The 487,587-nt window shown below is 45.5% G+C and overlaps 1 protein-coding gene across 2 annotated transcripts; it reads right to left on the minus strand.

Moving 5' to 3' along the window:
• Positions 1 to 202,264: 202,264 nt before the first annotated feature.
• Positions 202,265 to 482,414, minus strand: LOC115472397 (ectonucleoside triphosphate diphosphohydrolase 8-like). Of its 2 annotated transcripts, XM_030206669.1 has the most exons (11): positions 482,359 to 482,414; positions 481,867 to 481,941; positions 403,919 to 404,057; positions 378,602 to 378,719; positions 375,070 to 375,220; positions 351,197 to 351,356; positions 330,286 to 330,516; positions 282,264 to 282,530; positions 236,838 to 236,948; positions 225,119 to 225,256; positions 202,265 to 202,616 (listed from the first exon to the last, which is right to left on the minus strand). In XM_030206669.1, the coding sequence occupies exons 1-11, from the start codon at positions 482,397 to 482,399 to the stop codon at positions 202,404 to 202,406; spliced, it is 1,644 nt and encodes a 547-aa protein (XP_030062529.1). In that variant the 5' UTR covers positions 482,400 to 482,414; the 3' UTR covers positions 202,265 to 202,403. The 2 variants fall into 2 exon arrangements, with proteins under 2 accessions (XP_030062529.1, XP_030062530.1); XM_030206670.1 differs by lacking the exon at positions 482,359 to 482,414 and having other exon boundaries at positions 481,875 to 481,930.
• Between the last annotated feature and the right edge of the window lie 5,173 nt (positions 482,415 to 487,587).

Raw genomic sequence — 487,587 nt, forward strand, 5'->3', positions numbered from 1 at the left:
CTGATTGGGCTGGAGATCATTCAGATTACAAATCCACAAGTGGGTATGTGTTTATGTATGGAAAAACATCTATTTCATGGGCAAGTCATAAACAAACCATTGTAAGTTTATCATCTACAGAAGCAGAATATGTTGTTGTGTCTGAAGCATGTCGTGAACTAATGTGGATAGAAAAACTGTGTACAGATTTTGGTATAGAACAGCAGAGACCGATACAGATTTTTGAAGACAATCAAAGCTGTATAAGGTTGTCAATAAATGACAGGGTACAGTCTAGAACAAAACATATTGCAACAAAATTCCATAATGTCAGAGAATTGTCAAGGCAAGGAGTAATAAGTTTGCAATATAAACAAACTGACCAAATGATTGCTGATATCTTGACGAAACCACTAGCAGTAAGAAATTTTGAAAATCTACGAGAAAAGCTAGGACTGTATGTATATAAATAAATATATAAGAATTGAATTGTTGGACAATAATGCATGTGAAGGGGTATGTAGGAATATGTGAAAGACAAGTGCTGCATGCATTAACTGTCAACAATTCTATGAGCTATGATGTCATTGGATATAGTGTAATGTCTTGTGGGTGTGTCCGAGTCACTCTAGTTGCTCTGAGAGTGAGTCAGTCTGTGTCAGCATAAGATGGTGTTAGCAATCTCTCTTCAAGCTGTATGATAACCAACTGACAGAATTTTGTATTCAGTAGTTTACTGTCCTGCTTATAATCGAACGAGAAAAACGCCCAAGTTCCGACCTAAATCGGGAGATGGGCGTTTATCTCACAAAACCGAATAAAGCGGTATAATCGAAAGCCGATTTTTGGACGTTTTCAACTGCACTCTGTCGCGGATGCGGACAAAGTTGATGGGGGCGTGTCAGAGGTGTGGCGAAGGCGGAACTGGGGCGTGGTTATCTGCCGAACAGAGATGGGCGCATTTCACAGATAATGGGACAAAAGTATGCGTTTTTAGCTAGAATTTAGGGCACTTTTCCTGGACCCTGTTTTTTCACGAATAAGGCCCCAAAAAGTGGCCTAAATGACCAGATGACCACTGGAGGGAATCGGGGATGACCTCCCCTGACTCCCCCAGTGGTCATAAACCCCCTCCCACCACAAAAAATGATGTTTCACAACTTTTTATTTTGACCCTCAAATGTCATACCCACCTCCCTGGCAGCAGTATGCAGGTCCCTGGAGCAGTTGTTAGGGGGTGCAGTGGACTTCAGGCAGGTGGACCCAGGCCCATCCCCCCCTACCTGTTACAATTGTGCTGCTTAATGCTTAGTCATCCAACCCCCCCAAACCCACTGTACCCACATGTAGGTGCCCCCCTTCACCCCTTAGGGCTATAGTAATGATGTAGACTTGTGGGCAGTGGGTTTTGAGGGGGATTTGGGGGGCTCAACACAAAAGGGAAGGGTGCTATGCACCTGGGAGCTCTTTTACCTTTTGTTCTGTTTTTGTAAAAGTGCCCCCTAGGGTGCCTGGTTGGTGTCCTGGCATGTTAGGGGGACCAGTGCACTACGAATCCTGGCCCCTCCCACGAACAAATGCCTTGGATTTATTCGTTTTTGAGCTGGGCGATTTCATTGTCCATTATCGCTGAAAAGCAAAAACGCCCAGCTCACAACTTGGCGAATAAAACATGGACGTCTAATTTTTTCGAAAATACGCTTGGGTCCGCCCCTTCACGGACCCGTTCTCGGAGATAAACACCCATGGAGATAGGCGTTTCTGTTCGATTATGCCCCTCCATGTCTACTGCAAGTATGATGTAAATAGTTATCTGAAGAAACTGTAAGTAAACATCATTTTGTTTGGAAGTTAAAGAAGAGAGAGTAATTGAATCTTTTATTCAAGAGTCTGTGTGAAAGAGAGAGAGAGAACAAAAAAAAAATGGGAGTTAACACTTCTAAAGCTCTGCTGCGTGTGGGCTAAATCTGCTGAAGTAAATGTCTATTTTTTCATTTCTCCCCATTACATTACACTGCTGATGAAATACCTATTGAAATTGTACAATATAGACTTCCGAACACTTATACTGCCCAGACTGCTAAATTAGCTGCTGTATTATATGTATTACAGTCTAAGGCAATACAAGAGGATGTATCCATAGTCACAGATTCTAGCTATGTATTCTCCTCATTTCATTCGCATATCCAAAAATGGAATCAGAGAGGTATGATTTCCTCTACTGGTCACCCTTTTTGAGTCATATTACCTTGTGGAATAAAGTTTTTGAAGCATTACAAGCACGCCATAAGAAAAAGTTACGCACAACCATTAAATCTATCCAGTGCATTTGATTTGGTAAATCATAATATTCTAATCAAACTACTGGATAAACTTGGGATCGGTGGAAACACCATTAATTGGATAAAAGGCTTCATCACCTCAAGATCTTACCAAGTTAAATCAACCACAACTATCTCATCTCCCTGGTCACCAAACTGCGGCGTACCTCAAGGATCCCCTTTATCTCCGATCCTCTTCAATCTTATGATGATCCCCCTGGCCAAAGCTCTATTCAGACATGGTCTTAACCCTTTCATCTACGCTGATGACGTCTCCATCTTCATTCCCTTTAAATCTAATCTATCAGAAATTTTTGACAAAATATCCTTGGGCATGAACATCTTAACCTCTTGGGCTAACGCCTTCAGGATGAAAATGAATAAAGAGAAAACACAATGCCTAATCCTCTCATCCCAACAGAAGGCGATTCCACAATATCAATGTCTCTGGTAACATCCAATATCATATACACAAACCAGGACTATTGGCCACCAACTAATTAAAAGTGCTTATAACAGTTCACACCAGTATAATATAATTTTTTGTATGTAGAGTACCCTCAGATATTTCCCACTATTTCTGCAGTCAATAGTGCTGCTGTAAAGTGGTATAGCACTTCTTTCATCGGGCAACTCTAACAGATTTTTTGGGGGAGCTTCACTTGCTCATTTTCATATGCTTCCCAATCACCTCAGTGCTATAAAATCACTTATTACTTAAAAATATGTATACTTGGTGAAAACTGTGCACTTATCTTGCCTCGCTGAAATATTCATCCCACGCCTTCCCCTGAAACAGCCCGACTCCGCGGGTTTCAATCACTTTCCTCAGGGACAAGGGTTAAGGCAACATGATTCTTTTCTTCCTTAGGCAATCAAAAGGACAAAGCGAGACCTAATGCCTATCCCATGTGGCTTATAAAGGCACCCACATCCACATAAGGCCGGAAATGACGTCATAATGACAACTAACTTTATACAAAAGCAATGCTTGAACACGATCAGGAGTTTAAACTACATACATCTCTGCAGACCACGATGGATCAAATTATGGTGTTCCATTCCACATTTTCATTAAGTCCTTGAGGAGTCACTGTCTGTAAAGTAAAAATCCACCACTGCTCACATCGAGCCAATATAGTAGCCCGATCCATTCTTTTTGTAGAAATAGGGACTTGGTCAATAATGAACCAACGTAAATCTGCAAATGTATGCTTAAATTGCTCACAATGGGCAACCATAGGGGCTGTCATAGTTTTTGTGGTTAATCTGCTTTTATGTTCTGTTAACCTCACCTTCATATGTCTAATGGTACACCCTACATAATACAAATGGCAAGGACATTCAATGATATAGAGGCATATTTTCAAATCACTTAGCCTTCCAAAGTTGCATAGGTTTCTATGGAACTTTGGAAGGCTAAGTGCTTTGAAAATATGCCTCATAGTCAACAAAAGATGTTATACATGTAGTCTTATCTCTCAATTTAAATGGCCGTGAGGTTTTTTGATAAGTCCACTGTGTCATGTTGAAAGTTTGACTGCAAAATTGGCAAGTGCCACAAGGTTGATGTAAACCATCTTCTCTACTCTGATTGTCATATACCATGGAAGTGTGTACCAACCGGTCCCTAAGGTTCTGCTCCCATGTGTACGCAATACAAGGCTGCTCAGAAAAAATAGTATAGAAAGTCAAAACCTGCCAGTGTCTGTTTATAATCTGAGCAATTTGAGGAGCCATGGTAGAAAAACCTAGCACACATACCATCCTGTTTAAAGGTTCTTTTGGCTTATCTGTCAGCAATAACGACCTCTGCGCGAACCATGCTCGTATGTACGCTTGTCGAATACATTTCTCTGGGTACCCCCTTACCCGTAATTTATCCATCAATAAAAAAGCTTGTTGTTTGAAAGATATGTCAGTGGTACATATTCTCCGCAATCTTAAGAATTGTCCCACTGGCAATGACCATTTCAGCCTATGGGGGTGATGACTACTAAACTGCAATAAAGTATTTCTGTCAGTTGACTTGTGATGGACTGTAGTATACAGACTGCCATCGCTCTTATAAACTTTCGTATCCAGAAATACAGCATGTTGACTATTCTTCTTCATAGTAAATTTCAGATGTACATCTCTACTATTCAGCCAGTCAAAAAACTGGCACAAATGGTTTTCTGTAGACAGCCATATGAAAAAAAATGCCATCTATAAATCTACCCCAATATTTAATATGGGTGAACCACTGAGAATTATATAGATTCGTCTCCTCAAAATTGCTGACATACAGGTTGGCAATGCTAGGAGCTGCTGCTGTACCCATGGCCACTCCAGTAATTTGCAAGAAAAAGCTGACTCAAATTCAAAATAGTTATGTTTCAAAACAAGCTTAGCAAGTGTTAGCAAAAAAATAGATGGTATACGTTCAGTGACTGAACACTTAGACACAGTACTTTCCACAATGCTTAGAGCGAGGTCCTGAGGGATATTCGAATACAAAGATTCAATATCCATAGTGACTAAAAATGCCTCTTCTGGGACCTCCTCTATCTCAGCCAACTGGCGCAAAAAATGAGCAGTATCTCGTATATAAGATCTAGCCGTGATGACATAAGGCTGTAAAAAATAATCCAAAAATTTGGACAATGGTTCTAAAATAGTGCCACACAAGGACACTATAGGGCGTCCAGGGGGTTTAGAAAGATCTTTATGAACCTAGGGACCGTGTAAAACACTGGATTCCTAGGATTACTAACTTTCAAAAAACGTGGCTCAGCTTTGGTAAGGTAACCACTTTCCATAGCCCGATCTATTATGTCAACAATCACTGTATGTAATGTAGGATCTGGATCTTCCAATAGTCGTTGATAATACCTGGTGTCAAAAATTTGGCAATGGACTTCCTTAACATATGCATCCTTGTTCTGAATTACTACCGACCCGCCCTTATTCGCGGGTCGTATAATAATGGTAGAATCCTTAGATAATGCATTTAACTCATTACGTTCCGCTCTTGTCAAATTGTCATACCATCTTCTATGGCATCCATATGTAGTCTCTACTGCGTCTAATCTTTCCACATCTCGTAGAACTAAAGCTTTAAACATCGCTATATGGGTGTCGATAGGGCCAGGAGGAGTCCAACGCAATTTTGGGCGAAATAGGGACCTATCCACTTGCTGTGAGATTTGTTGAGAAAAAAATAATTTGACCTGTAAATTCCTGAAAATGTTGGCCAAATCAATTTTTGTTGAAAATGCATTATATGATATAGTAGGAACAAATGAAAGTCCTCTTTCTAACACCTGCATCTGTGTAGGAGTGAGAGCCCTCTGTGATATATTAATTACGTTTGATTCCTGGAGTGACTGGATCGCGTCACCGGTCCTTGCGTGCCTAAAAAAGCAGAGGTAGATGACATCATCGATGTTGTCGAATTAGGTTGCATCATTTGAAAACAGCCTTGATGAGTGTTCACATTGGTTTGAGCTGTAATATCTTGATATTGATGGTAATGTCCCATATTAGGTGCCGTAACATATGGCAGAGAAGATGTGGTAACGGGACCCTGAAAGTGTGATTGAAACATAGGTTGTTGTACATAATATTGCTGCTGATCTTGATACCCAATACAGCGGTTCCCTCGTTGAAGTGAACGTTTTCCTCTACCACCTCTTCCTCATCTACGATCATGGGATTGCCTCCCACCATCAGAGCTGTCATCAGAGCTTGAAAAGGCTTCTGGAACCATACCTGATTCCTGACCTTGATTTATATTATTCTTTACTCCAAGCCAATTATAAACAGGACCAGCTGCATAGTCCGATTGATCACGTTGGAGCTTTTTGATTTTATTCTGCTTCAAAGAACCATAGTATTGATCCAATGCCGACAGCTCAACACTAAGCTGTTCTTCCGGTTTGAATAAAAATTCCGGTGTCAGAGATAACATTTGTAATTGGGTAATTATTCCTTCTGTGCTAACTTGAAGTTCCTTAATTGTCTCTTGTGCCGTTTCAATCACTAATAACATAAGGTCCCTGGAACAACAATTTAAAATAGCTGCCCACCGCTCTAAAAAAGGAATTTTATCCCAAAATATTTTCGGTTCCTTCTGAATTCGCAATCCTCTTGGTATCGTGTGTTGTTTAACATATTCAATCAACTGTTGTTCGTGCAACTCCAATCTGATCATATTCCGTCTATTCTGTATATAAGCATCCCAACATACCACGCTCCTCCCTACTAATCTTATCACCTCCGACATTAGAATCTCCATATCTGATAATCTGAAAATCCTTGGAGTGACATTAGACAACCATCTCTCGTTTGAAAGTCACGCAAAATTCACTACAAAGAAAAGGTTCAACATGATGTGGATACTGAAATGTGAAAAACCTTATCTCCCCCTGAATACTTTCCGGAACTTAGTACAATCCACGGTACTCACCCACGTTGACTACTGTAATAGTATTTTTTTAGGCTGCAAGACCCACATCCTGAAAAAAATTCAAACTGCCCAAAATACAGCAGCAAGACTTATTTTTGGCAAATCTCGATTTGAATGCGCAACACCTCTTCATAAAAAACTTCACTGGCTCCCTATCAGAGAATGTATCAACTTCAAGGTCCATACATTAATCTATAAGATTATCCACGGTGAATCTTCAAACTATATGTGTAATCTGATTGACCTTCCCACCAGAAACATGTCTGAAACTTCACGCACTTACCTCAATCTACATTACCCCAATTGCAAAGGACTCAGATATAAAATCTATTATGGATCCAATTTCTCTTTCTTAGTTACCCAACTCTGGAATGCCCTCCCAAGACCTATCAGATCAATCAGTGACTATCTTCCCTTCCAGAAATCACTAAAAACCCGTCTGTTCAAGCAAGCCTATCCTAATGACCAAAACTAATTCTATGAATCCTACTACCCATCACATATCCAGGAGATAACGACAATGACCTTGACTATCTTTCCCACAAAAATTCCATATGCTTATCCTGTAACCCATCCCCCTCCTGCCTCTTCTACCCTTGCTCACACCTCTCCTACTCCTTCACCCCTGTCCTTCTCTACCTACCTATCACTTTTGTTATTCTGTTATACTTTATTTTTATTTCTTTATCAATATCCTGTAATCCCTATTACTATGTAAGCCGCATTGAGCCTGCTTTGAGTGGGAAAGCGCGGGGTACAAATATAATAATAATAATAAATGGATTAAAGCTCATCAAGAGACTGTGCTCTCTTATGAAATTAATGGTAACCGTATGGCAGATGATTTAGCTAAAGAAGCCACAGAAACTCCTTCTAGTTCCTTTTCCTTTGTTGATAGCATTGACGACGTAATAATGTTTGTTGATACTTCCAAACCCCAAATTATGGAAAACACAGAATTGTATGAGACTTTACAAGCTTCTGCAACTCAGGCTGAATTGAGATCTTGGCAGCAAGCAGGATGCACATGGAACTTACAAAGCTTGTGGTGCACCCTGCCGGACAGATTTGTGTAACGCAACATTTGTTTTTATTATTACATTCCTTACATTACCCCTTGCACTTGAATGCTAATACCTTGTATGATCACTTATCTTCCAAAATTTGGGCACCACAAATACTTTCTGTATGTCATGCTGTAGTGAGAGGGTGTTACAAATGTTTTCTGAACACCCCCAAACCAGGGGCATAGCTACTATGGGGCCACGGGGGCCTGGGCCCCCATAGATTTGGCCCTGGACCCCCTGCTGTGACCCTCTCGACTCCCTCTTCCCACCGCCAACCCTCCCCCGCCGCCGTCATGTACCTTTGCTGGTGGGGGACCCCAACCCCCACCAGCCGAAGCTCTGTCCTCGGCCATGCGGCGTTGCTTGCTGAATGATCTGATCAAGTTTCTGTGCATGCGTCTGACATCCTGCACGTTGTACATGCAGGACGTCATACGCATGCACAGAAATTTGATCAGATCATTCAGCAAGCAACGCCGCGTGGCCGATTAGAGGACTTCGGCTGGCGGGAGTTGGGGTCCCCCACCAGCAAAGGTACGCGGTGGGAGAGCATTGGCGATGGGAAGGGGGGGTCGAGAGGGTTGCGGCAGCGGTGGCGGGGGGTCAGCAACGCCGCGTGGCCGAGAAGAGGACTTCGACTGGTGGGGGTTGGGGTCCCCCGTCAGCAAAGGTACGCAGCGGGAGAGGGTTGGTGGCGGGAAGGGGGGTTGAGAGGGTTGCTGTGGCGGCAGGGTGAAAGTTGGCAGCGGCGGGCGGGGGTCATCTGCGTCGGGGGGGCTAAAATGTGCCCCCTCACCTTGGGCTCTGGACCCCCTACCATCGAAGTCTGGCTACGCCCCTGCCCCAAACATGAAAATGCGGTGCCACCTGGTCATTTGCCCACAGTTCAAGGTCCAGGATTGCAGTGGTACTGTGATTTTACTGATATGATTATATCTGCTACAGGGAAGAGATTTTTACTTGTATGTGTTGATGCTTTTTCTAAATGGGTTGAAGGAATTCCCTGTACCTGAGAAACTGGTCAGGTGATGGCACAGGTACTCTGTAATGATATTATCCCCAGATTTGGCATTCCTTGTAAAATTACCACTGATAATGGTTCCCATTTTGTAAATGAGCTAATTCAAATATTGACGTCCAAATTGCAAATTTCTCACCACATGGTGAGCATTTACAAGCCCATGAGCAATGGCTTGGTTGAAAGATATAATGGCTTGTTGAAAACTAAATTGCGACAACTTATTTCCAATGGCATCAAATCTTGGCTGGATGCCTTACCTCTGGCACTTCTCATCCTGCGCTCCTCACCATCTGCCTCATTAAAGTTGAGCCCATTTCAACTGTGTACTGGACATAAAATGCGTCTTATCCCTGGTAATCCTGAACATCACCTGCCAGATACTTACTCAGTGTACTGGGATCAACTACAATCTATAATAACATCTCTGTCTTACCTTTCCCAGGAAGTGCCAGACAGAAGTGGGGGATAGTTCAGAAAACTCCAAGGCATTGGAGATAGGAGACTTAGTCCACAGAAAATAGTACACCCATAAGACTTGGAAGGATCCTGTTTACATTGGCCCATTTAAAGTTGAAGCTGTAACTGCTAATGCAGTCAAGCTACAAGATCATACTTCTTGGGTTCATTTAATTCATGCCTACAATCTCCCTAAGCTTAACATGCATCTAAAAAGGAACTTATTGCTCCCCTCTGGAATGGATGGGACTACAGCAAAGGTTCAAAATAAGTGAAGCCCTTACTCTAGAAGGTCTTCAAGGGGGGAGATGTAGAATATGGGCACGGCCATGAGCCTTGGGTCAAGGCCTAAAGGGCAAAGGCTAACTAGTCTGTGTGACTCAGAAACTCATGATCTGATAAGACATCCTTGCGTGCAAGCAGGCATGAGAAAGGAGGAAGCATGAAAAGAAACAGGAAAATGCAGTTTAGGAACATAGGGGAAACAGATGGTGAGAAAAGAGAACAGGATGATCTCTGAGGAAGATAACTTATTAAAGCCATGTTAAGCATTGTTTTGAAAAAAGATATATAAGTAGCTGTATCAGAGCATTATTTTGGAGAGACAGCTTCAGATGGTACTTATGTATAGCAGAGCTGTTCTCCCATGAGAAACTATTAATTGTATCTATATTTGGTAAGTAATAAAAATTGCTTTTCTCATACATGGCCTTGGTCTTTTATCACTCCAAATTGCAACAGCTGCATCTGTTTCGTCCCTCTCCACATCCCTAACAAAGCTTGCCCACTTGTAGCAATTCACAATGGTTGCCTGTGTAACATGATTCCAGGCTTTTTTCTGTATATGTAGGGAATCCAACAGTGATAGATTACGAGCCAATTCAATAGCACTTTTATCCTTGCCAGTCTGGTCATCCATAACGCTCATCAGAAAACGTAGCACAAGAGCCCGATAATGTTGTTTGAAATTGGCTATTATGCCCTGATCCATAGGTTAGATCAGAGAGGTAGTGTTTGGTGGCAGGAAGACTACCTTGATGTTAGACAGCCTGACATCATCACTGTGTGCAGCACAATTATCACAAAGCAACAAAATCTGACGCCTTTGTGCCCGTATTCTAGTGTCTTACTTCTTTAGCCACTGCTTCCAAATTTCGCCAGTCATCCATGAATTTCTGTTAGCCTCGTATGACACAGGAAGTCACTTAACAACGGGGCTGTTTGCTCTTTCCAATGACGAGTGGTTCCATCTTCTCACTCCCATCCATATTGCAGCAAAGGAAGATTGTCAGTCGGTCCTTCGACGTTTTACTTCCTGTAGTTTCGGCTTGTTTGAATGCAAGTGTTCCGTCAGGAATCGCTCGCCAGTAGAGACCATTTTCATCAGCATTGAAAATGTCACGAGGTGCAAACTCGTTCAAGATGGTAGGAAGAACTGAAACAACCCAATTTTCAGCACCAAAGTCATCAGCGTCTTGTTTTTCACCATGCTGTTTCTTGAATTTTATGTTGTTCCTCTCCTTCCATCTTTCCAACCATTCAACAGTGGCTTTGAATTCAGTTAGTCCAAGACTTTCAGCTAGCTACTTAGCTTTCTCCATAAGCAGTGGACCACTGACAGGAAACTATCTGCTCCTGACATGAGAAAACCACCGAAGAAGAGCATCTTCTACATCCTCAGCTTTTCCCGCCCGCTAACGTTTCTGGTATGGATTTGTATTGCTTTGCAGGTCTTCCAGAAGCTGGTCTTTCTGCATCAAGATACGTTAAATTTGACTGGGATTGACACCATATTCTTTAGCAATAGATCCTTGACTTTGTTTGTTTTCTAATTTTTTAAGAACTTCTATTCGTTCTGCTGGTGTTAAAGTCTTACAGTTGCGCGACGACGATGACGACGACTCCAGTGTACACGCTAACAACATTCTTTCGCTTCTTCTGCCTGTGGCAGTTAACCAACGAGATTTCAAATTTACCGCCCCTCTGTCACGCGCCAATCGGCTTCCATATTCCGTGCGTGCGCTTATTCAGAGTCTTTCCTGCAGAGGAGCGATCTTAAACCTTGTATATAAGTGAATCTTGCACTTATCAGTGGTGCACTAAACTGAAGTTTATCCCTATAGAAATTGATGGCACCAAAAACGGGACCGAAGTACGATATGCAGTTAAACAGAGCTTAAATGGAGTGCACTGTATATGCAACTACGTAAGAAGCTAAAAACTTTCTTGTTTTATAAATTTTAACTTTTTTATTGTTGTGCCCATGTAATTCCTCACTTTTTGTGTGAGTCTCTTATGATGTAAACCGCCTTGAACCCCAAGTTTGAATTAGTGTGGTGTATAAATCTGAGATTAGATTAGATTAGATACATAGGAGAATAAGTACATAAGTACATAAGTAATGCCACACTGGGAAAAGACCAAGGGTCAATCAAGCCCAGCATCCTGTCCACGACAGCGGCCAATCCAGGCCAAGGGCACCTGGCGAGCTTCCCAAACATACAAACATTCTATACATGTTATTCCTGGAATTATGGATTTTTCCCAACTCCATTTAGTAGTGGTTTATGGATTTGTTCTTTAGGAAACCATCTAACCCCTTTTTAAACTCTGCTAAGCTAACCGCCTTCACCACGTTCTCCGGCAACGAATTCCAGAGTTTAATTACGCGTTGGGTGAAGAAATGTTTCTACGATTTGTTTTAAATTTACTACACTGTAGTTTCATCGCATGCCCCCTAGTCCTAGTATTTTTGGAAAGCGTGAACAGATGCTTCACATCCACCTGTTCCACTCCACTCATTATTTTATATACCTCTATCATGTCTCCCCTCAGCCATCTCTTTTCCAAGCCGAAAAGCCCTAGCCTCCTTAGTCTTTCTTCATAGGGAAGTCGTCCCATCCCTGCTATCATTTTAGTCGCCCTTCGCTGCACCTTTTCCAATTCTACTATATCTTTCTTGAGATGCGGCGACCAGAACTGTACACAATACTCAAGGTGCGGTCGCACCATGGAGTGATACAATGGCATTATAACATCCTCACACCTGTTTTCCATACCATCCTAATAATACCCAACATTCTATTCGCTTTCTGAGCCACAGCAGCACACTGAGCAGAAGGTTTCAGTGTATTATCGACGACGACACCCAGATCCATTTCTTGGTCCGTAACTCCTAACGTGGAACCTTGCATGATGTAGCTATACTTCAGGTTCTTTTTTCCCACATGCATCACCTTGCACTTGCTCACATTAAACATAATCTGCCATTTAGCCGCCCAGTGTCCCAGTCTCGTAAGGTCCTTCTGTAATTTTTCACAATCCTGTCGCGAGTTAACGACTTTGAATAACTTTGTGTCATCAGCAAATTTAATTACCTCACTAGTTACGCCCATCTCTAAATCATTTATAAATATATTAAAAAGCAGCGGTCCTAGCACAGACACCTGAGGAACCCAACTAACTACCATTCTCCATTGTGGGGCAGTATGTGGAAAAACAACAGGCTGTACTGTAATGATGGATTACAACTTTCTGTGACAGGAAAAAGAATCATTGGGGAGAAATTCAGACAGTATGGGGCTGATAATCAAAGTGATTTAAGTGACTTAAAACATTTCCCAACATCTAAGTGGGGATATTCAGTGGCACTTAACCACAGAGTGCCGCTGAATATACCCACAGACCACCCAAACAAAAAATGGGCATGTCAGGGGCAGTGCTGGGGATGGCACTGGGGAGAAGCCTGAGGTTATGCGAGGCCGCTTAGATGTGCAGGTGCCAACACCAGATATTGCCAGCACCCGTAGAACATAAAAAAACCCCGGAGCCTCCTCCTGCCCCCCCCCCCACCAATGTCCCTCCTTCCCTCCCTCTCCCCAGTCCTCGGCAATAAGAACCCCCCCCCCCCAACCATCTAGGTAGGTCCTCCTGGGCCTACATGTAACCTTGGTTGTCCAGCATTGCTCATTTGGGCCAGGAGAACAGCTCCCTCACTTCTGCCCCTTGCATCAGCTATCCAAAATGGCTGCTGTGACCTCTCACAGCAGCTCGCGATACTTCGTGTAGTACTGTAAGCTTTCACGAGAGATCACAGCAGCTCGCGGTACTACACGAAGTTCTGTGAGCTGCTGTGAGAGGTTGCAGCAGCCATTTTGGATAGCTGCCACAAGGGGCAGGAAGGGGTTGCGTTTCTGCTCCAACAACCACCGCTGGACCACCAGGGTTACAGGTAGGCCTGGGAGAGGGCCTACTTTGACAGTGGGGGTCAGGGGGCATTCCAGTGCTGGGGTTCTTATTGCCAAGGGCTGGGGGAGGGAAGGAGGGGCATTGTTGGGGGGTAGGAGGAGGCTCTGGGCACTGTAAAACAATGTAAATAAATGATGCGGGTCCCGGTCTAACATTCAGCCGGGCCACATAAGAACATAAGAATAGCCATACTGGGTCAGACCAATAGTCCATCTAGCCCAGTATCCTACTTTCAACAGTGGCCAATCCAGGTCACAAGTACCTGGCAGAAACCCAATTAGTGGTATCATTCCATGCTACCAATCCCAGGGCAAGCACTGGCTTCCCCATGTTCATCTCAATAACAGACTATGGATTATTCCTCCAGGTATTTGTCCAAACCTTTTTTAAACCCAGATACATTTACCGCTGTTACCCACATCCTCCGTCAAAGAGTTCCAAAACTTAACTATTCTTTGAGTGAAAAAATATTTTCTTTTATTCGTTTTTAAAGTATTTCCATGCAATTTCATTGAGTGTCCCCTGGCTTTTGTACTTTTTGAAAGAGTGAAAAATTGATTCGTTTTAACCTGTTCTACACCGCTCAGGATTTTGTAGACCTCAATCATATATCCCCTCAGCCGTCTTTTTTCCATGCTGAAGAACCCTAACCTCTTCCTCATATGGGAGGAGTTCCATCCCCTTTATCATTTTGGTCACTCTAATACCACTATATCTTTTTTTAGATATGGTGACCAGAATTGCAAGCAATACTCAAGGTGAGGTTGCACTATGTAGCAATACAGAGGAATTATAATATTTGTGGTCTTATGTAGGCCCTGGCTTAATATTGGCTGGGACCACATAAGTTCTGGTACCCAGCCCACCCAAAATTATCCCCTGATATTCAGTGCTAGTGCCTGGACATGGCTCAGTACTGAATATTGGGGAATAATGTAGCCAACGATGATCAGTGTTTAAAAAAATGCTGACCGCTGCCAGCTGAATATCGGGGATTATGTTACTAGACATATGAATTAGAGGGTGGGGGTTACAAAAGGAAGCAAGGGAATTCAGAATGTCACCCCCAGGAAAAACATGATGGCAGTGGGAAAGGCAATGTTAATACAGAAAGCCATCTAAACTCACTGAATAACACATGGAAAGCAATGAGCATAAATGCTCGTAGTCTAAGTAAAAAGGTTCAAGGTTTACAAGCCCTGATGTTTGAGGAAGACTCGGATATGGTTCAATAATTCCCATGAATGGGATGCAATCATGCCAGGCTATAATATTTTGGGAAGGATAGGGAGGGCTAAAGTAGTGGAGGAGTAGCCCTGAATTTGAAAAATAATATCAGAGCCACTGAAATGCAAGGAACCTGGAGAAAGGAAGAAACTATATGGATCATTCTGGAAAGAGAAGATGGAACCTGTATCCACACGGGTGTTATCAGCAGATCACGGGTGTTATCCCTCCAGCACAAATGGAGAAACTAGAGAGTTGCATGGAACAGAAATCTAACCTGTCCCTGCCGAAATCTAACCCATCCCTGTCCATCCTCGTGGGAATCTAACCTGTCCCCACCACAAGTAATCTTCTCCATCCCCACCCCTGCTTCACCGCATCACACGTACCCCACGAGGCCTCATGGGAGGTGTCTGGAAAGTCAAGCTGCTGCAAATAACAAAGAAGGATGGCAAGAAATAGAAAAGCTTCACTGCACTGAGGCATTTCTCAGAACCTGATGAAAGAAAATTTGAATAAGTAGACAACTTTAAAAAAGGAGACTATGATAAAATGAGAAGAACAATGGAAAAAAAATTTAGGGGGGCAACTGAGAGGGTAAAAACTGTACAACAGGCATGGACACTGTTCAAAAATACCATCCTGGAGGCCCAGGCCAAACATATAGCGAATGCTACATACCTGTAGAAGGTATTCTCCGAGGACAGCAGGCTGATTGTTCTCACTGATGGGGTTGACGTCCTCGGCAGCCCCCTCCATCGGAAAGTTTACTAGCAAAGGCCTTTGCTAGTCCTCGCGCGCCCATGCGCACCGCGCATGCGCGGCCGTCTTCCCGCCCGAAACCGGCTCAAGCCGGCCAGTCCAGTATGTAGCAAGACAATACACTTCAAGGGAAGACTCAACTCCAAAGGGGAGGCGGGCGGGTTTGTGAGAACAATCAGCCTGCTGTCCTCGGAGAATACCTTCTACAGGTATGTAGCATTCGCTTTCTCCGAGGACAAGCAGGCTGCTTGTTCTCACTGATGGGGTATCCCTAGCCCCCAGGCTCACTCAAAACAACAACCATGGTCAATTGGGCCTCGCAACGGCGAGGACATTAATGAGATTGACCTAAAAAATTTACCAACTAACTGAGAGTGCAGCCTGGAACAGAACAAACAGGGCCCTCGGGGGGTGGAGTTGGATCCTAAAGCCCAAACAGGTTCTGAAGAACTGACTGCCCGAACCAACTGTCGCGTCGGGTGTCCTGCTGCAGGCAGTAATGAGATGTGAATGTGTGGACAGATGACCACGTCGCAGCTTTGCAAATTTCTTCAATGGAGGCTGACTTCAAGTGGGCTACCGACGCAGCCATGGCTCTAACATTATGAGCCGTGACATGACCCTCAAGAGCCAGCCCCGCCTGGGCGTAAGTGAAGGAAATGCAATCTGCTAGCCAATTGGATATGGTGCGTTTCCCTACAGCCACTCCCCTCCTATTGGGGTCAAAAGAAACAAACAATTGGGCGGACTGTCTGGTGGGCTGTGTCCGCTCCAGGTAGAAGGCCAATGCTCTCTTGCAGTCCAATGTGTGCAGCTGACGTTCAGCAGGGCAGGAATGAGGACGGGGAAAAAATGTTGGCAAGACAATTGACTGGTTCAGATGGAACTCCGACACAACCTTTGGCAGGAACTTAGGGTGAGTGCGGAGGACTACTCTGTTATGATGAAATTTGGTGTACGGGGCCTGGGCTACCAGGGCCTGAAGCTCACTGACTCTACGAGCTGAAGTAACTGCCACCAAGAAAATGACCTTCCAGGTCAAGTACTTCAGATGGCAGGAATTCAGTGGCTCAAAAGGAGGTTTCATCAGCTGGGTGAGAACGACATTGAGATCCCATGACACTGTAGGAGGCTTGACAGGGGGCTTTGACAAAAGCAAACCTCTCATGAAGCGAACAACTAAAGGCTGTCCTGAGATCGGCTTACCTTCCACACGGTAATGGTATGCACTGATTGCACTAAGGTGAACCCTTACAGAGTTGGTCTTGAGACTAGACTCAGACAAGTGCAGAAGGTATTCAAGCAGGGTCTGTGTAGGACAAGAGTGAGGATCTAGGGCCTTGCTGTCACACCAGACGGCAAACCTCCTCCACAGAAAGAAATAACTCCTCTTAGTGGAATCTTTCCTGGAAGCAAGCAAGATACGGGAGACACCCTCTGACAGACCCAAAGAGGCAAAATCTACGCTCTCAACATCCAGGCCGTGAGAGCCAGGGACCGGAGGCTGGGATGCAGAAGCGCCCCTTCGTCCTGTGTGATGAGGGTCGGAAAACACTCCAATCTCCACGGTTCTTCGGAGGACAACTCCAGAAGAAGAGGGAACCAGATCTGACGCGGCCAAAAAGGAGCAATCAGAATCATGGTGCCTCGGTCTTGCTTGAGTTTCAACAAAGTCTTCCCCACCAGAGGTATGGGAGGATAAGCATACAGCAGACCCTCCCCCCAGTCCAGGAGGAAGGCATCCGATGCCAGTCTGCCGTGGGCCTGAAGCCTGGAACAGAACTGAGGGACTTTGTGGTTCACTCGAGATGCGAAGAGATCCACCAAGGGGGTGCCCCACGCTTGGAAGATCTGGCGCACCACTCTGGAGTTGAGCGACCACTCGTGAGGTTGCATAATCCGGCTCAGTCTGTCGGCCAGACTGTTGTTTATGCCTGCCAGATATGTGGCTTGGAGCACCATGCCGAGACGGCGGGCCCAGAGCCACATGCTGACGGCTTCCTGACACAGGGGGCGAGATCCGGTGCCCCCCTGCTTGTTGACATAGTACATGGCAACCTGGTTGTCTGTCTGAATTTGGATAATTTGGTGGGACAGCCGATCTCTGAAAGCCTTCAGAGCGTTCCAGATCGCTCGCAACTCCAGAAGATTGATCTGTAGATCGCGTTCTTGGAGGGACCAACTTCCTTGGGTGTGAAGCCCATCGACATGAGCTCCCCATCCCAGGAGAGACGCATCCGTGGTCAGCACTTTTTGTGGCTGAGGAATTTGGAAGGGACGTCCCAGAGTCAAATTGGAGCAAATCGTCCACCAATACAGGGATTTGAGAAAACTCGTGGACAGGTGGATCACGTCCTCTAGACCCCCAGCGGCCTGATACCACTGGGAGGCTAGGGTCCATTGAGCAGATCTCATGTGAAGGCGGGCCATGGGAGTCACATGAACTGTGGAGGCCATGTGGCCCAGCAATCTCAACATCTGCCGAGCTGTGATCTGCTGGGATGCACGCACCCGCGAGACGAGGGACAACAAGTTGTTGGCTCTCGCCTCTGGAAGATAGGCGCGAGCTGTCCGAGAATCCAGCAGGGCTCCTATGAATTCGAGTTTCTGCACTGGGAGAAGATGGGACTTTGGGTAATTTATCACAAACCCCAGTAGCTCCAGGAGGCGAATAGTCATCTGCATGGACTGCAGGGCTCCTGCCTCGGATGTGTTCTTCACCAGCCAATCGTCGAGATATGGGAACACGTGCACCCCCAGCCTGCGAAGTGCCGCTGCTACCACAGCTAGGCACTTTGTGAACACCCTGGGCGCAGAGGCGAGCCCAAAGGGTAGCACACAGTACTGGAAGTGGCGTGTGCCCAACTGAAATCGCAGATACTGTCTGTGAGCTGGCAGTATCGGGATGTGTGTGTAGGCATCCTTCAAGTCCAGAGAGCATAGCCAATCGTTTTGCTGAATCATGGGGAGAAGGGTGCCCAGGGAAAGCATCCTGAACTTTTCTTTTACGAGATATTTGTTCAGGGCCCTTAGGTCTAGGATGGGACGCATCCCCCCTGTTTTCTTTTCCACAAGGAAGTACCTGGAATAGAATCCCAGCCCTTCTTGCCCGGATGGCACGGGCTCGACCGCATTGGCGCTGAGAAGGGCGGAGAGTTCCTCTGCAAGTACCTGCTTGTGCTGGAAGCTGTAAGACTGAGCTCCCGGTGGACAATTTGGAGGTTTTGAGGCCAAATTGAGGGTGTATCCCTGCCGGACTATTTGGAGAACCCACTGATCGGAGGTTATGAGAGGCCACCTTTGGTGAAAAGCTTTCAACCTCCCCCCGACCGGCAGGTCGCCCGGCACTGACACTTGGATGTCGGCTATGCTCTGCTGGAGCCAGTCAAAAGCTCGCCCCTTGCTTTTGCTGGGGAGCCGCGGGGCCTTGCTGAGGCGCATGCTGCTGACGAGAGCGAGCGCGCTGGGGCTTAGCCTGGGCCGCAGGCTGTCAGGAAGGAGGATTGTACCTACGCTTACCAGAAGCATAGGGACCAGTCTTCCTTCCCCCGAAAAATCGTCTACCTGTAGAGGTAGAGGCTGAAGGCTGCCGGCGGGAGAACTTGTCGAATGCGGTGTCCCGCTGGTGGAGAGACTCTACCACCTGCTCGACTTTTTCTCCAAAAATGTTGTCCGCACGGCAAGGCGAGTCCGCAATCTGCTGCTGGAGTCTATTCTCCAGGTCGGCGGCACGCAGCCATGAGAGCCTGCGCATCACCACACCTTGAGCAGCGGCCCTGGACGCAACATCAAAAGTGTCATAAACTCCTCTGGCCAGGAATTTTCTGCACGCCTTCAGCTGCCTGACCACCTCCTGAAAAGGCTTGGCTTGCTCAGGGGGAAGAGCATCAACCAAGCCCGCCAACTGCCGCACATTGTTCCGCATGTGTATGCTCGTGTAGAGCTGGTAAGACTGGATCTTGGCCACGAGCATAGAAGAATGGTAGGCCTTCCTCCCAAAGGAGTCTAAGGTTCTAGGGTCTTTGCCCGGGGGCGCCGAAGCATGCTCCCTAGAACTCTTAGCCTTCTTTAGGGCCAGATCCACAACTCCAGAGTCATGAGGCAACTGAGTGCGCATCAGCTCTGGGTCCCCATGGATCCGGTACTGGGACTCAATCTTCTTGGGAATGTGGGGATTACTTAGTGGCTTGGTCCAGTTCGCAAGCAATGTCTTTTTCAGGACATGGTGCAAGGGAACAGTGGATGCTTCCTTAGGTGGAGAAGGATAGTCCAGGAGCTCAAACATTTCAGCCCTGGGCTCGTCCTCCACAACCACCGGGAAAGGGATGGCCGTAGACATCTCCCGGACAAAGGAAGCAAAAGACAGGCTCTCGGGAGGAGAAAGCTGTCTCTCAGGAGAGGGAGTGGGATCAGAAGGAAGACCCTCAGATTCCTCGTCAGAGAAATATCTGGGGTCCTCCTCTTCCTCCCACGAGGCCTCACCCTCGGTGTCAGACACAAGTTCACGAACCTGCGTCTGCAACCTCGCCCTGCTCGACTCGGTGGAACCCCGTCCACGGTGGGGGCGTCGAGAGGTAGACTCCCTCGCCCGCATCGGCGAAGCTCCCTCCGCCGACGTAGTCGGGGAGCCTTCCTGGGAGGTGGCCGCTGTCGGCACCGCACGCGGTACCGACGTCGGGGACCTCAACCTGGGCGATGGGCCAGCCGGCGCCACGCTCGACGGTACCGGAGGCGCAAGCACCGCCGGTACCGGAGGGGTAGGGCGCAACAGCTCTCCCAGAATCTCTGGGAGAACGGCCCGGAGGCTCTCGTTTAGAGCGGCTGCAGAGAAAGGCTGAGAGGTCGATGCAGACGTCGACGTCAGAACCTGTTCCGGGCGAGGAGGCTGTTCCGGGCTGTCCAGAGTGGAGTGCATCGACACCTCCTGAACAGAGGGTGAGCGGTCCTCTCGGTGCCGATGCCTGCTGGGTGCCGAATCCCTCGGCGACCCAGAGCTCTCGGTGCCGACATGGGGAGGAGACCGGTGTCAATGCTTCTTCGACTTCTTCCGAAGCATGTCACCGGAGCTCCCCGGCACCGACGAGGAGGACGTAGAATCCATCCGTCGCTTCCTCGGGGCCGAGACCGAAGAGGGTCGATCCCGGGGGGGCTGTACCGCAGGAGCCCTCAGGGTAGGAGGAGACCCACCCGAAGGCTCACCGCCACCAGCAGGGGAATGGACAGCCCTCACCTGCACTCCTGACGATGCACCTCCGTCCGACGACATCAGCAGACGAAGTCTCGGTACCACCGACGTCGATGCAGTCGCCCGATGCCTCGGCGCCGATGCAGAGGTCCGATGCCTCGATGCAGTCGATGGAGCGGCAGCCAAGGAAGATGGTCCGGACGCTGACGACGTCGATGCACTCGATGCCTCCGGTGCCGATGCCGACGAAGAGCCCGAGAACAAAACGTTCCACTGGGCTAATCTCGCTACCTGAGTCCGCCTTTGTAACAGGGAACACAGACTGCAGTTCTGAGGGCGGTGCTGGGCCCCTAGACACTGAAGACACGCAGAGTGCCTATCAGTGAGCGAGATTACCCGGGCGCACTGGGTGCACTTCTTGAAGCCGCTGGAAGGCTTCGATGTCATGGGCGGAAAAATCACGCCGGCGAAATCAAAAGCCGAAATGGCGAAAATTGAAGCACCAAAATTTAGAGGGAGAAAAATCTCGACCGAGGCCAAAAGAGGCCTACCCCGACAACGAAAGAAAACTTACGGGGCAAAAACTGAGAAATACGGGAAGGGCAGAAAACCCGAAAGGGTCTTCCGGAACACTACCGGAGCGCTTCCCGAACTTTTTCAAGGAAAAAACAGCAAAAAAACACGTCGAAAAGGACGCGCGAGGTCGACTCTCTGGGGCACGAACGGCGTAACACGACCGTACCGAGCGCGGACGAAAGAAGACTGGCCGGCTCGAGCCGGTTTCGGGCGGGAAGACGGCCGCGCATGCGCGGTGCGCATGGGCGCGCGAGGACTAGCAAAGGCCTTTGCTAGTAAACTTTCCGATGGAGGGGGCTGCCGAGGACGTCAACCCCATCAGTGAGAACAAGCAGCCTGCTTGTCCTCGGAGAATCCACTAATTAGAAAAGAAAGACGGAACTCCAAAAGACAGCCGGCCTGGTTGAAAAGTGAGGTGAAGGAAGCTATTAGGGCTAAAAGAAATGCCTTCAGAAAATGGAAGAAGGAACCGTCTGAAAATAACAAGAAGCAGCATAAGGAGTGTCAAAGCAAATGCAAGGCACAGATAAAGAAGGCCAAGAGAAATTACGAAAAAAAGATAGCATTAGAGGCAAAAAAACATAGTAAAAATTTTTTCGGTATATTAAAAGCAGGAAGCCAGCAAAAGAATCGGTCGGGCCGCTGGATGACCAAGGGGTAAAAGGGGCGATGAAGGAAGACAAGGACATAGCGGAGAGATTGAATGAATTCTTTAATTCGGTCATCACCGAGGAAGATTTGGGTGGGATACCGGTGTCGAAAATGATATTTCAGGCAGACGAGTCGGAGAAACGTACTGACTTTACGGTAAACCTGGAGGACGTAATGGGGTAGTTCAGCAAACTGAAGAGTAGCAAATCTCCTGGACCGGATGGTATTCATCCTAAAGTACTGATAGAACTGAAAAATGAGCTTGTGAAGCTACTGCCAGTGATATGCGATTTATCCTTAAAATTGAGCGTGGTACCGGAAGATTGGAGGGTGGCCAATGTAATGCTCATTTTTAAAAAACGTTCCAGGGGAGATCTGGGAAATTATAGACCGGTGAGTCTGACGTCGGTGCCGGGGAAAATGGTAGAGGCTATTATCAAAAACAAAATTACAGAGCACATCCAAGGACATGGATTACTGAGACCGAGTCAGCACGGCTTTTGTGGGGGGAAATCTTGCCTGACCAATTTACTTCAATTCTTTGAAGGAGTAAACAAACATGTACATAAGCACATAATAAGTACATAAGTGGACAAAGGGGAGCCGGTTGATATTGTATATCTGGATTTTCAAAAGGCGTTTGACAAGGTACCTCATGAAAGGCTACAGAGGAAATTGGAGGGTCATGGTATAGGAGGAAAAGTCCTATTGTGGATTAAAAACTGGTTGAAGGATAGGAAACAGAGAGTGGGGTTAAGTGGGAAGTATTCACAATGGAGAAGGGTAGTTAGTGGGGTTCCTCATGGGTCTGTGCTAGGACCGCTGCTTTTTAATATATTTATAAATGATTTAGAGATGGGAGTAACTAGCGAGGTAATTAAATTTGCTGATGACACAAAGTTATTCAAAGTCATTAACTCGCAACAGGATTGTGAAAAATTACAGAAGGACCTTACGAGGCTGGGAGACTGGGCGGCTAGATGGCAGATGACATTTAATGTGAGCAAGTGCAAGGTGATGCATGTGGGAAAAAAGAACCCGAATTATAGCTACGTCATGCAAGGTTCCACATTAGGAGTTACGGACCAAGAAAGGGATCTGGGTGTCGTCGTCGATAATACACTGAAACCTTCTGCTCAGTGTGCTGCTGCGGCTCGGAAAGCGAATAGAATGTTGGGTATTATTAGGAAAGGTATGGAAAACAGGTGTGAGGATGTTATAATGCCATTATATCTCTCCATGGTGCGACCGCACCTTGAGTATTGTGTTCAATTCTGGTTGCCGCATCTCAAGAAAGATATAATGGAATTGGAAAAGGTGCAGTGAAGGGCGACTAAAATTATAGCGGGGATGGGACGACTTTCCTATGAAGAAAGACTAAGGAGGCTAGGGCTTTTCAGCATGGAGAAGAGACGGCTGAGGGGAGACATGATAGAGGTATATAAAATAATGAGTGGAGTGGAACAGGTGGATGTGAAGTGTCTGTTCACGCTTTCCAAAAATACTAGGACTAGGGGGCATGCGATAAAACTACAGTGTAGTAAATTTAAAACAAATCAGAGAAAATGTTTCTTCACCCAACGCGTAATTAAACTCTGGAATTCATTGCCGGAGAACGTGGTGAAGGCGGTTAGCTTGGCAGAGTTTAAAAAGGGGTTAGACGGTTTCCTAAAGGACAAGTCCATAAACCGCTACTAAATGGACTTGGGAAAAATCCACAATTCCAGGAATAACATGTATAGAATGTTTGTACATTTGGGAAGCTTGCCAGATGCCCTTGGCCTGGATTGGCTGCTGTCGTGGACAGGATGCTGGGCTCGATGGACCCTTGGTCTTTTCCCAGTGTGGCATTACTTAAGTCCAGAACATGTGTCCAAGAGTTGCAGGAATATGGTTGCATTTAGGAGAGGCACCAACTGCATTATAGGCTGCTTTGTGTGCCTGAGCTGATGAGATGTGGAAGTGAAGAGCAAAGCGATATTGCATCTCCCAAAGTTGTCACTGAGTGGATTGAATACAGTCCTGAAGCTGGGCTCCAGTGCTTTTGATCAATAAATCTTCTGACCAACGCTTGGCCACATGAGCATAATCAAGATCTTCTGTGTAGTATTGGAGATATTTATGATGGAAAGCCAAGGAGACTCGATTCTGAGAGGCCAGAGTCAATGCCTCTGAGAGAGTCTCTTGCATGTCCTTGTTTAAGTCCTGCCAGGGCAAACTGTGGACATAATGAAAAAGCTGGAAATACCAAATTGATCAATATTAGGCAGAGAATAGGTTAACTGCAGGTCCTCAAATGGTTTAACCTTCCCTTCTTCTGTTAAAATATGGTATAAATATCTGACCCCAGCAGTGTCCCATCAAGCAAAGGCAGCAGAGTAATTCCCAGGCAGGAAACAGTGATCATAACATGATCAAGTTTGAGCTATTAGCTGGGATGAACCCGCAAAGGAAATCTACTATAACTGAATTTAATTTTTGAAAGGGTGACTATAATAAAATGAGGAAAATAGTTAAAAAGAAACTACAAGGATCGGCTGCTAAGGTTAGGACACTAAATCAGGTGTGGACGATATTCAAAAATAACAAAAAAAGTGAAGAAGTGTCCCGCTAACAACAAATCACACAATGTATAAAAAGGAGTGAAGTAGGGGGCAGAACAAATGTACACTCAAACAGCAGGTTTATTCTCATGTACAAAAACAATCAAAAGACTCGACACAGTCCTGCGTTTTGACGCTAACTGCACCTGCCTCAATAATACAGCATTCAGTGAAGGTATAAGAAGGTATCATCAGAGCAACAAGCACTGGCAAGTCAGATGCAAAGCATTAATAAAGAAGGCTAAAAGAGAATATGACGAGAAACTTGCTGCAGAGGCTAAAACTCACAGTAACAACTTTTTCAGGTACATCAGAAGCAGAAAGCCTGCAAGGGAATCCGAGATCATGAAGGAGCAAAAGGGACACTCAGGGAGGACAAGGCCAAAGTGGAGAAACTGAATGAATTTTTTGCTTCTGTCATTATGGTAGAAGATGTAAGAGATCTGCCTGTACTGGAAATGGTTTTCAAGGATGATGATGCGGAGGAACTGAAAGAAATCTCGGTGAACCTGGAAGATGTACTGAACCAAATTGACAAATTAAAGACTAGTAAATCACCTGGACCGGATGGCATACATCCAAAAGTTACTCAAAGAACTCAAGCATGAAATTGCTGATCTGCTGTTAGTAATATGTAACCTGTCATTACAATCATCCATAGTACCTAAAGATTGGAGGGTGCCCAATGTGACGCTGATTTTTTAAAAGGGTTCTGGGGTGATCCAGGAAATTATAGACGGGTAAGCCTGATGACGGTGCCAGGCAAAATAGTGGAAACTATTATAAAGAATAAAATTACAGAACACATAGACAAACATGGTTTAATGGGACAGAATCAGGATAGGATCAGCTAGGGGAATTCTTGCCTCAACAATTTGCTTCATTTTTTTGAAGGTGTGAATAAACATGTGGATAAAGGTGAGCCGGTTAATGTAGTGTATCTAGATTTTCAGAAAGCTTTTGATAAAGTTCCTCATGAGAGACTCCTGAGAAAATTAAAGAGTCATGGGATAGGAGGCAATGTTCTGGTGTGGATTAGGAGTTGGTTATTGGACAGAAAACAGAGGGTAGAGTTAAATGGCCATTTTGCTGAATGGAGAAGGGTAAATAATGGCATGGCACAGGGATCTGTATTGGGACTGGTGCTGTTTAACATATTTATAAATGATATGGGAGGTCACATGATGTGCTGAGGGGAGCGGGCGTGTGCTCATTCCTCTCTGGGGTTCCCATACCCCGATCATCCTTTTTAGCAGCTGTTCCAGAAGCCTTCAGCGAGAATTTCATGCTGAAACCTGAAAGCAGTGGATGGACAGATTCCTGGTGACGCCGGTGAGCAAATGCCTGCAAAAAACCAAAAGCCTGAATGTGAAAAGCTCCGCGCCTGTGAGGACAAGATGGCACCGGCTGAGCACTCCAAGGCCCTGGCTTTCTCAACAATGCAGCTGCAACAAATCACAGAAGCCGTAAGTCATGCTCTGGAACCGCGATTGAATAAGCTTTCTGACCAGCTCATTAAAATGGAATCGATGTTGGTGGACACGAATAAAAGAACCACAGAGCTGGAGGAGAGAGTTTCGGCGACAGAAGACGCGGGGACAGAGACAACAAAAAAAAATAGAGCAATTGGAGAAACAAGTAAAAACCTTAGAAGCTCAAATAGATGATTTAGAGAATCGGTCACAGAGAAGTAACTTACACTTGATTGGCCTACCTGAATCCCTACCGGACCAGAACCTTCTAGAACTGTTGGAGCAGTGGCTCCGCACAGAATTTGCGTTGTCATATAGTATGGGCCCTCTCGGCCTGGAAAGAGTGCACCGGGTGGGCCGTATGCGTGAAGGAGGGAACAGGCCTCGGGTAGTGTTGGTGAAAGTGCACAATTACAGTGGGGGAAATAAGTATTTGATCCCTTGCTGATTTTGTAAGTTTGCCCACTGACAAAGACATGAGCAGCCCATAATTGAAGGGTAGGTTATTGGTAACAGTGAGAGATAGCACATCACAAATTAAATCCGGAAAATCACATTGAGGAAAGTATATGAATTTATTTGCATTCTGCAGAGGGAAATAAGTATTTGATCCCCCACCAACCAGTAAGAGATCTGGCCCCTACAGACCAGGTAGATGCTCCAAATCAACTCGTTACCTGCATGACAGACAGCTGTCGGCAATGGTCACCTGTATGAAAGACACCTGTCCACAGACTCAGTGAATCAGTCAGACTCTAACCTCTACAAAATGGCCAAGAGCAAGGAGCTGTCTAAGGATGTCAGGGACAAGATCATACACCTGCACAAGGCTGGAATGGGCTACAAAACCATCAGTAAGACGCTGGGCGAGAAGGAGACAACTGTTGGTGCCATAGTAAGAAAATGGAAGAAGTACAAAATGACTGTCAATCGACAAAGATCTGGGGCTCCACGCAAAATCTCACCTCGTGGGGTATCCTTGATCATGAGGAAGGTTAGAAATCAGCCTACAACTACAAGGGGGGAACTTGTCAATGATCTCAAGGCAGCTGGGACCACTGTCACCACGAAAACCATTGGTAACACATTACGACATAACGGATTGCAATCCTGCAGTGCCCGCAAGGTCCCCCTGCTCCGGAAGGCACATGTGACGGCCCGTCTGAAGTTTGCCAGTGAACACCTGGATGATGCCGAGAGTGATTGGGAGAAGGTGCTGTGGTCAGATGAGACAAAAATTGAGCTCTTTGGCATGAACTCAACTCGCCGTGTTTGGAGGAAGAGAAATGCTGCCTATGACCCAAAGAACACCGTCCCCACTGTCAAGCATGGAGGTGGAAATGTTATGTTTTGGGGGTGTTTCTCTGCTAAGGGCACAGGACTACTTCACCGCATCAATGGGAGAATGGATGGGGCCATGTACCATACAATTCTGAGTGACAACCTCCTTCCCTCCGCCAGGGCCTTAAAAATGGGTCGTGGCTGGGTCTTCCAGCACGACAATGACCCAAAACATACAGCCAAGGCAACAAAGGAGTGGCTCAGGAAGAAGCACATTAGGGTCATGGAGTGGCCTAGCCAGTCACCAGACCTTAATCCCATTGAAAACTTATGGAGGGAGCTGAAGCTGCGAGTTGCCAAGCGACAGCCCAGAACTCTTAATGATTTAGAGATGATCTGCAAAGAGGAGTGGACCAAAATTCCTCCTGACATGTGTGCAAACCTCATCATCAACTACAGAAGACGTCTGACCGCTGTGCTTGCCAACAAGGGTTTTGCCACCAAGTATTAGGTCTTGTTTGCCAGAGGGATCAAATACTTATTTCCCTCTGCAGAATGCAAATAAATTCATATACTTTCCACAATGTGATTTTCCGGATTTAATTTGTGATGTGCTATCTCTCACTGTTACCAATAACCTACCCTTCAATTATGGGCTGCTCATGTCTTTGTCAGTGGGCAAACTTACAAAATCAGCAAGGGATCAAATACTTATTTCCCCCACTGTATATACACAAGCAGGAGATTCTACGAGGCTTTCGTCAAAAATGAGACACCCTCAAATATGATGGAGCTTCAGTATAGATTTATAAAGATTACTCGGTGGTGTTGCAGAAGAAAATATGCCATTTCTCCCCCTTTTGCACGGAACAACAGGGGCTCAAAGCCCGCTTTATGTTTCTTTATCCAGCATTGTTAAAGATATTGTTATCCAGCATTGTTAAAGGGATAGTGGAAGGCGTTTGATTCGCCTAAAGCAGCACAGCAATGTTTAAATGACTTTCGGGAGACAGCGACCCTTGCTACCTGATTATTTGGGCAGGATCTGGGACTGATAAGTATAATCATAGGCGCCCGGTATAAGAGGCTTGGAGAGGCTAAGCCTTCCCCCTGCTGCAGCAGAATGGATCAGCTGTGGCATCCAGCTGCTCTGAGGAGATTAAATTGTTGATTTACCTCCATCCTCACAGCAGGAGCTGCAGTGAAAGCCCTCTAGCAGTTGTAGAAATTGGTTTATGGTTTGTTTACCTTACTGCTGGGAAAGTGGGGGGGGGGGGGGTTGGCTGGAGGTGTCCTGGGTTGCCTGGGAGATATTTAAGGAAGATGACTTCCTGACCTGCACTGAGGACAGATAGCAGCAGAACGGATACTGGGCCAGCATGATCAGAAAAAGTCACCAGACAACAAAGGTAGAAAAGATCATTTTATTTTCATTATAGTGTTTGGAATATGTCCACTTTGAGAATCAGGTGCTCAACATTAAAAGTTTATATTTATTTATTTACTTATTTATGGCATTTTATCCCACATTAAACATGAATTAGGGTGTTTTGTGGCTCTACATGAGAATTGTGATGATATGATCCCTCCTATTTTCATCACTGGTGTGTGGTGGGAATTGTATTTGGAATAGATGAGGATGGGAGGGAGGGGGTGGTGGGGCAGGGAAAGGAGTTTGGGAGTTATGGGAGACTGGGGTGCTGCATGTGAGCGGAGGGGACTATGGCTAGATTTTGTAGAAATGGAATGTGGATATGTATATGGTGTATGTATTGGGGACGCGAGGGCACCACTAGGTGAGGGTGGGCACCTGTTGATGGGTGTTGAATGGGGACTTTGCAAATTGTCGAGACATATAACCCCTAGATAATGGCCATCCAGAAAACGAGACACGTTAGATATATATATCTTGGAATGTGGGGGGCATTACTTCTGATAAAGAGAGCCAAAATCTTAGGGGCCCTAAAGCACCATAAAGTGGACATAGTGTGTCTACAGGCGACCAGGCTGTCGAGGGCAGAGCATTCTAAACTGAAATGCCAGTAGTTGGGGCAGGTTTTCTGCTCCCCCTCTGTGGGGCGGCGAGGAGGTGTAGCCATATAACTACATAAATCCCTACAGTGCACAGCTAATCAACTTTTTCACAACGACAAGGGCCGATACATCGGGATAATGTTGACTTTACATGGCAGGGAACTGGTGCTGGTTGGGGTATACGGCCCGGTCTCTAGGGAACCATCTTTCTGCAGTCTCCTCCTAAAAGAATGCCTTAAATACACGACCTACCCTCTGATAGTTGCGGGGGATATGAACATGGTATTAGGCCCAGAGATGGATCGTTCTAGGGCACCACATACTTGAATGGGGTAGGGAGAAAGTGAATTACAAGGGCTATGTAGGGCTTTAGGCCTGTTGGATCCGTGAAGGCTTCTACACCCCGAGGAGCGCGATTACACGCACACCTCTCGGGTATACCAGTCCCTTTCTCGTCTGCATTACTTATTTGTGAGTAGCGGCCTGTTTCCCCAGGTAGTATCAGTGGTGATTGGTCCAGAGGAGATCTCTGACCATGCCCTGATATGGGTGGATGAGGAGGCAGCCCCGTCTGCGCAACCAAATTCCGGGTGGCATTTCCCCTCGTATTTGTATCACTCCAGAGACTTTCTAGCATACATACAACGACAATGGGGCGAATATGTACAGCACAATCAAGAACATAAGACTGATTGTTTTGGCCTACGGGTAAAGCTGTACTAAGGGGAAATATCACATATGTTAGTGCCTGCAAAAAACGATTAGCGCATGATATAGTAATGCTGGAGCAGAAACTAAGGGCTGCGAAACGGTCCTATGTGGCCCGCCTCTCTGACACCACTTTTGACACTCTACAGGCCACTAGGGTAGCCTTGAACTCTTACATTCACGAACACACTTCACAGTTGCAATTACGAACAAAGCGGAATTTCTTTAGATTTGGGAGCAAAATGGGTGCACCACTCGCTAGGGTGGTCAGGGAGTGGGAGGGCCCCTGGCACATACCAGCTATAAAGACCTCTTCAGGGCAGGTCACATCTAATTTGAAAGAGATGGCGGAGACTTTTGTGACTCATTTTCAGGAATTGTACGCTAGCCCTGAGACGGCAGGGGTGGCACCGTCCAACATCCAAGCATACTTAGAGAGGTCAGGGTTGGCTAGATTTGCAGGAGACTTTGTGAATGCTCTCAATGCACCACTCACTGCTAAGGAAGTGCAAAGAGTGATTAAAGGCTTAAAATTGAACTCGGCTCCAGGCCCAGATGGCTTCACAGGAGAGTTTTATAAGAGGATGCAGACTCAAATACTGGGCCCCCTTGTAGACTATCTTGAAGAGGTGATTGAAACACAGGGATTTCTGAGACATGAAAACACGGCATTAATCTGCCTCCTGCCTAAGCTGGACCATCCCAGGGATTTGCCCAGCAGCTACCACCCAATCTCACTCATAAACATAGACGTCAAAATATTATCTAAGATATTGGCTAATACGTTGGCTGAGGGGCTGTCAGAATACATTTACCCAGACCAAGTTGGCTTTGTTAAAGGGCGCCAGTCTGTACGTAATATTCGCAAGTTATTGCTAGCCCTCTCCCTCTGTCAATGGAAAGAAATCCCTCTGGTGGTGACCAGCTTGGATGCAGAGCGTGCATTTGATAGGGTACACTGGCAATTCTTATTTGATACCTTCACTTATTTAGGGGTCTCGGGCTGGTACTTTAGGGCAGTGTCAGCATTGTATGTGGATCCAAGAGCAGCCTTGCTAGTTAATGGGCACCATACTGACTCGTTCCCCAACCTTCGTGGTACGAGACAGGGGTGTCCTCTTTTTCCCCTATTCCTTCTCACGCTTGAACCGTTTCTCGGAACCCTAAGTAACACCGTGGCACTGGAGGGGGTCACAATATAACATAAAGAGATCAAAGTTATGGCCTTTGCAGATGACTTATTGTTAACTCTCACTAACCCCCAAGCCTCTATCCCTTACTTAATCCGATTGATCTCTGAGTATGGTGCTCTTTTGGGGTTCAAACTGAATTTTAGTAAGTCTGTGGCCCTTCCTTCCTCTCCAACAACACAAAATTCATGGCACAGGAACTTCCCATTTACCTGGGCGGACAGCTGGATCAAATATCTGGGTGTTATTATTCCAGACAATCTGTCCACGTTATATGCCTCCCTTCAGAAGACCCTTAGCTTGTGGTGAGCCTACCCAGTTTCATTACTGGTGTGCATAGCACTCTTCAATATGATCTGGGCTCCGAGGTGGCTGTACGTTTTTCAGATGTTACCCTTGTTTTTGCGGGTTAGGGATGAAAAAGCACTGAATAAAATGTTGCAGGTATATCTGTGGCAGGGGAAGAGGGCTTGACTACCCATTTCAATTTTGCAGAAGCCCAAAACACACGGGGGACTAGCCTGCTTATAATCGAAAGAGAAAAACGCCTATAGTGCGACCCAAATCGGGAGATAGACGTTTATCTCCCAAAAACGAATAAATCAGTATAATGGAAACTAAACTTTCAGTGCGTCCGTTTCGCTTGTATGCTCAGATACAAACGCCCAAGTAAGGGGCGTGTCGGGGGCGTGTTAGGGGCGGTGTTACGAGGTGGTCATCTACAACGAATAACGGATAGCGAAATGATTTTGGGTGGGCGGGAACATGGGCGTCATTGCTTAGACACAAAATAAAGGCGACCAGAGCAAGGGGGAAATTGTCTTTAGACCCATTAGCGATTGTGTGGAGTTGGAGAGTGGCGAGATCGGTGTTGGGAGAGCTGAATTGTTGGTTGCAGAGAAAGCTGAATGTCTGGAGTACCTGTTACGTTCGTCTGTCTGCCCTAGTCGGAACGTTGTCACCCTCACCTGCCTCTTTTGTGTCTTACCTTTTGACCTTTCCCTACTCCTCCTCCTTGCTTTATCGGTCCCTTCCCCTTCCCCTCCCCCTCTCCATTCACTGTTCCCACCTGTATATTGTATTCCCTGACCTCCGTTTGTCTCTGTGTTCCCTGTACTGTTTGGGGAGTGACTGGCCAGAGGGCGTGGTGGCTGGCAGTGAGAGATCTGTGTGCTGTTCTTGTTTTACTACTAGTACTAATACTTGCACTGGTGGGGATATGGATGCAGTTAATGCACTGGTGGCTGGCATAGTAGAGGAAGAGGCCACACACCGCAGGAGGTATTCACGGCCCCGAGTGTTCAGGCCCCACACCACCTTCCTACACCTGACTGACCAGCAGTGTCTGACAAGGTTCAGGTTTGATAGGGCGACCATCGTGCAGCTTTGTGAGCAGCTGAAACCCCTCCTTCAGCACCAGACCCGTAGGAATAACCCCATCCCTGTCCACCTCAAAATCACTGCCTCTCTCTCTGTCCTGGCCACTGGGAGTTTTCAATCTGTATTAGCTGCTAACACAGGGCTCACCCAGGCTTCTATTTCACACTGTCTCATCCAGTTCCTGGATGCCTTTCTAACTCACACCTCTCACTACATCACTTTCCCCACCACCCCCCAGGCCCTGCACAACAACATGGCTGCCTTCTATGCTGTTGCTAGATTCCCCTCGGTCATAGGTGTGATTGACTTCACACACGTCGCACTCAGACCCCCCCGGCCACACAAAGCCACCTACAGAAACAGGAAGGCATTTCATTCTATGAACATGCAAGTTGTGTGTGATGCCCAGGGGGAGATATTAGACATGTGTGCCAGGTACCCTGGTTCCACCCACGATGCCTACATCCTACAGCACTCGGGCATCTTCCGCAGGTTTGAACGAGGGGAGTTCACTGGTGGATGGCTACTAGGTAAGTGCAACATGGATGTACCCATACTATACCTCCTCCACTGGGCAACTCTCCGCCCTGCCTTCCTCCACCTCACTCCACAACCCACTATCCTAATCCCCCCCCCCCCCCCCCCCCCGTACCTGCTCCAAGCAATACACATTCATCTATCTCATTCTGTTTTTCTCCAAAGGTGACCGAGGCTACCCGCAGAGGACGTAGCTCATGACCCCCGTGGTGCACCCACAACCAGAGACAGAAGAAACCTACAACAGGAGGCATCGGAGCACCCGGGGGATCATCGAGCGGACCTTTGGCTTGTTGAAAAACCGGTTCCGATGTCTGGACCGGTCTGGAGGAGAGCTGCTCTACAGTCCAGAAAAGGTGGCCAAGATCTTTGTGGCGTGCTACATGCTGCACAATTTGGCCCAGCACAGAGGACAGGCCCTCCCAGAGGAGCCACAGCCACCAGAGGAGGCCCCAGATGAGCAGGAAGAGGAGCCCCCTCCACCCCCAGCCCACAGAGCAGAGCTCACTGCTTACCAGCTTGGCGTCAGAGCCAGACAAAGACTCAAAGAAACAAGTTTTGTGTGAAAGTAAGTGCACATTTATTTGTATTATTCACATAAGTGTTACCATCACACCCCCCACCACCACCCACCAACCCTCATCCTCCAGCATGTGCCATCACTTTCCCCGTCCCCTCCCCTGTCCCCTCTTACCCCTCCCACAGACTTCCTTTGCAGCTGGTGCTGCAGGGGAAGTCTGTTCAGACTCCTCTGATGGGCTGCTCTCACTGTCCTCCTCCGTATCCACACAGCAGCCTGCGGCTGTGGAAATCTGGCCACCTTGTTGGCTGTACCCTGGCCACAGGATCCAGAAGGGGAGCTGGTTTGGTGGGTGCTGAACTAGTGGCTGCGGAGGCGGACGATCTCAACGCCCACCTCTTAGCTGGTGGTTGCTGCCCACTGGAGGAGGTGGATGGCAGGTCTTGCTGCAGCAGCACCGGTGGAGTACGTGCTGTGACCTGAGGGCGCAGGCCTTCAATGGTGTGCTGCAGCTGTTGGAGTTGCTGGAGCACCTCCTGGTGGGCTTGGTGCTGCGCCTGGAGCACCTCCTGGTGGGCTTGGCGCTGCGCCTGGAGCACCTCCTGGTGGGCTTGGCGCTGCGCCTGGAGCAGTTCCTGGTGGGCTTGGTGCTGCGCCTGCAGCAGTGGCGTAGCTATGTGGGGCCTGAGGGGGCCGGGGCCCCCGCAGATTCACCCCAGGACTCCCCTCCCGGCGAACCCGCCGCCGCCTACCTTTACTTTTGCTGGCGGGGGATCCCACTCCCCGCCAGCCGACGTCTTCTCAGTCCTTCCTGCTCTTCAATTTGTTTGCTGACGTCCTGCACGTAATTGTACGTGCAGGACGTCAGACTCAGAGAACAGGCGCAGCACCAAGAGCAGGAAGCGACTGAGAAGAAAACGTCGGCTGGCGGGGAGTGGGATCCCCCGCCAGCAAAAGTAAAGGTAGGCTGCAGCGGCGGCGGGTTCGCGGCGGGAGGGGGGGCGGCAATGTCGGCGGTGGGGGGGGGGGGGGCGGCGCCGGGGGGGAGGGCTAAAATGTGCCCCCTCCCCCCGGGCTCTGGACCCCTCCCCCACGGAAGGCTGGCTACGCCCCTGGCCTGCAGTGCCTCCCGCTGCAGCTCTAATTTTTGCTGCCGGTACTCCTCCAAGCGCACATTGTGCCGCAGCAAATCAGTGGCCAGCCGCAGTAGTTGCCTCCTTTGGCTGGATGGCCTCTGGCGAGGAGCTGGCCCCCTATATGCATCCTTCTCATCAACAAAGTCAACAGGTGGTAGAGGTCCAGCCTCTGCTGGTGGTGCTGGTGGAGGTTGAGCCTCTACTGCTGGTTCTGCTGCTGCAGGTGCTGGAGGTACAGCCTCTACTGCTGCTGCTGCTGCTGCAGCAGGTGGTGGAGGCAGAGGCTGTACTGCTGGTGCTGCAGGCGGTGGAGGTAGAGGCTGTACTGCTGCTGCAGGCGGTGGAGGTTGAGGCTGTACTGCTGCTGCAGGCAGTGGAGGTTGAGGCTGTCCTGCTGCTGTAGGTGGTGGAGGTTGAGGCTGCCCTGCTGGTGTAGGCCTTTGTTGGGATTGGAGGCCACTAGGGCCAGCCTCATCAGAGTCATCACCTGTATAGCACAAGGGTGAGGAAGTGTGTTGGTGAAAATAACCCACTTTTGTCTTTCAGCATTCATAAACATTGCCCCACGCTTCATGACCCAGCAAAGAGAGATGGTGAGGAGGAATGGAATTGACACCCATGTGAAAGAGAGCACCACAGGCAGCTGGGTACAGGTGGTGGACGGACAGCCAAGAGAGGGCCACTGCTCACAACTTTGTGGACAAGCTGTTTGTTGTATATTTGTTAAAATGAAGGACATTTGAGCATGTCTTGTGTTACTACTGACTTGGTAGACTGCCTAGAACTGCTTTATGACCCCGATTACAGGCTCCTTAAGTTGCATGCATGTGGCCCACACTGACTAGAGCACAGAGGTGACAGAAGGAAATAGGCACAGTTTGGTGATGGGAAAATAGGAGGGAGTAGGAAGGGCCCCAAAGTTGTGCCACAGTAGTAACCTACACACACCCATAGGAGCCAAGTGTAAAGTATTATTGGGGGTGCTAAGCCCAGTGCAAAGAACCCCTCCCTGGACACCTACATGATATTTCCTCAATATTGGGGGTGCTCAAACACCCACAGCACCCACAGAGTCTACTCAAATAGATATTACAATTTAATTAAGATGCACACATAGGACAAGTAAGAGGGAAGCCAATGAATACAGTAGGGATAGGGAGTAAGGGTACAGAGCAAGTGAGTAGGGGTTAGGAGGTCAGGACACCATCATAAAGGTGGGCGTTTATTCCACATATGAAGACAGCCTGAGACACACCCTGGTGAAACTCCTCCCCCACCTCCCTCCTCCTGCCCCCCCCCCCACTCCTCACCTCCCTCCCCCTGGCCCCAACTTGTATAACACAGTGTAGTGCAGCACAACAGATACCCCAACCTCAAAATGGACAACCTACCTGAGCCCTCAGGCTGGGCCGAGGTGTCAAGGAACCCGATCCCATGGATGCCCTCCTGGGGTAGGAGAGCGTGAACCATCAGCTCCATGGGGGTGAGGTTGGCTGTGTCATGTGCAGCGGGATTGGCCCCAGCCTTCCTCCTCACATCCCTCCTCAGCTTGCGCCACTTCCGCTTACAGTCCTCGACGTCTTTCCCATAATGGTAGACTGCATTCAGCCTGTCACGTACTGCCTCCCATTCCCGCTGCTTTGTGGTCGCAGCCAGCCTCTGCCCTGTGGGAGCAAATAGATTGGCGTGCCTTTGCTGTACCTCCTGCACCAGGAGCTCCACCTCTGCATCTGAGAAATTAGCCTTCCGGGTTGGGGGCTGGCGTGGCGGCATTGTACCAATGGGGTTTCGAAAATACGAAGTGGGCATTTATATCGTCGCCAGGAACGCCCATATTGGACGGGGGATAGGCGTGTCTGATATGGACGCTTTAATTTTGATTATTCACACAATTCCTAAACGTGCCCAGCTGAGGTAGCGATTTGAAGCGCGTGAATTCAATTATGGGTAGATAACTATGGGCGTCCCCACCTGCCTTCCCCTTCTTGATTGCCATTTAACCCGCGATTTTATGCGCTGAGACTTTGGCAGTTCTGATTCACATTAGTTCACACGTTTTACCCTCACTTACATTAAGGTTGTGTTTGGCCAGGTATGCTTCGGTACACCTGTGTATTTTGGGGGGTTGTTATTTGTGGTTGCCCTCAGCCCACAACGCTTCCGTTTCCATCCTTTGGGCCTCTTCCTGTCTCCCATTCTCTCTGCCTGGTTGTAGCAGGCAGTCTGTGGGAGCTAAGAAATTGCTACAATCGCATCAAATCAAGCACCCCTCAGCAAGGGTCCTTTCACTGAGGCAGACTTCCAGCTAATATTCCAGAAGATAGAAGGCGCACTACACATTCTTGAAACAGACGTTCATGGTAAGCTCTTATTTCTCTGCCACCTCTTCTCTTTCTACTCATCATCAAGGAGTGTCCATTCACTGTATGTAGTCTGAAGTCATCTCTTAGCTCTCTTTTCACCAGGTTCCTGTGCACTGGTTGGAGGCCATCAGCCCCGTACTGTGTGATTCTGCCAGGTCCTCAATGCTGTGGGCCAGCTGTTGCAGCTGCTGTATTGGTTCCCGGTAGGTTCAATCCTTTGTTTGTGTGCTGAACCCCAGTCCCCATTTATGAAATGGCCACCCATTCTCACTTTTGATAGGAGGGGGAGGGGGAACAATATAGGTAATTCATGTTTGTACCACAGTATTGAACACAGTCCTACAATCCTCCATAGTTCTGGAACAACAACATTTCTAACATGTAGGCTGCAAACTAGTTTCAAGGTGGCCACAGGTACTGCCTACTGAGCCCTTAAGACATGGTGAGGGAGAGAGTTTGTGGTTGCAGGTCCAAACCCAAATTACCTGCAGGTAGCTACAACCTGGTGGCTGCCGTGGCCTAGTGGTTAGATCACCAGCCTTTTAATTACAAGGTTGCCGGTTTAATTCCCACTGCTGCGCCTTGTGATCTGGAGCAAGCCACTTAACTCTTCATTGCCTCAGGTACAAACTTACAGTCCTCCTGGGACAGGGAAAGACCTGGAATGTAGGTCACCTTGACCTACTACTGAAAAAGGTGTGAGCAAACACCAAATAATGAACACCATATTTATTTGTGCCCTTCTGTAACTCTTGTATTATATTGCAACTGTGATGCAGTAAGCCTCCATCTAATGGTTTTCCCATTGTTTTCCCTTTTCTCCTCAGCACTATATACCATTGCAGATGCATTGAATGTGAAAAGATGAGGCAGCTGTTTGTAGCTCCTTGGTGCCCCCCCCCCCCCCCCCACCAATTTGGTATGGTTGTGGGTAAGGGTGTCTGGTAATCACACTGAGAAAACATCATGTATGTGCTACCTAGGGTTATGTGCAAGAGTGTACTTGGCAGATCACAAGACAACAAATCTATTATTTATGCCACTGTGCTGTGGGGCTGTATGGTAAAGGGGAGGGAGAGAGGCTGGATGGCCATTTGTGTCCCTCAACAGTAAATAGCCATCCAGCCTCCGCGGCCCACCCCCCTGCACATAGGGCCATGAGGGTTGGAATGAACTGGTGGGCTTCTGTATGGGCACCATTATCACAGACATGCATCAACTTTCTCATTCACACTTCACATTTCATGCAATGCTGCTTCCTCTCACATCAACAGCACCATTTGGTTATATGTAATGCACAACGCACACACTGTTAGATTAAATGTGAAAAAATATTTTTTATGTCCAAACCCCAACATATTCCCCCCCCCACCCCCACTCCTACAAATCCCCCCACACAAAAATTCCCCAACACCCCTACATATCCCCCCAACCCGCCCTCCAACATTTCCCACCCCCCCACAAATTCCAAACAATTCACCCAAAAACCCCCCCTCACAAAATGCAAACAATAACCCACCCTTCCCCCCCCAAGTCTATGAAGGGCGGCCATGGCCTCTTATCAAGGCCCTCTGTAGCAGGGTAATGAGCAGCAGCACCACCACCCTCAGTGGGCCGTGGAGCTGCTCATTATCCTGCCTAATGGTTCTGAGCTCCTGCAGCACCTGGTTCTGCCCATCTACCGGGTGCTGCAGGAGGCGCAGAACTGCAGCTGGGCCAAGGGCTGGAGGTGGCCCAGGGGATGGAGATGATGGCCCAGGGGATGGAGGTGGCCCAGGGAATGGAGAGGCCTCAGATGGAGGCAGTGGCGTACCTAGGGTAGTTGACACCCGGGGCCGGTCATTTTTTAACACCCCCCCCCCCCAAAAAAAAAATCCAGTACTAGGCATGCCGAGAATACAAAACACTCAGGACCTATAGAGCAATTCTACCATACCATAAGCAGTCATTTCTACGAGTCACACAAGGAAAAGGAAAGCATCTTAAACACTACAGTGAGCACTAGAACGTCAATTCACCTATTGTAAAACGAAACCAGACAGAATAGTACAGATCGTAGATCCTGCACAGTCAATGCCAACTGAAAGCCATGTCTTTTTTACAAACACAGATACATCCTAATCCACTATAGAATAAGTAATCATAAACTTTCTATTTAGAAAAAAATTAAACTGAACCCCCAAGATGCCAGACTCTGCATACAATGCAACACCACAGAAACAGAAACTGTCCCCTAGTACTGTGCAAAATACACAGATGTAAATTTGAAAAAAACTAACAAGTACCAATCACCACTTTACAAATTAACAAATAGAAATAAAACAAATATAGAAAGTAAAATAATACCATTTTATTGGACTAATACATTTAGCTTTCAGAGGCCAAAACCTCCGTCCTCGGGTCAGTACAGTATAGTGCTGTTACAGTATCCTATCCTGACCTGAGGAAGGGGGTTTTGTTCTCCGAAGTTAGTCAAAATGTATTAAAATTAGTCCAATAAAAAGATTACCTTGTTTACATGTTCTATTATAAACATTAACACAGCTACAATACTACTTTATCCTAAAGCAAAAAACAAAAATATATATTTTATTTACATTTTGTTGTCTCTGGTTTCTGCTTTCCTCATCTTCTTTTCACCATCTTCCTTCCATCCAGCATCTGTCTTCGTTCTCTGCCATCCAGTATCAGCCCTCTCTGCTGTGCCCTCCATCCAATGTCTGCCCTCTATCCCTGTCCCTTCCATCCACATCTGCCCTCTATCTCTGCCCCTTCCATTCACTGTCTGCCCTTTCCCTTCCATCCACTCCACTGCCCTTTCTCTCTGCCCCTTCAATCCACCATTTGCCCTCCCTCTCCCATCCATCCAGGGTCTGCCCTCCCTCTCGCTCCCCCTTCCATCTAGGATCTGTCCCCTCTCTCTCGGCCCCTTTTTTCAGTCCCCAGTTCCAGCCCCCTTCTCCCCTCTGAACACCCCCACCCCAGTCCCCTTCTCCCCTCCCCTTCTCCTGTCTGTGACCCCCACCCCAGTCGCCTTCTCCCTTCCCCTTCTCCTGTCTGAGACCCCCACCCCAGTCCCCTTCTCCCCTCCCCCTCCCCTGTCTGAGATCCCCACCCCAGTCCCCTTGTCCCCTCCCCTTTTCCCCTCTGAACACCCCCACCCGAGTCCCTTTTGCCCCTCTCCTTCCCCACCTCAGTCCCGTTCTCACTACTGTCTGAATCGTGGAAGCAGCATCGCAGGCAGCGCCTCGTCTGCCCTGCTGCTTGTAAAAAAATCAAATCTCCTTCTCCTCGTCTTAACGTCTGGACGTCGACTCGGGCCTTCCAATCAATCACTATGTCCCGCCCTCCTCTAAGGTAACTTCCGCGAGGGCGGGCGCCAGGTGGGACATAGTGATTGATTGGAAGGCCCGAGTCGACGTCAAGACGTCAAGACGAGGAGAAGGAGATTTGATTTTTTTACAAGCAGCAGGGCAGACGAGGCGCTGCCTGCAATACTGCTTCGCCGATTTTTGTTTAAAGGAGGCGGCGGGAGCGGAGCACCCCCCACCCACTGGCACCCGGGGCGGACCGCCCCCACCGCCCCCCCCCCTTGGTACGCCACTGGATGGAGCTGGCCCAGGGGCTGGAGATGGCCCAGGGGAGGGAGATGTCTCAGATGGAGCTGCACGTGGGGAGGGGTCCTCTATAATGTCCTCATCAATGATGAGGACCCCCTCCTCCGAGCCTGACTCCTCATGGGCCTCCTCGGCCGGCTCCTCCTCCTCCTCCTCCTGCTGGTGGCCCTCCTAGGCTGACTCCTCCTCCTCCTCCAGGTGCCCCTCCTGGCCTGGCTCCTCCTCCTCCAGGTGGCCCTCCTCATCTGCCTGCTCCTCCTGCTGGTGCTGGAGCCCAGTGTATGTAAAAGGAGTATGGATGAGATCAGCACATGCAACATGGCTTGCATAATGCAGTAGCTGGGTGGCCTGAGCCGGGGGATGGGGGAAGGTGTGAGGAGGCGTGGCCTATACCCATGGGGGACTGAGATGCAAAAGATTACATGACAGGGAACCCTGGAAGCTGCTCTGACACCACAGAACACACAGGACATGTTGGCAGACCACACTCATTGGTGACCAGTATGTTTGCATTGTGAGATGTGATGAGGGTTTGGTGACCTGTTTTTGTTGTTTTTAATGGGGGGGGGGGGGGGGCGGTGGGAAGGGTGTTTAGCACATAACTTTTATGTGAGGGAGGCCATGACATCCAGTAAAAGTAGGGCCTCAGGCAGGTCTACCAGGACACACTATCCACCCACCCCAGAAAGGGGGAGAGTAAAGTGAGGCATGTCATCTCATTCATCTCGGGGGGGGGGGGGGGGGATGGTCATTGGAAGTTGCAGCCACAGTCATGGGAGGGCACCTGCAACCTGCGTCCTTGATCTGGGACAGATATGTTATTACTTAGTAGTTGGCTATTAGCCACATGGAAAGTGATATTATACAGGACATTTGCATTATTCAATAAATATATTTACAAATCAGTACAGGTGTCCTGTTTTTGAATACTTACGGCGAGCCCTGAGGTGCCGTCGCACTGCCCGGATGAGCTCTGGCTTCTCCCGCCTCACACGGCGGAACCTCCTCCTCAGGGACTCCAGGTGCCTGTGAATCCCGAAGGGTCTGTAAGATATAAGTTTGTAGAGCAGGAGTCAGGGGATGGTCCTTCTTGCCCTCTGCACACACATTTGTCAATCAAATAGCAGAGAGGGTCAACACTGTTGGGGGGGGGGACCACCTCCATTGGTACAGATTCATAGGAGCCACCTTTTTAAAATTTTGGGGGGTGCTACCCCCAGTGGAGATCACCCCTCCCTGGACACATACAAGGAATTTATTCTATATTGGGGTGCTCAAGCACCCACAGCAGCCACCGAGTTGGCTCCTATGCAGATGATGCCATAGAGGTGGCCATGAGGCCAGAAAGTACCGTTTGTATGCATTATAATTTATGCTTGTAAAACTACTTTATATTTGTTATCATTACCATGTTATGAAGATCCTTCTGTATGCTATACATTTATTTTGTTAAATGTTTCCACTATTCATGATGTATTGTAAGCCACATTGACCCTGGAAAGAGGTGGGAAAATGTGGGATACAAATGCAAGAAATAATGAAATAACGAAATACATTATTGTAGGGATATGGGAATGGTCGTCCTTTCAAGTACATACATTTTATTAGTGATTGTGCATGTACCCATATTACTCATTATCCTTGCATGCACACTCCAGTTACTGGCTACATTGATGAGGGAGCTGTTATATGTGTAAGTACAGGGGAGGGGGGGCAAACACTTACCTCTCAAGCCTCTCCCTGATGCAAGACCAGGCTCTCATGGCCTGGAGCCTGGGGGGCAGATGGTGGTGGGTGATGAAGAGCCTGTGCCGGTGCCTAAGGCATAGCCGCACCAGCAGCAGGCTCTCCTCCTCACTGAAATTTGGCTCCCTCCGTAAGTGCGCCATCTTTTTCAGTGAGAATAGGTGTGGGAAAACAAGTGCCTTATATGGACGTCCTTGCATGACAGACGTCGTTTCGTGCACAGCTCCATATATGGATTACCATCCCATATATGGCCCTATCAGCATGTGAACACCGTCGTAAGCATAGACGTCTTTGACGTGCATGGGCCCTTCATGTGTGCGGAACTTGCCTTATATAGATTAGTATGAAGCACCCGACCCTTTTCACATATACACAATATGCATATAGCTGCATATTCAGTAGGTGTACAGTGTGTGCAGTTCCGGACATCCAGATAGGGCACATATGAGGAATATTCGGTGGAGCAGCATGATCTTTCTGTAGTTGACGCGTATAAACGTCCCTCATATTTTCCCTACATGGATGTCCAGAACAGCATGTACTGTACTTGCGGTACACCTATGTACATTCTTTTACACACTTTCTGATTTGGTCGTTTTCACCTGCGATAATCGAACATGTTAGGGCGCCCTATTTATTAACACTTATGCGCTCCTCATTTGGTCGTTTTGCAACAGGGATAATCGATTGTCGAAAAACGCTCATACTATTTTTCGATTATACGTACATGCCTGATTTTGGACGTTTTCGTAAGCACGTCCTAGTGCGTACTTGGACGACCTTTCGATTATGCCCCTCTAGGTCTCTTAAACTTGAGACACTTAACAGTAGCTAGCACAATGAGACATATTAATGACTGGTACAGGAATGCTAATGACTTTTCTTTATCTGGACTGGAGCCTAACCTTTTTTGTAGATCCCATTTCAGCTGGCAGATTGTGAGGAATGGGTTGATAAGCAGAAGCGGCAGGGGAGAAAAGGGGCCCTTCTTCCATGTAGGGAGGAAAAGGGGAAAGAGGGGGACTACAGAAACTACCGATCCCAGAAGGCTGAGCAGGGCCGAGGGAGGGGGGAGAGGGGGAACTACAAGTCCCAGGAGCTTGAGTTGAGGAGGAAACAGGAGGGGGAGGACTTTCCTTCGCAGAGAAGCCAGGGGGAGGAGGCTGATTGGGAAATGAGGTCTGAGGAAGGGCATGAGGAACACCTGCTGGGGGAGGGAGGGACCGAGCATATGGACTGGCAAGTGGGAGAAGAGGAGGGGGGGCAAGAGGAGATGGATACCTCAGCTTTTGCTCGTGGCCAAAGGGGACTGAAGGAACGTAAGTCCTGGAAAAACACACTGTATGAGTTCTAGACCTGAGCGGGAGGTTGTCAGGAGTGAGTGCTGACAAATGAGGGAGGTGGGTCTCTAGGTTTAGCTGAGAATAAATTGCTAAACCTAGGGGAATTCATACAGCAGTGATAAAGTTGGGAACTGGAGAGCATTTGAACTTGAAAGCTGAACTTTGTTTTAGAGCTCTGTAGTGGGTAGAGAAATAAACTGAAGGGGCCTGTGCCAGGAACAGGATCAGTATGGAGGCATTTTGTGCTTGATAGCCTGGCTGGAGAGAAGCCAAGGAGCAGATAGGCTCGGTTGCTGGCCTAAAACTGTGAATCCTTGGTCTGCTCAAAAGTAGATGACGGCCTCAACCTGAGGAAGAGAACTCCAGACCTGCAGAACCCGGGCGGGTCACCAGGAAGGGGGGGAAGTCCTGGAGGACGGAACTGTTTCTTGGGGATACACAAAGAGCCGTATTCTTTTGGAGTGGCCAGCCGGTCCTGAACTTAATGGGCTCACGGCTGGCTAGAGTGAACCTAGCAGAGGAAGCATGATCTGTGTTTGAGTAACAACTAGGAGGAATACTTGCGGTGCGGAGGTGGTTCCCGGAGCGGAGCAAGGAGGGGGCAACCCGTCGAGGTGTCGACTGGTATCGAAGTGACAAGATACACACAATACCGAAGCGCTCCCCAACACAGCTACATTTTAACCTGTTTATCCGCGCAGCACGAGCAGCTTGGAGATGGCTGTGCAGACGCTACCACTTCTCAGCAGCGGTAACCCCCTTTTTGGCAATCAGGCACAACCCAGACTTCCCTGCACGAACAGATTCATCGGTGTTTGCTCGCTGGAAGACTCTGGGGATCCAATACCTGTCCCAGTTGCTCACGAAGGATGGTAAACTGCAACCCTTTGAGGTGCTGTGCACTCGTTATCAATTGCCCCCCACAGACTCTTTTGCCCATTTTCAACTACAGTATTATGTGAACAGTCTGCCTTGGGAAGACGTATGCAAAGATGTTCAGGAAACACTGAGTGAAGCACTCACACTGAACTCTCAGAACTTGGTGCCTTTAGCCTTTCATCATAAGTACCTGCAGAGTTGGATTATGCATGGCTGGCTAAGAATTTGAACTTAGACTTGCTGACACAATTGTCCAGCCAGCACATCCAAACCTGCCTGCACCAGATATATCAAACCACCTGCAATGCCCAACTGTGGGAATTACAGTACAAATTTCTTTTGAGGCTTTACATCTCGCCGCGTCGAACACAGAAGACAGGATTTGCGAGCTCGGAAGAGTGCCCGAGATGCCTGGGTACCCCGGCCTCGCTGGGTCATATGTTCTGGATGTGTCCCAGAATACAGGGCTTTTGGGCCAAGGTGTTGCGTAACTCAGAGGCAATGTGGGGATGCACCCTCCATAAGGGCTCCCAGATTCTGTTTGAAGATTATCAATTACCTACACCCAAGCCCCAAGGCCTCTTAGACTTCTTCCGGAGACTGGTGCTGATGGCAAAAAAGACTATTCTGCAACAGTGGAGGGAGACCGCGACCCCTGGTTTCTTGTCCTGGCGGACGCAAATGACTTTTCTGCTGGCTATGGAGGCTCAGATTTTTTCAGATGCCTCCTTGTCCTCAGGCAGACGTTTTCGCCACTGTTGGGAGCGCTTTCGTTCTACTTTACAGCCTGCCGCTAGAAATCGGATATTCCATTGAAGGACAGTTCAGCTTCCATTCAGCACAGGGGTGGGGGGGAGGGAGGAAAGGGGTGGGTTTAAGGGAGAAAATGTTTGTAGTCATTTTTGAAATCTCTCATTATGGACAGCGGGGGTTAGAAGGTACTTATGACCTGTAATCTGTGCAATTGTTCTCTTGCTGTCATGATTCAATAAAAACTATTTCATATAAATGAAATGGAAATCGGAACAAGTGAGGTGATTACATTTGCAGATGATACAAAACTATTCAAGGTTGTTAAAACACATGTAACTGAGAAATATTGCAGGAAGACCTTAGGAAATTGGAATACTGGGCATCCAAATGGCAGATGAAATTTAATGTAGACAAATGCAAGGTGATGCACATTGGAAAGAATAATCCAAATCACAGTTACCTGATGCTAGGGTCCACCTTGAGGGTCAGCATTCAAGAAAAAGATCTAGGTGTTGTTGTAGATAATATGCTGAAATCTTCTGCTCAGTGTGCGGCGGTGGCCAAAAAAGCAAACAGGATGGTAGGAATTATTAGGAAAGGGATGGTGAATAAGAACGAAAATACTATAATGCCTTTGCACTGCTTCATGGTGCGACCCCACCTTAAGTATTGCATTCAGTTCTGGTCGCCGTATCTCAAAAAAGATATAGTGGAATTAGAAAAGGTTAAAAGAACAGCGACCAAAATGATAAAGGGGATGGAACTCCTCTCATATGAGGAAAGGCTAAACAAGTTAGGGCTCTTCAGCTTGGAAAAGAGATGGCTGTGGGGAGATAAGATTGAGGTCTACAAAATCCTGAGTGGCGTAGTAGAAGTTAATCAATTTTTTATTCATTTCAAAAGTTCAAAGACTAGGGGACACTCAAGGAAGTGAAGTACATAAGTATTGTCAAACTGGGACAGACTAAAGGTCCATCAAGCCCAGCATCCTGTTTCCAACAGTGGCCATTCCAGGTTACAAGTACCTGGCAAGATCCCAAGATCCCAGCATTTTATGCTGCTTATCCTAGAAATACTCAAAAATTAACGAAAGTAGAAAACAATATACTGGTCACTCAATGTGAATGTTTCAGGGGAAGTCTCATATAATCACTCTGAATGGCAAATTCTGCTGCCAATTATATGCGATTGTTCTAATCATAGACAACCCCCTACCAACCACATAAAAACTTTAGTTTTTTCTTTTTTCTTATTTTCCTTTTCAATGTGTTCCACAATTAATCACCAACACTTGTGCAATTAAGTGACCACCATAAAAACAGTGGAAGTTTGACTCTCTCGCTTTGCGTTGATGTCAAAACTTGCTTTACATAAATGTCAAAAGACACTTTAAACACTTATCTGTGTGTGTCTGTCTTGAGCGATCCCAGGAGCCCTTATTGTCCCGACAGGTCCTGTTTTGCTATAGAGCTTTGTCAAGGGACATTCCTGTGAAAACCAAAACAGATATATGAAGATCACAAACCATTACTATGGATCTCAAACCTCTCATCTGTTGTAAAAGTTCTTGGCTTACGGTCTCATCTCCTCGGAATGTTCATCGCTCACTGCCTACTCCAAAACATGGCGGCGGCGTTTTTATGCACTGCCGGAAGTGCAACTTACTTCCGTCAATCAGCTGATACTGAATCATATGTAGCAACCCCAGTGGATATAAGTATTTAAACCGTCAGGTTCCGTTGTCGCTAGATGGAAAATCCAGTAGGTCTCATGCTGTGATAGCCTGCGATCATGGTCTCCATCCCTTGGATGTGAAGGAACGTGATCAATAACTTGACAGCGCAACGAATCAATTGCGTGTCCTTTGTTAATACAATGCTGTGTTAATGGGGCTCCCAAACTGCATGCTGCTGTTCTTGATCTATGCTCAATCATACGGGCATTCAGTGATCTGCTGGTCTTTCCAATATAGATTTTTCCGCATGGGCATTTGATAAAATATATAAAGTAAGTTGTTTGGCACGTAGTGTAATGACGTAACTTATAAGTCTTGCCTTTGTGGACAAAATTGTCAGATTCTGTCGTTATATCACATGTCTTGCAACTAGTTTTGTTGCATTTAAAGTGCCCATGCTGGGCGGATCCTGCATTCTGGAATGCTGGTGGTAACATTGCTGGACTTGGAATTTCTTTACGATTTCTGGCCCTTGAAAAAGCGGTTCTTACTCGTAACTCACTAAATAAGGGGTGCACCTGCATAATACTCCAGTGTTGTCCTTCTGTGACTGTTCTCTTGTGCTTGACTGCTTAAATATTTTAAATTTATATGCTTTACTTTTTGTCTATTAGATTGTAAGCTCTTTGAGCAGGGACTGTCTTTCTTCTGTGTTTGTACAGCACTGCGTACACTTTGTAGCGCTCTAGAAATGTTAAATAGTAGTAAATAGTAGTAGTAGTGTTGTCTAATAATTCTGGCTATGCTTTCACCCCCTGGTACGAACCGCATTATGCATGTCATGGTTTCCTATCTTGATCCTCCCGTTCTCTGTTCTGCAAAAGTAGGGCTCTATTGTTATATTTCGCTCGTCGGAATGCGCGTTTTAAAACATGCTTCAGGTAGCCCCACTGTAGCAGGTCTTTGCCAAATCTGCCTGCTTGTAACCTAAAATCGGCGTCGGTTGTACAAATTCTTCTAAATCGAAGGAACTGCGAAAAAGGCAGGCTGTTCCTAAGATGTCTAGGATGACAACTCTGGTACTGAAGTATAGTGTTCTTGTCTGTGGGTTTGGTGTAAACTTTGGAAACAAATCCTCCTGCCATTCTTATCACTTCTACATTTAAAAAATGTATAGTCGGTGTAGAATGTGTGATGGTAAACTGAATTTTAGGGTGGCGGCCATTCAACCAATCAAAAAAGTCGGTAAGTTGCATACTGTTCCCTTCCCAGAGCAAGAACACATCATCTATGTACCTGCGCCATAGACGGACCTTAGGCCAAAAAGGAGAAGTTGATAACCACTTATCTTCGAAAGCTGCCATGAATAAATTGGCTAATGTGGGGGCAAAAGTCGCCCCCATCGCAACTCCAGAAATCTGAACAAAAAATCGGTCTTGAAATTTGAAAAAATTCTTAGTCAAGGCAAGCTTAGTCAGGAGCAGAAGAAATTCCGATGGGACATCATGTGGTCTTGGTCTACTATCCAAAGTATTAGCCACAACCTCAAGCAATTCTTCCTGAGGAATTACAGTATAAAGTGATCTAATATCTAAAGTTGCCATGATGATGTTGTCAGTCTCGGATAATGCAATTTCTTCCAAAATCGACAAAAAGTGTGTCGTGTCTTTTATATAAGAACTGGTGCACTGGACAAAGTCCTTCAAAAAAGTGTCAACGTAAACTGACAGCAGCTCCAGTAACGAACCCCGGGAAGACATAATTGGTCTGCCCGGGGGATTGGTGGAATTCTTATGGGCCTTGGACAGGGCGTACATCACAGGAACCATCGGGGTTTTTGTGTTTAAATACTGATATTCCTTAGTCATTAAAAAACCCTGTTGTAACCCATCTTGGGTAATCTCTTTAATTAAGGTTTGTAATTGTTCTGTACAGTCATGTTGTAAAACATCTGCTAGTTGTGATTCTATTTCCGCCACATAGTTCACCCTGTCCATAACCACCACTGCACCCCCCTTGTCCACTTTTTTTTATCACCAAGTTGGAGTTGTTTCTTAACTCATAGAGTACTTGTCTTTCCAACTTGGTCATGTTGTCATATACGCGACTGTGCCGCGAGCTGTATAATGCATGAACGTCCTTAGGGACCATTTGTTTAAATACACTTACAATCGGGTCTATTGAAATTGGAGGTATCCATTGTGATTTATTGAATACCCTGGTATGTGATACACCCATACTTTGTCCTTTGAAGAAAACTCTAAGCTGTAGGCTGCTGATAACCTTTTCAAGGTCTAACTGAAATTGAAAAACGTTAAATCTTTGTGTAGGTACAAACGATAGTCCTTTCGATAGCACTGATGTTTGAGCTGGAGTTAACACAGTGATCAATAAATTTATTACATTCAATCCCGTCTGAACTGGGACCGCGTTCTTGGTCTCGTTCTTGGCTGGCCCCGATTGCCTGCCTGACGTCCTCCTCGGCCTCTCATGTTCCGTCCTTGGCGATTGTCTAAAAAATCCTCTGGATCACTACCACTGGAAGAGCTGTCAGAAAACTGAAAGGCTTGAAACGTAACTTTTTTAGAACTGTTGTCTGGCTCAATTTGCACTGTGGTCGATGGAATATCTTCTGTTTTTTTCTTTATCCAAGGATAAACATTCTGTTGTTGATAATCCATTCTATCTCTTGTTAGCTTTTTCAACTTGGATTTTCTCAGATGTTCTTTAAATTGTTCTAAAGATTCCTTGAGCTGTGCATGTTTTTGCATAAATACTTGCTCTGAGACTCCCTCTTTCAATTGACTCAGTTCTTTATCTAAAAGTTATTTTTCTTGTTGAAGAATTGGTCGGGAATGTTCTATAATAAGTAACATCAAATCCAGGGAACATTTGTTTAAAATCATGTTCCACTTGGATATGATCCCCTCTTGGTCTTTAAAAATCTGTGGGGCTTTGTGAATACGTAACCCCCGGGGGATTTGTTCTGCTTTACAATATTCAATTAAAGCAAAACTATTCATTTCCAACCATAAAGAAGCTTTAAAATTCGAAAGTAGGGAGTCCCACTCTGCCTCCAAGGAATCATTCCCAGATGATGCAGCAGAAAATTCCGTCACAGTGTTTAAAAGGTCAGATGCTGTTTCTGCTGAGAAACTGAAACCTGTACGCCATGAACTGCTTGCCATCTTATTCAGGAATACTGTAAGACTTCAATATGGCACTCTACTTGCTCTGTGTAAGACACTCAAAAATTAACGAAAGTAGAAAACAATACACTGGTCACTCAATTTGAATGTTTCAGGGGAAGTCTCAAATAATCGCTCTGAATGGCAAATTCTGCTGCCAATTATATGCGATTGTTCTAATCATAGACAACCCCCTACCAACCACATAAAAACTTTTGTTTTTTTCTTTTTTCTTATTTTCCTTTTCAATGTGTTCCACAATTAATCACCAACACTTGTGCAATTAAGTGACCACCATAAAAACAGTGGAAGTTTGACTCTCTCGCTTTGTGTTGATGTCAAAACTTGCTTTACATAAATGTCAATAGACACTTTAAACACTTATCTGTGTGTGTCTGTCTTGAGCGATCCCAGGAGCCCTTATTGTCCCGACAGGTCCTGTTTCGCTATAGAGCTTTGTCAAGGGACATTCCTGTGAAAACCAAAACAGATATATGAAGATCACAAACCATTACTATGGATCTCAAACCTCTCATCTGTTGTAAAAGTTCTTGGCTTACGGTCTCATCTCCTGGGAATGTTCATTGCTCACTGCCTACTCCAAAACATGGTGGTGGTGTTTTTATGCACTGCCGGAAGTGCAACTTACTTCCATCAATCAGCTGATACTGAATCATATGTAGCAACCCCAGTGGATATAAGTATTTAAATCGTCAGGTTCCATTGTCGCTAGATGGAAAATCCAGTAGGTCTCACGCTGTGATAGCCTGCGATCATGGTCTCCACCCCTTGGATGTGAAGGAACGTGATCAATAACTTGACAGTGCAACGAATCAATCACGTGTCCTTTGTTAATACAATGCTGTGTTAATGGGGCTCCCAAACTGCATGCTGCTATTCTTGATCTATGCTCAATCATACGGGCATTCAGTGATCTGCTGGTCTTTCCAATATAGATTTTTCCGCATGGGCATTTGATAAAATATATAACGTAAGTTGTTTGGCATGTAGTGTAATGACGTAACTTATAAGTCTTGCCTTTGTGGACAAAATTGTCAGATTCTGTCGTTATATCACATGTCTTGCAACTAGTTTTGTTGCACTTAAAGTGCCCATGCTGGACGGATCCTGCATTCTGGAATGCTGGTGGTAACATTGCTGGACTTAGAATTTCTTTAAGATTCCTGCTTTTTAACACTCAATGCACTTCAATTTTTTATTAGTTCTGTTCCTGGAGTTGTTTAATTCCAATCTGTAGAGTCGCTATTGATGCTATCCCACAGGTACTTATTATGTCTTTCAAGAGGCTTTCTCTTCTTATCACATTGAGTGACCAGTGTATTGTTTTCTACTTTCGTTAATTTTTGAGTGTCTTACACAGAGCAAGTAGAGTGCCATATTGAAGTCTTACAGTATCCTAGAAATAAGCAGTAGATTTTCCCCAAGTCCATATTAATAATTGCTTATGGACTTTTCTTTTAGAAAGCTATCCAAACCTTTTTTAAACCCCGCTAACTGCTTTTACTAAATTATCTGGCAATGAATTCCAGAGTTTAGTTACACATGGAGTGAAGAAATATTGTCTCCAATTCGTTTTAAATGTACTACTTTGTAGTTCATTGTGTGCCCCTTAGTCCTAGTATTTCTGGAAAGAGTAAAGAAGTGATTCATGCTACCCGTTCCATTCCACTCATTATTTTATAGACCTCTATCATATCTCCCCTCAGCCGTCTTTTCTCTAAGCTGAAGAGCCCTAGCCACTTTAGCCTTTCCTCATAGGGAAGTCGTCCCATCCTCTTTATCATTTTCGTTGCCCTTCTCTGTACCTTTTCTAATTCCACTATATCTTTTTTGAGATGCGGTGACCAGAACTGCACACAATATTTGAGGTAGGGTCGCACCATGGAGCGATACAAAGGCATTATAATGTCCTCATTTTTGTTTTCCATTCCTTTCTTAATAATACCTAACATTCTATTTGCTTTCTTAGCCGCTGCCGCACACTGAGCGGAGGGTTTAAATGTATCATCAACGATGATGCGTAGATCCCTTTCCTGGTCAGTGACTCCTAATAAGGAACCTTGCATTACATAACTATAGTTCAATTTCCTCTTTCCTACATGCAACAATTTGCACTTGCTCATATTAAACGTCATCTCCCATTTGGATGCCCAGTCTCCCAATCTCATAAGGTCCTCTTGTAATTTTTTACAATCTTCTCTTGCGATTTAACAACTTTGAATAACTTGTGTCGTCAGCAAATTTAATTACCTCACTAGTTACTCCCATTTCTAGATCATTTATAAATATGTTAAAAAGTAGCAGTCCAAGCATAGATCCCTGGGGAACCTACTATCTTCCGTTCTCCATTGAGAATACTGACCATTTAACCCTACTCTCTGTTTTCTATCTTTTTAATCCATAACAGAACACTACCTCTAATCCTATGACTCTCCAAATTTCTTTGGAGTCTTTTATGAGATGCTTTGTCAAATGCCTTTTGAAAGTCAAGATATACAATATCAACTGGTTCACCTTTATCCATATGTTTGTTCACCCCTTCAAAGAAATGTAATAGATTGGTGAGGCAAGATTTCCCTTCACTAAACCCACGTTGGCTTTGTCTCATTAATCCGTGCTTTTAAATATGCTCTGTAATTTTGTTCTTTATAATAGTCTCTACCATTTTGCAGGCCACTTTCTTCCTCTTCTTCCTTCATGCTGGAAACTGTTCTCCCAATATTCAAAGGAGCTGGCAGACAGAGGACTTGTTTCACTCAAAGAATAGTTAAGCTATGGAACTTGCTGCTGGAGGATGTGGTAATAGCCAATGTATCTGGGTTTAAATAAAGTTTAGACAAGTTCCTGGAGGAAAAGTCCATAGTCTGTTATTGAGAGAGACATGGGGAAGCCATTGCTTACCCTGGGATTAGTAACATGGAATGTTGCTACTATTTGGGTTTCTACCAGGTATTTGTGACCTGAATTGGTCACTATTGGAAACAGGATACTGGACTAGATAGACCTTTGGTCTAATCCAGTACGGCTATTCTTATGTTCTTATATATTCTAAAGGCTGTTTTATATTAGTCTAATATCCTTAGTAAGACAACAAATTTTAAATTATTAAGCAACTCAATAATACTAAGATGCAGACAGTGAGAGGGGTGCTATCCAGTCTTTTGCATTGAGTGTTACATGTATGATATCTCCCAGATGGCGAGAGGTTATATTTGTGTGCCCAGTGCAAAGAGCTCCTAGCTCTGAAAGAATGAATCTGTTCTCTTGAGACTAGAGTAGCAGACTTGGAGGAGCTAAGGAAGACAGTGAGGTACATAGAGAAGACTTACAGGGACATTGTAGAGAAGTTCCACCTCCATTCTGGCAGCCTCTGTGCTGCCTTGGAGGAGGGAGGTCTCCTAAAAGGAGAGCATCACTCTGGAGAAGTAGGAAGTGCTTCTGTAGCCAGGACCTGCCCACCAGGGGATGTACTATCCTCTCTGTCCGAGGATATGTCTCCAAGCACTTCTGCCCAGGCGGAAATGGTTAAGACAGCTGTTGTAGTTGGTGATGCAATCATTAGGCAAGTAAATACCTGGGTGACTGGTGGACGTGATGATTGCCTGGTCACTTGACTGCCTGGTGTGAAAGTGGTAGACGTCATGTGTCACCTAGATAAGATTTTAGATAGTGCTGGGGTGGAGCCGGCTGTCTTGATATATGTGGGTACCAATGACATAGGAAAATGTGACAGAGATGTTCTGGAAGCCAAATGTAGGCTCTTAGAAAGCTGTAGTCCAGATCCTCTAGGGTAGCATTTTTGGAAATGCTTTCTGTTCCACACCCAGGACCCAAGAGGCAGGCAGAGCTCCGGTCTCAATAAGTGGTTGAGACGATGGTGCGGGGATGAGGAATTTTGATTTGTTATAAACTGGGCAACATTCTGAGAAAGGGGGAGCCTGTTTCAAAATGATGGGCTCCACCTTAACCAGGATGGAGCCAGGCTGCTGGCACTGACTTTTAAAAAGGAGATAGAGCAACTTTTAAACTAAAATGGGGGGAAATCTGACAGTTGCCCAGGAGTGCATAGTTTGGTGTGGATTCAATAGTGGTAAAGAGAGAAGACAACTCAAATGCCTTATTTGATTATTATGTTACAGTCACTACCCCTGACGATGCAAAATCGCGAAACACAATTGTGTAGGGTGTGACAGAGGGAGGCGAATGTTGGGATGTAACAGGCACCTCAAGAGGCTTGAATTTTTCAGGAAGAGAGATTGCAAGAAATGCATGAAATAACTATAGAAATTTGGAAGTATAAAAGATTGTGTTTCAACACAAGCTTTGGATATGGTGGTACAGTGAAAAACAAGATCAAGGGGATAAGAAGAGAGAGCCTCTTGAAAGACATAAGTACCTGTGGGATAGCATCAATAGTGACTCTACAGATTGGAATTAAACAACTCCAGGAACAGAACTAATAAAAAATTGAAGTGCATTGAGTGTTAAAAAGCAGGAATTGAACTTTTAAAATTGAAATGCACTGAGAGTTAAAAAGAGGGTTAAGATACAGTACGGTCTATACATCTAGCTTGTGAGTGAGTGTGGGTATGCTTGAAAGTAAGGTTGAAGATGTAATAATAATCTATATAAATAAAAATGTAAATGTTCGTTTGTTCAAAATCTTAAATCTCCAAAGGTTCTTCACTGATTGCTTTCAAATTTGGACACAACGTTGCATTCAAATACGCACATGTTTTTATATACCTACTATTATATAGATGTCACGGCTGTCATACTCGCAGAGCGTAAGCAGTGCGACGAGTAATTGCAAATCAAACTGAGGAAGAACGGCCATCAGCGAACGAGCGAAACACACAAAGAATGGCTCAAATACGTGCCGAGGAAGCAGCAGAGCGACGTACAGCCAGACTTGACGATGCATGGTTGCGAGCATGACGATCGCATTCTGCAGCTTCACATCTGCTTCATTCTCAACAGAATCAACGCGACAGACTGAGAGTGCCTTAAATCTCCAAAAGTTCTTCACCGATTGCTTTGAAATTACGCGCATGTTTTTATATACCTACTATTATATAGATGTCACAGCTGTCGTACTCGCGGAGCGTAAGCAGTGCGACGAGTAATTGCAAATCAAACTGAGGAAGAACGGCCATCAGCGAACGAGCGAAACACACAAAGAATGGCTCAAATACGTGCCGAGGAAGCAGCAGAGCGACGTGCAGCTAGACTTGACGATGCATGGTTGCGAGCATGACGATCGCGTTCTGCAGCTTCACATCTGCTTCGTTCTCAACAGAATCAATGCGACAGGCTGAGAGTGGCTTAAATCTCCAAAAGTTCTTCACCGATTGCTTTGAAATTTCGACACAACGTTGCATTCGAATACGCACGTGTTTTTATATACCTACAATTGCAAATCAAACTGAGGAAGAACTGGCATCAGCGAACGAGCGAAACAGACAAAGAATGGCTCAAATACGTGCCGAGGAAACAGCACAGCGAAAAACATCGCTCGAGGCTCTTGATCGATCATTGCAAGATTTGCGTGGAAACATCAGACCATTTGGGAACACATTAATATTGCTTGCAGGAGATTTCAGGCAAACATTACCTGTAGTTCCTCGATCGACACCAGCAGATGAAATAAATGCTTGCCTAAAATACTCTACTTTGTGGCAACACGTAAAGACGTTAAACTTAACTACAAATATGCGTGTCCAGCTGCAAAACTATCAATCAGCTCAGATATTCTCACATCAATTGCTGAAAATTGGGAACGGAAAGGTACCAGTTGATCTGACCTCAGGACGAATTTCATTGCCTCATAACTTCTGCAATTTAGTGACCTCAAAAGAACAATTGGTTGAAAAAGTATTTCCCAATATTCAAACCAATTATAAGGATCACGATTCGCTGAGTGAATGAGCTATTCTTGCAGCCAAGAACAAAGACATCTACGAACTGAACAATATTATTCAGTCTAACATTCCAAGCGAGCCACTCACATACAAGTCTGTCAACACTGTTCTGGAAGCAGATGAAGCGCTTAATTATCCAACAACCTTTTTCAATTCACTTGATCTGCCAGGGATGCCACCGCATGTACTGCAATTGAAAATCGGCGTGCCAATTATCATGTTGCGAAATATCAACCAGCCAAAGCTTTGCAACCGCACACGGCTTGCAGTAAAAAAATTAAAGAGCAATGTCGTACAAGCAACAATCTTGACAGGACCTTTCAAAGGTGAACATGTCCTCATTCCTCGCATTCCTATGATTCCAACAGATATGCCATTTCAATTTAACAGATTGCAATTCCCAATTCGATTGGCGTTTGCAATCACCATCAACAAAGCTCAGGGCCAATCTTTAGAATTCACCCGTTTACATCTACACACGGATTGCTTCTCACATGGACAATTATATGTTGCATGTTCTACAGTCGGCAAACCAGATAATCTCTATCTATGCACATACAATGGAACAACAAAAAATATTGTATACCCATAAGCATTGTGAAATTAAACATATTAGAAACGTGCGCTTCCTCTATTCTTTCTTTTCCATTTAACCAGACTGAGCCACAGCAACGCGTGGCCGGTAGAGCTAGTAAAGAATATAAAGTTGAATATTAGAGATATTAATAAAAATTTGGTACAATATTACAGTGATCACAACACAACAAAGATTTTGATACTGAGAGAAAAACATGTGATTTATACTAAATTGAACCCGCTGATTCCAAATATGAACTCCAAATTTGCCTGACACGCTTAGATTTTAAGTTATACATGCAAAGCCTATTCACTTATAATATTAATGCATTATATATTGGAAATATTCCAATATATAATGGCAGCTGACACCTGGGGCGGGTCGCCGCTGCGCACCCCCCCCCCCCCCCGGGTGCAGCGTGGTGCACCCTCCCCCCTCCGGAGCGCAACCCCCCCGAGAACATACCTGGAAGGCGGTGAGGGGTGGGCGGGAGAGCCAATCTGCCGAGTGCACGCCGCTGGGGGGTGTCAGCGCCTCGCTGGTTCCCTGCTCTCTCTGCCCCGGAACAGGAAGTAACCTGTTCTGGGGCAGAGAGAGCAAGGAACCAGCGAGGCGCCGACACCCCCCAGCGGCGTGCACCTGGGGCGGACTGCCCCACCGCCCCCCCTTCCTACGCCACTGTTCCAACGGACATGCCCGGACCTGTCTGGACGCGCTCAGACAGGTCTATTGGCTGATGTCAGCAGTAAGTATATAAGGCAAGATGGATAGACACAAATGTGTTAACGATCCGGACAATTTCTGCTACATATGTGGCAAATACACTGATTAGCGCAAGAATCTGACAAAGCGAGTGGGCCTTGCTTACAAGTATTACTTTGACTGTCAAATTGGAGATCAAGATAACAGCTGGGCACCTCATGTTTGTTGCACTGTGTGTTACTCTGGGCTAACGCAGTGGTTGAATGGTAAAAGGAAAGGAATGGCTTTTGCAGTGCCGATGGTTTGGCGTGAGCAGAAAAATCACCATTCAGACTTATTTTTGCATGACTAAAATCGCTGGATATTCAAAGAGAAACAAGTCACAAATTGTGTATCCTGTGAGTCTGCTCTTAAACCAGTACCACACAATGTAGAGAATCCAGTGCCTGCCCTCCCACAGCAGGAATGGCAATTGAAACTGATACTTCTGATCATGATGAAGAAGAAGATGTTGATTGGCATGACGTATTTCCTGACCCAGAGCAACTGGAGGGTCAGCCGCACTTGCTGAGCCAATCAGATTTAGATGATCTGGTAAAAGATCTGTCATTATCTAAAGAAAAGTCAGAACTGCTAGCTTCTAGACCAGGGGCGTAGCCACGGGTGGGCCTGGGTGGGCCTAGGCCCACCTAGTTGGGGTTCAGGCCCACCCAGCAGCGGAGAGCTTCAATTTCGGCAGCGGAGGGAGCAGGCTGAGGTCCGATCCTGCTTCTGCCTTCCTCTCTCCCACAGCGCTTCTCAAACGCTGCCTACCTACCACCGCCACGATCTAGCATCTTCCTCCCGTCTCAGCACTGCAGCAGCGGAGCAGCGGTAGCAATTCATGCTGCCTCCTGCTTCATTCTAACCCGGAAGCCTCTCCTCTGCCGCGTCCCGCCCCCATTATTACAACTTCCTGTTTCTGCTGGGGCAGGACGCAGGCGCGCGGCAGAGGAGACGCTTCCCTTCTTGTTAGAACGAAGCAGGAGGCAGCATGAATTGCTACCGCTGCTCCGCTGCTGCAGTGCTGAGACGGGAGGAAGATACTAGATCGTGGCGGCGGTTGGTAGGCAGCATTTGAGAAGCGCTGTGGGAGAGAGGGAGGCAGAAGCAGGATCGGACCTCAGCCTGCTAAGGGTGGTGCTGTGCCCCATTGAAGAGATGGAGAGTTGGGGGAAGGTCTTCTTAAGATAGATGCTGGAAGGGGGGGGCATGAGGTGGAGAGGGGCAAGAGAGAGAGAGAGAGAATTGTGGGACATAGGGTAGAGAGGGGTAAGAAAGGAAAAAATCTTGCATTGGGAGGGGAAAGGGATAAGAGAGGGAGAAATGTTGGACATAGGGGGGTAGTGGGGAAGGAGAAATGGTAAATGTTGGACTTGGACAGGGGGTGGTGAGGAGGATAAGATAGATGGTGAAAAATTGGACATGATGGTGGAGGGCAGGAAGACATGTTGGATGGGGCACAAGGGAGGGGGAGAGGCAGAAATGTTGGGCATGGCAGTGGAAGGGAGAAAGAGAGAAAATGCTGCATGGGGGGAGGGGAAGAGAAGTGTTGGACCCATGGCACAAGAGAGGGAGAAATGGTAGAAAGTGGGAGAGAGGGAGATATATTGGACCTGGCGGTGAATGAGAGGGAGAGAGAAACACAGGAGCTGGAGAGGGGAGAAAGGAGGAGATGTTGGATTCAGGAGCAGAAGGGTGATAGAGAGGTGCCGGACAGTGGGAGTGAGGGAAGAGAGAGGGAGAAATGTTGGAACATGAGGGAGAGGGCAGGAGGGAAGAGAGAAGGGGCAGAGAGATGTAAGGCTGCAAGAGTGGGGTGGGGAGAAATAGGGAGCAGATGCTGGGCTAGAAGGGTGGAGGAAAGGAAGATGACGGAACCATGTGGGAGAGGCCAGGAGCGAGAGGAAGAGGGTGGCAAGGAAATAAATAAAAAGATAGTGATTACAGAGGATAGAAATATGGTAATGAAAGGGAATGGAGGGCTGAGGAAGGAGTGAAATGGGGAAATGGAGAAGCTAGTGGGTGAGGGAAAAAGATGAAAATCTGATAGGTAGCTGTAAACTAAAAAGGAGGAGAACAGTGAGAGGGTGAAATTTGAGTTGACAGCAAGGCAGAAAGAAGAAAAAAGAGAGGAAAGAGCTAAAAATAAGAAGTCAATATGTCAGAAGCAGGTGTAGTGAAGGTAAAAGAAGACAAATGGACAGCAGCCGCTCGAGAGAGAATTAGAAGACGACAGACAGGAAAGCAGAAAAGAAACTGCAACCAACATGATGGAAAAATACAATGTCCAGACCACAAAGGTAGAAAAAAGCAATGTATTTTGAATGTTTTAAATGGAATATGTTGGCTTTGGGAAATCTACTTAGCAAATGTGTTTGTATCGTGTTCAGGAGAAAGGAAATGCATTTCTGTTTTTATTTCTCCAGTGTTGAAGTACATGCTATGTTTAACTTTTTGGGTTCCGAGTTCAATTTTTGTCTAAATATTTTTATTTCTGATACGTGATCCCTTGTTCTGTATTTGGTGAGGGTCTGTTGGTGTGACAGTAATGGCAGGTTGGGAAATCGGAGGGCAGGCAGGGAGGAGAGGGGATCAGGAAGGGGGCCCTAGCATGTCTAACACCAGTTCTGACCCTTGCTGTATAGCTGGTAGGGATCCCAAGCCTCCCCAGCTGAGGACTTCCTCCAAAGACGGCCAGAACTTCCTTCTACCAAGCTCTGCAGTCGGTGACAGCATGCTTGAGTCACCGACAGCTAAGCACGCATAGGGTGCTGGCATCAGTGGCTTACTGATGTTGCTGCTGCCTGCCAAGTTTGGTAAAAGGGAGTTCTGGCCACCTTCAGAGAAAGTCTTCAGCTGACAGAGCTTGTGGATCCTTATTAGCTAATGTATTTATATTTTGCGGTAGGGCAGGGCAGAGAAAATATTGTGCCCACCCACTTTGGGCTCAGGCCCATCCAAAATTGGCTGTCTGGCTACGCCACTGTTCTAGACTTCGGGAATGAAATTTGCTACAAAGAAATACCACAACTTCACACTTTCATCATCGACACACCAAGTTAGCTGCATACTATGCAATGGAAAGCGATGTCTGTTTCTGTACTGATGTAAATGGTCTTATGATGGAGTTAGATGGTACACATGTTCCCGATGAATGGAGGCTATTCATAGACTCTAGCAAAACGAGTTTGAAAGCTGTCTTGTTGCACAATGGTAACAAAAAACCATCTGTTCCATTGGCTCATGGGGTTGGAATGAAAGAGACCCATGCTTCTATGGAGTTAATTTTGAAAATGATCAAATACTCTGAACATAAATGGAATATTTGTGCTGACCTGAAAGTGGTAGCACTGCTGCTTGGCCTACAGTTAGGGTACATGAAGCATATATGTTTCTTGTGCCTAAGGAACAGTTGTGATGACAAAAATCATTACAAAATGAGACAGTGGCTTCTCTCGAGCACACAGTTGGTCAGTACAATGTACAACACAAATCACTGGTCGATCCACTTCAAGTTTATCTTCCACCACTTCACATTAAACTTGGTTTAATAAAATATTTTGTAATTGCACTTGATCTTGATGGAAATGGTTTCCAGTATTTGAAGGAGATATTTAGCACACTGAAAACTGAGGCTAAAATAAAGGCCGGAAATTTTATTGGCCCCGAAATCAACAAACTAATGCATGATGACACATTCAGAACAAAACTCAACCCTCTGGAATTTGCAGCTTGGGATGCATTTGTGCTAGTAGTGCAGAACTTCCTTGGGAACAGACGAGCTGAAAACTATGCTGAACTAGTAGACAACATGCTTAAAGCATATGAACAACTTGGCTGCCAAATGTCATTGAAAATGCATTTCTTACATTCCCATCTTGACTTTTTCCCATCCAATTTGGGACACGTAAGTGACGAACATGGAAAGAGGTTCCATAAAGCAACAAGGCAAACGATCTGCAAAATCCAACGTGGAAAACAAACCAGCAGATCAGTATAATATCCAAAAAGACTTTATTGAGGATACCGTGTATGAAACAAATGCCCGACACAGGCCGTGTTTCGCCCAACAATAGGGCTGCGTCAGGGGCTATAATAAATAACAAACATATAAAATTAGAAATATGTGAAATTATAAAACATAAAATTACATAAAATATATATAAAATATAAAACATGAATTATACTGAACGTGTAAAATATAGACATGAATTATAAACACTATAAGTGATTTTTTAATTCAAAATTTTATAAAATAACATTGGACATTAATTAATATATCAGAGAAAATTATGATAATATAAAAATACATATACATATGCATACAATATATACAGTGAACATCTAAAATAACATTAGACATCAAATTAATATTTGAACATATAATATAAAAATATATAAGAATATGCATTAAACATATAAATCTGTCAAAAACCAACAGGATAAGAACATATGTACTACATATATATTCCAAAATACCAGTAAAAGAAGGGCACGAACATAAAAATTGAATAAACCATTAAAAAACAACAAAACCATTAGGAAAAAACCAAAAAATTGAGGACACCTACCTAGTCTGTATCTTTTTTAAATAAGATCAGCTGAAAAAGGAACAAATATATAGAGCACCCATAATTATCTCAAATATTTAGGAATAGTAAAACAACAGCTGAGAAAATCAGAATAATTAAAAAAATTAAAAATAAAAATAATAATAAAAAAATGCCAAACAAATAAATGTAAAATACTTACTATCAAATTATATGTCAAAACAAGGATATAAGGAACCTTCTTCATAAAAAACCAGCATGAGCAGCATAAAATAGAATATCCCTGGATGAGTAAAAATGATAAAGAATTATAAATAATAAAAAATACAAAATACAAAATAAAAATAAATTAATTAATAATAAATAAATAAAGAATGAAATTCTTTTTGAAAAATGATAAAATAGTAATAATAAAAAAGTAATAAAACAATAATGAAAAAATAATAATAATAAAATAATAATGAAGTGAAAGTAAATGTATGAGAAAAACTGATATATTATGGACTAATGTGCAATATAATATATAAGTGATGTGAATGATGGTCTTTAAAAATGATTGAATCATCATTATAATACCAATAACAAATGTGTAAACTATATATAATATACGATGATGCTCTAACAAGTTCACAGAACAGTCAATTGTGAATCATCTTTGATACATGCAAATCAAACATCACGTTCAAAATAACCTAGCATGTGCTTGCTAAAGCATCTGTATATGAGTCTACATCCAGAGATTTAACCATAATGTGTCTAAAAAAAAATCATGTGCTGCAAAAAATATAGAGAGGTGCTGATCTTAGTCCCTGTAGTAGGAGCAAACAACATCAGAGAGTGATGTGTATACAATTCATTGCTAACAACAAGGGGCTCCTGCTGAGAAACAGCTAACTATGGTAAATCACATTGCCCTTTGAAATGTACACAATCCATTGTAAAGGACAGAGGGCTCCTGCTGAGAAACAGCTGACTATTACAAAACAAATTGCCCCTTGAAATCTCCTGACCTGTGCTAGCTCAAACTCTATTAGAAATGTGAAGATGTAAATCGACATCCATGAGCAGCATTAAATAAGCATTCCGATACATGCAGACAGCGTTTAGCTCATTGTATTGACAACTTAGGTAGAAAAATGACCAGAAATGAGTTACAGAATGGGTGGTCAGGCTGAATGTGGCCAGTGTGTCCATGTACATAGGTTGGATTGTTTCACTTATGGTAAGGGAAATGTGATTGCAAAAAGGACAGGTTTATTCTGACCCCTAAATCCCATACTTCTTCTCAAATTGACTGGCATTAGGTGAGAAACCTACCTGATATTGTCTTAAATTTTTAAGGCTTGTTGCTTAATCAATTTAATTAGCACTGGGAAACCTCTCTTTCTGTCTTTCTTTCTTTCTTTCTGTTCCTGCCAAACTCTGATAGAGGGGAGGGGCATTTTTACATAGCTGACACTGCTATAATTATTGGCAATATCTAGATTTATTTAAAAGGAAAGTTATTAATATCTAGGGCAGTTTTAAAAAGTATAATAAATTGTAAAGTCCTGGATCAGACACTACCATTTTGGTCCATTCAACTAGAGAATTCCCTTGATAGCAGCACTTAGCTGACCCATTGGTACTTATAATCCCACCCACCCCAGGGTTGTCCACTCATTTATAGACAAACCAAACCTCATTAACTTTACTCCACAGTCATACACAGGCAGTCTTGCAGGCTGATACTCCAACATAGTACACCTGTTCATACCCATTTCAACCTGTAATCCGTTGGGTTGGTCGTGAGCCCTTGGGCCCTGGCCGAGGCCAGCAGGGCGCCGACCCAGGCCAAGGGGAGACCGACCCACCACCGCACACCCCAGCTACACAATACCCCCTAAGCTACCCCTCCCCACAGTCCCTCAGGAAGAAGAGAAATAGGCATACAGGCGGGCCTCGCGGCCGAACCGGAACCCACGCAGACAGAGCCACTCGCGCGAGCCTCACGGCTGAACTGGAACCCAATCACACACAGGGAGGGGTGAAAGAACCCAGAGGGCCCCAAGATGCCAGACACGCGCTGAACACCAGCAATAGGGCAGAGGGGGAAACAAAGGACCAGAGCGGGCCACGCCCACGCAGGGGACTAGCGCAGGACAGGGGAACTAACACAGCAACCCCCCCCCCCCCACCAGGGTAGGAGCCCCAGGCAGAAGCCAGAGGAACCAAACACAAAAGGAAGGCAGAAAGCCTTTGCCTCAAACCCACTGTAGACAGAGGCACACAGAACACAAAGGGTTAAGCTTGTAGAGCCAGCAGAGAGAGAGTGCCATAAATCAACAAACAATCAGAGAGAACGCTTCCCCTCCCGAGAGGGAGTGGGGCCCATCCAACAAACACACTGGCAGAGGCAGGAAGACAATACACACAGTACACAAAGGGTTAAACTCACTGAGCCAGCAGGCCGGGACACTGGGAAGAGAAATCCTTAAAACAAACAAACAACGGAGAACGCTCTCACTCAGCCCAGAGCCCCGGAGGCTGAGCAATGCCTAGCCCCCACTAAACAAACGAGCAGCTGACCCTGATTACAGAGCTACGCGCACACACACACACACAGCAGCAGCTACCCAGAGGGAAGGAAAAGAATACTATAAATCAACACAGATCCCTGTCAGAACCTAGAGCAAGTTCTGAGAGAAACCTATCAGGCTTTCCTGTTACCACCAAATAAGTAACGCAAAAGCAGAGAAACTCTTCAGCTGCAGGCTAAAGTACTATCCCCTGACGTCAGCACAACCCCTGGCAGCCAATCAGAAGAGACGTCCCCCCTCCCCCTCAGCCAAACCAGCAGAATCATAACATCACCCCCCCTTTAAGGGCCCCCCCTACCCTGTCCACAAGGTTTAGGTTTGTGAGGGAAAAGGTGATGGAACCGTCTGACTAGGACTGGTGCGTGGACCTGAGTAGCGTCCTCCCAGGAGTTGTCTGCCAGTCCATATCCCTTCCACGCAATGAGATACTGGAGATGTCCCTGGAAGCGCCTTGCATCCAAGACATCCCGGACCTCGTATTCCCCCTGGGAGGCTGAGATGGCTGGACTAGCAGGCAACGCGGGCAAAGCCCCTTTTCTCAGCATCACAGGCTTCAGCAAGGACACATGAATGGTGTTATGTACCCGTAATGTAGGTGGTAACTTTAGCTGATAACAGACCCGATTCACTTGCCTCACAATGGGATACGGGCCCACAAATCGAGGTGCAAAGCGGGAGGAGGGAATCTTCAGACGAAGATTACGCGTGGACAACCACACCAAGTTGCCAGGCTGGAAGCGCGGTTCCACTCTGCGAGACCGATCCGCTTGGCGTTTCATACGAGCGGAGGTCACTCGCAGTGCTTTCTGAACTGATGACCAAATTGCTTGGAGCGAGGTCACCGCATCGGCCACTGCCGGGACATCCGAGTTGGTTTTCAAGGGGGCTGGTATCCGGGGATGTCGTCCATATACGATGTAAAAGGGCGAAGCGCCCGTGGCCGAGCTCACTCGGTTGTTATGAGCGAATTCTTCCCAAGGCAGCAGCTGACTCCAGTCGTTGTGGTGCTCATTGACATACATCCGTAGGAACTGCTTCAAGCATTGGTTCACTCGTTCTGTTTGGCCATTGGATTGTGGGTGATATCCCGACGAAAAGTTCAGCTTTATTTCAAGGGCCCGATTCAGGGCTCTCCAGAACTTTGAGACAAACTGTACTCCTCGATCAGAGGTAATAGATTCTGGCAGACCATGGAGACGAAAAATAGCGCTGATGAAATACTGTGCCAGCTTCACTGCCGAAGGAAGGGTAGGCATGGGTATGAAGTGGGCCATTTTAGAAAACCGGTCCACCACTACCAAGACAACTGTGTGCCCTTCAGAGTTAGGCAGATCCGTAACAAAGTCCATGGCAATGTGGGTCCACGGTCTCTCAGGTACCGGTAAAGGCATCAGCAACCCCTGGGGTCTCCGACGGTCAGCTTTATGCTGGGCGCACTCAGGACACGCAGCCACAAACTCCTGCGCATCCCGATCAAGTGAAGGCCACCAATACTGCTGGGAGATGAACCGCTTGGTTCCCAGGATCCCGGGATGTCCTGCCATTCGAGAGGCATGCCCCCATTGGAGTGTATTTTCTCTCAGCCGGGGTGGCACAAAGGTCATACCTGCAGGTACTGCTAGCGTCATCGCGGGCACAATGACCTCGGGTTTAATTACATACTGCAGGGGTTCTTCCTCCAGGTCAGCCTCCATGGCCCTGGAGAGGGCATCTGCCTTGATGTTCTTCTCCGCTGGACAATAGGTCAGAATGAAATCAAAGCGGGAGAAGAATAGTGCCCATCAGGCCTGGCGAGGATTCAGCCTTCTCGCTTCTCGTAAATAAGTCAGGTTTTTATGGTCCGTGAACACCGTGAAGGGCTCCTGCGCCCCTTCCAGCAGATGACGCCATTCTTCCAGGGCCAATTTAATGGCTAATAGCTCCTGATCCCCGATGGCATAATTCTTCTCGGCAGGGGTATACTTTTTAGAGAAGAATGCACATGGGAGAAGTTTCCCATTGGGGTGGGCCTGGGACAGCACTGCTCCTACGCCAACCGATGATGCATCCACTTCCACGAAAAATTTATTTGTCGGGTTGGGATGGCGCAACACTGGAGCTCCAACAAATGCCTGTTTCAGATTCTCAAAGGCCTGACACGCCTCAGGCGACCAGTTGCGAGCGTCAGCGTTCTTCTTAGTCAAGGCAGTAAGGGGGGCAGTCAGGGACGAGAAATTCCAAATAAACTGCCTATAGTAGTTTGCAAAACCTAAGAAGCGCTGTAGAGCCTTACGCCCTGTAGGTTGCTGCCAGTGCAGGATGGCTGTCAGCTTACTGGGGTCCATACGCAGCCCGTGGTTAGAAATGATGTACCCCAGGAAGAGCAGTTCGGAGCGATGGAATTCACATTTTCCCAATTTCACATAGAGGTGGTTCTCCCTCAACCGCTGCAATACGGTCTTCAGGTGCTCCTGGTGCTCTTCCTCAGCCCTTGAAAAAATCAAAATGTCGTCCAAGTAGACCATCACAAACTTATACAGGAGATCCCTGAAGATGTCATTCATGAAGGCTTGGAAGACGGCTGGAGCATTAGCAAGTCCAAACGGCATTACCAGATATTCGTAATGCCCGTCGCGGGTGTTAAACGCCGTCTTCCACTCATCCCCCTCCTTGATCCGCACAAGGTTGTAGGCCCCCCTGAGATCGAGCTTGGAGAAGATCTGGGCCCCCTGGAGGCGGTCAAACATCTCAGAAATCAAGGGAAGGGGGTATTTGTCCTTCCACGTGATGGCATTGAGTCCCCTGTAGTCAATACAGGGGCGCAACCCCCCATCCTTCTTCTCCACGAAGAAGAATCCAGCCCCCGCGGGCGATTTAGAGGGCCGGATGAAGCCTCAAGCTAGGTTCTCTCGAATATACTGGGACATGGATTCCGTCTCTGGCCGGGATAGGGGGTATACGCGGCCACGGGGAGGTTCAGTGCCAGGTAGTAGCTCTATGGCACAGTCATAGGAGCGATGAGGAGGCAGAATCTCTGCTTGCTGTTTGGAAAAAACATCTCCAAAGGATCTGTAGGGCCCCGGTAACATAACATTGGCTCGATCCAAAGGAAGCGTCACTGGGGCTGGCGAGACCTTATCCAAACAGACCTTCTGGCAGCCCGGGCCCCACGCCGTCAATTCACCCCGGGCCCAATCAATGCAAGGGTTATGCAGGCGAAGCCAGGTAATCCCAGGATTATGGCCTCAGTGGCCGACGGAAGGACGTAGAAGGAGATAACTTCTTTGTGTAAGACTCCTACCCGTATGGTCATAGGCACGGTCCTGGAGCGGAGAACTCCCCGAACCAGTCCCCAAGCCGCTGAGACAGTGATGGACTGAGGTAACTCCATCGTAGGAATTTGATGAACCCGCACCAGGTCCTCGCTGATAAAGTTGCCTCCCGCCCCCGAGTCAACTAGCGCCTCAAAACAAGGGGTATCCTTAATCGCCAGTAGAACTGGCACCAAAACCTGCATCCAAGGGGAGAAGGACTTTGGCCCTGACCCGGTCTCCCTAGCCGGTATCAGGGCTGCTGGTTTCCCGACTTCTTTCTCTTCGGGCACTCACGGACAAAGTGCCCCTTCACTCCACAATGCAGGCACAGCCCCTTAGAGCGTCTCCGCTGTCTCTCCTGGGCTGCCCGGTCAACCTGCATAGGTTCAGACCCATCGGGCACACCCAGCGACGGGGAAGCAGGGCTCTTGTGCGAGCTCTTCGAGTTAGCCCCTGCAACCTGCTGACCAGCGCGACGTTCACAGTCCCGCTCCTTGAACCGGATGTCCACCTGGGTGCAGAGACGGATGAGGTCGTTCAGATCTGAGGGCAGCTCCCGGCCTGTGAGTTCGTCCTTAATGTTGGCCGAGACCCCATGCCAGAATACCGCAGTCAGGCTTGGGTTATCCCAACCTAGCTCCGCGGCCAAGGTCCGAAACTGGATGGCGTACTCACCCAGAGTCTCCCCTGATGTAGGTTCAACAGCTGAGTCGCCGCCGAAGAGGACTTCCCGGGTTCCTCAAAGATGAGCCGAAATTGTTTCAAGAACTCTGCCAAATTATCCAGGAGGGGATCCTTCTTCTCCCATAAGGGCGAGGCCCAGGCCAGAGCGGAGCCTGCCAATAGAGAGATAATATAAGCCACCTTCGCCCGATCCGAAGGAAAATCCCGGGCCTGCAACTCGAAGACAATTTGGCATTGATTGAGGAACCCCCGGCAGGTCTTACTGTCGCCCTCGTAGCTCAGGGGCGTAGCCACCCGAATCCCTCGGCCGCATGCGTGGGAACCCGGTGGAGTAGAAGTTGGCGGGCCCTCCACAGCCCCCGTGACAGTCAGCGTGTCTACCCGTTGAGACAGTGCGTTCACGACTCCCGATACCTGTAGTAGCTGAGCATGCAATTGCTGAAGCAGCTGCATGGGGGTTGGATCGGTCGAGCTCATGGCTTTTGCGTTCTGTAATCTGTTGGGTTGGTCGTGAGCCCTTGGGCCCTGGCCGAGGCCAGCAGGGCGCCGACCCAGGCCAAGGGGAGACCGACCCACCACCGCACACCCCAGCTACACAATACCCCCTAAGCTACCCCTCCCCACAGTCCCTCAGGAAGAAGGGAAATAGGCATACAGGCGGGCCTCGCGGCCGAACCGGAACCCACGCAGACAGAGCCACTCGCGCGAGCCTCACGGCTGAACTGGAACCCAATCACACACAGGGAGGGGTGAAAGAACCCAGAGGGCCCCAAGATGCCAGACACGCGCTGAACACCAGCAATAGGGCAGAGGGGGAAACAAAAGACCAGAGCGGGCCACGCCCACGCAGGGGACTAGCGCAGGACAGGGGAACTAACACAGCAAACCCCCCCCCCCCCCACCAGGGTAGGAGCCCCAGGCAGAAGCCAGAGGAACCAAACACAAAAGGAAGGCAGAAAGCCTTTGCCTCAAACCCACTGTAGACAGAGGCACACAGAACACAAAGGGTTAAGCTTGTAGAGCCAGCAGAGAGAGAGTGCCATAAATCAACAAACAATCAGAGAGAGAGAGGGAGTGGGGCCCATCCAACAAACACACTGGCAGAGGCAGGAAGACAATACACACAGTACACAAAGGGTTAAACTCACTGAGCCAGCAGGCCGGGACACTGGGAAGAGAAATCCTTAAAACAAACAAACAAACAACGGAGAACGCTCTCACTCAGCCCAGAGCCCCGGAGGCTGAGCAATGCCCAGCCCCCACTAAACAAACGAGCAGCTGACCCTGATTACAGAGCTACGGGCACACACACACACAGCAGCAGCTAACCCAGAGGGAAGGAAAAGAATACTATAAATCAACACAGATCCCTGTCAGAACCTAGAGCACGTTCTGAGAGAAACCTATCAGGCTTTCCTGTTACCACCAAATAAGTAACGCAAAAGCAGAGAAACTCTTCAGCTGCAGGCTAAAGTACTATCCCCTGACGTCAGCACAGCCCCTGGCAGCCAATCAGAAGAGACGTCCCCCCTCCCCCTCAGCCAAACCGGCAGAATCATAACACAACCAATCAGGATGACTTTTATTCTCTGCAATAATTGTGCTGCTTTAGTTTCAAGGCCAATCATCTGGAAACTTAAAGCTTGTCCTATCTGTCTTCAGCTATCTACTTTAAAACAAGAGCTATATAAAGTAATGCAAGAATTAGATGCAATTAAAGCAACTTATAGGACTGTACAGAATCATAACTTCTCACCACTGCCTCAGAGAATAAAACCACAAAGGAACAGATGGTTCACAGTAGGCTCAGGCAGAATTCGTCATGTGACACAGAAGCATCCCCCCACACAAGTGTTGCCACTACAAAATTCTTTTGCTCCACTACAGCACTGTGATGTTCCTGAAACTAAAATTGAAGCAGAAGAAAAAGAAAAAGCAAGGAAGAGGGAACAAAAAGAGGAGAAGGTACCCAAAGAGAAAAGACACTCACAAATCACTAAACCCAAAACACATACTAGGAAATGTAGTTGGAAAGCAATGACCACAAATGCTCACAGTCTAAGCAATAAAATTCATGACCTTCAAGCCCTGATGTTGGAGATTGACTTGGACATAGTTGCAGTCACAGAGACATGGCTCAATGGTTCCCATGAATGGGATATAAACATACCAGGCTATAATCTTTTTAGGAAGGATAGAGAGGGACGTAAAGGTGGAGGAGTAGCTCTGTATGTGAGAAATGATATCGCAGCAACTGAAATGACAGGGAAGTGGGCAAAGGAAGAAGCGATATGGATCACCTTAACAAGAGAGGATAGAACCTTGGTGCACGTGGGTGTTGTCTACAGACCCCCGACACAATTGGAGGAACTGGATAAAGATCTGATCGCTGATATTCAAAAGTTGAGGAAGAAAAAAGAGGTGCTGTTGTTGGGAGATTTTAATCTGCCGGATGTAGATTGGAAGGTTCCTTCTGTGAAATCGGAAAGAAGTAGAGAGATTGTGGATGCTTTCCAAAGTGCTCTGCTCAGACAAATGGTGACGGAACCCACAAGGGAGGGAGCGACGTTGGATCTGGTGCTCACGAATGGAGATAGTGTGTCAAATGTCCGAGTGGCTGTGCACCTGGGAAGCAGTGACCATCAAACGGTTTGTTTTGATATAACGGCTCATGTGGTTAGCGGCCACTCTAAACTCAAAGTCCTGGACTTCAAGCGAACTGACTTTAACAAAATGGGGGAATACCTGAGGAAGGAGCTGATGGGCTGCGAGAACGCACAACAGGTGGAAGGACAGTGGTCCAAGCTGAAAGAAGTAATAAACAGGGCCACAGACCTTTATGTAAGGAGAGTAAATAAAAGCAAGAGAAAAAGGAAACCGATATGGTTTTCAAAGCAAGTGGCTGAGAAAATAAAGGCTAAAGAGTTAGCGTTCCAGAAATACAAAAAATCTCAAGTAGAGGAACACGGGGAGGAATACCGGATGAAACTGAAAGAAGCCAAGAGAAAGGTACGTCTGGCGAAGGCGCAAGCAGAAGAACAAATGGCTAGAAATGTACGGAGGGGAGACAAAAACTTCTTCAGGTATATTAGTGAAAGGAGAAAGACTAAAAAGGGGATTGTGAGACTAAAAGATACAGCAAAACGCTATGTAGAAAATGATGAAGAAAAAGCCAATTTGCTAACTAGTGTGAAGAGCAAAGAAACTACAAGCCCCAGAAGGCAGTGCAGCACCAGAGAGATTCAGAACCAAGGATCTACAAAGCCCAGAAGGCAGGGCAACGTCAGAGAAGCCAGGAGCTAAGAAACTACAAGCCCCAGAAGGCAGTGCAGCACCAGCAGACAGATCAGGTGAAGGGAGAAGAATCTATGCAAGGGAGGGAGGAGCCTGGGTGTGATTGGGAGATGGAATCAGATGGGGGAAGGGAGGAGCCCCTAGACCGGGAGGAAGGGGAGGAGAGAATGGAACTGGAGGAGGAGAAAGGAGGGGAGAATGAGGAGGAAATGGAAGTGCTGGGGGAGAGCTCTTAAAGTGAGTTATGAACTGAACTGGGGAGAGTGAATGAAGCCTTGGTGAATTGACCCAGTGGGTGGATGTCAGGTGGTTTTGTGCTGACAAATGAGGGAGGTGGGTCATTAGGTCTAAGAGTGAGAAAGTGACTTAGACTGTAGGAGTGGAACGCTGGATACTACTGGACCAACAGAACAACCTCAAGCTCTGTGCATACTGATGGACTTTACCTCTTGCATACTACCTCTGCTTTTGCCTTTTTGGCATATTCCACACTTGAATGTATTGGACATTTAAGTTCTCTTGTACTGTGCCTTAACCACAACTTGTCAGTTTCTGCTGCCTGGCTGCCTAGTAGTGTAAGACAGAATGCAGGTACATTAGCTATACAGCTTGTAACAGTAGCAGCAAGGCTTGCACATAAGGATTAGCTTGCATGTAGGCATCACATGAATAGATGGCCTTGGAGGGTGTAGACACCCCCACCCTGCATCTCTGAGCCTAACGAACCTTATCTCCTGTGCTAGAAAGGAGCATTGTGTGTGTGTAGAAGAAGATGCTAAGTTTTGTTTCCCTTGCCAGTATCATTTCAGTATTATGACGTGTGTATGTACTGTGAACTACAAATGTGTACTGTAAGAACTATAAATGTTTACTGCGCATGTCCACTGTGATGTATAAGGGGCCTAATGCGCAGGCCCAGCAGGGAAGTATAAATGTAACTGTCAGATGATTTGTGACACACAGTATCCTGAGAGAACTCAGTGCTGTTCATTGCTAGCAATAAAGTTGCATTGCTTTGGAACCAATTTGGCCTTTTGTCTCCTGATTCACTTAGCCTGTTTCATTGGCGAGCCAGCCAGGAGTGACTACAAAAGGGAAAATCGGATTATATTCTTTCCCCTCCCCCATTGCAGTCGGGCCGGGTCATCGATCCCCTCCCGAGAAGGTGGTGAGTGGCCACCGCTGATTTCAGCGTCCATCTCCCGGAGGAGGGCAGATCAATTCTGGCTGACTGGAAAGGGGGCTGCGTGGTTCCGGCAAGGCACCTTTCCGACTCCAGAGAGAAGCGCACCGACGGCGCGGCCTGCGACCACGGCGGACAGGCGAGTATACTCAACGTAGTGACCGAAGAAGAGGCATGATCACCCTCTTTTAGCCAGTGACTAATACGGACTAGGTCCCGAAACTCACTAGGCTTTGGCGAAGAAACCGAACGGGAGGGTTTCTTGTGGCGTATGAAAGTGTGTGAGTGGGCTTGCATTTCCGGACCGGGCGACCGCGTTCTGGTCAGGCCGAGTGTTGACCCTTCCGTGTCTGGTGGAACGAGACCCCTTACTCCTCCACCATCCTTTTCCCCCTTTGTCCGTCTTCTTTCCTTTGGCACTCAGGTTAGGATGGGCGGGGGTGGATCCACACCTCTAGACTTAATGACGGAACACTTTAGCGAAGTGTTCGACCAAGATAAATGTAGTAGGGCCGGGATGATACAGCGATGTCAATTTATGTGGCCTGGGTTGGGGATTGCCGAATGGCCGTCGGAAGGGTCATTTGAGTATGAGAAGGTGGCGGCAGTGATGGATATCGTTATAGTTGAGGGAAACCCAGGCTGTCCCGAGGACATACCGTATATAGAAGCGTGGTTGAATGTAGTCCGGAACCCGCCGGACTGGGCCCAACATAAGGTAGAAAAAGCCGCCCTCATGGTGGTAAACCAGAGGAAGGGGCGGAAAACTAAACTTAAAGCCCTGAAAGCCCTGCAGACCCATGCCTTCACTCTCCAAGCCCCGGCAACCGCTGCCGTTCCGAAGGCCGCAGGGACCGCCCCCACAAGGCCGACTGCCCCTAGCATCGAAGCCGCAGAGACCACGCCCCGTGCTACCACTGCTAAGACAGAGACCACGCCCCGTGCTACCAACACACTTTCCAGAATGAGACCCTTGAAGGAAACCCGAGGGAAAGTTCAGGAATTGCCCGAAAAGGTGCCTCCGAAGGCCCTGATACTTGCTACGACGGAGGCTTACGAAGATGATATTGCGCCCCCTCCCTATGCCCCCATATACCCCGACCTCGCGGACATGGCGGGGGGCCAGAATAACGCCGAGGCCTCCGAGTCAGAGTCGGACGCTGAAGACGCTTCCCGACCAGGCTCGCCCGAGTTAACAGGCCCTGCGACCTCTAGGAAGAGCCAAAGGGTCGTGAAGAAAATCACTCGGTTTCCCCAATCAAGTCCGCGCAACACCCTCCCTTCCAGCCGAAGGGCGGGAATTACTGATCTATACCCGGTCCGGCAATCTACCACCTATACCCCTAACCCGGCAGCAGAAGGGGGCCAGCCCATAGAGTCGACCGTCTACAGTCATGTTCCCTTCTCCAGTGCCAACTTGTATAACTGGAAATTACATGGGCCTTCGTACGACCAGAAACCTGAACAGCTGATAGAATTGGTGGAAGGCATCATATACAGTTATAATCCGACATGGGGGGACCTTAGACAATTGAGTGCCCACATTCTGACCACTGAAGAACGCCGCCTCTTACAACAGAATATGGAGCAAGCCGTCCGGGACGCGAACCCAGGCCATGCCAACTTACAGAACCTCCTAGAGGCGGAAGCACCCACTGCTGCCCCTGCGTGGGACTATCGAACCGCTGAAGGTCAAACCGTCATCCGCCGGTACCAGCAGGCGTACCTGGCGGCCCTTAAGAAGGGAAAACAGAAGGTTACCAATATGGGAAAAATCCACAATGTAGTCCAACAGAAGGACGAAAGTCCAGGGGATTTCCTTGAACGACTTATGGAAGCCTTTAGAAGACATAGTCCAATAAATCCCGAAGATCCCAAGAACCTCCCTACAGTGGTCATGAGTTTTGTCAGTCAGTCAGCACCGGATATACGAAGAAAGCTCCAGAGAACTGAGGGGTTTGAAGGGATAAGCATCAGCCAACTGAAAGCTATAGCTGATCGCGTATTTGGATACCGCGATCAAGAAGAGAAGACTGAAGCCCGGAAGGAGTTGACCAGACGGATGTGTGAGAAGGCAGACGTGTTAGCTACGGTACTGGAAGAACGCCTGGGGTCCAGACCGCGGGGCAGAGGCCGGGGCCGGAGAGGACGAGGAACACGGTCCCCCATAGGACGCAACCAGTGCGCTAACTGCCGAGAAGAAGGGCACTGGTGGGCTGACTGCCCGGAGAAGCCACGAGACCAGAAGAGAGAGGAGGAAAACAACGACCGCCCAAGAGGCCCCAGACGGGGACGGGGCCGCGGCCGGGGACGTGGCGAGCAACAGGAATGGCAGATGGCCCTTGACGCCACCCGGGACCATACTGCATGAAGGGACCGGGAGGGCAGAGTCCCCACTGACCCTCTGGTGGAGATCCGGGTGGGGACGCAATTAATGAAGGCCCTACTAGACACTGGGGCCCAGCAATCTGTTATCACCACTGCCATAGCCCCGGCAACGAAAGAAACCATACCGATTGTGGGGGCCTCCGGGAAGTCCCTCACTGCTCCCCTCCTCAAGGAACGCCAAGTCCAGATCGGAGGGACGATGGTGTCTCACCAGTTCATACATGTCCCCGAATGCCCAGTCCCCTTGATTGGCCGAGACCTACTGTGCAAACTCCAAGCCACCTTGAAGTTTAAGACCACGGGTGAAGTAGAAGCTCATTTTGAAGACCGACCGGTGACGCTCATCTGCCCTGTGCGGGAAGAATGGAGACTACATGCCCCCTTAATTGCAGGCCCTGACGACTGCCGTTACTGCCAGGACACCCCTTTCGCACGGCAGAGGAGAGCCCTAATGGCTGGGGTGCCCAACGTATGGGCAGAGGTGAACCCCGGCGGACTGGCCGTCAACGCCATCCCCATCTGGATTGAACTTAAGCCAAATGCTCAAGTCATCAACCAAGGGCAATACCACATCCCCTATGCAGCCCGGCATAGTATGCAAACTCATCTACAGAAACTCCTTCAACAAGGGGTCCTCAAACCGATCAGATCTGCGTGGAACACCCCACTGCTGCCCGTTAAGAAGCCGGGAACATCAGAGTACAGACCCGTCCAGGACCTGAGGAAAGTCAACAACCAGGTAGCCGACATAGTTGCCCTCGTACCAAACCCCTACTCTATCCTAGCCCAAGTGCCAGCCCAGACCAAGTGGTATAGCGTCATTGATCTGAAAGACGCCTTCTTTTCCATCCCTCTTGCTGTCGACAGCCAGAAGTTGTTTGCCTTCACGTGGGAAGACTTACAGACTGGAAGTAAGCAGCAATTCACATGGACCCGGCTTCCACAGGGATTCAAGAACTCACCTACCCTCTTTGGTGACCAACTTGCACAGGACTTGAGGACGTATCAGGACGAGTATGGGCCGGTCGTTCAATACGTGGACGACCTGTTGGTGGCCCGTGAAACGTACACGGACTGTGCAGAAGCCACCCTTTACCTCTTGAAAACCCTTTCAAGCCAGGGGTACCGAGCCAGCCGGAAAAAGGCCCAGATATGTGAGATCGAAGTCGAGTACCTGGGTTTTCGCCTCCGAGAAGGAACCCGAAGGCTCGGTACCCCCCGAACCCAAGCCATCCGCAACCAACCCACTCCTGCAAATAAGAAGGAATTGCGGGCATTACTAGGAGCAGCTGGGTACTGCCGGATCTGGATCATTAACTTCGCTGTTCTGACCCAAGACTTGTACGCCAAACTGAAAGGACCTGAACTCGAGGGCCAAAACCTCCAGTGGGAAAAACACGAACTGAAAGCCCTTCAGGACCTCAAGGAGGCCCTTGTGGCCCCACCAGCGCTCGGACTGCCAGATGTGACCAAGCCGTTCCACTTGTTCATCAACGAAAAAAAGGGACTGGCACTTGGAGTTCTTACCCAACTGGTCAGTACCTGGCAACGCCCTATAGCATATCTCTCCAAGGGCATGGACAACGTGGCACGAGGATGGCCGGGGTGTCTCCGAAGCATTGCGGCGGCTTGTCTGCTGATACACGAGGCCAATAAACTCACCTTTGGCCAAACCCTCTTTGTGACTACACCCCACACCATCCGCGGCTTACTCGAAAGCCACGGACCCAGATGGATGACCGATTGGTTAAATATCAAGCCCTCCTGTGCGAAAATCCGGAGGTGCGGATCCTGGACACAACCAACCTTAATCCCGCTACCCTCCTTCCGGCCCCTGAACCACCACTCCACGACTGTGAAGAGGTAATGGCCACTGTACATTCTAGCAGACCTGACCTCAAGGACCAACCCTGGCAAGGGGGCATCACCCTATTCACCGATGGAAGCAGCCAAGTAATAGAGATAATTCGAAGAGCTGGCTATGCTGTCGTGTCTGAGGACCATGTGATCAAGGCTATGGCTCTGCAGCCCGGAACGTCAGCCCAGAAAGCGGAACTGATCGCCCTCACCAGAGCCCTCCTGTGGGCTGAAGGAAAAGTTGTTAACATCTACACCGACTCCAAATATGCCTTCCTCACCCTCCAGGTGCACGGGGCCTTGTACAAAGAGAGAGGTTATCTAACCGCTGAAGGGAAGGGACTCGCAAACGCCACTGAGATCTGCCAACTACTCGAGTCAGTATGGAAGCCAAAGAAAGTAGCTGTGATGCATTGCAGGGCCCACACCGGCCGGACGGACCCTATCGCCCGGGGAAATCAACGAGCGGATGATGCTGCAAAAAGGGCAAGTCATCTCCCTTACCTTTCTCATTCCTCTGACCCTGATCGTTCACCTCCCCACAGAGACCCCCACCTATGCCCCACAAGAGACTGAGTGGGCCCGGCAAGAGGGCCTAGAGTCACGCAATGGTTGGTGGGTACTACAGGATGGGCGCATATGGATACCTGAAGCCTTGGCCTGGACGGTGGCCAGGGAGGCCCACAACCGCACCCACCTGGGCAAGGACACTCTGGGGCGCCTGCTCGAGAAGACCTACTACATCAATAAATTGTCACTGTGGACCAAAAATGCCTCCAGCCAATGCGCAACTTGTGCCCGGAATAACCCGAGGACGGGGCCCGGCCCCACGCCAGGACATGTTCTCCGAGGCACTAGTCCGTTCCATGTCTGCCAGATTGACTTTACGCATATGCCCCCAGCCAGGGGCTACAAAGCCATCCTCGTCGCCGTGTGTACCTACACCGGATGGATTGAGGCCCAGCCCACCAGAACGGAAATGGCGAAGGAAGTCACGTCCTTATTGATCCATCACCTCCTGCCGAGATATGGCCTTCCCAGACAGATAAACTCTGACAACGGTCCTGCATTTGCCAGCGAAGTGACACAACAACTCAGTACGAGGCTGGGCCTCGATTGGAAGTTACATTGTGCGTGGAGACCCCAGAGCAGTGGAATAGTGGAGAGAGCTAACCGATCCCTGAAGAACCAGCTAGCTAAGCTATGCCAAGAAGCCAAAGCCAAATGGCCCGACCTGCTCCCACTGGCCTTGCTGCATCTCAGATGCACCCCCAAGGCTACAGGCCTCACTCCCTACGAGATGATGTACGCTAGGCCACCACCCCTACCCTCCTTTCCCGACTCCTTGCAGATACAGGGCGAGAGCTCCTTAGTAAAACAGATGAAGGCCCTACGCGAGGTAGTGCAGGACATCCAACAGTACACCGAGAGTGTAGGTCCCCTGGTCCTCACTAGTCCTACACACCAGTTTAGGGTGGGGGATGAAGTCTGGGTAAAGGAGTGGGATGAATCTGACTGTCTAAAGCCCAAGTGGAAAGGGCCCTCCCTTGTTCTCCTAACCACCCCAACCGCTGTTAAAATTGCAGGAAGTCCCGTGTGGATACATTGGACCAGGTTGAAACCCACTGCACCTACCGGCGGCACACCTAAAGGTTGGACTGCCCGTCAACATCCTGACGCTCCACTACGGCTGACCCTAACGAGGAAGTGAACCAGGTCCATGCCTACCCAGCAACAGAAGCTCAGCTATTGGACCCACTGCGTCTTTGGCTCCCTGTTTATTGGAGCCGTCATTCTAAGTCTCATAATCTTCCTACTGCAGAGGTTGGGAAACCTCCCCCCATACATATGATGTTGAAGATACTCTTCATAATCCTCCTCTGCCCATCCTCGAACCAGCCTACCACCCTGAGCCAGAACTGTACTGAGTGCTTGCGCTCAGTACGCCATCGCATAGAGGGGGGATATCACCTGGTCACCACCCTCATCCATCAGTCACAGCCTCCGGAAGGCAATTGCCGACCCCTTCCGGTTTGTGCCATTACGACCCCGACTGGACTCCAACAGTTTCACAGGTGCCTCCAGAGCAACTTCACTATCTGCCACAGCCCAGTCAAGCCAAGATACTATAATGTCACCCTCAGTGTGGGGCTCCCCCAGTACGTCGGGTCTATGAAAGCCCAGGGAGATGGCGTCCTGTATTACGTAAATTCCACCCGCATTATTGCCGGTGGTACTCAAACTGTAGCCACCCTTACCTTCGACGTTTGTGTTGCTATAGACAGACACCCCTGGTCCCACAAGTGCAGAAATCTAGCTTGGCGCAAGGCCTACGCAAATGATCACAAGTATGTTTGCCCCCTGACCTTAGACGGAAGATATGGATCTCCTTGGTCTTGGCTACCTTGTGCAGCAGACACCCGGACCTCGGGATGGGAACGAGTGTGTGCCTACACCGGAGGCGGATACCCCGGATGTCCCGGTCTAGGTGAAATTCGCAGAGGCTCTGACAACACCGTGCTCCTTGAATGGCCGCTAAGGGGACCTGGAACCCCCTGGAGACAAACTTGGGGTTTTGGCATCGACGGGGCCGGAGCGGACCCTATGACCTTCATCACTATCAGCCAGAGCCTTGAGGAGAAGGCACCCACCCACTATCAGACCACGGTAGTCGGGTACCAGGACGTATTCGACGAGATTGCTCGCGCTGAGGAGGCAGCGACTAAGTTCCCCATTTCTCCCGAAGCTCGGAACATGTTCCTCAACCTGGCCGAAAACATTGCCCTCTCCTTAGGAATTGCCAACTGTTTCGTCTGTGGAGGCACCGACATGGGTGAGCAATGTCCCTGGGAAGCAAAGGAGATTCACCAGCACATGTGGGACGCCCTTAACGCCACCAACATTACCTTTCCCCGGTGTCCGAGGCCTTATGAATGGGCCCTGAGGACCAACATCATAGGTACCCTCTGCGCTAGCCGGGCTCCCTCGAAGCACTATTCCGTCCCAGTGGGAGATTCCGCTTGCACGGGGGTCCTTCAGTTTAATGGAAGCCGAACCACCTGGTGGCAAACGGACAACCTGCCCGCCCCGGTGCCCATTTGGACTGAACCCACACTGAATACGACCTGGACATACGGGGGAAACGCCTCCCTTAAATGGATAGCTCCGGAGGGCTACTACTACATTTGTGGTCGCAGGGCCTATGAACAGCTCCCAGCCCGCTGGTACGGTACCTGTCTTTTGGGCACTGTCCGTCCTAGTTTCTTCCTCCTGCCCCTGCGCGTAGGCGAGACGTTAGGTATACCTCTGTATATGGAGAAGGGGCCTGGAAACATGGGCAGACGAAAACGGTCCCCTCGAGACACCAAACCCAAGGTCCAGATAGGAGACTGGAAGGATAACGAGTGGCCACCAGAACGTATCATTCATTACTATGGACCGGCCACATGGGCTGAAGATGGCACATATGGGTATCGTACTCCTATCTACATGCTGAATCGCATTATCCGTCTGCAGGCAGTGCTCGAAATACTCACTAACGACTCGGCCCTTGCCCTTAACATCCTGGCACGCCAAAACACCAAATTGATTACCGCGGTTTACCAGAATCGCCTGGCTCTTGACTACCTCTTGGCCCAGGAGGGAGGGGTGTGCGGCAAATTCAATCTCAGCAACTGCTGCCTACAAATTGATGACCAGAGTCACGTCATCAGAGAGATTACTGACCGGATGGTGAAATTGGCTCACGTCCCCGTCCAAACTTGGAACAGTGCCTGGGATTGGACATCCTCTTTAACCAACTGGCTACCGACCTCTGGGAGTCTCAAGAGCCTCCTTGTTATGGGTGGCCTGTTCTTGTTGTCCTGCCTATTAATACCTTTGTCTCTCCCCTTTGTTTTTAGGTGTCTCCGTTCCACCATGGAAAGCATCGCTGACCGCCGAGCAGCCACCCAACTCATGGCTCTCCAGATGTATTCTCCCATCCCCCAATCCGATGTGGACGAAGCAGAATTTTGTGGATGAAGCAGAATTTTGTTCTTTCGAGGCACTTCACGGGCCAATGCCCTTGTGACAGCACAAGCCCGGCTACAAAGGGGGGGGGGGATTCCACTAGGGACCCTCCGTCTCAACCCCGGCGAAGCAACCAGCGGCTGCGCAAGGGTCTAGGGCTCCCTTTTTGCCTCCCTGCTAACGCTTCTTGTCTCTCTTCCCTTTCAGGCTTCTGGAGATGATACTCTCCACCAGAATGGATGTTCAAGTATCAAGAGGGGGGAATTGTAGGAGTGGAACGCTGGATACTACTGGACCAACAGAACAACCTCAAGCTCTGTGCATACTGATGGACTTTACCTCTTGCATACTACCTCTGCTTTTGCCTTTTTGGCATATTCCACACTTGAATGTATTGGACATTTAAGTTCTCTTGTACTGTGCCTTAACCACAACTTGTCAGTTTCTGCTGCCTGGCTGCCTAGTAGTGTAAGACAGAATGCAGGTACATTAGCTATACAGCTTGTAACAGTAGCAGCAAGGCTTGCACATAAGGATTAGCTTGTACGTAGGCATCACATGAATAGATGGCCTTGGAGGGTGTAGACACCCCCACCCTGCATCTCTGAGCCTAACGAACCTTATCTCCTGTGCTAGAAAGGAGCATTGTGTGTGTGTAGAAGAAGATGCTAAGTTTCGTTTCCCTTGCCAGTATCATTTAAGTATTATGACGTGTGTATGTACTGTGAACTACAAATGTGTACTGTAAGAACTACAAATGTTTACTGCGCATGTCCACTGTGATGTATAAGGGGCCTAATGCGCAGGCCCAGCAGGGAAGTATAAATGTAACTGTCAGATGATTTGTGACACACAGTATCCTGAGAGAACTCAGTGCTGTTCATTGCTAGCAATAAAGTTGCATTGCTTTGGAACCAATTTGGCCTTTTGTCTCCTGATTCACTTAGCCTGTTTCAAGACCATATTGCCATTGAATGGAACTGTTTAATTTCATTTCTAAGATGAACTGTGTTTGAAGGCAATGCTAAACTAAACTGTGTTTGAAAGCAGTGCTAAAACTGAATTGAGGAGGAAAACATTGCTAACTGAACTGAATTGTGAGCAGTGCTCATTAACTATGGGAAAGAGCAGTGCTACTAAGTACTGGATTAGAAGCAGTGCTGGAGAAAACCCTATTGAAAGCAGGGCCAAAGTGAACTGTGTGGAAATCAGGCCCAAGCTGAACTATATTGCAAGCAGGGTTCAAATGAACTGTGTTTAAAAGTGGAGCTACACTGAGGAGAGGGAAAGGCCTGTGAAGCCTTAAAGCAGAGTAAATGTACTCTGGAGATAATAAAGCACTTCTGGTGATTTGCCTGTTGTCCGGAGACCCTGATTGCAGATTGTCGACTCGTGAGTGAAGGGCGTGCTCGGTAAAGAAAGGAAGAGACTGAGAAAGAGTGGTGCGGATCTGGCGGCTGAGCATGACATATTATGGTGGCAGTGGTGGGATCACAGTGAACCTCCACGGGAAGGAGTAGTGTCCTGGAAGGAGTGGAGTGAGTTCCGGACCAGACCAGTCAAGCAGTCGGAGCGAGGTGAAGGAGTCCTGGAGGTTTCGGAAGCCCGTCGTGTGGGCCAACGCTGACAAAGGCGTATTACTCGCCTACCCAGGTAAAGGGTACCTAGGGAGGAGGCGAGGGAGGATACAGTAATTGGGGAAGCACAGTTTCTGTGCAGTGGAAAAGAGTTTGTGAGATACCGCACTTGGGTGGTTGTTTTTCTGTCTTTTTGCAGGTGCGGGGAATCCGGTGAAGGATATGGATCCCAAAGAGCTGTTTGCGTTTATGACGCATCAATTTCAGAAACAGCAAGAGATGGCCCATCAGCTGTTGGAGGAGTCGTTGGCGGCTTCCCGGGCGCAGCAGCAACCTCTCTTGGACTTATTTCAGGAGTTGCTTCGAGGTGGAGGACGGTTGTCTGACAGGGGGCTGGATGGAAGAGTGGACCGAGCGGAAGGAGCGGTGGGAGTAGGAGGACTTCCCGGAGTGAACTGGCTGCCGTGGGGTAAGCTGACTGAGTCGGACAATATTGAAGATTACTTAGGGGCATTTGAAAGGGTGGCGGTGGCTGCAGGGTGGCCCCGGGAACAATGGACAATTCGATTAGCCCCTGCGCTGTCTGGTGAGGCCTTGGCCGCCTTTAGGGCTTTGCCTACACTGGAGGTGGCGGACTATACCAAATTGAAAGAAGCTATTCTGGACAGGTATGGAGTGAGCCGCCACACATATAGAAGGCGATTCAGAGAATTACGCTGGGTGGAGAGTGAAACACCCCGGGCGTTGGCTCAAAAGCTTTTGGATTTAGCAGGAAAGTGGTTAGAGCCTGAAAAGAGAACTATGCATCAGGTAATGCAAGAGCTTGTGCTGGAACAATTTTTGGAGGCACTACCTGAAAAGTTTCGGGTGAATTTGATAAAGAAGGGGTGTATGTCGCTTGAGGAGGCCATTAAAAGCATGGAATGCTTCCTGGAGGCCCAGCGGTGTGAAGGGGGAGGGGGACGAATGGGGGAGAAAGTGGCAAGAGTAACAGGGGCCAGACCTTCAGTGAATGAGGAGAGAATGTGTTACCGGTGTGGAAGGAAAGGATATCTGAGGAGGGACTGTTTTGCTAAACTAGGGTTCACCTCGTACTCCCAAGGGCCAGTGGTGAAGCAATTGAGGCAAGCAGTGGAGATATGTGGGGTCTGGGTCAATGCTCTGCTAGATTCAGGGGTGGATCAGACCATGCTGTCTCGGGCCCTGTGGGAAAGAATAAAGGGAAAGAGGGGAGTATGTAATGATAATAGGGGCCGGGAGGTTAGCATTCAGTGTGTTCACGGGGCTACCACTACATATCCCCTTAAGCGGGTTAGTATAAAAGGTCCTTCAGGGTCACACTGGGTATGGGTGGCAATATTACCCCGGCTACCTCAGGAACTAATTTTGGGGAGGGATTGGCCCCCATTTGTGCACTGTTTAAGAGAAAAGGAAGGGTTGGTCGTTACTCGGGGGCAGAGGAAAGAGCAAGAAGGAGTAGAGCAAAACTTGTCACATATTTTTCCCTTTCATTTGGAGGTACTAGGGGCACCTGGGAAGACGCGGGAGTCAGGGCAAGTAAAAAAATTAACGCAGAGGCACAGGACTCAGACAATGAAAGGGATTGAGCAGGGAGGGGAGTTTCCGGAGGATCCTGAGGAGTTGTTGAGCAGGTTCCCTTATTTTAGCAGGGAACAGGAGTCAGATCTCACATTGAAATATGCCTGGGAACGGGCGAGGGAGCCGGTGGGGGGCACACAGGGACCCAAGTTTGTGATAGAGAAGGGTTTACTGTTTAGGGTGATGCCAGCTGAGGGCAGTGAGGAGGAGATTAAACAACTTATTGTACCTAGGGGATTCCGGAAGTTGGTGTTACAGTTAGCGCATGACCATCCTCTGGGAGGACATAAAGGGATCCAGAATACAGTGAAACAGTTACTAGGGCGGTTTTACTGGCCTGGGGTATATAAAGAGGCAGAGGAATACTGTAAATCCTGTGTGGTATGCCAGAAGCTGACAGAGAAAGGGCCTAGGCCTGCTCCATTGCACCCTCTTCCCCGAATTGAGAATCCGTGTGGGAGGTTGGCAATGAATATTATCGGTCCCCTACTTAAATCCAGGAGAGGGTTTTCTTATATTCTGGTGATTGTTGATATGGCTACCCGTTTCCCCTGGGCCATACCCTTGCGAAATATCTCGGCAAAGGTGATTGCTGCGGAGCTGATTCGACTCTTTTGTGAGGTTGGTTTTCCTAGGGAGGTGTTAACTGATAGAGGCACCAATTTTCTTTCTCGCACCCTGGTCCAGGTTTGGGAGGCTTTTGGCATTAAACACATTTGTACTTCAGCCTATCACCCTCAAACCAACGGCCTAGTGGAGAGGTTCAACAAAACTTTGAAGATGTTGTTAAGGAAGGGGTTAGGATCACACTATGAGAACTGGGATCAACTTTTGCCTTTTGCATTGTATGTATCTAGGGAATGTGTGCAGGCTTCCCTAGGAGTATCCCCCTTTGAATTATTATATGGGAGGGCCCCAAGGGGAGTGTTGGATATTCTCCGGGAACAGTGGGTACCGCCGGAACGGGAGGATAAGACGGTAGTAGAATATCTTCATGATTTGAAAGGGCGGTTATGGAGGTTAGGCACTTATTCCCGGGGTAATCTAGAGAAAACCCAAAGTTATCAGAAGACGCATTATGATCAGGGAGCGCAGGTCAGAGTATTTCAGGAAGGGGATAAGGTGGTGGTTAGGGTCCCGGATAATCCACATAAATTTTTAAGTAAATGGAAGGGACCCTGTACGGTGAGGAGACGGTTGGGCCCGGTCACTTATGAGGTATTGAATGAGCGAGGGAAGCCTCAGACCTATCATGCGAACTTACTCCAGACTTGGCAGGAAAGGAAAGCCTATTGGGCAAAAGGGGAGGAGGAATTGGAGGAGGACTTAGGACCGCAGATATCGGAGATCTTTATTCCTAGGGAAGTGACAGTGGGAGACAGCTTAGAGGGTCCCCAGAAGGAACAGATGCAAGCTCTGTTGCTGGAGTTTCAGGATGTTCTCACAGCGTGTCCTGGGGAGACACACTTAATCGTACATGAAATTGAGACGGAAAAAGGGAGGGTGGTTCGTCAGCGGCCTTATAGGTTATCCCCAGGTAAAAAGCAGGAGGTAGTTAAACAAGTGGAGGAAATGCTGGACTTTGGGGTGATCGAGGAATCCTTTAGTCCGTGGGCGAGTCCGGTGGTGCTAGTGCCTAAGAGGGATGGATCCTGGCGTTTTTGTATTGATTTTCGGCGAGTTAATGCGCTGTCTGTGCCAGACGCTTATCCTATGCCTCGTATTGAGGATTTGATAGATAGGCTGGGTTCGGCACAGTTCTTGTCTACTCTTGACTTAACTAAGGGGTACTGGCAAATTCCCTTATCGAGGAAGGCTCGGCCTAAGACCGCTTTTTGCACCCCGCTTGGGTTGTTTCAATTCAAGCGAATGCCATTTGGCTTAAATTCGGCTGCGGCTTCTTGCCAACGCCTGCTGGACAGAGTATTGAGATCACACCAGGAATATGCTGCTGCATATTTGGATGATGTAATCATTCATAGTCCAGATTGGGAGACTCATGTAGTCCAGGTTAGGGGGGTATTGCAATCTTTTCGGGAAGCAGGTCTCACCCTTAACCCTCAAAAATGCCATTTTGCCCAGCGAGAGGTAAAATACTTGGGCTATCGGGTAGGAAATGGACAGGTTAAGCCATTGTGTGATAAGGTGAAAAGTATTCAGGAGTTTCCCCTTCCTACAAATAAGAAAGCGCTAAGAAGTTTTTTGGGATTGATAGGTTATTACAGAAGATTTATACCTCACTTTGCCTCTCGAGCCGCCCCCTTGACAGATATGTTGAAGGGTAATAGACCGAATCAGCTCCGGTGGCAGGAGGACTCGGAAAGGGTATTTGCGGGGATGCGGTCAGCATTATGCCAGGAGCCTCTACTTAAAGCAGTGGACTTTGAGAAACCTTTTGTATTGCATACTGATGCATCTGGGGTAGGATTAGGTGCGGTGTTATCACAAGTGCATGAGGGAGAGGAGCACCCGATTATGTACTTGAGCAGGAAGCTTCTCCCTCATGAAACTAGATATGCCACGATTGAAAGGGAATGCCTGGCAGTTAAGTGGGCGATACAAGCCTGTGAGTTCTATCTTGAGGGGCGTCCCTTTAAGCTGGTCACGGATCATGCCCCCTTAAAGTGGCTGGGTCAGATGAAGAACCATAATGCTAGATTGATGAGGTGGTATTTGGCGTTGCAACCATTTCAGTTTCAGGTGGAACATCAAGCAGGGAAATTAATGCAGCATGTTAATGTTCTGTCTAGGATTGCTAGTCCTGTAGTAAAGGAAGGAAAAAACAAACGGACTAGCAATCGTTTGACTGGGGGGGTATGTGAAGAGCAAAGAAACTACAAGCCCCAGAAGGCAGTGCAGCACCAGAGAGATTCAGAACCAAGGATCTACAAAGCCCAGAAGGCAGGGCAACGTCAGAGAAGCCAGGAGCTAAGAAACTACAAGCCCCAGAAGGCAGTGCAGCACCAGCAGACAGATCAGGTGAAGGGAGAAGAATCTATGCAAGGGAGGGAGGAGCCGGGGTGTGATTGGGAGATGGAATCAGATGGGGGAAGGGAGGAGCCCCTAGACCGGGAGGAAGGGGAGGAGAGAATGGAACTGGAGGAGGAGAAAGGAGGGGAGAATGAGGAGGAAATGGAAGTGCTGGGGGAGAGCTCTTAAAGTGAGTTATGAACTGAACTGGGGAGAGTGAATGAAGCCTTGGTGAATTGACCCAGTGGGTGGATGTCAGGTGGTTTTGTGCTGACAAATGAGGGAGGTGGGTCATTAGGTCTAAGAGTGAGAAAGTGACTTAGACCATATTGCCATTGAATGGAACTGTTTAATTTCATTTCTAAGATGAACTGTGTTTGAAGGCAATGCTAAACTAAACTGTGTTTGAAAGCAGTGCTAAAACTGAATTGAGGAGGAAAACATTGCTAACTGAACTGAATTGTGAGCAGTGCTCATTAACTGTGGGAAAGAGCAGTGCTACTAAGTACTGGATTAGAAGCAGTGCTGGAGAAAACCCTATTGAAAGCAGGGCCAAAGTGAACTGTGTGGAAAGCAGGCCCAAGCTGAACTATATTGCAAGCAGGGTTCAAATGAACTGTGTTTAAAAGTGGAGCTACACTGAGGAGAGGGAAAGGCCTGTGAAGCCTTAAAGCAGAGTAAATGTACTCTGGAGATAATAAAGCACTTCTGGTGATTTGCCTGTTGTCCGGAGACCCTGATTGCAGATTGTCGACTCGTGAGTGAAGGGCGTGCTCGGTAAAGAAAGGAAGAGACTGAGAAAGAGTGGTGCGGATCTGGCGGCTGAGCATGACAATAGATACTTTTGTTCTGTTTTCACTGAAGAAAATCCTGGGGAAGGACCGAGAGGGACTGGCAAAAGTACACCTGAGAATGAAGTGGATAGAGCACCGTTCACGGAAGAGAGTGTGTATGAACAACTTGGAAAGCTAAAGGTGGACAAAGCCATGGGGCCGGACGGGATCCACCCCAGAATACTGAGGGAGCTCAGAGAGGTTCTGGCGGGTCCTCTTAAAGATTTGTTTAATAAATCCTTGGAGACGGGACAGGTTCCGAGGGATTGGAGAATGGCGGAGGTGGTCCCTCTTCACAAAAGTGGTGATAGGGAAGAAGCTGGAAACTACAGGCCGGTAAGCCTCACTTCAGTTATTGGAAAAGTAATGGAAGCTATGCTGAAGGAAAGGATAGTGAATTTCCTGGAAGCCAATAAGTTGCAAGATCCGAGACAACATGGTTTCACCAAAGGGAAATCGTGCCAAACGAATCTCATTGAATTCTTTGACTGGGTGACAGGAGAATTAAATCAAGGACGTGCTATGGATGTCATCTACTTAGATTTCAGCAAGGCTTTTGACACGGTTCCCCACAGGAGGCTCTTGAATAAACTAGAAGGGCTGAAGATAGGACCCGAAGTGGTGAACTGGATTAGGAACTGGTTGACAGGCAGACGCCAGAGGGTGGTGGTAAATGGAGTTCGCTCGGAGGAGGGAAAGGTGAGTAGTGGAGTGCCTCAGGGATCGGTGCTGGGGCCCATTCTGTTCAATATATTTGTGAGTGACATTGCCGAAGGGTTAGAAGGTAAAGTTTGTCTTTTTGTGGATGACACCAAGATTTGCAACAGAGTGGACACCCCGGAGGGAGTGGAAAACATGGAAAAAGATCTGAAGAAGTTGGAAGAATGGTCTAACGTTTGGCAATTAAAATTCAATGCGAAGAAATGCAAAGTGATGCACTTAGGGAGTAGAAATCCAAGGGAGGCGTATGTGTTAGGTGGGGAGAGCCTGATAGACATGGACGGGGAGAGGGATCTTGGGGTGATAGTATCTGAGGACCTGAAGGCGATGAAACAGTGCGACAAGGCGGTGGCCGTAGCGAGAAGGTTGCTAGGCTGTATAGAGAGAGGTGTGACCAGCAGAAGAAAGGAGGTTTTAATGCCCCTGTATAAGACATTGGTGAGGCCCCACCTGGAGTATTGTGTTCAGTTTTGGAGGCCGTACCTTGCGAAGGATGTTAAAAAAATGGAAGCGGTGCAAAGAAAAGCTACGAGGATGGTATGGGAGTTGCGTTCCAAGACGTATGAAGAGAGACTTGCTGACCTGAACATGTATACTCTGGAGGAAAGGAGGAACAGGGGTGATATGATACAGACGTTCAAATATTTGAAAGGTATTAATCCGCAAATGAATCTTTTCTGGAGATGGAAAGGCGGTAGAACGAGAGGACATGAAATGAGATTGAAGGGGGGCAGACTCAGGAAAGATGTCAGGAAGTATTTCTTCACGGAGAGGGTGGTGAATGCTTGGAATGCCCTCCCGTGGGAGGTGGTGGACATGAAAATGGTAACGGAATTCAAACATGCGTGGGATAGGCATAAAGGAATCCTGTGCAGAAGGAATGGATCCACAGAAGCTTAGCTGAAATTGGGTGGCGGGGGGAAGAGGGGTTGGTGGTTGAGAGGCTAGGATAGGGGAGGGCAGACCTATACGGGGTCTGTGCCAGAGCCGGTGATGGGAGGCGGGACTGGTGGTTGGGAGGCGGGAAATACTGCTGGACAGACTTATACGATCTGTGCCCTGAAAAAGACAGGTACAAATCAAGGTAAGGTATACACATATGAGTTTATCGTGGGCAGACTAGATGGACCTTGCAGGTCTTTTTCTGCCGTCATCTACTATGTTACTATGTTACTATGATTGGGTCCTCAGCTAGTTTGGGTCCCAGGTGTAAGGCAACTCTGAACTTGCATCACATTATGAATAGTGTCTGCCGATTCCAATTGATTCTCAGTGGAAGTGGTCAATTAGTATTGATGTGATACGGAGCACCTTACCTGTCACCTGATAATAACAATATGTATCATTCATGTTTTAGGTGACGCAGGATATAGCTATTGTGCCTGACTTCTCATGCCAGTGTGTCATCCCACAACGCCTGGAGAACAGCGGTATAATGAGGCACACGTAGAAGGGCATAATTGAAAGGGACGCCCAAGTTTTGTTGAGGTCATCCTCGCAAAATGTCCCGATGGAGGGACGGGGAAACCTGTATTATCGAAACAAGATGGATGTCCATCTTTCATTTCGATAATACGGTCAGGGACGCCCAAATCTTGACATTTTGGTCGTCCTTAGAGATGGCCATCCCTAGACTTGGTCGTTTCTGATTTTTGGCGATAATGGAAACCAAGGACGCCCATCTCAGAAACGTCCAAATGCAAGCTCTTTGGTCGTGGGAGAAGCCAGCATTTGTAGTGCACTGTTCCCCCTGACATGCCAGGTGTCACGTTTTCAAGGCAGGAACTGGGTTCGTGAGCCCTTGGGCCACTGCCAAGGAGTGGCAGTGGCAGGCAAAACCACCCCACCCAGGGATAAGGCAGAACTCTGACAGGGCCAGCTAGACTTCACCTGCACTTGACCACCGTTCCTCAGGAGTTGAGCCCCTGGGTGCAGGTGGCCGGCAGGACTTACCGGACAGGGCAGGAACTGGAAACCAGCAGGATACACACAGGGTCTAGATTACACAGGGAGAATAGGCAGAATACTAAACTAGGACTCTTAGACAGACAAGAGACAGAACTGAAACCTTTCAGGTGCTGTGGAGGACTTGCAGCTCATCTGCATATCCTTACAGCCTTCTCCGGGGTGACACCCAAGTCCACTCCGATCCACTCAGGGCCTCCCCTCGAGGTGCCGCGCGGGGCATTTTTCTCTTTACATCTAATCTTGCTAAAGTACCTCAGTCATTTATGGCCCCTATTCATATTCTCTTCCTAGCCCTGTCCCTTCCTAATCTTTTCCCTCACCCCCTACCTCTCTCCGCTACAGGAACTCACTGCCCATCCATCGACTTCATCACCTCACCTTCTCTCCTACCCTCTTCCTCCCTCTTGGCTTTTAATCTCCGCCTCTTTCTTCCGTCCATTTTGCCTTCCCCATTCCACCTAAATTCCTCTCGCCTTCGACGCCTTCGTGGCCACATCTCTCCTACTCTCCTCCGCTCTCTTTTACTCCTTCTCTTACTCTCAGCCGGTGACATCAATCCCAATCCTGGCCCCCCTCACCAACTATTATCCCAACTCTACAGATCTCACCGCGACCTCTCTAACCTCATCTCTATTTCTCTACTCCCCTCCTTTTCTCTGCCCTTCTCTTGCGCCCTATGGAATGCCCGCTCTATCTGTAACAAACTCGCCTATATCCATGACCTCTTTATCTCGCGTCACCTCCATCTGCTCGCCATAACAGAAACCTGGCTCTGCCCTGATGACTCTGCTTCAGTCGCAGCCCTGTGCCATGGCGGTTATCTATTTTCACATACTCCTCGCCCTGCTGGGCGTGGGGGCGGTGTTGGACTACTTCTCTCTCCCTCCTCCAGATTTCAACCCCTTCTTCCACCTCAATCTCACTGTTTTTCCTCCTTTGAAGTCCACTCTATCCGCCTTTTCTCTCCTCTGCCTCTTCGAATAGCGGTCATTTATCGTCCCCCTGATAAGTCCCTTTCATCCTTTCTCAGTGACTTTGATGCCTGGCTTGCCTTCTTCCATGATCCTTCCTCCCCCTCTCTCATCCTTGGTGACTTTAATATTCCTGCTAATGATCCTTCCAACTCTTATATTTCCAAGTTACTCACTTTAACGTCCTCCTTTAATCTCCAACTATGCTCCACCTCCCCCACTCATCAAAATGGTCACTGTCTTGATCTCATCTTCTCCTCCAACTGTTCACCCAATAGTTTTCTTGCCTCTGATCTTCCCTCCTCTGATCACCATCTTATAACTTTCACACTTAAATCTCCTCCCTCCCAGTCCCGTCCTATCTTATCTAATTTATCTAGTAATCTTCACGATATTGACCCTTCATCTCTATCCTCCCATGTTTCAAACCTCCTCTCTACTGTGGCACCATCCACATTTGTCAACGAGGCTGTTTCTTCTTACAACAATACTCTATCCTCTGCCTTAGACACTCTTGCACCTTTGATGACCCGCCCTGTAAGGCGTACAAAACCCCAACCTTGGCAGACTTCTAATATCCGCTACCTACGTTCCTGTACCCGCTCCGCCGAACGCCTCTGGCGGAAATCTCGGGCCCTTGCTGATTTCTTACACTTTAAGTTCATGCTGACCTCATTCCAATCTGCTCTTTTACGTGCCAAACAGGATTATTATATCCAACTGACCAACTCTCTTGGCTCTAATCCTCGACTTCTCTTCACCACATTGAACTCTCTCCTCAAGGTGCCCCCTCCCCCAACTCCCCCTTCATTATCTCCTCAGACCCTTGCTGAATTCTTTCACAACAAGGTTCAAAAGATAAACCTTGCTTTCTCTACCTTACCACCTCTCCCTCCACTAGTCCGTTCCCCTCTCTCTCCTTCCCCTCATTCCCTTTCCTCCTTTCCTGAAGTTACTATTGAGGAAACTACACTTCTCCTTTCTTCCTCAAAATGTACCACCTGTTCCTCTGATCCCATTCCCACCCACCTTCGTAATGCCATCTCTCCTGCTCTTATTCCTTTTATCTGTCACATTCTCAACCTCTCACTTTCCACTGCGACTGTCCCTGCTGCCTTTAAACATGCTGTGGTCACACCTCTCCTTAAGAAACCTTCACTCGACCCTACTTGTCCCTCTAATTACCGACCCATCTCCCTCCTTCCTTTTCTCTCCAAATTACTTGAGCGTGCTGTTCACCGCCGCTGCCTTGATTTTCTCTCCTCACATGCTATTCTTGACCCACTACAATCTGGTTTTCGCCCTCTCCACTCAACCGAAACTACGCTTACTAAAGTCTCCAATGACCTATTACTGGCTAAATCCAGAGGTCAATATTCCATCCTCATTCTTCTTGATCTTTCCGCTGCTTTTGACACTGTTGATCACAGCATACTTCTCAATACCCTGTCCTCACTTGGATTCCAGGGCTCTGTCCTTTCCTGGTTCTCTTCCTACCTCTCCCTCCGCACCTTTAGTGTTCACTCTGGTGGATACTCTTCGACTTCTATCCCTCTGCCTGTTGGCGTACCTCAGGGTTCTATTCTTGGTCCCCTCCTCTTTTCTATCTACACTTCTTCCCTTGGTTCATTAATCTCATCCCATGGCTTTTCCTACCATCTCTATGCTGATGACTCCCAAATCTACCTTTCTACCCCTGATATCTCACCTTGCATCCAAACCAAAGTTTCAGCGTGCTTGTCTGACATTGCTGTCTGGATGTCTCAACGCCACCTGAAATTAAATATGACCAAAACCGAGCTTCTCATTTCCCCCCCCAAACCCACCTCCCCGCTCCCCCCATTTTCTATTTCTGTTGATGGCTCTCTCATTCTCCCTGTCTCCTCAGCTCGAAAACTTGGGGTCATCTTTGACTCTTCTCTCTCCTTCTCTGCTCATATCCAGCAGATTGCCAAGACATGTCGTTTCTTTCTTTACAACATCCGTAAAATCCGCCCCTTTCTTTCCGAGCACTCTACCAAAACCCTCATCCACACCCTTGTCACCTCTCGTTTAGACTACTGCAATCTGCTTTTTGCTGGCCTCCCACTTAGTCACCTCTCCCCTCTCCAGTCGGTTCAAAACTCTGCTGCCCGTCTCATCTTCCGCCAGGGTCGCTTTACTCATACTACCCCTCTCCTCAAGACCCTTCACTGGCTCCCTATCCATTTTCACATCCTGTTCAAACTTCTTCTACTAACCTATAAATGTACTCACTCTGCTGCTCCCCAGTATCTCTCCACACTCGTCCTTCCCTACACCCCTTCCCGTGCACTCCGCTCCATGGATAAATCCTTCTTATCTGTTCCCTTCTCCACTACTGCTAACTCCAGACTTCGCGCCTTCTGTCTCGCTGCACCCTACGCCTGGAATAAACTTCCTGAGCCCCTACGTCTTGCCCCATCCTTGGCCACCTTTAAATCTAGACTGAAAGCCCACCTCTTTAACGTTGCTTTTGACTCGTAACCACTTGTAACCACTCGCCTCCACCTACCCTCCTCTCTTCCTTCCCGTTCACATTAATTGATTTGATTTGCTTACTTTATTTATTTTTTGTCTATTAGATTGTAAGCTCTTTGAGCAGGGACTGTCTTTCTTCTATGTTTGTGCAGCGCTGCGTATGCCTTGTAGCGCTATAGAAATGCTAAATAGTAGTAGTAGTAACTGAAAGCTGCAAGCAGCCACTGAAACAGGGAACAAACACTGATAGACAAGAGACAGAACTGAAAGCTGCCAGGCAGCCACTGAACAAGAAACACAGACAAGCTAAGAACTACACACCAAAATACAAACAAGAAACAAGACTGGGAAACAAGCAATACAGTACAAGAAGTTACACAAAGACTAAACTAGAATCAGGCAAGAATTACAGACTATAAACTGGACTAGGCAGAAGCACAACAAGCACCAACAAACCAGGGCCTTAGGTGATTCAAAGGCAAAGGCAGAAAGCTTCCAAATGGCTAATAAGCCCAGCAGCAGCTGAGATTCAGCTGCAGCAATCACAAGGCAGCTACGGGTGCTGTGCATGCTCAAACAAGACAAGCAAGGCTGGCAGGCCGGAAGATCCGGACTGGACTGGGCTGAAGTCTGGAACGGGAAACAGCACACAGGCAATCCAATGCAGCCACCAGGTCTGGCCACCAGAGGGCAAGAGGAACACAAACCAAGACACAGGCAGAAAGCATACTGCAGCACAGAGAGGCTTAACACACACAGGTGCAGTATAGTGGAGTAATCAGAGCCATGCTGGAAGCAGTCAGCACACAGAGACAGAGACAGAGCTAACTTAGAAAGACCAGACAGAAGCCAGCTTAGAAGCTGACCGCCAGCAATAAGGTAAGCCTGAGAGGGGTCACGACCACAGACATGACACCAGGACACCAACCGGGCACCCTAGGGGGCACTGCAGTGGACTTCTTAAAATGCTCCCAGGAACATAGCTCCCTTACCTCGTCCACTGAGCCCACCAAACCCCCCCTAAAACCCACTACCCACAACTGTACACCACTACCATAGCCCTTAGGGGTGAAGGGGGGCACCCAGATGTGGGTACAGTGGGTTTCTGGTGGGTTTTGGAGGGCTCGCTGTTTCCGCCACAAACGTAACAGGTAGGGAGGGGGATGGGCCTGGGTACGCCTGTCTGAAGTGCACTGCACCCACTAAAACTGCTCCAGGTACCTGCATACTGCTGTGATGAACCTGAGTATGACATCTGAGGCTGGCAAAAAATATTTTGAAAGATGTTTTTTGAGGTGAGGGACAAGATGGCCGAATAGAGCGGACGTGTGCAATTGAGCTCCCGACCTACTAGATTGCGACACGAGAAGTTGGATCGTACCCTGTGCTGGACATGGGGAAACGAAAGGGTAAACCCAAGGAGGTGGCCTCCTCAGTACCTGGGTGTATCCCCCCTCCTCGCCAAGCAAATCTGGAACAGTTTGGGATTCAACCGTCAGTAATGCGGGTGCCCTCTTCAGAGCTTTCCGCGATGATATCGCAGGGAAACTGTGCGGAGGCAATCTCGTTGAGTCCGCTGGGGAATACCACCCTCCACAACTCGGACGCAGTACAGTCCCGATGCAGAAGACGGTAGGAACACCCGAAGTGGAGAAGATTCCACCGTCTTCAGGAGGCCTTGTTGGAACCCTTTCCCCAATTGGTAATCAACAATAGGGGGTTTTGACCACCTCTACCCTCCTGCCAATGGGAGCTGCACCGATGTTTATGGAGGTGAAGAAACCACAAGTGGTAAAGTTAGATTCTATATGGGACGTTATCCAGGGCATGAATGCTCTACTCTCTCAGGTAACTACTTCTTTCACTCAAGAATTTGCTAATGTGAAACAAGTTCAGAATCAATTAGCTGAGAAAATGCAAGTCCAGGAAGTACAAATGGAAACTTTAAAGACTGAACTCTCAGCACTTCAGAATTTTGCCGGCTCTGTGGTTAGAAAACTAGAATCTCTTGAAAATCAAGGGAGGAAGAACAATTTGCAGTTCATTAATTTTCCCAAATCGCCAATAATACCAGCTATGGATATGCTGCGTAAATATTATACAGAAATACTTGGATTTTCACCAGAGGGGTTTCCCCCTCTAGTTCGGCTTCAGTACATAACTGGAAGAAAACCCGACCCCCTGAATTCTTCACCACAGTAACCTGAGATGAACTTAGAGTTTTTAGAAAACTCTTTAGAACTGATAACAGAGAGAACTACTCTTATAGTTTCCTATGCACTTGAAATGGATAAGATGAATACCTTTAAAGTTTATTTCCGTCATTTGAACGACAAATTTTGGGGGGAAGCAGTTCGCATTTTTCCTGATTTAACCAGAGAGACTCAGGTTTGTCGCCAAGAGTTTTTGAAGTTAAAAGCTAGAACCCTTGCTTTAGGGGGCACTTTTAAATTAATTTTTCCATGTCGTTGTATAATCTCTCTGGACTCTGTTAATTATATATTTATGCAGCCCAAGGACTTCCGGTGGTGCCATGAGCTAAGCAGCAGCAGCTAGCACGAGCTCCGGAGCCCCCGCCCCACCATTAACGAAAACACCAGAAATTCACATTGTTTCTCTTCGTCTAAGGGGAATATAATAACTTATGGACAGATATCTGAGGACTAACTCGGCCGGAATGGCGCAACGCTCCGTCAAAAAAGAAAAAATAAATCGAATGGAGAAGAACCCAAGATGGCCGACGACATGGCGGCGGCAGCAAAAGAATTTACCGAGGTACAATTAGAACAATTAACTGCAGCCATCGCAAAGGCCTGGGAGCCCAAATGGGCGGCGTTAGACCGCAAACTTGAAGGCATTAACTCACAGCTTGACGGGCTAAAAACTCGGGTGGCGGATGCAGAGGTCCGGGTATCTGCACTGGAAGATGATTCGCAGGGCTACGCTCCAGATATCATTACATTAAAACGGCAAATCTCTGAACAAGAAAATAAGATCGAGGATCTCGAGAATCGCGCCCGTAGAAATAACATTCGTATTGTGGGATTGGAGGAATCCCTCCCTGAGCGCAACCTAGAAGTATGGCTAGAAAATTGGCTTTCTAAAGAACTTGCCTTAACAGACACAATGGGCGCGTTGGTAATTGAAAGGGCCCACCGTGTAGGCCGGAAACAGGAGACTCAAAACAGGCCACGTGTTGTGGTGGCAAAGATTCTAAACTACAGGCACAAAATTGAAATCTTGCAAGGATTCAGACTTAAAAGAGACTCACTTAAACACAATGGGAGAAACATCCTCATTTTCCAAGATTTTTCGGCAGATGTACAGGAGCGGAGGAGGCAATATCATCCGTTGTGTACAACCCTGGTGGCGAAGAAGATACGTTTTGCAGTACAATATCCAGCGAGACTCAGGATCATGATAAAGGACACATGGCGGACATTTAACACAGAATCTGAAGCTAAAAAGTTTTTGGTAGATCAAAATATCATGGATCCTTTGTAATGTGGTTCTGGGTCCAAAGAGTAAGTGTATTTTTGGAAGGTTTGATGTGATTTACATGTATAATTTCTGTTTGTGAAGGTTGCCGTTATAGCACACAGGTGGGGTGGGGCCCCAGGCACAAGACGGGATTGTCTAATTCTTTCCCTTAAAAGTAAGGGAGGGGAAAGGGTTACTTGGAGAGGGAGGAAAAGTTGGGGGGGGGGGGGGAAAAGAGGAATTCCCTGTAGTTCTGAAAATTTAGGTATGCGATGGAAGATTAAGCGGCAAATGAAAATGGATGGTTTAAAAGGAAGGAACGGGGTATGGAGGGTCCGAGGGGAAAACAATAAGTTAAAGAAACCCATTTTGAAACAGACCGCGCTAGCCCCTTTGAGTGAACGTGAGAGGATTATAGCATGCCAGCCCGAATAATATCATGGAATGTGGGGGGCATTGGCAACCCCATAAAAAGAGCAAAAATATTGCAAGCCTTAAACAGGCATAGGGCAGATGTGGCATGCTTGCAGGAAACGCGCTTGAATGACATAGAACACTCAAAATTGTGTAGAAGCTGGGTAGGAGAGTGCCTTTCAGTCGCAGCACAAGGAAGGGGGGGGGGGGGGCCTAGCTATCCTAATTAGGAAAAGAATATCATGCACTGTAGAGGTATTAGAAAAGGGTAGACAGGGCAGATATCTCGCTGTGAAAATCTGGCTCCAAGGGATGGAATTCGTATTAGTAAACCTATACGGTCCAAACGAATATATCCCTGGATTTCTCAGTGGATTGGCTAACAGATGTTTACAGTATAAAACAACAAAAATAATGGTGGTGGGAGACTTCAATCTAGTTTCAGACCCACATCAGGATACTACAAGCTTATCATCATCTTATTATTCAGGGCAGAGGAATAAAGAGTTTTCCGCCTTTCAAAGAACATTGGACCTAGTAGATGCATGGAGGATATTGCACCCAGATGAGAGAGAGTACACCCATAGATCTAGAGCACACGGCACGATGGCACGGTTAGACCACACAATGGTAGAAAGATCACTCTTCCCTATGATAATAGCAGCAGAGGTGGGTCCGGAGGAGATATCGGACCACTCTTTAATTTGGATAGACTTAGAAGTGCCCACAGACAAGCAGGGAGGAGGGGGCTGGAGATTCCCAACGTTCTTATATAATGATCCACACTTTAAGGCATTTCTAGGAAAAAAATGGGAAGATTATGAAAAGAATAATAATGAATACACACAAAATAAAATCAGTCTATTCTGGGCCGCCTCAAAAGCAGTCATAAGAGGGGAAGTTATAGCTTATTGCAGCAGGAAAAAAAAAAACAAGATTGGCGGGTATCTTGCACTTAGAACAAAAACTACAGAAGGCAAAAGGAGATACACAAACAACCCTAATCAGGCAACACTAGATGAACTAAAAATTATACAAACAACATTGAACTCCTTGCTACATGAACGAGCAAAAAGGTCATCTCTTTATTATAAATACAGGTTACATAGATTTGGAAACAAATCAGGAACCCTCTTGGCGCGGCTCATTAGGAATTGGGGGGGGTCCAGGGCGATACCAGTATTGCGGGACACACAGGGCACAATCACTAGCTCTAGAGAACGTATCGGGCAAATGTTCACTGAATACTTCTCGAACCTATATGAAGCTAATACACAGTCACCACCTCAACAAACACAAAGATTCCTAGAGGGTCTGAAATTACCCAAGTTAGCAGACCTAGAACTCGAAAAACTAAATGCCCCACTGACTATGTCTGAATTACAACAGGCCATCAACTCTCATAAACTCCGTTCGGCACCCGGTCCGGACGGGTTTACAGGGGAATATTACAAACTACTCCCCCCCAGGGCACTATTGGCTTTGCTAGAATATTATGAAGAAGTGATCAACCGGGGTTTTTTCCCTAAGTACGCTAACGAGGCCCTGATCACGTTGATCCCTAAACCTGGGAAGGAAATGGATAGAGTGGAATCATACAGACCAATATCATTGTTAAATGTAGATATAAAATTACTTGCCAAAATGTTAGCTAACAGATTGGCAGACATTTTACCTAACCTAATAGGCCCAGAGCAAGTAGGATTCGTGCGGCAAAGACAAGCAACCCAAAACGTACGTAGACTATTACTGGCTATGGCAACATGCTCGGAAGAGAAGTGGCCAGCATTGGTGGTGGCCTTAGACGCAGAAAAAGCATTTGACCAGGTCAGTTGGGACTACTTATTCAATGTATTGGGTCAAATGGGATTTTCAGGATGGTATTTACAAGCACTCAAATCCCTATACTCCCATCCAACAGCAAGAGTGATAGTCAATGGGCTCCAAGAAAAAGAGTTCAAAATAGAGAAAGGCACCAGGCAAGGCTGCCCCCTTTCGCCACTACTTTTTGTATTATCTTTAGAGCCCCTAATGTGTGCATTTAGAGAGGAAGATAAAATCAGAGGTGTTTTCATAGGTACCCGGTGTATCAAAGTACTGGCATACGCAGATGACCTGCTGCTGACCTTGACAGATCCAGGGCGGTCCGTAAAAGAGTTATTGGATAAAATTACACAGTATGGGAAACTCTCTGGATTTAAATTAAATGTGTCTAAGTCAATAGCGATGGGAATTGGAGCAGATGAAGGGAAAGACTGGGGAGATAGGTTACCTTTTCAACAAACGAGGGATCATATAAAGTACCTGGGAGTGGTAGTCCCAGCGGATATTAATAACATGTATGATCTAAATATCAGTAGGCTTCTGAGGGAGACAGACACCAGTCTGAAGGCATGGGCTGGGCTCCCTCTTTCGCTATTAGGCCGCATTGCTTTATTCAATATGATTGTAGCTCCCAGGTGGCTATATGTATTGCAAATGTTGCCATTGTATATCAATAACAAACATGAACGAAAGTTGAGGACTATGATACAGAAATTCCTCTGGCGGGGGAAAAAAGCCCGTCTTGCCTTTAACATGCTTTGTGTACCAGTGGAATATGGTGGCCTGGGCCTGACAAATATAAGGCACCTGAACATTGCTAGTGGCATGAGGACAATTAATGACTGGTTCCGGGGCACAACAGATTTTACTGATACTCCACTGGAGCTCGAACTCACAAAGGGGACTCATTTCAGCAACTATTTACACTCTACTGGGACGCCGATACCTCGAGTTTTGAAACGGACAAGGATTATGCCCTGTGCAGTGGCAGTATGGAAGTGGATTTGTAAACTTCATCATTTCTCCTCGAAAGTGACTCCATACTTACCAGTATGTGATAATGCAGCTTTTCCCCCGGGACAAATGTATGCGGTGTTCCATAGGTGGAAGAGACGAGGGATAAGCTACTTAATGCAAGTAATCACAAGAGAAGGTCGTATGCAGCCATTTACGGAATTACAATCAAAATATGGAATACCACAAAATGAACAATTCTTTTATGAGCAATTGAAACACTATGTGGCTTCACTGCCTTGGGAGTCTTTGGCAGAGGACACACAGGAGGAACTGTCCTCGGCGTTCTCACTTGGAGCACAGCAGAAAGTGCCTTTATCTTACCATCACCGCCACATAAAAGATACAGCGGAAGAGCCGGATTACTTGCGTCTGGCTCAACTGTGGACAAAAGACCTCCACACTGAAATTAATGCAGCGCAGATAAGGTCACACGTGCTGTCAATAAGGCGAACCACTTACCAATCAACACATTGGGAACTCCAATATAAGTTTGTGCTGCGGGCACATGTGCCCCCCAGACGAGCCTTTCATATGGGACTCTCCCCCTGGGGGGAATGCCCAAAGTGTAGAACAGAAGGCGCAAATTTGGGGCACATGTTTTGGCAATGCAGCGTAATAGAGAGATTTTGGAAAGAAATCATCAAATACACAAATTCGCTTTGGAGGCAGCGTTGGATTTATAAGCCTACCTTTCTGTTTGGTCAACTAACAATGGGCCCCCACCTAGAAAAAGGTTTTACGTCATTTGTTCAGCGAGCAATTATTGTGGGCAAACAAGTTATATTAACAGAATGGTTATCGATGAGAGGCCCGACTCTCCAGCAGTGGAGGACACGTATGTTGTGGATGGTGCGAATGGAAAGACTGAGTGTGTCGGATGTCAACTCACCAATAGGAATACAATTTCAGCAGCGGTGGGCACCATTTTGGAGCACTCTAACCCCGTCAGCAAGAAGTTACCTTTTGAACTTGTAATAGCATATAATAGACTTTTAAGATTGACTGGTAAAGTGAAGGGAATGTTTCGTACTCTTTTGGGGGGAAAAAGGGGGGGAGGGGGGAAAAGGGGTACAAAAAAAGAAAAACAGGAGGTTAACAGTTGGATGACAGTTAGTCAATAATTGTGTTAAGAGATTCTATGTTTCTGTTCACCAATAAAAAAGATATAAACATATTTATGCAGCCCAAAACATTGGTAGAATTAATAGTTGCTAAAGAAAGTAGTGATAATTCAGCCCAGGTTGTCCAATAGAATATTAAGTGCTGAGATCTCTGGCTGAGGGCACTCCCTATTCCCCTGCTCTTTGTTCTTGTTACCAAAGAATTTAATTCAGAATTTTTTCCTTGTATCTTGTCTTTAAGTTGTGGTCTAAAAGTTATAAATTTTTTCTTTACATAGAATGTTGCCTTTCTTTACATATCTCTTTTTTTCTGATTAACATTGTATGTTATTTTTGAATCTTAAATGCAAATAAAAAAAAAAAGAAAAAAGAAAGATGTCTTTTGAGGGTGGGAGGGGGTTAGTGACTACTGGGGGAGTAAGGAGAGGTCATCCCCGATTCTCTCCGGTGGTCGTCTGGTCATTTCGGCCACCTTTTTGTGCCTTGGTCGTAAGAAAAACAGGACCAGGTAAAGTCGTCCAAGTGCTCGTCAGGGATGCCCTTTTTCTTCCATTATGGGTCGAGGAGGTCCATGTGTTAGGCACGCCCAAGTCCGCCTTCACTACGCCTCTGATACGCCCCCTTGAACTTTGGCTGTCCCTGCGACGGAAAGCAGTTGGGGACGTCCAAAATCTGCTTTCAATTATACCGATTTGGACGACCCTGGGAGAAGGATGCCCATCTTCCGATTTGTGTCGAAAGATGGGCATCTTCCTCTTTTGAAAATGAGCCTGATAGCCACTCGCTCCATCATCAAGCACACCTTTGGCATTTTAAAAAGTCATTTTAGGTGTCTGGATACAACCGCTGGTGCCTTACAATATGCGAAAATAGTCAAAAACAGCGAAGATGACGCAAAAAACGGAAAAAAGGAAAAGAGAAAAAAAAACAAAGGTAAACCAAAGAACAGTAGAAAAAAGAAAATTATAAAAAGTGAAAAATACAAAATGCACAAAAGGAAGAAAAAACTATAAAAAACAAAATTATGAATAAAATTTAAAAATAAAAAAAAAATGAGACGACACAAGCAAAATGAAAAAAACTAAATAGATTTATTGAGGTGATATGACTCGACACAGCTGTGTTTCGGCCCAACTGGCCTGCGTCAGGAGTCTGTTACACCATGTATGTATTATCTGGTAATATCAGTCCTTGAAGAGTATTCAATTAAACGCACCTTTATTCAACAACACTCTACCTTTAAAAAGGCTGTGTGCACGGTCTGACAAAAATCGTTATAGAAGACTCTGGTGCAGGATATATATATATATCTCACTAGAATAGCTGCAAAACAGCTTGGCGTTCGCTGGCAATCACCTGGCGTGACGTATACATCTTCCTTTATAGAAATGTTTAATCTAATGAAAACAGATTAAACATTTCTATAAAGGAAGATGTATACGTCACGCCAGGTGATTGCCAGCGAACGCCAAGCTGTTTTGCAGCTATTCTAGTGAGATATATATATATTTCCTGCACCAGAGTCTTCTATAACGATTTTTGTCAGACCGTGCACACAGCCTTTTTAAAGGTAGAGTGTTGTTGAATAAAGGTGCGTTTAATTGAATACTCTTCAAGGACTGATATTACCAGATAATACATACATGGTGTAACAGACTCCTGACGCAGGCCAGTTGGGCTGAAACACAGCTGTGTCGAGTCATATCACCTCAATAAATCTATTTAGTTTTTTTCATTTTGCTTGTGTCGTCTCATTTTTTTTTATTTTTATATTTTATTCATAATTTTGTTTTTTATAGTTTTTTCTTCCTTTTGTGCATTTTGTATTTTTCACTTTTTATAATTTTCTTTTTTCTACTGTTCTTTGGTTTACCTTTGGTTTTTTTTCTCTTTTCCTTTTTTCCGTTTTTTGCGTCATCTTCGCTGTTTTTGACTATTGTTGTTTTTTGCGAAGACAGGTTTCTTCTATATTTTTGATAGCCTTACAATATGCCCCAGAGACTGTCACCATGGGTATAGTTTGGTCATTTAATTGGGGGGGGGGGGGGGGAAGAGTGTGGCTTGACTTATTAGCCTATTCATTTGCATACATACATATCCATGATGGTTTTTCAAAAAACACACACCCCACACTAAAACACTGAATATGAAGCCAGTATATCAAAGCAATAATATTTTTTTTTAATGAAATGAGCCAGCACCAAGGGAAATTTCTCTCATTATGCCCCTCACATTCATGCAAATTAGCAAGGGGAGAGTGCAGTTTCCCTAGGCCCAACACAGCACCATCTCTGTTCGCTTTCTCTAAATCCCAGCTTTCTCCTTCCTTATCAGCTACTCTCCGTATCATGCCACATAGAAAAAATACCCCCCCCCCCCCCCAACACCAATATACCCGCTACTGGGAAACTGGAACAATTTGGACTGTTATACATTCCTATACAGACACTACATGCTAGCAGAATCCTTCACCTAAGCTGCATATGCAGAACATGGACAGACCCCTCACATGATACATACAAAATAGGAAAAAGAGGGAGAGGAAGGATCTTCCAACATAGGACATTATCATGCAGGTAATTGCCAATAAAGCCTCTTGAACAATTACCTGTGTGTTAGCATCCTATGTTGGAAGACTCTTCTACCACTCTCCCTCTTTTTCCTTCGAGACTATTCATAGTGGTCATCTGTTCCACCACCTCATTGGATTTTATCACTATATAAAACAGGGAACCAAAGAAAAACTGAATTAGAGATCTCCCTCAAGAAAGCCAGACTCTGTAAGCAGTGTAAACACTGGTAAAAGACAGAAATGTATTTTCTCCTGCACTCTGCAAAATACAAAAATAGAAAAGATGTACGTTTCACAAACCAGGAACATCTCAGTCCTTAAAGAGTATTAAACAAAAATATTTTTCTACCTTTGTTGTCCGAGCACTTTATTTTTCTAATTGGGCTTTTCCATGTTGGCGTTTCCATTTCTTCTGTCTCCTCTTGGCTTCTTCCTTTCCTTCTCTACATCTGTCTGGCAGTGACCTTTCATTTCATGCCTCCCTCCTTATTTGTGTTCTCCCTTTCTCTCACCTTAGTCTCTGTTTCACTTCTCATCTACCTAGTAGCTTTTACCACTATCTCACACTTATCCAGTCTCCTAAACCCTTATCTTTCCCAATCTTTTACCCACTTCCTTAGCCCCCATTCCCATCCTCTTAGCCCTCATCTACCCTCCACTGAATCTCATTATCCTATCAGTCCCCAGCTCCATCCCTGTCCCTCTTTCATTCCATTGCTTCCAAGGCCATTCTTATAACTCTTACCCTATACCCAATGTCCTTCCTTCCTCTCCCCACCTTGCAAGGTCCAGTGTTGCTCCCCCCTCCCTCCCTCCAAGGTATGGGCTTGCTCGCTCCCCCTCCCTTCCTCCAGGGTGCAGGCTCCCTCTTCCTCCCTCCCTCTAGGGTGCGGGCTCCCTCCCTTCCTTGGTCTGGTGTCACTTTCCCTCCCTCTCTCTCCCCCGCCACTAAGTCTTGTGTCACTTTCCCTCCCTCCCTCTCCCAAGTTCAGTGTCGCTTTCCCAATCTTCCTCCCTTTCCCCCACAGGGTCGGTGTCACTCTCCTTTGTATGCCATACAAGCGGATAACATCAGCATACCCAGATCTCAAAAAGTGTTTAAACTCAGACAATACATGGACTGCACAAGTTCTAATGTAATATACTGCATCACATGCCCATACAACCTTTACTATATTGGTCAAACTAAGCACCCATAAAATACGTATAGGTGAACACTTAAGTAATTTAAGACACCACAAGGAAGAAATCCCATTAACTTTACATTGGTCTGTGAATAATCATAGATTACAAGATTTGAAATTCATAGTGTTATTACAGATAAACATGTCAAATGGGGGGAATGCTTCAGACATATTATTCACTAAGGAACAACGGTTAATATATAGAGGTGGAATACAGTTGACCCGATGGGTCTAAATCGAGAAGTTGAATGGTTGGGTTGATTTTGAAATGAGGTATGTATAATTGTTTTTAGGTACCGGGGTTTATGGTCCACCCACGTCCACTTCCGGTTCCTATTTAATCGAGCTCTAACTTCATGGCCCGATTGCATGTGGTTGGTAAGTGACCACTCTCAAAATAAAAATTTAAATATATATTTTAGTATGATATTGTTCAGAATTATAGGATGGTTTCGATTTGACAATTTATGTGTTGTTAGGAAGTAGATAGAAGTGCCAATGGATGAAAGTAGATAATTAAGTTAGTATTTCTACTGTGTACGCACTTTTTCAGCGTCTTCCTCCTGAAGAAGATAAAATGAAACTCAGCTGTTTTGTGCAATTAACTGGCTAACAAATAACATGCACCAGCAAGACTGAGTCGAGGATTTAAAGCAAGGACTGTTTGAATCATATTGAACATGACACTGTTTTTTCATTTGGTTGATTTGGTGATACTGCACGATGAATTACACTCTGGACTGAGGCAATAGAGATGATCAACACTTCGGCGGGACAAGAATATTTACAGATAAGTTTTCTATCTTTGTGATACATGGACACATGTTTATGAGATTAGTTGCGGCATCGATATAAGCAAGTGTGTATAGAACACTTCTTAAAACATTGAAGAAACAAATTATTGCTAGCTAAATGACCTTAATGCTTTGTGATTTGGTGATATACTTATTTTGAATCGATCATTCCATTAATAGGTTTAATATCTGCTCGTAATTTGTTGTAATCTTAGCGATTGTCCGCATGAGTATTCACCAAAATATACGTGGGCTAATTTTCTGATATAGATTATTAAGAAACTAGTCATTCTGTAAATGAGAACGCTGAAGTGCGATGATGGTTCTCTACTCAGCCACTCACTTTTAATATGACTGATGGGCGAACTGAACACTTTTCAAAAATTAAAAAATTCCCATAAAACATTTTATTTGTTAAAAATACTTTATAAACGGAAAAGAAAAATTGTGGATATATAAAATCAAAGAAATTGGTATATAAAAATAATGTTTAGAGATATCTTGAATTTGTGGTGAATCAGTAGGAGATATATTTACAATTTGAATATTCCCTATTTCTTTATATATATCATGCTATAGATCGACCGGAAATTGAAACAAATTAGGGAATAACTAATTGTTACTATTCTACAAAATATATATATAACCTTACTAAGAATAGAATATTATGAATAAAGTAACAAATTCTATTTATTACCATAACAGTTATACACTATAATATTTTGACATTCTAACATATATCATTCTCCACGTAAAATGTTTTGAGCTTTTCTGGGATCTTGCCAGGTATTTGTGACTGGATTGGCCACTGTTGGGAACAGGATACTGGGCTTGATGTACATAGATGGTCAAATTGTGTTGAAAAGTGCTGACCTGTGAATGTAGGGGGTTGCACCATATTCAATGATAAGTGCCATGGCAGTCTCAGCTCAGGGTGGCCTATAGGCATGTCTAAGTATGTAAGTTTTGCCACACTGGGACAGACCAAAGGTCCATCAAGCCTAGCATCCTGTTTCCAGCAGTGACCAATCCAGTTCACAAATTCCTGGCAAGATCCCCAAAAAGTTCAATACATTTTATTCTGCTTATCCCAGAAAAAGCAGTGGATTTTCCCCAAGTCAATTTAATAATGGTCTATTGACTTTTCCTTTAGGAAGCTGGCCAGACCTTTTTTAAACCCCGCTAAGCTAGCCGCATTTACCACATTCTCTGGCAACAAATTCCAGAGTTTAATTACACGTTGAGGGAAGAAACATTTTCTCTGATTTGTATTAAATTTACTACTTTGAATTTTTGGAAAGAGTGAACAAACGATTCACGTCTACCCATTCCACTCCACTCATTATTTTATAGAATTCTATCATATCTCCCCTCAGCCGTCTTTTCTACAAGCTGAAGAGCCCTAGACACTTCAGCCTTTTCTCATAGGAAATTCGCCCCATCCTCTTTATCATTTTTGTCGCCCTACTCTGTACCTTTTCTAATTACACTATATCTTTTTTTGAGATGCGGCGACCAGAATTGAACACAATATTCGAGGTGCGGTTGCTCCATGGACTAATACAAAGGCATTATAACATCCTCACTTTTGTTAACCATTCCTTTCCTAATAATACCTAACATTCTATTTGCTTTCTTAGCCGCAGCAGCACACTAAGCAAAGGGTTTCAACATATTATCAACAACAGGGCTGTGCCGACACGGTAAGCGAGGTAAGCATGGCAGGAGGGCGCCATCCTCTGGGGGGCGCCCCGCCGCACCATGCTTACCTCGCCCTCTTCTACCCAGATCCTTGTCCTTTTTTTTTGTTTAAATTTACCTCTCCGGCGCGTGGCAGCGTAGCGTTAGTGAGGAGGTGGCGCTCCCCCGCCCCGACGTGTCAGTCTCTTCCCTTCGCTCGGTTCCACCTTCTTCTGACGTCAGAAATGACGTCAGAAGAAGGCGGGACACTGAGCGAAGGGAAGAAGACACGTCGGGGCGGGGGAGCGCCGCCTCCTTCTCACTAACGCTACGCTGCCGCGTGCCGGAGAGGTAAATTTAAACAATAAGGAAAAGGATCTGGGGAGAAGAGGGCGGGTAGTGTAGCGATCGTTTTCGGGGGGGGGGGGGGGCGCGCCGGCGGGGCCAACTGCAGGGGGGCGCCGGAGACCCTAGGCATGGCCCTGATCAACAATGAGGCATAGATCCCTTTCTTGATCGGTGACTCCTAATGTGGAATCTTGTATTATGTAGCTATAGTTCAGGTTCCTTTTTCCCCTCATGCATCACTTTGCACTTGTTCACATTAAACGTCCATCTGCCATTTAGACACTCAGTCTCCCAGTCTCATAAGGTCCTCTTGTAATTTTTTACAATCCTCTTGCGATTTAACAACTTTGAATAACTGTGTCGTCAGCAAATTTAATTACCTCACTAGTTACTCCCATTTCTAGATCATTTATAAATATGTTAAAAAGCAGTGGTCCCAGCACAACCCCCTGGGGAACCCCACTATCTACCCTTCTCCATTGAGAATACTGACCATTTAACCCTACGTTCTGTTTTCTATCCTTCAACCAGTTTTTAATCCACAAAAGGACACTACCTCCTATCACATGACTCTCCAATTTCTTCTGGAATCTTTTATGATGTACTTTGTCAAACACCTTTTGAAAATCCAGATACACAATATCAACCGGCTCCCCTTTATCCACATGTTTGTTCACACCTTCAAAGAAATGATAGATTGGTGAGGCAAGATTTCCCTTCACTAAATCCATGTTGAGCCTGCCATGAGTGGGAAAGCGCGGGGTACAAATGTAACAAAAAATTTAAAAAAAAATCATTAATTCATGCTTTTGAATATGCTCTGTAATTTTGTTCTTTATAACAGTTTCTACCATTTTGCCCGGCATCGATGTCAGGCTTACCGGTTTATAATTTCCCGGATTCCCTTTGGAACCTTTTTTAAATATCGGCGTTACATGGGCTACCCTCCAATCTTCCGGTACCACACTCGATTTTAAAGATAAATTACATATTATTAACAATAGTTCCGCCAGTTCATTTTTCAATTCTATCAGTACTCTGGGATGAATACCATCTGGTCCAGATTTGCCCTCCTTATCAGTGCTTTGCATTTGACTTGACATTCCTTATGCTGCTTCTTATTATTTTCAGTCGGTTCCTTCTTCCATTTTCTGAAGGATTTTCTTTTAGCTCTAATAGCTTCCTTCACCTTACTTTTTAACCATGACGGCTGTCATTTGGTCTCCCTCCCTCCTTTTTTAATACACGGAATATATTTGGCCTGGGCTTCCAGATTGGTATTTTTAAACATCATCCATGCCTGATATAAATTTTTGACCCTCGCAGCTGCTCCTCTAAGATTATTTTTCACCATTCTTCTCATTTTATCATAGTCTCCTTTTTGAAAGTTAAACGCTAATGTATTGGATTTCCTGTTTATACTTACTCCAAAGCTAATATCAAATCTGACCATATTATGATCACTGTTATCAAGCGGCCCCATCACCATTACACCCACACCAGATCGTGCACTCCACTAAGGACTAGGTCTAGAATTTTTCCTTCTCTTGTCAGCTCCTGTACCAACTGCTCCATAAAGCAGTCCTTGATTTTGTCAAGGAAATTTACCTCCCTAGCATGCCCTAATGTTACATTTACCCAGTTAATAACGGGGTAATTGAAATCACCCATTTTTATCGTGTTGCCCAGTTTGTTAGCCTCCCTAATTTCCGATAACATTTCTACATCTGTCTGCTCATCCTGGCCAGGTGATCGATAGTTCACTCTGTGTTTTCCCTATCCCTTAGCCCCCACAGGGAGGGGAAACACTACAGCCTCATAGGCTGTGAAAAATAAGAGAGAAAACTTAGACTCAGTGGTTGGCGCAACCAGTACAATCTTTAGTGGTATCTCACAGAGCCAATATACAAAATAATTGTTTTCTCTCTGGAGCAGGTTGTCAGACAGCAAACACTATATAACAAAAACTGCTCAGCTAACACTGTCCCAGCAATTACATATATAGCCTTAGTAAGTTGCGTTTCTCATAAATCATGTGATTTCTCCCAAACTAGAAACCAGAAACTAGCCTGTGCCATATATGGATATTCCTGTATTATATCACTCTCTCCTGATGTGGGTTCATGTGGAGAGTCAATGGTCATTGGCTAATTAGCTATCAGTTCTGCGTGCACAGCGTGTAGTTAGTTACAGGGCATAGAACAATAACCTTGTGTCCTCTCTCTGTCTCTCTCCCCATAAACACTCACAGAGGATGGGCCATTTCTAATTGGATCCAGACTATAGAAATAATGAAATGTTTTACAGCCTGCATTACATATGTGCCGTTCTCAATCTGAAAGCTTTTAATCCCTTGTCAGTTGGCACTATAGCAGTTCCTAAGCTATGCAGAAGGTCTCTCCCTAATACTTTACATGGGCAAGCTTTAGATACAATTACTTGGCACATACTGCGTTTACCACTTTCAGGCTGAAATCTTCTATTAATTTAGACAATGGTTCCGGTATTATGCCACCAATTTTGCATACAGCCCCAGTATTACACAGGAAAGTTCACAACTTGCATAAACTGTAAAGATATTTTTTCTCTTTTTTTTTTAAAGGCAGATGTCTGTAAAATCCACGGGAGACGTATGTGTTAGGTGGGGAGAGTCTGATAGGTACTGACGGGAAGAGGGATCTTGGGGTGATAGTATCTGAGGATCTGAAAGCGACGAAACAGTGTGACAAGGCGGTGGCCGTAAGTAGAAGGTTGCTAGGCTGTATAGAGAGGGGAGTGACCAGCAGAAGAAGAGGTTTTAATGCCCCTGTATAAGTCGTTGGTGAGGCCTCACCTGGAGTATTGTGTTCAGTTCTGGAGGCCGTATCTTGCTAAGAATGTAAAAAGAATTGAAGCAGTGCAAAGAAAAGCTACGAGAATGGTACAGGATTTGCGTTACAAGACGTATGAGGAGAGACTTGCTGACCTGAACATGTATACCCTGGAGGAAAGGAGAAACAGGGTTGATACGATACAGACGTTCAAATATCTGACAGGTATTAATCCGCAAAGGAACCTTTTCCGGAGATGGGAAGGCGGTAGAACTAGAGGGCACGATAAGAGATTGAAGGGGGGCAGACTAAAGAAAAATGTCAGAAAGTATTTTTTCCATGGAGAGAGTGGTGGATGCTTGGAATGCTCTCCCGCGGGAGGTGGTGGAGAGGAAAACAGTAACAGAATTCAAACATGCGTGGGATAAACATAAAGGAATCCTGTTCCGAGGGAATGGATCCTCAGAAGCTTAGCGGAGATTAGGTGGCAGAGCCAGTGGTGGGAGACGGGGCTGGTGGTTGGAAGGCGAGAATATTGGTGGGCAGACTTATACGGTCTGTGCCAGAGTCGGTGGTTGGGAGGCAGGGATAGTGCTGGGCAGACTTATACGGTCTGTGCCCTGAAAATGACAGATAACAAATCAAGGTAAGGTATACACAAAAAGTAGCAAATATGAGTTTATCTTTATTTATTTATTTATTTATTTATTTATTTATTAAATTTCAATTTTTCAAGTATACAAACTTGTTCAGAAAAATTGGATATAATGAGGTTACAATATAAAAGGAAATATATCATTCATGAAACTTCCCTCAAACCAATTCAAGTCCTCAAATTGGGAGTTCAAAATACAAACATCATTGAAGGTATATTACTAAGAAATTAAACTTAATTTCAAAAGAGTGGCAGAGGCGTACAAAGGACACTATATTCCAATTTCAAACAACATCACTAGTTGGAACTTCTGTTCCAGCTGTCTTCCTAGATGTAATAAATGTCTCGAGTTGGGATGGATCATAAAACACAACTTTTCAGAGTGGTAGGTGACCAAACACTTGCATGGAAATTTTAAAAAGAAAGTCGCTCCCAGTTGAATCGTTTCCTGCTTTTTCTGAAGAAATCTTTTCCGGCGCACTTGTGTGTCCTTTGATACATCAGGATATACACTAATTTTTAACCCTTTGAAAAGTTTTTCACGATTTTTATAGAACAATTTTAATATCCAAAGTTTGTCGGGAGACAAAACAACTGTAGCCAATAACGTGGCTGGTATTACTTGTTCAGAGTCTGAAGTTTCTAACAAAGCTGTAACATCCAGGGGTTGATTTTGTAATGTTTGTTGCTGTCTAGATGGGAGGTAGAAAACTTGCGCTAGAGGAGGTATATTTTCTTCACTTATCTGTAAAATATCTTTAAAATATATTTTCAACATCTCTCTAGGAGCCACATTTTCCAACTGAGGAAAGTTTATAAATCGCAAGTTATTACTTTTTGAAAAGTTTTCCATTATCTCTGCCTTTCTTCTTAGATTAATTAAATCTTTCACCATATTGTTTTGAACTTCTTGCAGTCGTTGTACTTCCTTATCTTGTTTCTCAACTTTAAAATTCAATTGCTTTACCTTCTCCTCTACACAGACAACTTCCTGTTTCACTTTTTGAATCTGAGGAATTAGTGCTTTGCCCAAATCTGCAATGAGTGTCCACAAACAGTCTAACGTAACTTCGGGAGGTTTAACTTGAAAAACTGCAAGTGAAAAAGCACCTACCCCCGTTTGTTGTTGTAAAGAAATTCCTTCCATAGTCGAGGCATTTTGCTCCTCCTTTGATGTTTCAGCCTGTGCGATCAATCCAGCTCCCTGGTGATCTTCATATGCCTCCCGTCGTCCTTCGTCTATCTCCCTTTCCGGGTTAGACTCGGAGATGCCATACCTTGAACTCCAATCTTGCAAGGCACTGGAGGAGGAGGAGGTGTTCGAGCGTCGGGGCTTAGAGAAACTTCCATCTCTAAGGTCTCCTGCGCTCCTTCAACCAGCACAGGAGACGGCAGTGAGCCGCTCACCGGCGTTCTGGCGTCCAAAACTCGCTGCAAAAAAGAATCAATTGGACCGCTTCGAGTTGGGGTACTAAGCCGCTGGGAGGCTGCAGCAGCAGCTTTCCCCCTTCTCTTAGGCATTTTTAAGGTATGGCTAACACAAAAAGCCCTTTAAAAAAAGGAAAATTGCAGGAGCTTCTGTAACACGTCTGTTCTACTCGGCAGCCATTTTGAACTCCCATATGAGTTTATCTTGTTGGGCAGACTGGTTGGACCGTGCAGGTCTTTTTCTGCCGTCATCTACTATGTATGTTACTATCCAGCTCATAATCGAAAGTGATCGCCAGCCATTTCCCGACACAAATCGGGAGATGGCCGGCGATCTGGGAAAAGCGGCGAAATCAATATAATTGAAAGCTGCTTTTTTTGACAGCATCGCCGCTTTCCCGTCGCCTCGCCGGCAAAAGTTTAAAGAGGCGAAGTGAAGGCGGGACATGGGCGGGTATGGGTGTGGCTACCAGATAGCCAGCTTTCACCGATAATGGAAAAAAAAATACGGCGTTAAGCAGTATTTCGCCGGGTTTACTTGGTCCTTTTATTTTCATGACCAAGCCTCATAAAGGTGCCCAACCTGACCACATGACCACCAGAAGGAAGTGGAGATGACCTCCCCGTACTCCCCCAGTGGTCACTAACCCCCTCCCACCAAAAACCCCCCACTTTAAACACTTTTGTTCCCAGCCTGTATGCCAGCCTCAAATGCCGTACCCACCTCCATGACAGCAGAATGTGTTCTGTCCTCCGACAGCCTTTTCCTGCTTGTGATGTGGCTCTGGGGTGAGTGTGACACGTTTTCTGTTATTTGCACTGCAGAGTCACATCAGCAATGCATTGTGGTGGGTGTAGGTATTGGTAGTTGGTAGGATCTACTCCCCTGGTGTTTTCCCCCTGCTTACTGGGTCAGAGTGTGCCCTGTTTTGTTTCCTGTTGTAGTCCATGCGGTAGTGGCCATTTTTGTAAGCCAGTTTTAGTTCCCTTTCCTGTGTTACCTACGTTAGAGAACTTATTACCTTGAATGGTGCTGAAAGAGGGCATTGTACACCATTGTGCCAGCTCTGACCTACTGCTATTCTTAGTACCAGGGGACTCTTTGCCAGTGGGGCACAACCTCTGATCTGCAGTTAACTGTGAGTAAACATGCTTCTTTCAAGAAAGGACTTTTTCAGAGAGATTAGTCTTCAGGTGTGAACTGGTATGCCAAAGTTATACAGCAGCAATAAGTCCTAGAGGCTATATGCAGGTCCCTGGAGCAGTTTTAGTGGGTGCAGTACATTTGTGGGTAGTGGGTTTTGGGGGGGGGGGGTTGGGGGGGGCTCAGCTCCCAAAGTAAGGGAGCTATGCACTTGGGAACTGTTCTGAAGTCCACCGCAGTGACCCCTAGGGAGCCCGGTTGGTGTCCTGCCATGTCAGGGAGGCCAGTGCACTAAAAATGCTGGCTCCTCCCACGGCCAAATGCCTTGGATTTGGCCGGGGTTTGAGATGGCTGACATAACTTTCCATTATCGCTAAAAAACGAAGCCGGCCATCTGAAACCCCGGCCAAATCCAAGGCATTTGGCTGGCCGGAACCGTATTATTGAAACAAAAGATGGCCGGCCATCTTTTTCGAAAATACGGGTCTGGCCAGCTGTTTGTGGCACCGCCAAAATACATCACCGGCCATGTATTTCGCCGGCGCCGTTCAATTATTCACCTCTATGTCGCCTTGAAAACTAAGAAAAATAAGTCTGTCAGGAATTTATCTAGCGAGAATTCAAAAGAATTAATGGTTAGCTTTCAGTTAGTGCTCTTAAACATAATAAAGTTTCTGTCATGTAATATAAAACAAGGCAATTATCAGAATAACATGGCTAAATATGCTCCCTAAAAGAAAGCATAAACTGGACTGCACTAACGCACACACATACTTATTACGGTATTTTACATTAAATGTATTACAGAGAATGCAGAACAAGTAATGGCAAGCTGTGAACCCAATGTAATAAAATTTAGCTGTAAAAAAGTTCAAATCGTAATGAAGTAAACAAAGCTGCATCCCTGGCTGACCTTTACAATATATAGATCAGGCAAGAAAGAGCCTATAATTTGGAAATTAAAAAATTGTATTGCATTTCAAATATTCCTCTGCCTTGTGAATCAGGGCCCTTGAAACACAAAGCAGTTGGACTATTTAAACATAAAATGTGATTAAAGCAGCCCTAATATGGACAGCCATAAGACTTGAAGAAAATAAACAGGACATAATTAATGGGCATACAAATCTGCACAGCTAAAATAAAGTAGCAAAAGGTAGGCAACAGTTTATTTAAAAGAAAAGGGCTTCGTACAGTACAGTTCAGCAATCAATCTGTAAATATACAGGCAGCTGAATTCTCCCTGAAATAAAAACAAGCTAGCCAGTCTGCACACATGCCCACACATAGCATAACATGATAAAGAATAGCAACAGAAAGGGGGGAAAATAGAGACAGAGCTGCTTTAAATCCAGTCAACCTCTGCCAGGAATCAAGAAGGAAAAAAAAATAAAATAGAGCTGTCTTTTTTTTTTTTTTTACACAAAACAGTGCTCGGTGATCAAGTAACACGGACTGGTTGCAAGTAAAAAAAAAAATCCCTCTTGTCCCCTACTAAATGACGTCACAAGAAAACACGGATAAAAAAATCTCTCTGTCTGCACAAGCAATCCACACTATTTTCTCACTTCATTCCAAAGCAAACAGTAATAAATAATGTGACAAGCCGTTAACCCTTTCACAAATAGCCAAGGCTCTGAACAAAACTAAACAGAAACAGGGCAGAGAAAAAATTCCTCCTTAGACTTTAGCAAGTTGAAGAACAGTACATACTTAAACTGAAGATACTGACTCTTATCATGCTCCCACATCCACAAATCTGTCACAAAAGCTTTCTGTAATAAATAATTACTGGTGCACACAAATTAAAATACACTATTTCCTACTCTCAATGAAAGTAGTTGAGAACTAAAAATTAACTTCCCCCATCAAAATCAACATAAAAAAATACTTACAGACATTTTCAAAATTCCAGCCATGCACAACTTGTGCAGTCGATGCGTCCACCCTGGTCACTACACTTATGCACTCTCACCGTGCCTTTTGTAGTGAACTTCAACCCTGCAGGGACTTTCCACACTATCTGCTCCGGAGAAATATCTTCTTATCTTTTTGTGCTATCAAAATCTCAACAGTCCTGCTGCCGGAATAGCTCAGACTTCTTTGATTAGTTTAGAGGGCTATTAAGGGCAATCACGTCCCTGTTTGGAGAGCGCAAAATGTGTGTTCCCTATCTCTTAGCCCCCACAGGGAGGGGAAACACTACAGCCTCATAGGCTGTGAAAAATAAGAGAGAAAACTTAGACTCAGTGGTTGGCGCAACCAGTACAATCTTTATTGGTATCTCACAGAGCCAATATACAAAATAATTGTTTTCTCTCTGGAGCAGGTTGTCAGACAGCAAACACTATATAACAAAAACTGCTCAGCTAACACTGTCCCAGCAATTACATATATAGCCTTAGTAAGTTGCGTTTCTCATAAATCATGTGATTTCTCTCAAACTAGAAACCAGAAACTAGCCTGTGCCATATATGGATATTCCTGTATTATATCACTCTCTCCTGATGTGGGTTCACATCGACAGTCAGTGGTCATTGGCTAATTAGCTATCAGTTCTGCGTGCACAGCGTGTAGTTAGTCACAGGGCATAGAACAGTAACCTTGTGTCCTCTCTCTGTCTCTCTCCCCACAAATGAAACATTTCTGGACATCTTAGGCTCACTGTATCATCAGTCTGTCTCTTAGCACGTCCCAAGGTTACATCCACCTTATATGAAAAACATACTCAGCTGCAGCCAAATGTGCATCTGTGAAGTGTCTGTTCTCAGCTCCTGAGAAAGCACTGATTGTTACAAAAGATGCTAACTTGTTAGGCCAACTTGTGAGAACCAAACTGAGCACAGTACAGGCCTTAGTAGAAGGCCTAGCCCTTAGTAACAGGCCTAGCATAGGAAGGAAAGGAATGTACAACTCCTATCACTATCCTTTGCCCCTTACACATGGAATTTCAATCCATAGGGATTCCAAGATGTGTTTTGTTTCCTGCAGAATTTTCAATCTATTTAAGGCCCTCCTTAACATAAAATGTTAACTGTATTTATCAATATCCTACAATTCGTTTTGTAAACCCTAATCTTTAAGTTACCAAGCTCAGAATAAAATAGTGTCACTTACCCACAGAGATGTCCTGTTCTCTCAGAACTTCTCAGAAAAAAAAAGGTGGCATCATTTCATGTTTTGGTATAATATTGGAGGGATGCAGAGTATAGGTGACTGTTGGAAACTCACCTAAATCTGACATATGTTGGCTGTCTATTTAGATACACCTCCATTTCTCTGTATAGGTGAGAACTACATATTTAGATCAAGAGAGTGGTAGAGCAGACTACAAGACTTTCCGCGCATCCTCTTCCCCCCAATAATCTGGTGGTTAGGTCACCGAGTATTTGGATTTGTGCAAATAACTTGAATTTCGTTTGCCGTGTGGTGAGTTGGCCTTTCTCCACACTTTTGTGGTTGTTTGAGTCACTACCTGCCTCATTATTTCAAACACACCTCCCAGTCAGGGGTATTGTTTGGTTATCACAAATTTGCAACATTTGTTACATTCCACATATCATATTCCCATTCTGGATTGTAACATGCCCTCAATGCAGATCTGTGAGGTACAGTTTACCTGTCACTGGTTAGCTCTGTCTTCAAAGGGGACTGCCTCCTTTGCCCCTGTCCCTTCTCATCTCTCTCACTACAGTGGTGTACCGGTCTCAGACTGAGTTCTCCACATCCCCAGATATCTGCCTATCAGGCAGGCTTGGATATGGTGAACCCTCCATGTTTACAATCTTCCTTTGTGTATCTGGTAGGGTAATAGCTGGTGTAATCTGCTGCCACTATTTCAACCTGCACTGTACATCTGTGCCTTCACAGTGCTCTTGCAGGTTTGGATACACCACTCTGGAGAGGTGCAATGCATAGTAGCTGGAGCTGCATTGGCCCACTTAGCAACCTACACATTTGCAGACAGGAGATCTGCTCAACCCTTTTTTTGTTTTGGTACATAAGTACATAAGTACATAAGTAGTGCCATACTGGGAAAGACCAAAGGTCCATCTAGCCCAGCATCCTGTCACCGACAGTGGCCAATCCAGGTCAAGGGCACCTGGCACGCTCCCCAAACGTAACAACATTCCAGACAAGTTATACCTAAAAATGCGGAATTTTTCCAAGTCCATTTAATAGCGGTCTATGGACTTGTCCTTTAGGAATCTATCTAACCCCTTTTTAAACTCCGTCAAGCTAACCGCCCGTACCACGTTCTCCGGCAACGAATTCCAGAGTCTAATTACACGTTGGGTGAAGAAAAATTTTCTCCGATTCGTTTTAAATTTACCACACTGTAGCTTCAACTCATGCCCTCTAGTCCTAGTATTTTTGGATAGCGTGAACAGTCGCTTCACATCCACCCGATCCATTCCACTCATTATTTTATACACTTCTATCATATCTCCCCTCAGCCGTCTCTTCTCCAAGCTGAAAAGCCCTAGCCTTCTCAGCCTCTCTTCATAGGAAAGTCGTCCCATCCCCACTATCATTTTCGTCGCCCTTCGCTGTACCTTTTCCAATTCTACTATATCTTTTTTGAGATACGGAGACCAGTACTGAACACAATACTCCAGGTGCGGTCGCACCATGGAGCGATACAACGGCATTATAACATCCGCACACCTGGACTCCATACCCTTCCTAATAACACCCAACATTCTATTCGCTTTCCTAGCCGCAGCAGCACACTGAGCAGAAGGTTTCAGCGTATCATCGACGACGACACCCAGATCCCTTTCTTGATCCGTAACTCCTAACGCGGAACCTTGCAAGACGTAGCTATAATTCGGGTTCCTCTTACCCACATGCATCACTTTGCACTTGTCAACATTGAACTTCATCTGCCACTTGCACGCCCATTCTCCCAGTCTCGCAAGGTCCTCCTGTAATCGTTCACATTCCTCCTGCGACTTGACGACCCTGAATAATTTTGTGTCATCGGCGAATTTAATTACCTCACTAGTTATTCCCATCTCTAGGTCATTTATAAATACATTAAAAAGCAACGGGCCCAGCACAGACCCCTGCGGGACCCCACTAACTACCCTCCTCCACTGAGAATACTGGCCACGCAATCCTACTCTCTGCTTCCTATCTTTCAACCAGTTCTTAATCCATAATAATACCCTACCTCCGATTCCATGACTCTGCAATTTCTTCAGGAGTCTTTCGTGCGGCACTTTGTCAAACGCCTTCTGAAATCCAGATATACAATATCAACCGGCTCCCCATTGTCCACATGTTTGCTTACCCCCTCAAAAAAATGCATTAGATTGGTGAGGCAAGACTTCCCTTCACTAAATCCGTGCTGACTTTGTCTCATCAGTCCATGTTTTTGTATATGCTCTGCAATTTTATTCTTAATAATAGCCTCCACCATCTTGCCCGGCACCGACGTCAGACTCACCGGTCTATAATTTCCCGGATCTCCTCTGGAACCCTTCTTAAAAATCGGAGTAACATTGGCTACCCTCCAGTCTTCCGGTACTACACTCGATTTTAGGGACAGATTGCATATTTCTAACAGTAGCTCCGCAAGTTCATTTTTAGTTCTATTAATACTCTGGGATGAATACCATCAGGTCCCGGTGATTTACTACTCTTCAGCTTGCTGAACTGACCCATTACATCCTCCAAGGTTACAGAGAATTTGTTTAGTTTCTCCGACTCCCCCGCTTCAAATATTCTTTCCGGCACCGGTGTCCCCCCCAAATCCTCCTCGGTGAAGACCGAAGCAAAGAATTCATTTAATTTCTCCGCTACGGCTTTGTCCTCCTTGATCGCCCCTTTAACACCATTTTCGTCCAGCGGCCCAACCGACTCTTTGGCCGGTTTCCTGCTTTTAATGTATCTAAAAAAATTTTTACTATGTATTTTTGCTTCCAAAGCTAATTTCTTCTCAAAGTCCTTTTTTGCCCTCCTTATCTCCGCTTTGCATTTGGCTTGGCATTCCTTATGATCTATCCTGTTACTTTCAGTTGGTTCTCTTCTCCACTTTCTGAAGGATTGTTTTTTGGCTCTAATGATTTCCTTTATCTTACTGTTTAGCCACGCCGGCTGACGTTTAGTCTTTTTTCCCTTTTTTCTAATACGTGGAATATATTTGTCCTGAACCTCCAGGATGGTGTTTTTAAACAGCATCCACGCCTGATGCAAGTTTTTTACTCTGCGAGCTGCTCCTTTCAGTCTTTTTTTCACCATTTTTCTCATTTTGTCGTAATCACCTTTTCTATAGTTAAACGTTAGCGTACTTGATTTCCTAGTTTCACTTCCTTCAATGCCAATATCAAAACCGATCATATTATGATCACTGTTATCAAGCGGCCCTCGTATCGTTACCCCCTGCACTAGATCATGAGCACCACTAAGGACTAAGTCTAGTATTTTTCCTTCTCTTGTCGGCTCCTGAACTAGCTGTTCCATGAAGCTGTCCTTGATTTCATCAAGAAATCTTATGTCCCTTGCGTGTACAGATGTTACATTAACCCAGTCTATATGCGGGTAATTGAAATCCCCCATTATTATTGTGTTGCCCAGTTTGTTTGCGTCCCTGATTTCCTTTAACATTTCCGCATCCGTCTGTTCGTCCTGGCCAGGCGGACGGTAGTACACTCCTATCACTATCCTTTTCCCCTTTGCACATGGAATTTCAATCCATAGTGATTCCAAGGAGTGTTTTGTTTCCTGCAGAATTTTCAATCTATTTGATTCAAGGCTCTCGTTAATATACAATGCTACCCCTCCACCAATCCGATTCACCCTATCACTACGATATAATTTGTACCCCGGTATGACAGTGTCCCACTGGTTATTCCAAAGCTGTGTGCTGTTTACAGGGTTTGATCTCAACCACTGCATTCAGTGCTGGTTGTCCCATTGTCCCAGATTGTCCCCCAACCTCCAGCTGAGAACTGGATATGTCAGTCTCTTTTTTATTTTATTTATAACAACTTAATTTTACAAGCACTAAAATAACTTCCCAGAAATACAGAGAAAATAACACAAAAGAATTATTTCAATCAGGTAATTCTATACTCTTCCTTAGACCACAAAATAGGTAGAGTGAAACAAGACAAGGAGATCAATTAAACAACAGTAAACAAAGAAAAGGTGGTATTAACCTGATTATCCCCAGTTATTATTTATCTGAATCATTATTCCACATTGATCGTCTGGTTGGCTTCTTCAAACCCTAAACGGTGTATAGTCAATTTATTTAGTTGCAAACATACTTATTGTCCAATATTAGTGGAAATAATGCACCTGATTTCATTTTTTTCTCTTTTAAAACCAGAAATTATTTAACAATACAAACACTTGAGTCTCTAATCCAATTCCCACTGATTAAGGTAATCCCAGTTTCACTCCTTTTGAATTAATATACTAAGAGGAATCATTTCAGAGGAAAAAACTTTAGGAGTCATACCCAGAACTCTGGGAAAACAACAATCTCGATATTAATCATCTGTAATAATAGTCATTTTGTTCAAATTTTTCTGGTCTATTATCCTTTTCAAAATCTTGACCGTTTCCTACTCCTGTAGAACTTCATTTGCTGTATCAATTTTTCATTCTCAAAGGATTCGATTAGATTATCCATGTGGCTCACTAGTAAGATTATATCTGAAGCAAAATTATTTACTACCACCGTTAGGTCCTGGAGCGCTTTCCAGATGATATTCAATGTAACCTCCACAGGAGCCAAAACCTCCAAGCTGATAGCTCTTACGGGTTTAGGAGTGGCACCGCCGACACGGGTTCAACTGTAAATGACTTCCATTTCAGCATACACTAACTCACTCCTCCACTCCTTTGTATATGGTGGTTAAATGATTCGGGAGCAATGAAGTTGTTTCCAGGTCCAAGAGCATCGACGCTCCTTCGCCGGCGCTAATCAAAGGACTCACCAACCCAGTCATCTGTGGGCAGCTCGTCGCGCAGCGGTCCCACACGTGCTGCACAGGGGACAAAACGCTGGCCATCGGCGGCTGACTCCCCATTGTCCCTTTCCTCTCAGTTAAGGTAACTGCAAATGCAGAGAGGAAATTTCAAATCAACAAAGACAGAACTTTAGAGGACAGCTGGGCCGTTGAGAGTACGAGCTTCAGGTTGCCATCTTTCCACTCTCCCTAGTTTGGGACACTCTTTCTCTAATCTCTAGGTATGTAGGCTACAGTATATAGGCAGGCTGACTATTCAAGTGCTGGAGCTACTAGGGTTTGTCATCAATTACCCAAAGTCCCATCTCAACCCAGTTCAAAAATTGGAATTCATTGGGGCTCTGTTGTGCACGAAGACAACTTGTGCCTATCTTCCCGAGCCAAGAGCGGACAACCTTCTGTCTCTAGTCTCCAAATTTATGCATGCAATCAATTCTCCCTCTCCTACTCTTTAGTCTGACTGGTTTATTAACCACATTTTGTTGATACAGAGTGTTGTTTGTGGTCTGATGTCAAGATGACACCATCTATGTTGTTTGAGTTAAACACATAGCTGGTTGCCTACCTCAAAAACATCTACATTCCATTCCCTGGAAATCATTGGAGCTGACACCTTTCTTTGAGTTCAGGAGGCAAGGGATATCCGCAATTTTCTGCTGAGTTCGTTCCTCCAGGTTAGAGGCACACAGCCATGAGAGTCTGTGCATCACTATACCCATAGCAGAAAATCTGGATGTCATATTGCAAGTATCGTAAATGCCCCTGGACAGGAACTTGTGACACGCCTTCTGCTGCCTGACCACTTGGCGAAAGGGCTCGGCCTGCTCCGGTGGGAGTGCATCAACCAAGCTCTCAAGCTGCTGCACTGAGTTCCGCAAATGAATGCTCGTGAAGAGCTGGTACGACTGAATTTTGGAAGTGAGCATGCCAGCCTGATACGCCTTCCTCCCAAAAGAATCTAAGGTTCTATGCTCTCGCCCCGGGGGCGCAGAGGCAAAGTTCCTAGAACTCTTAGCTCTTCTGCGAGCAGAATCCACCACCGCAGAGTCATGAGGCAACTGAGGCCGGACAAAACTGGGTTCCCCGTGGATCCGATACTGGGATTCAGCCTTTTTGGGAATAGTTGGACAAGAAAGAGGCTTCTCCCAGTTCCTCATCAGCACTTCCCTGAGTGTATCATGAAAAGGAGCTGTGGTAGAAGACTTAGGTGGAGATGGATAATCCAGGACCTCGAGCATCTTGGCCCTGGGCTCATCCACAGTCTCCACAGGGAAGGGAATGGCCTCAGACATTTCCCGCACAAAAGATGAAAAAGACAGGCTCTCCGGAGGGGAGAGCTGACTCTGAGGTGAGGGGGTGGAATCAGATGGAAGACCTAGAGAATCCTCGGCAGAGAAAACTCCATGACCCCCATGTTCATCAGATGAGCCATCATCGGATGGGGCTAACAACTCAGAAAGAGCAGCTCGGATCCGAGCCCGTCTCGATATAGAGGTGCGGTGACCTCGATGACGGTGTCGAGAAGTCGACTCCCCAGGAGACTTCGGTGAAGCTTCCTCCACCGAAGGCAGCGGAGAGTCGACCCGGGAGGCAACTGACCCCGATACCGGAAGCGGTACCGGAGAAGGAGACCTCACCACCAGCAAAAGGCATGGTGCTGCAGGAGCCTCTAGCACTATCGGTACCGATACCTCCGGTGCCGAGCGCAAATGGTTCAGCACCGCTTCCATGAAATCTGGAAAAATAGCCTTGATGCGTTCATCTACAGAAGCTGTCAGGGAAGGCTGCGGTGCCGGTGTGGGCGTCAGAGGCAGAATCTGCAGAGGCTGAGGAGCCGGTACTGGGCTGCCAGATGACCTGCGTGTCGATACCTCCATAACAGAGGGCGAGCAATCCTCTCGGCACCGACACTTCTCGGGTACCGAATGCCTCGATGACCCGGAGCTTGCGGTACCGTGTCGAGAAGGAGAACGATGACGGTGCTTCTTGGCCTTCACCCGACGCCCGTCATCGAGACTCCTCGGTACCGGAGAGGAAGACGTGGAATCCACACGCTTCCTCGGGGCCGGGTCCGATAGAGGTCAGTCCCGGGGGGCCTGCAAAGCAGGAGGCGACGAGGCAGGTGGAGACCCGCTTGATGCATCACTGTTCCCAGCGTGCATCGGTCACTTGGCAGCCTGTACCTGGTCTCCCGATGCCAACGCTGCCCTCGACGTCGACAGTAATGATGTCCTCCCGCAGGAGGTGGTGGAGATGAAAACGGTAACGGAATTCAAACATGCGTGGGATAAACATAAAGGAATCCTGTTCAGAAGGAATGGATCCTCAGGAGCTTAACCGAGATTGGATAGCAGAGCCGGTAGTGGGATGTGGGGCTGGAGGTTGGGAGGCGGTGTTAGTGCTGGGCAGACTTATACGGTCTGTGTCAGAGCCAGTGGTGGGAGGCGGGACTGGAGGTTGGGAGGCAGGTATAGTGCTGGGCAGACTTATACGGTCTGTGCCAGAGCCGGTGGTGGGAGGCGGGGATAGTGCTGGGCAGACTTGTACGGTCTGTGCCAGAGCCGGTGGTTGGGAGGTGGGGCTGGTGGTTGGGAGGCGGAGATAGTGCTGGGCAGACTTATACGGTCTGTGCCCTGAAGAGCATAGGTACCAATCAAAGTAGGGTATACACAAAAAGTAGCACACATGAGTTGTCTTGTTGGGCAGACTGGATGGACCGTGCAGGTCTTTTTCTGCCGTCATCTACTATGTTACTATGTCGACGCCGATGTCGAGGTACCGGACCCAAAAAGCTTTTCTCTTTGGGCCTCTTGAGAAAGTTGAGTGCGCTTTTTCATATTTAGGCACAACTTACAACTTTCCTGAAGATGGTCGGGCCCAAGGCACTGAAGGCACCAGGAGTGCGGATCAGTGCCAGAGATGGTCCGGTTGCAGCGGGCGCATGGCTTGAAGCCGCTGGGCATCTTTGATGACATCGCGGGCAAAATTGCCTCCGCAAAATCAAAAGACACGATTGTGACAGAGAAACAGACACAAAAAAAGGGGAAAAATACCCAATCGAGCGAACTAAGAACGGTCGCACGAAAAAAGAAAGGAAACTTAGAAAATGAAAAAACTACGAAGACTAAAGGGTTTTTTTTTTTAAACGAACACCCGAAAAGGGTAAAATGAACTCATTTGAAGAGAACTTCCACTCCAAAGGCCTGGAAAACGCGAAGCGCTGAAGACAGAACTCCGTGTCTCCTCAGACGCGGAAAAGAACTGAGAAGTGTGTCCGCGCAGCGAGCGGGAAATCGTGTGCGCGCATGCGGGATGGGATCGTCTCGCGCAACGGAACACTCTGGATGAGACTTTTGCGATTTTGCTAGAAAATCCTCCGGGCCGACGTGACGTCACCCACATGTGAGAATATTAGCCTGCTTGTCCTCGGAGAATGTATTTTTCGTGGCCCATTATACATTCCAATACAGAATACCTGCAGTTTCTACAATCGGATCATGTCCTTTAGGATATCCCTCCTATCACATCTTATATTTGTCCATGTGGGCATGCCTTCTATGTTTCATTAATAGGATCTACTCTGTACAAACCAAACCTATTTGCATTGATTACACTGTCTCCCATCACAACTATATGGGCTCATTTGTATTGATGATCAGGCTAACCAGAAGATATGGTCATATGGATCTTCATCTCTTCCTCATTTTAGTTGGACCTCTGCAACATAACAAGGACACAAATAAGAAACAATGTTTGCATGCATTTTTCAAACTGTTGGCAAATAGGCAGCTGTACTCATGCATGCATAGGCCCCCGTATTCACTAACCTGTCTACAATGACCTCTCCACATGAGGGTCTGAATCATGTCCAATAAGCCAATTGGTATGTGTGTATCACCTATTTGGGGTGAAAGGGAAATGGAACATTATGTTAACATTTATTGGTTATGTGACATGGTACCTAGGGGGGGGGGGGGGGGCGGCGGCGCCTCGGGGGCAGCCTTGCCCCAGGCCCAGCCCAGTCTCTCGGCTGGCCTGGTCAGGAGTCAGCCATGAATGTATACATTGGTGGGGACTTATACCAGGTTGGTTGGCTGATCATTTTGGGTGTACATTGTAATGCACAAGCCTCATATAGGGTAGGTAGGATTCTTGGATTCGTGCAGCAAATACAGAGGGACTCTGTATCCAGTGTGTGCTGCAGGTTGAAAACATCTATATGGTTTGGCTTTCTGTATCCTGGCCCCTCTGGGAAAGAGAAGGCATTATTGTGAGGTGAGCACACATCGGTCAACTGTGTGTAGGAGCAAACACTTAGGGCATATAATGGGTTCATTGTACTCACACATTCAAGGGCATGATGTCATTGTTAAAGGTCCTGTATCACAACATGATCTGCAGTGCCTACAGAAGACAACAAACAGCTGCAGACATCTTGGGACTGTACCTTATGAGGTCCACATATACATCTAACAACTTTGCCACTGCAGGAAGTGGAAGCTGCAAGTGCCCAAATATTGTAAAGGTTATCAGCTCCTACAATGAGGCTGACTGTCTACAGACTAGTTGACCAAACAATAATGTATGATTCCCAATAATACCACTGGTATATTAAAAATCCAGTAATAACCACAAACCAGGGTGTCAAGAAGAACAAGAGGATAAATTCTCAGAGTAATGACTCACCCTAGCAGAATGCCCCTCTACAAGTCATGGTGAGGTCCCACTTGGAGTATTGTGTTCAGTTTTGGAGGCCATATCTTGCTAAAGATGTAAAAAGACTGGAAGCGGTGCAAAGAAAAGCTACAAAAATACCGTACGAGCGGAGACTTGCTGTATACCTTGGAGGAAAGGAGAAACAGGGGTGACGTGATACAGACATTCAAATATTTGAAAGGTATTAATCCGCAAATGAACATTTTTCGGAGATGGGAAGGTGGTAGAACTAGAGGACATGTATTGAGGTTGAAGGGGAGCAGACTCAGGACTAATGTCAGGAAGTATTTTTTCACAGAGAGGGTGGTGGATATGCGGAATGCCCTCCCGCTGGAGGTGGTGGAGATGAAAATGGTAACAAAATTCAAACAAGCGTGGGATAAATACAAAGGAATCCTGTTTAGAAGGAATGGTTCAGCTGAATCTTAGTGGAGATTGGGTGGCGACGCCGGTAATTGGGAAACAAAACGGGAGCTGGGCAGACTTCTACGGTCTATGCCCTGATCGTGACTGAATAGATAGGGGTGGGTTGGTGTAAATTTTAAGGGGCTTCGACGTTAGGTTCAGAACTTAGTACAAGAACAGTGCTGGGCAGACTTCTACGGTCTGTGCCCTGAGAAAGGAAAGGACAAATCAAACACAGGCATACATATAAAGTATCACTTACCGGAGGTCACGTGATTCTAGGCTAGCAGAAGGAAGCCGCAACAAAGAGCTCTGCAGCCCCCGTTTTAAAACCTGACTTCAAGCGCCTTGCAGATTGTTTTAAACAGCCGTTTCTGCAGACAAGACAACAAGAGAAGCATTGCTGAGGAGGAAAGTGCTTTAATACGTGCCTAACAGGGATTTTATGGCGACAAAGACCCACCGAAAGGAAGGAGAATGGGGCCGCACTGGAGAAGCCAAGATGGCGAAAGGCGGCTCCATGGAAGCACCAACAGTAAGCTCAGCGTGGGCGACAGAGATCGCGGCAGAAGTGTCAGCGCTGTTAGAATCTTTGGTTGACCAGAAGCTGCAGCGTATCGCAGATAAGTTGGAAAAAATAGATGGCACGTTGGGGGGTTTGAGGACAGACCTTTCAGAATATCAACAACGGCTTTCAGAGGTGGAAGTTAAAAGCCTACAACATGAAGCCACATATCAAGCGTTACAAAAAACTTGGAGCGTCTTGAATCTAAAGCAGAGGACCTGGAAAATCACGCTAGACACAACAATTTAAGGTTAGTGGGGCTCCAAGAATCAATCAAGGAAACAGACAAGAAGTCTTTTGGAGTTGTGGTTGCCTAAGGCGTTGTGCTTACAATCAGCGGAGGGCCCCGCTAAAATTGAGAGAGCCCATTGGTTGGGGCCACAGCGCTCGGAGGAAGCCAGGCCAAGAATTGTAATTTTCAAACTATTACACTATGCACAAAAGATGGAGATCCTGTGAGCAATCAGGTTGGTGGGCACGCTAACTCATGAAAACGAGCGCATTTTATGCTTCCAAGATTTTTCCACAGCAGTGGTGGCACAACGGAGGGCGTTTTCAAAAATCTGTCAGTCGTTATACTCAAAGAAAATTTTTTTTGCCTTGCTGTATCCGGTGCGGCTCCGTGTTACACACAGTGATAAGACTCAGCTGTTTACCTCTCCGGAGCTGGCTGCGAAGTTTGTAGCTCAAATAGTTCCGGAGAATGCTAGCAACGTGAACTCTGGTGGGGTTTGAGCTGTATTAATGCAGATAAGGGAGTATTCAAACATTATCTCAAATCAAGGAAGAAGGATATAAGCATCTTACAAAAGTGGTTAAGTTTAAGGCCTAACTATAGACAACATGGGCTATTATACAGATGGTAGTAAACTGTGGTTTTTGTTTTTCTCTTTTTCTTGATCTCCTCCTACGGAGGCTTCTGCAGTCAAGAAGATGATGGGAATTTGCTGCCTCCAGAGCAGATAATGACACAAAAAATACAGAGTATGGCAGTTTGGAGACATTGTGAGAACCAGAGTCAGAACCACTTTGGATCCTCCCATAAAGATAGAGCTGCAAGTGATAATGAAGCGTCCGGGTGCACTGGGATTAAAATAACGCTATATGGAACTTATGTCGACAGTGTTTGTGCTTTTCGTGCCGCCTCCAGAGTCTCTAATCACGGCTGGGCACTACTCACACAAATGCAATCCCCTAGACCGATACCTTAAAAGAACCAGACAACTGGTAGCACTATTTAGACTGCAACAAAGACAAAAAGAGACCAAGGAAGCACTTCCTGGGGTTAACACAGGTTTATTTAATTATCCAGAGATTAGGATAAAAAAATAACAAAATATTCAAGTATAGTCTAGTATAGAAAAGAGGAGAAAAAAACATGAAAGGACAATGGAAATGATCAGGTCAGGCTCTCCATCCCCTGGCATGGGGCAGAGTGCACTAGACACTGACCAACTTCTTATCTGGCAAAGACATAATATATAGAACTTCCTTTCCTTTACAGTACAAAAGAGCAAGAGAGAGGGGAGGGCTTCCCTCACCTCCTCAATTAGTATCCCACAGTCAGTCAGGATCTCCCGTCAATAAAGAAATACATAGCATCTGTTTTGAGGAAAACATTTGGTCTGCTGTCCAAGTGTCTTGGACATACATTTCTCAAACCTTTAATTAGTATTTCTCCTATTCTGAAAGAGGAGACAAAAGTTAGTTACTGCTTCCTTATAGAGTTGTTATAGAGGTGTTATGTTTCTCTTGTCAGGGAGATAGTTTTGAATTGTTCTAGGCAGAGAAGGAAATAAGGTGTTACCTGATTCGTGGTTGTAAAAGGGTAATTCTGTCCTGAATAGTAGCCTTACTTCCAAGGGCATGGGAAAGAATTCTGTCTCTTGGCCATATTCAAAAGGAGAGATTCTCCCCCTTCTGCAATAATATTTTCTTATCCAGTCCTTACTACAGGATTTCTATCTCTCTCTCCTCTGTCAACCCTACCCCCTACACGTGGAACTTCCTTTGATCTGCATCCTAAAAGTCTCTCAAAGGCTAATACACACATTCATGTGAACAGCAAATGGACAACAAATGGCAGGAGCTCATTGTCTTTCACTTGCTTGGTCAGAGGAAGGTGGGGGAAAGAGGTGGGGAGTACTTGCTCCACCTGGCCTGCTTAATATCATTGTACATTAATTCTTAGATATTAGATACTTAGCTGCACTGAAACTGCTTGGTTCAGGCCTTCATAAGTACAATGTACACCTCCACCAACAACAGGCACCACATAGGTGACTCAACATATATTCTGATTAATGGGATAAAATAAAAATGTGTATGCTAAAACAATCACAGTAGTGACTGGGACATTACAAACTAAGGAAATTGGACTGCAAGGTGAGATATGGGACTCAGGAATTCTAGAATCCATTACGAAGTCAACTAGGAAGGTGACAGTGGAGTGCCACAGAACAGCTGGATATATAAGTGATGCATGGAAGTCTACCTGCAGATCCCATAGAGGAGGATTAGCAAACACTCCCCGGAGTGAGATATACTGCAAATCCAAATGATACGCTGATTGCAGACGAAGAAGTTGGGTTTTTTTTGTCTGTTCTCTTCTCTCAGTGCATTGTGAATGGACTCTTGCATGCAAAGCTGCAAATGTTAGTCTGAATATAGAAATAGTAGTAGTAGTATTGTGTAATGGAGAGTCCATTGCTTCGGGTGTAATTCAGGTGGCTAATTTGAAGAGTGGGTAATTTGTATGGGTATGTCTTGGGGGGAATAGGAACCTTCACACTATAGTAGAGATATATTAATTACAAAAGTCTTTTAGAAGACATGGCAGGGGGCTCTCTATGATAGGACTTTAGTTATACAACATGCAGGGGTAAGCATAAATAATGGATGTCCCTTTTTTTTAGCATATAGATGTATGCATCTGTGTAACTATCAGGCTTATTTTCGAAAGAGAAGGGTGCCCATCTTTCGACACAAATCAGGAGATGGGCGTCCTTCTCTCAGGGTCGTCCTAATTGGCATAATCGAAAGCCGATTTGGGCATCCCCAACTGCTTCCTGTTGCGGGGATGATCAAAGTTCACAGGGGCGTTTTGGAGGCGTAGCGAAGGTAGGCCTGGGGCGTGCCTAACAGATGGGCGTCGTCGAGCGATAAAGGAAAAAAAAAGGGCGTCCCTGACGAGCACTTGGCCGTTCCTTTCCAAATCGCTAAGGGATCGGTAAGGGAAGGGCTTTTTTCGTTCAGTTAGTGCATTAGTTAGTCCACTGCAGTGCCCCCTAGGGTGCCCGGTTGGTGTCCTGGCATGTCAGGGGGACCAATGCACTACGAATGCTGGCTCCTCCCATGACCAAATAAGTTGGATTTGGTCATTTTTGAGATGGGCATCCTCGGTTTCCATTATCGCCGAAAACCGGGGACGACTATCTCTAAAGTCGACCATCTCAACATTTAGGTCGACCATCTCTAAGGTCAACCTAAATGTTGAGATTTGGGCGTGTCCGACCGTATTATCGAAATGAAAGATGGACGCCCATCCTGTCATATCCCTTGGAGAACATGAATACATTTAAATTTATATCCTGGAATTTGGGGGGGGGGGTATCCTCACCGATTAAACATACTAAGGTGTTGCAAGCTTTGAAATGTCATAAAGCTGATGTGGCGTTTGTGCAGGAGACACACCTCACAACTGCGGAGCATGCTAAATTCAAACAGAGATGGGTTGGACAAATAATAGAGGCTCCGGCGGTGTGGAAAACAGCAGGTGTAATGATCCTTTTTCGTCATGGCCTAGATGTACAAATTAAGTCGATAAAACGAGATTGTAACATTTCACATTACACAAGTAAGTTACATAACAGCAGTTGGCATATAAACTACTCCCCCTCCCCTCCCCGTTCCTACTCCCCTTCCCTCCCCAAAGCCCCCCCCCTTTTTTCCCCTCTATGTCCAATAACAAGCAGAGGTTACAGGAGCAGCAGCAGCGGGGATTATAAGTTCAATATCTGGCTCCGGACCATTGGGGTCAAGGTATCCCAAAAGGGCGCCCAGCTGCATTCGAATTGTTGTTGTCTTATCCGTGGCTGGTTCGGCATTTCCAGATGCTCTGCGCGTAAAAGTATAAGCATTTGAGTTTGCCAATATTGCAGTGATGCTGGTCTGTTCCCCAGCCACTCCTGCAGGATTGCTTTTTTTGCAACTACTGTAGCTCTTTTTACAAAGTCTGTGAATCCCTTCGGCGTTGGCTTGCTTAGCCTTGGGTGTCCAAAAAGCAACTTTGGATCATATGTCCATCTTCGAGACCAGAGTTCTGTTACTTGTTGCAGTATACTTTTCCAAAACCAAACAACTTTTGGGCAGGTCCAAAACATGTGAGCCAATGTAGCCCCTTCTTGATGGCACTTCCCACATGCTCCATCCGGTGATGCTCCCATATGAAACACTCTTCTAGGCGCCACATATATCCTTAGTGCGAATTTATATTGTATTTCCCAGTACTCCGCCAGTTTTGTGGTCTGCCAAAGCGACCGCACATAGTCCTTAAACATAGTCTCGGTTATCTGGCTTCCCAGATCTTGGCTCCATTTTGCTGCGTAGCCCACGTAATCCAATTCTGACATTGTATCTCGGATGTGGCGATGATGGTAGGCCATGGGCACTTTCAATTGCGCCCCCAGCGACATAGCAGCAGCCAGTTCTTCCCTCACGTCCTCGGTGAGGTCTGTCCAAGTCAGACTGGACACATAGTGCCTTAACTGGTAATAATAGAAGTAGTCCGCTGAATTTATTTTGAACTGAGCTCTCAGTTCTGAAAACGTTCTGATATACTCTTTGTCTGTGAGCACATGATACAGGTATTCTAACCCCTTTTCCTTCCATCTGTTGAATACAGCATAGCTTGTCCCAGGCTCGAACCCCGGGTTGCCACAAATCGACAGGTAGGAGGTAGTTTTAGGCGAAAAGCCATGCATGCGGCAGATCCATTTCCACACCGCTTTCATTGTAGGCAAAATGTGTGACTTCTGTAGGACTGCTGGGGGATGTTGCCTGCTACCATGCAAAAATCCTGTAAAGTTGTCTGAGCCAAACAAGCCTAATTCCATGTGGTAGCTGAGTATTCACTTGTCTTTCGAAACCAGTCATTTAGGTGCCTGATTCCACAGGCTACCGTTAAGTATCGCAAACTCAGGAGGCCCAGGCCCCCGTATTCTCTTGGGATCTGCAGAATCCGCAGAGCAATTTTTGCTTTCTTTCCAAAGGAATTTCTGCAGTATTTTGTTTATTTGCCGTTCCACTTTCCTTGGAAGAAAAAGTGGGAGCGGTTGAAACACATATAACCATCTGGGTACAATCATCATGTTGTAAAGCGCTATTCTGCCAAGTAAAGAGAGCGGGAGGGATTGCCACAGCTTCAACTTGTCTGCCATGTCCTCCAATAACCTGTTCACATTTTGGGCACACATTTGAGCCAGGTTCTGGGGAATTTGGACTCCTAAATACTTGATTGCCTCATCAGCTTCTTCCACTCCCAGTTCCTCTAACCCTGTGCCTCCCACCCCAGGAGAGATGGTGAGCAAATGTGATTTGTGTGCATTTATTTTAAACCCCAAAAGAGCACTGTATTGTTCTATCTGTGCCCAGAGCTGCCTTAACGAATTCTGGGGGTCCCTCATCACCACCAACAGATCATCCGCAAATGCCAGAGTCTACACTACCCCTCCACCCACCTCTAGGCCCTTTATCTGCTCATCCATCTTCAGCGTGCAGAGTAGTGGCTTGATAGACAGCAAGAACAATAGGAGTGAGAGGGGGCACCCCTGACGAGTACCTCGCTCTATGGCTATTGGGTCTGTTCGTACTCCATTAATTAATACAGACGCCGTCGGCTTAGTGTATAATGTCTGTACGGCCTGAAGGTACCAGCCATGCATGCCCATATAATTTAACACCCCAAACAGAAATTCCCATCCTATTTTGTCAAATGCCTTTTTGGCATCAAGACTGAGGAGGACTGCAGGTACATGATTTACTTGGCTGTAGCTCATTGCCATCAGCAATTTACGCACATTAGTAGAAGAATGTCTGCCCTTCACGAAGCCCACTTGTTCAGGCCCAATTATATCTGGTAAGTATTGAGCCAGCCTGGTGGCCAAGTTTTTTGCTAGTATTTTTATATCTACATTCAATAATGAAATTGGTCGGTATGCCTCCGGTTTGTCCCTTTCTTTACCTGGTTTGGGTAATAATGATATCGATGCCATGTTATTGTGAATGGGGAACCTTCCTGTCTCCACTGCTTCCTCTAAATAGTCATGCAGTGCCAATAACGCTTTCTGGGGTATCATATTGTAAAACTCTCCCGTGAATCCATCGGGGCCTGGGGCAGAGTGATGTGGCAATGACTTTATGATGGCTTGGAGCTCTTTACCAGTGATTGGGCCATTCAATGTCTGCAATGCTAGTGGAGAGAGTTTTGGCAACTTGGAGGCTTCTAAATAACTCATGAGGGATTCTTTTTTTTTTTTTTTTTTTTATATTTATTTTTATTAACACAGTACAGCAGTGTTCGCACAGACATATCCAAAACTTCCAGTTGTGTATGTACAGTAACACATAAAGATTCCATTTTGAAGTTTACAAAGCATCTAACCATAAATCATCGGCCTGGTTTGCACTACATACTGCATTTTCTGTTTTATTCCCCTTCCCCAATCATACTCACACTCACCACGTTATCCCACACCAGAACTCAACATCTATCCCAAACGCTCCCCTCATACCCTCCCCTTCCCTTCCACCCCCCCTCCCTCATTGTCCTGTAAAGATAACACTTTTAAACAGGCTGTCCACAGACCATGATATTGCCTGATGGTAAGCTTTGTTGAGGTGGCATAGATACGGCACTCTTTCTCAACCACCATTCTCATTTTATTATACCACACTTCTACCGGGGGATGTTCTGGTTGTATCCAAAATTGTAAAATGGTCTTTTTGATCAATAAGAGGGACGTATATATAAATCTCCTATGTGACTTAGGAAGGCCCTGGGCAATCAGAAGGTCTTGGTCTCCCAACAGTAAGGTTGCATAATCCCACTCTATGTGCCTATTTGTGACTTCTTTAATCACCTGAAATGCTTGATTCCACAGTGAAAGAGACGGGCATTCTAAAAAAGAGTGAATAAAAGTCCCCCTCCCTGTCTGGCATTTGGTGCACTGACCCTCACCCCAGAGGCCCATGACTACCCCCTTAGCCTTTGTAATGTATGCTCGGTGCAATATCCTGTATTGGGTTTCTTGCAGGTCTGCTACTTTAACCATGTCATAGATATTGGAGAAAAGCTTACTAAATTCTTTTATCGTGTAATTTCTATTCAACTCTCTGTTCCACTGGTCCATCAATCTTTCCATCCCTCCCAAAGGCCTGTGCATCTGCAATATTTTATACCATGTGGATAGGCTGTTCGCCTTATACGGTATGCTCAATAAGATCTTGTCCATTGGCCCCCACATCCATCGATCTCCGTATATCCGTTGTAAAGAAGTATAATAATGCCGTGCTTGAAGATATTGTAATAAATGCTTATTGGGGAAATCCCACCTCTCCTTCAGCTGATCAAATGATTCTAACTGTTCCTGCCCTTGTGCCATGAGATGGACCAGCATCACACATCCCTTCTCCTTCCACTTATCAAATATAGAATATCCTAGGCCTGCCGGGAAATCTGCATTGCCCACCAACCCCAGGAAGGGGGATGCCTCTGGTGCTCGATTCTGATGCCCTCTCCACCAGGCCCACGCCCTCCGCAGAGGCTGCAGAAAGGTCAGTCGCCCTACTGTGTTATATATATTACTAGGCCTCATATGTATTAGATTTATGAATGACCATGGGGCACTCCAATCCTCCAGTCCTCCGCTCGGCAAAAACCGGTAAGTACCCGTCATTCCCTCAAAAATAAATCGCATAAGTGCCGCCACGTTATATAGGCGTAGTTCAGGCAGTGCCAGGCCTCCCACGTTCTTACTCAGAGAGAGCTTCTGATGCCCTATCCGTGCTCCCCTCCCCTGCCAAATGAAAGAACGTATGATAGATCGGTATAAACGTTCATCTCTCCATAACAGCCATATGGGGGCCGCTTGTAATGGGTATAAGATCTTTGGCAGCAAAACCATTTTAACTAAGGCTATTCTGCCCATCAGGGAGAGCGGCAAGTGCTTCCATCTGTCACACAGCTTCCTGATATTTTCTAATATGTCAACCACATTCTTTTTGTAGAATATCAATGTATTAACACTAAGAAAGATTCCCAGATATCTCATAGCTCCTCGTGCTAGGGGTATTGGCAATCCCGACCAGCCCGGGTCTGTAGTGCTTCCTGATAACGGGAGCACTTCTGATTTTAAACAGTTGACCCGCAGCCCCGAGATATCCCCGAAATCCCCCAGTATTGCCAGCACCCGGGGGAGGTCTCTAGGTCCATTAGCCAGGTATACTAAGATGTCATCTGCAAATAGATTTACTCTAAAGTCCCTTCTGCCCACCCTGATCCCCCGTATGGCCCTAGTTCCCCTAATTGTTATAGCTAACGGCTCTATAGCTAGCAAGAAAAGGAGCGGTGACAAGGGGCATCCCTGCCGGGTTCCCCGTTGTAAGGGGAAGCTCTCTGTAAGTGTGCCATTAAGCAGCAATCTGGCCACAGGGAGGGTATAAAGTGTTTTAATCCAAGATATGTATGCCCCTGATATGCCATAACGGTTCAGGACCCAGAACAAATACTGCCACGAAATGCTATCGAACGCTTTTTCCATATCCAACCCCACAATCCCTTCCAGGCCCCCTCTGCCCCTACATTCCTGTATAGCCAGGAGGGCTCTCATGATATTCATCGAGGCATGCCTTCCCGGGACAAATCCCACCTGGTCCTCATGAACCAAGGAAGAGATCACCCTGTTCATTCGCCTAGCCATTATTCGGTAATACTCTGGGCCATAGCCATCTGGACCTGGCGCCTTGGTCAGCTTTAAAGACTTGATGGCTTGTCTGATCTCTTGTTCCACTATAGGACCATTAAGAGTTTGTAGTTGATCATGTGTAAGTGTAGGTATATCAATATCTTGAAAGAAACCCTCGCACGCTACGGAGTCAAACCCTCTTGCCCTGTATAAGGAGCTGTAATAGGTGACGAATTGTTGTGTGATATGTTGATCTGTGGTGTGTTCTCTCCCTGCCGCATCCCTGATAGCTGTAATGGTTTGCCTTTTACGATATGGCCTGACCAGTGTTGCCAGTAGTTTCCCAGCTTTATTCCCCCATTTGAATAGTTTAAAGCGTTGGAAGTATATATCCCGTTGCGCCCTCTGATTCAAGATGTCATCTATCTGGTGTCTAACCTCTAATAAGCGTGAGCGATCTCTTGCGTTCATAGTACCTATATGTGTTCTTCTCAATTGATGGTATTCACTAGACAGTCTCAGCAGGTCTGCCTCTCTTTCCTTCTTTTTCCCCGCAGTGTAGGCTATTATGTGACCCCTCATCACCGCTTTCGATGCTTCCCAATACGTGCCCACATCTACATCCGTTGTTTGATTGTACGTTTTACAATCTATCCACTTAGTTTGTATGTATTCCCTGAATTCTTTGTCATGGTACAGTGAAGGATGAAACTTCCACACCCTCTCTTCCCTTCCCCCTGCAAAGGATATTGTCATAGTAACTGCTGAATGATCACTAAGGGCACAATCCACTATGTGAACATGAGAGGACCTAGAAAGCAGAGATGGTGTAGTAAGCAGATAATCAATCCGGGAGTAGGTGTTATGCGGGTGGGAATAGAAGGTAAATTCACTATCGTGTGGGTGCAAAAGTCTCCATATATCCACCAGCCCTAGCTGGGATGATAAAAAATTGACCCCTCTGCTCCCCCAATTCCCCCCCCTTAACTTCCTGGGTTTACAATCCACCGTCTGGTCCGCTACACAGTTAAAGTCTCCCCCCATCACTATGTGACAGTCCGGGAAGGGCACCACTTTAGCCACTAATTCTGAGAAAAATCTATGGGAGTAAATGTTGGGTCCATAAATGTTACACAATAAAATACTCTGTCCCCAGAGGTCTCCCAGTACAAGCACATATCGACCCTCCTTATCCGCGATCACTTTCTGTGTTTTAAAGGGCAGCTGCTTATGTATCAAAATGGCCACCCCCCTTTGCCTAGAGTTGTATGAAGCATATTCTACCTCTCCTACCCAACTCCTCTGGAGTTTTTGGTGTTCTGTTATGTTCAAGTGTGTCTCCTGGAGGAAAGCTATGTCGGTTCTCTCCCTCTTCAGCCAGGAGAGCACTTTAGTTCTCTTAACCGGGGAATGAAGCCCATCTACATTAAGAGTGACCACTTTCAGATTAACCATTGGCACCATGGTTGGGGTTACTTGTTCTCGTTATGTTAGTATTCCATTCACTGGCCTCCCAGCTAAGCCAGTGAATTCCCTCTCGCTGTCCCTTCAGAGACCTTCCAATTCTCTCCCACACTCCTCTCTGTCCCCCTCCTCCTTGGATCAGAGCCTGAATCTTAATTCCATTTTGTGTTCCCTTTACTCCCCCCCTACCCACCCCTCTTCCACTTACTTCCACGCACCAATCACACACACACTCATTCCTCTCCCCACCCTCATCCCTCCCTCGCTCCCCCCTACCCCCCCCCTCTCCTGTCTACCCCCTCTCCCTCCCAGAATGCTTCCCCACATCCTTCGCCTACCCACAACAGCTTAAAGAGAGAACATCCAACCCCTCCCCCCACCCCAACTAGTTTAATTCAAAACAATACCAAACCATGCTTTTCGTTTCCCCCTTTTTTAAAACTGTGATTATCTCATAACTGCTCAACAAACCCCAAAAGGGAAAAAACAGAAACATATTCACATAGATGATCAGATAGACATTTTCTCTCAGGTACTGCACTTGTCCCCACTCCGTTTCTCCCAGAGTCTTGGATGTAGGTTGTGCTCTGGCTTCCTGCTATATCAGTAGACATTATTCACTTCTTAGCCTCTCGAAGCCAGGCAAAATGTCCGCAGTCCCCTCATCAACATGGCGATAACACTCTCTGCATCAGGCCTCACCGTCCCTGTCTACAGCTCTCTGCTATTCCAGTTCTGGGTGACCTGCAGCCTTCTCCTGATTGCATTTCTCCAAAAAAACCGCTCCAGCCACATCATTTATCAGCTGAGTCTTCCCATCCACCCAGACCCTCAGCTTGGCCGGATAGAGCAGCGCGAATCTGACCCCCTTTTTGTAAAGAGCAGTACATATAAGCGCCATCGCCTTCCTCATTAGGGCCACGCGCATGGAGTAATCATAAGTACATAAGTACATAAGTAGTGCCATACTGGGAAAGACCAAAGGTCCATCTAGCCCAGCATCCTGTCACCGACAGTGGCCAATCCAGGTCAAGGGCACCTGGCACGCTCCCCAAACGTAAAAACATTCCAGACAAGTTATACCTAAAAATGCGGAATTTTTCCAAGTCCATTTAATAGCGGTCTATGGACTTGTCCTTTAGGAATCTATCTAACCCCTTTTTAAACTCCGTCAAGCTAACCGCCCGTACCACGTTCTCCGGCAACGAATTCCAGAGTCTAATTACACGTTGGGTGAAGAAAAATTTTCTCCGATTCGTTTTAAATTTACCACACTGTAGCTTCAACTCATGCCCTCTAGTCCTAGTATTTTTGGATAGCGTGAACAGTCGCTTCACATCCACCCGATCCATTCCACTCATTATTTTTTTTATTTATTTATTTATTTATTTATAAATTTTTACAAACAATTATTCAAGATATAACTTGACGGATAGCATTATATCATAGGAAAAAAAACAATAAGAAAAAAAAAAAAAAAAAAACATTATGTTAAAGAAAATATTTTCTGATACAATACTCAAGTCCTAACAATAAGGAGATCCAAGATCCTAATATATGAGGAGATTAGGAAATACAAAATACAAAAAAAGGAAATCAAGTACTTGTGAAGAGAGTGCTAACTTTCTCTAAGGCTACTAGATGTTCTTTTGGACGCTATAAAGGCCGAGAGCTGAGAAGGATCTAAAAAGACATATTTAACAGAGTCAATCCTAACAACACATTTGCATGGGTATCTCAGAAAGAAAACACCTCCCAACTGTTGAATTGCTGGTCTCATAATAAGGAACTGTTTTCGCTTACGTTGAGTCTCTCTAGAGAGATCAGGAAACAAGGAAATTTTTAAACCCAAAAACAGGGTTTCCCTATGCTTAAAAAACATTGAGAACAACCACTGTTTATCATGTGGTAAAGCCACAGTTGCCACCAAAGTGGCCGCTGTGGCTATTTCAGTATCTGATGTCTCTAGAAATTGTGATAAATTTTCAAGTCTCTGTTCCTGTTGATTTTGCTGAATATCTTGTTTATTGGGTAGGTAGTAAACTTTAGTGAAAGGTGGAATATTGTCCTGAGGAATTCCCAAGTTTTCCCGCAAATATCTTTTCAACATATCGTATGGTTGAATCATTTGAACTCTTGGGAAATTTACAAATCGCAAGTTAAGGTTTCTCATATGATTTTCATATGTTTCAGCTTTCAATCTTAGGTTAGAAATATCTTTAACCATGATCATCTGAAGATTTTCTGTCTTTTTTGATTCTTGTTCTAATTTATCCATGCGAGTTACCAAAGCTTGCTGAGAATTGTCAATTTTTACCACTTTTTGCTCTAGAGCTTTAAGTTTCTGAGCCCCTTTAGTTGTTTGGGAAATAAATACTTTCCCCAACTGGGACATTAACTCCCAGAGGGAATCTAAAGTTACCTCTGTTGGTTTGTTGGTTAGCTCTGCTGGAAATATGTCCTCCTGCTCCTCCTCCTGCTCTCTTCCAGCGTCTTCTTCCCCCGTTACTTCAGTCGATCCTGTTCGCCTACTCCCATCAAGTTGAAATCGATTCCCCAGAGCAAACGGGGTCTCAGCGCTTTCTTGCGTCGGCCCCTGCTCTCCCTGGAGCGGCGAACTCGTGAACGGCGGTTGCGGGGGCGGAGCTCTATGATCGGGGCTCAGAGTTGTATCCAACCCGAGGGACGCCATCGACTCCTCTAAATTAGCAGCGCCCATCAAGGGTCTACTCCCGACCTGTACCGCAGTCCCCTGCAGGCTCAAGAACCGATCCATCGGTCCCGAAATCGAGGGAGGTAAAGGGGTAGTTCGGGCTCCACTCATTATTTTATACACTTCTATCATATCTCCCCTCAGCCGTCTCTTCTCCAAGCTGAAAAGCCCTAGCCTTCTCAGCCTCTCTTCATAGGAAAGTCGTCCCATCCCCACTATCATTTTCGTCGTCCTTCGCTGTACCTTTTCCAATTCTACTATATCTTTTTTGAGATACGGAGACCAGTACTGAACACAATACTCCAGGTGCGGTCGCACCATGGAGCGATACAACGGCATTATAACATCCGCACACCTGGACTCCATACCCTTCCTAATAACACCCAACATTCTATTCGCTTTCCTAGCCGCAGCAGCACACTGAGCAGAAGGTTTCAGCGTATCATCGACGACGACACCCAGATCCCTTTCTTGATCCGTAACTCCTAACGCGGAACCTTGCAAGACGTAGCTATAATTCGGGTTCCTCTTACCCACATGCATCACTTTGCACTTGTCAACATTGAACTTCATCTGCCACTTGCACGCCCATTCTCCCAGTCTCGCAAGGTCCTCCTGTAATCGTTCACATTCCTCCTGCGACTTGACGACCCTGAATAATTTTGTGTCATAGGCGAATTTAATTACCTCACTAGTTATTCCCATCTCTAGGTCATTTATAAATACATTAAAAAGCAACGGACCCAGCACAGACCCCTGCGGGACCCCACTAACTACCCTCCTCCACTGAGAATACTGGCCACGCAATCCTACTCTCTGCTTCCTATCTTTCAACCAGTTCTTAATCCATAATAATACCCTACCTCCGATTCCATGGCTCTGCAATTTCTTCAGGAGTCTTTCGTGCGGCACTTTGTCAAACGCCTTCTGAAAATCCAGATATACAATATCAACCGGCTCCCCATTGTCCACATGTTTGCTTACCCCCTCAAAAAAATGCATTAGATTGGTGAGGCAAGACTTCCCTTCACTAAATCCGTGCTGACTTTGTCTCATCAGTCCATGTTTTTGTATATGCTCTGCAATTTTATTCTTAAATAGCATCAAGCGATGGCCCTCGTAGAGGAGCGCCTCCTTCATTCTTGCCGCTTTTAGAATCCTCTCCTTCGCCTGCCAGTTTATGAAGTGGGCTATTGCTGTCCGGGGTCTTGTGTTCCCCTCGCCTCGTGCTCCAATACGGTGTGCTCTGTCACAGCAGAAATAGCCCTCCTGTTCCGCCAGGCCTAAGTGATTTGGTAGCCATTTTACAAAGAAGTCATACAGGCCTTTGTCGGACACGGTTTCAGGCAGCCAAATCACCCGCAAATTATTTCGTCGGGCCCGATTTTCATGCTCTTCTACCTTCTCCTGCAACTCCGTGATATTCTTTTGGAGAGTGGCGACTTGCGCTGCAACGGCCTGCGCCTCCTCTTCTCTGGCGGAGATCCGGTGTTCTACCTCCGCGATGCGAGTTGTATGCGAGTCAAACTTCTCATTTATCTCGTCTACAGCAGACTGCAACTTGTTTAATTTGTCCTCCAGTGCTGCCGATACAGAACGGGAGATCTCCTGCGCCCAGTCTGTTGTTGGAATCGCCAGTGTTGTCTGTTTAGATGATTCCCCTGCCATTTTGTCCATGCGGCTGCTCGTTGATTTAGATGATTTTTTTGGGGCTCTGGTGGGCATACCTCGCAAGGGACTCCCTCAATCGACTGCCAAGGTGAGTCCTCTTCCCTAATCACGGCTCTCCCCCGGACCTCAGCCTGTTAGTCTGGTACTGTTAGCTGATATAGATAGGTGGATTGCGGAGCCTCTCTTCTTTGCTGCCTTCTAGGTAGCAGGCATCACGTGACCCCCGGGATTCTTTATCTATATCTTTATATTTTTGATATATTTGGCTGAAATGTGCTCGAAATATATTTGCTTTTTTTCGCTTTTCGTGTGTATTTGACCTTTCTTGTCCTTTATGGCTGATAGCACTCTATTTCCTCCCCATGTTTTCACTACTCGGGCAAGCAGGGCCCCAGTTTTATTGCCAAACCTGTGCAGCCTGTATTTGTAATATATGGCCCCCTTAAGTGCCCTTTCTTGCAGCAGGGAATTAAGTGCCACTTGTGCTGCTTGCAGTTGCTCCCTATGCTCTTTATTTGGAGTTTGGGTATACTTGTGTTTGGCCCTCCTCGCCTTTGCCCCTAACCTCACTATAGCTGCGGTTAGTTTTCTTTTCCGCGCACAGGCAAATGCTATTGTATCTCCTCTCAGCACCGCTTTTGCAGTCGGCCAGTACAACGCTGGATTTTGATCATGTTGCTTATTATGACTGGCAAACTCCTCTCACTTTTTGTTCACATATGCTTTAAAATTTGTATCAGTCGCCAAATAAGTTGGGAATCTCCACCCCGCTTGCCCCTGGTAGAAGTTTCCCGCCTCCAAATCGAGCCACACCATGGCATGATCTGTTATTTCTTCAGGCCCTATTTCAGCTGCATAAACCTTTTGAAATAGTTTTTGCCCGACTAGAATATAGTCTATTCGCGATTGGGTGCCATGGGCTCTCGAGACATGTGTAAAGTCTTTTTCACCGGAATGCAGGACACGCCAAACATCCACTGTATTTGTTGCTATCATGAGGCGGGATAGCATTCTAGCTTTAGGGCCTCCCGTATGGGCTTTCCGTGGGTCTGAGCAGTCTAACTGGAGGTCTGCTACCATATTCAAATCTCCCAGTATCAACCATTGGGGGCCTGAATATTGATTACAATGCTAGATTAATTCATGGTAAAATGTTTGATTGTATGTGTTGGGGCCGTACACTGCCGCAACTAACAAATGCAGGCCCTGGAGCCACATGCACACCAACATGTAACGGCCCTGAGGATCTTGTACCAGCAGTTTCGTTTTGGCTGCCAGGCCTTTGCGCACTAAAATAGCTACTCCCCCATGTCTCTCTTCTGAAGAAGCTGCATACACCTCTCCCACCCAGTCTCTGGCTAACTTTTGGTGCTCTTCCACTGTTAGTCGTGTCTCTTGCAGACAAGCTACGTCCGCCTTATGTCTTTTAAGTGCGTTTAAACATTTTTTCCTTTTAATTGGTGATGAGAAACCCCCCAATGCTCCATGCTATGAATCTCGTTGTGTTAGGTTGGGTCATAATGTTGTAAGGTTACTCTTCTTCCACGTTTAAACTTAACAGTATGGGGTCTAGGTGCCCAGCTCCACCCAGTCCCCCCACTCTTCATTCTGCCTCCGCTCTTTCTCCTCCACTCATGTACTCTCTGCAGTGTTGTGTCCTTCTCCCATCCCCCCTCTCACTTCCCCTCCCATTAGGGTTACCATATGGCTCCAGAAAAAGGAGGACGGATTGAGCCAACCGGGTTTTACTTCCATTGCTTTCCATTGAAAGCAATGGAAGTAAAACCCGGCTGGTTCAATTACTTCCATTGAAAGCAATGGAAGTAAAACCTGGCTGGCTCAATCCGTCCTCCTTTTTCTGGAGCCATATGGTAACCCTACCTCCCATCCCTCCCATCCCTCCCCACTCTTCCCCATCCCCCACATAAACCCTTGCATTTATCCATCTCCAAACAAGATAGATACTGAGATCACATACAATTTGCCAGGGACCCCAGCACCCTACAAATAACATTCTAAATTCAACATACCTTCATACCTAACATGTCTACAAAACAATCTTTACATATAACAACTTTGTCATTTCAGCGACACCCACAGGTTACCTTCCGCCCTCACTGTGCATGTCCTGATTCAGCCTTTTGCCTGAGCATCCGGCAAACTTTGCAGAATTTTAGCCACTCCATCCTTTGCAGCCTCTGCACAGTCATAAAGTTGCCAGTGTCCATTTTGCATTATTTTTAGTGTGGCCGGGTATAACAACATGCACCTGATGTTTTTCTCATACAGCTGACGGCATAGTGGTGTAAACTGCCTCCGTTTCTCCTGCACAGCAAACGAGTAATCTTGAAAAATGCGAACTTGATGTTCTTCATATTGTAAGGTGTCCTTCTTTACTCTGTAGCCATGTAATATTTCCACTTTTGTGGACATAGTTATGTAGTTTAATAAGCACTGCTCTCGGCGCTCGGCAGCCATCTTGCTTCTTGCCCACGCGGTGTGCCCTTTCCAGACACAGTGGCCCCGCACTGTCTGATAGTGCGAACTCTTTCTTCAGCCAAGTTTCCAACAGAGTGGAAAGCACCGCGTCCCCGATCGATTCCGGTATTCCAATAAGCCTTAAATTCGATCTCCGGGAGCGATTTTCAAGATTGTCCACCTTTTCTGATAACATCCTCACTGTGTTGGCCAGCTTGCTTCTTTCTTCCGCAGCCGATGGCCCCGCATCTTCCAGAGAAGAGACCCGCTGCTCTAGTTCTCCTGTCTGCTTTCCCAATGCAGTCAAAAGTGTCTCAAATGAAGCAAGCTGCTCTGTTAATTTTCCCAGCTAAGGCTCCAAAGCCGTCGTCATTGCTAATGTTAGCTGCTGCAGCTGCTCTGGTGAGAAAAACTGCCCTTCTTGTTGTTTTTTCTCCGCCATGTTTCTGGTTTGCTGCACTTTCTCTTTCTCTCGTTTAATTCCTTTTCCTACCATACTGCTCGGTGAGGCTGCCAAGTATCTGTCCATTGAGCTGCAAATTTACAGCAATAAAATGCTTATTAGGTGTTAAAGGCAATTACTTTAATGATGTTCAGGCGCCTGAGGGTCCCGGAGAGCAAGGGAAACACGTCCTGCTCCCTCAAGGCATCACGTGATCTCCCTCCCCTTAGATTTATATTGGGACAACAAGTTTCATTCCTTCCTTCGGGAGAAATGGGAAGATTATGTAGGCAATAACGAGGTGCATTTACATCAGCACACTCTCTTTTGGGAAACGGCCAAAGTGGTATTGAGGGAAAATAATTAGTTATTGCGTTCATGCCCGTAAACAGAGAGATAGAGAAATCTTGAGATTGGAGAAGGTAATACGACAACAACGAATTATGCACGGGGCAACCCGAACTACAACTGCTAGAGAGGCACTTGTGACTTCCCAGAGAGAGTTGAATGAGCTATTACATCAGAGAGGGAGAAAATCACAATTATACTATCAATATCAACTTTTTTCGGCATGGTAATAAGACAGGGAGCATGCTAGCCAGACTAATTAAAGGGAGGAGAGGGACAACTCGTATAATGCTGCTCCAAGACTCCAGAGGTCATTGGATTCAAAAAGACACAGAAATTGCAGCTCATTTTCGAGACTATTACAAACTACTGTATCAGGAACCCACAGATGGGATGTCGGATAGAGATTTATATTTAGATAATCTGACATTACCGATGATTACAGCGGCACAAAGAGAATTTTTCAATGCCCCTATCACAGAGGGAGACCTCTTACTTGCAATGCAACAAAGTAAGCTTCAGAAGAAGCCGAGACCAGACTGTTATGGGGTGGAATTCTACAAATTGCTATATGAACACATAAAATCTCCCCTGTTGAATCTCTTCAATTCAGTAGTAACATCAGGGACCCTCCCAGAGTCTTTTAAAGTGGCACAAATGATTGTTTTGTTAAAACTCGGGAGGAACCCGGAAGATCCAGGGTCATACCGCCCCATCTCTTTGCTAAACTGTGATGTTAAATTGTATGCAAAAATGTTGGCAAATAGGTTATCACACCTCCTCCCAGATTTGATATATTACCCCCAGGTGGGTTTTGTTAAAGAAAGATCAGTGGCTAAGAACATCCGAGCAATTTTGGCGTCATTGGAGGCGGTGGAACAGTCAAGACACAGTCTCTTTTGATTAGTTTTGATGCAGAGAAGGCCTTTGATAGGGTTACCTGGCAATTTATGTTTGCCGTGCTGAAGAGGGTAGGCATAGAGGGATTTTTTAGTGAGGCTGTAAAAGTGCTATACACTGACCCAAGAGCATTCGTCTGGGTGAATGGAGAAAGATCCGCTGTGTTTCCAATTCGGCAAGGCACAAGACAGGGGTGCCCGCTGTCACCACTGCTTTTTGTACTTTCATTGGATCCCCTTATCAGAGAAATTAACTCTCACCCGCATATTTTGGGAGTGGCTGTTGGAAGTTCCTCTTTTAAAATCTCAGCATTTGCAGATGACTTGCTGATCCATATTACTAACTCTCGCAAATCTTTGGCGGCAGTTCTGGATCTTTTTCAAGACTATGGAGATTTTGTGGGATTTAAATTAAATCTTTCCAAGTCGCTAGCCCTGACCTCTACGATGCAGATAAAGCAGGAATGGAAAATGGAGTTTCTACTTAAATGGGCACACGAGTCTTTTCAATACTTAGGCATCCGGCTTACAATGAAAGCCTCGTCCCAATATCATTTGAACATCTCATGTGTGTTAGAAAATACTGTAGAGCGCCTCACCAGCTGGAGACCTTTATCACTATCCCAGCATGGATGGATACTTCTATTTCAGATGACTGAATTCCCAAGATGGCTATCATGTACTTCAAATGTTACCATTTCGCATCTTTAGAAAAGATTTCGCAAATTTATCTGGAGTGAAGGCAAATCTAGAATGCTGTTTGGGTCATGGAGGGAGGGAGGCCTAGGAGTTCCTAATTTACAACGTTATAATCAAGCATGTCTGCTTCGGCATCTAGGAGATTGGATTTTAGACAGACAGGACTATACCCCAAGGGAACTAGAAAGGGCTGACTTTCATCCAGTTCATTTATATTACTTGTTGCAAGCCCCCAGGAAGGAGATCCCATCTAATATGTGCATAAGCCTGTTGTTACGGCCTTTGAGGGAAATATGGAAAGATTTGACTAAGTACTGGGGAGTTTCTAAGGTGGCCTCTGACTTATTGCCCATATGGGGCAACCCAAGCTTTTCTCCGGGCTCAGACAATCCGGTATTTTGAAGATGGGAGGCTATGGGTATTACGAGATTGGAACATGTCTTGGACTCAAAAGGCTTGTTGTTATCCCTGGGAGCTTTAGGTGTTGGGATCAATTCAAGCAATACGTATGCCTATATTCAATTGGCCCATTATGTTCGTACGATTGGTAAAGAGCTATTGGGGGCGGCGCATAGTAGACGTCGGAGAGCCTTTTTTCATTCTATCCCGGGAGAGCGTTTGTCGGTCTCTGGATTACATAAAGCACTAACACTTTTAGCTCCTCCCAAGAATAAGGACTCAATTAGAGATTGGTGGGCTTTGGATTTGGGATGCATAAATCTGATATTGGATTTCGATCAGCTATCAGCTGCCATCCCATCTCTCACAGTTAATGTGGACTTACATACATGTCAATATTGTATTTTGCACAGAGCATATCTCACAAAAGCACAAGTTTTCAACATGGGGGGAGTAAAGGAGCCTTTGAGGGGCATTTTCGAAAGGTCGTCCAAGTATGAAGTAGGACGCCCTCGTGAAGTTGGCCAAAATCAGGTAGATATAACCAAAAAATAGTATGGATGTTCTTAGACATTCCGTTATCGCAGTGCGAAACGCCCAAATCAGGGACACCCAAAGTAAAGTAAAAAAGGATGCCCATCTTCCAGAACTGCCAAAGGACGCCCCCAACACACTCTTGCCAACATTTGTTATATGGTCCTTCGGAGGTTTTATGAGAAAGACATCCCTATTACTATGGACTACTCTGATGTATCTGGTTGTTCCGCAAGTACAGTACATGTAACATAGTAGATGACGGCAGAAAAAGACCTGCACGGTCCATCCAGTCTGCCCAACAAGATAAACTCATATGTGCTACTTTTTATGTATACCGTACCTTGATTTGTAACTGCCATTGTCAGGGTGCAGACTGTATAAGTCTGCCTAGCACTAGCCCCGCCTCCCAACCACCAGCCCTGCCTCCCCCCGCCAGCTCTACCACTACTACTACTACTACACAACATTTCCAAAGTGCTACCAGACTCACGCAGCGCTATACTGCCACCCCATCTTGGCTAAGCTTCTGAGGATCCCTTCCTTCTGAACAGGATTCCTTTATGTTTATTCCACGCATATATAAATATAAAGTATGCACCAGGAAGTCCACACAGCAAATCGAAATGAAATCTCCACATATTTTCACACCCCAGGCCACATCCGACACTCTTTTCCTGTGAGCAAGAGCACTGCCGCTCTGAAACAGCGCATAGATAAAGCATTGGCGGAGGAGTAGCCTAGTGGTTAGTGCAGTGGACTTTGATCCTGGGGAACCGAATTTGAGTCCCATTGAAGCTCCTTGTGATTCTGGGCAAGTCACTTAACCCTCCATTGCCCCTGGTACAAAATAAGTACCTGAATATATGTAAACCACTTTGAATGTAGTTGCAAAAACCTCAGAAAGGCGGTATATCAAGTCCCATTTCCCCTCTTTTTTTTTTAAACAAAGCCATTGCAAACTTACAACGCAGCTCAAAGATAAGCAAACTTTCAGAAAAGATGTAAACTGAGCAGATAATCAGAGGGAAGAGTCACACTAGGAATTTTTAATCACCTTGTATTTGTCTTGTGCTTATGAAAAGAAAACCTTCAGAAGGTATCAGTATTGTAGACAGATATTTGAATATGTGGCATTATCTATGTCCAACCAGATATAATTTTGATTTATTGTTACGCAACTATAGGTAATCCCTTGTTGGGAGTTTGGAATATATTCGTATGGATAATAATGTTGCTATAAGGGTAGGTTGAGAGGGTTACTAGTGGAGAGGGGGGGGGGAGTTAATTTTGTAAAACAGTTTTGTTACTGACCAGTTATGTGCTGTTCATCTGTAAGGTGTTTTGTTAGTAACATATATAAAGCAGACTGTGTTGTTATTGTATACTCTGTTAAAATTTAATAAAAACGTTTAAACATAAAATCAACTGGCCATGGGTTAGTACAAAAACATAGGACTGTGATTTATGTGCTAAACCTGGCTAGTTACGATCTGAATATTGGAACTTAACCGGCCAAGTGCTGACTCCATCCCCAGAACACCCCCAAGATAGCTGGCTTTTACATTTTCAGCAAAGATAACTGGTTAAGTCCTGCTGAAAATAACTGGACAACACCAAAAAAGTGATTTAACCAGTCAGCGACTGTTTCTGGCCTGTTAAATTACTTACAAAAAAAGCAACACTGGGCCCCCAAGACTGAGACAACAGGAGTCTTCCACCAACAAGTGACCTGACACGGGCCGTGCCTCGGCGCCAAAGGGGTCAGGGTCTAGCTGCGAAGCGCGCAAGATGCATAGATCCAATGCCTCAAGAAAATCTTCAAAATCAAGCTTTTCAAGCCGTGATGTTGCAGACATCCAGGTACGGGAAATAAAAAGAATATTAATATACAAAATACAATAACAAAGACATGTTTGTTGCAGCACTGAGGAACAGAAATATCCATCCAGCTTCTCCCCCACTTACCATAAGAGTTGTGTAAATAATAGGTATGTTGTCTAGCACTAGTAATCTGCCAAGTAGAAACTTGCAGATAACCATAGGTAGCGCATAGATGATGTTTGCTCTCTGATCACCAGACACCCGTACCCACAACCAAACCACATTGGTGAGGGCCAGGAAGGAGCTACAAACAGCTGGGTCATCTTTTCACATTGAATGTATCAGCAATGGTATATAGTGTTGAGGAGAAAAGGCAAAACAACGGTAAAATAATTAGATGGATGTTTACTTCATCACAATTGCAATATAATACATCAGGTACAGAAGGGCACAGGCTAGGGGAATTATATAGGCACCGGGCTGTAGCCACCTGCAGGTAATTTAGAATAGGAACTGTAACCAGAACCACTCTCCCTCACCATGACTTAAGGGCTCAAGGCCGTGGTAGGCACGCACTTGTGGCCACCTTGAAAATAGTTTGCAGGATAGAATTTAGAAATGCTGTTGTTCCATAACTATGGAGGATTGTAGGACTGTGTTGAATAATGTTTAAAAGACATTCAGTGTATATATGCTTTCCCCCCCTCCCCACCCCCAGCAACCTTGAAAATGGGTGGGCACTTCATAAAAGGGGACTGGGGTTCACCACATAAAGAAGGATGGAACCTACTGGGGAGACATATGAGTTGCAAAGCAGGAGAAAAACTACCAGCTGTGGATACCTGTGAACCTGGTGAAAATAGAGGTAAGATTTGAATGCAGAGAACATACAAAGAATGGGGAGCCCTTGACCATGAGGGATGCACAAATCCATTCTCAGGGTCTCTTCCCCTCCCCCACCCCACAGGCAGCCACAACTGAGTGTGTCCAATAGAGAACAAGACATCTGTACAATGAATTGGGTAGAAACAATCATGGCTCTCAGAGTGCAGTGCATTACAGTCCACTGCTGTCTCTTGCAATCCTCTTGACCAGCTGTCCTGCAAGATGCAAGAAGCGTTTGTTTAGCACCTACATCGCAGAAAGGGAAGAGGTGGCTGAGAGGTATGAGCTTACCTTGAACTTGTGGTACAAGAATCTGTTGGCTCCAAGGGATCAGAGGCTGCCTGCTTCAACAAAGAAGAGAGAGAATGGGGGGCAGTGAGGGATCATATCACACACAGCAAGCAGCTCCTGAAGGGTAGAGAATGGAGAGTATATGCTAAGCTACCAGCTAACACTAAGGGCAAGATGCACAAAAGTCCTCGTTAGAGCCGTTCCGTACCAAATTCCATAACGAATCGGTACGGAACGCCTATGCACGAAGGAAAGGGAATGCAAATGAGCTGCTCGTTGCAGCTCACTTGCATTCATTAACCCTTAGTTAAAACCGTCGGTAATCAGCCTGAGGCAGCTTGGGCAGAGAAATCATATTAATTTTAACTTTGGTTCAGTCCTGGAAAGTGGAAGAATGCCATCTGGGTTTAATTACTCAATTGTCTAGCTTTTGCTAGACTAGAGGTTAGAAAGGTCAGAGAGAAATGAAACTTTCTTTGTCCCTTTTTGAGTGATGGATTGGTCATAGGTATTATTTACCACATCTGGATGCCATTATGAGCAAGGCATACTGGACAGTTTCGCAGGCAGTTTAAAGGATTAGACTGAACGCTGTTTAGAAGGAGATAGTGTAGGTTTAAATAATTCTAGATGATTTAGATTTTGTCTTATAAGGAATTCTGATTTCTGCTTATTTTAGAATATGTTTTATTCTGTTTAATTAATAAGTTCTATTTCTATGTAAAATATCTTTTCAATTCAGTGTTACATCAGTGTCTGACTTTCAAGTGAGATTTGTCTGTAAGAGGTCATCATCTGGTTTGAATTATCCACAGTCCTAGCTAGGTGAAAGAGGTCAGGACAAGTCAACTCTCTTCTCCTTGATGGATTATAACTAAGTGTAGGACTGGTCTTCTGAAAGTAATAATAAACCATGTCTGTGTGCCATTAAGCAAGACTGGCCCCTTAGCCCCTCAATGAACCCAGTTTAAGCTATGATTGGGAATCTGATTATGTGAATAATAATAAAATGCAGGAGATAGGTGCCACATTGTCTAGTTTGAGAGGCCCCAGGTCATAGGTCAGTTTAGGAAATATCTCAAACCTATGTAACTGATATTTTTAAGTAATGTGTAAGTAATAATTAGTTCAAGACAGGGTAATCAATCTATTTTTTTACCATCTGGTGAGAAAGGGGGGCTAGAAGGGTATAGGACCCTATATAACTGAGAGCAGAAGCAGCTTACGTTAGAGAAGAAGGAGCTGAGACGAGAGAGACAACAGACAGGAGAAGACAGGAGACACAGAGAGAGCTCAGAAGAAGAGACACAGAAGGACAGGACACAGAGAGACCTAGTGCTGATGTCCTACTTTGTTTGCTGGCAAATAAAGAAGATTTCTCTCTCATTCTGGTGTGTGGTGTTTGACTCCTGAAGTACCACAGATTCTGCTAACAATAGTGGTAATTCCTGCAACAAGCCCGTAAAGCATGCGCATGCCACAAACGTAAAAAAACAAACAAACCCCCCCCCCCCAAAGACAAACACGTTCTTTATGGATGGCCTTGCCCCCCCCCCCCGCCCCGCCCGAGGTTGCCGCTGCTCCCCACTCCCCCTGCATTAAAAAAATCAAAACTTTAGGCAGCCCCGGCCTCTCTCCCTTCCTCTCTTTCTCCTCAGCTCCGCCTCCCGCCATCCTCTGCCCCATGCCCCGCCCCGCTGCCCCCACTGAGGTCGTTGCCGCCGCTCCCCCCTCCACCGGGCCCCCCTCCCTCTTACCGGGCCCTCACAGCACCTCTCACCTCTGTGTGAAGGCGCTGCACAGCATGGGGAAGAACAGCTGATCGCATCGCATCTTCGGACGTCCCTCTGTTCCTCCTGGGCCCGCCCTCATCTGACGTAAGTAACCTACGTCAGACGAGGGCGGGCCCAGGAGGATGTAAGTAACCTACATTAGATGAGGGCGGGCCCAGGAGGAACGTCCGAAGATGCGATGGGATCAGCTGTTCTTCCCCGTGCTGTGCAGCGCCTTCACACAGAGGTGAGAGGCGCTGTGAGGGCCCGGTAAGACGGAGGGGGGGGAGTGGTAGCGACGACCTCAGGGGGGGCGGCGGGGGTGGAGGATGGTGGGAGGTGGAGCTGAGAAAGAGAGGAAGGGAGGGGGGCCAGGGCTGCCTAAAGTTTTGATTTTTTAATGCAGCGGGGAGCAGTGGCGACCTCGGGCGGGGGGGGGGGGGGGGCAAGGCCATCCATAAAGGACGCTCCCGATGAGTGTTTTTGCCCCCTCCTGATCCTTTTGGATGTGAAATGCTTCTCAGTAATTGTTCCAGATTAAAAGTTGGCTGTTTCTACACATGAATGATTGTAGTTTTCACCTTGATTAATTTCCAAGAATGCATGTAATGAGAAACAGTATGGAAAATGGATAAAGAGGAAGTGGAATGTGTACAGTGCAGCAAGTCTATTTAAAGTAACGCAACACACTGGAAAATGCTTTTGGCAGTCAGAAACAGAGACCCTGTATGCGTACACATTATTCTTCAGAGGTTTTGTTTTAGGAAGAAGTTTTTCCTCCTGCTTTAGCATTGTTTTATTAAAGTGCCGGGCAGCCCTAACGAGAGGTACAGACCTCTCGTTAGCTTTCCCGGAGTTTTCCAGTGTTAGGGCAAGCGGTAAACTTTGATGCATCTCATTTCAATAGGGTTTCTACACAATTTGCGCATCTGCATTCCGTTTTTCGTTTGCTGCTATTGTCGTCGGAAATTGGGTTTTAGTGCATGCCAGGGTGATCTATTCGTTAAAGGGTCGTTAAATTCTCGTTTAGTGCATCTGGCCCCCAGTCTGAAACTTTTGGAAAGGAAAGGTACAAAGCCCACACACCAGTTATCTTTCAAGAATTGGCAAAAAGTCCCCCCTCCCAAAAAAAACAGGTGTACAAAAGCATACAGTGGCAAAAACAAGGTTTACTATAACTGAAGGTAAAACGCTTTGAAATACCACCCCATAATCTAAAGAAAAACCTCTAAAGTGCAAGCACAGAGAAAGTCGTTTTAAAGAGGCGCCAATAAAGGGAATGCAATCTTCCAAATGAGAATAGCAGCTGGGGACGTTTATCATTATCAGCCATAGTCGAAATTAGGACGCCCAAAATACAAAAGCAGCTGGGGACACCCATAGTTCCCTAGCCATAATCGAAATGAGGACGCCCAAATCGCCAGAGCAGCTGGGGACATTTAGGGATTTTGTCAATAATTGAAATTAGGATGCCCATCTCAGGGACGCCCATCGCATTCTTACATGGGCATCCCTGGGAGAGTATTTAAGTGCCCTTCTCTGTATTTTTGATTCTTTGCATCGCATTGTTACAATGGCACCAAAGTAACCACCCACCCGCAAGGGTAATTTCAGCGACCCTGAAATTGAGCTGCTGGTTCAGGAAATACAGAGGAGGCACACGCATCTCTTTGCTCCCACGGGCCAGAGGCTGGCTGCTACAACGAAGCAGAGAGAATGAGAGGCAGTAAGGGATCAGCTCAACGCGGTCTTCCACTGTGGCAGGGATGTGGAAGACTGCAAACGGAAGTGACGCTGACTGAGGCGTGATGTCAGGAGGAAGGCTGGTGCCAACCCCCCAGCAGATGACACCGCTAACTTGACCACCATCGAGCGCATCGTTCATGGGCTCTTGCCCCAGGAGGGGATCCATGGCATTGGGTCCCTTGACACATCAGCACAGCCTGACTGCTCAGGTAGGTTCACCATTAGGAAGCTGGAGTATCTGTTGAGCCGCACTACACTCTGTTTTACACAAGTGGGGGACAGTGTGGTGCTCCTCAGTAGGGGAAGGGGTGAGAACCCACATGCAACACAAATCACTATTCATTACAGACCATGACACAGGGAGTAGCGGTGGGGGGGGGGGGAAGTGTTTCCAACAATGTGTGTGTAGGTTACCACTGTTTCACAGCTTTGGGGGCCTTCCCACACCTGCGCTCCTAGTCTCCAGCTCTGTACCATGTATAATGACATCTGTGGCTTGCCTGCCAATTCCATTCCTCACCATCTCTTTGCTGGGTCTTTGCATGTGGGGCTATGTATATGAATGCTGAAAAACAAAAGTGGGTTATTTTGACCAACACGCTTCCTCTCCTTTTGCTATGCAGGTGATGACAGCCAGTCAGAGGAAGAAGCTGGTCCTAGTGGCCACCAGCCCCAGCACACAGAGCAGCAAACCAGTGGGCCTGCACAAGAAACCACACAGGGCCATGGGGTGGAACCACAGGACCCAGCAGCAGCAGCGCCGGCTTTCCCTCCACCACCTGCAGCAGAGGCTCTCCCTCCACCACCCGCAACCTTTGCCGATGGTGGCACTGAAGACGAAGAAGATGCAGAAGGGGGAGCACCTCCTCAGCAGAGGCCATCTAGCCAGAGAAGGCAGCTACTGCACCTCGCCACACAATTGCTGGGCCAGAATGTGCACATGCAAGACTACCGGTGCCAGAAATTGGAGCTGCAACGGGAAGCGCTCCAGGTGCAACGGGAAGCAGTAAAGGCCCAATGTGAAATGGTACAGCAGCTCCAATGGCTGTAACACAGCATCGAGGGCCTACGTCGTGACCTGAAAGCACCTAGTACAGCCCTGATGCAGCAACAACTGGCGTTTACTTCCACCACTGCACAGCAACCACCCGCTAAGAAGAGGAGCTTGAGATCCTCAGCCTCAGGTGAGGGTGAAAACGTTCCGATTACAGCACACAGACAAAGGTAACAGGAACTCAACAAACTCTCAGCTTTCTCTACCAACAATGCTCTCGCCACTCTCCAACTGCACAAAGTTGTTAATGGGTCTAAAGACGACTTCCCCCTTACCTTGGTCGCTTTTATTTCAGGTCTAACTAAGGATGCCTATGTTCCCACCCATGCGAAACCATTTCGCTAGCTGTTATACGCTGGGGGCGCCCAGCTCGTAATGCCGCCCATATCACACCCCTAGTACGCTCCTTGTCTGGATGACCATAGATGGGCGTCCTCGTGCTGTGGACGCCCTTACGGCCCTGTTTCGATTATTGGATTTGGGCGACCTTCTTTCATGGGGACGCCCATGTGCCTTTTGTGTCGCTTTTTGGATGCCCTTTTCTTTCAAAAATGAGCCTGTGTTCCAAATGTAGAAGACAAGTGGGGACCTTTTTTTCACTCTCTCTGGGAATGCCCGAGGATCCAAAAATTTTGGCTTGCTATATTTCATTTTTTGGGGAAACTATTGAGGGTGCCAATCCCTTGTTTCTCACTTGGAGTGCTACTAGATAAATATAGACTTTTTGCACTGCAAGGTAGAGGTGCTCAACTCTTAGAAAGGATTGTCTCCTGGGCAAGCGACTCATTTTGAGCTCGTGGACTAGTGCTCAACCACCAGATTTTTGGCATTGGCGCAACCAGCTGCATGAGCTTTTGTTGTTAGAGCGCAGGTTGGTGAGAATGTCCCCCCAAAAGAAGAAATTGTTTTTGGCAATCTGGGACCTGTATATTCAATATGTATCTCCAAGGGCCCCGTAGTTTTATCATGAATTCTCTTCCGGCATGATCCGGGGGAGGGGGGGGAAGGGGTGGAGGAGGACCCTTTTTTTTTTAGTTGTGAGGGGGGGAGGGAGTTAGAATGATCTTTCATCCAGTTAAGTTGGGGTGTTTTAGTGTGTGGGACATCTAAACGATATTAGACGTACGGAACGGTAACAGATCCCGGTTGGAGTTCTAAAGAATGGTTACGCTGAAAGAGTGGAGGAAGGGAGCCACAAAAGTCAATTTTGGATTGGGGAATGTATCAATGCATGATCTCCAGAGGGCTCATGACAGTAGGGAGTACATTGAATGTACCTCTTTAGCTCCTAGACCTTGCATCCTATTGAGCAACCGAGTGTAAAGGTTGCACGAAATGACAGGGTAATAACTAAACCCCGGTGATTAGCAGTGAAGGGAGGGGTGGGATAGGGGAGGGATCAGGGTGGGAAAGGAAATGTGTAAATGTGGATGATATAAGTATTAGTTTGCACATATTTGAACAAATTTGATTTGCAATTTGAAATCTGTAGAGGTTGCTGAAATATTGTTCTATTTTTGTGTGTTTTAATATATCACCAATAAAAACGTTGAAACATAAAGTATCACATACCATGTAAAATGAGTTTATCTTGTTTGGCAGACTGCATGTTGCTTTCGGCACCTAGCCTTTATACCTATTCAGGAAATCTAGACTGCCCAATTTGACTGCCCCTATTTGTCTGTCTGTACATTTGTCCTTTAGATTGTAAGCTCCTTGAGCAGGGACCGTCCTTCTATGTTAAACTGTACAGCGCTGCGTAACCCTAGTAGCGCTTTAGAAATGTTAAGTAGTAGTAGTACAGGTCTTTATCTGCCATCATTTACTATGTTACTATGTTTGGTCGGTGAATTCTAACGTGGAACCTTGCATTACGTACCTATAAATCGGGTTCCTCTTTCCCACATGCATCACTTTGCACTTGCTCATATTAAACGTCATCTGCCATTTGGACACCCAGTCTCTCAGTCTCGTAAGGTCCTCTTGTAATTTTTCACAATCCTCTTGTGATTTAACGACTTTAAATAACTTTGTGTCGTCGGCAAATTTAATTACCTCACTAGTTACTCCCATCTCTAGATCATTTATAAATGTTAAAAAGCAGAGGTCCCAGCACAGACCCCCGGGGAACCCCACTATCTATCCTTCTCCATTGACAATAATGACTATTTAAACCTACTCTGTTTTCTATCCTTTAACTAGTATTTAATCCACAATAGGACACTACCTCCTATCCCATGACTCTCCAATTTCTTCTGGAGTCTTTCATGAGGCACTTGTCAATCGCATTTTGAAAATTCAGATACACAATATCAACTGGCTCGTCTTTATCCACATGTTTGTTCACCCCTTCAAAGAATTGTAATAGATTGGTGAGGCAAGATTTCCCTTCACTAAATCCATGTTGGCTTTGTCTTATTAATCCATACTGCCCCTATATATAAGGCTCACTTAATACTAATTAGTGGGTTATATATGCAATGATTAGTCACAAAACATTAATTCCCCATATCACTTGACTAACATTTGTTCATATCTAATAAGACATATATGCATTACATAGTATGCAATATAACATTTATTTATTTTATTTGTTGCATTTGTACCCCACATTTTCCCACCTATTTGTAGGCTCAATGTGGCTTACATAGTACCATCAAAGGCTTTTGCCCAGTCGGTGGATAACAAATACAAAGTTGTATAGTGATCGTATGAGGTATAATTGAAGGGTCGGAATGGATGAACATTGCGTGATGTCCTGTTCGATCATAGTAATGCTATGTTGGTAGGTGAAGAGGGTTACGTGGGGTCGTTGGGGTAGGCCTTTTTGAAGAGGTTGGTTTTTAGTGATTTCCTGAAGTTCAAGTGGTCGTGGATTGTTTTCACAGCTTTTGGAAGCCCATTCCACAGTTGTGCGCTTATGTAGGAGAAGCCGGCTGCGTAAGTTGTTTTGTGTTTCAGTCCTTTGCAATTTGGATAGTGTAGGTTTAGGTAGGATCTTGACAATCTGACTTTGTTTCTTATTGGTAAGTCTATAAGGTCTGTCATGTATCCTGGGACTATGCCGTACATGATTTTGTGGACTAAGATACAGATTTTGAAGATGATCCATTCTTTGATTGGGAGTCAATGCAACTTTTCTCGGAGGGGTTTGGCACTTTCGAAGAGTGTTTTGCTGAATATCAGCCTGGCTGCTGTATTTTGGGCGGTCTGGAGTTTTTTTATGAGTTATTCTTTGCAGCCCGTGTAGATTCCGTTGCAATAATCTGCATGGCTTAGGACCATTGATTGTATTAGGTATCGAAAAGTTGCTCTTGGGAAGAAAGATTTTAATCGCTTGAGCTTCCACATTGAATAGAACATTTTCTTTGTTACAGAGTTTACTTGGCTCTCGAGGGTAAGGTTGCGATCGAGTGTGACACCGAGTATTTTCAAACTATCCGAGGTAGGGAGGGTACGTCCTGGAGTATTTATGGTTGTGGGTTTGTATTTGTTATATGGAGAAGAGAGGATGAGGCAATGCATTTTTTCAGTGTTCTGTTTCAGTTGGAATGAGTTTGCCCAGGAGTCCATGATGTTCAGACTATCGTTGATTTTGTTGGTTATTTCTGTCAGATCATGTCTGAAGGGGATGTATATTGTAACATTATCTGCGTAAATGAATGGGTTAAGGCCTCGGTTCTATAAGGACCGTGCCAGTGGAATCATCATCATGTTGAAGAGTATTGGTGATAATGGTGATCGTTGAGGTACTCCGCAGAGTGCTTTCCACGGAGGTGATATGTTTAACTTTGATTTTACTTGATAAGTTCTGGTGCTTAGAAAGCCTTTGATCCAGTTAAGTATGTTTCTTTCAATCCCGAAGTAGCCTAGTATTCTTAGTAGCATGTTGTGGTTTACCATGTCGAATGCGCTCGACATGTCAAACTGGAGGAGGAGGAGTATGCTTTTGCCTGTGGCAATCTCCTGCTTGAATTTGGCCAGGAGGGTGACTAGGACAGTTTCGGTGCTATGGTGGGATCGGAATCCTGATTGTGAATTATGTAGTATTGAGAACTTGTCCAGGTATTCTGTAAGCTGTTTGGTCACGAACCTCTCCATCATTTTTACTACTAATGGGATAGACGCACTGGGCGGTAATTGGTGATATCGTTTGTGCTTTTCTTGGCGTCTTTTGCCATGTTCCTCAGGGAAGAGACCTTGTTGTAACATGAAGTTTAGATGGGACGTAAGGTCTGCTATGAAGAGGTCTGGGGCAGACTTGAGTAGATGACTGGGACATGTATCCAGTTTGCAGTGGGTCTTGGCGAACCTGTGAGTCGCTTGTGTAACTGATTCGGTGCTGAGGAGATTAAATGTTGTCCAAATGCGGTCAGCTGGGTATCCTTCGGAGGATGGGTCCAGATCGTTGAAGTAGATTTCGATGTCGGTATTGTGATGAGGAAGTGTGCTGCGTAGTTTTATTATTTTTTCGTTAAAGTAGTTAGCAAGTTTGTCTGCGGGTGGGATGTCTGTGTTGGTTGTGGTGATAGGGGTGGTGTCTAGTAACTTATTTACGAGTTGGAATAGTTTCTTCATATCTTTGTAGTCCAGTCCTAATTTGGTTTTGTAGTAGGACCTTTTGGTTTGTTTTATTGCGTATTTGTATTTTCTATGTATTTGTTTCCATGCGTTGAGTGTGTGTGTTCATTTTTTGTCTTTCTCCATACTCATTCAAGTTTTCTAGATTGTGTTTTGAGTTTTTTTAGTTCGTCATTGAACCAAGGTATAGTGTTTTGTCTTTTTGATATTTTGATATTTAGTACGCTGTTGCATCTGCCATCCCAGTGGTTGAGAAAAAGTATGGAATCAGTGTGTGTTGTCCATTCGTTGTCGTATATTTGTTGCCAGAATATTTGTGGATCGATTTGCCCTCTTGTAGTGTAAGTAGTACGTTCTGTAATGGTCAGTCCAAGGTATTGCTGTCCATTTGATGTCTGTTATTAATAGGTTATTGTCTGTAGGTAGTTTATGTGATAGGAGGTCCAATGTATGTCCTTTGATGTGGGTAGTTTGCATGTGGGGCCATTTAAAATCAAAGGACTGTAGGAAGTCTTTACATTCAAGTGCGTTTGTGGAGTTGGGGTCTTCTAGGTGAAGGCTAATGTTGCCAAGTAGCAGTATGTTTACAACCATCATGACTCTTTCACCTGTGGAGGTGGGGCCTGGCTGGTGCTGGGTGATGGAGACCAGCTGGTGGTGGGCCATGGAAATGGAGCCCGGATGGTGCTGGGGCTTGGATGGTGTTGGGGCCAGGAGCTGGAGGCCAGCTGGTGGTGAGCCGTGGAGGTTGTGCCCAGCTAGTGCTTGCGCCGGGAGCTGGAGGCCGGCTAGTGGTGGCCTATGGAGATGGGGCCAGCTGGTGCTGGGGCCAGGAGCTGGGGCCTGGCTGGTGGTGGGCAGTGGAGGTTGGGGCAGTGGTGTGTTGGAGCCGGCTTGCTCTGGCTCGCAAGAGTCGCTTGTTAAATTTTGACAGCTCTTGCGAGCCGGTTCTTCGGGGCGAGCCGGCTCCATTACATGTGGTAAGCATTGCAGGAGGGCGCCATCACAGGCCATGCTTACCTCCCCTCCCGCTCCCAAACATGTCTAGCGATTGTCCTTCGCCCCCACACTCCCCTCCCGCTCCCATCCATCTTTTTTTATTACCTCCGTTGAAGCACCGCGTTATTTAAAGCCCTGCTGCCCGTCTCTAGCCTTCCTTCGTTTGCTTCTGATGAGTTCGTGCCCTTAGTCCCGCCTTCTGACGTATGATACTGGGCCAGCATGATCAGAGAAACAAAGTCACCAGACAACAAAGGTAGAAAAAAATAACTTTATTTTCATTATAGTGTTTGGAATATGTCCACTTTAAGAATCAGGTGCTGAATGTTAAAAGTTTATATTTATTTACTTATTTATGGCATTTTATCCCATATTAAACATGAATTAGATTGGAACCCCCCCCCCCCCCCGGCTATAGCCAGCTCTGCAATTTTGGGGGGGGGGGCGCCGAGGTGGATGGGGGGGGGGCGCAGTGGTGGATGGGGGGGGGGGGGGGGCGCCGAGGTGGACCGGGGAGAGAGCCTGTTGTTAAAAATTTACCAGCACACCACTGGGTTGAGGGCAGCTGGTGGTGCCTCCTTCTCCTTCCTCTTCCTGCTGTGCAGTAGGTTATAAAGCAAACACTACATGACAACTTTTAGGGCACCGATTGGTGAGGCTGACACAGAAGGATGAGCTAATGGAAGGGGCTGGGTGAGGGGTGAGTGGCAGCTTGGTGGGGCTGGGACTACTCAGACACACTCACGCCTGCACCAAAGTGGCTGACACATAGCTACAGGTAGTGATGGTGTCACGGTCGTCGACGTCCGTACCTTGCTCGCCAGTGCCCTATTCCATCTAGACCTATTAGTTTTACCTGCAGTTCTAGCCAGTGACCTGTGGGTTCACTGTAGTGTGGTGAAAGCAGTGGTGTGCTGGTAAATTTTTAACAACAGGCTCTCTCCCCGGTCCACCTCGGCGCCCCCCCCGTCCACCTCGGCGCACCCCCCCCCCATCCACCTCTGCGCCCCCCCGTCCACCCCTGCGCCCCACGTCCACCTCTGTGCCCCCCCAAAAAAACAATTCCAGAGCTGGCTATACCCGGGGGGGGGGGGGGGGGGGGGCAGCGGCCAACATATTACTCTCTCCAGGAAAAAAAATTAAATGATCCCAGGTTCCAATCTAATTCATGTTTAATATGGGATAAAATGCCATAAATAAGTAAATAAACATAAACTTTTAACGTTCAGCACCTGATTCTCAAAGTGGACATATTCCAAACACTATAATGAAAATAAAATTATTTTTTTTCTACCTTTGTTGTCTGGTGACTTTGTTTCTCTGATCATGCTGGTCCAGTATCTGATTCTGCTGCTCTCTATCTGTTCCCTTGACTCCGTTTCCAGGGCTTCCTTTCCATTTATTTCTTTTCTTTCCTCCTTTCTTCTTCATTTCTGGTCCTCCGCATACTTGACTGTACAGTGGATCCAGCTTCTGCCTATTTTCTCCATCCATGTGCAGTTTCTCTCCTCACTTCCTTTTCCCTCATCTAATCTCCTTCCTCTATCTTCCCTCCATGTCCAGCATTTCTTCTCTTTCCCTTCCCTCCCCTCCATCCATGTCCAGAATTTCTCTTGCTCTCCCTGCCATCCATGTCCTGAAACTCTCCTCTCTCCCCTGCCCCTCTCTATCCATCCATACCCAGCAATTCTCTTCTCTCCCCTGCCCCCTCTGCCCAGCAATTCTCTCCTCTGCCCATTCATGCCCAGCAATTCTCTCCCCTGCTTCCCTCTGCCCATCCATGGCCAGCAAATCTCTCCCCTGCCTCCCTCTGCCCATCCATGGCCAGCAATTCTTTCCCCTGCCCCCCTCTGCCCATCCATGCCCAGCAAGTCTCTTCCCTGCCCCCCTCTACCCACCCATGCCCAGCAAATCTCTCCCCTGCCCCCCTCTGCCCATCCATGGCCAGCAAATCTCTCCTCTGCCCCCCTCTGCCCATCCATGGCCAGCAAATCTCTCCCCTGCCTCCCTCTGCCCATCCATGGCCAGCAATTCTTTCCCCTGCCCCCCTCTGCCCATCCATGCCCAGCAAGTCTCTTCCCTGCCCCCCTCTGCCCATCCATGCCCAGCAATTCTCTCCCCTGCCCATCCATGGCCAGCAAATCTCTCCCCTGCCTCCCTCTGCCCATCCATGGCCAGCAATTCTCTCCCCTGCCTCCCTCTGCCCATCCATGCCCAGCAGTTCTCTCCCCTGCCCCCCTCTGCCCATCCATGCCCAGCAATTCTCTCCCCTGCCCATCCATGGCCAGCAATTCTCTCCCCTGCCTCCCTCTGCCCATCCATGGCCAGCAATTCTCTCCCATGCCCCCCTCTGCCCATCCATGCCCAGCAATTCTCTCCCCTGCCTCCCTATGCCCATCCATGGCCAGCTGTTCTCTCCCCTGCCTCCCTATGCCCATCCATGGCCAGCTGTTCTCCTCCCTTGCCTCCCTCTGCCCATCCATGCCCAGCAGTTCTCTCCCCTGCCCCCCCTCTGCCCATCCATGGCCAGCAAATCTCTCCCCTGCCCCCCTCTGCCCATCCATGGCCAGCAATTCTTTCCCCTGCCCCCCTCTGCCCATCCATGCCCAGCAAGTCTCTTCCCTGCCCCCCTCTACCCACCCATGCCCAGCAGGTCTCTCCCCTGCCCCCCTCTACCCATCCAGCGATTATCCTCCCTCCCCTGCCGCTCCTTCGCTCCCACCCTCCCCTCCGTCTTTTTTGAATTACCTCCGTCGAAGCGCCGCCATTTAAAGCCCTGCTGCGTGCTGGCTGGCCGTCTCCAGGCTTCCCCTGCTTGATTCGGATGATGTTCGTGCCTTAGTCCCGCCTTCGCAAAAAAGGAAATGACGTCAGAATGAAGGCGGGACTAAGGCACGAACATCATCCGAATCAAGCAGGGGAAGCCTGGAGACGGCCAGCCAGCACGCAGCAGGGCTTTAAATGGCGGCGCTTCGACGGAGGTAATTCAAAAAAGACGGAGGGGGGCGAAGGACATGGTTGTGCATGCTTCGGAGCGGCAGGGGAGGTAAGCATGGCCAGTGATGGCGCCCTCCTGCCATGCTTACCTCCCGCAATGGAGCCGGCTCGCCCCCAACAACAACCGGCTCGCAAGAGCTGTCAAAATTTAACAAGCAGCTCTTGCGAGCCGGTGCGAGCCGGCTCCAGCACACCACTGGGTGAAAGCCAAGTTGGTGATGTCATCAGTGCTGAGCCCTTCTTAAGCACTCATTGTTCTGGCAATAATCCTTGATTGAGCTCAGGCCTACCTGAGGCTCTGCTGGTTCCATATGCTGTTTCCTTGTCAGGCCATGGCCTGAAGCATTGCTGCAGCTTTCTCCTTCTTGCTCTGTTCCAGTGAAGCCTGCTTCGAAGCCTTGAAGTCCTGAGAGCTCTGTTCCAGTGAAGCCTGCTTCCAAGCCTTGGAGTTCTGAGAGCGTCAGCTGAGTCCCCAGTCATCCACAGTGAGTCGTTGGTTACTGGCTGTAGTGAGTAGGCCCTGTGCTGTGTTTTGGACTGTGTGTGCTGGGATGAGAAGTATCCCTGGGTGAGGTGGCTGTGCTTGGAGCATGGAGGGATCCGCGTGGACTGTTCCTGGTTCCTGTTTGCTAAGCTGTGCCTGTGCGTTGTTTGCCCTGGGAGCATTGGCTCAGGCATTGTTTGCTAAACCTTGTTTGCCCTGGGAGCTTTGGCTTGGGCATTGCTTTGCTTAAATCTGGTTGCCCTGGGAGCATTCAGCTCAGGTGCCTCTGTGACTGTTTGTTTTCTTCTACAAGAAACTATTTTGAGCTCCTAAGCTACCTTAGTTCCCCTCCACTTGCAATCCAGTCCAGTTCTTTGGGATACTCTTGGGGACTCTGTCTACCCAGAGGTGGTTGAGTGATCCTCACACAGCTGCCTCTGGGCCAAGGGCTCACAAACGTTACAGATGGCCAGAAATCTCAGTGTCATCAGGTTGTACAATTTTAGCAAACCTAGCTCCATCCAATGCTGTTGTCACTGACAGCTATGGAATACAGTCACACTATATTAGGAGGATCTGTGAGCTGGACTTTTACACACCCTTGTGTGATGGCACCACATGAGCTGGGTGATGGCTCTCTCCCATACCCCCATCCATTCCTACCATTCTGGTACTGATTCAGATGGCCCTACCTTCCTCCTTAATTGTTGAATTTGGCACATGCATATCATTTCCCTCCCTTTGCAAAGCCTGTTGTTGATTAGCCATTTATTCTATCATGATATAAGGGAGGGTGTGGGCTTATTTTGGAAACAGGGATACTGTGTTTATGTGGACATACATGCTACACATGAGAGCATCCATATCTTCACCTTCCATGGCTCTCAGTTCTTGGAGGGCATTGCCCATCAGCTGGGGTTGTGTTACCACAGCTCCCTGGCCTTTCTTTGATGTCTTCCAGCTGCCAAAGAAAGAGCACACACTGTATCACACCTCATGCCTCAAATGTGTAGTATGTGAACATGACATGATTATCTCACCCATGACTGCTTCCTCTGTTCACCCTCCACATTTGTCATCACTGCAGAGTCTGAACAGTGACCTCCATAGGCCACAGCCACCAGCAACCTTACATGTAGCAGTGCTGTGTAAGGTGGATGCAGACAGCTGTCTTCAAAGCTTGCTTACTCCAAGCCACAACCTAGTGTTTTCTGATCAGTGAACTTGGGTCCCTGCCAAATGAGTTGGTACCTATGCATGGCTGTGATGGCCAAGTGGCAGCCACAGCAGCAATATAGTGAGCAATGGCTTGGTCCATACCATATAAAACCATGAGCATGTGACAACATAGTAATCCACATTCATACGGATGTGCACATGTATGACATATGGTTGTCTGTGATGGGACACCAAATAAAAGGCAAACCACATTGTTGAAATATTGATAATGTGTCTCATCTGGTTTTTCACACAGGTGAGAGACAGCCAACCCGACCATAGCAGTCCTACCCAGTATTTGATACTCAAGGTTCTTTTTTACTAAGACAAAGTGGCCTGAGCATGAGGCAACAGTGTGGTAAACAGGCATCATGCACCAAGGTATCCCATGGTAGTTTGGCCCAGCAGCACAGGCCACACCCAAATTTGAGAATTACGTCCAAGGGGTGGCTGGAGAGCACCAGTAAGCAAAGCAGTGCTGATCAGTTGGCATCTCCACAATACCACACAATATTTAATAAGCACAGGCCTGTAGTGGCTTATCGCCTCCTGCTTATGGGATAATTGGCTCTTTCACTAGTTAAGGGCATGCAGTCATGTGGACATATGCACTTGGTCAATCAGATAAAGCAAAAAGAGGCTACGAGCAACAAAGGAGCACAAGTAATAGGAAAACACACGTGGAGGGGCATAATCGAATGGGGCACCCAAGTTTTCCTGAGGACGTCCTCGCAGGACGTCCTTGCAAAGGGGCGGGGAAACCCGTATTATCAAAACAAGATGGGCGTCCATCTTTCGTTTCGATAATACGGTCGGGGATGCCCAAATCTCAACATTTAGGTCGACCATAGAGACGGTCGTCCTTAGAAATGGTCATCCCCGATAATGGAAACTGAGGACACCCATCTCAGAAACGACCAAATCCAAGTCATTTGGTCATGGGAGGAGCCAGCATTTGTAGTGCACTGGTCCCCCTGACATGCCAGGACATCAACCGGGCACCCTAGGGGGCACTGTAGTGGACTTCAGAAATTGCTCCCAGGTGCATAGCTCCCTTACCTTGTGTGCTGAGCCCCCTAACCCCCCCCCAAAAAAAAAAAAACCCACTCCCCACAACTGTACACCACTACCATAGCCCTTAGGGATGAAGGGGGGCACCTACATGTGGGTACAGTGGGTTTGTGGTGGGTTTTGGAGGGCTCACATTTACCACCACAAGTGTAACAGGTGGGGGGGGGGGGGGGATGGGCCTGGGTCCGCCTGCTTGAAGTGCACTGCAGTACCCACTAAAACTGCTCCAGGGACCTGCATACTGCTGTCATGGAGCTGGGTATGATATTTGAGGCTGGCATAGAGGCTGGAAAAATTATTTAAACATTTTTTTAGTGTGGGAGGGGGTTAGTGACCACTGGGGGAGTAAGGGGAGGTCATCCCCGATTCCCTCCGGTGGTCATCTGGTCATTTAGGGCACATTTTTGTGGCTTGGTTGTTAAAAAAAGGACCAAGTAAAGTTGGCCAAGTGCTCATCAGGGACGCCCTTCTTTTTTCCATTATCGGTCGAGGACGCCCATGTGTTAGGCACGCCCCAGTTCCGTCTTTGCTATGATTCCAACATGCCCCCGTGAACTTTGGTCATCCCCGCGACGGAAAGCAGTTGAGGATGCCCAAAATCGGCTTTCGATTATGCCGATTTGGGCGACCCTGGGAGAAGGACGCCCAACTCCCGATTTGTGTCAAAAGATGGGTGCCCTTCTCTTTCAAAAATAAGCCTGATAGTGATAAAAGACCCAGTTACTTACCAGCACACTTTATTATAAGACACATCAATAAGTGCATAGGTGTACAGGTGCTGGCATGTGGTGGCCACTATAATATGCAACTATGATGATATCCCCCGTGGTACAGTTCTGTACATTGTACAGGAATCCTCACATTGAGTCACTTTTACTCAGGGCACTGTTCCTCAAGGTTTTACACAACACTTGCTGCATCCAGATGGTAATACTTGGATGTGACTGATGAGCCTGGCCAGCATAGCCAGGTCAACATCGCAAGAACGTGGCTTTCTGCTTTTAGGAGCAATGACTCTCAAAAGTTAAAAGTGAAAGCATGACATTGCTGGCTTAGTATATGTGCATTTGTGTGCATTCATGGATAAAGGCAATCCTGTAGGTGCACACACACACACACAGTCACTGACAATCACCCACATCTAGCATACCTCAGGGCATGGTATACACACATATGGCATGCATGCTGGTGAATGGCGCATGTGTGAAATATAAACACCTACATGATATGAAATTTGTACCACAGACATCTCTATTTCAGGTGTGCCACTGCTGGCTCTTTTCTTTGCCAGAACAGCATATGTAATATATGGTAACATATATTAAATGTTTTTTTCCTGGGGCTCTGGGGGGGGGCTGTTCCAGGGTTTAGGTGGATGCTGCTGGCTGGAAAAGGTTTAAAGTTTAGTTTGGGAATTGTTAATAGAGTTAGCTGAAGATGTTTCTTAAATATGGTTTTATTTTTCAAGAAATAAACCATGATTAAGTGGGGATTGTACTATAAAAGTTTTCTTGCTGTTTTGGGTACACGTCAGGTTAAAATTAACTTTGAAATTCTCTATGTAGTAAGTTTTGCAGTAACTTCTATGGGGGAGGGAGATTCTAAACAGATCAGAGAAAAAAAACCTGTCTTTCTCTGACAAGCTGATTGGTTGAGTGATGTCAGATCCTCTAGGGGGGGTGAGTTGCCAGGGAGACTGGGTGAGCTGAAGAGAAGGGCTGTGAACATGGAGTGAGAAAGAAAAAACGTATGTTGTGAGTCTGTATAATGTAAGAGGAATAAAAGTATATTTTATGAGTTTAAAGTGAAATGTGATATTGAAAAAGGGTACTTTAATATTGAAAGTGAGTGAAGGTGAGCTTTGGTGCTGAGAATGAGATGATTTGAGCTTAAAAGTGAGTACTTAAATAAACAGACTACCTTTCTTATGGTTGTATTGCTGAATACATGTGGGGAAACCTGATGTGTTCTGGGTGAGAGAGAGTTGTACTTATAGAAAGCTGTGAGAAATTTTAAACCAAATTTAGTTTGGTTTGGAGTGAAACAGAGATATGTCCCTGCATGCAGTGAATAGAATGGTTAAGTTCTAAGGGAATTTAAGGTCAAGGAAGGTGGAATGAGAGTCTGTATGCTCAGGTATTAAGTGGACACATGGCTGCCTACTCTTTTTAGAATAGGGGAAACAGTTGAGACTGAGGTTCTGAGAGACTGTGATTTCTGCTGGTAGTTATACTAAGTGAAAGAAACTATAAGGGTGTCAGGAAAAAGTGTGTAAGGATTTTAACTCTGACACAGGGGAAGGACTGAGAGGTGAATCTGTGATTTGAAGAAAGAAGCCATTAAGCTGTGTCTGTGGGAAAGGTGTGTTGTTGGTGAGAGTTCTGAGTTCAGTACAGGGTTTGGAATCAGACTGCAGATTAAAGAAAATCCAGCACTGTTTTTGTATGAGTATGCTATATTCTCCAGATTGATCTGATAGCTGTGCAGGGAAATGTTATGTTTATATGTGAAGTCTGTGAGATGGAATTTGAATATGGGATGTGTTACTGTGTAAGATCCCTGAATGGAGTGTAAAAGCTTCCAGCCGCCTTATAGAATTGGGAATTTACAGTGAGAAATAGGCTGTGAAGTGAGTCCTCCTTTAACTTATTTTATTTCAATTAGTGTGACCACAGTATTGAGAACTGATTAATTGTCACCAGAGAGGAGTCAGTGCCTGAAAAAGCCATGGAGTTGTAAGGTTTTTCTTCCCTGATTATTTTCTTTATAAGTGAGGTTTAGGGAGAAGAGATTGGTGAAATATTCCTCTTCAGAATGTCCGGCTGAGCTCCAACGTAAGAAAGACCTCACCTAAATAAATTCAACCACAGCTAAGTGACATTTGCAAAGGGTGTTGAAGGAGATATAAGTTTTTTTTTTTTGGTTTACAACATTTTAAGGGAAAACTAAAGAACAGAACAACATCAAATATAAAAAAATCCATGTTTTCCTGACATGCTTAAGTGTTCTGGGTTCAAGTGAGATCCTTGCACAAACATCCATAATACCCATAAAGACTTAAATTCTGACATCAATAGCAAGGAAAGAAAATAGAAACAAATATCTGATTTTGATAAAAGACAATTTAAATATTTATCTGAAAAAGATCTTTTCTGCCTTTTTAGGTGATTTTGTTGAAAGAAACAGAAAATGTTAAGGGTATATATGTAAAACTACATTTGAATGTTGAATATGTTATTGCAATTCTATTAAGCCACACATTAATTGTGAATTTGAGTTTATTTGAATGAACATTTTTTTGCATTTGTATTCAATAAAGACAAAGATAATTTGCAAATCTGAAGGTGCGGTTCTTCCAGTTCAGGAACAAATCCTAAATTTAGCTTCTTTTCCTCCTTTATTCTTTGAGAGTAAAGGACGAGGTTAGTTTATTTGTTCCACTTCCTCGGCTGTGAATGTGTGTTCCCTGGATATTCGCCACGACTACAACCATCAGGTATCTGGGAGCACATCACTACAGTCCAGCCGAGAGGGGTGGTAACACATAACATGAGGGTAGTGTGGAACGTTGCTGCTGTTGTATTGAGCCAAGTGCAAAGTTGAAGGTAAGCATCCAGGGAAAATCTTCTGTCTAAAGTTGTTGAAAGAGCCTAATGCTGTGATAGTACTATATTAAACCTCTGAGACATAATGTGGAGTTTTACAATGTTAGCCTCCAATGTATGTGGTGGTAGGGGATAGTGACATTGTACCTTTGGGGGGGGGGGGGGGGGGGGGGAATCCTTCATTGCGTGACTCTACAGAAGACCTTCACTCTGTACCTGTCAGTTTAGGGAACTGAAACGTTGTCTGTCTTTTTATGTTACGGGTGTGCCAATGCTGTTTGTACAAAAAGTGCTATGATCGTATCCACATTCAGGTTACATGGTCAAGAAACAAATCTACAAAGATACAGGTGAGTTTGGCTGAGCTGTGTGACAGACATGAAGGGCTGATGGTGAGGTCTCTGCAAATAAGGGTCAAATCTTTGTAGCCTGGATGTAGATGTAGTTTCTATGCTAATGAAGAGATGTGATCTATGCAACTGATGGTTGAATGAGTTAAGGTCAGTTAGGGATGCCAATTGTGTTTGTGCACAAGTCTTCTCTAATGAGCACAGGTTTGGAAAGGTTTCAGAAAGTATTGACCTTCTACAGTTTCTACCTACACGAGTTTGTGTGTTTAATTGTTCACATATGTGGCACATTTTTATGTCAAAGTGGCCCATACTTTGGGAACGGAGGGCCTAACAACAAGTTAGATGTACTAAGTCAATTGAGGTGTGGCACAATAGACTGGTGGTAGTAAAAAAAATATCCTACTCTTTTCGTACCTTTGTGTCTGTCTGAATGCAGGTATCTGCTAGGGCTGCTGAGGATCTTGGTGCATGACATGCCTTACTGTTTTATGTGGTCTACAGCTCCTACATGTAAGTATTAATGTTCAGGGCATGTTCTGTTTATTGTTAGAGTTGTCCACTGGCCCACATTTGAGGTAGTAATTTAGGGGGATCACTAAATAATGTGCTTCATCCCTGCACTTCCTCTGTAAGAATATGGGCATTATGCTAATGTAGGGCACTAGGAGGGCCTGCACTGTTAGCTGCTTTTTCAGGCTTGTAGTAATTAATGTTCCAACTCTGTGGGAGTAATGGAAACTATTACCACATTCAGGGTAGAGATAGCAAGCCACTTATGTTTGCGTTCTAGGTTGAAGGTAGCAAGAGAACAGGAAGCCTAACCTTCCAGCTACCTTAAATGTTAGCCTGAATGGGTGATTTGAGAACAGATCAATCCAGATATCCCTGAAGATAACTGTTGGAGGATAGTTTGCAGGTGTGGCCAGGTGAAGTATAACCTAATGTTCTGGGACAGCAGTTACCATTGGCCTCATATTTCCTCACCATAATGTGTTTTGATATTGTGCTCTGTGGCTGTGTTTCTGTCTTGGCTAATGAGCAACAGCCCCTACAAATTAGGTGGAATGGCCCCCATCTGTAAGCTTCTTTCTAGCACCTGGGGGCAAATAGTAAATAGGTTCTCTCTGGAGAGGACCAATTAAAGACAGTGTCCTTAGCAGGTTAGGGGGCACCTCAGTACTTACATGCACACCAGACTCAGAGTTTCAGACTACTAAGTGAAGGGGGCTAGCTACACTCAGTCACAGTATCTGACTACATGTTGTGCTTGGTTGCTTCCTTAGCTTTAGCAAACAAAAGTGTGAGTGCTTGCTTGGTGCAGTTGTACAGTATGGGAATTATAGGCTGCCATCCCTTCTGTTCTTGTCACCTTGTTTACTGCCTCTGTGTTCTACTGCATTGAGAGAGTATCTCAGGCCCATCAGATCCCAAGTCCAGACAGTCATCTATCAATCTTGCACGACCTCCAGTTAGTCTGCATCCTGAATAGGAAAGATTAACACTGATATGCAATGGATCCATAGCATACAAATGTCACTCATGAGTGGTCACGTTAGATATCATGACAACCCAACTGACAGAGTATCTCCAAGGACAGGTTCAGTACGTAGTGTCTGGTTTGAAGTTTGCATTTGAGTAAGGCTTCCATTATTTTAACAGAGGAAAGATAGAGATCATTGCTTGATGAGACACACCACAGCAAGGAACCATTGCAAAAAAATTGTGAAGAGGTTGTCAGAACTTCCTGCAGCATTTGTTAGCAACGTACTGGACCAACAGAATGATAGATGTGCATAAAGATGTCATGTTTAAAGTGTGGCTCATATCTCTGCCTATTAGAATGTAATTATAGATGACAGGTGTAATAAATCTTATGTAAATGTGAGCATATAGTACCCTGAGAATTTGTTTGTGCATTATGATCCTATTTTGCATATATAGTAAGTGTGCTTTCCACTTTACAAAGGATGACTTGGTGATGGGGAAAACAATGGCACTATTGTGGACCTCCCATGTCCACAGTGGGAGGTGATATAGATATTTATCTGACTGATAGAGTGGAGGTGTTATGGCTTCTTGGTGTGACCGCTAGTAGATGGGCCACCACACAGAGGTTTGGTACAATCTTCTGAGACCTTCTACAGGTATTACTTTACTATGATTATCCACACAGAATTTAAGGTTTAGGTGGAATATTTTTTCTGGAGATGACCTGTCTTGTTTAATACCACTTTCTGTTCTCTTGACCAAAACCTCAACCACTGTCTATTTAAAGAAACAGCAGCAATGATTCACATTCTATTAATTCTGGGTTACAGTGAGTGTTTGGCCCTGGCCTCCTCACACACCTAGGCAGCCATTTTTCAGGATCCACCCATAGAATACTGATCATCTGTATTTGGTGACCATGTAGGCAGGCCATGTGATTCTCTCAGCCATATTTATTTATAGCTTTTGTATCCCACATTTTCCTACCTATTTGCAGTATCAATGTGGCTTATATTGTTCCGTCATGGCGATCACCATACCGGAGTGAGAGATACAAGTGATATTACATTAAAGATCATGATTGACATAGTAGATTAAGCAGTCAAGTATAAAGAGTTCATGTTAGGAATAAGAGATAGTGTGGTATTTCGTTGAAAGTTCGTTCATGGTAGAGTAGGCTTTGGTAGTTGAGTATAGAGAGTTAGGTCTTATTCAGTTCAGGCTTGAGTTTCATTGTCCGGAATTAGGATGGATCGTTGTGGTATGCCTTGTTGAACAGGTAGGTTTTCAATGATCTCAGAAAGTTAGTTAGGTTGCGTATTTTTTTCATGGTGAGCGGTAATCTCTTGATACCCATCAACACAACAGATTATGTAAACCTCCTTGTTTGGACCCAACACCTAGGGAACATCCAGCAGACCAATCATGGATCAACTTTGACACACTATCGATCGATAGCATCTCCCAATTGCTAAAAAGATACGTCAAATCGCAATGCAAATTGGACATCTGCCCTAGCATTCTTATACGGTCTGCCCCTCAACAATTCAAAACAGACCTCACGAGATACATGAACTACATGCTACCAAATGGTCTCTTCCCAAAAGATAACGGAAACATTCTGCTTACTCCTTTACCTAAAGACGCAAAGAAAAATACAAATGACCTAACCAACTATCGCCCAGTAGCATCGATCCCGCTGACAGCCAAGCTCATTGGAGGTGCAGTGATGAAACAGCTCACTAACCACCTAAATAAATACTCAAGTCTACATGAATCTCAATCAGGATTTCGATCGAACTACAGTACCGAAACAGTATTAGTAACTTTAATGAATAAATTTAAACAAACAATTGCAACTGGCAACAACATACTTCTTTTACAATTTGACATGTCAAGTGCCTTCGACATGGTCGACCATGGAATACTACTACATATCCTGGATTACTTTGGAGTTGGAGGTAACATTTTTAACTGGTTTAGAGGATTCCTGACATCAAGATCATACCAAGTAATAACTAATGAGGTGATATCAGACCCATGGACACCTGAATGTGGAGTTCCCCAAGGATCTCCCCTCTCACCAACCCTCTTTAACCTAATGATGATACCCCTAGCCAAACTACTAGAAAATCAAAACCTCAATCCATACATATATGCAGATGATGTCACGATCTACATCCCGTTCAAACGCGAACTAAAGGAAATCACCAACAATATCAACCAAAGCTTCCAAATCCTGCACTCCTGGGCGAATGCATTTTAGCTAAAACTCAACGCAGAAAAAACACAATGCCTTATACTCACCTCACAACATAACACAAGTAAATTCTCCACCATAACCACCCCAAACGTTTCCCTTGCCGTCTCAAACACTTTGAAAATTCTGGGAGTTACCATTGATCGAAATCTAACACTCGAAAACCACGTGAAGAATACAACTAAGAAAATGTTCCACTCCATGTGGAAACTTAAAAGAGTAAAACCGTTCTTCTCAAGGGCCATTTTTTGAAACCTGGTACAATTAATGGTACTAAGCCACCTGGACTACTGCAATGCACTTTACGCGGGCTGCAAAGAACAAATTATCAAGAAACTTCAAACTGCCCAGAACACCGCAGCCAGACTTATATTTGGCAAAACAAGATACGAAAGTGCAAAACCACTAAGAGAGAAACTACACTGGCTCCCACTCAAAGAACGTATCACGTTCAAGATCTGCACGACTGTTGATAAAATCATCTACGGAGACGCCCTGTCATACATGATAGACCTCGTGGACCTCCCACCCAGAAATGCAAAATGATCAGCCTGCATTTTTCTTAATCTTCACTTTCCCAACTGCAAAGGATTAAAATATAGACTAATACATGCATCCAGCTTTTCCTACATGGGTACGAAGTTGTGGAATGCACTACCAAAACAACTGAAAACAATCAACGAGATAACTAACTTTCGCAAATCTTTGAAAACATATCTCTTCAACAAAGCCTGCCACGAAAATCCATAACTAACTACAACTTATCAACACTCCACCCTTATTCTGTCTTTCTATATAACTGCTGATTATATCGACTTGTAATCCTTAATATCTTTGTAACACCAATTGTATCTTTTGTACCTTGAAATGGCGATGCCATAACAGGTCTTTGTAAGCCACATTGAGCCTGCAAACAGGTGGGAAAATGTGGGATCCAAGTGCAACAAATAAATAAATAATGCATTCCATGGCTGCGTGCTTATGTAGGAGAAGCTGGATGCATATGTTAGTTTGTATTTTAATCCTTTGCAGCTGGGGCAATGGAGGTTCAGGAATGTGCGTGCTGATCTTTTAGTGTTCCTGGATGGTAAGTCTATGAGGTCTGACATGTAGACGGGGGCCTCTCCGTAAATGATTTTATGAACCAGAGTGCAGATTTTGAATGTAATACGTACTTTAAGTGGGAGCCACTGTAGTTATTCTCTTAGGGGTTTGGCACTTTCGTATTTTGTTTTACCAAATATGAGTCTGGCTGCAGTGTTTTGGGCTGTTTGGAATTTCTTGATGATTTGTTCTTTACATCCGGCATAGATTGCATTGTAGTAATCTAGGTGACTTAGCACCATTGATTGTATCAGGCTGCGAAATATTTCCTTTGGGAAGAAAGGTTTTATTTTTTTGAGTTTCCACATTGATTGGAACATTTTCTTTGTTGTATCTTTCACAAGGCTTTCTAGTGTGAGATTTCGGTCAATTGTAACTCCAAGTATTTTCAGGCTATCTGTAGGGTGTAGTTTGGGGTGTTTATAGTGGTGGGTTTGCTCGTGTTCTGTTGTGATGAGAGGATGAGACATTGTGTTTTTTCTGCATTAAGTTTTAGTTGAAATGAATCCGCCCATGAGTTCATGATTTGGAGGCTGTGATTGATTTCACAGTGGCCCTAAAACAAGAAATACATGATGTGTCCTTATGCCTGACTGTAGAGAATCATCTTTAGGGGTTTAGTGTCTCATCTGTTAGCAGTACTGGGCTCAGTGTTTTCCCTGTAGTGCTTGGGAAATCACTCTTACTACTTGATGTGTTCACCAGTGCTGTACAATGTCCTTGTGGATGTATTAAGGTTGGTCATATTATTCCCTGTCTGACAGATTCAGACCTAGAGATGTGTTCTGGGTCTTAAGTTATGCCTCTAGGCTGTCTTAGTGTAGGTCATTGTGAGTGTTTAGGCAAATAGTCATGACTGTGTCTAAAATACATCGTTTTCTTGTTATCTTTGTGAGCAGCTATAAGGGTCGATGTAGCCTGTAGTGGTTTGGCAGAGGTGTTATACAACACTCCATCACTTATGTATGGTACAGAATCATACTGAAGGGGATAGGATCTTAGTTTATATCTACCTACCTTCCTGTGTGAGATGAATGTTAGAAGGTGCTCATGTCTATGACTTCAAGCATGGCAGCATGAATGGTGATGCTCAGTATAATGTTGCAGAAACACAGTGGTGGTGGCAGTGGGATTGTGAGAAACATCCTGGTCCAGGCTTGTGGAGCAGGCATTACCAAATTCATGTGAGAACTGATGGAATGTCCTAAAAACAGAGTACAAATGTGGTGACTGTGGTTGGGGTAGCAATGAATACTGACCCCAGTGAGACCTGGATGGAAAATATACAAAGCAGATCGTTGATGGATAAAAATGATTTTAATAATAAATTAGAATATGCATACAATAGCCCCACACAGGCCGTGTTTCGCCCTACTGGGCTGCTTCAGGGGCTACAAAACAAAATAATATATAATAAATAATCAAATATAAAGTTAAAATTGAAATTAGAATTAAAAAATTCAATCTAAATCCCACAGAATTTACATGTATATAAAAGAACAGATAAATCAAAACATACATATATATATAGTAAAATATCACATAAATCAAAATATACATATATATATACAGTAAAATATCACATTAAAAAATCAATGTTCTAAATAGTATCATGATTATGTTATGCTTATAAATACAAACAAAAACTGAATGAAATGCATAAGACACCCACCTCTTCAATGTTTCTCCACTACCAAAGGAGGAGTAAAATGATAAAAGCAACTGTGATATACTAAAAAATGAAAAACAATTATGTTAAAAATAGAATGATCATAAGCTCATGGAATAAAAAATTGATTATGGGGTATCAAAATAATTAAATGAATAATGAAGGATGGAAAAGAAAAGAAGAAAAATAATAATGAAAGATGGAAAAAAGAAGAAGAGAGATAAAAGAAAAAGGACTCACATATACAGTTGATATCTTGAAAAAACGGCTCTCTCAGAGATGTTGAAACCAATGATCAATAGCCTGCATGAAATAGTATCACTCATAAGTATATAGTCATGCAGGAATAGCAAAATAGATAGCAAAATTGGCTAAAGATCTGCATTCACTCAATCAAATCGCCACTTATCTAACACGCTGGGACCAAAATCAGAATATCATAATTATAAATGTGTGTAAGTGAAAAAAGAAATTCACAAAACTCCTGAATGGCATCACTAATCGATTTTGTCACTCATAAGTTCAGTATGAATAAAAACGCTGTGCCGATAGAACTACAAATGCCACGTGAAAAAGATATATGTCCCACTATGTCTACTCCCTAGCAGAGACCATTAGTAACAACAAATCAAATGTTGAAAGTGTGTATAGAACAGATTTTAGCTGAAAACTTACATACAATCAATCAGACAGTCACTTATCTCCCACAATGCCGAAAAAACGCTGTGGGCAAAACCGGAAGTGATTAAAAAAGGAAGAAGGGGGGGGTCAAAGTGCTTCAGTACTACAGAAATTATCAAAAAAGTGATATGTAAATATGTGGTGGGGTTGAAAAAGGCTACAAGAAGGATATATATGTATATTTTTTTTAAAAAGAGTTCAAATGAACTGTGCAGGCTTATTGTGTTCCAGTGTGACGTCACTAAGTTTTTAGAAAACCTCGATGTGGAATAAAAAAGCTTTAGCTAGTAAAAGGGGTCACTGGTAAAGACCTTTGGGTGAAAATGAAAACAAAACTAATTGCCATATGAATGCATCAGAGTATGAAGCAATTAAAAATAAAAATAGAAAGGTCAAAGGTCAAAAGATCGCCAGAATATCGCCGAGAGGAACTGCACTTCAGGCAAACCTATGAGTATAAAAAGATCTACTAGCTAATAAAAGGGATCACTGGTGAAGATCTTGAAAACAAAACTATTTGTCATGTGAATGCATCAAAATGTAAGGCAATTAATAATAGAAAGGTCAAAGGTCAAAAGATCGTCGCCGAGAGGAACAGCACTCAGGCAGACCTATGAGTGTCATAAGATCTATTGCTAGCTAACAGAGGGAGCCAGAAAATAAGAAAAAAGAGAAAAGGAAAAAAAGGGGGGGAAAAGGAAGTTGGATTTGCTGCTATAACAGCTAAAAATATGTTTTTATATTTGCATAAAAAACAATAATATAAAATTATTATATATTCAACAAATATATACAGCCATTAAGAAGCGGGTGGTAACTAGACTCACCATACTAATCCAAAAATGGGGGGTATTAAAAACAGATATAGGATGGATGTCTTGTGCATATTAGTAATCATAAAAATACAGAAAGATCTGTTTCGGCATTTAAACCATATGGGTGAAGGGTGTTGAATTCGAAAATAAATTCCTGCTCTTTTCGTAATAAATGAATATCAATTGGTCCACCTCTCCATTTATTTTTATATACATAGATTGCACAAAACCTATAATCCTCAAATTTGTGGCCCAATGCTATCGAGTGTTGTACCAATGGTTTTTCTATTAATTTACGATTCATTGCACTTCTGTGTTCAATGATTCTAACATTCAGTTTCCTTTTGGTTTTACCTACATATACCAGTTTACAAGGACACATGGCAATATATACAACATTACTTGTTTTACAGTTAGAAAAATGTTGTAATTGAATATCTTTATTTGCTGATGGTATATGGAGACTTCTAGTTTTAATATTGATATTGCACACTGAACATCCACTACAGGGAAAGTGGCCAGGTGGTAGCTTACTTAATGCAGTGTCTGCGCCAGGTAATGTGGATGGAACTAAAAAATCTTTTAAATTGCGTTCTCGCTTATATGCAACTATCACTTTTTTTTGTTGAAATACTTCTAAATTTTCCAATAGATGCCAATGTCTTTTGATAATATTAACTATAGAACTAGACATACTGGTAAACGGTAATGTGCAAACTATTTTATTCTCATTTTTCTCTGAATTGGATTTAACAATACATTCCTCGAACTATTGGATGCCTTGTGAAAGCCATCTTTAATGCATTTCAAGGGATATCCCTTTTCTTTAAACCGACTAGACATATCTCTAGATCTAATTGCGTATGTTCTTGGCTCTGAGCAAAGGCGTCTCAGACGTAGGAATTGACTATAAGGTAAGTTGGCTTTCAAACTCCTACTATGACAACTTTTGTAATGTAGAAATTTATTGACATCCGTAGGTTTGCGGTAAATGTCAGTAATGAATCTATTTTGCATTATACTTATATTTATGTCTAGAAAGGGAATTCTTCTTTTATCGAAATGTATTTGGAATTTTAAATTTAAATCTCGGGTATTTAACCAGTTGTGAAAGTCCTTTAACTCCATTTCTGTTCCTTTCCAGACCATGAAAATATCGTCAATATATCTCTTCCAAATATATATATGGTCTATATATCTATTCTTTATAATAAATTTTTCTTCAAAATGAGCTACATAAAGATTGGCTATGGATGGTGCGAATGTTGCACCCATCGCTGTGCCTTTTATTTGTTGGTAAAACATACCATCAAACGCAAAAAAGTTTTTAGTGAGTGCTATTGTTGCAAGTTCAACAATAAACTGTGTTGGTATCCTAGGTCGTATGTTTTGATTTAATAACTTTTCTTCAATGATTTTTAATGATTCTTTCTGTGGGATATTGGTATACAGACTCTCTACGTCAAAAGTGACCAAAAGCATGTCTTTACTTGGGGTGATTGTATTAAGCATATTGATGATGTCAGATGAATCCCGGGTGTAAGAAGGAATTTTATGAACCAAAGGGCGCAGGAACTTGTCTGTGAAAATTGATAAAGGTTCTAATAAGGAGCCACACGCAGATACAATTGGTCTGCCTGGAGGTTTTGTCAAAGACTTGTGTATTTTGGGAAGAATATATATAGTTGGTATGATTGGTTCTTTTACCACTAAAAAACTAGCCTCTTTTTCAGTTAGGTACTGTGCTTTCCTACCTATTTCAACTAATGAGGAAATTTCACTTTGAATTTTTGTTGTTGGATCCTTACTTAGTATTTTGTAAAAAGTTGGATCATTAAGCTGTCTATGTACCTCATCAATATAATCTGTCCTATTCATAACTACGACGGCTCCACCTTTATCGGCTGGTTTAATTACAATGCTGTGATCTTTCTGTAATGTTTTAATTGCAGCATTTTCTTCTTTGGTTAGATTATAAAAAATCCTCTTGTGGTCTTGTTTCTCCAGTGCTGCTATATCTTTAAGCACAACCGTTTCATATGTTTGTATTATGTGATGGGTATTGCCAGGTGGGAGCCATTTGCTATTGTTTTTTACTATTGATTGATCATTATAGTCAGATGTTTTTTTTTGAAAAAAATTCCATAATTTTTAATTTCCTTACAAATTAAAAAAAATTCTACTCTGGTCTTAAAAGCATTATATTTTGGCGTAGGTACAAACAGACCTTTACTAAGAACATTCTTCTCTGTATCTGTTAGTTTTCTATCTAAGATATTGTAGACTGTATTTAATACCTGTTGGTGTTTTCCTGTCCGTATTTAGGTTGAAAAAATCCACTTCTTCCTCTACCTCTGCCACGACCTCTACCTCTATATGATGAGTATCCTCTCGGATACTCTGAGGTAGAGTTACCTGCAGTAGATCTCTTTTTCCATAGCTGGCCCAAATGATGTACCTGTTTATTCACATTCATTCTCGGAGGTGTTGTATAGAGAGAAGCTGATGGATCAAATACATCATCCTGATCACTTCTGGGCCGTTTTCTTTCTCTTATGGTTTGTGGGCTTGTGACAATATTTTCACCTATCACTTTGTTATTACGGTTGTTATCATTTATTATCCTGCGAGGGTTATCTAACCGTTTATTTGGGTATCTATGGGTACTTCTGTTTCTGTAATTTTTCTGTCTATGCCTTGGGTATACATTGTGATATTTATAATCGTCTCTTCTGAATTTCTCAAATTTGATGAGTCTTAAATCGCGCTCAAATTGATCAGTGCTTTTCTTAAAATCTTCATGAAGTATATCAAAGCACGTGTCATTCTCTTTCAAAAAAATAAGTTCCTTATCTAGCTCTTCTTTAACTCTCTGTTCTTTTTCTTTGCAAGTTTTAACAAGCAAAATCATAAGGTCTAATGAGCACTTATTAAGAATAGCTTCCCATTGCAGCATAAACGTATTATCGTCAGTAAACATTGTAGATGCCTTATTAATACGCAAACCCCTTGGGATTCTTTTGTATCTACAATATTCTAATAGCGATGACCCATGAAGTTCTGTTCTCTTCCATCTTTTACTTAACTTCACCGCTTCTTCCCAATGTTTGAGATAGTCTTCAGTATGGTGAGTCTAGTTACCACACGCTTCTTAATGGCTATATATTTTATTTATTTTTTATACATATTTTTAGCTATTATAGCAGTATGGGGAGTCTAGTCACCACCCGCTTCTTAATGGCTGTATATATTTGTTGAATATATAATAATTTTATATTATTGTTTTTTATGCAAATATAAAAACATATTTTTAGCTATTATAGCAGCAAATCCAACTTCCTTTTCCCCCCCTTTTTTTCCTTTTCTCTTTTTTCTTATTTTCTGGCTCCCTCTGTTAGCTAGCAATAGATCTTATGGCACTCATAGGTCTGCCTGAGTGCTGTTCCTCTCGGCGACGATCTTTTGACCTTTGACCTTTCTATTTTTAATTGCCTTACATTTTGATGCATTCACATGACAAATAGTTTTGTTTTCAAGATCTTCACCAGTGACCCCTTTTATTAGCTAGTAGATCTTTTTATACTCATAGGTTTGCCTGAAGTGCAGTTCCTCTTGGCGATATTCTGGCGATCTTTTGACCTTTGACCTTTCTATTTTTATTTTTAATTGCTTCATACTCTGATGCATTCACATGGCAATTAGTTTTGTTTTCATTTTCACCCAAAGGTCTTTACCAGTGACCCCTTTTACTAGCTAAAGCTTTTTTATTCCACATCGAGGTTTTCTAAAAACTTAGTGACGTCACACTGGAACACAATAAGCCTGCACAGTTCATTTGAACTCTTTTTAAAAAAAATATACATATATATCCTTCTTGCAGCCTTTTTCAACCCCACCACATATTTACATATCACTTTTTTGATAATTTCTGTAGTACTGAAGCACTTTGACCCCCCCTTCTTCCTTTTTTAATCACTTCCGGTTTTGCCCACAGCGTTTTTTCGGCATTGTGGGAGATAAGTGACTGTCTGATTGATTGTATGTAAGTTTTCAGCTAAAATCTGTTCTATACACACTTTCAACATTTGATTTGTTGTTACTAATGGTCTCTGCTAGGGAGTAGACATAGTGGGACATATATCTTTTTCACGTGGCATTTGTAGTTCTATCGGCACAGCTTTTTTATTCATACTGAACTTATGAGTGACAAAATCGATTAGTGATGCCATTCAGGAGTTTTGTGAATTTCTTTTTTCACTTACACACATTTATAATTATGATATTCTGATTTTGGTCCCAGCGTGTTAGATAAGTGGCGATTTGATTGAGTGAATGCAGATCTTTAGCCAATTTTGCTATCTATTTCGCTATTCCTGCATGACTATATACTTATGAGTGATATTATTTCATGCAGGCTATTGATCATTGGTTTCAACATCTCTGAGAGAGCCGTTTTTTCAAGATATCAACTGTATATGTGAGTCCTTTTTCTTTTATCTTTCTTCTTCTTTTTTCCATCTTTCATTATTATTTTTCTTCTTTTCTTTTCCATCCTTCATTATTCATTTAATTATTTTGATACCCCATAATCAATTTTTTATTCCATGAGCTTATGATCATTCTATTTTTAACATAATTGATTTTCATTTTTTAGTATATCACAGTTGCTTTTATCATTTTACTCCTCCTTTGGTAGTGGAGAAACATTGAAGAGGTGGGTGTCTTATGCATTTCATTCAGTTTTTGTTTGTATTTATAAGCATAACATAATCATGATAATACTATTTAGAACATTGATTTTTTAATGTGATATTTTACTGTATATGTATATTTTGATTTATGTGACATATTATCATATATATTTATATATGTATGTTTTGATCTATCTGCTCTTTTTTATATACAGTGGTGGAAATAAGTATTTGATCCCTTGCTGATTTTGTAAGTTTGCCCACTGACAAAGACATGAGCAGCCCATAATTGAAGGGTAGGTTATTGGTAACAGTGAGAGATAGCACATCACAAATTAAATCCGGAAAATCACATTGTGGAAAGTATATGAATTTATTTGCATTCTGCAGAGGGAAATAAATATTTAATCCCTCTGGCAAACAAGACCTAATACTTGGTGGCAAAACCCTTGTTGGCAAGCACAGCGGTCAGACGTCTTCTGTAGTTGATGATGAGGTTTGCACACATGTCAGGAGGAATTTTGGTCCACTCCTCTTTGCAGATCATCTCTAAATCATTAAGAGTTCTGGGCTGTCGCTTGGCAACTCGCAGCTTCAGCTCCCTCCATAAGTTTTCAATGGGATTAAGGTCTGGTGACTGGCTAGGCCACTCCATGACCCTAATGTGCTTCTTCCTGAGCCACTCCTTTGTTGCCTTGGCTGTATGTTTTGGGTCATTGTCGTGCTGGAAGACCCAGCCACGACCCATTTTTAAGGCCCTGGCGGAGGGAAGGAGGTTGTCACTCAGAATTGTACGGTACATGGCCCCATCCATTCTCCCATTGATGCGGTGAAGTAGTCCTGTGCCCTTAGCAGAGAAACACCCCCAAAACATAACATTTCCACCTCCATGCTTGACAGTGGGGACGGTATTCTTTGGGTCATAGGCAGCATTTCTCTTCCTCCAAACACGGCGAGTTGAGTTCATGCCAAAGAGCTCAATTTTTGTCTCATCTGACCACAGCACCTTCTCCCAATCACTCTCGGCATCATCCAGGTGTTCACTGGCAAACTTCAGACGGGCCGTCACATGTGCCTTCCGGAGCAGGGGGACCTTGCGGGCACTGCAGGATTGCAATCCGTTATGTCGTAATGTGTTACCAATGGTTTTCGTGGTGACAGTGGTCCCAGCTGCCTTGAGATCATTGACAAGTTCCCCCCTTGTAGTTGTAGGCTGATTTCTAACCTTCCTCATGATCAAGGATACCCCACGAGGTGAGATTTTGCGTGGAGCCCCAGATCTTTGTCGATTGACAGTCATTTTGTACTTCTTCCATTTTCTTACTATGGCACCAACAGTTGTCTCCTTCTCGCCCAGCGTCTTACTGATGGTTTTGTAGCCCATTCCAGCCTTGTGCAGGTGTATGATCTTGTCCCTGACATCCTTAGACAGCTCCTTGCTCTTGGCCATTTTGTAGAGGTTAGAGTCTGACTGATTCACTGAGTCTGTGGACAGGTGTCTTTCATACAGGTGACCATTGCCGACAGCTGTCTGTCATGCAGGTAACGAGTTGATTTGGAGCATCTACCTGGTCTGTAGGGGCCAGATCTCTTACTGGTTGGTGGGGGATCAAATACTTATTTCCCTCTGCAGAATGCAAATAAATTCATATACTTTCCACAATGTGATTTTCCGGATTTAATTTGTGATGTGCTATCTCTCACTGTTACCAATAACCTACCCTTCAATTATGGGCTGCTCATGTCTTTGCCAGTGGGCAAACTTACAAAATCAGCAAGGGATCAAATACTTATTTCCACCACTGTATATGATATTTATGATATATATATGTATATTTTGATTTATGTGATATTTTACTATATATATATGTATGTTTTGATTTATCTGTTCTTTTATATACATGTAAATTCTGTGGGATTTAGATTGAATTTTTTAATTCTAATTTCAATTTTAACTTTATATTTGATTATTTATTATATATTATTTTGTTTTGTAGCCCCTGCAGCAGCCCAGTAGGGCGAAACACGGCCTGTGTCGGGCTATTGTATGCATATTCTAATTTATTATTAAAATCATTTTTATCCATCAACGATCTGCTTTGTATATTTTCCATCTTGGAGCTTGCAGATCGTCTGCCCCTTTGTTTCCTTGGACCCAGTGAGACCTGGCCTTCAGGCACTCCTGGCTGATTTGCATGTCCTGTGAGCAGTGGCGGTGATGTGGACCACGTCTTTGCATCAATTCACACTCAGACCATCCTCACCCCACCCCCGTTTCTTGCCTTTGACGTTTTGAGCACCAAGAATTTACTTCCTCTTACACCCCCAAACACAGTCCCCAATATCTCTTCTTCAGGATATTAGCCACTCCCCATCATGCACCATTTCCACTGCTATAGGCCCCCTAGGTACACCATTTCAGCGTCAGTCCTTTCCTCACATCTCAGGACTCCCTCTTCCCTACTCCCCTATCCTCCTGTTGGTGACCTTTCCCCCATACTGCTATTTGCTGGGAAATAGTCTGGTTTTCTGCTGTGGGCCTGGCGTGTGCTGCTGACCAGAACCATCTCCCTGCTAGGAGCTGACTTGGGAACCTAGGAGTTAGGGGAGAAAAGAGGCCAGTATGGCAGAGAGAGAATGGTGATCCTGAACCCTTGAAGGAAACATGGCATGTTGTGAGGACACATGCAAAGGGGTGACCACAGACAGTTGAGCATGGAAGGTGGTAAGAGAGTGGCAGGTGCATGCCCAGAGCTGTGATGCATCTGAGCCAGTGGGTTTTTTTGTGCCAGTATGCATGGGTACGGTGTACCGGCACCTTTTTTTCCCCTAGTGCCAGCTCACCTGCGTGCCCTTAGCTCCAGCCCTGCTTTCTGTTCCTGCCGCCCGCGTTGCGTTTAAATCTTTTATTTTTTTTAATCTGGAGTCGCAGCGCTGGCATTAGTGAAAGGACCAGGCTCGCCTCCTCCAGCCTTCCTTTTGTTCCCTCTCAGTGTCCCGCCTTCCTCTGACATAGTTTCCTGTTTCTGCGAGGGCTCTATCCCCTCACTATTACATCCTGCTGCTTTAAATATCCTCATCCACTCGCTTGTCACTAGTCAAGGGAATTATAATGAAGGACTGCAAATGCTTACAAGTCATTCAGAATACAGTCATTAAAATGAATTACTGGCCATCCAAAATATGATCACGTAACCCCCTTCCTCAAACCAGCCCACTGGCTGCCAATCTCCCATTGCATCACCTATAAAATCCTACCTCTAGTCTTCAAGATACATAACTCAAGAGAACCATCTTATCTTTCTAGGTTTTTAATTCCCTACTGTCCCTCAAGAGCACTTCGATCTTCTCATCAAAACAGACTCATTGTCTCTTCCTTTACAGAAATAGTACTAGACACTACACAGAGTTCAATATTTTCTGTACAAGGGCCTGCACTCTGTAATATGCTTCTACAACATCTTAGACTTCAAACATCCATACAAAAATTTTAAACTGACCTTAAAACATTTTTAGTGTTTGGACACTTACACCTGACTTTTTTTTTCTCCTAGAGCAAGTCGATTGTGTGACATGAACATGGTGCTTATCCCGATGGTATTCTCCCCCCCCCCCCCAATCAGATATTGTAGTTCCACTCCCTTTCCTCACTGATGTTGTTGTCTCTATACTTCTCCACCCCTTCTTCTTAGTATGTAAGCCACTCAGACATACCCATTGATGGACAGGATAGGAAATCCTCTAATAAACTTGGAAACTTGTGTTAAAATAAATAATAATCAGAGATGACCCAGTTACAATACTTTTTATTAAGAAGTACTTTATTTTTATTATTTTGTACCAAAATCCATGCTTTACTATTTGAAATTAGTTTCATAAGGTGCACAGTAATAAAAGTCCAGTGTCTTTTTCTTGAGTCTCAAAATTTGAAGTCTTTATTATTGCAGCTCTATAGTCAGAAACTTAACATATTCCTGGAAAAGTTAACCCAGTTAGTGAGGCCACTGGAGAATAACTGTGCTGGGTCTGGGAGTAGGAGGGAGGAGTCATCTCTTCACTCTTGTTCCTCTAGCTATGAAAATTATTAGGAGGATTTATTTGATCAAGACTATCCCCCAGTGACAGCCAGCAAGGGTAACTGTAGTGGTGCCCATCATATTCATTGCTTCCCTTCTCAATAAAGCATGTCTAAAATATATAATCAGGGAGTAAGTCCAGAGGGTGACTACTAAAATGATCAGTGGTCTTCATTATAAAGTGTATGGGGACAGAGTTAAAGATCTTAATATGTATACTTTGGAAGAAAGGCAGGAGAGGGGAGATATGATAAGAGACATTTAGATACCTATGCGGCATAAATGCATAGGAGGTGAGTCTCTTTCAATTGAAAGGAAGCTCTGGAATGAGGGGGCATAAGTTGAAGGTGAAAGTGGATAGACTCAGAAGTTACCTGAAGAAATACTTCTTCACAGAAAGGGTGGTGAATTCATGGAAAGATCTCCCAGTGGAAGTAGTGGAGACAAAAACAGTATCTGAATTCAAGAGCGCTTGGGATAAGTACATAGGATCGCTAAGGGAGTGATAGGGTGAGTAGATGGCATGGATGGGCAGACTGGATAGGCCATATGGTCTTTATCTGTCTACATTTTTCTCTGTTTCTATTTCACCTCCAAAGTGTTTCACAATGCCACAGTCTACACCACAAGACCAGCCCATGACATGTGCTCTTCTTAAATTTTCTTTCTCATAGCCCTTGTTTTAATGATAGCTGAACGTGTGCATTTGAAATCCTCCCTATAAAGGTGGCATGTGTCTTTTTCAATTAATTTCCATGCTTCAAGATCTGACAGAGGATCCAACCTGCCAGCAGTATCCACTTTCAAATGCTGTCATTAACTCAGCAGTACATCTGTTTCCATAGCTTTTGGATCTACTATGCAACCAGTGAAACCAGAGATAGCAGGAACCAGAAACAGAATTCAGCTGGCTCTTGAATTTGCAAAACACACCACAAAAATGCAACCTATTTACCCATAAAACACCAGGGTCAACTTGTTCCATACTGATCAGAGAAAAAAAGGGCAAAAATGATGAGTCCACTGGCCACGGTCTGGAAAGAAAGGTGGAGGTATTGCACTTATTTATCGCTCCAACATCATTATAGAACCCATTGCAGAGTCCATTACACCGCATCCTGAAATCGCTTCTGTGAGAATCCTTAACAATACTTTATTAGGTCACCTGATCTGTATCTTGTTATACCGACCGCCTAGCAACTGGAACGAAGCACAGCCTATTTATGCGGATTTTATTTCTAATACGTGTTTGTCAAGTCTCAATGTACTCGTCCTGGGAGACGTCAATTTGCATCTTGAAAACTATTCCTCTACCAACACTCATGACTGCTTAGACTTACTTCGTTCCTGGGATTTCTCCTGCTGGAATTCTCAAGCTTCCCACTCAAAAGGTCACACTCTTGCCCTCCTCTCCCTCAAATCGGCCGTTCAGCATAATTTGCAAATAACCAAAGTACATTGGTCAGCTATCCCTTGGTCAGATCATTGAAAGCTAAACTGTTCCATTTTATGGCAGGTTAAAGGTCCTCAGCGCACCCAAGCCCAAACGTCATACAATACAAGAGGACATATTGACCCAAAGGTATTCTGGCAGTCCATCTACGAGACAGATTGGACTGACCAGGTGGATTCGGATAGCTTCTTCTTCATCTGGGACAATCGATGCAGAAGAATTTTGGATACCTTAGCGCCCCTCAGAACACGGTCAACAAAAAGGAAAATGGTTGTCCCATGGTTTAATGATGACCTCAGAAAACTCAAAACCAATTGCAGAAGACTCGAAAGGGCCTGGAGAAAGCACCAGGACACTCAGCATCTTAATGCATGGAAGCAATCTCAGAGAACGTACAAATATGCAATTAGACAGTCTAAAAAACGCTACTTTAGAACCAAGATAGGCCCAGATTATAACGATACGAAAAAGTTCTACTTCTTTGTTAACAAATTAACGGATACTACTGCGCTTACATCTACAAGCAATGAAATCCCAGCTGCTGCAGATCTGGCCAAGTTTTTCCAAGAAAAACTCATAAAATTACAGAGTTTCCTTCCTCAGAACAATTCCAGCCCTAGTGATTTTATTAGTGGCCTAGACCCGGGATCAGGTGAGCATCCGGCTGACCATTCGTTTTCAAGCTTCTTAACTCTTTCTGTAGATTCTGTTAAGTGGGAGTTCCACAGATTTTCCAGGAAATTTTGCAAGCTGGATGTTTGCCCAAACTACTTACTCCAATGTGCCCCTTCCTGCTTTCTAACTGACCTGACACTACATTTAAACTTCATGCTTGGTAATGGTAAGTTCCCTGTCAGCCATGGAAACATCTTACTTACCCCAGTACCCAAGGATGCCAAGAAAAAAAGCAATGACCTGTCCAACTATCGGCCGATTGCATCTATTCCACTTTTTGTGAAACTAATGGAGAGCATGGTGAATAAACAACTCAATGAGTATTTGGACAAGTTCAATATTTTGCATGACTCACAGTCTGGTTTCCGTCCGCTCCATAGTACTGAGTCCGTGCTCGTCACTCTCATGACCAACTTTAAGAGGGAAATAGCTGTTGGAAAGAGTAGTTTGCTTTTACAGTTCGACCTGTCTAGTGCCTTTGATATGGTGAACCATAACATCTTGCTGCGGCTCATCGATGACTTTGGAGCCAGTGGAAATGTATTAGCCTGGTTGAAAGGCTTTTTAACTTCAAGAACCTACCAAGTTAACATCAGCTCTAGCTTATCACCTCTTTGGAAAGCAGACTGTAGTGTGCCGCAGGGTTCCCCACTTTCGCCAACTCTCTTCAACATAATGTTGATTCCTTTGGCCACAGCCCTTTCCAAACTTGGACTCAACCCGTTTATTTATGCAGATGACATCACGATCTTTATCCCTTTTAAAAAAGACCTAAGCAAAATTACCAATGAAATATGGCTAGGATTACAAACCATGCTTGATTGGGCCAACTCATTTAAATTCAAACTCAATATTGAGAAAACTCATTGTCTAATTCTCTCCTCTCCCTATAACAATTTCACGCCCCCAACATTAATCACTCCTGAGCTTGTCTTGCCAATCTCGGAGTCCCTAAAAATATTAGGTGTCATTGTTGATAGAAACTTAACCCGGGAGCAACAAGTGAACTCTACAACCCAGCAAATATTCTTCTCTCTTTGGAAACTAAAACGTATACAACCTTATTTCCCTAGAGCAGTATTCCGCAACTTGGTTCAGTCACTAGTCATAAGCTGCCTTGATTACTGCAATGGAATTTATGCAGGGTGCATACATATGCTCCTAAAAATACTGCAAACTGCCCAGAATACAGTGGCTAGGCTAATTTTTGGTAAATCGAAATTCGACAGTTCAAGACCACAGCGTGAGAAGCTGCAGTGGCTCCCTGTGAAGGACTGAATCACTTTTAAAATTTGCACTCTGGTGCACAAAATCATCTATGGTGACGCCCCTGCTTATATGGACACCCTAATCAACCTGCCGCCTAGAAACTCCCACAAATCAGCTCAGTCGTACTTAAATCTCCATTATCCAGTATTTTGTGGCCTCGAGTATAAGACCATCTACGCATCCACCTTCTCCTATATTAGTGCTCAATTGTGGAATGGGCTGCGTCACTTGGTCAAACTTACTCCTGATCATCCAACCTTCAAGAAGCGCCTCAAGACCTTTCTTTTTGGGAAAGCTTATGCTCCAAACCCGCCTGGCATCTCTTACTTCTGAATTACAACTGTCGTTGTGACATACTGCTCATCGCTACTCTTTCCCCTTTTCCCTCCTTAGCTATTACCCTCTCTCTCTTATGCTCTTATGACATTGTATGTTTGTTTGCTGAATTGTTGTATGCTTTTGTAGACTGTTGTACTCCACATTGGGCCTGCCCATGGGTGGGAATATTGTGGGATATAAATGCTATAAATAAACGAGTTACAAAAAAAAAAAAAGAATTTCAGCCCATGAAAACTATTTAATTTTCTATTAAAATGTATTAGACCACAACATTTTAATTTTGAAGCTGTTGTTACATGTAATTGAGTCATGATGACTCTATGGATAGTTATCTTGCGCTGTGTTTGGTCTTTAATCAGGCAGCTAATCGTTGATAGAGTGGCCTCCATAGCTGTAGTAATTGTGTCTATCCATTGCATTGCTGGTCTTCCTTTTTTGATTTGACCTTCAACTTTGCCAAGCATGATGTCTTTCTCTAATGAGCTTTATCTTCACATGATATGTCTGAAGTATACACACCAAAGTCTTGTCATTTGATCTTCCAAAGAAATGTTATGTTTGATCTCCTCCAATATTGATTGATTTGTTCTTTGGGCAATCCACAGTATACACACATTCTTTGCCAGCACCATAATTCAAAGGCATCAATTTTCATCCTGTCTTGCTTCTTCAATGTTAAAATTTCACATCTATATGACATTCTTGAAAATGCTATGGTCTGGACAAGTCAAATCTCTGTACATAGAGGTACATCTCTGTACTTCAAGTACAAGCCAAAAATTTGTCTTTTATATTACCCTAAGATGAGCAGTGTGTGGCTCTACAAGTTTATGTAGTATTTTTTACCAGCCACTTTTAGAGCATTTGGATCCATCAGTTCAAAGTTGCCAACTGGGTCCAGTTTCTGAGAGGAGGCTGTTCCAGGTCTGGTTTTCTTAGGAAAAATCCAGGACTTGACAGACCTGTCTAAAGAAAATGAAGCCAGCGAACCGTCTCAACAGACATTCAAAGCTCCATCAGTTATGCTTGTTGCTAAATACTGTGGGCATGTTATAGTAGCTGCATTAATTTCTGGTAAAAAGACTGGAAGCAGTGCAAAGAAAAGCTATAAAAATGGTATGGGATTTGCGTTGTAAACCGTAAGAGGAGAGACTTGCTGACCTGAACATGTATACTTTGGAGGAAAGGAGAAACAGGGGAGATATGATACAGACGTTCAAATATTTGAAAGGTATTAATCTGCAAATGAACCTTTTCCAGAGACGGGAAGGCAGTAAAACTAGAGGACATGAATTGAGGTTGAAGGGGGGCAGACTCAGGACTAATGTCAGGAAGTATCTTTTCACGGAGAGGGTGGTGGATATGTGGAATGCCCTCCCGCGGGGGGTGGTGATGAAAACTGTAATGGAATTCAAATATGCGTGGGATAAACACAAAGGAATCCTATTTAGAAGGAATGGTTCCGTGCAATCTTAGCAGAGATTGGGTGGCGACGCGGTAATTGTGAAACAAAATGGGAGCTGGGCAGACTTCTACGGTCTACGCCCTGATCGTGACTGAATAGATAGGGATGGGCTGGAGTGTAAATTTTAAGGCGCTTCGATGTTAGCTTCAGAACTTAGTACAAGAACAGTACTGGGCAGACTTCTATGGTCTATGCCCTGAGAAAGGCAAGGAAAATCAAACTCGGGTATACATATAAAGTATCACATACCATGTAAAATGAGTTTATCTTGTTGGGCAGACTGGATGGACCGTACAGGTCTTTATCTGCCGTCATTTACTATGTTACTATGTTTGCTTTGATTCCCAATTTCAAAAATGATTTCCATAATCTTGCATAATTTCAGCTCTGGGCTGCTGCAAGCAATATGCTTTCTCTGTACTACAAATATCTCTAACTTGTGATATTCCTAACTTTCTAAGGTGCTAAAGAATGCTTTTTAAAACTTGCTTTTCCCTTTCTAAAAATGTCTCAAACATGGCATTTTAGAATAAAAACATTTTTCTAGCTATGTTTTCAGAATTGGTCATGATATTTCGCACAATGTTGCTCCAATAAATTCTTATCCTTCTTGATTAACACTGTCTCTGGGAAGGAGCTGAATCTGGGCGACTGCCACTTGCATTTCCCAGGGGAGGCGGGGCCCGAGAGTGGTGCATATTCTAGCAAGAGAACCTGTAGTGCCATTGGCTAGAAGAGTAGAGCTGGCAGGGCTTCCCAGGCCAGCAGAAAAAACTTCAGTGTAGTTGCCCACCAGTTCTGCTATCATTACAGCATCACAGGCTCATTGCAGTCTCTCTTGTATCACTGAACATCTGATCAGGAAAAGTATTACCTCCTTCAGTCGAAGTGCCATCAGCTCCCTTGAAAACTCACCATGATGGTCTGGTGGTTGGGAGGCGGGGATAGTGCTGGGCAGACTTATACAGTCTGTGCCAGAGCTGGTGGTGGGAGGCGGGACTGGTGGTTGGGAGGCTGGGATAGTGCTGGGCAGACTTGTACGGTCTGTGCCCTGAAAAAGCGAATGCTACATACCTGTAGAAGGTATTCTCCGAGGACAGCAGGCTGATTGTTCTCACTGATGGGTGACGTCCACGGCAGCCCCTCCAATCGGAAACTTCACTAGCAAAGGCCTTTGCTAGTCCTCGCGCGCCCATGCGTACCGCGCATGCGCGGCCGTCTTCCCGCCCGAACCGGCTCATGTTCGTCAGTCCCATATGTAGCAAGACAAAGACAAGGGAAGACACAACTCCAAAGGGGAAGCGGGCGGGTTTGTGAGAACAATCAGCCTGCTGTCCTCGGAGAATACCTTCTACAGGTATGTAGCATTCGCTTTCTCCGAGGACAAGCAGGCTGCTTGTTCTCACTGATGGGGTATCCCTAGCCCCCAGGCTCACTCAAAACAACAAACATGGTCAATTGGGCCTCGCAACGGCGAGGACATAGCTGAGATTGACCTAACAACTTATCCAACTAACTGAGAGTGTAGCCTGGAACAGAATAAACATGGGCCTAGGGGGGTGGAATTGGATTCTAAACCCCGAACAGATTCTGAAGCACTGACTGCCCGAACCGACTGTTGCGTCGGGTATCCTGCTGCAGGCAGTAATGAGATGTGAATGTGTGGACAGATGACCACGTCGCAGCTTTGCAGATCTCTTCAATAGTGGCTGACTTCAAGTGGGCCACTGACGAAGCCATGGCTCTAACATTGTGAGCCGTGACATGACCCTCAAGAGCCAGCCCAGCCTGGGCGTAAGTGAAGGAAATGCAATCTGCTAGCCAATTGGATATGGTGCGTTTCCCCACAGCCACTCCCCTCCTGTTGGGATCAAAAGAAACAAACAATTGGGCGGACTGTCTGTTGGGCTGTGTCCGCTCCAGATAGAAGGCCAATGCTCTTTTGCAGTCCAATGTGTGCAGCTGACGTTCAGCAGGGCAGGAATGAGGACGGGGAAAGAATGTTGGCAAGACAATTGACTGGTTCAGATGGAACTCCGACACAACCTTTGGCAAGAACTTAGGGTGATTGCGGAAGACTACTCTGTTATGATGAAATTTGGTGTAAGGGGCCTGGGCTACCAGGGCCTGAAGCTCACTGACTCTACGAGCTGAAGTAACTGCCACCAAGAAAATGACCTTCCAAGTCAAGTACTTCAGATGGCAGGAGTTCAGTGGCTCAAAAGGAGGTTTCATCAGCTGGGTGAGAACGACATTGAGATCCCATGACACTGTAGGAGGTTTGACGGGGGGCTTTGACAAAAGCAAACCTCTCTTGAAGCGAACAACTAAAGGCTGTCCTGAGATCAGCTTACCTTCCACACGGTAATGGTATGCACTGATTGCACTAAGGTGAACCCTTACAGAGTTGGTCTTGAGACCAGACTCAGACAAGTGCAGAAGGTATTCAAGCAGGGTCTGTGTAGGACAAGAGCGAGGATCTAGGGCCTTGCTGTCACACCAGACGGCAAACCTCCTCCATAAAAAGAAGTAACTCCTCTTAGTGGAATCTTTCCTGGAAGCAAGCAAGATACGGGAGACACCCTCTGACAGACCCAAAGAGGCAAAGTCTACGCTCTCAACATCCAGGCCGTGAGAGCCAGAGACCGGAGGTTGGGATGCAGAAGCGCCCCTTCGTCCTGTGTGACGAGGGTCGGAAAACACTCCAATCTCCACGGTTCCTCGGAGGACAACTCCAGAAGAAGAGAGAACCAGATCTGACGCGGCCAAAACGGAGCAATCAGAATCATGGTGCCTCGGTCTTGCTTGAGTTTCAACAAAGTCTTCCCCACCAGAGGTATGGGAGGATAAGCATACAGCAGACCTTCCCCCCAGTCCAGGAGGAAGGCATCCGATGCCAGTCTGCCGTGGGCCTGAAGTCTGGAACAGAACTGAGGGACTTTGTGGTTGGCTCGAGATGCAAAGAGATCTACCAAGGGGGTGCCCCACACCTGGAAGATCTGGCGCACTACTCTGGAGTTGAGCGACCACTCGTGAGGTTGCATGATCCTGCTCAACCTGTCGGCCAGACTGTTGTTTACGCCTGCCAGATATGTGGCTTGGAGCAACATGCCGTGACGATGAGCCCAGAGCCACATGCTGACGGCTTCCTGACACAGGGGGCGAGATCCGGTGCCCCCCTGCTTGTTGATGTAATACATGGCAACCTGGTTGTCTGTCTGAATTTGGATAATTTGGTGGGACAGCCGATCTCTGAAAGCCTTCAGAGCGTTCCAGACCACTCGTAACTCCAGGAGATTGATCTGCAGATCGCGTTCCTGGAGGGACCAGCTTCCTTGGGTGTGAAGCCCATCGACATGAGCTCCCCACCCCAGGAGAGACGCATCCGTAGTCAGCACTTTTTGTGGCTGAGGAATTTGGAAAGGACGTCCCAGAGTCAAATTGGACCAAATCGTCCACCAATACAGGGATTTGAGAAAACTCGTGGACAGGTGGATCACGCCTTCTAGATTCCCAGCAGCCTGAAACCACTGGGAAGCTAGGGTCCATTGAGCAGATCGCATGTGAAGGCGGGCCATGGGAGTCACATGAACTGTGGAGGCCATGTGGCCCAACAATCTCAACATCTGCCGAGCTGTGATCTGCTGGGACGCTCGCACCCGAGAGACGAGAGACAACAAGTTGTTGGCTCTCGTCTCTGGAAGATAGGCACGAGCCGTCCGAGAATCCAGCAGAGCTCCTATGAATTCGAGTCTCTGTACTGGGAGAAGATGGGACTTTGGATAATTTATCACAAATCCCAGTAGCTCCAGGAGGCGAATAGTCATCTGCATGGACTGTAGAGCTCCTGCCTCGGATGTGTTCTTCACCAGCCAATCGTCGAGATAGGGGAACACGTGTACTCCCAGCCTGCGAAGCGCCGCTGCTACTACAGCAGCCAGGCACTTCGTGAACACTCTGGGCGCAGAGGCGAGCCCAAAGGGTAGCACACAGTACTGGAAGTGACGTGTGCCCAGCTGAAATCGCAGATACTGCCTGTGAGCTGGCAGTATCGGGATGTGCGTGTAGGCGTCCTTCAAGTCCAGAGAGCATAGCCAGTCGTTTTCCTGAATCATGGGAAGAAGGGTGCCCAGGGAAAGCATCCTGAACTTTTCCTTGACCAGATATTTGTTCAGGGCCCTTAAGTCTAGGATGGGACGCATCCCCCCTGTTTTCTTTTCCACAAGGAAGTACCTGGAATAGAATCCCAGCCCTTCTTGCCCGGATGGCACGGGCTCGACCGCATTGGCGCTGAGAAGGGCGGAGAGTTCCTCTGCAAGTACCTGCTTGTGCTGGAAGCTGTAGGATTGAGCTCCCGGTGGGCAATTTGGAGGTTTCGAGGCTAAATTGAGGGTGTATCCTTGCCGGACTATTTGAAGAACCCAACGGTCGGAGGTTATGAGAGGCCACCTTTGGTGAAAAACTTTCAACCTCCCCCCCGACCGGCAGATCGCCCGGCACTGATACGTTGATGTCGGCTATGCTCTGCTGGAGCCAGTCAAAAGCTCGCCCCCTGCTTTTGCTGGGGAGCCGTGGGGCCTTGCTGAGGCGTACGCTGCTGACGAGAGCAAGCGCGCTGGGGCTTAGCCTGGGCCGCAGGCTGACGAGGAGGATTGTACCTACGCTTACCAGAAGAGTAGGGAACAGTCTTCCTTCCCCCATAAAAACGTCTACCTGAGGAGGTAGATGCTGAAGGCTGCCGGCGGGAGAACTTGTCGAAAGCGGTGTCCCGCTGGTGGAGCTGCTCTACCACCTGTTCAACTTTCTCTCCAAAAATGTTGTCCACTCGGCAAGGGGAGTCCGCAATCCACTGCTGGATCCTATTCTCCAGGTCGGAGGCACGCAGCCATGAGAGTCTGCGCATCACCACACCTTGAGCAGTGGCCCTGGACACAACATCAAAGGTATCATATACCCCTCTGGCCAGAAATTTTCTGCACGCCTTCAGCTGCCTGACCACCTCCTGAAATGGCTTGGCTTACTCAGGGGGGAGCTTGTCCACCAAGCCCGCCAACTGCCGCACATTGTTCCGCATATGGATGCTCGTGTAGAGCTGGTAAGACTGAATTTTGGCCACGAGCATAGAAGAATGGTAGGCCTTCCTCCCAACGGAGTCTAAGGTTCTAGAGTCCTTGCCCGGGGGCGCCGAAGCATGCTTCCTAGAACTCTTAGCCTTCTTTAGGGCCAGATCCACCACACCAGAGTCGTGAGGCAACTGAGTGCGTATCAGCTCTGGGTCCCTATGGATCCGGTACTGGGACTCGATCTTCTTGGGAATGTGGGGATTAGTTAAAGGCTTGGTCCAGTTCGCCAGCAATGTCTTTTTTAGGACATGATGCATGGGTACTGTGGACGCTTCCTTAGGTGGAGAAGGATAGTCCAAGAGCTCAAACATTTCAGCCCTGGGCTCATCCTCCACAACCACCGGGAAGGGGATGGCCGTAGACATCTCCCGGACAAAGGCCGCAAAAGACAGACTCTCGGGAGGAGAAAGCTGCCTTTCAGGGGAGGGAGTGGGATCAGAAGGAAGGCCATCAGACTCCTCGTCAGAGAAATATCTGATGTCCTCCTCCTCCCACGAGGCCTCACCATCGGTATCAGACACAAGTTCATGAACCTGTGTCTGAAGCCGTGCCCGACTCAACTCCGTGGAAACACGGCCACGGTGGGAGTGTGGAGAGGTAGACTCATTCGCCAGCACCGGCAAAGCTCCCTCCGCCGACGTCGTCGGGGAGCCTTCCTGGGAGGCGGCCGCAGTCGGTACCGCAAGCGGCACCGATGTCGGAGACCTCACCCCGGGCAAAGGGCCAGCTGGCGCCTCACTCGACGGTACCGGAGGCGCAAGCACCCCCGGTACCGGAGGGGAAGGGCGCAACAGCTCTCCCAGGATCTCCGGGAGAACGGCCCGGAGACTCTCATGCAGAGCGGCTGTGGAGAAAGACATGGAAGCCGATGCAGGCGTCGAGGTCAGAGTCTGTTCCGGGCGTGGAGGCTGTTCCGGGCAGTCCAAGGTGGAGCGCATCGACACCTCCTGAACAGAGGGTGAGCGGTCCTCCCGGTGCCGATGCCTACTGGGTGCCGACTCCCTCGGCGACCCAGAGCTCTCGGTACTGATGCGGGAAGGAGACCAGTGTCGATGCTTGTTTGATTTTTTCAAACGAAGCATGTCACCGGAGCTTCCCGGTACCGACGAGGAGGACGTAGAATCTAGCCGTCTCTTCCTCGGGGCCGAGGGCGAAGAAGGTCGGTCTCGGGGGGGCTGTACCGTAGGAGCCCTCAGGGTAGGGGGAGACCCACCCGAAGGCTCTCCACCACCAGCAGGGGAATGGACAGCCCTCACCTGCACTCCAGTCGAAGCACCACCGTCCGACGACATCAGCAACAGTGGAGGTCCCGGTACCACCGACGCCGACGCAGCCTTTCGATGTCTCGGTATCGACGATGCAGAGGGTCGATACCTCGATGCAGTCGATGCCGAGGTCGAAGGTCTTAATGCTGCCGACGTCGATGCACTCGATGACTCCGGTGCTGTTGTCGACGAAGAGCCCGAGAACAACACGTTCCACTGGGCCAATCTCGCAACCTGAGTCCTCTTCTGTAAAAGAGCGCAAAGACTACAGGCCTGCGGGCGGTGCCCAGCCCCCAGACACTGAAGACACGACGCGTGCCTATCAGTGAGCGAGATTACCCGGGCGCACTGGGTGCACTTCTTGAAGCCGCTGGGAGACTTCGATGACATGGGCAGAAAAATCACGCCGGTGAAATCAAAATTATGGCGATTAAGGGCACCAAAAATAGGGAGAGAGAAAAAACCCGTACCGAGGCCCCAAAAAAGGCCTACCCCGAAAGCAAAAGGAAACGTACGTCAGGGAAACAAACTGGACACACGAGAAGGGACAAGACCGAGGTCTTCTCTTTTTTTTTTTTTTTTTTAGCGAAATCGCGAAGACGCGCGAGGGTCAACTTTGAGGGGCACGAAACGGATCAAAACACGACCATCCCGAGCGCGGACAAAAGAAGACTGACGAACATGAGCCGGTTCGGGCGGGAAGACGGCCGCGCATGCGCGGTATGCATGGGCGCGCGAGGACTAGCAAAGGCCTTTGCTAGTGAAGTTTCCGATTGGAGGGGCTGCCGTGGACGTCACCCATCAGTGAGAACAAGCAGCCTGCTTGTCCTCGGAGAATGACAGTTACAAATCAAGGTAAGATGTACACAAAAAGTAGCACATATGAGTTTGTCTTGTTGGGCAGACTGGATGGACCGTGCAGGTCTTTTTCTGCCGTCATCTACTATGTTACTATGATTCCAACAGCTTCTTAAAGTACAGAACCTCACTGTCATCATTGTAATTAGTAAAAGAAACATCAGTGGTTTAGAGCCCTGCTCACTATAAAAAGAGGCAGAGCTGCCAGCTGAAATGGGGGCTTTAAAGGATAAAGAAAGGGAGGATGTCTGGGGAGGGAGTTAAGAAGGAAGGGGGTAAATGAAAGCAGGAGGGTGAGGGGAGGAGTGAGGGTGAAGGGAATGTGAAAGGAGAGCATTAGGCCATGGATAGGAAAGGTGCAAGGGGATGAGAGGGTGCAAGATACAGCCCCCAACAGAGCCCCATACTCAAACATCTTTTTGCCTTCTCCCCACAAACATACTCACCCTGAGGAGGCTGGAGGAACAGCTTTCAAACTGGGGACACAGGAATTAGGTATGTGAGGGTGTAGGGAGGGTTGTCTGCAGAAGCGGAGCCAGGTTGACGGCGCGGGGGGAGCGAGAGCGGCGTGAGAGTGGACTTCCGCCGGCACTGGCGCACATTTTCAATGCAACACATTGAAAAACAAATAGGCGCCAGAGCTGGCAGAACTCTGTTTGGGGGAGCGGCCGCTCCCCTGGCACCCCCCTGGCTACGCCACTGGTTGTCTGGGATATGGCCAAGAGATAACATGGGGAGTGGGGCAGAGCTATCCTTGGTGGGGAAGACACCTCTTCTCAGTCTCTTGGGGAGGGGGGGGGGGGGGTTATCTCCTCTCCAACAATTCTTCATTTTGGATCCAGCTCAACAGGATTCACCTTGCTATTGCCTATAAAAGAATCCTGGGATTGCTTGACTTGGGCTGTGGGTTCAGGGCTTTTTGTTCTGTGGTTACAGCATAGCTTCATAAGCTGAGCCACGCCTCTGAAAGCAGAGGATAAGGATAGTCAGTAACATCAGCACAATGATAATGAAGAGTATGGCGATGGCAAATGCCCAGACACTTGACTCGTAGCCTTTAACTGTTACCATCGCCTCTGAGGGAATCATGTTAGTAAGGTTCAACATGTAGCCCAGGGCCCATCCAATGTCCGTGTTACTAACCTGGAGAAAAATATAAACAAGAACAATGGTTCCACTACATCATAAAACTGCCAAATTTTATTTTAATTTACTCTAAAGACCCTTGTTTGGATAGTAGTAGTTCTACTAATTATTGTATTGTGACCTACTTATGCCACTCAGTCTTTCTGGAAGTTGGAGGGCTCACAGTGGTGCTGTATGGTAGCCCTGTCAAAGCAGTACCTAGTAAGGCATTCCTGGTCAGTGAGGTCCAGGAAGCAGGTCTGAAGCCTGAAGACTCTCTGATAGGGATATCTACTCCAGGGCCTCCCCTCCAAACTCTCATCCACCTCCAGCAAGGTGTGAGCCACCAAAGCATTTAGCACATCTATGATTGACATGCAGGTATCCTATCACCACAGATGCAACCCACTGACCCCAGAAACCCCACTGTGCACACCTCCACTTACTGCAGCTCATGAGACCCATTATCAGCACTCGCACCAGCACACAGTCGTGAGATACACACTAGATGCCCAAAACACTCACTCTCCCACCACCAACAGACAGTCCTAACACACAGCTGCAGCACAAAGCACTCATTACTCCACAACCAGCAAACAGTTATCACACAGAGCTGCAGCACACAGCAAAGTGACAAACTGGGAGTGGACAAACAGAAGAACAATGAGAGAGGATAAGCAGGTAGGGAGGTATAATGGGAAATGTGGGGATCTGGGGACAGTGGGGTTTTGGTAAGGGAAGGGAAGGGGGCCAGATAGAGGAAGGGATGGGTGTGGCTGGGGGGGGGGGGGGTGGCTAGCAGGTGTGGGCAAGGAGTTGAGGTGAGACACAGAGGAGTCAAGGCAGGAAATGTGAGGGCACAGGCATCGCTACAGGGTGGCAAGTGCCACCCCCCAAAAATGTCTTGCCACCCGTTTCAGAATATGTACTCTGTCTTAAGTTGGCCCAAAGTCACAGGAGCAAATGTGTGGGATCCGCCCCAACATGCCATGCATTGGCAGCCCCGCTCTCACATCACTTGCTGCCACTACTGCTAACTCAGATGTGGTACAGGAGAGAGAAGCTGCCACAGAGCCTTCCGTCTTGCATATGTGACTAAAGGCTCTGCTGGTTCTGCTTCCTCCCTGAAAAATAGGAAGTGACTTCAGTGGGGGGTGGGAGCAGGACCAGCAGAGCCTTTAGTTACATGCGCAAGATGGAAGGCCTGTGGCAGCTTTTCTCTCCTGTACCGCATCTGAGTTAGCAGTAACAGCTGCGGGTGATGTGAGCAAGAACCAGGCACACCCGTTAAAGGGGGGCCGACCACAACCGGGCTGAAGGCCAGCGAAGACAGAAGTGTGGGGGAGGGTACAGGGAGGGCCAGCTAGAGAGCAGAGGTAGTAGTGGGAGGGAAACAAGGGGTAGCAAGGGGAGGGGGCAGGAAAGAAGGGGAGGAGCAAGGGAGGAGGAGAGAGGAATTCGAACTGCACAGGAAGTAAAATCTGGAAAAGGCGGCCAGTTTTATGGCGCTAAAATTCACTAGAACGGACATTCCACATACAAATGTAACCGCAGTGGCTACCTTGAATACCGCACACATGTGTCTTTGACACACTGCATAGGCCGGAACAATTGATATCATATCGTTGGTGCCAGCATAGCGGGCCATAGTACTTAGGGGCGTCGGACAAACATATCGGTTACAGTATGCTACTCCCAGCTGCCGTTAGGACCAGGTCCGTGGGGGGAAGGGTTGGTACAATGGTGTTAGTCCTAGAGGGTCATGTGCACTTAGCGGCTATTTTGACTAGAGCGGCCACGTGAACTAAAGCAGCTAATTTGAAAACAGTGGGCCATTTTGATATAAGGACCACTGGTATTACTGATTTATCTGCCGGGTTTACAGGAGCCCGGCCATTTTAATTTTAGCGGCCCATTTTGCATACGGCGGCCGTTTTGACTACCAGGCCAAATTTGAATGTAACGGCCATCGCCCGTGGGGCTTTGGGCCGGCCATTTAGGGAAGGGCACACTGCGCAGACAGCAAGCAGCCGGATATGTAGCTGTGAGCAAGGAGGGTACAGTTTACACAGGCGCCATAGGATGCACACAGCGATTGGGGAAGCCGGCGTCACCACAATCAGTTATTATGAGGTCATTTTGCTTTAAATTGTCTATTCTTTTAGTCTCTCCATTGCAGTAATGCCATTGTAACGTGCGAAGGAGACATATGCACCAGCAAGGCCAGCCAAGCGGCCCACCAAAACTCCGCCAGTTAAGACGCGGAGTACTGCGGCCCCAGACCTTAGAAGTCACAGTAGACCTACACCACAAGCACAGACGGTGCGGGGGCCTGCAAGGGAGGTAGCAGCACCGCAGACTCCACCTCCATAGTTGCGGGGCTACCGCCAGTACCGGCAAGGGGTAAGTCTAATGACAGCACCACACTCCTTCCAGCGCAGACGCATGACATAACTAGATATGCAGTACGGGATGATGAGAACGGGTAACGGAGCCCAATATGGCAGGTTGTGGCACCATTCGGTGCACAGGGGACCAGTCAGGATGTGGGAGTACTTAATCACAGGAGCGATGCATTAGGTACCGTTCTCACAATACAGGTGGATCGATATCTTCTTCCTTCCTTGTGTGGGAGTTGCATGAGGAGGGTACCGTAGGCAGGGATACAGTAACAGATAAGAAGCCCAAGATATTTGGGTCCTTCACGGACTGGTCGTAGGCTGTTCACATACTCAGGACACTCACTATAGTGAAGGAAACGGAAAGGGGCCCGGACTTGGTGTGGGATATGGAATATAATTTTAAAAGCGCATATTTAGGGGATGGGCATGGCTTAACTATGATATTAAATTTACAAGAAAACAGTGCAGACAATCCATTCATATCGGGTCAGCACCAGTGGTAGTCCTTTCAGGCAATGCCGTCTGGACAAAGGCAGGACGGAGGCAGCGGACATTGCACCTAGCCCCCGACACGCCCACGCGGGCAGACATGCTGCAGGGCAAGGCAGGCTTCCCAGAGACAGGGAACAGCAATCTAGTAACACGGGACAGGGTACTGAGGGAGCTAGCGCTCCCCCCATCAACCTTAAGAGACAGGAGACAGCAACCTATTAACTCAGGACAGGGTCCGGAAGCCATCAAGCTTCAAGGTTAGTTCGTTACCCTGACAGAACGGGTGCATCACCACAGGTTTCCAATCAGGTTGCATGATTCCATATTAGAAGTCCAACACCACAGTGACAACACTACCCCAACAATGCATCCTCGATTCACATGCATACCCCAACAATGCATCCTCGATTCACAGGCATCGACAGATTGCTGCAGGCAAGATGACCAAAGAACTATTGCTAGGCTGCATAGCAGGGCTGTTTGTGGAGCCGCCATTCAATGCAACGACAGTGTCTCCGCTAGGCATAATACCAAGGAAGGAGCTGGGGAAAGGTAGGCCCAGTCGTAACTTGTCCCACCACATAGGAGAGTGGCAGAGTGGCCTAGTGGTTAGGGTGGTGGACTTTGGTCCTGGGGAACTGAGTTCGATTCCCACTTCAGGCACAGGCAGCTCCTTGTGACTCTGGGCAAGTCACTTAACCCTCCATTGCCCCAGGTACAAATAAGGACCTGTATACAATATGTAAGCCGCATTGAGCCTGCCATGAGTGGGAAAGCGCGGGGTACAAATGTAACAAAAAAAAAAAACATCAGTAAATGACTACATTGACCACAACAGCTGTACAGTATAATATACATCGGTAGACAACACCATTCAAATAATTCGGCGGCAAGGCAACTAGGCACAATGGGCTGTGGACGGAGATTCGGCTTTTCGCCCCTTGCCTTTACACCCACAGCCCTTTCCCTTGTTAGGTGTCAGGTCCCAGGAGAGGTTTTATTGCGATAAATGTGTCCCCATGTGTGGCCATATCTAGTCACATACTTCAAACAGCTTAGCATGTTTGTGCACAGGGTAGTGGAGCAACTAGCCCCCGCTAGGTCACTGGTCCTCTATCTAGAGGACTTCCTGTTCAAAGGCCGGGAATCACAAGAGTGGACAGACGTGTTACAGGTCTTTATCCGCTTGGCACAGAAATTGGACATCCCATTAGCCGTTGAAAAAACAGTAGGCCCACGGTGAATCCTTACGTTGTAGGTATTGAATTGGAACTAGATGCTCCAGACTGCCGGCTGACAAAATTGATAAGCTTGCCAGAGCGGTGAATACGAGGTGGCACTGTAAAAAAGCAAAGGCGGAAGCAGGTACAGGAACTCCTGGGTCCAGTAGGCTTCGCAATAAGGGTGATTCCCAATAGCTTTAGCAACATTGGGAACGAACAAAGTGCATTTTCATCTCAGACGTACACAGGACATCAAGCTAGATTTAGCAGGTTCTTGGCCCATGGGATTTCATTCTGGTACGATTCACCCACCCTCACGGAAGCCCTGCATTTTCTGTACAGATGCGGCAGATTTACTTCCAGGGAGCGTGGTGCGCAGCAAGCTCGGGTTCCAGCAGGGACCACGTAAGATATCATGTTTCCTGGGGGGACCTGGCATATCTAACAAGTCGACTGTAATTCCCTCAGACAATATGGCAGTAGTTGTCCGCCATGCACTTCCCACAAGTTATGTGCGCAGACAGATAGTTCCGCAGTGATTACAGCTAAACATATACCAGGCAGGGAGAATGGTTATAGCAGATGCTCTTTCTTGTTTTTAGAGCGCAGACCCGGAACGGGACCCGATGCTGCGATAGTTAATAGACACCTCGCGGACAAGATACACAACTGCACATATAGTCAACACTTAGAAGCGCAGGGTGGTACTGATATATTCCCGGCCCCCGGCATGTATGAAGTGAATTAGCAGAAACCAGGTCTCAATCATGTTCGCAGCCATCAGTTTTCTCGCCAAAGCGGTGGCTGTCCAAAATCCATCTAGGTCATTTGTTATCACGAGACTAATGAGAGGATGGGGCAGGCCGGGAGTACCCTACCCAGGTAAAAGAAAACCCAGTACCGGCAGGGAAATGGGCTGTCTCTTCGCATCATTAGAGGAGATAAGTGACACTGAGTTTGAGGGCCGTCGAGTCAAATGCGCGTTCTCATTAGCTTTGCATGGTGCTCTGCGAGTCAGTGAGTTGGTGGCTACGTACAAGCATGCCCACCAGGGCATGTCCCTCTTAATACGTGACGCGGTCATTACAGCCGCGGCAATTGACCTACTTATTCGCAAATCAAAAATGGATCGGAATGGACATGCTCTGTCCTGAACCTTCAAGCCGACTTAAAACAAAGACCAAAGACCAGCCTGCTGATTCATACACTATGTACAGTACCCACTCATTTAGGATTGGGGCAGCTACGGCAGTGGCAGCGCTAGGAGTATCCATAGAGGCCATCAAAAGACTGGGCCGATGGCGACCTAATGTATACAAGTGCTACATCAGACCCGTCTAATGTATACAAGCGGTACATTGGACCCATTAAGGCATCCACAGCAAAGTGATAATGGTTGCTTGCACTGTGCTAACATGTCGCTTCCCATTATATTCTATTACAGGTATCCATATCCAGAATGAGCTGCAGCGGATTTGGATATGTGGTCACTCGTCACTTGTATGTACATTGGGCACAGGGAAAGGCGGTGGGCGCATAGAAGGGCAGCAGTGAGACCAAACAGTGAGAGCTTGGGCTGTCAGGGCGATAGAGGAGCCAGGGCGATAAGAGTAGCCATAACAGGGTATAGGTAAGGGAGGGATGCTTCAGGCATTCATGTGTACATTAAAAGCCATACGATCCCACATGACTTGCAAATAGATACAAGCCATAGCGTTAGGGCATGGCCGCAGCCAGGAGGAGTGGGGGACCACGGCAAACGAGGTGTCGTTGCTGTGGCCTGTGGCGTTCGACTACAATGTTTACGCACAGCCAGCAATGGGTACACAGCAGCTTGACACATAACAGTTACAAGTTTGGGGTAACTACTGCTGCAGAAAGAGTTGTGTGGAAAGTTATCAAGTTGATGCAAATGGTAGGCTTGCATGTGAGCAGCCTTGTTATAAGGAAACAACGTGTATACAGCTTGTCTCCTGGCTTCGACGGCCGGGAGGCCTAGAATGTCATTTTGTAAATGTGGTAGGTGCCTCCTTCAACAGGAGACACCAAGTGACGTCGGGTGCTTGGAAAACGGCACAGGGGGCCACAGGGGCTTGGTACGGCTTGGCCTGTGGCCCAGAATATGCAACTACGTGTAGAAGCTGTGTATCCGGGTAGAAATGCATGCTGGCATAATGATTATTAGAAGATGTAATGTAATTTGTTTAAGTTGTAACAATTTTGATGTTCCTGGCTGCGGCCAAAATAAATCCAATTCTATCGAAGATACGGCTTGTAGTGTGGTATTGAAGGGGGCGGGGGTTGATACATCTGAGTGTGTGCCGAATGCCCGAGTTGTGGGGCTGAGAGTGTTATGCTGGATCTGGGCCGGCCAGCCAGCCAGAAGAGGAAAGTAGAGTGCTGGATTGGGGGAGGAAGGAAGAAAGGTGATATGCTTGTTTGGGGTGGCAGAGTGGGATGGGAACATAATGTGACAGTGGTGTAGCTACAGGGGCCTTGGGGGCCCAGGCCCCCCATTCCAGCCTCTGGCCCCCCAACCCTGGTGGTGCTGTGTTTTAGACACTACTGGTTGCCCTTCAGCTTCCTGCATCACTGTCCTTTAATTTTTTCGGGCCGCCAATAGCGTCACTGAGGTAAGCACATTGCCTTTGGTGGCCCGGCAGCTTTTCCTCTGCTACAATTTCCTGTCCCACATAGGCAGGGCACTGCAACAGAGGGAGAGCTTCTGGGGCTGTCAAAGGCAGTGTGCTTACTTCAATGACACTGCCGATGGCCCAGAAAATTGAAGAAGGGCAGCAGTGATGGGAGCAGGAAGGGAACGAGTAGTATTCAATCCCGCAGGGGGAGAGGCTACAAGAAGCGCTGCAATTAGTGTGGGGGGGGGGGGGGGGGAAGAAAAATAGCTGCCACATCGCCAGACTGTGAAGGAAGAAGGGGAAGGGAAGGAGATACATGCCAGACAGTGCGGGGGTGGGGGGGGGGGGGGGGAAGGAGAGATCTGACCAAGGAGGTTAGACTGAGAACAGGAGACATAAAAAAAAAGCTGAAACCAATTATGAAAGTCTCCCTTTTGCTAGGTAGCATTTTTATTTGATCTCATGTATATTTTCAAACATATCAGCTTGCACAGCATATGGATGTACACAGAGAAAGAATTGGTTTCATCAGTTAGAATAGTAATTAGTTCTAAATTATAAATTATTGTGTCATTTGGAGGGGCTGGTTATAAGGACACCCTGTATTCATGCAGAGATGTTTTCACCTAGTAAAGGGCCACCAAAACAGACATCATGTTATGAGAATCAGGTGCTTAACAATCAGACTTACTATTTATAAGTAGAATTTTAAAAAAATTGTAATTAGATTGAGACCTGGGATCATTTAACATCTTTCTTTTTTTTCCTGTGCCTACATCAAAAGAAAAAAATGGCATGTGGGAACTTGTTCCTTTTGTTTTGTGGAATAAGGTTTATTAAAACAAATTTGAAACCCTGCCAAATTTCCAAAAAATGGGTCTAAGCAGTTTACAAGTCTAAAAGCAATCCAAGAAAACAGAAAAAAACACCATAATCATGATGTGTTAGGCATTCACAAAACACATAAGTACATAAGTAGTGCCATACTGGGAAAGACCAAAGGTCCATCTAGCCCAGCATCCTGTCACCGACAGTGGCCAATCCAGGTCAAGGGCACCTGGCACGCTCCCCAAACGTAAAAACATTCCAGACAAGTTATACCTAAAAATGCGGAATTTTTCCAAGTCCATTTAATAGCGGTCTATGGACTTGTCCTTTAGGAATCTATCTAACCCCTTTTTAAACTCCGTCAAGCTAACCGCCCGTACCACGTTCTGCGGCAACGAATTCCAGAGTCTAATTACACGTTGGGTGAAGAAAAATTTTCTCCGATTCGTTTTAAATTTACCACACTGTAGCTTCAACTCATGCCCTCTAGTCCTAGTATTTTTGGATAGCGTGAACAGTCGCTTCACATCCACCCGATCCATTCCACTCATTATTTTATACACTTCTATCATATCTCCCCTCAGCCGTCTCTTCTCCAAGCTAAAAAGCCCTAGCCTTCTCAGCCTCTCTTCATAGGAAAGTCGTCCCATCCCCACTATCATTTTCGTCGCCCTTCGCTGTACCTTTTCCAATTCTACTATATCTTTTTTGAGATACGGAGACCAGTACTGAACACAATACTCCAGGTGCGGTCGCACCATGGAGCGATACAACGGCATTATAACATCCGCACACCTGGACTCCATACCCTTCCTAATAACACCCAACATTCTATTCGCTTTCCTAGCCGCAGCAGCACACTGAGCAGAAGGTTTCAGCGTATCATCGACGACGACACCCAGATTCCTTTCTTGATCCGTAACTCCTAACGCGGAACCTTGCAAGACGTAGCTATAATTCGGGTTCCTCTTACCCACATGCATCACTTTGCACTTGTCAACATTGAACTTCATCTGCCACTTGCACGCCCAATCTCCCAGTCTCGCAAGGTCCTCCTGTAATCGTTCACATTCCTCCTGCGACTTGACGACCTTGAATAATTTTGTGTCATCGGCGAATTTAATTACCTCACTAGTTATTCCCATCTCTAGGTCATTTATAAATACATTAAAAAGCAACGGACCCAGCACAGACCCCTGCGGGACCCCACTAACTACCCTCCTCCACTGAGAATACTGGCCATGCAATCCTACTCTCTGCTTCCTATCTTTCAACCAGTTCTTAATCCATAATAATACCCTACCTCCGATTCCATGACTCTGCAATTTCTTCAGGAGTCTTTCGTGCGGCACTTTGTCAAACGCCTTCTGAAAATCCAGATATACAATATCAACCGGCTCCCCATTGTCCACATGTTTGCTTACCCCCTCAAAAAAATGCATTAGATTGGTGAGGCAAGACTTCCCTTCACTAAATCCGTGCTGACTTTGTCTCATCAGTCCATGTTTTTGTATATGCTCTGCAATTTTATTCTTAATAATAGCCTCCACCATCTTGCCCGGCACCGACGTCAGACTCACCGGTCTATAATTTCCCGGATCTCCTCTGGAACCCTTCTTAAAAATCGGAGTAACATTGGCTACCCTCCAGTCTTCCGGTACTACACTCGATTTTAGGGACAGATTGCATATTTCTAACAGTAGCTCCGCAAGTTCATTTTTTAGTTCTATTAATACTCTGGGATGAATACCATCAGGTCCCGGTGATTTACTACTCTTCAGCTTGCTGAACTGACCCATTACATCCTCCAAGGTTACAGAGAATTCGTTTAGTTTCTCCGACTCCCCCGCTTCAAATATTCTTTCCGGCACCGGTGTCCCCCCCAAATCCTCCTCGGTGAAGACCGAAGCAAAGAATTCATTTAATTTCTCCGCTACGGCTTTGTCCTCCCTGATCGCCCCTTTAACACCATTTTCGTCCAGCGGCCCAACCGACTCTTTGGCCGGTTTCCTGCTTTTAATGTATCTAAAAAAAATTTTACTATGTATTTTTGCTTCCAACGCTAATTTCTTCTCAAAGTCCTTTTTTGCCCTCCTTATCTCCGCTTTGCATTTGGCTTGGCATTCCTTATGATCTATCCTGTTACTTTCAGTTGGTTCTCTTCTCCACTTTCTGAAGGATTGTTTTTTGGCTCTAATGACTTCCTTTATCTTACTGTTTAGCCACGCCGGCTGACGTTTAGTCTTTTTTCCCTTTTTTCTAATACGTGGAATATATTTGTCCTGAACCTCCAGGATGGTGTTTTTAAACAGCATCCACGCCTGACGCAAGTTTTTTACTCTGCGAGCTGCTCCTTTCAGTCTTTTTTTCACCATTTTTCTCATTTTGTCGTAATCACCTTTTCTATAGTTAAACGCTAGCGTACTTGATTTCCTAGTTTCACTTCCTTCAATGCCAATATCAAAACCGATCATATTATGATCACTGTTATCAAGCGGCCCTCGTACCGTTACCCCCTGCACTAGATCATGAGCACCACTAAGGACTAAGTCTAGTATTTTTCCTTCTCTTGTCGGCTCCTGAACTAGCTGTTCCATGAAGCTGTCCTTGATTTCATCAAGAAATCTTATGTCCCTTGCGTGTACAGATGTTACATTAACCCAGTCTATATGCGGGTAATTGAAATCCCCCATTATTATTGTGTTGCCCAGTTTGTTTGCGTCCCTGATTTCCTTTAACATTTCCGCATCCGTCTGTTCGTCCTGGCCAGGCGGACGGTAGTACACTCCTATCACTATCCTTTTCCAAAACAAAAAAATGCAGTGGTATATTATAAAAATGCACTTACCTTTTTTTTATTACTACTATTTCACAGGGGGGTATTGAATAATGAGGGAAGGGCTTTCTTCATGCAGAAGTTCTGTCTAGAGTCAGTCTAAATGTGCCAACATTGTCCAATTCAGCACGCTATTAGCCGTGAAGTTCATACAAAGTTAATTATGTTCAGTGGAAAATAAATCTGTTGGCTCAGGCTGTTTGCTATGTGAATATTCCATCACTGTTTCATTATTGCTACCAAGTATTGCATATTAAAGGGCACTTGCTTTAAACTTTATGGTCCTTTTACAAAGGCGCACTGAAAAATGGCTTGCGGTAGTGTAGGCACGGGTTTTCAGTGCGCCGATCCATTTTTTAGCGCACCTGTAAAAAAGGCCTTTTTTACATTTTTGCCAAAAATTGACGTGTGGCAAGATGAAAATTGCCACGTGTCCATTTTGGGTCTGAGACCTTAACGCCAGCCATTGACTTAGCGGTAAAGACTCATGCAGTAACCGGGCAGTAATGACCTACGCATGCTAAATGCCACTTGGCGCACATCCATTGTGTGCGCCCGAAAATAAAAAACTATTTTTCAGATGCACTTATCGGACGCGCATCAAAAATGAAATTACCACAAGAGCTACATGATAGTCGGGTGGTAACTCCATCTTGGCACGCGATGGGCATGCGTAGACGCTTACACGGCTTAGTAAAAGGACCCCTTTGTTTTAATTCGTTTATCCAGTCCTTACATGCACATGGTTTTGCTTTATATACCCAGAGGTGAATCCTAAGGGTGGTTGAACAATTAGGTATAAACTGTGTTGTTTCTGACTTTACTTGTTTTGGACTGCTTTGGGTCCTAATGGTCTGTACATCTGCTGTCTAGAATTTTGGATGATGGAAATGAGAAAATCAAAATTAAGTTTTGGTTGTACTCTGTAGAAGTTGTTGTTTACTTTTTCAATGTGTATGGATGCCTATTCTGGTGTGTGCACGTCTATACATATGGCTATGATTTCTGAGCATGCGGCATCATTAAAGGATAGACTTTTAAATGCCCAGTTGGCTATATATGCTAATCTCAACTTTGTTAAATGTTTCAGATATATCCTTCTTTTTGCTCCCATAATATAACTAAATTCTATTATTCTGTCTCGCTGTATTTTCAAATGTAAGCTGCATTGAACCCAAGTTTGCCTGGGATAATGTGGGATATAAATGTAAAAAAATAAAAAATAAAAAAAATCCTTTATTCTCTACCTTTAAGATACTGCCTATCCAGCCGGATGGTGATGGCACAAGGAAAGCAAGTTTGGTCAAGTGAAGACTAACTCAAAATTACCTTTTCCATAGCTGGGTTTTAGTATTACTATATTGAAAATGCGACCATACCATGCCTCTGTGGTTATGTTGAACTAATAAGTTGGCTGGAGATACAGGGGCTCATTTTCAGAGCATTTAAACCACTTAAAGTTCCACAGGTTACTGTGTAACTTTGTAAGCCTAAGTGCTTTGAAAATACAGCTCACTGTTGTCCCACAAGTTTCAACTTTTCATGGGTATCCAGATGATTAATGTGTGGATTTTATTTGGGGGTAAAAAGTGATCTTGCATTTTTCTTCCTACAGTAGATAATCCCTTTGTGTGAATCCCTAGGGATCTGACTATTCTGGCTTTTCCAATATGAAGCATGAGCAGTGCCTAGTGCCCTCCGTGTTAACAAAGGCCCCATCCAAAATGTCAGGTCTAGCTATGCCTTTGGTGTGACAGAAGGGATATGATGGATCAGGATGGGGGAGGAAGTGACTGGAACAGGGTTGGGTGGAGTAGGTGAAGGAGGGGAAGATGGTTAGGGTGGGAGGGAAGAGTATGGATATAGAGGGCATGAAAGGACACAAATTGGGATACTGGATCCTACAGGGTTTAGGATTTCAGAGGAAATGTTGGACACAAGAGGGGAGAGTAGGAAAACGAAGGGGAGATGCTGGACCTGGGGTGGGGACTAGAAAGACAACGGGGAGATGCTAAGCATGGGGAGGGAAATTAGGGAGATACAGGGGATATGCTAGACATGGGGAGGAGAAGAGGGAGATTAGGAGACAAAGGGAACATAGTAACATAGTAGATGATGGCAGATAAAGACCTGCATGGTCCATCCAGTCTGCCCATGACAAACTCATATGTGTATACCTTACCTTGAATTTGTACCTGTCCTTTTCAGGGCACAGACCATATAAGTCTGCCCAGCAGTATTTCCCGCCTCCCAACCACCAGTCCCGCCTCCCATCACCGGCTCTGGTACAGACCGTATAAGTCTGCCCTCCCCTATCCTCGCCTCCCAACCACCACCCCCTCTTTCCCCCACCTGCTCCGCCACCCAATTTTAGCTAAGCTTCTGAGGATCCATTCCTTCTGCACAGGATTCCTCTATGCATATCCCACGCATGTTTGAACTCCGTTACCGTTTTCATCTCCACCACCTCCCGCGGGAGGGCATTCCAAGCGTCCACCACCCTCTCTGTGAAGAAATACTTCCTGACATCTTTCCTGAGTCTGCCCCCCTTCAATCTCATTTCATGTCCTCTCGTTCTACCGCCTTCCCATCTCCGGAAAAGATTCGTTTGCGGATTAATACCTTTCAAATATTTGAACGTCTGTATCATATCACCCCTGTTCCTCCTTTCCTCCAGCGTGTACATGTTCAGGTCAGCAAGCCTCTCTTCATACGTCTTGGAACGTAAATCCCATACCATCCTCGTAGCTTTTCTTTGCAACGCTTCCATTTTTTTAACATCCTTTGCAAGATACGGCCTCCAAAACTGAACACAATACTCCAGGTGGGGCCTCACCAACGTCTTATACAGGGGCATTAAAACCTCCTTTCTTCTGCTGGTCACTCCTCTCTCTATACAGCCTAGCAATCTTCTAGCTACTGCCACCGCCTTGTCGCACTGTTTCGTCGCCTTCAGGTCCTCAGATACTATCACCCCAAGATCCCTCTCCCCGTCCGTGCCTATCAGACTCTCCCTGCCTAACCCATACGTCTCCCTTGGATTTCTACTCCCTAAGTGCATCACTTTGCATTTCGGAGAGGGGAAAGAGCAGAGGTGCTGGACAAAAGAAGGGAGGTGCACACAGAGAGAGAGAGAGAGAGAGAGAATAGAAAGGGAATATGCTTGCTTGGGGGGAGAAGGGGAGATAGCGTACATGCAGGATTAGGGTGACAGAAGGGAGGTACTGAATTTGGATGGGGAATAGAGGGAAAGTACTGGAATAGGATGGGGAAAGATGCTGGCTTGGAGGAGGGGGGAGAGAGGAAATGGAAAGATGCTGGCTTAGAGGAGGGGGAAAGAAGAGATGCAAGATCAGGTAGGGAGGAAAAAGGGATACGGGAGGATGCTAGATATGGATTGTAAGGTAAAGGAAAATACTGGACATGAGCAGGGCCACAGAGAGACAAAGCTGGGCCCAGGGCAAACCATCTTAAGCCCCCCCCCCCCCCCCCCCCCCCCGGTGCACCACACATAAGTCAAAAGTCAAAATTTTGATAATATTTATATAATTTAATATAGTGCAGTAATTATATAGAATACTTAAACAGACTGTGGTTGTATTCTAGTGGAGGAATGCTTTACAAGCTTTTTTGTTGGCAAATGTTTCTATGACAGTGTCAAAGTTGATGCTTCTTCCTAATTCAGCCTCAATGGCAAGCAATCCTAAACTACTGAGTCTCTGTTGCCCCATTGTTGATCGAAACACACTTTTTACTCTTTTCAAGGTGCTGAATGATTGTTCAGCTTGAGCCACAGATACTGGTAGAGTATAAAATATGCCTAAAGCAATACAGACATTAGGAAACAGTGAGAACAGATTTAAACACTTTAATTTGTTCAATAGTTCAAGTGGCTCCTGTACTAGGTCTTGTACCCATTGCTTTTCTCTCTGCTACTTTTACCCCTGTTGGAAGCTTCTTTTACCCCCTGTGAACAGGGCATTGTCACTGCTGCGCCTGCTCTTCAGAAATTATACTTTTTTGCCCCTCACTGTTGACCACTCTGTTGCTTCACTTTTGAAAAATCCTTCTCTTACATTTTCTCCTCCACGTTTAGGTTCTTATGTTGGTCTCTGCTGTGCTGTAACCTTAACCTGTCTTACGTCTGAGGTTCTTTCTTTCTTTTCTGCCCTTCAATCTCAATTCCTCTCTTCACCACCCTTGTCCCATGTTTGTGAGGTCACTCCATTGCCCCTGCCCGATGCTCTCACACTCTCCTTTACTCCCCTTTCTACTGGCTCCTAATTGGATCATTTCCAATATTGGCTGCGTGAATTGCTTTTAAAGTGTTTTATTTCTTCAGACAATGCTGAAAAAGAAACATCAATGCTGTATTTGGTGCAAAAGGATCTAACCTTTGCTTCTATTTCTTCATCAAATAAAAGGAGATACATCCAAAGGAAGCTCAACGTTTCATGAAGTTTCATACATGCTTCACAACGTTTCATGAAGTTTCACACACGCTTCATATCGCACCATTACATTTGCAATAACACAATCAATCAAAACATAAAACACATTTTTTGAACCATTCTTCACGATCACTTTCATTTACCTCTGATATATTTGATTGATGTGGTTCATCGGCCATTCTTTTTCTTTTCCTAATTCTAATTTGTGGAAATTCCGTGTTGAAACCTACATTTCCAGTAACCAGTTTGCTTTCTTTCAAAAATGGCACTCCAATTTTCTCTAATAACTTTCAAGTTTGATACCAAGTTCCGAATGTTTTTTATTTCAATTTCTAATGAACATTTCTTTGCTTGCAACACTTTGTTGTGGTAATCTATTTCCGTCAAAATCTTAAGCCAGTGAGAGCACATAAGAACACATTGAAATGATTTCAGATATGTCTGCAGTCTGTCAATTTCAAATACGGTCTCAGGTTTAGATTTTCCATTTCTTCAAGTGCATTCAAAATACCTGGCAGATGTGCAGCTTTCAACCCTTGCAGACCAATGGGTGTCTGACATTCTGTGCAATGAACCAGTGATATTTTTCATAAGTATTTCCCATCTTTGAGGACTTGAGGCAAATAAGGAATATAACTTTTCAACAACTCCAAAAAATGTTACAGCCTGAATACTACTTTCTGCTGCATAGACTCCACACAAATTTAGACTGTGGCAAGCACAAGGTGAAAACTCAGCCAACTGATTTATTCTTAATATGTGAGCTTTAGCACCATTGTAAGCTCCACTCATGTTGCTACCGTTGTCGTACCCCTGACCCTGACACTTGGAAAATGGAACCTTGTGTTTGCTGAGAACTTCAATGATTAGATTGGCAATGTCCTTACCTGTCTTTTTATCGCAGTTTACAAACTCAAGAAATCTCTCTTCAATCTCATATAATCCAGTTTCCTCCTTCAAAAAAACATATCTTAAGATGAAACTAGTTTGTTCTATGTGAGCAGAATCGGGAGTGGCATCAACAATGATCTCCATTAAAATTGTTTTTCTAACTTGATCAGCACAGCACTCGATAAACTCATTCTGTATGTCAGCTGATAGATAGTGAACTTGCAACCGAGAATGAGCTTCTTGTTGTGATTCTCTCACTTTCTTGAGATGATGCTCCAAAAGAGAATCATAGCGTCTTAACAACTCCAGAATGCCAAGAAAATTTCCATTATTTGGATCTCCAATTACATTACTGTCTCCTGTAAATGCTAGACCTCTTTCTGCTAAGAAAAATGTAACATCAAGAAGTCTCCGGAGTACCTGTTTCCACAAATACACTTTACTTTCTATACCTTTCTGAAAATGATGCTCAATGTTTCGACTAGTTTTCAGACCAAATTCAAGCGTGCGCCACATGACATAGCATTTTTTGTGTTCTGAACTTTCCTGATGTTCTGGAACTTTCTTATATAGCTTTTTCCATTTGAGGTTTCTTTGGAAGCCAGAAACTGATGACAATATGGGACGAACATTTTGACTGAGAGTTGAGAAAAGGCGACAAGGAAAACAGTAATTGCTGTACTCCACACTAACCAGTCCCTCGGTACAATTTCCCCATTTTGTAGCTTAATTTCGAGGATTGATGTTGGGAATTGCCGATTTTCCAAATCTCGAGGGAATTCACAAATATGGGGGTGAGGCTGAGGACCTCTCTCTACTATTTCTTCTATTTCCTGTTTTGTGAGACTTTCTTTTGTAAGAGTTCCTACATCAAACGTATTGGTATCAATGCTTATATTCAGTGAAGTAGCAGATTCAGCTTGTCCTTCATCAGCCGGACTTTGTAACTCACTTTCAAATGACACTTGAGCCTCTGTTTCTTCTCTTACCGGTGCTGTTGTTGATGCACTTGGCATGTGAGAATCGTCATGAATCTTCTATATTGAAAATGAAAATCCTAAGATCTGAAGCGACTGCTGGCCCTTTTTAGCTTCTTCATCACATTTTTTCTTCTGTTGATGTTTTTCAGATCCTGATTTATGATGATAACTCATGTTGATGATATTCCCTTTTGGCAAAACTGGGAGAGAAATAGAAGGCAGTAGATTGAAAGCTGTGCATAGTTTTACTTTTTTTTCCCATTCAATAATACCCTAGCATAATGTGTTCCGTGTACACAGACGAACTAGATCCAGCAAGCTTTTCTATTTTTATTCATATCACCACCAAATCATAGCAACTTAACAATTCCAGAATGCCAAGAAAATTTCCATTATTTGGATCTCCATTACTATCTCCTCTAAATGCTAGACCTCTCTGTCTGCTAAGAAAAATGTAACTTCAAGAAGTCTCCGGAGTATCTGTTTCCACAAATAAGCTTTACCATCTATATACCATCATCAAATACTCATGTATTTCCAGCATGCAAACAGCAGGAGCAGTCAGTCATTTCAGAAAAAGCAATAATGACAATTCCATAAGCCATGCCTAAAATACGGAGCCAATCATTCGCCCATAAATACAGAATAGCAATAGCATTATAGCTGCACTGTGCACTTACTTACACATGTAACTGATGCCATTAATTGGCTGTTACCTGCATAATCAATGTGTATCCTTACTAAGTGGTATATAATGTTGTGGGGGGGGGGGGGGCAAGGGAGGGAGTGTAAGAACAAACTGTAACACCAGCTTTCTAGTAAATGAAAATAAATGGCACTGGAAAATTAATTACCTTACAAAAAAAACAATTCTGGTTTGTCTGCTCGCTGTGTCCTCTCTCCTCTGTCCTACTGTGACCTGTGTTGTTGTTGTGTGTCCTGGCTGGCTCCTGGACCTGCTGCTCCACCTGTCCTGGATGGACGGACTACTCCTGGGCTGGCCTAGCAGGGACTCGACAGGAGGAGACTTGGTGGGTTGGTGCAAGTGGGACTACCTGGGAGAGGAAGACCACCATCTACAGCAGCAGGATTATAATTTTATTTTTTCCAGGCCGGCCTACCCAGCAGCCCACCGCTCGCTCTGGCAGCTACTTTTGAGTCATGTACTGACTTCTCAAGTTTCAACAGCCCCCGCGGGGCCAGCAGAGTCTGAGAGCTGCCAGTGACCAGTCAGACCGCCAAGCACTGTCAGCGACAACCCCCACCCCCACGACACGACCTGGAGGAGAAGCAGCAGCAGGCACTAGCCCCGCCCTGCCTGCCCCGCAGCCGCCACATGTCATCGTTAGATGTTAGGGTATCGCCCAGGCTGGCCACACCGCCCACGCGGCACGCACCAACGCAAACACAAGAGGAGCTCAGTGACTCGCGTTGTGAGTGGAAGAAAGCACAGGAAACCATTTGCGCTGCTGCTGCAGCCTTGCCTTAGAGTTCTCTTCTGCCTGCTCCACATGGCGCTGAACACCTGACGGCAGCACGAATTGAGCGCAGTGCCACGCTGCCAGGCTCGGAGAATTTTGTCCTCCCTGCCCCCCCCCCCCCCTCGGCGGCCCTGGACATGAGGTGAGTAGGGAGATTGAGGAGAGATGCTTGACTTGGGCGCAGTAAGAAAACAAAGGGGGTGCTGGACATTGGATGAGGATAGGGACAGAAAGGGGGGGGATGCTGGACATGAGAAGAATAGGGACATAGGGGAGGTGCTGATATGGAAGGAGCAGAGGGACACAGAGGGATGTAGGAATATAAGGTGGAGTAAGGTGATGAGGAGATATGTTGGATGAACGGGGAGAGAGAAGCTATGCAGGACAGAGGAGGTGAAAGAGAAACAGTGGAGATATTGGTCAGAGGAATGAACAGTGAGAGGGTTTGCTGTACAAATGGGAGGAAAGAAGAAAAAGAGAGAAAGTGCTGTAAGGGGGAAGAGAGGGAGAGTTAGCAAAAAAAAAAAGTAATAATAGGTTGAAGAGGAATGGGAGGGCTGGGAAGAGGGAGATAAAAAGCTGTAGATGGATGTAGTAAAAAAAAAAAGAAAAAAAGAAAACACAGTAAGATTGAATGATGTCTGAGTAGATAGAGACAGAAAAATAAATAGAGGGAAGTGAAAGGAAAAGATCAAAGTCAGAGATGGATGTAGGAAAGGAAGAGATTGAAGTGATGGACTAGAGACACTGGAATTAAAATTAAGAAAAGAGAGAGGAAAGAAGAAACAGGAGAGACTGGGACAAACAAATAGAAAAAAAAACCCTAAATAACCAGACAACAAAGGTAAAAGAATAATTTTAATTTAGTGAATGGGAAATGTCAATACTACAGTAAAGAAAACTGTAGGAGAGAATTTAGGAGCAGACTGACACAAGGAAATTAGAGAAAATCACTAGAATCAATCTGATTGTAAAAATAAAATGGTCAGAGAACACAGGTAGAAAGAAAAAAAATTACTTGAAATTTTTAGGGGCTGTAATATGTCAGCATTGGGAAATGTGCATCCTTCCTGTTATATGTTTCTAGCATTACATTGCTTATAGATTCTGGCTTTCTTGATATTTCCATTTGTTTTAGTCCACACTTTTTCCATGACTAATGTGGGATTCCTTACCCTAGGGCCCTTTTACAAAAGGGCAGTAGGGCTACTGCACGGGTAGCACACAGAAAAACAGCACTACTGCTGGGCATGTCCAGGCACGCGGTAGTGCTGTTTTTGCCGCATGACATTTCCTGCCAGATTACCATGGGAGTAGCATGTGAGCCCTTATCACCTCCTAAATAGGTGGTGATAAGGGCTCATGGCGGTAATGGCCATGCGCTAATTTTGATATTAGCACACAGCCATTACTGACGCCAAATTTTAAAAAGCCCTTTTATGGCCGCAGTAAAGAGTGGCCTCAGTGGGGCCAATCCCACATGCCACACTACTGCAGGCCACTTTTAACTGCAGCTTGGTGAAAGGGCCTCTCTGTGTTTTACATGTGTGAGGGAGGAGTTATGCTAATATGTAGTTTCTATCTAGGAATCAATAGCAAAGCAGCTTATTCTAGTTTCTCAGTAGCAGGTGTATTGGTAATCAAGGGTCTGGTGCAGTACTTACAATTCATTTTTTTGCCATGGGTAGGGGGTTGTTGCATTTTGAGTCCTGGGAATTAGGGCTGCTGTGGTTTGATAAGTTTGCTGTATAGATTCAAGCTCTTTTTGCAAGGTTTTGTTATTGGAAGGAGACTGTGCAGCTGTTCCAGAGATGATACCATAATTTGAACAAAAAAGTTTTTATGGTTAAGGTGTATGGGGACGGGTCCTAGTTCCACTGCTGGGGACTGTGGAGTATGTTACAAAACTGAAGACTCAGGGTATATACTGAAATTCGCAGAACTGCCAAGTTTTCCACTTCCAACTGGGAGCTTTAAGGCTAGTTCTGGCATTCTGACAGACCTATCATGATGTATTATGGGATACATAATACAAAGAACAAATCATTAAACTCCAAACTGCCCAAAATACTGCAGCCAGACTTGTATTTGGAAAAGCGAAATACGAAAGTGCCAAACCCCTAAGAGAAAAACTACATTGGCTCCCACTGAAAGAACGAATTGCGTTCAAAATCTGTATCTTGGTTCATAAAATCATTCATGGTGAAGCTCCGACATGTATGTCGGACCTCATAGACTTACCAACCAGGAACACAAAAAGATCAGCACGCATATTCTTGAAACTCCACTACCCCAGTTGCAAAGGACTTAAATAAAAATCAATATATGCATCTAACTTCTCCTACATCAGCTCGCAACTGTGGAATGCACTACCAAAGGCCTTAAAAACAATGCACAACTTAACAGCCTTCCGGAAGTTACTAAAGACCAACTTGTTCAAGAAGACATATCACATTGAGCCATCATAAATGACCTAACATCAAAACTCTATTAGAACCAGATGAAACCGTATTCTCTACAGCTGATTGCAATCAATTTGTCACCAATGAATCATTAACGCATTACCCCCTTATTTCGTATGCCTGTAATGAACTGTTTATTCAATCTACTTTATAATTTACTTTAACATTTATGAACTTTAATGTAACACTACTTTGTATTTCTCATTCCGGAATTGGCGATCGCAATCACGATATATATTGTAAGCCACATTGAGCCTGCAAAAAGGTGGGATAATGTAGGATACAAAGGCAATAAATAAATAAATAAATAAATATGCAGTATGGATTTTATTGGGTAGAATCAGGGACTATTCCCACACTGCTTTGGGGTGTAATTTTAAAACCAGGATTGGCCAAAAAGTCTTGTCTCCCTCCTGGAGCAGAGTAACTTGGCGTCTCTGGATTTCATTCCCATATAGAAGATTTTGTGAAATAATGTTATCAGTTATTATGGTAGTTTTCCTGAGTGGCTGAAACTAGCTGGCATTGTTTCTTATAGTTTATTTAACAGTGGGGGAGAGATGGTTATGATGTACAGAAATGTCACTTTTGCTTGCCTCCCCCCATGTCTAGTTTGCCTCCCTGTTGCCACCCCAAATATTTCTGTTTAGAGATGACACTGTGAGGGTCAAACTGTTCAGAATGGGGCAAACACACAAATGTAACAAAGCACTCAGCAACTCTCCACTATTTCTCACAAACAACCACTTCCATCTCTAAACTCTTCAACTCAACAAAATCACACATGGGTACAAAGACAGGTTTAGCCTTACCCTAGACACTTTTAAAGTAGGTCTAATTCTGGACATTTTTCCTTCCACCCTCAGAAAATAATCTTGCTATCTGTTATTGGCAAAAAACGTCCTTCACGTAACACTGCCCATGTCACACCCATGAAACGCCTCGTCTGGGAATGTCATATATTTCAGGTAGCAGGACTGGTTATGTGCAATACACTTCCATCAGGAATGTGCCAAATTGTTTCATTACTGAAGTTTAAGAAACAGTTAAAGACTTTCTTGTTTTGAGGCATTTTGCTGATTATGGGGTCCTTTTACAAAGCAGCGGCAAGACCAACGCAAGCTTACTGCTCGTTAAAAAGGAAGTACCGCTGGGCTACCGCAGCAGCCCGGTAGTAGTTCCTACTCCAAGCGTGCCATCATATGCAGTGGTACAAAAATATTTTCATTTTTGTAGCGCCGGTGTGTACCCAGCGGTAATCGGGCAGTGCCATGCGGGAGCCCTTACTGTCACCTCAATGGGTGGCGGTAAGGGCTTCTTCCAAAATGGCTACTTGCTGCATGGCCATTTCCTGATGAACAGCGCAGGCCTTCTTTTGCCACAGCTTAGTAAAAGGGGCCCTATGTAAGTAATTTTATACTGTATTTTGTTGTCAATATTAGGATGTTGTAGGTTTTCTGCTGTCTGTTTTATTGTTTTGTATGTTTTAGTTTTGTTTTAGGCTTTATTTTTATGAGCGTGCACGTTGTAACCCGCTTAGATGTATTAGATAGGTGGGATATAAATTAAATAAATAAATAAACCTGCAAGAGCCAGACCAGCAGAAAGGTGAGCAGACCAAAACAAACTGTAGTCCAAAAATAATTTATTACCAACACTGGAGAGGTTAAAAAAACTTTGCCCCATTTTGAATTGTTTCAGTGTGTTCACATTTTTGCCACTCTAACATACATATGCAAGTAGTCAATGATCAGTCCGGGTTGAATATTTTCACTTACAGAGCTGCAAGACAGAATTCATAAGTAAACCTTCTCATATATGCAATATGCAATTGTTACCTTATCGATAAAATGGATGTTGCCCCATGTTTCATTGTCAAATTTGTAACCATCTACCAGGATTGTTATGATGTAGTTGCTGGCTGCACAGGCATTTCTCAGGATTGTCTCATGAGCCATAGGAAACTCAGCTTGTAGCTGGAATCAAGAATGGAGAACAGTGAGATGTGTTTTTAGTATGAAGGTATCTAGACAGGTTCAAAGAAAAGGAAAATCAAGGAGCACCAATATTCTCAAAATCTCATGAAGAAACTTATCCTGATGCACTTTTGAGTGAGATTACAGTCAGAAAGGAAAGAAACATTTTGGCAGGTAATTCTATGAGAAATTGCCTAGACTCAGATGGCATGTACAGGCTTAAATTCAAGTATTCTTGTTATTTACATGTGTATGCAAAAACATATGCACATAAATAACAATAATCCAGCTATGCGCTATTCTGTAAGTATATAACTTTCTTTGATGGCGTGTACCTTGTAGATGAGTATTCACATGGGTGGATTCTGGACTCACACTTATGTGTGCAACTGTACTATTGCACGTGTCTCTCCAGTCTCGGCATTGGATAATTACACCAGTTCTATGGCTGGCATTTTGTGCTCACATCTAAACACATAACACATATATACTAGTATTCTACAATGTACTCTATGGGATAACAAACTACAAAATATGCAAATAGCTTAACAGACTAGTGTGCAAAATATACCTCATTCACTCTTCCTATAAACTTTTCATTAAATAATTTGCATCTCAAATCTCCCAGAGGAGAACACTCTAGGCTTGTACCACACAGCACTCCATGGAAAAATGGAACCAACTATGGGAATACACTTTAGGCTGAACCATTCAGCACACAGGGAAAGGGGAAGCCACTCAAGGAATACTCTAAGTGTGCCACGAGGCACCCAGGGAACAAGGGAAACCACTCACAGGAATACACTATGCTGTGCTACACAGCAGTCAAGGGAACTAGGCTGCACCTATAGCATACAAAAATACAGGAAGCCCCACAAGGGAACACACTAGGCTGACTATACAGCACACAATGGGAAAGGGAGAACTACCTATAAGAATACACAAAGCTGGCCTCAAAACAGCCAAGGGAAAAAGAGAACTGCTAAAGGAATAAACAGGGCAGAACCACTCAGCAGACAAGGTAAAGGGGTGTAAACAAACAGAGGAAGCTGCCTTGACACACACAGACCAGAAAAGGAACACTGCTCCCAGGAAACAGGAGACAGAGTCAGCAAACAAAGAGCACTAAAACAAACAAATAGGAGCAAAATACAGGGACAAGGGGAACTGCCAAATGGAGGCAGAACCACAGGGAGCAAAGCCAAAGCTCAGCACAATAAAGGGAACACAGAGAGAGAGAGAGAGAGAGAGAGAAAGCAAAACAAACAAAGGAACGATACAAGGCAAAAGCTTACCACAGACAACACAACGTTAGAGAAGCAGAAAGCAGACCAGGTGTGGAGAAGTGGGGCAATCAAGGTCCTGCTGGGGAAGCCCAGCACACACACACACACACACACACACACACACACACAATAAACAAGCACTGAGGAGAAAGGCTAAACTCCAACGGAAATAGAAGTGCCCAAGCACAGGCTGGCATCAGCTGAGCAAACAAAGCAATCAATGCTAAAGCAATGATTGCAGGGAGAGGCAGGTTTAAATGGATCAGGCTTCTGATGTCTGCTGGCTCAGCCCCTGACAAGCCAATCAGGAGTGAGTCCCAAACATTCCCCTGCCTAGCCAGCAGAATCATAACATGCCAAGGGGCACGTCCCTTTGTATGTCTCTTCGAACTTTATTGAGATGCGATCCCTCAGAAGAAGGTGGTCCCACATTCTAGTACCTAATAAAGGTCTCCTATCCTCTCTGAACTTGAATACAACTACTGAAATGTTGAAATCCACCCTATGCCCTCTAAACATCATTAGTATCTGCAGTTCAGAGCCCCAGTAATCCACCTAGACCAGTGATGGCGAACCTTTCAGAGACCGAGTGCCCAAACAGCAACCCAAAATCTAATTATTTATCGCAGGTGCCGGTACTCATTATGGGCGGGGGTCACCACATATGACTCCACCCCTATGATAGCCACACCCCTTACACCAGCCATGGCGCATATAAACAGAGATCATTGAAACTATTATACTAGTATAGGCGAAAAACATAACATGATTTTTTTTCACTATAAATCATTTCTGCAAGCTGTTACAGCTCCAGTATACCCAGTGCAAAATAAGACAGCAGATGTAAATTCTCACATTGGACATATTCCAAACACTAAAATGAAAATAAAATGATTTTTTTCTACCTTTGTTGTCTGGTGATTTTGTTTTTCTATCCATATTGGTCCTAGTCTCTGATTCTGCTGCTGTCTATCTGTTCTCTTAACTCCATTTCCAGGGCTTCCTTTCCATTTATTTCTTCACTTTCCTCCTTTCTTCTTCATTTCTTTCCCTCCTCTCCCCACTGCCCTCCCCTCCATCCACCCATGTCCAGCAACCCTCCTCTCCCCTCCAGCCACCCAAGTCCAGCCACCCTCCTCTCCTTCTGCCTTCCCTCCCGCCCTCCCACCCAGCACCAGGCATCCATCCCTCCCTCCCACCCAGCATCAGGCGTCCTTCCCAGCATCAGGCATGCGTCCCTACCTCCCACCCAGCATCAGGCATTAGGAATTCCTCCCTCCTAGCATCAGCCATCACTCCCTCCCTCCCATCTAGCACCAGGCCGCCCGAGCACCAGGTTGCCCGCCCGCCCACCCTCCCTCCCTCCGAGCACCAGGGCCCCCCCTCCGAATAAAAGTCATACCTGGTTGGAGTTAAGGCGGCGTCGGCAGTGAAAAGCGCTGGCTTGGCGCGCCTTCAGCCTTCCCTTCTGTCTCTCAAGCTCTGGTCCCGCCCTTGCAGAAACAGGAAATGAGGGTGGGACCAGAGCTTGAGAGACAGAAGGGAAGGCTGAAGGCGCGCTGAGCCAGTACTTTTCACTGCCGCTGCCGACGCCGCCTTAACTCCGACCAGGTATGACTTTTATTCGGAGGGAGGCTGGAACTGGCTGAGGCGACGGCGCGCATGCCCTCTCTGGCACGTGTGCCATAGGTTCGCCATCAGTGACCTAGACTATACTGGATCTTCCTTTACCACTGCACTTTAACAAACCAATCAGAAGGTGCGCCGAACAGTTGATATATTTTTTTAATTTGTTGCATTTGTATACCACATTTTCCCACCTATTTGCAGGCTCAATGTGGCTTACATAGTACCGTACTGGCGATCGCCAATCCGGTATGAGGAAATAACAGAGTGATGTTGTAGTAGAGTACAGTTCATGTGTTACAGACACATTAGGGAATCGTAAGGGGAAGAGTTAAGTTATGTCCAGTACGAGCTTTAGTTTCGTTGTGCTGCATTTAAGTTGGATTGTTAGGGTATGCCTTTTTGAATAGGTTGGTTTTTAGTAGTTTCTGGAATGTTAGGTGGTTGTTTGTTGTTTTCACGGTGCTTGGTAATACGTTCCATAGTTGTGTGCTTATATAGGAAAAGCTGGATGAATAGGTTGATTTGTATTTGAGTCCTTTGCAGCTTGGGTGATGGAGATTTAGGTATGTTCGTGTTGATCTTAATGTGTTTCTGGTTGGTAGGTCTATAAGGTTTGTCATGTATCCCGGGGCATTACCGTAGATGATTTTATGAACCACTAGTAAAAGAGGCCCGTTTCCAACAGAAAGGAAACGGGCGCTAGCAAGGTTCCATGGCCCCCTCCCTACCTCCCTCCGTCCTCCAAGTTCCAGGCCCCCTCCCCTCCGAGTTCCATGCCCCCTACCTGCCTCCCTCCCTCTCCTCCGAGTTCCAGGCACCCCTCCCCTTCGAGTTCCAGGACCCGAGGCGGAACCCTCTCCCTTCCCTTTGAACCCCAACTCCCACTTTCATTCATACACAAAGACTCCGTTCCATTTTCCCTGTCCCTTCCCCTAAAATTACAGCTCCCACTTTCTCTCTCTCAGTGGCACACACACCTCTTTGCCTCTAACCCTTGCTCTCACTCACACATCCCCTCATCCTTCAACCCCAACTTCCACTCTCGCACACAGGGTGTTTCTGTCTGTATGTGTGCGTCTATGAGTGGGAACCGGAGGCCTCTTCTCGCGAGCTTTACCCCGCTTGCTATCACTCTGCACAGGTATGGCCGCCCTGCATGTTTTATTGCGGCCCCGGCGCTCACTATCCCGTTCCCGATACTCAGGGGCTCTGTTAGTGGGGCTGCTCTCCTCCTCCGCTGGATCCGCTGCCTGATGGGCAGAGATAGGGGTGGCCGCGGCTGGAGCCGCCGCAGCCTCCTACCTGACCTATCATTTCTACAATCGGTGGGAGGATGAGCATAGAGTCATCCACCGCCCACATCGCGGTAACCCTGCTGATAAGGACGACAGCGTGCGGTCAAGTTGGTCCGGCTGGCTGCCTGCTATTCCGCCGGCGGCTGCTAAGGGAACAGTAAGAAAGGGAGTGAGAGGGAGGGAGGGGGAATGGGAGAAGTGTTGCTCGCCAGTCGGCAGGGAGGCCGTTAAGACAATGGTGATGGGATGGAGATGGTGGTGCAAACTCGTAGCGCCCATGCTTCAGACGCGTCGCGGTTTCCCAGGCAACACGGTGACGTTACCGGAAGGCTTCAGACATTACGAACTGGGCTTCAACTTCCTGGCAGTCAGCTTCAGAACGTTGGGGTTGTTTGTCACCTCCCACTCCACTTTCAATATGCCCACAACTGCTGAAGCTTGCGCCTCTTCGTGCACAACTTCGGCAGCATCCTCAGAAGGACTCTGAACCAGGTTTGTTAGTCGATACCCTTCATAAGCAACTTCAAGAGTAACTTGATGGATTTGTTTTTGATAGCGGAATACCAAAGATCTCTGTGAGTTTAATATTTGTTAACGCATTTATGTATAATTAGTTTATCTCATACCCTTCTTTGACACTGTTGATCATAATATCCTTCTAAACATCTTTGACCATTACAGAATCTGTGGAGCTGTTAAAATAGTCATCAGGCTTTCTATGGTCTAGATCATACCAAGTGAAACAATCAGGTACAATGTCTTCAGCTTGGTCCCCTGTTTGTGGAGTGCCCCAGGGCTCTCCATAGTCCCCCATCCTATTTAACATCATGTTGATTCCATTAAGCAACTTACTAGAGAAAAATGGTTTCCCAAAATTAATTTATGCAGATGATGTTACCATCTATATTCTATTCAATAAAGAAATAAATGAAATTACTCATATCATCAGATTAGGTATCTCTCTAATGGAATCTTGGGCATCCAATTTCAAATCAAAACTCAACACCAATAAAACTAAATTCTTAATAGTTACTAATCCTCATCACGCTATAAATCTTAAATCATTTACCACTGAGAACATCACATATCCCCTTGACTCAACTATGAAAATCTTAGGAGTCACAATTGACCAATTTCTCACTCTAGATAACCAAATTTCCAAAGTGTCTTCAATTCATTATGGAAATCGAGGAGACTAAGACCATTCTTCGCAAAATCAGTTTTCCGTACCCTAGTTAAATCCCTAGTTCTAACAAAATTTGATCACCACAACTCTATTTACACAGGACTTAAAGAGGATCTCCTCATAAAACTACAAACTGCTGAAAACACTGCCGCACATCTCATATACAGAATACCACGCTTCACTAAAGCAACACCCTTCTGTATGATTTGCACTGGATGCCAAAAAAAGATAGAATATCATTCAAGCTCTATACCTTAATTCACAAAATTTTTTATGGCTCGGCCCCAATATACATGAACAACCTCAATGAAATACCCTTACGTAATACCTCAATCGTCTAGAGAATATCTTATCCTACATTTCCCGAATTGTAAGAAAGTAACCTATAAAACAATCCAAACTGCTAACTTTTCAAGGCATTCAAATTTGGAATTCTTTACCTAAAACCATCAAATGCACAGATGATTATTTGTTATTCTGAAGTCTATTGAAAACCCACTTCTTCAGTCTAGCCTTTAATGAAATAAGCACTTTTCTCAAAAGCTCATGGCATTAATCTTTAACTCATCCCACCTCCCACTACTCCTGTCTATCCCAGTTAATCCTAATCCTTTACCTTTTAACTCCATACTTCAATTATCTAACTTAAATAACTCAGGGGGACTTTTACAAAGGCTTGCTAGCGTTTTTAGTGAGTGCTAAGTTTTAGTGTGCGCTAAAAGCTAGCGACACCCATATATTCCTATATTTAATTACATATGTTCTTAACTCAAGTTTTACTGGTCTAACTATATGATGTATTTTACTTTCTATTAATATATTTTGAACATATCCATGCTTTCCTAATTGTTACGTAAGCCACACTGAACCTGAGTTCTACTCGGGCTAATGTGGGATATATATGTCATAAATAAATAAATACATAAATAATGTCTCTCAACTCCTTCAGCACATCTTCATCATATTTCTAAAGCAAGTCACTCAACCCATCAGTACTCTTACGGATGGACTCCAGAATTCTGAGATGATGGAGTGGCCTTCTTTCTCAGTACTGGGATGGCCACTCTCTTTCCCGCATGGCCCTTCGGGTTTGACTGTCACACTTGGCTAATTAATTACTCACTTGGACTACAGAACTCCAACTTGTGCTACTCCTGAATCAATAAAAACTCTTGGCTAGCAATCTGTAAAGCCTCTTTCAGGCCCTTCACAATTCCCAATTCTTCTTCCAGTTGCTTTCCTTCCTCTTTCTTCTGGCATCTCTCTCAGCTGGTCCTTCAATGTATGCTTATAGGTCACCAACCTAACTGTTGCTTGAGACTCCTTCTTGAGCTCCCCATCCTGTTCTACTCTAGGGCTCTTAAATTCCTGCTATGCCTGAGCCCTACCTCCTGACTCAGCAGGCTAACTAAGCTATTCCCTGCCTTAAGGTAGCTCAGTTCCAACCTCAGTGAGGGAGTGTCCTTAAGGAAACCCTGCCTTGTACCATCCACTCCCTCACATGCATACATGAGCATACTTTTGCTCTGGGCATTGCTGGGGGTGAGATCAGGATGGAGCACAGACAGTGCTTTTTTTGTAGAAAAAAAGGTGCCGGTACTCATTGTGGGCGGGGTCACCACACATGGCACCGCCCCTATTATAGCCACACCCACCTTAGCCACACCCCTTATACCAGCCATGGTGCATATAAACAGACATCATTGAAAATATTATACTAGTATAGGAGAAAAAAATAATGTGATTTTTTTTCATTATAAATAATTTCTGTAAGCTGTTACAGCTCCAGTATACCCAATGCAAAATAAGACAAATTCCAAACACTAAAATGAAAATAAAATGATTTTTTTCTACCTTTGTTGTCTGGTGACTTTGTTTTACTATCCATATTGGTCCCAGTCTCTGATTCTGCTGCTCTCTATCTGTTCTCTTAACTCCGTTTCCAGGGCTTCCTTTCCATTTATTTCTTTACTTTCCTTCCTTCTTTCTTCTTCTTTTGTTGCCCTGCATCCATAAGTAAAAGCTGGGTCCTCCTCCATGGAATTGACTGGTGGAGGTATAACATGGATCCAGCTTTTGCCTATTTTCTCCATCCATGTGCAGTTTTTCTCCTCTTCCCTTTCCCTCATCTCCATCCATGCGCATCTTCTTTTTTCTTTCCTCCCCTCCATTCATGTCCAGCATGTCTCATCTCTCTTCCCTCCTCTGTACCCATATAAAGCAATAATTCTCTCTCCCCTCTCCTCCATCCAAGTCAGCATTTCTCCTCTCTCTTAGCCAACTCCTCCATCTATCCATGTCCAGCAATTCTCCTCTATCTCCTGCTCTCCTCTCCATCCATATCTAGCATTTCTCCTCTCTCCCCTCTCATCCATGTCCAGCAATTCTCTCTTCCCTGTCCTCCCCTCCCTGTCCAGCGATTCTCCTCTCTCCCCTCCATGTCCAGCAATTCTATCTTCCCTGCCGTCCCCTCCATTTCCAGCAATTATCTCAACCCTGCCCTCCCATCCCATGTCCAGCAATTCTCTCTCCCCTGCCCTTCCCTCCCATCCCATGTCCAGCAATTCTCTCTCCCTTGCCCTTCCCTCCCATCCCATCCTATGTCCAGCAATTCTCTCTCCCCTGCCCTTCCCTCCCATGTCCAGCAATTCTCTCTCTTGCCCTTCCCTTCCCATGTCCAGCAATTCTCTCTCCCCTGCCCTTCCCTCCCATCCCATGTCCAGCAATTCTCTCCCCTGCCCTTCCCATGTCCAGCAATTCTCTCTCCCTTGCCCTTCCCTCTCATCCCATGTCCAGCAATTCTCTCTCCCCTGCCCTTCCCATGTCCAGCAATTCTCTCTCCCCTGCCCTTCCCTCCCATCCCATTGATTTCCAGCAATTCTCTCTCCCCTGCCCTTCCCTCCCATCCCATTGATTTCCAGCAATTCTCTCTCCCCTGCCCTTCCCTCCCTTCCCATGTCCAGCAATTTTCTCTCCCCTGCCCTTCCTTCCCATCCCATTGATTTCCAGCAATTCTCTCTCCCCTACCCTTCCCTCCCATCCCATTGATTTCCAGCAGTTCTCTCTCCCCTGCCCTTCCCATGTCCAGCAATTCTCTCTCTCCTGCCCTTCCCTCCCATCCCATGTCCAGCAATTTTCTCTCCCCTGCCCTTCCCTCCCATCCCATTGATTTCCAGCAATTCTCTCTCCCCTGCCCTTCCCTCACAACCCATGTCCAGCAATTCTCTCTCCCCTGCCCTTCCCTCCCATCCCATTGATTTCCAGCAATTCTCTCTCCCCTGCCCTTCCCATGTCCAGCAATTCTCTCTCTCCTGCCCTTCCCTCCCATCCCATGTCCAGCAATTTTCTCTCCCCTGCCCTTCCCTCCCATCCCATTGATTTCCAGCAATTCTCTCTCCCCTGCCCTTCCCTCCCATGTCCAGCAATTCTCTCTCCCCTGCCCTTCCCTCCCATCCCATTGATTTCCAGCAATTCTCTCTCCCCTGCCCTTCCCTCCCATCCCATGTCCAGCAATTTTCTCTCCCCTGCCCTTCCCTCCCATCCCATTGATTTCCAGCAATTCTCTCTCCCCTGCCCTTCCCTCCCATCCCATGTCCAGCAATTCTCTCTCCCCTGCCCTTCCTTCCCATCCCATTGATTTCCAGCAATTCTCTCTCCCCTGCCCTCCCCTCCCATTATTTCCAGCGATTCTCCGCCTCTCCCCTGCCCTCCCATCGACGTGCAGCGATTTTTCCATCTCTCCCCTGCCCTCACTTCTCCCATATCCAGCTATTCTTGGTCCCCCAGCGTCCTCCTTCACTGCCTGCCAGCCAGTCGGACTCAGAAGCGAACGGTGCAGGCAGCGATTGGCTGGCAGCGTCGTAGCTTCCCTCTGCAAGTCCCGCCTACAACTTCCTGTTTACGCATAGGCGGGACTTGCAGAGGGAAGCTACGACACTGCCAGCCAATCGCTGCCTGCACCGTTCGCTTCTGAGTCCGACTGGCTGGCAGGCAGTGAAGGAGGACGCTGGGGGACGAAGAATCGCTGGATATGAGAGAGGTGAGGGCAGGGGAGGGACGGAAAAATCGCTGCACGTCGATGGGAGGGCAGGAGAGAGGCGAGAATCGCTGGAAGTAATGGGAGGGGAGGGGAGGGGAGGAGGAGAAAAAGGTGCCGGTACGCCGTACCGTTGCGTACCGGCACAAAAAAAGCACTGAGCACAGATAAAGTAGCAAAGTATGCACATTAATTATAAAATACCTTAATTTATGTGTATAATGTCTGCCTCTGCAGTGTTGGTATGGCCTCTCCAGGACTGTGCTAGTATTTTAAAAGGATAAATAGATGTCCATTTGTCTCAATAAAATAGGTGCACAATAGGTGCTTTCCACCCCTAGGCACTCTGTTTTAAAGGAGAGTTCAGGATTAGATTTCAACTTCATGAGCATTTTGAAACTACTAAGCAGTCCAAATCTGGCAAAAACTGACACTCAGCAACTCATAAAGATTTAGGAGCCCAGAAGAAATGGTGGTCAAAGACAGCCATACCACTAAAACTACCATTGTCATTCAGTGATCTCCAACTTCACTTAATTTACAGATTAAGGATTTAAAGAACAGAGAAGGTAGACTATTCCATGTCCAAACTAAGGTTAAGGAGCAACAAACAGGAGAAACCTCCACGATGATCCAAACAAACCAACAGGAGTAGAGGCTAACCACAGACAGATTCAACAATTTGGTGACCTACGTCATGATCCTTGAGTTTCCTGGCTGGGAGAAGGCTTTGCATTGAGGTTCATCCTGCATAAAGAATATGATTTGTGACCCCTGAGGCAGGCGTTTTGTTATTCCAAAACACGGACCGTGTCGGGTCCTTTGTGCAAGCAACTAATAAAGCATTTTCCAAGCATCATCTCCTGAGTTGGTTTTGTCTGTGGTCAAACTAAGGTTAAGGCATTCTTGCAGGACAGTGTGGCAATGGGTTGTAATGTAGTGTGAGAAAAGTTTGCAAGGTACCTGTTCTTTGAATAAATGGCAATTTCAGCTTAGCTCCATCCATGAATGCTAAAAATAACAGTGATATCGGAAGTTTGCTGTGAGGATGTGCTCTGGTTTTAATTTTTGAAATGACCTAGAAGAGAATCCTGAAACATATGGTACCCTTGCAAGCAGTCTCTGAGACAGTCAAATGAGAAGTGGTGGTTTCACTTGCATATATAGGTTCTAACATTTCAAAATGACTGGGGGTGCCAAACACTATACTGGATACAGTGAGAGAGCTTTCTCAACATTGAGGATGCTCAGCATCCAGAGAGTTGCCTCCTATGATAGGTAGACTAATAGCTGATGGGCCATAGAAAGAAATTTGTGCTGATAATTCAAAGAGTTGATAATCAATCTTCTAAATCACAAATCCAGCGGGGGTCAAACATATAAAGTGCACCAATATCCCAGTGCAAACATTTTTTTTTAGTAATTCTATCTAACTTTGCTTAACATACACAGTTATAATGCTTAAGGATAAACTTAATTCACATGCTCAATGAGTAATACTGTCTTCATAAACCTCAGTGGTGGCTCACTTCACATCTGGGATCAGCAGCCCCATGATTCAGCTTAGTCTTCATAGGTTTCACTTAGCATTTAATTTTTATTATGAAAAATATTTTAGTTTTTTTTTACTTAATCAAAAGGACCAATGCACTGAATTACTTTCAAAAATAATTTTGCGCTGAGATATTGATGCATTATAATTCATAGAGCTGCAACCTTCACCGAGGATCATTATGACAACGTGCTTAGATACACTGAGGAAGAACAACATAGTCCCACTGCACTGTGGCAGACCATTTCAACTCCATCTCTCCATTTACTGAAGGCCTCTGGAAGAGGACCAACCACTTATGATTACTGGTCCTTGATACCTAACTTGAAGCCAGGGACAGAACTACTTTCTGCTCCACTCATAAGGCACACTGATGCTAGCTCTGTGGCTGCTATGGGTGCTTGAGTACCCCAGTATTAAGCAAACTCCTTCACCGTATCCAGGGAGGGAAAATGTGTATTAACACCCATAATCAGTTTGTAAAGTTAGTTCCTATGATGGGTCATGGAGACTTTACCCTTTGTTGAAAGTTTTTTATTTTTAAAGTTTAGAGCTGTGATATTTTTTTTCTGGGCCTGCTGTTCTGTGGCTTTTTACCTTTTTCCAATCCATAGTGCAAATCTTCTGTACAGTGTCACTGGCAACACTCAGAGACTGTCCTCCGGTCAGGTTTAGAAAATGGAAAACGAAGTAAAATGCAGAAAATGCCTAGAAAAAAAGACCAAAATTTTAAGTGCCTACTACTCTCTTATTCATTTACTGATGGCACAACCTATAGACATTAAGCGGGTCATTTCATAACTGAACACACACACACATACAAAATGCATATACTTTCTGTGTGCATACTTCCCCTTTGAAACATTACCCCAAGGAATTTAGGGCCCAATATTCAAACTGATTTAACTAAACAGGAGAGGCTCCTGCCTGGTTAAATGGTGCTGAGCAGTTCAGGAGGGGATATTCAACAGTACTTAACTAGGCAGTGCCACTAAATATCTCCTCTGGCTACCACAGCATTGATCAGGCAGTGCCAGGGAAGTCTGAGGATGGAGTCTGGGCAGAGCCAAGAGTTACATGGACAGCACTTGATATTTAGTGCCAGTGCCCACATAATCAACTGGGTAATTAGGACCACTTAAATAGCAATCCTGTTTTTGCCCGGTTACTTATACGGGTATGGCACTGAATATTGGCTGCACCTGCATAACTTCCAGGTACCACCACTGCTCTGGATATTCAGTGCCAGGGCCCAGATATGGCCCAGCACTGAATCTTTGGGTCTGAATTAGCTAGTAGCAGTCAGTCTATTAGATTGTAAGCTCTTTGAGCAGGGACTGTCTTTCTTCTGTGTTTGTACAGCGCTGCGTACACTTTGTAGCGCTCTAGAAATGTTAAATAGTAGTAGTAGTAGTGTTCATAAAAACACTGAGCATGATATTTTAAATGACTTAAATGGTTAGGAGAGGCTCCTGGAATCTTAGTGCGCACCTGTGCGCAGCGATAAATGGTAGTGATCTGATCTGCACTAAGCACTCCGGATCACTGGACCTCGAACCCTCCTGGAAGCATGTTCACTCACTGCATACCCTGCCCTAACATGGTAGAAGTCCAAAAGTGGATGCTCTTGATGGCTGAGCTTAAGGGCCAACTTCAGTAAGACGTCTAGCTCCCTAACACAAACCCTCAAGGGCACAAATTGGGTTAATACTGAAACCATAGACACGTCAAAACACCTAATTCACTCTCTACCTGCAACAGCATATGGGCTGACTTAAGTACCTTAGCCCGCCACTAGACAGGATTTCCCTCAACACCAAGGTTGCGATCCTTTCGATCCACAGCTTCCTATTCATCCTTACCCCATCTCTGTGTCCTTTAAACATGCGGTGGCCTTTCCTGATATGCCTGACTCATGTCCACTGTCAGCAGCAATGCACATGACCACAGCATACCCGGCAAGATTCCTCCAGGAAGCTGAGCTGAAGAAAACAGCTGAGCGTGAGGTCTATTTGACTGGGCCAAAATATGGACCCCACCTACCATGACACAACCCCGCCCACTGGACGAGAGCATGCCTCTAAACCTACTCATGTTTATTCCTCTCTAGGTCACACTCAGCAACAAAGAACCCGATGTCCCTTAGATTTGCCCAAACATAACCCAAAACCCCCTCAAGACTCTCAACTAACCCCAGCGCCTACCATATATGTCAATGCAAGATCAGTGGGTAACAAGACCCTATTGATTAGAGATCTCCTAGGCTCCTCAGATGTAAGATTCTTATTTATAAGTGAAACATGGCTTGCCAAGGCTGACAGCCCACTTATACCACACCTAACACCACCTGGCTATAACATCTTACACTCCCCAAGACAAAGCAAGAGAGGAGGTGGCCTTGCTCTCATACACAAAAGTTTCCTTCACACCTCACATGTCAATTCATATCTCTCCCCTGAATTTCAATGCATGACGTGCAAATTCGATGACGATTCAAAAATCGCAAGTCAGATTGGCCTATTCCTCATATATCGACCCCTGGTCAAAGGCAGAACACAAGTTAATTGAAATTAATTCGGCCACATTGTCACAATTCTCGAATAGTCATTCTAGGCGATCTCAATCTACAGCTAGATGTGTCTCTGCATCACTTGCTGTATGATGAAGAGCACAATGGACAAGCCCCTCAGGTATATGTAGATGGATGTACCTTTCAGAGAGACAGTGATAAAAAAGAAGTGGCCAGAGTTGGCATGGTTTGGGATATTGTGGTCCATCAAGAACAACTGAAACTTCAACTGGTACATAAAACCAACCAGTATGCCGAAACTGCCACCGCGCTTGTGGCCATGCAGTCCGCTATTAGGAAAAAAGTCAAAACTCATCATCTGCACTGATTCCGATTATGTCCGCCATATGTTTGTGTCTCACCTGACCATCTGGAAGACCAATGGCATGCTCAACTCAAAAGGGAAACCTGTTGTGAATGGGGACCTCATCTTGGCCTTGGACCAATTGGTTCAGGATAATGACGTGGTTGTCTATTAGAAAAGGTAACAGGGCATGCCAGAGTAAACCACTCAGAGTAGGGAATGACCTAGCTGATCAGATAGCAAAAGAAGGTGCTTCATCAGGGGAACCTTGGATATGTGACCAGCTTGTATCCACCCCTGTTGCAGTTATCACATGACAGCAGACCAAATTTCTAGCAGACAATCCGGTGCTGCAGTGGTTTGCTGATGAACCCTCATTTGATCTAATACCATGCAACAGGAGGATCCAGTCATTGGGAAGTTCTGCGGATCCCAAGAAGAATCCTATCACTTAAGTGGACATTGAGGCTGATGAGGAGTTAAGAGTATAATATGCCACACAAGGAATGTTTCAAATGGACAAAGGACTGCTTGTGTGGTTAAGCCATGGAGGAATCCATCAGTGGGTAGTCACTCTATATTATCGACAGCTAATGCTACAACATACACATGATGAGCCTTGTGCTGGGCATCGGGGAGGTCGGGTTACCTATGAAACATTAAGACAGGTGGCCTACTGGCCCCATATGTATCAAAACATGAAAGTTTACACCCAAGGCTGTTTGATCTCTGCACCTTTCCATTGGGCTACCCTCAGAAGCAAGGGCATAACTATGCCCTGGTCTGACATACAGATCGACTGGATAGGACTGGTGGTTTGGTGGAAATCAATACATACTTACTGTCTATGCATTCACCAAGTGGATTGAGTGTTAGCCTGTACCTAATTGCACTGCAGAAACAGCTGTTCTTCTCATCAACCATGTATTTAGTTGGTGGAATTTACCTATACGCACCAACTCTGACCAGGGACCCCATTTCACTGGTAAGGTGATTCAACATCTGTGGAAATTTCTAGGCATCGAAAATAGATATAATATTGCTTACCATCTTCAGTCCTCAGGTCAGGTGGAAAGAGTAAACAAAACTGTGGTTGATGTACTTAAGTATGTCTCCACCTCTGGTAAAGATTGGGATATGAAATTACCATTGGTGTTAAAGGCTATCAGATGCACACCTCACCATTCCACAGGCCTGTCACCATTTGAAATGATATGATGATAAGTAGGGAAATGACTCTGCCCATCCACCTACTATATTGAACACAGGTTAACCTCACTAGCGCCACCACTGCCTATGGGTTCATCACCCAATTACACCAACACCTGTAGGCAGCCTATTCCTTTGCACAAAGGAATCTTGAGAGGGCAGCCCGAGGATGAAAATCCTATTACGATCTAAAATATATTGCAAAAGAATATCAAGTTGGTGATAATTACAAGAAAGAGGGAGGTAAATCTTGTAAATTTTTACCTAGCTGGAATGGCCCATACCAAATTGTTGATAAGACCTGTAGCCTATCTACTCTGCATTAGAAAGGCTAGTGATGAGGAAAGTATACTGAAGTGGGTCCATATTAATCAGCTTAGGCCATATCATTCTAGAAAGCTCACTGCCATCCTGGGCAAGGAAGAAAATGAGGAAAATATTGTGCTTGATGAATAACCATTATATTTGTTTTCCAAGGAAGTCGAACCACAGAGACCATAGATCATTGGAAGAAGGAAATTAATGGTAGTCCATAATATCAGGTCCATGTACATCACTAATCCTATTCTATTCTGTCTTGTTCTAGATCACAAACAGAAAACTAGTACCATCATTTCATGATTTAGGCTTACGGCTCCTGTGGAGGGGGTATGTGTGTGGCAAGTTTACATTAATTTACTAATTCTCTGGCCGGTCCCTAGTGTTGTACCGTTAAGGACAGCATTATTGTTGCTTCCCTTGTGGTTTTAGTTTCCTTCAGTTTTGTCCATGTGTGTGATAATTGGTTTTATTTTATGCTATAGTAAATAAACCATGGTTCACTATTTTTGGTTTTGACAATGGCCATTGCATCTTTGGTCTTATGCATTATTTTTGGTTTTATGATTTTGCAACAAATAAATCAAGTCTTGGCTCACTTTTATTTATTTTAGTTACATTTGTACCCCGCGCTTTCCCACTCATGGCAGGCTCAATGCGGCTTACATATACAGGTACTTATTTGTACCTGGGGCAATGGAGGGTTAAGTGACTTGCCCAGAGTCACAAGGAGCTGTGCCTGAAGTGGGAATCAAACTCAGTTCCTCAGGACCAGAGCCCACCACCCTAACCACTAGGCCACTCCTCCACTTTTATACCTTAAGATCTAAAAACATATATGCTTATGTTAAAAACTGTCGTGCACCTTTTGGAAATTCCAATTCAAGTTCAAAATATGCATGCATTTCAAATTTGTTATTATATCCACAACTCGTGGAAACAGATTTGTTCTCCTAACCAAGTATGTACACAAATATCTCCTAAAAAAAGGAGGGCATAAGGTACCAGTTTCCTCTCTACATCACTCATATACAGGATTAGTTAGGTACATAAACACTTTCATACCTGTTTTTCTTAGGAATTATACTGACCTTTTCATTATACATATCTGCTCTTACTTATGATATCTACTACTACTACACAGCGCTGTACACTTGAACATGAAGAGACAGTCCCTGCTCGACAGAGCTTACAATCTAATTAGGACAAACAGGACAAATAAGAGACAAGGGAATTACTAAGGTGGGGTTGATAAAATAAGGGTACTGAACAAGTGAGTAAGGGCTAGGAGTTAAAAGCAGCATCAAAAGGGTGGGCTTTTAGCCTAGATTTGAAGATGGCCAGAGATGGAGCTTGATGTACCGGCTCAGGAAGTCTATTCCAGGCATATGGTGCAGCAAGATAAAAGGAATGGAGTCTGGAGTTAGCAGTGGAGGAGAAGGGCGCAGATAAGAGAGATTTACCCAGTGAACGGAGTTCCCGGAGAGGAATGTAGGGAGAGATGAGAGTGGATTGGTACTGAAGAGCTGTACAGTGAATGCACTTATAAGTCAATAAGAGTAGTTTGAACTGTATGCGGAAATGGATAGGGAGCCAGTGAAGTGACTTGAGGAGAGGGCTAATATGAGCATAGCAACACTGGTGGAATATAAGTTGTGCAGTAGAATTTTGAACAGATTGAAGAGGAGAGAGATGGCTATGTGGGAGACCTGTGAGAAGCAAGTTGCAATAGTCTAAGCGAGAGGTGATAACAGTGTGGATAAGGGTTCTGGTAGTGTGCTCAGAAAGGAAAGGGTAAATTTTGGTGATATTATAGAGAAAGAAATGGCAGGTTTGAGCAGTCTGCTGAATATGTGCAGAGAAGAAGAGAGGAGTCAAAGATGACCCCAAGGTTATGAGCTGATGAGACAGGGAGGATGAGAGTGTTATCCACAGAAATAGAGAATGGGGGAAGAGGAGAGGTTGGTTTAGGGGGAAAGATAAGAAGCTCAGTCTTGGTCATGTTTCGTTTCAGATGGCGGTGAGACATCCAGACAGCAATGTCAGACAGGCAGGCTGATACTTTGACCTGGATTCCTGCTGAGGTTTCTGGTGTGGAGACGTAGATCTGGGAGTCATCAGTGTAAAGATGATACTGAAAACCATGGGATGAGATCAGAGTACCAAGGGAAGAAGTATAGATGGAGAAAAGAAAAGGTCCCAGGACAGATCCCTGAGGTACACCAACTGACAGTGGGATAGAAGTGGAGGAGGATCTACCAGAGTATACACTAAAAGTGCGATGGGAGAGCTAAGAAGAAAACCAGGAAAGAACAGAGCCCTGAAATCCAAGTGAGGACAGCGTATCAAGCAGTAGGCTGTGATCAACAGGGTCAAAAGCAGCAGATACATCGAGAAGGATGAGGATAGAATAGAGACCTATGGATCTGGCCAGGAACAGGTCATTGGAGACTTTAGCAAGCGCTGTTTCAGTTGAATGAAGAGGGCAAAAGCCAGATTGAAGTGGATCAAGAATAGCTTGAGATGAAAAAGTCAAGACAACGGTGGTTAATAGCACGTTCAAGTATCTTGGATAGGAAAGGGAGATGGGGCAATAGTTGGAAGGACAGGTAGGGTCCAATGAAGGTTTTTTTTAGGAGTGGTGTGACTACAGCATGTTTGAAGGCATCAGGAACAGTCGCAGTGGAAAGTGAAAGATTGAGGATATGACAGATAAAATGGATGACAGTAGGAGAGATAGTGTTAACTAGATGGGTAGGAATAGGATCAGAGGAACAGGTAGTTAGTTTTGAGGAGGAAAGAAGATGTGCAGTTTCCTCTTCAGTGATTTCAGAAAAGGAAGAAAATGAGGCAGGGGTTGCAGGGTTGAGAAAATGGACTAAGGGAAGGAGAGGTGGAGGTGACTGGTTGAGAATTCAAGTTTAATCTTGTGAACCATATCATGAAAATACTCAGCCAGAGTCTGGGGAGAAAGTGAAGGGGGAGTTGGAGGTGAAGGCACTTTGAGGAGAGAGTTCAGTGTGGCAAAGTGACGTCGAGGGTTTGAGCCAGGAGAATTTGTCAACTGGATGTAATAGTCCTGTTTGGCAAGCAAAAGAGCAGACTGGAAAGTCAGCAAGAATTTAAAATGTATGAAGTCAGCATGGGCATGAGATTTTAGCCAAAGGCGTTCAGCAGAGCGGGCACAGGAACGTAAGTAGTGGATTCTAGAGATCAGCCAAAGCTGGTGTTTGGAACACCTTACAGAACAGAGAATGGGAGGAGCAAGAGTATCCAGAGCAGAGGAGAGAATAGTATTATAAGAAGAGACAGCCTTATTGACAGACTTGGATAACATAGTGGTAGAGAAGAGATTTGAAACATTGGAGGACAGAGTAGAAGGGTCAATGTATTGGTTAAGATTGGACGGGACTGGGGAGGAGGGTGTTTAAGTGTAAAAGTTATCAGATGATGGTCCGAGAGGGGAAAAGCTGAGGCACAGAAACTGAAGACTGAGCAGTTTAAGAAGAGGATATGATCAAGACAGTGGCCATTCTGGTGAGTAGGGGTAGTGGAGCATAGTTGAAGACTGAAAGAGGATGTTAAACTGAGAAGCATAAGAGTCAGAGGGATCATTAGCATGAATGTTGAAATCCCCAAGAATGAGCGAAGGAGATGAAGGTTCAAGAAAGAAGGAAAGCCAGGCATCAAAGTCAGTGAGAAAGGAAGAAAGGGACTTACCAGGGGGTCGATAAATGACTGCTACTCTGAGAGGCAGAGGAGTGAATAGACGGATGGAGTGGACTTCGAAGGAAGAAAAGCAGTGAGACTGAGGTGGAAGAAGAGGTTGAAATCTACAAGAGGGTGAAACTAGTAGCCTGACACCACCTCTGTGGCCAACTGGGTGAGGAGTATGGAAGAAAAGATAACCTCCATAGCATAGGGCTGCGATTGAAGCAGAGTCTTCAGAGTAAAGCCAAGTTTCAGTTAGGGCAAGCAGATGGAGAGTTTGGGAGATAAAGAAGTCATGGATGTAGGAAAGTTTGTTGCAGACAAGCGGGCATTCCACAGAGCGCAAGAGAAAGGCAGGGAAGGAGGGGGGAGGAGAGGAACAGAAATTAGATTGGAGATATCACGGTGTGACCTGCACAAATAGGATGAGAGCTGATGTGGAGGACCAGGATTGGGATTAATGTCCCCAGCGGAGAGCAGAAGAAGGAGTAAGAGAGTACGGAGAAGAGTAGGAGAGGTACGACGACAGCAACGAAGGCGAGATGTACTCCCATAGAAAGGAGATGGATGAATAGAAGGAAGGAAATGTTTAAGGTTGAGAGCTGAGAAAAAGGAAGAGGAAAAAAGAGATGGTGAGATGATCAATACAGATGGTGGACAATGTGTTCCTGCAGTGTACAGTGGTTTAAGATAGAGAAACAAATTAGGAAGGGACAGTGCCAAGAAGAAAAAGTGTACTGGAGCCATAAGTAGTAACTGGGAGAAAAATAGATGTAAAGAGAAAAATGCCCTGCGCCGTTAGGCGCGCGGCACCTAGAGCGGAGGCCCTGAGTGGATCAGTGGACCTGGGAGTCACCCCGGAGAAGGCTGTAAAGGATATGCAGATGAGCTGCAAGTCCTCCACAGCACCTGAAAGCCAGCCGGTGGTAGTGCTGGGCACCTCTCAGCTGAGGAAAGGCTTACCTCCTTTCTTCTGCTGGTTATATTCCCCTCTATGCAGCCTAGCATCCTTCTGGCCACAGCCATCATTTCTTCACCTTCAGATCCTCGGACACTATCACCCCAAGGTTCCTCTCCTGAGTCGAGATTACCAATCTCCCCCCTCCTCTCTGATATCTCTGTTTTTTTTTCTGAGAAGTTCTGAGAGAAAAGAACATTTCTCTGGTAAGAGAACATTATTTTGCTCTGTGCTTTGGGAACTTAAAGATTGGGGTTTAAAGGAGGAATTGTAGGTTATTGATAGGAAGAAAAAAAAGGAAAAAAGCAAACTTTATCAACTAGTCTCTATACGCTTTCTCCCTAGTTATAATACTTGAACTTTGCACCACAGCATTAACAATAGCCTCTAAAAGGCACAGCAGGACTTAGTTCAGTATTCATTCCCACCCTTAGCACAACTCTTCAATTACAGTCATTATTCTAATTAGGATAACAAGAGGAGTGTTTTCATTAGTTTTAATTACATCTTTATTGCTTTTAATTATATTTAGCTAGTTTCTGGGAAGCAAACACTAAATAAATTACACATTATACCATATAATCTTAAGCTTCTTTATATTCATCTAATATCCCTAGTACCTGAAGTAGTTTTAAGATGCAGACAACCGTTCAGCAGCAAGAGGGGTGCTATCCAGTCTTTTGCATTGAGTGTCACATGTATGATTATCTCCCAGTTGGTGAGAGGTTACATGTGTGTGCTAGTTGCAAAGAGCTCCTAGCTCACAGAGAACGAGTCCATTCTCCTGAGGCTAGAGAAGCAGACTTGAAGGAGCTGAGGGATACACAGAGATACATAGAGGAGGCCTACAGCGACGTTGCAGAGAAGTCCCACCTCCAGTCTGGCAGCCCCTGTGCTGCCTTGGAGGAGAGAGGCCTTCTAAATGGAGAGCATCACCCTGGTGAAGCTGGAAATAATCCTTTAGTCAGGACCAGCCCACCAAGGGATGCAATATCCTCTCATAATGAGGATGTGTCTCCAGGAGTTTCTGCCCAGGAGGAAAGGGTTAGTACAGCTGCTGTTGTTGGTGGTGATTTGATTACTAGGCATGTAGATAGCTGGGTGGCTGGTGGACATGAGGATCGCCTGGTGACTGCCTGATGCAAAGGTGGTGGACTTCACATGTTACCTAGATAGGATTTTAGATAGTGCTGGGGAGGAGCCGGCTGTCTCGGTACATGTAGGTATCAATGACAAAGGAAATGTGGGAGGGAGGTTCTGGAAGCCAAATTGAGGATCCTAAGTAGAAAGCTCAAATCCAGATCCTCCAGGGTAGCATTTTCCGAAATGCTCCCCATTCCACATGCAAGGCCCAAGAGACAGGCAGAGCTCCAGAGTATCAATGCATGGATGAGACAATGGTGCAGGGAGGAGGGTTTTAGATTTGTTAGGAACTGGGCAACATCCTGGGGAAGGGGGAGCCTATTCCGAAAGGATGGGCTCCACCTTAATCATGGTGGGACCAGGCTGCTGGAATTGGCATTTAAAAAGGAGATAGAGCAGCTTTTAAACTAGAAACTGGGGGAAGGCCAACAGTTGCTCAAAAGCGCATGGTTCGGAACAAGGTATCTTTCAAATATATCACTAAAACAGGGAAGACAGGGTTTCTTGATAGTGAGGTTGCAAAAGAAACCATAGTAGATCAGGTATCCTGAAATAAAAATCTGACAAAAGATTACAAATTAACACTGTCAACTACTGAGCAAGATGTAAAAGGAACAGTAAACAGTTTGAAATGTCTATATGTGAATGCCAGAAGCCTAAGAAATAAGATGGGAGAGGTAGAACATATTGCACTAACTGAAAAATTAGATATAATAGGCATCTCTGAGACTTGGTAGAAGGAGGATAACCAGTGGGAAACTGTCATACCAGGGTACAAATTATATTGTAGTGATAGGGTAGATCGAATTAGTGGAGAAATAGCATTGTATGTTAAGAAGAACATTGAATCAAATAGACTAAAAATTCTATAGGACATGAAACACATCTTGGAATCCCTATAGATTGAAATTCCATATGTAAAGGGGAACAGGACAGCGATAGGAGTGCACTACCGTCCACTTGGCCAGGATGAAGAGTCAGATGTAGAAATGTTATCAGAAATTAGGGAGGCTAACAAAATGGGGAACAAGATGATAATGGTTAATTTCAATTACCCCGATATTGACTAGACAAATGTAACACCAGTGAAAGCTAGAGAGGTGAAATTCCTTGATGGAATCAAGGACTGCTTTATGGAGCAGCTTCTTCAGGAGCCAACAAGAGGAGGAACAATTCTAGACCTAGTCCTTAGTGGAGTGAATGATCTGGTGGAGGAGGTAATGGTGCTTGGGACTCTTGATAACAGTTCTGGAGTAAGTAAAATAAACACAGGAAATCCAATAAGTTAACATTTAACTTTCAAAAAGGAGACTATGATAAAAAGAGAAAAACAGTGAAAAAAAAAACTTAGAGAAGCAGCTGTGAAGGTCAAAAATTTACATCTGGCGTGGTTGCTGTTCAAAAGTACCATCCTGGAAGCCCAGACCAAATATATTCAGTCTATTAAAAAAGGAAGAAGGAAGCCCAAACGACAGCCAGCATGGATAAAAAGTAAGGTGAATGAAGGTATTAGAGCTAAAAGAAAATCATTCAGAACATGGAAGAAGGATCTGACTGAAAATAATAGGAAACAACATAAAGAATGGCAAATCAAATGCAAAGGATAATGAAGGCAAAGAGAGACTTTTAAAAGAAGTGTACATTGGAAGCAAAAACGCATAGTAAAAACTTTTTTAGGTATATTAAAAGCAAGAAGCTGGCAAAAGAATAGGTTGGACCGCCAGATGACCAAGGGGCACTCAGGGAAGACAAGGCCACAGCGGACAGATTAAATGAATTCTTTGCTTTGGTTTTCACCAAGTAAGATTTGGGACAGATATCGGTACCAGAAATGGTATTCAATGATGGCGAGTCAGAGAAACTGAATCAAATCTCTGTAAACCTGCAAGATGTAATGGGGCAATTTGACAAATTGATGAGTAGCAAATTGCCAGGACCAGATGGTATATATCCCAGAGTACTGATAGAATTGAAAATTGAACTCAAGTGCAGACCTATTGTTAGTAATATTGTGACAAGGCTAGCACCCAGGGCCCCACAGAGAAGCAGCCAATCCCCGAACTACGATCCCCAGAAGCCCTTACAAGAAGGGGAGAGGAGGGTAGCCCCAAAAAGGTGGAGCGGATTTCCAACCCCAGCAGGGGGAGCCCTGGCTCAGAGCAAGGTGAGCCAGTTACTCCCATTCCCACTAGAGGGAGGAGAGATGAAGCTCAGTTCCCTTGGCTGCATCACCAGTATAAAATTCCCCCCAGCTGTGAGAGGGGGAGGGCAGATTTCCTGGAGGCTCCCAGCCACCGGGAGAGGAGACTGATCGAGAGAGAATCCATGGAGTACGAGGAGGGAAAGAGCCTGCCACTGGAGCTTCCCTGGGGGGAAGAGCAAGCTACCGTGGAGTGGGAGAATACAAATGCTGCCCTGTCCAGCGCATGAAGGCAGTGGGGGAGGCCACAGAGATTGCGGTGCTGTGAGTGGGAGGAAAATTGCCAGCCCTGCTCACTACAGGGTCCCCTCTGTGCTGTGAGGAGGACAGGTGAATTGAGTATTGTTTTCATATGACTGTTTGTGAAAGTGTTTGAACTATTGTGATGTACAGACAAGCAGGATGAACTTTTACTGAGCCCTTCTGAGGGAGAGGGGAAGGTAGTGCCAAGGAAGTGGGCCTGAACTGTTAAGGAACTAAATGTTTGCTGGAGGTTTGAACCAGGCCTGAACCATTTTTATAAACTGCATTTTGATGTTGGAAGTGGAACTGAATTGAGAATAAAACACTTTGACAAAGTACCTCATAAAAGACTCCAGAGGAAATTGGAAAGTCATGGGATAAGAGGTAGCGTTCTACTGTGGATTAAAAACTGATTAAAGGATAGAAAACAGAGAGCAGGGTTAAATGATCAGTATTCTCGATGGAGAAGGGTAGTTAGTGGGTTCCTGTCAGGTTCTCAAGGCAGAACCAGAATTTGTGAGCCCTTGGACCACTGCCGAGGAGCGGCAGAGCCAGGCAAGACCACCCTGGAAACGGATACAAGGAAGAGCAGAACTGGAACTCCGGACTGGAGTAGTAACTGAGGCGGGCAAACTATTTCAGGCAGAACAGGAACTGCTTCACCTGTGCTTGACCACCGTTCCTCAGGAGTTGAGCCCCTGAGTGCAGGTGGCCGGCAGGACAGGGCAGGAACTGAAGGCCCAGAGGACCCCCCTCTGGGTCTAGGATACACGAGGGAGGCTTGGCTAGGCACTAGACTAGGACTGAAGGCTGCCACGCTGCCACTAGGCAAGAACACAAGACAGACTAAGCGGACAGGGTAAACACAAAGGCTAGGCTGAAGCAGGGGCTCGGATATACATACAAGCTTGGCAGAAGCAGAGGTTAGGAGGTACATACAAGCTTGACAGACGCAGGGGTCCGGACATACATACAAGCTTGGCTGAAGCGGATTCAGAATATGCAGACAAGCTTGGCAGAAACGGGGTTCAGAATAAGCATGCAAGCTTGGCAGAAATGGGGTTCAGGATATACATGCAAGCTTGGCAGAAACAGGGTTCAGGATATACAGGCAAGCTTGGCAGAAACAGGGTTCAGGATTAACACACAAGCTGGGCAGAAACAGGAAACAGGATATACACATAAGCTGGGCAGAAGCAGGAATCAGGATATACACACAAGCTGGGCAAAGCAGGGCTCAGGCTATACATACAAGCAGAAGCAGGGTTCAGGATGTACATACAATCTAGGTAGAAGCAGGACTCAGGACAAAGACATAAGCTAGTCAGAAGCAGGATTCAGGAGTTGCATACAAGCTAGGCAGAAGCAGGACTCAGGATATACAACCAAGCTGGGCAGAAGCACACAGAGAGTATCTGGGTTCAGACAATAGTTAGAGACAGGCAGCAGGCAGAGAATAAACCAGGAACTAGCAGAGGTCAGGGCAATGGCTGAAGCTCCAGTAGTTAAAACACAGACTGAGAGCACAGCAATGGCTGAAGCTCAATAGCTCCAAACACAGACAGGGATCAAACAAAGGCTGAAGCTTCAGTAGCTCCCAACACAGACAGGGAACACACAAAGGCTGAAGCTTAAGTGGCTCCAAACACAGAGTGGAGCACCAGAAGGACTAGCAGTCCACAGACACAACAAGCAGAAGGGCAAGAGCCCAAAGCAAGGCTATATAGCAGTGCAACAATACACTGACTAACCTGACGACCTTTTGGCAATGCAAAGGCCCTGAATGCCAGTACAGCACTTCCTTATAAATAGGGTTACCATATGGCTCCAGAAAAAGGAGGACGGATTGAGCCAGCCGGGTTTTACTTCCATTGCTTTCAATGGAAAGCAATTGCTTTCAATGGAAGTAATTGCTTTCAATCGAAGTAATTGCCCATTGCTTGCAATGGAAAGCAATGGAAGTAAAACCCGGCTGGCTCAATCCGTCCTCCTTTTTCTGGAGCCATATGGTAACCCTACTTATAAAGGCTCTCACTGATGATGTCACCTACAGCAGGACAGAAGCAGGGAACACACTGACACCAAAGAAAGGCTTGACACACATAGGAAGTGAGCACACAGGAAGGACAGACAGGAGCCATCTTGGAAGCTGGAACAGAACAGGCGGAAGCCATCTTAGATGCTGGCCAGGCAGGAGCCATCTTGGAAGCTGGAACAGAACAAGCGGAAGCCATCTTAGATGCTGGCCAGGCAGGAGCCATCTTGGAAACTGGAACAGTACAGGCGGAAGCCATCTTGGAAGCTGGCCAGGTAGGAGCCATCCCAGAAGCTGCACTTCGAGGGATCAGGTGAGCAAAACAGGAGTCACGACCATGGACGTGACAGTTCCTTAGGTGTCTGTGTTGGGACTGCAGCTTTTTAATATATTTATAAATGGTCTAGATATGGGAATAACTAGTGAGGTAATTAAATTTGCTGATGACACAAAGTAATTCAAAGTTGTTAAACTGCAAGAGGATTGTGAAAAATTGCAAGATGACCTTACGAGACTGCGCATTCAAAGATTTGGATAGCTTCTTAAAATGGACTTTTTTTTTGTTACATTTGTACCCCGCGCTTTCCCACTCATGGCAGGCTCAATGCGGCTTACATGGGGCAATGGAGGGTTAAGTGACTTGCCCAGAGACTTGGGAAGATCCACTGCTTATTTCTAGGATAATTGTCAAAACAAAAACTGTGCCAACACTCTGTCGAGCGTGTAATATATATCAAAATATTTAAACACACATAAATGCAAGTATGTTTTTAACTTCTTTTGGTTTTATCTTACTCTTTAGTATGTAGAGTGGAGTAGTCTCATATATGTCACACGAAAAAAGGTGGTTTTTTCACCCAATGACTGGGTGTATCACCCGTGTGTATGATCTAATCATTGACTTAACCTCCACCACCCTATTCACTTGCTTTTGTATTAATTCATCTTTCTTTAACAAGACGTGGTAAGCAAAATTTATGCAACACTTAACTTGAGCAGGTTGGTGTGCTCGAAACCCCGACAGGTCCCCGTTTCGTGCTAACTTTGTCAAGGGGGAGTCACCAATTCTAAAGTACAAGGAAGAGATGCACCTAGTGATTACTTCCAACAAAACTATACAAAACGTATTAGTAATATTCTTACTTGCATTTATTTAATTAAAATCGCTGGTGGTTTACCCGGTAACTGCCTCAAGTGAATATAGAGTGTTGCTTTATCTGACTCAAGATGGCGTCGGCGTCTTTTTATTGATGAGCAGCCGCGCCCTCTGGTTGAAAAACGTCATAAGACAACACTTCAAGATAAAAGTCTTCAACAACAACTTCTATCTATGCTGATAGCTAATGACAGATTTATGAGTGTCATGAGCATATTGGGTGTAACTCTCTTTGTATCCATAATAAATACAAAGAGCAAAACAGTGGAAAAATTGTAGAAAAAAATTAGAAAAACAAATTAGAAGAAAAAATTTAAAAGAAAAAATTAAACTGTTGAAACAAGTTATTTCTTTAGAAACAAGTTGTTCCATTGGGAAGAGGTTATTTCCTTCGTAAAAAGTTATTGCCTTAGAAAAAAGTTATTGCCTTAGAAAAAACAACTCCACTGAATGTAAGTATTTAAGCCCCTTGGTTCTATGGTGTCCAATGTAAAAATCCAAAATGTTTCACGTTGTAAGATCTTCCTATTTAAATCACCACCTCTGATAGAAGGGATCACTTGTTCAATTACCATACATTTCAGGTCTTCAATAGTATGTTTTTCGGACATCCAATGTTGAACCATGGGTGCTCCCAAATTTTGGGCTAGAATCCGTGACCGATGTTCAATGAGTCTCTCATGTAAGGACCTGGTCGATTTACCAATATAGTATTTGTCACAGGGGCATTTAATGTAATAAATGATGCCCACAGAACGGCATGTGGTTCTGTGCTTCAATGTGTATGTCCTGTCGTTGTAGACAAAATCTGTACCCTCAATGGTCGTGGGGCATGTTTTGCAACGGGGTTTCATGCACTTAAAATGACCTGGATTTACAGTGTTGTCAGTTGGAACAGTAGGTAAAACCGCAGGACTTAAAATTTCCTTTTGTTACAAGATATACTCCCGGTGGGGAGGCCACTGCAGCCATCATCCGACGCCATTGGGACATCATCAGAGCACATCCAGTGTTTTCAAACTTTAACATCAGGACCGCGTTTTCACGCTCTAAAAATCTCAAAGAAATTTTAAGTCCTGCGGTTTTACCTACTGTTCCAACTGACAACACTGTAAATCCAGGTCATTTTAAGTGCATGAAACCCCGTTGCAAAACATGCCCCACGACCATTGAGGGTACAGATTTTGTCTACAACGACAGGACATACACATTGAAGCACAGAACCACATGCCGTTCTGTGGGCATCATTTATTACATTAAATGCCCCTGTGACAAATACTATATTGGTAAATCGACCAGGTCCTTACATGAGAGACTCATTGAACATCGGTCACGGATTCTAGCCCAAAATTTGGGAGCACCCATGGTTCAACATTGGATGTCCGAAAAACATACTATTGAAGACCTGAAATGTATGGTAATTGAACAAGTGATCCCTTCTATCAGAGGTGGTGATTTAAATAGGAAGATCTTACAACGTGAAACATTTTGGATTTTTACATTGGACACCATAGAACCAAGGGGCTTAAATACTTACATTCAGTGGAGTTGTTTTTTCTAAGGCAATAACTTTTTTCTAAGGCAATAACTTTTTACGAAGGAAATAACCTCTTCCCAATGGAACAACTTGTTTCTAAAGAAATAACTTGTTTCAACAGTTTAATTTTTTCTTTTAAATTTTTTCTTCTAATTTGTTTTTCTAATTTTTTCTACAATTTTTCCACTGTTTTGCTCTTTGTATTTATTATGGATACAAAGAGAGTTACACCCAATATGCTCATGACACTCATAAATCTGTCATTAGCTATCAGCATAGATAGAAGTTGTTGTTGAAGACTTTTATCTTGAAGTGTTGTCTTATGACGTTTTTCAACCAGAGGGCGCGGCTGCTCATCAATAAAAAGACGCCGACGCCATCTTGAGTCAGATAAAGCAACACTCTATATGCACTTGAGGCAGTTACCGGGTAAGCCACCAGCGATTTTAATTAAATAAATGCAAGTAAGAATATTACTAATACGTTTTGTATAGTTTTGTTGGAAGTAATCACTAGGTGTATCTCTTCCTTGTACTTTAGAATTGGTGACTCCCCCTTGACAAAGTTAGCACGAAACGGGGACTTGTCGGGGTTTCGAGCACACCAACCTGCTCAAGTTAAGTGTTGCATAAATTTTGCTTACCACGTCTTGTTAAAGAAAGATGAATTAATACAAAAGCAAGTGAATAGGGTGGTGGAGGTTAAGTCAATGATTAGATCATACACACGGGTGATACACCCAGTCATTGGGTGAAAAAAAACACCTTTTTTCGTGTGACATATATGAGACTACTCCACTCTACATACTAAAGAGTAAGATAAAACCAAAAGAAGTTAAAAACATACTTGCATTTATGTGTGTTTAAATATTTCTAGGATAAACAGCATAAAATGTATTGTACTGTTTTGGGATCTTGCCAGGTACTTGTGACCTGGATTGGCCACAAGGGCTTGATGGACCTTCAGTCTGTCCCAATATGTACTTATATGCACCCCAAGTGCAACACTCTGCATTTCTTGGCATTAAATTTTAACTCAAAATACAAAATATACGAAACATATAACCTAACAATTATCCTTACAAATTTTACACAGTACAGGGAGACTGATTGAAACCTTACAAGAGGATAAGGATATTAAACAAAAAGAAAACATTTTTTAGAGACAAGAGAAGCGTCGGGTTTGTTACAGCTTAAGTAAATTAAAATCCGTCGTGGAGACCTATGGAGGCTTAGGTACCCTTGCATTTAAAAAAGAACGAAGTTGTAAAGAATCGAAGAAATGATATGTCTTATTTTCAAAGTAAACTACACACGGCTACCACACCTCCACATTTACAGGGAAATCTAAGCTGAAATTCAGCCCCCAATTGTATCGTCTCTTGTCTCATCATCAAGAATTTTTTCCTCCGCTCCTGTGTAGATCTAGATACATCCGGGAATATTTGAATTCTTTCTCCCATAAATATCACAGAGGAAATTTGTCTTACATATTGTCTCAAGATAGCTTCTTTATCCATGAGGAAGAAAAAGATATTAGCAAAGTAGATCTAAATTCAACCTCTTCTTGTGATTGCTCAAGCAAAGCCGATACATTCAATGTTTCCACTGCACTTTCCACGGGTATATTATCTTTCTCCTTGGTGTTACAAACAGGCAACAAATAAAGTTTTTGTATTGGGGGAAAGTTAGCCTCAGAATAATGAAATACTTCCTTCAGAAATTTATGAAACAAATCTCTCAATGGGGTATATTTAACATAGGGAAAATTCAAAAACCTCAAGTTCAAATTTCTAACCCCATTCTCCAGATTCTCAATCTTCCTATGCACCAGGTCTGCATTTTGGAGCAGCTTATTTTCTTGTTCTTTTAATTGAGGCAATGAGGCCTCACATTGTTTCAAATTTTTTGCTTGGGAAGTCATTTCAGTCTGGAGAGAGTCTATCCTCAAAGCATTTGCATTTGAACTAGAGAAAAAGGTAAGACAAATTTTATTCAACGATTCCATCGCCCCCCACAAAGACTCCAACGTCACCTTTGCTGGCTTCTCCAAGGGTAGGAGTTGCAGTGCTGGTTCGGGTCGTTTTTCCGCCATCTTCTGGGCGGCACGAACTTCTACCAGGATGTTACCCACGCTACTGCTACTCTTGGGTGTGGATGTTTGGCTCGGTTCTTCGCGGGAAACTCCTGCCAGGGGCAGCGCTGCGCCAAAGGAGTTCTCCTTCCCTGACTCCTCAGCTTCGATACCAAGCTGTTGGGCGGGACTTCCTCCCGCGTCGCTTCCTGCCTCACAAGGCAAACGCGGACTTCGTGGGCTAAGTGATATCTCACTCTCCTGACCGAGGCTCCTCTCCACTTCGGTCTGCAGAATGCCCGCTGGTATAACAGGGACTGTAAAGTCTGTAATCGGAGGTTGCCGTCAAGCAAGGTCTGTGGGGGGTAAGGAGAAACCTCCTCGCACTTTTCCTTTCCTTTTAGGTATAATTTTAGGAAAATAACGGAACTAAGTAAAAAAATCTCTGGAGACAGAAACTCCACGTCCTACCCCGATGCCATCTTGGATCAGTCTCCCAATTGTGGCTTCTAACAGCCTTCAGAACTCCCCCTGCAAGATAAATATGTAATCTAATCTCGACTGTGTGTGATGGGCCCTTGATGTGTGAGTGTAGTCCCTCTCCTTCTGCGTGTAGCAGCCGCCATGGATCTACCATCCCCATGGTTCTGCAAAAAGATTCCTAGATCGACGGGCTACCAGACACCCTCCCCGGTGTCCCCCCAGACCTGTCCAATTCTGGGTCCCATACCTGATTCATATCTCCCACCAGTATGATCGGAAGCTGCGTGTATTTCTGACACTTTGCAAGTAGTTGTGAGAAAAAATCCCTTTCCTGCGTTGCTGGCACATATGTGGCTATTATTAGCACCTCCCTCCCTTGCAGACTGATTTTTATTCCTATGTATATGCCCTCTCCATCTTTAAACAATAGCTTCGCGTGGCAGGCCAGAGATCTGTGTAGCAAAACCGCCACTCCTCCTCTCCTTCCTATTCATCCATGTGAATTTCTCCCTCTCCCTTGCATTCCAATCATATTCAGACTTCCCCCTCTCCCTTTCATTCCATTCATGGGCATTTCCCGCTCTCGTCCTCCTATTAAAGTAGAGCCTTTCCCCATCTCCCTGCCCTTTCATTCCATCCATATGCATTTCCTCCCCTCTCTTCCATTCATATACAGCCTTTTCTCTTCTCCCTTCCCTGCCCTTCTGTCCAAGTGCAGCATTTCCCCCTCTCCCCTTTATTATGTAGCCTTTCCCCCTCTCTCTTTCTTGCTCTCCTGTCCAAGTCTAGGCTCTCCAGCAGCTCTGCAGCTTCTTTCCCTCTGCCAGTTCCTGCCCACATGACAACAGGAAGTTGAGACAAAAGAAAGGACACCCGGGCTGCCTAGAGAGAGCCTGATGTAAGCAGTGTCGGCAGCCCAGCAAAGACGGAAGTTTGTAGGGCCTGTGCATGAGGGAATAGACAGAGATGGGAAAGGACGATGCCAGACATGCAGCAGGAGGAAACAGGGAGGGAAGAGGGAAGTATGGAGGTAATGCTCATTTGCCAATTGTGAGGTGGCAAAGGGGGGTAACTATGATTTGGGGGGCATCTGCCCCCCTTTGCACCCCCGTAGCAATGCCTATGCCCTCAGCCATCTCTTCTCCAAGCTGAAGAGCCCTAGCCTCTTTAATTTCCTCATAGGAAGTTGTCCCACCCTCTTTATCATTTTCATTGCACTTCTCTGTACCTTTACTAATTCTGTTATGGTGCTCTTTTTCAAAGCCCATAGACTAACAAAGCTACATAGTAACCTATGGAACTTTGTGCTTTAAAAATGTGCCCCTATATCTTTCTAGTATTGGAGGTGTGGTCATGCCATGAAGCAATACAAAGGTATTATAATATTATCCATTTTGTTCTCCAGTCCCTTCTTAATAATTCCTAACATTCTATTTGCTTTCTTAGCCACCACTGCACACTGAGCAGAGGGTATCAATGTATCATCACTGATGACACCTAAATCCTTTTCCTGAGCGGTGACTCCTAATATAGCTATGGTTCCTCTTCCATACATGCATCATTTTGCACTTGCTCACATTAAATGTAATTTGTCATTTGGATACCCAGTCTCCCAGTCTCATAAGGTCCTCTTGTAATTTTTCACAATCTTCTTGTGATTTAACAACTCTGAATAACTTTGTATCATCAGCAAATTTATCAACTCACTCACTCCCGATTCTAGATCATTTATAAATATGTTTATAAACTACTACTACTACTGCTAATCATTTCTATGGCACTACAAGATGTATGCAGCACTGTACACTTGAAATGTACACAACACGGACCCCTGGGAAACCCCACAGTTTATCCTTCTCCACTGAGAATATCAACCATTTAACCCTACTGTTTTCTAACTTTTATTATTAAACTCTTTTTATTAGAAAGAAACATATAGAACTGCACTACTTGAATAAACATATCAACAGTATCCTCCCCCCTCCCCAGCCCAATAACATTCCACACAAATGAGTACATCAAATTAGTTAGGAAAACAAAAAAAACAACCAAGAACAGTCCAGCTCCCCAGAATGCTAAGAATCGCTTCTGGCATTATATAGAGAGACAAGACCCAAATGATTCCCCCAACATCAAGGAATAAAGTTTAATCCTCCAATACCAGACAGAAGGTGGGTAATATTATAATCAGTAATTTAGAATACATTTCTTCCCTAAAATACAGGATTTACATAGTAACATAAGAATTTATCTCCAGATGTACATAGCCACATGACTCCCATACTACCCAGAAAAACCCCTTCAGCAGAGACTCAGAGATGATAGCCCACTGTAAATATCTAAACAAAGCTGCCCAGAATGCCCTGATTGGATGACACTGCCAAAGGCCATGAAAAAAGGAATTATGCTTCACCTGATATTTCCGGCTATAGGGAGTATCTGTACAGCTCACTAAAAAGGTTCTGTGTTGAGAAAAATAGGCCCTATGAAGAGTGCACTATGAACCAGCCAAGGAATCGGCCAAACAGCATCAAATATACAAAAGGCACGGGACGCCCCAGATCCCGTTCCCACAACTCCACCAACCTGGAGGAGTCCCGAGAGGGCGTACCTTTAGTTAGTTCCCCATAAAACTAAGAAACAGAGACTTGTTCCAATGCATCCCCTGACAAAAAAATCACGCAACTGAACCCCAAACCGAAGGGTCAAACTCTGCCATGGTAAAGAGGCCAAATAATGTGATAACTGCATATAAGCAAACCTATCCACCAAACTTGAACCACATCGTTGCTGCAAGTCAGGGAACATGAGAAAATGTCCCATCCTCCTTTATTAAGTTTTCTAAGAATAAAATGCCATTTACCTGCCATTGCTTAAAGGTACCTGTCGCCATCCCCGCATGAACTCTGCACTGCCCACCAAGGGAAGCAAAATACTATTAGTGGGCATCTGATGCCACCTCGATAACAGCTTCCACCACAAAGCCCACAAGGGGCGAAACAATAAGCTATGATGTATCCCAATGGGCAATCATCCCAAATTGGCATGAAAAAGATAGTTAAAAAGCCAAGGATGAAAAAATGATCTCTCAAGCTCAACAACCATTAAAGGGGCAGTGCTCAGAATCTCTCAAGTGACAAAAGAGACAAGCCTGATTATCTAATTTCAAGTCCAGAACCCCCATATCACCCTGTCTCCAGGAGCCAATCATGGAATTCCACCCTATTTTAGGCTTCCTCCCTCCCCAAAAGAACCATGTCACAAGGTATTGGAGAGCCCGAAGATCTTTACGTAACAAACAGTGGGGCAGAGTCTGTAACATAGAGCCACCATGGGAAGAGCACCATGCAATACAGATTAATTCTTCCCAATAAAGACAGAGGCAAACCATGCCAGTGAGCCAACTGATCCTGGGTATTGCAAAGCAACTTATCCACACTTAATCTACAAAGTGAAAAGTGGACACCCAAGTACCAAAAAGATCCATATGCTCTATGAAGAGGGCCCTGTCGAAGTGGTACAGAGGATGCCAATGCTTCCGATTTGGCCAAATTGAGTTTGAAACCCCAAAAGTCACTATATTCCCGGTAGCTTTCTAGTAATGCGGGAAGATAGAAACGGGGCTCAGGAACACTAGCAGGTCATCCGCAAAGGCTGCCAACTGAAAAACCTGAGTACCAATGAGCACTCCCCAAATCTCAGGGTTGCCTTGAATTTCCCAAAGCAGTGAATCAAGGACAATAGGCATCCTTGGCGTGTACCCCTACAAATAACAAAAGGGATTTACAGCAACCCATTATCATAAATCTACACTTGTGGGTCAGTGTACAATGCCTTCACTGCGTTAACCATCCAGGCCATAAGATGTCAAGACACCGAAGAGGAACCCCCATCCCACCCTATCAAAAGCCTTTTCAGCATCAAAGCTGATGAGTAGACCAGGCGTTTTCAAAGCCACTAAAATCTGTTGCATGTTTTTAGAAATCATGCAATCATAGGTAAAACCCAACTGTTGCTGTGCCACTAATGCAGGCAACACCTCGGCCAGCCTATTGTCCAGAATTTTCGCCAGCAATTTGGCCTCACAAGGTAATAAAGATATTAGGCTGTTGGATTCAGGGCAATCTGGCACCTTCCCAGGCTTCAATAATATCACAATTTGGGCTAAAGTTAACGATGGAGGCAAATGACCGCTCAGAACGATGGTGTTAAAAAAATGGAAGTCAGGATGGGACCATCTCTTCCTTCAAAAATTTATAAAATTCACTCTGTAAGCCTTCTGGGCCCAGTGCTTTCCCAAATGGGCTCTGCTGAATTGCCCACTCAACCTCCTCCACCTTGAAGGGTGCATTAAGCATAGCCTCATCAGAATCCAATAGTTGAGGCAGGTCTATACTTGATAAATGTCTCACTATCCAATTCTAAGCCCTTAGACAGGGAGTAAAGATAAGCAAAGATTTTTTTTTTCAAAATGTCATCAATAGCCTGATCAGTATGTGCCAGTTCTCCCCTAGAATCCCTCAATGCAGCTATTTTACTCGGACCTGCAGTTCACCTAACCAGCCTAGCAAGCAAGCTTCCACTTTTATTTGCAAATTTATATAGATTATATTTATAATACCCTATGGCTTTCTTTGCCCTCTGATGTAGGAGCTCATTCAATGTCTGTTGAGTCTCCAGTAGCTGAGTCCTAAGGTGCATAGAAGGATTAGATTTTACATGAGATTTTATTATTTATAACTTGCCCATATCTAGGGTGAGGTACAATCTATACTCATAAAAATACATAACACATACTACACAAAATTTTACAAACAAAACCCAACTTAATAAACCTCAATGACCATAAACAAAAAGTTCAAAATATCAGCCATATACTTAAACAGCAGAGGTAGAGAAAGCCAGACACATCGGATATCTCTTTAATTTGTGCTTAAATGTCAGCACATAGGTTTCATGCTTCAATCCAGCTGGAAAACGATTCCATTCAAAAGGTCTGGCAATCAAAAAGGACCCTTTCCTTGTCATATCTAAATGAAATTGACTCATAGCAGTTACAATTAGATTTCCAGCATTCATTGTTCGCAACTGTCACGGTTGTGGCCGTGCCCTTATGTCCAGATCTACTGTTTCTTTGTATCTAGCTCTGTGACCTCTCCAGTCTGCCTTTTTTCCTGTTAGCCAAGCCTCGCTTTGGTGTCCCTGAAGCCAAACCTCGCTTTGGTCTCCCTGCTTCTGCTTTATTTCCTACTTGTGACATCATCAGCCTACTCCTTCATAAGGATCCAGAGAGCTTTCCTGAGTTGCCTTTGCAACAGGTCTATTTTCTCCTTTTCTTGTTGTACTGTTTGATTCTGAGAGAACTGGTCTTCTTGTTAAGCTGTGTCTCTGGGCACAGCCTTGAGCCCTGTGTGTGTGGTTTTGGTTTGAATCTGTATGGATTACTTTCCTGTTAAGTTTGCTCTCAAGCAAAGCCCTCTTCTGTTTCCCTGTGTGTGTGTGGTTCTGGTTTAAACCTGAATGGATTACTTCCTTGTTATCTAGGCTCTCCAGCATGTCTGTTCTGTTTCCTTGTGTGGTTTCCCTTGTTACCATTCACTGTTCAGAGAGCCAGTTGTTGCCAGCCCAGCTGCTTTCCTTGATTACTTTGCTTCCCCAGCCTAGCTGCTTTCCTTACCTTGCTTCCATGCAGCTGTGTGTGCTCTGTCTGCTCTGTCTCTGCCTGCCTTTCCTTTCCCTACCTGGCCATGGGTGCTGGCTGAGTTCTGGTAAGAACATTGTTTGTTTTTCCCTTTGCTTTAAACCTTTGACAGCAGTGTAAGCCCTGCTTCTTTCTGATGTGCTTTAGAAGCAGCCCTTCCCTTTAGCCTGCTTTAACTCTTTGTCTGCTGTGTTTGCCTCCTGATTCTTGTGAGCATTGCTCCTTATCTGATTTGTGTATGTAAAGGCAGCTTTCTCTGTTTGCTTGCTTTCCCTTTGTCTCTAGTGTCTGTTATTTGACTCTGTGGCCCAGCCTTGTGCATTTTTATGAGTGGCTTCCCTTTACCCTTGAGTGCTGTGTGGCACAGCCTTGTGTATTCTTATGAGTGGCTTCCCTTTACCTTTGAGTCCTGTGTGGCCAGCCTTGTGTATTCCTATAAGTGGCTTCCCTTTATCCTTGAGTGCTGAGTGGCACAGATTTGTGTATTGTAAGGAGGAGGTAGAGGGAAGGCAGAGAAGAGCTTACAGGGGCAGTAAACGAGGAAAGGAGAAGCACCCTCTGATGGGAAAAGGAGGTAGGAGACTTCTGAGAAGAAAAGAGAACTACAGAGCCCAGCAGCACTTGCAAGGGAGGAGGGAACAAGAGAAACAGCACCACAACTCCCAGCAGGTAGTAGAGTCAGGAGGTGATTGGGAGATGGAGGATAATCAGATGGAGGAGCAGCACCTGGGAGAGAGGGGGGGAAGACTCCATGGAGTGGAAGGAGATTGAACTGGGGGAAGAAAGTCAAAGGAAAGGAGGTGGTGAGGAGCAAATGGAGTTCTTTTGATCAGGACAAAGGAAGGTGTGAAAAGAAAGAAATGGCATAGAGGGAAGCCAGAGCTTTGGGGGCCGCTGAGTGACAGTGCCTAGTGGCGGTCTGATTTCATGGAACTGTAGGGACTAAGTACCTGAAGGAGGTCGGTCTGAACATTTTGTGGGAGGTTGTCAGAGTGCTGGTGTCTGGCAAGCGAGGGTGGTGAAAATGCCTCTACCTCATAGGCAGTAGGAGAAAGGAGAAGAGGAATCGACTGAACCACAGGTTTATCCCAAGTCATTAGCTAATTCTAAAACTGAACTGTTATGGATTTTTGTGTGTGTGAGAAGTGAAACAAGGTGCACAGAGTCTAGCAGCTGTAGTACAACGGGCAGACTGTTTTTCCGCTGATACCGTTGGGGAATAAAATACTCTGCAGGATAAAAATAGTACTGTGAATAATTACAAGTGAGCGGAAGCAGTTCTCCTAAGGTGGTGGATTAGCCCCAATTGTGTGGGTGAAAAAGGACAGCACGGAGAGGTGTCGAGAGGAGAGCGGACAGCACTGAGAGGTGTCGGGTCAAGAGCGGACAGCACGGAGAGGTGCCTGCTGACAGTATTCTTTTGAGTGGCTTCCCACTTCTCCGAGTGCTGTATGGTACAGCCTAGAGTGTTCCTATGCAACATTGCCTCACTCTGCACTACTAACATCTTCCTAGTCTACCTCCAACCAGCATCACAACTATGGAGCTGCTGCACACTGGGGCAATTCTTCTGAACATCTAATCGTGAGTACCCATCCAACACAGCATACTAGCAGCCCTAAGCGAATTGATTCCATAATGAACACTGACAAACTACTCCTAACAATTTACTCCTTATCCTTGATCCACCAAAAAACTAACCACCCCACTCGCTGAAAATAGCATCATACCCATACTACATAACCATCAAAGTCTGACCAGACAGGCCGCACCTCACCAAATTGACAACCACCATAACAAAGGAAGAACACGAACATGCGGACAAACTCAAAACGAGGAAATGAAAGGTCATAGCAAACCCACACTAACAAAGAAACGACAACTGACAAAAATCCACATAACACCAAACATAGTCGTCCCTTACCTAAAAGTTCAAGTGGGTTACATCAATGCCAGATCCGTAGTAAACAAAGAAACAATAATAACAGACTGGATCATATCAGAAAACCTGTTTTTCATCAATGAAATCTGGATCAATGATCAAAAGGGACCTATAATCTTAGACCTATGCCCCCGGGATACAAAATCACTCACTGGACCAGAAAGGAAAAGAGAGGCAGAGGCAATCGATCGTACTTCACCACCGTAACCACTGCTGAGTTCATAACATCCCAACTTGAAATAGCCTCAATTAAAATCCACCACACTACCCTGCTTGACCACTTAAACTGTGTCTTGTTTTATAGACCACCAGGTAATTAGAACGAAGGGCGACTAAAATTATAGCGGGGAAGGGACGACTTCCCTATGAAGAAAGACTAAGGAGGCTAGGGCTTTTCAGCTTGGAGAAGAGACGGCTGAGGGGAGACATGAGTGGAGTGGAACAGGTGGATGTGAAGCGTTTGTTCATGCTTTCCAAAAATACTAGGACTAGGGGGCATGCGATGAAACTACAGTGTAGTAAATTTAAAACAAATCGGAGAAACTTTTTCTTCACCCAACACGTAATTAAACTCTGGAATTCATTGCCGGAGAACGTGGTGGAGGCGGTTAGCTTGGCAGAGTTTAAAAAGTGGTGAGATGGTTTCCTAAAGGACAAATCCATAAACCGCTACTATATGGACTTGGGAAAAATCCATAATTCTAGGAATAACATGTATAGAATGTTTGTGCGTTTGGGAAGCTTGCCAGGTGCCCTTGGCCTGGATTGGCCATTGTTGTGGACAGGATGCTGGGCTCGATGGACCCTTGGTCTTTTCCCAGTGTGGCATTACTTAAGTACTTATGTACTTATGAATGCCATTCACACTTCATGGACTTCATATCAAACACCTGTGTAGCCAACCCCAATATACTAGTACTGGGAGACATCAACCTTCACCTAGAAGACTCAAACTCTACCAACGCACGCGAATGCAAGGATTTCCTCCATTTATGGGACCTTAAATGGCCACACATTCAAGCAACCCATGTCAAAAGGGCACACACTCGACCTCATCTCACACAAACTGTTAACAGACCAGAACCTAATAATAACAGATATTAAATGGACAGAAACACCATAGACTGATCACTACAAAATAAACTTATCCCTAAAATTGCGGAAGAAGGGTTCATACCATATATGAGAACACACAACCTACAGCACAAGAGGTCAAACAGACTCGAAAACATTCTGGCAACAGATATACAATAACAAATGGACAGCACAAACGGACTCCACATACTACCTCATAGAATGGGATAAAAGATGCAGAAGCATACTAGACGAAATAGCACCCTTACGAACAAGAACCTCACATAGGCACAACTCGATACCATGGTACAACGAAGAACTGAAAACTCTAAAAACACAATCCAGGAATCTCGAACAAGCATGGAAAAAATAAAAGGTGCACAAACACTCAACACATGGAAACAAAGAAAATACAAATATGCAATAAGACAAGCCAAAAGGTTATACTACAAAACCAAAATAGGGCCTGACTACAAAGACACGAAAAAACTATACCAACTCGTGAACAAACTACTAGACACCACCTTGGTCACCACAACCAACACAGATACCCCACCTGCAGACAAACTTGCCAAATACTTCAACGAAAAAATTGTAAACCTCCGCAACACGCTACCCCAGAACATCAGCGACATCAAAATCTTCGAGTGTATGGACCCAACCCTCGATGAATACCCAGCGGACAGACTCTGGACAAGCTTCGGCCCCCTCACCGCTGAAACAGTCAACCAAGTGATTAATAGGTTTTCCAAGACTCACTGTAAATTGGATGCCTGCCCCAGTTACCTATTAAAATCCGCACCCCACCGCTTCATAGCAGACCTCACATCCTACTTAAACTACATGCTTCAACATGGTCTCTTCCCCAAGGAAAACAGCAACATCCTACTCACCCCAATACCAAAAGACACCATGAAAAAACCCCACGATATCACCAACTACTGCCCAGTAGCATCAATCCCACTCAAACTGATGGCAAGCATGGTAACCAAACAACTTACCGACTACATAAACAAATTCACTATACTACATGAATCACAATCAGGATTTCGCTCCAGCCACAGCACCGAAACAGTACTAATCACTCTCTTAGCCAAATTCAAACAAGAAATTGCAATAGGCAAAAGCGTACGTCTTCTACAATTTGACATGTCTAGTGCGTTCAACATGGTAAACCATAATATACTACTAAGTATCCTAGAATACTTCGGGATTGGTGGAAGTGTACTTAGCTGGATCAAGGGTTTCCTAACTACCAGAACATATCAAGTGGAATCAAATATGAACATATCATCACCATGGAAAACAGACTGTGGAGTACCTCAAGGATCACCACTATCACCGCTCCAATTTAACCTAATGATGACCCCACTAGCTAAGTCCTTATCCAATCAAGGCCTTAACCCGTTCATATATGCAGACAATGTCACAATATACATCCCTTATAAACATGATCTAACAGAAATCACCAAAGAAATCAAACTCAGTTTAAACATCATGAACTCATGGGCGAATGCATTTCAACTAAAACTTAACACAGAAAAAACACACTGTCTCATCCTCTCATCCCAATATAACACATATAAACCCACCAACATAACCACCCCAGATTGCACCCTCCCTATATCAGCCAGCCTGAAAATTCTCGGACTCACAATCGACCGAAACCTCACACTAGAGAGCCAAGCGAAAGCTACAACAAAGAAAATGTTCCACTCAATGTGGAAGCTCAAACGAGTGAAACCTTTTTTCCCCCGAGGGAAATATTTCGCAACTTGGTACAATCTTGACTACTGCAATGGAATCTATGCGGGATGCAAAGAACAAATCATAAAGAAACTCCAAACTGCTCAAAACACAGCAGCCAGACTCATATTTGGAAAAACGAGATTTGAAAGCGCAAAACCTCTATGAGAAAAACTACACTAGCTCCCAATCAAAGAACGTATTGCTTTCAAAATCTGCACCCTGGTTCATAAAATCATCTACAGCGAAACCCCGGGATACATGACAGACCTCATGGACTTACCAACCAGAAACACATCAAGATCATCACGAACATACCTAAATCTCCACCACCCCAGCTGCAAAGGACTCAAATACAAATCAACCTACTCATCCAGCTTCTCCTATATAAGCACACAACTATGGAACGCATTACTAAGCACTGTGAAAACAACATATGACCACCTAAACTTCCGGAAACTACTAAAAACAACCTGTTCAAAAAGGCATACCTTAATGATCCAACTTAAATGCCTTAACCCTGCAACATAACAAAACCAAAACTCGTATTGGACATAGTTTAATTCTTCCTCCTTATGATTCCCCAATGTGTCTATCACACATGACCTTTACTTTACCACAACTTCACTCTGTATTTGTTCATACCAGTATTGGTGATCGCCTCTACGGTACTATGTAAGTCACATTGAGTCTGCAAATAGGTGAGAAAATGTATTCCTATAGATGGCTTCCCTTTACCCTTGAGTGCTGCATGGCCAGCCTTGTGTATTCCTATGAGTGCCTTCCCTTTTTCCTTGAGTGCCTAGTGGCATACCCTTGAGTATTCCTTTGAGTGGCTTCCCTCTTCCCTGAGTGCTGTATGGTACAGCTTAGAGTATTCCTTCATGAGTGGCTTCCCATATCCTTGAGTGCTATTTAGCATAGCCGCGAGTGTTCCTTTGTGTGGCCTTGTCTTGAGTTTTCCCTGTGTGCTTTCTGTCTGAGTCCTTTCTGTGAGGTTTCTGTTTTGAGTTTGAGTGGGTTGCTCTTCCATTTAGCTGTGACTACTAGCGCAGCCTTGAGAAGTCTCTCTTTGTGGCATGAGTGGGCTGCTCTTCCATTTAGCTGTGTCTATTAGCACAGCCCTGAGCATCCTGATTCTGTTTGAGTGGGTGGTTCTTCTGTTAGCTGTGACCACTAGCTCAGCTTTGAGCTGCTTCTCTGTGTGGCACAAGTGGACAGCTCTTCTGTTTAGCTGGGACTACTAGCTCAGCCTTGAGCTACCTCTCTGTGTGATTTCTGTTTGACTTGGTTAGGATTATTCGTTTATAGCTGTGGTTCTAGCACAGCCCTGAGCGTCCTCTCTGTTTGGTTCTGTTTGTGTCTGAGTGGGTGGTTCTTCTGTTTAGCTGTGACTACTAGCTCAGCCTTGAGCTGCCTCTCTGTGTGGCACGAGTGGACAGCTCTTCCGTTTAGCTGGGACTACTAGCTCAGCCTTGAGTTACCTCTCTGTGTGATGTCTGTTTGACTTGGTTAGGATTATTTGTTTATAGCTGTGGATCTAGCACAGCCCTGAGTATCCTCTCTGTTTGGTTCTGTTTGTGCTTGAGTGGGTGGTTCTTCTGTTTAGCTGGGACTACTAGCTACCTCTCTGTGTGATGTCTGTTTGACTTGGTTAGGACTATTCATTTATAGCTAGGGTTCTAAGCCCAGTCCTGTGCTGCCTTCCTGTGTGGTTTTCTTATCTTTTACTTGTGGTTTCTACCATGTGAGTCTAAGTGGCGTTGTCTTTTCCCCTTCAGTTTCTTTGTGCTTGTGTGTAGGGTCTTTTGACCACTTGTTTGTGGCTCTGTTTAGTGCAGTGTGTGTGCACTGCTTGAGTAGTATTTGCTCAAGAGATTCCGTTCTGTTTCTATTCCCTTCCCTCTAGTATGATTCGGTTCCAGTTCAGCCATGAGGCCCGTTTGCTTGGACTCTGTATGAGTGGTTACCGGATTGGCCTTGCGGCCACCTGAGTAGTCTATCTCCCTTTTCTGGTGGTGCTTGTCTTGAGTGTGCCCTGTCTATTTGCCATGTCTGGTATCTTGTTTGTATTCAGTGCCTGGTTCTCCTCTGCTCTGCGCTTACCCAGAGGACTTCTCTGCTGCAGCCCAAGGGCTCACCATCCCGGGTTCCGTGACAGCAACTGTCTTTGTGGAGAATAACACTTAATCACATTCTTCAGATACACAGAAGCATCATGAAATAAAACATAATGGAACACCAGAAGAGGAACAAAATGTTCTGCCATGCAGAAAGCAGTTCAAAGAAGAACAGAACACACGTCTAATATGATAAAAAGGCTTTATTTGTGCCACTCTGTAAAATGTCCCGATGTTTCACCTCACTAGAGGCTACGTCAGGGGCTAAAACAGTTATTGCAGTCCAAAAGAGACAGTTGCTGTGTTTCTATCAACACTGAGCTGCAAGGCTGTTTATTGCTGCTTTCATTGGATTTTAGCTGTATTGTGTGTATGTGCCCTTTGGGGTCGCAATAGTTGTTTTAGCCCCTGATGCAGCCTCTAGTGAGGCGAAACATGGCCATGCTGGGACATTTTACAGAGTGGCACAAATAAAGCCTTTTTATCATATTAGTCATATGTTCTGCTCTTCTTTGGACTGCATAAAACATGATGGACCATCATCAGCAAATTTAAATTTCACCCTATATGCTATCAGCAACTAGCCCAACCGCTTTAAGTGAGCTGAAACATGATCATATTTCAGCAAAACCAAAGCAAGGTGTACCGCAGAATTCTGTGCAATTTGCAGTGAATGAATACAAGTTGCAGATAACCCTAAATATACAATGTTACAGTAATCCAGGCCAGTTAACACCAAGGCCTCCACCACTCTCACAAAATTCATTACTGGGAGCAATCGATACATTCTACTTAAAAGATATAATTTAATGAATTATTTTGAATCAGGTGTTGAATCTGTAGGCTAAAGGAAAGCCTGGAATCCACCAATACCCCCCAGAGTCCACACCTGAGATGATACCCACACAAGGGTACCCAACAAGGAAACAAACTCAGGAAATACTAAAGAAGATTCAACGCTCACAAAGAGCAGTTCTGTTTTATTCATATATCACCTACACAGATTAGTCACCTGCTGTTCAAGGCACAGCACCTCTCAATGACATGCTTTGTTTTGAAAGCTGACATAGTAGATAGTCTCTCCTCTGAGCACTACCTTGGCTGCTTCCCAATACAAGATGGAGTAACCCAGATGGTCCCTATAGCATTCAGCGAACAGTTTCCATTTCAAAAGTAGAAAGGGGAGAAACTTACCATCCTTATAGAGATATGTGGGGAATCTCCACACCCTATCCCCCGGAGATTGAGAAGCCTAAGGTCAGCTGCACTGCCACCCAAGAGTGATCGTAGATCATTATTGGCCCTATAAAATAAGCCTCTATCGAGGACAGAAGACTCCTTGACAAAAGGATATAGTCGATCCGGGAAATGGTGGAGCGAACTCTGGAAATGTGGATGTAATCCGGTTCCAATGGATTTAAAGTTCTTCACACATCCACCATGCCCAAGGTCATGCACAGCATTTCCATCCTCCTCACAGTTCTGGAAAGCTCCCTCCCAGTTGGATGGGATCTGTCCAATCTAGGATCTGCTACTTCTTTTAAATCACCTCCATTAAAATGGGAATAATCTCTGAAGTATGCAAATTTATTTATTTATTGCATTTGTATCCCACATTTTCCCACCTCTTTGCAGGCTCAATGTGGCTTACAATACATCATGGATAGTGGAAATATAATAGAAAAATAGGCATTTAGTGTTACAGAAAATTTTTGGTAATATGATAATAAGACATGATAATAGTATGACGAGCAGATATGATAAGACGTTTCTAACTACGTGTGGAGATTTATGTATATTCACATTGGTTGATCTTTGTGGTAAGCCTTGCTGAAGAGATGGGTCTTCAGTAGTTTGCGGAGGTTCGTAGGTCATTTTTAAGTGGCGCGGCAGTGCGTTCCATAACTGTGTGCTTAAGTAGGTGAAGTTTGACGCATGCATTACTTTGTATTTTAGACCTTTGCAGTTAGGGAAGTGCAGATAAAGGAATGTGCGGGATGATCTTTTGACATTCCTGGGTGGTAAGTCTATCAGGTCTGACATGTAGGCTGGTGCATCTCCATGAATGATTTTGTGAACTAGGGAGCAAATTTTGAACGTGATGCGTTCTTTGAGTGGGAGCCAGTGTAGTTTTTCTCGTAGGGGCTTGGCACTTTCATATTTTGTTTTGCCGAATATGAGTCTAGCTGTAGTGTTCTGGGCTGTCTGAAGTTTCTTGATTATTTGCTCTTTACAGCCGGCATCAGTATTTGTGCGGTGGTGTTATTATAGAGCATCTGAATTGCTTTTAGAAACCAGCCACTCAGCTCAATATACTCGAGTACTTGAAACAGGTGTTCTCCATTAACTTTATCAAAAGCTTTAGCCACGTCTAGGCTAACTAGTAATAAGGGGTCACCCGTAACTTGTCCATAGGCCACTGTAAGTAGTGCTTTCTGAACCTGCCTTACCGCCTGTCGGCCTTTGACAAATCCCACTTGGTGTTCTCCTATAGGTATGGAATGTGAGCCGTCAGTCTGTTTGCCAGCACTCTGGATAAGATCTTAACATCTACATTGATGAGGGAGATGGGTCTATAGGATTCCACTTGGTCCTTTGGTTTACCCGGTTTGGGGATTAATGTTATCAGGGCCTCATTCTCCCTTGGTGGAAAAAATCCCCTAGTCACTACTGCCTCAAAGTAATCTACCAAGGCTCCACACAACTGAGGGGTCAGCATCTTATAGTACTCATTGGAGAAACCATTGAGGCCTGGGGCTGAGCCCGGCTGTAAGGCTTTTATTACTTTGAAAACCTCTTGCGCTTCAAGTGGTGCTAGCAATGCTTGGCGGGCTATTTCTGTTAATTGGGGCATTTTTGCATCTTCTAGGTAGTCCTGAGTCAGGGGGCCCTGAACCCTATCTTTGGCGCTATACGTTTCCCTAAAGTATTCCCGGAATGTATTAACTATGTCTTGTAACTTAGTTAGCTTGTCCCCCTTAGGGTTCGTTATCACTGGGATAAATCTTTGGGAAGTTTGTGTTTTGGCCACCCTAGCTAGTAATTTTCCTGATTTATTCCCAAAGCGTTGGGTTCAGCTGTCGAGCCACTAACTGTTTCGTAGCTTGCTCATGAATAAGAGAGTTGAGCGCTACCAGGGTTGCTGACATGGAATCCCTGTTATCTGGAGTGGGGTGTGTTATATATTTTCTCTTTGCTTTCCTATAATCTGCTTCTAGTCGCAAGATGCCCGCCGCTAGTCGTTTTTTTCCTAGCACTTTGAAACGCTATCACTTCCCCTCTCATAACCGCTTTGGAGGCTTCCCAGAATAATACAGGTGAGTCACATGAAGATTGATTCGTGTCCTCATACAGTTTCCATTTTTCCAGTAGGTGGTCTGAAAGTTGTTTGTCTCTATAAAGGTAAGCAGGGAATCTCCAGTAGTTAGTTGCTCTCCCTCCCCCCCTTAAGTCGAGTTCTACCCATATCATACTATGGTCTGAAATTTCCATAGGACCAATAACGGCCTGCTGGACTTTAAAAAACCAAGATTGTGATATGAGGATATAGTCAATTCTAGACCAAGATTGGTGAGCCTTGGACTGATGGGTATAGTCTTTTGTGGTAGGGTGGAGAGAGCGCCACGGGTCAGTTAAATGCAGATGTTTACAAAGTGCAGATATCCCCCTTCCCTTACTCACCCCTGGAATAGCTGCGGGCGATGATCTATCCAAGATCGGGTCTTGCACTTGGTTGAAATCTCCCGCTCACACCCAGGGGGCATCAGTGTATTGCAGCCCTAGCGCTATTATAAGGAGTGGAGGAGTGGCCTAGTGGTTAGGGTGGTGGACTTTGGTCCTGGGGAACTGAGGTACTGAGTTCGATTCCCAGCCCAGGCAGCTCCTTGTGACGACTTTGGGCAAGTCACTTAACCCTCCATTGCCTGCCACATTGAGCCTGCCATGAGTGGGAAAAAGTGCGGGGTACAAATAAAAAAAAAAAAAAAAAGACTGAAAGAAACCTGGGCTGTAAGAATTTGGAGTGTATATCGCGCACAAATAAAAACTCTGACCTTGGTAGTTAACATGAATTAACACTATACGTCCCTCTGAATCTTTATATATTAGGGCGGTGGTGCAAGGTAACCCTTTGCGCACTAGTATTGCAACCCCGCTCTTCCTATTGCCCGAGGAGAAGTGGCTCTCACCTACCCACTGCTGACAAAGTTTCCCAGTACATGTCATCTTTTGAAGAAGAATGGGTCTGTTTCTCCTTTTATTGATAAAATCTATAAATGGACAAGATTCATTGGCGACATTTTTATGTTGTGGAAAGGAACATAGGGTGAATTGGTTCAGTTTTATAAATGGTTGTATCCCTGTAATGATTGTTTGCGGTTTTCTATGGAATATTCTGAACACAAGATCAATTTTTTGGATGTGACTATAGAACAAAAAGAATAGTCTTTTTCTACAAAGCTTTATAAAAAATAATGGATAGAAACACCTTGCTAAGGTTTAACAGTTGTCATTCAAGAAATTTGAAGGAAGGGTTACCATTTTTTCAGTTTTTAAGAATACATCGAAATTGTGCAGATATAGATATGTTTAAAGAATAAACTAAGTCTTTATATACTCATTTAATTAGAAGAGGATATCCAAAAGAAGTGTTAAGAAAGGCTTATAGAAGAGCGAAATACAATGATAGAAATTGGCTGTTATTAGAAAAATCATGCCTGACACACGAAGACATACAGACTTGTGTGATGAAATATTGCAATAAGGGCAATCAAGCAGCTAAAATAATTAGAGAAAATCGGGACATTGTTAAACTTCATCCAGTGTTCCAAAACAGAGAATCACGTATAGCGTTTTCACAGGGTAAAAATCTAAAGTAGATGTTGAGCACAGCAATTTTGCTAAAAGAAGAAGAAAGGACGTTTGTTTGTTAAAAGACATTTCAAATGCGGCAGTTGCACCATTTATAATATAACTTTACAAGTGAATTAATTTTTAAATCCGGTAGATAAAAAGAAATATATTAAACATTTCTCGAATTGTTGGACAACTTTTGTAATCTATATTATATTATGTTCTTGTCAGATGATATAGGTGGGGATGACGTCACGTTGTCTAAGAACAAGAATGTGTGAACATAAATCAAATTTGAGAAATGAGAGAACAAATGAACCAATGGTGCAACATTGTATGGAACAAAAGCATCAGTTTTTTGATTTGAGGTGTTTAGTAATGAATATATAGAATCACAACAGAAGGGGTGACGTGGAGGGGCATAATTGAACAGAGACGACCATCTCTAAGGGCGCCCATCTCTAAGGACGGCGCCGCGAAGGGATGGGGAAACCCATATTATCGAAACAAGATGGGCGTCCATCTTTTGTTTCAATAATACGGTCAGGGACGCCCATATCTCAACATTTAGGTCGACCTTAGAGATGGTCGACCTAAATGTTGAGATGGGCGACCTCAGTTTTCGTCAATAATGGAAACCGAGGACGCCCATCTCAAAAACGACCAAATCCAAGGCATCTGGTCTTGGGAGGAGCCAGCATTCGTACTGCACTGGTCCCCCTGACATGCCAGGACACCAACTGGGCACCCTAGGGGGCACTGCAGTGGACTTCCTAAATTGCTCCCAAGTCCATAGCTCCCTTCCCTTGTGTGCTGAGCCCCCCCAAAAAAACCCAACTGCACCCACTAAAAACTACTCCAGGGACCTGCATACTGCTGTCATGGAGCTGGGTACGACATTTGAGGCTGGCAAAGAGGCTGGAAAAAAAATGTTTTTAAATTTTATTTTGGGTGGGAGGGGGTTGGTGACCACTAGGGAAGTAAGGGGAGGTCATCCCCGATTCCCTCCGGTGGTCATCTGCTCAGTTCAGGCACCTTTTCGAGGCTTGGTTGTGAAAAAAAATGGACCAAGTAAAATCGGACAAATGCTTGTCAGGGACGCCCTTCTTTTCTCCATTATCGGCCGAGGACGCCCATCTCTTAAGCACGCTCCCGTCCCGCCTTTGGTACGCTGCCGACATGCCCCCGGGAACTTTGGTTGTCCCCACGACGGAATGCAATTGAGGGCGCCCAAAATTGGCTTTCGATTATGCCGATTTGGGCGACCCTGAGAGAAGGACGCCCATCTCCCGATTTGTGTTGGAAGATGGGCGCCCTTCTCTTTCAAAAATTCACCTAAGAGTGAAATGCCTCAAACAAAGAGAGGCACGGTGCATTCACAGATTAAAATCTTTAGAACTGGTACGTCTAAATAGTATGATAGATTGGAGATCATTTTTCTGAAGTCGTTTTTCTGAAGATATTTTAAAATCAAGTGATGTTCTCTGGTTCTTTGAGCAATAAAACAGAGTAACAAATCAAGGGAGAATGATCCTGATAAAATGCGCATGTGTGGGCGTTCTGGATATAAAGCGGCGCCATTTCTTTTGAAATCGTTCATGATGAAAGAAGTCAGGCAAGAGGATCTCTAACAGTGAGCAATTTTGTTTACCATGTTTTCAAATCTATGCTTATGTTCTGATGCCTTTCTCCTAGTTTCTACCTCCAACCACTGATACAGTTCCAGAGCTGCGGAGTCCCTGTGCCCTGGACAGTGCACCTGAACACCAGACTGTGAGTAAACTGTCTAATATACCTCAAGATACTGAGACCTCACGACTGGCAAAGCCTGGGAGGCTTGACAGTGGATACAAAGGTAAAACTAAATGTTTACTAGGGAGCTGGGGACACCCTTAATGGGACAAGCGTACCTCCAGGGGAGCCTCCGGTGCTGCATCTATCAAGTCAGGAAAGCTAAGCTTGCAAAGGGAGCATATTTGTGTAAGTAAATCAGGCCAATTAATCAACCAAACTAATTAACCAGCAAGGAATAGGTGAGCATGCAACCTTAATTGAATCAAACTGACGGTGACTGATCCGCACAGAATTGAGCTTTAACTAATGAACAGCAATATCTGAGACCGCTGAAGCATATATATTAAGAGAGATACTTGAGGAAATGAAAAAGATCTCATGGAAGTTTAAAACCAGTCCCATGCACCAGCATTCCTTGCTGACCACATTCCAAAGACCTATTAAATCAAGTACCTTCCCATTGTCTTACTAATACCTTTCCCTGACCAAGAGCCACCCTCCCCTCTGGGTAGACCTATTAGAAATCAAATACAGCCACTAAACTCAGCTGCAGAAACTTATCACTGTATTAACATAGGCAAGCAATGAACAACCTAACATTTTAAGCAAGCATAAGAAAGACTATGAACTGAACGTAGCATATAGTGACTGCAGTAGAATTGATCAGAAACCTGGAAGCAGTATATCTGAGCGATAAGAATCCCCAAACGAGTTCCCTGTTGGCATGCATGACACCCTCTGCTAATCACCTAAAGTCACTCTAAACTTAGAATCTTCTAACTTGATAGCTTACAGCTGTATCTGTGACACTTCCCTGCTAACTACCTTGAAAGTGCTCCAAAGGTTCCCCCCTCCCCTCTGTCTCCAGTCAAAGCAAGAAATAGGAGCCTGAAAATTCAATGGGCAAGGAGAGGAGACAAGTTAAAGGAGAACCCTGTCTCAGAGCTATTTCCCCCCCTACCATCTCCTCTGCTCACTAACATATCACCGGACCCGGAGCCACTGCTGATCTCAACAGCTTAAAGGCAAGCTGAAAAATACAAAAAATACACAAGACCAAAACACCAGATTCCATACCTAGGAACAAAGTCCTATCACGCATCCTATCGAACACGGCCTACTAGTAGCCCACAGTGAATTGATACCAAAATGAATACTGTCAAACTACTCCTAGCAATCTACTCCTTGTCACTGATCCACCTAACACTAACCATCCCACTCGCAGAAAGTAGCATCATACCCATACTACTTAATCATCAAAGATTGATCAGATACACCACACCTCATCAAACTGACAACAACCTAAATAAAGGAAGAACACCAACATGAAGACAACCACAACAGAAGAGGCAAGAAAGGTTCTAACAATCTCACACTAACAAAGAAACGACAACTAACAAAAATCCACACAACACCAAACATAGAAGACCCATACCAAAAAATTCAAGTGGGTTACATCAACGCCAGATCCGTAGTAAACAAAACAACAATATTAACAGACTGGATTCTGTCAGAAAACCTTGACCTACTTTTCATCAATGAAACCTGGATCCATGATCAAAAGGACCCTATAATCCTAGACCTATGCCCTCCAGGATACAAAATCATACACTGGACCCGAAAGGAAAAGAGAGGCAGAGGCATAGCACTAATCTATCGATCCCACTTCACCACCGAAACCACTGCCGAGTCCATAACATCCCAACTTGAAATTGCCTCAATCAGAATCCACCTTGAGTATTGTGTTCAATTCTGGTCGCCGCATCTCAAGAAAAATATAGTGGAATTGGAGAAGGTGCAGCGAAGGGCGACTAAAATGATGATGGGGATGGGATGACTTCCCTATGAAGAAAGACTAAGGAGGCTAGGGCTTTTCAGCTTGGCGAAGAGACGGCTGAGGGGAGACATGATAGAGGTATATAAAATAATTAGTGGAGTGGAACAGGTGGATGTGAAGCGTCTGTTCACGCTTTCCAAAAATACTAGGACTCGGGGGCATGCGATGAAACTACAGTGTAGTAAATTTAAAACAAATCGGAGAAAATGTTTCTTCACCCAACGCGTAATTAAACTCTGGAATTCGTTGCCGGAGAAAGTGGTGAAGGCAGTTAGCTTGGCAGAGTTTAAAAAGGGGTTAGACGGTTTCCTAAAGGACAAGTCCATAAACCGCTACTAAATGGACTTGGGAAAAATACACAAATCCGGGAATAACATGTTTAGAATGTTTGTACGTATGGGAAGCTTGCCACGTGCCCTTGGCCTGGATTGGCCGCTGTCGTGGACAGGATGCTGGGCTCAGTGGACCCTTGGTCTTTTCCCAGTGTGGCATTACTTATGTACTTATGTACTTATGCACAACAAAACCTTGCGTGATCACTTGAACTGTGTCTTGTTTTATAGACCACCAGGTAAATGGAACGAAGGCCAAACAAACTTCATGAACTTCATTTCAAACAGTTGTGTAACCAACTCCAATATACTAGTATTAGGAGACATCAACCTTCACCTAGAAGACCCAAACTCTATCAACGCACGAGAATGCAAGGATTTCCTCCAATTATGGGATCTCAAATGGCCACATATGCAAGCAACCCACGTCAAAGGGCACACACTCGACCTCATCTCACCCAAACTGTCAACAGACTAGAACCTAATAATAACAGATATTAAATGGACAGAAACACCATAGACTGATCACTACAAAATAAACTTATCCCTAAAATGGCGGAAGAAGGGTTCATACCATATACGAGAACACACAACCTACAGCACAAGAGGTCAAGTAGACTTGAAAACATTCTGGCAACAGATATACAATTACAAATGGACAGCACAAACGGACTCCACATACTACCTCATAGAATGGGATAAAAGATGCAGAAGCATACTAGACGAAATAGCATCCTTATGAACAAGAACCTCACATAGGCACAACTCGATACCATGGTTCAACGATAAACTGAAAAAGCAAAAAACACAATCCAGGAAACTCGAACGAGCATGGAAAAAAACAAAAGATGAACACACTCTCAACGCATGGAAGCAAACTCAAAGAAAATACAAATATGCAATAAGACAAGCCAAAAGGTCATACTATAAAACTAAAATAGGAACAGATTACAAAGACACGAAGAAACTATACCAACTTGTGAACAAATTACTAGACACCGCCTTGGTCACTACAACCAATACAGACATCCCATCTGCAGACAACCTTGCTAAATACTTCAATGAAAAAAATCGCAAACCTAGGCAAAACGCTACATCAGGACAATACCGATATCAAAAACTTCCTCAATGATCTGAACCTAACCCTTGGAGAATATCCAGCTGACCGAACCTGGTCAAACTTCGCTCTCCTCACCGTCAAAACAGTTACCCAGGCGATTATTAGTTTCTCCAACACTCACTGTAAACTGGATACCTGTCCCAGTTACCTAATAAAATCCGTCCCTGACCACTTCATAACAGACCTCACATCCCACCTAAACTACATGCTTCAGCAAGGCCTCTTCCCTAAGGAAAATGGCAACATCCTACTCACCCCAATACCAAAAGATACCAAGAAAAAAAACAAACGAAAACACTAACTACGGCCCAGTAGCATCAATCCCACTGGTAGTCAAACTGATAGAAAGCATGGTAACCAAACAACTTACTGATTATATAAACAAATTCTCAATATTACATGAATCACAATCAGGATTTCGCCCCTGCCACAGCACTGAAACAGTACTAATTACTCTCCTAGCCAAATTCAAACAGGAAACAGCATCAGGTAAAAGCATACTTCTCCTCCAATTCAACATGTCCAGTGCATTCGACATGGTAAACCATAATATATTACTAAGACTACCAGACTACTTCGGGATTGGTGGAAATATACTCAATTGGATCAAGGGTTTCCTAACCATTAGAACATATCAAGTGAAATCAAATTCAAACATATCATCACCGTGGAAAGCAGACTGTGGAGTACCTCAAGGATCACCACTATCACCGATCCTCTTCAACCTAATGATGACCCCACTAGCCAAGTCCTTATCCAACCAAGGCCTTAACCCTTTCATCTATGCTAACGATGTCACAATATACATTCCTTACAAACATGAACTGACAGAAATCACCAATGAAATCAAGCTCAGCTTGAACATCATGGACTCATGAGCAAATGCATTTTAGCTAAAACTCAATACAGAGAAAACACACTGTCTCATCCTCTCATCACAATACAGTGCGGACAACCCCACAAGTATAAGCACCCCAGAATATACCCTCCCTATCTCAGAAAACCTGAAAATCCTTGGCGTTACAATGGACCGTAATCTCACACTAGAGAGCCAAGTGAAATCCACAACTAAGAAAATGTTCCACTCAATGTGGAAACTCAAATGCGTGAAACCATTCTTCCCAAGGGAAACATTTCGCAACTTGATACAATCAATGGTACTAAGCCACGTAGACTACTGCAATGGAATTTATGCAGGATGCAAAGAACAAACCTTAAACTTCGGACTGCTCAAAACACGGCAGCCAGGCTTATCTTTGGAAAAACGCGATTTGAAAGCGTAAAACCCCTCCGTGAAAAACTGCACTGGCTCCCAATCAAAGAACGTATTGCTTTCAAAATCTGCACCCTGGTTCATAAAATTATCTTCGGTGAAGCTCTGGGATACATGACAAACCTCATAGACCTACCAACAAGAAACATATCCGGATCAACACGAACATATCTAAATCTCCACTACCCAAGCTGCAAAGGACTTAAATATAAATCAACATATGCATCCAGTTTTTCCTACATAAGCACACGACTATGGAACGCACTACCAAAAGCCGTGAAAACAACATATGACCACCTAAACTTCCGGAAATCTCTAAAAACTAACCTGTTTAAAAAGGCATACCCTACCGATCCAACTTAAATGTCTGAACTCTGCAACACAACGAAACCAAAGCACGTAATGGACATAACATAACTCTTCCGCTCTACAATTCCCTCATGTGTCTGTTCCACATGAACCTTATTTTACCACAACATCACTTTCTATTTGTTCATACTGGAGTTGGCGAACGCTTCTCCGGTACTATGTAAGCCACATTGAGCTTGCAAATAGGTGGGAAAATGTGGGATACAAATGTAACAAATAAATAAATAAATGTGTGAAATAATACTGATATTATATTTTTAGAATGATGAGGAGATCAGTATATTTTCTAAGTAGGCTGCACAACCGACAACATATCCCTGAAGAAGCCTGATAATTGGGTGAAACGGGACCCACTGTACTGATTTTTCAAGATAAGTGCAAGCTCATTTATTTTAATAACAATTTTTTGTGGTTTAAATGAAGATAATAAGAAAGTTAAATTAAAACTTTTTAAGGGTTTTTGGACCAGTGAATGAAATAAAAGCACATTATCGCTAAGTAGACAAACATACTAAAGTCATTAGCGGTGGTTTCTGAGGTCCTTTCCCTTAATTAAATAAAAAAATAGTTGTTGTACATTTTTGTCCACTGTTTTTTGGATTAGACCATTTTTGTGTTTTGTTCTTATGAATATTTATTTCCACCTAAGTTTATATTAGGGATGGGTGGGAGGAGGAAGGGTGTTTAGCATGGGGAAGAGAGGGGGAAGGAGAGCTTTGAGGGTTATATTATATCAATGATCACTATTTTGTTGTATTGCTTATGTACTGTACTGTTTTCAGTTTTGGAAGCACATGAGAATCAAAGCATATAAGTCGTGATTGTTGTGAGCTCTGATCAGTGAATAAATAAAATAACGGAAAAAATATATTGGGCACCCAAATGTACACTAGTTTTCAATAAGGGCATTTGGGGACCCAAGTGTCTATATAGAATAGGCATTCACCCGCATTACCAGGGTGTCTAAATGGAGGTGCCCTGTTGTAGAACTTCCCCCTATAGGCCCAATATTCATCTTATGGCAGTCAGCAATTTTTAAGCCACTTACAGCTTAGAGCTGAATTATCCAAGATATTTAATACCAGGCCATGTCTGGGCTCTAGCACTGAATACCTGGGTCACAGTGCAGTCGCCAGAGGTTAACCAAGCACTGGCTAATATTCAGATTGGTGCCCAGTTAGTTTGGCAGACAAAGGTAGGAAAATCTTTTTTCTGTCCTAACCTTATGCACTTAACAAGTTAGTGGACTAAATATCAATGATAACTGGTTAAATACCAGCTCTATCCAAGCTCTAACAGCCCCAGCACTAACTCAACAATGTTGTGGCAGTCAGAGCCCACATTCTGTGGCACTGCCCAGCCCGCTCAGTGTGTTATAAGTGAGCAGGATCTTTTCCTGTCTGCTTATACCATGCTGAATTTGAACAGTCTTAAGTTTGGGAGCCACCCATTTGTATGCTTAACTCAGCCTTGCTTGTCAGTGGAAAAAGCAATGTTGCTCACCTGTAACAGATGTGTTTCATAAACAGCAGGTTTGATAAGACATGCAATCCCTCCCACCTCTGAAACCAACCGAGACCACTGTGCACAGAAAGGGCTGCACATGCTCAGAATGTTATACTAATTCTGAGCTGCTGGAGAGCAGTTCTATACCTGTGCTATAGTATAACATCGCTGATATGAGTGTCTTATCAATCCTGCTATCTATGGAAAATTCTTATTACAGTTGACCAACATTGATGGAGACTGGTAGTTACAAAACTGCTTCCCAAGGAGAAGAGACAATAGATATTTGACAGTACATAAGCAACACTGGTTGTATCTTTACCCATTATCCAAGATGGGAGGAAACAGTACCAGAGGAAACCATTTGCTATGATATACTGCAAGGTCTGTCAGAAAAATGAAAGTAAACATAATCTTACATGAAACTGGCCATGCACAGGGGGTTGGTAGACTCCATTGAATGTGCACGTTTTGCTTGTGCCACATGCTGAGAAATTGAAGAGTTCCTTGATCACATTTTTGCACTCTTCCAGATTCCCTGTTCCATTCAGTGTAATATTCTGCGTAAGGTTGTAAGCAGCAGGTGCAGAGACACAGGGACTCTTGTAAATGGAAGCCAAGGAGAGGTTATGTTGATATCCTTGGGGGTAACAGGAGTGATTGATGAATTTAGAAGGATCTTTTCCCTATTAAACAACAACAAAACAAAAGTCTTTGGTAATGTTCAAAGCTTGCATACCAACATAATCTTCCCCTCTTTTTCTCTTACCCATACAGTGGCAGCCAAAATTGGCCAACACTACAGCATCTACTATTGTGGAGTTAAGAGTACCCCAGTAATTAGAACAGCAGGCTGGGAACTAGAAAAACCAGGGTTGGAATTGCTTCAAGTACAAACTAGTCTGTAAGCCCTCTGAACACAGGGAAATACCTACCATGCCAAATCTTCCAGTGTGAGGACCTTATGCTGAGTCACAGCTCTGCTTAATAAGCTGACGTTTTTTTTGTAGTAATATTTCTAGTGAAAGTTTTAAAGTATAATAACACTCAAACAATAGCTTAAAAACAAGAGCTTATAACCACTGCAATATATTCAACCATACCCCTCCCTCCCTCAATATCATAACCTTTAGTCTGATAGGCAGCTAGTCTGTTGTAGACATAAATCTTACATTATCCCTAGGCAATCAAAAGATGGTGCAGTCAGTCTTGGGCATAGGCGCCCCATATAAGAGGCTTGGGGAGGCCGAACTGTGACCTTCCTCTGGCTGCTGCCCCCCCAAACGCAGGGCTGGCGCAGTGCTGCAGGCAGCTCTTGGACCATCGGACGGTCCCTCCTTCCCGCCCTCAGCTCCACGACTGACAGCCCTCCTTTCCGTTCCTGCTCTCACCCCCCCCCCCCCGCGTTTAACCCTTTTACTTTCAGGCGCAGTGACAGCAGTGAAGAGGACAACACAGCGGGCTCACCTCCAGCTTCTCCCTTCCCTAACACAATGTCCCACCCTCACAGAAACAGGAAATACATCATCGCAGAAGGCGGGACACTGTGTGAGGGAAGGGAGAAGCTGGAGGCGAGGCGAGCCCGCTCTGTTGTCCTCTTCATTGCTGTCGCTGCGCCTGAAAGTAAAAGTTAAAAGCGCGGGGGGGGGGGGGAGGACAGGAAGGAACAGAAAGGAGGGCTGTCGGGGAGCTGAGAGAGGGCAGGGAGAATCGCTGGACATGGATGGGAGGGGAGGGGAGGGGGCGAGAAGAGATCGCTGGACAAGGAGGGGAGGGCAGGGGGAGAGAAGAGATCACTGGACATGGAGAGGAGGGGAGGGCAGGGGGAAAGAAGAGATCACTGGACATGAAGAGGAGGGGAGGGGGAGAGAAGAGATCGCTAGACAGGAGAGGAGGGGAGGGCAGGGGAGAGAGGAGACTTGTTGGACATGGATGGATGAATGTAGGGGGCAGGGGAGAGAGGAAATTTGCTTGGTATGGGTGGATGGAGGAGAGGGCAGGGGAGAATGGAGAGTTGTTGGACATGGATGGATGGAGGGGAGGGAAGTCAGGAAGGAGATGCACATGGATGGAGGGGAGGGAAGAGAGGAGAAATGCTGGACATGGATGGAGGGGAGGGAAGACAGAGGAAGTAGATGCACATGGATGGAGGGGAGGGGAGTGAGGAGAAATGCTGGATATGGATGGAGGGAAAATTGCTGAATTTAAGGGCTGGATCGGAACACTTTCAGGGCAGATGCTGAAACTGGAGAAAGGATAGGGACAGGGCTACATATGGTAGACAGGACGCATAAGGACACAGGAGGATGGTGGACATGGTGAGAGAAAAAATATCAAATGGAAAGAAGACACTGAATAAAACAGAAGACACTGGGACCAAAGCGAATAGAAAAACTAAATGAGCAGACCTCAAAGGTAGAAAAAAGTATTTTATTCAGAATTTATTAATTGGAATATGTCAGCTTTTGGAAATGTGCATCTGTGATATTTTGCATGTAAGTTTCAATTTTTCTAGTATTGCTGCATGCTGAGCCTGACTTCTTGAGGTAACTTTCCAGTTCAGTATTTTGCCTTCGTATCTGTTGTGCCATGTGTTTTTCATGTGTGATCAAGGTGCAGTATTCTGCTAACGAGTAGTATTTGTAGCCCTCTTTGTTTTTTGTTTTCACTAGGTTGTGTACTGGTGTTTTAGAGCCCAGTGTAATTACAGTGCTGCCTTTCCACGCATAAGGTTGTAGCTCGTCCTGTCCTTGGAATTAGTGCTGTTATGGTTTGGTAAAGTTATGAGTGTGTTTTTGCACAAGTTTGTGTATAGTGTTTTGCAGTGGAGAGATTGTGTGTTGGCCTTACTGAGGTGGCATCAAAACATCAGAAAGGGTGTAGAGCCTAAATCATGACACACTACCTCTTGAAGGATCTATATAAGGTTGTTAATAAAAGGAGCTCATTGTGAACACTATCCACCCTAAAACGGTGTTTTGTGGCTCTACATGAGAATTATGATATTATGATCCCTTGTTTCATATTGTTGATGGCCTACATTTTCCATATGAGTGGTATATTGGTGTATTAGGGTCTGCCCAGTGTAATATTTATGGTACAGTAAGGTTCTGAGTGTGTTTTTGCACAAATTTGTGCATACTGTTTTGCAGTTGAGCGATTGTGGTTAGTATATGCTTTGAGCAACCACTTTATTCTTTGTCATTTGATACATATCTAATATCTAAATTTAATAAAAGGTATTAATTGTGACTATTTTATTTTTACTTATTTTTTTTCTGTGTGTTGTCAGACAGTTATGGATGTAAGCTCCACCCCTGGCCCCACCCTAACCCTGCTCCCTTTAGCGTCCCCAAACAGTTGGGATCTCCATACAACATATTTGTCACACTGTTTATAAAATTGTATAATTTGTCCAGCTCAAATTGTTGTATCTTAGACATCTGGTATAAATAGTCCATCTTATAAACCACCTTCAATACTGAAGGTGGCAGTGGACTTTTCCAAGCAGATGCCAACGTAATGTTTCCAGCTACAAGCAGTACTGATGCCAGACGATGCACAGCTGGCTGAACCCCCAGTGGGTGAAAATGCAAGAGACAGAATTCCATTGATGCTGGATACTGTGTTCCTATAATTTGGGCTAGCAGATGGAGCATCTCAGTCCAATAAATCTTTATTTTAGGGCCGGACCACCAAATATGGAGCATGTCCCCTTTCTCAGAGCACCCCTCCAACAATGGTCCTCACCTTTATTATAAATTTTTGCTGTTCTGTGTGGGGTGTGTTAATAATAATGAACATGCTGCAGAAATATAATGAGAAACTGTTGAATAGTATACAGTTCCTATGGTCAGTGAAGTGCAAGGCAAAGAAAGAGAAATGAGTCACAAAACCTGTGAGAACAATGAGGGAGTCAAAGAATTAACCTTGAGAAGCAGCCTGGTGCAAAGCGGAGACAGGAGGCTGTGTAAAAGGGGGAGGGGAGAAAAGTCTGTGCTGGACAGAAAGAATGTGTTTGTAGATAAGGAATGAATGTGAGAACAAGCTTCAAAGAGAGAGGGTTGATGACGTGCACACATTGGGTGCAGTGTTAATATAAGTGTATTTAAACTGAGGGAGAGATAGGTATCTTAAGCAAAGCAAGAGCAAAGCTGAGCAAGCATATATCTCTGTATTACTGCTAAGCAAATATATCTCTGTATTATTGCTAAAAATATAAGCAGACTTTGCTTCCAGCAGGGTGTTCCCCCACTGCCTCTGTTCGACGGAGAACAGTTGAAAAAATAAAAATGTTTTGATTATTCTTTTTATAACAGGTGTCGGTTTCTTTGTTTACACACATATAGGGTGTAAATCAACAAATTGGCGACCGCGGCAGGACGCAGCTGCCGTCATTTGGATTAAGTTTTTGGATTTGTTATCGTGTGACTTTCTTTCCTATGATTTCCAGAAATGGCCAGCCTGGATTGAGTAGGTTATAGACTGTCAGTCAGCTGAACCGTGAGTATATCTTGAAGCAAAGTCTTTTGAAAAATTGCTTCTTTATTTTTATTCTTGTATCTTTCATTATTTATATTATTGTTTGCTGTGTATTTTGCTAGCTTAGGCATTGTTTGTTATTATATCATGAGACCTTTTCAGTCTAAGAACGAACCTTCCCCTAAACCCGCTGCAGAGGGTCAGGGAGAAACATCTATCACTCCTTATGTTTTGTATGTAGATAGCGAAAGAATTGCTCACCCCTTGTGCATGTTAAGGATACTTTTCCCTTTGAGGCACCCGTTATTCAAAAGGTCTGTGAGAAATGGGCAGGATATGCAACTAAAGACCCATTCCTGGCATGGCCAGGCACGGGTTCTTTTGCTCGTCCCCAAATATTGTCAGTTCAAAAGTACATTCAACAGCACAAAAAGGGTAAATCCCTTCAGAAACATCTGCATGTCCTTAATTCCTTTATGGTAACAGCAGATTTGTTTCACTCTGATAAAATGAAAATAGATACACAAGCACGTGAAACCGCACGCATGCAGGCAAACGAGGACAGCCATAAGCTGCCCCCACCTTATCAAACTTCGCTGACTACACATCTTTTCTATCCCTTTACATGAGGATTCTCATGATCTTACCTCCTTTGTTTTTCAAAACCAAGCATACCGCTGGACACGTATGCCTCAGGGTTTTACTGATAGCCCTACTGTCTTTTCAAAACAGCTCATATCTGATCTCACTGACTTCATTTCACTTTTACCTTCAAATGTTTCCCTGTTTGTCTATGTTGATGACATTTTATTATCTGCGCCAACTCGAGAATTGTGTATCAAATATACACTTGATCTTTTTCTTTTACTGTATTCTCTCGGGTATAAGTGCAACAGATCTAAATGTCAGTTAGCCTCTCCAGTAGTTACTTTCCTCGGTCAACAAATTGGCAAAGATAGACACATGTTAGACAAAGAATTGTTAACTAATGTACAGGCTGTCACAATGCCCACTTGTCTCAAATCCCTAAGATCCATTCTTGGTTTACTAAACTATTGCAGACATTGGATACCAAATTATTCAGCACAAATTATGCCTCTTTACTCTTATCTCCAAGTACCTGCCGGTTCCTGTTCACATACACCAATTGTTCTTACCCCTGAACACCAATCTCTGTTATCCTCCATCATTGCTACTATTTCTGCTTGTGATCCCTTATCCACTGTTGATCCATCTCAGCCCGTGCATGTCTGGGTTACTGACCATACAAATACTTGGGCTGCTTTTATCAATCAAGAAAATGATCTGACTTTCCCAGTATGCTTTTTGTCAGGGACTTTCTCAGCAGTTGAAAGGGGGTTTCCTCCCTTTTCCAAACATCTAGTTGCGGTTTGTGCTGCAATTTCCAAATGGAGATCTATTATGCCACATTCATCTATCATTCTTCACACTCAACATTCAGTTCATCATATGATGTCTGCTAGTCAGGCCGCACTCACTAGTACCCAGTATGGAAAATATCAGGCTATTTTACTAGGTCAAGATATTACTACAAAACCAGTAATAGAGCAACAGTCAAAACAATTAGCATTGTTGTTTCCCCCCTCAGTACTGTTAACTCATCCCGACTCTAAGCCACCGTGGCTCACTTTACAGTTTACCCCGGTGGAGGGAGGATTTATATGGTTTACAGATGGTGCCAGTCATGAAGGTATTTCTGCACTTGCAGCATTACAAGTCAACACTGATTTAAAAATAATACAGAAACACCAACTATTGTGCCCACATCAGCACACAGCACAGCATGCAGAATTACTAGCAGTTATAACCGCCATACAACACACGCCGCGGCAAACGTCAGCTACAATATATTCTGACAGTTCTTATGTTATTAGCTCATTGCAGTACCATCTCCTGAAATGGCAACGTAGAGGTTTTATTACATCTAATGGTAAAACTTTACAGCACCTCCGTTATTGGGAATTGCTTTTTGATTTACTTCAGGCTCGTGAGGCTTTAGGGGTTAAGACAGCTTTTATTTGGGTCCCTGCACATACAGGTGCTAACAGTTTTGAAGCCCGTGGTAATCAGCTTGCTGATACAGCGGCTATGGAAGTTGTTAGTTCTCAGGCTATTCCCTTATGCATGGTTGTTACACGCACTGGTAAAAGTACTGCCCAGACTATTTTACCCCCCACACCATTGGAGCAAGCAATCTGGAAAAATACAGGGTGTATCTCTACTTCTACCGGATGGATACATCCTTCCGGAAAAGTCTGTTTGTCCACAGCTGAAGCTATTACTAAACTTACTGCAATACACAGTGAGCACCATGACTCTATTTCAGCTTTGGTTGATTCTTTATCTTTACTGTATTGGAACCCCAATCTTAGAGAATTGGTGGAATCTATTGTTAAAACATGTCTTTCTTGTGCTGTGACCATTCCCCGTAGAGGTCCAGCCATACCCACGGGATGTTTGCCTACTCCAACAGGACCAGGTATTGAATGGCATATTGACTTTACTGATATGATTCACCCCATCCAAGGTAAACACTATATCCTTTTATGGGTCGATGCTTTCTCAAGATGGGTGGAAGCATTTCCCTGTACTAAGGAGACAGCTCATGTGGTTGTACAATCTTTAATTCGACATATCATGCCAGCACATGGTTGTCCACATAAAATTGTTTCAGATAATGGTTCACATTTTAACAATGTACTTATGCAGGAATTGCAGACTATCTTGAATATTACTCACCGCAAGGTGTCAGTATATAGCCCGACCTCTAATGGTCTGGTTGAGCGATACAATGGTATACTGAAAACTAAATTGAGAACATTGTTGCATGACTTGGAGTCTGTGGCTCCACATAATAAGTACAATTGGTATGATCTACTTCCAGTGGCTCTAATGTCTATACGTAGCTTGCCACTGAGTAAATTAAAAATTTCACCTTTTCAATTACAAACAGGCAGACATATGAGAACGCCTGTTGTTACTCCGTTGCATACGCCTCAAGTCTACTGGCAGCAATTGCAACCTGTTATGGAACTGGTTCAGTCTTTAGCTAACCCAACTCAGAAACAGTCTCGTAGGGACAGAGGTGATGATCTCTCTCTTTCCTTTTCCATAGGACAGCAGGTCTTAAGAAAAAACTTCACTCACAAAACCTGGAAGGATCCAGTTTATGTGGGACCATTCACTATCACTGATTTAACTCGCACAGCAGCAAAATTGTCAGACCATACCACCTGGATACATCTATCTGATTTACGCAAGGCTCCTGATCCAGGACCACCTGAGCAAATAGAAACCACCATTGTACTCCCAGAAGGCATTAACAACATCATCAGTGCAGAAGAATTATGAAGGTTTTTGTAATCTGTCTGCTGGTAGGACTTACTTATGGACTCAATACATATGTTGAAAGAATTCAACATGCCTTAAAGACTCTTAATCTGACTAACTGTATTGTTTGCACTCCACTTGTCACTTCTGTAACTACCATTCCAGCACATGTTCACCCTTATTCTATGATTAAGTTGCAAGGTATTCATAACTGTTTCAGTAATGGTACCTGCTATTTGGGTCAGGGTCATGAGCACAGGCAATATTGGATCAATGTTACTGGTCAACGCCTGCCTTCTTTATTTGCTCATACTATTCCTGCACTAAACTATTGGTGTCTGATAAATTCTAGTTCATTTCAGGGTGAGAAACCTAATGTTTTATGTAATTATACTTATGACATACAATCCCGGAATTGGACTGTGTTACAGGGATCCTATGTCATAAATCAGACTGCAACGTCTATGGCCTGTGCTAACAAAACAACTTGTAACAGGACACTGACAACCTCTTATGTGACCTCTACTAACCTTACTCTCACAAATTTGACTTTCTTCTTTTCATTATGTCAATTTAATGCCTCTTCCATGCAAACCATTACTGCTGTGCCTACTGCTTGTTCTTCAGTTAAGGAACCAAATAATCCTATTTTTCCTTTTTCTCAAACATATGCTTTATATCATAACCTAACTTCTCTACAGTCTTTACGGTTAGGGGATTATTTGTTATGTGATAATATCCTGTACACTTATCTTCCATCATGTTATAAGTTCTGCACTCTTGTTCAACTAAATTTATTTGATTTGATCATTCCATTAAATGCCACATCACATGGTTCTAATAGTCAGAAACGACGTAAAAGAGATGTTTCCAGTACCTCCTTTAGTGCTTTAACAGGAGATGATCAAGCTTTACAATTAGCATTAGATTATATTAACAGTACCTATCCTATGACCAAGAAACGTCTAGATGCCTTGTCAGCCACTGGATGGATTCCATTTGCAGGATCTGCCATTGCAGCTGAAATGGGTATGTCAATTAGACGCTTACAATCACTATTACATGTTGTAACACATGAATTAGACATAGCTATAACAGCAATTCAAGAGGAAATTGATGATACAGCGAGATATGCAATGCACACACGCATGGCAGTTGATTTTATGTTAGCCCAATCTGGAGGAGTATGCGGCATAGTGAATGATACATCATGTTGTTCAGTTATTAGAAATCAATCAATAATTGTTAAAAATGCAATGCAGCGCATTCTTTCTCTAGCAAGAATTCAAGTAAGTGATTATGAAGGGATATTGGACACGTCATGGTGGGATACCATAAAAAATTGGTTTGGAGGATTAGGTCCATGGTTAAGAGGGATTGTGACTGGATGTATTGTTTTCATATGTGTTGCAGGACTCTTATTATGTTGTTTGCCTTGTTTACTTAGTTGCTGGAGACGAACATGTCAAGATTCATTGAAAATGACCATGGTAACTCAGATACAAAATATAATGCCTGACACCAGTGACTATGAACCAAACTGTCCTGGGTTACTGATGACTCCCGAAAGTTCTGTGGTTTGATAGAAAATGTTTGTCATTGCCATGACGGCCTGAGGTGTTACCTATTTATAGGATGATGCCCAGTCTAACAGTGATGAAAACTATAACCATGAAATTTTTGGTGAACCTTGCTCTACAAGGTTCAAGGGAGGATTTGTTAATAATAATGAACATGCTGCAGAAATATAATGAGAAACTGTTGAATAGTATACAGTTCCTATGGTCAGTGAAGTGCAAGGCAAAGAAAGAGAAATGAGTCACAAAACCTGTGAGAACAATGAGGGAGTCATAGAATTAACCTTGAGAAGCAGCCTGGTGCAAAGCGGAGACAGGAGGCTGTGTAAAAGGGGGAGGGGAGAAAAGTCTGTGCTGGACAGAAAGAATGTGTTTGTAGATAAGGAATGAATGTGAGAACAAGCTTCAAAGAGAGAGGGTTGATGACGTGCACACATTGGGTGCAGTGTTAATATAAGTGTATTTAAACTGAGGGAGAGATAGGTATCTTAAGCAAAGCAAAGCAAGAGCAAAGCTGAGCAAGCATATATCTCTGTATTACTGCTAAGCAAATATATCTCTGTATTATTGCTAAAAATATAAGCAGACTTTGCTTCCAGCAGGGTGTTCCCCCGCTGCCTCTGTTCGACGGAGAACAGTTGAAAAAATAAAAATGTTTTGATTATTCTTTTTATAACAGGTGTCAGTTTCTTTGTTTACACACATATAGGGTGTAAATCAACAGGTGAAGTACCAGCGATACAGCATTTTATACCCATTTTCTATCAACGCGCTCGAAACAGAGACCCGTAACATGTACCCAAAGGCCTTTTCCCAATTTTTCAATTCATAAGTAGTTCCTAGATCCTGTTCCCATCTCTCAGTATATCTTAAAATAGAAGTATGTTGAGTTAACAAAGCAGCATATAATCTCGAGGTGCAGTCCTTGGAATTTCCACCCTGAAGCGCACACTCTAATGCAGTATCTTCTAAGGGTAGTTCATCTTTAGCTCTGCGGTATAAGTAGTCCCATATTTGCCTATAATAAAACATATGATGGGTTAGTAAATTATAGTCCTCTTGGAGATCAATAAACGATATCACTTGCCTCTCCTCCCAAATCTGCCCCAATTGTATGAGACCCTTCCGTTCCCAGAATTTATAGACTGCATCCTCTGTTCCAAGAGGGATACCTGGGGCAGCCCGTATTGCCATCTGTCGGAAGTATGTCCTTTCATGGAAAAGTGTCTGGCATATACTATACCAGGTTTGTAGCAGAAAATGTATAGCCATGGGGGCTTTCTTAATAAATGTAAGAATTTGACGGCGAGGCAACCACAGTATGGAACCCAATTGATTCGTGCCCAGCCAATGCTTCTCAATTTGTAGCCAAGCCTTAGTGCTATCAGCGACCCACTCTGCTAGTAAACATAATTGAGCTGCTTGGAAATATAAAAGAAAGTTTGGGCCTCCCATGCCACCTCGATGAAGAACCTCTGCTCGTACTCACAGTGGTTTATGCCTCCAAATGTATGCAAAAACTTTACGATTAAGTTGGCGAAAAAAATGTTTGGGTATCGGCAATAACAATGCCAAAAATAAATATAGCAACTTCGGCAGAATCATCATTTTTATAGCCGATATTTTGCCCAACCACGAGAGTTCTAAACCCTCCCATTTATCTAATTCAAGGAACAATTCTCTAATCCTAGAGGGGAAGTTGGTCTGCAAAGTGGGCGTGACATTAATTCCAAGATAGCGAAGAGACTGCTTGCACCATTGAAAAGAGTATAACTGTTGCAAAGAGGTTATCATGCCCGGTGGTATACGGAGGCCCAGGGCCTCAGACTTAGCCATATTAACCTGAAAACCCGAAACCCTCCCATAACTTTGAAGGGACTGCACCACTGCCTGTAATGAACATGTGGGCTCTGTCAAGGTTAACATCAGCAAATAGCATTAACTTGTGGGAGTAACTAGCGAGGTAATTAAATTTGCTGATGACACAAAGTTATTCAAAGTCGTTAAATCGCGACAGGATTGTGAAAAATTACAAGAGGACCTTACGAGACTGGGAGACTGGGCGGCTAAATGGCAGATGATGTTTAATGTGAGCAAGTGCAAGGTGATGCATGTGGGAAAAAAGAACCCGAATTATAGCTACGTCATGCAAGGTTCCACATTAGGAGTTACGGACCAAGAAAGGGATCTGGGTGTTGTCGTCGATAACACACTGAAACCTTCTGCTCAGTGTGCTGCTGCGGCTAAGAAAGCGAATAGAATGTTGGGTATTATTAGGAAAGGTATGGAAAACAGGTGTGAGGATGTTATAATGCCGTTGTATCGCTCCATGGTGCGACCGCACCTTGAGTATTGTGTTCAATTCTGGTCGCCGCATCTCAAGAAAGATATAGTAGAATTGGAAAAAGGTGCAGCGAAGGGCGACTAAAATGATAGCGGGGATGGGACGACTTCCCTATGAAGAAAGACTAAGGAGGCTACGGCTATACAGCTTGGAGAAGAGACGGCTGAGGGGAGACATGATAGAGGTATATAAAATAATGAGTGGAGTGGAACAGGTGGATGTGAAGCGTCTGTTCACGCTTTCCAAAAATACTAGGACTAGGGTGCATGCGATGAAACTACAGTGTAGTAAATTTAAAACAAATCGGAGAAAATGTTTCTTCACCCAACGTGTAATTAAACTCTGGAATTCGTTGCCGGAGAAAGTGGTGAAGGCGGTTAGCTTAGCAGAGTTTAAAAAGGGGTTGGACGGTTTCCTAAAGGACAAGTCCATAAACCGCTACTAAACGGACTTGGAAAAATCCAAAATTCCAGGAATAACATGTATAGAATGTTTGTACGTTTGGGAAGCTTGCCAGGTGCCCTTGGCCTGGATTGGCCGCTGTCGTGGACAGGATGCTGGGCTCGATGGACCCTTGGTCTTTTTCCAGTATGGCATTACTTATGTACTTATGTGTACCTGGGTGTGCTCGAAGTGCCTGAGCCAAAGGCTCAATGGTAAATGCAAACAACAAAGGGGACAGTGCACACCCCTGATGAGTTCCCCAACCTAGAAGGAAAGGAGTAGAATAAGAGCCATTAACCTGTACAGAAGTCATCGGGAGAGTGTATAGTAGCTTGAGCCAGGAGAAGAATCGCCCAGCAATTTCCAAGCGCTCCAGAACAGAAAACATGAAGGGCCAATACACTCGGTCAGACGCCTTCTCAGCATCTAGGGAGAGAATCAGTGTAGGTTGCCTTGTATCATTCGCCTCCTGAATTCGATGGAGTGCTCTCCTGATATTATCAAATGCTTGGCGTCCCAAAATGAAACCAGCTTGGTCTAATGGACTAAATGTGGCATTACCCTCTGCAGTCTTTTAGCTAGGATTTTCGTAAACAATTTATAATCTGAGCCCAATAGTGAGATTGAGCGGTAAGAGTCACATTGCTGAGAATCTTTTCCAGGCTTCAACAGGACTGTGATGTATGCCAAGCGCAAAGAATATGGAACTCTGGATGGTCTCCCAATTAACTGAAGGCCCGGACCAACAAGGGGGCAAGTAGCTTACGGTAGGTAGCATTTGTAAAATTTATTCGTAAACCCATCTGGCCCTGGTGCCTTCCCAATTGGTAAATCTTGTATGGCCCACAGAACCTCATCTAAAGTGACAGGGGCTGATAGGGCCTCCTCCTATGAATTAGATATTTTTGGGAGCGTTATCTCATCTAGATAGTCTTGAATCCCTAAAGTCGTAGGGAACTCATCGGGGCAATACAATGTTCCATAAAAATCCATAAAAGCTAGTCAAATCTCTTCAGGCTGCATACATCTCTTCCCAACTTTATCCATTACCAAGTAAATATATCTGCTAGTGAAGTGCTTTTTTAATTTATATGCCAAGAGTCGGGATGATTTATTTCCAAACTCAAAATGAGTTTGCCTAACCCGCTGCAAGTGTTCTGCTATCTATGCTAGCTGGAGATCATGGAGCTCTAATTGTATAGCATGAATACGATCCCCAGACTGAGGGGCGTTCGGTTGTTGTTGACCCTGAGTGGTAAGGATAGAAAGTTTGGTGTGTAATTCTTGAGATCGAGTTCTTGCTTCTCGTCTTTTTTTTTTTTTAATAAATTATATATTTTTAAATTTTCACATTAGAAGTGTCATCTTTTTTACATACATTTTTTGTGTTTTTGTTTTATTTTTAAGTTCCTCATGCACAATACATTCACAGAAATAAAAGAATATCATAGCACTCACATCAAACCATTGGTGATACAAATTCAACAAAGCATTTAGCAACAGTCTTGGATTGATAATGCAAAATTCAACAAAGCATTTAGCAACAGTCTTGTAGGTGAAATGCATTCCACATCAAGTATCTTTTGTATTTTAATCCCCACTTCCTATACTCATGCAGTCAACTCATCACTGATGTACATCTCAGCTCAACATTCATACTCCACGCACCCTTCTACCCGTGCCCCTCCTGCCCTCTTCCCCTCCTGCTTCCGCGAAGCCTTATCCAAGTATGTTTAAGCAAGAGGCCCACAGGTAGGCATATTGTCGATTGGTCAATTTGGGGGAGCCCCGATAGATCTGCGTCTCATATTTGCCCTCTTCCCTCATTTTTACCTTCCATGCTTCTCCAGGTACCAGCTCCGAGGATACCCAGAAGTGCAATACAGTTTTCCGGACTAACAGCAGGGAGATATACACAAATCGACGGTGAGGATATCGGAGACCCTGTGCCACCAGTAAAGACTGGTCCCCCAACAATAGGGTTGCAAACTCCCACTCCAATTGTCGCTGTAACACCAAACTAAGTATCTGAAACGCCTCATTCCATAACCTCATGCCATAGTGTCAGAGCCAAGCATTCCAGAAAAGAATGGATAAATGTTCCCCTCCCCACCCTACATTTATTGCATCTATCATCTGTCCATAGTCCGATGGTTACCCCCTTAGCCCTAGAAATGTATGCTCTATGGAGAATTTTGAATTGGGTCTCTTGCAGATCTGCTGCCTTAACCATCCTATAAAGGGTGGTGAAGAGCTGCCCAAACTCTTGCTCCGTATATCTAGTACCCACCTCCTGATTCCAGCGGTCTACCACCCCCTCCAATCCCCCCTTCTGTCCATTCACTGTTAAAATCTTATACCATATTTAATATGGGATAACTGTTAGCCTTGGTGGGAACACGTAACAAGATTTTATCTAAAGGGTCCCATATACATTTGTTCCCATGTTGCGCCTTGATAGAAGACCAGTAATGCCTGACCTGCAAGTATTGCAGTAGGTTAGTATGCGGGATGTCCCACTGTTTTTTAACTTGGTCAAAAGTCATGAACCCCTCCGTCCCTTCTTCAACCAATTGTCCCACTATCCTGCATCCTAAGTACCCCATTTGGAGAAAACAGAAAATCCCATGCCCGCTGGAAATGCCACATTGCCCATCATACTCAAGTATGGGGAGGTGTCTGGGGAGCATTGCTGCTGCCCTCTCCACCACAGCCAGGCTTTCCGCATAGGTCTTAGAAAATCCAATTTGCGGGATAGTCGAGGGTCAGTGCTTGAGCCCATATGCAGTAGATTAAGAAAAGTCCATGGGTGACTCCGAGTCCAGTCTCCCAGTCCCTCACTCGATAGAAAACGAGCGCTCTCCCCCATTCCCTCGTAAATAAAGCGCACCAACGCTGCTACGTTATACCGGCGGAGATCTGGCAACCCTAATCCCCTGCCAGTTTTATTACGTGATAATTTAGAAAACCCTATCCTTGCTCCCTTCCCCTGCCAGATGAAGGACAGAACAGTGGACTGGAACAAGCGTTCTTCCCGTCTAAGGACCCATATCGGTGCCGCTTGCAGCGGGTATAAAATCTTGGGTAATAGCACTATTTTTACTAAGGCTATCCTATCCATCAGCGAGAGGGGCAAGTCTTTCCATCTATCACACAAGCTCTTAATTCTTTCCAAGACGTCTACCACATTCCACCTATAAAATATGGATCGGTTAGTGCTGAGGAAGATGCCCAAGTATCTCATTGCCCCTCCCACCGGCTGTATAGGAAGTCCCGCCATCCCCTGAGCCCCCTGTACATCCGACATGGGTAACAACTCTGATTTGGAGTCGTTAACCTTTAACCCCAATATGTCCCCAAATTCCCAGACTATAAAAGTACCCGCTCTAAATCACGAGGTGCATTAGCCACGTACAGTGGTGGAAATAAGTATTTGATCCCTTGCTGATTTTGTAAGTTTGCCCACTGACAAAGACATGAGCAGCCCATAATTGAAGGGTAGGTTATTGGTAACAGTGAGAGATAGCACATCACAAATTAATCCGGAAAATCACATTGTGGAAAGTATATGAATTTATTTGCATTCTGCAGAGGGAAATAAGTATTTAATCCCTCTGGCAAACAGACCTAATACTTGGTGGCAAAACCCTTGTTGGCAAGCACAGCGGTCAGACGTCTTCTGTAGTTGATGATGAGGTTTGCACACATGTCAGGAGGAATTTTGGTCCACTCCTCTTTGCAGATCATCTCTAAATCAACTCGCAGCTTCAGCTCCTCCATAAGTTTCAATGGGATTAAGGTCTGGTGACTGGCTAGGCCACTCCAGACCCTAATGTGCTTCTTCCTGAGCCACTCCTTTGTTGCCTTGGCTGTATGTTTTGGGTCATTGTCGTGCTGGAAGACCCAGCCACGACCCATTTTTAAGGCCCTGGCGGAGGGAAGGAGGTTGTCACTCAGAATTGTACGGTACATGGCCCCATCAATTCTCCCATTGATGCGGTGAAGTAGTCCTGTGCCCTTAGCAGAGAACACCCCCAAAACATAACATTTCCACCTCCATGCTTGACAGTGGGGACGGTGTTCTTTGGGTCATAGGCAGCATTTCTCTTCCTCCAAACACGGCGAGTTGAGTTCATGCCAAAGAGCTCAATTTTTGTCTCATCTGACCACAGCACCTTCTCCCAATCACTCCGCGGCATCATCCAGGTGTTCACTGGCAAACTTCAGACGGGCCGTCACATGTGCCTTCCGGAGCAGGGGGACCTTGCGGGCACTGCAGGATTGCAATCCGTTATGTCGTAATGTGTTACCAATGGTTTTCGTGGTGACAGTGGTCCCAGCTGCCTTGAGATCATTGACAAGTTCCCCCCTTGTAGTTGTAGGCTGATTTCTAACCTTCCTCATGATCAAGGATACCCCACGAGGTGAGATTTTGCGTGGAGCCCCAGATCTTTGTCGATTGACAGTCATTTTGTACTTCTTCCATTTTCTTACTATGGCACCAACAGTTGTCTCCTTCTCGCCCAGCGTCTTACTGATGGTTTTGTAGCCCATTCCAGCCTTGTGCAGGTGTATGATCTTGTCCCTGACATCCTTAGACAGCTCCTTGCTCTTGGCCATTTTGTAGAGGTTAGAGTCTGACTGATTCACTGAGTCTGTGGACAGGTGTCTTTCATACAGGTGACCATTGCCGACAGCTGTCTGTCATGCAGGTAACGAGTTGATTTGGAGCATCTACCTGGTCTGTAGGGGCCAGATCTCTTACTGGTTGGTGGGGGATCAAATACTTATTTCCCTCTGCAGAATGCAAATAAATTCATATACTTTCCACAATGTGATTTTCCGGATTTAATTTGTGATGTGCTATCTCTCACTGTTACCAATAACCTACCCTTCAATTATGGGCTGCTCATGTCTTTGTCAGTGGGCAAACTTACAAAATCAGCAAGGGATCAAATACTTATTTCCACCACTGTATAATAAGATATCATCAGCAAATAGGTTCAAACGTAGCTCCCGACCCCCCACCCGTAATCCCCGGGCCTCATCACTACTACGTATCTTTATGGCCAAAGGTTCTATAGCTAACAAGAAAAGGAGTGGAGATAGCGGGCATCCCTGTCTTGTTCCCCGTTGAATTGGAAAACTATCAGTGAGCCGTCAATTTATCTGCAACCGGGCAGAGGGGCTTGTATAAAGAGCTTTTATCCAGTCAAAATAAGCCCCAGAGATGCCAAACCGCCCCAGCACCCTGAACAAGTATTGCCACGAGATACTATCGAAGGCCTTCTCCATGTCCAAGCCTACAATAGCCGCCATACCGCCTTTCCCTTTACACTCATGGATGGCCATTAAGGCCTGCATGATATTCATGGATGCGTGCCTCCCAGGCACGAAGCCCACCTGATCCTCATGGATCAGGGCGGGGATCACCTGATTCAGGCGCCTGGCCAGTATAGCCGCTAGGAGTTTGACGTCCTGGTTCAGTAATGAAATGGGGCGATAAGATCCCACCATAGCCGCATCCTTTCCTGGTTTTGGTAACAGTACTACATGGGCCATGTTGTATTGCATAGACTCTCCTGCCTCTACCAGGTCATTAAACCAGGCCTTCAGCGGGGATGCTATCAAATCAGCCACGATACGATAATATTCGGGCCTGAAGCCATCGGGCCCCGGGGCCTTAGTCAGCTTCAGGCCTCTAATGGCCAGCCTGATCTCCTCCTCTGATATGGGGGTATTCAGTTGAGTCTGTTGCTCCCCCGTAAGACTTGGAATCCTCAGTCCCTGTAAAAATTCCTCACATTTGTTTTGATCAAACTCTCTAAGCTTGGTACAGGGAGCTATAAAATTTCACAAATTGCTTTTTTATGTCCGATTCTGCAGTGTACGAGTTCCCCTGCTCATCTTTAATACTAGTGGTGATCTGTCTCTTTCGTGAGGGCCTCACCAGGTTAGCAAGTAATTTGCCCGCTTTGTTCTCCCACTTAAAATGCCTAAACCTCTGGAAATATATATCCCTTTCAGCCCGCTGCAACAAAATCTCATCTATCTGCTTTTTGACCTGCTTCATAGCGAGTTTACTCGTCTCGGTCATGTAATGGATGTGCGCACGGCGTAATTGGTGGTATTCTTGGGAGAGGCGTAAAAGGTCTGATTCCCCCTTTTTCTTTTTGCCCGCCATATACGCTATAATGTGACCTCTCATAACTGCCTTTGAGGCCTCCCAGTAAATTCCTGAAGTCACATCTGGTGTCTGGTTGTGCTGTTGGTATTCCACCCACTTAGCCCGCAAGTATACGTGAAAATCCTTATCATTACTTAACGAGGGGGAAAACCTCCACACCCGCTCGCTCGGCTCTGGACACCATGAAACGGTCATCTCCACTGCCTGGTGATCACTCAATGTGTGGCTTACTATATGTACCCCTGAGATCCTGGCCATCAAAGAGAGATCCACCAAAAGGGAGACAAGTATAGAATAGACCCCGTGAGGGTGGGAATAAGACGTAAATTCCTCTTCCTGGGGGTTGAGAAGTCTCCAAATATCCACCAGCCCCAGCTGATTGGACACAAAGTTCACCCCCTTGTGCTCCCAATTCCCCCCCTTGCGTTTCACTGGTTTACAATTGAGGGGCCCGCTACAACCAGTGGTGTGCTGGTAAATATTTAACAACAGGCTCTCTCCCCGGTCCACCTCGGTGCCCCCTGTCCACCTCTGCGCCCCCCCCCCCCCCCAAATTGCAGAGCTGGCTATAGCCGGGGTGGGGGGGGGGGGCAATGCATTACTCTCTCCAGGAAAAAAAAATTAAATGATCCCAGGTTCCAATCTAATTCATGTTTAATATGGGATAAAATGCCATAAATAAGTAAATAAATATAAACTTCTAACGTTCAGCACCTGATTCTCAAAGTAGACATATTCCAAACACTATAATGAAAATAAAATTATTTTTTTCTACCTTTGTTGTCTGGTGACTTTGTTTCTCTGATCATGCTGGCCCAGTATCTGATTCTGCTGCTCTCTATCTGTTCCCTTGACTCAGTTTCCAGGGCTTCCTTTCCATTTATTTCTTTTCTTTCCTCCTTTCTTCTTCATTTCTGGTCCTCCGCAGACTTGACTGTACAGTGGATCCAGCTTCTGCCTATTTTCTCCATCCATGTGTTCCTCACTTCCTTTTCCCTCATCTAATCTCCTTCCTCTATCTTCTCTCCATGTCCAGCATTTCTTCTCTCTCCCTTCCCTCCATCCATGTCCAGAATTTCTCTTGCCCTCCCCTCCATCCATGTCCTGAAACTCTCCTCTCTCCCCTGCCCCCCTCTATCCATCCATACCCAGCAATTCTCTGCTCCCCTACCCATCCATGCCCAGCAATTGTCTTCTCTCCCCTGCCCCCCTCTATCCATTCATGCCCAGCAATTGTCTTCTCTCCCCTGTCCCCCATGCCCAGCAATTGTCTTCTCTCCCCTGCCCCTCTCTACCCATCCATGTCCAGCAATTGTCTTCTCTCCCCTGCCCCCCTCTACCCATCCATGCCCAGCAATTGTCTTCTCTCCCCTGCCCCCCTCTACCCATCCATGCCCTGCAATTGTCTTCTCTCCCCTGCCCCCTCTATCTATCCATGCCCAGCAATTGTCTTCTCTCCCCTGCCCCCCTCTACCCATCCATGCCCAGCAATTGTCTTCTCTCCCCTGCCCCTCTCTACCCATTCATGCCCAGCAATTCTCCTCCCTCCCCTGCCCTCCCCTCCCGCTCCCATCCATGTCCAACGATTTTCCGTTGCCCCCATTCTCCCCTCCCATCCATGTCCAGCGATTCTCCTCCCTCCCCTGCCCTCCCGCTCCCAAACATGTCCAGTGATTGTCCTTCGCCCTCACCCTCCCCTCCCGCTCCCATCCTTTTTTATTACCTCCGTTGAAGTGCCACATTATTTAAAGCCCTGCTGCCCATCTCTAGCCTTCCCTGTTTGCTTCTGATGAGTTCGTGCCCTTAGTCCCGCCTTCTGATGTCATACGTCAGAAGGCTCCCGCCTAAGGGCACGAAGGGCAGCAGGGCTTTAAATAATGCGGCGCTTCAACGGAGGTAATAAAAAAAGATGGATGGGAGCGGGAGGGGAGGGTGGGGGCGAAGGACAATCGCTGGACATGTTTGGGAGCAGGAGGGGAGGTAAGCATGGCCTGTGATGGCGCCCTCCTGCCATGCTTACCTCTTGTAATGGAGCCGGCTCGCCCCGAAGAACAACCGGCTTGCAAGAGCTGTCAAAATTTAACAAGCGGCTCTTGCGAGCCGGAGCGAGCCAGCTCCAGCACACCACTGGCTACAACATTAAGGTCTCCTCCCACAATCAACTGGTAATCAGAGTAGATGACCACCCTGGCCACCAGTTCAGAAAAAAGTTTATGAGAGTACACGTTGGGCCCATACACATTACAAAGTAAAATGTTTTGTCCCCAGAGCTCCCCCATGACCAGTACATATCTCCCTTCTTTATCAGATACCGTTTTATGGATATTGAAGAGGAGTTTTTTATGTATCAAAATAGCCACTCCTCTCTGTCTTGCATTGTAAGAAGAGTATCCCAGCTCCCCCACCCATCCCCTTCTAAGCTTTTGATGTTCTATTGCTCACAAATGCGTCTCCTGCAGGTAAACAATCTCACCCCCCTTTTTAGCCAGCCATGAAAGTAGCTTAGTCCGTTTGATGGGGGAGTGAATCCCGTCAACATTGAGAGTGATGATTTTTAAATTAACCATATTCTAGACATATACATTCACTAGCATTCAATACTATATCAGAGTTCTCGCTGGTCTCCCAGAACAGCCCGCGAGAATGTTTGTGTCAGCTGTCTGGCCACCATACACGCCTCATCCAACATGCGTTATTTCTGACTTCTTCCCATGTCTTATTATCAACCCTAGACCTCATGCTTCGCGGTTCCCTTTGGCTCCACCCATCCCTCCCAGTCCCCCCATCCTATCTTTCTCATGCACCTCTTCCACTCCCTCCCTCTCCCTCGTGACCCACACGCTCCCATGCATCCATCCACTCTCCCCCACCCCCTCCCCCACTGTCCCCCCACCAAATATCATGTGCCCTCCCTTAACCCACTAACCACCGTCCTGTAACTCCCCCCCCTCTTTCCCATCTATGTATTTAACCTCAACAAAAAGAAATCCGCTCTCTAAGTCTATGTTCATACCACTTATCAACCTGTATAACAATACATCCTTTGTAGCTGTCAAAAATCAAATCGAAAACACTAAACAAGAACATAGAATAACTTCACCCCCCCCCCCCCCACTCTCCCAAATTTGTGGGCACCCGTCTTTATACGCCCTGATGCAAGTCTGTTTAATCTCCAGGTTCCTCAATGTCCCCTTTGTGCCCTCGTGTGTCCTTCTACTACCAGGTCCCAAGCGTTTACTTGCCTACTACCGCAGGTACTGATAACCCCGGCGCAGAGGCGAGCCCAAAGGGCAGCACACAATACTGGAAGTGCCGTGTTCCCAGACGGAATCGTAGATACTGTCTGTGAGCTGGAAGTATCGGGATCCACAGGGAGCACAGCCAGTCGTCTTTCTGAATCAGGGGAAGAAGGGTGCCCAAGGAAAGCATCCTGAACTTTTCTCAAATCAGATATTTGTTCAGGCCTCTCAGGTCTAGGATGGGGCGCATCCCCCCTGTTTTCTTTTCCACAAGGAAGTACCTGGAATAGAATCCCTGCCCGGGTGGCACGGGCTCTACCAAATTGGCGCTGAGAACGGTGGAGAGTTCCTCTGCAAGTACCTGCCTGTGGTGGGAGCTGAAGGATTGAGCTCCTGGTGGACAATTTGGCGGGGTGGAGATCAAATTCAGGGTGTACCCGCACCGCACTATTTGGAGAACCCACTGGTCGGAGGTTATGAGAGGCCACTTTTGGTGAAAAACTTGCAACCTCCCCCCGACCGGCAGGCCGTCCGGCATGGGCACGTTTATGGTGGCTATGCTCCCATGGATCCAGTCAAAAGCCCGTCCCCTGCTTTTGCTGTGGAGCTGCAGGGGTCTGCTTGGTCGCACGCTGTTGACGGGAACGAGCGCGCTGGGGCTGGCCCTGTGCCTGAGAAGATAAAAAACAACAAAGCAGTGGAATCAAATGCATTTATTGGAACAATACCCGACGTGGCCACGTTTCGCCCTCAGGCTGCGTCAGGGGTATAAACTATCAAAAGTGTATGTAAATATATCATACACACTAGTAGTTCCAAAAATCTAGTTCCATTTATCTGCTACTTCCAACTGAACTGATATGCATATCAGTTCAGTTGGAAGTAGCAGATAAATGGAACTAGATTTTTGGAACTACTAGTGTGTATGATATATTTACATACACTTTTGATAGTTTATACCCCTGACGCAGCCTGAGGGCGAAACGTGGCCACGTCGGGTATTGTTCCAATAAATGCATTTGATTCCACTGCTTTGTTGTTTTTTATCTACTGTTTTGTAAGCAGTTGTGTGCCTTTTTGTTTTTTTTGTTTTGTACCTGTGCCTGAGAAGGCCTTCGGGCCGGCTGGTTGTACCTACGCTTGCTGTAGGCATAGGATGCAGACCGCCGGGCCCGGGAAAAATGTCCACCTGTGGAGGTGGATGCTGAAGGCGCCCGGTGGGAGAGATTGTCGAGAGTGGTTTACCCCTGGTGTAGTTGCTCAACCAACTGCTCGACCTTCTCGCCGAACATAGTAACCCCCCGGCAAGGGACATCCGCCAGCCGCTTCTGAGTCCGGTTGTCCAGGTCAGAGGCACGCAGCCATGAGAGCCTGCACATCACTATACCCTGGACAGTGGCTCTGGATGCCAGATCACAAGTGTCATAAATACCCCTGGACAGGAATTTGCGACAAGCCTTCAGCTGCCTGACCACCTCCTGAAAGGGCCTGGCCTGCTCCGGCGGGAGCTTGTCAACCAGGTCCGCCAGTTGCCACACATTGTTCCACATGTGGATGCTCGTGTAGAGCTGGTATGATTGGATCTTGGTCACGAGCATGGAAGAATGATAGGCCTTCCTCCCAAACGAGTCCAGAGTGCGAGACTCCCACCCCGGGGGCGCCGAGGCGATATCCCTCGAACTCTTGGCCCTCTTGAGCGCAGAGTCCACGACCGCTGAGTCATGTGGCAACTGGGGCTGCATCAACTCCGGGTCAGTGTGGACTCTATATTGGGACTCTGCTTTCTTGGGGATGGTGGGATTAGATAGGGGCTTCAACAAGTTCCGAAGCAGCGTCTCCTTCAGGACATTGTGCAACGGTACTGTGGAAGACTCTCTAGGTGGTGATGGATAGTCAAGGACCTCGAGCATCTCAGCCCTCGGCTCATCCACGGTGACCACTGGGAAGGGAATGCTCACAGACATGTCCCGGACAAAAGAGGCAAAGGAGAGGCTCTCTGGAGGCGAAGGGTCGGAGGGAAGATCAGCAGACTCCTCGGAGGAGAAATATCTGGGATCCTCCTCCTCCCCCCACAAGGCCTCCTCCTCGGTGTCGGACATGAGCTTTCTGATCTCAGTCCGCAACCGGGCCCGTCTCGACCCCGAGGAACCATGTCCTTGATGTTGGTGCCGAGAGGTAGACTCCCGCGCCGGCGGGGAAGAAGCTCCCTCCATCGATGTCGATGGGGATTCCACCTGAGTGGCGGATGATACCGGTGCCGCAAGCGGTACTGGTGTCGAGGGCCGCATCACAGGGCCAGAGCCAGCCGGCGCTTCCATCAACGGCGCCGGTAGAGGCTGGTGCAGCAGCCCCTCCAGGATACCTGGGAGGATGGCTCGGAGACACTCGTCCAAAGCCGCTGTTGGTAGAGGCTGGGGGGCCGGTGTAGGCGTCGGTGCCCGAAGCTGTCCGGGTCCAGGAGACGGTACCGGGGTGACCGACGACCTGCGCATCGACACCTCTTCAATGGAGGGGGAGCGCTCCTCCCGGCGTCGACGCTTTTCAGGGGCTGAGTCTCTCGACACCCCTGAGCTTCCGGTCCCATGCGCCAGGGGCAACCGATGACGGTGCTTCTTGGCAAGCTTCTTCCGATGTCCGTCATCGGCGCTCCGCGGCATGGAGGAGGTGGAGTCCCCGTGTCTCCTCGGGGTCGGGTCCGACAGGGTTCGGTCCCGATGGCCCTGGGCGGTGGGACCAGCCAAGGCGGGTTTTGGAGGCCCACTTGGCCTCTCACCGCCCCCATCGCTGGCAGGTCGTCGGGCCAAGGGAACCTGTGCTCCTGGGGTTGATGCACCGAACGGCTGGCGCAAGTTCCAAAAAGACGGTCCCGAAGAACTTGCACGCTTTGGAATTATGCTCCGGCCCGAGACACTGGAGGCACCAAGCGTGAGTATCGGACTGCGAGATTTGCCGGCCGCACGGACCACACTTTTTAAATCCACTCGGGACCTTCGAGGACATTGACGGAAAAATCGCGTTGGCAAGGTCAAAACCGTCGATGGTGGCGGTAAAAAGGCCACAACAAAAAAAGGAAACTCGGACGCGCGGCCACAAAGCTGCAACGACGGCGAAAGTAAAGGGAGAAAACACACTCAACGGAAAGGGAGACTTCTCAACTTTTTTTTTTTTTTAAACACGAGGGGAAAAAGGAACGCGAACACGCGTACACAAAAAAGAAATAGCGGACAAGGCTGCGAAATGGTTTTCCGGGGCTGACAAGGAGAGGGACGAAACTCCGTCTCTCTCCAGTGCAGAAAAACAGAAACTGAGCGGGAGCGGTCGCGCACGGGCGGGAAGATGGCCGCGCATGCGCGATGGGCGTCCCCCGCGTGCGGGACCTCCCGTGAGACTTTTCTTCCGGTTGGAGGGGCCTGCTGTGGACGTCTACCCAGTTGTGAGAACAAGCAGCCTGCTTGTCCTCGGAGAAAGGGACATAACCCACTCGTCTGGATTGATCTGTGGGATGCTATGGAAATATCATTATATGTGCACATATGCACGTATATGCTAGTGTTCTAAACATTTATGTGCATGCTATTCATGTAAATATTAGTATCTATTTATATAAAATTGCCCCCTAATTGTCCCTACTCCCAAAATCTACTCCAGCTGCTTCAGCACCCCATAATTTGCCCCACTCCCAAAAACTACCCCTGTGATTGCCTAACCACAGTGGAGGAGTGTGGTAGCCGTGTTAACCACAGTGCAAACTGTGCCACCCCCCAAAAAACTGTTCCCAACTGGCCCATGACCCTGTACTCTGCTTCCACATTCAAAATCTAATCCTGCAACTGCCCCCCCCCCAAAAAAAAAACCTACCCCTCTAGCAACTGTTCCACCTGAAAATTACCCACTCTGAAAACCTACCCACTAACAACTGCCCCACAAACTGCCCCTACCAACAATCATTCCCCCCTCCCCTCAAAGCTACCTCAACACATACATACATACAAATACAAAGGTTTTGGAAAGAATTCCATGAGTCATGCTCTGCACGCTTTCCCCCACTTGTTTTATTTTACAGATTCAAATGTTGCTTTAAATTCCCTTCAGGCTTCCATTTTTACACAAAACTGGCTAAAGCTTGTAGCTCACTGGCACAGAGCTATTCAATTTGCTGATAATATATTGGATACAATAAGAGGAGTTATCTTATAACAGGACAGCTATGTGGAAAATTCAAGAAGGTCACGGTGCCTATTTTATAAAGGCTGATATGAAGATAAATTCCAATGAAAGGTGTAAATATAGAAAAATAGTTTTATGCAGACATCACCTTTATAGAAAATGTAACTTTTGGGAAATTGTTTTGAGGTGCTTATGTGAAGCTTCTTATAAAGGCAACAGACGCTTTATAGGGGTAATTCCATAATAAGGGTGCCAACATTTAGGTACCAAGAATGTGCATAAATACCAATATTCTGGCTACACATTATTCGATAAACTGGTGCCTAGATGCAATGGCACATAGTTTGAAGGTGGTAGTACACATGGGCCAAGTCTGAGCAGAGAGTGGGCAGAGTGCTCATTTGCACACATAGATTATAGTATACTATAATCTACAAGGGTAGAATGAAAAGTAATGCCTCCACCTCTAAAATTCACTAACAGACTGCAGACCTGATGTGCTACTTGTGTTTACTTGCTCTTTGAAATCTCTTCCTTCACATCAACTGGTGAGAATTGTCTGTGTGAAGAGGCTGTGAAATGGAAACATGCAGTGAACACTTGTCAGTGTGATTTAAGCAATCTGCTGTCCTGACTGATGAAGGAGTTCCTCCAACTGAAACTTATCACCACAATCAGGTTGTTTATAGTGATGACTGTTGATGTGAATACTGTGTGTCTTTGGGCAAAAAAAAAAAAAAAATTAAAGACAGGACCAGGAAGGGCTGATTAAATGAAGTGGATGACTTGTGACAGCAATGGGCGAGTCTCACATGAGAAAGAATGATGAACTCATAGAGAACAACTGAAGGATCACTCAAAGCATTACATTAAAACCTTGGAATCTTTGAAAGAACAATTGAGAAGAGTTCAGAAGCACAAGGAGGAAATTTTGTTGCTACATGACAATGCTAGGCCTCAAACAGCACGAAACACTACAGAGATAATTGCAAAGATGGGTCTCACAATCTTTCCCCATCCACCATATATGGTGGACTTTGGTCCTGGGGAACTGAGGAACTGAGTTCGATTCCCGGCACAGGCAGCTCCTTTTGACTCTGGGCAAGTCACTTAACCCTCCATTGCCCGCCGCATTGAGCCTGCCATGAGTGGGAAAGCGCAGGGTACAAATGTAATAAAAAATAAAAAAAATATATAGGCCAGACTTAGCACCATGTGATTTTCATCTTTTCCAAAATTGGGGCATATGCTTGAATTTGAATGAAGAGGTGGAAAGGACTGTGAGCAACTGGCTGAAGAGACAAGATGTGCAGTTCTTTCACGAAAGCTTTCAAAAACTTGTCCATTGTTGGCAGAATTGTGTGGTGAATGGTGGCAACTATGTAGAAAAGTAAATACATGTAATAAAAGAGCAAGTTTCAAGTATTATTTTCATTTTTTAGTCATTACAATATCTTTCAGAGGTGGAGACATTACTATTCATTGAATCCTCATATATGCATTGTGTACCATCTATGCATGAGCACTGTAATGGTGGCTGAAGGTGGATCTTTGGTCCTTGAAGTCTTCAGGGGAGATGTCAACAACTGTAAGTTCTGGAATCGTGGTCACTCACTCCATTCTATTGCTTATATCCCGCTTAATTCAACCACGGAATCAAAGCAGGTTACATAAAAATTATGAAAAAGAACCCTACTATTTGTCAAACAAATAAGATTTCAAAGCCTTTCTAAACATTAATTAGGTAGGAATTATACAAATTAAAACAGGATTAATATTCCAAATTCTACAAGATTGATATACAAATGAACTCTCATGGATTCATTTATATTGCACATTATTAACAGAGGGAAAATCAAATCTTAAGGCGTAGAATGAACCATCATACTATTTGAAAGATAAGTTAATAACTGACTATGTTACTGGACAATTACCTGTAAAGATCTTATAGACCAAACAAGCCACTTTAAAATATACTCGAGCCCTCACTGGCAGCCAATGAAGTTCTCTTAAAATAGGTGACACCTGATCATATTTCCTACATCCAAAAATCAATCTAGCTGCTGTGTTTACAACAGCTATAGTTGACTCAGCAACTTTTGATGTATACCGGTGTACAAAGAACTGCAATAATCAATCTGAGAGAGACTAATCACTTGTACTACCACACGAAACTGTTCTGGAAAAAAGGAAGAATACACTGCCTCAATTGATGTAACTTAAAAAATATTCTTTTACACAAGGTATTTATCTGAGATTCCACATTCAATTGTGTATCAAGTACAACACTCAATACCCTTGATGATGTTTCAAACCTAAGTATCTCTCCTGAATTTAGATTAATAGTTTTTCGTATATCCAAAAATAGAGCAATTTTGTTTTATCTGTATTAAACTTTAGGTGATTTTCAGAGGCCCAATTTCATGTCTTATCCAATATCAACTTTCGACCCTCTTCAAATCTTGAAGTTATTGGAACTAACAAAAAATATCATCTGCTTAGGAGGAAACATAATATAAAGAAGAATCCAAATAAAACCTCAATGAACTCATAAAAATATTAAATAAAATTGGGGATAATGGCGAACCCTGTGGAACTCCATAATTAGGAGACCAACTACTTGAAAAGATATTCTTTTTAACTCTATGCCTTCTTGAAACCAGTTAAGAACTGCCCCAGACATTCCTAGGTCACTAAGCTTTCCATTAAGCTTTCCACTAAGCATGTGATGAAGCTACAATGTACTAAATTTAAAACAAATCTGAGAAAATGTTTCTTCACTCAACGTGTAATTAAACTCTGGAATTCGTTGCCAGAGAATGTGGTAAAGGAGGTTAGCTTAGTGGAGTTTTAAAAAGGTTTGGACGGCTTCCTAAAGGAAAAGTCCATAGACCGTTATTAAATGGACTTGGGGAAAATCCACTATTTCTGGGATAAGCAGTATAAAATGTTTTATACATTTTTGGGATCCTGCTGGGTATTTGTGACCTGGATTGGCCACTGTTGGAAACAGGATGCTGGGCTCGATGGACCTTTGGTCTTTCACAGTATGGCAATACTTATGTACTTATGTACATCACATACGTATTTGAACCTCCACTATCTGAGCTGCATAGGACTCAGGGTAAGATGCACTAAACTAAACGAGGCTTTATCGAGCCTTTAACGAACAGTTTTCCTATCCTGGCATGCATTAAAGCCCAATTTCGACGACGGTAGCAGCAAATGAAAACGGAATGCAGATGAGCAAATTGTGTAGAAACTCTATTGAAATGAGATGCATCAAAGTTTACCGCTTGCCCTAACGCTGGAAAACAATGGGAAAGGTAACGAGAGGTCTGTACCTCTCGTTGGGGCTGCCCAGCTGTCATAAAGCACGTCATAACACGTTTATGTAGTGCGTGCAATGTTTTGACGTGCTATATATGCTACTACAACTACTACTACTACTAATGACACACGTCGGACAAATGGCTGCATGGGGAAGAAAACCAAACTTCTTGGATATGGATGTGCTGTGGCTGGCGCAGCTGTTCACCATAAATGAAAAACGCCTTTTCCTCCATCCAGGAAAAAAACACGACATCCTGAGGATGGACAGAGGGTGGAAAATAGTGCAACGGCTATTTAATAAGAGTTGCTCATACCCCAGATCCGTAAGTATTGGCAGTATAGTGACGTTTGTATGTGCGTGTTAAAACATTTCACTAATGACCATTTGTGTACTGGCCGGCAGTGTTCGTCATGTTTCTTTGTACTGCTAATATGGATGCTCGTTATGTGCGTGTACAAAAAAAGGTGTTTTCTAAAGGGTAGGGTGGAGATACTGAGCATAACAGTACATCATTGGTTTCTTGGATATATTTCTTTTCACCTGATTGCCTGTCTTCTTGTTTTACAGGTTGAGGAGCTGAAAAAAAGGGCACGGTCCTTAAGGAAGGACAACCCAGCAGCCACACACTCCCACCAGCCCCCCTCTCCCCCCTGCCTCCTTCCCCCAGCCGCACACACCCACCAGCCCCCCTCTCCCCCCTGCCTTCCCCCTCCAGCCGCACACTCCCACCAGCCCCCCTCTCCCCCCTGCCTCCCCCCTCCAGCCGCACACTCCCACCGGCCCTCCTGCTACCCCCTCCCACGCTCTCCCTCCGACTTCCCTCCCCCTTTCCCAACGCCATGCCGGGGCCTCCACCTCCGCCTCCCCAGAGGAAGTTACCCCCCTCCTGGAGCGATTCCAGATGGAGGTGCTGGTTGTTCATGGTGAGTTTTAAAAGGCTCATTGCGGGGGGGGGGGGGGGGGTCTAAGGTGGGGTTTAGCATACAGGGGGGATCGAAGGCATGGTTACCTTTAGTTTGGATTGTTTGTTGTACTGCGCAGAATGTATACTTGGTACAGTTTGTGGTTATACTTGTTGGAATTATAGGAGGAATGTGGTGGGAAATGGGGGGGGGGGGATACAGTTGAAAATGGATGACAGAATAACGATGTAAACAGCTTTGAAGCTACGTATATGATTTGTCATCAATAAAACTATTGAAATATAAAAGGATTATTGCGTACCACGGTGTGTGCGTGTTAAAGCTGTTCGTGGTGAATCTTTCTGACAGTCCTTCTTTTTTCTTTTCTGACAGGTGCCACAGTGGACCTCACAGCGGAGGACACTGAAGAATTCCCCTCTCTCCCCCCCTCCCCTCCACCCGCACCAGTTGACCGCGCTGTCTCCCCCATGCCCCCTGCTCCCACCCTTGGCAGATCAACCTCCCCTATCCCTCCCATTCCTACTACCCTTGACCGTTGTACCTCTCCCATCCCCCCGGCTCCCACCCACACCCGATCCACCTCCCCTGTGCCTCCCGCCCTTGTGGACCGCGCCTCATCTCCTCACCTCCCTCTCGCCCGTATCAACCTGCCCCGGAGGAGCTCCAGGAGATCGCACAGACACTGCACCAGGGAGGACAGGCACTGGAGGACCTTTCCCAGGTGCTCCTGTATCTGTCCTCCCATGTAGAGCGTCCTTGAGGCCATTTCCTCCCCCTTTCCCCCCTATCCGACCCCTCTTCAACCCCCCCACGTATATAGCCCCCCTTTCCCCAATATATCCATGTTAATAATTTTTATATATTTTTAAATACATTTATAAAGGTTTCTGTTCTCGATATTCTGTGTGTTCTAGTGTTATGATTTCCAAACTGGTTGTGTGGGGGGTGGGACAGAAATAATAGGAACTGTGGTAAAGGGGCGAAAGAGGTGGTATATCTCATGTGCAGCACTGAAGTGAAACACAGGAGGAGAGGAGGAAGAAGGAGGAGGTGCCGGGCGACGAAGAAGAGGGTACAGAAAGAGGAGATTCGAGACTCCAGCTGCCCTCCTAACCCTGCCTTTTTATATATCATTCAACATCAACTTTTTTAGCGGTAAAGTCTATTCTGTGTGTAGTATCACATCAGAAACTAATGAAATGTTGATAGGAAGAGTGAGGAGGGGGGCACGCATTGGCTGTATATGTGTGCGTATATGTGACGCATCATCAACAAGCGCCGCACGAATGTGCGTGGTATCATCGCGTTTGTCTTGCACGTGACACAGGCAAGCGAATCAGCTTCTAGTTTCACGATCCAGGCATTCCCTGGTTGGCTGTGAATGTGCGCATATATATGACGTACATATTGTGCGTTAGAAACAAACGCCATTCCTCATGTTTGCCTTGCTCGTGAATTGCTACAACAAGGTAATGGATGGTGGATTTTTCCTGGCACAGTTGGACTTTTTTCCTGGTATGCAATATGCCCACGTTGCTGCCAGGCAGGGACAGGAGGCAAGGCAACCCATTCATGAAGACCCTGCCCATGGTCGCCCTCGCCGGCCCCCCCGCCCACGTGTGTTTCGTCCAAAGCTGGTTCTGGAAGACATGTCAGACAGGAAAATTGTAGATGACTACCGCTTATCCAGAACAGCTATATATGAGCTGTACCAGGAAATAAGAGATGATATCGACCCAACCACTGCTAGATCTCATGCAGTACCTGGCCTGGTAAAGCTGCTGACTGTTCTGCAGTTCTTTGCCACAGGGACATTCCAGCATGTTTTAGGGGGTAACAGCGGCGTGGACCAGGCAACTGTTTCAAGACATCTAGCCCAGGTACTACTCTTATTTTTGCAAAACCCTCTCCCCATTTCTGCGCTCCACCACATCTCTGCCCTCCTCCACCTTTGTTACACCCCCTTCTCATATCTTTACTGTATAAAACCTGCATGACCAAATACACACCTTTGCTCTATGTTCCAGGTTCTGTGCGCACTGAAAAAATGTGTTCGCAAGCACACAGCTTTTCCCACAGGGGAAGAGGAGCAGAGGACGATCAAGCGGGACTTCTACAAGATTGCTGGCATGCCCAATGTCCTGGGAGCTATTGACTGCACACATGTTGCCTTAACCCCGCCTGTGGATCAAGAAATGCAGTACCGTAACCGCAAGATGGGTTGCACACCGCTGAATGTGCAAGCGGTGTGCGATGCAAACCTTAGGATCCTGGATGTTGTGACACGTTATCCAGGGAGCTGCCATGACTCCTACATCTTTTATTTATTTATTTTTATTTTTATTGCATTTGTATCCCACATTCCCCCTCCTATTTGCAGGCTCAATGTGGCTTACATAGATTTGTTGACATTGTCATATCAGGATATCAGATACAGTTAGTAGTGTGTAGCAATCAAGAAGGGAAGAGGGAAGAAGGGAGAGAGTGAATTGTATAGCTGTGTAAAGTAAGCTTTCATAGTTGAGAGGGTTGGTGAGGTGAGTTAATGAGGTTGTGGGTGCTCATTGTAGGCCTTGTTGAAGAGGAATGTTTTCAGCAATTTTTGAAAGATAGTTGTTTCGTTGATTGCTTTCAAGTCTGTGGGTAATGCATTCCATAACTGCGTGCTCATGTACGAGAAGGTAGTGGCATGCATCAGTTTGTACTTCAGTCCTTTGCAGCTGGGATAGTGCAGGTTAAGAAATTTGCGAGATGATCTTGTGGCGTTTCTGGGCGGTAGGTCCACGAGGTTTAGCATGTAGATTGGGGCATCTGCATGAATGATTTTGTGTACAATTGTGCAGATCTTGAACGCAATGCGTTCCTTCAGTGGAAGCCAGTGAAGTTTCTCTCTTAGTGGTTTTGCACTTTCATATTTAGGTTTTCCAAATATGAGCCTGGCGGCTGTATTCTGGGCAGTTTGGAGTTTTTTGATTGTCTGTTCTTTGCACCCGGCGTATAGTGCATTGCAGTAATCCAGATGACTTATTACCATTGACTGTACCAAGGTACGGAAGATGTATCTCAGGAAGAAAGGTTTTACTCTTTTAAGTTTCCACATGGTGAACAACATCTTTTTGGTCGTGTTTTTCACGTGGGTGTCAAGAGTGAGGTTTCGATCAATGGTGAATCCAAGAATTTTCAGGTTTTGTGAGACCGGAAGGGAACAGCATGGCGTGGTTATGGTGTTGAAGTTTTTTGTGTTATGTTGTGAGGTGAGTACAAGGTATTGTGTTTTTTCTGCGTTAAGTTTTAGTTGGAATGCATCTGCCCAAGTGTGCATTATTTGGAGGCTTTGGGTGATCTCGTTGGTGATTTCACTTAGATCATGTTTGAATGGAATGTAAATTGTGACGTCATCTGCATAAATGTAGGGGTTGAGGCTTTGATTGGCTAGTAGCTTGGCTAGAGGTATCATCATTAGGTTGAATAATGTTGGTGAGAGAGGGGATCCCTGGGGGACTCCACATTCAGGTGTCCATGGTAGTGATCTGTCCTCGTTTGTTGTTACTCGTATGATCTTGTGGTTAGGAATCCTTTGAACCATTTGAGAACAGTGCCTCCTACTTCGAAGTATTCTAGTATTTGTATTAGTATATCATGGTTAACCATGTCAAAGGCACTGGACATGTCGAATTGCAGGAGGAGGATGTTGTTACCAATCACAATTGCTTGTTTGAATGCGTTCATTGCGGACACTAGTACAGTTTTGGCGCTGTGATTCGTCCGAAATCCTGATAGGGACTTGTGCAAAATTGAGTGTCTATGTAGGTATTTAGTCAATTGTTTCGTCACTATGCCTTCCATGAGCTTGGTCATGAGTGGGATGGATGCTACAGGTCAACAGTTGGTTAGGTCCATTGTGTTTTTCTTAGCATCTTTTGGTAACGGAGTGAGTAGTATGTTTCCTTTGTCCGTGGGAAAGAGTCCATTTTGGAGCCTGTAATTTATGTGGTTCGTTAGGTCTGTTTTGAATTGTTTGGGTGCGGATCTTATTAGACTGTTAGACTTGTCTAACAGTGCGCTGGGAAAGAAGTTTGCAGAGGGGCAATTTCAAAAAGGGTGGCTTTTCGGTGAGTGTTTTCCGTTTGGCATACTATTGCTATGGGTATTATTGCTAGGTCTACTGACCTCTTCCGCCTTCGGGCCAGGAAAGAGCCCCCTCTTTCCTGGCCCGAAGGCGGAAAAGCTCACAAGACCACCAGGGCACTAGTAAGTAAGGGGAAGGGAGGCTAGTAATCTGCCCGTTTGTCCAGAAATCCGGACAAACGTGCAGATCGCCAAAAGCCACCCGGTTGCCCGTAGATGCCCTCAAAAAGAGGACATGTCAGGGTAGATCCGGACATATGGTAACCCTAACTATTATGTGCTGATAGCTATGTATTGTTGTGTTTCTGCAGAGGATGCCGGATATGGGTCTAAAACATGGCTACTGACCTCGCTCGCAATGCCCTGGTCGGATGCTGAGAAGCGGTACAACGAGGCACACATGTCAACTAGATGTACAATTGAGCGTACTTTTGGGGTACTGAAGAGCACGTTTCACTGCTTGCACATTTCTGGTGGATCACTGCAATATTCCCCAGAAAAGGTTGCTGATATAGTGCTTGTATGCTGCATGCTTCATAACATCGCACTGAAGCATCACCTTGACATCGAGATTGTAGTCCCTCCAGAAGTGGACATAACCCCTTTGGACAGAGGTTCAGATGTAAGCAGGGGAAATGCTGTGCGCCGGCAGGTCATCCAGGAATTCTTTTCCACACCTCGTCAGCCTTTGTAGCCACGTACCACTTATATGAGTTACCACTAGAAGGCATATATGCAGACCTATCAAGTTGCCCGTTCAAGGAGGGAGACATTTTGGCCAGTACTTGATTTCTGCCAATCTCATCCTTGTGCATTATAGGACCTGCAACAATGATTCCAATGGATACAATCATGGACAACGTCCCACATTGCTTTTGGCTGTAAGTTAAAAACAGACACAAATCCTCCATCCTGGAATGGGGAACCTGTCAGCGCTGTATATGCATAGCTCCATGTAAACCAGAGCTGGTATATAATTCATCACAAAACGCAATACAATCTGTATGAGTCATTTCCAGATGTCGAATCACAATGTTGTTGTAAACATTGCAGCAATATTTGGAATGACACCCCACCAGTTAGCCATGTGAGCTTAATATTATGATCCCTTTTCCCCTTTCTTGATTTTACCCTCTGTCCTTCATTTTCACATGCAAGTTATCACCTATTTTATTAGTTATATGTTTAATTACTTTTATATTTCATTTCTATTGACTATATGTTTGCTATCATATTGTTCATCTTGTGGAATGTGAGTTCAATGATATCTCGTAATTTCTTTGCATGGATGCTTTATTGAAAGTAATAAAAATAATACAAAACAAGTGTTCAGAACAAATAACTTTATAAATGTTGTAAGAAGGAAGAGGCTGTCCTACCCTGGTTAGGCCCCTAGAGGGCGTAGTTCCCCTAAAATGTCCAGGGAAAAGGGCTGGGTGAGTTGCTGAAGGGAGCCAGAAAGGGGAGGTATAGCTGGAGGTCGCTAGGACCGGGGCGAGTCCTGGAGGATAGCTGGAGGTCGTTAGGACCGGGGCGAGTCCTGGAGGATAGCTGGAGGTCGTTAGGACCGGGGCGAGTCCGGGAGGATAGCTGGAGGTCGTTAGGACCGGGGAGAGTCCTGGGGATAGAAACAGGTGCAGCAGGTTATGGGCTGGGGCCTGTTTGGCTATTAACTACTTATACTTCTCCTGAGTTGTAAGGGAGGAAGGAGAGCTGGCAGCTGAAGAATGGGCTGGTAACTGAAGCAGAGGAATCCCCATGAGAAGTACTGGCTGTGCCCTTTGGACTGGGTGTTCCCAAGAAGGAAGCTGGCTGGGGTAAGAAGGCCCTAGAGTGTCTAGAACAGTGAAGAGGAACGGTGTGTCCAGGATGAAAAGACTGTGTCTAGAGCTGTGTGCTACAAGGAGGGACTGTGTGTCCAGGGACTGAGTTAGTACTGAGCCCAAATGCTTGGGTGAGAGGGCTCAGGGGGAAGAAATCTATGGATATTGAACTGTGCAAGAAGAAATGTTTCAAAGGGAAGATTGCACTGAGGAGAAAGAAAAGAACTGTTTAAGCTTGGGAAAGTGTTTTAAGCTAAAAGAAGTGTGCCCCAGAGGCTGGAATAAAGTTGTGTATGAAAATAGCCTGATTGGTGAAACCTGACTGTGTTTGCTTTTTGAGAAGCAGGTCACCCTGAGCAGAAAAGGGTGGTAGATTAATTTGCATAAATCTGCATACTGAGAACCAGCTCACCCTGAGTGAAAGAGGGACCTGGGATCCTGAGGTGGGAGCATCACCATCTGCCTCATCATTTTTCACAATGTATAACAATAACTTAAAATCATGGTTTGATATATAAAATGACTTATTAATGCATAAAATATGTTACAATAACTGGAAGAAATGCATCGATAAGCAGCCAAACAGTGCGTTTCAAGATATCTCACTAGCACTGTCACACTGGATCCTGCTGTTTCAGTGCACCTTTGAAACAGAAAAAAAAAGTTCAGAACACACATGTAGCACTTGTTTGAGGGGGTGGGAACAGCGACATTGCACAGGTGCTGTTTGGGGCCGTGAGGAAGCAACAGAAATAAAACTTTTTATATTTAACATCTACTTGTTCACAAAGGTGAGAGCAAACCCTTAAAGTAGGAGAAAGGGTGAACAAATGTAAAAAAACAAATCAATGCATTCCTCAACATTTTTTGGGATTATATCTGTCAATGAAACTTACTATTGAGAGACAGTCTGCCACACAGGAGAGGTACAGGAGGGTGTTCTGGTGCTCTGTGGCTGCAAGGAAACAACAGAAAAAAAACTTTTTATGTTGAACATGCACTTGTTTACAAAGGTGAGAGCTAACCCTTAAAATTGGAGGCAGAAAAGGGTGAACAAATGTAAAAAACAAAAAAATGCATTCCTTAACATTGTTTTTAGTATATCTCTTAATGAAACTTACAATTGAGAGTGGCTGCCACACGGGGAGGGGGGGGGGGGTAAAGGAGGGTGTTCTGTGGTCCTGCCCGTGGTGTTCTGTGGTCCTGCCTGAGATTAGAAAACAAAATGAAAGTTGGAAATTTACATAACTCTGCATTGAAGAATATAAACTATCGAGACAGGTGCACGGGACACACAATCACGCGAGATACTTACTCAGAAAAAGAGGCCCGGGAGACCATGGGAGACAAGGAAGGGAGCGTGGGAGGTACACTTGTCGCCCAGGCTGTAGGCAAAAAAAAACACACTAGGCTTTAGTACATACATCTGGAGGATTGAACAAACAAGTCTGGACACAACTAGCACCTGAGATACTATACTTACTTGGAAGAGCATCGTTGGTAGTCCAGGGCTGGCCTGGCGTCCAGGCTGTAATAATGTAGGGGGAAAAAGAACACACACATTAGACGAACACATGATAACAGAGGGGATATAGAATATGTGACTGTGGAAAAAATATATGGAGGGAATACATAAGGAGAATATACCATTTGCAGTGCGGGAACTGCAAGCGGCGTCATCCTGCAATAGCTCACGCTGCTTCCCCCTGATCTCCTAACGGAGATCCAGAAACATCTGCTGTTGTTGCTGGGAAGACCTCTAATCAGATTGCACAGGTCACTCAAATGGGCGTTGGTCTGCTCCACTAGGGCGTTGGTTTTCTCCACCACATTCTGCACCTGCGCACATATGGCAGTTGTGGAATGCTGGACACGTTCTGCCACGTTTTCAAGCAGAGTGTTTATACCCTCATTCCACTTGCCCTGCATCTCCCATAACTGGCGACGGGCCTGCCATTCCTCCATAGGGGTTCTACGAGGACGGTCCATGGGCAACTGCATAGCAGAAGATAGGGGGGTGACATGACCATTGAGGGGGGTTGTGACATCAACGAGGTCAAGTGTCACAGTTTCCTTGTTCTCCCCATCCTCTCCTCCCTGTGTAGGCGTCATCAACCATACACCTACCAAATAGAAAGGCAAGTACTTAAAGACAGAAACACAAAGATACACACAAACAACACCAATGTCCAATCTTTCTGCAACACACAATAACACGTCTGTACTCACGTGCTTCTTCTTCCTCATATTTTTATTTTTGTTACATTTGTACCCCGCGCTTTCCCACTCATGGCAGGCTCAATGCGGCTTACATGGGGCAATGGAGGGTTAAGTGACTTACCCAGAGTCACAAGGAGCTGCCTGTGCCTGAAGTGGGAATCAAACTCAGTTCCTCAGTTCCCCAGGACCAAAGTCCACCACCCTAACCACTAGGCCACTCCTCCACTCCTATTGTGTGGCACATGGTGTTGCAGGCCCTGCTGACCATATAGAACAGCCCAGAACCGGATGTTGTGTGGCACATGGTGTTGCAGGCCCTGCTGACCATGTAGAACAGCCCAGAACCGGATGTTGTGTGGCACATGGTGTTGCAGGCCCTGCTGACCATGTAGAACAGCCCGGAACTGGATGTTGTGTGGCACATGGTGTTGCTGAGGGGAGATATGATAGAGGTCTATAAATAAAGGTGGAGGTGACTGTGTAGATTAGAAGCGTCTGTTGACGCTTAACAAAAAAAAATACAATGCGAAGAAGCAGTCCAAAAAGCAGTTTGGACACAACTAGCACCTGAGATACTATACTTATGTGGAACAGCATCACTGGTACTCCAGGAAGGGGCAGAGGTGGGCTGGCTTGTACTTGGCAGAGCATCGCTGGTAGTACAGGAAGGGGCAGAGGGGGGCTGGCTTGTCGACCAGGCTGTAATACAGGGAACAAAAGAACACACGCATGGAAACAGGATGCTGGGCTCGATGGACATTGGTCTTTCCCAGTATGGCAATAGTTATGTACTTATGTCCCTTCCAGCACCCCCACAGCACATCACAGTACTCACCACCTTCTGTGTCCTGAGATGTGGGACCTGACAATCTGGAATCTTCCAGATGTTCACCTAGAAGCGTAGACAGAAACGAAGTTGATCCCAAACCATCCACAACGAAAGTTCTTACCCACACACCCCCATTTGTCTTTGCAACGCTAAACAAACTCACCTTCCATACCACCAATGGCATCCTCCGACGTGTCATCACCAATAGAAAGTCCGACCACCTGCGCACGACCAAGGGTGGCCAACACAGCCTCCTCCAGGGGAGTCAGCTCCACGGTACATGGAGGGCCACTCCCTGTACCCTTTCCATGTTGCCACTTCTTCCGTGCTTTGGCTTTCACCATACCCCTGAAGTCGTGCCAACGGTGCTTACACTGCTCTACAGTGCACATCCGCACACTGAGAGCATTCACCTCATCCACAAGCTTCCTCCATATCTTGTTCTTTTGTCCAAGCGTGAGCCTGGACGTTTTAAAAAGCCGTCCAAATTCATCGCATACACCGTGAACCAACACTTGTAGCTCGTCCTCCGTAAATTTCAGAGCACGCTTCCGCTTACCATTGACATGAGGGCCCTCACTGCCAACTGTCTCCTCATCCTCCTCACACCACGACACATTATCCTCCATTGCTTCCAGAGAAATAAAACTGAGGAGATGTTAACATCTTGAAAATGCACACTTATCACCCTGCCATCACCCCGCCAAAAGCTGATCTGTACGCTGTAAACGGCACTTATAAAAATGAAAACTGGCCAGCAGAAAGGTAAAAAAAAAGTGGCACACACCACACACCTTAAAAAAAATGGCGAAGTAAACAACAGGAAAATGGCAGCAAAATCACATTTTACCCCATTCATAAGCTCATCGGAACGTCTTACCTATGAACACTTTTTATGAAAACAAAAAGGGTGAAACAACGTGGCACACACCACACACCTTGAAAAGAATAAAACGGAGAAGTTAACAACAAGAAAATGGCAGCAAAATCACAATTTACAACATTCGTACGCTCGTGGGAGCGTCTTAACTATAAACAATTTTTATGATAACAAAAAGAATGAAACAACGTGGCACACACCACACACCTTAACAAAAATAAAACGGAGAAGTTAACAACGGGAAATGCAGCGAAATCACGATTTACAACATTCATACGCTCATGGGTGCGTCTTACTTACCTATAAACAATTTTTATGATAACAAAAAGGATGAAACAACATGGCACACACGATGGAAAATTGCAAGCAGAAAAACCAATGAAAAATCAAGCTGGAGGCAGTATTCGCCAGTAGCCCTGTGATCGCAAAAACAAACAGTGCAGCAATGCGATTCTTACACGCTGTGGACGCACGCCTATGAGGTCACATGCGCACATTAGCCACGCCGATACCGTGTGCTTTCCGAATGAATCTGTGCGCATGTGTTTCCTACTCCGCTACGGGGGATTGCACCAGATTAGCGAAACTTTCATGCATCCGACTTCTGAATACCGCACCGAACATTTCTGAGGTGTTTTTTTAGTGTGACCAGCAGAAGAAAGGGAGTGTTGATGCCCCTGTATAAGTCGTTGGTGAGGCCCCACCTGGAGTATTGTGTTCAGTTTTGGAGGCCATATCTTGCTAAGGATGTAAAAAGAATTGAAGCGGTGCAAACAAAAGCTACGAGAATGGTATGGGATTTGCGTTACAAGACGTATGAGAGACTTGCTGACCTGAACATGTATACCCTGGAGGAAAGGAGAAACAGGGGTGATATGATACAGACGTTCAAATATTTGAAGGGTATTAATCCGCAAACTAACCTTTTCCGGAGATATCTCATACATATTCATTATGGTTATTCCCCAAAAAAGCCAGCTCTTTTTCCCTTCCTTCCTTCCTCCATATTAGCATATTCATTTGCATATATACATATATGCGCAAATGAATATGCTAATATGCTCCGCCTCATCCTTTGCCCCCCCCAAATGAAACAGTCAAACTACGCCCATGCCACTACCCCTACTATAGCCCTTACAGGTGAAGGGGGCACCTTCACCTATATGTGGGTACAGTGGGTTTCTGGTGAGTTTTGGAGGGTTACTACTACTACTACTATTTAGCATTTCTATAGCGCTACAAGGCATACGCAGCGCTGCACAAACATAGAAGAAAGACAGTCCCTGCTCAAAGAGCTTACAATCTAATAGACAAAAAATAAATAAAGTAAGCAAATCAAATCAATTAATGTGAACGGGAAGGAAGAGGAGGGTAGGTGGAGGCGAGTGGTTACAAGTGGTTACGAGTCAAAAGCAATGTTAAAGAGGTGGGCTTTCAGTCTAGATTTAAAGGTGGCCAAGGATGGGGCAAGACGTAGGGGCTCAGGAAGTTTATTCCAGGCATAGGGTGCAACAAGACAGTCTGGAGTTGGCAGTAGTGGAGAAGGGAACAGATAAGAAGGATTTATCCATGGAGCGGACTGCACGGGAAGGGGTGTAGGGAAGGACGAGTGTGGAGAGATACTGGGGAGCAGCAGAGTGAGTACATTTATAGGTTAGTAGAAGAAGTTTGAACAGGATGCGAAAACGGATAGGGAGCCAGTGAAGGGTCTTGAGGAGAGGGGTAGTATGAGTAAAGCGACCCTGGTGGAAGATGAGACGGGCAGCAGAGTTTTGAACCGACTGGAGAGGGGAGAGGTGACTAAGTGGGAGGCCAGCAAGAAGCAGATTGTAGTAGTCTAAACGAGAGGTGACAAGGGTGTGGATGAGGGTTTTGGTAGAGTACTCGGAAAGAAAGGGGCGGATTTTACGGATGTTGTAAAGAAAGAAACGACAGGTCTTGGCAATCTGCTGGATATGAGCAGAGAAGGAGAGAGAAGAGTCAAAGATGACCCCAAGGTTTCGAGCTGAGGAGACAGGGAGAATGAGAGAGCCATCAACAGAAATAGAAAACGGGGGGAGCGGGGAGGTGGGTTTGGGGGGGAAAATGAGAAGCTCGGTTTTGGTCATATTTAATTTCAGGTGGCGTTGAGACATCCAGACAGCAATGTCAGACAAGCATGCTGAAACTTTGGTTTGGATGCAAGGTGAGAATCAGGGGTAGAAAGGTAGATTTGGGAGTCATCAGCATAGAGATGGTAGGAAAAGCCATGGGATGAGATTAATGAACCAAGGGAAGAAGTACAGATAGAAAAGAGCAGGGGACCAAGAACAGAACCCTGAGGTACGCCGACAGGCAGAGGGATAGAAGTAGAAGAGGATCCACCAGAGTGAACACTAAAGGTGCGGAGGGAGAGGTAGGAAGAGAACCACGAAAGGACAGAGCCCTGGAATCCAAGTGAGGACAGGGTATCAAGGAGTATGCTGTGATTGACAGTGTCAAAAGCAGCGGAAAGATCAAGAAGAATGAGGATGGAATATTGACCTCTGGATTTAGCCAGTAATAGGTCACTGGAGACTTTAGTAAGCGCAGTTTCGGTTGAGTGGAGAGGGCGAAAACCAGATTGTAGTGGGTCAAGAATAGCATGTGAGGAGAGAAAATCAAGGCAGCGGCGGTGAACAGCACGCTCAAGTAATTTGGAGGGTTCACAGTTTCCTCCACAAGTGTAAGGTAAAGGGAGGTATGGGTCTGGGTCCACCTGTCTGCAGTGCACTGCACCCACCACTAGACTACTCCAGGGACCTGCATGCTATTCTAATGGATCTGAGTATAAAATCTGAAGCTGGCAAGTAATGTTTTTAATCACATTTTTGGGGGGTGGGAGGGGGTTAGTGACCACTGGGGGAGTAAGGGGAGGTTATCTGGTCATTTAGGACACCTTTTATTCATTATAATAACAGATTTAACTCAAAACGTCTTAGTTTTAGTCCTGGATGGTTTTGTTTTGTTCCATTATGGCTGAAAAATATTCAAGAGTTAGGAATGCCCAGATCCCACCCTTAACACGCCCCTGACTTGTGATCTGAATGCACTTCTGACGGACTTCATAGAAAAACAACTTAAAATTGGTTTTGAAAATACCAATTTGGATGTTTTTGTGGGAAAAATGTCCAAATGCAGATTTATTCTACTTTTAGGATGTTTTTCTTTTTTGAAAATGAGCTCCATTGAGTATCATGTAAACATAAAAAGTTATCCAAATAAGTCATTGTTTGAGTTGCAACCAAAGATTCAACTTGCTATTGGATGAAAATTAGAGGGAATTGTTAGATCTGCACCTTCTGATTTTGGAATAGGTGTTAGAATTATTTCTCCTAGCTCAGAAGAAACATTCCTTCCCTAAGCAGTGAATTTAGAGGATAAATGTCAATCAAATCCTCCTATAACAGTGACTTTAGAAGCTAATTAGAATATGCTGAACAAATTAGATAACTCTAAGGCATATTTTCAAAGCATTTAGAGTTACAAAGTTACGTGGAGGGTATTTTCGATATGACGTCTAAGTCAGACTTTGGACGTTTTGCAAAAAGCATCCAAAATCTGAATAGCAAAGAAGGTCGTTTTCAAAGAAGAAAAACATCTATCTTTTGTTTTCAAAAATAGAAGGTTTTGTAATTTGGACATTTTATTTTTTGGTCCATTTTCGAAAAAAAAAAAACAAAAAAAAAAAACATCCAAATGCTTCCAGGTACACATCTGACCATTGCTCCCTTATCTTGTCTGCTGAGCCCCCCAAAATCCACTACCCCCAACTGTACACCACTACCATGCCCTTACAGGTGAAAGGGGCACCTATATGTGTGTACAATGGATTTCTGGTGAGTTTTGAAGGGCTCACAGTTTCCTCCACAAGTGTAACAGGTAGGGGAGGCAGAAGCCTGGGTCCACCTGTTTGCAGTGCACTGCACCCACCACTAGACTACTCCAGGGACCTGCATGCTAGTCTAATGGACCTGAGTATAACACCTGAGGTTGGCACAGAGGCTGGCAAGTAATGGTTTTCATCACATTTTTGGGGGGTGGGGGGAGGTTAGTGACCACTGGGGGAATAAGGGGAAGTCATCCCTGATTCCCTCCAGTGGTCACCTGGTTATTTAGGGCACCTTTTTGTGCCTTATTTGTTATAAAAACAGGTCTACCTCAAAACGTCTTAGTTTTAGTCCTGGACGTTTTTGTTTTCTTCCATTATGCCTGAAAAACATCTAAGTCTCTTTTTGGCGTTCATAATTATGCATGCGTATTTTGCCACACAATCAGGGGAATTTTCGAAAGAGAAGGGCACCCATCTTCCAACACAAATTGGGAGATGGACGTCCTTCTCTCAGGGTCGCCCAAATCGGCATAATCGAAAGTCGATTTTGGCCACCCTCAACTGCTTTCCGTCGCAGGGACGACCAAAGCTCACAGGGGCGTGTCGGCACCGTACCGAAGGTGGGACTGGGGCATGATTAAGAGATGAGCGTCCTCAGCCAATAATGGAAAAAAGAAGGGCGTCCGTGATGAGCATTTGGCAGACTTTACTTGGTCCATTATTTTTCACAACCAAGCCTCGAAAAGTTGCCTGAACTGACCAGATGACCACCGGAGGGAATCGGGGATGACCTCCCCTTACTCCCCCAGTGGTCACCAACCCCATCCCACCCCAAATAATTTTTTAAAACATTTTTTGCCAGCCTCTATGCCAGCCTCAAATGTCATACCCAGCTCCATCACAGCAGTATGCAGGTCCCTGGAGCAGTTTTTAGTGGGTGCAGTGCACTTCAGGCAGGCGGACCCAGACCCATCCCCCCCCCCCCACCTGTTACTACTACTACTTAACATTTCTAGAGCGCTACTAGGGTTACGCAGCGCTGTACAAAATAAACAAGGAAGGATGGTCCCTGCTCAAAGGAGCTTACTTGTGGTGGTAAATGTGAGCCCTTCAAAACCTACCCGAAACCCACTATACTCACATGTAGGTGCCCCCCTTCACCCCTTAGGGCTATGGTAGTGGTGTATAGTTGTGGGGAGTGGGGTTGGGGGGGGGGGTTGGGGGGGGCTCAGCACCCAAGGTAAGGGAGCTACATACCTGGGAGCAATTTATGAAGTCCACTGCAGTGCCCCTTAGGGTGCCCGGTTGGTGTCCTGGCACGTCAGGGGGACCAGTGCACTACGAATGCTGGCTCCTCCCACGACCAAAGGGCTTGGATTTGGTCGTTTTTGAGATGGGCGCCCTCGGTTTCCATTATGGCCGAAAACCGGGGATGACCATCTCTAAGGTCGACCATCTCAACATTTAGGTCGACCATCTCTAAGGTCGACCTAAATGTTGAGATTTGGGCGTCCACGACCATATTATCGAAACGAAAGATGGACGCCCATCTTGTTTTGATAATACGAGTTTCCCGCCCCTTCGCTGGGACGTCCTTAGAGATGGGCGTCCCCATTCGATTATGCCCCTCCACATTATATAAACCTTTTTCTAGATATAAAACAGCATTTTCCATGCAAAAAAGGCTTTATAAAATAAATAATCTTTCACCTAGACTTGGACTGCTCTGTCCAGAAGACCTCCTGCTCTACAGTAGAAAGCATCACATCTAGAGGCCAACTGAAGCTGCTTCAGAAAACTTTTGGCCAAAACCAAAAACTTAAATTTGGTTACATGATTGTGAACCAGTGAGGGTCACTGGGGATTGTCAGAGCTGCATCCTTCTGTTAAACCCACAGTATTCAAGCCAGAATATAATTTAAATAATGAAAGACCGTATTCTATCTCCAAAGCAAAATAGCCTTCACATACATGGACCATAAGTGCTAATGAAAACTGAAATAAAAACCCATGGTGATTTTATAGTGGCTGACCTTACACCACATCACACTCAGAGTGACAGCTGATGTCATAACTCCACAGAAAGGGTAATTCCTACGGAGTTTATCATCCACAGACTTAAATTCTAGCTAAAACTTTGCATCAAACCATTTATTTGGAGCACTCTGTTTACCATATAAGCTGTTGTACAAGATCATAACTGCAGTATCTGCAATTGAAGTTCAAAAAAAACTATATAAAGAGTCACAATCCCCTCCACCTTGGACTAACAATCCCTAGTGGTCTAATGGTACAGTCAGGGCAGGAGCGATGCACCAGTCACAGCAGCCATTCTGAAAGCAGAGCCGGAGTAACTACGGATCACTTCTATTGTAATATATGGTAAGATATATTAAATTTTTTTTTCCTGGGGCTCTGGGGAGGCTGTTCCAGGGTTTTGGTGGCTAGTGCTGGCTGGAAAAGGTTTAAAGTTAGTTTGGGAATTTTTAATGGAGTTAGGTGAAGAAAGTGGGAGATGTTTCTTAAATATGTTTTTTTTTTTTTTTTACAAAAGAATAACCCATGATTAAGAGGGAATTGTACTATAAAAGGTTTCTTGCTGTTTTGAGTACAAGTCAGGTTAAAATTGACTTTAAAATTCTCTATATAGTAAGTTTTGCATTAACATCTATGGGGGGAAGGGGAAGAAACCTGGAGATTCAGTTAGGACAGCCAAGATTCTTAACCAAATAGAAAAAAACCCAGTCTTTAGCTGACAAGCTGATTGGTTGAGGGATCAGATGTTCCTCTAGGGGGGGGGGGGGGGTGAGTTGTTAGGGAGACTGCTGTGAGCTGAAAGGAAGAGAGCAGGCTGAGCACTGAGAGAGAAAAACGTATGCTGTGTGTCTGGGGAATTTCAGAGAAAAAGAATAGATTTTTTGGATTTGAAGTGAAATAAGTGATTGGAAAAGTAAGTAAGACAAAGGTTTATGTGTGCCAGTTTGAAAGAGGGTGCTTTGATATTTAAATTGAGCTGAGGTGAGTGTGAATGGTGTTTCAGTGATAGCACTGAATTTCAAGAGATAAGTGATTTACCATTTTAGGGTGAGAGAGGATTTGTGTTGGGGATTGTACAACATGAGAAAGCCTAAAAGTGTGTAAGGATTTAAAGTGTGACACAAGGGAAGGACTGAGAGGTGAATTTGATATTTGGAAAAAGAAGCCATTAAGCTGTGTCTGTGGGAAAGGTGTGTTGTTTGTGAGAGTTCTAAGTTCAGTGCAAGGTTTGGAATCTGACTTCAGATTAAAGAAAATCCAGCACTGCCTGTGTATGAGTGTGCTGCATTCTCAAGATAGATCTGATAAAAGGGAAATATTGTGGTTTTATGTGAAGTCTGTGAGAGGGAATGTTGAATTACCATTTGAATATGGAATGGGTTACTGTGTGAGATCCCTGAATGCAGTGTAAAAGTCTTCTGGAACATTATAGAATAGGGAATTAACAGTGAGAAATAGGTTTTGAAGTGAGTACTCCTGAAAATTATTTTGTTTCAAACAGAGTGTATGGCCACAGTATTGAGAACTAATTAAAGGTCACCAGAGTGGAATCAGTTCCTGGACAAGCTCAGGGAGTTCAGGGTTTTGCCTCCATTTATTTTCTTTATAAGTGAGGTTTAGGAAGAAGAACTCTGTAGATCATCTGCTGAAGGATTTCCAGATGAGCTCCAACGCAAGAAAGACATCACCTAAATAAATTCAACTACAGCTAAGTCACATTGCCAAGGGTGTTGAAAGAAATATATTATTTTTTCACAACATCTTAAGGGAAAACAAAGGAACAGAACATCAAATAGCAAAATTCAATGAGATCCCTGCAAAAACACCAATAGTGCACACAAAGACTCCAATTTTTACATCAGGAAAGAGAATAACAACAAATATCTGATTTTGATAAAAGACAATTTAAATACTTATCGGAAAAGGGTCTTTTCTGCCTTTTTAGGTGAAACAGAAAGAGTTAAGGGTATACATGTAGTTCTACATTGGAATGTTGAATAGGTTATTGCAGTTCTATTAAGCCACACACTAATTGTGAATTTGAATTTATTTGAATGAAAATTTGATTGCATTTGTATTCAATAAAGAAAAAGATAATTTGCAAATCTGAAAGTTTGGTCCTTCCATTTCAGGAACCAATCCTAAATTTAGCTTCTTTTCCTCCTTTATTCTTTGAGAGTAAAGGACGAGGTTAACTTATTTGTTCTTCTCCCTCAGCTGTGAGTGTGTGTTCCCTGGATATTCGCCACGACTACAACAACAGATATCTGGGAGCACATCACTACAGTCCAGCCGAGAGGGGTGGTAAAACTATACCACTAGACCACCATGGACTGTAAGATAGGCTACAGGGTGGGGGCACTTGGGGAGGTCTGAGAGCAAAGTAACTCCTGTTCGAGGGAGGGATAGAAATGGGACAAACCACAAATTTTGGGCTTCCACTGAAAACACAATCATTTTCAGCAGAAACCAAAAACATGGCCAAAAATTAGAACAACCTTTCAGCCAAAACCAGGCAGAAAATGGGTTTTAGGCTGGTTTCAGTGCTGTAACCAAAACCAAAATTTAGTCAGCCTGTAATCATATCCAGCAAGTTCTTTTATTCAAAGAGTAGAAAGGCAGATACCTTTGTAATGTTTGCAAGAAGCATGTCCAAAGCCTCAAACAGTCCATAGCAGAGGTAGCTGTGTGTATATATCGTATAATTATAACCATACAGTCTGAAGAACATCTCTGTGTCTTTCATCTGAATGGGACCACTTGGATGAAAAGTTATTTCAGCAGATGCTCCCCCAAGATCCAGAGCTCCTATAACTTCAGCTGGCCAGGGGTGTGTCCATTTACCTGCAAAAGAGTACTACACACAGAGACAGTACAAGAAACAAAAGTGAAGAAGGTAAATGGATAAACAAACATATAGTTCACATAAATGTCTTATACATTACGTTTCTACGTATGATGAACTATCCCAGTGCCCTCTGGATAATCTCTAGCTTTGGACATAAGAAGAGCAATTCTGAATCTCTGCAAGCTGCTTGCAAGCATGACATTTCCAAAGGCAGGTAAACACCCACATACCCAACTAGGACCATACCGAGCTACAGTTGCACCCTGTATGACTTACCTACTGCAACCCCCACCCTGCCCGCTTTGCACTACCATGAGAAGAGACAGTGGGCTGGGAGCAATTTTTGTGCCCCTCCATCTTTGTGCGGCTGCACCCAAAGTCTGATCCCTTTGGATGTTCTTTTCAAACTACAGTTACTCACTTCAGTACCAATTTACCCAGGTATAAGGGTTAAAAATTGTTCACTCATAGCCTAGATAAAAATGTACACATGCAAAGCTGTATTTAGTGGAGGTGCTCCTGGGTGCATATTTAGGTTGAAAAAGGAAAATAATGCACATAGATTCTATATTCATACTTATGCATATTATTTTCTAAGGAAACAATACCTGCAGAAAAAGCAGGGGCAATTTTCAAAGTGGAAGCATGCACCCCTTTTTATTTGAAAATCAGTGCAAAGATCATGAGTAAAAGATAGAAACAGACTTTGCAGCCTTATGGGTAGTCTGAAAATTGCCCTAATGGGAAAAATTTGGTAAAAACAATATTGCTACAACGCTTGTACCCCCACACCTTGTTTTCAAAGGCATTTCCTATTTCTGCAAATAGCAGAACAGGGTCAAAAAGATGCATGCACAATACAGCTCTCCATACAAACGAACAGTCCTGGACTATTAAAAAAAAAGACTTTCCTAATTTTATCTGGGCAACTGTCTGGGTACCGGTCTGAATATCACCAGTACCTAGAAAAGTGCCAGTGGCCACTTTTCCTAGATCTTCATTGACAGTATCTGGGTATATCCCAGCAATGAATTTCTGGGAATTAAAAGCCCACAACAGCAGCATTTTAAAAAAAATGGTGAAGGCCATGGGCTGTATATTAACCTGATAAAGAAAAACAATATAAAAATAACAATTACACCACAAAACAAATTTATCAAGCACAGCACATTTAGGGGTACTTTTCCTAAGCTGCAGGAAAAAGAGCCCTGCGGTAGTTTTGGGCATCATTTTTCCCAAACACTAGAGCCCTTTTAACCACAGCAGGTCAAATGACCCCCGCCAAAAAAACCCAGCCAGGTAGTAAGATAACCCTTACTATGTGGCCATGCGGCATGGAGCACTTTTGCCACCACTCACTGAGGTGGTGGTAAGGGCTCCCACAGTAACCGGATAGCGCACAGCATTGACCGATTAGTGCCAAGATAGTACCATGATATAGAAAAAAACAAAAATTTTCCAGAGCACCGGAAATGGCGTGCTCTCCAGATGGAACTACCACCAGCAGCTGTGTTGGGCCAGAGGTAGTTCCAGATTACTGAGCAGTAAATCCACACTGGGCTTACCGCCTCTTTGTAAAAGACCCCCTTAGTAATTAGAGATTTGGACATTTTAGAGAATTGTCATTGGAACCATGGTCCCTTAAATTTAACAAAGATATAGTTTCAAGCGTTATCTACTTTGAAAGATTATTCTGAAATCATAGTGCATCTAGCACATAAAGGTGATGCCACAGTTTTATGGCACAGAATTCAATATTTGGAAGAAGTAAGAACCCAACTGAATGATGTCAGATTTTATAACTGTCTTCCTGATGATCCTACAGGAGTTTTGCAATCAGAAATCACTCAAATAGTCCTTGATGCCTTGCAACAAAGTTTTCTCATGAAAGCTGAATCAAAGTTTTTGATAACAGCAAAATCCCAGGGTACCTGTTTTTATATGGTTCCTAAAATTCATAAATCTGTAGTTAAGCCACTTGGATGTCCCATGGAGGGGCATAATCGAAAGGGACGTCCAAGTTTTGATGAGAACGTCCTTGCAAAATGTCCCGGTGCAGGGGTGGGGAAACCCGTATTATCAAAACAAGATGGACGTGCATCTTTCGTTTCGATAATACGGTCATGGACATCCAAATCTTGAAATTTTGGTCGTTCTTAGAGAAGGTCATCCCTACACTTGGTCGTTTCTGATTTTCGGCGATAATGGAAACCAAGGACGTCCATCTCAGAAACGACCAAATGCAAGCCCTTTGGTCGTGGGAGGAGCCAGCATTTGTAGTGCACTGGTCCCCCTGACATGCCAGGACACCAACCGAGCACCCTAGGGGGCACTGCAGTGGACTTCATAAATTGCTCCCAGGAACATAGCTCCTTTACCTTGTGTGCTGAGCCCCCCACAACCCATTCCCCACAACTGTACACCACTACCATAGCCCTTATGGGTGAAGGGGGGTACCTACATGTGGGTACAGTGGGTTTGTGGTGGGTTTTGGAGGGCTCGCTGCTTCCTCTACAAACATCTGATTTGTGTCGAAAGATGGGCGTCCTTCTCTTTCGAAAATGAGCCCAATTGTGTCCCTGAGGGGCACCATTTTGGAACGTCATGTTTATATGGGACATGCAGGTCATGAACCATAAAGTAACTTTACAACAGTAACTGAGAATTATGAGCAAAGCTAGGCCTCTGTGAACAGGCTATGAACAGGTTAAGAGTCACTGAGAAGCTAAATAATCAGAACTACACAGAATGTGAATCTCATGTCAGCTTGCCCTTCTGTTGGAGATACAGGCAGATATGGAGTCATAACAGAGATATGTGTGGCAGGAGAATGAAGTAAAGTAAGGGAAATTTGCTGCTGACCATGAAAGCAGATAATGAAGAGACATAACTTTGGCTGCAGGGAAGATGGTTTTTGCAAAGTAGGATAACCTTACTGACCTTACTTATGATAAGCAAATATGTTATCAAGAACTTTGCTTCTGTAAAATAGAATTTACTAGAATATGCTGGAATATGTTAGAAAATGCTGACTTTGTACTTCCAATACTAGCCTATGGGAGAAAAGGGTATAAAAGGAGAATCATGGACAGAGGCAATCAGAGAGCTAATGTCAGAGGTCACGTTTGTGTCCCGGTTGCTGTCTCATATGAGAATTAATTAATTATATTACGTATTCTAATTGTAGTCCTGATTGGTAAGTGTAATAAACAATTACTGATTATTCTCATATTACTAAAGCTTCTGTATCTTTCTGTCTCTCTACCTGGTGGCGTTAGGACCATAATCCCTGGAGTGCTGGACATTCCAGGTTACAGATAACTAGTACCTTTATACCTGGGAGAGGGCAGAAAGATAAACAGTCACTAGATTCTTTTTGTTTTTGGTTAGGTTTGATTTGAAAGCCCTTTCTACTAACATTCCTCAGTCCAAGGCTTTAGAAATCATTAAAGTGATTTTGGATTGATGGGTAGATATTAAAAGGGTACCTACTGGTTTTTTGGTTATCATTTCTCATTTAGTATTGACTAAAAATTATTTTAAATTTGGCAAGGGAATGCCATGGGTACTACCATAACGTCTAGCATTGCCAATTTATGGGGTCCTTTTACTAAACTACGGTAAAAAGTGGCCTGCAGTAGTATGGGCGCGTGCTTTTGGTGTGTGCTAGGCCATTTTTTTTTACTACATCTGGAAAAAAGACATTTTTTAATGGGCCAGGAAATGGGCATGTGAATTAATACTTGCTCACGCCTATTTACAACCTTAGCCCTTACCACCACCCAATGATCTAGTGGTAAGGGCTCACATGCTACATGTGTGGTAACCATTTGGCTCTTGCCAATTACCACTGGAAACGCCCAATATTGAGCAAGAATCTTCAATGTGTCAAGGGAGTGGTAATACGTATTGTGTGTGGCATCCCCAATCGTTTTGAAGTGTTGGCGCCTATTACTATGGCTATATTATTATTATTATTACTAGCATTTGTAGAGCGCTATCAGACGCATGCAGCGCTGAACACCTGACACAAAGAGACAGTCCCTGCTCAAAAGAGCTTACAATCTAAATAATACAGACAGACAGGACAGTTACGGGTGAGGGAAGTCATGGGTGAGAAGGAAGGAAGGGACAAGGGGAGGGCAATTGAGTAGCGGCTAGGAGCTAAAAAGCAGCAGTGAAAAGGTGGGTTTTCAGCATAGATTTGAAAACAGGTAGAGATGGAGCTAGACGTATAGGTCCAGGAAGTCTATTCCAGGCATATATGCTAGGAGTTACTGTGCACTAATTCACGAGTAACATACTTTAATAAAGGAGCACCTTATGTTGTAAGCCTTCTAGGGAGAGAGAAATATCTAGCATACCTGAATGCAACTTGCTTTGAGCTGCTACTGGAAAGGTGTGAACTAAATATAAAAATAAAGTAAACTAAGAACGCTGAAAAATACTTATGTCTCCATCTGTTTTAATCATCAAATACTAAAGTTGCTCAGAATACTACAAGGATAATGTTCAATTTAACACTAAGGGCTATCCAATAAAAAGAGAAAAATGTTGCACCGTGTTGGTGGTTTAATTTAATTTTGATTTAATTTAATTTAAAACATAATTATCTGCCTTTTCATTCTCTGGAAGATACAAACCAGCTTATTTTCAAAAGAGATCGCCGGCCATCTTCTGACACAAATCGGGAGATGGCCGGCGATCTCCTGAACCCAGCCAAATTGGAATAATCGAACGCCGATTTTGGCCAGCGCCAACTGCTTTCCGTAGTGGAGCAGGCCAAACTTCAAGGGGGCATGTCGGTAGGGTAGCGAAGGCGGGACGGGGGCATGGTCACGAGATGGCCAGCTTCGCCCGATAATGGAAAAAAGAAAGCCCGCTCTGACGAGCATTTCGCCAACTTCACTTGGTCCATTTATTTTTACGTCCAAGCCTCAAAAAAGTGCCCCAATTGACCAGATGACCACCGGAGGGAATCGGGGATGACCTCCCATTACTCCCCCAGTGGTCACCAACCCCCTCCCACTCAGAAAAAAATTTAAACATTTTTTTGCCAGCATCTATGCCAGCCTCAAATGTCATACCCAGTTTCCTGACAGCAGTATACAGGTACCTGGAGCAGTTTTTTGTGGGTACAGTGCACTTCAGGCAGGTGGACCCAGGTCCATCCCATCCCCCCCCTACCTGTTACACTTGTGGTGGTAAATGGGAACCCTCCAACCTCCCCCCACAAAACCCACTGTACCCACATGTAGGTTCCCCCTCTTCACCCCTTAGGGTTATGGTAGTGGTGTACAGTTGTGGGGAGTGGGTTTTGGGGGGGATTTGGGGGGGCTCAGCACCCAAGGTAAGGGAGCGATGCACCTGGGACCAATTGTTGAAGTCCACTGCAATGCCCTCTAGGGTGCCCAGTTGGTGTCCTGGCATGTCAGGGGGACCAGTGCACTACAAATGCTGGCTCCTCCCACGGCCAAATACCTTGCATTTCGCCAGGTTTAAGATGGCCGGGCCCGGTTTCCATTATGGCCGAAAACCGAAGCCAGCCATCTCTAAACCCGGTGATCTCAACATTTGACCTAAATATTGAGATTTAGCCGGCCCCAACTGTAATATCGAAAGAAAAGATGGCCGGCCATGTTTTTCGAAAATATGGTTGGCTCTGCCCCTTTGAGGAGCCAGTCCCGAAGATAGCCGGCCATCTATTTGGCCGGCGCCATTCAATTATGCCCCTCAAAGTGTCATTTTTTTCTACTGGGTCTTCCATTCCAGTGAACTCAGAGAAACATAGCATACATGATGAACATCCAAAGGAACAGTCATGTCAAATCCCCGCCTTTTGGAGTGCCACAGGTTGCTCTCCATTCTCCTTTATTTTTTAACATTTCTGTAGAACCTTTGAGGACTGTTACAGCTAACTGTGGTGTTAGTATTCAGATGTTTGCTGATAACGTTTAGCTTTACATTCTGTTTGGTAAGACTTGTTCAGTTCAGTAGAAGGCTATAAAGGAATGACTAAGCTTTTTCTGAATCTTCATAAGACAGAAGTCTTGTGAATTTGCCCACAAGACTTGGTTGCTCAATTGGTCTTCCCTGGGCCAAGGTGAAACCCAGTTAGAAGTTAGGAGGCAATTCTATAACCTAGGTGCTAAATTTGCGTGTGTATCATGCATGCTGCCTAAGTACTTCTACAAATACTTGCTTGATTTATATAGCGCGTATTTACAAGGGGGGCATGCACAAGGGCAGAACATGGGCGAGACTCCAACTTTCGTGCATATTTTACAGCAAAGTGTAAGTTACACAAAAACCTGCCATGCTTAGGTGTCACATTTACACCAGCTGTATGGCTGTAAGTGCTCAACCCTCTATGTTAGGCACATTAATATGTGGCTGCACAAGTAGTCTATAAAGGAAAGTAGGTGCCTATGCTGCTTTATGGAATAGTCTTCTACCAAGTGCCCTCTGGATGCCTGATTGTAAGTGTCCTCTTATAGAATTGACCCCCCCCCCCCCCCAAATGTGTATGTTCTTCCGCCAGGGTCGCTTTACTCATACTACCCCTCTCCTCAAGTCGCTTCACTGGCTCCCTATCCGTTTTCGCATCCTGTTCAAACTTCTTCTACTAACCTATAAATGTACTCACTCTGCTGCTCCCCAGTATCTCTTCACACTCGTCCTTCACTACACTCCTTCCCGTGCACTCCGTTCCCTGGATAAATCCTTCTTATCTGTTCCCTTCTCCGCTACTGCCAACTCCAGACTTCGCTCCTTCTGTCTTGCTGCGCCCTATGCCTGGAATAGACTTCCTGAGCCCATACGTCTTGCCCCATGCTTGACCATCTTTAAATCTAGATTGAAAGCCTACCTCTTTAACATTGCTTTTGACTCGTAACCACTTGTATCCACTCGCCTCCACCTACCCTCCTCTCCTCTTTCCTCTACACATTGATTTGTTTGCTTTATTTTTTGTCTACTAGATTGTAAGCTCTTTGAGCAGGGACTGTCTTTCTTCTATGTTTGTGCAGCGCTGTGTACGCTTTGTAGCGCTATAGAAATGCTAAATAGTAGTAGTAGTAGTAATTTGCAATACTTTTTTATTAATACTTCAGAATAACAAAATTGTGGAGAATAAATCCCCTACAAATATCTAATACATCAACATTCAAACTGTGTCAACAATCATTTTCCCCTCCCCTTTTCTCCCCCACCCCCCTAACTTCCCGTCCCTCCACCCTCCTCCCCAGCCCGTCTTCTCCCCTCTCCCCCCCCATCCCGAGCCCCCCCTTCCACTCGCATTCTGAATCTCTATCTCCCGCTCCCCTTCTTCTCCATTCAAAACCCCTATCAAGTACCATTCCTCTGCGTTTGGGTTGTACTTTCCCCTGCGTTTATCCAAATGTGTATGCTGTGAGTGATTTTTGATGGATACTTCACTTTTGAAACTCAGGTTTCAGATGTTAAGAACCGCTACAATTACCTTTGTCAAAATAAGGAGAATTTGCCCATTTATTACTAATAAGGATTTTGCAGTACTACTGTGTGCGTTTATCTTGTCACATTTGGACTATTATAGCACTCTGTATGTGAGGTGAATTTATTCAAGCTTGAAATGTTTACATGTAGGGGCATAATCGAAAGGGACGTCCAAGTTTTGTTGAGGACATCCTCGCAAAATGTCCTGATGGAGGGGCGGGGAAACCCATATTATCAAAACAAGATGGACGTCCATCTTTCATTTCGATAATACGGTCAGGGACGTCCAAATCTTGAAATTTTGGTCGTCCCTAGACTTGGTCGTTTCTGATTTTTGGCGATAATGGAAACCAATGACGTCCATCTCAGAAACCAGCATTTATAGTGCACTGGTCCTCCTGACATGCCAGGACACCAACCGGGCAAACTAGGGGGCACTGCAGTGGACTTCATAAATTGCTCCCAGGTACACAGCTCCCTTACCTTGTGTGCTGAGCCCCCCCAAAAAAACCCAAAACCCACTACCCACAACTGTACACCACTACCATAGCCCTTACAGGTGAAGGGGGGCACCTAGATGTGGATACAGTGGGTTTGTGGTGGGTTTTGGAGGGCTCGCTGTTTACTCCACAAACGTAACAGGTAGGTGGGGATGGGCCTGGGTCCGCCTGCCTGAAGTACACTACACCACAAAAACTGCTCCAAGGACCTGCATACTGCTGTGATGGACCCGAGTATGACATCTGAGGCTGGCAAAAAATATTTTGAAATATATTTTTTGAGGGAGGGAGGAGGTTAGTGACCACTGGGGGAGTAAAGGGAGGTCATCCCCGATTCTCTCCGGTGGTCATCTGGTCATTTCGGGCACCTTTTTGTGCCTTAGTCGTAAGAAAAACACGACCAGGTAAAGTCATCCAAGTGCTCGTCAGGGACGCCCTTTTTTTTTCCATTATGGGTCGAGGATGTCCATGTGTTAGGCACGCCCAAGTCCCGCCTTCGCTACACCTCTAACACGCCCCCCTGAACTTTGGCCATCCCTGCGATGGAAAGCAGTTGGGGATGTCCAAAATCGGCTTTCGATTATACCGATTTGGACGACCCTGTGAGGATGTCCATCTTCCGATTTGCGTCGAAAGATGGGCGTCCTTCTCTTTTGAAAATGAGCCCAAATGACTACAAAATGTTGCTTCTGGCCCTAGGGAACATACTTTGTCTATTCTGGTTTCTTTTCACTGGCTACCAAAATCCCACCAGGTGCAAGTTTAAATTACTTGTTAAGGCTTTATAGAACTAGAGCCAAGATGTAATATGAATATGTTGCACAGTTATTTTCCTGCCCAAATCTTGCAATTCCAGGGCATAGGCTTTTAGATGTTCCAACAGTTAAATGTAGCTTGAAAAAGTCATCCAAAGGGACCAGGTTTGTTTGTTTTTTTTAACTGCATTTCATTTTGTTTTGTTGCACAATTGTGAAATAAGCTGCCAGCTAGTTTGCATTGATGAAATGATTTATTTTGATTTTGACAGCTTTTAAATTATTTTTCATTTCCTTCTGTGCAGGGTTGAAAATAGAAACCAAATGCAGATTTTTAGCCTCTAAATGGTGATGATGTTCCTTGCTTTTTTATCCTCACTAAAATAATTAAAAGTAGAAATATAACTATCCATACGTCCAGGGGGAATCTATCGTGATGGTGCACACATAATGGTGGAATCTGAACTGATAGGGTTCTGTGAAAAATACAACTTGACTTGTAAATGCCTAATGATGCGTATGATATCTTTCCGTGCAGAAAAGGAATCATGAAACGTTATAGGTAAGAAGGATAACCCCTTATCCAAGACAGTGTGTTGATCCTCTGTAAGCTCAACTCCCGATATGCTGACCACTAAAATTGTCTGGAACTCTGAGATCTGGACTGCAGTTTTATCCACTCTTCGTTGACATCAACCATCACAGCTCCTATGGGTTGTATACGGGATATAAGAATTGAAGCCTGGTACATCTTCCAAAAGAATCCAGGGTTCTAGCTTCTCAGCCTGGGGGCGCTGAGGCATAGCCCCTGGAACTCCTGGCTCCTTTGAGAGTGGATTCCACTACCATGGAATTGTGAGGCAACTGAGGCCTATCAAAACCAGATGTACCAGATGTACCAATACTGGGTGTAGGTAAAAAGTGGGATGTTTGACCACGGAAATACAAATCCTGGAGACAATATCATAAAAACTTCTTTATTGAAGAAAAGACTCGACACAACTGTTGTGTTTCGGCCTACAGGCCTGCATCAGGAGTCTATAAAAACATAAATCAAATAAATCTTTCAAACAAATACATATACAGAATCAAATAAAACATTCAAATAAGTAATAAATATACAATAAGAGATCAACATATAATAAAATACAACAATAAAAAAAAATGATAATAAATAATGATGAACGTAAAGTCTCTAAGTGACGTATACACAGATTATGCATATTTGCTTTTCCTTTTGTTTATATATGATGTTGGTCTTACGTTTTCTCCTGTATACATGATGTTGGTTGTATGATTTTTACTTGGTTTTTTATTCAAAGTCTTTTATATTTGCATTTTGAAGACAGCATGTTTTACTTCTGTATGTCTTCCTTGTTTCAACATAAGCTGTGCACGTATTTGTATGATGCTGCTTTTATGATATGCTTTAGTATATACAGGTTTCCATATAATGCCTCATGGATATTTTATCTATTGTCCTTCATATACAAATCCCTCCTCCACCACCGCCAACTCCAGGCTCCGCTCATTCTGCCTCACCTCACCCTATGCTTGGAATAAACTTCCTGAGCCCTTACGCCAAGCCCTCTCCCTACCCATCTTCAAATCCTTGCTCAAAGCCCACCTCTTCAATGTTGCTTTCAGCACCTAACCTTTATACCTTTCAGGAAATCTAGACTGCCCCTATTTGACTGACTGTACATTTGTCCTTTAGATTGTAAGCTCCTTTGAGCAGGGACTGTCCTTCTATGTTAAATTGTACAGCGCTGCGTAACCCTAGTAGCGCTTTAGAAATGTCAAGTAGTAGTAGTAGTAGTATATATGCATGTATTTTAAGATAGTATGATCTATTTTTACATGTTTTGAATGTTTAGTCCTTCCTATAATTAGTCCCTCTTACCAATTATTTATTTATCTACATGACCATTTTGTGTAATTTTTTGGTGATATTATAACATCCCACATATGCATAATCTGTGTATACATCACTTAGAGACTTTACGTTCATCATTATTTATTATCATTTTTTTATTGTTGTATTTTATTATATGTTGACCTCTTATTGGATATTTATTACTTATTTGAATGTTTTATTTAATTATTTGATTCTGTATTGTAAGCCCCCAGGGGTGCTCTCTGATGTACAGTGGCCCTCTAGTGGCTCCTGCCCAGCCTCACTAGCCCTTTGCTTCAGGGATCCACCTTGAGACCAGACTTCTCTCTGTGTCCGTTGACTCGGGCCTCTATGTTTGGTCCTCCCCTTTCCCTCAGGGTGACCTCTTCATTAACCTGCAGTCCTGGCCCGGCCTCCCCGCTGTATCTCCTGGTAACCGACCCACCTTACCAGTTCTTCTGGTGGGGCCCCCGGGTCACCCTTCTCTGGAAGGTAGCACAGCTTCCTCTGCTTGTAAAAATATGCAAATTAGCTGGTTGCACGTAAATTCAGTTTATTAGAGCTTGGTTACAATCTTTTGGGAACCTGGCTTTCCAACTCTTATTCTTGGACTGCGATTCACCCCCCTGAGACCATTTACTGGGGGACATCTGGGTCTCAGGGTAGGGTTACCATATGGCTCCAGAAAAAGGAGGACGGATTGAGCCAGCCAGGTTTTACTTCCATTGCTTTCAATGGAAGTAATTGAACCAGCCGGGTTTTACTTCCATTGCTTTCAATGGAAAGCAATGGAAGTAAAACCCGGCTGGCTCAATCCGTCCTCCTTTTTCTGGAGCCATATGGTAACCCTATCTCAGGGTATAACAGCCACCTCCCCTGGATAGGACACACTTTATTCACCTTAACCTTATGGTCCTATCCTCCACCCCACGGCTGTTTGTTCTTTTTAAACCCTTCACAGTTCCAATATCAGTACTGGGGACCCACAGTCCTTCCCCTTGAACACCCAGTTCTTTCCCAGTACTGAGGACACACAGTCCCACCCCAATACTTCAGGGACTTCTTACCCCAGGATTTCCAGCCTGCTTTCCCTCTTGGACACACAGTCACTCCTCCTCTGCCCCGGGACACACAGTTCCGGATTCCGGCCTCCAGCTCCATCTCTCCCTTGGGCAAACTCCTCTCTTTCAGGCAAACCTCTCTCCTCTACTGAGAGGAAGCTATTTATGAGGTGTCCACTTAACCTCCCCACCTCTTGAGACCTCGCCCCTCTGGTTCTAGAACGATCTGGGTCCAGAAGACTCTTCTCACTCTTCCAGCTATCTCTCTGGAGCTCCCTCTACAGGCCAGAATGTGCATTTTCCCGGTTTTCAATGGGAGAGCGCCCTCTGGCGGCCTCTTCATGTAAGGGCAGACACTGTGGTTATCACATACCCCCACCCTTAAGATATTGCTGCTCCCTCAAATCTCTTCTTTGAGGTGCAGCAATTCCTGACTCCCCTATTCATCTTGGGGTCAGGTTCCTTCTCTCCCCTATCAGGAGGGATTCTCAGGAAGGCTTTGTACCCAGTGGTCCGCCTTACCACAAAGGCTCTGCTTTGCTCTAGGGGACCTTCCTCTGTAACCCCTAGAAACTCAAAAATCCCTAATCCTTTCTTTCTCCGCCTTCCTAGGCCTCTGCGTCTAATCTCTTCCCCTACTTTCCTAGCCCATGGGTAAACCCCCTTCTTCACTCTTGGTTTTGGGTGCACTTTCCTCAGGCCTAGTGCCCCTAGCACTTCAGGGAAACTTCTAATCAAACCCTTTTCCTTTCTACAACCCCTAGGCCCTGACTGACCTCTGTGGGTTTTGTGTAGGGTTCCAAGTCTCCTTTTCCCTGAGACTTTTAAGTGTTTCCTATTCCTCCCTTTTGGACTAGGATAACCACTTTTAGCACAAGACTCCCCCCAGCCTCTGGGTGATCTCGCCTCCCCCTGGCACCCTTCCTGAGCTGGGGTCCCCTGCCTAGGAGCTCTTTCATCCCCCAACTCTCCTGGGCAGTATCTGGGCCCTAGGATCAACCCTTTCTTCTGGGACCTGAACCTTTCCCTCCCCTGGGCAGCCTCTTCCCTTTTCTGCTTGCCCTTCTGGGGTTTCTCATCCACTTTAAACTTTACACCACCCCTCCTTGTGGATTTAACAGAGTCCTTCTGACTCTCCCTATCTTGACCCTTGGGCAGGGGTTTACTTAATTTAACCCCTCCTGGGTCCTTCTGACTCTCCCTATACTGACCCTTACTCATGGGTAGGAGTTGACTGACCCCTCCTGGTCGCTCCTTCCCCTTGAGCTTCTCCTGTAGGGCTACAATGCAGGAGTGGGCTTCCTGAAGCTCTCTTAACCTCCCTTGCCCATCCTGGAAGAGAACATCAACTGCTAGGGTCAGCACTCTGCACTTCTCTTCCATGGCCTCCCTGCATCTCTCTGCCCTTTCTGTGGTCTCTTTGGCTTGCTGTCTCTCTACAGCTCACTCAGCTTGGGTCTGCCACAAGGCCACCATTAACTCTACCACAGCTCTATCATACCCCTGCTGTACTTTCCTCAGCTGGCTTTCCTGCTGGCCCTGTAATTCTCCCAGCCAAGCCTTTACCTGGGTTAAACTCCCCCTCAGCTCTCTTATAGCTGTGTGCTGTAGTTTACCCATCTCCTTAATAATATCCTTCAGGGCCGCTTGCTCTTTAGGCCACTCCTGGCGAGCATTCTGGAACTCAGCTTTAATTAGGGATACCCTCTGCTCCTGGTCTTGTTGCAAGTTGTCTGTGAGGTCCCTTATCTCCTGTTCATGGGTGGACTGCAGCTTAGCTAATTGGGTCTCCTTCAAGGCTTGGGTCTCTTTCAAGGTAGTTGTAAGACAGGCTACTTCTGCTTCCCTTTCCTCCCTTAGCTTAACTTCTGTGCGCAGCTCAGCCCTAACCGTGGCTAGCAGTGCCTCACAGCCTTCCTTCTGCCTAAGGGACTCTGCCAGTTTGGCCTCTAAGGCCTGCTTTGAAGCAGCCATCTCTTCCTTACAAGCTGACTCGAATAGGACCCACTTCTGTTCATTCTCCCTCAAACTATTCTCCATCACCTTCTGGGACGCCTCCTGCTGCTGCTGTATATGGCCCACTAAGGTTACCATCAGTCCTTTGTTTAGTTCCAGGACCTCCCTCAGACATTGCTCCGGGTGCCTATTGACTTCCCCCAGTTTACCTAGGGCCTGTAATTCCCCTTCTAACTGCCAGACATTTTCTGTAATGGATTTTAACAGCAGGTTCTCATTCTTTTCCCGGGCCTCCCAGTATTTCTCCCCACCCCATGGAAATACCGCCCGGTCCTCACCGTAGCATGGGCAGCCTACTTTATCTTCAGCTGTCTCACCCCCCTGCTCACAGTGCACAAAGGACTTCCCCTCCACACTCAGGACTACTCTTTATCCTGTCACCTGGGAAGTTCTCACCTGGGCCTACACCCCCTTTCCCTTTCCTAGAGGGTTTACCCTTCTTACCAGGACTTTCACTATCCTGCAACTGGGGCTTTCCTTCCTTGTCCATGCACCCCTCCTCCCTCTTGGCACTTTTCAGGTTTGTGGCCTCCCCTCTCCCTGGGACATTGGGGGCTCTCCCTGCAGCGGGTTCCTCCTGACCCTCTTCCCTGCAGACACCTCTTTCCCCTTGGGTTCCTGGCCTACCCATGCCATCTGCCCCTGAGGAATGGGTTACCTCCCGACTCCCATGGCCTTTGGGCTTCCTCTTGCCTGCCATGTCACGTAACCCCAACCAACTGACTGTAGGATTTCCTATTTCCTCCCAGTCTCCCAGTTCATCCTCTGAACTGCCTACTGCCAGACACCACTCTCCAACATGGCCCATTTCCCCACATTGGTCACACTCTGGCTCAATCACTTCTCTTTTTCTCGGGGTCCTGTCTTCCCCAGACACCCCTTCAGGCTTAAACAATGTCCCAACAGTCTCTGAACACAGTCCCCCTCCAAGTTCCAGAACCTGGATCATGGTGTCCAACTCTGCCATGTCCATTCCTTCTGCTGGTGACTTGGGCTCCGGCTCCTTGGGCCTCTGGACTTTTCTCTTCGGTCTGAACCGTCTCCGCCCTCCCATGGCTCCGACGACCTCCTCGACCGTCTGATGGGATGTAGCCAGAATCTCCACAAGAACAAGCCTTTCTATCATTTACATGAACTGCTCTTCTCAGCTTACTGGATCCTCCCTCGCCTCCCCCCTAGGTATCCTTTACCTGGATAGGTAAGTAATGCGCCTTTGTCAGCGTTGGCCCCCTCGACGGGCTTCAGGAACCTCCTGGACACCACCTTCACACTCTGGCCATTCGTCTGGTCTCTGGACTCTGGAACTCCTCCGACTCGCCTCCGGAACTCGACTGCTCCTCCTATCCCCACACAGGAGACCCCATGGAACTCTGCCGACTTGTCTCCGGAACTCGACCGCTCCCCCTATCTCCACACAGGAGACCTCGTGGAACTCTGCCGACTCGCCTCTGGAACTTGACTGCTCCCACTATCCCCACACAGAAGACCTCCTCTGGAGACTGATGCCTTTTCCACTCAGCTTCACTTTGGTCCTCCAGAACCAGTGGGTAGTCTGTTGGGCTCACTTCCCTGGGGATACAATTACTGCCTGGGTCCAACCAACCCTCAGCTTTCAGACAGTTGTATTCAATGGCCAAGGGTAGCAGGGATTCTCTGATGTCCTTGTCCTCAGGTGGTTATTTCAACAAGGTCCCATCTGGGGTACCATTTGTAAGACCCCAGGGGTGCTCTCTGATGTACAGTGGCCCTCTAGTGGCTCCTGCCCAGCCTCACTAGCCCTTTGCTTCAGGGAACCACCTTGAGACCAGACTTCTCTCTGTGTCCGTTGACTCGGGTCTCTATGTTTGGTCCTCCCCTTTCCCTCAGGGTGACCTCTTCATTAACCTGTAGTCCTGGCCCGGCCTCCCCGCTGTATCTCCTGGTAACCGACCCACCTTACCAGTTCTTCTGGTGGGGCCCCCGGGTCACCCTTCTCTGGAAGGTAGCACAGCTTCCTCTGCTTGCAAAAATATGCAAATTAGCTGGTTGCACGTAAATTCAGTTTATTAGAGCTTGGTTACAATCTTTTGGGAACCTGGCTTTCCAACTCTTATTCTTGGACTGCGATTCACCCCCCTGAGACCATTTACTGGGGGACATCTGGGTCTCAGGGTATAACAGCCACCTCCCCTGGATAGGACACACTTTATTCACCTTAACCTTATGGTCCTATCCTCCACCCCACGGCTGTTTGTTCTTTTTAAACCCTTCACAGTTCCATTATCAGTACTGGGGACCCACAGTCCTTCCCCTTGAACACCCAGTTCTTTCCCAGTACTGAGGACACACAGTCCCACCCCAATACTTCAGGGACTTCTTACCCCAGGATTTCCAGCCTGCTTTCCCTCTTGGACACACAGTCACTCCTCCTCTGCCCCGGGACATACAGTTCCGGATTCCGGCCTCCAGGCTCCCATCTCCTCTCCCTTGGGCAAACTCCTCTCTTTCAGGCAAACCTCCCTCCTCTACTGAGAGGAAGCTATTTATGAGGTGTCCACTTAACCTCCCCACGTCTTGAGACCTCGCCCCTCTGGTTCTAGAAAGATCTGGGTCCAGAAGACTCTTCTCACTCTTCCAGCTATCTCTCTGGAGCTCCCTCTACTGGCCAGAATGGGCATTTTCCCGGTTTTCAATGGGAGAGCGCCCTCTGGCGGCCTCCTCATGTAAGGGCAGACACTGTGGTTATCACAGTATATGCATTTGTTTGAAAGATTTATTTGATTTATGTTTTTATAGACTCCTGATGCAGGCCTGTAGGCCGAAACACAACAGTTGTGTCGAGTCTTTTCTTCAATAAAGAAGTTTTTATGATATTGGCTCCAGGATTTGTATTTCCGTGGTCAAACATCCCACTTTTTACCTATATCTGTGTTTTCCCGTGGGGCGTTTGAGTTCTCCGCTTGATTGCGGATTTTTTTTGAACATTTATCCAATACTGGGTGTCAATCTTCTTGGGCATGACAGGGACCGATAGAGGGGACTCCCAGTTCCCGATGAGGAATTCGTGGAGTACCTCATGGAGAGGTGTAGTCACAGCCTCCTTAGGAGGAGATATATAGTCCAGGACCTCGAGCATCTTGGCTCTGGGCTCATCCTCCACTTTCAAAGGAAATGGAATGACCTCAGCCATTTCCTTTACAAAAGATGGAAATGAGAGTTTCTCCGGTGGAGACCTTCTCCTTTCAGGTGGAGGGGAGGGTTCAGAGGGAATCCCATAAGAATCATCTGAGGAAGAGTATCTGGGATCCTCCTCTGAATCCCATGAGCGCTCCTCTTCGATGTTGGACAGTATGGAATTGCTGAGACCGAACCCGCCTCGGTGCCGAGGAACCATGTTCCTGAGAGCGGCAGCAAAGTTGGCTCCCGTCTTCACTCTCGCAAAGCTTCCTCCACTGACGTTGAGGGAGTGCCAGCTTGGGTGGCAGTTGACACTGGGGCCACTTGTGGCCCCAGTGTCGAGGCTGCACCTCAGGCTGAGGACCAGGCGGGGCCACAATGGGAGGTAGGATAGGCACAAGCAGTTCAGGGAGCAAGGCCCAGATGCAATCATTGAGGGCTGACACCAGGAAAAGCTGGGGTGTAGGCTGAGACGTAGAAACACGGGTCAATGCGGGAGCAGGATCTCAGTTGCTTGGAGACAGGCACATTGGCACCTCCTGTATGGAGAGGGAGCAGTCCTCCCGGCGCCGATGCTTCTCAGGTGCCAAATCCATTGACTCCCGGTGCTCCCAGCACCATATGTCAAGGGTGACCGATGATGACGCTTCTTAGCCTTCGCCCGAAGCCTGTCACCAAGGTTCCTCGGTGCTGACGAGGACAACGTTGAATCCTCACATCACCTCGGGGTCGGGTTCGACAATGGATGGTCCCAGGGGGCCTGCACAGCAGGAGGCCTCGAGACATGTGAAGACCCACTTGATGCCTCACTGCTCCCAGTGTCTAAGGGCTTTGAAGCAGCCATGCTTACTGACTCTCCCGATGCTCAACATCGAAGCCGATGCCGAAGAACCGGACTTGGCTCCAAAAATCCTCTCTCACTGAGCCTCTTGGGAAACCTGGGTGTTCTTCATGCAAAGATAGAAAACACAGTTAGCGGGGCTATGGTTGGTCCCTAAACACTGCAGACACCAAGAATGGATGTTCTTTCCTGGGATAGTCCAATTGCACCCGGTACAGCGCTTGAAGCCACTTGGAATCTTCGTGGACATGAATAGAAAAACTTTGTCAGCTAAATTAAATGACTTGATGGTGTGTGAAAAAGGGGCAAGGCACAGTAAAAAGAAAAGGGAAAGATCCAGCTGAAGTCAAGGCCTGAAAGCGACCCAATGACGACAGAAAAAAATAATAAAACTTAAAACGCAGGCAAAACAATTCTAAGAAAAATAAAAGGAAGGGGAAAATGGTTCCAATAAAAGGAGCCCAATAACAAAGATGTGAAAAATTGCTGGAAGGCACAAAAAGTAGCTCTCTAGACCAAGTGAATGAGGAGCAGACAAGAAAAAACACCTTCTTGTGTGGAAAAAGAAGAACTGAAGAGACCACATTTATGCGACAGGCGGGCAGGCACTAGGGCATGTGCAGTGAAGTGCAGTGAAGCGCAGCTCACACTTCACAAAGCTCTCTTTTAGCTATGGCAAAATGCTGGACCGGGCGACGCGGATCAGCATCACCCACTTGTGAGAATTAATAAGCCTGCTTGTCCTCGGAGAACAATACTTCCCAAAAGTCATATTTCATTACATGATACAAACCATGGTCCTGGTCCATGTGGATTATTGCAATGGAATCTACACAGGATGCAAAGAACAAATCCTAAAAAAAATTACAAACCGCACAAAACACAGCAGCTAGACTCATCTTTGGAAAAACCCAATTCGAAAGCACCAAACCCCTACTCCAAAAACTACACCAGCTACTGATCAAGGATTGCATAGCCTTCAAGATCTGCTCGCTGGTGTACAGAATCATCTTCGGCCTCTCTCCAGGCTACATGATCAATCTAATAGACCTACCAATCCGGAATACAAATTGTATATGCCTTTCTATGCTTGAACTGTTCCTAAGGGCTAGGCCTAAGGCCTGTACTTTGCTCAGTTTGGTTCTCACATGTTAGCCTACTAACTCAGCATTGCTTTCTCAGGAGCTGAGAACTGACACTTCATAACATTTAATTTGCAAGCTGAGTATGTTTTTCATATAAGGTGGATGTAACCTTGGCAGTTGCTGACAGGCTGAGGACACAGTGTGAGGGCTAAGGCAGATAGACAGAGAGAGGACACAAGGGTATTGTTCTGGCTGTGCACGCAGAACTGACACAGAACTCATAAGTAATTAATCAATGGCCACCGACTGTTCACGTGCAAACATATCAGGAGAGACTGATAGAATACATGACCAATCCATATATGGTATAAGGCTACCTAATGGTTCTGGTTTATGGGAAATCACATGATTTCTGGGAAAATGTAACTTGTAACAGTATATATGTGATGTCCGGGGCAGTATTAGCTGAGCAGACCTTGTCTTTCAGGATGTGCACTGCTGATTGGCAACCTGCTCCAGGGGGAGAACTATTTTGTAGTTTTGGCTCTGTGAGATGCTAATAAAGGTAATTATTGGCTGCGCCTAATGGAGTCTAAGTTCTCTTTCTTATTATTATTTTCCTATGCTTCCCCCCTTCCTGTGAGGGCTAAGAAACGGGAGGAAGTAATACAAAATAAATCAGCGATATCGTACCCAACCCTCCGCTTCCCAACATGTAAAGGTTTTAAATACAAATCAACCTATGCATCCAGCTTCTCCTATGTCAGCACCAAAATTTGGAATACACTACCAAAAGACCTAACTCTCAAAGAAAATTATCTTATCTTCTGAAAACATCTGAAGGCCCACCTTTTCAGGAAGTTCATACCCACTGAACCAACTTAATCATCCAGGTTACCAAACTGCTTCATTAATAAATATGACAGTGAACATAAAGAGCACAAGCTTCTTGTCGATCAACCTAAACCCAAACATTTAACGCACCTTCTGATACCAAATTAAATCCACTAACCAGTCACTATCAGGACACATGATAATCTCATTGATCCATACAATTTCTAACCTGGTTCAATTCAAAATGCTATGACTTTTCTACAGATTCTTAGTGTTTCACATAAACTGTAACCTTGTTCGATACATTCTGTAACCAATTTACCAATGAATCATGTAAGCCACATTGAACCTATCAATAGGTGGGAAAATGTGGGATACAAATGCAATAAATAAACAACATATGTTATTAGCAAATAGGTCTCAATAATATTTGATTTTGCATTAAATAGTAATAATGTGGGTTGGTACATCTATCCTTTAGATCGTTAGCCCTCTGGAGACAGTGAAGTGTCAAATTAACTTTCAGTTCCCTTCTCCACCACTGCCAACTCCAGGCTCCGCTCATTCTGCCTTGCCTCGCCCACTGCATGGAACAATCTTCCTCAACCCCTACGCCAAGCCCCCTCCCTACCCATTTTCAAATCTCTGCTTAAAACTCACCTCTTCAATGCTGCTTTCGGCACCTAACCTTTTGTACAATATAGTATTCCCTATCAGATGGACTCTATACTTGTTTTTAGCTTGTACACCTGTCTTTTAGATTGTAAGCTCCTTGAGCAGGGACTGTCCTTCCATGTTAAATTGTACAGCGCTGCGTAACCCTAGTAGCGCTTTAGAAATGTCAAGTAGTAGTAGTAGTAACTGTAACTTGCTCTATGATATTAAAGGAAAAGATTTGCATTAAATCTAATTTGCACTAAATACTTAAACAGAAAAAAAAGACATCATAATCATTTATATCAGCTGATGTTTTAAAGGTAGTTCCTAAATAGATCCACATATGTAACTGAGCCAGTTGACAATCTCAACATACTTTTTCACTCGGTTATTGATGACCTTTCCACTGACCTTGATGAAGTTTTCAAGGAGATAATTGCTTGTGATCCAGCCCAGGGATCCTTCCTCATTTCCTGTAAGGATCCGAGCTTCCTGGAAATCCAGAGGGTATTCTCTGATCGTCTTAGTGACCTCTTCTAAGACTTGTTCTGCTTTGGTGCTATTTTTCATCCTGCATGAAAAAAAAAAGGTACGTCCTAAAATTTATGTAGATAGCCTAAGGTTCTGATCCCACGAGGACTTGCAGAGATCTCTAATGGCTCTAATGTCCTCTTCCTTACCCTGACATTTCTGGAATAAGGGATAGCCCTTAATTGACAGGATAGAGGGAGTCACCACAGAGAGGGTAAGACTAGAGTAATATAAATTCCTAGCCCAGGGGGAATTTTTTTTGTCTTTGGCTCCTGCTCACTGGCAACTATACCAGTGAAGAAAGGGAAGCAAGTGACTGACTAGCCCAGCCAGTGCACTGAAAAAAGCAGGGCTGGTCTTAGCAATTATGGGGCCTGTGCAGACCAGTTCGGTGGAGCCCCCTGCTCCCACCTAGCCCCACCCCTTGTTGACAAGAGTTTTTAAAACATTTTTTATTTCAAATGAAGACAAAGACAAATCAAGCAAAACTTGTACAGAAAAACTAATTCAAATAAGCACAATGCTATCATAGGAAACCTTTAGGTTTAAAAAGCAAAACCATGTGCATGTAAGGACTGTATAAATAAATTAAAACAAATGCCCTTAATATGTAATACTTGGTAGCAAAAATTGAAACAGTGATTGAATATTCACATAGCAAGCAGCTTGAGCCAACAGATTTATTTTCCACTCAACATAGTTAACGTTGTATGAACTTGACGGCTAATAGTGTGCTGAACTGGACAATGTTGGTACATTTAGACTGACTCTGGACAGTTCTGCATGAAGGAAACCCTTCCCTCAGTACCTTCTCTGTGAAATAGTAGTAATAAAAAAAGGAAGTGCATTTTTAAAATACATCACTACATTCCACAAAACAAAAGGAGCAAGTTCCCACATGCCATCTTTTTCTTTTGATGTAGGCACAGGAAAAAAAAGATGTTAATGTTCCCAGGTCTCAACCTAATTCATTATTTTTTAAACTGTACTTATATATAGTAAGTCTGATTGTTAAGCACCTGATATTCATAATGTCTGTTTTAGTGACTGTTTACTAGGTGAAAACATCAGGATAAAATGAATCCCTATAACCATCCCCTCCAAATGACACAATAATTACAATTTAGAACTAATCAGATGAAACCAATACTTCCATATCATCATGCTGATCAATCCATAGACTGGTGGGTTGTGTCCATCTACCAGCAGGTGGAGATAGAGAGCAATCCTTTTGCCTCCCTATATGTGCTGCCGGAAACTCCTCAGTATGTTCTCTATCTCAGCAGGTGGTGGTCACACACAGCAGCAGCTCTGGCTAGGTCTCCAAGCCTAATTTTTAGGTTTTGTTGAGTACCTGGGGTTGAGGGCTCTTCTTGAGCAAGTGCAAACCTGGTGGTGCCAGGTCCCTCCTTTTCTCCCCCCTCCTGCTGGCTCCGTAAAAAAAAAAAAATTTTGGACGTCTTTAAGGGCGTTTATTTCAACATTTATTTCAACGTTTATTGCAGCTGCTCACTGGGACAGCTCGGAGCGAGAAGCAGGTAATTTTACCTTTTTATAGCGGGCAGGGGGTTCCCCGTTCGGTCTCCATGTGGTTTATTGCGTCGGAGGGCGAGGGCACGAGGATTCGCTCCCTGGACCGCGTGGGTGCGTCTAGCGGGGATGCGGGGATTTCAAAACCTGAATTGCCTTTGTTAAGCATCAGTTTGGAGCCTCTGTTGGCTCCGCCATTATGCTGGGGACGAAGCGCCCGCCTAGAACCTTCCACGTGCATGAGGCCATGCGCACCTTGATTTCGGCTCAATGGGATGTCCCAGAAGCGAGCCTCAAAGTGGCTAGGGCTATGTCCCGCCTCTATCCTCTGCCTAAAGGTGAATGGGAGGCCTTTCTTTGGCCTACTGTGGATTCTTTAATCACTGCGGTGACGAAGAAAACGGCGTTGCCGGTGGAAGGTGGCACGGCCCGACGCCCAAGACAGAAGATTGGAGGCGGCCTTAAGGTCGTCCTTCGAGGCGGCTGCTTTAAGTTTGCAGGCCTCAGTTTGCGGCTCCTATGTGGCCAGGGCGTGCCTGACGATTTGTGCAGCGGGCTTCCCCCTCGGATCCTTCTTTGAGGGCTGAATGGCCGGCCCTGGAATCGGGCTTAGCTTATTTGGCAGACTTGCTGTATGATGTCTTGAGAGCCTCAGCTAAAGGTATGGCTCAGACAGTCTCTGCGCGGCAGTGGCTTTGGCTGAAGCATTGGTCTGCAGACCATGCCTCTAAGTCTCGCCTGGCTAAGTTGCCTTTTAAAGGCAAGCTGCTCTTTGGGGTCGAGCTGGACAAAATTGTGACCGATCTCGGCACGTCTAAGGGCAAGAGGTTACCAGAGGTCAGGGCTCGGGCCAGTGCTCGCCCCGGTAACTCCAAAGGACGGTTTCAGGAAGCCCATCAGTATCGCCTGGGCAAGTGGGGCTCCTCTGCCCCCTCTTCCTTCAAGAGGAACTTCTCCCCCAAGCAGCATTCCTTTCGCAGAGACCGCCGTCCCTGAGGTGCTTCCTCCGTTCCTCCCCCAGGGTCTCGTACCCAATGACGGGGCCCTGGTCCATGGCCCAGTGCAGATTGGAGGACGCCTGTCCTCGTTTCTGGGTGAGTGGACCAGGGTAACTTCAGACGCTTGGGTGCTGGAAGTCATCAGAGACGGCTACAAGCTAGAGTTCTGCCAACCCTTAAGAGATGTGTTTGTACTCTCTCCCTGCAAGTCTCCGGTCAAAGCTGTGGCAGTGCAGCAGACTTTGGACAATCTGATCCGCCTGGGTGCGGTCGTTCCGGTGCCAGAAGATCAGCTTGGCAAGGGACGTTACTCCATTTACTTTGTGGTACCAAAGAAAGGAGGTTCTGTACGGCCTATCCTCGACCTCAAAGGGGTCAATTGGGCCTTGAAAGTTCGGCACTTCCGAATGGAGACTTTCCGCTCTGTTATAGCGGCAGTGAAGGCAGGGGAGTTCCTGGCATCCTTGGACATCAAGGAAGCTTACCTGCATATTCCCATCTGGCCTCCTCATCAACGCTTTCTGCGTTTTGCAGTCCTGGGCCGACACTTCCAGTTCAGAGCCCTCCCGTTCGGGTTGGCTACTGCTCCGCGGACCTTCTCCAAAGTAATGGTGGTCATCGCAGCCTTCCTACGAAAGGAAGGAGTACAAGTCCATCCTTATCTGGACGACTGGTTGATCCGAGCCCCCTCTTATGCAGAGTGCGGCACAGCTGTAGACCGGGTGATTGCTCTTCTGAGCTCCCTGGGGTGGATCATCAACTGGGAGAAAAGCCAGCTGCGCCCGACTCAGTCCCTGGAATATCTGGGAGTTCGTTTCGACACCCAAGTGGGCAGAGTGTTCCTGCCGGACAATCGAATTGTCAAGCTTCAGGCTCAGGTGGACCAGTTCCTAGTAGCCTCTCCTCTTCGGGCTTGGGACTATGTGCAGCTGTTGGGCTCTATGACGGCCACGATGGAAGTAGTGCCCTGGGCCAGGGCTCATATGAGTCCACTACAACTCTCTCTGCTGCAGCGCTGGACTCCAGTGTTGGAGGATTACGCTGTGCGCCTTCCCTTGGACCTAGCAGTGCGCAAGGCGCTGAGCTGGTGGCTGAGGACAGACAAGTTGTCCGCAGGGATGCCTCTTTTGACCCCGGAGTGGGTTGTCGTCACGACGGACGCCTCTTTGACGGGCTGGGGAGCCCACTGCTTGGGAAGGACAGCGCAGGGGCTCTGGTCTCCTGCAGAGGCAAAGTGGTCTATCAACCTCCTGGAACTCAGAGCCATTCGGTTGGCGCTTTTGGAGTTTCTCCCGGTACTGGCGTTGAAGCCAGTACGGGTCCTGTCGGACAATGCCACGGCTGTGGCCTATGTCAATCGCCAGGGAGGTACCAAGAGCGCCCCTCTAGCCAAGGAGGCCATGAATCTATGCCAGTGGGCGGAAGCGAACCTGGAACAGCTGTCGGCAGCCCACATTGCTGGAGTCATGAATGTCAAGGCGGACTTTCTCAGTCGCCATACCTTGGATTCCGGAGAGTGGCAGCTATCGGCTCAGGCGTTCTTGGACATCACGAAGCACTGGGGCCAGCCGAGCCTAGACCTGATGGTGTCATCGGCCAATTGCCAAGTGCCGCGCTTTTTCAGCAGAGGACGGGACCCTCGATCTCTGGGAGTAGATGCTCTTCTCCAACAGTGGCCGACACAGGAGCTTCTCTATGTGTTCCCGCCCTGGCCCATGATGGGCAGGGTACTAGACCGGGTGGCAAAGCATCCGGGACGGGTAATCCTGGTGGGTCCGGACTGGCCCAGACGTCCCTGGTATGCGGACTTGATCAGGCTCTCAGTGAATGGACCTCTGCGACTGCCAGCGGAGCAGGGCCTGTTGCATCAGGGTCCCGTGGTGATGGAGGATCCCTCCCCCTTTGGTCTTACGGCCTGGCTATTGAGCGGCAGTGTCTGAGGAAGAAAGGCTTCTCAGACAAGGTCATCGCCACTATGCTGAGAGCGAGGAAGCGCTCTACTTCTACTGCTTACGCCAGGGTTTGGCGTACCTTTGCATCGTGATGTGAGGCAGACTCCCTTTCTCCCTTCACTGCTCCAATTTCTTCAGTGTTGGCGTTCCTGCAAGAAGGTCTGGAGAAAGGCCTGTCGCTCAGTTCCCTTAAAGTCCAGGTAGCGGCTCTGGCTTGCTTCAGGGGCCGCCTGAAGGGTGCTTCCCTGGCTTCGCAGCCAGATGTGGTGCGCTTTCTCAAGGGAGTTAATCACCTGCGCCCTCCTCTGCACTCAGTGGTACCTGCGTGGAATCTCAATCTAGTGCTAAGAGCCTTGCAGAAGCCGCCTTTGGAACCCTTGTCGAGGGCATCTCTGAAAGACCTGACGTTGAAAGCAGTCTTTTTGGTGGCTATCACTTCAGCCAGAAGAGTTTCCGAGCTCCAGGCGCTATCATGTCGAGAGCCCTTTCTGCAGTTCACTGAGGCAGGAGTGTCTATTCGCACAGTGCCTTCCTTCCTGCCCAAGATTGTTTCTCGCTTCCATGTGAATCAGCAGCTCTGTCTCCCATCCTTTCGTAGGGAGGACTACCCAGAGGAGTACTCTGCTCTCAAATATCTAGATGCGAGACGAGTCATCATCAGATACTTGGAAGTGACCAATGATTTCCGGAAGTCGGATCATCTGTTTGTCCTGTTTGCAGGCTGCTAAGCCTACAGTGGCAAGATGGGTCAAGGAAGCCATTGCAGCGGCTTATGTGGCCACGGGGAAGGTGCCGCCTATCCGGCTGAAGGCTCACTCCACTAGAGCTCAGGCGGCCTCGATGGCGGAGGCCGAGTCCGTCTCCTTGGAAGAGATTTGCAAGGCGGCAACTTGGGCATCGGCTCATACCTTCTCCAGGCATTACCGCTTGACTGTGGCTGCTCGGGCAGAGGCCCGGTTTGGAGCTTCAGTGTTGCGGTCAGGGATTTCTATGTCCCGCCCTGGGTGAGTACTGCTTCGGTACATCCCACCAGTCTATGGATTGATCAGCATGATGATATGGAAGGTAAAATTATGTATCATACCTGATAATTTTCTTTCCATTAATCATAGCTGATCAATCCATAGCCCCTCCCAGATATCTGTACTGTTTTTATTCTGGTTGCATTTCAGGTTCCAGTTTAGTCTTCAGTTCCTGTTCAGGAGGACTTCGTGTTCAAGTTTTTTCAATTGGATTCTTCAGGAGTTGAGACGATTTTGTGTTACAGTGAGCTGCTGCATTCCTCTCCCCTCCGTTTTACGGGGCTGGATTGAGACCTAAATTCTGCCGGCGCTCCCTCCCGCTTCGTGCGGCTGTAGGGCAGCTTTGTACCCCTCCCGCTTCGGCGGTGTTAGGGTCAGTCAGCTCCTCCCGCGGTTGCGGTTGCAGGATAAGCCAGATCCCCCCGCATCGGCGGGGTGGTGTCCCTCCCCCGCTCCATGGGGATGAGCTGGACGGATTCCCCTCCCCCACTTGTGTGGGGATGAGCTGGGTTAATTCCCCTCCCCCGTTTCGGTGGTGGTGAGCTGGGCAGAGTGTCCCTTTGTGGGTGTAATTCTCTAAGTGCTGAGTCCTGCGGATGGAGCTTTGATATCGACATACTGAGGAGTTTCCGGCAGCCCATGACCACATATAGGGAGGCAAAAGGATTGCTCTCTATCTCTACCTGCTGGTAGATGGACACAACCCACCAGTCTATGAATTGATCAGCTATGATTAATGGAAAGAAAATTATCAGGTATGATACATAATTTTACCTTCCTCTGTGTACATCTGAATGCTGCATAAGTAGACGGCATCTTTGAAAATATAAGTAAGGTCCAATAAAAATGCTACCAAAAATAAAGAACGACAACATGGATACAGCAGCTCATAGGTTTGCTTGCTTTGAGTGAACAGGGATGAGGGGTGCATGGAAGAGAGGGAGACCAACTTCATGGGCTTCAATGGCCGTCTCAATCTAACTGCCTTCAGCTCTCTCCTCTTAGCTCTGGCTTGCAGCACCGCTGCCTTCTTCAATTTTCTGGGCCGCCAGCAGCATCAGTGAGGTAAGCACACTGCCTTCGGCAGTCTCTGAAGCTCTCCTTCTGTTGCAGTGTCCTGCCTATGCGGGACAGGAAATTGCAGCAAAGAGAAAGCTTCCGGGCCTCCAAAGGTAGCGTGCTTACCTCACTGATGCTGCCGACGGTCTGGTTGAAGAAGGCAGCACTGCAGGGAGCTGAAAGGGAGTAGGAGAGAGCTGATCAAGATGCTTAGATTGAGAACAGGAGACGACAATGATGGCTGAAGCAGGGAGCGGGAGGGAGATGCTAAGGCTGCCATGGGGCCCCTGGGAGCACGAGGCTCTGTGTGACCGCCCCTGTCGCCCCTGCCTAAGACCAGCCCTGAAGAAAGGAAGAAAGAGGAAACAGTAACTTAACCAGTGCACTGGGTTCTGGTGATACCAGACTACCTCCACTGCTTTCACAGGAGAAGAAGAAGAGGAGCAGTACCAAGATTAAGCCTGAACGAGCATGAGGGGACAGGAAGAAGCCCTATAACATCTATACATGGATAAAGGAACCAACAGCAGAATCCCGTCTGGGAATATTTTACACTTAACAATGCCTTTGTGTTTGGATGCTCAAAGAGCCTTACTAATTAGAATAAAGGACTTACAGTTCAGATCACCATCTGGGGTGAGGGCCCTCAGACAGTGTGCAACTAAACAAGGACTGGATCAGGAACTTCCACCCAGAGATAGGATCCTGAAAGAAACCTACTGAGAGACTATGGCCCTTATTTTAGAGCTCTATTTGTGTTTTGCACATCTGGAAACCAGCATTTAGACATCCATATTGCATGTATATCCAAATCCTGATTTTATAAATCCAAAATGCAGTATGTCCTTATGGCACGGGGTGTGGTCTTGGAATGTTTTGGGTAGGGCTAGAGAGGGCCCCTTTCAGAACGGAAAAAAAATCTATGTCCAGAAATATGAACTTTGATATTTAGACCTAGTACCCAGCACATCCAAGTAACAGAAAAGTGCTCCGATTGAGCAGCTCTCCACTGGAGGGATTAAGAGAAGCCACCCCCTTAATTCCCCAGTGGTTGGTATCCACCCCCTCCCCCAAATGTAAAACTGACAAGGGATGCTGGGCTTTGTGTAATCTTCAGGAACTATGGACATTCATGGTAGTATTTTTTTGTATTAACTCCTTAATAAACCTCTATGTAGATTGGAGGCGTGGCCTAATGGTTAGAGAACCAGAGGATACTGTTTCAAACCCAACTTCAGCTCTTTGTAAAGTTTTTTTTTTTTTTAATTGTGAGCCCTCCAGGAACAAAAATACCTACTGTACCTAAATGTACACTGTTTCAATAGCCTTTGAGCTTACAGGTTTCTTTACTATGGGGGCCCCACTCCCCAAATGGTGATCTGTAAGTCTAAGGTTAGTTGGGCTCTTTGAGCCTTCAAGCACAAAGGCTTTGTTAGGTGTAAATTTCCCCAGATGGGACTCTGCTATTGGTTCCTTTATCCTTGTAGATGTTATTAGAACCCTTTCTTGTTGATCCCTCAGGCTTGAGTTTGGTATTGCTCCTCTTCTTTTCCCATCTCTTTAGTTCTGGTCCACATTTCACATTCCATCGGGAACTAGTGCAGCAGCTGAGTAGGCTCTATTATTGTTTCCCCACTCCTCCTTTTCTTCAGTGCACTAGTTGGACTATCCAGTCACTATAATAGTTGTTACTAAGCATAATACCAAGTTTTGCCTGAGGAATCCAAATTACAGTTAAGCTTTTGGTTCAAAACTTACATTTTGTCCTGGACTATATTATTCAGAGGAAGGACAGAACTATCTGACCGCATTTCAGTGTCAGTCAGCCTTCTAATTCAAGCTGGTCCCTGCTCTGCCCTCCCTATTAAAAACTCTTAAAATTTGCTAAAAGTAATCCACCCTGATGCTTGTCAAACAAACAAAGGTTACATACATATTGTAGACGTAATCTGTATATTCTCATTTAGCCCTTTCTCTTCAACATTTATTAACTGAAAACTACAGGTCATGGTGCAGTGAGACATGACCTTGTTTCAAATTAGATTCAGGATGACAAAGATGGCTAAGAAAATTAATTTCATGGGGGTTAAAGGTCAGTCTAGCAAATAACATGATACATCAAAGGAAGAACTGACCCACTGCACTCCTACATATAGATTAATAAATAGTGGAAGGCTAGGTCTGGTCTGGTTTCCAGACTTCTCTGTCCTGGCAGTTGAGGAGGAAAGGGAAAGGAGGCATATGACAGTGTGCATCTGCACTTTGCTTCAGTCACCTTTTCTTCATCATGCACCTGACCCTATAAAGGAGTCCCAAAAAAAGACAGCAGCCGGGCACCACCACAGCACTCCCCAGTCAGGTCTTCATGGTGAGCCATAGCCAGAAGCCCCAAGAGAAAGCAACACCCACCATCCATGGCTGACATTTCATATTGCTTACAGCTCCCATGGAAGAGAAAGAATATTGTATGAAAGAGAAGAAGATGAACTGACAAGACGTCATCAGCTTGCATGGCTGAAGTGAGCATGAAGAGGGAGTAAACTGCAGGGAGCAGAAGGTACAACAAGGCATAGAAGGGGGTAACCTTCATGGAGTAGGAAGTACAACTCTAACCACATTCCTGGACAGACTAGATGGGCCCTACTGATCTTTATATGGTGTTGATTACCATATTACTATGTAAAAGAGTACAAGAGGGATCATCACTGGCCAAATGGAAGGAGTGTGTTGTTTCCTATCAGGCTATAACAGAGAGATGGGTGGATAGAGTAAGAAGTAATGAAGAATGTTTGAGAGAGAGAGAGAGAGAGAGAGAGAGAGAGAGAGTGCTGTAGAACTGGAGGAGAGAGAGGGTTTATATTTGGGCTAGGGCTGGGTAGTGTAGGGTTTGGGGGGTGGGTTGGTTGCCAACTTTTTAACAGAGAAAAACCTGAAACCTGTCCCTTGCTTCATCTGTACCCTTCTCTTGTCCCACTCCCATGGCCCCACCCCAAGTCCCTTGTCACATCTACTATTGCATTCTTCTCCCATCCACCCCTCTACAACCAACTGTCCATTCTAGAGTTGCCATCTAAGATGAAAAAACTGCCACATGTTCTAGGATTCTTTCACAAACACTGTCTAATGATATAACAAAAATTAAAATTATATATTGAAGTTTTCATGTCCCTTCACTAAGACCAACACACAGTCCCTCCACTGGAAAACACTATGCACAGACTTGTAGCACTAACTCCTAGGACTCAAAGATCAACAACCTTATCTGTGAAAAGGAAGCACTTTAAACATTACACTGGGCCCCTAAACACCAATACATCATCTAGAGAGAAAGCAGAACAAACGGGACTGCTAGAGATCTCTACACAGAAACTACATGCTAGCAGAATACAGCATCTTGGTCACACACGCAAAACACAGATAGGCCCTCAACAAATATGAACCAAGGGACCACCACAGATCAGTAATAGAGATATGAAGACAAAAACTGTAAACTTCAAAAAGTCAGACTTGCATATACAGTAATACTAGAAAAATAGAAACTGAAATGCAAGATATGAGAGATGCACAGTTCCAAAGCTGACATATTCCAATTAATAAATTCAAAATAAAATACTTTTTTCCCTACTTTGCAATCTGAGCATTTGTAGGTCCAAGTATATCTTCTGCTTTTCTCAGTTCTTCTCGTCTTTCCAGGATCTCCTGTACTTTTGACATTTCTTCTCTCTCCATCTTCCCTCTGTGTCCCTATCTGTCCTGTCCCCACTCCTATCCTCCCCCCTATGTTCAGCATCTAACCTCTCAGTGACCCTATCATCCCCTAATATTCAGCATCGACCCTCTCTGTCCCTATCCCACCCCTCTGTATTCCTATACTTATGCTTACTCCATTCTCAGCATCTCTTCTTTTTTTTTTTGTTACATTTGTACCCCGCGCTTTCCCACTCATGGCAGGCTCAATGCGGCTTACATGGGGCAATGGAGGGTTAAGTGACTTGCCCAAAGTCACAAGGAGCTGCCTGTGCCTGAAGTGGGAATTGAACTCAGTTCCCCAGGACCAAAGTCCACCACCTCTTCTCTGTGCCCTGTCTCTCCCTTTTCCCTTCCCTTCCTCCCACACACCAAACCCTGGGTCCTGCGTTTTTCCCTTTCTTTCTGTTTTGTTCCCCCAATCCAGTATCTGGTTTCTCCCTCCTGTCTTCCCTCCATGGGTCCAGCATCTCTCCCCTTCTCTTCCCCTCCTCCAGTCCAGTCTCCCTCTGTCTCCTCTTGTCCCCCCATCCTAGCAGGTCCAGTATATCTCCATTTATCTTCCTTCCTACCCCCCACCATGTCCAGCACATCTCCATCGCCATGCACCCCCTCCCCTATACAGCACATCTCCATCTCTGTACTCCACTATATCCAGCACATCTTCATCTCCATATCCTCCAAGTCCAGCACATGTCCAGAACAAAAATTAGAGCATATTCAAAAGCATGAATTGAGACAAAGCCAACATGGATTTAGTGAAGGCAAATCTTGCCTGACCAATCTACTTCATTTCTTTGAAGGGATTAACAAACATGTGGATAAAGGTGAGCTGGCTGATATTGTGTTATCTGGATTTTCAAAAGGCGTTTGACAAAGTACCTCTTGACAGACTTCAGAGGAAATTGGAGAATCATGGGATAGGAGGTAGTGTTCTATCGTGGATTAAAAACTGGTTAAAAGATAGAAAACAGAGAGTAGGGTTAAATGATCAGTATTCTCAATGGAGAAGGGTAGATAGTGGGGCTCCCCAGGGGTCTGTGCTGAGACCACTGCTTTTTAACATATTTATAAATGACCTAGAGATGAGAGTAACTAGTGAGGTAATTAAATTTGCTGATGTAACAGACAGGGCCACCGAGAGATTGAGCAGGGCCCGGGGCAAGGCCGCCCAGGGGCCCCGCCACCGCCGCCCCCCAAGGCCACCGCCCGGCGCCGCAGTCCCCAGTCTCACCCACGCGCCCTCGGCTCCGTCGACCGTCCGCCACCATGCCCCCTGCATTCAAATCGGCAGAGCCGCGGCCTCACCTCTCTGTGAAAGTGCAAGATTGCCTCCCTTCGGGCCTTCCCTCCCTGTGTCCCGCCCTCACGGAAACAGGAAGTTACATCAGACAAGATCGGGACACAGGAAGGGAAGGCCCGAAGAGAGGCGATCTTGCGCTTTCACAGGGAGGTGAGGCCGCGGTGCTGCCAATTTGAATGCAGGGGGCCCGGTGGCGGACGATCGACGAAGCCGAGGGCGGGTGGGTGAGACCGGGGACTGCGGCACCGGGCCCCCGTTGGAGGCCTGGGCACGGGGAATTTTGTCCCCCCTGTCCCCCACTCTCGGTGGCCCTGGTCACAGAGTCATTCAAAGTTGTTAAATTGCAAGAGGATTGTGAAAACTTAAAAGAGGACCTTACAAGACTGGGAATCCAAATGGCAGATGACGTTTAATGTGAGCAAGTGCAAAGTGATGCATGTGGGAAAGAGGAACCCGAACTATAGCTATATGATGCAAGGTTCCACATTAGGAATCACTGACCAGGAAAAGTATCTAGGTGTCATTGTTGATGATTCGTTGAAACCCTCTGCTCAGTGTGCAGTGGCGGCTAAGAAAACAAATATAATGTTAGGTATTAATAAGAAAGAAATGGAAAACAAAAATGAGGATGTTATAATGCCTTTGTATTGCTCCATGGTGCGACCGTACCTCGAATACTGTGTGCAATTCTGGTCACCGCATCTCAAGAAAGATCTAGTGGAATTAGAAAAGGTACAGAGAAAGGCGACAAAAATGATAAAGGGGACGGGACAACTTTCCTATGAGGAAAGGCTAAAGTGGCTGGGGCTATTTAGCTTGCAGAAAATACAGCTGAGGGGATATATGATAAAGGTCTTTAAAATAATGAGTGGAGTGGAATGGGTAGAAGTGAATCACTTGTTTACAATACTAGCAACTGGGGGAGCACGCGATGAAGCTACAAAGTAGTAAATTTAAAACAAATCAGAAAAAATATTTCTTCAGTCAACGTATAATTAAACTCTGGAACTCGTTGCCAGAGAATGTGGCAAAAAGCATTTACTTAGCAGGGTTTAGCCTAGTGGTTAGTGCAGTGGATCTGGGGAACTGAGTTCTATTCCCACTGCAGCTCCTTGTGACTCTGGCCAAGTCACTTAACCCTCCATTGCCCCTGGTACAAAATAAGTACCTGAATATATGTAAACCACTTTGAATGCAGTTGCAAAAACCTCAGAAAGGCTGTATCAATTCCCATTTCCCTTTCATAAAGAAAAGTCCATAAGCCATTATGAAGATGGACTTGGGGAAAATCCACTGCTTATTTCTAACATAAGCAGCATAAAATATATTGTACTGTTTTGAGATCTTGCCAGGTACTTGTAACCTGGATTGGTCATTGTTGGAAACAGAATACTGGGCTTGATGGACCTTCAGTCTGTCCCAGTATGGCACCGCTTTATGTTCTTATGCAGCACATCTTCACCTTCATCTCCCTGTCTCTAACCACCTTGTCCAGCACATCCCCATCTCCCAACTCCCCCCCACCCCCCCGCCACCATGTCTAGCACATCTCCATCTCCCCCCCCCCCCCCCCCCCCCACCATGTCCTGCCTTTTTTGATGCAACTTCCTATGCATGGCACCAAACAGAGAGACGCACCGGGGCAGCCGGAAGCATCACATCTTTAGTACTGTCTGCTGCTCATTGGTTTTCGAGGACCAGCCAGGAGGGAGGAAGGGATATCAGTGAAGCTGGAGGTGAGAGGGAATGGAGGAAGGGAGAGGTGCCGGAGCCGATGGAGGGAAGGGAGAGAGAGCTGCCGGACCGTGGGGCAGGGAGCCTGTAGCAGAAAAAACGGCTTTTTGAGTGCTGGTTTTAAGGGCCTGCCAGCATCTGGCCAAAACTGGCCATGCTGGCTTAAAACTGATCTGTTGCCAATACTTGGGGGGGGGGGGGGGGGGGGGGGGGGGGAAGAAGGCCAAACATTCAGTTCTGGACTGATACGGTCCTGCTGAGAGAACTGACTTAGTTTGGGTAAGAGGAGTCAACATGCTCAGGGCCGGTCTTAGCAATTGCGGGGCCCTGTGCAGAGAAGTTCATTAGGGCCCCGCGCACGCCCCCCCACGCTTGCACCCCCGCTCACACCCTCCGCCCTCTACCTGCACGCGCCACCATCAGCCATAAGTTATCAGTTTAAAAGGAAGTTTAAAAGGAGGTTTAAAGCTCTCGGACCCCCACCACACCCCTCACCTTGATGTGCATCCACCATGTTTCAGTAAAGTGCGGCAGACAGCAGCAGCAATTTTCTTATCCCGTCAGCTGCCAAGCCCAGAGCCTCCTTGCTGCTGCATCCCGCCCTTGCGAAAGCAGGAAGAGACATCAAAAGGGGGTGGGATGCAGCAACGAGAAGGCTCTACACTTGGCAGCTGACGGGATATGAAAATTGCTGCCGCTGCCTGATGCTCTCTACTGAAATGTGGATGCACATTAAGTAAGTTACGGAGCAGGGAGGTGTTCCAAGATAGGAGGACAGATGTGCCAGAGATGCATGAACTTCACTGAGTGTCAGTCAGTTTATGTATGATTATGGTGTATACTTCCTCATCTGCCTCTCATTCTCTGGGTAACTACACAGTTACTATCTTGTTTCCCAAATGTTTTCTGTTGGTAATTCTGGCTATCATAGGCATTTTTCTTTGAGCCAGTAGATGAACCGCAAGTGATCAATCACTGTCATTGACTAATAGCAAGTAATAGTTACAGTAAAAACTTAGCATGAGTCACATCTCGCATCAGAAGCTGCTACTACTACTATTACTAATCATTTCTATAGTGCTACTAGACGTATGCAGCACTGTACAAAAAACAGCTGCGTAACGAGGGCGGGGCAATGGTGGTCTGCCCTGGGAGAACGCTGCAGGAGGGGTGCAGGGAGCAGCTGCGCGGCTGTCGGCTCCACTGGTTCCCTGCCTCCTCTGCTGTTACTTCCTGCTCCGGGGCAGAGGAAGCAGGGAACCACCCCAGCAGGTAAGAATGCACTCGGGAGGAGGGGGCTTGGAGGTGATGCGCCCGAGGGTGGGGGGAGGAACAACGTTGCACAGGGGGCGGGAACGACACTGCATCCGGGGGGGGGGGGGGGGTCGCAACGGCGATCCGCTCCAGGTGGCAGCCGACCAAGGAATACCACTGCAAAAAACACGAATGAGACAGTCCCTATTCAACAGAGCTTATAATCTATTCCAGGCATACAGTGCAACAAGATAAAAAGAGTCTGAAGTTGGCAGAGGAAGACAAGGATACAGCTTAAGAGAGTCTTGCCTAATGAACGAAGTTCCTGGGGAGGGGTGTAGGGAGAGAAGAGTGGAGGGATACTGAGGAGCTGCAGAATGAATGCACTTGTAAGCCAGTGAGAGCAGTTTGAATTGTGTATAGAAATGTATAGGGAGCTAATGAAGTGACTTGAAGAGAGGGGTCATGTGGTTGTAGAGACACTGGCAGATGATAAGTCGTGCAGCAGAATTTTGAACAGTTTGAAGAGGACAGAGATGGTTTAGTGGGAAACGACTATTTTATTATAAAGTAAAAAGTTTTCTTAACAAGTTGGACCACAGAATCTAGTATGTTTACAAGCAATACTGTATTGTGATTATATACTTATCAACTTGTAATCTGTCTAGATTTCTGTGGGAACAATGGAACAGAAATTTAGGGCCCTGTTTACTAAGCTGCGCTGCGCTATAGGCACGCTAACTTTTTAGCACGGAACTGAAAATCAGCTATTTTGGAGGTTTTCTGGGGGCAGAGTCAGCACTTGGCTGGTTAAGTGCTGACATTCAGAACTTAATCAGCCAAGGTAACCGCATAAATAGGACCTATATTAACGTGGTGTTCCATAGCCGGTTAAGTGATGAATATTGCACTTAACAATCGGCTATGTTTTAGCTGGCTCCACAAACCCAGAAATTCAGTGCTGAAGTCTGGACATGGTCCGATATTGAATTTCCAGGCATAACACCGGCAGCGCTGAGCAAAACACTAAGCACTGCCTACTGAATATCAATCCCATTGTTTTTACTAAATATATCCCAAAATGAATGTTTTTCGCTAAGAATATTGGTTAATTTTATGTCAAAATGTGACCTTCAGCGGTTTGAGCATTCTCAATAAGTATCTACCTTAATTTCCATAGGTTTTACGTTTTGCCACAATTTTATATTTTGCAGGCTATCATTCTTTAATGCTAGTGTAAGCCATCCTTATAGATATTTTAGGGATTTTAGGGTATCTTAGTATATTTAACATTTATTTTTTTTACCATCGCTAGGAAAGTATGGTGATTAGGTGACCACTGGCATGAAAGGAGGATAGTGTGCATTTCAGGTTAGACTGGTACTACAATACACATCTGTTGAAGGAGAGAGATTGGTAAGTCTGCAATATCATTATCCTTTTATCTCCTGTGTTTATTATAGATCCTTTTGCTTTGATCAACTGCTTTGTGTTTCAGCTCATATCTTAGTAGTGAATCCTGCATGTACAACATTTCAAGTATGTAGAACACCCTTTGGTGGATTTTTTATGTGCCTTCTTTATGTATATACCTGGCTTTACATCTATATATATATATTTATTACATCAAAATAAGTTATACTTTTTTATTTTCTTTTATGGAAGAAGTTTATTATTTACATTATTGTCTGCTATAATTTTGTCTCGAGACTAAACGTTTGTTTTAGAAATGGTTTATTTGGAAATTTTACATACAAATCAGTGTGCACATTAGTTGTTTTGATTTTTAGTCTGTTTATTAGTAATTATGTATATGGTGTTATATTCATATATTGTGTGCTTATAATCTAATTTACTTTTTAATTTCTGTCAACAATTTTATTTGCCCCTGACGCAGCCTATGGTAAGGGCAAAACATGACCATGTAAGGCATTGTATTTTAACCCAAAACATGTTATAGCTACCTAATAAAATTTATCAACAGACCATTCCTTTGTCCACTCTACTTGTTTTACCTCCATCTTGGATTCTGCATACCATGTGCCTTCCTGCTTTTTAAATAAATCTGGGTATTGCTCTATTGATCTGCATCGGAACCCTATCATGGCAATATAACGTGTTCCTGCATGACCAATGATCTGTCTATAACCCTGAGAAGTTAATGCATGCATTAATGCTACCTCTGCTTGTCACCTGCATAAGCTGTTCAATAAAAAGAATAATGTCATCATACCCGAGCAACCCCATGTGTTCACACATTCAGAATAATAATAATACTAGGGTACCTGTACATGTTCATAATATACAGAGGGACCCTTTACAGAGCAGCAGTAAGCCCAACGTGGGCTTACCGCTTGCTCTTCCAGGACTACCGCCAGCCTAACGCAGTCGCTGGTGGTAGTCCTGCCCCGAGTGGGCGCCATTTCCAGGGAAAATAGAAAACTCCCAGAAATGGCTTGCGTGTGATAACCCGGAGGTAATTGGGCATCGCCACATGCTGCCCAGTTACCACCGTGTTAGCGCAGGAACCCTAATCGCCACCTCAATGGTTTGCCAGGGGCTTTTTTACCTGCTGCGGTAAAAAGAGCCTTGGCATGCAAGAAAAACGGTCCCCGCCGCTACGCAGGGCCCTTTTTCTCTGCAGCTTAGTAAAAGGATCCCAGCGTGATTTAACCAGGTAAATCATTTGTGCCCACTTATCCACTGATATTCAGAGGCACATAACCAGGTAGTGTCACTGAACACCAGGTAGTGTCACTGAATACTTGTCGGCTGACTGGTCACCTTTTGATTCCAATTACTCCACTGTTGCTACTTGATGCTCAGATTTCACCAGTTTTTCGTTATCTAGGAGTACTCCTTGATTTTAATCTTTCATTTGAGCCTCAAGTTTCTGCATTATGCAAATCTCAGTTCTTTCTTTTACATTAGCTAGGATCAGTTCACCCTTTTTATGATCATAATACATTCCATTTGCTAATTCTTTCCCATTTTATGACCCACATGGATAATTGTAATATTATTTATTTATTTATTTGTTACACTTGTATCCCACATTTTCCCACCTATTTGCAGGCTCAATGTGGCTTACATAATACCATAGAGGCAATCGCCATTTCTGGTAGTGAAACAAATACAGAGAGTTGTAGTAGACGACATTAGGCATTTCCAATTCACAAGACTACAGACTTTACAAAATACAGCCAATTGTCTTTGTCATTTAAAAGAAATTCGACCATGTCACACCTGCATTGAAAGATCACCATTGGTTATTGCTTAAATTTTACTGCATTCATTTCAAATCATTGTTTCTAGCTTTCAAAGCTTTCCGTTACTGACTTTTCTGTATTCTTTGTCACTGTCCTGTGTACCATTAATGACCACCACATGGTCCTACTGGGGCCTCATTTAGCTGAATTGAAAATTATGTGTCACAGTACTTTTTTCTTTATAGCTCCACATTTGTGGAAATCCATGCCACTGTCTATTTGTAGTGAATGTAATCTAAAGAAATTTAAAGCCATCAGGACAGATTGCAACTATATCAGCTTCAGGAAAAAAAAAGAGCTAAAAACCCTCTTTTTCCCCCAAACACTGCTCCATGATCCCTCTCCACCGCACTGCATTCCAATCATCCTTAGGGGTCAATTTACAAAGGTGCGCTGCAAAATGGCTTGCGGTAGTGTAGGCGTGGGTTTTGAACGCACGCCGATCCATTTTTTTAGCAAGCCTGTAAAAAAGGCCTCTTTTTCTTTTGCCGAAAATGGACGTGCGGCAAAATCAAAATTACCACGTGTCCATTTTGGGTCTGAGACCTTACCGCCAGCCAGAGACTTAGCGGTAAAGAATCTGAGCAGTAATGACCTGCGCTCGTCAAATGCCACTTGACGCGCGTCCGTTACGTGCGCCAGAAAATTTAAAAATTATTTTTCAGACGCACGTAGTGGGTGCGTGCCAAAATTGAAATTACCACCAGGGCCACGCGGTAACCGGGTGGTAACTCTAATTTGGCGCATGTTTGGAACACGTAGGTGCCTACGCGGCTTAGTAAAAGGGGCCCTTAATTCTTTTTTCTTCTCCCAATTAAACTCATCTCTATCTCTTCTCATGGTCGTGTGCTTAACCCTTCATGCAGTGTTCTACCTTAAGTCAGCCTAATTTTTGTAAACCACACTGAACCCTAATAAGGGGATATTAGTGGTATATAAGACCTAACTTGAATTGAATTAGAGGTATAGTTGTTCCAGCAAGCATATTCCAGTGAGTGAGGCAGCTTCCTTGGGCACCAGTATCTGTGGGAGAGTATCCTGCTTATTTTCGAAAGAGAAAAACGCCTATAGTGCGACCTAAATCGGGAGATAGACGTTTATCTCGCAAAGGTGCCCAAATCGGTATAATCGAAAGCCGATTTTGGGCGTTTCCAACTGCACTCCGTCGCGGAAACGAATAAAGTTGACGGGGGCGTGTCGGAGGCATGGTGGAAGCGGAACTGGGGCGTGGTTATCAGCCGAGGAGAGATGGGCGTCTTTAGCTGATAATCGAAAAAAAAGTAAGACGTTTTTACCGCGATTTTGGGTCACTTTTTTTGGACCCTTTTTTTTCACGAACAAGTCCCAAAAAAGTGCCCCAACTGCCCAGATGACCACTGGAGGGAATCGGGGATGACCTCCCCGGACTCCTCCAGTGGTCACTAACCCCCTCCCACCAAAAAAACCCCACTTTACAAACTTTTTTTCCAGCCTCTATGCCAGCCTCAAATACCGTACCCACCTCCATGACAGCAGAATGTGTTCGATCCTGTCACAGCCTTTCCCTGGGTCAGATGTGGCTCTCGGGTGCAGTACAGGGTTACATCAGCATTGCATTGTGGTGGGTGTAGGGTATTGGGCTCCGTGATTTCATTAGCTTGTGTTACAGTCTCACGATGTTGGTAGTTGGTAGGCTCTTCTCCCATGGTGCTTTTCCCCCTGCCTACTGGGTCAGAGTGTGCCCTGTTGTGTTTCCTGTTGTAGTCCATGCGGTAGTGGCCATTTTTGTAAGCCAGTTTTAGTTCCCTTTCCTGTGTTAGCCACGTTACAGAACTTAGTTTTTACCTTGAATGTGGCTGAAAGAGGGCACTGTACAGCATTCTGCCAGCTCTGACCTACTGCTCATCTCAGTACCAGGAAGACTCGTTGCCAGTGGGGCACAACCTCTGATCTGCAGTTAACTGTGAGTAAACGCGGTTATTCCAATAAAGGACGTTTTCGGAGAGATTAGTCTTCAGGTGTCAACTGGTGTGCCAATGTTATACAGCAGCAACAAGTCCTAGAGGCCTGCGTGTATGCAGGTTCCTGGAGCACTTTTAGTGGGTACCGCAGTGCACTTCAGCCAGGTGGCCCCAGGCCCATCCCCCCCCCCCCCACCTGTAACACTTGTGCTGGTAAATGGGAGGCCTGCAAAACCCACTGTACCCACATGTAGGTGCCCCCTTCACCCCTAAGAGCTATGGTAGTGTTGTACATTTGTGGGTAGTGGGTTTTGGGGGAGGGGGGTTGGGAGGTCAGCACCCGTGGTAAGGGAGCTATGCATGTGGGAGCTTTTTCTGAAGTCCTAGGGTGCCCAGTTGGTGTCCTGGCATATCAGGGGGGCCAGTGTACTACGAATCGTGGCCCCTCCCATGACCAAATGGCTCAGATTAGGACGTTTTTGAGCTGGGCGTTTTTAGTTTCCATTATCGCTAAAAAAAAAACAAATGCCCAGCTCAAAAACGTCCATTTTTTCGAAAATACAGTTCGGCTCGCCCCTTCACGGACCCGTTCTCGGAGATAAACGCCCATGGAGATAGGCGTTTCCGTTCGATTATGCCCCTCCACGTATGAATGCTGGCTTTGTATTTGAAAGCCATTTTTAACTGTGTAGTGTTCTTGTATGTATGTTTTACTTTCCTACTGAATACTATAGTTATTTTGTTTGTAAACTGCTTTGATCTCTTCATCAGTTAAAGCGGTATATCAAATCAGGAATAAATACCAGAACAGACCGCTCCCGCACTATCTGAGTAGTGCCAGAGCGGTCTAGGGGTAGAATCTGGGTGGAACTAGCACTTATCCAGTCACTGACAATAGTCAGTGTCAGTGAAAAATATAAAATGCAGTCCTATCTTTACCTGGTAGTTAGCTAACAGGTACTACTACTACTACTTAACATTTCTAGAGCGCTACTAGGGTTACGCAGCGCTGTACAATTTAACAAAGAGAGACAGTCCCTGCTCAAAGAGCTTACAATCTAATAGACAAGTGAACGGTCGGTCCGATAGGGGCAGTCTGGATTCACTGAACGGTAAGGGTTAGGTGCCGAACGCAGCATTGAAGAGGTGGGCTTTAAGCAAAGACTTGAAGACGGGCAGGGAGGGGGCTTGGCGTATGGGCTCAGGAAGGTTGTTCCAAGCATAGGGTGAGGCGAGGCAGAATGAGCGGAGCCTGGAGTTGGCGGTGGTGGAGAAGGGTACTGAGAGGAGGGATTTATCCTGTGAACGGAGGTTACGGGCGGGAACGTAAGGGGAGATGAGGGTAGAAAGATAGTGAGGGGCAGCAGACTGAGTGCATTTGTAGGTAATAAGAAGAAGCTTGAATTGAATGCGGTATCTGATCGGAAGCCAGTGAAGTGACCTGAGGAGAGGGGTGATATGAGTATATCGGTTCTGGCGGAATATGAGACGTGCAGCAGAGTTCTGAACAGATTGAAGGGGGGATAGATGGCTAAGGGAGGCCGGTGAGGAGTAAGTTGCAGTAGTCCAGGCGAGAGGTAATGAGAGCGTGGACGAGAGTTCGGGTGGTGTGTTCAGGTACTGGCACTGAATCAGTCAGTACCCAGAAAACTTCCAGGTAGCGGCCTGAGAGTCCTGTAGTCCTTCCTCCCTCCCCCCCCCCCCCCCCCCCAAAGGGCACTGGCCCCCTCCCTCCTCACCCCTTTCAAGAGGACTACACCCCTCTATCCAGATCCCTCTTGAAGAGCATCAGCCCCTTCCATCTTGACCCCCTCCAAGAGGATTGGGCCCCTCCCTTCCAATCCTCTTAAACCCTACAAAGAATATGGGCCCCCTCCCTCCTAACCCCTCCTCCCCAAGGAGCATCAAACCCCTCCATCCTGACCCCCCCCCCCCCGGAAAATTGTCCTCCCCCTCGCCATCCCCCTCTCTCCCTCTCCCAAGCATTTTGCCCCTTTGAAAGGTCCCCACGAGACTGTAACTAGCCAGAGCCACCAGAGACAGATGTGAGTGGGGATTGTTCCTGTCTTGTCTATCCTAGACCACCAGGAACTATAAAAATAGGCCTGGGAGGGGCTTTTAAGTGGGGTACAATGCTGAGGGGGGGGGGTGGCAATTGTTTGGGGCAGGAGAGGGATGGGGGGATTAGTGGAGCTGACCTGATGCCTTTATGTGGGTCCAAGATCATATTCAGCAGGGACCCACATACATGTCTTGTGTGTATGCTCAGTTGAATATTGGCCTGGACCTTGTCACCACTAGGGGTGCCCTAGAGAGTGTTTGTCCTGAAGAATTAGTGGTGCTAGGGGCAGCTTGAGTGGAGTCTACTTGCTTTAATGGAGAGGACTGGCCCTGAGGGACTCCCCTTTCTACTAGGGCTGAGCTACCCTGCCCACGTCTTTAACCCCTCAGGTATCAGTCACCCTCCCTGGCCTAGGCAACTGCCTAACCAATAACCAAGGCTTCACAAGGTTTTAAAATAAACAAAACATCATTTATTCTGGACATCACAAATCTCATTCAGCTAAACAATGCTGCTCTCTTCCCCTTTCAGAGAGTAGAAATTGACTTCCAAGCACAATTATATAATAGACAATTAATTAAACCTTTACTCCTTCTAATATATGTCTGGCAAGCTTATATCATCACACATCAGTTTCCCTTTAAACACATCCCCCTTCTTTCAAAGAAGGGTAGTTCTCAGGCTCCCTTTACAACCCAGGGTAATTCTAAACCCCTTTCTTTTACTCCAAGGCAGTTTCACACCCTCTTTATAATTCAGGGTAACTCTAACCCCCTTTCACACAACCAGGGTAATTCTAACCCCCAGCCAAGCTACTAGGTACATGCTTCCAGACCGTCTCTTTAGTCTGTTGAGCATGGGTTTTTACCTGCCTTTGGCCTTTTGTTCCTTTAGGGACCCACAGTAGCCCATGGAGCTTCAGCCTATCCTCACTCCATATGGACGTATCCATAACCCAGGGTTCTCAGCCTGTTCCCTCCTTCTTGGGCTATTCTTAACCCAGGGATTGTCAGCCTCTCCTATCTTCTCCTTGAGACTACTTGGCTCTCTCTTCTTATAGTGGCTGTTAAACCTGCTAGTGTTTCCAGCCACACACTTTTCCTGGGACTGGTGTACTGATTAGGGTAGTGCTGCTCCCACCTGGGAAGCAACAGGCTTCTGTACTACAGATCCCAGCATACCCAGCTTCTTCCTCAGGCTGCCTGCTGAACCTCTTTCTCATATCTGATTTCAAGCTACTCTCCTTTCCTGGACCTGATGTGCTGATTAGCTTAGGGCCTCTTTTACAAAGCCGCACAGCAGAAGAGAGGAAGCTGATTCATTTCTTATGGGCTTCCTCCCATTTGTTGCACGGGAATCACTAGCGCGGCCCTTAGTGCCTTTTCCACCTGGGAAGCAACAGGCTTTCACACTACATCATCCAGCAGACACAGCTTCCTCCTCAGGCTCCTGTGCTTGGTCAAAAGGATTTTTGCTGGAAGCAAAGGGCACATGTCTCTGGTAAGGATTTAATTTAACCTTTGTTTCTGCTTTTCTTCTGCACCTTTGGGTTTTAACTGGATATAGCAACTGGTTACTTCCTAACTTCTGGGGTCCGGACACAGCTGCTGTGTCACAATCTGCATAAGTATCAGTGCTTGCCTCCTATCTCATCAGGTCTGGATAGTCAATGCTGGTGCCTGCACGTGGCTCTGGCATTGAATATCTAGGTCTAATTTAACCGGTGATGGTAAGCGTTTAAAAAAACCCCACACCACCACCACCTGAATATTGATCGGTATAATATTAGAGTACCTAAGGAGCCTCATATGTTATACATTAAGAATAATACAAGGATACCCCTTATGTGTTACACATTCACTATAATATTAGAGTACGAGTACCTGAGAAGTCTCATGCCCGCAGTAGCCCCAAGAAGAATGGGTGTTTCTTTCTGTTGCTTGGACGGGATAATGATCATGGCTTCATCAAGGCAGGTCCTTAAGCTTTTCCCAGCTTCAGATGGGTTATCAGCATAAGAAGCGATCCCTGATGCTGAAGAAAGAAAAGTAGAAGTGAAATTCCCCCAAGAATTTTAAAAGCAGTCAATAGAAATAGAATAAAATAAATCATAGAAAAGAAAAGACCATCACTGAAATACTTTGATGTTTCACTTATATATGCTGTTACTTATCAAAATTTGCTTATTTCTGATATGACGAAGAAGGGCTACCTTCGAAAGCTAATCAAAAAATGTATTTAGTCCAATAAAAAAGGTATCATCTTATTTTCTTTTCTATGTTTTATTTTATTCTATTTTTACAGACTGCTATTAGAAGTGGACTAACACAGCTACCACATCTCTCTACCCAAGGATTTTGGAAGCATGGTTATGCACTTTATAAAGAAGCAGCAAGAACCAAACATATTGTACTTAAGAGTTTGCCTCACCTTCTGTACAAGGATCCTCTGATTTCACTGTATCATAAAATATTTTATGTAACAAGGTACTAGCTCAAAATATTCCAGGAATCAGCACCTATTTGGTACTCCTGGCCTCATATAGTTTTATTTTTGTCACATAGAAAGCTGTTCTCTTTGCAATGTACGATTGAATTAGAAATAAAATAAAAATCTAGCTTAGTGAAAAAAAAAGGGTATCAGGCACCCTGCCAAGGTGTTTCAGCTAATACTTTTTGTGGAGGAGTAGCCTACTCTTTAGAGTAGCAGGCTGAGAAACAGAAAAGCCAAGGTTTAAATCTCATTGCAGCTCCTTGTGACCTTGGACAAGACACTTAACTTTCCATTGCCACAGGTACAAACTTACAGGCACTTTTACTAAACTGCATTAGGTGCTAATGCTCAGGTGTCGTGTGCTAAAAAATATTCTGCATTTTTTTAAGTGGCGTGTCAAGAGCAGAGATTGGGTCTTCTGGTTAACGTAGGAATACTGCATTAGCCCTTATCGCCTTCAAAATGGGTGCTTTTTATTTTTTTAAGAAAAAGGTGAGGGAGGACCAATTCAATTCCAGCACAAGGGTAAAGGTAAAAAAAATAATAATTTTTGATAGGTCCTTAAAATACAATTTCTTCCAGTTAAACTCTCAATAAGTCCTTAAAGTAGAAATGAATAGACTCGATGCAGAACTGCATTTCTGTGCAAAAGTGCCTGCTTCAGGAGTCGAAAATTCAGTGCAGCAGATTATAAATAACAATTTTCACACTCTCATGGAAGTAAAGTGCCAATTGCACAAATCACGATGTCTATGATAAAATCAATGCTCACAGGGAAATAATGAACTGTAACAGGTTGTAACTATTTTTCAAACAGTATGGCCACAGTAAAATGTACACAATTGTAAGTTATTTTGGTTGTAGTGACTTATAACTGTGTTCATTTTACTGTGGCCATGCTGTGCAAAAAATCGTTAACAGCTGTTGCAGTTTATTATTTCCCTGTCAGCATTGATTTTCTCACAGATGTTGTGGTTTGTGCAATTGGCACTTTGCTTCCATGAGGTTGTGAAAGTTGTTATTCATAATCTGCTGTACTGAATTTTTGTAAATGATGCCAGAATCAATTACCTCCCAACCTGGACATCTGGGGACCAATATTCAGAAAATGTTGAGCTCCTAAATTTGTCTCTTAAATTTGTATCCTATTTTCAGCATAACTTTTCAGCTGAAATTTCATCTTAATTTAAAAGTTATGCTCATAAATTTAGACCTGTCATTCATGAACCCAATATTCAGCCAGCAGCAATCAGCGTTTTGCTAACCGCTGCCAGTGTTAAACCCAAAAATTCAATGCTGAGCCATGTCCGGGCATCGGCATTGAATTTATGGGTTTGCGGAGCCAGATAATACATAACAGCTAATAAATATTTTAAATATTTATTAGCTGTTATGTATGTATTATGTATTAAGTGATATTCAGCACTTAACTGGCAATGGGCTACCGCATAAAGATAGGATTGACATTTACGTGGTCCTATTTATGTGGTTAACCTGGCCGGTTAAGTGCTGAATATCGGCACAACTGACCAAGTGCTGACGCCAATCCCAGAATGCCTCCAAAATAGCCGGTTTTCAGTTAGCACTAACTAGTTATTTTCAGCAGCACTAGCCGGTTAAGAGCTGCTGAGAATTAGCGGTTAGCTCCAAACAGGCGATTTAACTGGCCAGGAGCTGTTTCTGGACAGTTAAATCGCTTTGAATATTGACCCCCATTTGCCTAGATTTATGAGTCTAATTTATGAGCCTAGTACTGAAAATCAGTGCTAAGCTCTTTACTTCTTTTCCCTGCCCTAAATCCACCTCGATTCTACCCACTTTTTATGCTCCTAAATTTAAGAGTTTAGTGACATTTTGAGTAAAAATGTATGCACTCAGCCCTAGAAAATTTTCACAGTTAGGAGCATAAATCTTTTGAATATTGGGCCCCTTAATTCCAATCTCAATGTTCTGTACAAAGTGAACCTTATGACACAACTCATTTGCTTCTTAACAAATCTTGATGGCTGGGGAAATGTTCAGCTTGAGTGAACATGTAAGCCCAGAAGAAGGGAAAGAGGGAGGAAAAATTAGAAGTCTCATGAAAGGTGAGATTTTGTGGCTAACTTGTTATATATTCTGAGCCAAGGTGCCCTGTGATCCTGACCATTGCTAGTGTTTAACAGGAAATTTTCTGACAAATTTGTTTTCTCTCACATAGTTTTTCAGTTGATAGTGTAATGAAATAGTCTCTTTCCTTGACAAGGATATCTTAAAAAAAAAAAAAAGGGAACCAGATGACTAACTGGGTGTCAGGCTGGCTAGTCTCAAACTAGGGGCCTGGTCAACTGAGAGACTCATGTTTTGTCTTCTAAGCCACTGGAGAACACTGAGGAAACTAACAAAAAGGTGAAGATCTTGTATTGAATTAGCTGTAATAACCAGTGACTCCACCCCTAGAAAGCCAAATTGGTCCTTAGGTCTAGAAATTGGGTTTCTGGGAACAGAGAAGTTATTCCAAACAACTAGAAGGCACAGGACCTGGATTCAAATATCATTGAGAACTGAAGAAGTAATTGGAGTTGACCTGATCGTGAATAGCTGTTTTCTGATAAGAAATATATGAGGTTAAAACTAAAAGATACTTGGACCTGGATGTGTTTATAACCCCTGCTTAACAAGAGCTCATCAGCCTCACATCAAATTCTGAATCCTTGTGGTGAAGAAAACTTGCATATTTGTACAGTTGAATTCTGAATCTAAAAGAGATTGAATTCAGTCTTCAAACATGAAACCAGGCCAAGGAACAAAGTAGCTGCTTGATATGTTGAGATTTATATGAAATAACCCAGAGTTCACAAGTTTAATGCCTAGCTTCCTATCTGGCTTCCTTGTGGATCCCTTGGCTATGCTTCTATTTAATTTCTGAAAAGAATATCATACCATTTGCTCTGCAGGTATGGACTTGGCTGACCACACCTGTGTTGTTCTCCTTATACGCCGGCCACTGGTAGATATAGAGAGAGGTGTGCAAAGACCCAGCATCAAACACCATCCCGTACTAAAGGAGAAAACAGAGAGCATCATGGGATGTCCAGGACTACACTGAAGGGTAAATTTTCAATAGGGTGATTAACTGACAATGTATGCACTTTTCAGCCCACCAACCCAGCCCACTTTAAATACCAAAGCACCTATCTGTTGAGTTTGAAGATCATTTTGTCCTAACATGGTGTTGAATGATGGCACAAAGTATACATTTGTAGCCAGATCCTCCAATTAGGGGGCTTAGGATGACCATAGAGATGGGCACACATGATAAAATCAATGCCTTTGAATAAAACATTACACTCCTCCAGTTTCTTTCAATGCACACAGTACAAAGACAAAGGGTTCCATGGAACTGGTGAAAGGTCTCTGAACAAGCACATGCAAACCACACTTGGAAAAATACTTAAGGAGGCCGACAAGGTTTTATGTATCGATTGTGAAAAGAGAATCTAAATGGCTCCCCCCTGGACCGTTACACCCTATTCTCTCTGCTTTCCGTACACTAGTGCTTCAAGATTTTGGAGAATTAGAACAGGCTCCACGAAGAAGTTCTAGAGGAAATCTAACAAGAAAGGAGAGAGATGCTTTGGAGTCTCTTAAAAATAACAGAGAGATTATTATTAGAAGAGCGGATAAGGGTAGAGCCATTGTGATTTTATATAGCAGAGATTATGTTTCAATTGCAAGTGTCAACAGATTATTTGCCTCTGCCTGTAGATCCCACACCCCGGCTTCAGGAGCATATTTTGAGAATAACAAAGGAAGCATATGCGACAGGTATTTTGACACAGAAAGAATTTCACTTTTTGAATACAATGAATCCAAAGATTCCAGTTATCTATACGTTGCCTAAAATTCATAAGAGACTCATTGATCCTCCAGGCAGACCCATCATATCGAGTAGAGGCTCAGTGTTAGAACCTCTCTCGATGTTTGTTGATTGTTTTTTGCAACCCTTTGTAAAAAGTGGGGCATCATACATAAAGGATACCACTCACTTTCTACAACTACTAGAACCATATAATGGAAAAGTGAGTGGTATGATTATGGTTACCTTAGACATGTCCTCCCTTTATACAGTCATACCACAAGATGAAGCACTCAAGGTGATCGAAATGTTTCTAGATGAAAGAGAACCTAGTCGGTTTCCCACATCCTTTATTTTGGCGTTAGCGGAACTAGCGATGAAGAAGAACTTTTTCCTGTTTAATGATCAGTTGTTCCAGCAAGTGTCAGGTGTCGCCATGGGAGCGACCATGGCACCGTCAGTGGCAAATCTGTACATGAGGGCGTTTTATACAACCGAGCTTTATCAGGTTGTTGCCCTTTGGGTCAGATTTATTGATGACATCTTTTTATTATGGACTGGCGATGAAGAACATCTTTTACAGTTTGTGTCTGTTTTAAATAGGAGTCACCCGCGGATCAAGTTCACAGCACAAATGGACTCAACGCAAATCTCATTTTTAGATGAAAAAGGATCTGAGGAAGCTAGAAGAATGGTCTAAGGTTTGGCAATTAAAATTCAATGCGAAGAAATGCAAAGTGATGCACTTAGGGAATAGAAACCCTCGGGAGATGTATGTGTTAGGCGGGGAGAATCTGATAGGTACGGACGGGGAGAGGGATCTTGGGGTGATAGTATCTGAGGATCTGAAGGCGACGAAACAGTGTGACAAGGCGGTGGCCGTAGCTAGAAGGTTGTTAGGCTGTATAGAGAGAGGTGTGACCAGCAGAAGAAAGGAGGTGTTGATGCCCCTGTATAAGTCGTTGGTGAGGCCCCACCTAGAGTACTGTGTTCAGTTTTGGAGGCCGTACCTTGCGAAGGATGTAAAAAGAATTGAAGCGGTGCAAAGGAAAGCTACGAGAATGGTAAGGGATTTGCGTTACAAGACGTATGAGGAGAGACTTGATGACCTGAACATGTATACTCTGGAAGAAAGGAGAAACAGGGGTGATATGATACAGACATTCAAATATTTGAAAAGTATTAATCCGCAAACGAACCTTTTCCGGAGGTGCGAAGGCGGTAGAACGAGAGGACATGAAATGAGATTGAAGGGAGGCAGACTCAAGAAAAATGACAGGAAGTATTTTTTCACGGCGAGAGTAGTGGATGCTTGGAATGCCCTCCCGCGGGAGGTGGTGGAAATGAAAACGGTAACAGAATTCAAACACGCGTGGGATAAACATAAAGGAATCCTGTTCAGAAGGAATGGATCCTAAGGAGCTTAGCCGAGATTGGGTGGCAGAGCCGGTGGCGGGAGGCGGGGATAGTGCTGGGCAGACTTATACGGTCTGTGCCCTGAAGAGGACAGGTACAAATCAAAGTAGGGTATACACAAAAAGTAGCACATATGAGTTTGTCTTGTTGGGCAGACTGAATGGACCATGCAGGTCTTTTTCTGCCATCATTTACTATTTTACTATGTTACTATGTAATACTCGGGACCATAGCCATCTGGTCCCGGCGCTTTTGTCAGCTTAAGTGCCTTAATGCCCTTTCTAACCTCCATTTCTGATATAGGCTTATTCATGGATTGTAGCTGATCTTGAGTAAACTGAGGGACCATGATGTCTCTGAAAAACTCATCCCTTTGAGCTATGTCTAGATCCTTTGCTCCATAAATTGCTTGATAGTACTGAACAAATTGCTGCTGTATTTGATTTTCCTGTTGATATTGTCTCCCCTCACTGTCCTTAATAACTGTAATGACCTGCCTTTTTTTATAAGGGCGCACTAAGTTAGCCATGATCTTTCCCGCTTTACTTCCCCATTTATACAATTTATATCTTTGGTAATAAATATCCTTCTCAGCCCTACTAACCAGTATTTGGTCAATTTGTCTACGTAGTCCCACTAATCTTTCCTTCAAGGATTTATCTAAACTCCTGACATGCTGTCTTCTGATACTCTGATATTCTTGGGATAATTTTAACAGTTCAGCCTCTAGCTTTTTCTTCCTACTCGCTGTATAAGCCAGTATATGTCCCCTCAACACTACTTTAGAGGCCTCCCAATAAATGTTGGCTTCCACCTCTGGTGTCGCATTATGAGCTTGATAATCCATCCATTTCTCCCTTAAAAAAGTACGAAAAGCAGCATCATTGTATAGCGCGGGAGAAAACTTCCACACCCTCTCCGACCCTTCAGCCGTGTAGGACAGTGCCAGAGTGATTGCTGCATGGTCTGATAGCACATGGTCCACTATATGTACCTCTTTTGCAATTTAAAATAGTGATTGCGAGATTAGAAAGTAATCCAGCCTGGAATAAATGTTGTGGGGATGTGAGAAAAAAGTAAAGTCTGCCTCGTGCGGGTGAAGTAACCGCCACACATCCACTAACCCCAATTGGTGCGTAACAAAATTAACCCCCTTATTTTCCAATGCACCAATTCTAGGTTTTGCGGGCTTACAGTCGAGTGTGGGGTCAGTGAATGTGTTAAAATCCCCTCCTACTATTATCTGATAATCTGAGTACGGTATCATCTTGGCCACAACCTCTGAAAAGAATTTATGGTGGTATATATTTGGGCCATATATGTTGCATAAACCCAGCTTTCTTCCCCACAACTCACCCAAGATTATAATAAATCTACCTTCTTTATCTTGGATTATTCTATGTATATGAAACGGTATCTGTTTATGTAGTAAAATAGCTACCCCTCTTTGCCTGCTATTGAAAGCTGAGCTTTAGGCTGTTAATAATATTTCCTTTTATTTTTTATTTTTTGCCTGTTGTATAAATGCCGATTGCATTCTCACATATTGTGATGATATATTGAAATATATGAATAAAGAAATATATAAAAAAAAAGAAAAAGAAAGCTGAGCTCACCACTTCGCCTACCCATCCTCTTTTTAATTTGGCGTGTTCTGCAGTAGTCAAATGGGTTTCTTGCATATAAACTATATCCGCCCCATTTGTTTTTAGCCAGGATAATATCTTTGTTCTTTTGACCAGGGAATGCAATCCATCCACATTTAGTGATATTATTTTTAATTTAACTATGTCTAATATTAAAATTGGTGATGGACAGTGTTCTCTTTCTCTCGGTCCCGCAGGCCTCCCAGCTAAGCCTGCCGGTCGTCTCCAATTCCTGTACTTTTCCCCTTTTCCCACTATTTGTCTCAACGAAACTCATCAATATCCAATTCCTCTTGTGATTCATACTTATCCCCATCCCCGGTCCCCCCACTCGCTCTTCCCATTCACACTTCCCCTCCCCCCCTGCTGCCTCAGACAGTCCTATCACTCCCCCCCCAGTCCCCTATCCCTCCATGCCCACTTCCCCCTCCCCCCTTTCCCAATTCGCCATCCTCCTCCTCTCCCGATCCACACAACAGGAAAACATTACCCACCCCGCACCCTCCCAGCCCATAAACACCCCATTCCCGCAAATCATTTTCCCCTTCAATAGTTAAACTCAACCTTCTCATTCTTGCATAAGTTTTAACAGTTCTGATCTCGCCCTTGCCCAAGACCACGAGTCCTTCTGCTCGCTCACTGGAGACTATCTTTCCATGCAAAAACGCAAATTTTATCTGTCCCAGAAAGTCATGAGAATTGCCACAACGAAAGCAAAACAGTTCCAACCTTTAAAGCAGATCTTTACTCCTTCCCTACACCCCTTCCGGTGCACTCCACTCCATGGATAAATCCTTCTTATCTGTTCCCTTCTCCACTACTGCCAACTCCAGACTTCGCGCTTTCTGTCTCGCTGCACCCTACGTCTGGAATAAACTTCCTGAGCCCCTACGTCTTGCCCCATCCTTGGCCACCTTTAAATCTAGACTGAAAGCCCACCCAGGGCCGTGCCTAGGGTCTCTGGTGCCCCCCTGCAGACTATCAGTTGGCGCCCCCCCCCCCCCCTCCAACTAGCAGAGCAGGAACAGAAGGGAGCAGGCAAGTAAGCCGGACCTCAGGAAAAAATAGCACTGTATGTATCCCTCATTGATAAGTCTCTGACTCTAAAGTTTAGCAATTTCATTAAAGCAAAATGTATTTTCATAACACTTCAAAGATTTCCAACTCAAAATAGGAATGCTAATTCAAAATGTGAGCAAAGTCCTCTTAGTTTCCAAAGATTCTTTTTCTAATCTCCTTTGCACCAAAGGATATAATTCAGATCAAACATTTATCTCTGATCAACTATCTCAGATCAAATATTTATTTCAGATCAAATATTAAGGTTTCCTTGCTTACAGTCACTTATATCTACCTAGCCTTTATATAGCTTATAGGATTTAAACACTCTTAAACTGAAATTCACCCTTTTCTATTCTTCATAAACTTCAAGTAATCCTGAAATATTCAGAGCCTTTTCTCACTAGAGAAACTTCAATCTCCACCAACCTCTTTTCATTCATATTTTCTCATTTACCACATAATCAGGCACGGCCCTGAGCCCACCTCTTTAACATTGCTTTTGACTCGTAACCACTTGTAACCACTCGCCTCCACCTACCCTCCTCTCCTCCTTCCTGTACACATTAATTGATTTGATTTGCTTACTTTTTTTTTTTTTTTTGTCTATTAGATTATAAGCTCTTTGAGCAGGGACTGTCTTTCTTCTATGTTTGTGCAACGCTGCGTATGCCTTGTAGCGCTATAGAAATGCTAAATAGTAGTAGTAGTAGTACTCAGTCCATTAACTGTACAGTCACTTAACATTCTCCTTTGGGTCCGCTCTGTTTATTTTGTCCAGAAATTTCTGAGCTGCTGCTGCTGCTGCTGCATCTGGCAATGCTATTTGCTTCCCCTCATGCCACACTCTCAGTTTAGCAGGGAACATAAGCGCAAATCTTATTCCTTTCTTATATAGAGATGTGCAGGCCGATGTCATTGCTCTGCATTGTTGCGCTACCGCCGCCGAATAGTCATTGAAAAGTAAGAGTTTGTGACCCTCGTACTCCTAGGCCACCTTCCTGGACCAAAACTTCCAGAGTATCATTTCCTTGCCCAATCAGTTCAGGTAATGTACTATGGCTGTATGTGGTTTACTTTCGCTCTCTCCTCGTGCTCCGATTCTATGAGCGCGATCACATTGCCAGGACTCTGCTCTTCCTTCAGCTCCCAATTGCTTCGGTAGCCACGTGCTGAAGAACTGATACAGATCAGCATCCTTAACAGTCTCCGGTAAGCCAATGACCCGCAGGTTATTTCGGCGATTTCTATTTTCTTGTTCTTCCAGCCTTTCCCGTAAAGCCACCGCTTCTTTTTGTAGTTCTATTATTTGAGTCGCCATACCCTGCGAGGCCTCCTCTTGTGCAGTCATTCGCTGCTCCACCTCATTGAGCCTCCGGGTTTGAGTGTCAAACTTTTCATTGATTTCATCCACTGCAGATTGAATCTTATTCAGGCGATCCTCCAACGCCGTCGCCACCGTCATGGAGATCTCTCTCGCCCACTCTCCTGCCTGCATAGCATTTGGTTGCGAAACTTCCCGCTCCTCCGCCATCTTTGGCGCTTGTTGTAATGGCGCAACTTTACTTTTCTGACCTCTCTGGCTCCTCGTGGGCATACCCTTCTTCGTGTCGCTCCAAATTCGCCCCAACGCTTCTGCTGGTATTCTGTGTTATACTTTATCAGTCCAAAGTTCTTTGGGGGTAATAAAATCTGGTCTTTAAATTGGATTCTGCGGAGCTCACCTTTCCTGCTGCTGATCAGGAAGCAGGCATCACGTGACCAATGTTACACTGCTTATATCCTCAATGTTTCTCACATATCGGATATAAAAGGGGGGGAGATGTTATGGTTAGTTTTGGGCCTATAGGCTATAGGAAAGTTAGGTTAAATTAGGTTTTGCTTACTAGCTGTCCAGACCAGGCCTGAACTATTTTTGGAGAATTAAGCTGTCAACATTATTGATCCAGGCTGGTGTACCAAACAGCATTGTAACGTGGAGCTGGACTGTTTACTCTAGGTGAGACCATGGGACAGAAGAACTGTGATGCATGATCTTGGATAATTATGCCTGCCCATGAAAATGGTCAGAGAGTATGACTGTAGAGCTCCCCTTTGATGGGCCTATCATAAGAACTACTACTACTATTTAGCATTTCTATAGCGCTACAAGGCGTGCGCAGCGCTGCACAAACATAGAAGAAAGACAGTCCCTGCTCAAAGAGCTTACAATCTAATAGACAAAAAATAAATAAAGTAAGCAAATCAAATCAATTAATGTGAACGGGAAGGAAGAGAGGAGGGTAGGTGGTTACGAGAGGTGGAGGCGAGTGGTTACAAGTGGTTACGAGTCAAAAGCAACATAACTGTTGCCATAATGGGACAGAACAAAGGTCCAACAAGCCCACTATCCTGTTTCCAACAGTGGCCAATTAAGGTCACAAGTACCTGGCAAGATCCCAAAACAGTACAATATATTATATGCTGCTTATCCTAAAAATAAGCAGTGGATTTTGCCAAGTCCATCTTAACAATGGCTTATGGACTTTTCTTTTAGGAAGATATCCAAACCTTTTTAAACCTCGCTAACCTAACTACTTTTCTGGCAACAAATTCCAGAGTTTAATTATACATTGAGTAAAGAAATATTTTCTCCGATTTGTTTTAAATTTACTACTATGTAGCTTCATTGCGTGCCCCCTAGTTCTAATATTTTTGGAAAAAGAGTGAACAAGCATTTCATGTCTACCCATTCCATTCCACTCACTATTTTATATACCTCTCCCCTCAGCTGTCTTTTCTCTAAGCTGAATAACCCTAGCCATTTCAGCATTTCCTCATAGGAAAGTCATCCCATCCCCTTTATCATTTTTGTCACCCTTCTCTGTACCTTTTCTAATTCCACTATATCTTTTTTGAGATGTGGTGACCAGAATTCAACACAGTATTCAAGGTGTAGTCACACCATGGAGCAATACAAAGGCATTATAACATCCTCATTTTTGTTTTCCATTCTTTTCCTAATAATACCTAACATTCTATTTGCTTTCTTCACCGCTGCCACACACTGAGCAGAGGGTTTCAACATACCGTCAATGATGACATCTAGATCCTTTTCCTGATTAGTGACTCCAAATGTGGAACCTTGCATTACGCAGCTATAATTTGGGTTCCTCTTTCCCACATGCATCACTTTGCACTTGCTCAAGTTAAACGTCATCTACCATTTGGATGCCCAGTCTCCCAGAGAATGGGTCGTGTATGCTTAAGTTGACTAAGCCTTTGCATCATAGGACCAATTCCCATGACATAATCCTCATTAAGCTGGACCAATCATGAATAGTCAAGTTCCATTACTTCCATGTTATCCTACAGAATGTGAATGAGAGAGAGAGTTGAGTATGTGAAAAATGGTGGACTTCAGCCCTGCAGAGGGACTGGAAAGATGTGCCACGGAGAACGATTTCTTGCCAAGGGAGGATAACAAGGATCTCTCCCTTGGAAAAAGTGAGACATTTCTATTCAGACTGAGCTAACATCAGAAATGCTGCTACAGTGAAATTCTATTTTAAAATCAGACTCTTTTTTGGAACAGTACTGTCTAATAACAACTAGTAAAGTCTAAGTCCATTAACCAAACTGGAGGTAAGCTAGAGCAGAGGTGTTACTAGGTTTTAAGGTCGGGATAGCAGACTTTTGTAAAATAGGTGTCGCGTTCGTGAGTCCTTGTGCCCAGGTGGAGCACAGAAATGAAGACTGGAACCTGTGCTCTGCAGGGCAGCTGGGCAACCTCGAGGCTTCACCTGTGATGGCTGCCGTTCCCTGAGGGTTGAGCCCCCACGTGCGGGCAGCCGACAGGACTTCTGGATGCGGGTGGGGGTCAGACGGCAGCAGGCAAAGAAGACTCGGACAGCAGGTGGCGAGCGGGATAGGCAGTAGCACAGGAGAAGATTGGCACAGACAGTGGGCTGGTCAGGCCGCAGGCAGAGAGTCTCTAGAAACTGGCGAGAAGTCAGGTTGGACAGCTAGCAGAGAGTAGTCGAGGTTCAGGCAGAGAACAGGTCAGTCAGCAAGCAGAGAGTAGTCGAGGTTCAGGCAGCAAGCAGAGAGTAGTTGAGGTTCAGGCAGTGGTCAGGTCAGGCAGCAAGCAAAGAGTAGTCGAGGTTCAGGCAGTGGTCAGGAATGAGGTAGACAGAAGAACGAGTAGACGACGAAGTCTCACAATAGCACAAGCGAACCTACCGAAGTAGAAGCTGAAGCAAAGTTGATGGGGGAAGGCTGTTCTTTAAATAGTCCCCACCGGACTTCCGGTGGAGACGAGCAGCGAGATGGAAGCTGCGCTGTGAGCTCCGCTCCGCCCAAATGAAGCCCCGATTTTCACATCACCGGTTCCGCTCCTAAAAAGACCTAGTGAGCACGGAAGGCACCCGGGGTCCAGATGAGTAAAGTAGTGAACCCGCCGGAGCTATATTTAGCATGAAAAAAGAATTTTTACAGTGAGTACGAGTGTTTTCAAGATGGCGGCGGCGGAGGAAACCCGGAGCTTCTAAAGAAAGCGCGAACGACTGGCGGGAGAGGCAGGAGTCCTGATGGTTGGGAGAAGGCCGGAGCCTGCTGAGGGGACGAGAGCAGTGAATGTCCTCTGTTGAATTCGGGACAAGAAGTTAACGAGTAAAGGTGCGATACTGTCGACTTAATATTTAGCACAAAGAATGAACTTTTAGAACGAGTGCGAGTGAGCCCAAGATGGCGGCGACAGAGGAAACCCGGAGTTTCTAAAGAAAACGCGAATGAACAACAGGAGAGACAGAAGTCCTGACGGCTATGAGAAGGCCGGGTCCTACTAAAGGGACGAGGGCAGTGAGTATCCTCTGTTGAATCCGGGGTATGAAGTTAACGAATCAAGCTTGATAGCAGATGTAAAAGAGTGAGGGAACGATAACTAGTGGACAAGTTCTCTCACTGGTGGTAGTCGCGCAAATTGGTGCATGCGCCCCCAGAATAACAGGAAGAAACTGTAAAAGAATGGACCTGTTGGGGAATTGAAATAACTTACCAATTAAAGGGGTGCCCTAACGAATACAAACAAAACAACGCGAGGTGGTGGGCGGAAAGCCCAGTATTATTATCCTACGGGAGAGTGACTGAGTAAAGCGTTATTGAATGTTATTGAATGCATGGAGCAATATTTGAAACCCATGCCATCCGGAACTACTCGTAGAGGCACAAAATTTGATAAAGACAGGTCCACACCAGCTAAGACTAACCATAGAATGGCGGACTTGAAAAGCACAGCTGGAGGAGAATTTACTGAAAAGCAATTGGCGCAAATAACAGCAGCGGTGAGTGCAGCCCTCAACCCACGATTTGACTTGTTGGCTGGCCAATTAAAGAACTTAGAATCTTCAGGAGCCGAAACGGAGAAGAGAGTAGGAGAGGCGGAGACTCGGATAGCGACAGTGGAGGACTCCAGCTCCCAGAACACGCAACAGATTGCCAGGCTTAGGTCTCAACTTAAGCTGCAACAAGACAAAATGGATGATATGGAAAACCGTGCCAGGAGATGTAATTTGAGAATTGTGGGTATCCCCGAAAAAGTCCCAGAAAGACTTCTTGGACAAATGTTAGAACAATGGCTGAAAAAAGAGTTGGCCCTATCAGATAGCCGAGGGGAACTGTGTATTGAACGAGCCCATAGGATAGGGCGCTGGCAACCAAACTTTCAGAGACCACGAATTGTCATTATTAAAATACTTAATTATCTCCATAAAGAAGAGATACTGCGTGGATTCCGGACGAGGCGAGATTCTCTTCAGTATGAGGGTTCCCCAATAAAGATCTTTCAAGACTATTCGGCAGGAGTACAGGAGCAAAGACGTCGCTTTCATCCCTTATGCTCCACACTGGTAGCAAAGAGCACCAGATTTATGTTATTATACCCAGCCATTTTAAAAATTCAACATGGAAACCAGTAGAGATCTTTTCAGACGGTCCAGGAGGCTCAGAGGTTTCTGGATGAGGAAATGAAAGAACCGGACACATGATCTTGTAGTGGAATCCGAGCCAAGACAGGCATCTGAGGGAGGTTTCCCTTTGGTGAAAGAGATTCTGGGGCTTAGACCTACATGAAGTGGTATATGGTGGGAAATGTTTTGAAAGTTCAAAATATTGTTTCAAGGTTATTGTTGTTTAACAGTTGTGACTAAGGTGGGACAAATGTCAAGAGATCCCAAATGGTGTTGGGGGAAGGGGTTTCGGGTGCCCCGGACAAGCACTTAACTAATTACAAAAGGGAACGTGAATTAAGGAACCAGATGGTTATAGATAACCCAGGGGCTTTACAGGGCGAGAGAAGTCAAAGGCATAGGAGGGCCTTGGGAGAATGATAGGAGGGATAAAGGGGGGAGGGCGAGAGGGGAGGGGCGGGGAAGACTAGGGGGGGAGGGGTGGAAGGGAGGGATAAGACTCGGGAAAGAAACATGGTGTCCGTGTATAAGTGGTGATAATATGATTGACGCATGGTGTGGTGCGCGAGTGATGATGTTTCGGAAGGAAGAATGGGAGGGGTGGTGGCTGGGACACCCCTCCGTAAAGAATGTGAGGAGATTACAGGAAAGTAGGGATGATCAAATAGAGATCACATGACTCCAATACAAGTGGTAACTTGGAATGTGGGGGGCATCCACTCCCCCATTAAACGACAAAAAATTTTAAAAATTCTTAATGATCAAAAGGCATCAATTGCATTTTTGCAAGAGACACATTTAACAGGCATAGAACATGCTAAATTGAAACGATGGTGGGTGGGAGAAATCTTTGAGTCCCCGGCAGTGGGGGGGGAAGGGAGGAGTGATTACACTAATACGAAAAGGCATACATGTGAAAGTAAATCAAGTAGTAGGAGACACTGGGGGAAGATATGTGTTGGCATCCGTAGTATTAGATAGACAACCAATCCTGCTATGCAATATTTATGCGCCAAATAAGTTTGACCAACGCTTCTATACGCAACTGGTTGGGGCCATGCAAGGGATAGGAGGAGCCCCGATTATACTGGGGGGAGACTTTAATAAAGTTGCAGATCCAACACTGGACAGATCGGGCACTAGTGGGAGAGGGAGAGCCACATTAGGGAAGGGCATAGCAACATTAGAAGAAGCTTTCACAGTAGTAGATGTGTGGAGAACTCTGAACCCCCTAGAAAGGGATTACACCCACTTATCGAGAGCTCATGCCACTTTGTCCCGTATTGACTACATATTGGTGACTGGAGACATTTTCACACAGGTGAACACAGCAAAAATAGGGCCCATTGTGGTCTCCGACCATGCCTGGGTTATGGTGAGGTTGGAGTTAGACGGAGGGGTAAGAGAGGATTACATATGGAAATTCCCAACTTGGCTATACAGGGATGGACAATTCTTACCCCATTTGACTAAATGTTGGAAAGATTTCGGCATCAATAATGAGATTCACAAGAATGACCCGATACTGTATTGGGAAACAGCTAAGGCAGTGCTTAGAGGGGAGATTATAGCCTATGTTAGCTTTAAGCAGAAAACGAGACGCCAAGAAATTCTTAGATTAGAACGAAGAGTGACTAAATTGCGACGTCAGTATAGCATGGGACATACGCAAAGTCTCCGTGTGCAATTGTTAGAGGCCCAACAGAGCCTCAATGAATTATTACACCGTACAATAAAAAAATCCCAGGCATATTATAAATACCAGCTTTATAAATTTGCAAATAAGGGAGGAGGTTTCCTGGCGAAGGTTATGGGCAGAGGAGTAGGCCATCAAAAGATATTATCAATTAGGGATCGTAAAGGGTTACTAGTACACAAGGACAGTGACATTTCCGGGGTATTTAAAGATTTTTTTTACACAGTTATATAAACCACAGGAAGATCTGGTCAGGCCTAGCGAAACATACCTGGCCAGTATTGATTTACCTCAATTGGAAGCTGAGGAGTTAAGGGTATTGAATGAAAAAATTACAATAGAAGAAGTCATGTGGGTGATTAGGCAGAGCCCCTTGGGAAAGGCACCGGGTCCTGATGGACTGAGGAATGAGTTTTATAAAATAATACAGGTGGAAATTGGCCCGGTGCTGACTGAGGTGTTTAACTTAACGATTCAACGAGGCTCTCTACCACTATACATGAATCAGGCCCATATAATAGTAATGCTTAAACCGGTAAAACAGCTCTCCATCCGGAGTCGTACCGACCAATCTCACTTTTAAACTCAGAAGCCAAGTTTCTGGCCAAATTGTTGGCGAATAGACTGGCCAGATTCCTCCCATCTTTGATAGAAGAACCACAAGCAGGGTTTGTTCAGGGGAGGAAAATAGCTAAGAATATGAGGAGAATATTACTAGCATTGGAAAAAGCGCAACGGGACAGACAATCAACTATGTTAATTAGTTTTGATGCCGAGAAGGCTTTTGACCGAGTAGATTGGGAGTTTCTATTAGCAACACTAAAAGCATATGGGGTGACGGGGTTCTTTATGCAGGCGATTAGAACTCTGTACACTGATCCTAAAGCGAGAATTCTTGTCAATGGACTGACCTCGGACTGGTTCCCCATTGGTCGAGGTACCCGTCAGGGCTGCCCTCTTTCACCGTTACTCTTTGTTCTGACACTTGATCCATTGATACGGGAGATATGTAATAATGTAGACATAAAGGGAGTGCAAATAAAAGACCGGGAATTTAAAATAGCAGCTTTTGCAGATGATTTACTAGTGTTAATAACAAACCCCAGGAATTCCTTGGGACATCTAATGGAAAGTATAAAAGAATATGGAGACTTTTCTGGCTTCCACCTAAATTTTACAAAATCGGAGGCCTTGGCGAGCCCAGACATTACAAAGGCAGATTGGGAGCGTTTTCCACTGAAATGGGCGATGGAGTCCTTCCGATACTTAGGTATAAGATTGACCTTGGATCCGGCTCAGATATACATTTTTAATGTTCCACAAATGTTGCGAGATACGAGCGAGCAGCTAAATAGATGGAGTTCTTTGCCATTAACACTCTTAGGCCGGATCCATTTGTATCGTATGGTAGTGTTCCCGAGATGGTTATATGTACTGCAAGTACTACCAATACGTCTTTGGGAAAAAGACCTCCGGGCTCATCAAAGACAGGTGACAAGATTTTGTTGGGCTGGAAGGAAACCAAAACTTAGATGGGACTTTCTTAGTGGGGCACAGGCGAAAGGGGGTTTGGGGATTCCCAATATGCGTACATATAACCAAGCATGCCTTTTGAGACATCTAGGAGATTGGATTATGGGTACGAATAATTTCACAGATGTACAACTAGAGAGATTACATTTCAACCCCTGGCATCTTAACTACCTAATACACGCAAAAACTAAAGATCTCCCGCAGCAGGTGAAACATAGTCTACTTTTACAACCTTTAAGATATCTGTGGAAAGAGATAACGAAACTATGGAAACACAGTTCAGAGTGTAGTGTATTATTGCCAGTCACGGGTAATGCGGAGTTTGCACCTGGGAGAGAAAGTAAATTTTTCCGAGACCTGGGGAAGCAGGGTGTCATATTATTGGGAAACTTTTTACAAGCGGATGGAGCAATCATGGCTCACTCAGAGTTTGAGAAACACTATGGGGGAGGGATGATGGCGAAATTAGCCTATATCCAACTCTCACATTATATACATGAGTTCCCTACTACAAGCCTCCAACCAGGCTTTGAGAAGGAAATTAGGGAGCTTCTGGCTGGGGATGCAGTAGGACAGATCTCAGTGTCTGGGTTTCACAAGGTGCTGGAGGGGAAGCAACCACAAAGAGATGTTAAGATGGTTGTGGAAAGATGGAATCGGGAGGAGAATGATCAATTAACAGAGGGGAAAATATTAGCGGCACTTCAAGGAGGGGTGCAGGTGGTACATAGTGCTGAGTTACAGGAGTGCCACTTCCGAACCATACATAGGGCATATTTTTCAGTTAAACAGGCTTGGTATGCGGGAGTGGTGGAAACACATAAGTGTCCCAAATGTGGAGAAGTAAAAGCATCACTTAGCCACGGATTGTGGCAATGTAGGGAGATACGGGGGTTTTGGACAGCTCTCTCCAGATTCATGGGCTGGGTCTTGGGGTTTTGGGTGGAACTGTCTTTTGAAAGTGTGATACTGAGCTCCACGACGACATGGCATAGAGGGACGTTGGAAGAAAAGCTGTTCCTCAGTAAACTATGTATTTTGGGGAAAAAATGTATTTTAAATTGCTGGATATTAGACAAAGGACCCTCATATTGGTATTGGAGAAATAAGCTACACGAACTTATGTTATGGGAAATGCAGGACGCACGTATTACATTCAAGAGGCGCCAAAGATTTATAAAGATCTGGGGGGCATACCTACACAGAATATCACCACGAGCACGTAGTCATGTTCTGAACACATTGAGTTAATCCGTATACATGGCAAGAGTATAATTAGAAACATGAGACACAATTACAAAGGGAGGTGGGGATGAGAGAGGGGGGGAGGGTGGGGGTATAGAAAGAGGAAGAGGGGGGAAGGAAGATAAGTCCATAAAGATAATATAGCAGATAACGAATAACCAACAGTCTGAAGACACATGATATGACTAAAGGTTCTGGTATTTGAATGATGCAAATAAGCAAAGCAATACCAATTGAAGATAATAATGATTGAATGGACTTGGGAGGGGAGGGGGGGGGGAAGGAAGTGACATAAACTGGTTGACAGTGGAGGTCCACATGTATTAGTTGTTTGTTACCATGGTTTAGTTAATGTAGTATATTAAATGGAATGTGGTAATTATACCTGTAATGTCAACGGAAGGGTTGGAACAGTAGATATAATTTGGGGAAAGGGGGGGGGGGGGAGATACCGCCGAGTCTATCAGAGTACAAGGCTCGGTGGGTAACTACTAGGGATGGGTGGGAGGGAGGAGGGGAGAAAATGTATTAAAAATATGATGATAGATGTTGTTACCAAGCTGTACGGAGGAAATTCATGGGATACCACAATGTGTGGCCCTGGATGCTGTCTGTAATAATATGTATCATCAATAAAAATGTTGAAACTAAATAGTCCCCACCATCAGAGAGACAAGCATCAGCCGGCAGGGAGACTGGAATCAGCTGGCAAGAGAGATACAAATTGGGCAGCCGATAGGAGGAGGCGGAGCCGAGACGCAAATGGCCAATCCAGGCGTTGGAGGCATGGCCCGAGTTCCTGGGCCCCGTGCCCGGAAGAGAAGCACTAATTTTGGGGCGCCTGTGCTGCCAAAATGGCCGGCACTCCAAACTGCAGCGGTGGCAAGAACGAAGGTAAGAGCGCCGCGCTGCCAAGACGGCCGGCGTAGCAAGCAGGAGGAAGAGTGTTGTCAAAGCGTCGGCCCAGCCAGCATGGCCGATTCCCCCCCTCACAGAGGCGGGGCCAAGAAGCTGGCAAGACGCGCAGCAGGTGAGGAACGCGACGGTAGGCACCAGCAGCAATCACACAAATGGACTAGTGGAAGTCAAGTTGGAAACCACAGGAAATGGTACCAGCATTTGTATACTCCCTGGTAGCAGAGAAAGGCATTACACATTAGAAAAATTTATGTTATTTTTTGTCACTGTAAGTTAGCTAATAATCACAGAGGCAGCTTCCATCTAAGTATATTGTTTCAGTAACACAATGTTATGAATTGCCATAACATTTTTCACTGAATATTTCCTGAACTATGAAGCAAATTATTTGCAGTCAATTACCATTCACACTCTTTAACTTAGAGCGTCCTCACCCCACGCTGGCTCTTTAGCACATAGCTGCAATTCATACTCTGTCAATTCATAACTGTGCTTCTGCTGCTAGTGTTATCAGGATCATGACTGAAGAGTGCAGCACTGATACCACTGGAGCTGGCCCTTCTGCAGTATCCTGCTTTGAACAGTGGCCAATCTAGGTCATAAGTACCTGACAGAAATCCAATTAGTAGCAACATTCCAGGAATAATCCAAGACACAGAGAACAAGTTATGTTGTTCCAAGCATATTGTGACGTGCAGTAGAGTTTCGATTATCCAATGTAAACAGACAGACCCATTGTCAGATAAGAGAAAAGTCGGATTATACAAAAATGCCTAGAAAATGTGTATTTCAAATGCTGCAGCGAAAGCAGCGCCTCTGTAGGAAAGCCAAACAGAAGTAGGTTTTGCCCTTCCAGTTAAAGAGACACGGGGAAATTGGGGGAAAAAAGCCACAATGACATCATCGGGGTTCTATTGGATAAACCAGATGGTCAGATTATCGAGCCTCTGCTATACCTGTAACACAAAGCCTACAAAAGTCACTCAGAACCTATATAATCTACTTTACCATAGCTCCATTAATTTACAGACGTAACACAACAAGAACCTATCTAGAAAATAAAACACAGGAAATACTGCAATGGGAATTAGAACATCAATATGCCTGTTGGGAAGCTGAACAAGCTGAATTATTACACATGCTTAAATAGAAACTCCATACAGTACCTGGCCTCAGTCACAAACACTGAGCACAAATAGACCATTGCCAAGTACAGAATAAGTGACCACAACCTTAAAATATGAATGCATAGACAAAAATTAAACATAAACCCCAAGAAGCTACACTCTGTATGGAGCAACACTAGAGAAAGAGAAATAGCACCCTCCACTCTGCAAAATATAAAGAAAGCGGTGTAAACTTACTGTAAATCTAACATTTTCCATTCAGTGAATTAAGTATGGAATTCTTCTTTCTACCTTTGCAATCTGGTTGTTCTGATTTTTTTCCAATCATGTTTGTCCCTGTCTTCAGTTTCTGCTTTCATATGGCTTTTCTTAACTTTCATTACAAGATTTCCAGTCCATCTGCCACTTCTCTCCCTTCCTCTCTTCTTCACTTCCTCTCCTATATCCATCTCTGACTTTGATCTTCTCCTTTCAGCTTTCCTTAATTTTCTGTCTCTCTATTTACTCAGACTTCATTCATTCATTCTTACTATTTAGTCTTCAGTCTTCTTTTTTTTTTTCACCATATCTAACTACAGCTTTTCCATCTCCCTCACCCAGTCTCCCATTCTTCATCCTATTGTTCCCCAGTTTTCTTCCAGCACCTTCTGTTTCTCTTTCCTCCCTTCTGTAAAGCACCCTCTCTGTATTTTTACTCCTCTGACCAGTATCATCTCTCTTTTGCTCACCCCCCCCCCCCCCCCACCATCCAGGATGTCCTCTTTCCTTCACCTCCATCCAGCATCTCTCCCTGTCACCCTACTCCCTCCCGTATCCAGCATCCCTGCATGTCCTTCTCTCCTTTCCATGCCAGCATCTCCCCTATATCATTGCTCCTCCCATGTCCAGCATACCCCCTTTCTGTCCTATGTCCAGTACCCCTCTTTGTTTTCTTACTCCCCTTTGTCGACCATCTCCCCTGTCTTCCTACTCACCCCATATCCTGCTTCCTACAATATTCCTTTTTCCTTCCTACCTATCTATCATCTCTTCCCTCTCTTCCAAGCCAGCATCTGCCCTCACTTAACCCCTTTAGAGAGCTAATCCCTTCCATCAAGCATCTTCCCCCTCTCTCTTCCCATTCTATCCAGTGTGTGCCTTTCTCTCTGTCTTCAATCCAGTGTGTGCCCTCGTTCTCTGCCCCCTTCCATCCAATGTCTGCCCCCTCTTTTTTCACTTTTCCATCCAGCATCTGCCCCTTCTCTCTGATCTTATCTTCTCATGTCTGTCCCTTCTCTTCCACCTTCCTTTCAACATCTGCCCCTTTCTCTAACCCTTCTCTGACTCTTCTTTCCAGCGCTTGTCCCTTCTCTCTGATCCTTCCTTCCAGTATCTGTTTCCTCTCTTCCTCCTTCTATCCAGCACCTGTCCCTTCTCTCTGATCCTTCCTTCCAGTATCTGTTTCCTCTCTTCCTCCTTCTATCCAGCACCTGTCCCTTCTCTCTGACCCTTCCCTTCCAGTGTCTTTCCCCTCACTCTTACCTTCCATCCAGTGGCTGTCCCTTCTCTCTGACTCTTCCCTTCCAGTGTCTCTCCCCTCACTCCTTCCATCCAGTGGCTGTCCCTTCTCTCTGACCCTTCCCTTCCAGTGTCTACCCCCTCCTCCCTCCTTCTACCCAGCGCCTGTAACTTCTCTCTGACTCTTCCTTCCAGCGTCTCTCTCTCCCCCTCCTATCCAGCACCTGTCCTTCCACTCTGACCTTTCCTTCCAGTATCTGTCCCTTCTCTCCCTCCTTCTAACTAGTGCCTGTCCCTTCTATGACCTTTCCTTCCAGTGTCTGCCCCCTCTTTCCTTCCTTCTATCCAGCACCTGTCCCTTCTCTCTGACCCTTCCTTTCAGGGTCTGCCCTCTCTCCCTCCTATCCAGCGCCTGCCCCATCTCTCTGACCCTTCCTTCCAGAATCTGTCCCTTCGTTCCCATCCAGTGCCGTGACCCTTCTTCCGGCATCTGTCCCCTCACTCCCTCTTTCTATCCAGCACCTGTCCCTTCTCTCTGACCCTTCCTTCCAGTGTCTGCCCCCCTCTCCCTCCTTCTATCCAGCACCTGTCCCTTCTCTCTGACCCTTCCTTCCAGAATCTGTCCCTTCACTCCCTCCTTCTATCCAGTGTCTGTCCCTCTGTAACCCTTCTTCCAGCGTCTGTCCCCTCGCTCCCTCATTCTATCCAGTGCCTGTCCCTTCTCTCTGACCCTTCTTTCCAGGTCTGTCCCATTGCTCCCTCCTTCCATCCAGCACACACATGGTTTGTTTTTTTGTTTTTTTTAATTTGAAAAGGTTGTAGCATGGCCTCTCACTTCCTTTCCCTTTCTTCCCACCCCAGTCTGACTTCTCCCTTCAGCCCCCCCTCAGACCTCTTGCTCTTCTCCACTCAGCCCCATCCACCCACCATTGTGTGCACAGCACTTCTCCCTCATCCTCCCCCCACCCTGGTCTGACAAACCTCATTTTGCTGGTAGCAGCACCCAGCATATGCTACCTGAGCCAATCCGGAGCTCCCCGCGCCTCTGATGCAATATCCTGTTTACGCAAGGGCGGGGCACAAAAGAGGAAAAGCTCTGGGTCAGCTTAGGTAGTGTGTGTTGGCTGCCGCTGCCAACAATTAAAGCACTGCACACACGGGTAGTGTCTAGCAGCCGCAAGTCTACACAGTGCAGCTCCGTAATAGAAGCTGTCATTTGTTTTGGTGCTGTTGATGCTGGGCTGGAGCAGCAGAGAGGTGGGATGGAAGTGAGGCTGGTTCGTGGCCACTACATGCAGCTTAGAGGGAATCGGATTGTGCACGGGTGCTGTTTCTCCCAAAATCCGTTTGGGGGAGTGACTGCTCACCCTGCACCCCACCTAGCTATGCCTCTGAGCTACAGGAGTAAATATGTGGCATTGACTCTGTGTGGAAACATTAAACATAGCATCTTATTGAAACACAGAGATTATAAATTTCTACATATTTCTTTAATCAGATCTTAATCACATTTGTTAATTAGTCTGTGTACCTATTAATTTGAGATAAATAAAAGCCATACATCCCAAGCAAAGTTGCATTCACTGAGCACCTCTCACTTATATGAAGCATAGAATTGGGAGGGTATTCAGGCAATGCTTATTAAGGTATAAACAGATCTTTAACAATTCAGCGCTCTTGGTCTTTCCCACATATAAAAAATTACAGGGACATACTGCCAGATAAGACATTTCACAAACTAAGACAGAGAAGGTTACTACTTCTACTAATAATCATTTCTATAGCGCTACTAGACGTACGCAGCGCTGTACACATTATATACAGGTACTTTCTCTATCCCTAGGGGGCTCACAATCTAAAGGTTATGTTTACTAAGGTGCGTGAGCGTTTCTAATGCACCCTTAAATTTAAGGCACATTAAACGCTAACGCAACTATATATTTCTATGGGCACATTGGCGTTTAATGCATGTAAACCATTTATGTGCGTTAAAAACGCTACCGCACCCATAACGCACCTTAGTAAACATAGGCGTAAGTTTTTTGTACCTGAGGCAGTGGAGGGTTAGGTGACTTGCCCAAGGTCACAAGGAGCTACAGTGGGAATTGAACCCAGGTTGCCAGGATAAAAGCCCGCTGCACTAACCATTAGGCTACTCCATTTGTCATAGGATGATAAAAGCGTTTAATTTTTAAATTCACACCACACACTAAACAGTTCCCACAAGGGGAATGGCCAAAAAATCTTCCTAGGGCTACCTGAATTAGTTTGAGGGAGTGCATACAGTGCTAATAAATTTTCTTATATGCCACTAAAAGTTCCTTATCATTAAATGCATCTATATTTTGCACTATATATCCTTTGACATAGAATTGTCTGTACATTGGGTTTTAATCATATCTTCTTTATTTCCTTGTCTCTACTATAATAAAAAGCACCTCCAACGTTCTGAAGCTGACTCCGTGGCTTCACTGAAGTGAAGGGTTCGTAAGGTTCGTCAGATTCGTCAGTCTATCACCATCTCTCTCGGCCCCACCCTCGCGTCAAAACGTGATGACGTCGAGGGCAGCGGACCTATCAGAGGCTCGAGGGCAGGGCCAAGAGAGATGGTGACAGACTGACGAATCTGATGAACCTTACGAACCATCCACTTCAGTGAAGCCACGGAGTCAGCTTCACAACATTGCAGGTGCGTTTTATTACACTACACAGCTCCCTAATTTTGCAGTTAAACATTGCAAGATGGCTGGAGTGGGGGAGAGAGGGGGGCAACGACCCTGGAACTGGGAGGGAGGGAGAGAGGGGGGGCAAAGACCTTGGAACTGGGTGGGAGGGGGCGGACCCTGGAACTTGGAGGGGGGCGGCCAGACCCAGGAAATGGGAGGGAGGGGGGTGACCCTGAAACTGGGAGGGAGGGGGAGAGGGCCGACCCTGCAACTGGGAGGGAGGGGGGGAAACTCTGGAACTGTAAGGAGGGGGGGCCCCTGGCACACACTCTCATTCTTACACACACACTCTCGCACCCAGTCTCACTCTCTCTGTCACACACACTCACACATTCACTCTCTCTCTATCAAACACTCACTCTCACACACACTCTGTAAAACACACACACTCCGAGGAAAACCTTGCTAGCGCCCATTTCATTTGTGACAGAAACGGGCCTTTTTTCCTAGTATTCTTATAAATCTCTTCAATCTAACCCAAGTGTTCTCTGAAAACATCTCTCAACTGTCATTCTTGGGCAGCCTCTTGCCAGAAAATGATCACACATTTCTGCTGAGCACAAACATTTTAAATGCGGAAACTGGCTTTATAGTAAGTTGGCGTTCCATGCTGTACTGTGACAGCTGGTGTAATGCAAAACTTTATTGTTATCAGTGGGTTTCCTTTAAATGTCTGTCTCAATTCTTCCCTTCACATTCTTGATTAGGATGTCCAAAAACAGAATTTACTTTTAATAATAAAAAAATCAAACTTTGGGTTAGGATCACACTTGCTTATCCATAAATGAAATCTCAATAGATCATGCTCACTCCCTTTCCACAGAAAAAATATGTGATCAGTGTACCTCCTCTAATTAAAGAGATGGTCTTTAAACTCATATTCTTGTAGAAATCTTTCCTTAAATTGTGCAACATATAAATTAGCTATAGATGAGGCCATAGATGACCCTATCACAATGCCCTTAATTTCTTGGTAAATCTTTTTTTCAAACACAAAATAGGGCTATACTTGCAAGCTGTAGAATAAATTCTGTAGGTATTCTCTTATACCCTTTGCATTTAATTAAAGAACTCTTAACAATTTCTAATGCCTCATCCTGCAGAACAGAAGTGTACAGAGTCTCTCCAGCATATTTTCGAAAGAGAAAGACGCCCATATTTCGACCCAAATCAGGAGATGGGTGCCTTTCTCTCATGGGCGCCCAAATCGGTATAATCGAAAGCCGATTTTGGGTGCCTCCAACTGCAGTCTGCTGTGAGAACAAACAAAGTTGATGGGGGCGTGTCGGAGGCGTGGTGAAGGCGGGACTGGGGCGTGTTTATCGGCTGAGGAGAGATGGGCGCGCTCGGCCGATAATGGAAAAAAGAAGGGCGGCAGAAGCGAGAATTTGGGCTGCTTTTTTTGGACCCTTTTTTTTCACGAACAAGTCCCAAAAAAGTGCCCCAACTGCCCAGCTGACCACCGGAGGGAATCGGGGATGACCTCCCCTGACTCCCCCAGTGGTCACGTCACTAACCCCCTCCCACCAAAAAAAAAAGAACTTTAAAAACTTTTTTTCCCAGCCTGTATGCCAGCCTCAAATGTCATACCCAGCTCCATCACAGCAGTATGCAGGTCCCTGGAGCAGTTGTTAGTGGGTGCAGTGGACTTCAGGCAGGTGGACCCAGGCCCACCCCCACACTTGTGCTGGTAAATGTGAGCCCTCCAAACCGCCCCCAAACCCACTGGACCCACATCTAGGTGGCCCCCTTCACCCATAAGTGCTATGGTAATGGTGTAGAGTTGTGGTGAGTGGGTTTTTTGGGGGGGGGGGGGGATTTGGGGGGCTCAGCACCAAAGGTAAGGGAGCTATGGACTTGGGAGGTATTTTAATTTTTTTTGTTACTTTTTACAAAGTCTCCCCTAGGGTGCCCGGTTGGTGCCCTGGCATGTGAGGGGGACCAGTGCAATACGAATCATGGCCCCTCCCACGGCCAAATGCCTTGGAGTTGTTCGTTTTTGAGCTGGGCGCCTTCGGTTTCCATTATCGCTGAAAACCGATCCCGCCCAGCTCAAATCCGCACAAATCCGATGCATTTGCCCGGCACCAACCATATTATCGAAACAAAAGATGGACGCCCATCTTTTTCGAAAGTACGGTCTGTCCCGCCCCTTCGCGTACCTGTCCTCGGAGATTGGCGCCCATGGAGATGGGCGTTCACGTTCGATTAAGCCCCTCTCTGTGTCCATAGTTACTAAGAATGGCCCCTCCTCACAGATAAGATTTTCCAAAATGCGAATCAGATGGGAGATGTCTTTAACATAAGATGGTATTGCTGGTATTAAAGGACTAAGAAACGTATCAATGAATACTGATAATGGTTCCAAGAATGAGCCAATGCCAGACACAATAGGTCTACTGGGGGACATTCTAAGGACTTATCTTTTGAAGTATATAAATAACTGGTATGACCGGATACTGTTCTTTAAAAAAAAAATAAATCAATATCCTTATTTGTCAGAAAACCTCCAAAAGGGAATCAATCTCTCTCTTAATCCTCTGTGTGTGATCTGAAGTGTGCGGTTTATAAAGGTTTTTATCAGCCAATTGTTCTTCTATATCTTTAATATAATCTGTCCTATTTATAACACCCATTACCCCACCCTTGTCAGCCTGTTTAATGACTACATTTTTGTCATTTTTAGAGATTTAATTGTCTCTTTTTCTCTTTTATTCACATTATAGTACACTCTTTTTCTGCTTTCTTCTAGACGACTAATATCTTTCATTACCAATCTCTCATAAATTTGGATGGCATGATCAGTACAACTTGGAGGAATCCATCTGCTGTCCCTTTTGACAATAGACTTGTCAGTATTACTTCTACTGTTCTTAGAGAAGAAGTCTATAACCTTCAATTTTCTAGTTAATTTAAAAAGGTCAACTCTGGTATTGAATATAATGTGGAGTTGGAGCAAATGTCATACCCTTATCCAAAACAGCATACTCATCTCTGGATAACCGTCTATCAGATAGATTGTACACCCTATCTAAAAGTTGTCTTCGGCAAGTGGTAAGTACATGTTGCTCCAATTGCCCTGATTTCTGTTGTAATTGTTCCAATTGTTTTGGTTTCCATTCTGATTGCTCCAGTTGCCCTTGTTCTCTTTCTGATTGTAACTGTATTTCTCGTTCTGGTAAATTCTTCCTCTCCCTGTCCCTTGATGTTCAGCCAAATGTTATATAGATAGAAGGATAGGAGGTATTAAGGAGCATGGCTTAAATTGAACTCTATATTGTCAATACATGGAACTGAGAGGATAAATCTGTTGTGTAGCTGGGAGTGTCCCGTGGACTGGATTGGAAACCCCTGGTCTATGGTAAAGGGCTAGTTATAAATCTGTCTGAGCCCTCACTTTGATCTGCAACCAACTAAAGAAAGCTGTCCCATCCCCTCCAGAAATCCTGTCCAGGGAGCTACCAAACTGATACTTCCAGTATGCCTGTGTCCTACTTGATACTAGGTTTACTGCTTGGCACACACATTGATGTCCAGAGATTGAAAGCCAGGTATCTAGTTTGGTATCTGAGGTTTACTGGCCTGGTGTTTACCTTTGTTCTCGGAGGTAGACTTGCATTCTTGACATCCACAAGGTTCAAAATGAGGGCAACAACTCCTAAAACTGAAGCCACAGCAAGAAGGTAACGAACATCTAGTAACATCAGAGATCTCCCCATGTTGGCAATTTCCCTGAAAGACACAGAAAGAATTTAAGCTCTAAGAATGACATGGCTGAATTCTATAGACTATTTATAAGCAGACCCTATATTAAATTTTTTCGCAGGATATAACATATTGTGAGGAATATGAGGGTGAGAGGGAGAATGAAGGCACATGGAGGAACGAGGAGGCTCGAGAGGGAGGGAGACTGGGTAGAGAAAGGACAGAGTCTTTTCCCCTGGGGGATTGGAGAAAAGGAAAAGACTACAATTCCCAGCAGCCCCTGAGTAGGTCCCATGGTAGAAACAGGGACTTCAATCCCCAACAGCCCCCAGAGAAGGTCAGGAGAAGGGCAAGAGAAGGGAGTTGGAAAAACCTGTCCCAGAGAGCCAGGATGAGGGAAGGAGTTCTGAACCTGCCCAATCAAGCAAATGGAGAGCAGCTGAGCAATGGGTGTGGGGAGGAACCTATGGACTGACAAGGGGAAGAAAAGGGGGAGGTAGTAGAGCAAGAGGAGTCGATGGAGATTGCTGCTCTGACTAAACTGGAAGGAAAGGAGGTGAAACAGCAGAGGACTGCTTGGGAGGAGAGCCTGGTAAAAGAAGGGAAAAGGTGGCTATCCTACGAGGGGAGCTGAGAGAACAGGTTTACCACTGAAGGGTCATGCGGGTGGTGGTCAGGGTATAATGCTGGTCTGGTTGGGGAGGGACCCTTGCCACTCTCCCTAGGGTGATTTCTTTTGAAAGGGAGACAGGAGGTGTGGTGGTTTTGGGCATAACTGCTATACATGAACTGCAGGGAGTTTGAACCCTTTCTGAACTGCTGTGTTTGGGGAATTGTTTTGCATAACTGCTTACATGAACTGCTGGGGAGTTTGAACCATTTTTGATCTACCGTGTTTGGAGAATTACTTTGTATAACTGCTATACATGAACTGCTGGGAGTTTGAACCCTTTCTGAACTGCTGTGTTTGGGGAATTGTTTTGCCTAACTGCTGACATGAACTGCTGAGGAAGGTTTGAACCCTTTCTGGAGCTCCAGTGTTTGGAGAATTACTTTGCATACCTGCTATACACGAACTGCTGGGAGATTGAGCCCCTTTTGAGCTACTTTGTTTGAAGAATTGCGTTGCATAACTGCTTTATATGAACTGCTGAGATTTTGAACCTTGTGGGGGTTTTTTTTTGTTTTGCTTTGAATACTATGCTGTTGAATTGCTATGCTATGCTATGCTTGAGAAATGCTGTGGTGGGAACTACCTTTGGAGGAGCAGTTGACACAAAGGCATTACAATGAAGTATAATGACCTGACCTTGTGGATTACCATGTGCTCTTTAGCAGTAGATTACAGCACACAGGTTTACTGCCTGATGCAGGAGACTTTTCCAAGAGTCTCCCAGTGGTGGAGACCTTACAATATTCAAACAAAGGCTAATGAAATCACAACATAATCCATTCTATTTCTTTTTTTAACCCTCTAGGTTGAACTGTGTCCCAAATCAGACAGTTAGAGAGCCCGTTGGGATAATCCCTCGACACTCAGCCAAAATTATGTATTTAGATGTAATTTGAAAGTAAGTTTCGTGAAGAGGGTTTAGGTAGGTAACGGGTTGACATTTATATTGCGAGAATTTAAGATCTGAGTTCTGTGCTTTATTATAACTCAGGATTATTAATTTCTCCTGAAGAAGCTAGCCAGTGAAACAGTCTGTGTCAAGGAAGCAAAGAAGTTATTATGTGGCACTTATTGATGACTTTTTACAAGGAACAGCGTATACTATTGGATTTGGCAAACTGCATGATTGACAAGATAAGTCTCTTATTTTTCAGACTATAATTATGTTGGACAACCAGTTTTGTGCAGTGATGGTCTAATAAGTTGTCAATCACCAGCTCGTTTTGGTGACAAGGACACTTTGGTGCTCATTTGCAAATCACATTGACTTACAAAGTTACTTGGAGGCACATTTTCAAAGTATTTATGAGGTCCTTTACAAACACGTGCTAGCGTTTTTAGAGCATGTTAAGTTTTAAAGTGTGCTAAATGCTAGAGACACCCATATATTCCTATGGGTGTCTCTAGCATGCGCTAAAAATGCTTGTGTGCCTTTGTAAAAGGACCCTTTTTACATAGAGGTGCATTTTCAAAGCACGTACACTTACAAAGTTCCATAGTAACCTTTTACAAAGCAGCGTGGGCTTACCGCTCAGTAAAAATGAAGTACTGCCGGGTTACAGGAATGCCAAAAGATCATCCCGCACATTCCTTAATCTTCACTTCCATAACTGGAAAACACCTACTTGAGCACACAGCTATGGAACGCATTGCCTCGCAACTTAAAAACGATTTACGAACTAATGAACTTCCGCAAACTACTGAAGACCCATCTCTTTAACAAGGCATACCACAAAGACCAACCAATGTGAATATACACAACTACTCCACATTTATTCTGAATTGTCTTATAATACTTGCTTGTTATACTATTATCATGTTTTTTCTTCATCATGCTGCCCAAGATCCTTCTGTAACACTAAATGTCTATTTTCTAATATATGTCCACCATTCATGATGTATTGTAAGCCACATTGAGCCTGCAAAGAAGTGGGAAAATGTGGGATACAAATGCAATAAATAAAATAAATAAAATATTACTTCCCACCCCCAGTGTGCTGTCATATCCTGTGCTACATAAATATATTTATTTTTGTAGCGCCAGTGCGTACCCTGCTTCACTTGCCGCACGGCCATTTCTTTAAAAAAAAAAAAAAGAAAAGAAAGACCTACCTATTACCTGCTGCAGTAAAAGGGGCCCTTGGCACTCGTCAAAAACACACGCTGATGCCAGCGCTGGCCCCCCTTTTACCGTGCTTTGAAAATCAGCCCCATAGTAACCTATGGAATTTTGTTGTCTATCAGGCTTATTTTCGAAAGAGAAGGGCGCCCATCTTCCGACACGAATCGGGAGATGGGCGTCCTTCTCTCAGGGTCACCCAAATCGGCATAATTGAACGCCGATTTTGGCATCCTCAACTGCTTTCCATCGCGGGGATGACCAAAGTTCACGGGGGCGTGTCGACACCGTAGCGAAGGCGGGACTGGGCCGTGAATAAGAGATGGGCGTCCTCGGACGATAATGGAAAAAAGAAGGGCGTCCCTGACGAGCACTTGGCCAACTTTACTTGGTCCATTTTTTTCTTGCGACCAAGCCATGAAAAGGTGCCCGAACTGACCAGATGACCACCGGAGGGTATCGGAGATGACCTCCCCTTACTCCCCAAGTAGTCACCAAACCCCCTCCCACCCTAAAAAAAAACTTTACAAATATTTTTTGCCAGCCTCAAATGTCATACCCAGCTCCATTACAGCAGTATGCAAGTCCCTGGAGCAGTTTTAGTGGGTACAGTGCACTTCAGCCAGGCGGACCCAGGCCCATCTCCCCTCTACCTATTACACTTGTGGTGGCAAATGTGAGCCCTCCAAAACCCACCCGAAACCCACTGTACCCACATGTAGGTGCCCCCCTTCATGCCTTAGGGCTATGGTAGTGGTGTACAGTTGCAGGTACATAAGTACATAAGTAATGCCACACTGGGAAAAGACCAAGGGTCCATCGAGTCTAGCATCCTGTCCACGACAGTGGCCAATCCAGGCCAAGGGCACCTGGCAAACTTCCCAAACGTACAAACATTCTATACATGTTATTCCTGGAATTGTGGATTTTTCCCAAGTCCATTTAGTAGCGGTTTATGGACTTGTCCTTTAGGAAACCGTCTAACTCCTTTTTAAACTCTGCCAAGCTAACCGCCTTCACCACGTTCTCCGGCAACGAATTCCAGAGTTTAATTACGCGTTGGGTGAAGAAAGATTTTCTCCGATTTGTTTTAAATTTACTACACTGTAGTTTCATCGCATGCCTCCTAGTCCTAGTACTTTTGGAAAGCGTGAACAGTCGCTTCACATCCACCTGTTCCACTCCACTCATTATTTTATATACCTCTATCATGTCTCCCCTCAGCCGTCTCATCTCCAAGCTGAAAAGCCCTAGCCTCCTTAGTCTTTCTTCATAGGTAAGTCGTCCCATCCCCGCTATCATTTTAGTCGCCCTTCGCTGCACCTTTCTTGAGGTGCAGCAATCAGAATTGAACACAATACTCAAGGTGCGGTCGCACCATGGAGCGATGTAATGGCATTATAACATCCTCACACCTGTTTTCCATACCTTTCCTAATAATACCCAACATTCTATTCGCTTTCCGAGCCGCAGCAGCACACTGAGCAGAAGGTTTCAGTGTATTATCGACGACGACACCCAGATCCCTTTCTTGGTCCGTAACTCCTAACGTGGAACCTTGCATGACGTAGCTATAATTCGGGTTCTTTTTTCCCACATGCATCACCTTGCACTTGCTTACATTAAACGTCATCTGCCATTTAGACACCCAGTCTCCCAGTCTCGTAAGGTCCTTCTGAAATTTTTCACAATCCTGTCGCGAGTTAACGACTTTGAATAACTTTGTGTAATCAGCAAATTTAATTACCTCGCTAGTTACTCCCATCTCTAAATCATTTATAAATATATTAAAAAGCAGCAGTCCTAGCACTGACCCCTGAGGAACCCCACTAACTACCCTTCTCCATTGTGAATACTGCCCATTTAACCCCACTCTCTGTTTCCTATCCTTCAACCAGTTTTTAATCCACAACAGGACTTGTCCTCCTATCCCATGACCCTCCAATTTCCACTGTAGCCTTTCAAGAGATACCTTGTCAAACGCCTTTTGAAAATCCAGATACACAATATCAACCAGCTCCCCTTTGTCCACATGTTTGTTTACTCCTTCAAAGAATTGAAGTAAATTAGTCAGGCAAGATTTCCCCACACAAAAGCCATACTGACTCGGTCTCAGTAATCCATGTCCTCGGATGTGCTCTGTAATTTTGTTTTTAATAATAGCCTCTACCATTTTCCCCGGCACCGACGTCAGACTCACCGGTCTATAATTTCCCGGATCTCCCCTGGAACCTTTTTTAAAAATTGGCGTTACATTGGCCACTCTCCGACTCGTCCGCTTGAAATATCATTTCCGACACTGGTATCCCACCCAAATCTTCCTCGGTGACGACTGAAGCAAAGAATTCATTCAATCTCTCCGCTATGTCTTTGTCTTCCTTGATCACCCCTTTTACCCCTCGGTCATCTAGCGGCCCAACCGATTCTTTTGCCGGCTTCCTGCTTTTAATATACCAAAAAAATTTTTTACTATGCTTTTTTGCCTCTAATGCTATCTTTTTTTCGTAATCCCTCTTGGCCTTCTTTATCTGCGCCTTGCATTTGCTTTGACACTCCTTATGCTGTTTCTTGTTATTTTCAGACGGTTCCTTCTTCCATTTTCTGAAGGCATTTCTTTTAGCCCTAATAGCTTCCTTCACCTCACTTTTCAACCAGGCCGGCTGTCTTTTAGACTTCCGTCTTTCTTTTCTAATTTGCGGAATATGTTTGGCCTGGGCCTCCAGGATGGTATTTTTGAACAGCGTCCATGCCTGTTGTACAGTTTTTACCCTCTCAGTTGTCCCCCTAAGTTTTTTTTCCACCGTTCTTCTCATTTTATCATAGTCTCCTTTTTTAAAGTTAAACGCTAACGTATTTGACTTCCTGTGTATAGTTACTTCAAGGTCGATATCAAAACTGATCATATTATGATCACTGTTATCAAGCAGCCCCAGTACCATAACGTCCCTCACCAGATCATGCGCTCCACTAAGGACCAAGTCTAGAATTTTTCCTTCTCTCGTCGGCTTCTGCACCAGCTGCTCCATAAAGCTGTCCTTGATTTCATCAAGGAATTGTACCTCTCTAGCGTGTCCCGATGTTACATTTACCCAGTCTATATTTGGATAATTGAAGTCATCCAACAACAAATAATAGCGGATCAAATCATGAAAGTGCAAAGAGTGAATTGATCATAAATGGAGGACAGGACCTCAGACAGGTGACAACATAATCTTGATCTTATATAATAAGATTACATATAATGCCACCATATTCTAATCATACGTCCCCGCCAACCTCCTTCCACAGTGTTCACATGAATTAAATGTGTAAATATATAATACAAAAAAGCAGCCAAAATACAAAGCAAGGCTACTTAGCTTTGTTGTAGCTTAAACTAAGGGCCTCCCCAACGGTCCCATTTCGCCGGGTCAAGCTTCATCAGGGGAAGGACGCCCAACTGCACGCCATTGCTTGATTACTAGCTCAATCCCGGTATGCCGACAATCCAGCAGCTCACAAGGGAAGTCACCCATTATTATCACATTGCCCATTTTGTTTGCGTCTCTGATTTCTTTTATCATTTCTGCGTCTACCTGCTCATCCTGGCGAGGCGGATGGTAGTACACTCCTATCACCATCCTTGTCCCTTTTATACATGGAATTTCAACCCACAATGATTCAAGGGTGTGATTTGTGTCCTGCTGAATTTGTAATCTATCTGAGTCAAGGCTCTCGTTAATATACAGTGCTACCCCTCCACCAGGCCGGTCCACCCTATCACTACGATATACTTTGTACCCCGGTATGACAGTGTCCCACTGGTTATCCTCCTTACACCAGGTCTCAGTAATGCCTATTATATCCAATTTTTCATTAACTGCAATATATTCCAACTCTCCCATCTTATTTCTTAGACTCCTAGCATTTACATAAAGACATTTCAAAGTATGTTTGTTGTTCCTATTTGCATGATGCTTAGTACTAGACACTACTGATTTGTCATCTTTTGTCTGATCTTTAGTTGTATTTAAGGGCACCTGGCCTACCACGGTCTGTTGTGCAATCTCACTATCCAGAAACCCTATCTTCCCTGTTTGTGAGGTATCTTTGCAAGATACCTTATCCCGAACCATGCGCTTTTGAGCGACTGTCGGCCTTCCCCCCATTTCTAGTTTAAAAGCTGCTCTATCTCCTTTTTAAATGCCGACACCAGCAGCCTGGTCCCACCCTGGTTAAGGTGGAGCCCATCCTTTCGGAATAGGCCCCCCCTTCCCCAGATGTTGCCCAGTTCCTAACAAATCTAAAACCCTCCTCCCTCCACCATTGTCTCATCCACGCATTGAGACTCCGGAGCTCTGCCTGTCTCTTGGGCTCTGAGAGTGGAACAGGTAGCATTTCAGAAAATGATACCCTAGAGGATCTGGATTTGAGCTTTCTACCTAAGAGCCTAAATTTGGCTTCCAGAACCTCTCTCCCACATTTTCCTACGTCATTAGTGCCCACATGTACCAAGACAGCGGACTCCTCCCCAGCACTATCTAGAATCCTATCTAGGTGACGCGTGAGGTCCGCCACCTTCGCACCAGGCAGGCAAGTCACCAGGCCCGTCCACCAGCCACCCAGCTATCTTTATGCCTAATGATCGAATCACCAACTACAACAGCTGTCCTAACCTTTCCCTCCCGGGCAGCACTTGGAGACATATCCTCAGTGCGAGAGGATACCACATCCTCTGGTGGGCAGGTCCTGGCTACAGGAGTACTTCCTCCTCCACCAGGGTGATGCTCTCCTTCTAGGACACCTCCCTCCTCCAGGGTAGCACAAGGACTACCAGACTGGAGGTGGGACTTCTCTACAACATCCCTGTAGGTCTCCTCTATGTACCTCTCTGTCTCCCTCAGCTCCACCAAGTCTGCTACTCTAGCCTCAAGAGAACGGACACGTTCTCTAAGAGCTAGGAGCTCTTTGCATCAGGTAGTGGGTTTTGGGGGCGGAGGGGCTCAGCGCCCAAGGTAAAGGAGCTATGCACCTGGGCGCAATTTATGAAGTCCACTGCAGTGCCCCCTAGGGTGCCCGGTTGGTGTCCTGGCATGTCAGGGAGACCAATACACTACGAATTCTGGATCCTCCCACGACCAAAGGGCTTGGATTTGGTCGTTTTTGAGATGGGCGTCCTCGGTTTCCATTATGGCCGAAAACCGGGGACGACCATCTTTAAGGTCAACCATCTCAACATTTAGGTCGACCATCTCTAAGGTCGAACTAAATGTTGAGATTTGGGCGTCCCCGACCGTATTATCGAAACGAAAGATGAACGCCCATCTTGTTTCGATAATACGGGTTTCCCCGCCCCTTCACGGGGCCGTCCTGCGAGGACGCCCTCATGAAAACTTGGGCGCCCCGTTCGATTATGCCCCGCTACATTTTGAAAATGAGCCTCATAATCTGAGCACAAAACAAAAAATGTTTACATTTTCTCTAAAAAATTGCCATTTTACCACTAGTTTATATTGAAATTTGATGTGTTATGATATAATCTCCTATGTAATTTATTAAGAGAAGATTTTGTATGGAGATTGGGTTTTCAAATATATTCCAATTTTTTTATTAAGTGTTTGAGCAAAAATTGGCAGCCAAGCAGGGAAGGAGGAAAGGGCTGGTCCCTCGAGCCTACTGTATCTTGTACGCTCATAGAAATTGCTCAAAAATAGCTGTGTGCGAATAAGTAGCCTAGGACCAGGCTGAGTCCCAGGGTAGAGAATGACATGGGGACGAGGACAGATCCCACGAGGATGAGGATAAACTTTGTCCCCGTGTCACTTTCTACTTTGAACCTGTAAATGAACCGGACTGTTATTTATGTTTGATTGATGCAGACAACGGTGTTTTTATTTTTTGGGAAAAACAAGCAAATATGCTGGCCACAGCTAGCAAAATTTGCATGGGGGATCCTGTACATCCTGCTACCAGCACATCTTCTAAGAAGACATCTACCATTGCAGGAGGGACTGTTGAAGACAGGAGAGCTAGACTGAATCCTGAGATTGTTGATGACTTTTATTCATCCACAGATTAAAAAATCATAACAGTGCTTCATAGGGCATATTTCTTCCCTCTAAGGCATACAGAACGGGTTCTATTTTGTACCCCTGGACAATTTAACAGGGTGGATTATGATTCCTTGGGGTAGTAGAAGTCAGCTATTGTTGGGGTTGGAAGGGCAGAGGGTGGTGGTTTTCACGGAGAGAGTAGTGGATGCTTGGAATGCCCTCCCGCGGGAGGTGGTGGAAATGAAAACGGTAACGGAATTCAAACATGTGTGGGATAAACATAAAGGAATCCTGTTCAGAAGGAATGGATCCTCGGGAGCTTAGCCGAGATTGGGTGGCAGAGCCGATAGTGGGAGGCGGGGCTGGTGGTTGGGAGGTGGGGATAGTGCTCGGCAGACTTATGCGGTCTGTGCCAGAGCCGGTGGTGGGAGGCGGGGCTGGTGGTTGGGAGGCGGGGATAGTGCTGGGCAGACTTATATGGTCTGTGCCAGAGCCGGTGGTGGGAGGCGCGACTGGTGGTTGGGAGGTGGGGATAGTGCTGGGCAGACTTATATGGTCTGTGCCAGAGCCGGTGGTGGGAGGCGCGACTGGTGGTTGGGAGGCGGGGATAGTGCTAGGCAGACTTATACGGTCTGTGCCAGAGCCGGTGGTGGGAGGCGGGGCTGGTGGTTGGGAGGCGGTCATAGTGCTGGGCAGACTCATATGGTCTGTGCCAGAGCCGGTGGTGGGAGGCGGGACTGGTGGTTGAGAGGCGGGGATAGTGCTGGGCAGACTTATATGGTTTGTGCCCTGAAGAGGACAGGTACAAATCAAAGTAGGGTATACACAAAAAAAAAAAGTAGCACATATGAGTTTATCTTGTTGGGCAGACTGGATGGACTGTGCAGGTCTTTTTCTGCCATCATCTACTATGTTACTATGTGATGGTGGTGGTGGTGGTGGAAGGGTTATTATAGCTGCTAGTTGATGTTATTGCATTCTATTTGTAATTTATACACAACAATTGCTCAGCATATTGTTCCTTTTTATACTTTAATGAAAAGATCTAAATATAAAATCATATATGTTTGAGGCTTCTGCAGATGAGAACAGAGCCCACGATGGGGCGGGGACAGAACCTGCAGGGACTGGGCAGGGACAGAGACAGGGCCTGTGGGGATGGAGACAGGGCCTGCAGGGATGGGGTGGGCACGGAGACAGAACCCACAGAGATGGGGCAGGAATGGGGACAAATTTTGTCCCTGTGTCATTCTCTATCCCAGGGAAACTAGGATTCAAATCCCACTTATTCCGCTGAGACATCTTGGGAGCTTCTGGAAGTCACATTAGCCCTCACTGCCTCAGGCTTATATATAAGCCTTCTGAGAGATATTTCTTGGTTCAGGTTTGGATAGGTGAGTAGTTAAATACCAGTTCAAATCTAGTCCTTTCCTAATGCTGTGCTAAGCACAGATACCTTAATGTCAATTCACAGGTTCTCCTCTCCAGCCTTTCAAAAAGTCCTCAGTGCAGCCAATATATACAAATTGGCAGTTGATAGATTCAAATGTATACACATATATCTAATTAATATGCACTGACAATATTCTAAAAAGCAAGCCCTTTGGGGGCCTCCAGTGAACTCCTCATGTAGTGGTTTGGTTTGACCAAGTCTTTAGACAATCAACTATCTCATTCTAAACTGGCCCTATACAAGCAATTTTTGATTAATAGTTGCTTCAACCACTTAAGTTCCCCAGAAGAAAAGAGAAAGTTACAAAAATGTCCTTGCTGACACCTGTATGATAGTCAGACAGAGGAAACCTTGGTAATATTATTAGCCTCTGTAAAACTCTTCAACCTTTAGAAACACCAAATTTTTGGCTAAAATGCAAAAATAGTGTCTTGGATCTGAGCTGATGTTAGTCCCTTTTGGCTGACATTGAGAACCTGTACAAATACAGAGGGTTAACACCCTGCCATCTGACCCTACAGAGGACATCATTAGCCTTATTTTCGAAAGTGATGGGCGCCCAGATTTCGACCCAAATCGGGAACTGAAAAACGAGCTTGCGGAGCTACTGCTAGTGATATGCAACTTATCCTTAAAATCGAGCGTGGTACCGGAAGATTGGAAGGTGGCCAATGTAACGCCCATTTTTAAAAAAGGCTCCAGGGGAGATCCGGGAAATTATAGACCGGTGAGTCTGACGTCGGTGCCGGGGAAAATGGTAGAGGCTATTATTAAAAACAAAATTACAGAGCACATCCGAGGACATGGATTACTGAGACCGAGTCAGCATGGCTTTTGTGTGGGGAAATCTTGCCTGACCAATTTACTTCAATTCTTTGAAGGAGTGAACAAACATGTGGACAAAGGGGAGTCGGTTGATATTGTGTATCTGGATTTTCAAAAGGCGTTTGACAAGGTACCTCATGAAAGGCTACAGAGGAAATTGGAGGGTCATGGGATAGGAGGAAATGTCCTATTGTGGATTAAAAACTGGTTGAAGGATAGGAAACAGAGAGTGGGGTTAAATGGGCAGTATTCACAATGGAGAAGGGTAGTTAGTGGGGTTCCTCAGGGGTCCGTGCTAGGACCGCTGCTTTTTAATATATTTATAAATGATTTAGAGATGGGAGTAACTAGCAAGGTAATTAAATTTGCTGATGACACAAAGTTATTCAAAGTCGTTAAATCGCGACAGGATTGTGAAAAATTACAAGAGGACCTTACGAGACTGGGAGACTGGGCAGCTAAATGGCAGATGATGTTTAATGTGAGCAAGTGCAAGGTGATGCATGTGGGAAAAAAGAACCCGAATTATAGCTACGTCATGCAAGGTTCCACGTTAGGAGTTACGGACCAAGAAAGGGATCTGGGTGTCGTCGTCGATAACACACTGAAACCTTCTGCTCAATGTGCTGCTGCGGCTAAGAAAGCGAATAGAATGTTGGGTATTATTAGGAAAGGTATGGAAAACAGGTGTGAGGATGTTATAATGCCATTGTATCGCTCCATGGTGCGACCGCACCTTGAGTATTGTGTTCAATTCTGGTCGCCGCATCTCAAGAAAGATATAGTAGAATTGGAAAAGGTGCAGCGAAGGGCGACTAAAATGATAGCGGGGATGGGACGACTTCCCTATGAAGAAAGACTAAGGAGGCTAGGGCTATACAGCTTGGAGAAGAGACGGCTGAGGGGAGACATGATAGAGGTATATAAAATAATGAGTGGAGTGGAACAGGTGGATGTGAAGCGTCTGTTCACGCTTTCCAAAAATACTAGGACTAGGGGGCATGCGATGAAACTACAGTATAGTAAATTTAAAACAAATCGGAGAAAATTTTTCTTCACCCAACGTGTAATTAAACTCTGGAATTCGTTGCCGGAGAAAGTGGTGAAGGCGGTTAGCTTAGCAGAGTTTAAAAAGGGGTTGGACGGATTCCTAAAGGACAAGTCCATAAACCGCTACTAAACGGACTTGGAAAAATCCAAAATTCCAGGAATAACATGTATAGAATGTTTGTACGTTTGGGAAGCTTGCCAGGTGCCCTTGGCCTGGATTGGCCGCTGTCGTGGACAGGATGCTGGGCTCGATGGACCCTTGGTCTTTTCCCAGTATGGCATTACTTATGTACTTATGTACTTATCTCACAAAGGCACCCAAATCGGTATAATCGACAGCCGATTTTGGGCATCTTCAATTGCACTCCGTCGCGGGAACAAACAAAGTTGACGGGGGCGTGTTGGAGGCGTGGTGAAGGAGAGACTGGGGTGTGTTTATCAGCCGAGGAGAGATGGGCACCTTCAGCCGAAAATCAAAAAAAGAAAGGCATTTTTAGCGCAAATTTAGGTCACTTTTTTTTTTACCCTTTTTTTTCACGAACAAGTCCCAAAAAAAGTGCCCTAAATGACCAGATGACCACCGGAGGGAATTGGGGATCCCCACCCCTGACTCCCCCAGTGGTCACTAACCCCCTCCCACAAAAAAAACAACAACTTTAACAACTTTTTTTTCCAGACTCTATGCCACCCTCAAATGCCATACCCAGTTCCATCACAGCAGTATGCAGGTCCCTGGAGCAGTTGTTAGTGGGTGCAGTGCACTTCAGGCAGGTGGACCCAGGCCCATTCCCCCCTCCCCCCACCTATTACACTTGTGGTGGTAAATGGGAGGCCTCCAAACCGCCCCCAAAACCCACTGTACCCACTTGTAGGTGCCCCCCTTCAGCCATAAGAGCTATGGTAATGGTGTAGAGTTGTGGGCAGTGGGTTTTGGTTGGGATTTGAAGGGCTCAGCACCCAAAGGAAGGGAGCTATGGGCTTGGGAGGTATTTGACTTTTTTTTTAATTGTTACAAGTGCCCCCTAGGGTGCTCGGTTGGTGTCCTGGCATGTGAGGGGGACCAGTGCACTACGAATCCTGGCCCCTCCCACGACCAAAGGGCTTGGATTTGTTCGTTTTTGAGTTGGGCGCCTTTGGTTTCCATTATCTCTGAAAAACAAAACCGCCCAGCTCAAATCCGCACAAATCCGATGCATTTGCCAGGCACAAACCGTATTATCGAAAAAAAAAGATGGGCGGCCATTTTTTTTTTTAAAATACAGTCTGTCCCGCCCCTTCACGTACCCGTTCTCGGACATAGATGCCCATGGAGATGGGCGTTCGTGTTCGATTATGCCCCTCCACGGTGCTACAATCACAGCCAAAGCAGGGAAATGAAAGCTTCTAGGGAGAAAAGTTTAATTTGTTTCCTACTTTGTTAGAATTCCATTTTTTTTAAGTTTCACTATACAGTATGCCAGACCCTTCCAAACCCAACAACAGACCCCTCCAGCCACTTGATGGTGGAGGGGAGGATTGTGTGCTGCTAGGAAAGTTATCCCAAGATCCTGACTCTTGATGTTTCTAAATTAGAGCCACAGATTAGGGATCTATGGAGCCCTTTTTCTAAAGCATAGCATGCGCTAAACGCTATCGTGATTTTGAAAGCCCATGCATAGTATTAGCTGTAGTCAATTCTACTGCCTAAACATTTATTTATTCATTTCTGTATTGGGATTTATTAACTGCCTTTATTTATTTAGGGTCCTTTTACCAAACTGCACTAAAAATGGTATTAGCGCATCCTGACATGGGTCATTCATGCGCACTAAGGCCATTTTTACTACATGGGTAAAATGGCTGCCTTTCCTATTTTTTAAAATTAATGGCTGCATGCTAATTTTCCCATTAGAATGTGGCCATTAGTGCATGAACCCCTACTGGAACCTATTTTGTGGGCAGTAAGGGCGCATGCACTAATCACGTGCTAATCGGTTAGCTCGTGGCAGTGTATTTGCGCTATCCGATTAGCACAGAACATGCCTAGTCTCTGTCCCTCGACCCACCCCAGTGCTAAAAAATAAATCTATTTTTTAGCACTTGGAAGGCGTGTACTGATCACAAAATTACAACAGGATGCCTGAACATGCCCCATGGTAAGGCTATTTTTTGATATAGTAAGCATGCATTAGTGCTTACCGCAGCTTAGTAAAAGGACCCCTTATTTTGTTTGGTTGTTTAACAATTGTAGACACCCTCTTCTTAGAAAACTCAATCAAGATGGTGCACAATAATCAAAAGCCATAGATAATCACAATAAAATTAGAATAAAATCAGTTAAACAGAAACAGGAACTGCTTTAACCCTTTTCTAAACAATAGCAAAGGTAGCATAGTTTTTAATAACAAATAACTTTTTCCACCATTCATCTGCCAGTGCTATGAAAGCTTTCCTTCACCAGGCCTCCTTCTTCATTACCTCTTTACCAGAATACGCTAACCACAGCTATACTGAATAGCATATTTTACTATTCAGCCGAATACAAATAATGAAAAATATTATTTGGCCGAATACAAACACTGAATATGAATAAAAGAAGCAAGTGTTTATTTCAGTTAGATTTAGCACAGTAGAGCCCTGGATTATTCGTATAAAAATTTAAATCACGGAGGGATCACGTGATGCCATGCTTGAGGGAAGATGCTAGTCTGAATTCCTCCGGGCCCCCAGGCAAATCCCCTGAATTTTAAAGCGCATCGGACCTCGCAAAACCCTAAAATGGATCACTCAAGGAAAACGGAATGCTTATAGGACTAATTGGTCTGTTCAGAAGGCAGACTATGGCACGAGAGTGGCTCACAAAGAAATCTTGAGGCAAACCCACGGAGGACAAAATCGTGGTGCCCTCGAGCTCAGCTGGCCCGATTTCATCAGCGTGGATCACAGAGATCATCTCAAAAATGACGGTGGTCCTGGAAGATCTACTGGAGCGACGTTTAACCCCCATCGATTCTAAATTGGAGCGCTTACAAGCCCAAACGGAAGAACTTTCTAAAGATTGTATGGCCTTCCAGACCCGAACGGCTGCAGTTGAAGATAGGGTCACTGTTGTGGAGGAAACGCAGGGTGCTTTACATAAAAAAATATCTGAGCTGGAAGGCAAATTGAAGGATCTAGAAAACAGATCGCGACGGAACAATCTGCATCAGGTGGGTCTTCCGGAATCTATACCAGACGAAAACTTATTAGGCTTCCTGGAACAGAGGTTCTCCAAAGAGTTCCAGCTATCAGCTATTAATAGCCCGTTGCAGATTGAACGTACCCACAGACTGGGACTGAGGCTACCTGCGCAACACAAGCCCAGAGTGGTTATCCTCTGGGTTCTGAACTCTGCTCACAAAAGGGTGATTTTACAGGCCTTATGTGCAGGGAAGACACTGCATCATGATAACCAGAAAATCCTTTGTTTTCATTATTACTCAGCAGAAGTGGCAGTGCAGCATAGAGCCTTCGCCCCCATTTGTTCCAAACTGTTTTCTTTTAAAATAAAGTTCGCCTTGATATATCCGGCTACTCTCAAAATCACCCACAAAGGCTCGACTCAGTCTTATACCACTGTGAAGGACGCTCGCACATTCCTTGCACACTTGGAGGGAATCGAGGCGGAGAGATTGGGGGAGACATGATCATACAACGTACACGGCTCATTGAAAGTCTGTCTCTCTTTAGATACCCTGATATAGCAGAGGAGATCTACAGTAATGACACATAGAATTTTTTTTTCTTCTCCCTCTGGGTACGGGCATTAATCTAATTGCTATGGCAGCAATAATGTTCAGGACGAGAACAGAGTCAGCACCTTGAGAGTGTAATGCAGGTTATGGGGCCACCTTGCTAAGGTTTGCCGCCTGGAGTGTAGAGGGCGGCAGAAACCCAACTTGAACTATGCAATATAAACCTTTTTTTTAAATGGACTTTGGGGTTCCGCAGTTTTTGAAACATGGGGAGTTGATTGGCACAGCTCTTTATGCGTTCTTTGAACCCTGAACTATTGACAATTAGATGCTTTACGATGTGGACTACAAGAAATTCTTTTGTATGGTTCGCAACCTGGTATGCATCAGATGGCAGGATTGGGGTTTTGACCTTTGGTTTACATAGATGTGTTTTTTTGGGGGGGGGAAGGTGCGATGTATTATTATTGACTTTTGTTCTGTCTTTTGACAGCCTTGCCTAAGTTACAGTGGAACCCTGGAATGGGTTAATGTTTGTTATTATTTCACTGCTAGGTCATGTGAACTAGGCATTGTGTGTAGTGTAGTTTCTCCGAAGACAGCAGGCTGCATATTCTCACAAGTGGGTGACGTCACGTCGGCCCCGGAGGATTTCAAAGCAAAATCTATCAATAGAAATCAAACAAAATAAAACATGGAAAAGAAAATAAGATGATACCTTTTTTATTGGACATAACTTAATACATTTCTTGATTAGCTTTCGAAGGTTGCCCTTCTTCGTCAGATTGGAAATAAGCAAATGTGCTAGCTGACAGTGTATATAAGTGATAACATTCAAGCATTACTATGACAGTCTGACAGGGTGGGAGGATGGGGGTGGGTAGGAAGTATGCATGGGGACATCAAAGCATATCATTGATATTCTAACAGGGTGGGTGTGGATAGGTGAGGGGAGGGTGATCAACAGAGACATACAGCTTTATGGTTTATAATGGGCTAGGAACCCCAGATCCTTGTTAAGTCCTTTCTGTTGGGTGTTAAAATATTCAATCATTCTGACTTCAAAGGTCTTACGTTCTTGTATGGTTTTAAAGTTACCTTTGAGGATTCTCACTGTGAAGTCACTGGTGCAGTGTCCTGGTCCTGTAAAATGTTGCCCAACAGGCGTGGGAACCCTGCTGGCACCAGTATTGTTTATATGATGTCTATGTAAATTGAATCTTGTCTTAAGCATCTGGACTGTTTCTCCAATATAGCATCCTTCATTACATTTTTTACACTGAATGATATATACCACATTGGAAGATGAGCAAGTGAAAGATCCCTTTATGTTGAATATCTTTCCTTTGTGGATGACTTTGGGGTCCTGTGAAATATTTTGGCATAGTTTGCAACTGGATAAATTACAGGGAAGTGTGCCCTTCTGTTCCTTTTCAGTCTGTGAAGGAAGTTTACTTCTGATTAGCTTGTGTTTTAAATTGGGTGGCTGTCGGAAGGAGGAGGCAATATTCTTGGAGATTATTTTGGGGTTGTAGCCCTTCTGTTTGAAGGATTCAGTCAGGGTTTTAAGGTGTCTGTCTCTGTCCCCTGGGTCAGAGCAGATACGGTGGTATCTTGTGGCTTGGCTGTAAATGATGGATCTTTTTGTATGTGAAGGATGGAAGCTGGAGTTGTGGAGATAGCTACATCTGTCTGTGGGTTTCTTGTATACAGATGTTTGTATACAGCCATCACTGATTGAGACCGTGGTGTCCAAAAAATTGACTTTTTCTGGGGAGTAGTTAATTTTGAATCTGATTGTAGGATGGTATGTATTGAATGCAGAATAAAATTGTTTCAAACAGAAGGGCTACAACCCCAAAATAATCTCCAAGAATATTGCCTCCTCCCTCAAAACACCCAGGGAGAATCTGCTACAGTACAAAAAGAAAAAATCCACAGACAGAATCCTGCTTGTAGTGACATACAATCCAGAGCTGGAAAAACTGAGGAAAATCATAAGAGATCTACAACCTATACTCCAGGAGGATGAATTACTGAAAGAGATATTCCCATCCCCACCAGTACTGGCCTTCCGACAGCCACCCAATTTAAAACACAAGCTAATCAGAAGTAAACTTCCTTCACAGACTGAAAAGGAACAGAAGGGCACACTTCCCTGTAATTTATCCAGTTGCAAACTATGCCAAAATATTTCACAGGACCCCAAAGTCATCCACAAAGGAAAGATATTCAACATAAAGGGATCTTTCACTTGCTCATCTTCCAATGTGGTATATATCATTCAGTGTAAAAAATGTAATGAAGGATGCTATATTGGAGAAACAGGCCAGATGCTTAAGACAAGATTCAATTTACATAGACATCATATAAACAATACTGGTGCCAGCAGGGTTCCCACGCCTGTTGGGCAACATTTTACAGGACCAGGAGGACACTGCACCAGTGACTTCACAGTGAGAATCCTCAAAGGTAACTTTAAAACCATACAAGAACGTAAGACCTTTGAAGTCAGAATGATTGAATATTTTAACACCCAACAGAAAGGACTTAACAAGGATCTGGGGTTCCTAGCCCATTATAAACCATAAAGCTGTATGTCTCTGTTGATCACCCTCCCCTCACCTATCCACACCCACCCTGTTAGAATATCAATGATATGCTTTGATGTCCCCATGCATACTTCCTACCCACCCCCATCCTCCCACCCTGTCAGACTGTCATAGTAATGCTTGAATGTTATCACTTATATACACTGTCAGCTAGGACTTCCGGTGACGTCATGACCGTGAGGGGTTGAAGGAAAAAGATCTCTCCGGCTTCAATCCCCCCTCCGCATGATCAGCTCACAAACCGCGATCTAAAAACGAAATTCGCCACAGCCTGAAACGGCAGAGAGGCCGGCAACGTACACTTTAACTTAATTGGCGGCGTAATGGCAGCGAAAAATGTACATAAAGATAAGCTCCGTGGTAGAGGAGCAGAAGACAAGATGGCGCCGCCCGCAAGTCCGCCGGGCCCAACAGTGTCATCGGCTTGGATCGCCGAAATAATCTCAGAAATGTCCTCAGTGTTAGAAGCTATGTTGGATCGCCGGCTTTCCCCCATAAATACTAACCTGGAAAAGGTAAAAGAACAGCTCACGGATCTTTCTCGGGATTGTGCAGGCTTTCAAACACGTGTGAGTGAAATTGAGGATAGAGTAACGGAGGTGGAGACAATACAAGAAATAACTCAAAAAAAGCTGCAGGCGATGGAGGAAAAGATTGAGGACTTAGAAAACAGGTCCAGGAGAAATAATATCCGAGTGGTGGGCCTGCCAGAAACGTTACCCGAACGGGGCTTGGAGGTTTTTTTGGCACGCTGGTTTGCCAGTGAACTACAATACCCAGAAGCCTCGGGGCCGATACAAATAGAACGGGCTCACCGCATCGGGATGAAAATGACTGGCACCAATAAGCCAAGAGTGGTAATTCTAAAATTTTTGAACTATGCGCAAAAACAAGAAGTGATGAAGTTGCTGAGAGCTGGGAAAGCATTGGAGTATGAAGGAATCCCAGTAAGATGTTTCCAAGATTATTCAGCAGGGGTAGCAACACGGAGGAGACAGTTTTCGGAGGTTTGCTCAACGCTATTCCAAAAGAAAATAAGATTTGCACTACAATACCCTGCCAAATTGCGGGTCACGCATAATGGTATTACTAAGACATATGAGACGGCAGGGGCGGCTAAAGAATTTCTACAACAGCTGGGAACATTATCTTCAGATGCAAGTTGAACAGCATAGAAAGAGAACACTCTGAGAACACTGAGTAATGTCATACAGAGAGGTCAGCGGAGACCTGATTGGTCAAGATATGACACTACAGTAATCTCCCAGCCAAGAACAAAGATGGACCAATTATAGTAGCAGAAAGCTTGGCAAGAAGGCTGCAGTTGGAAAGTTAAGGTCCTATGGTTTGTGAGTTAGACTTGAATGTTGATTTTTTTTTTTTTTTTTTTTTTTTTTTTTTTTGCTGTTAATTAAGACACTATATGGCAGACATGGCCTGTGGGTGAACCGATTTGAACCCCTGGTAAGAGGGGGGAGACCCTGTAAGTGTCTGCTCAGCTTGACAAGAAAGTTATGTTTTATGTTTATTGTAACAATGTATAATGCGGAGGGGGGAGGGAGAGACGTAAGGAAGTTAAGGTCCTAATTGGTGGACCTGAGAATAAGGGATATAGGGTTTGGGGGGGGGGAGGGAAGAGGGATGCAAGCAGGGCACAAGTCTTAACTAGTAAGGATGTAGAACATAACAATGAAGTTGACACAGTGGAGGTGCAAGTGGGGGGGGGGCAGAGGCTGGGATGTCCCCCTCGAGTACAACAGTGGACATTTATGGAGAAAGGCACACACTTTCAAATCCAAGAATAGTAAGAATACTAACGTGGAATGTAGGCGGAGTTAATTCGCCAATCAAACGTTCTAAGATTTTACAGCAATTAAATAGGCAAAGGGCGGACATAGCACTCTTGCAGGAGACGCATCTGAACCAGATTGAACATGCCAAGCTCAGCACCTGGTGGGTCGGGGATTGTATAGCAGCAAATGCACAAGGTAAAAAGGGAGGAGTAGCGATACTAATTAGAAAAGGCATAGCCTCTGTAATTAATCCACTTCTGATTGATACTGAAGGCCGCTATGTTATATTGGAAGTGGTAGTTGGGAGACAGAAACTGCTTATCTGTAATGTTTATGCTCCAAATAGATATGATCGGAAGTTTTATCAAACTCTGATAAACTTTTTGCTTAGGCAACCGCACGCAGCTATAGTGCTGGGGGGTGATTTAAATGCAACTTGGGACCCCTCTCTGGACAGATCAGCCCCGGAGACGGCCTCTTCATGTTATAATAATAGAGGCCTCTTACAGTTGAGCCAGATGTTGGGCCTGGTTGATGTGTGGCGGGTGCTGCACCCAGGTGAGAAAGACTATACACACCTGTCGCGGGCCCACTCCACTCAGTCGAGAATTGACTATATTCTGACATCACGTCAGATGTTTGGGGAAGTGACAACAGCGGAGATAGGACCGTACATGGTGTCGGACCACGCCTGGGTTAAGATAGAATGGATACCAAGCGGTACAACTCCACAGGAATACAAATGGCAATTTCCCCTGGAGTTCAGTTCAGATCCAATGCTTAAAGGCAGGTTACAAGCTTGCTGGGCGGAATATAGTACTCATAATCAAGAACACATAGAAGACCCAGTCTTGTTTTGGGAAGCGGCTAAGGCGGTTCTTAGAGGCGAAGTGATAAGTCATGCACACTTTGTGAGGAAGACACGAGATAGAAACATCTTGCGTTTGAGTACCCAACTTTGTAAGACACGGAAGAGATATGGGGAGACACACGCGATAGGTGATAAACAACAAGTGCTGGAACTTCAGACCGCCCTAAATGTACTTTTGCAAGAAAGGGCACACAAGTCACAGTTATACTATAGATATATGCTCTATAAACATGGTAATAAAACAGGCAAGTTGATGTCAAAAATAATTAGCCCCCGGGGAGGGACAAAGAATATTTTGGCACTGAGACAAAGGGGGGGAGGGCTCCACACATCAGACAAAGCAATATGTGAAACTTTTCGGGCCTTTTATCAAGAGCTGTACGCTTCCCCAGAGGAAGACGGTCTGCTAAACCAGATGTATTTAGAAAATCTGGCTCTACCAAAGCTTACAATACAAGAGCTGGATAGTCTCAATCAATTAATTACTGAAGATGAAGTCAGTTTGGTTATTGCTCACAGCCCACGACTAAAAGCCCCGGGACCAGATGGGTTAAGGGGAGAATTCTATAAATTAATGGAAGGAGGGGTTATACCTGCAATTACTAGATTTTTGAACCAAGTGATAGAGAGACAAAGGTTACCCCCAGACTTGAATAGGGCTCAAATAATAGTTTTGTTGAAACCGGGGAGGGACCCTCTAGAGCCGACATCGTACCGGCCTATCTCCCTGTTAAATTATGATACCAAGTTATTGGCAAAAATCTTGGCTAATAGATTGGCGAGGCTGCTCCCAAGGTTGATTCATGAAAGTCAAGTAGGATTTGTGGGAGGTAGAGCTGTGAGTAAGAACTTGAGAGCAATATTGACATCACTAGAACACAGCTCGCAGGCGAAGGTAGCATCATTGCTGATCAGCTTTGATGCGGAAAAGGCCTTTGATAAGGTTCACTGGAAGTTTCTTTTTGACACGTTGGAACAATATGGATTTTCAGGGAGATTTGTTGAGGCAATACATGCTTTATATGCCAACCCATGTGCCACCCTGAGAGTAAACGGGATAGAATCGGAAAGTTTCTGTATTAGGAGGGGCACGAGGCAGGGGTGCCCATTGTCCCCTCTTCTCTTTGTTTTGGTTTTAGATCCCCTTATTAGAGACATCATGGCAAACCCTTTGATCCGGGGAGTTGGCTTAGGGACACACATGTTTAAGATTGCAGCATTTGCGGATGACATTTTGGTACATCTCACAAACCCAAGGGAATCCTTAGATACGTTATTGGAAACCTTCCGTGAATATGGCGACTACTCAGGTTTCCGTATTAATCTAGACAAGTCAGAAGCGCTGGCTTCGCCAGAGGTGAACCAGAGGGACTGGGCTCCCGAATTTCCGTTGAGATGGGCCAGAGAGTCCTTTAAATACTTAGGAATCCGACTCACAATGAATACATTAGATTTATATCAGTTGAATGTTAAAATCTTACTGGAATATACAAAAACTAAATTGGACTCTTGGATGAGTCTGCCACTGTCATTAATGGGACGGATACATGTAGTACAAATGGTGTTGTTCCGCGCTGGTTGTACGTTCTTCAAACTTTACCCATACGTCTATTGCGAGTTGATTTGAAGCGGATGATGCGCCTTTTCAGTAGATTTTGTTGGGCAGGCAAAAAGCCTAAAGTTAGCCAAAATCAGTTAATAGGGAGCTGGAGACAGGGGGGAATGGGTATCCCGGATGTGTTCCTATATAATCAGGCGTGTTTGCTGCGCCACTTAGTAGATGTGGTGAATGCCACGCAGTATTATACACCTATGGGCTTGGAGGAAGCTTTTTTTGCTCCCTATGATATATTAGCATTGCTCCACTTACCTCGAAGTCAGCTCCCCTCTAAACTTAAAAAAAGTATCATACTACAACCCCTTCGGGAGGCGTGGCAGTGGTGGATGCGGCAAATGGGGGGCCAACCACACGTTACAGATCAAATCCCAATCGTAGGCAATCCTGTTTTTGAGGCAGGGATAGATAACCCGACATTTGGCAGGTGGCAAGGGCTGGGCATCACAAGATTGGAACACCTATTGTTGGACAATGGGGAAATGATAACATTTGACGCTCTTCAAGATAAAGTGGGATCAGCTTGGGGTAATAGATTTGCCTATGCACAGGTCCGACACTATGTGAAGTCCTTGAGCCAAATATCCCTGAGAGGGCGGATGGGAGAGCTGCTAAGGGTTTTCATTGAGGAGTTGCAGATAGAGAAACAGTCTGTATCAGCACTGTATGGGGCACTGGCTAGGCGTAGGCCTCAGAGGCAATACGTTGATCTTAAGCGAAAATGGGAACAAGATATGGGGATCTCCCTGGCAACATGGGATGTGTCAGCTACCTTGAAGGGCATACGGGCGTTGGTAACAGATGAGAGGCTGAGGGAGTGTGGTTATAGAGTGGCCTTACGGGGGTATATGTCTAGAACACAACTGGCTCATATGTTGGGGCCGGACAACTCGGGATGCTCTAAATGCGGAGGGGGTCCCAGCTCGTTATATCATGCATTGTGGCAATGCCCCAAGGTGCGCATGTTTTGGCAGAGGGTAAGAGGGTTTTTGATTCGATTGGGGAACAGAGTTCAAGGAACGGAGCGGCAGTTTCTGTTGGATCAACCAAGAGCGTTTGCCCCATTGGGAGCCCCCGCTATAATGCTATGCAGAAAGCTGAGCTTGGTAGCGCGAAAATGCATTATGCAATACTGGGTCTCATCGGAAGGGCCAGCTTACTGGCATTGGCGCAATCAGGTGCATCTCCTGGCCTCTTGGGAGGCTAGGGATTCAAAACGATCGCCTAAACGTAGAGTGCGATTTCTGCAGATTTGGGAACCATACCTGCAAATGCTTAGTCCAAGGGGACGTAGTCTGCTTGTTAATGCCTGATAAATAGTAGAATAATAGAGAGTACAGATAGCCTGGAGTAGTTCATTTAATCTAAAGTGGAATTCTGCTTGCAAGGGGGGGAGGTATTGGGTGGGGGGTTGGAGGGGTTGAGTGAGACGTAAATGGCTAAGCTTGGCAGTGATCTAGAGCTTTGATGTTTAGTTACTGATATTTTGTGATAAGCACTATTTTACCTAATGAAGTATTCAAGAGTATGATATTAGGAACAAGAGTCACTCAAAACCTATTGTTAGCATGGGCCAAGGAATTGTCAAGAGGGGAGGGGGAAGGGGGGAAAAAATGGGGATGAAAAGTGTTTGGCGAAGTTGAATATGTTGTAAAAATGCTGTTTTGTATTTCAAACAATGTTATATGCATATTCTACATTACTTTGTATTGTGAGAATTGTTAATAAAACAGTTTAAACATACACTGTCAGCTAGCACATTTGCTTATTTCCGATCTGACGAAGAAGGGCAACCTTCGAAAGCTAATCAAGAAATGTATTAAGTTATGTCCAATAAAAAAGGTATCATCTTATTTTCTTTTCCATGTTTTATTTTGTTTGATTTCTATTGATAACCTTAAGAGTGGACTAACACGGCTACCACACTCCTCTACTTAAAAAGCAAAATCTAAAAATCTCTTTTATGGCGTTCCATCGCGTGAGCGATCGCACTGCGCATGTGCGCACACATCTTCCCGCTCGCTGTGCGGACACACCCCTCAGTTCTTCTTTTTCCGCGACTGAGGAGACACGGAGTTCGTTAGTGCTTCGTGTTTTCTTCAGGTCCTCGGAGTTAAATCTCTTTTTTATTTTACCCTTTTGGGTGTTCTTTATTTTTTCATTTGTCTTTCTCATGGCAGGCTCATTGTGGCTTACATATACAGGTACTTTTTGTACCTGGGGCAAGGAAAGGTTAAGTAATTGCCAGAGTCACAAGGGGCTGTGCCTGAAATGAGAATCAAAACTTATAAGTTTTTCTTTATAAGTTTCTTTTTTTCTTTTTTCTTATTAAACAAGACAAAGTAAAACAAGCCCACATTTTAGGATCCATTTGTTAAAGTCCCAAAATTCTTTAAAACTTAACAAATGGCTCTCGAGAGCTGTGAGAGCCTGTTCCAGCACACCACTGTCTTTAAGCCTTGTACCCGCTGCAACCGGATGCATTGAGTGAGTCTCCACCCCCCTCGGCGCCTCCTGCTTTGCAGGTCATTCGGGCGCATCGGCGGATGTGCCTTGGGCCGGATCATCTCCCTGAGAAGTGCAAGTAGTGTCTCAAAGACGAGACGTATGCTACTTGCCAGGGATGCCCAAAGGAGATCAATTTTTGAGTCCGATAGAGACCGATGCACGCTGGGTACAGTGATGCATCGAGTGGGTCTCCACCTGCCTCGGCGCCTCCTGCTTGGCAGGTCATTCGGGCGCATCAGCGGACGTCGGTACCATCGGTGCCCAGAGCTTTGCTCCCTCTGTTATGGAGGTATCCGGGCATCAGACATCAGTCGGTGCCGAGAGCGTTGCTCCCTCTGTTATGGAGGTATCCTGGCATCGGACGTCGGTACCATCGGTACATCGGTACCAGATGTCATGGGTACCATCGGTACCAGGTATCATGGGTACCATCGGTACCAGGTATCATGGGCACCATCGGTACCGGGTATCATGGGTACCATCGGTACCAGGTATCATCGGTACCATGGGTACCATCGGTACCGGGTATCATGGGTACCATCGGTACCAGGTATCATCGGTACCATGGGTACCATCAGTATCAGGTATCATGGATACCATCGGTACATGGGTACCATCGATACCAGATATCATGACTATCATCGGTACCAGGTACCATCAGTACCATGGGTACCATTGGTACCAGGTATCATGGGCACCATCGGTACCGGGTATCATGGGTACCATCGGTACCATGTGTACCATCGGTACCATCGGTGCCATCGGTATCGGGTATCATGGGTACCATCGGTACCAGATGTCATGGGTGCCATCGGTACCGGGTATCATGGGTACCATCGGTACCGGGTATCATGTCATCGGTACCATGTGTACCATCGGTACCGTTGGTGCCATGAGTATTATCGGTACCATCGGTCCCATATCTGTTATGGACACGCAAGTCATCTGGCAGTCTGGTTTCGATTCCCCAGCATTTCCAGATTCTGCCCTCGGCTTCGGTACCATGGGTACCATCGGATGCCATTGGTGCTAGCGCCTCCTGCGGCATCTAGCTTTTCACCTGGGATTAGATCTCCTTCACCGATGCTGCCTCCGGTATTGGTGTTCACCTACTGGGTCGATTCTCCTTCACTGGAGTCGTCTGGAGAGTCAACTTCTCGACCCTGTTGTAGAGGTTACCGCGCCTCCATGTCGGACGGGTTTGGATCTGAGCTGCTCTGTTTGAGTAGTTAGCTCAATTCAATGATGGCTCATCTGATGAACATGAAGGTCATGGGGTTTTCTCTGCTGAGAATTCTCTAGATCTTCTATCTGTCTCGACACATTACAGTGGAGATTGTGAATCAGCCCAAGGCCCCAGATGCTCGAGGTTCTGGACTATCCATCTTCACCTAAGTCTTCTGCCCCATGATACAAGAAGACTGAATCCCTCTATCGGATCCACGGGGAACCCAGTTGCATTAGGCCTCAGTTACCTCATGATTCTGCGGTGGTGGATTCTGCTCTCAGAACAGATAGGAGTTCTAAGAACTTGCTTCGGCGCCCCCGGGGCCAGAGCATACATCCTTAGCCTCTTTTGGGAGAATGGCGTACCAGGCTGGCATGATCGCGTCCAAAATCAAGTCCTGCCAGATCTTTACGAGCATTCCCACCGGAGTAGGCTAAACCTTTTCACCAGGTGGTCAGGTAGCACACGGTGTGTCGCAGGTTCCTGTCCAGGGGCATTTTCGACACTTGTAATGTAACATCTAGACTTCTGCTCTGGGTATAGTGATGCGCAGACTCTCATGACTGTGTGCCTCTCACCTGGAGGAGGGGACTCAGCAGAAAATTGTAGATATTCTGTGCATACACTTCCTCATCTCGGAAGTTCTTTAAAGAGAAGAGTAGTTTTCCTTGTGCCTTAAGGGATCGTACGTATACTCCTACTTCTCGACAGCCGGTTCAGGCTATGCCACAGCACGCTCGTTCTAGTCAACGGCGTGCACCTAATCAGGCCTCTGCAGCTATTCCGCAAAAACCAGGGAGGGGTTTTTGACTGGCTCCAATTCAGCATAGCCACCATAAAAAAAAAAAAAAAAATGTCCGTACCGGCCAATCTGCCTGTCGGGGGGAAGTTTAAAGTTTCTCCACCAAAGGTGACTTCTTGTAACCTCCAACCGGTGGGTTTTTCAAATAGTCCGGTTAGGATACATTCTCAATCTGGAATCAAACCCTCCACATTGCTCATTGGGAGCTTAATCCTTTAGCTTCCATTACAAGTGGGTACTTGCAGAGGAACTCTCTGCCTTTCTCAGCGCCAATGCAGTCGAGCCCATTCCACCAGGGCAAGAAGGGTTGAGATTCTATTCCAGGTGCTTCCTTGTGGGTTGCGTCCCATCATAGACATAAGGGTCTAAACAGATATTTGGTTCAGGATGCTTTCCATGGGCATCCTTCTTCCCATACTTCAGGAAAACGATTGGTTATGCTCTCTGGACTTACAGGATACTTATACCCAGTTTGCGTCCAGAGTATGTTTTTCCTAGTGCCTGGCTGTTGTTGCAGCGTATCTTCATGGACTGGGAGTGCATATGTTCCCTTAACACGATGATTGCCCGTCTCAACAGATTACAGTACAGTAAATATTGAGACTTCTAGGCACATGGCTTCCACAGTTCACGTAACTCCCATAGCACTTTTATACATGACATCCGCTCAGTGCATCCTAGCTTCCCAGTGGTATCAAGTTCAGGGTATCTAGAGGATGTGACCCAACTGTTCACCAGTTTTCGGAATTCCCTTCAGAGGTGGTCAATTCTCTCCATTTTGATTCTGAGGTGTCCCGTCCAACTTCCTCTGTCACAAAAGCTGCTGACGAAGGTTGCATCCCTCCTGGCTATCCAACCAAATTATTTTAATTCAACCAAACAATCGGGTTGTGATGTACTCAATAACAAAGGAGTACTGGATCTTGCCCTTTGAGTCAGGATGCCATGCAGATGTAGCGGTGGGCCCGCCAACGCGGCATGTTTTCTCCAAGCCACTTATCTAGTTGGCGTAAACAGCAGTCTGGTCGACAGGCTGAGCAGGATAATGCTACAGTCATGGTTGTTGAGCATGGCTGTAGCTCGAGAGATCTTCCGGAAGTGAGATACCCCCTCAGTGGATCTTTTTGCTACTTAGTCCAATCACAAAGTCCCTCAGTTCTGTTCCAGGCTGCAGGTTCACGGCAGGCTAGCATTGGATGCCTTTCTCCTTCATTGGGGGACAGGCTTTCTGTATGCGTATCCTCCCATACCTCTGGTGGAAAAGACTTTGCTGATTCTCAAGCAAGATTGTGGAGCCATGATTCTGATCGCTCCCTTCTAGCAGCGTCAGATATGGTTCCCTCTTCTTCTGGAGTTGGAATGTTTTCCAGCTCTCATTACGCAGAACGAGGGGGCACTTCTACATCCCAACCTCCAATCTCTGGCTCACACGGTCTGGATGTTGAGAGTGTGGGTTTCGTTGAGTCTTCCAGAGAGTGTCTCCCGAGTCTTGCTTGCTTCCAGAAAAGATTCCACAAAGAGGTGTTATTCTTTTTCATGGAAGAGGTTTGCCGTCTGGTGTGACAGCAAGGCCCTAGATCCTGCCTCTTGTCTTATAGAGACCTTGCTTGAGTTCTTTCTACACCTGTCTGAGTCTGGTCTCAAGACCAACTCTGTCAGTGTTCATCTTCGTGCAATAAGAGCTTATCATCAACGTGTAGAAGGTTAGCCTTTAGCTGTCCACTTCATGAGAGGTTTACTTCTCCCCCAATATTGAGAGAATTCCTTGTATGTGTCTAGGGGGGGTTATTTCTGTTGGGCTTAGCACCCCCAATAATTTTGAAAGTTGGCTCTTATGCTTCGGTCAAAGCCCCTATCACTCCTTATCCAGTATCTTGGGGTCTCAATGTCGTTTTCATCCAGCTGCTGCAAGCTCAATTCGGGCCACTGGATTCCTGCCATCTGAAGTATTGGACCTGGAAGGTCGTTTTCCTTGGTGGCTGTTCCTTCAACTCGTAAGGTCGGTGAGCTTCAGACTCTAGTAGCTCAAGCGCCTTACCTTACTTCTCATCTTAACAGAGTAGTTCTCCGCATGCAGCCAAAGTTCTTACTGGCACTGGTATCAGAGTACCATCTGATCCAGTCAATTGTCTTGCCAACATTCTTTCTCCCTCATCTTACAAGCCCTGGCGAAAGCAAGCTGCGCACTTTTTACATGGAGCGGACGAGCTCCCTCAGACAGTCCGCCCAGTTGTTTATTTCTTTTAATGCCAGTTGCTGTCGGAACTTTCTTCTTGGCTAGCAGATTGCATCTCCTTCGTTTTTGTCCAAGCTGGACTGACTCTAGAGGGCCATGTCACGGCTCACAAAATTAGAGCCATGGCTGAGTCGGTTGCTCATCTAAGATCAGTCACTATTGAAGAGATCTGCAAGGCTGCGGTGTGGTCATCAGTCCACACATTCACATTTCACTACTGCCTTCAGCAGGATAGCCGACGCGACAGTCGGTTTGGGCAGTCGGGGCTGCAGAACTTATTTGGGGTTTAGAATCCAACTGCAACCCTCCTAGGCCCATTTTTGTTCTGTTCCAGGCTACACTCATTTAGATGTTTCTTCTTTTCAGGTCAATTTTTATTCTGGCCTCGCCGTTGCGAGACTCAATTGACCACTGTTTGTTGTGTTGTGTAAGCCTGGAAGCTAGGGATACCCCACTTGTGAGAATATCAGCCTGCTTGTCTTCGGAGAAAGAGTAGTTACTTACCTGTAACAGGTGTTCTCCGAAGACAGCAGGCTGCATATTCTCACAAACCCTCCCACCTCCCCTTTTGGAGTTGTCTCCTTCATCTTTTGGATTTAACTGAGGGGTGTGTCCACACAGCGAGCGGGAAGATGTGTGCGCACATGCACAGTGCGATCGCTCGCGCAACGGAACGCCGTAAAAGAGATTTTTAGATTTTGCTTTGAAATCCTCCAGGGCCGACGTGACGTCACCCACTTGTGAGAATATGCAGCCTGCTGTCTTCGGAGAACACCTGTTACAGGTAAGTAACTACTCTTTATGGTAATGCAACCACTCTTGACAAGCTCTGTTTCTATTGGTCTTTACCTTCTCCTCTGGGCTTGTTTGTGCCCTACTTTCTAGCCCTCTCTCTTGCTCCCTCTCTATGATTCTGTATCCATTTTACTTTAGTCAGCTCATGTCCTGTTAAACGCTCTGAAGAGAACTTGGTTTTTTACCTTGGACATATCTTTATGTTAAGATATAACATTTCCAGCAGACCAGCTCTGATCCTCTCCTGTAAACTCAGCTGTGTTTTTTCACCTGCTCAGCAAAGCTGGGTTTCTCAGATTTCTGTCTCCATCCACTGAAGCAACTGTCAGAATCACAAAGTCTCTGTGCCAAGAGGCAATCTTCTGAACTGCTGGCTGTGAGTACTTTGTTGTGTTATTCAATAAAGAAAATATCAGAAAAGAAAGAGACTTCAGGTGTGCTGGTATGTCAAGTTTAACTGCAAGATACTGAGACTTTCAGGTAACAGGTCTTAGGAGACTTGTACAGTAAAAAAAAACAAACATAAATTTGAATAGTTATAAAGAAAGTTCAGCAGAACAAGTCTTCTGAATTGCACTCAGTCAAACCAGAAAGCTGAGCTTGTGAAGAAGCAGACTGTAAAAGTTTATCATACCAGAAAGGAGAAGCCAGTAAACTGCTTGTATTGTTCTGGACATTGACTGAAAGCTATGTTTGAGCTGTAGATGCATTTATTAGAGGTTGAGTTTATGAAGAGACTGAAAAGTTAAGGAAGATTGAATCCAGTTAAGTGACTGTTACTGAAGTTTCTGAATCTGTCTCAGGCTGGGTATTCTCCGAGATTTTGTCTGGAAGAGGACAAAGGCTGGGACGCCCCCCCCCCCCCTGGAAGAGGACAAAGGCTGGGACACCCCCCCCCCCCCCCTCCACATTTTGTAAAGTAGCAAAAGTTGAGATAGATGCCACATTCTTAGCTTTGTCATGGTAACTTTGGTGACTTGGAATGTAGGGGGGATAAGTTCACCAGTAAAAAGGTCTAAAATTTTACAACACTTACACAGAAATAAAATTGATATTGCCCTGCTACAGGCAACCTACCTTAATGCTGTGGAACATGCCAAGTTAAAAACCTGGTGGGTAAGAGACTGTTTGGCAGCGGCAGCCCAGGGGAAGAGGGGTGGCTAACTTGTTTAGAAGGGGAGTGGTGGAGGGGGTGCAGATCATAAAGGCAGACCCTGCTGGCCATTTTATCTTGGTCAAAGCTATTATTAATCATCACACTGTTTATATATGCAACCTCTATACCCCAAATCAGTATGACAAAAAATTCTATCAAACTGTGATTAAGCTATTAGTTTCAAACAAGCACACTCCTTTGGTGGTGGTGGGGGGAGACTTCAATGCAGTGTGGGACCCTAATATGGATAGGTCTAAGCCGGGACATCCCTCATCCTACCATGCTAATAAGGGTTTACTCCAGTTGAGTCACTTACTGGACCTTGTTGATATATGGCGGGAGCTACATCCCTCAGACAAAGATTACACTCATTTATCTCGGGCGCACTCGACCCAGGCATGCATAGATTATTTGGTGGTATCTAGGGGGGAGTTTGGCAGAGTAAGAAAAATGGACATAGGACCATATGCCATATCAGATCACGCATGGGTATGGATGGATTGGGCTTGGGGGCAACCTAAATCTCAATGTGGCCACTGGATGTTCCCCCTTGACTTGTATAAAGATCCTATGTTTCGGGAGAGGATGTTGGGAATCTTACAAAGCAACGAATGTGGAGCATGAGGTAAAACCAATATTGTATTGGGAAGCAGCAAAAGCGGTACTATGGGAGAAATAATAAGTTATTCCCATTATGTCCGCACTGCCCGAGACAGAGAAATTTTGAGACTGGGAGCACTGCTTCGTCGCGCTACGCAGCATTATGGGATCTCCTATGCGGGGGCGCACCGTCAGCAATTATTGGACTATCAAATGGTGTTGAATACGCTTCTACACCAGAGGGCCCTTAAATCACAGCTGTATTACTGATATTGGCTCCATAGGCATGGTAATAAAGCGGGACGTCTGCTGGGAAGGTTGATTTGTCCCAGAGGGAGTCCTCATAAAATTCTCACACTCCACAATGATAGGGGACGTGGAGGGGCATAATCGAAAGGGCGTCCAAGTACGCAATAGGACGTCCTTACGAAAACGTCAAAAATCAGGCATGTATAATCGGAAAATAGTATGAGCGTTTTTAGATAATCGATTATCCCTGTAGCAAAACCACCAAATGAGGAGCGCATAAGCGTGACTAAATTGGGCGCCCTAACACGTTCGATTATCGCAGGTGCAAACGACCAAATCAGAAAGTTTGTAAAAGAATGTACATAAGTGTCCCGCAAGTACAGTACATGCTGTTCTGGACATCCAGGTACGGGAAAATATGAGGAACGTTTATACGCGTCAACTAAAGAATGATCATGCTGCTCCATCGAATATTCCTCATATGTGCCCTTTCTGGATGTCCGGAACTGCATGCAGCTATATGCATATTGTGTATATGTGAAAAGGGTCGGGTCCTTCATACTCATCTATATAAGGCAAGTTCCACACGCATAACAACCAGGCATGCACGTCAAAGACGTCTATGCTTACGACGGCATCCACGTGCTGATAGGGCCATATATGGGATGGTCATCCATATATGGAGCTGTGCACGAAACGATGTCCATCACGCAAGGACGTCTATATAAGGCACTTGTTTTCCAACACCTGAAAAAATGGCGCACCGACGTGAGCCAAACTTCGGCCACGAAGAAAGCCTGCTGCTGGTGCAGCTATGCCTAAGGCACCGCCATCGGCTATTTATCAGCCACCACCACCTGCCCCCCAGGCTCCAGGCCATGAGAGCCTGGTCCCGCATTAGGGACAGGCTTGAAAGGTAAGTGTTTGGCTCACACACACCCCCTCCTGTACCTACACATATAACAGCTCCGTCATCAATGTAACCAGTAACTGGAGTGTGCATGCAAGGATAATGAGTACTATGGGTACATACACAATCACTAATAAAATGTATGTTCTTGAAAGGACGACCATTCCCACATCCCTACAATAATGTATTTCCTTATTTAATTATTTCTTGCCTGTGAACCCCACATTTTCCCACCCCTTTTTGCAGACTCTATGTGGCTTACAACACATTGGAATAGTGGAAACATTATACCAATTAAACGTATACTATACTTGATAACAGGGTAATGATAACACATATAAAGTAGTTTTACAAGCATAAATTATAATGCATACAAACGGTACTTTCTGGCCTCATGGCCACCTCTATGGCATCATCTGCATAGGAGCCAACTCAGTGGCTGCTGTGGGTGCTTGAGCACCCCCAATATAGAATAAATGCCTTGTATGGATCCAGGGAGGGGTGATCTCCACTGGGGGTAGCACCCCCAAAAATTGTACAAAGGTGGCTTCTATGAATGTGGACCAATGGAGGTGATCCCCCCCCAACAGTGTTGACCCTCTCTCTGCTACTTGAATAACAAATGAATGTGTGTGCAGAGGCCAAGAGGGACCATCCCCTGACTCCTGCTCTACAAACTTATATCTTACAGACGCTTCGGCGTTCACCGGGACCTCGAGTCCCTACGGAGGAGGTTCTGCCGTGTGAGGCGGGAGAGGCCAGAGCTCATCTGGGCAGTGCGACGGCACCTCAGGGCTTGCCGTAAGTATTCAAAAACAGGACACCTGTACTGATTTGTAAATATATTTATTGATTAATGCAAATGTCCTGTACAATATGTGGCTAGTAGCCAACTAATAAGTAATAACATATTTGTTGGTCAAGGGTGCAGGTTGCAGGTGCCCTCCCATGACTGTGGCTGCAACTTCCAACGACCCCCCCCCCCCCTCCCCAGATGAATGAGATGACATGCCTCACTTTAGTCTCCCCCTTTCTGGGGTGGGTGGATAGTGTGTCCTGGTAGACCTGACTGAGGCCCTACTTTTACTGGATGTCATGGCCTCCCTCACATAAAAGTAATGTGCTAAATACACTTCCCACCGCCCCCCCCCCTTAAAAACAACAAAAACAGGTCACCAAACCCTCGTCGCATCTCACAATGCAAACATGCTGGTCCCCAATGAGTGTGGTGTGCCAACATGTCCTGTGTGTTTTGTGTCAGTGCAGCTTCCAGGGTTCCCTGTCATGTCATCTGATGCATCTCAGTGCCCCATGGGTATAGGCCATGCCTCCTCACACCTTCCCCCATCCCCTGGCTCAGGCCACCCAGCTACTGCACTATGCAAGCCATGTTGCATGTGCTCATCTCATCCATACTCTGTTTACATACACAAGGCTCCAGCACCAGCAGGAGGAGCAGGCTGACGAGGAGGGCCACCTGCAGGAGGAGGAGCCAGGCCAGGAGGAGGAATCGGAGGAGGCAGGCCAGGAGGGGCACCTGGAGGAGGAGGAGCCAGGCCAGGAGGCCCATCGGGAGGAGGAGGAGGAGGACTCGGAGGAGGGGGTCCTCATCATTGATGAGGACATTCAGGAGGACCCCTCCCCACCTGCAGCTCCGTCTGAGCCATCTCCCTCCCCTCGGCCATCTCCATCCCGAGGCAGCTCCATCGCCTCAGGCAGCGCCATCGCCTGGGCCACCTCCATCCCCTGGGCCATCATCTGGGTCCCCTGGGCCACCTCCAGCCCTTGGCCCTGCGACTGTTGTGCACCTCCTGCAGCACCTGGTAGATGGCCAGAACCAGGTGCTGCAGGAGCTACGAGTCATACGGCAGGGTAATGAGCAGCTGCAGGGCCCACTTAGGGTGGTCCTGCTGCTGCTCATTACCCTGCTACAGAGGGCCTTGATTAGAGGCCGTGGCCACCCGTCCTAGACGGGGGGGAGGGGGAGGGGGAGGGGAGGGGAGGAGGTGACAGTGTGTATTTTGGGGGGGTTGTTGAGTGGGTGGGGTGTTTGTATGTTGGGGGGAGAAAATGTTGGGGGGGGGTTGGGGGGGATATGTAGGGGTGTTGGGGAATTTTTGTTGGGGGGGGAATTTGTAGGGGTGGGTGTGGGGGGAATATGTTGGGGTCTGTACATAAAGATTATTTTTCACATTTTAACTAACAGTGTGTGCGTCGTGCATTACATATAACCACATGGTGCTGCTGATGTGAGAGGAGGCAGCAATATGCATTGCATGAAATGTGAAGTGTGAATGAGAAAGCTGATGCATGTCTGTGATAATGGTGCCCATACAGAAGCCCACCTGTTTATTCCAATCTCCATGGCCCTATGTGCAGGGGGGTGGGCCGTGAAGGCTGGATGGCTATTTACTGTTGAGGGACACAAATGGCCATCCAGCCTCTCTCCCTCCCCCTTACCATACAGCCCCACAGCACGGAGTGGCATTAATAATAGATTTGTTGTCTAGCACTTGTGATCTGCCAAGTACACTCTTGCACATAACCCTAGGAAGCACATACATGATGTGTCCTCAGTGTGATCACCAGACACCCTTACCCACAAGCATACCAAATTGGTGGTGGGGGGGCCCACCAAGGACCTACAAACAGCTGCCTCATCTTTTCACATTCTATGCATCTGCAATGGTATATAGTGCTGAGGAGAAAAGGGAAAACAATGGCAAAACCATTAGATGGAGGCTTTCTGCATCACAGTTGCAATATAATACAAGAGTTACAGAAGGGCACAAATAAATATGGTGTTCATTATTTGGTGTTTGCTCACACCTTTTTTAAGTAGGAGGTCAAGGTGACCTACATTCCAGGTCTTTCCCAGGAGGACTGTAAGTTTGTACCTGAGCCAATGGAGGGTTAAGTGGCTCGCTGTAGATCACAAGGGGCAGGAGTGGGAATTGAACCGTGAACCTTGTGATTACAAGGCTGGTGATCTAACCACTAGGCCACAGCAGCCATCAGGTTGTAGCTACCTGCAGGTAATTTGGGTTTGGACCTATTACCACAAACTCTCTCCCTCACCATGTCTTAAGGGCTCAGTAGGCACTACCTGTGGACACCTTGAAACTAGTTTACAGCCTACATGTTAGAAATGTTGTTGTTCTAGAACTATGGAGTTTTGTAGGACTGTGTTCAATACTGGGCTAAAAACATGATTAGCCTATATAGATCCCCCTCCCTCTCCTATCAAAAGTGAGAATGGGTGGCTATTTCATAAATGGGGACTGGGGTTCAGCACACAAACAAAGGATTGAACCTACTGGGAACCAATACAGCAGCTGCAACAGCTGGCCCACAGCATTGAGGACCTGGCAGAACCACACAGTACGGGGCTGATGGCCTCCAACCAGTGCACAGGAACCTGCAGAAAAGAAAGCTAAGACATGACTGCAGACTACATACAGTGAATGCACACTCCTTAATAATGAGCAGAAAGAGAAGAGGTGGCAGAGAAATAAGAGCTTACCATGAACGTCTGTTTCTATCTTCTGGAACATTAGCTGGACATCTGCCTCAGTGAAATGGCCCTTACCGAGGGAGGGGTGCCTGATGTGGAGCGATTGTAGCAATTTCTTAGCTCCCACAGACTGCCTGCTACAACCAGGCACAGAGAATGGGAGACAGGAAGAGGGCCAAAGGATGGATACGGAAGCGTTGTGGGCTGAGGGCAACCACAAATAACAACCCCCCAAAATACACTGGTGTCCCGAAGCATACCTTGCCAAACACAAACCTTAATATAAATGTGGGTACCACGTGAGAACTCACGTGAATCAGAAGTCCCAGCGCATAAAATGGCGGTTTAAATGGCAATCAAGAAGGGGAAGGCAGGTGGAGACGCCCATAGTTATCTACCCATAATCGCAATCAGGAGCTCCAAATCCAATCTCAGCTGTGCCCGTTTAGGAATTATGTGTATAATCGAAATTACAGCGTCCATATCAGACACGTCTATCCCCCGTCCAAAATGGGCGTTCCTGGCGACGATATAAACGCCCACTCCGTATTTTTGAAACCCCATTGGTACAATGCCGCCACGCCAGCCCCCAACCCGGAAGGGTGATTTCTCAGATGCCGAGGTGGAGCTCCTGGTGCAGGAGATACAGCAACGGCACACCAACCTGTTTGCTCCCACAGGGCAGAGATTGGCTGCGACCACCAAGCAGCGGGAATGGGAGGTGGTCCGTGACAGGGTGAATGCGGTGTTCCACTGTGCAAGGGACGTGGAGGACTGTAAGCGCAAGTGGCACAAGCTGAGGAGGGATGTGAGGAGGAAGGCTGGGGCCAATCCCGCAGCACATGACACAGCCAACCTCACCCCCATGGAGCTGATGGTCCACGCCCTGCTACCCCAGGAGGGCATCCACGGGATCGGGTCCCTTGACACCTCGGCCCAGCCTGAGGGCTCAGGTAGGTTGTCCATTATGATGTTGGGATATCTGTTGTGCTGCACTACACTGTGTTATACAAGTTGGGGCCAGGGGGAGGAGGGAGGTGGGGGAGGAGTATGTGGAATAAACGCCCACCTTTATGATGGTGTCTCACCTCCTACCCCCTACTCACTTGCTCTGTACCCTCTCTATTCCTACCGTAGTCATTGGCTTCCCTCTTACTTGTCCTGTGTGTGCAGCTTAATTACAGTGTAAGGTGTCTGAGTAGTGGTAGTATTAATGTGTGTCATAGGAGCAGACTCAGTGGGTGTTTGAGCACCCCCAATATTGAGGAAATATCATGTAGGTGTCCAGGGAGGGCTTATTTGCACTGGGCTTAGCACCCCCAATAATACTTTACACTTGGCTCCTATCCTATGGGTGTGTGTAGGTTACTACTCTACTCTGTGGCACAACTTTGAGCCTCTTCCTTCCCTACTCCCTCCTATTTTCCCATCATCACCAAACTGTGCCTATTTCCTTCTGTCACCTTTGTGCTCTAGTTAGTGTGGGCCACATGCATGCAACTTAAGGAGCCTGTAATCGGGGTCATAAAGCAGTTCTAGGCAGTGTACCAAGTCAGTAGTAACACAAGACATGCTCAAATGTCCTTCACTTTAACTAATATACAACAAACAGCTTGTCCGGGTCCACAAAGTTGTGAGCGGTGTCCTTGTCTTGGCTGTCCGTCCACCAGCTGTACCCAGCTGCCTGTGGGGCTGTCGTTCACATGGGTCTCAAACCCAATCCTCCTCACCATCTCTTTGCAGTGTCATCAAGTGTGGGGCTATGTAGATGAATGCTGAAAGACAAAAGTGGGTTATTTTCACCAACACACTTCCTCACCCTTGTGCTATACAGGTGATGACTCTGATGAGGCTGGCCCTAGTGGCCTCCAATCACAACAAAGGCCTACACCAGCAGGACAGCCTCAACCTCCACCGCCTGCAGCAGCAGTCCAGCCTCTATCACCACCACCACCACCTGCACCATTGCAGCCTCTACCTCCACCACTTGCACCAGAGCACCCTCTACCGCCACCACCTGCAGCAGCAGTCCAGCCTCTAACACCACCACCTGCACCAGTGCAGCCTCTACCTCCACCACCTGCAGCAGCAGAACCAGCACTAGAGGCCCAACCTCCACCAGCACCACAGGCAGAGGCGGCACCTCCACCACCGGTTGAGTTTTCTGATGCGGAGGATGCATATAGGGGGCCAGCTCCTCGCCAGAGGCCCTCCAGCCAAAGGAGGCAACTCCTGCGGCTGGCCACTGATTTGCTGCGGCACAATGTGGGCTTGGAGGAGTACCGGCAACAAAAATTAGAGCTGCAGCGGGAAGCACTGCAGGCACAGCGCCAAGCCCACCAGGAACTGCTCCAGGCACAGCGCCAAGCCCACCAAGAACTGCTCCAGGCGCAGCACCAAGCCCACCATGAGGTGCTCCAGCAACTGGAACAGCTGCAGCACAGCATTGAAGGCCTGCGCCCTCAGGTCACAGCACCTACTCCACCGGTGGTGGTGCAGCAAGACCTGCCATCCACTTCCTCCTCCAGTGGGCAGCAACCACCACCAGCTAAGAGGTGGGCCTTGAGATCGGGTGCCTCCGCAGCCACTAGTGCAGCACCCACCAAACCAGCTCCCATTCTGGGTCCTGTGGCCAGGCTACAGCCAACAAGGTGGCCGGATTTCCACAGCGCAGCCGAAGCCGCAGGCTGCTGTGTGGATACGGAGGAGGACAGTGGGAATAGCCCATCGGAGGAGTCTGAACAGACTTCCCCTGCAGCATCAGCTGCAAAGGAAGTCCGTGGGAGGGGTAAGAGGAGACGGGGAGGGGCCGGGGAAAGTGATGGCACATGCTGGAGGGTGAGGGTTGGTGGGTGGTGGTGGTGGTGGTGGGTGTGATGTGATGGTAACACTTATGTGAGTATTACAAATAAATGTGCACTTACTTTCACACAAAACTTGTTTCAATGAGTCTTTGTCTGGCTCTGACGCCAAGCTGGTAAGCAGTGAGCTCTGCTCTGTGGGCTGGGGGTGGAGGGGGCTCCTCTTCCTGCTCATCTGGGGCCTCCTCTGGTGGCTGTGGCTCCTCTGGGAGGGCCTGTCCTCTGCGCTGGGCCAAATTGTGCAGCATGCAGCACGCCACAAAGATCTTGGCCACCTTTTCTGGACTGTAGAGCAGCTCTCCTCCAGACCAGTCCAGACAGCGGAACCGGTTTTTCAAGAAGCCAAAGGTCCGCTCAATAATCCCCCTGGTGCTCCGATGCCTCCTGTTGTAGTTTTCTTCTGCCCCTGGTTGTGGATGCACCACGGGGGTCATGAGCCATGACCTCTGCGGGTAGCCTCGGTCACCTTTGGAGAGAAGCAGAATGAAATAGATGAGTGTGTATTGCTTGGAGCAGGTACAGAGTGGGGAGGGGGGATTAGGATAGTGGGTTGTGGAGTGAGTGAGGTGGAGGAAGGCAGGGCGGAAGGTTGGCCAGTGGAGGAGATATAGTATGGGTACATCCATGTTGCACTTACCTAGTAGTCATCTACCGGTGAACTCCCCTCGCTCAAACCTGCGGAAGAGTGCTGTAGGATGTAGCCATCGTGGGTGGAACCGGGGTACCTGGCACACACGTCTAATATCTCCCCCTGGGCATCACACACAACTTGCATGTTCATCGAATGAAATGCCTTCCTGTTTCTGTGGGTGGCTTCGTGTGGCTGGGGGGGCCTGAGTGGGATGTGTGTGCAGTCAATCACACCTATGACCGAGGGGAAACTAGCAACAGCATAGAAGGCGGCCATGTTGTTGTGCAGGGCCTGGGGGGTGGTGGGGAAAGTGATGTAGTGAGAGGTGTGAGTTAGAAAGGCATCCAGGAACTGGGTGAGACAGTGTCAAATAGAAGCCTGGGTGAGCCCTGTGTTAGCAGCTAATACGGATTGGAAACTCCCAGTGGCCAGGACAGAGAGAGAGGCAGTGACTTTGAGGTGGACAGGGATGGGGTTATTCCTATGGGTCTGGGGCTGAAGGAGGGGTTTCAGCTGCTCACAAACCTGCACAATGGTCGCCTTATCAAACCTGAACCTTGTCAGACACTGCTGGTCAGTGAGTTGTAGGAAGGTGGTGCGGGGCCTGAACACTCGGGGCCGTGAATACCTCCTGCGGTGTGTGGCCTGTTCCTCTAACATGGAAGCCACCAGTGAATTTAGTGCATCCATTTCCCCACCAGTGCAAGTATTAGTAGTAGTACTGAAACAACAGCAGCACACAGAATCTCACTCCGAACACACCTTCTGGCCAGTCACTCCCCAAACAGTACAGGGAACACAGAGACAAAGGGAAGTCAGGCAATACAATATACACGTGGGAACAGTGAATGGAGAGGGATAGGGGGAAGGGACCGATAGAGCAAGGAGGAGGAGTAGGGAAAGGTCAAAAGGTAAGACACAAAAGAGGCAGGTGAGGGTGACAACGTTCCGACTAGGGCAGACAGACGAACGTTACAGGTACTCCACACACTCAGCTTTCTCTGCAACCAACAATTCAGCTCTCCCAACACCGATCGCGCCACTCTCCAACTGCACACAATCGCTAATGGGTCTAAAGACGATTTCCCCCTTGCTCTGGTTGCTTTTATTTCGGGTCTAAACAATGATGCCCATGTTCGCACCCACCCTAAGTCATTTCGCTATCCGTTATACGTTGTAGAGGCCCACCTCGAAACACCGCCCTTAACACGCCCCTTATTTGGGCGTTTGTATCTGAGCGTACGAGCGAAACGGACACACTTAAAGTTTTGTTTCCATTATACTGATTTAATCGTTTTTGTGAGATAAACGTCTATCTCCCGATTTAGGTCGCACTATAGGCGTTTTTCTCTTTCGAAAATAAGCAGGATAGGGTCCATTCAGATGAGGGCATTTGCGAGATTTTTCAGGCTTATTACCGAAGTCTTTATGCATCACCCCCAGATGTCGATCTCTTGACACCTTGGTATAATGAAGATCTCCGAACTCTCAAAATACTTATCGACGTGCGGAGCGGGCCTGGAGAGGAAACAAAACTGAGCATACTCTTCACACGTGGAAATTGGCACAGCGAAATTATAAATATTCCATCCGTCAATCCAAATGACAGTATTACAAAACAAAACTAGGTCCAGCCTTCAGAGACTTACGGAAACTATTTTACTTTGTCAATAAATTAACAGATTGTTACTCATTAACCACCACTTGTTCAACTATACCACCTGCTGATGATCTTGCAACCTACTTCCAAGAAAAAATTGCAAAGCTACACAAAACGATCCCACAGACAAATGTTGATATTGATTCCTTTCTCCAGTCTCTCACGCCTATCCCCAGAGAGTATCCAGCGGACCGTTTCTTGTCTACCTTTGCCCCACTCACCTTGGAGGATGTCACCAAGGGGTTTCACAAATTTTCGAAGAAATATTGTCGGCTTGACCCCTGTCCTAACTACCTGCTCAAGTCTGCACCTCCATGCTTTCTTGTGGACCTTACAACCTATCTCAACTTTATGCTGGAGCGTGGTCTATTCCCTGCAGCGCATGGCAATATATTACTCACTCCAGTCCCAAAGGACCCCAAGAAAAAGAATAGTGATCTTACTAATTATCGCCCTATTGCCTCCATACCTCTTTTTGTAAAAATAATGGAAAGCATGGTGACGAAACAACAGACTTCCTTGACCAGTTTTCCATATTCCATGAATCTCAGTCTGGGTTTCGGTCGCACCACAGCACCGAAACCGTGCTCATTACTTTACTCAACAGCTTTCAGCAAGAGATAGCCTGCGGGAAAAGTCTTCTGTTATTACAGTTCGATATGTCGAGTGCTTTTGACATGGTTGATCATGACATACTGCTGAACCTCCTCGATAGCTTAGGAATTTATGGACATGTTCATAACTGGATCAAGGGCTTCCTTTCTGCCAGAACCTACCAGGTAATTGCCAACTCAGTTCTCTCGAAATCGTGGATAGCTACCTGTGGTGTCCCTCAAGGCTCTCCACTGTCGCCTACTCTCTTCAATATTATGATGATTCCACTGGCCAAGACCTTAAGTAACCTAGGATTTAACCCGCATATTTATGCTGCTGACATTACTATCTACATTCCCTTCAAAATCGACTTGTCAGAGATCTCAAGAGAAGTGGACCATTGTTTAACTACAATGTACCTTTGGGCATCTTCTTTCAAGCTCAAACTGAATACTGACAAAACCCACTGCCTACTATTAACTTCTCAGCACAACAAGTATAGGCCTCCCATACTAGTTACCTCCACCTTAAGCCTCCCCATATTAGATAGCCTCAAATGCAGCAAGTTTCCTTCTCATGTTTTTCGTTATTATCCACCCCCGAATAAATCCCACCTGAGATTCATCCACCAAAGAAGGCAGCACTCTAGAAATCCGATTCGCCAGAATCTTAGCGAGAAGTTTCACTTCCGTATTGAGTAGCGAAAACGGTCGATATGATTCCGGCCTGTCTGCTGGTTTACCCGGTTTCGGAAGAACTATTATTTGAGCTAAATTAAGATACCGGGGCAACTGTTCCTGCTGTATCACATTATTGAAAACCTCCGTCAGAACCGGACTAACCTCTGATTTCAACAATTTGTAAAATTCGTTCCATAAACCATCCGGTCCTGGAGCCTTCCCCAATGCCCCTTGCTGTATGACCAATTCCACTTCCTCCACCATCACCGGAGCGTCTAACCGTGCCAATTCCGAGTCTGATATATGAAGCAAAGCCATACTAGACAAGTAAACCTCACTATTCTCCTGTAACATGTCTGGCGCTTCATATAGCCTAGCGAAAAACTCTGCAAAAACCCCATTAATTGCCTTATCTGTATGATGCCGCTTCCCATTAGAGTCCACTAATGTCGTCACCTTAGCGCGTCCCCTTTGCCCTTTAGCCAAACGTGCCATAAGACCACTACTCTTATTCGCAAACCGGTATAACTGATATTTAAAATAAGCCTGTGAACGCTTCGCCCTCTCATGCAACAATTCATTTAAGTGTTGCTGCGTCTCCAGCAACTGTTTCTTCACCCGTAGCTCCCGTGTCTCCCCAAACTTCCTATGAAGGAAGGTCACCCGTCTCTCCAAACACAACACCTCTCTATGTCTCACCTTTCTCTGGTGGCTGACATATGAGATCACCTCCCCATGAAGGACCGCTTTCGCTGTCTCCCAATACAAATCCGGTTGCGACCTATGTTGTACATTGGCTTCTGCATAGAGCTTCCATTTCGAAAGCAAGTAGGGCAAAAAATGACTGTCCCTATAAAGAAAAGCGGGGAAACACCATCCATCTCCCCCAGTGACAGGCTCACTGCTAAATCTCACCTCCACCCAAGCATGGTCCGATATCATTATGGGGCCTATCCCGGTTTCTTCTACTTGTGTTAAGAGGTCAGGCGAAATCAGCAGATAATCTATTCTGGATAGTGTATCGTGTGCTCGAGACATATGTGTATAGTCCCGTTCTAAGGGGCGAAGCGTCCGCCATGCATCTATCACTCCTAACGCTGACTCCAATAGTGGCACCCCTCGTTCTGTTCTTGCCAGATCTCGTTTAGTGGAATCCGAACGATCCAAACGTGGATCAGCTACATCATTCATATCGCCTCCCATCACTATTGGTAGGTCTCCCAGTTCTAAAATCTGCTTAATCACCCTCTTAAAAAAAAACCTCTCAAACACGTTTGGGGCATATAAATTACATAACAGCATCTGTTGGCGTTCTAAAACCACTGAGGCCAAGATAAACCGGCCTTTAGGGTCTGCAATGATTTGCTTTGTTTCTAGGTGTAGGCCCTTCCTTATTAAGGTCACCAACCCCCCCCCCCCCCCTCCTCCCCTCCGCCGGTGCATCATAAATGGTTCCAACCCACCATTTTTTCAGTTTTTGGTGCTCTACCGTCGAAAGATGTGTCTCCTGTAAAAAGGCAACGGAAGCCCCCCTGTCTCTTAAAGCTTTTAATATTTTTTGTCTTTTGATAGGCGAATGTATCCCGCCCACATTCCAGGTGACAAACTTTAATCCTGACATTTCAACCTACACCTTCCTTTCCCCATTGATCTTTAAATTCCAATGCTTCACTTACGGTCACCTCAACACCAAGGAAATGTCCCAGCCTCCATCCCCCCAGTATGAAGTGAAATACCTTTGAACCAGCAAAATCCCATTGTGTTCCCTCTAGCACTTCAAGCGTGGCCCTCTCCCTCCCCTCACTACCCTTTCTCCCTCTCCCTCCCCCCCCCTTCCCCTCTACCCTTTATCAGTCCGGAGACTACCCGGAACCCTTCCAAATCTAGGCTTGAAGCCACCCTTCCTCATTGCCTACTAAACACCTGTCTCCCCCTTCCACTCTTCACCAACCACTTCTCTTCACCAGACCTAATCCTACTATACAATTATGCATTTCCGTATAACATATATAACTCCGTTTTCCCACCTTCCCTTCCATATATCACGCGTTATAACTCCCATCAGAGAAAATCATTTACTATAATAACCCTAAACATAGCCAAATGCCCCTCCCTCTTCACTTTTAAATCCTCCCCTTCATCATGCACCAATGAAACCCTCCCCTTAGTATAATCACAACTCAGCAATCCCTCTCCCCAACATAACCAAGCAATCTTTATTCCTCCAGTTTCCGTCCCTTACATTCAATCCACGCATACTCTCCCTGCTTAATTATCCTCTAAGCCCTTTGAAATCCCCATGCTCCGTCATCTGTGATCGCTCCATTCACACAGTTAACAAAATTAACAATATGGCTATATACTCATAGTCCTCCCCTCCTTCTCCTCTTTTATCTTTAATGATTTTACACGTTCCAAGTCTGATAACTTCCAGACCATCAGCTCCCTCATTCATGCTAATGTTGGTCACACTTAGCGCTGGACGGCAGCCTCCCGTCTGCTTCTTCAAGTTAAAAAAAAAAAAAACAAAGCTGATGAAAGTCTCCCTTTGTTGTAGAAGCTACTGTCTGCACGAAATTCAATCAGTCATGGAATCAGGCAGTTTAACAATCCTTTCCAGCACAGCCTTCCCTTCACAAATATCACTGTCCATTGATGTCAGCTTACCTCGGCTTACTACTCATTTAGGCTCCGATCTCCTACTCAGCAGCTGTTCCACGAAACTCTTAGCGTCCTCCACTCGTTAAAAAAAATGTGCCCGATCCTGGTCTATGATTTTAAGCTTTGCTGGGTAGAGCAAGCTAAAGCGTACTTTATGTTCAAATAACTGGGCACATACCGGTACAAATGCTTTCCGAGCGGAAGCCACCTTCGTGGAATAGTCTTGGAAACAAAGGATTTTGTTGTTTTGATACCGCAGCTGTTTGCCTCCTCAGGCTGCTTGTAATACCCGCAATTTATGTGCATCGTTAAGTATTTTAAGTATGACCACTCTTGGGCGAGTCTCTCCCTCACGTCTCGAGCCTAGCCTGTGCGCCCGTTCCACGCGAAAGTCTCTAGCCAGGTCAGGAAGCTCAGCTGCCTCGGGGATCCACTTCTCTAAGAAACTCCTTAAATCTTTATCTCCCAAAGCCTCTGGAAGTCCAATGAGTCTCAAATTATTCCTCCTCGAGTGGTTTTCAATATCTTCTAACTTCTCTTCTAACATCGTGATGCGCTTGTGCCATGCTGGAGTTTCTTCGGTTAACCTTTGTACCGTGTCTTCCACGTTTCCCACACGTTGCTGTACTTCTCGCAGGTCTGCCGCCATGTTCGCATGCCGCTCCTCCATACCGTCAAGTTTGTCCAATATTTGCTGAAATTTGCCGTCCACCGAGTGCTCTACTGCCTCTGTCACCTCTCTGATGATCTCAGCCGCCCACTGCGAGCTTGGAGTGGGAGATGGTGGCTGGCTCTTGTCCACCATCTTTGTCTCTGCTCCTCGCCCCTTCTCGCGGCTCTCCTTCCACACGGTTTTAGAAGCCATCCGTGTCGGGAGACGCTGTCACTTTACTCTTTAGTATTGTTTGTGTATTTCTGGACTGCTGCAATCGCTTTTCAGGAGGAAAAACAGCTGATTTGTTCTCCTTGACTCTATCGGGTGCTTCGGAGCAGCGAGGTCATGCTTCCTCACTCCTCCATTGCCCAACCGGCTCATTGCATTTATTTTAATGGTTCATTGTAAGCCGCTTTGAGGCTGCAAAACTGCGGCAAAAGGCGGGGTATAAATGATCAAAATAAATAAATAAAATAAATGTCGATCTCCCAGGGGAATTATATTTAGACAATGATGCGACACCTTCCGTCAGGCAGAAAGAGAGAGATCTTTTGAATACCCCAATAACTGAGGCTGAAGTAGCTTTGGTGATTGATCGTAGCCCTTTGCTTAAAGCTCCTGGGGTGGACGGTTTTAGGGTGGAATTCTACAAGCTGATGGGAGATGCAGTAGTATCTCCTCTCACTAAATGATGTAATAAAATTGTGGATGAGGAATCGTTGCCCACATCTCTTGACATAGCCCAAATTATAGTATTACCTAAGCCCAGTAGAGACCCTACACATCCAGAGTCTTATCATCCCATATCACTCCTGAATTATGAGGTCAAGCTGTTTGCGAAAATAATGGCAAATCGTCTGGCTCGGGTTTCACCTGATCTTCTTCACGACTCGCAAGTACGCTTTGTGTGGGGGGGAGTCGTTCGGTGGTCAAGAATTTGCGTACAATATTGACCACCTTGGAGTATAGGCGTCGGAGGGGATTCCAATCCATTCTTATTAGCTTTGACGCCGAGAAGGCCTTTGATCTTGTGCACTGGGGTTTTTCTCTTTGCCGCCTTAAAGGTCTATGGCTTTTCGGGTCGCTTTGTTTCAGTCATTAAGGCGTTATACTCTGCACCTTGGGCAACGGTGTTAGTGAACGGGCAAGAGTCTCGGCCCTTTTCCGTGCTTCAGGGGACTAGACAGGGCTGTCCCTTGTCGCCTCTTCTCTTTGTGTTATCACTGGACCCCCTCCTAAGGGATGTTATGGCGAACCCAGATATTAGAGGCATTCAGGTTGGCCCTCATTGCTTTAGTGGTAGCTTTCGCTGATGATTTGTTAGTTCATCTCGGGGCACCAAGGGAATCCCTCCAGGCGTTACTGGATACCTTTCAGGAGTATGGGGTTTATGCAGGGTTCCGCCTAAATTTAGAGAAATCAGAAGCCTTGCCATCATCTACTCAGGTACAAAATTTGTGGGGCTCAGATTTTCCACTACGCTGGGCAAACAACTCATTTAAATACTTGGGGATTCGATTGGCAATGGATGTAAGGACTATATATCGTCTTAATGTTTCTGTCCTTATGGAGGCCACCCGATGACAGTTGGAGTGCTGGAAAGATCTTCCTTTTATCAATGCTGGGGAGGGTGAGCCTTATGCAAATGGTCCAATTTCCCCACTGGTTATATGTTCTTCAAAGTCTACCTTTGAGAATTTTACAGAAAGATCTAAATTCTTTAAATAGACTGTTGAGTCGATTTTGTTGGGCAGATAAAAGAACAAAAATCAAATTGGCCACTATGTTGGGGATCATGGAAACAGGGAAGGATAGGGCTCCCCGATTTAAAACTATATAGCCAAGCGTGTTTAATGTGACACTTAGGAGACTGGTTTGGGCAGACGCAACTCTACACACCGGTAGAACTGGAAAGATCTTTTTACGATCCCTATAAATTTTATTCCCTGTTACATTGTACGAAAAGTCATACACCCAGCCATCTGAAGGAGTGTGTGTTGTTGGGATCTTTGCAGGAAGCATGGAGGGTGTTAGTGAGACAATTGGGGGGACAAAGCATTTATATCCGATCAGCTGTCCATTAGGGGTAATGTTGCTTTTGGACCGGGATTGGACCATCCTATCTTTCGGGCATGGAAACAAAGGGGAATTTCCCTTCTGGAACATTTACTAACGGGGGAGGGCAAGTTACTTAAATCTGAGACTATACAAAATCGGGTGGGTCTCACTTGGGGCAACCATTTTGCCTATGCACAAATCAAACATTATATGTCCACCCTCGATGGATCTAGTCTGGGAAATCAGTTGGGATCCCATATTCATCATTTCTTTCAAAGAGTATCGCATTTGGGATTATCTGTATCAAGGCTATGTAAGGCTCTTACAGAGGTGGACCCGGGTAGGGACCTTTCTTTGTTGAAGACTAGATGGGCTTGGGGGTTCCTCTGGGGGGTTGGGATGTCACTGCCACGCTCAAGAGCATTTCCCTTTTGACTACGGATTTGAGATTAAGGGAATGTGGATTTAGGGTGTTACTTCAGGTGTACATATCCAAAGCATAGTTGACACATATGATCCCACAAGGGGAATCTGATTGTTCCAAATGTAATCAGCCCCACCATACCTTTTTTTCTGCTTTCTGGGGGTGCCCTAAAATTAAAACTTTTGGGGAACAAGTCAGACAGTTTTTGTGTCGTATCTTGGATCGTGTGATGGGGGGGGGGGGGGGGGGGACAGTGGAGCAATTTATATTTGATACACCTAAAGCCTACTATCCCATGTCAAGACACACTACCCTTTTATGCCATAAATTGACTCTGGTAGCCCGGAAAGTTATATTACAGTACTGGACCACCAGATCCTCTGGCATATTGGCATTGGAGAAATCAGGTGCATCTACTGGCTACCTGCTAAGGATGCTAGAGGGTCCCTCAAATGTAGGAGGTCCTTTTTGCTGATTTGGAATCCATACCTCTCCATTTTAAGCCCCTGGGGGAGCAGTGTTATTGTTAACACCCTGTGATGGGTAAGTTTGACACTTCAACTTCTACCAACTCATTGAAATGAAGCCAGTCAGTTTGGGATTGGGGGGTGGGGGAGGAGGTATTCCAGAAGGTGCCAATCCAGGTGCTATAAGAACTCAGGCCCTGGGCTAGACATTTCGGGGGAGGGGAGGGTGGGTAGGAGGGATAGGAGTTTTGTTTTGTTACCTGGTTTAGGCTAGTTTTTACAGTGGATTCTTTGGGGAGGGGTATTGGGATGGGGCCATTGGTGGGGCTCTATCAAAAACAGTAGTTGAAGACCTAGAGTGCCTATTGTACTAGTTTTACTTGTTCTTACTGTATTGTTTAATGGTGCTGTTGTTGCATCTATGTTCTAGTTTCTTTTTGCATTGCAATCAATAAAAAATGTTGAAACATAAAATTTAAATCACTATTCAGCAAAATACAAATAATGTATTCGGAGCACTATTTGGGGCCCAATCGAATTAAATACAAATATTCAATAAACATTAACACTTAAGAAGTTCCTTTGTGATGACCTCATGGGCAATTAGAGAATATTTATACAAAATGCTCATATGACAATATAGGTGTCTGGTTTTTTAAACAATTTAAATCATTATCACTCATTTAATTACACATCATTCTTTAATTGGTAATCAGTGCATTTCCTGCTATGCCCTGCTAAATACCTAGCTACTATCCTATATAATAATTCTCACCTCCAACGTTCCATGCTTGGGACCGTGGGTCCCTGGCTGCAAGTGGTACTGGTCTGCGAGGCAGACACGCAGGACGTCACTGACGTCAACACAGCTGATTGCAAGGCAAGGGGAGGAGTAGGGAAACACGCTGCGCGTGTTTCCCTACTCCTCCTACTGCCTCAGAATCAGCTGTCACCCCCCCCCCGCGCTATGGCCCCCTCGAAACCCACCCCCTCCCGCGAACCTGTCAATCCCCCCCCCCCCCGGAACGCCGAAAACTGCCGCCGCCGTTGTTGTGCTACCTTCCCTTCCCTTCCCGTAGGTTGTTCAATCATCTTCTTAGAAAGTTTAACTCCGTGCGTCTGACGTCATTTTTTATTGACCAATCAGTAAATCATGACAGCAAGTTAAACTGATGACCTTATTTATACCAGCTGGTCTATCAATGACGTTGAGACGCCATTTTCAATTTTCTGGTGCTCCGTTCAGTAGTAAGTGGATCCATGTGTGATTGCATTTGTGCTTATTTTTGATTCTTCTTTGCTTAGTATAATTTCTATCTTAAATGTTTTCTAGATTTCCAGCATCATGTTATAGCGCTCCGTTCCTGATGAAGCCTTGATGCCAGGGTGAAACGGTGGTGGCCCCCGTCGAACGTTAAGACAGGAGTGCTTTATCTATGCTATCAAGCTAAGTGCTTTCAATTTTTGATGCTGTAGATTTATAAGTTGATGTTTCAGCATTTAAGAATCAGACTTAGCAGTTTGTATTTGTAAGAGCAAAAAATTACGCTCACTTGAAAGGTAGTTCAAATACGCTCAGCTGAAGAGCAAGAAATCGCTCAGCTGTTTTGTTTTGTGGAGTTTTTTATACCCAGTGATAGAATCGGGCGAGTGTTACTTTTATTGTCAGTAACCCCGCTCTAAACATGTGGCAGTTTGCCTCAGGTTTTTGAGGGTTTTTCTCCACTCAAGAGCACTTCTTTTGAAGCTTTGCTTTCTAGAGTCTTTGTACATTTTGGTATCACATTACGAGTTTTTGACTCTAGCCTATACTGCATTCTCGTTGCCTTTTCCAGGAAGAGATTCACCCAAGGTGGTGAACAACAGATACAGCTTGACATAAAACTCACAATTTTGTTAACAGCATAACAATAGTGAAACAATAACAGTGGAGTGGAGGAATGGCCTAGTGGTTAGAGCACTGGTCTTGCAATCTAGAGGTGGCTGGTTCAATTCCCACCACTGCTCCCTGTGATCTTGGGAAAATCACTTAACTCTCCATTGCCTCAGGTACAAACTTAGATTGTGAGCCCTCCTGGGACAGAGAAATATCCAGAGTACCTGAATGTAACTCACTTTGAGCTACTACTTAAAAAGGTGTGAGAACAATCTACATAAATAAATACTTCCGAGATGAACCACATTATTTGTACTTCCTGAGGATTTCTTTGTAACAGGCTGGAAATTTTCTTTGTTCTTCTGTTCCTTAAGTTGTTCAAGTCAAGGACGCAGGAAAATGCACTATGCTGCCTCCTTTTCCTCAGATCCAGCTATATTGGTTTTTTATTACCACACCAGACTTTTCTTGGTGGCTGTAGTCTCAGGATACAGGCACTACTTCCCTACTTGAACTTGAAGACAGTTGTCAAAGAGCAAACACAGGACATTGCAACTCCATTCCTGTCAGTTGTCTTCCAGCCTCTCTCGGTAGAAGGGTTTCTGAAGGACATTTAGAATGCCAAAATGGTAAATGTTTAAATAAAAATAGCCCAGCTGTTTCATGGGACATTATTATGAATAACACTGTTAACATATGCAACGCTTACAGAACTACATGAGACAGTCCCTGTTCCATAGAACTTACAATCTAATCAAGTCAGACTAACAACACACACAATAAAAACAAATTAGAGGCTATGAGTTAAAGGCCCTTTCTCAATCAGTTATAGTTTCTACTTCAAATCTTCCCTATCATGGCCTTGTCATGGAATTTCAGCATCAGCCCATGCAAAGTCCAAGTGTGTTTTGGACAGAGAATCTTTGCAACCACAGTGGGGTGGTGGCTGACCAGGGCACATGGCAGCTGATGATAACATTGAGCTGTGCCATCTTTCGTTGCCCCCCCACCCCGAGATGTGCATGGCTCCCAGATATCACCAGAGCTGCAGGCAAGGGGGATGACGGGAGGGGGACCAGCAGGTGGGACCTGGACAGAGCCCCACCAGCACTCACTTCCTTATCCTGCTTATGGGGAATGATGCCTAAGCATTTAAGAAAGAAAATTACGAAGTATAAAAGCATTGATATTTTTCAGGTGTTAGGTAAGGCAGTAATAAGGAAGAAGCAGCGCAGGATAGAGATAAGAAGGTTCCTCGAACCATGCTTAACTGGGTGATGGCCTTCATGAGAATGATCAACGTAATAAAACAGTCTGATGCTAATCAAGTCAGTCCTATGTTGGCCTTAATGCACAATATTTTAGTGGTTTATAGGGACTTCAAGAGTAATACATGGATCAAATACAATGTGGCTTTTAGGGAGGCCATGGAGGAAAATAAATTCATGTGCTGAGTGGCTGCAGCACATGACCAACAAATGTATGTAGCTGCAGTGCAAGGCAGACCGTTTCAGTAGGCTGGCACATCTACTGGGCTGACCCGGTACACAGGTGCTGGGCAGGATGTCTGCTGGTGATTCAACAGGTCCACATGCAGTCTGTGGGCATGTAAATACAGACACACCTGCTCCAAATGTGGAAACTCCCACCCCACCATCACACGCCCCAAGCAAGCTTTAGACAAGACACCCTCCAAGTCCTCTTGAGACATTCTCACCTGCAAGGCTCCATCTCCTATATTCTTAGAGCGCACAATTCCTTGGCTTCTAAAATACCCTACAAAATGGGCTACCAAGACCATTTTTCTGGGTTTTTGGATCCTTTACTCAGGCACATTAAGGTCTTAGAGGGCAAGCAATTTCCCATCAGTCACATGGGTGGTGCAAAAAAAGTTGGGGAAAGAAATCCATTTAGGTAGAAATCCCGTTCCCTGCCCCTCCATGTAATCCTATGATTCTATCAGAATTAGCAATTATTCCTAAAAGAGAGGAAGGCAAGTATAGACTAATTCATAATCTGTCATACCCTGAAGAACATCCATTAATGATTTTCAATCCAGCTGAGGCCTGTACCGTTCAGTATGCTTCTTTTGATCAGACAATGAGGTTTGTCCTGGTGCATTGATGACCAAAGCAGATATTGAGTCCGATTTCAGGTTACTCCCACTGCACCCATACAACTTCTAGCTGCTCGGTTTTAGTTTTGAGGGTATACACTATTTTGGTAAGTGGCTATCCATGGGCTGTGCATTATCATGCACATATTTTGAATGTAAGATAATACACTTCGGTTCCTTTCTTCACCAAGTGATGGCTAACATGGCATCAAACTGAAACACTGCACACTATCTGGACAACTTCTGTGTGGGCCCGGGCAACTCCATGGGTTGTGCGTCCTTGTTGATGCATTTGAAGGCAGTTACACAGTGTTTTTGGCATTTTCCCCTGACCCACATAAACAAGGTGGGTCCAGTGTCATACATGGTATTTTTAGGCATTGAGTTTGATTCTGTCATGGTGGTATCTAGACTCCCCCAGGAGAAGCTGAGCAATCTGAGGGTCTTAATCTCATAGCCCATAGCAGCACAAAAAAAAAAATAACTTTAACAGCAATGCAATCATTGATAGGCAATTTGAATTAGGGGGAGTGTCTTTCTGTGCAAGCTATCAGCAGCCACAGCAGGTGTTAAGAAACCATCCCACTTCATAAGAATCACCCAGCACATACATGAAGATTTGCACATATGGGAATCCTTCCTTAGTACCTACAATGGCCTCTCCATCCAGCGCACAGTTGTAACTGTATTCTGACACCTCCAGGGGTACAGGTTGTGAGGTATATTTCCAAAGATCTTGATGTGCCGCCCAAAGGCCAAATAACTGGCTCTTGGCAGGTGCAGCCCAGAGCATCACCTTCTTTCCCCATTGTGGTAGCCCTCTTTGTCTAGGGCATGTGTCTACAGCACAGGACGGGGGTGTTCTGGTCAAACAACTCAGCAGTGGTTGAGGCAAGCAATAGGCAGACGGTGCATTGCAAGACAGTAGTCAACTTGCTGAGGGTATTGGTGCTCTGCTGCCTGATGCTCAATGTAATAGTGCAAGTGAAACATGTCCTCGGAATGCATAACTAGCTGATTCTCTCATTCCAAGTGGAACTAGCTTCCAAGGCAGACTCCGAGGGAGCAGCAGTCTCAGATCATCTTTGACAGATACCAGCCCAGAGCCATGGGAGTTGCTCTGCCTGTCCTTTGCTCCAAGTACCTGGAATGCATACTCCCAAAGTTTACAGCAAATAAAAAATTTGCATGTGAGAAGGGGTGGACACAAGGGTCAATGCCCAAACACTTCATAGTATATTATGTAACACACACATGGAGCACTGGCGCATTCACGGGGATGGTTGCCTCGCCTCCTTACCCCTTCTCCCAAATTACACTATCCTATCCTGTCTACCCTCTTTTATCCTAGTCATATATTATCTAGCTCAACTTATCATACACTACTAAGCCCAACTTTACATTGTTTTCTACTGTTTTATTAAAATTCTATTAACTTTGTATTTCAAATTACTATGTGAGCCGCATTGAGCCTGCATTATGTGGGAAAGCGCGGGGTACAAATGTAATAATAATTTTTTAAAAATTGGCGTTCTTTGCCCAGGTGGAATGAAATGCTGATCCCACCAAAGTTTTTTGAGTAAAGAGGGTAATGGACGATGCCCTCCAGCTCAAAGGCAGTCCATTACTCATGATGTTTGCGGGATATATGGCTTGCTTTATCTAACATAGGGGAGAATGAGTTTGAAATATGTATTTTTCGTGCAGCCTTCTCACTGGTGTTCTTTGCATCGCTAAGGATTAGTGAGTTAGTGGCCCCTTCAAAGGCAGGAGGGACAAACCATGGGCTGCTGTTCAGAAATGTGCAGGTAGGGGATAACATAGTGTGTGTGCTCATCATCAGATCAAAGAATGACAATTAAGTAGAGGGGTAGACATATTCTGCATTAGGTAAAAGGAGCACCCCACCTGCCAAGTGAATAATGTTAGGAGATTTTTAGACAGGAGACCATCATTATGGAGGTACACCAATGTGGTACCCCCATGTCCAAATTCAAGTTCACTGCACTGTTAAAGAGCTGCTTGACAACAGCAGATTGCGATCCATGATCGTTAGCACCCATTCCATTCGGATTAGGAAGGCCACTTCGGCAGCACGTCAGTCTACTGCTATCTGTGATACAGCACATAAGTAGATGGAAGTCAGATGTTTACAAGACAAACAAAACAATCTTTTTATGGTAGTCATGTCCATCGACCAACAGGTGGAGATAGAGCATTCAGAACTGAGACATAGTACATAGCCCTCAGCTACCAGCCCAGTTCCTCAGTATCAGTTCGAAAGCAAGGAATAATGAACTAGAAGCACGTTCAACCTCTGCAATACTCAATAGACCCAGACTGAAACCATAAACCAGAGCCCCCAAAGGCTCAGTTCTGACAAGCAGACTACCCATAAAGTGCAGACCTCCATCCAGGGACAGTTGGCAAACAAACAGGAGGGCTCCTGGAATAGTGTGAAGAACTAATGGAAAGAAAATGATCAGATAATTCCTAATTTCTCCTTCCGTTATGCTTCTTCCCACTATTCCAGGACGAATGGGATGTTAAAAAGTTATCCCGAAGAGGGTGGGAAGCTGAACCCGTCGTTCACAGGACTGACGCCCAAAATGCTGCCTCCAAGTGAGCGGCAATGTCCACCCTGTAGTGCTTGATGAAAATATGCAAAGAAACCTAAGTCGTTGCCCTGCAGATATTCCCCGGAGAGGCCAACGAGGCCGCCACTCAAGATGCAGCGGCCTCACCTTTTTTTTTAATCCGTGTCTCCGGGGTCTGGAGTGTGATGACTGAGGAAGTCTGCTTCCACATTACGCAACCCCGCAATGTAAGCCACTGAGAAACAGAAGAGGTGCTGCTCCGCCCGGGGGTCAGACTCCATTGCTAGCTGGCTGCTGCGCGTTCCTCCCTGCTTGTTGATATATTGTGAAAGATCCGTCCCTCCTCCAGGGGTTCTCAGGATCCCGTCTCTCCCTTTGAGACTCCGGCTATGGGCCAAGCTTCGTGCCCAGCCCCATAACCCACTGTAATCCACAGGGTACGACTCAGGTAACCAACAGTTCCAAAAGAAAACCAGCAAGTTTTTATTTCCTTGGAGCTCACAGTTCAGCAGTTCAAAATAAAACAGGAACAAAAACACCGCCCCACTGTTTTTCCTCTTCAATGGACACAGCACAGCAGGGTAAAATGAAACAAAAGCCCCACTGCTTCAAGAACTCAGTTCGTTCCCCTTAAACAGTCCTACAGCCTAGCCACAGGCTACAGCTCAAAAAAACAACACCACTGCTACATGTCTTCCCCCAGGTGCAATGGCAAACAGTTCAAAAAAACATCTTCCTTTCTCTTTGAGTAGTGCACACAGGCAAAAACAATAATCTCTCCCAAAACAACACTTCACTCTAAGTAGTTCAGCAGCACACAGTTCAAAACAGCCTGAACTCTATGGGGAGATACAAGGGTCCCACCCTTTCTGGGTCACACTTTCACTATTGAGGCAGCTTGGACAGAGAAATCATATTAATTTGTTAATTCTGTTTAAGTTTGGTTCAGTCCTGTAAAGTGGTAGAATGCCATCTGGGTTTAATTACTCAAATGTCTAGCTTTTGCTAGACTAGAGGTTAGAAAGGTCAGAGAGAAATGAAACTTTCTTTGTCCCTTTTTGAGTGATGGATTGTTAAGGCTGGTTCATAGGTATTATTTACCACATCTGGATGCCATTGATTAGCAAGCAGGCAGTTTAAAAGATTAGACTGAACGCTGTTTAGAAGGAGATAGAGTAGATTTAAATAATTCTAGATAAGTTAGATTTTGTCTTATAAGGAATTCTGATTTCTGCTTATTTTAAAATATGTTTTATTCTGTTTAATTAATAAGTTCTATCTCTATGTAAAATATCTTTTCAATTCAGTGTCTGACTTTCAAGTGAGATTTGTCTGCAGTTTAAGAGGTCGTCATCTGGTTTGAATTATCCACAGTCCTAGCTAGTTCTGTGTATGAAGCTAAAAGGTGAAAGAGGTCAGGGAAAGTCAAGTCTTCTCCTTGATGGATTATAGCTAAGTGTAGGACTGGCCTCCTGAAAGTAATAACAAACCATGTCTGTGTGCCATTAAGCAAGACTAGCCCCTCAATGAACTCAGCGAGCATTTTAAGTTAACTGGGAATCTGAGAATTTAATAATAATGAAATGCAGGAGATAGATGCCACATTGTCTAGTTTGAGAGGCCCCAGGTCATAGGTCAGTTTAGGAAATATCTCAAACCTATATAACTGATATTTTTGAGTAAATGTGTAGAGATAATTAGTTCAAGACAGGGTAATCAATCTATTCCTTACCATCTGGTGAGAAAGGGGGGCTAGAAGGGTTTAGGACCCTATATAAATGAGACGAGAAGGAACCAAGACAGGAGACACAAGACACAGAGAGCTGAAGAGAAGGAGAGAGCTAGCGCTGATGTCCTACTTTGTTTGCTGGCAAATAAAGAAGATTTCTCTCTCATTCTGGTGTGTGGTGTTTGACTCCTGAAGTACCACAGATTCTGCTAACAACAGTGGTAATTCTACTATCACTGACCCTCCTCCCCATGACCCTTTTCTTCCCCCTTTCAGTCTAGCTGCCATACCAAGAAGTCACCTGCTTCCTCAGCTTTTTCCCAATGATTGAGCCCATGCTGCTATGTCCATGGGTTCCTACAGGCTCTCCCCCTGCTCTCTCTCTCCAGCCTCTTGCCACTCCATGGGTTCCTCGTCCCCACCCTTTTCTCAGCTGTTCCTCCTCCTCCTGATTAACCACAGGGAACACCTGCCTTGCCTTGTCATGGTTCTCCCCTGGAGGCTGCTGGGGAGGATAGTTTCTATACCAGGGTTTTCCCCAGGGCTGATGGGTATTGTAGTTCTTTTCCAGCCTCCATTTTTCAGTGGGAAGAAACCCTCTTCTTTTCTCCCTCTGTGGAAGTAGCACAGGTAAGGCTCTGTTCTGTCTCCCTTTCCTCTGGACCCTCTTCACTTCTTCTTCTTCTACTTTCATTTTATCCACCGCCCCCCCCCCCCCCATCCTCCTGTTCACATACCCACCCTTAAGAGACATCCCCTCTCCTGATGCCCAGGTTCTGTACCCTCCTCCCCCATTCGGGATAAAGCATCCACATTGCTCAGGGCAGTGCCCAGCCGATACTCCACCGAATAGCGGAACGGCTGCAGAGCCAAATACCATTGCATTAGGCGAGCATTATTATTTTTCATTTCATTAAGCCATTTTAGGGAGGCATGATCTGTTACCAGCTTAAACTCCCTCCCCTCCAAATACACCTGACAGGCCTGGACTGCCCATCTAATAGCCAAGCACTCCTTTTCAATAGTCGAGTAGTGGACTTCATGTGGAAAAAGCTTCCTACTTAAGTATAGCACTGGATGCTCTTCCCCCTCATGTTCCTGGGACAACACTGCCCCAGACCTACCCCGGAAACATCAGTCTGCAGGACAAAGCTTTTCCCAAAATCTACGGCCTTCAACACTGGCTCCTGACACAGGGCCCTTATCAAGGTTTCTATCGCCCTCTCCCCTTCCTCCCTCCACTTTAATTGATGGGGCTTACCCCCCTTCAGCATATCCGTAAGGGGAGCGGACAGGGTTGAGAAATGGGGGATAAACCGGCGGTAGTACCCAATAAGCCCCAACAACCCCCTTAGCTGTTTCTTTGTGTTAGGCTGGGAAAACTCCTGGACGCTCTGGACCTTGTCAATCAGCGGCCTCACCTTGCCCTGACCTACCCTATAGCCCAGGTATTTCACCCTCCTTTGGGCAAAGTGGCATTTTTCGGGATTAAGCGTTAGTCCAGCCTCCCTGAAAGAACTAAGCACTGCTCGAACCCTGGCCACATGGGTATTCCAGTCCCTACTGTGAATAACCGTGTCGTCCATGTAGGCCGCAGCATAGTTTTGATGGGGCCTCAGCACCCTATCCAGAAGGCGTTGGCAGCTAGCTGACGCCGAGTTCAACCCGAAAGGCAACCGCATAAATTGGTAAAGCCCCTGGGGCGTACTGAAGGCTGTCTTGGGATTGGCCTCCTCTGACAGGGGGATTTGCCAATACCCTTTGGTCAAGTCTAAAGTGGTGAGGAACTGGGCCGTTTCCAGCCTAACAACTCATCAATATGAGGGCATGGGGTAGGCATCGGTCCTCGCGATGGTGTTTAGCTGACGAAAATCGTTGCAGAACCGCCATGACCCATCTTGCTTAGGCACCAGCACCACCGGACTTAACTAGGGGCTATTAGACTCCTCAATCACCCCAAATCCTAGCATCTCTTGTACCTGCCTCATGACCTTCTGTCTTTTTTGGGGGGACAGCCTATAAGGCCTTTGCCTAACCACCTTCCCCTCCTCCATTACAATTTCATGCTGCAATACATGAGTTTGCCCGGGACAGGGTGTGAGGACATCCTTAAATTCCCTCAGGAGCTTTTGCATTTCCCTTTTCTGGGCGAAACCTAACTGGGCGTTAATGTCCGGTATCCCGGGCCTAAAAATCTCATTTATCTGTGGACCCAGGTCCTCCTCCGCCTCCTCTTTAGCCCAAGCCTGAAACCCTTCCCTTTCAATCCAGGGCTTCATCAGATTAACGTGAAAAGTCTGCACCTTGCCAGACCCCCGGGTTACTTCATACATCAGAGGCCCCAGTCTCCTATGCACCACCCAGGGCCCCCTCCACCTACTCTCAAACTTATGCGGAGCCTCCGATACTAAGATGAGGACTTTATCCCCCTCTTGAAACTCCCTCTCCTGAGTTCCCCGATCGTAATCTGCCTTTTGCCTCTCCTGACTATGCCTAAGTTGCTCTTGGGAATATTCCCTTAATCGTTCGAGTCTTCCTCTTAAATCCTGCAGGAAGGACCCTACCGATTCGTCCTCCGTCTCCGGGGCCACCCACTGTTCCTTTAGGATATCCAGAATCCCCCCTGGGGGTCTCCCGAACATGAGCTCAAAGTGCGCCACCCCCAAGGAGGCCTGGACGGATTCCCAGCAGGCATACAGCACAAAGGGGAACAACTGGTCCCAGTTCTCTAACTCGGCCCCTAACCCTCTCTTCAGCAACCCCTTAAGGGTTCTGTTAAACCTTTCAACCATCCCATTTGTTTGCGGATGGTAGGCTGAAGTTCTCACATGCACGCTTCCCACACCTGCTGTAAAGTTCTGGACATGAAGTTAGAGCCCCGGTCTGTCATCACCTCCCTGGGAAACCCCACCTAACATAGTATAACATAGTAGATGATGGCAGAAAAAGACCTGCACGGTCCATCCAGTCTGCCCAACAAGATAACTCATATGTGCTACTTTTTGTGTATACCTTACCTTGATTTGTACCTGTGCTCTTCAGGGCACAGACCGTATAAGTCTGCCCAGCACTATCCCCGCCTCCCAACCACCAGCCCCGCCTCCCAACTACCGGCTCTGGCACAGACCGTACAAGTCTGCCCAGCACTATCCCCGCCTCCCAACCACCAGTCCCGCTTCAAACCACCAGCTCTGGCACAGACCGTATGTCTGCCCAGCACTATCCCCGCCTCCCGATCTTGACTAAGCTCCTGAGGATCCATTCCTTCGGCACAGGATTCCTTTATGCTTATCCCACGCATGTTTGAATTCCATTACCGTTTTCATTTCCACCACCTCCCGCGGGAGGGCATTCACAAAAAAGTTTAATTATTTCGGCCGCTATCACCCTAGCCAATATATTCCTTAGGGGAATGACCCAAGGGAATCGCGTAGCGACATCCATCACCACCAGTACATACTTGTACCCCATTTTTGATTTAGTAACTGGGCCAATTATGTCCATGGCCACACACATTATGGGACGACCCACTAGGAGCAAGGGACATAAGGGAGCCCAGGGTGGGAGGCGATCGGCTACTTTCTGGCAATTCGGACAGGACTTACAGTATCCTTCCACCTCCTTGTACACCCCAGGCCAGTAGAATCGCTCCAGTACCTGCCCCAGTGTGGCTTGTGCCCTCTTATGCCCTCCTAGGGGATGATCATGGGCCATGCGTATTACTAAGGGCCTGAACACCCGGGGTACCACTAATTGCTTCCCTCCCTCTGGTTTCTCCCAGGTGGGCCTGAACCTATACAACACTCCTTCTTCTACTACAAACCTCGGTGCCCGGCTTCCCTCCTCCCTACGGGCTCCTTATTCCAGAGTAGGATCAGACTCCTGCTCCATAGGGAAATGAGGAAACTGCTCTTTTAGTCAGCCTGCCTCACGGGGTAGATAAGCTCCCCTCTCTCCCTGGTCAAAGGCCTCTCTTCGTTCCCTTTTCTCTGCCATTCTGTCCGCCCTCGCCTTGCAAGTCTTTCCTGGCTCCCCTACCACCTCATCCTGGAAAGGGAAGATTTGGTCCAACCTGGGCTCCGTTCCCCGTCTCTCCCGTGCCTGTGCTCGGGTGGTTACCATAGCCTTTTTATTTTCCAGACACTCTGCGAATGGCGGCCAGTCCCTGCCCAAAATCATCTCTTGGGGCAATCTGGGCAAGACAGCAACTGCTACCTTTATCTCCCCTGTGGGTCCCCGAATGCGCACCCGGTGCAGAACATACTGGGTGCTGGCCCCATGAATGCACTGAATAATAACCTACCCGTCATAGGTCCCCTTTTCCTGCTTCCCAGTTCTCCTTATCTCTTCCCACAGGGCCCTCAAAATCATAGACTGATCCGCCCCTGAGTCCAGGAGAGCCCTCACCTTGATGCCTTCCACCTCCTGGGTATAACTCGAGTGGGCACTAGGAAAGACCCGGGAGATCCACCCAGCTCAACATGGACACTTTGAAAATGTCCCTTCCCCCCACATCGATAGCAGAGGTGTTCCTTAGTCATCCCTGCCCCCTGCTGATCCCTTCCCCGAGGCTGGCCCTTAGAACTGCACAAGGCAGGCCCAAGCCCCCCCCCATGCCACCTTAGGGGTCGGGGATGACGGTCCCAGCCCATCTGGAGAGCTGCTACTAGCTTCCCCTCCCCTTTGGTCTTTTCCCACCTTACTCCAATGCTGGGCTTCCATACATCACTCTAGGCTCCCCACCGCTTCCTCTAGGGTACCACACCCCCGCCGCACCACCAATACCCTTACCTCCCCGGGTAAGGCTTGCAGTAATTGTTCCAGCACCAGCTCTTGCAGGATATCCTCAACAGTGCGTCTTTCCGGTTCTAGACACTTCTTTGCTAGATCCATCAATTTATTGGCTAGGGACTTAGGAGACTCCCCTTTACCCCATGCTAGGGCCCTAAACTGTCTCCGATAGGCCTGAGCACTAAGCCCATACCTATCCCTAATGGCCTCCTTCACTTTCCCGTAATCCCCAGCGTCCGTGGGCGATAGTCCGCGGAAAGCAGCTAGGGCATCCCCTGACAGAGAGGGAGCTAACCGAATGGCCCATTGTTCCTGAGGCCACTTAGCCGCCACCGCCACCCTTTCAAAAGCACACAAAAAATCATCCACATTGTCTTTTTCCGACAGTTTACCCCAGGTGAGCCAGTTCATTGGATAAGGTCCTACCATATTTGTCCCATCCAAAGTCAAGTCCCGGTCTCTTGTCCCACTCACGGCTCCCTGGGCATGGGCTTCCCTCTGCAGGAACCCTTGGAACAGGTCCAGTACCGGCTGCTGTTGGGCTCGGTTAGCCGCCAGGAAATCCCCAATCATCTTCTCCGCCAACTCATGCTGCTTCTGGAATTGCAGGGTCATCCAGGCGAAAATCTCCTTCGGATCCATCGCTTCTGCTACTGTCGTCACCTACAAAGAGGGCACACAAACAGACTCTCCAAGTGCAGCACCTTGACACCTGGCCACCCGTTGGCCGGAAGCAGAGATGAGTCTGCATGGTTCTGAGCATTGGCCCCCTCGATGGGCTTCTGGATCCCTTCTGGTCCTCCTTCCCTTCTGCGTGGACGTCCGCTGCAAGATCCCACCACTGCCACCACTTGTGAAAGATCCGTCCCTCCTCCAGGGGTTCTCAGGATCCCGTCTCTCCCTTTGAGACTCCGGCTATGGGCCAAGCTTCGTGCCCAGCCCCATAACCCACTGTAATCCACAGGGTACGACTCAGGTAACCAACAGTACCAAAAGAAAACCAGCAAGTTTTTATTTCCTTGGTGCTCACAGTCCAGCAGTTCAAAATAAAACAGGAACAAAAACACCGTCTCACTGTTTTTCCTCTTCAGTGGACACAGCACAGCAGGGTAAAAAGAAACAAAAACCCCACTGCTTCAAGAACTCAGTTCGTTCCCCTTAAACAGTCCTACAGCCTAGCGCTTTCCCCCCCCCCCTGCCCTGGGGGGGGAGCGTCCGCAGGCTACAGCTCAAAAAAACAACACCACTGCTACATGTCTTCCCCCAGGTGCAATGGCAAACAGTTCAAAAAAACATCTTCCTTTCTCTTTTTTTTTTGTTACATTTATACTCCGCGCTTTCCCACTCATGGCAGGCTCAATGCGGCTTACATGGGGCAATGGAGGGTTAAGTGACTTGCCCAGAGTCACAAGGAGCTGCCTGTGCCTGAATTGGGAATTGAACTCAGTTCCTCAGTTCCCCAGGACCAAAGTCCACCATCCTAACCACTAGGCCACTCCTCCACTTTGAGTAGTGCACATAGGCAAAAACAATAATCTCTCCCAAAACACCACACTTTTCACTCTAAGTAGTTCAGCAGCACACAGTTCAAAACAGCCTGAACTCTATGTGGAGATACAAGGGTCCCACCCTTTCTGGGTCACACTTTCACTATCACTGACCCTCCTCCCGCATGACCCTTTTCTTCCCCTTTCAGTCTAGCTGCCATACCAAGAAGTCACCTGCTTCCTCAGCTTTTTCCCCAATGATTGAGCCCATGGGTTGCTATGTCCATGGGTTCCTACAGGCTCTCCCCCTGCTCTCTCTCTCCAGCCTCTTGCCACTCCATGGGTTCCTCGTCCCCACCCTTTTCTCAGCTGTTCCTCCTCCTCCTGATTAACCCCAGGGGACACCTGCCTTGCCTTGTCATGGTTCTCCCCTGGAGGCTGCTGGGGAGGATAGTTTCTATACCAGGGTTTTCCCCAGGGCTGATGGGTATTGTAGTTCTTTTCCAGCCTCCATTTTTCAGTGGCAAGAAACCCTCTTCTTTTCTCCCTCTGTGGAAGTAGCACAGGCAAGGCTCTGTTCTGTCTCCCTTTCCTCTGGACCCTCTTCATTTCTTCTTCTTCCACTTCCATTTTATCCACCACCCATCCTCCTCTTCACAATGTATCAACAAAAAAATAAATAAATAAAAGATAGAATAAGATAATGTGGGATATAAATGTCACACATAAATAAATAAATATCTTTCAAGCTATGTACCTTCATTCACAAAATGTTGTATGGTTCAGTTCCAATATACATTAACAACCTCATTGAATTACCCTCATGTAATGCCTCTATATCATCTAGAGAATATCTTATCCTACATTTCCCAAATTGTAAGGAAGTAACCTACAAAACAATCCATACTGCTAATTTTTCATATCAAGGCACTAAAATATGGAACTCCTTACCTGAAACCATCAAATGCACTGATGATTATTTGTTATTCTGAAGTATATTGAAAACCCACTTCTTTAGTCTAGCCTTTAAGGAAATAAGCACTCTTCTCAAATAAACTCATGGCATTAATTTTTACCTCATTCCACCACTCTTGTCTATCCCAGTTAATCCTAACCCTTTACCTTTCTTCTCCATATTTCAATTATCTAGCTTAAATCACTAAGTAATTACATGTTCCTAACTCAAGTTTTACTGGTATAACATTATATGATGTATTTTACTTTCTGTTAATATATTTTGAAACATGTTCATGCTTTTCTATCATTAATTTTTTATTGACGATGTGAAAAAACCAGTAAAACACACCACACCACACCAAAGTATACACAATACTTAATATCACATCAAGATTTAACATTGTAACCCCCCTAACAGTACCACCCCCCCCCCCCCCGCCCCCCATACCCTCCCCCACCCTTAGCAATCAGTTCTTCCATGAGACCAACTGAATTATACTCCCATAATAACCAAATGGAAACTTTTGGTTCTCTCCTCCCACACTCTTTATTGCTTAATTATTATCCTGCAATTGTTCCAGGTGCACCCATTCTTCCACAGTGGCATCAAACCGCCCTTGCCTGCGGTCGGTTAATTTCTCCAGCTCTCCCACCAATTTTACCCTCAACAGCCAGTTGTCAATTGTAGGACCATTATTCCATTTCCAGTGGGTCGCTATAACAAGTTTTGCAGCATCAAGGCTAATCCTCTTAGTCCGACATTGCCATTTCTTCCCTCTGTGATTTCCCCAGCCAAGACGACACCACTTTGGATCACAAGGGAACTGAGAGTCTATTGCAGTGGATAAACGGCTAACCACACTTTTCCAGAAGACCTGCTGATCACATGCCCACCATATATGACAAAATGTCCCCGTGTTCTTCTGACATCTCCAACATAAGTCCGTAGAACCGGGATACATAATTTTTAACCTGTCTGGTCATCTACTTAACACTTTATAAGCATTTTCTTTAATCAAAACACAGATAGATGCTTTTTTCACCTCTAAACACACAGCCTTCCATTCATTCAAACTCAACTCACATCCCAAGCACACATGTATGGCAGCTTACCAAAATCAAATCCCCTAATAAAACGATAAACATGAGTGATAGCTTTACCCATTTTCCCTAATGAAGCCCACATATTTTCAAAATGTTCAGTGTCATCTGGATCCACCCGCAGCCAACCCTGACTAGAAATATAATGTTTTACTTGTAAATATGCCAAAACATCAGAAGGAAAAAAAGCCATAAGACTCACACAGCTCCCCAAAAGAATGCATCTCACTCATGTCACCCTGTCTGTAGTAAGACTTTACACAGTATCAAAATGCCTCTGATATGTAGTCATGCCAGCCGAGGAACCTAACTGTGCTCAGTTCACAAGAGACAGAGTGAACATAAAATAAAACATCATCCTTAAAAGATAATACCGGATGAATGCAAAAAGGTGAATATTAATTCCTGTGAAAGGAATCCATTTGATTTACAATAAATCCAGAAACTACTCCCTTATATATATAACAATAAAATTATTTAAGTGGAATGGAATTATTTGACTGTACTGGTAAACAGAAAGAAATACTCTTCAGTTAGACTGTACAGGATTAGACCAGAAGAACTGCTGACTCCCTACTGGATCCAGTATATACTCTAATTTCTTTTCTAACCAAACATTTAGTTTCCTGACCAAGTTACAAGTAAGTATAACACTTCAAAGATTTCCAACTCAAAATAGGAATGTTTCTTAGGTGTATTTCATTTAAACAATTTTATAAACTTCTTTCCTACAGGGCTTACTTATAGGGTAAGTAACTATCCAAAATCTTTCAAACCTTAGTCTTATAGTGGTACTAGTAAAAAAGCCCCGTTTCTGATGCAAATGAAACGGGGGCTAGCAATGTTTTCTTCTGTGTGCATGTGGGAGTGTGTGTGTCCCTGCCCTCTGGCCTATCTCCCCTCCCTCCTCTGAGTCCTTCACTGTTACAGAGCCAGCGATTTGATTTCGTGCTCTGCTGTTTTCCTTCACTGACTGTGTTACAGAGAGGGCGGGGCAGACACTCATAGGGAAACCGGATATCTCGCCCCCTTCTCACTTCCGGCTGGAGGCTTCATAGAAGGTTGGTGTTGCTTTTTATATAGAGAGATAATTATTCTAATTGGATTTCTCCTTCTTCCTTTATTTTCAAAATTAAATCTCAGTTCACTTGTGTGATAAACAGGAGTTTCAGAAAAAGTGTGAATTGTCTCTCTCTCTTCCTGAATTTCCTATATTCAGTTGTTTACTTTTCTTTCATGTACTTAGCTGAAGGAAAACTTCCAGTGCAGTCTTCAAGAGATCTCTCCTTTAGAAGTTGTCTTCCATCGATTCTTCTCCCTAAACTTAATCTAACATAAAATAAAAGGAGAAATACTGCCCCCTGCAGTGTTTGAGTCTTTAGATCAGCCTACCTGAAACTGGAACCTGGACTGAGTGCTAAACTATGAAAAAATAAATTTAATTTCCTCAGTTCTAATTTCCTAAGTAGCTTTGTTATAACTTTACCCTGACTACATAAAGAGCAACTCTTTTTTTCTTCCAAACTGCTGAGATCTTGAAGCCCACTGCTGGATCTCATCCACACACACACATTCATAGATTCACTCCCCTCTCTACTCAGTAAGTTTACTAATCTGGCTAATTCAAAATATGAGCAAAGTCCTCTTAGTTTCCAAAGATTCTTTTCCTAACTTATCTCCTTTTCACCAAAGAATATAATTCAGATCAAACATTTATCTCATATCAACTATTATTTCAGGTCAAATATTTATTTCAGATCAAATATTAAGGTTTCCTTGCTTACAGGCACTTAAATCTATAGCTTATAGGATTTAAACACTCTTAAACTGAAATTCTCCCTTTTCTATTCTTCATAAACTTCAAGTAATCCTAAAATATTCAGATCCTTTTCTCAGTAGAGAAACCTCAAACTTGTAAATCTCCACCAATCTCTTTTCACTCATATTTTCTCATTTACCACATAATCAGGCACTCTTTTATAATTTCAGTCAACTTAGATCAAACAACAATTCTTTCTTTCCATTCTTACACACCGAGCTCAAAGGTGCAGGTCCTCTCTCAGTCAAATCTTCAGTTGCTCACCCTCTGTTACCGACAGTGTTGCCAGGTGGAAAATTTTTTTCCCACCCAAACGAGCCCAAATCCAGCCCAAAACCCGCCCAAACTCAAACCCCGCCCCTGACACCCCCACCCCCGCATCATCACCCCGCCCCCGCCGTCATCAACCCCGCCCCCGCCGTCACCGGCCCCGCCTCCCCCGTCACCGGCCCCGCCCAACACGTCACTAACCCCGCCCAAAACGTCACTAACCCCGCCCCCCGCGGCCGAAAAAAACCGCCCGAAAAACCGCAGAAAAGAAAAAAAAAGAAGCCCAAAAAACCGCGACCCGCCGCGGGCAAAAATTTCCCGCGGCGGGTCGCGGAAAACCGCCCAATTGGGCGGTAAAACCGCCCACCTGGCAACACTGGTTACCGAGCAGTTTTCTAACAAGAGCTGATCATCCAATCAGAGAGCTCTATTTGAATGCAGATTAACATACAGACACTCTAATGGGAATTTTTAGTCAAAAACACTAGATAAACCCTTCGTTTTTGGATCAAACTTCACATTTTGGATCAGAGCCATGCCCTAACATTAAGGCTGTAAACATTCCTATCAATTTTTACCCATAAATATGCAAATGAGAACCTCCCAAAAATGGACTAATTTGCATATGGCTTGAGCAAATTTGAGTACATAGCATACCAATCCCATTTCCTAGCACCTGAATTCTGCAATTAGATTTAATGCAAATACTTTTAAAACGTATATTTAGCACTTTCAAAATCTCAGGTGTCAGTGCAAGTCTCTTTGGTATGAACTGCTCATGTGCAGGAATTCATCCTAGTTAAATATCTCCCTGGCAACCCAGGACACCTCCAGCCAACCCTCCTGCTCTCCCAGCAGTAAGGTAAACAAATTAAACCAATTTCTAAAACTGGTTACACTCACATCCAAAAAATCCCGAAACCTACGAAAACCACGATGGGCCCAGTCTGAGAATGCTACTCGCTGTAAACCAGCAGGAAATCTTGGCTGAGTGAGATGCGCAAACGTTGAAGGACCACTAGAGTCCCGAAGCTTATGCTTTAGAAACCCCCATAACGTCAAGAGATGGGACACAAAAGGGTTAGACGTCAATTGCCTGTAAACTCTATTAGGAAGTGAGACCCAGAGGACCGCATCAAGGGAGTAATCGCATACAAAATATGGATCCAGTATTTTCGTAGATGACTGTTCCCCTCCACTCCACCCTGAAATCAACTTAAGTTGCGCTGTCCAATAATACCACACCAATTTAGACAATCCCCTATCCCCCTGCTCCAAACAGCCCACATCACTCTCTTAGATAACCAAGAGGGGCATCCCCCCCAAACAAACCCAGAGATTTCAGACTGGAGACGCAAAAGTTCAGCTTTAGGCACAGGCAAGGGGAGGGATTGAAATAAGAATAATAACCTCAATAGAAGGTTCATTTTAACAGCTGAGATTCTACCCCACCATGAGAGTCACCCATTGGCCAGCTAGCCAAGTCCCTCCTCAGCTGTTGAAGAAAAGGGGTATAATTCAAAGAATAAAGTAGAGATAAATCCCTAGGCACCTGCATTCCCAGAAAGCGGAAACTAGTTCTGGACCTGCGAAAGGCAAAATATTGCAATAATCCACCCATTGCTTCCTCCGATATAGTCACTCCCATTAGCTCAGATTTGTCATAATTAATTTTAAATCCTGATATCTCCCCATATCTGTTAAGTTCTCGCACAATAATGGACAAAGTTAATTGTGGAGCTCTTACAAAAAAGATGTTGTCCGCAAACAATGCTATTTTGTGCTCTCTACTTCCTATTTGAATCTCCTTTATATCAGATATGTTATGAACCTGCTGAGCAAACGGTTCTATAGATAGAGCGAACAGCAGGGGGGAGAGGGGACAACCCTGCCTGGTACCCCTCTGAATAGGGAATGCAGAAGAATAACCCCCATTGACTTTAGTTCGGGCTGTAGGAGCCTCCTAAAGACTCTGCAACAAACCAATAAATTTAGGACCAAAGCCCATAAAGGTCAGTACTTCCCATAAATATGCCCAATCCACCCTATCAAATGCTTTCTCAGCATCCGTAGTTAACAAAGCTAAAGGAACCCCCCCTGTAATTGCGCTTCCCAAATAATATTTAGGGTCCTCCTTACATTATCTGCCACCTGGCGCCGAGGCACAAAACCAGATTGGTCTTCTTGTATAAGTTGCGGAAGTACTTTACTTAAGCGGTCAGCCATGACTTTCATTAAAATCTTTACATCTAAATTGAGAAGGGAGATCAGCCTACATGAACCACAGGTAGCCAGATCCTTGCCAGGCTTCAAAATGACTGAAATCCCCACCTCATGCATACTAGGAGAGAGAGAGAGAGAGAGAGACCCAAGAAACCATCATTACCCACCCTCCGTAAGAGGGGGATCAAGTCCTGAGCAAATATCTTATCAAATTTGGCTGTATATCCATCAACTCCTGGGGCCTTACCCCCCTTAAGACCCTTGACCACCCTTAGGATCTCTTCGGATGTTATCGGGAGCTCTAGCCCATCCCTTACAGTGGCGGACAACTCCGTAAGTCCACTATTTGCTAAGTACTCCTTAATCCTTGTTGATGGGACCTCCTCCCCTCTGGAATATAGGTTGGTGTAAAACTGAACAAATTGTTCTCTAATCTCTCCCTCCTAGAAGAAAAGAACATCTCTGGGCCCTTTAATCTTAGCAATGGTATACCCAGACTGACACCTCCTAAGACAACGGGCCAACATTCTCCCTGCTTTATTGCTAAATTCAAATAATTTTTGTTGTAACAACCGTCTATGAAACTCCATCTGTTCCACCTGGAGCCTTTGCAACTCTAGTCTACATGCCAAGAGCTGGGGTAGTACGTTGGGATCCTCCCCCCCTTGGTGCAGTGCCTCCAGTCCCATCAGCTGCTGGCGAAGCCCTAACTCCCGAGCACTACAATACCTCTTACGTCTAGCGCCCCATTTTATAAGATGACCTCTCACCACAACCTTGACAGCATCCAAGAGGTTACCATCAACAACCTCACCAGTATCGTCAAGTTCAAGATAATTTTTGATGACCTCCTGCATCTCCTTACAAACTTCCACATCCCCCAAAATGGATTCATTCAACCTCGCTCCTCCTCACCTAGGCCAAGCAAATGAACTCACACTGGGGCATGGTCAGAAGCATGAATACTCTCAATATCAGTGTTCTGTACCTGGCCCCACAAGGAGCGACTGCACCAGAGTGCGTCAATCCACGTATAAACCTTTTGAGCATGTGAATAGTGTCACCACTGTCACTAGTTCCTTGATCGTGAGCCCTTGAGCCCAGGCCGCAAACAGGAAGGGAATCTAGGGAAGGCCTGGAGTGGACCGAACCACAACTAATACAGTTAACAGACAACAGGGTACTCACTCAGGACTCCAGGCTCCCGAGAAGAGGTGCAAAACAGCTCAAAGGATAGGGAACTTCAGGGCACGATCGGCCTGCACCAACAGGCTAGGCTGCACCCTGCTACCGGATACAGAGCCACAGGAACTGGCTGGCCACCACAGGTACTACACAGCTGCCGCAGGGACACAGATACCGGAACAGCTTCAGCACCTGCACTTAGCCACTGTCCTCCAGGAGTTGAGCCCCTGGGTTCAGGAGGCCAGCAGGACTTAGGGTTAACAGCAGCAGCAGCAGCAGTAGTATCAGGCAAAGCTGAACCAGACTGACAGGTAAGGCAAAAGAGTCCTGAGCAAAAGGAGTACTAGCCAGAACACAGACTTCTCAGCACAGATAACCCACACACAGCAGACACAGAGACCAAGGGGTTAACACAGCACACTAACCTGAGAACAAGAGGTGAAACCACAACAAACAGAACCAAAACAAACAAGTAAACACATCACAGAAGGCACACACTAACCTCAACCAGAAAACACTGCCCAGCTGCAGGAGGAAGTTAATTAACTCCACACTGAAACAAAATCATACAACGGAACACAGAATAAATGCTGACAAACCAGCACTTAAGAACACAAAGAGGGAGGGAACAGATCCCTCCCCCACACAGAGCAAGCTGTCAGGGAAAAATATAGAAGAAGCTATAGCAGGAAAGTCCTAACGCTAAAGCAGTGCTTACCTGAAACTGCAGGTAAAAATAGCTCCTGGCTACTGACATCAGTAGCTGCAGACTTCAGCTACCACTCAGCTGACCAATAGCAAGCAAGTCCCACCCAGCTACCCTAGCAGAGAGATCCCTAGCCCTGCCCCCCCAGCCCTAGAAGAGTGGGTACCAGCCTCTCCTCAGCCTGCTTAGCAAAACATAACAGAAACATAACAAATAGAAAGAATAGGTACGCTGACCCAAATGTTTCAATCTCCACACATCAAGCAGATCAAGATCTTTAATTAAATGTGTAAGCTTCTCTCTATGTGCCATACCACTACCCCCTACCCCCCCCCCCCCCCCCCCCCCGGAATGGTCCAAAGGAGATAGGGTAGAGTTGAAGTCACCTCCCAATATCACTCTCCCTGCAGCAAATTGAGAAAGGGGTACCCGCAATGACTCAAAAAATTCACTCTGTTTCACATTAGGAGCATAAAGATTAATAAAAGTGACATTTTGATTACACAGAGAACCCTTCACTGCAATATATCTGCCCAAGTCGTCACAAAATACATTCTGCTTGGTAAAGGGAATCCCAGCCCGAATATAAATCACTAAACCTCCCGTTCCCCCCCCCCCCCCCCCCCCAGGATCTGTGAGTGTATAACACCCACTATACTCTCTGCAATGAAGCAGTAGGGCGTCCTTCTTCTTAATATGAGTCTCTTGTAGCAAAACCACGTCCCATTTGAGACGCCTCAACTCACGGAAAAAAATACTCCTCTTACCTGGATCATTCAACCCATTAACATTCCAAGAACCCACCCTCAACCCCAACCCTCCCCCCCCACCCGCTCCCCCACCCTCCCCAAGCCCACTTGCAACAGACTAGGTCCACACCCAGACAGCTGAATCCCTGAGGAAGTGTGCCATCACTGGAGGCAAGCAGACACTTTCTTAACAGTAAGCCCCACCATCCCAAACACATTAACTATACCAGCCCCAAACTTTGCATTCCTCACTCTCTCATCATGCACACACCATTCCATTATCATCCCCCCGCCAAAGTTCACCTAATGACCCTCCCTGGACAAACCCATAGCAAGCAAAGCAGATACGTATATGAAAAAAACAGTATTTAATGGAAATTCGATGAAAATGAAATTAGAAAGTCCAAAATAGGCCGTGTTTCGCCCAACTGGCCTGCATCAGGGGCTAATGGATATCTGTGTGATCATACAATTTCCACTTAAATATCTATTTGTTGAACTCACAAATGTAAAGTGGAGTCACTCCAAAGCCGTAGGTCTACGTCTGTCACAAAAAAAATGAATTTTCTTTGTGACAGACGTAGACCTACGGCTTTGGAGTGACTCTTCTCTTTGAAGTGCCTTCGGTTAAGTAGTCCTTTCATTCCACTTTACATTTGTGAGTTCAACAAATAGATTTTTAAGTGGAAATTATATGATCACACAGATATCCATTAGCCCCTGATGCAGCCCAGTTGGGCGAAACATGGCCTGTGTCGGGCTTTCTAATTTCATTGTCATCGAATTTCCATTAAATACTGTTTTTTTCATATACATATCTGCTTTGTCTGTTTTCCATCTTAGAGTTTGCAGATTGGTTACCCTGCTGTTTTCTTGGACCAAACCGATAGCAATACACACCACATAATCTCCTGTGAAATATTACAGCAAATATCATTTTGTGATATGACATACTCCAAATCAGTCAAGTATTGGCTCCTTGCCCAGACTGAGTATCTGGGGCAGAACGCCTCCTACCCCCTCGAACCTTCTGCCACTTAGCATGTGGGGTGACTGGGGAACCCGGAGCCTGGACTTGAGCCGCTGACTCTACTGCAGGAAGGTCTGTACATCCCAACTCCAAAAGGGCCTTCCATGCCCCTGCAACAGTTTGTACTCACCGTGATTGTGCATCAACAGAAATTTGTACTCCAAAGGGGTATCTTAGACCCGCCTTTTGCAGGTAGGCGGTCACTTTACGGAAGCCCTTTCTAGGTTGAAGAGTCATCTTGGCCAAATCTTGAAATATCTTAACTTTCCAGGTTATATCACCCAAAGAATGGGCCTTTTTCCATACTGTATCTTTCACTGTATAGTCATAAAAACACATAATGATGTCTCGCGGTATAGAATTTCTTTGAGGCCCCAAACTACGATGGGCTCTGTCCAGGACAATAGAGACTACTACTACTACTACTACTACTTAACATTTCTAAAGCGCTACTAGGGTTACGCAGCGCTGTACAAATTAACAATTAAGGACGGTCCCTGCTTGGAAGAGCTTACAATCTAAAGGACGAAATGTCAAGTTGGGATAGATAAGTTTTCTGAGAAGAGGTGTAGTGATTAGGAGCCGAAGGCGGCATTGAAGAGGTGGGCTTTGAGCATTGATCTGAAGATGGGCAGGGAGGGGGCACGGCGCATGGGCTCAGGGAGTTCGTTCCAGGCATGGGGTGAGGCGAGATAGACGGGACGGAGCCTGGAGTTGGAGGTGGTGGAGAAGGGTACTGAAAGGAGGGATTTGTCTTGAGACCAACCTTTCAGCCTCTGTTTCATCTTCGCCAGGGTGGAAAAGTGAGGCACATATCTCTTTCACCAATTGCATACAATCTTTAAACTGAGCCTCTTCAGGCACACCCCTAAAACGCAAATGACAACATCTGGATCTATTCTCCAAGTCCTCCAGCGCCGATTCCATTTCCACCCGCATTTGCCGTTCCTTTTTAAGTTCCGTCTGTAGTGTTTGCAGGTCGTCAGTAAAGGCATCCATCCGCTCATCAATTTGATCCAGTCGACTCCCGACTTCTCGGACCTCCTCCCTTATTTCAGAAACTGCTGTCTGAATCTCCTTGCAGACCGCAGACATTTCAAACTTAAGTTCCTTAAACCAGCGATCGCTCTTGGTAAATTCAATATCACTATCAAGCAGCTCCACATGGTCTGGGTCGGAGTCAGAGTTTTCCTCCGCCATCTTGGCTCCGCGTCCCTGCCTTCTGCATCGCGCCTGACCCAGATCCGCGTTTCTCAGATGTAAACTTAAATTTGGCTAACTTCTTCTGTGCTGCCATACCTCAGGGTGTTTCAGAGGATGTTGAGGACAGTTAACAGCAAATATTTCTCGGGCGTATCGCGAATTACAATTCCCTCTCCAGCAGAGCTCTGGAGTCAGGCAGCCATCTCGCTGTGATGACGTCACTTCCTCCGCGTTTCTAATTGTTATGTAAGCCACATTGAACCTGACTTCTACTATGGCTAATGTCATAAATAATAATAATAATAAGTAAGACAGGGCATATAGCAAGCAGCAGTTAACCCACACACTAATGACTACCTTGTATTTTCTTCTCACAGGGTATGCACCATGAGGAGGGTCGGTGTGGATCGTTGGACACTTATGGGTCTTGGGCCTGCAAGCAGGTGGAGGTCAGACCATATGACAGCTGCTTGTGTATGGCCCGTAAGGGCATACGATAGGTCGAGGGGGAATGCGATGGCTGCAACTTCTTCCTTTCCTCAAAGCTTGTCATGAGGAAATTGCATGCCCTGGGGTCATCGTCATGCACCTTGGGGGCAGCGAAGCTATGTGTCTGTGTCAGTTATTTACAGGGCTTTTTTGAGGGGGTACTTGGAGGATCTCTCTGAACTCACTTCACTATTTTAAAATACACATGTAATATGGTCCAACATCAACACTCTTCAGCGGTGAATGCACTCAAAGATGTGAAGGCGGGGAAGGTGAATAGACTACTAGGAATGTAGACCTGTCAACTGGGAGGCTCGCACATGCATGACTGGGTGGACTCCGAATGTGCTGGGTTATATTGGAAAGATGGAGTACATTTTTCAGAAACAGGTAATGACTTGTTTAACAATGATCTGCAGGAAGTGATGAAGAGAGTATTCTAAAGCATCTTTGTCAGCTAGGTTGCAGCTAGTTGTTGGGAGGTGCTCGAGGCAAGCCTGCAGTACTACCCCGGGCTGGTGGCACGTCTGGAGCCTGAGGGTGAACTGGATTGACTAGAGACAGAGATTGACTGTAACAGGGGTGCCCTCAATGGACCGGCACCGCATAAGAAGGCCAGTATACCCCACTGAACAACACAGAGCCCACATTGGGGCTGGTTTAGGTGTGGGATGGGGATGTCCTGCTTCATAGCGGGCACCACCCCCTACCGCACCTCTGACCAGAGAAGGTGACGGCCCTGCTGGTTCATATGGCGGGTCCGTATAGTTGCACTGATGTACAAATATTAGCTGGTTTGGGTACTAGTTATGTTTTTTGTGACTGCAACTGTTATCTATATAAATAATTCTCACCTCCAACGTTCTGAACCTCACTGTGTGGCAGGGAAACACTGAAGCCCTGTAGTCTTCTAGGCTGTCATCACCACTCACTCTCACTCACAGACCCGCCCTCAGCCACGCCCCATCCACACATAATACACAACCCCAACATTCTAAATGTAAATTTGTAGTTGCAAGATCCCATGAGTGTCTGCCCCGCCCTCGCATCACAACATGATGACGTGGAGGGCGGGGCTATGACACTCAGCCAATCGGCAGTTCCACCGCCCTCCGACGCTCCCCCCCCCCCCCCGACGCACAGCCAGAAACAGCAACCTACCCAGGGCCTCCACCCCCCACCCCGACACACAGCAACAAACACCGCTAAGCAGGGGGAGGAGTGCCATCCGAACACCTGATCCGCTGGGACCCCGAAGCTGCCACCCTCCACAAAAAAACTACCCACCTGCACCCTCCCGACGCTGCCCTCCAAACACCTCACGACACTGCCGCAGGAAAACCTTGCTAGCGCCCATTTCACTGCTCACAGAAACGGGCCTTTTTTACTAGTATGTTAATAAAGGTGCAGCCTAAGGTTTTCTCACTAAGAAGCTATGTGTCTGTGTCAGTTATTTACAGGGCTTTTTTTTGAGGGAGTACTTGGGGGTACTGAGTACCAGCACCTTTTCCACTGTCTGCTAAAATTGACCTATGGACCCCAAGTTTTAATGAAAGCGCTCAGGCTCTATACACCAATTCTGCCTTGTCATAGATTCTGTGACTGGTTGCAGGTGGCCTGGATGTTGTGGTGTGGGTCTGTCAGTGATCACCAGACCCCTGAAGGGTGGCCTAGCATTTCAGTACTGGCACCTTTTTTGCTAGAAAAAACACACTGGTTGTTTATGTAATGTCACACTTTCTCCTATGCGAGAGAGACTGAATGGGGTACTAGGTCACAGCTGTCTCTGTTATTTAATTATGGCACACTTAATTTATAGTTTTTAGATTAATGTGTAGCATTTCCTTTTGAATTTCTCTATCACTGCTAATAAATCCACCAATTGCCTGCATACCTAAAATCCCTCCTCTCCTGGCTGCCTTGCTCATCATACCCACATGCAATCTCTAAAGAAAGTCTTAACTAGTCCAACAGTTCAATCTGGCCTATTTCCTGTCCCTCTTCCTCTGCTATGTTCCTGTGTCTTGTTGCTAACTGGTAAGAAAACTTTTAAATAATTTTACTTGTTTACCGAACGGTGCTCTCTTCCAGGGTCCTTGCTCCTTCTCTGCAGAGTCGTTTCCTGTAACAGACTCAAACTGAAAACAAAAGCTGTCGTCATTCCTTCACTTTTTTGTTGGCATTAAAGCAGCATTCTTGGATTATAAATTCTGTGTATTTACAACAAATGTTCAGCAGAGGGCGCATTCGGTTTTCTAGCCATGTTACCCTCAATTGAGATGGGACAAAAACAAAGACTAACATCTATTTAAACTTAATACAAAAAAGTGATATATATTTTTAATTGGGCTAATTTGATAGATTTCCTGACCAGATTTTGGGACCTAACATCCCATTCCTTACTTCAGTACAGAGTGAGCAAAATATGATTTAATTTTAAAAGTTCAATTATATTATGTTTCTTAACAATTTCCAAAAAAAAGAAAAGAGAGAAGCAATTTTAGAAGAGCTCTTCACCATACACACTTGTTGATTTTAGATTCTGGTGTACTTACATATGGAAAGGCTGCAATTCAGATGTGGGTAGAAAGGACATGTATGAAGCATTCTGGTTACATGTAGTTCACAATCACATTTCATGAGATCCATACACATACAAAGTGCAGGGCCAGCCTGAGAGACTGTGGCACCCTGAACCAACTTTTGCATGATTGTCCCCACCCCCAATCTGGTATTGCTCCCTCTACTTCCCTCCCCCACCACCTGTGATTGGTATCTCTCCCTTTCTCTCATCCCCCTCCTCCTGTTGAACCAAGTGAGACAGTGGCTCAGTGCACTGATGATAAAGGGTGTCAAAATCCCAGTCCAGCATCTATCCCTCTAGAAGTTTGAAGGTAAACCAGTCCAGACTGGGATTTTGGCGCCCTTTAATCAGTGGTGCCTTGAACCAGTGCCTTACCTGGTCCATTGGTTGAGCCGCGGGCCCTGACAAGGTGCCAGATTTTAGATGTCTGCTATAAATCATACACATACCCCTGTGAAATTGTGTTTTATGACATGCTGGTGAAGTGTTTGGAGGGAATTTGCTTGCACAGTAATAGTAGCCCTGGTTCTCTCTCTCACTTTACCCTCTTCAGTCCTTCCACCACTGAAATATCTATCTCCCCACCTACCCCTTCTCTTCCTGCTCTCGCTCTATGGTTGTTGTTTCTGGTTGGGCGTTTGTCTTTCTGTGGCTGCATGGTGAGTGGGCATCTGTCTGTGTATTGCTGTGGTACTAGTGGCACCTAGTTGGTACACAATGATTGGTTTCTGCCAGCAGGGCCGTGCCAACACGGTAAGTGGGGTAAGCACCGCAGGGGGCGCCGCTGCGGTGCTTACCCTTGCCGCTTACCTCAGCTCCGTGCTGCCCTGGGGGCTTTAAATCTTTTACCTCCGACGGTCGCAGCAGCTGAGCAGCGTCAGTGAAAGCGCTGCCGACGTCTCCAGCCTTCCCTTCGCGCTCGCTTGTTCGTTCCCTCAGTGTCCCGCCCTCGCAAGGAAATGATGTCAGAAGTACATAAGCACTGCCACGCTGGGAAAAGACCAAAGGTCCATCAAGCCCAGCACTCTGTCTCCGACAGCGGCCAATCCAGGCCCGAAGAACCTGGCAAAGAAGGCGGGACACTGAGGGAACGAACAAGCGAGCGCGAAGGGAAGGCTGGAGACGTTGGCAGCGCTTTTACTGACGCTGCTCAGCTGCTGTGACCGTCGGAGGTAAAAGATTTAAAGCCCCCAGAAGAGGAGAAATTGCTGGAAATGGAGGGGAGGGGAGAGAGGAGAATTGCTGGATATGGATGGGAGGGCAGGGCCCAGGGAGAGAGGAGAAATTGCTGGACATGGAGGGGAGGGGAGAGAGGAGAATTGCTGGATATTGTAGCTGGGTCCCCCTTCCAGGGCCCAGCTGGGCTCGACCCTGCTTAGCTTCCTTCTTCACCCAACTGTTGCCTCACTCCACACCACCTTGGCCTGTTCTGGGAACGCAGCGCCAGACCCCCTGAGAGCTTGCAGGACTTCCTCCTCTCTCTATTGTTTCCACAGAGGCTCAATCAAGGCAAAACGTTTATAAAAAAAAACTTTATTTTCTTGCTTCCATTCAGCATAGACACAAAAGGAAAATACCTTACTCCCAGGTTGTTAAGGTTTGCTGCCAAAGTCTCATTCAGGGTTTCAACAGTCCATATAACTTCACTTTAGCCAAAATTACTTCTTTTAGGGAACAGTACATTATCAGAAAGAAAACACAATAGCTTGGTAGGTTGCAGGCCCAGACCTTTCCAGTATGAAACAGTTTACACAGTCTTTCTTACAGCACAGCTACACAGCTTTGGTCCCACCTGGTTCAGACTGGGGTTTCAATTGTGCCCAGCCCTCTTTCTCTCCCAGGGGCTGCACCCGTTTCCTCTTGAATAGAGATCTCCCCCAGCGCCTCAGTCTCTCTCCTCTGGTCTTCCACCAGTCTCTCCAAGGCACAGCTAGCCACCCTCTTACAGCAGCTTTTCGGGTTTGAGCCAGAGCTCCAATCTCCATCTGTTCCTCCTCTAGTCCTTCAGTAACCTCCATTTTATCCTCCTCTTCAACTTCCCCCGCCCACAACCTCTCCAACATGAAAGCACGAAAAGCTAAGTGGTTGTAAACCCTCTATTTGTTGAGCAATCCCACAAAGATGCACTCCATCTTTCAGCTCCTATTTCCTTTGTATCTTGTGCCACACGGGGGGGCGCCAGAGACCCTAGGCATGGCCCTGTCTGCCAGAGCAGCCCCAAGGGCTATATGAGTAGTAAGGCTACACAAGGTGTAAGGGAGAGGGGAATTCAAAAATCGTTTCCCATCCATTGTGTCCCCTGCGGCACAATAGAGGAGAAGGGGGAGCAGGGACGCGGGGGGGGGGGGGGGTGCGATTTCAGATCAAGGCATCGTTTTTGGGAGGTTCTCATTTGCATATTTATGGGTAAAAATGGTTGGAAATGTTTACAGCCTTAATGTTAGGGCATGGCTCTGATCAAAAATGTGAAGTTTGATCCAAAAATGAAGGGTTTATCTAGTGTTTTTGACTAAAAATTCCCATTAGAGTGTATGTTAATCTGCATTCAAATAGAGCTCTCTGATTGGATGAGCAGCTCCTGTTAGAAAATCTGCCCAGTAATAGAGAGATTTGACTGAGACAGGATCTGCATGTTTGAGCTCCGTGTGTAAGAAAGGAAAGAAAGAATTGTTGTTTGATCTAAGTTGACTGAAATTATAAAAGAGTGCCTGATTATGTCGTAAATATGTGAAAAGAGATTGGTGAAGGTTCTGAGTGTGTTTTTGCACAAAGTTGTGCATAGTGTTTTGCAGTTGAGCGATTGTGGTTAGTATATGCTTTGAGCAACCACTTTATTCTTTGACATATAGAACATTAATCTGGTACTTATAAGTGAGATTAGAATCTAATATTATTTCCAACACTCTGGAGTTTGATTTGATCTTTAATGAAGTTTCTGAGGAAAGGGTAATTGTTTGTGAAGCAACTTTCTGATATTCACCAAACCATACCAATTAGGTTTTCTGTGTATTAAGTTTTTTAAAATTTGCAAATGCCCACTCCTCAATGAATGTTATATAATTCTTTATCAATAAGAAAGTGTTATTTAAAGATTTTTGCACCGGACAAAGAACAAAAATCAGCATACGATAAAGAGAAAATATGCAGAGATTACAAATATCCATCCAGATGGCTCATATAAACGTTGAAAAGCTGAGGGGACAGGGAAGATCCCTGAGGAACCCCGCAACATGATCTCCAACTACTGGACATTATACCATTCTTCAAAACACTGTATTGTTTAGAACTTAAAAATGAAGAAAACTATTTGAGCACTGTCCCTCCAATTCCCATTTCACTCAGTCCAAAAGTGACAGCTCATGGTTAATGGCATCAAATGCAGCCAAGACATCAAACTGCAGTAACACAACCTCAGCAAACACTGATAAGTATTTCTTTATCTCGGTTGTTAACACTAACAACATAGCATAGAACAAAAGCATGCTGAGAAAAATATAAATATCCAGAATCTTCCAAAAATAAGGATAATTGAATGTGATGGAGGAGATATACAAACTTTTGCAGTTTTAGGGATATTCTTCCTTTTTTAGGAGAAGGGCTGCTGAGAGACTGAACTGGGCCCGGGGCAGGGCCACCACCGCCAGGGTAGGGCCACTGCCCCCCCCCCCCCCCCCGATCGTTGCCACTACCTAAATACCTTGGCTGGCAAGGATTCCCGAGGCCCCGCCAGCAGAAGACGCCTTCCTCCAGTGCTGAATGACTGCCTGCCCATGCGGCTGCTTTTCCTCTCAGGGCATGCTTGGTTTCAAAACTGAGCATGGGCACCTGAGAGAAAAAGCAGCCGCTCAGCAATGGGCAAAAGAGCAGCACTGGAGGAAGCTCCGCGTCCTCCCCAGCCTCCAAGGGGGGCCCAGCGCCAGTGTTCTCTCTCCTGCTCCTGTCGAGATGCAATCACTCGGATCCCATCAGGAGCAGAAAAGAGAGAGAGACCCCCCAGCACCGGGCCCCCTCTTAGAGGCCTGGGCCCGGGGAATTTTGCCCCCCACCCACCTCCACTCTCGGTGGCCCTGTTTAGGGGTTATGTCAATTTAATATAAGTTTTAGATAATTATTTCCTAGGGTTGTCCTAGGGTTTGTTTGGGGGTTTTTTTTTTACACATTGTAATCTGCACTGATCCAAAATTTATCATGTTGCGGAATATAAGTTTTATTGTAAATGTCTCACTCTAAAGCTCTGGTCATATTTAACCTCCTTCTCTCCCATTTCTTACAGTAGAACCAGTGAAAACGGCAAATCAAGCTGGAGGGACAGGCTTGCCTGTGCAGAGTTTTTCATATGCACATGGCCAGTGGTCTTGTGTGCATGTGCTCATCACGCCCCCCCCCCCCTTCTTATTTTCCATTGCTCAGGGCTAACAATGCGCATAAAATTTCTATGACATTAGCGCTGAACATTGGGAAGTTCTTTTGCTGCGCTATAACGGTTGTTTTTTCCAGTGCTATTTTATATAGCCCCAGAGCTTTGTGCATCTGGGCCTGAGAGAGTATAGAAGCAGCAAGGCCCTGAGTGTAGAGGCTTCCAGGAGGGAGATCCTGAGGGAAGAGGACTCCATTCTAAGCTAAGCTGTAGTCTGAGGAAAGGATCAGGGAAGCATTGTGGCTCAAGCTTAACTCCTCAGAGTGGGTGTGTAAACACTATCAAGGTAGGAGAGAACCTGGAATTGTATGCAGAAAGTACTTGTTTGTGATGTATGTCCATAGGGAACCCAGGAAGGTGTTAATGGACATTGTGCTGGGCTAGGCTAGGAGCCAGCCCTAGAGAGAGAGAGAGAGTGCTGACAGCGATACGTGAAGAAACAGAGAGAACTAAAGGGACTGTACTTGTACTGTGATATAAAAGGGGCACATATTAAGTCGATCAATAAAGGGAAAGTGAACTTGATATACCACCTTTCTGTGGTTTTTACAAATACATTCCAAGAGGTTTACATATTATAAACAGGTACTTATTTGTATCTGGGGCAATGAAGGGTTAAGTGACTTGCCCAGAGTCACAAGGAGCTGCAGTGGGAATCAAACCCAGTTCCCCAAGATCAAAGTCCACTGCACTAACCACTACACTACTTCTCCAATTTTCCTTTTTAATTGCAACCCTTGTGTCAAAATGAGTTTGTGCTTGATCACATTACCACACAGGTTT

The sequence above is a fragment of the Microcaecilia unicolor genome, chromosome 6, assembly GCF_901765095.1.
Source record: "Microcaecilia unicolor chromosome 6, aMicUni1.1, whole genome shotgun sequence".
NCBI lineage: Eukaryota > Metazoa > Chordata > Amphibia > Gymnophiona > Siphonopidae > Microcaecilia > Microcaecilia unicolor.

Bases quoted from the DNA above. Each gene is read 5' to 3' on its own strand.
- LOC115472397 (XM_030206669.1), bottom strand. From the start codon at position 482,399: ATGTCCTTTCTACCCACATCTGAATTGCAGCCTTTCCATAT. The intron at 330,517-351,196 runs GTCAGTGGAAAG...CTCTGTGTGTAG, and splicing joins TCCTTGAAAACTTCATCAAG to TACTCTTTTGCAGGTAAATG. The intron at 202,617-225,118 runs GTAACAATTGCA...ATTTTTCTCCAG, and splicing joins ACATCCATTTTATCGATAAG to GTTAGTAACACGGACATTGG.